The sequence below is a fragment of the Pongo abelii genome, chromosome 15 (assembly GCF_028885655.2).
Source record: "Pongo abelii isolate AG06213 chromosome 15, NHGRI_mPonAbe1-v2.0_pri, whole genome shotgun sequence".
NCBI lineage: Eukaryota > Metazoa > Chordata > Mammalia > Primates > Hominidae > Pongo > Pongo abelii.
Genome location: NC_072000.2, coordinates 54,882,201 through 55,297,104, shown reverse-complemented (window position 1 = coordinate 55,297,104; position 414,904 = coordinate 54,882,201). Strand labels below are relative to the sequence as shown.

Here is a 414,904-nt window from a genome sequence, read left to right as displayed (position 1 = left end):
AGGCTGAATAAGGACAAAACTGATGAGAGAAAATTGTTCTAAAGCATCATTTACTGCAATAACTTACTTTATGCAATAATCAACATCACAAGACTGCAAATACTGAATAATTATGGTTATTTATGAATAGCATTTATTCACTCCTATATTCTGATAGGAGTGAAATTTTAAGACCAAAATAATAGCTGGGCATGGTGGCACATGCCTGTAATCCCAGCTACTTGGGAGGCTAAGGCAGAAGAATTGCTTGAACCCAGAAGGCGGAGGTTGCAGTGAGCCAAGATCGTGCCATTGCACTCCAGCCTGGGCAACAAGAGTGAAACTCTGTCTCAAAAAAAAAAAAAAAAAAGACCAAAATAAGAGATTGCTGAATTTCATGTACCCATACTGAGAAAACAAAAACAAAAACAAACAAAAATTAAGATTTGGAAAAAGAATTAGATTCAAATTTTACCTATTTGTACCACACCTCTGGGCTGACTCACCTGAAAGATGTGCAATGCTTACCTGTCTTGCAGTCGTCATTAGGACTAAATTAATAAATGCAAGAAAACAACAAAGCTCCATTAGGTACTTGGTAAATGGCAGCTATTAGATGTAGCCAGAATTCTTCATTAAAACTTTTTTCAGTCTTTCTGATAATCATTAAGTATTTACACAACGTAAGGTAGAATACTGTATTTTCCTCTAGAGATCAGATTTTACAATACTTCAGTAGTGCAGCTGAATTGATTATGGTGGGTAGATGGCCCAGAATTCTCCAGGATATTACTTTTACTATACCTTATTCTTTCCTGAACCATTTATAAATAATCCCAAAGAGTTTCTATAAGCCTGTTACCAACTGAAAATTAATTACTCAGATGTCTACAGTGACAATCTTTAAGAACTGTGAGATTATACGTTTTCTGAAATTTCAAGACCCTATCTGTTCAGCCAACTTTACATTTTCTGTAGTACAGGGGTCTTTTTGTGGTTTTTGTTTTGCTTTGATTTTTTACTCTATAGAATCTTTCTGGTCACATATTTTCTAATAAAAAAATTGGCAATTTCACATATACTAGAACACTAAAAAAAAAAAAAAATGCTTGATTAATGAGCATTACTGTCCTTAAACATCTCAATAGAAAAAGAAGGCAGTCTTTTGATCACACATATCAAGTACATACATAGGAACACACAACTACTCATCTGAACATCGTTAAATACAAAGTAATAAAGCATACCTTCAAAAAGCAACTAGAAATCATACTGGTCTTCAGCTTTAATGAAGTGGTTAGAAAAGTTTATTTTGTGCTTAGATATTTTTCTAAGGCATCACAAGTTACACATCCAAACTCTTCAATGGTACAATATTTTAAATTTTAAAGGAGAGGGCTTTAAAGAAAACTTGTATATTATGATACTGTAAATCTAATGGATTCACATAGCAACAGAGCCTAGAAAGAAGGGGACATCACAGAAATTGTCTACTACATAATGGTCAGTTGATTCATTGTATTTATGGTTTTCCCCCTTCTCTTAAGGTGAAAACTATGTATTCTAGCTCTTTAAGGAGTAAAAATACACTAAAATGTTCCATCCTACTGACTTTTACCTGTGAAATCCCACACAATATTACCAGTCAGGAAGAACACAGGATAATATGAAGTTTGTCTTTTAAAAAATATAAAAATGTTATTATTTTAAAACATCAAGCATTACAGACTGTAAAATCAATTAAGAACTTTCTGTATATGAGGACAAAAATACATTTAAGACATATACAAGAAGATACTTTTTCCTGAGTAGAATGCAAACTTTTATATTAAGCTTCTGTGAATTTTCAAAATGTAAAATACCAAGGCTTTTTCATATCAGACAAAAATCAGGAATGTTCACCTTCACATCCAAAAAGAAAAAAAAATTTCAAGTTGAAGTTCAGCAAGAATGATGTAAAATCTGAAAAGAGTGGCCGAAATTTTAAATTACAACAGATTGTTCAATTTGACGGATCTCTCAGTAAACTTCAATTTGAAACAACAAAAAAATACTGTTTACTAAAACATAAAAAATGTTTCCAGGAAATTATCATCCAATTTGAAAAATAAAAAATGTAACCCATAGTAAGTAAGAAAAATACAAGAGAAAATCAAACTTTGTTGGAATCAAGAGAATACCATGAACTTAAAAACTTCCTAATCAGTAGCATATCCTGTATTACCATGTGTAGAAAACTGTAATTAATTAATGTAAGGTGGTTTTTATTAGTTGCATAACCTAAAAATACAAGGAAATTTTGGAATATACCTCTAAAAAGACCACAAAATTATCACTGCAATACACATTTCTTGAGACAATGGGCAAAGTTCCCATTTATGGGAAACACCTTCTTTTTTTCACACAGTGAAACCGAGAAAAATTATATCAAATGAGAAATATTTTTCTCTAAAATAATCTTCTTAAATACCTCAATAATGCAATACTTGGGAAACGTAAATTTTCAAAACTCAGACTTGAAACAGGTTATTATTAAACAAATATACATAAATCTTATTGCTTGGCACGATTTTTCAAAAATTAGAGAACTATTTAAACCATCATACTGTGCTTAAATCGTATTTCAAACTTGTATACCTAGTGCTTTTATGTTCTGAATGTAGACTCTTCAATTTAATGACAATCTAGACTGAACCCTGCAATATACAAAAAAGTCACAGTTCACTTCAAACCAAACAAAATCATCAATCTTCTGTTTTTATCAAAATCATAATATTAAGATAACTATAAAATTTAACTAGGATTTATCTGCGGCCAATGATGGACCCAGAGAGCGTTGTCTTATGGCATTCTGTGGAAAGTCTTTGTTTGTTCCTTCTTTACTTTCAGCTTCTTCTTCTGAAACATCTTCTTCATCTGCCTCTTGTTCCTCCTCCACTTTTTTCAAAGGTTGTGCAGATTCTGATAATAATTTTTCTTAAAGACAAAGACCAAAAATGTATTTTTGTTGATGTATTAGATTTGCTTTAGAGTAAAATCAAGATACAATGTCTCATATGCCCAAAAACTGCTTTGGCATAAATTTATCATGTTTTGATTTCCAAAAGGAAAAAGTTATTCAAGATAAGATTAAAAAAACCATGAATATTATAAAAATAAAAATTGTTTGAGCCATTTTAGTTATCAAAGTCATTCTAATTATCCACCTATTTATAAACTGAACTGAAATTAATGAATCAGCATTAATGTTGTGAATACGGAAGCTGTAAGAAAATATACAGCATTAAAAAGAACTGGTTGGTCCAATGGTAGTAGGTTATCAGAACTTACTAAAATTACTGTCACTAATGGTGATACACAACCCCCACTGCTAAATCTGAATGGCTTTTAAAAAAAAACTATCTCATATTAATTTGCTATTAAACTTCTGGTCAACAAGTATACTAAAACTTAAACAGTATCCTTGTTTCAGTTCCCAGGGGAACAGAAATCACACATTTACAGTTGAAGGTTGTATTTCTGTCCATATCTTCTGGTCTTATAAATGTGCTTCCCCTTACTCATCCCCCATATATATGATTTTATTACAATATAGTTACAAGAATAAAATGTACAAATCTTAAGTGTATATCTCAATGAATAAATACACACCCTTTCGATGTTTTATATGGCCAGCTGCTAGTTAACTTAAGCTTAGAGCACACCATGGTGAGATACAGGAGACAGAATTGGGTCAAAGAGCTTTACTCTGTTCAATGATCTCAGACTGCCCCTAGTCCTAGGCAATTGAGAATGGTGGGGCCAGGGAGGAGGGACCCACAAGGAAGGATTGGGTTAATAAGGCAGAACAAACCATGGGGAAAAATTACCAGTAATGAACAATCTGTTGTTTAGGCTGCCTGGCATCCATCTTTATTTTGGGCTAACAGCCCATTCCCTATGCCACACCCCAGGTGGTCCTGGTGAATACTAGTTTACAGCAGTGGTTCTCTACCAAGGGCGAGTTTTCCCTCTCCTCAAGAACACTTAACAATGTCTAGAGATATTTTTTTTTCACACCTGAAAAGGGCAGTGCTATTGGCAAGTAGAATGCTATTAAATATTCAACAGTGTATAAAAGGCAGTCCATCACAACTAAGAATCATCTGGCCAAAAACGTCAATAGCGTCAAGGTTGAGAAACCCTGGTTTCCAAAAAGTGAGACCTTTACACAAGCGGAGTGCACCAAAATTTCTCCAAAAAATAGGTGGGTGTAGAAAAAAAATGAATTTCCTTCTTATTCTTAGATTGTGACTATGGTTTTCTTTAACCACCTTATGCTAGTGACTAGAAAGGGCCAAACTGATCCAGATGTCCTTGTGAGCAGAAAAAAACTAGAAAAATAAAAAAAAAAAAATTCTAAAAAGCACTCAACTGAGAATTGAACAAGTCAAAGCATGGAGAACTGAGTAACTCAGAAACAGCATCTTAACAACATCATTTGAGCCTTAAGGATCCAGTCAACCCTGACCTCAGACTTCACTGCTACATAAACCAATAAATTCCAATTTTGCTTAATAGTAGATTGAGTTGGGTTTCCTTAGCAACCCTAGCAACTCAAAATCAAGACAAGCACACATATTGGAAAACAACTCAAATCATGTGTTCCATTACGGAAGGGGCATGGCAATATCACTTTAAAGTCTGGATTAATACCAGTTGTATTACTAAAGAAAAACGAATTACACAATCATATGCACAGTGATTACTTACTGAATGCTTATTATATGTTACTAGGATAATGTGAGCATTACATACCTATCTCCTAAGTGTCATAATGATCCAAAGGGGCAAATATAATTACTTTCATTTCACAAAAGAGGTTACATGCTCAGAGGGTAAAAAATGTCTGTCATACTGCTTTGCTATTAAGTAGTAGAGATGGGATGCCCAATCAGATCTCTCTGGCTCAGAGACCATGCTTGCCTTCTTTTTGAATGATTTGGAAAGGCATTCAGAAAACCCTTTACTTTATACCTTTCAATCCCTCCAAATTAACAGATATTTAAAGGTAAAGATTTCTTTAGTGACTTTTACTGTGGATCATAATAGAGGACAGAAAAACTTAAGCAGCTTGACATTAATTAGCCAAGTCATTTTAAAAATTTCATTTCCAAGAAATGAATTCCCTTGTAACTTCCTAAAAGAGGTAGAGTATTATCTCTGTCATTTCCTTAGGTTCAACTCTTTTAAAGTTTCTAAAATTGTGCCTATTCACTGACTTACCCTTCTTGTTTGAGAACACTTACCTCTTTGTGTACACCAGTTACGTATTCCACAATACTGCACAGAAAGGATTCTATCAGAGTCAGTATTCTTTTAATAAGTTTGTATGGTCAACACCAAAAGATGAGTTATTTCAGGCCCCGGGGCCTATAGATTTTCCTATTGGTAACCACTTTCTCTAAGATAGGGGTTCTCAAATAGTGGTTTGATTCCATCCCCAATGCATGTCCTTTTTAGTATCAATGCAACTATCTAAGAAATGAAAAGATGACCTACCAGTATGAAAGGACAAGGTACACTATAAATGCCATCTCCATAGACTTCATTTCAGAAATTTTGATCTCAATAAGCCCTAAGTTAAGAAAGACATCATGGCCGGGCGCAGTGGCTCACGCCTGTAATCCCAGCACTTTGGGAGGCCAAGGCGGACGGATCACGAGGTCAGGAGATGGAGACCATCCTGGCTAACACAGTGAAACCCCGTCTCTACTAAAAATACAAAAAATTAGCCGGGCGTGGTGGTGGGCACCTGCAGTCCCAGCTACTTGGGAGGGTGAGGCAGGAGAACAGCTTGAACCTGGAAGGCAGAGGTTGCAGTGAGCCGAGATTGCATCACTGCACTCCAGCCTGGGCAACAGAGCGAGACTCCGTCTCAAAAACAAACAAACAAACAAAAGACATCATAAATGAAGGAATATCAGGCCACAAGTCTGATTTAGTTAAAATCAGCTTTGTCACTTCTGTGTGACTGTGAACCTTAGTCTCCTCAAGTACAAAATGGGAGCAGTAACACCTATGCACTCTACTACAGAGTTGCTGAAGAGCAAACTAGGTAACAGATAAGTAAAAGTTCTTTAAGAACTGCAAATATAAATGCTTCCATTAACAGTACAACTACAAGATTGGTAAATGCTTGTAATTATTTAAATTGTTCTGTAGTACAGTTCAGTGTCAGTGACATCCTAAATCAACTATAGAGATTGCTTTTCCCAATATCCTACCAGAAAAAACTTACAATTGGCTGGCATTCAAAGAATAATCTTCAAATGTGGCGGCCGGTATACTAATGAAAGACTTCAAGAGTAGAATATATTCCACTTATAAATTGACACCAAATAAATATTATTAAATAGCTACATGCTATATGCAATGTTAAAATTCCCCATAATATAAGAGTCAAGAAAATAACAATGTTCCAAAATCCACTGGGCTACATTCTTATATGAAATATACATCTCCTCTACCTTCCCTTATGCCATAGCTGATAAAGACCAACAATCCACAGTTAGAATTCTAAGCTGGAAGAGCAACCTGTGAAATGTGTGATTGTGATTACAGAAATGAATAGGACCATAGTGAATAAAAAATAAACATTTTAAAATATACTTACTTGAAGGGTGTGGGTATGGCTGTGGTCTGCGCCTTTTTGAAGGACAAAGGCAATCTGCCACAAATATCATACACTGTAAAAATAAACATTGTAAGAAATCTGAATGTAGAATATATGCCACAGCTAATGTAACTATTTTAAATAATCACATTTTTAAATATCTTTCTTCCCAGCACTCCAAAAATGAAATACTTACGAGTCCTAATAACAGTCCGGAAAATAGAGTTGCTAAAGCAAAAACAGTATATGATCCCCACACTGGCAATCCAAGGTCTTCAATAAAGTAGTTATGGCAAGTCTAAAATCAAAAGAAAAAAAAAAACTAAAAACCTGTTAATTTTTGTTAAAGTGATAGTGGTAAAAATGTTTAAGATAAAAATATTTTAGTCCATACCCTGATCCACATAGACAGCTGAAAGAGTGCTGACATACTACTCATCCTAAAAATAAAAGAGATGATTAAAAAACTGAGTAACATACACAGCTTTGTCTATACATACTATTTTCTACTCTATAATTTCCCCAGTATGACAGATTTTATTGCTGTTAATCAAGACTAGTGATACATCACTGATTTCATGCCTGTAATAAGCCTTGTTCATGAAAACTGCTTCTAAATTGACAATACCATGTGACAGCCTCATAAATAAAAATACTTGACAGTATTTTTTTCCTTTTCTCCCACTGTTTTGATGTTAATATTTTGTCTTTCATCTGATGATTTCTCCAATACACTGAGTAAAGGGTTACAAGTTCCATGAAACCAGTTGGAAAAGGAAACTCTTACTCACCCTTAAAAGCCTTTAAAGCATGACCAAAGGGAGGCTAAAGGAAGGACTGGAAACAAATGTCAAGCCAATTCTTTCCACTTAAGAACTATCCCTCTTTTTTATTGAAATTAATTAAAATTTACAAGAGCATTAGTTTGACATCTTTTAATGATATACAAAATTATTACATAGGAAATAAATGCTAAGTCATCATACAAGCAAAAATTAGTATTTTACATAATTAAATGGCCAGTTTTAAAAAGGCATGCTTCAGAAATAAGAAACGTCTGTGAGTTCCCAATTGTAGCTGCTTGAAAATAGACTTACAAGCAACTACTTTCTTCTACTGGAGAAGGACAAGATTCATTTATGAGATGAGATTTCAGAGAACAAAAATCAGTTATACTTTTAGTTCGACATAGAAAGGTATTTTAATCATGTTGCTTCTGTTGTTTAAAAGCCAAGTGAGAAGAGAAACAAGGAACTGAAACATAAAGCACCGTATAGCCTCACTGTAGTCTGCAGTAATTTATTTCAGGAACAGTAGGATCCAAAATTGAGTTGCGCATGGTAGTTCAATGGGTGAGTGTTAACAGGGCTGATCTTTCTCCCATCCCCAGAATCTAGAGCATTTTTCTCTTATGTGATTACTGTCCCAACTCCCTATCCTCCAAAGGTAAGTGTGGTGAGAGTATAGGAAGAGACAGATGGCCACACAGGATCAGTCCATGGTGACCTCAGCAAAACTCACTATTCCCAGAGGTCTCTCACATGACCAGTGAGGCCTTGTATTCCAACAGCAAAGCAGAAAGCATGCTTGCTACTTCCAATCCTTATCACTCCATTGCCAGTTGCTACGAGGAAATTCATCTACCCTCTAGATATTTATAAAGCTCAGTGCTTAGGCACACTATTATGGTCACCATTTATACACACTATTCATGTAAGAAGTTATCAGACACATGGAATAACCAACCAAACATAATTCAATCGCTTGACACTAAGAGTTGAAGTTTATGTAATTTAGTTGGTATCGGCAATTTTTGACGGTCTCTATGGAAACAGAACATTAAAAAACAAATTGAAGTCTGGAGGTAGCATGAGTATAAGTTTGAGCCTACTCATTCAAATTATTACACTCGAGTGACAGCTTTACCCGTTACACTGTGAAGACTCTTAGGGGCATTTAGTTTTTGATGATACATATGACCAAATCTAGCAAGCTAAAATATTCCTGAAAAGGTGTACAACTTACTTCTATAAAATGCCTTCTCTAACTCAAGAAGCATGAAAACATGCTTGACTTAGAAGGTCAAACTAAAAAGATCAAACATGTAGGCCATGCACAGTGGCTCATGCCTGTAATCCCAGCACTCTGGGAGGCCAAGGCGGGCAGATCATGAGGTCAGGAGATCAAGACCATCCTGGCTAACACAGTGAAACCCCATCTCTACTAAAAATACAAAAAAATTAGCGAGATGTGGCGGTGGGCACCTGTGGTCCCAGCTACTTGGGAGGCTGAGGCAGGAGAATGGCGTGAACCCGGGAGGCAGAGCTTGCAGTGAGCCGAGATCGCACCACTGCACTCCAGCCTGGGCAACAGAGCGAGACTCCGTCTCAAAAAAAAAAAAAAAAAAAAATCAAACATGTAATAAACGTGGATATACCTTAACAGCTCAAGAAACAAACTGAGTAAGAATGCTTTACATAAAATATAATTATCTGTTCCAATTAATTATGAAATGGGTAAGAGAAAAAGCCCTCATACTTACAGAACAGAACCTGGACCAAACCATGATGAAACGGGCTCAATACTCTTCCACTCTTTATCACTTATAAAGTTTATGAAGTCCTTCTTAGTCCTTGGACCCTGATAGCGCCTAAATTCACCATCTTTACAACTAAAGAGAATCAGAATTAAATATTATCCAGGACTGAGAAATAATTTAATATTTATTTTGCTATTTTTTCACCTCACTTTACAGTCAATTCTAACATTCAAAAGCATTAGCAATGTACAAGTATTAATAGCAAATTATACTATTTACCTACTCATGACATTTTAACCCCCAATTTAACAATGAGGTTACATTTTTTTAAAATCATAAGCCTTAAAATGTAATTACTGTTATTCTTCCAAGTAATGAAACTATGAAATATAGTAAGTAGATAAATCTCAGAAAAGTACTTTTAAGCCTTATGTGTAATACACATATTAAAAGAATTATATAAAAATTATTAGAATAGTGCTTGGCACATAGTAATTATTAGCTGTTAAGCTATAACTTAAAATTTTAAGGCATTTTTCTAGTACTTTTGGCTATAATAGCATCACCTCAGACACCCTGCTTTAAATCACTGGAGGCATCTGGTACAGTGCTTCCCTTCCTCTCATTTCAGTGACTATTTAGTCAGCTTTGCAGCCTTCCTTAGATCCACCTCCTCCTTCCCATTCCCAATGTAGAAAGTTCTGTCAGAGTCCATAAACGTTCACTTGGCTCCAACATCTTTAAGTGCAAAAACTCATCAGCTCCCTACTAGGGACCTGTTAAGTAGGGTTAAGGGACCCTTTATTCATCCAGAGGTAAAGACCACGAGGAAGCCCCCCACCCCAAAACACAAAGTTTTTGTGAAGTGTCATTTGAGCTATTCTTTGAAGCATAGGTAAGATTTCAACAGGTAGGAAATAGGAGAAAGGACATGGTAAACAATTTTGACTAAAAGAAAAAGGGCAGGAAATTCCAAATAAGGTCACAGGGCACTAAGAAGTGAAAAGCAAAGGGAGAGACTGAAGGGGCATGTGGGGAAAACGACTGAATGAGAAGAGCAGGACAGAAGCACTTAATGGAGACAGCGAATAGAAATTTACATAGATGTAAAGGGAGTAGGGGTGAATTTTAAAAACATGAAAAAAAGAAAAAAGGGCAAAGAAAAGCACGCTATAAACACAAGAATTGTCAACTTATTTTCAGTACCTCCTGGTATTTAACCTACCAGCTACATAATGTTAGGGTACACAGCAGGTACACAGACTTGAGATTTGATACCCTCAATTTAGAAGATAAAGCCGAACTAACAGACCTGACACTGAAGACTACATAATCTTGCTCATTCTGATTTATCACCGAACTGGCACCTACTACTCTACCCAAGGCTGTACAACAGCACTTTCTTAGCTACTTTTTGGACATAACATGGTCTTGTTAATGACTGTTTATGAGATTGTCCTCAGAATAAAATGCTTACGCTCCACTCTTAAAATTCTACTTCCAAGGTTTCATTTAAACCCCATATTCTCTGGGAACCAACCCAGGTAACTGTGATTTCTCCTTTATCCAATTTCCTACAGGACTCATCACTACTTTGGACTCATAATGACTTAACACGCTGAACAGGATCACACCATTTCACAAGAACATCACTTTCCAAAACAACTGTAAATCTGAGAACAGAGACTGTTTCACACATCACGCAACTACCTAAAGGCACCTAAGATATTACTAAGCAAAACAAGCCCTCTAAAATACCTGCTGAATATAATGAGATTATCTCAGCTCTTCCAACATGATCCAAGCCAGAGGCCTACTACTTCTGATTACACTATAATGCATCCTTCTCCATAATTTAGAATCTTCAAATACTTACTGATAAATAGTAGGAAGAGCAGTTATGATAAACCGTCCACTCAGTCCTACAAATAAAGAACACACAGCAGGTTTTACATAGGCCAATCCCTGACTACTTAAAAGGTGACTTTGAATTATTTAAATACATACTAATAGGAAAGAATATGAAATTATACCTAATAGTTGAGCTTTGTAATACATAATTTAAAAATGAATTATGTACTTAAAGCAACTTTAAAAAACACAATACTGCACATTATCTCAGTTAAAAAGTATGTAGAACTAGAGTACTGAATACATTTTTCAATAAATAAAAACACTTCTTCATTTATATCACTGTCAAAATTAAGACTACTAGTAATAAGTCATGGGAGAGTACAAGGTAATAGGGTCTTAGATCTAAAATCCAATGGAATTGCACTTGACATTCAACAAACAAAGGCAGTTTACGGTGCTGCTAAAAATGGAAAATACTATGAATCTTTCATAAGACAGGCAAAAATAACAGCAGCTAACATTTATTGTTAGCCATGTGTCAAGCACTGATATTACAGAGAACTGACCTGTGCCTCAGTTTTCTTATCTGTGAAATGGGGACATTACATATTTCACGGGGATGTATAAGGATTAAATAATAAACACAAGATATTTGGAAGAGTGCTATAATAGGCAAGCACTCGATAAATATTACTTATTATTACCATTAGGGATGGGGCAGCCAAGAACCCAAGGGTAGTGTGACTACCGAGAACGGTAAGATGAGGTTGGTCTGTGGAAGGAACCTCCTTAAGGGCAGGACCTGCCACTTGTCCAGGGACCAAGTCAGGAGTGCACTTGACCTCACAACCACGAGGGCTTTATATTTAGGAGCCCACATCCTCAAATCATAGGTACTAAATTTAAAACTCAATTTCAGAGATTCAGATCTTCTTTTGTCAGGGAACGTGACCTTGACTCTAGAAAAAAACTCAACCACATGCTCCTTATTCTGAAGCCTGGTATGGATGCAGATGTGGCTTGGCCAATGTTCACCTGAACCACAGCGTTCTAGGACTTCTCAAAGGCATCTTACATACTAGTCTGGGGCCTGGGATGCAAAGAACAACAAATCAGAGGCAGTTATGTGGGCAAGAATAAAAAGAGGGTAATGTCTTCAAGAACCCTTAAAGCAACACATTCAGGGAATGAGGTGTATACACAACCAGGGAATCTCCATTTTGCAACCATTGCACACTAAGCCCCCAGCAGGGAGGTGGACAAGTCAGGTTAACTAGCTGCAGACTGTTAGGTTTTCAAAACCTAAAGAAAGGTAGAATTAAGACTATGTAATGTAGAAAACAGGATAAATATATCAACCCAAACAGCAAAGAAACAAAACTAACTAAAGACTTACAGTACCTGGCTGCTCTGTGACATCTACTTTCGCAACATTAACCTCAAGATCTTCTCCCCATTCAGCAAAACTTTCCCATTCCGGTTGAAGATTTTGACAAGCAGGGCACCACGGGGCATAACTAAGAAATACAGATTTTTTTAAAAAAAAAGTTAAGCACTTTAGTATGACCATTTATCTTGGGATAAAAAATTTAAATGTATAACTTATGAAGAATATTTCATATGAAAACACTGAAGATGACAAGGTGGTTAATTTTATGCAGATGAAAAACTTTTAAGGGCAGATCTAACAATCCGGAAATCAAGAATGATGAACTGAAGATGCTAATCAAATAAAATTCTGAGAACAAGACACAGGATTTTTTCACATGCAAAACAGCTCTTTAAAAAACCTTTGCATTTCCCTATTAACGTGTGGCCACCAGAAAGCTCAAGACCAAAGTTAGAGCTCACCAATTTTAATAATTTACAATGCAGAGTCACAAATGCAGTGTTGGAAAAATAGAAGTGTCCTGGGCTGTGGTGAATAAGAAAGCACATATTCCATCTTAAGGTGGCAACCATTATTAAGTAGGATTGCCACAAAGGATGCTGGCACACTAAGGCTGGCTATTCATATTTAAAAGAAGATGGAGAGCTGCATTTTTATATAAGAATGTTACCTCAAAAAATAACCCACATACAAATACTAAGTAGGCCAAACAAAACTCTTGGCCAGTTAGGTCATCCTGTTTCCAAGACCTTGGATTTACAAATGCAAGCATATTAGCATTTAAATTACTCCTCTGGTATTATCTCCCGAGGATCTTATTTTTCCACTTTATTGTATTTTATCTTATAATACACCACAGGGTTGTTCTTTTTTTTTTTTTTTTAACAGAACCAAGAAGAATAAAGCCTAAAGCAGTTAAACACAAAACTATAGTTTCTGTACTTCACATTTTCTTAACTTGTTTTATGAAAACCAAACTCCTAAAATAGACATTGTAGAACGAGACAAACTAGTAGTATAAAAGCCAAGCTCCTAACAATAAATCGTATTACAATGAAAATATCTCCATGACAAAACTTCTGAGCAGAAATGGATTTACTGTAGATAATTCACTTGTAATTAGGAGCAGACTATTACTAAAACTACTAGAGTCCTTCTTTTTCAGGTTCGTTTTGTTGCTCAGTTGTTTTTTTATTTTTTGAAACAGGGTCTTGCTTTGTTACTCAGGCTGGAGGGCAGTGGCGTGATCTGGGCTCACTGCAGCTTCAACCTCCCGGGCTCAAGACATCCTCCCACTTCAGCCCAAGTAGCTGGGACTACAGATGCCTGCTCACACGCCCAGTTAATTTTTCGTATTTTTTTGTAGAGACTGGTTTTTGCCATGTTGCCCAGGCTGTAAGTTTCTTTCTAAAAACTTACTTTAGAATCTCTACTTAAGGAAAAAGAAAAACTACTCTATAGCATAATTTCAGATAGATGCTCCAATGTGGATTTACCTCATACTCAATGTTTTGTTAGTCTTGTTCTCCTTAATACTACTTCTGATTGCTGTATTTATATAGTTGGACCATAATGAGTTAAAAAATATCCTTGAGTAATACTTGACTGTATTTTGCATACACACACACGATCACTATTGCTTAATACATTGCTTATAACACTATTTTACAGGCACGATCTAAAACAAGTTACTCATGATGATGACTGAAAAACAAAGTGTCATAGTTCCTCTCCCCTGAAGCTTTCAATGGTGCCTGAATGAAAATTCATTTCAGAATTGCAGATTATATGCATACTATGAATATTTCCCTTTATCTTACCCTCCATATAAATGTTCTACTTTTTTTTTTGAGATCGAGTCTCACTCTGTCGCCCAGGCTGGAGTGCAGTGGTGCGACCTCGGCTCACTGCAACCTCTGCTTCCCAGATTCAAGCGATTCTTCTGCCTCAGCCTCCCGAGTAGCTGGGACTACAGGCGCGTGCCACCATGCCCAGGTAATTTTTTGTATTTTTAGTACAAACGGCGTTTCACCGTGTTAGCCAGGATGGTCTCGATCTCCTCACCTCGCGATCCACCCGCCTCGGCCTCCCAAAGTGCTGGGATTACAGGCGTAAGCCACCGTGCCGGCCAATTTTGTTGTTTTTAAAAATAACACAGGACTTATTGATTTAGCCTTCTGGGTTCTCCCTTGGGGATGTCACTTTCACTGGCCTCCTTGACAACCCGTTGTATTCGTGACACAAGAAGACATTCACCTGAACCCTCTTGTCTTTTCATTTATTTACTTATTTATTTTGCTACGTTGCCCAGGATCTCTTGAACCCCTGGGCTCAAGCCATCCTCATACCTCAATCTCCTGAGTAGCGTACGCCACTTCCAGCTGAACCTTTTTAAAGAAGAATGTGTTGTAACAACAATTACTGTATGCCTACTCTGAAGACCCAAAGAAAGCCAGCACAGCAATATCTGCATAGGTTAACTAAAGTATTTAAGTATCTTGTTACTCATTTGTAAAACGTGAAAAACACCTGTCATAGAGAATTTGTAGGGAATTAAATATGGTATGTGTGTAAAGGCGCTTAGTGGTATCCAGTACACAGTTAATACTCAGTAATCATGCTTTTACTATTATCAGTAATACTGCTTATATATATAATACCACCATCAACAACTTAGCATCTAAAGCAAAGGCAGATACTTTATTTCCCACCGCTGCAGAACAGATATTATTAAATTGAAATCACCACACAAGATACATGATTTCGTTCGAGCAATAAATGATGACCCGGCGCTCTTAAGAGTGTATACATTAATACATTATCTTTTAATGTATACCATTTACAAAGACCTAGGAGTCACAACCCAAGGTATTCTCTACACTACAAAGACACCCAAAGGAAAAATGAGATGAGGAGTGAAAAAAAGAGAAAGCAAAAGAGGAGGCAAAAAGAGAAAACGAAAACTTAAAAATAACCCAACTTGAATTGACTCAGTATTTACAATAAAAAAGAAACGTACCTAATCCATTAAAAAAAGCTTAAAAGCCCCAAATGCCAACACCATAAAGAGACTATCTTTTAAGGACAGACAAAAGGAGAGGAGAGATTTTGCTCAATATTCTCTTCTGTAAAATGTGGTGAAAATAAGTGTAGAAGTCTGTGAAGAATCACTCTAACTACTTAGACACTAGTCAGACACCTCCCTCCCTGCGCCCCAATCGCATCCTCAAAGTCAGGAAAAATGTCAGAATTCGCATTGGCGCTAACACTTTGGGCGCACCACAGCCCGAGAAACGAAACGAGGGTGCACCCCAGAAGAAACAACATTCACGGGTAAGAGACGAGGGGGTGGGACCAAGCTGGCGGCAGATCCCAGGAGTTTGGGGAGCTGCAGAAGTCGGGGACGCTCGCTCCGCAACTCGGAGGCGCAGTCCTGGGGAGCCTGCGACCTGCATGAGGAACGTGCGGGGTAAAGTCGTGTGTCCAGGCACGGACGTAGGACCCCGGCCGCCCCGCACTCACAATTCTATCATCCAGTCTCCTTCCAGCAGTTCTTTCCAGTTCTCGTCCGTGATGACGCGAACGTTGCTCCGCCGCCCGTGCGTCCAGGGAGCACCCCAAAGCAACAACACCAGGACTGCCAGGGGAACTGCAAGACTCCCGGAGGGCGCCATTTCCGCCGCTTGCCCACCTCACAGCGAGCGCGGCGCCCCCTCCTCCCGGTCGCAGCTCCCACTTCCGCCCTCGCGGGCTGCTCAGCGCAAGCGCACGACGGTGCTGCGAGGAGCGCCTGTCTCGAGGACTCTCAATGCGCATGACAGGGGTCTGATCCCAGTGAGTGGTGAAGTCGGGAAAGAGGGAAGAACGCCTCTCCGCAATGCGCATGACAGAAAAGCGGCTTCTTCTACCGCCTAGGGTGTCCCAATATTGTGGGGGAAGGAACAGAGCAAAAGGAGGCGTGGTATAAAAAGTGGGGCGGTGCTTTGAGAAAGAACGGCTTAAAAGACGCTCACAGGATTTTGGCGCCAAATGGTTAGCGTTTACAAGCAAATTGGTAAGTTTATAATGTGCTAAAGCAGTTTTCCAATTAAATGTCCTTCAGAGTTCTCATTTGTTTTCTTTGAAACATGTAGTAAAGCTAAAGGATTTTATAGGAGTCGGAATATTGGTTTACTTCTGAGAGATTATAGACGGGGAAGGTGCAGAGGAACATTATGGTTATGTTGGATGTTTTGGATGTGTTCAACATCTAGATATGAACAGTAGTTACATGGGCGTACGTGTATGATTTTTTTTAAAAAAGGATCAAGCTGTACATTTTAAGACGCACTTTATGCACTTTCAGGTGTATGTTATCACTCAAAAAAAATTCAGTAGGTACAGAGATCCTAGGTCAGTACTTCAAAATGGAACCAGACACATAGGCTTGTAACATATTTGAGTTTTTTCTCTCAAACATTCGTAAATACAAATGCAAACCAAAATGTGCACTGCCCCATCAGTCAAATGAAAATAGTTGCAGGCGCGGTGGCTCACGCCTGTAATCCTAGCAAAACAGGGAGGCCAAGGCAGGCGGATCACTTGAGGTCAGGAGTTTGTGACCAGCCTGACCAACATAGTGAAACCCCGTCTCTACTAAAAATACAAAAATTAGCCAGGCGTGGTGGCAGGCGCCTGTAGTCCCAGCTACTCAGGAGGCTGAGGCAGGAGAATCGCTTGAACCCGGGAGGCGGAGGTTGCAGTGAACCGAGATCATTCCACTGCACTCCAGCCTGGGCTATAGAGAGAGACTAAGTCTCAAGGAAATAGTTGCCACTATCTTACCTCACCTTTTCAACTTAACTAACCCCAATTAGTCCCCTTCCCCACCCCTCCACTGAATAGCCCTCTCAAGGACACCAGCGACCAGCAAGATAAATCCCAATTGTTTCTTCTCAATGCATCTAGCATGACTCCTAGCCCCATTCTACGACACCCTTGAAACACTTTACTATCTTGCTGTCTGGACAGCTCGCTTTTTTTTCTGTCCTACACTAGCTGATTCTTCTCAAACTTCTTGGCTGGTCCTCCTTTACTTAACCTCCGGACATTGGCATCCCCAGGATGCTTTACTGTCCCCCCGCCCCCCGTCTCCCGCCACCTTTCTCTTCATACCATCAGGCTCTGATCTTTCTGGAAACTACAGGCATATGTATTCAACTCTATATTATTCAGGCTCTGATCCTTCTGGGAACTACAGGCATATGTATTCAACTCCTTGCTAAACATCTCTTGGGTATATAATAGCTGGTGAAAGGAAAAGAAATCTTGGGGCCCCAAAATCATTAAGCTAAAGGGAAAAGTCAAGCTGGGAACTGCTTAGGGCAAACCTGCCTCTCATCCGTCTCCTCACTGAGATAAATGCATATCTGATTGCCTCCTTTGGAAAGGCTAATCAGAAACTCAGAAGAATGCCACCATTTGTCTCTTACCCACCTATGACCTGGAAGCCCCTTCCCGGCTTCGAGTTTGTCCCGCCTTTGCTTTGAGTTGTCCCACCTTTCCAGGCCAATACAATGTTCATCTTACATATGTTGATTGATGTCTCATGTCTCCCTAAAATACATAATATAAAATCAAGCTGTGCTCCAACCACCTTAGGCACATGTTCTCAGCACCTCCTCAGGCTATGTCATGGGCGAGCATTCTTAATTTTGGCAAAATAAACTTCCTAAATTGACTGAGACCTGTCTCAGATTTTGGGGGTTCACAAGCTCAAACATCAAATGGCCAAAAGAGATAATTCTTGATTCTCCCTCTGCTGGTCTTCCATCCACTAAAGAGCCCCGAGTTTCACCAGGTTTCTCTAGCCAAACACGTACATGTTAATTCTTTATTGTTCTCTCTCTTCACCTTCTCCTCTTGTACCCTATGAGCAAATCTTGTAAACGTTACCTTCAAAACGTATCCTGAATCTGACCACTAATTTCCATCTCAACAGCCAACACCCTAGTCCAGGGTTTTCTTGCCTTGAGTACAATGAGAACTTCCTAAATTTGTGAGAAAATAAATTTCTATTGTTTAAGCCACCCAGTCTATGATATTTTATTATGGCATCCTAGGTTAAGACACTAGACCTCCATTACAATGTTGAATAGAAATGGCAAGAGTGGCCAAACATACTTATCTTGTTCCTGTTCTTAGGAGAAAAGCATTGTCTTTTACCACTAAGTATGATGTTAATGTGAATTCTAAATAGTTGCCTTTTATACAGGTGAGGAAGTTTCCTTCTATTCCTAGAAGGTCGTCTGTTTTTATCTTGAAGAAGTGTTGAATTTTGACAAATCCTTTTTCTGCATTTATTGAAATGACCATGTGGTATTTGTCCTTTATTCTATTGATATGGTGTATTTTTTTTTTTTTTTTTTTTGAGATGGAGTCTTGCTCTGTCATTAGGCTGGAATGCAGTGGTGTGATCTCAGCGCACTGCAACCTCCGCCTCCTGGGTTCAAGCAATTCTCTTGCCTCAGCCTCTAGAGTAGCTGGGATTACAGGCACGTGCCACCACGCCCAGGTAATTTTTATATTTTTAGTAGGGACGGGGTTTCACCATGTTGGCCAGGGTGGTCTCTTTCTCTTGACCTCATGATCTGCCTGCCTCAGCCTCCCAAAGATACAGTGTATTACATTGATTGATTTTGGGACATGAAATCAACCTTGCATTCTTGGTGTAAATCCCACTTAGCCATAGTGTATAATTCTTTTTATATATTGCCACATTCAGTTTGCTAGTATTTTGTTGCATATTTTTATGTCTATATTCCTTAGAGATATTGGTCTGTAGTTTTCTTGTAATGCCTTTGGTTTTGCTATCAGGATATAACTGGCCTCGTAAAATAAGTTGGGAAATGTTCCCTCCTTTTCTATTTTTTGGAAGTGTTTGTGAAGAATTTGTATTAACTCTTCTTTAAATGTCTGATAGAGTCTAGCAGTGAAGTCACCTAGGCCTGGGCTTTTCTTTGTAGGTAGCTTTTAAATTACTAATTCAATCTCTTATTATAAGTCTACTATGATTTTCTATTTCTTCTTGAGGTGGTTGTGGTAGTTTGCATCTTTCTAGGAATACATCCATTTCATGTAAGTTGTCTAATTTGTTGGCCTAAAGTTGTTCATAATATTATAATCCTTTTTAAATCTGTAACGTTGATATTAATGTCCTCTCTTTCATTGCTGGTTTTAGTAATTTGAGTCTTCTTTCCTTTATTTATTGGTCAGTGGTATGGTTTGGATATGGTTTCAGTTTGTCTCCATCAAAACTCATGTTGAAATTTGATTCCCCATGTGATGGTGTTGGGAGGTGGGACCTATTGGGAGGGATTTGAATAAAGGGGGTGGATCTCGTGAATGGCTTAGTGCTGTTCTTTTTTTAAAAAAAAAATATAGGGTATCTCTCTGTCACTCAGGCTGGAGAGAGATGGTGCAATCATCACTCACTACAACCTCAAACTCCTGGTCTCAAGTGCTCCTCCAGTTCAGCCTCCCAGGTAAAGGTGATAGCCTCAATGCTGGCCCTGGTGGTGTTCTCGTAGTGAGTGAGTTCTCACTCTGATGAGACTGGATTAGTTCTCTTGGGAATGGATTAGTTCCCTTGAGAATGGGTTGTTATAAAGCCAAGATACCCCTTAGGTTTTCTCTCTTTGCACTTGTCCGCTTCCCTTTTGACCTTCTGTGCCGTGTTATGACCCAGCACAGAAGACCTCACCAGAAGCCAAGGCCATGCCCTTGAACTTCCCAGCCATCTGCACCACAAGCTAATAATCATGACCTATTTTGTTTATAAATTACCCAGCCTTGGGTATTCTGTTATAGCAACACAAAACAAAGTCAGTATAGCTAAAGGTTTCTCAATTTTGTTGACCTTTCCAAAGCACCAACTTTTAGTTTTGTTGGTTTTCTCTACCATTTTTCTATTCTCTCCTTATTTCCTTTCTTCTTTATGCTTTGGGTTTATGCCCCCTTTTACCCTGATTGTTTTAAGATGAAAGTTATGATTATTGATTTGAGATCTTTCTTCTTTTTTTAATGTATGTGTTTAAGCTCTAAATTTCCCAACCCTGCTTTAGCTGTATCCCATAACTTTTGTTATGTTGTATCATCATTTCATTCATCTCAAAGCATGTACTAATTTTCTTTTTTGATACCCTTTTATGTCAACTGGCTATTTAGGAGTGTGTTTTTCATTTTCACATATTTGTGAATTCCCAAATTTATTTTTGTTATTAATTTCTAATTTTATTCTATTGTGGTCAGAGAACATACTTTGTATGATATCAATCTTTTTAAAATTTATTCAGATTTGTTTTATGGCCTGGTATATGGCCTATCCCAGAGAATATTCCATCACTTGAGAAGAATTTGCGTTCTTCCATCACTGGGTGTTCTATAGTTAGATGTCTGTTAGGTCTGATTGGTGTATAGTGTTGTTCAAGTCTTCTAGTTTCTTGTTGATATTCTGCCTACTTGTTCTGTCCATTATTGAAAGTGGAGTATTGAAGTTCTCCAAATATTGTTGAGTTGTCTATTTTGCTCTTCATTCTGAAAATTTGTGTTTCATGTATTTTGGGGCTCTGACATATATCTTTATAACTGTTATATACTCCTGAGGATTGACCCTTCTCATCATAAAATTTCCTTCTTTATACCTAGAATTTTTTATTTGTTTTATAGTCATTTTGCCTGATATTAGCATAACCACTTCAGCTTTCTTATTGCTGCTATTTGTATGATATATCTTTTCCATCCTTTTACTTTCAACCATTTGTATTTTTTAACCTGAAAAGTGTGTCTCCTGTAGACAGCATATAACTAGACCTTGAGGGTTTTTGTTTTTGTTTTTATTTCTTTCTACCTAGTCTAACAATGTTTACCCTTTGATTGATTACATATTTAACCCATTTGCTTTTTTTTTTTTTTTTTTTTTGGGGACAGGGTCTCATTCTGTTGTCTGGGATGGAGAGTGCCTGGACACTCCACTTACTGGTAATGTTATTGGTTTGTTTGTTTGTTTGTTTGTTTGTTTGGCTTTTTTGAGAAAGAGTCTTGCTCTGTTGCCCAGGCTGGAGTGCAGTGGTGCAATGTCAGCTCACTGCAACCTCCGCCTCACGGGTTCACTTCCCTGGTTCTCTCTAGTAAACTAGCTAGCTTATGGTTTAGCTTGTTGCTTTTTATTACAGGAAACTATTGGTTTTTTTAGAGCAACCCGAGGCTTGACCATCACCCACACTCTGTTTCAAATAAAAATAAGTCCTCTGGGGAGAGCTTCAGGGCTCTCTGTTTTTATGGACTGCCTCTCCTCATGGGCAAAATTGCTTAGTTATTATTCTGGGCACTGGGTAGAACAGGAGGCCCTGATCTTCTGGACTTGCTTCTGAAGTGGAACCTCTGCCATATGAGCAAGCTGGGTTAAGGGTGATTGGAGTTCCCAGTGTTCTCACTCTGCTGCACCTGGCATAGAACTTTTGTCCCCTCTATGGGGCCACACTCACCAGGAATTTAGCCTCTGCAACTCAGAGTTAGAAGGGATGAAAAATGCTGGTGGCCTTTTCCTCCTGGTGAGATATTGCCTCTCTTGATTGAGAGCTGAGGAGACAGGGAGCCCTATGTTCTTGGTCACACTCATCCAGAGTAGAGTTTTGACCAAGATGAGCTCAGGGGGTGAGGAAGATGGGTAGGAATCAAGTGTATGGCTCAGATGCCATAGACTGTTACTGTTCTTACTCAGTTTTAGTAGATTTTCTTGAAAAAAAAAAATGCTTCTTCATTTGCTGTGTGCCCTTAGGACAATTTCCACAGACTTTAGATGGTTGTTTTTGTTTTTATAGTTTTCAACAGTATTATGGGATGAATTGTGTGCCCCCTCCAAATTCATGTGTTGAAGTCCTAACCTCTAGTAACTCATAGTGTAACTGTATTTTGAGATAGGGTCTGTAAAGAGTCAAGTAAGTTAAAATGAGGTCATTAGGGTGAGCCCTAATCCAGAATGACTGGTATCCTTGTAAGAAGAGGAAATTAGAAAACAGACATGTACAGTACAGAGGGAAGACCATGTGAAGACACAAGGAGAAGATTGCCATCTACAAGCCAAAAAGAAACACCACAGAAGAAACCAACCCTGTCAAAATCTTGATTTCAAACTTCTAGCCTTCAGAAACTATGAGAAAGCAAATTTCTGTTGTTTAAGCCACCCAGTTTTTGGTACTTTGTTATGGCAGCCCCAGCAAACTCATACAACCAATTATGCTTGTTTTGCTGGGGTGGGTCCACACTGCCATCTGGAAGCCCAACCCATGCCATCATCTTGTCTCATTTGGATTATTACAGCATGCAAGGTTCTTAACTAGTCTCAATGCTTTTATACTTGCATCCTCCCAGCTCACCAAGTATATTTTCCTGTCTAAAACCAAAGTGGTATTCCTGAAACACAAGGCTGACCATGTCATCCCCTACTTAAAACTGTTTAATGGCTAGGTAACATGCTTTCTATTATCCTTAGCATAAAGTTCAACTTTCTTAATATAGTCTTCAAAATCATACTGTATCTGGCCTTTTCTAATGACTAAGTCTCAGTTTTTGACCTCTTTTGTACTGTCTGATAAAGCCATACTAGGTTTCTTACAGTACCTTGACCAAGCTATATTTTCTCTTCTAGGTTTTTGTGGAAGGCATACTGCTCCCCTCATTCCCCAACTGCCCTGCTTCATTGCCACATAACTATTCAATCTTCAGATTTTACCTATATATCCCTTTCTTCGGAAAGTCTTTCCTAAGCCAATTAGTTTGGGTATGATGTCTTCCCTGATACACTCTCTGAACCCTGAACTTCTAACTTCAAATTTAGTATACTGTATTGTATTTGCCTACTTACTTGTGTCTCCCCCACAGGATTGTGACTCCAGATTATGAATTGTGTCTATCATGTTTATCATTGTTTCTTCAGTACCTACAGGTCATTGGTATTACCAGATTCTGCAGGCCAATTAAATCTATAGCCCAAAGAGTTAGAGACACCAAGATTACATAAAAACATAGAAGTTCTATGTGCTTAACTCAACAGACATCAATGTCTCTGTATGTATACACACACAGACACACAGACACATATATTAAGTCATATATACATGCATATATAAAGTCAATGTAATGAAATTTTTCTGTATATTTGTAACATAAACATAAATGGAAAGTATAGATTTCTTTCACCTTTTAAGTTTTTAAAATTTAGAAGGCAACCAATACTTGGAACACTAGTCATCAAACAAAACATGACTGTTAGCCTGATAAATCAGAACAGCACTTTTGGAAATAATTTGGCAATATATTTTAAGAATTAGAAATATGGTTCATACAGGCCAGGCGCGGTGGCTCATGCCTGTAATCCCAGCGCTTTGGGAGGCTGAGGCAGGCGAACCATTTGAGGTCAGGAGTTCGAGACCAGCCTGGCCAACATAGTGAAACCCCATCTCTACTAAAAATACAAAAATTAGCTGGGCGGTAGTGGTGTGTGACTGTTATCCCAGCTACTTGGGATGCTGAGGCAGGAGAATCAGTTGAGCCTGGGAGGCAGAGGTTGCAGTGAGCCAAGATCGTGCCACTGCATTCCAATCTGGATGACATAGTGAGACCCTGTCTCAAATTTAAAAAAAAAGTTCATACACTCTGGAAACCTACTCTAGGTACTTTATCACATGGAATTAACTGAAAAGTGAGACCTTTTTCCAACATGTATGCGAAAAAATCTTCATGTATGTTTATAATTACAGATGAATAAGAGAAAAGATATTATCTCACAGATATTGTAGTAAACAGTATCACTGATATCCTGAAAGGTGAAAGCCTTTTGTATATCAGCTTGGAAAAGAAATCCTTTCATATATATAGTTAGCGGCAGCAAAAGACTATCGCTAAAACCAGAAACAAAACACAACTGGAGAAGTATGACGCCATGTGTCATCACAAAAGGACATAGCTCTTCAGACAATCTCACAGCTCCATAGGCCAAGATTAGGATTATTGACTAGTCTCTCCCATCTAGATGCAGAAAGGCAAAAGTAAGGTTCATTTTGAATTTATGAGATTGGCTTTAAAATTTAACTTTAAAGAAGCTTTAAATATTTTATAATGTTCTTGTTCATGCATAAAAGTTTTAAACATAACTAGAGAAAAATCTAGCTGTTGAAAGGGATCTTATCATTTAAAACCCTGAATTAAAGTATATAAACGACACTTGGCCATCTGAAAGGTTACTAAATCACTGCTGTAATTATGTGGCAAGTTACAGGGATTTGGAGCTCAAGATTAGTTTTATATGTGTGATTGTAATTGTCAAAAAAGCAGGAAGAAAACTAAAGTTACAGACATCAGAATTAAATTATGAAGTCTGGTCAGTTTCAGGAGAACGAGAAGTGTGTGCACATAGCATTAAAATCTCTGGCATAAGTAGCAGCTCTTCTCATGCAGATGGCCTGAGGCATAGAAGTGGATGATAAATGATGCAGAGCCAAGACAAGAAATGCTTGAACTGGACCTGGACCAGGACAGGGATCATTATCTGAGCATGTCTGGCCATGGATAGCATTGTTTCCCTGTCCATAAGCATTAGCAGTTAATAAAGAACAACATTGCATATTAATTTATAGTTACATATATTAATTATAGATGTCTTGGAAATTCAATAATTATAGAAAATGACCACTTAATCATTTAAAAAAATTAAAGGCCACAAGTCAATATGCTTTAGATTTTTAGTATTCCCATTGTATATAATATTTGGACCCAATAGTATAAGGGCCATCTGTTTTTGCAAAAGCTTAATATATTAGTTACCTATTACTGCCTCAAATTCTCTCAAGATTTAGTAACTTAAAGCAATAGTAAACATTATCTCTCACACTTTCTGTGTGTCAGTAAGTCAGGAGTGGCTTAATTCCTGGTGGTTCTGGCTTGAAGTGTTTCATGAGGTTGTTGTCAAGATGTCAATCAGGATACAGTTATGTGAAGGCTTTACTGAGGCTAGAGGATCCACTTCCAAAGTGGATCTCATACTACTGGCAAATCAGTGGGAGCTGTTGGTGGGAAGCTTCAGCACCTTTCCTCATAGGCCTCTCTCTCAGGATTGCTTGAGGACTTCATGATTGGCTTCCTCCAGAGCAAGCCATCTGAGAGAGCAAGGCAGAAGTTGCAATGTCTTTTATGGCCTAGCCTTAGAAGCCACTTGCCATCAGTCCAACTGGTCTGAACAATTACACGTTTTTAATGTGGGAGAAGACCACACAAGCATATGATGCAAGCAGACATAAATCACTGAAGGCCATCATGGAAACTGGCTACTACACCTAACAGCTCCATTTTGATGGTCATGCTAGTTTAAGTCTGGTGGTCAAGCATCTGGTTCCAGAGTCAGATGGAACAGCTTTCCAATCTTGATTTCACTACCTACTTACCAATCCTTGGTTTCCTCATCTGTTATACAGAAATGATGGATCCACCTTGTAAGTTTGCTTAAAGAAGTAAATGAACTAGCACACAAAGAATGATCCTTTCTGCCAGATCATGTTATTTCACAGCTCAAAATTCTCCAGTGGCTTCCCATCAGACTTAGAAATTTAAGGTATAGCAGAACCTGATCTAGCAAGTAACTACCATGCTGATCTTGTTTGTTTTCAGTGTCTCCATTCCTCACTCTGCTCCATCCAGTGGCCTCCTTGCTCTTCAAACTTTCTAAGCCACTCCCAGCTCAGCCTTTCCACCTGCTCTTCTCTGTGCCTGGAATGTTTTTCCCTATATGTTTTCATGGGTCATTTGCTCACTTCATTCAAGTCTCTACCTAAATTTTACCTCCTCAGAGTTCTCCAACTACTCCTTTCATTACTTTATCCATTCTTTAAAATTCATAACACTTATTACTACCAGGTATTTTATTATATACAGTTGACTCTTGAATAACACAGGTCTGAACTGCATGGGTCCACACATATGGATTTTTTTCAACGAAAGACACTATTTGCAAGGTGTAAAACCTGCATACATGGAGGGCCAACTTCCACAGGGTTGACTCTGGGACTTGAGTATGCGAGGATTTTGGTATTGAGGGAGTTCTGGAACAAATCCCATGCATATCCTGAGGGATAACTGTAATTGTTTACTAATTTTGATTATTGTTGCCCTCCTTCACTAGTATGTCAGTTCCATGAGGACTTTGTCTCATTCATCATTTCTAGTGCCTAGAAGTGTGCCAGTCTTACAGTCGGTGCTCCATACATATTTGTTTGAAAATTAAATAATGCATGTAAATTAGCCCATTGCTTGATCCACACCATCACAAGAGTTCAATAAATGCTCTCTGACTTTATCAACATCATCCTCATCATCCCCTTACTAACCTAATATCTCACATGTCTATGATACTTTTGTCATTTACAAAGAGTAAGTCATAATGCTTTTAAAAGAAGAGCTGTAAGGATGTAGCTATAGTTGGGCATGCTCTGATAAGAAATGAAACTGAGAAGTGCAAGGGAAGGACTTATCTCCTATAAGTGACTTCTTTTTTTCAGATGGCCCTCCCTAAAAATTGGTCTTTTCCAACCAAATAACCAGACTTTCCTCAGGACAAAAGAGTGATGCTTTCTGAAGAGTTGTCCATTGAGTTAGAACACAATAAACTCTGAGAGAGTATAATGTAAGTCAGATGCAAACAACACATGGGGAGAAGGGAGATTTAAAAAGTATCAACTACCATGCATGTGTATGTTTGTGTTAGTCAAATTAAAACTTTAATAGACTTTAAGTTCTCATTGCATAGTGGGAGTTTGATCATTTTTAATTAGTCATTTCACTTTATTCATAAAATACACAGTGAAAGAACCTTTTAAAGATAGATTCTGCAATGGTGCCTGCCTCAAATGAAAATTGTAGTCAGGAATCAGGCATCTGATGGATAGGACACGGGTTGGAGTAGAAGAACCCCTTGAAGAACTTTGTCCTAGCTAGAAACAGTTCTGGATGTTACATGTTCCCAACTGTTTCTTTGATTATGCAATCTTCATTATTCTGTTATTTGAATTTCAGCCTTGTTTTGAAGTGAACATCATGACCACAAACTGTTTACATATTTGACTCTTATTACATTGATATCTAACAGATGTACACATCTAATGGCTGACGTTCAAGGAATGTACCAAGGCAGAAAATTTGCAACAGTTAAATAATAATGGTCGTCTTAATAAATAATCATGGTTTGCTAAAGTTTTATGTTTGTTTGTTTGTTTTCAAATTCAGGCTTGCCCATATAATCCAATGCACGATTATGAGAATCTCCTAAATTAACTCCTACCTGTATTCTAGTTATGATTATTTCTGTTTTCAGACAAATTGGAATATTAATATAACCTTTCCAACTTTTTTCAATTTGGATAACACTTATTAGACAAGCAGTTTTCAGGGAAAACCATATATTATAAACTGGTCATTTTAAATTATTTAAGACTTGACTCTTGAGTCTTTACTGGTTGAACAGTGTGCTGGATCATTCTAGGTCAACCTCTGAAGCCAAGGATCATGTTTTATGAACTCTCTACCTTTTGAGGTTCTCCTATAAGGTTATTAATTTCTCACTGTCTCCTCCATTTTCCCCTTACTGCACCTGCCAAATAAGATCCCCATGCAGTGCTGCTTTGCCTGTATGGTACCTTCATATAAATTAGGAAAGGGCATTCTTTCCTCATGGCAGAGGCAGCCCTGCAGGGCACCTGATTTGGTAAGAACAGTGGCCAGAGCACAGCACTTTGCTAGCAGAGCACAGACTGAATTTGAGCCCCCACTCACTCAATGGCTGGAGGCCCCAGAGCACAGTAGCATGCATCAAAACTCTCTCTTCTCTCCGTGTTGCCCATAGGCTGCTGGTGTCTCCAATATTGTCCTAGGAGATGACAACCCCGCTAAATCATATGGGATATAACAAATATTCACTGAGAGGCAGTCTAGTGCAGTGGAACTGCATAGTAGAGTGCTTAGGAGTGGGAATTCTAAAGTCAAATGTCTTGGCTTTGAATCTTGCCTCTACCAACTAATAGACTGAGATCTTAGATTAGTTATGCAATCTTTCTGTGCTTCAGTCTTGGCTTATTGTAAGGCTAACATGAGTTAATATCTATAACACATACTCAATACACATTATTTATTAATGTATGGTAGCACACAAATCCTGAGAGAGTTGTTCAAATATTGCTTCCTCATGCAATTATGAGCAACTAGATGAAAGTGTAATTCCATCTGAGAAGGCTTAATACCTTCCACCCACCCTTCCTGGAAGCTGGCACACAGCACTGAATCATTCAGCAAGCATTTGAACACTTACTGTGCACAGTGGTAGACAAAAATATTTTAAGAAACAATGTTCACCCCTCAAAATATGTTCACTAATTCTCAAAACAATCAAAATAAGAGAACATTATTTATTGTCATAAAATGTGACCATATCAACAAGCATGGCACAGGCCTTCTGGTTTACTAGAATGAACATGTGCTTTAGAGATAGATAGATCATCTTTGAATCTAGCCTCCCTCTCTTATTGGCTATGTGACCTCAAATAAGTTACTTAACTCCTCTGAGCCTCAGTTTCCTAAATGGTAAAATAAAGTAAAACAAAAGTTTCAAGCGTTATTGTAAGGATTGAGATAGTATTTGGAAACAAAAATATTTGTGGCACATAGGAGATACTTAATCAATGGCAGCTTTTGTCCTTATCAATATTTTCTATTATCACCATCTAATTTCCTTTGTAGAGAACTATGGTGGCTCCCAATAGTCCACAGTTTAAAGTCCAGATGCATAACATTCAATACCTTTGAGAATCTGGCCCCCACCTACCCTTCTGATATGGCTGTGTCCCCACCCAAATCTCATCTTGAATTCCCACGTGTCATGGGAGGGACCCGGTAGGAGGTAATTTAATCATGGGGGCGGGTCTTTCCCATGCTGCTCTCATGATAGTGAATAAGTCTCATGAGATCTGATGGTTTTAAAAATCTGATGCTTCTCCTCGCCCTCCACCATGATTGTGAGGCCTCTGCAGAGGCCTGTAAGTCCACTAATCCTTTCTTTCTTCCATAAATTGCCCAGTCTCGGGTATGTCTTTATGAGCAGTGTGAAAATGGACTAGTACAGTAAATTGGTACCAGTAGAGTGAGGCACTGCTAAAAAGATACCCAAAAATGTGGAAGCGACTTTGGAACTGGGTAACAGGCAGAAGTTGGAATAGTTAGGAGGGTTCAGAAGAAGACAGAAAAATGTGAGAAAGTTTGGAACTTCCTGGAGACTTGTTGAATGGCTTTGCCAAGAATGCTAATAATGATATGGATAATAAAGTCCAGGCTGAAGTGGACTCAAATAGGAATGAGGAACTTGTGGGAAACTGGAGCAAAGGTGACTTTTGTTATGTTTTAGCAAAGAGACTGTCAGCACTTTGCCCCTGCCCTAGAGATTTGTGGAACTTTGAACTTGAGAGAAATGATTTAGGGTATCTAGCAAAAGGAATTTCTAAGCAGCAAAGCATTCAAGAGTTGACTTGGGTGCTGTTAAAGGAATTCAGTTTTATAAGGGAAGCAGAGCATAAAAGTTCATAAAATTTGCAGCTTGACAATGCAATAGAAAAGAAAATCCTATTTTCTGAGGAGAAATTCAAGGCCGCTGCAGAAATTTGCATAAGAAACGAGGAGCTGAATGTTAATCCCCAAGACAGTGGGGAAAATGTCTCCAGGGCATGTCAGAGGTCTTCACAGCAGCCCCTCCCATCACAGGCCCAGAGGCCTAGGAGGAAATAGTGGTTTTGTGGGCCAGGCCCAGGGTTGCCATGCTGTGTGCAGCCTAAGGACTTGGTGCCCTACATCCCAGCCCCTCCAGCCATGGCTGAAATGGGCCAACATGGAGCTTGGGCCGTGACTTCAGAGTGTGCAAGCCTCAAGCATCCATGTGGTGTTGAGCTTGCGAGTGCACAGAAGTCAAGAATTGGGGTTTGGGAACCTCTGCCTAGATTTCAGAGGATGTATGGAAATGCCTGGATGTCCAGGCAGAAGTGTGCTGCAGGGGCGGGGCCCTCAGGGAGAACCTGTGCTAGGGCAGTGCAGAAGGGAAATGTAGTCGGAGCCCCCACACACAATCCCTACTGGGGCACCGCCTAGTGGAGCTGTGACAAAAGGCCACCATCCTCCAGACCCCAGAATGGTAGATCCATTGACAGCTTGCATCATGCACCTGGAAAAGCCACAGACACTCAATGCCAGCCCATGAAAGCAGCCAGGAGGGAGGTTGTACCTGGCAAAGCCACAGGGTGGAGCTGCCCAAGATCATGGGAATTCACCTCTTGCATCAACGTAACCTGGATATGAGACATGGAGTCAAAGGAGATCATTTTGGAACTTTAAGATTTGACCACCTTGGCTGGGTGCAGTGGCTCATGCCTGTAATCCCAGCACTTTTGCGGATCACCTGAGGTTGGGAGTTTGAGACCAGGCTGACCAACATGGAGAAACCCTGTCTCTACTAAAAGTACAAAAAATTAGCCAGGCATGGTGGCACATCCCTCTAATCCCAGCTAGGATTTCGGACTTGCATGGGGCCTGTAGCCCCCTTTTTTTCGCCAATTTCTCTCATTTGGAATGGCTGTATTTACCCAATGCCTGTATCCCCATTGTTTCTAGGAAGTAACTAACTTTCTTTAGATTTTGCAGGCTCATAGGCAGAAGGGAGTTGCCTTGTCTCAGATGAGACTTTGGACTATGGACTTTTGAGTTAATGCTGAAATGAGTTAAGATTTTGGGGGACTGTTGGGAAGGCATGATTAGTTTTGAAATGTGAGGACATGATATTTGGGAGGGGCCGGGGCAGAATGATATGCTTTGGCTGTGTCCCCACCCAAATCTCATCTTGAATTCCCACATGTTGTAGGAGATACCTGGTAGGAGATAATTGAATCATGGGGGCAGGTCTTTCCCATGCTGTTCTAGTTATAGTAAATAAGTCTCATGGATCTGATGGTTTTAAAAATGGGAGTTTCCCTGTATGAGCTCTCTTCTCTTTTCTGCCATCCATGTAAGACGTGACTTGCTTCTCCTTGCTTTCCACCATGATTATGAGGTCTCCCCAGCCATATGGAACTGTAAGTGCATTAAACCTTCCTCTCCTCTGTAAATTGCCCAGTCTTGGGTATGTCTTTTTCAGCAGTGTGGAAGCAGACTAATACACCTTCTGTCCACTCCCCTAACCTGTGAACCTTAGAGCGCAAACATGGTGCTTCTTGGAAGTTCCAGAACCTGCCATTACAGATCCTTTGCTGTGATGATTAATTTTGTGTATCAGTTTGGGCCATGGGATGCCCAGATATATTTGTTCAAACATGATTCTGGGTGCTTCTGTGGGTATTTTAGGGTGAAATTAACATTTAAATCAGTAGATCAAGTAAAGCATATTATTCTTTCTAATGTGAATAAGCTTCAGCCAATAAGTTGAAGGCCTGAATAGAACAAAAAGGCTCACCCTCCCCTGAGGAGGAAACAATTCTCTCTGCCTGATGGACTTCCAACTAGAAAATAGGATTTTTTTCTGCCTTCAGACTTCAACTGTAACATCAACTCTTCTACAGTTTCAAGCCTGCGGGCCTTTTGACTAGAGCTACAGCACCAATTCTTCTGGTTATTAGGCCTTAGAACTCAAACTGAAACTATCAGTTATCCTGGGTTCCAGCTTGCTGACTTACTCTGCAGATCTTCGGATCTGCCAGACTCTGTAATCACCTGAGCCAATTTCTTGTAAGATTTATCTGTATCTGTATATGTATATGTATATGTATATGTATATGTATGTACATATATATGTGTGCATCCTATTGGTTCTGCTTTTCTAGAGAAACCTGACTGATACATCTGTCTTTACATCCAATGTTCCCTCTCTCTAGACAACCCTTCTTACTGCTTTTGTCCAGCAAATTTCATTCATTCTTATGTAAACATATGTATTTAGTTTAAATAATAACAATAAAATAAACATGTACTGACCCTCCAAGAAACAAATAGAAGGCCCTTGACCACTCTCTATATTTTTTACATCAGTATTTTTTTATTTCTATTTTAAAAGCATAAAGGATAAAATCATTATATCACCTCTGACTTGAAGAAACCAAGGAACTTAACTGTGGCCTAAAAGCTATAAAGTTTCGTAGTCACTAGAAATACCATTTGACCCAGCCATCCCGTTACTGGGTATATACCCAAAGGATTATGAATCATGCTGCTATAAAGACACATGCACACGTATGTTTATTGCGGCACTATTCACAACAGCAAACACTTGGAACTAACCCAAATGTCCAACAATGATAGACTGGATTAAGAAAATGTGGCACATATACACCATGGAATACTATGCAGCCATAAAAAATGATGAGTTCATGTCCTTTGTAGGGACATGGATGAAGCTGGAAACCATCATTCTCAGCAAACTATTGCAAGGACAAAAAACCAAACACCACATGTTCTCACTCATAGGTGGGAATTGAACAATGAGAACACATGGACACAGGAAGGGGAACATCACACACCGGGGCCTGTTGTGGGGTAGGGGGAGCGGGGAGGGATGGCATTAGGAGATACACCTAATGTAAATGACGAGTTAATGGGTGCAGCCACCAACATGGCACATGTATACATATGTAACAAACCTGCACGTTGTGCACATGTACCCTAAAACTTAAAGTATAATTAAGAAAACAAACAAAAATAGAGGAAATTAAAAAAAAAAAAGTTCGTAGACACTCTGCAGGGGTGCTATTAAGAATTAATCAAATGCAATTTGAACAGTATAATACTATGGAGAAAATAATAGGATTTCATTATTTTAAATTTATATTTTTTCTTTCATGTATTGTGTTTTTTTATCTACAGCATGGGTTATTTTTTTAAAGTTAAGTATGGATTTTGTTTTTTGTGTTTTGTTCTGGTGTCTATTCATGTTTTTCTTGACTGGTGTTAAGGAGCCACTAGGTGGCAGAGGTTGCTTCTTTTGGTTACAATGAGAAACTATTTTAAAATAATTCAGTGGGAAACAGGTTTTAGAAAAATTTAAAAATCACATTATAGACTTCATAAATACATTTGCATTAGTATCTCATGGTTCTGACATCAGTAAATTTGAACTATTGGCTGTATTATAGTAATAATGATGACAAAAACAACAACAACAATAGATAAACCACGAACACTTACTGAGTGCTTCTTATGTACCAGCAACAGACTAAGAGTTTTTCATAGATTATGCTGTTTAATCTTCACTGCAGCCCGATGAGGCAAACACTGTTAATCTTCATTATGCAGACGAAGGAGCAGAGTCTTGAAGAGGTCAAGTGGTGCCTAGGTCATTGATAAGTAGCAGAGGCTGGATTCAAAACAGGTCTGATGGACATCAGAGCCTGAGTGATTAACAACCTCACTTCACAGTCTCAGAACTAGGAACTTTTTTTTTTTAATTTTTTCTTTTTGGAAGGCTGAACCACGTTGTGAAGGAATTAATGTTAGACATGTATTGGTTTCAGGCATATTGTCATGTTGTCAATGTCATGTAATATAAATGAGCTTAATCCTTAAAGTCCTCATGAAACAAAGAGTTTATTAAGGTCTTTACAGTTATATAGGCCAACCTCTCATCTTTTATCTAATCATCATGTTTATTCCCTCAGAACGTCTTTCCATTATGTTTGTATGCCTGTAAGAGATAATTCATCAGTGAAAGCCAGTTTTTCCCATTGATCTTTCTCTAGCCAAAAAATTAAAGATCCCTGCAACAGTGTAATTGGCAAGAACAATAGTATGATGGTGTCAATGTACATATATAAAAATAAAATAAACTACAATGACAGAGCTGTTAAAAAATCAGTTTTAACAAGTCCAGTGTGCTCATCTTCAGAAAAGTACATCATATTCTAAAGCTTCAAGCTGACAGAGGCATCCACGATAACAAAAAGACGTTTTTCTTTATTTCCTAAATAATACTTAATAACTATCTTAATAATATAATGGAAAAATTGAGAGATTATGGAGATAATATTGGTTAATGTTAGCTGGGTGTGGTGACACTTGCCTGTATTCCCAGCTAATTGGGAGGCTGGGGTGGGAGAATTGCTTGAGCTCAGGAGGTGGAGGCTGCAGTGAGCTGAGATCGCGCCACTGCACTCCAGCCTGGGTGACAGAGCGAGACTTGTCACATACACACACACACACACACAAAATTGGTTAATGTTAAGAAGCTTTGTGCCGATATATGACTGTTCTATACCTGTGAAACAGGGCAGTGAACGTGTAGAAATTTCACAGGACTATGTGACTCTTAGGAAATCTCACAGGGCTAGTTCTCATTTTGTTAATTGGTAAAGATTTACTTGGTATCTTTATTTTGTGGTTCCTTTCTATTTCTCTGTTCTGGGGGAAAAAAAGTGAGAAGGATTGAGTAGATGATTTGCCATACCTACACAGATGTTATTTGAATAAATGAAACAGCATCTCAAAATCTTCATGTTCCCAGATGTGAAGGTAGGACTGTGGGGTAAAAGCAGGAGGTTTACATTTCATTTATCTTTATTACATGCTAAGTTATGAAATTGTCCCTAAATCATCTAGATTGCATGATACCTGTTTTTTTTTGTTTGTTTTTTTTTTTTTAAGACAGTCTCCCTCTGTCTCCCAGGCTGGAGTGCAGTGGTGCGATTATGGCTCACTGCGACCTCTTGGGTTCAAGTGATTCTCAGGCCTCAGCCTCTTGAGTAGCTGGGATTACAGGCACATGCCACCACGCCTGGCTAATTTTTATACATTTTGTAGAGACAGGATTTTGCCGTGTTGCCCAGGCTGGCCTCGAACTCCTGAGCTCAAGCAATCTTCCTGCCTCGGCCTCCCGAAGTGCTGAATGATATCTTACACTATATTCATATAATGCTTTCTAGTTTAGAAGATGCTTTCAAAAAACATCAGCTTTGTATTTTTTTTTTTTAAGATGATGTCTCGCTCTGTCGCCCAGGCTGGAGTGCAATGGCGCGATCTTGGCTCACTGCAACCTCCGCCTCCCGAGTTCAAGCTATTCTCCTGCTTCAGCCTCCTGAGTAGCTGGGATTACAGGCGCGCCCCACCATGACTGGCTAATTTTTGTATTTTTAGTAGAGACGGGGTTTCAACACGTTGGTCAGGCTGGTCTCAAACTCCTGACCTCGTGATCCGCACGCCTCAGCCCTCTAAAGTGCTGGGATTACAGGTGTGAAACATCAGCTTTTTAAATCTTTAAAACCATGCTTTGAAATAGAGAAGTAAACAGATTCAGATTGAAATTAGTAGCTCATTGGATATTGGAGTTTGTTGGCTATTAAGTATGAAACTTATTTGTATTATAATTTAGTGGTTTTTCAATTTTTCATTAACATCTTCAAATTGTAATAGAATTAAATGACAATTCAGAAATAGTTTTCTTCCATTTCGTTTCCTTTTACATATTCACACTTTATATTGGTCAAACTTAAATGTTTAGTATGGCTGTATATTTTAGATGTGCCAATGAGTTGTGAATTTTTATAACTAAGAACTTTTCTGAATAACAGAACAAAAATAAATGAATAAAACATTCAAGAATCCAGTATCTTAGGAATTTTAGATTAAAAAATTGCTATCACACTGATTGGAAATTTGACTGACAAGTAACTTTTTAATATTATTATTTCCTTAGGCTATAGAAGTACATGTTAGGGATTAGCAGTTTAATGCTATTTACTGTCAGTTTATTGATTACTTCATATGTTGTTTACTGACTCCTTTTTTAAAAAAGAAATTATATTTACCCATAGCAAGTTTGAGAGGCTTCTTATCAGGATAATTGTTAAAAGAGATCTTTTCTAATTTTATAGTTTAAAATGGTGTACCTGTAGAATGTAATCCTGTACAGTATTATTTTATCCTATTTATTTCCTCTGTTGGGTCATATTCTCTTCTATCCCTTTATTGTTTACAAAATGATAACTTCCTGCATACTTAGGTTTTACATGATTTGTATGTGTATCATCATACAATAAAATCATTAAGAGTCAGACATTTTATGTTTGTCTGTACCTTTCTCTCCTCTGAACTTCCTCAATGTCTTTTGTTTTCCTGCTAAAAATAGCTGTTCTTCAGCTATCTAATAAGTACCAAGAGCCCTCATTCTGTTAAAAATAGTTTAAACAAAAAGGGGGCAGCCTTAGCAAAGGTATAAAGGTTAAAAAATTTTCGTATTGTGTAAAACTGCTTCCCTTTCCTCATTGTACTAGGATAAGTAAGCCTAGTTGCTGTGACAGTCAAATCTCAAAATGTCAGTGGCTTACTACAACATAAGTTTACTTTTTGCTGTCGTGCAAAGTCTAATGATGATATTCTGGGTTGGATAACAGCCTTCAATGTGGGCAGTCAGGGAACCTGTCTCCTTCCTTTAAGATGAATCCAGGAGCTGGTTTTTTGAAAAGATCAACAAAATTGATAGACCACTAGCAAGACTAATAAAGAAGAAAAGAGAGAAGAATCAAATAGACGCAATAAAAAATGATAAAGGGGATATCACCACCGATCCCACAGAAATACAAACTACCATCAGAGAATGCTATAAACAACTCTATGCAAATAAACTAGGAAATCTAGAAGAAATGGATAAATTCCTGGACACATACACTCCGCAAAACTAAACCAGGAAGAAGTTGACTCCCCAAATAGACCAATAACAGGATCTGAAATTGAGGCAATAATTAATAGCCTACCAACCAAAAACAGTCCTGGACCAGACGGATTCACTGCCGAATTCTACCAGAGGTACAAGGAGGAGATGGTACCATTCCTTCTGAAACTATTCCAATCAGTAGAAGAAGAGGGAATCCTCCCTACCTCATTTTATGAGGCCAGCATCATCCTGATAGCAAAGCCAGGCAGAGACACAACCAAAAAAGAGAATTTTAGACCAATATCCTTGATGAACATTGATGCAAAAATCCTCAATAAAATACTGGCAAACCGAATCCAGCAGCACATCAAAAAGCTTATCCACCATGATCAAGTGGGCTTCATCCCTGGGATGCAAGGCTGGTTCAACATACACAAATCAATAAATGTAATCCAGCATATAAACAGAACCAAAGACAAAAACCACATGATTATCTCAATAAATGCAGAAAAGGCCTTTGACAAAATTCAACAGCCTTCATGCTAAAAACTCTCAATAAATTAGGTATTGATGGGATGTATCTCAAAATAATAAGGGCTATCTATGACAAACCCACAGCCAATATCATACTGAATGGGCAAAAACTGGAAGCATTCCCTTTGAAAACTGGCACAAGACAGGGATGCCCTCTCTCACCACTCCTATTCAACATAGTGTTGGAAGTTCTGGCCAGGGCAATCAGGCAGGAGAAGGAAATAAAGGGCATTCAGTTAGAAAAAGAGGAAGTCAAATTGTCCCTGTTTGCAGATGACATGATTGTATATCTAGAAAACCCCATCGTCTCAGCCCAAAATCTCCTTAAGCTGATAAACAACTTCAGCAAAGTCTCAGGATACAAAATCAATGTACAAAAATCACAAGCATTCTTATACACCAACAACAGACAAACAGAGAGCCAAATCATGAGTGAACTCCCATTCACAATTGCTTCAAAGAGAATAAAATACCTAGGAATCCAACTTACAAGGGATGTGAAGGACCTCTTCAAGGAGAACTACAAACCACTGCTCAATGAAGTAAGAGGACACAAACAAATGGAAGAACATTCCATGCTCATGGATAGGAAGAATCAATATTGTGAAAATGGCCATACTGCCCAAGGTAATTTATAGATTCAATGCCATCCCCATCAAGCTACCAATGACTTTCTTCACAGAATTGGAAAAAACTACTTTAAAGTTCATATGGAACCAAAAAAGAGCCCGCGTTACCAAGTCAATCCTAAGCCAAAAGAACAAAGCTGGAGGCATCGCGCTACCTGACTTCAAACTATACTACAAGGCTACAAAACCAAAACAACATGGTACTGGGACCAAAACAGAAATATAGACCAATGGAACAGAACAGAGCCCTCAGAAATAATACCACACATCTACAACCATCTGATCTTTGACAAACCTGACAAAAACAAGAACTGGGGAAAGGATTGCCTATTTAATAAATGGTGCTGGGAAAACTGGCTAGCCATATGTAGAAAGCTGAAACTGGATCCCTTGCTTACACCTTATACAAAAATTAATTGAAGATGGATTAAAGACTTAAATGTTAGACCTAAAACCATACAAACCCTAGAAGAAAACCTAGGCAATACCATTCAGGACATAGGCATGGGCAAGGACTTCATGTCTAAAACACCAAAAGCAATGGCTACAAAAGCAAAAATTGACAAATGGGATCTAATTAAACTAAAGAGCTTCTGCACAGCAAAAGAAACTACTATCAGAGTGAACAGGCAACCTACAGAATGGGAGAAAATTTTTGCAATCTACTCATCTGACAAAGGGCTAATATCCAGAATCTACAAAGAACTCAAACAAACTTATAAGAAAAAAACAACCCCATCAAAAAGTGGGCAAAGGATATGAACAGACACTTCTCAAAAGAAGACATTTATGCAGCCAAAAGACACATGAAGAAATGCTCATCATCACTGGCCATTAGAGAAATGCAAATCAAAACCACAATGAGATACCATCTCACACCAGTTAGAATGACCATCATTAAAATGTCAGGAAACAACAGGTGCTGGAGAGGATGTGGAGAAATAGGAACACTTTTACACTGTTGGTGGGACTGTAAACTAGTTCAACCATTGTGAAAGACAGTGTGGCGATTCCTCAAGGATCTAGAACTAGAAATACCATTTGACCCAGCCATCCCATTACTGGGTATATACCCAAAGGATTATGAAACATTCTACTATAAAGACACATGCACGTGTATGTTTATTGTTGCACTATTCACAATAGCAAAGACTTGGTACCAACCCAAATGTCCATCAATGATAGACTGGATTAAGAAAATGTGGCACATATATACCATGGAATACTATGCAGCCATAAAAAATGATGAGTTCATGTCCTTTTTAGGGACATGGATGAAGCTGGAAACCATCATTCTCAGCAAACTATCGCAAGGGCAAAAAACCAAACACCGCATGTTCTCACTCATTAAACAATGAGAACACTTGGAGAACACTTGAACACAGGGGCCTGTTGTGGGGTGGAGGGGAGGGAGGAGGGATAGCATTAGGAGATATACCTAATGTAAATGACGAGTTAATGGGTGCAGCACACCAACATGGCACATGTATACGTATGTAACAAACCTGCACATTGTGCATATGTACTGTAGAACTTAAAGTATAAAAAAAAAAAAGATGGGGTAGTAGAGCCCATCTGCTAAGGATATCAGAGTTTGCTGCTGGATCCTCTGCATCCAGCTGGCAAATGGGGTCTAAGAGGAAGAAGAATCACATAGGAAGTTTGTATGAAACTTCCAGGCCTGGAAATGGCTGACATGGTTCTGTCCTCATTCTACTGGTCACAACTCAGTCATGTGCAAGGGAGGCAGTTAAATGTTGTTTAGCTATGTGGCCAGGAGGTAAAGGAAAAGGTTTTGTTGAACATCTAGCAGTTCTTGCCAAGCCTGTGGTAGTTGTCCTATGGAAGAGGTTCCTTAGGCAACTCTCACATCTTCCTTATGCGGAAGTCATTTGGGTTTGGGGCTGCAGGATTTTGAAGCCACATCCATGCCCTGCTACCACTCTTAATCTTTGAACCTTTAGAGTAGATTATCCTGAAGTCTTTTACTGACAGGTCTCAAATGTTAAATTGCTCTGAGGGACTTAGGGGCTGACAAGAGTTGTGTATAGGCATGAAAGATGGAAAATGGACATGTAGTAGCTGAAACAGGGGTTCAGATTTACCTGACTCTGCTGAAGTTACTACCCAAATCCTATAGTAAGAGTTCCACCACTATCTCTTAAAGCTCTCCTCTGATTCCTATTTCCCACTGTCTTTAGCATGACCTGGACTCCACTTCTGGCAGGCAGTGAACTCGTGATCAGTGTGGCCAGCATTCATTAGTAGAATTGGCTCCAGGAAAAACTGAACAAGAAAATTAATGAGGTTGTATAGGTTCATTAAGCAGATGTATTAATGAATTCTTCAGTGATATTTGAAATAGATTAAAACATTAGTTTTATTTTTTTGCTGTGAAGTACACGTGTGCCTAGCACTGAATTTGGTAATTGGTTTACTTGGTTATTAAAAATTACATTCCAGTATATCCATCAACTTTTTAATCTTTGAAACTGATTGAATGTAAATTTAATTCTATTAACTTGTTTTATTATTGTTACCATGGAGGCCACAGGAAGCACAACCTTTGTAAATTCATAACCCAAATGAATTAGCTTCCAAGCAATTAATGTTTTTATACATTTAGTTGCTTTAAATGACTTTTGAAATGATTTTCATTTTTTGTCAAAAATGAATATGGATTGTTTTACTTGCTTGAATTTCTAAATATGTAGCCCAAAACTATAGGTTATAAACATAAAATTAATTCATATAGGATGAATTAATTTATGGGATGTATAGGATATATATTATTCTGTTCTAAATTTTCAAATAATAGTTATTTCAAAATATATACATAAAATGAAAATTGCTAAAAGTCATGACAGAAAGTAATTTGCTATTTGTCAGTGTAGTGTTAGTGATAGTTATGACAAGTTAACTCTCATAGATAACACTTTGTTTGAATGATAACATTTTTTCCCCTGAATATTGTGTCTTTCTCCTTTAGAATTATGACCCACTCAGAAATCTCCGTGGGGATTCTAGAGAAAATATGGATTCAGCCCAATGACTAAAAAGTTTCATTCAATTCACTCATCTTAGCCAGAAATGACATCTTATGATAACTTTAATTTAAGAAGAAAAGTAAATTGACATTGCTGTTCTCCACAAAGTATATTCAATAAGATTCTGCATATTGAGCTTGAGTTCAGATGCAGCTTCCTCCTGGGACACATGGAGAGAAGCACCAGTCCTTTTTAGCTTGGTAGGTTCTCTAACCAGCATTCTACCCATCCAGGCTAGAGAATCATCCACCTCTCCGTAAAGCTACCCTCTCCACCAGCATAGCCACAACTAGTAATTAAAATGTAAACAGAGGTGAATTCAGTCACTGGGACCTGTTTTAAGTCTGTACTTCTCCATCAGAGTAGCAGAACAGCTTTGGAGCCTGAGTTTTTTTATCCCAGCTCCACCATTCACAAATTATGGTATCTTAGGCAAATTCCTAAACTTCTCTCGTCCACAGTTTCCTTTTAATGTAAAATCGGGATAATAATAGTACTTATTTTATAGGCAGTGGTATGAGGGCTTATTACTATTTGCAAAAACTAATTGTTAAATTTTCAGGAATTTTAAAAAATTTAATTATTATACAATTTACTAAATGATATCAAATTAAAGGCAATAAATACTCAAAACTTATTTCCTGATTATTTGACTATATTTTACTGTTACCTATGTTTTCGGGGTTATTTATATCTGTTGTATGTGTGTAGTGCAAATAGCATATAATGGTGAGCTACTTACTGAGCTGTTGTGAATCTTGGCCCAGCTCCCATGTTCAGTGACATCAGGTTGGTAGCTTGAAACTAGCAATGGTGGAAATCGGCAAACACTACAAATCAGGCTTTTTTTTTTTTTTTCAGAGCTGGTTGTTAAACTTTTACCAGTAAACCACTGCTCATAGTGTTTTTAGTATTTATCATCCTTAAAAAATATGTTAAATATATCTATGTTATATAAATGTGTAATATATAATATATATTTATATATTAACATGTACATGTGTTTTGCATGTGTGTGTAAACAAAACAGCTGGTTTTGAGTAAATTCTCAAGATGTATTAGCCATTATTACTTCTGAGTTGTGTTTATTTCATTCTTCATTTCTATATTCTTTTCTCCCTTTCTCTTTCAGTTCTATTTCTTTTCCTCTCCTTTCCTTTCCTACAGCCCCAAACCTAAAACAGTGAGTATGGGAAAATAGGAGAATAACTGGAAATTATTCTAGTTCGCCTTTCTTTCATCCTAATGTCTACTGACTTGATCTGAGACTATGTATATCTGATGTAGCACTGGATCCCCAGCACTGAGCAGTAAGCCTGCCCAGCCCTCAACTGGTCCCTGCTCTGTAGATCCACCTGAGGGCAGGCAGGCAGCAAGAGTGTTGAAGAGGCTGTGCAGAACACAGGCAGAGTCTTCCTTCTGTGCAGTGAATTTCTCATATGCCCCATTTGGCTCTAGAAAGTCAAAGCTTCAGTTAGGAACTGCTTCCTTCAAGCAATGTTGCCCTTTCAATACCACCCCAAGATCACTAAAAAGGTTTTAGAAAATGTTCTTTTGCTGTGCAGAAGCTCTTTAGTTTAATTAGATCCCATTTGTCAATTTTGGCTTTTGTTGCCATTGCTTTTGGTGTTTTAGACATGAAGTCCTTGCCCATGCCTATGTCCTGAATGGTAATGCCTAGGTTTTCTTCTAGGGTTTTTATGGTTTTAGGTCTAACGTTTAAGTCTTTAATCCATCTTGAATTGATTTTTGTATAAGGTGTAAGGAAGGGATCCAGTTTCAGCTTTCTACATATGGCTAGCCAGTTTTCCCAGCACCATTTATTAAATAGGGAATCCTTTCCCCATTGCTTGTTTTTCTCAGGTTTGTCAAAGATCAGATAGTTGTAGATATGCGGCGTTATTTCTGAGGGCTCTGTTCTGTTCCATTGATCTATATTTCTGTTTTGGTCCCAGTACCATGCTGTTTTGGTTACTGTAGCCTTGTAGCATAGTTTGAAGTCAGGTAGTGTGATGCCTCCAGCTTTGTTCTTTTGGCTTAGGATTGACTTGGCGATGCGGGCTCTTTTTTTGGTTCCATATGAACTTTGAAGTAGTTTTTTCCAATTCTGTGAAGAAAGTCATTGGTAGCTTGATGGGGATGGCATTGAATCTGTAAATTACCTTGGGCAGTATGGCCATTTTCACGATATTGATTCTTCCTACCCATGAGCATGGAATGTTCTTCCATTTGTTTGTATCCTCTTTTATTTCCTTGAGCAGTGGTTTGTAGTTCTTGAAGAGGTCCTTCACGTCCCTTGTAAGTTGGATTCCTAGGTATTTTATTCTCTTTGAAGCAATTGTGAATGGGAGTTCACTCATGATTTGGCTCTGTGTTTGTCTGTTGTTGGTGTATAAGAATGCTTGTGATTTTTGTACATTGATTTTGTATCCTGAGACTTTGCTGAAGTTGCTTATCAGCTTAAGGAGATTTTGGGCTGAGACGATGGGGTTTTCTAGATATACAATCATGTCATCTGCAAACAGGGACAATTTGACTTCCTCTTTTCCTAATTGAATACCCTTTATTTCCTTCTCCTGCCTAATTGCCCTGGCCAGAACTTCCAACACTATGTTGAATAGGAGTAGTGAGAGAGGGCATCCCTGTCTTGTGCCAGTTTTCAAAGGGAATGCTTCCAGTTTTTGCCCATTCAGTATGATATTGGCTGTGGGTTTGTCATAGATAGCCCTTATTATTTTGAGATACATCCCATCAATACCTAATTTATTGAGAGTTTTTAGCATGAAGGCTGTTGAATTTTGTCAAAGGCCTTTTCTGCATTTATTGAGATAATCATGTGGTTTTTGTCTTTGGTTCTGTTTATATGCTGGATTACATTTATTGATTTGCGTATATTGAACCAGCCTTGCATCCAAGGGATGAAGCCCACTTGATTATGGTGGATAAGCTTTTTGATGTGCTGCTGGATTCGGTTTGCCAGTATTTTATTGAGGATTTTTGCATCAATGTTCATCAAGGATATTGGTCTAAAATTCTCTTTTTTGGTTGTGTCTCTGCCTGGCTTTGGTATCAGGATGATGCTGGCCTCATAAAATGAGTTAGGGAAGATTCTCTCTTTTTCTATTGATCGGAACAGTGTCAGAAGGAATGGTTCCAGTTCCTCCTTGTACCTCTGGTAGAATTCGGCTGTGAATCCATCTGGTCCTGGACTTTTTTTTGGTTGGTAAGCTATTGATTATTGCCACAATTTCAGCTCCTGTTATTGGTCTATTCAGAGATTCAACTTCTTCCTGGTTTAGTCTTGGGAGAGTGTATGTGTCGAGGAATTTATCCATTTCTTCTAGATTTTCTAGTTTATTTGCGTAGAGGTGTTTGTAGTATTCTCTGATGGTAGTTTGTATTTCTGTGGGATCGGTGGTGATATCCCCTTTATCATTTTTTATTGCATCTATTTGATTCTTCTCTCTTTTTTTCTTTATTAATCTTGCTAGTGGTCTATCAATTTTATTGATCCTTTCGAAAAACCAGCTCCTGGATTCATTAATTTTTTGAAGGGTTTTTTTCTGTCTCTATTTTTTTCAGTTCTGCTCTGATTTTAGTTATTTCTTGCCTTCTGCTAGCTTTTGAATGTGTTTGCTCTTGCTTTTCTAGTTCTTTTAATTGTGATGTTAGGGTGTCAATTTTGGATCTTTCCTGCTCTCTCTTGTGGGCATTTAGTGCTATAAATTTCCCTCTACACACTGCTTTGAATGCATCCCAGAGATTCTGGTATGTTGTGTCTTTGTTCTCGTTGGTTTCAAAGAACATCTTTATTTCTGCCTTCATTTCGTTATGTACCCAGTAGTCACTCAGGAGCAGGTTGTTCAGTTTCCATGTAGTTGAGCGGTTTTGAGTGAGATTCTTAATCCTGAGTTCTAGCTTGATTGCACTGTGATCTGAGAGGTAGTTTGTTATAATTCCTGTTCTTTTACATTTACTGAAGAGAGCTTTACTTCCAACTATGTGGTCAATTTTGGAATAGGTGTGGTGTGGTGCTGAAAAAAATGTATATTCTGTTGATTTGGGGTGGAGAGTTCTGTAGATGTCTATTAGGTCCGCTTGGTGCAGAGCTGAGTTCAATTCCTGGGTATCCTTGTTAACTTTCTGTCTCGTTGATCTGTCTAATGTTGACAGTGGGGTGTTAAAGTCTCCCATTATTATTGTGTGGGAGTCGAGGTCTCTTTGTAGGTCACTCAGGACTCGCTTTATGAATCTGGGTGCTCCTGTATTGGGTGCATATATATTTAGGATAGTTAGCTCTTCTTGTTGAATTGATCCCTTTACCATTATGTAATGGCCTTCTTTGTCTCTTTTGATCTTTCTTGGTTTAAAGTCTGTTTGATCAGAGACTAGGATTGCAACCCCTGCCTTTTTTTGTTTTCCATTTGCTTGGTAGATCTTCCTCCATCCTTTTATTTTGAGCCTATGTGTGTCTCTGCACGTGAGATGGGTTTCCTGAATACAGCACACTGATGGGTCTTGAGTCTTTATCCAATTTGCCAGTCTGTGTCTTTTAATTGGAGCATTTAGTCCATTTACATTTAAAGTTAATATTGTTATGTGTGAATTTGATCCTGTCATGATGTTAGCTGGTTATTTTGCTCATTAGTTGATGCAGTTTCTTCCTAGTCTCGATGGTCTTTCCATTTTGGCATGATTTTGCAGCGGCTGGTACCGGTTGTGCCTTTCCATGTTTAGCGCTTCCTTCAGGAGCTCTTTTAGGGCAGGCCTGGTGGTGACAAAATCTCTCAGCATTTGCTTGTCTGTAAAGTATTTTATTTCTCCTTCACTTATGAAGCTTAGTTTGGCAGGATATGAAATTCTGGGTTGAAAATTCTTTTCTTTAAGAATGTTGAATATTGGCCCCCACTCTCTTCTGGCTTGTAGAGTTTCTGCCGAGAGATCCGCTGTTAGTCTGATGGGCTTCCCTTTGAGGGTAACCCGACCTTTCTCTCTGGGTGCCCTTAACATTTTTTCCTTCATTTCAACTTTGGTGAATCTGACAATTATGTGTCTTGGAGTTGCTCTTCTCGAGGAGTATCTTTGTGGCGTTCTCTGTATTTCCTGAATCTGAATGTTGGCCTGCCTTGCTAGATTGGGGAAGTTCTCCTGGATAATATCCTGCAGAGTGTTTTGAAACTACCATCAGAGTGAACAGGCAACCTACAAAATGGGAGAAAATTTTCGCAACCTACTCATCTGACGAAGGGCTAATATCCAGAATCTACAATGAACTCAAACACACTTAAAAAAAGAAAACAAACAACCCCATCAAAAAGTGGGCGAAGGATATGAACAGACACTTCTCAAAAGAAGACATTTATGCAGCCAAAAGACACATGAAAAAATGCTCATCGTCACTGGCCATCAGAGAAATGCAAATCAAAACCACAATGAGATACCATCTCACACCAGTTAGAATGGCCATCATTAAAAAGTCAGGAAACAACAGGTGCTGGAGAGGTGTGGAGAAATAGGAACACTTTTACACTGTTGGTGGGACTGTAAACTAGTTCAACCATTGTGGAAGTCAGTGTGGCGATTCCTCAAGGATCTAGAACTAGAAATACCATTTGACCCAGCCATCCCATTACTGGGTATATACCCAAAGGACTATAAATCATGCTGCTATGAAGACACATGCACACGTATGTTTATTGCAGCATTATTCACAATAGCAAAGACTTGGAACCAACCCAAATGTCCAACAATGATAGACTAGATTAAGAAAATGTGGCACATATATACCATGGAATTCTATGCAGCCATAAAAAATGATGAGTTCATGTCCTTTGTAGGGACATGGATGAAATTGGAAATCATCATTCTCAGTAAACTATCGCAAGGACAAAAAACCAAACAATGCATGTTCTCACTCATAGATGGGAACTGAACAATGAGAACACATGGACACAGGAAGGGGAACATCACACTCTGGGGACTGTTGTGGGGTGGGTGAAGTGGGGAGGGATAGCATTAGGAGATACACCTAATGCTAAATGGCAAGTTAATGGGTGCAGCACACCAGCATGGCACATGTATACATATGTAACTAACCTGCACATTGTGCACATGTACCCTAAAACTTAAAGTATAATAATAATAAAAAATAAAAAAAAGAAAAAAGATGAAAAAAAAAGAAAATGTTCTAGAGAGTATATTAGATTAGGTAACTTCAAGCAGCTGTCAATAGCAGTGGACTATTCAGTGAAGAAGTATGCAAATATAAGGACTTACTAAGGTTTTCATTTGCCCCCAATTCTGGAAACTCTTCATCTTGGCCCTTCTTCCATTTTATATGCCTAGTCAAAAGCTTTCCTATGTAGTGATGTAGTAATTGTTGTCAAACTGGCTCTGGTTTTCAGAATCAGATATTCATCTTGTTTGTCAATTTAATGACTTGCTTTGGCTCATTTTACAATAAGAAATCCCTCTTTCATGTGGCCTAATACAGTTTTTATTAATTTGCCTTTTAATGATGAACTTTGAGGTTTAGTTTTATAATGTCTTGGTTGCATCTTTAAAAAAATTGTAGGTTACTATTTTGCCCTAATTCAAAGTAACAGTAACACCTGAATTTTGAGTTGCTGTTAAGTAGATAAAAATACCAATTTGCTACAGTTCATTTACCGATAATTACACTTTTAGTGAACAGAGTCCTTTATAGATTCTAAAATGTTAAGAGAACTACCCATTGGATTTTTATGCATATGACTTTTGCCACAATCCTCATTGACCTTCCTAGTGCTCTTTGTGATCAAGAGTTCAGGAATCTATAACCAGCTCTTTTATTTATGCTACTGGTACTAACTTATCTAAATATGAAGTCTTGTTCCATCAGATAATTGTAGATAAAGAAATGAAATTCAAAAACAAAAGTTTTCTTTTAATGATCTGGTCCCTTAAAATAAAAAAATTAAACATTTTATCTCAAGGTTTTGCTGCCCAAATCATCTTAAATAGGTTATGGATTGGCATTAATCCATCCTCTGGGACAATTGGGTTGCTTTTTAGGTTAAAGGTGGTTCAGCACCTGGCTCATGAGTGGCCCTCTGCAGCAGTAAGTTAATTGTCTGTGCAGCCCCTGGTATTGTCCCAGCTGCAAAGCAGATGGTGCAATGAGCAGAGGGCAGCTGTATTGGTCCTGCCCCTGGTTTCATTGCTTACAGGCCACAAATCTCTCTGTCTCCTTCCTTCCCTTTCTCTCCTTACACGTATATTTACTTCCATTTATTTGCTACTGTGGGCTCAAAAATATTCCTTTTCATCACTGCCTTCCCAACCACCAACAGAAACCTGAAATACAAATTCTGTTCTTGTGTAATATAAGATAATAGAATTATTTCCACACATAGTTGAAAAAAAAAAGCTCTTTGAGTTTAAGGAAAAGGCCTGGGCTAGGAGTCTCCTGAAGAACAGGTGTTGTAGTATGTTTGAATACTGGGCCATCTGCTAGGTTGTGAGAACCTGCTGGGTACAGCTGGCTGCCTGAAACATCAGGGTGTCACTGATTAATACATTACATGAAATGTATTAACACCATAGTTATAGGAAATAGCTCCCCAGTATGATGTGTAGCTGAAATTTTAAAGGTAGATCTGTAACCTGTTACACTTTTTGTGAAGCTTAAAGTGTGTCAAAATGAGACTTAGTGTGTGTCATATTTGGGAGCTTATGCTTTCCATTCACTTAGACAACCTGTTATTTCTCTTTTATGCTCTGAAGATCCAATGATATTAATCTTTCAAAATGTCAGATTTCCTCTCCATGAAATATAATGCAAACAAATAATATTCTACTCAAAAGCACATCTCCCAAAGATCAGACTATCCCTTTAGTCAAAGATTTTTCCATTCTAACCTGAAAATTTTTATAGTATTACCAGAATTAAATTCCATTTCATGAAGGTAGTATATATCCAAAATGCATTACTTTGTCTTGACTTCCTTTGGATATGTTTCTGTCTTCTGGAAGTTCTTGTTCATATTTTTGAGGGCAGTAGGTGTAGACAGCCATTATCTACTTTTTTGAACTATGTTTTGTGTTATCTGAGTGATCTGTCTACTAGTCTTACATCTTTCAGACAAGCTCCAAATTACTAGTAGTGCTCCCCATCTTAAAATACAGCTGACAGAAACCGAAGGAAACACTTTACAAGTACCAGAGGGAAATGTTGTATGTGGATTATAAGTTTCCTTCCCAGACGGAACATATTATCTAGATACTGGAAATAGGTTGGGAAATATAAACTGAGCAGCAGATACAACTGGATCTATAATAAATTGATAGCTCTTGGTAATCTTCAGTGAAACTAGAAATCTCTTCTCCATGAAGGAAGTCTTATATGAAAACAGTGTATCATCTTCTGTGTTTTCCTTTGTCCGACTTTTCCAATTCTGATAGGAATTAAACAGATGAATTGCAATAACGTGCTAATAGTCCTAGAGACCAGACGCATCATTGATAACATTGTTGATTTGTGAACACTTATTGCAACTTCCATCTCAAAACTCAAGTCATAGTCTGGAGCTTTCCTCTCAAAAAGGGCACAAGAGCTAGAATCAGACCCTTGGGGGTTCTGGCAAGTTGGGAAGGATATTTTATTAATCTGTTCAAATGCTTCCTGGCTCTAGTTTGGTCAGTCTGAGCATTAAGACAGAATCAGTCCAGACCTTCAGGCAGCAGCAGTTGGGATAGAGGAAGAGGAGGGAAAGGAGAAGAAGGGAGGGAGCAGCCACATTCCGTGGGAAGAGCCCTTCCCAGAACTAGAGGGAAGGGGAGTTCTTACAGACATGCCCCAGGGGAGGCCTCATCTACAAAAAGCCTACATGAGGGATGTTGGCACATTAGTGACTCCCCAGGTAAATAAAACCCCAACCCCTAAGCTAAACACCTGTTGCTCTTCATAAAATGCCACAATCTGCCAGCAAATAAGTTGGGCTTCCTCTTGAGCAATAGCCTATGACGATAATCAACATTCAAGATAATTATCATTCACAAGAAGTAAAGTAACGTTTTAAGGATTTGTTACCCACTCCTTTGTTATGGCACATGATTCAACAGAAATTCTGGTTCCCCCTGATGAAACGCAGGGATTATTAAAATTAGATAAACTAAAAATAGTTCTTAAAAAAAAACTGAAGATGTTGCATACATGTTACCAAAAAGAACAGAAATCTGAGTTGTGTTCAGAGGAGGTATCTTTTACAAAAGCAGGGAGAGATATAAAAATAGAAATTTGAGCAGTGGCTCACAGACAATTTTATATCATTTGGATTTGAGAACAAATTCTGCCACCATATCTATCCTTAAAAAAGAACATATCCTCCCTGAATGGGAGAATGGGCAAAAGTGATTTATGAGGTACTTTTGGAGACAACATGCCTTCTGGGAAACAAATGAGAGATAATCAATGAAACAGCTGTAAACAGTGAATATTAAAATTCAGGAAAGAAAATCTGGACCAATATAAATTGAAACATGAGTGTGAGATGAATAGGTGAGGAAACTTAGGGTCGATACTTATATCAGGCTCTTTGTACTCAAATGACCATAACCAAGTAAATTGTAGCTTTTTTATTTTTCCAACATAGATAAATTATAGCTGTTCCTTGTATGTGTTCAGTGTATTTAACAACAAACAATAAAAATCTCAAAGAAAAAAATTATCCACCAAAAGGAGGTCTCTTAGCCACCTAGAACCTTCAAGTTTAGAAAAATTGAGGCATCTGAACCTTCAAGTTTAGAAAAATTGAGGCATCTGAATTCATCTTTAAGTACATGGTAGTTTTAATTACTCTAGAAGCTGAGTTTTAGGAGTAAGGAGGTGCTATATACTGGTGGTAACTTCTGAGCTATCACAAGAGATGGGTGTATCTAATATTGCATCAGATATTGAACATAGGAAATGCTGAGCCCATCACCATCTTTAGGAGTAGGGCTATGAAATAACAAGAAAAATATATATTTGGTCACTACCCCCAGTTCCTGGCACAGAGCTCCTAAAGCCTTGTAATTTCCTGAGCAATAGTGGTGCTAGGTGCATCTTTTACTCAAATATTTGGTCTTTGTCCCTGGTTCCTGACACAGAGCTCCTAATCCCTTGGAGTTTCCTGGGTGATAGGGGTGTCTTTTGTTCTAAGGAAGTGACTTTTTGTGGTCTCTTGGATGGGGGCCATCCACCAGAGAAACCAAGCCTGATTAGAAGCTTAGAACTTTCTGTCCCCCTTCCCATCCTTCAGAGAGGGAAGAGGGCTGGAGACTGAGTGAATCGATCATGCCTACATGATGATGCCTTCATAAAAATCCCTGAATTACAGAGATCAGAGAGCTTCCTGGTTGCTGAAAAGGTGGAGGTGCCTAGAGGATGGCACATCCAAAGCGAGCATGGAAACTCCTGCCTTTTCCTTCGTACCTTGCCTATGCATCTCTTTCATCTGGCTGTTCATTTGTACCCTTTGTAATGTCCTTGATAATAAGCCAGTAAATGTAAGTAAATGGTTTCCCTGAGTTCTGTGAGCTGCTCTAGCAAATTAATTGAACCCAAGAAGCAGGCCATGGGAACCCTAATTAGAGCCAGCTGGACAGAAGTTTCAAGGACCCAGACTTAGGATTGTCATCTGAAGAGGGGACAGTCCTGTGGGACTGAGCCCTTAACCTGAGGGATCTGACTGTAACTCCAGGTAGCTAGTATCAGAATGAATTGTACACCTAGGTGGTGTCCACTGGACAATTTCTTGGTAAGTGGGGAAAAAGCCACACATCTGGTTTTAGAAGTGAAGTATTGAAAGCATGTAGCGTGGTGACTATGAGAGTAGGAAAAACAGTTGGCTTTTTTTTTTTTCTGTCTAAAACAAGGCCCCTGGTGGCATATTTCCTGGGCAGAGTGGAGACACAAGCCTTCGTCACTTCCCCCTCACCTCCTCTTGCCACAGCCTTCTTGCCTGCCACAGCTAGCCGCCCATGTGGTCTCTGGCACAGCATATGTTCACATGATATTAAAAGCAGTTGAGAGTAATGGGGAATTAGTTCTGGTGGAGGATGGAACTGGACTGCTCTTCACCACAAGATCTGCCCCTACTCCTGACCTGCCTGTGGCGTGGCTCCTTCCAGACCAGAACAGCAGGTGGGCTCTGGCCTCCCTGCCCTCTGATGTGCATTCTGGTAGCTGGAACATATTCAATTGAGGCAGAGGGGCACACTGTTCCTACCATGGCTTTAGAAGGTCATGTTTCCCCCCATTTTTACGAGAGAGGGCTGCTGAGTCAAGCACTATTGAAACCGAAGAACGCGCACAGCTAACAGCTGACCACCAGTATGCTTACTATCCCTCAGAGTCCAGAATTTCTGATTTTTTTAAAAAGTACACTCTATTCAAAGTGGTTTAGCCAAGAAAAATGAGTATTTCTTTCTCGTTATGGAAAAAGAGTTTTAGACTTCAAATGTGATAAATGCGTGGACTGGCTCAATCATTAATTTTTCTTAAATGACAAAGGAAATTTATACAGACTAAATTTTAGTTTTCCATTGGCATGTCTTTCTGTTTGAGATTTTTATAAAGAAATGAGATTTCTTTTTTATTTTATATTTATAAAGCATAAAATTTTAGATTTTTAATATTAAAGCTTTCCAAAATTTCCCAATACAAATGGTTCCATTTTTTACAAATATAATAAAAGCAATATGCAATAGTTTCTTCCCCATTCTGCCCTCTGCCTCACAAGGCCTGTGGGGATCTACCAGCCATTTGAAATTTAGCTTTGCAAAGCCTTTTGAGCTCTCCCACCCTTCATCTCACCAGGGATAATTAATGTGTGAGTTGGTAAGTTCTACATTTACCCACTTGCCATTTTTATTTGGTCTTTCTTCTGATATAATATGGTATTTATTGTTAAGGGTAATTTCCCTCTGGAAATAATAAATAAACAGCCAGAAATTATTAGCCACAGGGGGGAATTGGATTACAAATAGGAAGCCTTGGAGATCTAAAACATATCCATAGGGAACAAACTCCCAGGAGACTCCTCCGCCTGCTTTATTTCCTTCTGTTTCCCCTGTAGATTCTGCTTTGCTTCAGTCAGGAGAGTCCTGCATTGCCTCCTGTGGTATACGGAGGGGTAAGAAAAGTCCAGGCTAATCTCGAGGAGAGGGACAAGATGGCTGATTAGATGCAGCCAGGAAACCCCTCTTCCATCCACAGAAAACAAAATGTTGAATAAACCATCATACTTCGAACAGATCTTTTGAGAGAAAACACTGAAAGTTCATAGAGCGGCAATGCAGACACCAAGGTTGAAGAATAAGGAAGCTGGGAAGCCTGCACGGAATTGCCAAATGCCAAGACTGGCTCCCAGACCTGAACAGGTCCTAAGGAAGGGGTTAGCAAAGGACCTCTGGGGCACCACACTCCCACTATGGAACTCTGGGATTTTAGCTCCAAGAGATTCCATGAACCCCACAGACATTTGAATTGGCAAGGAGACTGCCTGGAGAGTAGGCAGAGGCAGAGCTCCAACATAGGCAGAGCTCCAACATGCACAGAGCTCCAACATGCACAACATGCAACATGAAACCAACAAAGATTTCAAATATGGGGTAGCTGTAGCAAAACAGCCACAGGCACCCATCCCCCAGGGCTCTCCATCTTGTTCTGAGAGGCTCTATCCCCTGCTGACTGCTGGGCTGGGAGAGAGCAGGATTGCCTTTCCCATGGGACCAAGGCATATCTGATCTGCCTGCCCCCTTGTCTGCTGGCCGCCCCCCTGTAAGCAGGCACACAAAGCACAGCCCCTACTGCTCTGCCTGAGTGTTTTGCCAGTGGCCTGGGAGTATTTTGGCACCCCCAGCACAACTGGTGCTCGACCCCAAAGGGCCAGAAGACAAAGCTATGGGCCTGGTCCCAACCCTGCAGGGTTTAGCACACTGCCTAGGGGTATCAAGCTGAAATCTGTGGTCTGAGTTCAACTGGGGGAGGAGCCCCCACTCTCAGAATACTGAGAAGAGTGAGGCACAGGTTCATGAGCCAGCACAAGAGCTGGGCATCTTTCCCTTTGCAAGACCAGTCTGGGAGGGTTGTAGCCTGTTGACCAGCTACAGCTTCTGCCCAAGGGAGCCCCATAGTCTGCCACAGAAGTCTCAGGGTTTGCAAACCTAGCTGAGTGGGCTTGCTCCTGGGGCAGACACTGAAGGGAGATCTGCTCAGGGCAGTGTGAACTGGGAGGGCCCCATAGCTGTTACTGGGCAAAAAACCCCTGAGGCATGGGCACTACACTAGCTGCACACCCAGCACCAGAGATCTGCCACCCTTGACCCACTGCATCACCACACCACCCACAAACATACCCCACAACCTGCTATGACTGCCAGGCACAGAGGAACAGCAGGTCCCCAGGGAGTTGCAGGCTTTCTGGTGACCTAACCTTTGGCTGAGGCCACCCCCAAGGGACGGGGGAGTGTAGCCTGCCATGGCCTCCCTTGGGGCTACGGAAATGTGAGTGCATCACCAATGATTGGAAGGTACTTGCCCAAGGCCCTGAAAGGGACTTGGTAAGGAGGTTATCTCTTGTCACCTCCTGATGTCTCCCTCTCCCCAGAGCACTGCTGTGAAGGCACTGAAATATAAAAGAAGCTCATGGTTGAGTAAAAGCCACCTGTCTGCCAGCACTCCCTCCTAAGCGCCATCTCTAGGATCACAGCCTGAATTATACCATCGAAGAAAAATTTCTTCAGCACACATCTGCAAAACCCAGTGTAGGAAACTAGCCACAACTGAGGAACACATACAGAGCTTTGGCCCTTTGAAATCCCCTAGAAATGAAGCCAAGTGACTATACGTAGTACACACCACAGTCAAACCCTCAAGAAAAGAAAAGAATATAACACAAAAAGCCCCATCCAAATGACAGCAACTTCAAAAAGATAAAGAAATATCAACCCTTAGATGAGAGGGAATCAGTGCAAGAACTACAGCAGTTAAAAAATTCAGAGTGTTTCCTTACCTCCAAAGGATTGCATTAGCTTCCCAGCAATGGATCCTAACCCAATTGAAATTTCTGAGTGACAAACATAGAATTCAGAAGCTAGATGGCAAGGAAGCTCAATGAGATTCAAGAGAAAGCTGAAACCCAATCCAAGGAAGCCAGTAAACTTATCCAAGAGTTGAAAAATGACATAGCCATTTTAAGAAAAAACCAAACTGAACTTCAGCAATTGAAAAACTCACTATAGGAATTTCAAAATACAATTGGAAGCCTTAACAACTGACTAGACCAAGCTGAGGAAAGAATTTCAGAGCTCAAAGGTTGGTCCTTTGAATCAACCCAGTCAGACAAAAATAAAGAAAAAATAACTTTAAAAATTGAACAAAACCTCTGAGAAATATGGGATTACATAAAGAGACTAAACCTACAATGTATTGGCATTCCTGAGGAGAGAAAGTAAGCAATGTGGAAAACATATTTGAGGATATATTCCATGAAGATTCCCCCAATTTCACTAGAGATCAACATGCATATTCAATAAATTGCGAGACCCCTGCAAGATAGTATCCAAAATGACTGTCCCCAAGACATATAGTTATCAGATATTCCAAGGTCAAAGCAAAAGAAAAAAATCTTAAAGGCAGACAGAGAAAAGGGTTAGATCACTTACAAAGGGAACCTTAGGGAACAGGAGACTTCCCCAGTCTCACTAGAGATCAACATGCAAATTCAATAAATTCAGAGAACCCCTGCAAGATAATATCCAAGATGACTATCCCCAAGACACATAGTCATCAGATGTTCCAAGGTCAAAGCAAAAGAAAAAAATCTTAAAGGCAGACAGAGAAAAGGGTTAGATCACTTACAAAGGGAACCCCAGGGAACAGGGGACTTCCCCAGTCTCACTAGAGATCAACAGGCAAATTCAATAAATTCAGAGAACCCCTGCCAGATACTATCCAAGATGACTGTCCCCAAGACACATAGTCATCAGATGTTCCAAGGTCAAAGCAAAAGAAAAAAATCTTAAAGGCAGACAGAGAAAAGGGTTAGATCACTTACAAAGGGAATGCAGGGAACAGGGGACTTCTCAACAGAAACCTTACAAGCCAGAAGAGATGGGGGGCCTATTTTCAACACCCTTAGAGAAAAGCAATTACAACCAAGAATTTCATACCCCACCAAACTAAGCTTAATAAGTGAAAGAGAAAATCTTTTCCATACAAGCACATACAAAGGGAGTTCATTACCACAAGTCCAATCTTACAAGATATCCTTAAGGGAGTTCTAAACATAGAAATGAAAGAATGATACCTGCTACCACAAAAGCACACTTAAGTACATAGCCCAAAGACCCTATAAAGCAGCTACACAATCAAGACTACAAAGTAACCAGCTAAAAATGTCATGACAGGAGCAAAATCTCACATGTCAACATTAACCTTGAATGTAAATGATCTAAATGCTCCACTTAAAAGGCACAGAGTAACAAGTTGGATTAAAAAAATGGCTGCTGTCTTTAAGAGACCCATCTCACATGTAATGACACCCATAGGCTCAAAGTAAAGAATGGAGAAAGATCTATTGTACAAATGAAATTCAGAGAAGAGCAGGAGGTACTATTCTTATATCAGATAAAACAGACTTTAAACCAACAACAGTAAAAAAGGACAAAGAAGGACATTACATAATGATAAAGGATTCAATCCAATAAGAAGACTTAACTATTCTAAATGTATTTGCAGCCAACATTGGAGCACCTAGATTCTTAAATCAAGTACTCATAGACCTATGAAAAGACTTAGCCACATAAAAATAGTGGGGGACTTCAACACTCCACTGACAGCATTAGACAGATCAAGGCAGAAAACTAACAAGGAAATTCTGGATTTGGCACTTGACCAATTGGACCTAATAGATATCTACAGAATAGTCCACCCAACAACCACAGAATATACATTCTTCTCATTGGCATATGGAACATACTCTAAATCAACCACATGCTCGGCTGTAAAGCAAGTCTCAATAAATTCAAAAACATCGAAATCATACCAAACATACTGTCAGACCACAGTGGAATAAAAATAGAATCAATACCAGGAAGATCTTTCAAAATCACAATTACACAGCAATTAAACAACTTGCTCCTGAGTAACTTTTGGGTACACAATGAAATTAAAGCAGAAATCAAAAAAGTATTTGAAATGAGTAAAAACAGAGACACAGCCCAGTGCGGTGGCTCATGCCTGTAATTCCAGCACTTTGGGAGGCCAAGGTAGGCAGATCACTTGAGATCAGGAGTTCAAGAGCAGTCTGGCCAACATGGTGAAACTCTGTCTCTACTGAAAACATAAAAATTGGCTGGGTGTGATGGTGCACACCTGTAGTCCCAGCCACTCGGGAGTCTAAGGCAGGAGAATCGCTTGAACCCGGGAGGCAAAGGTTGCAGTGAGCCGAGATCGTGCCTTTGCATTCCAGCCTTGGTGACAGAGTGAGACTCTGTCGAAAAAAAAAAAAAACACAGAGACACAACATACCAAAAGCTCTGGGATGTAACAAAGCAGTGTTACGAGGAAAGTTTATAGTGCTAAACACCCACATTAAGAAGTTAGAAAGATCTCAAACTGAAAATTTATACACTGTTAGTAGGAAGGTAAATTAGTTAATCCACTGTGGAAAGCAGTTTGGAGATTTCTCAAATAACTTAGAACTACCATTCAACCCCAGCAATCTTATTACTGGGTATATATCCAGAAGAAAATAAATTGTTCTACCAAAAGGACACATTTACCTGTATGTTCATTGCAGCACTATTCACAATAGTAAAGCATGGAACCAACCAATCTAGATACTCATGAATGGTAGATTGGATACAGAAAAAATATGGTGTATATATGAAATACTACACAGCCATAAAAAATAATGAAATCAATGTCCTTTGCTGTAACATGGGTGCAGCTGAAGGCCATTATCCTAAGTTAACTAACAGGAACAGAAAACCAAATACCACATGTTCTCGCTTATAAGTGGGAGCTAAACATTGGGTACTCATGGATATAAAGATAGGAGCAGTAGACACTGGGGACTACTAGAGTGGGGAGGGAAGGAGGCAAGGGTTGAAAACTACCTATTGGGTACTGTGCTCACTACCTGGGAAATGGGTTCAATTGTACCCCAAATCTCAGCATCACACAATATACCCTTGTAACAAACCTGTACATGCACTCCCTAAATCTAAAAAGTTGAGAAGAGAAAAGAAAAATCCAGCAAGTTTCAAGTTCAATCAGAAAACTACCAAGTGGTTGTGATTGTGAGTCTCGTACATTGTCCAATGTTGCCAAAGTAATTATTGAAAGAACCTATACTCTATAAAGCTATTAGAAAGAGGGGCTAAATGATTACAGGAAAAATTCAAATACGGCATATAAAGAATTTCAAAAAGGCAAGACTGATTATTTAGTGGAACTTGATGTTGAACAAGGTCCTGAGATAGATATTTAATATTAGGGCTTTTTTGTACGTTTATTAAACATATGATAGTATATTTGTTGGTTGGTAGTAGCCATTTGACTATAGGCAGAACTCTAGATTGGATGATGGGTTATTGAATCAAAAATGTTTTCTATAGAGCCTGTGGTAATCTAAGAAGTATCTCTGATCTGTCTTTTTAAAAAAACAGTAAAAGAAAAAAACAGTAAAATATGCTTATGTTTTGCAAGAAACATTGTAAGAATAAGGCATTTGGACACTGATATATCTATGTGTTTTAGCTTCATTGACTGCTGGAATGAATTGAAAAATGGTTGTTTTTTAGACTGTTTTTCAAACATAATAGATTCAAAAAGAAAAAAATAACCTTTTCCCCCCATAGGCAAGAACATCTTGCATTCCTCTGACTTAAATTTATTCCAGTCTATTTTCTATTCATTTACTCTATTCATTTGCCAAAAGATTATTTCCTATTATGCCATAAAGTATGAGGTGAATGGATGAATAATGAAGTTGAAGATAGCTAATAATTATACTCTGTAATATCTATAGTAGAATTTTTTTAAGTCACAGATTTAAAATCCCCTGTGAGATAAATATTCCTTCTTTCTACTCTGTGTTCTAACACAGAAAAAGCTAGGATTGTGAAGCTAAATTGCTACCTGAATCATGACTGGTGGCATTTTGAAAAGGAAATGCCAAACTAAGAAGATTTCAAATGACAGAAGAACCGAGGGGGGAATCTTAACTAAAATTGGAGTAAAAAGAAATTCTTGTCACTAAGAGACTGACGTTTTCATTCTTCCGCTAATTATTTCAGTCAGAAATGTCTTCTATTATATATTGTCTTAGTCAGCCCAGCTATCACTGCTCTGGGATTGAACAGTGAATCCCTCCTACTCTTTTTTGCACACAGTCATCCATATATTATTAATTATATTCACAGCATCCTTCCAATTGCCCGTATTCTACCCTATGAAAGAATTCAAAGTGAGCACTGTTTGCATTTCAGTCTGTTACCTTCAGGAAAGGAAATTCACATCTTTATCTCCTCAATATTAACGAGCTTTATACTAGGAGAACCATAGTAAGTTTGTCCCAGGATAGAATCAGATGTTTAAAATTGTCCTAATGTAATAGCGCTGTGTTCTAATATCCAGCTTTGGTGACCTCTAGTCCATTCTTTTCCCAAGCCTAGCCATTTGGTATGTTTTCAGATTCATAGATTCCTGAGAAGTCACAATCTTGTTTGATCAAGATACTCCAGAGTGTATCAACAGGACACTTAGAAACTAATATTTCTCAAAATACTCATGGTGAAGGGCAGTCTCTTAAAATTTTCTGTCACAGCCCAGTAGATTTTGTAAAATACAGTGGAAATGAATTATTAGAAGGTGATACTGGATATCAGGAAAATAAAATTGCTATAAAAAATGTCTAAGAGGTTACTCTAGATTTCTGTACTTACCTTGTCACAGACCAGTTCCGGTCCATAGACCCTGCCTTGCATAGCAATGTTCTAAAACATTCTTGTTACTTTTCTCCAGTCTTTTGTCAGGTGAGAAAATCATTGTTGTATTATACCAAGAGCAAAGAGCAGGGAGCAGTCTCTGTGGGCACAGGCAATAGGAAGTTGTATTGTCTGTAGAGAATTTTAAAACAATCCTATAATTGACTAAAAATCAGTCTACTTTTTATCAGCATTCACCAGCAATTCCTAACAATGTCAATGATAAAATGCTTCTCCTCTCAAAGATCTTCTGCACATAGAACCTACTGTTTGCACTTTAATCAGTTGTGTTGCTGTACCCCACATGGTCTAGTTTCTTCACTCTCTCTTTTTTTTTTTTTTTTTTTTTTTGAGACGAAGTTTCCCTCTTGTTACCCAGGCTGGAGTGCAATGGCGTGATCTCGGCTCACCGCAACCTCTGCCTCCCAAGTAGCTGGGATTACAGGCATGTGCCACCACGCCCAGCTAATTTTGTATTTTTAGTAGAGACGGGGTTTCTCCATATTGGCAGGCTGGTCTCGAACTCCCAACCTCAGGTGATCCGCCCACCTCAGCCTCCCAAAGTGCTGGAATTCCAGGCATGAGCCACTGCACCCAGCCATCTTCACACTGTCTTTTATCAAATAGGATATACTACTGTATGAAGAGTTTGACCAATTCAGAAAATAATGGAAGACTTTTTCTTGGCTGTTCAAACATTATATTTCTTCAGAGTACTTCTGCTTTTAACAATAGCGCCATCATTGCTAATTAATGTTTGGTTTATGAAATCAACTGAGGCTGGATCTTTTTTCTCCATGTTTAGTCTTAATTAGTACTTTGGTATCATAAATTTCTATTTGGAGAAATTCTTTTATTTCCCCTAAATGTACTATAGGATTTTCATCTCTTCTGAAATCCACCCATTGTTGAATTAGTCTTCCAGTTGGTCTAAGTAAACTTGAAAATTGTTTTTTGCCTCCCAGAGAGATAGCAATGGCATAGCCTTAGACTAGATCCTGTAAGAGAGTTTGGGGCATGTGTGTTATTAGTGAATATTCTTCAGGAAAAAAACTTGTAAGGGATGAGAGAGGCAGAATAGGGAAGGGGAAGGAACCAAGCATGGTTATGGTCTCTGGTAAAGTCTAGCCTTGGCCTGATCCACTGGAATGTGTGTGTGTGTGTGTGTGTGTGTGTGTGTGTGTGTGTGTGTGTGTTGGAAGGGATGCTCTAGGGCATAAATCACAGTGCAGAGCTGTCCTTCCTGTGACAGACCGTCATTGTCCACCCTTGGGAGGGGAGCATAAAACCTCCCAAACATCCTAGGCCTGGGACTTGGAGGTGGAAGATGCAAGTGGTGCTTGCAGAGACCCTGTAGGTAGGAAAGGCAAACCCATACCTGCATTATGCATCAATCCTGATCAGGATGAATCATTGACTGTTTTCGAGTAGGAGGTGCCTAATGGAATCACCTTGCTAGGTGACCTTGTGCATAGGTCAGTTATAGGTCATCTGGGTGGAACACCAGCAGCATCTACAACAGTCTGTACTGTGCAGTGCACAGATCCACTGGCTTTTCACATTTAACCCACTCCATCTAGATACAACTTCTCCGGGATTCTAGTTAGTCACAATATCTGGGGAAACTTCCAAGAGGAAGGTCAGGGGAAGAAAGTAGATTTCTGCTGTGGCAATTGGTCCCAAGCTATAATCAATACTCATTATCACCATCCTTCACAACCTTTTCTAGATTCCCCTCATCCTTGGCTAGTACTTCTGCTAGTCTAGTTGGCTTGTTAGCGAGGAGGGGGTGACCCTGATCCACATCACTGAGGCGCTGGGCCCCAGCTTACTGTGCCTTATCAGTATATGGTTGCACTTGCCCATTTGCAGTTGAAACTGGGTATAGGAGAACCACGGGATGCCTCACCAGATCACCTGAGCACCAAGTATATTCCTTGCGCTCCCATTTTGCATCAGGCTTACCTCCCCATAATAACCAGAGTCAACTACATCTGGCAGTATGGGCACTCCTTTGTGTACCTGCTAGTCTACTGGCACATGGAGCCTTGAATGACCAGGTGGCAGCCACAGCTATAAGTGTAGTGGGTATCTTGATGTACCCCTGTTGGAAATGTTCTCTTGATGAAGACTAGGACTTCTAGGCCCAAAAGCTGGGAGAATAGGAAGCACAAAGTCCCCGAGTAGATCATTGGTAATGATGGAGAGAAGTGCTACTCCTACTTCTACCCCTTGGTCCTTTGGCCCAGGTAGTCTACTTGCTTGGGACGCAGTACCTTAAACTGGCTATTGAAGCTGTCTACACATCCTGAAGGATAGTACCCATCTCACAAGGTTTCTACCTACTACCTGGCACATGAGCTGTACCTTTAAGTGTCCTTTCCAGAGCTCTATCAAGCTGGCATCTTCTGTATGATGAGGAATGCATTAGGACCAGTGGATCTCATGTTCAGGCGCCTGTTACCACACCTTCTTTTTCATGAAGGGTTTGCGTATTCCAAGGTGGTGTTCTTTAGATCCTATGTCAAGATATCAGACAAGTGGTGAGCTTTCAGTTAGTTGTGCTTGCAGAGACACTGTAGGTAGGAAAGGCAAACCCATACCTGCATTATGCATCAATCCTGATCAGGATGAATCATTGACTTTTTTCAAGTAGGAGGTGTCTGATGGATTCACCTTGCTATCAGGTGCTTGGTGCGTCTCCTCAAGGGATAGTACCGTGTCAGGGGATCAGTTTTTATTTCTCTGCTGGAAGGTCAGACATTCAGTGACAGGAAAGGCTTTATCTGCTATTGGGCCTAGATGTAGTATCCATCTCTGCTTATGACTACCCTGTTCTTGAGCAAGTTGGATAAGAACTGGGATGGCTGGTGACAGAAGCTGGCTGACATCTGCTGGCCAGGTCATCCTGTCCCCGTGGTTATTAATGCTTCTTCTACGGTGGGTGTTGTCTGGTGGACAAAGATCTCACACTTTGTTCCCACTCTAATAGATCCATTCACATACCTCCTTCCCAGAACATTTTTGTTCCCATGCCCTCTCAATGGACCAAGCTAGGCTATATATATATATATACACGTGTATATATATATATATATACACGTATATATATATATTCTCATTTTCATGTATATTTCTATAGTCATCTATATTTATTGAAATTCATGAGTTCACACCAATATCTTTGATCCCAGTCCAACACCATGAGCACCACTGTGCTCATTCAAGTTTCTTCCCTTTTCATATTTATATCTCCCATCTCCAACAGTGAGAAATCTGTCTCCCTGTCTCCCATTATCCTTTTTTTTTTTTTACAAGGTCTCCCTTTGTCACCCATGCTGGAGTGCAGTGGCACAATCTCAGCTCACTGCAACCTCTGCCTCCTAAGTTCAAGCAATTCTCCTGCCCCAGCCTCCCGAGTACCTGGGATTACAGGTGTGCGCCACCACACCTGGTGAATTTTTGTATTTTTAGTAGGGACGGGATTTTACCATGTTGGCGAGGCTGGTCTCAGACTCCTGACCTCAAGTGATCCGCCCACCTCGGCCTCCCCAAGTGCTGGGATTACAGGCGTGAGCCACCGCACCTGGCCCCATTCTCCTTAATGCATTTATTTACTTGTTTAGTTTCCCTGTATGTAACATTTCACATTGCTGCTATTGTCCCCTGTCTTTTGTGGATATCCGCCTCACTCCACTTGGGCTATAATACCCCACCCCAGTTCTTTCCAAGTGGATGCTGTCCTAATGCTGCTAAGGTTCTGATACCTCATGCCAGGTCTGCTCTCCTGCATGGATGTCTTCCTCACTCTATTCACATTTTGGCACCACTCAGAGGGAAGTAGGGGCCTCACACAGTCCCTGAACCTAAACCACATGGTCCATGCCATCTTTACTACAGCTCAACAGGGGGACATTGTCACAGGTAATGAGATTGTATTACCTGGTTTTCCATTTGTTTTTTGTTTTTTTTTTTCATGTATAGCTCTCTCTAGAATCATCCATAACAGGGACAGGCCAAGAGGAAAGAATGATTGGGAGGGCAGAATTTGAGAATTACCACACCATTAATTATTATGTCCCTAAAATTAAGCCCAAGTGATAAAGATGTAATGAAAAATAGAGAAACACAGAACTGTCATTGTTGTGTGCCAGTATATGAGACATATTAAATTCTCATTATAACAAACACCACACAGAACTCCTTAAGTACATATCAAAATATTCAACGTAATCACATACAAGTTAATCACAAAGGCTGTATATGATGGATGAGAACTGCCTTTAGTAGTAGCTTTTAAATTTCTATTCTATAACTTACCACGATAATAATTGCACTCTTCACTTTATTAAATAATTTTTTAGTATAAGTATGTCCCATGTAATACCTGGGATATGGTTTTGGTAAAAAAAAATTTGTTGCTTATCTGAAATTACAATTTAGTAGGGTGTCCTGTATTTTTATCTGCTAGATATGGCAACCATAGGTAAGAAGAGAAGCCAAAAAAATCTCATCTGCTTATTTTTCTAAAGCCATGGAACAATCCCAACCACTTTACCCAGAAAAGAGAATGTAACCCAGATAAAAACAACTGGCACTGAGCTGGGGGTTCTTCCTAATTTTATGAGGACCAAAATTAACTGATAAGAGATGAGAGAAACAGACTAGGGAAGAGTCCCAACTCTAGGAGAAAAAGAGGGAGAGAAAGAGGGAGAAACCAAGAAGACAGAAGAGAAGAAAATAGAAGGAAGAGAAAAGAGAGCAAGAAAGGGAGAGGACAGAGGAAGAGAGAAAGAAGCCAAGAGTAGAAGGAAGATACAGCCACATAGGAGAGGACACAGCCATTGTCACCAGCTCAGCAGGAGCAGAATGGAGCCAAAGCCCATCAGAAGGAAACCATGTGGCCATGCCAGCCCCAGCTCCAAAGCAAAAATATCTTCAATCTCAAGAACCATGATCAGATGCTTATCAGAACAAGACTGTAGTAAACGTAACATCCTGTCTTCAAAGAAAGAGTATTGGACAAGCGTTTATATCTGCACATCATATTCATGCCATAGGCCCAGAGTGTTTTTTTTTGTTAAGGAAAAAAGCTTCTGCAGTATCCCCTGTATTCATCTTCTCTGAAATAAGCTTCTGTAGATACGTAATAAACATCTTTTCTTATTCGTGGCTTTAGGAAACTATTGCAATAAAATGTACCAGAGTAGAGTAATAACACCCCAAAAAAGGAAATCAGAGATTTTGATACCACATATCACAAATATATCCTAGAACTTAATTTTCCTACATAGCAGAAGCATTAGACATCTCATTTATGTTATAATAGTGACAAGAAATAAGCGTGTAACTCCATCCAGGGAGTTCAAGCAAATGAGGAAACTGAAGACAATCACAGAAACTTTAGAAAACATCTGATCCAAATAGTTCTCTTAGCAGATAAAGAGACTAACTACTAGGTCAAATCTTATGTAGGTCAAGTGTTAGGAGGCTTGGGTCAGTTAGGAAACCATGGTTGCAGACCCTCACCAGTCTACTCTAGATGATTTCCAACCAGCAGCATCTTCTTTTATCCGAGGGCAAGAACTCTTGCTGCTAGAACCCACTTTGTGAAGTCAGCAGGCCTGAAAATTAACACCCCCAGGAGCAGCCCTCAAGTCCTCCCTCACTCTTTAGCTGGGACAACTCTGAGGAGTGGGATTTATGCTGGCTCCCAAAGGTCCTCCAGTGGCAGTGGGATTGAGCTCAGCCTCCCACATCGATAGCTGGTGTGGTAACACACCCTGTATTGGCTACCTAACCCTTCTTGGTCTCATTTCCACACTCTCTTTTCAATGCTCTTTTCACCTCCCAAATAAACTACCTGCACTTGAATAGCCTGCCCCTGGGGAACCTGAAAGAACTCAGTCAGATTTCTGGAAGTTTGCTGTATCTACAAATTTCTGACTAATGTAGTATATTATTAGAATGCAATTTGTTAATAAATCTCATTTTGTTATACTTTGGTAATATTGTGCATTATAACAATTTCACTTTTTTTTTTACCAATGAGCTTTTATAGATAGTACCTTAACTTGGGGTTCTTTCATTCATATATATGTGTGTGTGTGTATATATATACACATATATATGTATATATGTGTATATATATATGTGTGTATATATATATGTGTATATATATAATATGTATATATATATATTTTTTTTTTTTTCCTGAGACAGTCTCACTCTGTTGCCCAGGCTGGAGTGCAGTGATGCATGATCTCGGCTCACTGCAGCCTCCACCTCGCGGGTTCCAGTGATTCTCCTGCCTCAGCCTCCTGAGTAGCTGGGATTACAGGCACCCACAACCAGGGCTGGCTAATTTTTGTATTAGTAGTAGAGACAGGGTTTCACTGTGTTGGCCAGGCTGGTTTCAAACTCCTGACCTCAAGTGATCTGCCCACCTCGGCCTCCCAAAGTGCTGGGATTATAGGTGTGAGCCACCACGTCTGGCCCACTTATATATTTTTTAGATGAATTTGTGAATTAGTAAAATATCAACTGATAAGAAAAGTGAAACTTTACTATTAGTAGATAGCTATCACTAGGCCCTTAAGGAAAAACAAGAAGAAAAACAAAACTACTTTTGAAAAAAAAAAAGTGAGGCGAGGCAGACATGGAAGAGACTGAAGTCCATTTAAGGACTCTGGCATAATTGAAGTTGCTAATTACTTCTTATAGCAGCTAAATGGGCTAGGTTACCTTTGCCTGTGTCCTACTAAATCACTGCATAAAAACTGCTCTAGAATTGGAAAGTTCTGAGGGTTGTTTGAACTCTAAAAATTTCTCAGTAGCTACAGTATTCAGGCACTCCACTTATTGGTCAAGAGGAGGGAATTTAGAAATGTTAGGAGGAAAAAGACACTTTATTCAAGGGGCTATGGGGTAGATGATTAATATATTTTTGGCTGCCTTACACCTTGGAATGCGCTTCCTATGTGAAGAATTACCTATTTTGTGAGTCCTGGCCTTCCCATGACAGAAGCCAGGACTCTTTCCCACCTCCTATGCAACCAGGCACCAGTAAGTGACTGAGGTCCCCCCAATCAAGCACACTCATGCAACACCTCATTGCACAACCTAGTGACCCACGTAAGTTGGTGATACATAGATACCCCAAGTTTATTTGCTATGTATACATATATATTATTTTATACAAGTTTCACAATTATATAAGAATAATGAGGCCCTAACCAATCTTATCCCTGAGAACTTATATTTATTCAGCCTCCTTGAAGGTCAAGAGGTATCCTTTCCTTCCCAGGCTTCCTTTATCATCTTACCAACACTGAGGTGAACTATCAGCAGAATAGGGAGGTGGGTGGTGGTGGTATTGTCTATCCGGAGTTGGGGATTAGGGAGGGAGATGACCATGAGAAAAGGGATCTGAGTCTCACTGAAAGACTATCTATGAGGTCCATCTGGGCAGGAAGGAATGACGGCAAAAGAACTAAAGGGCTTTATGTCCTCCAGGGATATAAAGAACAGGTGAGGGGCACTGAAGACTGGGAAGGATACAGGGGTGGGAGGTGGTAGTCGCAGCAGGGAATTCCAGACTTAACACAAGTCTGTCTCAACCTTTTCCTTGATGGTATGTATATATCTATTTTTTTCTTTCATTTTAATTGTTAATGAGATCTAGGTATCACTTCCTTAGGGGAAGTAAGTTCTTTCATGTTAGCAGCCCATATCACTTCACTCTATTCTGCTTACAAAGGGGTTTATTCATTTAATGGTTTATTTGCTAAGATTGACTCTTAATACCTGTACAGGTAGTTTTTCCAGGCTTGCTTGCATATGGCTCTGAGGTGACATTTGATTGACAGCTCTGCTATACAACAATAGTGGGAGACCTATAGGATTACAAGGGAAGGGAAGAAGAGAACTAGGGTTTATTGAGCACCCACTATACATTTGACATTTTCAACATATAATTTTCTTTACTTCTAATAAGTCATGAGAGTTTATTATACCAGTTTTTAGAAATGAGAAACCTGAAGTTCAAAGAGATTATATAACTTATCCAAGATCACTGATTTAGCAAGTCTACACCCTTGCCACTCTACTTGGTGGACACACCCATGAGGATGCTGCCATTCAGACTGAATTGAACTTCCTCTATAAAATTCTGGGGATGTCAAAGGTAACCTCATGTAACCAGATCAAATAAAATAATGTATGCGTTTAGTACAGTGCCTGGCACATAGTAGATGTTGAATCACACACGTGGCCCTGCTTGGGAAACACGTAAGAATTTTCTGTGTGTAACCATGAAAAGATAAAGCTTTAATGGTGTTTTCTTTTTCACCGAAGCCAAAGATCTATGAAACTGACTTGTCTGCTTGATCAGGCTCCCCAAACTGCGAGTGGATACCCTAGGCCAATTGTTCTATTTTGGTATTAAGTAAAGAATTATCATATTAAGTAAAAAAAAAAAAAAAAAAGTGACATCTACCTTGAAGAAGTATAAAGAAAAAAAACAGGCCAGGTGTGGTGGCTCACGCCTCTAATCTCAGCACTTTGGGAGGCCGAGGCAGTCAGATTACCTTAGGTCAGGAGTTCGAGCCCAGCCTGGCCAACATGGTGAAACTCCGTCTCTACTAAAAATACAAAAATTAGCTGGGCTTGGTGGCCCATGCTGGTAATCCCAGCTACTTGGGAGGCTGAGGCAGGAGAATTGCTGGAATCTGGGAGGCAGAGGCTGCAGTGAGCCGAGATCACTGCATTCCAGCCAAATAATATAACAACTGACTTTTCTTTGTTGCCCCAGAAGGTAAACAAGGGCAAATAAGTGGAAGTTACAGAAAGGCAGACTCCAACAATATTTAGAGAGATATTCTAGTTGTCACATGTTCCCCCAAAAAGTGAAGGTTACTGAATATGTCCAGGCTGACCAGGGAGCCATCTGGCCAAAGTGGAATGTGACAGGATCCTGTGCTGGGCTGGATATTGGACTACAATAATCTGATGTAGTGTCCTTGCCAAATTTCTGTGGCTTTTTTGTAGGCTGGGGAGAACAGTTCCATTTACTTCCTGGGTAATTTCAGGACATCTCAACCTTGGAATTTATATGAATTTTGCTTGATGGAAGATGGTTTTCCTCTTTAAAAGCCACTTTTCCCACTTGTCTTTCCCTGCACCTTTGAGGGAGGAACCGTGTTGAGCATCTGCTCCTGGATTTATGTCCTGTCCTCCAGCTATGAAGAACACCCCCGTTCCTGTGGGGGCGGGAGGCTTGGCTCTCCTTTTAGAAATTCCCTTCTGTGCTGCGCTAATCACACCCTCAGTATATTTCACATCTTATTTTTAGGAACAAAGTATAAAGAATCCCAGCACCAACAGCAGTTTCTGTGGCAACCTGCATCGCCCCCCTTGCTTGTCCAGCTGTGCAGAATTAAATTCTAAAAGAGGCCATTTTACATCATGTGAAGGAGATCCACAGTGAAGGTTCTCTTTAAATGAAGGTGTTCTTCTAAGTTAAGAGGGAACTAGATGGGAATTAGGTTGGGAAGTGGGTGGTTGAATAAAAGAAATGGAACCTTTACTTAGAACTCGAACTCTTATAAAATCCCAGGTGTGCACAGGCATGCCCTAGTTGCCCTGATTTTTTTCCATAGGACATCATTTCAGAAGCAAAAATAGCATTTAGACCAATGAAAACTAGGTTTGAATATTTATATCAGAAGAGTTTGTTGATAAGTTCCCTCTCACCCCCTCCCTTCATGGGGTCTTCCTGCATGACCTTCTAGGCTAGACCAGATTACAAATTGACATGCTTCTCATCTTCTCTTGAATAGCTCTTTCAAGCTGCTATGCCAGCTACCAGGAGGAGCTCACCAAACTCCCTCTCCCTAGCACAGCCAACACAGGGACTGTCTTCCTGGGCCAGGCCTAAAGGTGGGCCTATAAAAGCAACTCCCTAAGAGTGATTTGGCGGACACCAACAGACTATGAAAATAATCCCCCCCAAGGCCTTTTCATGTCTCAGTTATCATTGTAACCACTGCTTTGGGATAATTTGCTTCCATATGATTCTAGAAAATTGTGAATATGCTTCTGCAAGGAGTAATATTTTAGAATCAAATCTATATTTATTTTTGTTTGCTTCTAACAAAACATGAGGTAGCCCATATTTAAAAAGATCTTTACCCTTAGACCATTAGTATAGACACCACAGAAAGAGTTATATATGCCCTGAAACCAGACTAATATTATTACTATGCTTAAACATTAATTGAGCTCTAAGTTTCCTGAAGCTGGCCAAATAAAATTATTATTGGAATTTATTATATAATTATCACCTATTAAAAGAAAAGACATCAGTTTGTCCATACCTACTATACCTACTTGGTAATTTTGCCTAAGGCCAGTCCTAGGAAAGAGATTTTTCCGGTACTAAATTCTTAAAAGAGATTATTATATGTAGGCAACAAAAGAATGCACTTTTGTTCAACAGTCAGGAAAAGATGAAATTATTCTTCACATGGCCAGTTATTATATTAACTTTTGAGAAACCTGAATTTATAACCTCAAAATAACACACAGTGAAGCCACCAGTGTAATTCATTAAAACATTTAACAGTCGAAATACATTAACTCAATCTACTTAAGCAGATTAGCTCCAGGAATGTTTTGAAGGAGAAAAGGCTCTAAGGGAATGTGACATAAAAAGCTAGATTTTGATAGTAACAAGTGGCAATGATTGTCAGCCTATGAGGTCTGTATTACAGATTCATTAGAGAAACAGAGCCAATAGGATACACACATACATGGATGGATAGGTAGGTAGGTAGGTAGATAGATAGATAGATAGATAGATAGATAGATAATTTATTATGGGAATTGACTTACATGATTATTGAGGCCAAGATGTGTCACATGATCCGTCTGCAAGCTAGAGAAGTAGGAATGCTGGTGATGTAATTCAGTCCAAGTCTAAGCCCTAAGAACCTGGGCTGGGATTGGGGTGTGGGGTGCTAATGTAAGTCTTGGAGTCTGAAAACCCTAGAACCTCTAACATCTGTGGGTAGGAGAAGATGGATGTCTCAGCTCAAGAAGAGAGAAGTAATTTACCCTTCCTCTGGTTTTTTGTTCTCTTTGAGCCCTTGGTAGATTGGATGATGCCCACTCACATTGGTGAGGGCAGTTTCTTTACTCAGTCTACTGATTCAAATGCTAATCTTTTCCAAAAACACCCTCACAGGTACACCAAGAAATAATTTTACCAGCTATTTGGACATCCCTTAGCCCAGTCAAGCTGATACATACACTAACCATCACAGCAGTGGTCCCCAACCTTTTTGGCACCAGGGACCAGTTTCATGGAAGATAATTTATCCACAGACTGTGGGGAGGGAGATGGTTTCAAGATGATTCAAGTACATTACATTTATTGTGCACTTTATTTCTATTATTATTACATTGTAATATATAATGACATAATTATACAACTCACCATAATGTAAAATCAGTGGGAGCCCTGAGCTTGTTTTCCTGCAACTAGATGGTCTCATCTGGGGGTTATGAGAGACAATGACAGATCATCAGGCATTGAGTTCTCATAAGGAGCATGCAACCCAGATCCCTCACATGTGCAGTTCACAATAGGCTTTGCACTCCTATGAGAATCTAATGCCACTGCTGATGTGACAGGAGGCAGAGCTCAGGCAGTAATGAGAGTGATGGGGAGAGGCTGTAAATACAAATAAAGCCTTGCTTGCTTGCCCACCACTTGTCTCCTACTGTGTGGCCCAGTTCCTAAAAGGCCATGGACCAATACCAGTCCATGGCCCAGGGGTTGGGGACCCCTGCATTATAGGATCATAAAATATAGTGGGAGTGAGGCTGAGAATTGAGCATGAGGAACTGATTTTTTCAAAGAAGAGAGAAGGGTAACTACAGAAAGAGTAGAAGGACGCCTGAAAATAGGAAGTGAGAGGTGTCAAAGACAAACTATACCTACTTGGTAATTTTGCCTAAGGCCGGTCCTAGAACATGCAACTCTTTGATGACCAGATTTGGCAGTTACCAGCAAAGGGACAACCACAATTCCGGTGACTTTCATGTGGTTCTGTTATGCATGAAACACATTTGTGGTGGTAAAATGTCTCTGAAAGTGGTAAATGAAAACTGTGGTCTCAAAATTGCATCTCTAGGAGAAGAAAATTTGTCCCCAAACTTCTTAACCATTCTTTCTTTCATTGAAAGTTTAAAAATAGAGTGTTTTTGTTTTGGTTTGGTTTCAGAAAGCCATTAGTAGTCCAGCAACAAATATGTGAAAATTGAGTTCAAGTCACTTCCATACTGCAATGTTGCAATTTTTCATTAGTGTATTACTCAGGCAGTATGTGTTTGGTTGCAGAAAATATGGTTTCAAAAAACCAGCACAAATTAAATACTAATTTTAAGGGACACACCAAAAAAATGAGTTTTTAAAAAACTCAGCCTAAATTTTCTCTTTACCCCCAAATTTTGGTAATACTCAGATATCAGCAAAATGGACTTAGCCTATATCAGCAAAAAACCTTAATGTGGTTTGGCTCTATGTCCCCACCCAAATCTCATCTTGAATTGTAATCCCCACATGTTGAGGAAGATACCTGGTGGGAAGTGATTGCATCATGGGGCCGGTTTCCCCCATGCCGTTCTCGTGATAGTGAGTGAGTTCTCAAGAGATCTGATGGTTTAAAAGTGTTTGGCAGTTCCCCTCCTTGCTCTCTCTCTCCTGCCACCATGTGCCTTGCTTCCCCTTTGCCTTCTGCCATGATTATAAGTTTCTTGAGACCTCTCCAGCCATGCAGAACTGTGAGTCAATTAAACCTCTCTTCTTTATAAATTGCCCAGTCTCAGGTAGTTCTTTTTAGCAATGTGGGAACAAACTAATACAGACCTTTATTTTCTGTCCTTTTGCTTTCAAAGGCAGTTGATTTTTAGGAGCAGAAACGAACTCATAGCCTCTAGGGTCCACTCCAGTGTAAGTATTGTAATAGCCGTAGGACCAAATTTGATGACCAATAGTTGACATACCATTTTGCATAGTATTTGTCTATATTAGTGCATTAGGGGAAAGTGGTAAGGGGAGAAAGGGGGGTAGTTTATCCTTGAATTTTTTCCTCTTTATTAGATGTAAATTCATCAAAGGCAGAGGACACATTATTATCCATCCTGGAATCCAGAGTACCTAAAACAATACCTTACATACAGGTGACAGGAAATATTTATTTAATGAACTGTTAATAAGACCAGTTACTCGAAGTATAGCCTATAACATCCCAGAAAAAAAAAAAATCTGGCTCTGGATCAACCCTGGTTCTAGATTTAAAGAGTGTTAATTGGTTGGGCGAGATGGCTCTCGTCTGTAATCCCAGAGCTTTGGGAGGCCAAAGTGGGAGAACCACTTGAGGTCAGGAGTTTGAGATCAGCCTAGGCAACATAGTGAGACTCTGTCTCTACAACAAATTATTTAAAAATTCGCCAGGAGTGGTGCATGTATCTATAGTTCTGGCTACTTGGGAGGCTGAGGTGGGAGGATCACTTGAGCCTAGGAGTTTAAGGTTATAATGAGCTATGATTGTGCCACAGAGTGAGACCCTGCCCCTAAAAAATTTTTTTTAATAATAATAATTTTAAGAGTGGTACTCTATTCACAATTTTGGAAGTGAAAAGAAATATTTCTAATTCCATGGGGATATGAGAAGAGAGTCAATGTATCATTTCTGCATCTTCATCCCCCTCATTGTTCCTGCCCAGCACTTGCTCAGTTCATGTCAGCCTTCTCTTAGTAGGCTCTGTAGATAATTAAAGAATTTGTGTAGTCTTGTGGAAAAGTAGTTGAGGCTGAGGTGCATGATGTCATAACAGGTGCTGGCAATGAGAGACAGTCCACCAAATGCCCCAGAAAGAAGGTATGACCAAGACTGGAGTGAGTAATAAAAATATAGTAAGCTCCCTTGGGCTGCACACAAACGGAATACACCCAGAGAAGCCCAAAGACTAAAGATCTCTTCACTGTTTCTGTCCTTGGGTAGCCCCAAAGGATGAGTGTTTCTCCTTTACCCACAACTGGAATCATGGGCCCTTCTCTGTATTTCTCCAGTGGTAAGAATTTCATAAGATACTTGAGCATACAGTTAATTTTTGTTTAACAAATGTAGGAGTACCCTGGACACCATATATTCATTAGGTGATTTCCAAGCGCTTGATCTCATTCAATTGAACTTGGCCTGTGTTCTTTGGTAGATGATATAGTTTGAATATATGTCCCCATCAAATCTCATGTTGAATTGCAATCCCCAATGTTGGTGGCAGGGCCTGGTGGGAGGTGTTTGGGTCTTAAGGGTGGATTGCTTATGGCTTAGTGCTGTCCTCACGATAGTGAGTGTGTTCTCGTGAGATCCTGTCATTTAAAGGTGTGTGGCACCTCCCCACAACTATCTCTCTTGCTCCCCTTCTCGCCATGTGAGACACTGGGTCCTGCTTTGCGTTCCACCATGATTGAAAGCTTCCTGAGGCCTCACCAGAAGCCCAGCAGATGCCTGTGCCATGCTTCCTGTATAGCCTGCAGAACTGTGAGCCAACTAAGCCTCTTTTCTTTATGAATTAGCCAACGAAACCTCTTTTCTTTATAAATTATCCTGTCTCAGGTATTTCTTTCTTTATTTTTTATTTTTTCCGAGAGGTAGAGTCTCACTATGTTGCCCAGGCTTGTCTTGAACTGCTGGGCATGAGTCAGCACACCTGGCAAGGTATTTCTTTATAGCAACACAAAACAGCCCAAGAACACCAGAACAACACAAGAACAGTAGAATTGGCTTATTCATTAATTAATTAATTCAGTTACTTGGTTAGTTAGTTAGTAGAGACAGGGTCTCAGTGTGTTTCCTAGGATGGTCTTGAATTCCTGGGCTCAAGCGACCCCCCTACCTCTGTCTCCCAAAGCATTGGGATTACAGGCGTGAGCCAGAACATCCACCCAGAATTGACTTTTAATGTCACTCCTGCCTCTCCTATAGCCACCCTTCCCTAAGAATACTTCACCAAGAGTCCCTAGGATTATTCAAGGAGCAAGTCTGGCTTTTCTCAGTATCTTGTTTTTTGGCAGAAATGATTACTGATTCTCTTAGTCAGCTTACTAACAGTTACCTAGAATTTTGCACACAGAATTTCTTGAAAGTAAAGTTCCTCCTTTTCTAGGGAAATTCTACTCACACCAAATCCCTTCTGTTGTTGTCCCTCCAAAGTTCTTATTCTTTATCTAAACACGACAAATTTCCTAACAATTCCAGGCTTGACTCATTGTCTTACCTGAATAATGTTAACATATTGATGGGAGAATTTAGTCCACTCATGTTTATTTCAATTACTGATATATTTAGTCATATTCCTGACTTTTTATTTTAAATTCCCCCCATTTTTTATTTTTTCCTATTTGCTGTTGTTTCTCTCTCTTTTGTTTTACTGGATGAACGATGTTTTCTTTTTATTTCTCTCTATAGCAGTGATATCTTTTCTATTATGGGCCAGATAATAAAGATTTTAGGCTTTGTGGGTCATACAGTCACTGTCATACACCTCAACTCTGATATTATAGTGGGAAAACAGCCAATACATAAGTGAATGAACATAGCTGTGCTTCAGTAAAACTTTGCTTACAAAAGCAAGCATTGGCCAGATTTGACCTATGGCTATAATTTACCAACCATTGCTATACAGGACTAGAAGACTTATATCCTTCATTTTTAACAAATATATCTTGTATTTATTAGAATATGCATTCGACTTCAATAACAGATAATCTAATACTATGACTTTATAAAAATAGGTTTTTTGTCAGGGTTGCTATGGCAACACAATGGTCCTGGAACCCAGGATCCTTTCTTCCTGGTCCTGCTCACTAAGGTACTGCGTTCACCTGTATCTACATCTTCATCCACATTTCAGTCGGTGAAAAGGAGAAAGGGGAAGTGGAGAGCATGCCCCTTCTCTTTAGAGGCACACCCTGGAAGATGCACACATCATTTCTATATCCATCCCTACAGCTAGAAGTTAGTCATAGGCCACACTTGGCTTATAAGGGATCCTGGGGAATATATAGACAAATTTGAAGGCCATGTACCCAGTTACAAATCATATGACTATAGAATGGGGAGGATAGATAGTTGTGGGTATCTAGCGGTCTCTGCTACAACTAAAACTTTGATTTTCTGATTTTCTATAAGAATTAATCAGAATCTATGACCCCTCATCCAAACAAAACAAAACTTTTGTTTTGTTTTGTTTATATTAACACATTTAAAATCCAGTTCCATTTGTACTGCTTTTATCTCTCCATCACACCCCTTGTTTAAGAGATGTGACTGCCTAATTGATGGCCATTTTCTAAGGTCTAACCTCCCAGCTTTCAGGTTAGTAATCCTACCTCTTTCCCTCCTTTTTTATGGAGAAAGAAAAAACAGAACATTAGAGAGCCTTAACGTTTTTGTTTTGAAAGACTTGGGTTTTAATTATGGTGGTTTACATAGAGTTTTGTGTTTAGTGGTGTACAACATGAAATGAAATGTTTGCTAATGTGATGTGACACTAAATGAAGGAACAGCCCTCCACAGACAACATGCGTCAGTGAATTAATTCCCTGCAGTGGTAACTGTTCTCAGAACCTCAGTCATCATTCCCCTTTATGAATAATTTTCCATTCGTACATAAGGGTGCCTGACAGTTTGTTTACATGCATATTGGGAATAAATGCCAAAATTATTTGGCTTGGCATCAAAAACTGCCTCTATTTTTATTGTCTGCAGTGCTCTGATTCAGTGCATTTTAGTAAGTTTTTAAACAATACATGAATTTGAGTCAGAGGAACTAGAGGAAAGGCTGGGATGACACACACTTATTATAGGATATAAAGGGATGAGACATCATCTATTGTTTGCCATGCCAACAACTCTTAAATTAGTGCCCTTTCTCCTACAGCACTGAATTGTTCTCATTACAACTGGGCACAAGCAACTTGGCATAATTTGATGTGTTCCTTTAAGAGGTTTTAAGTCTGAAGTCATGCTTGAGTTATTCTCTAAGTTTTTTCTCACCCAGATTTTATCAGCTTTCATTAGGGTCTGAGTTTTTGGAAAGCTTCTTCTCTACATGGCCATTAGATGTTTGTACTTGGTTGTATGGAAATATATCTTGACCCAGGCAAAAGCGAACAAAAAATGCAATGTTGTTTCTGTAGAGGCTGGAATAATCTCCTTTACTGCATGCTTGTCCTCCTGCTCTCCGGCGTACAATATTTAACCAAAAATGAACTTTTTAAATTCTCTATTTTTCATTATTAAATTAAACTAAAATTTTACAGCATTGGAGTATATTAAAATTTTTTTCTTAAGTGAAGAAGTAATTTGAACTCTCTTATTTAAGTCTTATTTAGTATCCCCTGTGTCAGTGGAAAACCAGTATAATTTAAGTTGCCTGCATCTTCTTCCTGTTGTTAGTGGTAGAGTTTGCAGTGCAAGTTACTGAAACTGAAAAACTACCACCCTGGGGTTCATCACCTATTTCTGTGTGCCAAAGTGGAAACTAGAATCCATTCTGTAGTCAAGTCCTTGTTAGGTTTTATATTGAAGATAGGTGGAAAGCAAATGACCCCACATTAATTTTGGGAAAGCCCTGAACCACTGAAATAATACAAACATAGATGATTCAGACCAAGATGTTTTCATTCAGTTTAGTAATAGGAATTTGCTATGTTTTTAGCAAGACTTTGTCCTTGAAGAAGTGTCTTTTCTCCAAATATATATGTGGACTAAATTGAATATTGTCCCAAAGGGGTAATTATTTAAGACTGAATAACTCAGACTTTGTTTAACATGTTGCCCATTTCTTATCATGATTGCCTTGCAGTAGAGGGAATGAGGCATCAAACCACACTGAATTTTCCCCCTGTCAGTCATGTTTGGGTGGAAAAAAGCTGGACTCTGTACTGAAAGAAGGAGAATTCTTTCTCTCTCTGAATGGCTGAGAGGGATGGAGAACTAGACTCTTGGGAGAAAGAGCATGGGATATCCTATTTGTGGGACATTAAACAGGTATCTGTATATGATAACCTATAGGGAAACTGTGGAGGAGTGTGGTCCATTTGCTCTATTTAACTTTTTTATCTCAGAATTTCCCAAACTTATTCAAATGAGGAACCCCTTCATTGTGTGACACGTGTTAATATGCCACAGAATACCCTTCTGAAGAATACACCATGGGGAGTGGTGTCAGCCAGACCTCCTCCTAGCATGCATCAGAGTCACCTGGGTGGATTGTTAGAACTCACATTGCCGGCCTCATCCCCAAAGTGCCACTTTCAGTAGGTCTGAGGTGGGCTTGTGGATTTGCATTTCCAACATGTTCCTGGGAGCATGCTGCTCCTGCTAGGTCCAGGAACCACACTTGACTTGAGAATGAATCACAGACTGAAATAGTCTGGTTCCTCATTTGTCTTTCTAGAGTAACACAAATCAAATCAAGAAGTAGTCGTGAGCTTATACCACGAGTAGAGCATACAGGGTCTGTTCTGTCCCAGAAACACAAAGATATCGTAATAAAGTGGATCCCAGAGGCAAAATTTAAAAATATAGTCACCCCTCAGATCAAGATAATTTAAAAAAATTAATAAGAATGTATGATATTATCCAGGCTCCCTGGTTGTTTTGACCATATTTAATAATTCAAGAGTGTTTTTGTTTCTAATGTAAAATAATTGAGAGAAGATGGGGTTTTACTCATTAATATTAGCTCTAGTGAATTTTCTGAAGTCTTGCAACCTGAAGAGCCTTTTGGGCATGTTGGTTTATGTTATCCCAGCAGTTCAACATCTAGTCAATTAAATCTGAAGAAACCTAGTTAGTCATTAAATGATTTGGCATGTATAATAATAAACAACTGGTTTTGTTGATTGCTTTGACTGAATTGGTTAAATTCCTCAGAGAAATAGTAGAAACACTTCAGTTTGTATGGCAGCTTTACATTTTTTGCTTTCCAGTAATTATAGTTTCTGTTGAGCCAATATTTTCAAAGGAAGTACTGTGAAATGTCCTGAATTGATATCTCATTTACAATATATTATTATCTTCATTACATTTACCTGAAATAGGGAATTAGCAAAAACAAAAAGTACATTAGAGTAGATGAGTTGCCTGTCCCCAGCCAAAGTTCATCTAGAGAGATTAAATATGCACACAATAACTATTTCTGTATCTGTGAGGTGATTTTAAAGTGATATACATTATCAGCTCACAAATTCAAATATGCTTCATTCCAAGTTATTCTAGGCATTGCCTCTTGGCACTGCAGCATATGGCAATGAACTTGAAGAAAATGTCAAGGTCACTCATTCTGTGTTTGAAAGGCTTATGGAACTACCCATCTATCTGTCTTCCTGTAATGTGCATCTTATGACTATGATAACCCTGAACTTGTGCCACTCATATATCCTAATGTAATGGGCATAATTTATTGTGGCCCTACTGAATGACCTTCTGAATGCACCACCATCATTGGTACCAAGGGGACAATTCCCATGGCTGCCCTGAGCCAATGACTGACCACAATGGAGACACACATATAATTCCATTCCTGTGAGACATGGTGTTCTTGATATGGTTTGAATGTGCTGCCCCCTCCAAAATTAATGTTGAAACCTAATCACCAAGATGATAGTATTGGAAGATGGGGCCTCTGCAAGATGTTTAGGTCATGAGGGACTCTTCCCTTGTGATTGGATTAGGGCCATATAAAAAGGGCTTGGGGAGTGGGTTTTCTCCCTTTTGCCCTTCTGCCATGTGAGGACATAGCAAGAAGGTCCTCACCAGAGACCAGAGGCTGGTGCCTTAATCTTGGACTTCCCATCCTCCAGAACTATGAGGAAATAAATTTCCTTTTTTTAATAAATTACCCAATCTCAGATGTTCTGTTATAGCAGCACAAATGGACTAAGTCTGTCTTTCAGTGGGTACTTTGGTTTAAGAACTGCCCAATGGCCTTGCTGCCACAGGGGTCAGACTTTTGTTTCTGTCTGAAGGCACTTTGTGCCCACTCCTGCTCTCTCCATTTATTGTTTGCCTGCATTACCTCAATAAATATCTTGCACATCTAATCTTGACACCTGAATCTCAAAAGATTCAAACTAACACAATGACCATGATTTTTATAGCAGCACAAAAAACAAAATTAAAATAATCTTTAGTTTATAAATAAATTTTAAGTAACAGGAAAAATAATGCTGGTCATAAAGTAAAGAAAAAAGGAAAATTTGAAAGTTTAATAGCTTTCTTGTCAGAGACACAAATTAAATACAGTTGATGTTTTCTGATGTTATATCATTTGTACTTGACATGTCAAAAATCCAAGGTAGCACATTGCTATGATTGAGTCTGGCTTGTCCTGATAATGCATCTCCCCCTATTCAAAGATTGACAGAGAGTCATTGAAAACTGTCTTTCACATAAAAATTTATAGCATTTGATTACTCTTACTAGTATATTTTAGGTTATCTTACTTGCTTCTTTTTCCTGTAGTAAAATCATTATGGTAACTGTGTGAATGTTATTTTAAAAATAAAAATCACCACCTAGTTTCAGCACTCAAAGATACATAATTATCACAGTTACCATTTCAGTAAGCACACTGAAAACAGTATGCTTCTGTCTGTTTTCTCCTGTGTATGTATATATATATGTTTACACAGTTAAGGTAATATGACATATACAAATTTAGTATTCTGCTTTCCCTATGGCATTAAGATTTTTTAGTAGAGCACTTTATATGATTGCACACTATTCTATTGTATAATTATCCCATTATTTACTTAACTATTACTCTATTGCCTACATGTAGATAATTTCTAGCTATTGTAAACAGCCCATAATGAATATATATATATATATATATATATATATATATATATATATATATTTTTTTTTTTTTTTTTTAGATAGAGTCTTGCTCTGTCACCCAGGCTGGAGTACAATGGCTCAATCTCGGCTCACTGCAACCTCTGCCTCCTGGGTTCAAGCAATCCTACTGGCTCAGCCTCTCAAGTAGCTGAGGTTACAGTTGTGCACCATCAAGCCTGGCTAATATTTTGTATTTTTAGTACCGACAGGGTTTCATCATGTTGGTCAGGCAGATCTCGAACTCCTGACCTCAAGTAATCTGCCCACCTTGGCCTCCCAAAATGCTGGGATTACAGGCGTGAGCCACCTTGCCTGGCCTGAATATTCTTATATATAAAACTTTACTCTTCATTTTATAATTTTTTCCTATATATAGGTCCTTAGATTAGAAGTGCTTCCTCACAAGTCTGCAGTTTGAAAAGAATCAACAGGCTCACTCCCCACATCCGCATAGCATGTTGTTGGAAAGACACAGACTTAGGAGTCAGAAGACTCACTATTCCACTAACTACCTGTGTGCATTAAGCAAGCCTCTGTATGACAGTGTCCACAAGTGCACAATCAGAGGGCTGAATCAGATAATCCCTATCATCCTGTCCATGTTTAATATTCTTGGATTTGCATAGTGGACCTATCTCCTACCCAATGCCACCATTTTTATAGACCCTTAGGGCTATATAGACATAAGGAATACCACTGGTAATGGATCTAGGATATTACTATGCTTTATGCTCCAAAGAACACTCAACATTGTATTGGAATATGGTTGGTTCTATGACTCTCCACCTCATATAACTTATTGTCTGTGTGTTTTTAAATTACCGTTGGCTCCTAAGTGCTGTGAAGTATAGCACTTATATTATAGCCATGTGAACCTGCTCACTGAGCCTTCTAATATTAACTCAAAGCAAAATAACTGTGTTCTCTGCATTTACATCTGGCTCAATCATCATAAAACGACTCTATTAAGTGTTTCTCCATGCATGTCCTTGTGCCAGGAATTGAATTACAAAGCCATTATTTTTTGATGTCAAGGAATTTCCAACTGAAGAGCCACATGCTTTGTGGAGAGGTGTAAAGGACAAAGAGGGATCTGAGGAACCAGTCTGAACCTTAGTGCCTGCCAAGAGCTGCCCTCGTGGGAGGTTGGGAAAGAAGATCTCTGAGGAATTCTGAATTTAAAGAGATTGGAGTTGGTGCAATATCATGCTCCTCAGAGAGAAGACCCATGAAGAAAATGGGATTTGGAAGCTTTTCAAATGAAGTAGCAAGGCTTAGAGTCTACCAGAGAAAGAACATTTCAAAATCTGGGACCTAAATATATGAAAATTTCTCCCTGATAAAAGGGGGAAAAAGAACCAGCTAATGTTTCACAGAATGAAAATAGTGCTACAGAATAAGCATGACAATAACTTAGGAAAGGTGGGTCTTAGCAAAGGACAGTACAAACATTTAATGGGAGTCAGTGTGGAGAATTAAGGCTAAGCACTTAGATGTGCTAAGATGCTTACATGAGAAAATGCAATTACTGCCAGTTGCACTAGCTCTCTAATTAGGTCCCCCTTATTGCTTTTAATAACAGTCACTCGTTATGAAATACTGTAGTTCTGGCTATTTGCTCACACATATTGTAAGCTTTACCTGGCTTTGCCATCAAGTACTCCATCAGAACTTTGGGGAAATATGGGGAAAATTCAGCCTCTCCTCTAAATGGATTTGAAGTAGAGGGAGTGGGTTGTAGAGTTTTGAAAATGTTAATATTAATCAGTTAATGCTAGGCTAGAATATGTTTTCTGAGTGAGCATATCTTTATAGACTAATGGGTATTCAGCATACCATGCTATCCAGACACAAATTTTAGTAACTTGAAATTGTAGTTCAGAAGAGCCTTAGTTTGGGCTCTCCTGAGAGCAAAACCTAGACAAGGACTGAGGTATGGTAGTTAAATTGGGAGGAGATCCAGGGAACAGGAGTGAGGTTGCTAAGAGTGTGAGACAGAACAGGAGAAAGGCCAGTGTAGGGTGACTTGTTACTGCTGTGGACATCAGGGACTCAGTCCCACCACAGAGCCTTAAAGGAACTGTGGAGAATGTGCCTCAGAATGTTCCACTGAAGAACAGAGAAACTGGGGAGTTTATTATCTAACTTGTTACTCATTCATTGAAAAGTGAAGTTAGCCCCTGTATCAGTCAGGGTTCTCCAGAGAAACAGAACCAACAGAGGGGGAAAAATTACATGTGTATGTGTATCTGTGTGGGTTTATGTGTTGTTTATGTGTGTTGTGTATGTTCTTAGTTCATTTGTGTTGCTATAAAGGAATATCTGAGGCTGGGTAATTTATATGAAAAGAGTTTTATTTGGCTCATGGTTCTGCAGGCTGTACAACTAGCACGCCACCGACATCTGCTTCTGGGGAGAGACTCAGGAAGCTTCCAGTCGTGGTGGGAAGTAAAGAGGTAGAAAGTGTGTCACATGGTGAGAAAGGGAGCAAGAGAGGGAAGGAGATGCCAGGCTCTTTAACAATCAGTTCTCTTGGGAACTAATAGAGGGAGAACTCATTCATTACCATGAGGACAGCCCCAAGCTATTTATGAGGGATCCACCCTCATGACCCAAATACTTCACACCAGGTTCTACCTCCAACATTAGGGATCAAATGTTGTTGTTGTTTTTTATTTTTTTTTGCCTAAACGGAGTCTCACTCTGTCGCCCAGGCTGGAGTGCAGTGGCTCAATCTCGGCTCACTGCAAGCTCCGCCTCCCGGGTTCACACCATTCTCCTGCCTCAGCCTCCTGAGTAGCCAGGACTACAGGCATCTGCCACCACACCCAGCTAATTGTTTGTATTTTTTAGTAGAGACGGGGTTTCACTGTGTTAGCCAGGATGGTCTCCATCTCCTGACCTCATGATCCGCCCGCCTGGGCCTCCCACAGTGCTGGGATTACAGGCGTGAGCCACCGTGCCCAGCCAGGGATCAAATTTTAACATGATTTAAAGGGGACAAATATTCAAATTATATTTATATATATATATATATATATACACACACACACATATAGTTTGTATATAAATATATATACACATATATATAGTTTGTATATAAGTATATATATGTATATACACACACACACATGCTTTTAGAAGGAGGTTTATTATGGGAATTGGCTCACACAATTATAGAGGCTGAGAAGTCCCATGATCTGCTGTCTGTAAGCTAGAGAACCAAGAAAGCTGATAGTGTAATGTAATTGAAGTCTGAAGGCTTAAGAACCAGGCACTCCAATGTCCAAGGACAGGAGAAGATGCCTCAACTCAAGGAGAAACAGAGAGAATTCACCCTTCCTCTGTCTTTTTGTTCTATCTGGGCTCTCAGTGGGTTTGATGATGCCCACCTACATTGGTGGGGGTGGATCTTTTTACTCAGTCTACTGGTTCAAATGCTATATTTTTTCTGGAAATACCCTCACAGACACACCTAGAAATAGTGTTTATCCAGCTATCTGGGCATCCCTTAGACCAGTCAAATTGAGACATAATATTAACCATCACAGTCCCCTGAGACATTAAGCTCCCCATGCTTCTAGATTTCATCTATGCAGGATGAGCAAATTTTGGAGAATGTCCTAAGGCAAAAATAATGAGTCTGTGCTGGAATCAGATGGGCTAAAGGGGCATGGTCCTTAAGCCTACAGGAGACAGCCACCATTGACTACTCAGTGATGTCAGTGCCTCCCTCACTGGGGCATTCCTTGTTGTCTTAGTAAAAGGACTGTCTTCTGGACCTTCCTGGGGAACATAGGTATTTGTTAAGTTCTCTGATATCATGCAATAAACCAATTCTGATGTGCCCTTTTACTCTTTTCTCCATACTTTGTCTCCTTTACTGTAAATTTTCATGTCCAAGCACCAAAGAACCTAGCCAGCAACCTATTAAATGTCCTTGCCAGGGAGTTAAATCCTGAGTCATGGGAGGGTGCTCCCAGGTCAATAAATGCCCCTCTATACAACTTTACAGTCCACTTTACTCCATCCAACACTGTCAAGATCCAGTCCCACATATGTTCTCAGGTTCCTGCCAGTACATATTGGTAAGATCCTGCAGTTCTTTCAGAAGAAAACTGGCTGCTCCTGCAGCAGGGACTGCTTGGGCTGTGCTGAGATGATTCTAATTGTTAATCCAGTGGTAATGATAGAAGGTGGGGATTGATCTGGAAAAGGACAAGCATCGTCTTACATCTCAGGTCTGCGTGTCATCTATTGGCAAAGAGGCCTACTCTTCTTTCGCAAGGTAGAGGAGATTACTTCTCCCAACTCGGGAGAATATAGGGCTTGTGGTACTGTGTATGGGAGGCTCTTGGCAGAGGAATAAAGCATTCGCAGCATCAAACAGCTGTGAATCTAAGGTCTTTTTCACAATAAAGAAGGCCTCATTCTCTTGCCCCCAGCAAACCTCAGGTGGTAGCAGCAGAAAGTTGTCAAAGAAAAGCAGCAACAGCACCTTTCCAATGGAGCTGTCTAATTAGGACTCAATCTAGAATGTTTGCTCTATGTGGAACTTGAAAAGAAATAGCTTCTAGCTGAGTTCAACTATGTGTTAGGATAGGATAAGTACTAGGATAGGCCAATATGGATATGATGAATGAATGAACAGGGAGCCACAGGCACTCTTCAAAAAAGAATCCAGAAACGTATTTGTACACCCATATTCATAGCAGCAGCATTATTCACAGCAGGCAAGAGGTAGAAATAACACAAATATTTATTGATGGATGAATGGATAAACAAAATATTATGTATACATATAATGGAATATTATTCAGCCTTAAAAAGGAAGGAAATGATCCAGTAATCCCAATTCTGGGTATATATCCTAAAGAATTGAAAGCAGGTGCTTGAAGAGATATTTGTACAACCATGTTCATAGCAGCATTATTCACAATAGTCAAGAATTAGAAGCAACCTAAATGTCTATCAACAGATGAATGGATAAACAAAATGTAGTATGTACATACAATGGAATATTATTCAGCCTTCAAAAGAAAGGACATCTTGTCACATGCCACGACATAGATTAAACTTGCTAAATGAAATACACTAGTCACAAATAACAAAGACTGTATGATTCCACTTATAGCAAGTATCTAAAGTAGTCAAATTCATAAGAACAGAAAGTAGAATGGTGATTATTGGGCTGGACAAAGAAGGAAAATAAGAGTTGTTTAGTAGATATAGAGTTTAAGTTTTGCTAAATGGAAAGCTTCTAGATATCTGTTTCCCAGCAATGTAAGTACATTTAAAACTACTGAAATGTACATCCCAAAAATGGTTACGATAGTAAAATTTATGTTGTTTTTTACCACAATAAAAAGAAATTCTGATACATGCTACCACATGTATGACCTTAACGACATGCTAAGTGAAATAAGCCAGTCATAAAAAGACAAATACTTTATGATTCCTCTTATATGAGTTACCTAGAGTACTCAATTCACAGAGATAGAAAGGAGAATGATGGTTGCAGGGGGCTGGAGGGAGGTGGGACTCAGGAGTTATTGTTTAATGGGTACAGAGTTTTAGTTGGGGAAGGTGAAAAAGTTCTGGAGATATATGGTGGTGATAGTTGCACAACAGTGTGAATGTACTTAATGCCACTGAGCTATATCTTTTTAAATGGTTAAAATGGAAAATTTTATGTGACATGTATTTTACCATAATAATAAAAACCCAGAGATAAGACAAGCATTTTCTTTTGGACAGAAAAATATCCCACTCACAAATCAGAACCCCTGCTTGCAGTCATTGGTGGAATAAAACAAGATGGATTTCCCCCAAGTTTATATTCTGAAGCACCCCAGAGCAGGCTTCTTCCCTAGTGAGTCTTCTCTCCTTGCAAGAAGATTAAAAAAAAAAAAAAAAAAAAAAAAAACACACAGGAGTATAAGTTAGATTTTCATGCCATTGCATCTTTTCAAACTCTGGCTGCTCTATGTTTGCTATCATTTACTGAATGCCTCCAGTGAACGGGGTAATCTATAAACCTCACAATCACTCCTATCAGATGTCTTTTTTTTTTAACCAATTAATAAACTGAGACTCAGAGAAGTTGTATCATTTCCTGTGTCCTTAAAGTAAGGACATAAGATAGAAGCAGCACTTGGACCAAGCTGTGCCTGATTGGAGAATCACTAAGCCACCCTCTCTTTTATTACATAACCACTTGCAATGCTCTTTGCTAGCCAGACTTTCAGCAAGAAGGGACATGGTTCAGGCACATGCAAGTTTAGTTCATTTCAACAAAAGTGACAGGATGCTGGTCACTGTCCTGGAAACTGGAATGTGGTGTGTGACCTTACAGTACGTAGTATGTATTTCCATAGATTTTATAAAATGCCCTTCTGATTGTGATGAGGAACCTAAGTATACAAAATATTTCTTTTTCTTTAAAGGAGCCAGCTTGAAGGTGCTGCCATTTTGAGTAATAGAATAAATTTTAAAATCTGTGATACCCACAGTAATACTCAGGGAGATAGAAAAAGGGAAAAGAGGAAAAGGTCTTCTTTACATAGAAATGAAAGCTAATTAAGATAGAATAAATGATTTAATTAGAAAATCATTTTACAATATTTATAGAATAATTGATTTAGGTAAGGATTTAGAAAAAGATACTAAACCCAGTGGGTGAAAGTTTGAAAAATAAGGTAGTTACATTATCTGAAATTATCATCACATAGATTCTTTTTTAATTAAAAAAGAAAAAGAGGTTTACAATGACTATATCAGGCAGACACACCTTAATCAAGGGATCAAACTGTTTCTCACTAATAAATGAACAAATTGATATTCTCTGCCTTCTCCTTATATACTACAAGAGGGAAATACACAATATCACCTAGGTAGTATTCTTGTAAAAATTTTTAATTTTAATGTAATCATAAGGACCAATCCAGAATTGTGGCACATTCTGAAAGACGACAGCTCATGCTCCTCAAAATGTCAGTGTCAGAGAAGACAAAAGGTGTGTGGTGGGGAAGGGTGGATACTATTCTAAATTAAAGAGAAATAAAAGGGTGTAACAATCAAATGTAATGCATAAGCCTGGATTTAATCTTGGATTTAAAAAATACATGTAAATGCCATTTTGGGGATAATGGAGACATAAATATTGATCTTTAAATATAGATGGTTATATTATCAGATGATGTTAAATTTCTTGTAAATTATAACAAGAGTGAAATTTCAGTAAGAACGTCATTTGGGATGAAGTGTCATGATGTTTGCGAGTTATTTTTAAAATGATTTAGAAATATATATTTTTACATATTATATATAACATATAGCGATTATATTCATAGATAAATATAAATAAATGCATAGAGACAGAGAGACAAGTAGAGACAGAGAAGGCCTAGAGACAATGACCAACCTAGAAGGAAGGGCATCCCTAGTACCCAAATTGTGGTCTTAAAATACTATTTCTCACTAAAGGAAACCAGAGCTTCTAGAAGAAATGGCAGATTCCAGGTCTGAGGCCGAAAGTGATAAAATGAGCCTGGAATATATTGTGTACCAAGTACCAAAGAAGTTATCAAAGACTACTAGAGTCACATTAAAAAGGCTCAGGAGCCAACTTAAGCTCTTGTTGGCCAAAGATGGACCTTGTTGGCCAAAGATGGATCTTGTTGACCAAAGATGGAGCTCAATGGTAATAGTAATTTTAGTAGTAATTTTGATGGATAGTAGCTAATCAAATATGCTTAAATCTATGAGCTCATATGATATATCTACAAAAGAACTGATTACCTTCAGAATGTTACAGTGTACCAATTCATTGATTCCTTCAGGAAATACCAGAGGACAGACGGACAGAATTGCATCCTGAGTTGTGCAATCAGCAAAATCCAGAGTGTGAGAAACTCTATAGGTCCAAGAACCCAGATAAAATATGAGGAAAAGGGCCAGGTGTGGTGGCTCATGCCTGTAATCCCAGCACTTTGGGAGGCCAAGGTGGGTGGATCACAAGGTCAGGAGTTCAAGACCAGCCTGGCCAAGAGGGTGAAACCCCATCTCTACTAAAAATACAAAAAATTAGCCAGGTGTGTAATCCCAGCTACTCAGGAGGATGAGGCAGAGAACTGCTTGAACCCCAGAGGTGGAGCTTGCAGTGAGCCAAGGTCGCACCACTGCACTCCAGCCTGGGCGACAAAGCAAGACTCCGTCTCAAAAAAAAAAAAAAAAAAAATATATATATATATATATATATATATATATATATGAGGAAAAGAAGTGGATGATCAGATTAAAACTTAAAATACGTCTTTTTTCTTAAATGAGCAAGACTAAAACCATAATATTCAGGGATGCACAATTGGATGATAAAAGTATTTTTAAAGCAGCAATTACTATAAAGGTCATTGGAGAAAGAAAGTAAAAATCATCATTGGGATAGGTGCGCATGAGAAGGGCTTCTGAAGGAAAGGCAATGTTTTGTTTTTTGATATGGGTGGTCATTATAAAGGTATTCGCCTTTATAAAAATTCATTATCGTACATTTGTTTAAGTCAACTGAAACTTCAGGGCCAGGTGCCAGATATAATGTTCCTGAATACCAAATATCTCAGTGCCTCTTTAAGATCAGACTGGTAAAATAAAACATGCTCTGATTTCTCTTCAGAGAGCTGGCTTCTCTTTGGAGCCATGAAGCACAGGCTACGTTGGCTGCAGTGAGTGTGCCATCCAGACCTGATGCCCCAATAGGTGCACTTTAAAGGACAGAACCTTCTATTCCATTATGCAGAGTTTAAAGTCCAGACCGTAAAATTTGTCTCTAAAATGCCCCCTTCACTTATTCAACAGCTGCTTAATCTCAAGTTAGTACCCAAAGTAAAACATAATGTTATGGGGTTTTTTCAAGGCTTCACTGCCTCAATTTCATGCCGGCATCAGCACCATATGCCTACTGGTGTGGCAAATTGAGAAGAAAAATGTTTCTATGACCATGCTGCTGATTTTAAAAATAACATATCTAATGAACCAGCTGTGATTAGACAAAAAAAGCATTAAGAATCATTTCTGCAGTTTATTTCATCCTAAACAGTTCTCAAACATTATTTTTTTCAAAACTGTAATACACATATCATACAGATGGCCCATTTAATAGGTTCTATTTTAAACAGGCCAACTGGGAGATTATTGTTTTTATCAAAATGTAGGAAAAATAGTTTATTCCAGGTCAAAGGGGCAGAACTGAAAATAAATTATGATTTTGACAAAAAGGCTTACATTTTACCAGGCAATATTGTCAGTTCATGGAGGTACAGTGATTTGTCCCCCTGGAACTTAAAAGCAAGAGAAATGAGAGTTAAGCCATGAAATCAATAGATAACAATCAGAGCTGAGAATGCAAATCTATTTAGAGAAAGAACAGCTGTTGGGTCAGCAAGATGGACAATACAATAATAAATATGATACCTGAAGAATGTGTTCATCCAAAGTATGTGAGGATGTGTGTGAGGGAGCAAAGTTGGTCCATCATAAAAACATAGAAACATAGGAAAATGGGTGTCACTAAGGAAGTGTTGGCTGTGTGCATTTAAACATTGTTTAGGGGACAAGGAGATTTAAAGGCTGCTCACAGTATTATAGCAAGACCTTTTTTTTTTTTTTTTTTTTCCTGTGAGCCATAGGCATCAAGCTATTGGAAACTCAAGGCAAAAGTTACAAACTGGAGCACTGTACACCTAACCTAGTTCACAGATGGATTTGTCTGACTCCTGTAGGTTTTCTTTTTAATAATCAAATTAACTGGTGTTAGCTAAGAAGATTGGCACAGAAGTCAACGGAAATAGCATTTATTTGGGAAACAAAGCATTGTACACTGAATCAGGGCAGCCCTGAACAATGTCTCATAAAGCAAGAACAGGAGAGGTTTTTAAATAGGGGATTTTCACTAAAAGTTGTTTTCAGAGGCACAGAAATACTAAATCCTAAATCTGTTTTGATTGGTTAGCCAGTGTACTCCCAGCTGAGAGATGTTGAAGGCCAGTGTTAATCTGAGTCTATTGGAACATCTTGTGGTTTGACCTTTAGCAAGTATGAGTGCAATCCTCTCACAATCTGTCAACTGCACTTTAGAAAGCCTTAGCCTTAGTTACTTCATTTTCTTTCACATTTCCTCCTTTTAATCAAGATATTTCTACAGAAAGCATTGCAGATCAGTTGGCAAGTTTAATTTTGTTCTTTGTCATTGGGGTAACCTGTCCCAGGTATCATGTCTCTCCCTGGGAGAGATTCACATTCTAAGGGAGTGTAAGACTACAATGGGCCACATCTGAGTAACAAGGAGATTTTGAAAGGAGAGCTCTCAAGACTTCTTAAATACCCCCAAAAAGTTGTCAGGTTGGCTGTCTTTTCTGAATTATAGGCTTAATTGATCATGTTGAGCTTCTAAACAGCTATTACTTTGTTTAAACTTTTATTTCTAAGTAAACCTGGGTAAGAAGTAACATAAGTAACTTAAATATTATAATAGCAACAATAACCACAATAGTGAGTAATAAAAGTTGAAGACTGAAATTTTTCCACTTCTAACTTTAGAAGGCAGTCAACTGAAGAGATTAAAAAGCCACACACTTTAATGATGGGTATTCTAACTAATTAATTAACATGTGCACAAATCTTTCCAATTTGGTTTCTACTTTGTTAAAAGTATTTATCCAGGTGTAACAGAAGATATTGGCTACAATCTAAACACCTCCTTGCTCAGCCAAGATATAATTCAGTGTAACTCTGTTGTGCAAGGGATTAAAAGGCAAAAACCAAGAGTATAGAGACAGCAACAAATAAGAGGCCAAATATTTCAGGGAGCTTAATAATACAGAGGTCTAGTCCAGGTGTCTTGAGTAAGCAGTCAACTTCAGCTGTCGTCTGCTTCACTTTGGGTCAGTTTTAGCTTCAAATCTCTGATTGTTTCTGAATTCCAGCAGGGGTAGGAGCTTTCTTTAAATGAGGAACATGAATCTAAGAGTCAATGCCTTTCAGTTTGACAGTGCAGGAATTGGTAAGGAGTACCTGATATGGCCCTTCCCATCAAGGTTGAAGGAAATTATTTTATAAATACCTCTTTTAATAGACAAATCACCAGGCTGAAGGGTATGATGTCTGGTGCCTTTGTCTCCTGGGAGTTTACTATGGAAATATTGTTCTACCAGGGTATAGCTTATGTCTATAGCCTTAATTATTCCCTTGCAATATTGGAGAATGCCTCGTTTAATCAACTTAACATTAAAAGCAGATCAGGCTGAATGCATCAGCCATGCAGTGATAATTTTAAAAGGTGACAACTTTCCAAAAGGTGCAGACCTTAGATTTAATAGGACCAGAGGAAGTACCACTGGCCAAGACAACTTCAGTGCTTCCACACATTTTACCAGCTGAGTTTTGATAATGCTATTTGTTCCTTCAACCAATCCTGAAGATTGGAACTGATAGGTACAATGAAAGTGTTGTAATATGGACCAGAGTTTACAGACTTGTTTTATGATATGGCCAGTGAAGTAAGCTCCTCAGTCACTATGTAACTCTGAAGGTATGCCCTATGGAGGAATAATCTTTTCTAATAGTCTTGAAATGGCTGAGGCAGTGGCACATTGGCAAGGGGAATGCTTCTACCCAATAGGAAGACATACAAATCATAACAAAAACACATTGGCCGGCCAGGCGCGGTGGCTCATGCCTGTAATCCCAGCACTTTGGGAGGCCGAGACGGGCAGATCACGAGGTCAGGAGATCGAGACCATCCTGGCTAACACTGTGAAACCCCGTCTCTAATAAAAATACAAAAAATTAGCTGGGCGTGGTGGTAGGCGCCTGTAGTCCCAGCTACTTGGGAGGCGGAGGCAGGAGAATGGCGTGAACCCGGGAGGCGGAGCTTGCAGTGAGCAAAGATCGCGCCACTGCACTCCAGCCTGGGCAGCAGAGCGAGACTCTGTCTCAAAAAAAAAAAATCAAAGAAAACAAACATATTGGCTGGGCACGGTGGCTCACGCCTGTAATCCTAGCACTTTGGGCAAGGCAGGTGGATCATGAGGTCAGGAGATTGAGACCATCCTGGCTAACACGGTGAAACCCCGTCTGTACTAAAAAATACAAAAAATTAGCTAAGTGTGGTGGCGGGTGCCTGTAGTCCCAGGTACTTGGGAGGCTGAGGTAGGAGAACCGCGTGAACCCGGGAGGCGGAGCTTGCAGTGAGCCCAGATCAGGCCACTGCACTCCAGCCTGGGCGACAGAGCAAGACTCCGTTCTAAAAATAAAAAAAAAAAAAAACCATTTAGAATCTTGAGAGAGAGGTGGCTGGATGCAGTCTATTTGCTAAACCTCAAAGGGTCCATTAGGCATGCCCAAATGACCTGGAACTGTCTGACTTGTCTTTCCGTGGTTGAATTTTGGACAAACAATACAAGACAGTTGTGGCCTTTTGGCTGTCATTGTAATATTTCCCCACCAATGCTATGTTAGAAAACTTACAAGTTTATCAGTTGCCCAATGAATTATCTAATGTATCATTTTGAGTGGGGATTTTTTTTTCATTGATTCTGGTAATACCACTTTATTATTGAGACCATACATGTAAATTTTATGCTGGGCAAAAAATGCAACCATTATGAGTCCAATAAAATCTTTCATTTTAGCTTTATCAGAATCCAATTTTGAGTGCCCAGAAATTTTGATGATGGCCAAGGAAGAGGGAAGTTGAATTGAATCTAATAAATTATTGATAAAAATTTCATTTTAAATTTTGTTTCCTTTGGAGGTTAACAATGCTGTTTCCAAAGCATACTAAAATAATGAACAACCACAGAGGCATAATAGCTATCAGAGTAAATATCTGCAATTTTATCTTTCACCAGAATACAAGCCCTGGTTAAGGCATAAAGTTTTGTTTGTTGGGCCAAACTAGTCATTTGCAGTGGGACTGCTTCAGCTACTTCAGTATAAGGTGATAGTAGCATATTCTGCAAGATATTTTTCTTCATTGTCTGTCATAAATATGACCCATCTTAAACCATGAAAGTTTTGCATTTGGTATAAGGGTTTCTTGTAAATCAACTCTAGGTTTTAGTAGCTGGTCAGTTAGATTTAGATAGTCATGTGGTGTCTCATCATCAGGTAGGGGAAGGAGGGTTGCTGGATTAATATTATTGCATGACACAGAATAATATAAAGAGAAATCCAGAGCAAGATCTCATAAGTAGTGAGTCTGCTTGCAGAAAGATGTTGAGTATGATGAGAGTTGAGTAATGCTTCTACATCATGAGGAACATAGATAGTAAGAAGAGAGCCCATGACTATCTCTTCCATAGATTTAGTTAAAACCATGATGGCTTAAATAGCTCTCCTGCAATGAGGAAGCCCCTTATCTATTAAAAGTAACTGCTGGTTCTAATAGCCCGCGGGTCTGTATTGATCTCCATGTTTCTGGGTAAGAACGTCTAACTCATTTCCTTGATTTCCTTGTCTTAGTGAAAGTTGTCAAAATCAAAGTAGAGTCACTTGTGTTAAAACTCTGACAAATGAAGCTGGGGAAGGCCATGAAAGGAAAGTACTCATGCACTAATGCTTCGTAACAAGAACTGTCACAAAAGACTGCAAAATCCACAACATTACACAAAGGTTATTGCAAGCTTACACACAAAAATACTTCTGCAAGCACATCTGCCCAGCAACTGCCTGTCCACCTTTGGAAGATGCCACCCTTGCTATTGATCCTTATAGCCAAGGATTCTTGTTTCAAAACAATTTATGTAATTCTTCTCATTTTGCCTTTAAAAAGTCCCCTCACCCCCACCTCCTTAAATATGTACGTAGTTTACTATGCATACATAATCTCATTGCAATGCCCATTCTCAAATAAGTATAATTTTCTTCTAAAGAGCCTCTGTCTGTTATTTAGGTTGACATCATTTAGTGTTCAGAAGCGGGGCCAAAGTAAGCTCACCTTGTACAAATCAGTGGCCCCTGTAATCCAGTGCACTACTTACTGAGCCCTCTGCATTCTCTGCTTCCATGAAGTTGCCTTTTCTGCCCCTGTGAATCTCCTCTCAGATTCTCAGACTCCTTTTTTTTTGGTGAGTTATTTTGACTTTATTCAGGACCTGATTTGGTTTTAAGGCTGCCTTCTTAAAAAAGGACTATGCCTTCCTCTTGGGACTGTAAAGGTTTTTTCTGACAAGCCCTTTCTTGTCACTTGTAGAGACAAGTGCCCTTCTGGTTTCTGCAGAATTTACATTCCATCTGTGAGGCATGTCTTTCTGACAAATTCATTTTTGGTTCTTTCTGTGCATGTAGTTTAATATTTTGTTTGGCCTACATGTCTGGATTAAAGTTTTTGTGAGCAGTCTTATTTTTGTTTCGTTTTGGTTTGGTTACTTGCATCTGTAAATGATTTGCTCTTTTACTATGTTTCCCCTTGCTTGTTTCTGACAGATGTCTGCTGAAAGAGGGTAGGGGGAAAGCATTCTAAATGATGGGCACATGATGGCTGGCTAAAAGCCACTAGGATGGTTGTCACCATCTAAGACACTGGTCCAAACTTTTGACATTCTCTGATAGGATTTATAGGATTTTCTTTGTTCTTAAGAGATTAATAAGAAATGGAATGGGATTTTCAAACATTGAGGCATGCCAAGCTTTCTGGGACACCTCATGACTTTTCTTCAGACAAATTTTTAAATCAGTGGCCATTATGGAGATCATTTGAACTCCCCAAGCCTGTTTTTCTTATAATTGGATTAGAAACTTTAATTTTAGAGCTAACATATAGAGCCCTCTAAGTTCTCTATTTTTTTTTTTCTACTAACTTTGAATCTGATGACTTTTCTGCTAGTATCAAGATATGCTATGGCATTCCAGGCAAGATAGAAAAATAAAATCTTAAAGGACTTTCAAATTAATGGCTTTATAATTTGCAAAAACTCCCTGGTAACCAACATCCTAGAAACCTGAGTCATTCTTTTGGAAATGTAAATGTAGGTTTGCCTGGCTAACAGTTGGTTAGGGTGATAGAACAGCTAATTGAAGGATTAGTAATGTAAAAGAAAATAACTTGATAAATGTTTATAAAAGTTAGGCTGTCAGAACAATACATCAAAATCTTGTGCTTAGAGCAATAATATCTTTGTCCAGCATAAAAACTACTTTGGCTGTCATGCAGAAACCAGAAAAAGCCAAAAAGAAAAACTGCAAATACCTTTCTAAAATGCTTCCACACCTTCATTAACTAATCAAGCAAACCAACTCAACAAACAAAATATAAATTCATAACAAAAATTCAAGACTACTTGGGGCTTTTGTTTTCTTTTATACAGTTCAGCCAGAGCTAGACAAAATGTAAACATTTGAAAATTTAACCTTAATCTCATTTAAAACTAAAGGGGAGTGGGGAGGGTAAAATATATATATTTTTAATCAAATTACTTTACCAAACATTTTAGTCCACAGCCTTCATAATATTACCTATCAGAGCAAGTAAAGTTTAGCCATGTTAAGGGATCCCATTTTGTCAAAAACACAATTTGGATCCAACTCTCCTTTTAAACTAGTGAATTTATATTACCATGTTGTACTGTGTCATGACTAAAATTCTAAAAGGAAAACTATATAATCTTTGTGTGTACATGTGTTTAGCTGTGTTTACACATATGTATATGTATTATGTTGTATGGTGTGTCTATATGGTAGAATCTGGTGTAGTCAGCCAGAAATCCCTTTACAGAATTCTATTCAGATTGGCTTAAATAAGTGAGTCCTCATATAAATTGCTAAAATATATAGTAATTAACCCAAATGCATTTTAGTTCATGTGACTTATGTAAATCTTTGATAAATAATCTGTTTTTAAATGTGTTGATAAAATAAAAATAGAAATGTCTTCAGAATTGTCAGCATACATTTTCACCTAGGTTTACTGGTAAGATCATATTTGTCTCTGCTGGATGTTTTAAGGTCTTAAAACTATAAACCCAACCTAAAAACAGAATGATCTTTGTGTGAGTCTTTGATAAGACTAATTTAATATTGTCAGTGTAATGAACACAACTGTATTTTCTGAGTTATCAGCAAGATACCTATATATTTAATTTTAAGGTTCTTATTTAGGTGATTCACCTGACAGTCACATGCTGTAAAAATGGTTAACTAGGAAATAACTTGAAATCATGACTAGCCTTATCTAATAGCTCAATTTTCATAATCTAGGTATAATTATTAAAAATGAATAAATTAGATAACTGTACATGGGATAAATATTTATAAATAAACTTTTCACATAATTTGAAATCCTAAAATTATGTGATATTAAATTAAGTAATAGATAATCATTAAATGTATGGATAACTTTCAAATAAGATAAAATGCTGAAACAAATTGCTGGACATAAATGTAAGTTTGTTCTTGGCTTCTTGAATTTCACAGAGAAACTAAAAGTATTTTGGCCTATTAATACACATAAAAATTATGTTATGTGAAACATGTTTCTAAAAATTATTAAATGGTTCTCATCTATAAAATACTGATATGTAATAGACAGTTCAGAACTGCTTACTTCCTAAGTTTTTGATAGAAATTAAGGTAACTGAGAATTAAAAGTTCTAATTAATGTATATAATTCTGTGTAAAAAATATGTCCCCAGAATAAGATGTGTTTTTGGTCAGAAAAATTGTGAGAAAGGCATAAAAATGTGTTATGTATTGAGAAGTATAATTTTCTCTAAATTCAGACATTATTTAAGGTTGTTTCAAAAAAGTAAATTTAGAAAGTATCTTAGTATCATTTTCTATTGCTTATAACAGAATACCTGAAACTGGGTAATTAATAAAGAAAATAAGTTTACTCCCAAGAAGCCCAAAGTCAAGGGGTCACATCTGGTCAGTATCTTCTTGCTGGTAGGGACCCTCTGGAAAGTCCCAAAGCAGTGCTGGATAGCACATGGTGAGGGGGCTAAGCATGCTGTCTCAGTTCTCTCTTATAAAGCCACCAGTCCACTCCCATGATTAACCCATGAATCCGTGAATGGATGAACAGCCCTCATGACTCAATCACCTCTTAAAGGCCCCACCTCTCAATAGTAACACATAGGGGATTAAGTTTTAACATGAGTTTTGGAGGGGACAAACATTCAAACTACAGCAGGAAGAAAAAGAGAAACAAGTTAGAAAGGAATCAGTAAGTAGGAAGGAGCATTGAATAGAAAATTATTAAGTATTTGGAAGGGTGAAGGTGGTGGATATTTGGATTGTATGTAGTTTTTAACAATAGTGAAACTTTGTAACTTTTCTTAACTAAAAAACCTACTTTGAATACTTTAATCATAAAAATAATATATTGCTCACTGAGTTGGCGAAAATAAATATTGAACCAAATAAAAGAGGCTGTGAGTTTAAAAAAAAAAAGAAAGTTATTAAGTATGAACATGTATTTTTGATGAGGAAGGTTAAAAAGAGAATAGTTTTCAAAATGATGAGGAAAAAGAAAGTAATTTTTTTCTCCTAAAGTAAAATGACTGATCATTTAAGAAAGAAGAAGTAGGCAGGGCGCGGTGGCTTACACCTGTAATCCCAGCACTTTGGGAGGCCGAGACGGGCAGATCACTAAGTCAGGAGATCGAGACCATCCTGGCTAACACGGTGAAATCCTGTCTCTACTAAAAATACAAAAAATTAGCTGGGCATGGTGGTGGGCGCCTATAGTCCCAGCTACTGGGGAGGCTGAGGCAGGAGAATGGTGTGAACCCGGGAGGCAGAGCTTGCAGTGAGCCAAGATCGCGCCACTGCACTCCAGCCTGGGAGACAGCTAGACTCCATCTCAGAAAAAAAAAAGAGAAAGAGGAAGTATAGGACAAGGCAGAAGACCTAAGTAGGTTGTGGAAGGTCTGAGTAAGCCGTGAAAGGCTTGTGAAGCATGAATTTATGAATGAAGTTTTGTGCATGATCAAGTTAGCTATAATTAGAAGGAAATTATTTGTGTCTTTCTAAATATTGATCTTTGAGGCTGGGTGGAGATTACACACCTGTAATCCTAGCACTCTGGGAGCCTGAGGTAGGAGAATCACTTGAGCCCAGGAGTTCGAGACCAATCTGGACAAGATTGTGAGACCACATCTTTACAAAAACATTAAAAAATTAGCTCAGTGTGGTGGTATATGCCTGTAGTCCCAGATATTTGGGAGGCTGAGGTGAAAGGATCGCTTTCGCCTCAGGCCTGGGAGGTGGAGGTTGCAGTGAGTCAAGATCATGCCACTGTACTCCAGCCTAGGCAAAGAGCGAGACCTTATCTCAAAAAAAAAAAAAAAAAAAAAGATTGAGCTTTGATATTAAAAATATACTGATATAAAACTAAAATGTGGTTCTCCATGTTACAAGAAGGTTTCCTTGAAGAATTGATCTGTTCTTGGTAAAATTTGCAAGGGGTTTTGATTTAATTCTGAAATCTGTTTCTTTACATTTTCAATCATCTGAACTGAGATTTACAATTTAGAGCAATGTTTTCCTCCAGTATAACTTGATTCTATACTCTTGGCTTTTCCTGATGTGTCCAAATTGTTCCATGTAACCAGGAAATTTCCCTTACTGTTACTAAAAGCCATGTATTTTCCTGCTCAAGGTACTAGTTTTCTTATTTACATTCCTCTATAATATGGGGTACACTCATAGCCTTGAGCACATATTCTTCCTGTGTTTGATTAAATTCAAGTACTTTCTCATCAGGTTCAACCTCCAGGTTAGCTAAATGGGCTTTCCATTAGGAGAAACCATCACACTGCAGGAGGCTTTCTTTACCTTTTTGGTAACTGGTCTAAGAAACAAAAATTTTACATTTTATCAAGATAATTTCCTGTGTTTCATGTTGTCTTTATTAGTTTTGTGATTACTTAGGAAACCTGAGTTTTGAAAGGGTTAAGGGGTTTTGTTTTGTTTTTACATCTATGTAACTTTCTGTATTACTTTTGAAGTCTTTGATTACCACTCTGGTTAAATAAATGACTATTATTTCACAGTGACCTGTGTTCCTATTTTGATCAAGTGTTTTGAATCTTTTGATATCCTTGCTAGGCTTCCCAAGGATCAAGTTCTAAATTAAGTCTTTTTTGACTTTGAACTAACTTTGGGATGTTCCAGAGGCCCCAGAACTTCTTAAAGGTTCATAAAAGTGAGATATTGGGCCGGGCACAGTGGCTCACGCAGGCCTGTAATCCCAGCACTTTGGGAGGCCAAAGCAGACAGATCACTTGAGGCCAGGAGTTCAAGACCAGCCTGGCCAACATGGTGAAACCTTGTCTCTACTGAAAATACAAAAATTAGCTGAGCTTGGTGACTTATGCCAGTAATCCCAGCTACTTGGGAGGCTGAGGCAGACCCCAGGAGGCAGAGGTTGCCGTGAGCCAACGTTGCACTACTGCACTCTAGCCTGAGTGACAGAGCAAGACTGTGTCAAAAAAAAAAAGAGATATTGTACTAAGTAAGGCTTATCTGGGATGTTGAATTATATTGAAAGCCTCGTCAAATGATGAATGATGCTAGATCTTTTTTCAATTACATTTATAGGTATATTATTTCAAAAATTATATAGATTCATAGAAATCTAATGGTATCAGTCATAATTTCAGTTGTTGTGTTAAAATGTTGTATACCATAGAAATAACCAAATTTCCATATCAATTGCTGATTATAATACACTTTTACCAAAATTTTAACCATGGCTGTTCTAAGTCTCTGTCATTCACAGTTTCAATTCTTCTCTAAAAGCACTTCCAATTAGATTCATGGAAAAGGCTCTAACAGGTATTCTTAAATATAGGTTTCCAGTAACTTTAAGATCAGTGGACTAAAACAAATTTCCAGAACTCTGATGAAGAAACTGATGAATTTATAAAACTGCTAATCAGGATCAAGCAAAACAAAAATTACATGAGATTGAATAACTGATAAAGATAATGTTTTATGACTTTTATTTGAGACATTGTTGGTTCTTTACTAAGTGTTTTTCAGGCTTAAGAAAACTTTATCTTAAGCTATCTATAGCTTATAGTAATTTGGTAAAGTATACTCATATGAACAAAAGTGTAAGCATTTACTTCTTCTCCTACTTGATCCCTCCAAAGTCTGGATACTATTCATGAGTATTCTTATTTTTGTGGTAATACAACTGTTGTGTAATTTCAATAAAAGTCTCCTCCCTACCATTGGAAACATTGCTTATCTTACCCAGGTTTTCAATGGAATGTCCTACTTGAGAATGTACATAGGATGCCTGGCTTCAAGGGTTCTCAGCCTTACAGTGAGTGAATAAAAATGGTCACTTTCTAACAGGCTCAGGAACCTCAAGACAGTAGGTAAAATATGAAGTCTGCTTTGGTTTGTCTTGTTAGCCTTGAGACTTTTTAAATCTAAAATTCTTATGTTATGAATTACTAGTCCTGCTGCACTTGTGAAATAATCAGACCAAAATCAGTGAGACTAAACTTATTTTACAAACAAATTTTCCTCACTCTTATTATCTTTGGTAGAAATCAAAAAGACTGTGGAGAGAAAAGTTGTATGTTTCCCCAAAAAGCTACAATACACCCATTATTAAATTGTAGCCCTCTGTATTGCTTTTTTCATTATCTACCTGTAGGTTAGACTGGATCCTGAATTCTTCCATGTTCCTCCAATCCAACTTTCTTCCATAATATCACTAACAATGGAAATGTTCTCTGTTCCTGGAGTCCTATAGGCTGAGACTAGATAATTTTTAAGAAACAAATCTCATCTGATATATGGGCCACATAGAAAGTTCAAACTACCCAGTGCCATAACTAGGGACCCAATGCCATAACCAGAGACATGCAAACCAGAACAAGAAGTTGATGGCTTTCTGCTGTAAACAGCTTTTCCTAAGACATTGCAATAAGACCCCATATTATAATGAGACTCTTTTCCCTTTTAATGGTAAAAGGTAGGACTTTTTCCACTTGGCAGGAAAATAGTGTAATTGAAATTTCTCACTCAGTAGCTTCTGCTGGACATTTGACAGACCTTGATCTAAGAGATCCTTTAGTCCACCTAGTGGGTGACTTTGGCAATATCCCTAATATGACTGTTGCTCACTCTCTGCTTTAATTCAACCCAGTCAGGGATACTGGATGATAAAATTGTTCTATATTATCTGTTTGTTAAATAAGAAAATGTCTATGATACTGCTAATATTACATGCTGTACCTGGATAAATTCCTCTGGAGATGGTGACCCACATACACAAAATAAGAAAACAGGTCATATAATTACAACAGGTCTCACCTAGTTACCCATGGTTATTTGATTTATTCATTCAATTGCCTTTAAGCCGAGGTTCATGGCTAAAAACCACTGTGCAAACTGAGATTTTCATATTACTAGTAATTTTACCTTATGTTTTCTTTTTTAAGAAAACCTGTTTATGTTAGTCCCTTTGCATTGCTATAAAGGAATACCAGAGGCTGAGTAATTTATAAAGAAAAGAGGTTTAATTGGCTCAGTTCTACAGGCTGTGCAAGCACGGCTTCAGCATCTGCTTCTGGTGAGGGCCTCATGAAGTTTACAGTCATGGCAGAAGGTGAAGGGGAGCCAGCATGTCACATGTTGAGAGAGGGAACAAGAGAGTGAAGAGGAAGTTCCAGTCTCTTTTAAACAACCAGAAATCATGTGAACTCATAGAGTAAGACTCAGTACTGTGAGGATGGCACCAAGCTGTCCATGGGGGTGGATCCCTCATTGGATCCGTGGAGTATGATGGAGGTGCCATCATAAATTTCTGCGGAAGTACAGCTCCTAACAGAATAATGTTGGACCAGCAATTTGAGATGATAGCCAGTGCCAACAGAAGAGACAAAATTGAACTTAACAATGGACTCTAGGTAGACTGAGCCTGAAAGCCACTCCCTCCAAACCTACCTTGTTGCTCAAATGTGGCTAAAAGGATTTTGACATTGACTCCATGTTACCAGTCACTCCCTCTGATGTAGGACCAGACCAACAAACTGGGACTGATGTATTCAATCACCAAAGGATAATGGAAATCTAACTACAGAATGATTCATCAGTGATGCTTTTGGGAAAAGATCTCGATCTAAAGGGGAAATGTAAAATGTAAAATCACAATCAAAATAGAGTAACTTGTGTTAAAACTCTGACAAATGAAGTCAGGGAAGGCCATGAAGAGCTCACATGCATGAATGCTTGATAACAAGAACTATCATAAAAGACTCTACAAAAACTACAACCTTGTTTTCTTCCCTCCAAATCTCATCTCATTGTGTGTGCAATTTCACACACAGAAAATTACTTCTGCGAGGATATCTACCCAGCAACTGCCTGTCCAGTCTTGGACTAATGCCACTCTGGTTACTGATCCTTGTAGCCAAGGACTGTTGTTTCAAAACAATTTTTATAACTCTACTCATTTTGCCTTTAAAAACTTCTCCTTGCCCCAAGGTATAGTTTACTATAGCTTGTATTTTCGTTACAATGCCCATTCTCAAATAAATATCATTTTCTCTTAAAGAGTCTCTCTCTGTCTGTTATTTAGGTTGTATTTTCGTTACAATGCCCATTCTCAAATAAATATCATTTTCTCTTAAAGAGTCTCTCTCTGTCTGTTATTTAGGTTGACATCTTTCATGCACAAAAAGAGAGAATAACAGCTGGTAATTGAGGTGCCCTAGGCAGGAGGACTTAGGAGTTCTTTTAATTGATAGAATGCTATACAAGCATTCTCTTCACAGTCTGGGAGATCTAGTTTGTCAGATTTTAGAAGGGCATATAAGGGCTGACCTATCAAGGAAAAATTAAGCATCTAGTTTCAACAGTACCTGCTAGGCCCCAAAACTCTCATAAATTGTATATTAGTCTGAGGTTGAGGAAAGTTTAAAATACCCTTTAGTCTGTCAGGATCTAAGAGAAATTCTTAATATCCAAGATAGTATCTTTGATCTTAAAAATCTTAAATATTTAACATGAGCCTGGAATCTCTTCTGTAGAAACTTTATGGCCTTTGTCTGCTAGAAGGTTAAGGAATGAACACTATCATGTTCATAAGCCTCCTTAGAAGGGAAACAACGTCATCAACATACTGCAAGAGAGTCAAACCTGAGGGAAAGACATGTTTGTTAAATCTGACTTCAGTCTCTGTGAAAAAAAAAAAAGAGAGGCTTTCAGTATATTCTTAGGGCATTATTTTCCAAGTATATTGTTGTTCTTCACACATGAAGGCAAATAAAAGGAAGGGTTTGGGTCATAATACCAAAAGACAATCCCAAATGTCATAATCCTGAATGTTGAAATATTGAAAGATCAAAATCCCAAAAATATAATTATGGAAGAAATAAATTTAAAATTTTTAAAAAATACATTTATGTATTTTTTAAATTAGATTTTTTTTTTAAATTTTCTTTTCTTTTCCTTTTTTTTTTTTTGTTTTTGTTTGTTTGAGATGGAGTCTCACTCTGTTGCCCAGGCTGGAGTACAGTGGTGCGTTCTCATGCAAGCTCTACCTCCCAGGTTCATGCCATTCTCCTGCCTCAGCCTCCCGAGTAGCTGGGACTACAGGCACCTGCCACCACGCCCGGCTAATTTTTTGTATTTTTAGTACAAACGGGGTTTCACCGTGTTAGCCAGGATGGTCTCCATCTTCTGACCTCATGATCCACCCGCCTCAGCCTCCCAAAGTGCTGGGATTACAGGCGTGAGCCACCATGCCCAGCCTTAATTTTCTATTTTTGTGGATAAATAGTAGGTGTATATATTTATGGGGTACATGAGATGTTTTGATACAAGCATGCAATGTGAAATAAGCACATCATGGAGAATGGGGCATCCAAAAGGGGGGTTATTTGAGAAACATAAAAACATGACAGAACACTTCATAGGCTAGTTCACACAATAAAATAGCAATCATATAATAATATACATATTTTCCAAGCATGAACAGGTACACTAACAACAATTGCATGGGTATAATAGTTATGAGCAGATGAACCATATTCATTAAAAAATAGATCAAAAGGCAAAATATATAAATGCATATCACTATGGCTGGTAACTGTGTGCACTCAATTTTATAACTGTAGTCATCTGAAATACTGTGATGAGACAACCTAAGTCTTTTGATAAGATCAATCAGAAACTAAGATTGTTGTCCAGAGAGTCAAGATCAAGAAATTTAACCTTTCACAAATGCAGGTGTACCAAAAGGACATCTCTTCATTTATTGAGGAAGTTTCAACATTTCTATATACATGCACAACATTGTGATAATGCACATTTATGGAGTCAAATTTGCAAAAATTGAATAAAACTAATTAGAATGCTCTAAGTCTTTATACCATTTATATTTCCAGTATTAAAAATGATGTGAAGATGAAATATGTAGCATAACAAATTGGCACTATATGAGAAGGGTCAGAAGTTGCGCATGCTTGAATAATTTGACAGGGGAAATTTCTTATAATTTTCCCTGTGTTTGTATGTCTTCTATGATCTTCAAAACACTTGCTGCACTTGTATTTGGAGAGTGGTTGTACAAATTTGAAAGTCTGGTTATTGCATGGCTATTACGACTAATCGACTTTTTGATTTTGCAGCACCAATAATAATTAGCTTTTAAACTTTATCTTTCACCATGAAGTAGATTCATACACTAAACTTATCATAGCTTTTTGGCAAGGGAACAATTTCACAGATTTCTTGCATACACAGTAAGAAGGAATGATATTTGTTTCCCCAACATCAAATCTGTATTAATCAGGGTTCTCCAGAAAGACAGAACCAATAGGATATGTATATATAGACATATGAGAGGAGATTTATTAGGAGAATTGGCTCATGCAATTATGGTAGCTGAAAAGTCCCACAACAGACTATCTGAAAGCTGGAGACCCTGGAATGCCATTAGTGTGGCTCAGTCCAAATCCAAAGGCCTCAGAACTAGGGAAGCTGATGGTATAACTTAGTCCAAGGCCAGAAGCCTCAAGACCTAAGGGGCTACTGATGTAAATCCTAGAACCTGGAATTCTGATGTGCAAGGCAGCAGAAAAAAAGTCTGTCCTAGCTTTCAGAGAGAGAGAGAGAGACCAATTCACCTTCTGTATTCTCTCTGAGCCCCCAGTCAGTTGGATGGTGCCCATCAACACTGGAGACAGATTTTCCCCACCTAGTCCACTCACACTCACACACTCATCTCTGCTGGAAATACCCTCACGGACACATCCAAAATAATGCTTTATCAGGTTTCTAGGTATTCATTAATCCAGTCAAGTTGACACTTAAAATTAAGTCCACAAGTCTACCCCTTGTCACCTTGGCACCCACATGTATCTCCTTAAACCATACCTAATTTCCAAATAAAGACAATAACAAGGAAATAGTTTCACCTAATATGACACAATTAACATAATGTGTACAACCAGAAAAGGACTAATATCTTCCCCAGAATTTGGCTTTCAAGATTTCAACATTCAGGATTTTAATCTTCTTGGCAGGATCTTATACATTCAGGATTTTAAACTTTAGGGATTTTGATCTTTCAGAATGTCAACATTCAGGCTATGGCATTTGAGATTGTGTCTTTCAGAATTATGATCAGCACACATGGGAATGCTAAAGGAAAAAAAGCACTACAAAGATCTATCACTGTGAAAAAACTAACCATCTGTGGGGATGAAAGTCAAGCCAGGAGGGTATGCAGGTTTGGAACAACGTGATGTCAAAGAATGACATTGTTATTAATGGCTCTTAGGTTTTGTACAAATCTTCATCCTCATCTATGAGGTTTCTTTACAGGAAGGATAGAAGTATGACAGGACTAGTACAAGGCATTATAAGATTATTGGCTTTATTTTCTTTTATAATTTGTTTAATTCTTGCAAGAGCTTCAAGGCCTAGGGAGTATTATCTGGTTAGTTGGGGGGTTCTTTGGGTCCATTTGAATCTTTAATGGGGGAGCCAAATGGATTCATCCAATGTTTGTTATTGATTTAGCCCAAAGTTCCTCAGGAAACTCTTTTGAAAAACTCAGCATCTTCGTTATTTAAGTTAAGGGCAGAAATTCCCCAAGATGTTGAAGAATTCTTACTGTTATTAGTAAAAGCAGGGGTTAGGTCAGGCACAGTGGCTCATGCCTGTAATCCCAGCACTTTGGGAAGCCAAGGCAGGAGGATCACTTGGGGCCAGGAGTTCAAGACCAGACTGGGCAACATAGCAAGCTCCCATCTCTACAAAAATTTAAAAATTAGACAGGTGTGATAGTGCATGCCTGTTGACCCAGCTACTTCAGGAGGCTGAGGTGGGAGGATTGCTTGAGCCCAGGAGTTTGAGGCTGCAGTGAGCAATGATCATGCCACTGTACACCAGCCTGGACAACAGAGTGAGATGTTGTCTCTGAAAACATTAAATTAAACTAATAAATAAAGAGGGGGTTGAGTGGATTTCAAAAATTATCTCCCCCTTTTCAGAAAAGGAAATGGCAGCGTGAAACTTTCTAAGTCCCTTCCAAATAAGTGAAGTATGGCTGAGGGAACTAGTGTAAAATAATGACTGTCCCAGAGAGGATCCAACTGAAAAAGCAAGAGTAAAGATTTGTAAAGCGTTAATGATCATTAGAAACTCCCACCATTTGAATTTTTTCAGTACTCAGTACTCAAGGAAGGGGCTGCTTGAGGCTGGTGGGAGTAAGCACAGAGAAGGTTGCTCCAGTGTCAAAAAGGACAGTGAGAACCTCCTTTCCAATCATTAGGAAAGTTTCACCCAAATGATAAAGAGGCAAGATCTGAAAGATCACCTTGTTTCCTGGGAGTACCCTCAGTCCATAAGGGGCATAGAGGCCAGCTTATTAAGGGTTTGTTAAACAGGTTTTAATTGTACATATTTTCTTCCCAATGTCCACGCTTTTTGTAACAGTGACAGACCCCTTTACGATTTTATTTTCTGGTGTTAGACTGCTATCTTTTATTATGAAGGTAGAAAGCTGCTAAAGCTGTAGCATCATTATCTTATTTGCCTCACATTATTGATCTTAGAAATTGTTTGGGATAATTGGTTGTCCAGGTTAACTAAATCAGAAGTGGGCATTGTTTCCAATTAAACCAACCCTGTTTAACTAGAATTGCAAGATCTTCATCTAAGCCGTTTATGAACATAGAATTAAAAGCCAGTTTGGTAGATTCAGTATCCAAGGGGAGCATTCAGATTTTCTTGAAAACTATTTCAAGTCTGTTGTAATAGTCATGTACTGCCTCACCTTCCTTTTGGGTGTAGGCCTGACTCTTGTTACAGTCTATTGGTTTAGGGAATACTTAAAACAATGTCTTGTTGTAAAGTTTTGATTCTTTCATGGGCTTTTTCCTTATCAGGAGGCATACTGCATTGGAGGTCTGTTAGAGGATTGTTCCAGCCTGCTTTTGCTATTCAATGTTGTGCCTTTCTTCAACAAGCATATGTATTAATTGATAAAGGTCTGAGAAACTAGGTTCATAAGTATGGATAACCATTTGAAATTCTTCAGCAAATTTATGAGGATCCACAGAAGTCTTGGGAAACTCTTTAGCCATATCCCTAAGTTTGACTTTTGTCCAGGGTATATAAGAAATATTTGTGAGTGCCTTCATTATGTGGATGGAGATTGAAATGATGAATTTGAACAGGTTTAACATAAACAAGGGAATCAAGAGAAGCTTCAGTGTCAGAAAAATAGAAAGGAAGTTCAACAAGTCCAGTATATAGAAAAAGAAGTCAGGGAATGAGAGTTGAAGGAAGAAATCTGAGCCTCGAAGACATTTTCTTTCTTTTTTAATTTTTTATTAGCCTCTGTGAGTTTAGAGACTGTGTTTTGGAGAGAGGCAATTTTTAGAGTCCTGAATGTGTTTGGACACCTCTAAATGTCAATTAAAATATGCACCCCATTCAGATTGTTTTGTTTTAGAACATTGGTCTTCTAATTTAGTTAGGAGACAATCTAGTTTTGATATATCAAAGGAATTGTACTTTGGCTGTTGTAATTTGAAAGCATCTTTTGTATAGAAGCTCCAGTCTTCCAGATAAATGCAGGTGCAGGGCTCATAATTTTTTTTAACATAAAACCAGCAGGAGTTCCAGAAGGGGAACGATCATTACAAGGTTTAGAATTAAAGAATCCCATACTTATAACAATAATAATAATACTCACTAATAGGAAAACGTAAACATTGGCAAACTCTTGATAAATGAGGAAAACTCTTGCACAGGCTAAAAGTCTTTGTGGGCACATATGGAACAACCGTTCTCAGATTCCCAAATAAAGACATTGACCAAAACCAAACCAAAGGGAAGGAGGCCAGAGCCTGAGAGGACTCATGAGCAAGGGGGCCTGTGATCCGAGGAAGCAGAGAGTACAAGTGGCTCTTTGTTGTGTGGACTTCACCGTACTTTAAAGAACACTGGTCCGTGGACCACTGAGTAAGATCACTTCAGGTCCCACTTCTGACATTAGCTAAAAAAAAAAATAAATAAAAAAACTAAAAAAAAGATCAACGTGAGGTCAAAATAAATAACATTTATTTGGGAAACCAAGAATTGCAATTCTGGTACACTGAATCAGGGCAGCCTCCAATAGTGTCTTGTAAGGCAAATGCAGGGGAGGTTTTCTATAGGGGATTTCCATGAAAAGTTGTTTCCATAGGCAATTCATTGGCTAGGCAGAAATCCTAAATTGCAAACCAGTTCTGATTTGTTAGTCAATGAAGGCACTCGCAACTGATGGATGTTGAAAGCTGGTGTATACTGACTTTGCTTGTTTATTTAAATCTATTAGAACATTTTGTGGTTTGACCTTTGTGAAAGGATTGCACAATCTTCTGCCTCCACTTTGGAAAACTGTAGCCTTGGTTTTTTTCTTTCACACTGGACATTTTTTGTTTGTTTGTTTGTTTGTTTGTTTTTGAGACATTCTTGCTCTGTCACCCAGGCTGAAGTGCAGTGGAGCAGTCTCAGCTCACTGCAACCTCCGCCTGCCAGTTTCAAGCAATTCTAATGCCTCAGCCTCCCAAGTAGCTGGGATTACAGGTGTGTGCCACCATGGCCAGCTAATTTTTCTTTTTCTTTTTCTTTTTCTTTTTTTTGTATTTTTAGTAGAGACAGGGTTTCACCATGTTGGCCAGGCTGGTCTCCAACTCCTGACCTTAAGTGATCTGCCCGCCTTGGCCTCCCAAACTGCTGGGATTGCAGGTGTGAGCCATGGTGCCCAGCCACACTGGAAATGTTTTTTAAATGAAAACGTTTTATATCAGATTCCCCATTTATTACTTTACTTGAAAAAACTCTTATTCCCTTTAGCAACAATCAGAATTAATAAGAGTTGTCCCTTGCAGACTGCTCTCTGCCTGGCCAAAGCCCTCAGAGGGTACCTTCACCCACTTCTCCTACTTGTCTGGCTCCTGGGAGCATCTATTGGCCACCTCAGGCCTGATACCTTCAGCCACTCAACTGCTCTCACTTCCTGTATCCCGAGTCCATGTTCATCATACAGCCTTCTAGGGCTGGCCTAACTTCTTTTCTTGGTCTTCTACAGTGAGAGAATGTGCTAGTCATGTTGATGTGAGGACTCTTGCCAGTGTAACAGTTTTATGTGCCATGAAACTGTACAAACAAACTGGCAGTTTGATTTTACTGATCAGTCTCTGGTAAGTCAGCCTTCAAGAGATGGATTCATTCTTGGTGCATGCACAAAACCAAGCACTGGTCTTCAAGGCTGAGAGTCAAAACAGCAATGTAGTTGCTGCTAAATTCACAGTGATTGTGCTCCCTGGTAAAATGACTTGGGACTGAACTGCTGAATGTCACCATATGAAATCCTCTACAAACTGAACTTTTCTAAACTGTATTTCTGTATTCAGAAGGTATTTCATGCACTGATTTTCTTTTATAAATCACATTTGCTTTACAACATTATACTTTTATATTTACGGGTGTGTGTGTGTGTGTGTGTGTGTGTGTGTGTGTGCTTAAAAATCAGAAAATGAGAGATTAAGTTGGTAGAAAAGCATATAAAAATTTCAGGTCAAAAATAAAATTATTGGCCGGGCATGATGGCTCATGCCTATAATCCCAGCACTTTGGGAGGCCGAGGCGGGCGGATTGCCTGAGGTCAGGAGTTTGAGACCAGCCTGGCCAACATAGTGAAACCCTGTCTCTACTAAAAATACAAAAAGATTAGCTGGGCATGGTGGTGTGCACCTGTAATCTCAGCTTCTCAGGAGGCCAAGGCAGGAGAATCGCTTGAACCGGGGAGGTGGAGGTTGCAGTGAGCCAAGATTGCACCATTGCACTCCCCAGTCTGGGTGACAGAGCAAGACCCTATCTAAAAAAATAAATAAATAAAATAAAATAAAATAAAATGATCTTTGTCTTTGTAGTCTCCCCTTCCTGCAGAGGGCTGGTATATGTTTTTGGTTGCTTAATTCTTTCTGTTACTATAACATTTCATGGCTCTTCATAAATTGTAAAAAAAGAAAAAAAAAATCACCTTTTCTAATTATCTGATTCTTATCTTCTCCACTTTATTAATGTCATTGCCTCTGCACTCACCCACTAGCCTCCTTTATTTTATAATTTAGCAAATGTCCACCTACATACTGCACCTTAATTGTGTCATCTGCCAAAAAGCAAGTTGATTGGGAAAGAAAATCTTAAAAACACTTCCTACACATTCACACATTGCAGAGGCCTTACATCACAGGCATTTGGGAGTCCCAGTGTGTCTGGAAGAACTTTGGGACGATTCATGCAGAAGACAACTTAGGAAAAGATGAACTCTGAAAGATTCTCTTTAGCACAAGTATTGCAGTGCTGACTCATGTAACAGCTCAGAAATGTTTAAGATCTTCCAACTCTGGCCCACTGCAGCCATAAACATAAACATCTCATTCATTCATTCATTCAAAAAATGGTTATCAAGCATCTACTATGGACATGTGGCAAAAGATACACCTAAAGCCAATGGAAAGCAAAGTTTTCCTAAACTCAGAGTCAATGATGATGATGATGATGATAGTAAAACAAAGACATTTTTTGTTTTTGCAATGACATAAGTGATTTATGCTGTTTTGTTTCTTGTGTTCCAGAATAGAACCATTTGGCAGCTTACAAGAATTTCCAGAATGTACCAGGTAGATCTATACTTATGATTTGTGTTTTTCTTCTATAAAGAAGTATCTTTGGATGTCAAATTAAAGATTGCTACAGAATGCAGGCTGAAAGCTGACAGCTAATTAGAGAATATTTCTGAATACTGCTTCCAATTAATTTTAAAAACACATCAGAATGTCAGACATTTATTTTCTACCCCTGTCTCCCCTATATCATTCCTATGTCAGCATCACTTATGGTTAAAACATCTCAAAATGAAAAGTAAATATGAATTATATTGATAAATAACAAATTAATAGATCTCAAAATACGTCTTTTAAATCACATTTGTAATTGATTAATAAATCAGTCACAAATAAAAGGATCCTAATTGAGCAACTTCTGAGACCTTTAATTTCTAAAAAATGGAATACTTCCAAGGCTGACATTTCAATAACTAAAATACAAAAGGCACATTTCATCTTCAACAACAGAAAGAAGTGTTTGGGTCAATTCTTCATCAAGGGTACAAACTTTAAGTTTATTTTTGTTGTTGCTTTCTGAGAATCAAAGAGAATAATAGAAGAATAGAAATAGAACCACATTTTTAAAGGACAAAAAATTGACGTTTTAATTATAGAATTGACAATCCAGCTCCAGTCACACTCACTCTGGCATTGGCATAGGAATGGGTTTTATCCCAAAAGAGTGATGTACTTTGTACTTTTAGTGAATAATTAGAATTCAGATTGAGATGAGACTATCATATATATATATATATATATATATATATATATATATATGATATTTTTTTTGAGGCAGGGTCTTTCACTCTGTCTCCCAGGCTGGAGTACAATGATGTGACCATAGCTCACTGCAGCCTTGAGCTCCTGTACTCAAGCAGTCCTCCCGCCTCAGCTGCCCAAGTAGCTGGGATTACAGGCATATGCCACCACACACCTGGCTAGAGATATAATTTTAAGTAAACATTAGCGTATGTAAGATCCACTCCCTTTTGTCCTAAAATAGATCAGCTCAACTAAAAACTTATTCCTTTTTCTGTAAACTCTGTCAGCAACAAGCCAAGGAATTTAGTAACCTAAACAAGTGTTCTGGAAGCCATGTGACATATATTGTTAAAACTGCACGGAGTTATCATTAACTTTTAAATGATAAGAGACACTGCACTATTTTGTAATAAAAAGTGACCAAACAATGACTGTGAGTTTCATATGAGAATCCCGTGATTAATTTTGAAACTGCCTTAGTAATCTACAGGTAGACTTAAAGATGTGAAACCAGTGAGGACATTTGACAGGAGTGGACTTGATATGGTATTTTATTATAGAAGGGGAAAAAAATCAAGCTGAATGCCAAGTGTCATGGATTCTGTGAGAAACCATAGCATGACCTCCCGGGAGATAGCATACATATTTACCTGCGCTGCTCAAAGCCACTACCAAGCTGCTCCAATCGTGAACAGCAGAAGGCAGATGATACCCCACTGCCTGATATTTGCCTTGAAAGGCAAGGACTGCAATGAGTCCATCCCACTCCAGAACCACAGGCTTCAGAACTGGATACTTGGGATCTATGTGACCTTGGCTAGTTTCCATAACCTGAGTCTAACATTTTACCTATAACATTAATAAATTATTATCCGTCAAAACAGAATAAAAATTCTTACCCCACAACAACACAGGGTTGTTGAAGAGACAAATGAGATCATATCCTTAGCAGTGTGCCTGGTAGATATTAAGTGCCCAATAAATGAGAGGAATTAGAGTGACTCCCCCACCCTCCACTGCTGCTGGAAGCAAAGGAAAAAGCTGCCCCTTCTAGATGCTGCTTTGTCTTTGCCTCACAAATGTCACCAAAGTAGAACTACAGCAGCTTCTTCTGGTTTCTTCCTAGAGGATGAAAGTTATACATTTAACGACATAATGTATGTGAGTCCCCCTTGTTGACACTGATGAGATGCTAACAAAGAGAGGTTGTTTTCCTGAGGAGGACTGATGGAGGGGAATACGTGTATCCAGTTTTGTGTGGGGGCCATCCAGTGTAATTTATAATGCCACTATAAACCAAAAATAAATTTCCAACCCCCACAACTAACTGACTGTGAATGGACCCCCTCCTCTTGACCAAAGGGACCCAAGGAAACCTGAAAAACTAGTTTATGCCATAATGAGAAGGAAAGGGGGTCTCCTTTTGGAATTCAGGCACAACTGACCAGCATTAACAGTAAAAACAGAGGTTCAGACTGACAAAGCAGACTCTTTGTAGCAATAAGATACCAAGTTCCAACCTGCCTCTAGTATCACATGGCAGATAAAGAAGGAAATAAAAATATATTACCCCAAAATATGTTTCTTTGCATATTTTGAAATGGCCCTGTAAAGCCATCTTTTGTAGGGGAAAATTTGTATCTGTAAAGAATCTCTAATAACCTAACTAGATCTTTCCCCTTCTAGCCCCTCCCAGTCCTGAAGAGGTTAACTGAGAGTCTACCACCTTTTAAAAGTCCAAGTAGGACACATTTGCCATCTATTATTTTTAAGGGCAGCCACCTATGAGACTTCATCTACATAATAAAAACCTTGGTTTCCACAACCCCTTTTCTTAACCCAGACACTCCTTTCTATTGATTCCAGGTCTTTAGATAATAACTTTACTGTTTCAACCAATTGCCAATCAGAAAATCTTTGAATGCTCCTATGACCTATAAGCACTACCTCCTGCACCTCCTCACTTTGAGTTGTCCTGCCTTTCCAGACCAAACCAATATATACCTCACATGTGTTGATTGATATCTTATGTCTCCCTAAAACATATAAAACCAAGCTGTAACCCAGCCTCCTCTCGGGACCTCTTGAGACTGTGCCTCAGGCCCTGTCACTCATGTTAGGCTCAGAATAAATCTCTTTAAATATTTCACAGAGTTAGGCTTTTTTCATCAATACCACTGTGCCCATAGGAAACACAGGTGAAAACTATTTTCCTTATTATGAGTGGGGTTAAACTTTCCCCACCCCAGCCAGGCATGGTGGCTCACACCTGTAATCCCAGCACTTTGGGAGGCTGAGGTGGGCGGATCACTTGAAGCAGGAATTCGGCACCAGCCTGGCCAACATGATGAAACCCAGTCTCTACTAAACTACAAAAAATTAGCTGGGTGTGGTGGCAAGCACCTGTAGTCCCAGCTACTCGGGCAGGCCAAGGCACGAGAATTGCTTGAACCTGGGAGGGGAAGATTGCAGTGAGCCAAGATGACACCACTGCACCCCAGCTTGGGCGACAGAGTGAGACTACCATCTCCAAAAAAAAAAAAAAAAAAAAAACTTTCCCCACCCCATGGTCATTTCCCAGCTGAAGTCATTGCTCACATATTACCTCCTCAATGAGGCCTCATTTGACCGCCATCTTGAAAACAGCAACCAGTCTCCTCATCCTGATTGTTTCCTTACGTTTTCTGTTTTTTTTCTTCCTGAGACCCACTGATCTAATGGAAAATATTATTTTCAAATTTATTATATTTGTTGTATATCATCTGTCTCTTCCAGCTAGAATGTAATCTTTGGGATCAGGGAGCTTTGTTTTGTGCCTGGAACAATTGGTAATTGGTTGAATGAACAAATACATAAATAAATTTATTCATATTTGCATATGCACAGAGAAACTCTGGAAACCTTCTTGAGAAAATAACATTTGTTGATAGAGTAGGGAAAACTGGAGAGGTGGTCTGTATGAATTGGAGACAAGAGTGGGAGGAAGATTTCAATTCTTAATTTTTGAACTGTGTGAATGATTATATATATATCTCAGACATATATATCTCAGACATGACTGGTTCTGAAGTCACCAGCCATCCTTGACAGGCCTGATTTCTTTCTCTCCACTCTTTATAAAGAGACCTCTCTCCCTTCTCTTTTCCCTGCACCTCCTTAATTTCTCTGTCAAGCCTCAAAATAGCAAATGTTCTTCCTGCTACATATGCGCATGCATCTATACATATCTTTTCTGTGTCAATATATGTTTTAAGAAAAGTGTGAAATTAAACTTCAATTTCAAAACAGATATTCTACTCAAATACAGACTGTAATAAAAACATCTTTAATAAAGGCTTACTGAACAACGGCAGCAACAAAAACTTGAATTCAAAGAAGGCCAACCAGGGAAAACCATGGTGACTTTAGAGGGTTTGATGAATTGGTAAATGATAGCAGCTGCTTTAAAGGGCATTGCCTTCGTTCCCAGGGACCACATGATGGAAGGTCCATTATGGAGTAGGTGAAGTGACCTCTGGGCTGGGAACACGGACTCTGGGAAGTCCTTGCTGAGCATTCCCTGAGGCCAGGATGTCTGTGCCTCTGGGCTCCCTCCTCTTCCATTCTGATCAAAGGACTCATTGGTGTTATGTCATTTGAGGCAAATGCCCCAGATTGGCTGAGAGAACACAAACAAGCAGATCTACAATGTGGTGCAAAGAAAACAGAAGGGGCACATGCGTTGAGATGTGTTAAATATTATGAATTCATTTACATAGTCACCAGAGGAAGAACGTGATCTAAAGTCAAGATGAAGCCAAGAGCCTTGCCTTCAAAGCTCTAGCATATTGGAATATAACTAAAATTTAAAAATATATATGCTTTATTCTTCTCTTCCAGCCTCTTTTTCTTCTCCCTCCCATGTTTTCCAGCCAGTTTTAGCCAAGTGAATTATTATTCTAGCCAAATTCCTCTAGGAAGGAAAGAATAAACTCAATTCATCTTCATTTCTCTCCTCTGACAAAATGGGTAAGACAGTGATGATATCAATCTTTTACTGGATTTTGCTCACAGGGACTTAATGAATATTTGTTAATATACTGTGATAAGCAATGCAAAAATATGAAGGCCAGCAGAGTGATAATGGCCAAGAATTACAAATTCCTAAGCCTTTATTATGTAGAAAACTAATTTGTTCTTACTACATTGAGATCTGACCAGCCGCAGACCCAGTACCTTTTATGTAGTTCTATGAATTTTCATTACATAAATAATTAAAATATGAGGAAAAGAGTCATTTTAAATATAAGGATTTACTTCTAATTTCTCACAAAATTATCTCTGTTTATAAAGAAGGGCTAGTGAACAGTAGTTCTCCAGCATGGAAAATTGTCAGAATCGTAACGCGATCTAAAAATGTCTTGTATTAAAACAAAGCCTAAAAACATTTTTAAATAGATTTGTTAGCTTGTCTATTTAATCCACTAACCTAGACAATTAGGTTAATGCAATTGGAAATTGAAAGCAAAATTTTCTATATTGTTGCCTGATACTCTTCAGTGTTGGCGGTTGCTTCTATCCTGAAGCATTCATTGTAAGACACCACTGCTTGAGAGCCTCTCTCTGAAAACAAGACTGTCACATGACATCAGAGCAGCAAGTAGTTGCACATCATTCAGTTCTTTGCTTTGCCCCCTACTTACTCACCGCAATGACTGTAATTATTTTTCCACTGTAGGAGTCACACAGTGGAAGAGGAACAGTTCCCGTCACACCTCCAGGTTACATAATCACCTAGACTGAAGGGAACAACCCAGATCCTCTGAGCAGCACCTGCAGAGAGAGGGTTCAGACTCTCTCCAAAATAGTAACTTTCCCCTGAGCAGCAGAAAGAGGATACAATTCCCCTATGACACCCATAAACTGCAATGCAGTCTTTGTAGTAGCAACTGAGCTTTCCTAGAGTGCTCAACAGAAGTCACACCCCAGTGGTCAAGTGCTGAAGGAAGGACCAAGACAGAATCAAAGTCCTAGCAGTTGCCATGGCAACAGCAATAGGGTAACGAAAGGTTTCCAGAAGCAAGTCTGTCTCAAGAGTTTATAATGCAACCATATGCTGTCTCTGTCTAACACATGCCAAATGAAGACAGATTCAGTCTGTTTTCTGACTCCCTCCATCAGTTTGCATTATCTGGTGAAATTCTGGAGAGGCAAGTCAGATGAGGCAGTTCCCAGACCTGGGTCTTCAAGTTACTGTAACAAAGAAGGCTTAGGCCCTTTCTTTCTAGCTTGTGCAGGAAATGCAGGCATAAGCCATCACTGATGTATGTTTAGCTCAGTTGGCTAAAATTTCTGGTTGTACTGTAACCTTTACCAGCCTCTAAATGCAGAGTGGCTGATCTAATCACAAAACAGATTCAATCATTATTGTACTACTTGGAAATACTAAGAGCTAATCCAGATGCCACAAGGGAATGTTCCTTCTCTGATTCTGAATTTGTTTTAGAGAAAGCAACAAGAGGATATTTCTTTTTCTCTTGATTCCTGTGATGGTTTATTTTATGTGTCAATTTGAGCAGGCCACAGGTTACCCAGATTAAACATTGTTTCCGGATGTGTGGCAAAGGTATTTCTGGCTGAGGTTAGCATTTGAATTGAGTCTATTGTTGGACTCAGCAGAGTAGTTTGCCTTCCTTAATGTGAGTGGGTATCACCCAATCCACTGAGGGCCTGAATAGAACAAAAGGTGGAAGAAGGGAGAATTCACCCTTTTATTCCTACCTCACTGCTTGAGCTGGGAAATCTAACGTCTTCTGCGCTGGGATTGCTCCCCTGGTCAGCTCCCCGGTTCTCAGGCATTTGGACTCAAGCTGAATTACACCACTGGCTTTATTCAGTCTCCAGCTTGCAGATGGCAGATCATGGGATTTAACCTCCATAATCACATGTGCCACTTCCTCCAATAAATGTCGAGTGTGTGTGTGTGTGTGTATGTGTGTGTATCTCCTGTTCTTCTGTTCAGGGTTCATCCATGTTGTAGTATGTGTTAGAATCTTAGACCTTTCTAAAGCTGAATAATATTCTATTATATGGATATACCACATTTTGTTTATTCAGTCTTCTATTGATGGACATTTGAATTGTTTCAATCTTTTGGTGAATGTGAATAATGCTGCTGTGAACATTGGTGTACAAGTACCTGTTTGAGCACTTGCTTTCAATTCTATTGTGTATATATCCAGGAATAGAATTATTGGGTCATGTGGTAATTCTATTTAACTTTTTGAGGAGCCATCAAACTTTCCTCCACCGTGGCTGCATGATATTTTACATTCCTGCCAAGTCCTCCAGCACCCCCTCTTTTAAAATTTATTTCTTCTAAAAAAAGAAAAAACGGGATACATATACAGAACATGCAGGTTTACATAGGTATATGTGTGTCATGGTGGTTTGCTGTACCTATTGACCCATCCTCTATGTTCACTCCCCTTAACCCCCACCCCGCAACAGGCCCTGGTGTGTGTTGTTCCCTGTGTCCATATGTTCTCAATGTTCAACTCCCATTTATGAGTAAGAACATGTGGTGTTTGGTTTTCTGTTCCTGCATTAGTTTGCTGATAATGATGGCTTCCAGCTTCATCCATGTCCCTTCAAAGGACATGATCTCATTCCTTTTTATGGCTGCATAGTATTCCATGGTGTATATGTACCACATTTTCTCTATCCAGTCTATCATTGATGGACATTTGGGTTGGTTCCATGTCTTTGCTATTGTAAATAGTGCTGCAATAAACATACATGTGCAAGTATTTTTATAGTAGAATGATTTATCATCTTTTGGGTATATACCCAGTAATGGGATTGCTGGGTCAAATGGTATTTCTGGTTCTAGATCCTTGAGGAATCGCCATACTGTCTTCCACAATGGTTGAACTAATTTACATTCCCACCAACAATGTAAAAGTATTCTTATTTCTCCACAGCCTCGCCAGCATCTATTGTTTCCTGACTTTTTAATAATTGCCATTCTGACTGGTGTCAAATAGTATCTCATTGTGGTTTTGATTTGCATTTCTCTGATGATCAGTTATGTTGAGTTGTTTTTTTTTTTCATATGTTTGTTGGCTGCATAAATGTCTTCTTTTGAGAAGTGTCTTGATATCTTTTGCCCACTTTTTGATGGGGTTGTGTTTTTTTCTTGTAAGTATGTTTAAATTCCTTGTAGATTCTGGATATTAGCCCTTTGTCAGATGGATAAATTGCAAAAATTTTCTCTCATTCTGTAGGTTGCCTGTTCACTCTGATGACAGTTTCTTTTGCTGTGGAGAAGCTCTTTAGTTTAATTACATCCCAGTTGTCAATTTTGGCTTTTGTTGCAATTGCTTTTGGTGTTTTTGTCATGAAGTCATTGCCCATGCCTCTGTCCTGAATGGTATTAAATAGCCTAGGTGTTCTTCTAGGGTCTTTATGGTTTTTGGATTTACATTTAAGTCTTTAATCCATCTTGAGTTAATTTTTGTATAAGGTGTAAGGAAGGGGTCAGTTTCAGTTTTCTGCATATGGCTAGCCAGTTTTTCCAGCACCATTTACTGAATAGGAGATCCTTTCCCCATTCCTTGTTTTCATCACATTTGTCGAAGATCAGATGATTGTAGATGTGTGGTGTTATTTCTGAGGTCTCTGTTCTGCTCCATTGGTCTACATGTCTGTTTTGGTACCAGTACCATGCTGTTTTGGTTACTGTAGCCTTGTAGTATAGTTTGAAGTCAGGTCGTGTGATGCTTCCAGCTTTGTTCTTTTGGCTTAGTATTGTCTTGGCTATATGGGGTCTTCTTTGATTCCATATGAAATTTAAAATTGTTTTTTCTAATTCTGTGAAGAATGTCAGTGGTAGTTTGATGGCAATAGCATTGAATATATAAATTACTTTGGGCAGTGTGGCCATTTTCACAATATTGATTCTTCCTATCCATGAGGATGGAATATTTTTCCATTTTTTTTGTGCCCTCTCTTATTTCCTTGAGCAGTGGTTTGTAGTTCTCCTTGAAGAAGTCCTTCACATCTTTTGTTAGCTGTATTCCTAGGTATTTTATTCTCTTTGTAGCAATTATGAATGGGACTTTGTTAATGATTTGGCTCTGTGCTTGTCTATTGTTGGTGTAAAGGAATGCTTGTGATTTTTGCACATTGACTTTGTATCCTGAGACTTTTGAAGTTGCTTATCAGTTAAAGAAGTTTGGGGGCTGAGATGATGGGGTTTTCTAAATATAAAATCATGTCATCTGCAAACAGAGACAATTTGACTTCCTCTCTTCCTATTTGAATACCCTTTATTTCTTTCTCTTGCCTGATTTCCTGGCCAGAAATTCTAATACTATGTTGAATAGGAGTGGTGAGAGGAGAGCAACCTTCTCTTGTACCAGTTTTCAAAGGGAATGCTTCCAGCTTTTCCCCATTCAATATGATGGTGGCTATGGGTTTGTCATAAATAGCTCTTATTATTTTGAGATATGTTCCATAAATACCTAGTTTATTGAGAGTTTTTAACATGAAGGGATGTTGAATTTTATCAAAGGCCTTTTCTGTATCAGATAATCATGTGGTTTTGTCTTTGGTTCCGTTTATGTGATGGATTACATTTATTGATTTGCATATGTTGAACCAGCCTTGCATCCCAAGGATGAAGCCAACTAGATCATGGTGGATAAGTTTTTTGATGTGCTAGTGGATTTGGTTTGCCAGTATTTTATTGAGAATTTTTGCATCTATGTTCATCAGGGATATTGGCCTGAAGTTTTCTTTTTTTGTTGTGTCTCTTCCTGGTTTTGGTATCAGGATGATGCTGGCTTCATAAAATGAGTTAGAGAGGAGTCCCTCCTTTTTAATTGTTTGGAATAGTTTCAGAAGGAATGGTACCAGCTCCTCTTTGTATTTCTGGTAGAATTCAGCTATGAATCCATCTGGTCCTGGGCTTTTTTTTTTTTTTTTTTTTTTTTTTTTTTTGGTTGATAGGCTATTAATTACTGCCTCAAATTCAGAGCTTGCGGTCTATTCAGGGATTCAGCTTCTTCTTGATTTAGTCTTGGTAGGGTGTATGCGTCCAGGAATTTATCTATTTCTTCTAGATTTTCTAGTTTATTTGCATAGAGATGTTTATAGTATTCTCTGATGGTAGTTTGTATTTCTGTGGAGTCAGTGGTGATATCCTCTTTATCATCTTCTATTGTGCCTATTTGATTCTTCTCTCTCTTCTTCTTTATTAGTTTATCTAGCAGTCTATCTGTTTTGTTAATTTTTTTAAAAAAAACCTGCTCCTGGATTCATATAATTTTTGGAGGGTTTTTCATGTCTCTATCTTATTCAATTCTTCTCTGATCTTAGTTATTTCTTGTCTTCTGCTAGCTTTTGGATTAGTTTGCTCTTGCCTCTCTAGCTCTTTTAATTATGATGTTAAAGTGTCAATGTGAGATCTTTCTAGCTTTCTGATGTAGGCATTTAGTGCTATAAATTTTCCTCTTAACACTGCTTTAGCTGTGTCTCAGGGATTCTGCTGTGTTGTCTCTTTGTACTCACTGGTTTCAAAGAACTTCTTGATTTCTGCCTTAATTTCATTATTACACAGGAGTCATTCAGGAGGAGGTTGTTCAATTTCCATGAAATTGTGTGCTTTTGAGTGAGTTTCTTAATCTTGAGTTCAAATTTGATTGCATTGTGGTCTGAGAGACTGTTATGATTTCAGTTATTTTGCATTTATTGAGGAGTATTTTACTTCCAATTGTATGGTCGATTTTAGAATAAGTGCTGTGAGCACTGAGAAGAATGTATATTCTGTTGATTTGGGGTAGAGAGTTCTGTAGACGTCTACCAGGTACACTTGATCCAGAGCTGAGTTCAAGTCCTGAATATCCTTGTTAATTTTCTGTCTCATTGATCTGTCTAATACTGACTGGGGTGTTAAAGTCTCCCACTATAATTGTGTGGGAGTCTGTCTCTTTGCAGTTCTCTAAGAACTTGTTTTATTGGGTGCCCCTGTATTGGGTGCATATATATGTATAATAGTTAGCTCTTCTTCTTGAATTGTTCCTTTTACCATTATGTAATGCCCTCTTTATCCTTTTTGATCTTTGTCAGTTTAAAGTCTGTTTTGTCAGAGCCTAGGATTGCAACCCCTGCTTTTTTTTTTTTTTTTTTTCTGAGACGGAGTCTTGCTCTATCATCCAGGCTGGAGTGCAGTGGCATGAACTTAGCTCACTGCAACCTCTGCCTCCCGGTTCAAGAGATTCTCCTGCCTCAGCTTCCCTAGTAGCTGGGATTACAGGCACCCACCACCATGCCCAGCTAATTTTTGTATTTTTTGTAGAGACGGTGTTTCACCATGTTGGCCAGCCTGGTCACGAGCCGAACTCCTGACCTCTGGTGATCCGCCCCCCTCAGCCTCCCAAGGTGCTGGAATTACAGGTGTGAGCCACCACGCCTGGCCACCCCTGCTTTTTTTTTTGCTTTCCATTTACTTGGTAAATTTTCCTCCAACCTTTTATGTGGAGCCTGTGTGTGTCTTTGCATGTAAGTTGGGTCTCCTGAATACAGCACATCGATGGGTCTTGACTCCTTATCCAGTTTGCCAGTCTGTGTCTTGTAATTGGGGCATTTAGTCCATTTACATTTATGGTTAGTATTGTTATGTGTGAATTTGATCCTGTCATCATGATGCCATTTGGTTATTTTGCACACTAGTTGATGGAGTTTCTTCGTAGTGTCATTGGTCTTTATATTTTGTTGTGTTTTTGCAGTGGTTGGTACCAGTTTTTCCTTTCCATATTTAGTGCTTCTTTCAAGAGCTCTTGCAGGGCAGGCCTGGTGGTAATGAAATCCCTCAGCATTTGCTTGTCTGTAAAGGATTTTATTTCTCCTTTGCTTATGAAGCTTAGTTTGGCTGGATATGAAATTCTGGGTTGAAAATTATTTTAAGAATGTTGAATATTGGCCCACACTCTCTTCTGGCTTATAGAGTTTTTGCTGAGAGGTCTACTGTTAGTCTGATGGGCTTCCCTTTCTAGGTGACCTGTTCTTTCTCTCTGGCTGCCCTTAACATTTTTTCCTTCATTTCAACCTTGGAGAATCTGACGATTATGTGTCTTGGGGTTGATCTTCTCATGGAGTATCTTAATGGTGTTCTCTGTATTTCCTGAATTTGCATGTTGGCCTGTCTTGCTAAGTTGGAGAAATTCTCCTGGATAATATCCTGAAGTGTGTTTTCCAGCTTGCTTCCATTCTCCCCATCTCCTCTGGTACTCCAGTCAATCACAGGTTCAGTCTTTTTATAAAGTCCCATATTTCTTAAAGGCTTTGCTCATTCCTTTTCATTCTTTCTTCTCTATTCTTGTCTGCATGTCTTATTTCAGTAAGGTGGTCTTCAAACTCTCATATCCTTTCTTCTACTTGGTCAATTCAGCTGTTGATACTTGTGTATGCTTCACGAAGTTCTTGTGCTATGTTTTTCAGCTCCATCAGGTCATTTACATTCCTCTCTAAACTCATTATTCTAGTTAGCAATTCCTCTAAACTTTTATCAAGGTTCTTAGCTTCTTTGCATTGGGTTAGAACATGCTTCTTTAGCTCATCATAGTTTTTACTATTCATCTTCTGATGCTTACTTCTGTCAATTCGCCCATCTGATCCTCTGTCCAGTTCTGTGCCCTTAATGGAGAGACATTGCAATCATTTGGAGGAGAAGAGACACTCTGGTCTTTTGGGTTTTCAGCATTTTTTTTGTTGATTATTTCTCATCTTTGTGAGTTTGTATAGTTTCAGTCTTTGAGGCTGCTGACCCTTGAATGGGGTTTTTGTGGGGGTCTTTTTGTTGTTTTTGTTGTTGTTGATGATGCTATTGTTGTTACCTTCTGCTTGTTTTTCTTTCAATAGTCCTGTCCCTCTTCTGTAGGGCTGCTGCTGTGTGCTAGGGTTCACTTCAGGCCCTATTAATCTGATTTGCTCTGTGCCTGGAGATGTCATTCAAGGAGGCTGGAGAGCAGCAAAGATGAGTACCTGATCCTTCTTCTGGGACCTCTGACCTTGAAGGACACCAACCTGATGCTACTAGGATTGCTCCTGTATATGGTGTCTGACAACCCATGTTGGAGGGTCTCACCCAGTTGGGTGGCATGGGGAGCAGGACTCGTTTAATGAAGCACTTTGTCCCTTGGTGGAGAGGGTATGTTTCACTGGAGGGAAACCCACTTATCTGGTCTGCCCAGATTCCTCAGAACTACCAGGAGGAGTGGTTAAGTCTGCTGGTCTGCAGAGACTGTGGCCACCCTTCCCCCTAGAGGCTCAGGCCCAGGGAGACCTGAATTCTGTCCCTGAGCCTCTGGCTGGAATCATTGGAGATCCTGCAGGGAAGCCCCACCCACTAAGGAAGGATGGGTCAGGGTTATGCCTGAAGAGGCTTGTAGTAGAGACAGGGTTTCACCATGTTGGCCAGGCTGGTGTAATACTCCTAACCTCAAGTGCTCTGCCCGCCTTGGCCTCTGAAAGTGCTGGATTGCAGGCATTAGCCACCACTCCTGGCCCAAGTTCCCCCTTTTAATGCCTTTGAGAAGGTATAACCTGTGTCACTTTCTTAGATTTCAAGGTCCAGAGGTAGATTGCCAATAAACCCAATTCTGGGAGTCAGTGTCAGTACATTTCCCTGATACCACCCTGAAATCCTGATAAGTTAAAGTCAGTAAACATTAGTTGAGTACCTGGTATGAGTCAGGCAACATGCCAGGCATTAGAGATACAAAGAGCTCATAGGCTGGTGAGGTGGACAGACATTTAAATGCAAAAATATAGTATAATGAATCCAATAGTAGAAGGATGTGCAAAGCAATAAAAGGGCAGGGAAAGCTTTGCAAAAGGAATGGATTGAGGTGGGTTTTGAATGATGAACAGGAGTTTGCCAGGTGGGAATAAGGAAAATAGCACAAGAAGGGAAAAGTAAGTGCAAAGCATATCCACAGGAACATAGCACAAGAAGGGAAAAGTAAGTGCAAAGCACATCCATGGGAACATCGCACTCTCAGGGAACTGAGCATGGTTTATTGTGGCCGTAGTTTACTGCCTGGTTTCTGGCCTATTGGCACCCCCTCAGAAACTCTGTGGAGAGGACAGGAAGACATGCATGTGTGTAAGCATGTGTTCATCTATGCACTTGAATCTGAGGGTAGGAAGTGATGGCATTTCACAAGGTGGTGTCTGGAATCTTGCGAGTTGTGGTCAAATGCCGGAGCCTAGTGATGCTGCGTTAGGAAGGGGATTGGAGGGTGACACCTGACTCCTTGAGGCATTGAGATGATTGTTAATAAACAAAATTATAAGACACCTGGGGATAGGAAATATGTCCCATTTAGGACTTTAGAAAAATCAACTTTTGATTGATCCAATTTCAGCAATATGGCAGACTGAGAAACGTGAAAACCCTCCCACTGCAATGCCTAGAAAGGATTTATAAAATGTAATGCAAATTATTTTAAATGCAAAGCCAAATTCATACATTCTTAAAACAGGAACATCTCCAAGTGCCAGAAAATGGGTCACTGGAAACCACAGAAGTGACCTGAAACCATAGGCCAGGGTAGTTCAGGGATAAGGGATGCAGATGGATAGTGAAGGGTAAGGGGAAGCTTACAAGGAGGAATCAAGAAATCCACAATCATAGTGAGACTGTAACACACCTCTCTGTTACTGATACTTCAAGCAGACAAAAAGTCAAGGTTTAGATTTGAATATCATAGTTAACGTTCTATTTGTCCTTGGGGAAACCAAACAAACATTATAGGATCCCCAGCCACAGCCTAAACCCTTGAAGCACTTTCTCAAAAGGAACAAAGATCCATGATATGGAAGTCAAGAGTGCTTCCCTCCTGTTTGGGATCTTACCTTTTATGTGAATCCTGAATGATAAATAAAAGTTCTAACAAATAAGCAGCTCTCACAAGGGACACAATGGATGAGGAGGATTCTTTTGACCCTTATTAGAAGGGAAGAGGAGCAACTGAGAAATAAATATTAGAGTTAAACTGTTGTGAATGTGTATTAGTTTTCTATGCTATGTAACAAATTACCACATATTTAGTGGCTTAAAACAAGACTAAGTGAAAGAAGTCAATCAAAAAAGACCACATATTATGCAAGTTCATTCACATGAAATGTCTTGAAAAGGCAAATTTATAGAGACAGTCAGTAGTTTAGTCATTGTCTAGGGCTGAGGAGTTGGAGAGTAACTGCTAATGTGTGTGGAGGTTTTTTGGGAGGAGATTAAATGTTTTAAGATTGTGGTAATGCTTACAAAATCAGTGAATATACTAAAATTCATTGAATTGTACATTTTAAATAGGTGAATTACATGGTATACAAATTATACCTCAATAAAGCAATTAAACACGCACACTAACACATACATACACACATTATCATGTCACAGTTTCCATGGTCATGATTCCAGGAACCATTTAGCTGGGTCCTCTGCTCTCAAATGGTTGCAATCAAGGTGTCATCTGGGCTATGTTCTCATCTAGAGGCTCAGTTAGGGAAAATTTGCTTCCAGTCTCACTCAGGTTGTTAGCAGAATTCACCTTCTTGCATTTGTAGATCTGAGGGCTTTGGTTTCTTGCTGTATTGGCTAGAGACCACCCTCAGCCCCTAGAGGCTGCCTGCAGCTCCCAGCACACAGCCCTCTTCATATCCAGGTCACATCATGGCCACTTGCTTCTACAGAGCCAGTAGGAGAGCAACAGTGAGTGCCAGTAGCATGGAGTCTTCTTTAATGTGTTACAACATAATCATAGGGGTGATATCCCATCACCTTTGCCATATGCTTTTGGTTAGAAATAGGTTGCAGATCCGGCCAGGCGCGGTGGCTCATGCCTGTAATTTCAGCACTTTGGGAAGCCGAGGCAGGCGGATCACGAGGTCAGGAGATCGAGACCATCCTGGCTAGCACGGTGAAACCCCGTCTGTACTAAAAATACAAAAAATTAGCCGGGCGTAGTGGCAGGCGCCTGTAGTCCCAGGTACTTGGGAGGCTGAGGCAGGAGAATGGTGTGAACCCAGGAGGTGGAGCTTGCAGTGAGCTGAGATTGCACCACTGCACTCCAGCCTGGGCGACAGAGCGAGACTCTGTCTCAAAAAAAAAAAAAAAAAAAAAAAGAAGTAGGTTGCAGATCCTACTCACACTCAAAGGAAGGGGATTTGAATATTAGAAGGCAGGGGTCATTGGGAGTAACCTTACGGTCTGTCCACTGCTGGCCACCACCTGGATACAGACATTCTGTGTTGCTATCCTGGGACTATTTATTAACAGCTTCCTCACCAATGCCAGAGCAGGGTAACGACTTCCCATCTCACCTTTGGCATGTTGTTGATACGATTTGTCCCGTAGCCATTGCCTATAAATGATGGAGAACACAAAACTTACTAGTTTTCACTTGTGTATTTTATAAAAGTACTACACGACTATGGAAACATTCCAAACAGTACAGATAGGTATAAGTATAAAGTAAAGATTCTCTATGTCTTTTCTCGTTCACAATCACCTTGTTCTACTTCTCATGAGTAATCTTTGGAAATAGTTTCTGGATAGTGCAAATTATCAAGATTATCACCATTTCAGTATAACAAGAGCACCATCCATACAAGCAAAAACAGGAGTTCTCCTGGGCCAAGTCAGTTATTTAGTTTTCTGAGGCAGCTAAGATGAAGATAAACAGACGAGATTCAGTAAGGGGGAAAAGAGGTGAAAACAGGGCCACTGCAGAGAGGCAGCCTCCAGCCTGTGCTTTTGTGCCCAGGCTCAAATAATAAAAGTTCAAAGATAGGTGCAGAAGACATTAAAACCAAAAGGATAATTATAAAATAAGAAAATTAAAAGGAATAAAATAAAGCAATTTACATAGTATAAAACCAATAGATTAGTTAGTTGGAAGTAAAGAGGAAAAATATTATAAAATATCTATGAAAAACATAAAAGTAAATAAAGGTCATAATGAAAGCAATTAAAAGTCCAAACATAAACTAGAAAACCTAGAGAAGATGGATAAATTCCTGGAAATATACAGCCCTCCTAGATTAAACCAGGAAGATATAGAAACTCTGAACAGACCAATAACAAGCAGTGAGATTGAAATGGTAATTTAAAATTTGCCAACAAAAAAGAGTCCAGGACCAGATGGATTCACAGCTGAATTCCACCAGAATTCAAAGAAGAACTGGTACCAATCCTATTGACACTATTCTACAGGATAGAGAAAGAGGGAATCCTCCCTAAATCATTTTATGAAGCCAGTATCATGTTGATACCAAAACCAGGAAGGGACATAACAAAAAAAGAAAACTACAAACCAATATCCTTGATGAGCATCAATGCAAAAATCCTCAATAAAATACTGGCTAACCAAATCCAACAGCATATCAAAAAGATAATCCACCATGATCAAGTGGGTTTCATACCAGGGATGCCGGGATGGCTTAACATCTGCAAGTCTATAAATGTGATACACCACATAAACATAATTAAAAACAAAAATTACATGATTATCTCAATAGATGTAGAAAAAACATTCAACAAAATCCAGCATCTCTTTATGATTAAAACCCTCAGTAAAATTGGCATAGAAGGGACATACCTTAAGGTAATAAAAGCCATCTATGACAAACTCACAGCCAACATTATACTGAATGGGGAAAAGTTGAAACATTCCCCCTGAAAACTGGAACAAGACAAGGATGCCCACTTTCACCACCTCTATTCAACATAGTACTTTAAGTCCTAGCCAGAGCAGACAAGAGAAAGAAATAAAGGGCATCCCGACTAGTAAAGAGAAAGTCAAACTGTCACTGTTTGCTGATGATATCATCATATACCTAGAAAACCCTAAAGACTCATCCAGAAAACTCTTAGAGCTGGTAAATGAATTCAGCAAAGTTTCAAGATACAAAATTAATGTACACAAATCTGTAGCTCTGCCATACACCAACAGCGACCAAGCTGAGAATCAAATCAATAACTCAACCCTTTTTACAATAGCTGCAAAAAAATAAATAAAGTAAAACAAAATACTTAGGACTATACCTAACCAAGGAGGTGAAAGTTCTCTATAAGGAAAACTACAAAACACTCCTGAAAGAAATAATAGACAACACAACCAAAAGGAAACACATCCCATGCTCATGGATGGGTAGAATCGGTATTGTGAAAATGACCATACTGCCAAAAGCAATCTACAAATTCAATGCAATTCCCATCAAAATACCACTATCAGTCTTCACAGAACTACAGAAAACAATCCTAAAATTCATATGGAACCAAAAAAGAGCCAAAAAGCCAAAGTAAAACTAAGCAAAAAGAACAAATCTGGAAGCATTACATTACCTGACTTCAAACTGTACTGTAAGGCCGTAGTCACCAAAACAGCATGGTACTGGTATAAAAATAGGCACATAGACCAATGGAACAGAATAGAGAGCCCAGAAATAAACCCAAATACTTACAGCCAACTGATCTTCAAACAAGCAAACAAAAACATAAAGTTGGGAGAGGACACCCTATTCAACAAATGGTGCTGGGATAAATGGTTAGCCACATGTAGGAGAATGAAACTGGATCCTCACCTCTCACCTTAAAATCAACACAAAATGGATCAAAGACTTAAACCTAAGATCTGAAACCATAAGAATTCTAGAAGATAACATCAGAAAAACCCTTCTAGACATTGGCTTAGGCAAGGATTTCCTGACCAAGAACCCAACAGCAACTGCAATGAAAACAAAGATAAATAGATGGGACATAATTAAACTAAAAAGCTTCTGCATAGCAAAAGAAATAATCAACAGAGTTAACAGACAACCCACAGAGTGGGAGAAAATCTTCACAATCTATACATCTGATAAAGCATTAATATCCAGAATCTACAAAGAACTCAGTTCAGCAAGAAAAAAAAATCCCATCAAAAAGTGGGCTACAGACATGAATAGACAATTCTTAAAAGAAGATATACAAATGGCCAACAAGCATATAGAAAAATGCTTAACATCACTAGTGATCAGGGAAATGCAAATTAAAACCACAAGGTGATACCACCCCACTCCTGCAAGAATGGCCATAATAAAAATTTTTTTTAAAAAATAGATGTTGGCATGGATGCTGTGAAAAGGGAACACTTTTACACTGTTGATGGGAATGTAAAACTAGTAACACCAATATGGAAAACAGTGTGGAGGTTCCTTAAAGAACTAAAAGTAGATCTATCATTTGATCCAGGAATCACACTACTAGGTATCTACCCAGAGGAAAAGAAGTCATTATACAAAAAAGATACTTGCACATGCATGTTTATAGCAGCACAATTTTCAATTGCAAAAATGTGGAACCAGCCCAAATGCCCATCAATCAACTAGTGAATAAAGAAATTGTGGTCTATATGTACCGCGGAATACTACTTAGCCATAGAAAGGAATGAAATAATGGCATTTGCAGCAACCTGGTGGAATTAGAGACTATTATTCTAAATGAAGTAAGTCAGGAATGGAAAACCAAACATCGTGTGTTCTCACTCCTAACTGGGAGCTAAGCTGTGAGAATGCAAAGCCGTAAGAATGATACAATGGATTTGGGGGACTTGGGGGAAAAGGTAGGAGGGAGGTGAAGGATAAAAGACTATACATTGGGTACAGTGTACACTGCTTAGGTGATGGGTGCACCAAAATCTCAGAAATCACCACTAAAGAACTTATTCCTATAACCAAACACCACTGTTCCCCAAAAACCTATTGAAATAAAAAATAGATTAAAAAATAAAAGTCAAAACAACTATAAAAGTTAGGCTTAATTTTTTTAAAGGATGAGTGAAGAGATGAGCTGACAATTCATAAGAAATAGATGTCATCTATATGTGCAAATATTATAGTTTTTTGTTTGTTTCTTTGTTTTTTGAGACGGAGTCTCACTCTGTCACCCAGGCTGGAGTGCAGTGGCGCGATCTGGGCTCACTGCAAGCTCCACCTCCCTGGTTCATGCCATTCTCCTGCCTCAGCCTCCCGAGTAGCTGGGACTACAGGCGCGCCCGCCACCACGCCCGGCTCATTTTTTGTATCTTTTAGCAGAGACGAGGTTTCACCGTGTTAGCCAGGATGGCCTCGATCTCCTGACCTCGTGATCCGCCTGCCTCTGCCTCCCAAAGTGCTGGGATTACAGGCGTGAGCCACCGTGCCTGGCCTATAGTTTATTTTTATTTTATTTATTTATTTATTTTGAGTCAGGGTCTGGCCCTGTCATCCAGGCTGGAGTGCAGTGGTGCCATCTCCACTAACTGCAATGTCCACCTCCTGGGCTCAAGCCATCCTCCCACCTCAGCCTCCCTAGTAGCTGGGACTTCAAGCACATGCCACCATTGCTGGCTAATTTTTGTATTTTTTGGAGAGACAGGATTTTGCTGTTGTCCAGGCTGGTCTCCAACTCCTGAGCTCAAGCAATCCATCCATCTCAGCCTCCCGAAATGCTGGGATTACAGGCATGATCCACCATGCCGAGCCAAAAATATTATAGTTTAACCTCCCTTATAAATGAAGAGATATTTATAAAAATCGCAAGCACTACTTCTTACCTATTAGACTGGCAAAGTTTAAAAAGTTTGATAAAAATCCAATGTAAATGTAAGGAAAACAAGTCTCATATACTGTTGGTAGAAGTATAAATTTGTATGGTCTGTTTAGATGGCAATTTGACAACATCTATAAAAATTTACAAGCTACTTAAATTAGGAATTCCATTTCTAAGAATATTTGCGTATCATGGACGCATGATGTATCTGTGTGTGTGTACAAATGTTTCATATATCTTATATGCAAACTAGCTAGCTAGATGCATAGATCAGCATTGATTGTAATGGAGAAAATTTAGAACAACCTACATGTCCATCAGTTGGGAACTGGTCACATAAGTGATTATACCTCCAGTAAAATGACTTATTCCCTTAATTTATCTTTCTCCCGCCTGAAATGGTCTTCCCTTCATTTTCTTCCTTTGGGAAGCCTCCTCAGGACATTCTATATCTTCATGATGATTTCTTTAGTAGATGCTAAGGTATTCCCCACCATATCAGTTTTCACTCACTTCAACTACCCTGCAGTGGTAGATTGATTGCATTATTGGCCTTGTAACTGCCTAGAAACTTTGTAGTTCCTACCCAATTTGAATCTGGGCTTGGCTGTGTAGCCTGTTTTGGCCAGGAGGAAAGTAGCAAATTTCACACACACACACACACACAGGCTTGAAGGAAGAGTTTGCACATTTCTACTTCCTCTCTACAACTACCATGTGATTGCCACAAAAACATGCCTAGGCAAACCTTCTGGAGAATGAGATATGTGGAGTGGAGTCCAGTCATCCTAGCTGAAGCCATTAATAGATCAGCAAACTTCCAGCTAATTGTCAAGCCAGTGCGTAAGCCCCAGCTAAGATCAAAACACTGCCCATCCAAACCCAGTGAAGATCAGCAGGACCCACCCAACTGATATGTAGATTTATGGGAAATAATAAATGGTTGTTGTTGTAGGCTACTATATTTTGGAGTTGTTTGCTATGCAGCAATAACTAACTGATATAACTTCCAATTTATCTTTTTAAAAAATGTATTTATTTCCAAGCTACTTGAGCTTATTAAATGACATTCACTGTCTATCTTTAAAATATTTTTAAAATATAATCTGCTGTTAAGTTCGGGATATTCTACTGTCCTTATGGTAATTTAATTATTATATCTTCCATAAACCTAGATTTAAAAAAAAGAATTTAGTTGTTTATTTTAGTCTTCTTTCATCTACCTCCATTATTTGCAACAGAGAGCCAAATACACACACACACACACACACACACACTCGCACACTCACAATCATTCCTCATTATCCATGGGAGATTGGTTCCAGGACCCCTGTGAATACCAAAACTTGAGGATGCCCAAGTCCCTTATATAAAGTGGCATAGTATTTGCATGTAACCTATTGCACACCTTCCTGTATACTTTAAATAATATCCAGATTACTTATAATACCTAATACAATGCCTACATATCACCTCACTTGCCTGGATTTAATGTAGTATTCAGTGCATGGTAAATTCAAGTTTAGCTTTTTCAAACTTTGTGTAATTTTTTTTCCCCAAATACTTATGCTCTGTGGTTGGTTGAATTTATGGATGCAGAGCCCATGGATACAAAGGGCTGACTGTATATGTACATACATATATGTATCCCTTTGAAGAATAAAGGATTCAAATATTACATGTTTTATGAGATGACTGAATTTAGTGGTTGGAATTTTTTGGGTGTTTTTAAGTCAAGTTACATTATTTTCAATAGTGTGAGAATGAAGAGGATAGTGATTATGAGCAAAATAAAGAGAAAAACCTTTGGAGAGGATTTCCTAAGGTCACCAGTTTTGGCTTTTTTTTTTTCTTCCGTCCTATCCTAGTTTCATTGGTGACTCAGGACCTCAATTGACACAGAACTGGTTTCAAGTACAGGAAAAAGATGTGGACCCACCATCAATTACCAGTGGTAAGAGAATTAAAAAAAAAAAAAAAGGCAGGAGCTGTTCAGATCAAGATGAATATGTCTTTGTTTTCATCTTGAAAAAATTTCAGTCATTTTTACAATGCTATAAACACAAATTAATTTAACTCACTGTCCTCACTTTTACATTTTAAAAGCCTGTGGAAGAAAGATGTGACAAAAGGAAAGGATGCAAACATTATTATTTTAAATCCTTAATTTTTACATCCATCAGCTTTTCTTTCTGCTTAGTGCCCTGTCTAGAAACCATCTTTTCCTTGTATTGTTTTTTTTGTTTTGTTTTGTTTTTTAAAAAATAGTCTTTAATTTCCCAAAACAAAGGGAGATTGATTAGGACTTTCTTTCACATGCTTCAGGTACTCCATTCTATGAAGATGGATTACTTCTTCAATAATCCTTTCCAAACAAGTTCTTAAGTCAGTTTCTCTCCTTTTTTTTTTTTAATGTAAAATAAATTGTACCATTAGTCATTTAAGACAAGCAAAACATCTCCCTTTGTGAAAACCACCAAGCCATTTGGTTAAAAACCAAAGGATAAATCACATTTACCTAATGGATGGAACTTGATAATTTCTCCATATGTTACTACTAAAATTGACAAGGCAGAAGTTGCCAAGAAGAAGGGCTAAACAGCACTCTAAAGAAAGAAAAATAGTTCTTGAGCTTTCATTAAATGTTTCTTTGTCTTAAAGTTTGGTTCTGTTTCCACCAGGAAATTTATTGCTATTTCACTTATACCTGTGCCAAAAATTAAACAACTTTAAGAGAGTAGTTTTCAGAATAACTATTCCCAAAGCCAGTCTATGGAAAAAAGCAACATTCCCAAGTAACTTTTTATGATATTTAGGATACCAACGAATGGTTTGTGAGTATGGCCCGTTTATTTCTAACAAAGCAACAAAAAATGCCTGAATCTGCATCATTTATTTGCTACGATAAATAGTCCACCTTAGCATTAACACCATCAGTTGAACAAGAAACTAGAATCCTCTGGAGCAAACTGATCGAAGCTCAAATTGCTTTCTTTAGGTCTGACCTGGTTCTACTAGGGTCATTACCAGTATTCAAAACATGCGCTCACTTCCTCTGGCAATTATACTGCATGTCAAAGGAGTTTCCTCTAAGAAGTTGAAAAATTCTATTCATTTCACTTGCCCAAGGCCGTATATGGAATTTTTTCTTATTTGGCAATGTTTCCCACCAAAATTGAAAAAGGCTATACTGACAGCCAAAAATCACGTTTCTTAATGGCAGAATGTCACTATTAAATATATATATTTTTGCCTTCTTAGTCTCCTCTGTCTCAATTTTTTTAATAGGTTTTTTTAAAACTTGTCTGGGGAGGACATGGCAAGACTGTTGTTTCTTTTATAATAAAACTGCATTTATGTTGTGGTTCTTCAAGTTGCTGAGAAACTCCTCCTTCTATATCTGCTAAAGAGAGGTACAACTTAAAGAGAGGAAAATATAGACTAATTTAGTACTAACCGTGAACCAAGTGCTTTATATATATTAGCTGACCACTCTATAATTGAGGTATTATCATTCCTGTTTTATAGTCAAGAAAATCAAGGGGCTTTGAGAGAAATAGAGAGAGAGAGTTTTGTGTTTGTGTTTTTTTAAAGAGATAGGGTCTCATTATGTTATCCAGGCTGGCCTGAACTCCTGGGCTCAAGCCATCCTCTTGCCTTGGCTTCCCAAAGTGCTGGGATTAAAGGCATGAGCCACCAGGCTTGCCCTCTCTTAAAGATAATAAATTACTTGCCCAAGGCAATGTATGGAATCAGAATTTGGCCCCACATGGAATTTGACTCCAAAGCCAGTGATCTGTTCACTTCTTCTTTCCCAGTTGGATTTTAATGAAACCTATTGGAATGACACTTATAAATTCAACAAGATTCAACTAATTTAATTTCTGGAGCTAGGATTATTTCCTCATCTTTTTAAATTTAATCTACAACTTTCTTATGTTTCACCCTTTTTAGTTGTCAAAAATGTAAGTAATACAATTAAAATACAGTCCCCTATGGCAAAAACCAAAGTTCCCTTGACTCACAGGCAAGAAAGACAAACTCTTTGCGCATACTCAGAGGAAGCATCATGCTTTAAATTCCTGGCTGTCTCATCAAGTAAGCCTATGTTCAAATCCTCTAAGGGCTTATTTGAGGACTAAACAAAGTCATGTATGTAGTAAGCACCTGATAAACAAACTCTAAATGGTAACTTAATCTAATGAATGTTTCCAGAGTGGTAAACAAAGCTGACCTATTCCTGCCCCCATTAGAGATGCTGGTTCATAGAAGGGGAGAAAGGGAATAAAAAGTGAAGGGGAGGGGAAGAGGGAGAAGGGGAAGGTTCTCAGGGCCATGGAGCAAAACGTAGCTAAGAGCACACAGAGACTAAACCTTCCACTTTACAAAGTCAAGGGCTGTGGCTTTGCATTACATCCGGGGCTCGTAAAGCTTTCTTCTCCTGTTAGAGAACCTTCCAATTCCCACTTGAGAGGGAAACAATCAAGCTTGGCAGATAACAAGCGGTTCTGTGATGACAACAATGCTGTTGACAGAACAAGTTGACAAGTTCATATCCTCTATGCAGGATTGCGAATTCTCAAATGTGTTTTGCTGCCTTCAAGTGTAGACAGATGTATTTGGAAAAAATGATTTTATTGCAAATTGGATTTCTCATGTGTTGCTGAGCAGCCCCTGCAGTTTTGACAGGTGCAAGAGAGGCGGTGGAGGTAGATTTTCAAATCTAGCCATGATGCCTCCCCCAATTGTGTGAGGGTGATGATCAGCAGGGTGTGCCAATTCAATTCCTTGTTGGCATTTGTTCCATCAAGATATAAGTGACAAGCTCTGCCTGGAAGAAGCCTTCCTAAACACACCCCACCTGCATCTTGGGTCCTTCATGGTAAAGTTCTTTAGGAAGCTTAATGTGGCCAAGCACTGTTCTAAGTGCTCTATGTGTAGTAAAGCACTGTATCTTTACATAGCCTGTGAGGTAGCCACTGTATCATCCCCATTTCCCAAATGCGGAAACAGAGACACAGAGCTGTTAAGGAACTTGCCCATGGTCATGCTTGTAAGTGGTTGAGCCACGTTTTTAACCTAAGCAGAGAGTGCTAGGGTCCACATGACATGCAGGGTCTTGTATTTGGGCAGCAGAGATGCTGGAATTCAGTCTTGGCTCTGCCACTTCCTCATAACAAGGGCTGCATTCACTGAGTGGATGCTGTGGTCCCAGCTCTGTGCTAGGCATCTTCAATAGATTTCTTATTCAGTACAACAGTAGAGAAAGTGAATACCATTATTATCCTTTAAAATGGGGAAACTGAGCCTGAGGGTAAAAAACTTCCCAAGTTTGTAAAACTAATTCAGTCTGTCTGACCCCAGAGCCCTTGCTCTTTACTACAGTGCCTGCTCCTGGCCTTTACTAGTTGTTTTGTGTATTTTACCTCTCTAAGCTTCAGTTTCTTCATCTGGGAAATGGGGATAATATCAATAACTATCTCAAAAGACCATGGTGCAAGTGAAACAAAGAAAGGCATATGAAGATGATCTATGATGCTCTGTGCAAATCTTAGTCACCTATTATTTTTTCTGAATTGCTCGAGCTTTGTTCCTTAGCTCTTTCAAATATTTATCCCCAATGAAATACAAGTTTCTCAAGGGTAGAAACAATGATTTATCTGCTTTTTATTTACCTTTCATAGAATTTGGCACTTTCTGGGTGTACTTGATAAATGTTTATTAAATAAGTATAGATATGTGAGACAGCAATGCCAGAGGTTTTGTCTCAGGAGGAAGCTTTGTTGGGCCACTTTGCAAAGGTTAATTCGGGCTTTTAGCTAGTAGTTGTCCTATTTATACTGTAATAACCATGAAATGCATGCACATTATTTTCATTTAAAATATTACATAAACTAATGAAAATTAGTCTCAAATCAATGTCAGAAAAAGCTCCAAGAAAAAAAAAAAACAGTGTCATGGCACGATAACCCTTATTCTGGGGTGTCCTCCTCACAACACCTGTCCCAAAGGATCATGTGATTAGAACAAGGAGAGTCCACTCTGCGGGAAATATATGATGATTGTATCAAAACTCATGAAAATGATTTTACTTTTTCTTGAGTTTTCTAACCTATTCCTAGTGTTCAAAGATAAACTCTCTAGATTGTGTTAATGAAAGGATTCTCCCTAATACTAGTTTGTTTGATGTGTGACTATTACGTATATTATCAATAGATATTCTCTACAAGACATGCTGTAAGTTCATATTCTTCCCTAAGCAAATTAATTCTTCAAAATGCTGAAGGTTTGGGCATGTGTGTGGCTCCTTACTGACTTATTGACATAAACATTTACAGGGCGGAAGAGAGAAAAGAAAAACCGAAGGAAGATCAGTTTATTCTATTTTCCCCACCAAGTAGTTTGTGCAGGGGCACTGAAATTCAGACCATCACTGAAGCATGGCCATGCTATTTAGTCTGCAAATAACAGTGAGAGAATGGCCAATAACCGAGCCTTTTCCTGCAAACATGACAAGGTCCTAATGTGTCAGGGTCTTTGCATTTGCTCCTCCTTCTGTCTGTCCCGTATTTTCCCCACACTGCCTCCTTCTCACCTTTCAGATCCCTTTCTCAGAGAGCTCTTCATCCCTGGCTAAAGTAGTTCTTCTCACATGGTCCCACCCAGTAACCCTCTTTAAGCAACTCTGCAGCATTTATCTAGGCCTGAGGTGATCTTATTTGTTTATGTGTTTATTGTCTGCCTCTCTCAACTTGAGCATAAGCTCCTCAAGAACAGGGAACCCTATTGTGCTTGCTGCATTCTGGATGCTTGGCACAGTGTAGATGCTCAGTAAGTATCTGTGGACTCAATTAGAAGAAGACAAGCCTGCCAGCTCCAAGTTAGGAAGGCTGTATTGAGGGCACATCTAAGGAAGTTCACCTCCTGGGTCCTTGGTGATGCCCTGCAGTCTCACAGTGATACCAGCACTGTAGCCTTGCCTGCAGCAGCCTCAGCTCAAATCCGAATTCACATATTCAGTGCATTTTTTCCAAGAACCTATATGATGACTGCCCTGCTGTGAATCTTACTAGGCAGATAACCTTGAGCTGCTTATTTAAACCCACTGTGCCCAAGTTTCTTTATCCTTGCAAGTTTCTTTATCCTTGCAATGGGGATAATGTAACACTTACCCTGGAAAGTTGTGAACATTAGCTGAAATAATGCATGTATCAGGCTTGGCCCAGTGCCTGGCACAGGGTAAGCTCACTATAAATTGAAGCTTTGAATTTATTACTGATGAAAGATCATTTATATTTGTGCCACTAGTCCCTCTCCCATGGTAGACCTCACTAATTGATTCCGGCATTTTTTTTCTGTTAAAAAAACATGGCCTCACAACCTTCTCAACACTGCCCTTACCTAGACAGTCATTACCCATTAATCATTTGGAGTTGGTGTGCAAACTGAAACGTACTAGCCCTTCCTGACTCAGAAGGCACTTAACAGGCTGTCAAACAGGATTATTCACATTGAGCTGAGTGTCCAAAAGTAAACTGGTAGTTAATTTTGCCTCTAGATAAGTGGCAAATTCATCAGTATGCCCCATGGACAAACTCACTGGCGTAGGAAGAGAAAAAGTAATGGGAGAATCTGGCTCTTGATAGATGAGGGTAGACGGAAGGCCCTGCTTTCTTCATTGGCTTTCACTCCCAAAAGGTTATAGAAATAAGAACTCTTGGAAGGCAGGATGTGAGCAGTGCTCTGGTTTACTTTCTGATATACTCCTTTAGATGAAATAGCTGTGATGGAAATTGGGAGTTCACGAGGAAAAACCATCCCTGATGTTGATTGGCTTCCTGTGAATTCTTATTAAACATTCCAGATACCCACTAATGATTTCTGGATTCCAATCTATATTAACAAATGTCTATAATTTTTAATAATATTTTTAAATGATAGAGAATCTAGCAGATTATTAGTTTCTTTTTTTTTTTGGTCCTATTTCAGAAGTTATAATGGGATTTGTTCAGTACCTTTTCCAAGAGATGAGGAGCCTGCCAGCTTGGTTGGAGAGCAATGATGCTTTCAGAACAAAAATGAGAAGAAGCTAGAAAGATTAAATATAGAAACAAAATTAGAAAATGATGTTGTGTTTAATTTAATTGCAGAAGTTTGGTCCTACCCAAAACAGCAAATTAGGAGATGCTGTCCTTCTAGTTTCTGTCCTTGTTCCCACTTTTGGTGGCTTTTCCTCATTCCCTAAAGGACCCAGAGCCCCCAAGTTTCTCCGTAAGTTTCACCATCCAAATCTTCCTGCAGGAAATTAGTTGGGGAAAAACTAATTTATACCAGAATGGAAATGTCTAGCTGACTTGATATTTCCTCTTACTGGTAATACATAGACTTCATGGTTTAAGGACTTTCATGGGTTGAACTGTGTTCCCCCCAAATTCATATGTTGAAGCCCTAACCTTCTGTACTGCAGAATATGACTGTATTTGGGAATAAAGTCTTTAAAGAGATAATTAAGTTTAAATGAACTCATTAGGGTGGACCCTGATCCAAAACGAGTGGTGTCATCATAAGAAGAGTAGATTAGGACATACACAGGCACAGAAGAAAGCTAATGTGAAGACACAGGGAGAAGATGCCATGTACAAGTCAAGAAGAGAGGCCTAAGAAAAAACCCACCCTGCTGATACTTTGATCTTGAACTTCTAGTCTCTAGGACTGCAAGGAAATAAGTTTCTGTTGTTTAAGAACCCAGTTTTCGGTACTTTATTATGGCAGCCTTAGCCAACTAAAACAAGTCATTAAACTTAACATTAGAATCCCAACTCTTCCATTTAGTAACTGTGGGATCTCAGGCAGTTAACTGTCTGAACTTCAGTTTCCTGAGCTATAAATGGAAACAATAATGTCTACCTCATGAGGAGGCTGTGAGGATTAAATGAGGCAATGCACGTTATTGGTTACCACAGTGCCTGCATTGTACCTGGCACTTAGCTCTTCATAAAGTACCATCATTACTGCTGCTATTACTATTATGTTAGCATTTTAACTGGATACAAATGGATGAAATCAGTACTTCTGTACCATCACTTATCTTCACACAGTAGAAACTAAAAGATATTTATTAACGAATTACTGTTATGAACAAATTCGCTGATGGCTTTTTACTCCTAAGGGGCCCTTAGTTCCTATACAGGTGCTATCAAAAGCTACAGGTATGGCCTTGGTATCCAGAATGTAGACAAGAATACTGAAAGAATAGAAGCAAAGCCCATCATTCAATAAAAGAGGCAGAGAATAGTCTAATCTGTGAGAAAATGCCTGCACCAACAAAGGAATTTTAAACGTATTGAACTATGAATGATTATAATTTAAAAATAGCTTATTAAACCATTCACACTAATAAGGAAGTAGTTTGTTTCTAATTAATTTTCTAGGAAAGGCTGTTAAACATAGGTTCTCAGGTAAATGTCTTAACTTGGAGAAAAGATGTCTAATTATGGCTTCAGGTCAGGTACATTAAATTTCAAATAAACACTTTGAATTTTGATATTTAAATTACTTTTACTAATAAATCATTTCTCTAGCAACCAAAACTTTCAACTTGGGAAGGGAATACATCACTAAAACTTACACTATTTCTCCTATCCCACTGTTTCACAAAAACATTATGAAATGGATTACTCAAAGCTAATAACCCACTAGGCATTATACACAATCATTATAAATATATTATAAATATGCCATGTTCCCTTATTTTGCACCCCACCACCCACCACCCACCACCCACCCCGACCCCAGGAAGCAGGAACAGAACAGCTTTGTCCTCTGGGCTCTGGAATTTTAGAAGTGAGTACATTAACATCCACTGCATGTTTTAAGACTTTTCTCATGGTTTTATCAACAAATGGACATAAAGCTAAGGTTGAACCAGCCAGGTACACAACATCAAAATATAAAACTGGATACAGCTTTCCTTCTGAGTCACATCATTGATGTGCACAGACAGCCTATACCTGGCCATTCCTTCCCAGTGGCAATGAGCTGTCTCTTCTTTGTCTCTCCCAACTCTGGCAAAAGATGTCTCCATTCATTAATCTTGAGTCCATAATGTTACCCATTCTGTAGCTGTACATTCTATTCTGCACATGTTGTCCCTCTTGTGAGGCCCTTTCCTCCACTCTCTGGTACTCAGAGCCCACCACGCCTCCTCTTCTCAAGATCTCCCCCTTGCCTATATCCTTTGTAATACAGCTGCTAGCATGGTGCCACAGATCAAGGAATCTTGAGCAAAGAGGCTTAGAGGAGGGGAAAACTGGCTCCTATTCTCCTATCAGGCCTCTAGGAGTTTCTGGAGCATAGCTATTAAGAGTATATCATTAGGCCAAGCACGGTGGCTCATTCTGCTAATCCCAGCACTTTGGGAGGCTGAGGCAGGAGGATTGCTTGATTCCAGGAGTTAAAGACCAGCCTGGGCAACATAGCTAGACCACATCTTTACAAAAATTAGTAAAATTAGCAGGTCTGGTGGCACGTGCCTATAGTCATGCTGCATACCAGCCTGGGCTACAGAGCAAGACCATCTCTCTTAAAAAAATGTTATCATTAGCCTGATAATTCAACATCTCCCCAAATCTAGAATTGACCCAATGATGAATTTAATGAATATGCATTAAAATCTTTGGAGACGTAGTCTAACAAAAGAAAATTAGACAAAAGTTTGATTTTTCTAGACTTATTTTGTAATTAATGACCTCTTCAAGAAGAATATCAACAAGATAATTGTCTTTGAAGTGAAATTCTCTGTAGTAAATGGTTGTTTACATGAGACTTGCAGAAAACCATTTCTCAACATCTGCATCCGAACAGGAATGACCACCATGACATGTTCCCTTAGCTCCCGTTGGACATCACCCCATTGTCCAGCAGGAGAGAGTAAAGGCTGATGTGTGGTTTTTATAAATGATATAACTAAATCTTGGTTGCATATATATTTTTGCTCACGAAATCTCTGAACCCAACAAAGATGTCAGTATTTGTTTTCCGATTTTCATAACTAATGACAAATCAATTAGTTCATTCAGCTGAGCCTCTTTACATTTATATCTCGTGGTAAATCATGGGAGTGGAAGACAGGACCACACTTGGTTCCTTTGTATTACATCCTTCAATCTCCAAGAAGCTTTCCTGACTGTTAAGATGACCTCACTCCCTAGGCTCCTTAGCTAATCACAGGTAAACTTGGTTTGCAAGTGTACACCCATAGTCTTTGATGCAGTGATTCCCAACATCACTGAATTGAGTATTCTGACTGTCTATCCTTTCGTCACATTGTAATTTGTCAGTCAATTTTATCAACAAATCAGTGTGTTTTTCTTTTTAAAATTATTTTAATCTGTACTGATAAAAGAAGACAAAAGCTGATAATGTTTTAATCCTCCCAGTTTTTTTTCTAGTGGTTCACATAAGAATTTGGATTAATACTACTGGCTTGCTAGCTTCCATGAATGTTCTGTGATGTCACTTGCAGAACCTGATAAAATCTTCATATGCTCTCACGAACAGATCTATACATGGTACACTCAAAAGAACATATTAGACCATATATTTATGATTAGCTTAATCACAGAATTCCCCAAGAATAGTAAATAAAAGAATAAAAGCAGAGATTAAAAATGAAATTAAAAGTAGCAAATAGCAAAAGCAGCATTGTTCCCCATAAGCATTTAGTAGATACTTATTAACAGACTAAGAGACAAAGAAGATACCAAAATGTAACTCAGGTCTACACTGTCAATGGCTGCAGTCACTGACAAATCACAGATACTCATAATGTGAGGCTTCATCAGTCCCTGCAGCAGGTGATGGGGAAACTTGCATGGGGGTAAGTGTCATTTAAAAGGGAAAGGATTTTGTCCTTAGCAGTAGTAATATCAATAAATCAGCTTTCTTTTGTTTAGTGAAAATCACCTGACTAAAGAAATTCTCACCTATTGTTTGGTGGAAAACTGTACCTGTTCATTGTTAACTACAATGCACAAATTTCCAGTTGAGATGGTCAGTGTTCTGTTCCATAATGTATTGGGTCTTTGTCTGCCCTTATAAGTAGAAGAAAATTTTAAACTAAGTTTAGCCCCAGTGTGTACTGTCTTTTAAAAGTATTGTAAAACTGAATAAGCCAGACTTTAGGAAAGGTATCATCAGCTATCTGGACTGTCTAAAAGCTCTGACTGATGTGGACTCACTCCTAAAAGGAATGGATGTTTCCCCTGTCAATCTCTGGGGAGAAGAAAGGACACACTCCTACCAATCATCTCTGAATGGGAATGGAGGTGGGTCTTGCAATGACTATGAGGCAGGACTTTTTCTCTAGGGTCAGAGGTTATACTGGCTATCTAAGATATGACAGTGGTTGGCGATTTTATTTATTTATTTATTTATTCAAAGAGAAAATGCTTTTATTGTTCATTGCCAATTTTGTTTTTGTTTATGTTTCTTAATTTTACTTTAAGTTCCAGGATACATGGCAGAATGCGCAGGTTTCTTACATATATGTGCTATGGTGTTCTGCTGCACCTATCAACCCATCACCTAGATTTTAAGCCCCGCATGCATTAGGTATTTGTCCTAATGCTCTCCCTCTCCTTGCCCCCCATCCCCTGACAAGCCTCGGTGTGTGATGTTCCCCTCCCTTTGTCCATGTGTTCTCATTGTTCAACTCCCACTTATGAGTGAGAACATGCGGTGTTTGGTTTTCTGTTCCTGTGTTTGTTTGCTGAGAATGATGGCTTCCAGCTTCATCCATGTCCCTGCAAAGGACATGACCTCGTTCCTTTTTATGGCTGCATGGTATTCCGTGGTATATATGTGCCACACTTTCTTTATCCAGTCTATCATTCATGGGCATGTAGGTTGGTTCCAAGTCTTTGCCATTGTAAATAGTGCTGCAATAAACATAAAACATATGTGTGCATGTGTCTTTATTGTAGAATGATTTATAATCTTTTGTGTATATACCCAGTAATGGGATTGCTGGGCCAAATGGTATTTCTGGTGGTGATTTTTTTTGTTTTTAGTTTGAGCCAACCTCTACTACTTAAAGGCCTATTTAGTTATGAGCCTAAGAGTAACCACTTTGCATGTCATAGCTAAGCTAGTCTCAAAAGCCAAGTGACCTGCACGAGGCAGTGCACTATCTTCTTTGTCACTTGCAAATCCTATTCTGAATCTAAAAACAGAATGAAATTTCTGAAATGAAATCAGAAATGAAATTTCTTATTCACCTTTGTATCTCTAGCATCTAGCATAGTTCTTGGCACACATTTTGTTGGATTGAATTTTTTTAATATTCAGGGTGTCACTGTCACTTAGGCTGGTATGTAGTGGCATGATCATAGCTTACTGCAACCTCAAACTCTTGGATTCAAGCGATTGTCCAGTCTCAGCCTTCCAAGTAGGTGGGATTACAGGTGTATGCCACCATGCCTGCTAATTTTTCTTTTCTTTTCTTTCTTTCTTTTCTTTTTTTTTTTTTTTAGAGAAAACCTCTCACTGTGTTGCCCATGCTGGTCTCAAGTTCCTGGCCTCAAGTGATCCTCCCTTCTCAGCCTCTCAAAGCACTGGGATTATAGGCATGAGCAACCATTCTGGCCTGGATTGAATTTTTATAAAATTCTGTGGAATTATCAGTATAGGAAATGTGCCTATATTTAATAAAGGAAGCTAACCTTTGTGTGACTTAGATTTCTAACTTGAGCTATATCTATGGACAAGGTCCTGTTCAACTATTCTGTTTTCACTTTGTAAACTGAATTTGTTGGTCAAGTCATTGGAAACAGGTGAACCCATTAGTGTTCCCAGAGAAACACCAATGAGCGCATCACTGCATCATCCCACCATTCATTCCATGCCCTGTCTCCATTTCACACAGGGCAGGCTTCAGCTGAGCTAGCAAAAAGCATCAAAGCTGGCCAGGCGTAGCGGCTCACGCCTGTAATCCCAGCACTTTGGGAGGCCAAGGCAGGTGGATCATGAGGTCAGGAGTTTGAGACCAGCCTGACCAACATGGTGAAACCCCGTCTCTACTAAAAATACAAAAATTAGCCAGGCGTGGTGGCGCAAGCCTGTGATCCCAGCTACTTGGGAGGCTGAGGCAGGAGAATTGCTTGAACTCGGGAGGCAGAGGTTGCAGTGAGTCAAGATCACACCACTGCACTCTAGCCTGGGTGACAGAACAAGACTCTGTCTCAAAAAAAAAAAAAGCATCAAAGCCAATACTGATTTGTTTTCCCAAGCCATGCTGTGAAAACATCATGTTCTTAGCTTTACAGATACTAAATCACATATTTTTTAAAAGCCAAATATATAGTTGTTATGGTTTGGATATTTGTCTCCTCCAAATCTCATGTTGAAATGTGATACCCAATGCTGGAGGTGGAGCCTGGTGGAAGACGTTTGGGTCATGGCAGTGGATTCCTCACGAATGGCTTGGTGCCCTCCCCATGGTAATGAGTTCTCACTCTATTAGTTCATGTGAGAGCTGGTTGTTAAAGGAGCCTGGCTTCTCCTCCCCTGTCTCTTGCTCCTCCTCATGCCTCTTTTGCTCCCACTGTCACCATGTGATGTGTCTGCTCCCCCTTTGCCTTCTGCCATGACTGGAAGCTTCCTGAGGCCCTCACCAGGAGCAGATGCTGGTGCCATGCTTCCTGTACAGCCTGCAGAAGAATAAGCCAAAGTAAACCTCTTTTCTTTATAAATAACCCAGTCTCAGATATTCCTTTATAGCAATGCAAACAGACTAACACAATAGTCATAAAAACAAAAAAGGAATTAATTGTTGAAATATATAGTTAAGTGTAATCTTTATCTGAGGATGGAAAGAAAGTCATGTCTTTAGAAACTTGGTATGTGAAATGAACTGTGTTGGATGCTTTCCCCAATAATTTTCTTGTTTAATTCCTCAATACGAATCTTCGAATTGGGGATATTTCCCACCTTATTAGTAATAAATTGAAGGTTCATAAAGCACCATTAATTCACTCAACAAATATTTATGAAGTACTTGTTAAGTTCCTGGCACTCTTCTAGTTACTGGGAATACAGCAGCAAACAAAACAAAATCCTCATGAAATTTATACCTATGTTCATGTGGCTAGTTAGTGGATTTACATCCAGATCTACCAGATGTCAGTATTCATGCTTTTTTCACTACACATGGCAACTGGAATGGAGGATCTCAAACAAAGACTGCAATTTTGAGTAACCTGAATAGATGCTATCTGGCCCCGCCTCAGCTGCCCTCTTCACCAAAAGAGAATAGTACCAAAAAAGTGAAAATACTTTAGTTCTTGATTCTAAATTGTTTGTCTTTTTAAACAATGAATGTATATTGTTTTAGCAATAAAAAAGCATAGTGTTAAAGATCATTTTTTCCTGTTTATTTTTGTTCCTGTTTTCGTGGGTTTTTTTTTTTTTTTTTTTTTTTTTGTGGTTGGTTTTTGTTTGAGACAGGATCTTGCTCTGTCACCCAGGCTGGAGTGCAGTGGTGCGATCACAGTTCACTGTAGCCCCAACCTCCTGAGCTCAGGTGATTGTCTTGGCTCAGCCTCCCAAGTAGGTAGGACCACAAGCATGTGCCACCTATACTTGGACAATTTTATTATTATTATTCTTTATAGAGATGGAGTCTCCCTGTGTTTTCCAGGCTGATCTTGAACTCCTGGCCTCAGGTGATCCTCCTGCCTTGACCTCCCAAAGTGCTGAAAGTACAGGTGTGAGCCACTGCATCCAACCCCTTTTCCCTCTTTAGATCCTGGAGAATATCAGATTTTCACTATTTAGCGAGGAGTTACTCCAAGTCTGTCAGAGGATGCTAAAATTCACGGACATGTTTCTGCCCTGAAGTCCAGCTGCTTCTACCATCCCTATGATCTCGTGCCATATATGACCAAAATAATAACTCAGGACTGATGCCCCTTTACTACATTACATGGTCAAAAGCCCCAAGCTGTAGTTTCTCTGCTTACTGCATGCCCTACTAGACATTTTTCCCTTCCCCAGCGCCTTCTTTTGAATTCTACCCATGAAGACTTCTGAACCTCCTCCACATGTGCTGCTTTCCCTCTTCTGACCCCTGCCACACTCTGGACCCCTTTCCTGGCACTCATGGTCTTATACTTTGATCATAAATGGCTTGTCTTATACTCTCTAATAAAGCAATTCTGACAGGGCAGGGATGGCTTCATTATATATCTCATAATTAAAAAATGAGCAATAAGTATTTTTAAGTTGAATTGTGTTATTTTAAAAAATTAAGGCCGTATTATCTTTACTTGGGTGTTTTGAACTGCTCTTTTAAAGAACCAGCTATTTTCTAAACCACAAAGAAACTTGCATAAAAGCCCCATGTTGCGGTTAATTTGAATCTGTAAGAATATAAAAGAGGATGTTAGTTTGACCCATAAATATTTATTACCTATACTGTGCAAGGAGTTATTCAAGGAGAATTGAGGGTCACAGTGAAGAACCGAATGTACAGCCAAATTTGTGAGGTGGTATAAAATAATTCAGCAGTGAATTAATTAAGACATGATTGTCAGCAACTCAAAGAGATTTAAATTGTGGATTTGGGGCAAGAAAAATGATCATTCTCATTCAGGTTCTCATCAGAAGTAAAATTATAATGTTAGTAAAATTTAAAAAGCTAGGAGTTCCAAAACCAGCAATGAAATGAAACTATCCAAAAATCTACATAAAGGCATTCTAGTATAATGTTCATTAGTAGCATCATGGAAGAGAAATATGGAACAGTAAATATTAGCCATCTCATAAAATTTGGCATTTCATTTTACTATATAACTACCCTATAAATATTACTGAAGCTGAGAAAATGTTACATGGTAGAATGCCACTTCTAAAAAATAGGACAACAAAAATTATCTTACAAATTTGATTTGCCTACTCCACTGTTGTCTGCATGACGCTGAACACACTATGTAACTTGTCAGAGCCTCCATTTCTTTAATGTCACTTACTGCCAGGATAGTGAGGACCAAATGAGATCCAATACATAAGTGTTAGTGAAAAATTAGGTACCATACCAAAAGTATTTTATTTTTTTATCTGCTTGCATTATCAAGCTAATATTTTATTACATTAAACTTGGGTTTTATTTTTTATCATAAATAGATATTCACTGCTTGACAAATTGAATACAAATTTACAGCAAAGAACAGGAAGTAATAATAAAATGGCTAGTAATACTATAGCCATATTTTAGCAATTTTCCTCTCCTGAATGAGCTTGAGCTCTATTTTATCCTATTTAGATGTCACTTAGCAAGTAAATCTGACCATTCATCTGTGCAAGAATGTACCCAAGATGTTTCAAGCACTAAGTGGACCCCAGAGCCCATCCTCATTCTCATCAGGCCAGAGGAAAAATAATCTGAACATTTTTTCCTTGGAGACTACAGAGCAGATTCTCTTTCTCCTTCTTTCTCCTCCTCCTCCTCCCTCTTCATTCCTTCATTTTCCTCCTTATCCTCCTCTTCCTCCTTATTCCCAGAAATACAATGTGCATACTAAAGTCAGAGATTGACAAAGCTTCAAGGGACCTGAGGAACCATCTAGGTACTCTTAAGACTTGGAAATTTTGGACCCAAAAGGTACAGGACTTGCACAAGATTATGCAGCTCATATGATTATGAGAAATCTTGTTTTAGAAGCACAATTGGTGCTTTCCCTGTTTAAGGAATGGTCAAGTTGAAAGAATCAGTCCATTCAAGATCTTTAGGCTCATGCCTGTAATCCTAGGATTTTGGAAGGCCAAGGTAAGAAGATGACTTGAGCCTAGGAATTTGAGACCAGCCTGGGCAACATAAGGATACCTTGTCTCTACAAAAAATACAAAGAATTAGCTAGGCCTGGTGTCAAATGCCTGTAGTCTTAGCTATGTGGGAGGCTGAGGTGGGATCCCTTGAGCCTAGGAGGTTGAGGCTGCAGTGAGCTGGTATTGTGCCACTGCACTCCAGCCTGGGTGACAGAGCAAGACCTCCATCTCAAAAAAAAAATAATAATAATTAATAAATCTTTATATTCAAGTCCAAGATATTTATAAATTCTCTTACCTTATTCTTTCTCTCATTAACTTTTTTTTACCATTAAAAAATAATAATTTTAGGCCGGGCGCAGTGGCTCACGTCTGTAATCCCTGCACTTTGGGAGGCCGAGGTGGGCAGATCACGAGGTCAGGAGATTGAGACCATCCTGGCTAACACGGTGAAACCTTGTCTCTACTAAAAATACAGAAAATTAGCCGGGTGTGGTGGCGGGCGCCTGTAGTCCCACCTACTCAGGAGGCTGAGGCACAAGAATCGCCTGAACCTGGGAGGCAGAGGTTGCAGTAAGCCGAGATCATGCCATTGCGCTCCAGCCTGGTGACAGAGTGAGACTCCGTTTCAAAAAAAAAAAAAAAAATTGTAACAGGTTAGATAATGAGTAGGAATATTTTCTGTATATTATACAGTCCTGAATGAACACAGGCACTCTTGTTATATATCCTGTGATGTCCAGAAATGCTTTTAAAGTTTAAAATGGAAAATTATATTATACATGCTAGAAATACAATGAACTGAATTCTATTTAAAAATGGAAGGGTGGGCCAGGTGCAGTGGCTCACGCCTATAATCCCAGCACTTTGGGAGGCCGAGGCAGGCGGATCACAAGGTCAGGAGTTCGAGACCAGCCTGGCCAACATGGTGAAACCCCGTCTCTACTAAAAATACAAAAATTAGCCGGGCATGGTGGCGGGTGCCTGTAGTCCCAGCTACTCGGGAGGCTGAGGCAGGAGAATAGCTTGAATCCGGGAGGCGGAGGTTGCAGTGAGCCCAGATCGCACCACTGCACTCCAGCCTGGGTGACAGAGCGAGACTCTGTCTCGGAAAAAAAAAAAAAAAGAAGAAGGGTGGTATCAGCAAGATGGTGGAGTAGGAGGCTCCAGTTGTAACTCCCTTGTTAAGAGACTTAACAAGAATGTACAGTCCAAAATGTCTTTACAGGAACCCCAGGAACTGGTTAAGAAGTCAGAGTACCCCAGGTGAGCATAAAGCTGAGAACAGCTGCATTGAAATGAAGATAAGCCATTGCCTTCTACCTGCAATTACCCCTCACCCAATTTGACATAGCCCAGCACAGTTGGGAGAAAGTGTCCAATTTGTGGTTTCTCCTCAGGAGAGAAAGAGAAGATGGGAGTGGAACATACATACAATGTTCCAGCTTTTCAGAAGCTGGTCAAGGGACTGGTTTCTTTCTTGCCTAACTTAGTCCTGATGAAACCTGCATACTCTGGATACCTAGAAGCTGAGAGAATAAAATAGAACTCAGAGAATAAAAGTGGCTTCCTTTGCTGCAGCATGAGAGAATCTGCAGCACCACAGTCAGAAGCCAGCACAGCTCAGTGCTATCAGGAGATGGTGCTCAGTTCTTGGCTTGAAAGAGAAGGGTGCAACATGCGTCTAATTTTCCAGCTTGCAGAGGGTGTGGGGGCTGCCTGAGAGACTGGTTTCTGTCTCACCTGGCTCAGAGTGGTGAAAGAAATAGCATACTTTGGATGCCTGGGAGCTACAGAGAGCAAAGGAGAGCTTAGCAACTTGTTGCAGCACCAATAACCTTCAGTACAACAGACAGGCACCAGAGATAGCAAGAGACTACAAGCTCCTGAAAAAGAAATTCACAAACCTCTCTAACTGGGAAATTACATGCACAAGGCTAGAGAAGACACATCTCCAGAAAAAGATTGAGAGGCCCTCAGAATTCTGATCCAGGCTGATTGGTGATGATCTCCCCTTCTCTTGAAGCTACTCAAAAAAGGTAAAGAGAAGTAGCTGGTTTTTTAAATTCCCAAGTCTCAAGAAAAAGAAAAAAAAAATCACAAGCAGCCAGGCATAGTGGCTCACGCCTGTAATCCCAGCACTTTGGGAGGCTGAGGTGGGCAGAGCACTTGAGGTCAGAAGTTTGAGACCAGCCTGGCCCATATGATGAAACCCTCTCTCTACTAAAAATACAAAAATTAGCCAGGTGTGGTGGCAGGTGCCTTTAATCCCAGCTACTCAGGAGGCTGAGGCAAGAGAATTGCTTGAGCCTGGGAGGTGGAGGGTGCAGTGAGCTGAGATCATGCCACAGCACTCCAGCCTGGGTGATAGAGCAAGACTCTGTCTCAAAAAATAAAAAAAATAAAGAATATCACAAGCATATGAAGAAACAGAGAAATATGGCCCAAATAAAGAAACTAAATTAATCTCCAGAAACTGACCATAGGGAAGTAGAGCTATAAATTATGTGACAAAGAATTCAAAATAGCCGTATTAAATAAGGTAGCTTAAACAGAACACAGACAATTGAATGAAATCTGGTAAACAATGTATAAACAAAATGAAAATATCAACAAAGAGGTATAAACTTTCAGAGAGAGAGAGAGAGAGAATGAATGAAACCGAAATTTTGGAGCAGAAGAGTACAATAACTAAGTTGAAAAAAATCAGTACACTGGTCCAACGGCAGGCTTGTTCAAGCAGAAGAAATTAGCAGTGTAAAGACAGGTTATTTGAAATTACTGAATTAGAAGAGTAAAAAGAAAAAAAGAATATAAGATGTTTTATGTAAGCCTATAGTAACCACAAAGAAAATACATATAGAAGATACATAAAAGAGAAAGAAATTAAAATATATCACTACAAAACAATCAATGAAACAAAAAAGAAAACAGCAAGAAAGGAAAAGGAGAAAATAATTACAACTCAGAAAAGTATTAACAAAATGGCAATAGTATGTTCTCCCCTATCAATAATTACTTGAAATGTAAATGTCTTAAACTCCTCAATCAAAAGATATAGAGTGGCTAAATGAATATAAATCAAGACTCAACTATACGTTGCCTACACGAGACCCACTTTAGACTTAAGGACACACACAGGCTAATAGTGAATGGAAGGAAAAATATATTCAATGAAAGTCATAAGCCAAAAAAAGCAGGCTGGCTATCCTTATATGACACAAAATAGACTTTAAGTCAAAAACTCACAATATACAAAGAAATATTTATTCACAATATTTATTCACAAACTCACAATAAACAAAAATATTTTTATAAGGATAAAAGGTCAGTTCTCACAGCATTAGAGTACCAAAATACACAATGCAAACACTGGGAGTTCTGAAGGGACAAATAGCAATACAATAGTAGTAGGGGACTTCAATAACTCCACTATCAGTGATGAATAGAACACCAGAAAGAATATCAGTTAGAAAATAGTGGATTTAACATTATAGACCAAATAGACCTAATGGATATACAGAACTACGCACACAACAGCAGCAGCATACTCATTCTTTTTAAGCACATACAGAACATTTCCCAGGAGAAATCATGTGTTAAATCACAAAAGAAATCTTAAAGTTTGGAAGATTGAAATCATACCAAGTATGTTTTCCAACTACCATATCTAGTTTCCTCAAACTAGAAATAATAGCAAAAGGAAAACTGAAAGTTTCATGAATAGCTTGAAATTAAACAGCACACTCTTGAACAACCAATGAGTCAAAGAACAAATCACAAAGAAAATTAGAAAATAATTTTAGACAAATGAAACTAAAACCACAACATGCCAAAACTTACTGGATGCAAAAAAGCTGTAGTAAGCAGAAAATTAGTGGCAGAAAAATCCTACATTAAAAAAGAAAAATGATCTCAAATCAAAAGCCCAACATTACACCTCAAAGAACTAGAAAAAGAAGAGCAAACTAAACCCAAAGTTAGCAGAAGGAAAGAAATAATAAATATTAGAACATATATAAGCAATATAGATAATAGAAAAAACAATACAAAAATCAACAAAACTAAGAGTTGAATTTTTGAAACAAGATTTACAATATTGACAAGACTTTAGCTAGACAAACTTTATAGGCATTAATCCCAGCTTTTCCTAACAAATCCAAGAAAATGAAACCATAAGTTTATCCCCATCTTATAGAAGGATAAATTGAGGACTAGGGAAGCAAGGCAAGTTACCCAGGGCCTCATACAACTTATAAAAGGAAAAACTAAGGCCGGGCACAGTGGCTCACGCCTGTAATCCCAGCACTTTGGGAGGCCGAGGTGGGTGGATCACCTGAGGTCAGGAGTTCGAGACCAGCCTGCCCAACGTGGCAAAACCCCGTCTCAGGCATGGTGACGGGTGCCTGTAATCCCAACTACTCAGGAGACTGAGGCAGGAGAATGGCTTGAACCCAGGAGATGGAGGTTGCAGTAAGCCGAGATCATGCCACTGCACTCCAGCTTAGGCAACAAGAGCAAAACTCTGTCTCAAAAAAAAAAAAAAAAAAGAAAGCTAAGACTGCAACCCAGGTTTGTCTGCCCATAAACCCTGTCCTCCAAATCACTATATTATCTTCTACTGCAAGTAGATTTGTAACTAAAATGTCATGTAGTTGTAATAATATAGTATGTATAGTATGTAGCTTTTTTAGACTGGCTATGTTTGCTTACCAATATGTATTTAAGGTTCCTTCATATCTTCTTGTGGCTTGATAGTTTGTTTCTTTTTATCAATAAATAATATTTTATTGTATGAATGTACCACAATATGTTTATCCATTTACCTAATGAACAATAGCTAGGTTTGGAAATTATAAATAAAGTTACTATAAACATTTATGCTGTGGTCTAAATGTTATCTCCTCCCTCCATTCATATGTTGAAACCCTAACCTCCAAGGTGGTGGTATTAGGAGGTGAAGCGTTTGGGAGATGAGTAGATCATGAAGAAGGAGCCCTCATGAATGGGATTAGTGCCCTTATAAAAGAGACCCCAGAGCCAAGCGCGGTGGCTCATGCCTGTAATCCCAGCACTTTGGGAGGCCAAGGCAGATAGATCACCAGGTCAGGAGTTCGAGACCAGACTGGCCAACATAGTGAAATCCCGTCTCTACTAAAAATACAAAAATTAGCCAGGCATGGTGGGACATGCCTGTAGTCCCAGCTACCCAGGAGGCTGAGGCAGGAGAATCGCTTGAACCTGGGAGGCGGAGGTTGTGATGAGCCGGGATCGCACCACTGCACTCCAGCCTGGGCAACAGAGCGAGACTCTGTCTCAAAAAAAAAAAAAAAAAAATGAGAGCCCAGAGACCTTGTTTACCTCTTCTACCATGTGAGAACATAGCTAGAACATGTTGTGAGCCAGAAAGCAGACTCTCACCAGTCACCAAATCTGCTGGCACCCTGATCTTGGACTTTGACTTCCCAGCTTCAAGAACTGTGAGAAATGGATTTTTCTTGTTTATAAGCCACCCAGTTTATGATATTTGATTACAGCAGCCCAAAATAGACAAGAACAATTTATGTACAGTTTTTTGTGTGGATATAAGTTTTCAACTCATTTGAGTAAATATCAAGGAGCATAATTGCTAGACCAGCAATTGGAGTTGTCAATGTTTGGGATTTTAACCATTCTAATAGGTGTGTACTGGTACCTCACTGTTGTTTTAATTTGCAATTTCTTAATGACATATATTGCTAAGCATATGAAAATATATTATTTACTTTTGGTAGTATTTCCATTAAGATCATTTGCCCATTTTTAATTTTTTTTCTAATTTTTTAGTTTTAAGAGTCCCTTCTGTATTTTTGGATGTAAGACCTTTATTGGATATGAGTTTTACAAATATTTCCTCCCAGTCTGTGGTTTGTCTTTTCATTCTCATAACAGTGTCTTTCAAAGAGCAAATATTTTTAATTTTAATGAAGTCCAGCTTATCAATTTTTTTTCATGGGTCATGCTTTTGGTGTTATATGTAAAAACTCATTACCGAAGCTAAGGTCACCAAGATTTTCTCCTACATTGTCCTCTAGAAATTTTAGAGTTCTGCATTTTATACTTAGATCTATGATCCATTTTGAGTTAACTCTTGTGAAAGGTGTAAAGTCTGTCTGTATTCATTTTTTTTGCATCAAATATCTAGCTGTTCCATCATAAATTACTGAAAATACTGTCTTTTCTTCAATGAACTGACTTCGCTCCTTTGTAGAAAAATCTGTTGATTCTATTTGTGTGGGTCTATTTTTAGACTCTCTATTCCTTTCCATTGATTGACTTGTCTATTCATTGCCGATACTACATGGTCTTGATTACTGTAGCTTGGTAGTAGGTCTTGAAGTCAGTAGTGTCAGTTCTCTTTGTTTTTCTTCAACATTTTGTTGACTATTCTGTGTTGACTTTCCATATAAACTTTAGAATCCATTTGTTGATATCCACAAAACAACTTCTGAGATTTTGGTCGTGATTGCATTGAATCTATAGATCAACTTGGAAAGAACAAATATCTTAGTGATATTGAGTCATCCTATCCATGAACATGGAACATTTGTCCATTTACTTCAATATTTTTGACTACTTTCATCAAAGGTTTTTGGTTTTCCTCATATAGATCTTATGTATATTTTGTTGGATTTATACATAAGTATTTATTCTCCTCCTCCTTCCTCTTCTTCCTTTTTTCCTTTCCTTTTTTTTTTTTTTCTTAAGACAGGGTTTCACTCTGTCACCCAGGCTGGAATGCAGACATGCGATCTCAGCTCACTGCAACCTCTGCCTCCTGAGCTCAAGCCAACCTCCCATCTTTGCCTCCCGAGAAGCTGTGATTACACACCACCACATGTAGCTAACTTTTTGTATTTTTGTAGTGACAGGGTTTCGCCATATTGCCCAGGCTAGTCTTGAAGTCCTGGACTCAAGTGATCTGCCCACTTCAGCCTCCCAAAGTGCTGGGACTACAGGCATGTACCACCATGCCTGGCCGCCGCCGCCCCCACTGCCACCTCCTCCTCCTCCTCTTCCTTCTCCTTTTCTTTTTTCTTTTCTTTCTCCTTCCTTCCTTCATTTCTTTTTCTTTCTCGCTCTCTTTCTTTTTCTTTTTCTTTTCTTTTTTTCCTCCTTCTCCTTTGCCCTCTCCTTGGCTCTCCTTCTTCTTCCTTCTTTCTTTCTTCTTCTTCCTTCTCCTCCCTCTCCTTGTTTTCTTTTTCCTTCCTTCTTTCTTTTTTTGCTGCTAATGTATATGGTGGTGTGTTTTTTATTTCAACCTCCAGTTGTTCAGTTGTTCATTGCCAGTGTATGGGAAAGCAATTGGCTTTTGTATATTAACCTTGTACCCTGCAATGTTACCATAATCAACTACTCATTCCAAGAGTTAGTTGTTGATGATAACTAAATTTTTATAGACCAACCATAAATGTATGAATTATATATTAATTTGTGTCTTCAATCATGCCAAAGGTAAAGCCTGACTAATGGACTCTGATAGGCACAATCCTTGACTCCATGCTATAAAGATCTCTAAAGCACAGATCCCTGAGGCCAAGACAGATGTGAACAAAATTAGTCAAAAGAAGTACAGGAATGTATACATCAGAGTAAGTAGAATGAAGAGTACCAAATTACAAATGACCATTTAGGCTTCTATCAGATCAGAAGAAAATGGAAGAAATTGGCACTCTGAAAAATATAATCAAAGCATAGTGGTGGTATCATCATGAAAGCAAAATAAGTAATACAAAAGGCAGACTGGACAGAACATCACTAAAAATAGATGAAGAAATGACAACTCCATGGGATGAAGCTTCTCTTCATGGCCTATTTATGCACACAATCAATGGTTTATTGGTTTGGATTTCTCCAAGAGGTATACCCTGAGACATGAATTAAAGTGTAAATATTTCATTTGAGGATAATCCTAAATAAGACCATTAAGGAAGTGAAATAAGAAAAACTGAGAAGGTGGCTAAAAAAGAGTGAGTTTTCAAGCCACTGTGGGCAACTAGTGGCACTTGGGGCAAGCCACTTTGAGTTCATGGCAGAAATGAGTTCATTGTTCTGGAAGACAATGTGGAACATATCTCAAAAATATCTCACTCAAGAGAAAAAGAACCTAGGTATTTATCCACCCGAACCATCACCTATCCAGTATAACTGATTTGTGATATAGTTTGGATGTTGTCCTCTCTAAATCTCATGTTGAATTGTAATCCCCAGTGTTGGAGGTGGGGCCTGGTGGAAGGTGACTGGATCATGGGAGCAGCTTTCTCATGAATGGCTTAGCAACATCTTCTTGGTGATAAGTGAGTTCATGTGAGATGTGGTTGCTTAAAAGTGTATGGCACCTTCCCCTTCCCTCTTACTCCAGCTCTGGCCACATGATGTGCCTGCTCCATTTCACCTTCCACCATGAGTGAAAGCTCCCTGATGCCTCCTTGGAAGCCGAGCAGATGCTAACACTATGCTTATAGAGCCTGCAAAACCATAAGCCAATTAAACCCCTTCTCTTTATAAATTACCTAGTCTCAGGTATTTCTTTATAGCAGTACAAGAATGGCCTAATACAGTTGGGCTACTTCCAACAGGATTAACTCCCTGGATCTTCTGACTTGACCAGTGTGTGTGCTGAGCTTGCTCTCTTAGCTAGGAAAATCCCTCCAAGACTCATAGGATTTTGCACTAAGTGGCCTTCAGTGTGAAGAAATACATGCTAAGGAAATCTGGACAAGGTACCAATAGCATCTGGTACAATGGAGATCTGAATATGTTAAGTGGTTAAAATATGACTAGCTAAGTAATTTGATTTTGGTGTTTTGATTGCAAGGAAAAAAGGCAAACTTAAGCTAACCAAGAAAAGTTAAGGTTATTGTAAAGATACCAATAGATTCATGGGCATACAAGTATAGAAACCAAGGTAATGCCAGGCCTAATGGGAATTGAAACTAATAAACCATTAAGAAGCAATGTAGCTACCGTGTCTTCTACAAGGGACACACTCATGACTTGTCTCTGCCTATTTCTTCCATTCATCTCTGTTGATGAAAAGTCAAACTCTGTAAAATATTTGGAGATTTATTCTGAGCCAAATATGAGTGACCATGGCCTGTGACACAGCTCTCAGGACGTCCTGAGAACACATGCCCAAGGTGGTCAGGGTGCAGCTTGGTTTTATACATTTTAGGAAGGCATGAGACATCAATCAAATACATTTAAGAAATACATTGGTCTGATTCAGAAAGGCGGGACAACTCAAAGTGTGGGGGCTTCCAGGCTATAGGTAAATTTAAACACTTTCTGGTTGACGGTTGAGTTTATCTGAAGACCTGGGATCAATAGAAAGGAAATGTTCCATATTTCCATAAGGGATTGTGGAGACCAAGTTTTATTGTGCAGAGGAAGCTCTCAGATAGCAGACTTCAGAAAGAGCAGGTTGTAAAATGTTTCTTGTCAGACTTAAAAGGGTGCCTGGCTCTTAGTTGATTATCTCCTGGATCTGGAAAGGAAGGAAGGAAAACAAAGGGGAAAGGGGATTCTCTATAGAATGTGGATTTTTCCCACAAGAGACTCTGCAGGGCAATTTCATGGTATGGCAAGGAAATACAGTTTGGGGTAAAACATTTTTATTTTCTTCCTTGTTATGCCAAAGTCAGATTGGAAAGTAAGTCACGATATACAGGGTTAAATAAAACTCATCTGATGAGAACTTATGGTTTGTAGGGCATGATTCCCCAGACTCCTTAGATAGGAATTTGGGCAAGATAAAAAAAATCAGAGCTTAGTCCTCATCTCTTTACTACTGTGTTAGTCAGGTTAGGCTATGCTATGTTACAGTAATACTGATCCCTCATACCTTCACAACCAAAGTTAATTTCTCCTCTGCTGTTCTCCAGGCAGTGACTCAGTGATTCTGATAACTGCTTTCCATGTGGAGATTCAGCTGTCCAAGCAGCTTTGATCTTGTGGTGAAACAAAATCTCAGTACATTCTCTATAACATTGTGCAGGAACTATTTTCAGATTTGGTTTAAAAGTAACACTTATCATTTCAGCGCACATTTCTTTGGCCAGAACTGGTCACAAGGTCTTGCCTAATAACAAAGAGTGACGATGTATAGTCTCCCACATGTCCAGGAAGGAAAAGACACTGAGATATTGCTAAGCACTACTAATTCTACCACACCTTGAAACTTTAGCTTCCATATAACCACGTTGCCTAATTTGGCTTCTAGTACCTCATTACCTTTTTGCCTAGCCCTCCAACTAACATACTCAGTCTTTCAATTTCCCAATTTCAAGATCCTAAGAGTAGAATTCCTATACTCATTGTCTTCTAGCATTACCCAAAGCAGTAACCATTAAATTTAAAAGAAATTGTGGTGTGAATGACTTCTGACTTGAAGACTTAAACATTACAGAAGAGCCTGGGGAAACATTTACTAACCACCTAAAGAAAAGAGATTTTACCAAAAAATGTATTTTTCTGGCAAACTATCTTCATCTTAAAGGCAGGGAAAAATATTTAGAAACTTACAGAATTTAGAGAAACTCACCAGGAAGACAGATCCAGAGAACAATATAGGGAACAATGGCATTGGGACTGTATTGGGAGGCTTAAGAAGAAAGTAGCTATGATTTCTAAGAAGGACAGAGCAAATGATATGAATCAGATTAACACTATAATAACACACATAAAGTAGAATTCCAAAATAAAAGATTAGAAACATAAGAGCAGCTTCAGAATTCCAGTATGTAACCATGAAGATTAGATAGAAGAATAGGAATCCCAAAGTAGAAGTGCTCACAGTCCTTCAGAAATTAATTCAAAAATCTATTTAAAATTATGTATTAGATATTTTTCAACTTATAACACATTTATCACATATACTTGTTATGAAAAGTAAAATAACCCAGTACAATGATGTAGAAAGCCAATCATCTCCCTTTTTACTGCGTCCCCAACCCCAACTCCATAGCAGTGCTAACAACATAGTATTGTGCACCGTCTTTCTCCTTGTTCATACGTGAATGAACTTGTGAATGTATTTGTATCTAGGGGTGGATGGGTTGGTTGGTGGCTTCTTAACAAAAGAGAATCATAATACACACATTAGCCTGCAACTTGGTCTTTTTCATTGGATAGGATATTAGAATAACCATGTATATCAGTATCTATAAATCTAGGTATTTTTCTTTTAAAATAGACGTGTGTGTGTGTGTGTGTGTGTGAGAGAGAGAGAGAGAGGAACATACAGTCACTCATAAACTTACTTTACATAAGTAAAATATCCCATATGCTGGGGAAGTAAAATTGGTACCTTTTTAATGGCTTATACTCTACCCCCTCCATCTCCACCTATAATTCACCCCCTGATTTTTCCAGGTAACCATGGTTTACAACCTGGTGAGCATGCTTTAATAAGTTTCTACATCTTCATATGATAATATGTAAACATATGTACATAGAGGTGTTTTAAGGAGGGGCACTGTCAGCCTGACAAAAGTGAAATTATCTTATACACCCTCCTATGTATCTTATTTTTCCCAATAACAATATTTGATGGAAATCCCTCTAAATCAAATGCTAATGAATTCATTATTTTTAATGGATTTATCATAGTCCATGGCATGGATGCAATATAATCTATTCAACGATGACACTATCACTGGAAGTTGATTTTTTTTTCTAGTTTGGGGACAATATAAACATCTTTCTACAAGTATTCTTACATATTGATGTTTTTTATAATGTAGTTTTCTAGCAATGGAATTGGTGAGTTGAAAAGTCGGTATATGTTTTTACTTTAATAGCTGTTTCCATACACCTTATTTAGAATCTTTACATACAATTAATTGATTATAGATGTGTGAGTCTTCTCTGGATTCTATTCTTTTTCATTGATCTATATGTCAATCCTTAAGTCGCTAACACAATACCTTAATTACTACAGCTTCATAATAAGTTTTAAAATCAGTTAGTATGACTCTTTCAAGTATCTTTTTTTCAAAACAGTTTTAGCTGTTCCAGCTTCTTTGCATATTCATGTACATTTTAGAATCAATTTATCAGTTTCCACCAAAAAACAAACCTTCTGAAATTTTTACTGGAAGCATATTGAATCTATATAGATCAATTTGGAGGAAATTACCACTTTAGCCATATTCAGTCTAAGTATATATTTCGATTTATTGAATATAGCATATTTTTCTGCTTATTGAAGGAGAGGTGGGGGGCCTGTGTGGGTGAGAGGCAAGGAGGAGGGCTGACCCCCCTGCCTCCATCCCACATGAAGAGGAAGGCATGAGCTGCAGCCCCTCTCACATTCCACTTTCACCTCCATCTGTTTTGCTTCCAATATGGAGGTGCCTTGGACTGGCAGGTGGCCCCTGGCCATCCTTGAAGCCCAAGCTGTCAGGAATGGGGAGGGCAGCTTGTTTGCTACAGCTGTCTCCAGGGCACGTGTGGGACTCCCCAGTCTAGGAATGCTTCATGCCCCTACCTCAGGGTCCCCTTGGGAGAAGATTCACACTGCTGGGATGGGGACCCCACAGGAGTTTGGATTTGGATGTATATCTTTCCATTTTTTGAATATAGTATATCTTTTCACTTATTGAGGTCATCTTTAATTTATCTCTGGAATGTTTTATAGTTTTCAGTGCCTCGATCTTGCACATATTTTGTGGAGTTAATTTTCTTAATGTAAATGGTACAGTTTTAATATCAACTGCTCATTGTGCATGGTTAGTACATAGAGATACAGTTGATTTTTGTACATTCAGTGAGTTCTCTTCATTCTGGCTGAAGGGAATATGAATGATTCCTGGTTCTGTGTGTGCCCTTAGAATTGTTTGTATTACAACTCCAATAAATGCTCTTTCCTCAGAAGTTGTTACTGTCCAATCTGGTGGAGGTTCACCCTATACATGCACATATTGTGTTTAGTCAAAAGTCCAAGCAAATCCCCACACAGATACCTGAAACTCTGTTTATCTCTTCACTCTCTGCAAATTCTAGCTCTCTTGGCCTTCCCAAAATTCTCTGTCTCTTCAACTAGGGGGGACTGGTGAGCTTCGTTTGGGTTCTTCTTCTGTGTTCCAAAGCCTGGAAATTGTCATCTGGTAGAAACCCTGGCTGAAGGCTGAAGGTAGGGCTCATCTCTTTGTTGGCTTCTCCCAGGAATTAAAGTTCTACACTTCCTGCCACTGTCTGACAATGGTTGTTTCTTATAGTTATTCCTGCTTTTTAGTCATTGATGAAAGGAAGATTACTCCCATGTGGCCAAAAGAGGGAATTCTTCCCCTTTAATTTGTCATGTAATAAATTCTGTTGATAGTTTTCCTGATACTCAACTATATTTGCAGTCCTAGGAAAAACCCTACTTGGTCATAGTTTGTTAATCTTGTTATACAAATCTGAAATCTACTTGCTGACATCCTATTTAGCACTTTTACATCTAACACTTAGTTTTTGGGCCATAGTTTTTTATTTATTGTGTTCTCTATTAACTATATAATCATATTTTGTTATTAAAGTTATGATGGCTTCATAAAGTAGACTGGGAAATAGTCCATATTTTTCTTTAGTTTTGATCATTTCAATACCATTAAAGTTGCTTGTTTTAAAAAATTTAACTAGAACTCATCAGTGCAACCATCCTCTCCTTATTAATGATAAATCTGAAATTATCTTTCAAATCCCTTTTATGGAGTTGGTCTACTCAATCTTTCTACTTTGAGGGATTGATTCAATTAATGTATGTTTTGGCAGAAAGTATCCCTTTCCTTTAGGTTTTAAAAATTGTCGTCATAGAGTTTCACAGAATACTTTCCCAATGTGTGTTAATTTGCAAGTTCTATTTTACTTTCCACTAAATAAATAGTTATATTCCTTTCCCAGGCCTAATAATACATGTAATGTTTTAATATTATGTGAGAAAAAAGGATACCAAGTAATCTCTCCAACAGAAACATTTTATTTCCCACCTTTCCTTTCTTATTTCTTCTTTCTCCCCAGTATCAAGTCCTTAGGATGCTTTCAGGTCCCCACTCACTCCTAACCCATTCTGGGGACTCTGTTAAGATTTATTTGTTATTTAAAAGTCTCCTTAAGTATTTTTCTCAGATGGAATGTGTGAGTGCTCTATTCTTTAAATTCCTGCAAATATTCTTCTTTGACCAGACAAGCAAATGATCTTTTGGCAGGCTATAAAATATTTAAGCTGTGCTATGGTTTGACTGTGTCCCCCAAAGTTCATGTGTTAGAAACTTGATCCCCAATGAGAAGGTGTCAGGAGTTGGGACCTTTAAGAAGTGTTTAGGTCACAGGGGCACCACCCTCATGGATGGATTAATGCCATTACCATGGGAATAGGTTTCTTATCGCGGGAGTGGGTTTCTTCTAAAAGGAGAAGTTCAGCCCCCTCTTGCCTTCTATCTTGCCCTCTCTCTACCCTTCCACCATGGGATGATGTAACAATAAGGCCCTCACCAGATGCCAGTGTCTTGATCTGGGCCTTCCCAGGCTCCAGAACCATGAGCCAATATATTTCTGTTTCTTATAAATTATCCAGTCTGTGGTATTCTGTTATAGCAGCAAAAACAGACTATGACAGGGTGACTTCTTTCACTTTTAGTAGGCTGTAGAATTTGTTTCACATTATTTTCACCTGCAAGGTTGTAGAAAGAAGTCCAATGCCAATCTGATTCTTTTTTCTTTACAATTAAGTTGTTCTTTCTGTCTGGGAGCTTGTAAAATGATCTTTTCTTTTCTTCTGAGTTAAGAATTGTGTCTGTATATAACTGGGTCTTTTTTCATTAATGGCATCTGTAATTCTAAAATCCTTTCAATCTGTAATTTTATATTTTTTTTGGTTCAGAGAAATGTTTTCCAACTATGGTTTTTCCTCCACCTGTGTTATTTCCTCATTCTGAGATTCTTATTATTCACAAGTTAGGTCTTCTGGATTTATCCTCCAGCTCTCTTACCTCCATATAGGATTCATTAAATCTTCATTTTCTCTGATTCTCCAGTCTACCCTTCCCAAAGCATCAGTAATATATTACTTACAATAAGAAATACTACAGAACTTGAATATGGCCATCTTCCAGTAGTACTAAATGGGAAAAAGCTCATAATTCACTATAATAATCAAATAATTAAAATTACCAAAGAATATCAACAATAAATATGTTATTAAAGAATAGTACAAAATTATAAGTATAAAAGTGAATATTAGTGGACTAAATGGGGTAAATTATTCCATAAAAGAAGTTTCTTCAGAATTTCTATTGAGAATAGAAACATCACATTTATCACTTTTCAAGCGATGTACTTTTACAAACCACATGCAGCAAGACCCTTATTCAAATACCTTAATAAAATATTTTTATATACATGTCAGATAATCTTAAAATGTTAGAGCCTGAGATCAGCTCCTTTCACTGATTCCCCCCCCGCCCGCCGCCACAACTAAGGATAGACTGCTCTAGGAGAGAATGTGGAAAGAAAAACCTTTCTTCTCTGTGTTCATTCTTTAGACTCACAGAGACTGTTTTGTTAATAATCAAGCATTGTAGTCAAAAGCAAATAGGAAAGCAACTCAATTTTTCACTGAAAAACATTTATCAAAAAAAGAAAAACATTTATCTTTTTTTAAAAATGCAAAAGCTGTTATTGCATTTTAAATGTAATTGCTCTCATTGCTAAAGAACATAATTTGGGTGAATAGTAAGTTTCAGAGGATAATGAGGCACTTTACACAAAAGAGAACATCTGCAGTCATCCCAGGAATGATGAAATTACAGGGCTATCAATCCTTGTGCTTCAGGGCATGGACTGATCACCAGCTGGAAGACAGAAGATATTCCCTCAATAGTATAATATTTCTATAATATTATCAATTACATTTCAATTTTTATTCCCTTTTAAACATAAGTCATTGGGAGGCTATAAAGCACATTATGGCCAAACAGTGCAACATGAGGGGAAAATCTTCAAAGGCCTTCAAGAATATTTTAAAGAAATTAATTCAAGAAAAATAGTAAACTTTTGGCTGGGAGTGGTGGCTCACGTGTGTAATCCCAGCACTTCGGGAGGCTGAGGCAGGTGGATCACTTGAGGTCAGGAGTTTGAGATCAGTCTGGCCAACATAGTGAAACCCTGTCTCTACTAAAAAAAAATGCAAAAATTAGCCAGGCATGGTGGTGCACACCTGTAGTCCCAGCTACTCAGGAGGCTGAGGCACAAGAAACGCTTAAACCTGGGAGGTGGAAGTTGCAGTGGGCCGAGATTGTGCCACTGCACTCCAGCCTGGGGAACACAGCAAGACTCCAGTCTCAAAAAAAAAAAAAGGAAAAAAAAAGTAAACTTTCAGGGAAGGTGAGCAGAATATCATAGAAATTAACAAAGAACATTTTGGGTACTTATCACATTCAGAGCTTGAAGAGAGTAGAACTCAGCACTTGTTGAATGAATGAATGAATGAATGAAGAAAGGAACAAACTTATATGTGTCCGGGTTCCAATTCCAGCCTCACCATATTTGACCTTGAGTACTTAAGTGTCTTTGCTTATCTTCAGTTTATTTATCTGTAAAATGGGAATAATTGTGCCTACCTCTTCTTGTAATTATAGGGATTTAACCAAGTAATGTATACAAATAAATAAATCCCCTGTTTGGAACAGGGTGAACTCTCAACAAATGAGTCATTTTAAGAGCTCTCCTAGGATTGACTGATTTAGCTAATTCCTAAACAGATCTAATAATGAAATCATCTCAAGCGACTTCATAATAGACCAAATCTTTCTATATTGACTATATTATAAATCTGTGTTGTTCTTTTTGAGAACCCAACACTGCATTACACCATGAGACATCCTCTAAGATTCTCCTTTACTTTGAACTAAGCATAAACTTTCTGCTAATAAGATCTCTTAGATGATATACTATCATAAGCAGAGTTCAAACTCATACAAAGCATAACAGATGCTTACCTTGCCGGTCCAAGATATTGTGACTTGTGGTCAAATGCATACAGAAGCCATAAAAGGACACTCCTTTCTTTTTCCTTTTTTATTATTATTATTATTATTATTATACTTTAGGCTCTATGGTACATGTGCGCAACGTGCAGGTAAGTTACATATGTATACATGTGCCATGCTGGTGCGCTGCACCCACCAACTCGTCATCTAGCATTAGGTATATCTCCCAATGCTATCCCTCCCCTCTCCCCCCACCCCACAACAGTCCCCAGAGTGTGATGTTCCCCTTCCTGAAGGACACTCCTTTCTAATATTTTCTCAATAATTAACTTTCATTACAATTCAATTAATACTATATTAAATATAAGTAATTTCTCTTGGGACCTATAAATTAAGTGTATCCTACAAGTGCAGCTAATGTCCCAACCATACCTGAAGAAATTTTATCTATGTCTGTAAACAGAGTGCATATACCTTTGGATGCTCTGGTCTCAACTAGTTGAAAGCCAGCTTAAAAATAAATCACGTCACATTTATGATTAACATGGCTTTAAATAACAATGGGGACTTTATTCCCCCACACAATGATCAACTACTGTTCTCATTGCAACGAAAGATGTTGAAAAGATAACCTAGTTTATTGGACAATTTCTACAAGGGCACTGTTATAAAATGTCAATTTTTTTTTCTGGACAATAAAGTACTTTTAAATTATCAACATAGCTGCATATAATCAAGTTATCTCCTGTCTGGAAGGTGGAAAATTGGAACATTTCTAGAACTTGCAAAGAGTTTTTGTCCTTTACTTCATGAATCACTCAGCAAAAGCCAGCTATGTACTATTTCAAATGTTACTACCTCAGAATGTCACTTGACTAAAACGTTTTCCTTTTCTTCTTCCTCCCTCCCTTTCTTCCCTTCCTTCCGTCTTTCCTTTTTCCCCCCTCTTCCTTCCTCCCTCTCTCCCTCTTTCCCTTTTTCCCTCCCTCCCTCTTTGTACAGGGACTAACACTAGAACCACCGCCTCACCATGCCCCTCGTTGGAGGAAACAGAAAGGCACACCAAGCTGTAAGCTATGGCAGATGCCCAGGGCACGTGGGGTTGAATAATGCTGTTTGGAGTCAAACACTGAGACTCCGCAGTCACACAGTGATTCATTTACAGAGCTTTACTAAACTACGGGCACTCAGAAATAGACAAACTATTCTTGCCTCAATCGAACCAAAGGCCCTGCGGGCCTCGAGAAAGCTCAGCCAGGTGCTTTGGGAGGCCGCGAGGAGGAAGAAGGATCCGTGGAAGGAAGCACGTTCACACCACGGCACTGAGGCCTCTGGGCCGAGCTATAATTTAAAGCATGAAACGAAGGGGTCATAGATTCTGACTAATGCTGACCATTTCCATCGGTTACCCAGTTGAATCCCATGTCGACACTAGGAAATCGACTTTATACATGCTCTTTAGGAAACGAGGGACGCAGGATGAAAGAAGCCAAGAGTGTCGCCAGGGCTTGCGCCAGCGCCGTCAGACTCCCGGGATCGGGGAGCTCCAGGGCCCGGCGTCAGCGGATTCACGGAGAAAGAGAAAAGCCCCACTGCCGTGCAGAAGCCTAGGCCCGGGTGAGGCGCCTGCGAAGGCTGCCACCAGCGGAAGAGAAGGGGCGTCCTCCGTGCTGCGCAGCACTCGCCCGCGGTAGGTGGGCGCGGAGCTCGGAGCTGGGAGCCAAACGCAAACGCTGGCGAGAAGCCCCAGCCCCCTCCGCCAGCCCACTCGCTGCGGGGAGGGGTTTCTCACGCCCCCAGCTCCTGGGAGACTGCACCGGAGGTCGGAAGGAAGCGGGGCAAGGATGAGTCATCCCGCCTAATTCCTCCTTCCCGGTCCCCTAGCCTCCGCACGCCGGCCCCCTCCAGAGATCATGCAGCCGCGAGCGAAGACTCCCCTATCCTCAGACTCTACCGAACACCCTGTGGCCTGCGGAGACGAGGAGACGGACGGGTCTGATGGCCAATGAGAGCTTCGATCTCTTGCCCCCCGCCCAATGGGCCGCTGCTCATGGGCCGGGGCGGGACTAGGAGGGCAGGAGGGGGCGGTCCGGGCTGGCGCGCGTCGCGGCGGCTACGCGGCTGCGGCTCACAGAGCTGGCGCCTCTCCGGGTGTCCGCGCCAGTACTGCGCGGGAAGGCACCACCACCACAGCCGCCGCGTCTGGCCAGGGTGCTGGACAAGACGAGCCCGTCGGCCACCTCGCCAGCTCAGGCACCCGCTGCAGCCGTCGCTGCCTCCTCCCAGACCGGTCCCCATGGAGGAGATGGAAGAGGAGTTGAAATGCCCCGTGTGCGGCTCCTTCTATCGGGAGCCCATCATCCTGCCCTGCTCTCACAATTTGTGTCAGGCGTGCGCCCGCAACATCCTGGTGCAGACCCCAGAGTCTGAGTCCCCCCAGAGCCGTCGGGCCTCGGGCTCCGGGGTCTCCGACTATGACTATCTGGACCTGGACAAGATGAGCCTATACAGCGAGGCGGACAGCGGCTATGGCTCCTACGGGGGGTTCGCCAGCGCCCCCACTACCCCGTGCCAGAAGTCCCCCAACGGCGTCCGCGTGTTTCCCCCGGCTATGCCGCCACCGGCCACCCACCTGTCACCGGCCCTGGCCCCGGTGCCCCGCAACTCCTGTATCACCTGCCCCCAGTGTCACCGCAGCCTCATCCTGGATGACCGGGGGCTCCGCGGCTTCCCCAAGAATCGCGTACTGGAAGGGGTAATTGACCGCTACCAGCAGAGCAAAGCCGCGGCCCTCAAGTGCCAGCTCTGCGAGAAGGCGCCCAAGGAAGCCACCGTCATGTGCGAACAGTGCGATGTCTTCTACTGCGATCCGTGCCGCCTGCGCTGCCACCCGCCCCGGGGGCCCCTAGCCAAGCACCGCCTGGTGCCCCCGGCCCAGGGTCGTGTGAGCCGGAGGCTGAGCCCGCGCAAGGTCTCCACCTGCACAGACCACGAGCTGGAGAACCACAGCATGTACTGCGTGCAATGCAAGATGCCCGTGTGCTACCAGTGCTTGGAGGAGGGCAAACACTCCAGCCACGAAGTCAAGGCTCTGGGGGCCATGTGGAAACTACATAAGGTGAGTCCTAAGAAAACCCACTCCTAACTCCCTGCGTCTCCGATCATCCGGTTTTGCAGCAGACGGTCCCCGTCTCTTGCGCACAGCGCATCCCAGTGGGGGCGCAATGCAGGTGCCTTCGATGTTTACCTCCCGGTCTGGTGCATTGCAGGAGGCGTGGGGTAATCTTAACCGGCGCACGGGGGAGTTGAATGCCCCCACAGAGTTGTTGCGGGGATGCCTTAGAGCGGGTCTCTCGGGGCGCGCTGCCTGCGAGCGGGACTCAGGGACCCCCCCCCCTCCGCGGCGGGTCTGCAGCCAGTGGCCGCGGCCAGTGTGTGGGAAAGCACTGCGTAGCTGGGTAGAGCCGCGCCAGTGCCCAGGGCCGCTAGGCATGCTCCAGGGCAGGGCGGGCTGCGAACCCCCGGGGAGGGACTGGGATGGGGGCGGTGGGGTCGCGCGGACGGCGGGACTCTGTTGCTGCTGGATAGATGGACCTGGTGAGGCACGGCGGAGGGTCGGGGAGACGCCGCGGGCGGAATACTGATGAGCCCGGCTCTGGGCCAGACCTGGCTCTCTAGCTGGAGAGAACGCTGGGTCCTGGTGCCACGTGCTCAAAAGACAGAGCGGAGAGGGCAGCCAGTGGTCGCCATGGCAACGCAACGTGCAGGCTTGGGCCTGAACCTTTCCGGAGTTGGGACCCGAGACTAGAGTGTCAGCACCGGAGTTTGCGCAGTCGCGGCCTGGAAGCCAGACAGGTGCATCTCCTAGGGAAACCTCCTCCCAACTGTACACACACCCACTTCTCCAGAATTCAAGCCCTTTTCTCTTTCAGTAGTTACATATGCAAACTTTGGGACACCTGTTATCAGATTTATCTTTCCAGGTTCTTTTGATGATATTTCCACCATGGCTAGACACGAAGAGGCTTTAGCAACATGTCGTGCCACTCCTCTGCTCAAAACCCTCCAATTTTTCCCACGCTTCTCAGCCCGTCCTACATGACCTCTTCCATTTTGGCCCCCTCGACCTCATTGCCTCCCACTTACTCCCTCTGCTCCAGCCACACTGCTTCTTGCTGTTCCTCAAGGGACGCCAGGGACCTCCCCACCCCAGGGCCTTTGCATTTGGTGTTCATTCAGCCTGAAGCTCTCTTTCCCAGTTACCTGAGATCCGAATGGGTCACTTACCTGCATCCTTCAGCTCTTTGCTCAGGTATCATCTTTGCAGCGCCACCCACACAGACACCCGCTAGTTCCCTCTCAGCTTTATTTTCCTCAGTAGTATTTATCCCTGTGTGGCATGCTATATATTTTAATTATGTTATTTTTTGTATTTATCTATTGCTCCCTGTACACACACAGACATAAACAAAATAAGCCTCATGAGGAAGAAGATCCTTATAATATGCCCACACTGCTTAGAAGGAAGGGAACAACTCTTGAGGAGACGTGCATAAATTTGCTTTTCATTTTTTAAATGATCCATTTATTGGGGCTGTGGAGTGCAGGGCAGGGATTCAGGATGATTGGAAGGAGCTTTTCTTTACATCACTGAGTTGCATACCCAAGGATGAGATAGAGCAGTGAAGATGGTGTCCAGGCCTCAGCTGTGGCCTTGCTCAGAGTCTCCCAGAATTCCTTGGAGACTAGAACGGGTAGCTTTTGCAAGTGGCCAACCGTGGAGTTAAGGCTGGAACACTGATATTTCGTTTACAGCAAGAAAAAAAGTCATTAATTTTCAGCAATCAGTGAAAGTTTTCTCAACTCCTTAACCCAGTTGAATGTGATCCACGTTTACAGTCATTCTTTTCTCACATATAACCTATTAAATCATATTAGTACTGATGGATATTTCATTTAGCACAAATTGAAGCCTAACTGGGCACACACCACTGTTTTCAGAACAGCTGAATTTAAATTTTTGAAAATGACATTTAATTTGGAAAGTTTTCAAAACTTGAGTACACAGCTAGTTTTTTATTCATATTTTGATTTCACTTTTAAATTGCTAATTATAGTCCATGTTGAATTGCCCTACAAAGTATCCTTGGAACTAAAAAATTAATCACTCTGTCAGGAAAAAGAATTTAGAGCCACAAGCCAATTAGGATGGGTAAACCACAACATTTATTATTTTTTTTATGACGAGCCTATCCTTGATCTATTAAGACCAAAAGAAACCTTTAAATCTCTGTCAAGCCCCTTGTCAATTTGAAATGTTAAATCATTTGTTTTATTGGCAATAGAAATTATGACTAGACAGACACTGGTGCTGCCTGGGTTGAAATTTAGATATCTACCTGCCAAAAAAGAATGTTAAAACCCTTGAAACATGACATAAGTAGGCTAGAAGACCATTTATTCTCTGATCTTTTGCACATTTTTTCCAAAACAGTAAGTACACATAATTTTTGTTCAGTCAATATGAGGATTACTAAACTGCCAAGAAAAAAAATAAGACAGAAGGATGACAGATTTTAACATTCACTTGTCATCTGTTAGATGAACAACAAACATTACTCCCTCACCTTATTTACTTAATAAGGAAGTTAATGTGTTAGCAGCCAGTTTTCTCATATAGTTTATGTTTTAGTTAATGGTACTTCTATCTCCACAAAAGCTCATGGGCTAGAATTTCTATGCCCTGCAAAAATAGGACAGCAAAGAATTATACTAACTAGGTCTCCAAAATTGGGCAGTTAGTTATCAACACAGGTTATTACTAGACCTGAAAAGTTTTCATTCATATTCTATCATATTAGTCATTTCTACTGATAAAGCAAATCCTGCAGATAAGTATTTCCCACAGGCATAAATCATCATCTTACACACTCAAGATATAATAAAATAGCTGAAGTTTATTTTTAAAGTGGTATTAAAAACATCTGGTTGAAATTCACTAGTTTTCAACTGGCCAGATTAAAATGTTTTTCAGATATTTTTGGCCTTCAAAACTCCGTGAAAAATAATAACACATGAATAATAATAATAATACTGGTCTTATAAGTCAAATATTTGGTAGCAGTTTTTATTTAGTACCAGTACTTACTATATTCCTTTATTCAACTTAACTTGTTAAAAGAATTATAACACCAAAAAAGTGATTTTGTAGATACTTTAAAATGGGCAATAGAAACCACTACTATTACTTTGTGATTTTAAGCGGTTCACATTCCTAAATCCTGATATTATCCTTGAATTCCTGGGGTTTCAATAGTCACTGAATCAGGGCTGGGCACAGTGGATTACGCCTGTAATCCCAGCACTTTGGGAGGCCGAGGCGGTCAGATCTCTTGAGGCCAGGAGTTTAAGAGCAGACTGACCAGCATGTCGAGACTCCATTTCTACTGAAAATACAAAAATTAGCTGGTCATGGTGGCGCATGCCTGTAGTCCCAGCTACTTGGGTGGCTGAGGCAGGAGAATCGCTTGAACCTGGGAGGCAGAGGTTGCAGTGAGCCAAGATCTCACCACTGCACTGTAGCCTGGGTGACAGAGCAAGACTGTCTCAAAATAAAAAAAAAGAAGTCACTGAATCAGTAATATATATGTAACAATTATTTTGTATTCATGCTACTGAGCAAAGATTTTCTTTTCCTTTCTATTCTAAACACTATTCATCCTTAATCTTGTCTCAAATGTTATTTTTCTCTTACCTTTGCTTTTATAAATGAAAACTTGCAATTTAAACAATATTTTAAAATAAACTGCCAGTTAATATGCCTTCAATCCTAAAGTATCCTGGAAAAAAATATCTACTTAGCTTTATGGTGGCATTTCGTTAAATATTTATGTAGCAAAATGTGTTATATAATGCCACTAAAATGATATTCAGTTAACTATATGTCAGCAGTAAACACAATGTAGTCTATATATTCCTGTGGTAAATGTAACAGGCAGCATATGTTCATGTTTTTACATTTCTTTTGATTTACTTCTAGTACAATTAGAACATTCTGTGTGCCATGTAAACATTTTTACAGATATTAAGGAAAATGTTACAGAGAAAACAGTTATTCCTCTTTGTACCCAGGCATAATGGAAAGAACTAGATAACAGGAGATGCAGGTTATAGAACCAATGCTGCCACTTACTTGCAGGAAACTTTTTGCAAGTATCATCACCTGTCTGTACTTCCCACCTACAAAGATGTAACGGAGCTAAAATTACATTTGTGAAATGATTTTGATAAGGTAAATTAAATGTTTATAATTTACTAATTTCAGTTCAACACAACCATAAACTATTCATGTAAAACAGAGTCAGTGTCTCACCAGTCAACAATTACTGTGTAAAAATCTCATCCCCCAACTTGGGGTACTTTTCTGGATCCTTTTCAGAGCATAGGGTACAGTCCAAAGCTGCTCTGAAAGATGGCCTAAAAGAGTGAGCCTCTTCCTCATGCGTCCAGAGAGAATATTCAGTTGAATTAAGCTCAATAAATAATACTACGCAAAGATTTATATATTAAACAAAAGTATTCTGTTTTTCTCTAAGAAAGCTAAAATACCTGATAAGGCTCAGTTTTTTTCAGATTCTCCAATAAAGATATTGTTACCAGTTTAAAGTAGCAGAAATTGTTTCTCCTGTATGTGCCATGAAAAGATGCTATTAATCGGAGTTTCAGGTCAAATCACAGTTTGCATAAAGTAAGAGACAATTATCACAACCATCTGTTCTTGTAATGAAAATAATGTACAGGGAACATTTGTCCTTACCATCAGTATAATAAATTGCGCTTTCCTCACCTAAACAATTTGGTGGATTTTTCAAAGTGTATATACACATACAACTTAACTTTGGCATACAAAAGGATAGAAGAACCTATTACAAGATAAATGTTTAAGAACCAAATAGTTATAAACAAATATCATTTATCAGTTTTATCAGGGATTATTCATTGAAAGGATCAGAAACCCACTTAGATGATCTCAGAGGATTTCATGGGAAGTGAAATAAAATCAACTCACAAGGAGAATGGAACTATAAAGCTAGAAACTAAGTTCACTCTCGGTATCAGTCAGGTTGGACTATGCTCCAGTAACAAATCTTCGAATCTCAGTGAATTATAATGGCATCTAATTTCTTACTTATTCGTGTCAGTGTCCACTGAGAGTCTTTTTTTTTTTTTTTTTTTTGCTTTAGCTTGTTTGTGTTGGTTTCCTGCCACTTGCGACCAAGAAGTCCTGACTAATAAAAGCATATGAATTAACACATGTAAATACTTTAAGATTCTAATTTTTATTCATCCTAGATATTGTCTTTAGAATATTGTGCTTAGAAGGCTGCATTCTGATGCCATAAATACAAATAGAGGGGCAGTTTGATTCAATGAAGCAGAAATCATATCATATTCAATGTTATCTACCCATTCACCACTAGGTAGCTTTTATTAGCCTTTTGGTTGTTTTCTTCAGTTATTTTTATTGTGAGGTTTTTCACAAAGAGGCCGAAGAGATTTTTTTTTTTTTTTTTTTTACCAACTCGAAATTACTCCATGTATGTAGTGATGACACTTTTAAGGACATTAGGCCAGACAGGGAGGTTCTGAAATCAAACTTCTGCCAATAATTGATTTGTTTTCAAAGGCAAGAAAACCTCTGAAGATATGTATGAGCACTCCACAATTCTTTTTATTTTATCTATACTCTAGGTCAGCATTTCTCAAACTCTGCTCCCACGAATTTTCCGTAGTTAAATAAGTTTGAGACTCTCTATTCTGAACAGGCTGCGGGTAGTTCACATTGTACATTGTATCAATATGCCTATATATACACATCCTGCAACAAACAAAGCCACTTGATTCAATGTAGCATTTTCCAAATTTGTCCAACTTTGGAAACTCTGTTAGAGTGCCACACAAGTTTGGAGAACACTAGTTCAGGCAGTTATTAGTGAATAAGTTAATAAGTAATTGTTATTCATTTCTTGTCTCTGTAGATTAGAATACCTAAAACTATGTCTGCAGCAAACCTATCCTTAAATCTTAAATCTTGCATTAGTTCTTAAAGCAAATGTTAAAAGTTAAATTTATTTTATTTTTTAAACATTAAAAGTCAAAGAGGTAAAAATAATTAACATAAGTTTCGTAGTATTTATATGTATGGACTGGAATACATGCTGTCCCCCTTTCTATTGTAAATAACTCAAAAAATGATTTTAGGTATGAGGAATATTAATGTAGTATAATTAAAAAAAACCACTTCATTCTACTTTAGACTACTTTTAGGTTTTGTATACATGATACCAAATGACTGGTCTAATTGAGTTTTTCATTAATCTGTGGTATATAAAAATAGATTGTTTTAAAGATACTTTTGCTAAGCAGAAAAAGACAATATTAAAAACTTAAAACTTTAATATTGCTCTGGGGACAACATAGCATAACAACTTATGAAGTAAATGCTTGTTTAATACATTCCAGGTTTTGCTAATATTTTTATATTGACATTTCGGGTCAATTTTTAACCTTAGAACAAGAGTTATCTATAAAATGGCCACCACAGTGTACCTACACTACCCGAGACCATCTAGGTTTTGTTAAGCAGCATATCTAATTCAGCCCAAAGGACATCTCACAGCCAAGATCATTCCCCTGGGGTGTTCTCACAACCCTAAACTGGGCCCCTATCCTAAACTCAGACCTAACTCCAAGTGAGATTACCCGAGAAAACCTAAGCAAAATATATCTAACAGCAGGTTTTCTTTTTTCTAACTGCATCTGTGTCAGGGAAATCATCATGATGACATCATTTCACTTTTGTTTGGCTCTGGTTTTGCCTTCTTTTTAAACTATCCAGGCCTAACGTGCAGCATGTTAGCCATGGGTCTAGTCACAATCCCATCTGCCTGCTTAGCTATCTTCTCCTTGACACCCTCTGACCTTCTCCATAGAGCCCCTCCCTTCCTGTCCACTAGGCTTGCCCTCCCCCAGTTTCTTAGACCAAACCTTCAGATCACCAGACCAACTAACCTGACCACACCCAGTTGAGATGAGTCAGCCTCCACGACTGTGGACCAGACCAGCCTGCCAACCGGGAACCTGATGCTGCTACGCCACCTACCAGAATTATACCTGCACCAGCAGCGCCCGCCACCTCCCCCCACCCAGCTGTGTTTAATTGCAGACACTTTTATTAAATAACTGTAGAGAGGGAGTTTTCTTCATTTTGGCTGATTCATTTTAAGCTGAAAAAGCAAGAAAACTTTTTTTGAGTGTCTAGTCATGAATAAATAAACATCATTTACTTTTCCCCCCTCCTCAACACACCTGTCTCAAGAAACTCATCCACTCCGTGGTTTCAATTCCTGCTTATACCTGATTGTCTGAAACAGATCTGGTCATCTCAATCCCCTTCCTCTTCACAGTTTGGTCCCAGACTCTCTTCCCAGCCCTGTCACCTGTTCAACTCACCCTCCTCCATAGCGTCCATATCTGTGTTCTAACCCTGAGCATCCTCCCACTGTATTATAATTGCTTCTGTGAGAAATCTTCCACTGAACCCTAATAACTCAATGCCATAGACTGTTTCTTATCTATCTTCTTTTACTCTGTTTCTGTACTTAGTAGAAGTTAGATAAAGGTTGGTTCAATGAAGAAAATAATCAGTAGAGGAAGACTAATAACTAGCAATATAACTTGGTATTTTAAATTTCTCAAATTAGCCTGACAGTAATCATTAAATTTGAAAGCCTGTATTTTATACTTTTTGCCAAAATGTACTGGGCACTTACTACATGCAGGCACTGCTCTAAGATTTTTACAGCATTTTCTCATTTAATCTTCATAATCCACACATCTTCCTGTGAGAAAACTGGGACACAGGAAGATTATGAAGTCACACCCGTTATAATTGGCAGGGTCAGAGTTTAAATCCTGGCTGTCTGACTCTACAGCTCACATGTTTAACTGCTGTTCTGTTCTATTTCCTGATAAGCCCAGGAAGTATACCTATAAAGCACAGTTTTATGAACTTATAAACTTCAATGACATAACAAATAGCTGGACTCCTTTAGTTCTCGTGTATGAAAATTACTGAGAAATTGAGTCATTTTTCTCCTAAGATTCCTTGTGACAAGATAAATTTAGAAAACAAATTATGGTACAGGAGGAAAGAGGTGACAAGTATGTTGAATATTCCACAGACCATATCATCAGAGGTACGGGCCTAATTACCTTGTAGGGGGTTCATCCTGCCTCTCTATCAGAACTAAGTAACAAATAGGCGTAAGATTCTACCAGCTCAACCATGGAGCACTGACTCTCTTCTAACAAAATAATGCATCTCAAAATTTACAGACATAAAAACCATAAACTAATAAGTAGATTTTAATAATTACAGACAAAAAAAACATAAACTAAGTAGATTTTAAAAATAAAAATCCATAGGCATTTTAAGTATCCTTATTTCTACACATCTAAACATTTATAAGTTCATTTTTGAAAACACAAAATATGTTTAAATCTGTAAGCAAGTATCTGTTTATTTTCAGTTTTTTCTTGTGCCTTTTGCCTGTAGTTAAAAGAAAATATGCGTATTCCAGTTCAGAATAGAAAGCTGATCCACCTTTCACCATTTAAAAAGGAATATGTGAACCGAGGAGGATATCGTTTAAGAATGGATTTAAACACTGCCAAATAAAACTGTTTTTCATAAGCCTTGCACAGAAGCAGAACTGCGTGTTTTATATTAACAGTTCCAATCAAAGAAGAAACTGTTCCTTTTAAAGAGCTGGCTTTGGAAATAGAATGCTAAACATTGTTCTTTGGTGAGGGAATAGCCACCTTCTGTCAGGAGTACACATAGATGGTTAATTCTCATCCACCACTGATTTATTCATGTGACACTGACTTTCTAGCTGAGTAGCATCAGTTCAGCTTTATTGAGGTTTTGGCTCATCTCCTCTTACTCTTACTTTGCTTGCAGCCTGCACTTTAAGAAGTAACTGTGCGGCACCAAATATTCATCACTCACTCCCATGCTCCAGGAGAGCCTGAGAGAATAACACTGTTCTGGCCTGCACTGTCTAACAGTCTAAGGCATTATTAGTCTCTGAACAAAGCAGGTTGCAGAGAGGAGTAAATGGCAATATAGGGAATTAAACACTTTCTGTCTAGAGCAGGTCTTTATAACAGGCTTTGTGATTTTGTAGAGGGCAAAATCTTGGATGGTCAAATATACACAGGCTCAACTGTAAGCCCAGCTCATCCAAAGCCACATTACTCTGTGACATAATCTACCTCTTTTGATTGTCTGTACTTTAGTTTCTTTTCATCAGTGCAAAAATCAACAGCTGATTTTACTACAGATATGTATAGTCCATTACCTAGCACTGCTGATATTTCTGCAATCATGAAGTGCATCAATTCATAAAACTAATAAAATGGTGTCACTTATGCTGTCCCATTATCTTGGAATAATGTTATCCCAAGAGCATTAGTCACATGAAATCAAATGTAAAACTGGACATTCATCCAATCTAGTAAGTCTAACATGGCACAGATAAATCTATGGTGCTTTTAACAAACAGTTATTATTGATTTTATTGACCATCAGTCATCTAGCCAAGACTTAGCAAGGAAATATGATAAACAGCTTTCAGCACATAATCAATGCAGTATGAAGCTGAATGATGTTTACACACTACCTTGTGTCATCTGGCTACCTTCTGCCATTATGGAAGTGAATCTATCATTGATGGAACTAAAATATTATTAGGTATTAAATAGAATTTTCTCCACTTTTTACTTTAAGGATCAAGAAATATGGAATGTAGGAACTTGTGTGAACACTGAATTTCCAGGCTGGCCTCACCAAGCTCTATAAGCAAGGGTTGAAAAATGGCATATTTACACCTGAACTAGGACATGGATTTCTGGTTGCTCTAGCCACTAAATATAAAAAAAAAAAGTGTGGAAAAGTTTGAATTGATAGTAAGCTCTTGATATTTAGATATAAAGACTCTTACTAAAACTGTTGGTATTGTCAAATCAGTACATAAATATTTCTCATATATTTTTAAATACTTTCAAGCTAAAAAGAAAATGAAGGCTTCTAATATTTAGAATACCCTCAATTCTTGTTTACTTGCCATTCACTATTTGATGTGACATTAACACAACATTTTGAGACTGCTATTATTATTTTCAAGGGGTTGAGTGATGGCCTAGAATCATATAGCTTGACAAAGGCAGGGCTTGAACCCTGTTTAACTCTCAAGTCCATTGTGCCACACTAAATACTATTTTGGTTAAAATGTATTTCAAAATGTCAGAAGTTCACGTTTTTTGTTATTGAGGTGATAGCCATTAATCAAACATTTTGCATTGAACCCTAAAACTCTCTGGCATCTCCACTTGGATATGTATCTCAACTCCCTCACATTCAGGATGCCCAGATCTGAACTCTCCATCTCTCTCCATTTTGTAACCCCAAGATTTCCTTCTCTTACTTTTTGAATAGGAACTGATGAATGCAAGCATCTTAACTCCACAGACGTGTGAAGAATGTTGCTGCAAAGTATTTTAAAACTAAGGATCTCTGCTGGGCGTGGTACCTCACACCTGTAATCGCAGTGCTTTGGGAGGCCGAGGCAGAATGAGTTTGAGAACAGCCTGGGCGACATACTGAGACCTGATCTCTAAAAAAAAACTTTTTTTTAATTAGCTGGGCATGGTGGCGCATGCCTGTAGTCCGAGCTACTGAGGATCCTCCTGAGACAGGAGGATCACTTGATCCCAGGAGTTCGAGATTACAGTGAGCCATGATTACACCAATGCACTGCAGCCTGGGTGACAAAGTGAGACCCTGTCTCTAAATAAATAAATTAATTAATTAATTAAAAAACTAAGGATTTCAAATAAACTACTTAAACCCCACACATATTTCAAAACGTAAGTATTAGAAAACTAGACAAAGATTCACTTCATGAAGAAAAGTATCAAGTTCTAGTCTGTCAAAGGAAGCAAGATGTAGGAATCTGTTATATTCCAAGTACATAGTGGTCTAGGCACTGATCTAAGTAATTTCTATGTGTTAACTGAGGGAATTCCCACAACTCCATGAGGCAAGAACCGTTACTATTCTCATTTTACAGATGAGGAAACTGAGACTAAGAAACCAAGAAACCCAAAGTCACAGTTCACAAGTGCCAAGACCAAGCTTTCCCCTTAAAGAGCCAGACTCTGTATTCTGTGCCTTAACCACTATACCTGCCATTACTGCACAGGAGAGATCCTACATATAGCTTTGGTCACACTCCTCCTAACAAAATTGAGGTGGCTTATGATCAAGTGGGCTTCATCCCTGGGATGCAAGGCTGGTTCAATATAGGCAAATCAATAAATGTAATCCAGCATATAAACAGAACCAAAGACAAAAACCCATGATTATCTCAATAGATGCAGAAAAGGCCTTTGACAAAATTCAACAACACTTCATGCTAAAAACTCTCAATAAATTAGGTATTGATGGGATGTATCTCAAAATAATAAGAGCTATCTATGACAAACCCACAGCCAATATCATACTGAATGGGCAAAAACTGGAAGCATTCCCTCTGAAAACTGGCACAAGACAGGGATGCCCTCTCTCACCACTCCTATTCAACATAGTGTTGGAAGTTCTGGCCAGGGCAATTAGGCAGGAGAAGGAAATAAAGGGTATTCAATTAGGAAAAGAGGAAGTCAAATTGTCCCTGTTTGCAGACGACATGATTGTATATCTAGAAAACCCCATCGTCTCAGCCCAAAATCTCCTTAAGCTGATAAGCAACTTCAGCAAAGTCTCAGGATACAAAATCAATGTACAAAAATCACAAGCATTCTTATAGACCAACAACAGATGAACAGAGAGCCAAATCATGAGTGAACTCCCATTCACAATTGCTTCAAAGAGAATAAAATACCTAGGAATCCAACTTACAAGGGATGTGAAGGACCTCTTCAAGGAGAACTACAAACCACTGCTCAAGGAAATAAAAGAGGACACAAACAAATGGAAGAACATTCCATGCTCATGGGTAGGAAGAATCAATATCGTGAAAATGGCCATACTGCCCAAAGTAATTTACACATTCAATGCCATCCCCATCAAGCTACCAATGACTTTCTTCACAGAATTGGAAAAAACTACTTCAAAGTTCATATGGAACCAAAAAAGAGCCCGCATCGCCAAGTCAATCCTAAGCCAAAAGAACAAAGCTGGAGGCATCACACTACCTGACTTCAAACTATACTACAAGGCTACAGTAACCAAAACAGCATGGTACTGGTACCAAAACAGAGATAGAGATCAATGGAACAGAACAGAGCCCTCAGAAATAACACCGCATATCTACAACTATCTGATCTTTGACAAACCTGAGAAAAACAAGAAATGGGGAAAGGATTCCCTATTTAATAAATGGTGCTGAGAAAACTGGCTAGCCATATGTAGAAAGCTGAAACTGGATCCCTTCCTTACACCTTATACAAAAATCAATTCAAGATGGATTAAAGACTTAAACGTCAGACCTAAAACCATAAAAACCCTAGAAGAAAACCTGGGCGTTACCATTCAGGACATAGGCATGGGCAAGGACTTCATGTCTAAAACACCAAAAGCAATGGCAGCAAAAGCCAAAATTGACAAATGGGATCTAATTAAAGTAAAGAGCTTCTGCACAGCAAAAGAAACTACCATCAGAGTGAACAGGCAACCTACAAAATGGGAGAAAATTTTTGCAACCTACTCATCTGACAAAGGGCTAATATCCAGAATCTACAATGAACTCCAACAAATTTACAAGAAAAAAACAACCCCATCAAAAAGTGGCCAAAGGACATGAACAGACACTTCTCAAAAGAAGACATTTATGCAGCCAAAACACACATGAAAAAATGCTCACCATCACTGGCCATCAGAGAAATGCAAATCAAAACCACAATGAGATACCATCTCACACCAGTTAGAATGGCAATCATTAAAAAGTCAGGAAACAACAGGTGCTGGAGAGGATGTGGAGAAATAGGAACACTTTTACACTGTTGGTGGGACTGTAAACTAGTTCAACCCTTGTGGAAGTCAGTGTGGCGATTCCTCAGGGATCTAGAACTAGAAATTCCATTTGACCCAGCCATCCCATTACTAGGTATATACTCAAAGGACTATAAATCATGCTGCTATAAAGACACATGCACACGTATGTTTATTGTGGCATTATTCACAATAGCAAAGACTTGGAACCAACCCAAATGTCCAACAATGATAGACTGGATTAAGAAAATGTGGCACATATACACCATGGAATACTATGCAGTCATAAAAAATGATGAGTTCATGTCCTTTGTAGGGACATGGATGAAATTGGAAATCATCATTCTCAGTAAACTATCACAAGAACAAAAAACCAAACACCACATATTCTCACTCATAGGTGGGAATTGAACAATGAGAACACATGGACACAGGAAGGGGATCATCACACTCTGGGGACTGTTGTGGGGTGGGGGGAGGGGGGAGGGATAGCATTGGGAGATATACCTAATGCTAGATGACGAGTTAGTGGGTGCAGTGCACCAGCATGACACATGTATACATATGTAACTAACCTGCACATTGCGCACATGTACCCTAAAACCTAAAGTATAATAATAATAAATAAATAAAATAAAATAAAATAAAAAAGGAAAAAAATTGAGGTGGCTTGCTCTTATATGGGGACAGCAAGTCACTTTTTTTTTTTTGAGATGTAACTCACATACCATAAAATTTACCTTTTTAAAGTGTGTAATTCAATAGTTTTAATTAGATTCATTCACAGAGTTGTGCAACCAGCACAGAATCTAATTCCAGAATATTTTTATCATCCCAAAAAGAAACCTTAACTATTAAGTCACCACTCAAACCCCACAACTCCTGGCAACCACCAGTGTACTTTCTGACTCTGTGGATTTGTGTAATCAGGATATTTCATATAAATGGAATCATAAAATATGTGTCGTTTTGCATCTGTCTTCTTTTCCTTCGCATAATGTTTTTAAAGTTCATCCACCTTGTAGCATGCCTCAGTACATCATTCTTTTTTATGACTAATTATCCTGTAATAATATTCTATTGTATTGGATATAGCACATTTTGTTTATCCATTTATCAGTTGATGGACATTTGGGTTACTTCCACTTTTTGGCTATTACTAATAATGCTGCTATGAACATTCATGTACAAGTTTTTATGTGGACATGTTTTCAATTACCTTGAGTATCGTGATATAGTAAAAAATATATTTGGTCTTTGTCCATGGTTCCTGGCTCAGAGCTCATAAAACCCTTGGGATTTCCTGAGTTAGAAGTGTCTTGACCAGAGGTGAGCAGGGTGAACCCCCAGGTCGCTTCAGGATGGGGGCTGGTCACCGGGAAGTCCAAATGTGAACTCTTGCATTTCTCTAATGACTAGTGATGTTGAGAATCTTTTGGTCACTGGAAAGACCAAATATGAGCTCTAGGGGTGGGAACTTTCAGCGCCACCCACTGACCTCTGACCCCCAGGGGCAGGGAGGTGGCTGGAGATTGAGTTCTATAAAAACTCTTGAACAACAAGATTTGGAAAGTTTCCAGGTTAGAGAACACGTGGAGGTGCTGGGAGAGTGGCACACAGAGAGGGTGTGGAAGCACCACCCTTCCCCTAGTACCTTACTCTATGCGTCTCTGCCATTTGGCTGTTCCTGAGTTGTATCCTCTATAATAAACCAGTAAATATAAGTAAAGTGTTCTCCTGAGTTCTGTAAGTCATTCTAGTGAATTATCAAACATGAGAAGGGGATGATCCAAGGTTGCAATCAAGTCAGAAAGAAGTTCAGGTAGCCTGGGGACCCAGGACTTGGCAACTGGAATCTGAAGTGAGGGCAATCCTATGGGACTGATCCTTTAACGCTGTGGAGTCTAACTGTGGTAGTTTGTGTTAGAATAGGATTGAATTGCAGGACGCCTACTGGTGTCGGTAAATTGGAGTCACTGAAGTACATACCTAGGAGTGGAATTGTTGAGTCACATGCTAACTCCATGTTTAAAATTTTGAGGAACTGTCAGCTGTTTTCCAAAGAAGCTATACCATCTTACATTCCCACCAGCAGTGTATGAGTGTTCCAATTTCTCCACATCCTCACTAACACTTGTAATTGTCTGTCCTTTTTATTATAGTCTTTCTAGTGGATGTCAGGTGAAGTCTTGTGGTTTTGATTTGCATTTTCCTAATGACTAGTGATGTTGAGAATCTTTTCATGTGCTTATTGGCTATTTTATGTCTTTTTTAAGAGAAATGTCTATTTAAAGTCTTTGTTCTCATTTAATTGGGTTGTCTGTCTTTTATTATTGAGTTATAAGAGTTCTTTATGCTGGATACTTATTCACTTTTAAAATGGAAGAGACATAGGTGTGAGCCTCTCAATTCTCAGACACTCACAGGAGGAAAAAGGCAGACACAGACCTGCGTGGGAGGAAATCTTATCAAGACTGGCCTATCACGACCTAGTGCAAATTCTTTGCATCATATCTCAAAATAAGCCAATTCTGAGACAGAACTTGGATAAAGTCCATCTAGATTGGCTTTGACAAACAGGAAACATGGAAAAGTCCAAAAGCAGGAGGAGGAAATCATTTCTTTATCAGGGTCCCTGGATATAGCAGCTGTTCCTCCTCCTCCTTACCCAACTTCCACTTCTCCTGGCTTTGGAAATGGAGTCTACCTCAGTATAATATCATAAGGTTCTTGTCATCTATGGCTCCTAAGGGTTACCATGGCAGTATTCAAAAAAGTCACTTCCGGTGTCAAAAAGGTGGCCACGCACTACAGTTGAGAGTTATAAATGGATAGAATTGGGACACTGGATCTTGAAGATCATTTGCTCAACCCTCTGCAAAGTTAGAAAAATCCCAGAACATTAAATCACCCAAGTGACACAGTACATATTGCCAAGACCCCTTTTTTTTATTATTTACATTAAGAATTCTGAACATCCAAAGACACATTTTTTAGTTGTTTCTCCGTGTGTGTGTGTGTGTGTGTGTGTGTGTGTTCAATAAAGCTCAATTGAAACACCTATTCTCCCTTTTGGGGACTCTTCCATGCCCTCAGACACCCATAATCACATTTTCTCTCTATATTCCACATTACAACTATCAAAGTTTACATTAACGTTGTTTTCTCTCTTTAAGGGGAAGTTATATATGTCTATACTATAACATGAATGTTCCCTCATTATCAGTAATATATTCTTTTTTTTTTAACATTGGCTTTCAACAGACATTACCTTTGCCCCAAAGATCAATCTATTGGTAGGAGTTTCCACATGCGTCTAGAAAAGAAAAAAAAATTGTTGATGTTTAGTTTTTCTATGCCTCTCACACAGAAAACACATAGCAGTGTGACTGTCCCCTTGGATTGGCTGTCTGGTTGGCTCCTACCCTAGCAAAAATCACAAAAGAAGTTTCTGGGATGAGGCAAAATGCCCCTCTACCCATTCATTTGCACTACTTGCTACCTTTTTTGGCATCTTACCACTAGCACTCTCTACTCCTTCATTCTCCCTCTGTAGTCTCCTGTGTATCTTCTAGTTTCTGCCTTCCTGTCTGCAAGCACGGCTTTGGTTCCAAGGTATGTGCCTTCCATCCTGGTGAACTCTATGGCTTGTTCTGACCTGTGTACAGTCTTTTCGTCTAGCTCCAGGTCATTGACCACAAACTGAGGAAGTCTCTCTACCTAGCCCACCTGGTGTGTGTACCCTTTACCTCCAGCCTGACATTGACTTGCCCAGCCCTGGCATCATTCCCAGTGAAGATCCCAGGGCTGACAGTTCCTTGAATTATACCTCATGTGTAGCAGCTTTAGGGCTGGCTCTGATCCTAACAATAGATTATTGTAATGCACTTGCTCAATAACCTGTAATGTTAAAATAAGATTACGTACACATCTGGGCTATATAAAAAATGCACTCACATCATTCTTTTCTTTTGAAAATGCCATAAAATGATTAAACTATATGTAAACACAGAATCCATTGACATATAGCCACCATGGAAATGAAATAGGACAGATACTTAGTAGAACCTGGAAGTTCTACTTACATTGAGGGCAGGAAGTGAAGAATAATTTATAAATTCCATCTGTAAAACAGGGAAGGAGTGAGTCAGTAGGTCAGAGATTATTATTCAATTTGGAGGCTAGCCAAAGATTGGCCAATTATTCTCTTCTGAGTGGAGCCAAATAGTTCAATTATTATTATAGTTTCACTCTCTAAATTCCTCTGTTCCCTTTTATGAGAACAAAGTCATCAATTTTCCATTAACATGATTTAATTTGCATATGATGAAGGCTTTTGGATTAGTGTCTATTATTAAGTTTTCTGAAACTATATGTACAAAAGATTATTGTGAAAGCACCATCAAAAATTAAACAAGAGCATTTTATTTTATTTTACTTTAAAATAAATTGTATTGTGCATATTTGAGGTTTACAACATGATGTTATGGGATACAGATAGAAAAATGGTTACTATAGTAAAGCAGACTAACATGTCTATCATCTCACTTAGTTACTTTTTTGTATGTGACAAGAGCAGCTAAAATCTGCTTATTTAACAAAAATCCCTAATACAATACAATATTATTAACTATAGTCCTCATGTTATACATTCGATCTCCAGGCCTGTTTATCCTACATATCTCCTCCTTTGAATTATTGGACCTACATCTCCCTCATTTTCTCCCCACCATGGTAACCACTATTTTATTCTCTATCTCTGTATATTAGGCTTTTTTAGATTCCACGTAAGTAATACTTTAAAATATCATACAATATCGTATGTTGTACAGTAAATATCATACAATATTTTTCTTTCTGTGTCTGGCTTACTTCACGTAGCATAATTTCCTCATTTACTTAGCATAACCCACGTTGTGGCAAGTGGCAGGATCTTCTTTTTTAAGGCTGAATGATATTCTATTGTGTATATATGTATTTATGTATGTATACTTACCATTTTTTTTTACCTATTTGTCTGTTGGTGTACACTTAGGTTGTTTCCATATCTTGGCTATTGTGAATCCAAGAGTGTTTTTAGAGAAATTATTTAATTCGTATATCTGAAAAGGTTATGATAAAATTTGTATAAATATTGGATTTGAAAATTAATTTCATTTAGTATTTGTTCATATCTCATAATTTTCTTTAGATATTAAATCATATTTATCAGTGGCACAATATACTCCCTACATTCCTTCCTGTCCTACTGTTCTTTTATCTTCCCAACCATGTTAAAGAATTTAGATCTGTGTTTAGAGCTCCATACTCACTGTAACTACCTCAAGGCCTGACATAGGCTGAGTGAGGCCCTTACTGTTGTTGATTCAAGTTCAGGATACTGATGATGAGACCACTGGCTCATCTGATAAGACCATTGATAAGACCATGAGCTGTTCAGCAGGCACAGAGCTTCAGGTTTATTTGGTTGCTCAATTGGGACGTTCACACAGTGAGGGAGATTTCTTTTTTTTTTTTTTTTTTTTTAGAACTGAAATTATTTTTCACTTTTAATAGCCTTCCTGCTTTAATTTTTTTTCTTTTATTTTTATTATTATTATTATTATTATTATTATTATACTTTAGGTTTTATGGTACATGTGCGCAATGTGCAGGTAAGTTACATTGATTGCATAACCAAAACACTTTTATATGCCCAGAAAGAAGAATGGATAATCGTTACACAGATAATGGTGTGTGACTATTGTAATTCCATGATGCCTCTGAGAAAAACTGGTTTTTATCATGTATTGAAACCAAGGTATGGAGCAGCTGTTGCTGGAACAAGACTTGCTATATGAACTATGCTATGAGATGTGATTTCATATCAGTGTCTTTTCCACCAGGCACGTTGATTTAACAGGGAGACTCATTAGAATTGGTTTAGGACAGCCAGGAGTGGTGTCTCATGCCTGTAATCCCAGCACTTTGGGAGTCTGAGGCAGGCAGATCACCTGAGGACAGAAGTTCGAGACAAGCCTGGTCAACATGGCAAAACCCTGTCTCTACTAAATATACAAAAATTAACCAAGCATGGTGTTGTGCGCCTGTAGTCCCAGCTACTCGGAGAGTCTGAGGCAGGAGAATTGCTTGAACCCAGGAGGCAGAGGTTGCAGTGAGCTGAGATTGTGCCACTGCACTCCAGCCTGGGCAACAGAGCAAGACACTGTCTCAAAAAAAAAAAAAAAAAAAAGAATTGGAGGTGAGACTGAGGGCCAGGACTTAAGTTTGACAGCTCGTGGTCGCCTTACCTCAAACCTTAAAACACCCTATCTTGGCCACCGTGTCACCTATACTGTGTCGCCTATGGAAAACGTGAGGCTGCATCCTCCCTGCTCCTAAAAGCAGTTGAATATGTATGCCATTACATTGTAGACAAATCAGTGCTTGTTGGCTGACTGCAAAGGATGGCAAGCATTTTGACATTGTACATAAGTTAGGAGAACCCAAGATGCATAGCAGAAATTCAAGTTAATGGACAATAAAATAGGAGAAACAGGAAATAGAATGAGCATGGCAGAAAGGACTTAACCATCTCTCTTAAGCCCTTTTATAGCGAGCGCTAAAATGAGAGTTGGAGCCAGAGGACTAGATGCTTCTGAAGAGGCCTTCTCCTAATAAAACTATAGTGGGGACTACCCAAATGGCACTGGGGAGTATAGGGTCAGGAAAACTAGAATCTGTTCCAGGGTCTACTGCTATTCAGGCAACACAATTGAGGGGTTAGGAATAAGGACCTGTATCTCATAGGGGGAAGAACGGTGATAGGCTGTGAACTTGGGTTAGTTGTTTGACTTCTCTGTGCTTTAGTTTTCTCATCTGGAAAATGGAGATAATCAGACTGTCCACCAAGGATTGTTGTGAAGATGAAAGGAATGATAGACACAAAGCCCTTAAAACAGAGCCTGGCCAGAATAACCTCCTAATTAATGTGAGTTTTTGGCACATGTTAAATGGTGCTAGTAATTTCTGACTAGATCCAGGGTGGTGATGAGGACTGGATTGTCATCCAGAATGAATGTATGAGAAAGCCTTTTGTAATAAACCCAGGTTTTTACTATGATTGTGTATCTATACAGATAGAGGGGTACCTAAAGCATGGAAAGAACGGCTGAAATGCTTACGGCTGCTTCCCCTCACATGTGGGTCCCTCCCCTGGGAACGAGGGAAAGTCAAGCAGCCAAAGACACAGTGCCTTTCACAGAGCAAGGATGGAGGAATGGAGGAAAGGAGGTCTGGGAGACAAAATCTCTAGCAAGGGGTTGACAGTTCCTTAGAGTCACCCCTCAACTTGAGGACCTGTTATTCTTTGGAAAAAGGGGACCAGTACATTCTGAGAAAGAACCCAGGCTTTGGAGCCTGAAAATCTCAACTTCTTCCTCTTGAGTGTGTCTTTGCTAAGTTATTTATCCCATCTGTACCTTGGTTTACTCACCTGTGAAACAGGCAACACACCACCTCCTATAGTTATAGAGCAGGATCAGTGAGATTGTCTTTGAAAAGTTGCCCAGCATTCACAAGTATTTAATAACAATATCTTTTATTATTCAAAGGTCATTTAGCCATTTGTACTGGTGCTCCAGTACTCTTGTAGGTATTGGGAATACAGCAGTGAAAAAAAAATTAAAATAATAAATAAAAGTGTATTTAATGAAACATTTGTTGAATTCCTGTGTAATCACCTTTTAGGTTGTATGTTCTCTGGCAAGAGAGCCCACAATGATTTTTTTGCATTTAGTGGGTTTTACACCAAACAAAGGCAGAAGTTGGGTTAGTCAGAAGGTGGCCAAGAGCAATGAGAAATTCAGATCGATCAGACCCACTCCCCGCCTTGGGAAGTTTTGAGAGGTAAAGCAGCTCAGGCATCCCCGCTGCCACTTTTAATTCCATTTTATTTCAAGGCCTTCAGACTCTCACTCACCTCTGGGAGTCTGCAAAGAATTCAACCCATAACTTCAAGGAGAGCAGGAAAAATGGGGGAAAAATGGTGGGCAAGCAACAAGCTGCACAGGAGTGCGTCTGAAATGCAGCCCTCAGTGGGTATGAATTCCCTAAAACTTTGTGTAAACTAGATTGGATTGTAAATGTCCTAGAGATATTTTTAATAAAGAAAAATCTTTGGTATATAATTTTCAAATGTAAATACATGTTGCAAATCCGCATTACCTAGATTCCGGTACACCAACGAGTTACTAACAGGCTTTAAAACATTTTTTTAAAAGAAAAAAACAATAAACAAGAAAAAGAATTACATGAAATAATTATGAAGTATGTCCCAATTTCAGAACATTAACGTGGAGTAGGAGTGGGAGTGGGGCTCCATCAAGGAACCTAGAATAGCAGTGGCCAAATAGGGTAGACAAACTTGGAGATGCAGTTTGAGGCCCCTGTTTGGATCCTGTGCCTACCGCCTTGGGCGACCCACTTAACTCCTCTGCACCTCCAGCTTCTCATGTATAAAATAAGAATGCAGGATTACATATGAGAGCTGAGGTCCCAGTTAGCGGCAAATTTAATTGGGATCTAGACTTACTGATGTTTCTCTGACTCAGTTCCTGACAAGAGTCTCTTTGGATAAAAATGTCTGCTGCTTGTTGTTTGTGCCTTTGTGAAGAGGCACTTTAAATTCCCTCCTCTTTCAAGCTTCTCAGTTGGGGCTTCAACATTGTGAGATCAAAAGGAGATGAACCATGTAGCTGCGGCATCTTTCATTCCCCTCATTTTACCTGGGCCTTGGAAGTGCCCTGGGGGCTCCACAGCCCTGTTGGCCCCTTGTAAGAGGGAGGCAGAAAAGCACAGGGCAGAATGACAGCTAAGTGGAGAGAGGAGAACACACACTGACCAGCTTTGAGCTCTGCCCCCGCATCCTGGGCGGAACAGCCCACTGGTGGGTCTGTAATCACCCTCGTCTATAGGCCACACTCATTGTCATTTCCTTGCTAGGAAAGAAAAGGTCAGGGTGGGGTGGAAGGGTCAACGAGTAATTAAAAGGCCATTTTGGACTATTTACTTCCTAAAATGAGAAGTAAGATTTGATTGAGAGAGATGAAAGGTGAAAACAAAACAGGTGAATATGGGTAAATATGCTTGTGCCTTCTCATTCTGCAAGAGAGGGATTTTGAGGACTGAGTTGGGATGTAAGCCTGGCCTGGAATTCCTTATCTCAGGGCAAGAGCCAGTTTGGTGCTAAACTTCTTGGGGGAAGACAGTATTATTCATTTTAGATGCCAAATTCTTCAATTTCAAGTGATTGTTAGATTTTTACATACCATTATTTACATACTGTTATTTTCGTTGTTTTTATTATTTGAATTTGAATTTTTTTCCATTACTTTTTTTTTTGTAGAGACGGAGTCTTGCTATGTTGCCCAGGCTGGTCTTGAACTCCTGGGCTCAGGTGATCCTCCTGCCTCAGCCTCCTAAAGTGCTGGGATTACAGACGTAAGCCACTGCACCCGGCTATTAGAGTTTTAAATGCAGATGTTTGGTTTCATTGTTACAATCATTACTATTATTCATTGATTGTTTTGTTTTTGTCTCTGTTGCTATTCAGTGGTGTGCTGGCAAACATTGAAAGCTCTGATTTGTAGCATTTTCCATGGCTGCCTTCAGGCTACCTACCTGAGGTTGCTGACCTTGACGTTTGGAAGTCAGTACAAGCCAGCCCCAGCATACCACTGCTTGTTGTCAGTTCTTTGGCAGTATATCCTATGGGAGGAACTGCCAAATTGCAAGTTTTCTAAAATTATCTCTAAAATGATGTAAGCCTGCAGCTGCAAAAAACAACAAAAAAGATATGTTACAGAAATTTTTAGTGAAGAAATCATGAATGTACATTTCAATGAATTTCCACAAACTGATCACACCTGTGTAATTAGCAATAAATTAGAAAAATAGAATATCAGAATATCATCAGCCTCCAGAAGCCCCCTGCATGCTCCCTTCCAGTCCAGAGCACCCACACCACACTCCTGGCAAGGATAACCTTCTAGCAGCATGGTAACTTTGCCTATGTTTCTATTTCATATAAATGTCATCATACAGTATGCACTCTTATGCATGGCTTCTCTTGCTCAAAGATATGTTTTTTGGATCCACTCATATTGTTGCATATAGCTTTAGATCATTCTGACTGTTGTATAGTATTCCATTTTTATGAATGTTTCACAATTTATCCATTCTGTCATTGGTGAGCCTTTTGATAGTTTCCAGGTTTGAGCTACTAAGAGCAGTGCAGCTACAAACATTATAGCACCTGTCTTTTTGTGCATAAATGTAAGCATTTCTGTTGGTTGTATCCCTAGGAGGGCAATCACTGGTGGGTGCTCAGGTACACAAATGCTCTGTTAGTATATCCTGCAAAAGTTACCAGATGATGGTGGTGTCATGGTACATCTCTCCCAGTAGTACTCCTTATTTTCACCAGCACTTGCTATTATTTGTCTTTTCATTTTAGCTATCCTGGTGGGTGTACAGTGGTATCACAGTGTTGTGATAACTAATGGTATTAAGCATGTGTTTATATTTTCTGGTCATTTGAATATCATCTTTGGTGTGGTATCTGCTAAGTCATTACCCACTTTTCCACTGAGTTGCCAAAAAAATAAATAAATAAAACCTTAATTCTGAAATAAACTGCCTTTTCCTTGTGGTTTTGTCCTGAGAGCCAGAGGTACTAATCAGAAACAGTTTATCACTTCTGCTTTCTCTTGTAATTTTTTTTCTCAGTGCAAATCATCTCCTGCACCGTACATTGCTCTCTATCAAATCATTATCAGATATTGTGCATATTTCAGAGCTTCACTTAGAAATATTATAAAACAATTTAGGGAGAGAGGTTCTTAAGTGCAAACAGTACGAATACAAATAGATTTTCAAAAGAGAACAATTCTTTCTTAAATGAAAGTAAGAGCTATTCAAATAGTCTCTAAGTAAAAAAAAAAAAAGTAATAAATTGAAACTCAATAACCTCAAGAAAGTAATTGTGATTTCATATTAAACGTGAATTTTAGAAAGTTTCCAGGAGTGATTATTCTTTTTCGTTTCCATTTTCTCAATAGAAAAACCTTGTTTTTTATTGGTAAGTCTCTTTTTAAAAATCTTATCCACTAAAATTGAATTCCTCCTATGTATTGTGTAAGCTGTCTTATTTTTAAAATTTATATTTAGATACCTGGATGCAGTCTGTTAATCCATAACTGATTCTATGCAAGAAAGTAGGCTACTTTAAAGGATAGTTCACATTTCAGAGGTTTAGGAACTCTCATTGGATGGCTGGATTTTCATAGAAGCATAATTGCTTTCCCTTCCTTCAGTGTTTTTATTAATGTAATAAAATAATAAGATAAAGTATTAAGACTACAATTTCAGGAGAGAGAGTTAAGTTTCCCTATGAAAAAAAAGAAATTTCCTGGAATGTTCCAGAAAGAACTGAGGCTATTCCTGGAACCTCCTGAAGGCTCTGGCAGATTTCCCTGAAGCCCAGGTGGCCCAGTCCTGCCATGTGTGCCTTTTCGCTGCACACAGCATGGGCAGCCCAGAGAACACTGGGAAGGAAGGAAAGTTTCCCTTCCCTGCCTTCTACTTCCCTTGTGCCACTCCTTTATGCTGCTCCCTCACGCTGCTGAGTCCGGGATTGGCAAATGTATAGCACCTCACCACCCCTCTCTTCTGGGCCCATGGCAAACAGCACTGTCAGTCATGGCACTTTTCCCACTGACTCCAGGTGTGACCCAAATATAGCTCAGAATTCTTTTTTAAAAATTATTCATTTATTTATTTTTTGAGACAAGGCTCGCTGTGTCACCGAGGCTGGAGTGCAGTGGTGTGACTGCAGCTTACTGCAGCCTTGACCTCCCGCTCTCAAGCAATCCTCCCACCTCAGCCTCCTGAGTAGCTGGGACTACAGGCAAACACCACCATGCCTGGTTAAATTTTTTTTTATTTTTAGTAGAGACAGAGTCTCACTGTGTTGCCCAGGCTGGCCCTGAACTCCTGAGCTCAAGAGATATCCTACCACCTTGGCCTCCCAAAGTGGTGGGATTACAGGTGTAAACCACCGTACCCAGCTGCAGCTCAGAATTTTTATCACAGCACACTGAGCAACTGGTACCCAGGTATCAGAGTTGGCATTTCAAGTGAAGTCGATTTGTCTCCACTTTCTTTTCTTTTCTTTTGTCTTGTCTTTTTTTTTTTAGACGGAGTTTCACTCTTGTTGCTCAGGCTGGAATGCAATGGCACCGTCTCCACTCACCGCGACCTCCACCTCCCGGGTTCAAGCAATTCTCCTGCCTCAGCCTTCAGAGTAGCTGGGATTACAGGCATGTGCCACCATGCCTGGCTAATTTTGTATTTTTAGTAGAGATAGGGTTTTGCCATGTTGTCCAGGCTGGTTTTGAACTCCTGACCTCAGGTGATCCACCCACCCTGGCCTCTCAAAGTATAGGATTACAGACGTGAGCCACTGTGCCTGGCCGCCTCCACTTTCTTAGGTGACAGGATTCTTATTTTGTCATCCCCATCAGTCCACCAAAACCCTGAAATGTAAATGTATTCCTTTTTCCAGGATCACTTACATTATCTTATATGGTAGTCCCTGGTCTCTGAATCTCTGACTCATCATTTTCTATTCTGGTTCTGGATGCTTCCCATCTCCACCAAAAAAAGAAAGAAAGAAAGAAAGAAAACATCTAGGAATGTGAGTCAAATGCCTACAGGGGCCAGATGATACAAGCAAGGTGTGCATATTTGGTCCACAGGAATAACAGGAATAGTTTTTACCTTCAGAAACAAATACACTGTGCCATTTTTCTAATAACATGTGGCCCTCAGTCTATCTTTGGTTTATCCACTTCTGTAAAAGACATGCAGTCAATCCCTGTTATTGCCAGTACAGGTTGAGTATTCTTAATCCAAAATGCTACAAAATCTGGAACTTTTTGAGCACCAATATGACACTCAGAGATAATGCTCACTGAAGCATTTCAGAGTTCAGATTTTCAGATTAGAGATGCTGAACCATTATAATGCAAATATTCCAAAATCCAAAAAAAAAAAAAAAAAGAAAAAGAAAAAGAAATCTGAAACACTTCCAGTCAGTCCCAAGCATTTTAGATAATGAATACTCAACCTGTAGTTATGTTCTATTAAGTCACCAAGAACACTGAATTAATGAATACTGAATATTGCTCCTAGGGGAAATAGAGGGTTAGGTTCCTGTGAGCCTCTGGTCACGAAATTTTTGTCAACCAATCAATGCATAAACTCGTTTTATGTATGTTTCTGTTTAAAGATAACCTTGTTTAATATATATTGTTCATTCATTACCATTGAACTCACAGCCATCACACTATAACTCATGCTTGAACAATGCTTATCTAATGCATGTATTTTCTCCACAAGCATTGCAGCCTTCTTGTGCTTAGGAATGCTAGACAGCATTTAAGGATTGTGTTTGGGGCCATTTAAACAACAAATGCACCACCAAAAAGCACCAAAATGAAAAACATGACACTGAATATACCATGAAAAGTACACTTGTTTATTGAATTAGAGCTGAAACAAGGAGCATCACCCTGATCAACCTCAGCTATGAAGTTACACATCAGACAACTCATTTTTTTGCCATTCTGTGAATGACCATGAAAGTGCTGTGAGTATTGATTTGGAAATTACAAATAAATTTTAGCAAGTTTGCAAATTTGCAAATACAGAATACACAAATAATAGAGATTGACTGTATTTTTCCACCTTGAGAAAGATAAGAACAAAGATAAATGGCAGCTGAAGATTGCTCTCAGTAATTGGGTAGCAAATGGCATAGACTGGCAAACCAAGGAATACGGGGTCAGTTATAGTCCAGTGTAGCCTTGGTGCAATATGGGCACAGAGCTGGCAGATCTTCCAAGAGAAACCTGACATTTGCATCATTCTGATATGACCTCTTCTGATTTTAAGTGTTGCTTTAAATTAAAAACACCAACAACGCCAAGAAACAAATCAAACACATGCTTTCACTATGCCTGGCTTGTCCCGAGGGCCTCAGATTTGCAGTTTCTCAGTGCAGCCTAGAGCAGAGTTTCTCAATCTCAGCACTATTGACATTTGGGGATGGGCAATTCTTTGTTCTAAGGAGCCACCCTATGCATTTTAGGATGTTGAACTGTATCCCTGGCCTCTAGATACCTGTGTATCCATCCCTCCCCCACACCACTCACCTCTGAGTTGTGACAAAAAAAAAATGCCTGTAGACATTGCCAATGTCCTCTAGGAGGAAGATCACCTCCAGATGAGAACCAGTGGTCTAGATTAACACAGATGAACCACTTAAGGGCACCTTATGACTCATCTTTCTCTGTTCCTGAGACTGCTGGAGACTGCTGCATGGGCTCTGGAAATTGAATCAATCTAATAAAGGAAAATATCCATGCACTTGGAAGAAGGCCCAACTCTCTCAGACCGATTCCATTTCTAGAGTCCATCAGTTCTCACATTCAATTCTTCCTTTATTCTTATTAAAATCCTTACCATAGTCCCCTATGTCCTCTCACCTACACTATTGAAATAATCTCCTAACTGGCACCCCACACTCGTCTCCCTCTTCTATATTCTATCAGACCAATCACTGCCAAATGATATTTCAAGACACTTTTTAAAAATCATGTTGTCAACCTCATACCATCCCAACCCTCTTTCAAAAATGTTAATTAATGCTTCACTTAACAAATCATTGCTAAGGATCCAACAGTTTATTCAGGAGCTTATCAGAAGAGACATCATGGCAGTAGAACAAACAGATGCTCTAGAGTGCCAGGTGCCTGGTTTAAACCTTGGTTCTGCAACATGGGCTGGCCTCATCACATCTCCTCTTCTAATTCTACACAACTTTACATCCTTATTCTTCTCAACTCATAACCCACCCATAGTGGCAAAACAGTGTCTGGCCAAGAGCTTAGGCTCCAAGGTATGCACACTGATGTTAAAATTCCTAAGGAGTTCCTTAACCTTTCTGAGCCCCATTTTTGTCATCTGTAAAACGGGGATAAAAATAACATCTACAAGGTTGTGATGAGAATTAATTGATGTTTTCCACATAAAGTAGTTGGCACGTTGCAGGCACACAGGCAGCTCTTAATAAATGTCATGTGATATTTATTCTTATTGTATCTTTCCCTTGTGAGATCTTACAGATCTTGTAATCTGTGCTGCCTACTTGACACTTCACATATATTGATTTGGGTTTGTTTTTTGTTTTTGTTTTTGTTTTTGGTGCACACCAAATACATATACTATTTATTTTTCTGCTTTGAGTGTGAGCTTACTGGGGGCCAGACACAGGTATTTACTCCTTTTTCATCCCCACGGTCCTGGCATAGTGCTAAGAAGATACTTGGCAATTAGTAAATACTAGTTCAGTGGTTCTCAAGATGTGGTCTGCAGACCATCACCTGGGAACTTATTAAAAATACAAAGTCTTAGGAGCCACTCCAGTCCTATGAATCAGAAATTCTGGGTTTGGGGTCCAGCAACCTGTGTTTTAATAAGCTCTCTAGGTGATTTTGTTGCACATTAAAGTTTGAAAACTTTAATTCATGTATTCAGCAAGTGTCAATTGAATGCCTGCTATGTGTCAGTAATTTTTAGGAATTTGGCATACAACAATACACAAGACTTTCTCTGCTGTCTTGGGGCTTAATTCTGTTGGAAGAAATAGACATAACACAAAATAAAATAAACAGTAGATTTTCAGGTAAGGGCTGGTGCTGTAAGGAAAAGTAAATGGTAGAATGTAATGGAGAGTGTTTGGAAGGAGGTGGTAAGGAGGTTGCTTTGTCTCAGGTGGTCAGGGGAAGCCTCTCTGAGAAGGAACACTGAACTGAGACCTAAGCCTCTCTGAGAAGGAACACTGAACTGAGACTGAGCTGAGACCTAAACTGAGAAGGAACACTGAACTGATGAGAAGGGGCAGCCCTCTGTGAAGATCTGCAGGAAGGGCCAGCCGAACAGATGAAATAGCACATGCAAAGATCCTTAGGCAGGAATGAAAGGGACAGAAAGAAGCCCAGTGGGCTACAGCAAAGTGGGAGGTAGGAGACATGGTAAGAGATAAGGTCAGAGAGATAGATGGGGGTCTAATTACATACATCCTGGCAAAGGGTTTGAATGTTATTTTAGTTGTAGTAGGAGGCCATGGGAGTGTCTTAAGCAGGAGAATGATGTAATCTGATTTGCATTTTTAAAAGAGTACTCTGGCTGTCAGGGCAAGAACAGACTGTAGAAGTTAGTAGGCTGTTGCCATGGTCCAGGAGAGAGGTGATGGTGGCTAGGACTAAGATTTTAGAAGTGGAGATGGTAAGAAACTCTTATAGTTGGAAGATACTTACAGTACAAAAGAGAGAAATCAAGGATGACTACTAGGAGGGGGCCTCAGAAACAGGCTAAATAATGGCACTATGTATTAAGATGAAGAATACTGGGGAGGGAACTGGTTTAACATGTTGAGGGAGGAAATATTAATAGTTCTTTTTTGTCCAAGTTAAATTTGAGGTGCTCATAGACATACAGGTGAAGATGGAGAGTACAAAATCTAATGCCCTGGTCTACAGCTCAAGGAAGAAGTCAGATGTGGGTGATAAATTTAGAAGTCATCAGTCCTGTTAAATTAAACTAAATTTGGCCTGAGGACGCCTCCATACATGAGTCCTTATGTAAGGAACTGCAGCCTAATTTAGTATGTAAACTAACTGAAAGCCTAATTTAAGAGTATACTTTTGTAATAAATAGCTAAGTCTCAGCCAATCACAACAGCAGAGCTTCAGTCAATCGCAGGCAGCCACCTGTTCAAACTGTGTCCAAATAAGGCAAACGCCGAGCTGCAACCAGTGGAGCTATCTCTATACCTCACTTCCGTTTTCTGCACCTCATTTCCATTTTCTGTCCATAAATGCTGTCTGACCACGCAGCAGACTGGAGTGCTTTGAACGTGCTGTGATTTGGAGAGCTGTTCAATTCCAGAATCGTGACTAAAAGCCAGTTAAGATCTTTAAACTAGATTTGTAATTTTGTCTTTTAACAGTTCATATACATGATTCGAAGCCATGGGATAAGAGCATGTTGGAAAGAGTATAGAGGTTGAGCCAAGTGAGGAACCAGTAAAGACACTGAGAAGCGACAGCCAATGACACAGGATGGAAAATCAGGAATGTGATGTTCCAGAACCTAGTGATGGAGTTTGAAGAAGAGCAGAATGTTCTCTGTGTCAAGGACTGCTGGGAAGTTGTATGAGACAAAGACAAAGTACTGACCTTTGGGTTTGCGAAGATGGAGATGAATGAGAACCTTTCCAAGAGTGGTTCAGTGAAGCAACGGGGATGAAAAGTCTAACGGGAATTGGTTGAAGAGAGAATGAAAGATGAAACACAGAGACTGAGTTTAGTCAGGGCTTTAAAGGTGTTTTGCCATCAAGAACAGAGAAATGGGGCAGTAACTGGAGGAGATATGGTGAAAAGGAAAATTGTCTCCCTCCCCCTCCCACCCCTCCTCCCTCCTTCCTTCCTTCCTTCCTTCTAAAAGAGATGTTCAGGCCTGCTTGCACACCAATGAAAATAATCAGTAAGTGATAAAGAAGTTGATGGCACAGGCCCTGTATTTGATGCTGGGGCTAACGGCTCAGAAAAATCAGGAAAGATTCAAAATTCTGTACCCTTCACTTTAACAAACTCTTCGAATCATTTCAGTTGTGTAAACTCACTTATAAATGTCAAAGCACCCCCTTCAAGTGGGCCTTTTGTTTTACTCTGAAAGGCATAGCAGCTTAAAGGAGCCAAGCTAATGCGAAATGATTGCTATTTAATCAAACTGTTTTCCCTTCCAGAACAATGTAGCAGCCACTTATTTGAATGCTGTCTTAAAATCTCATGCTCATGAAGTGAATCCCAACTCCAGGTCTCTACAGCCCTTTGGTGTTAAAACCCTCATCAGCTTAAATCTAACCTTCATCTCAACTCAGCAGTTAGACTGTCTACACTTGTCAAAGGAGGGCAAAAATGTGTGTCCTTACTTCTTCGACTTAGCTCAGGATTTGTCTTTATTTTTCCCTGCCCCTTTTCAGAAATGAACCTTGACTTTGTGTTCCATGTAGCTAGATTTTGGATGGAAGATGACACATTGTGACTGCCCCATACATTGCACTTCCTGGACTCTCTTAAGCATCCATTATCCATCACGGAGGGTTTTCTGGACTATTGGTTTTACCAAAGCCTTCTCTCTAAAGAGCAACTGGAATTACCAAGCAGCCAGTAAAATGTACTCAACACCAGTTTTTCCACCTTTGTTGACATTCAATGCTTTCAAAGTTGACTTCTTAAAGAGGCTGATTTCATTTTCCTGGAACATTTCACACATATTGAAGCAATATGCACATGTCCACATGTACATATACACACAGGGATTCATATACGTAATCCCTAAATTTATGGATCCTACTGTAACACAAAGCTCTGAGGAAACTAGCCCACAAAATGTTGAGCTATTTTTTATATTGTTAATATTATTGAGAAGAATTTCTTAACTTCTTGATTCCCTAGGTTTTGAAGGACTGTAAAGCCAGCTGGCTGGATCATAAAACCTGCTGCAGTGGCCCAAAGTGAGGGGCCAGTCAGAGTTCACCAGTAAAATCATCTGTGCCTTAAGCTTTATTTATGATTTATAATGATTTCAATATTTATGATTTATTATGATATAATTTATGATTTATTATGATTTATAATGATTTCAATATTTTAATAGATATGGGATATTCAGAAGTTATATTGCTTCTTGTCTCCATTTGGTTCATTATATTGCAAGAATTTGGCCTGTCTAAAATCTAGGCTGTTGTTGATTTCATTGTAATAAAGCTATTAATAATATTATTATCCTTTTATTATCTATAGGATTTTTTTGTGTGTGATATCCTCTCTTCCATTCTTGTTGTCAGTAGTTTGTGTATTTTCTTTTTGTTTCTTGATTAGTATTTTTCAGAAAACCAACTACCAACTTTGAAATATTTCTGTTGTTCTCAATTTCATTGATTTCTAGTCTTTATTATATCCTTTCCTTTTTCTTCCCTTTACTTTTAACTTTTGATTCTTTATATTTAAAATACACTTTTTATAGATAATTATAGTTGGGACTTATTTATTCCGTCTGCTAGTCTTTACCTTTTAATTGGAATAGTTAGACTTTTGAATTTAATATAATTATTGCTAAGGTTGGATTTAAATCTACCATTTTTCTATTTATTCCACCTGCTTATTGCTTGTTTGTAATTTTTACTATTTAATTATAATTTATCTATTGAGTATTTAGTTACATTTTTTATTTATTACAGTATTTTATATATTACAGTACTTATTCTAGCTGCCCTAGATATTATATGTTCTTAATCGATCATAGTCAATATACACAGTCTATGTTCTTAATTGATCACAGTCTGCCTACAGCTAACATTCACATCAAATATCAGAACCTTGCAACCATTCAGTTATTTCTCCCACCTTTAATTTTGTGCTGTTGTCGTATACGTTAAATCTTCATATGTTGTAAGTTCCGTAATATAGTGCTATAATTTTTGCCTTTAATAATCATATGCCTTTTAAATAAATTAAGGAGGGAAACTATACAATCTGTTATATATTATACACACACACACAGATATGTATTTATGCCCATTTCAGATGGTCTTTATTCCTTTCTGTGGTTTCAAGTTGCAATCTTGTTTCAATCCGCTTGACACTAAAAATATTCCTGTTAACATTTCCTGTAGTGTAAATCTCCTGGAAACAAATTGTCTTAGCTTCTATTTATCTAAAAATGTCTTTCTTTTCCCTTAATTTTTGAAGGATATTTTCTTTGGATGTAAAATTCTGAGTTTTATTTTTGTTTTAGTATCTTAAAAATTTGATTCCATTACCATCTTTCCTTTTTTGTTTTTGGTGAGAAGTCAGCTGTTACTTATAGTGTCACTCCCCTGTATATGTGTCTTTTTGTGACTAATTTCATAATATTATCTTTATCTTTGGTTTTTAGGACTTTGACTGTCATATGTATGTGTAGTTCTGCTGTTTTTTGAAAAATTTATTCTGCTTGGAGTTCAGTGAACTTCTTGGATTTATAATTTTTTAACCAAATTTGGGAGCATTTTTACTACCATCTCTTCAAATATTTTTTTCTGCATGATTCTTGCTTTCCTTTCCTTGTTCTACTCTAATTAAATGTATATTAGGCTGATTAATTATTTCTTGCAGGCCACTGAATCTGTGTTCATTTTTAAACTTTTTTCCTCTTTCCTTCAGATTGAATAATTATTATTGATGCCTTCAGAATTTTTTATTCTGCCTACTCCAGTATATTGTTAAGCCCATTAAATTGATGCCTATTATAGATATACTTTTCTGTTCTAGTATCTCCATTTGATGCCTTTTTTATAGCTTTCATTTCTCCATTGAAATTCCCCATCTGTTCATACGTGATGATCATTTTTTCCTTTAAGTCATTGAACATCTTTATCATAGCTGTTTTGAAGCCTTTCCCTGCTAATTCCAACATCTGGCTCATCTCAGGGTGTTTCTGTTGCTTGATTTTTCTTCCTTTTTTCTTTTAAACTATGGATTTCATTTTCTATTTCTCCACATATCTCATGTGGCTTAGCATTCTACTTTGTTAGGGTGGATTTTGGAAATTCCAAGGTATCTATACAGTAGTTCATACTGATAGGACTCAAGCTCTAACTCCTCTTCACTGGGCAGATGCAGATATCTCTGCTTATTTATTTTACTGTTAACAGCTGTTTCTTTCTGCTGAGCTCCTTGGAGTCTCTCCCATGCATCCACAGTTCAGAGATTAGCCAAGCATTTCAGGTGGAATTTAAATATAGATTTCAAGGATTCCCCTCTCAATTTCCAGCCAGTCTTGCAGCTAAAATTCTGCCTTCCCTCACCACTGGCCAATAAATCTTCAGATTTTCCTGGCTATCCTTGATATCCCTCCCCCCCAAAACAATCCCTATAAACATAGATCTACATATAATTTCTTCCATTTATGCCTGATTTGGGTTGCTCTCCAATGCCTTCAAATAGTTTTCAGATATCTACATATATTCCCCAGGGTTTATAATTGATACTTATATGAGGGTTATTTCAATAAAGGCTACTCCACCATGAGTGAAAGTGGTACCTTTATTGTTCTTTACAGTGCAATTTCTGGTATACAATAAAAAGTTGTGAGACATACAAAAAAATCGAGAAAAATATGACCACCTCATCAAGACCAAAGCAGTCTACACGGCATGCCCAAAAATGGCCCAGATGTTGGTATTATCAGACAGGCATTTCAAAATAAATATACTAAGCATATTAAAGGACTTAGTAGAAAAGTTGGATAACATGCATAAACAGTTGAGTGATTTCATCAGAGAGAGGAACCATAAAAAGAACCAATGTAAATACTAGAAATGAAAAGCACAATATCATAAATAAAGAATTTATTTATTGGACTTAATAGCAGACTGGATATAGTGGCAGAAAGAATCAATGAACTTTAAGAAGAAATAATCTAACACACTTCAGAAATAATCTGAAGCAGTAAGAGGAAAGAAAAGTGAATACAAACGGAATAGATGGTCTGAAATGTGTGGGATAATATCATATGGCCTAACATACATATCACTGGAGTCCCGCAATAGTAGGGGAGGGGATATAAGACAGAAGAAATATTTGAAGATATGATGGCTTGGAACTTTCCAAAGATGAAGAGTTACTTCAACTCACAGATCCAAAAAGCTTACAGAACCCTGAGTAGGATAAATGTTGCTAAAACAACTGGATTGCATTTGTAAAAATAAATGAATACATAATAAAAAACAAAAGAACCTCAACTTCTATATCAATTTATATACAAACATTAATTTTTATTGGATCATAGGCCTAAAAGTATAAGCTACAATCATTAAGCTCCTAGAAGAAAATATAGCGGAATATATTTTCAGTTTGGAATGAGCAAAAATTTCTTACAGGACACAAAAAGTGCTAACCACAAAAAAATAAAGAAATTACAGCTTAAAAAGCATCAAGATACAGACTAGGAAAAATTTTACATGTATCAGAGGACTTAAATTCAGTATGTATATCCTTACAATAAAAAGTCAACAATACAATTTTTTTTTTTTTTTTTTTTTTTTTTGAGACAGAGTCTTGCTCTGTCACCCAGGCTGGAATGCAATGGTGTGATCTCGGCTCACTGCAACCTCCGCCTCCCGGGTTCAAGTGATTCTCCTGCCTCAGCCTCCCGAGTAGCTGGGATTACAGGTGCCCACCACCACGCCCAGCTAACTTTTATATTTTTCGTAGAGACAGGGTTTCACTAGGTTGGCCAGGCTGGTCTCAAACTCCTGACCTCAGGTGATCCACCTGCCCTGGCCTCCCAAAGTGCTGGGATTACAGGCGTGAGCCACCACGCCCAGCCAACAATCCAATTTTTTAAAATGACAAAACACTCGAGCAGACACTTCACAAAAAAATGTAGGAATGGCATTAAGGACATGAACATGTTCTCAACATCATTGTTTATCAAGGAAATGTGAATTAGAGCCATAATAAGATGCCATTTTATATAACTTATTAAAATGAGAAAGACTCACAGTAGCAAATGTTAGAACAGATGTGAAGTAACTAGAATTTTCTACCATTGCTAGTGGGAGAATAAAATGATTTTTGGAAAGCTGACAATTTTTCATAAAGTTAATGGAATACTATTCAGCAATACAAATGCTGTCATGGTATATGCAATCATGTAGGAATCAATCTGCTTCTTATAAGAGAATGAATATAGGCTGGGCGCGGTGGCTCACGCCTGCAATCCCAGCACTTTGGGAGGCCGAGGCGGGTGGATCACGAGGTCAGTAGATCGAGACCATCCTGGCTAACACGGCAAAACCCGTCTCTACTAAAAATACAAAAAAATTAGCCGGGCATGATGGCGGGCGCCTGTAGTCCCAGCTACTCGGGAGGCTGAGGCAGGAGAATGGCTTGAACCCTGGAAGCGGAGCTTGGAGTGAGCCGAGATCGTGCCACTGCACTCCAGCCTGGGCGACAGAGCGAGACTGTCTCAGAAAAAAAAAAAGAGAATGAATATAAGAGAATGAATAAGAATGAGTCTCAAATACATTATGTGGAGTGACAGCAGCTGACACAAAATACATACTATGTGGTTGTATAAATATAAGAAAATTATGACATACGGAGAGAATGTTAGGATGCTGCCCTAAGGAATACTGAGGGAGTAAAGGGTTAGCTAAATGGTCATAGGAAGATAGGCTGATATAAAACTTTGACAGCTAGGCTAAGGTGGTAAGAATTGACCAATTACAAAATAAGAATATTGAGATTCTCACCACGTAAATAATATGATGAAAATGCTGTTTCTGAAATATTATCCTAGAAGCCAACTACAGTTTGTGAAAAGAAACAACAGAAAGCTAGAAAGCCCATTATAAATTCTGAAGTATTCCAGGCAGGAGGTGATTTATCTGTGACTCCCAGTTTGGTGGAATCTACTTTTGGAATGAATGACCTACAAAAACCTTAAAATTAGGATAAAACACTTTTTTTAAAAAACAATTTGTATCATATTTTCCACTTAATGCATTATTTGCAACTTGGTTTTAGGGCCTTGGTAGTAGCCAATATTCTAAAGAAGTTTCACTGATGGTCAGATATTCCTAGTAGAAGAATAGAGCAGGGTTTTGTTTTGTTTTAGTTTTTTTTTTTTTTTTTTTTTTTTTTTCTGAGACAGAGTCTCGCTCTTTCACCCAGGCTGGAGTGCAGTGGCGCGATCTTGGCTCAGTGCAACCTCTGCCTCCCAGGTTCAAGCGATTCTCCTGGCTCAGCCTCCCGAGTAGCTAGAACTACAGGTGTGCGCCACCACGCCTGGCTAATTTTTGTATTTTTAGTAGAGATGGGGTTTCACCCTATTGGTCAGGCTGCTCTTGAACTCCTGACCTCGTGATCCACCTGCCTCGGCCTCCCAAAGTTCTGGGATTACAGGCGTGATCCACTGTGCCCAGCCAAGCAGGTTTTTGTTTTGTTTTTTCATTCTCTTCATTGTGCTCCCAATGCTATGCTTCCAATTTGGAAATTGGTGAACAAATACAAAAAAAAGTAAATGTTGAAAGAATAGACTACCCTATCATCTGTATATTTTAACGGATGGCCTGCATTTCCTGTTATTAATGAAGGCACCTGGGTAAATGCTAGCCTATCTGCTTCCACAATTGCTGTTTCTGTAGAAACTAATTCAGAAGTCATGTGGTAACCATAGTAACATGAGGGAACGTTATTGAAGTGCTGTTTAGGGGAATGAAAAATCTCTGCCCTTCCTCTGTTTTCTGATCAGTGTTTCACTGTTTCCCTCCTTGGAGGAAAGAACTGATTTCCCAGGACCATTGTGGAGGTGGGCAAAGCAGGGAAGCTCGTGCTGATGTTGGGGTTGGTCGTAGGCCTGGCAGACTAAGCCTCCCTTTCATTAGCTCTTCCTTTACAGGCCTGTTCTCTAACTTGCCCTAAAGAACTCAGAGAAACTGTGTAGTCAGCCCAAGATTCCGCAACCCTTCTTTCCTTCTATAGTCCCTGAAGAAAAACGCAAAACATTACATGAGAATTCTTGCTTGTATGTGGAGAGCTAAGAATATAACTCATTAAGTTTAAGAATCAGCAATATTTTTCTTATTTTTCCAAAAGCTTATAACAAATCCCATCCATAATCTTCAGAGCATTTGTCATTTTGAGTTAGTGTGATAGAGTGAGTCACACCATATGCAGCTGAATTGAAGGGGCTTAAACGTAATAGAAATTTCTTTCTTTCACGTAAAAGACAGCTGAGTATATCTGTTCTGTTGAAGCCATCCTTGGAGGTCTAGGCAGCCACTGTGGTCTTGGGGCCATCCTCTGGCCCAGGGTGGCTCACCAGCGCACCACCCCAGTGGCCTTCTGACTGCCACAGTGGGAACAGATGACGGGAGGGTATGGCCTGGAGGATGCATGTACCACTCCCCACTCCACATCTCAATGGCCAGAAGTCAGTTTCAGGGCCACACCCAGCTGAAGAGGAGCTAAGAAATGCAGTCTTTATTCTGGGTGAAGACAATTCACAAGTACCTGAATCAATAACCTAGCTAATACTACTAGATCTCATTTAGGCTTCCCAACCAAGAATGTTGTTAGAGTACACAAGGCAGAAATACCTCTTTCCATTCTGTAGATGTGAGCCTCACACCACCTGAGTAACTAGCTCAAGGATGTTCGGATAATAAGGGGTCATGTCTGGAATGAACTTAGGTTTTGGCTCTGAGTTCCATGATTGTGCCATCCCGTAATGCAGGGACACTCTCAGGACTACTCTGGGAGACTGACTAGTGCTGTCTTAGGCCGCTAGATTACCATGGGACTTTTCTTTAATTTTTCATTTGTTTTTCAGTCTTTTTACTGATAGGCTGTCAGTTGTTGCTCTTACTATAATCTGTTTATAGAAGCATTACTTTCAATCAGTTGAAGACTTAGAAGCTAAATAATCAGGTTTGTTAGAATTTAATTTAAAATCAGAGTAAACTGGCTTGGAATAAGAGCCCAAAACTCTGTCTTTTCAATAAATTGTCTTTAACTGATCTTTAGTGGATAAACTTGTGTACAGACTTGGCTCTGCAGACATCTTTTCCACTTACCTCCTGTTTCTTATATGAATGTTTTCATCTCAAAATTCAAAACATAGGGATTTTATAAGCTTGACCTACTTTTCTAGTCAATAGGCTACATTACTAGAGAAAGATGAATACATTCAGATTAAAAGGCCATGATTTTTGTTTTTACCACAAAAATAGAGAAGAAAATAAAACATGATTTTCATGGCTTCTGAAATTTATAATGTGCAGTAATATTTTTGCCTATGTATTTCATATTTTGGGTGGACCATAAATAGTTGGCAAGCAGATTTTAAAGATTAAAAATTTTTAGAAAATTGCTGAATGACAAAAAATTATTTTCAATTTAGTATCTTTTATTTTAGCAGATATAATATACTATAAAAGATAGGAAACTCAAGTTTTAATAATACTAATTATGGTGACTTCCAGAAAACAAATCCTTTTATATACAAGAGGACATAATATTACTTCCATTATAACCTTCTTGAAGAAAATTAAGGAAATATCTGTAAATTACTTTGGTAATTTGGTAATTTGGATTATTTTAGAAGACAAAAGCAGCATTTTAATTCTGTAAAAAGCAGCACTCATAATAATCAGGCTAATAGCAGTAATAGAACAATTCATTAGCTCAGTCATTTGCTTCAATAGCCACTCAGATAATCTGCTTCCCATTGAAATAGTGAGCAGCAATGTCTACCAAAGAATTGTGGGTTTTTAGGGTGATGAAAATAAGAATTGGAGAGCTGAGAGCACAGCATCTGTGGCCATGCAGATATAATATGTCCGAGGCCCTATGCTGGCTACCCAAATGAATGCTTTAAAAAGAAGGCTCCAGTATGATTTTGTTAATGAATAGGAGATGGGCTCATTTATTCATTCTTTTTTCTGATGGGCAGAAGCTAAACCAAATCAGATGAATATTAACAGGTACAAGATATTGCCTGAAATCTCTATTTTGCCTTAATAAATATCTGCCTCATGATTCCAGAAGCTGGAAACAGTGACCTTTGATTTGAGGGAAGATAAGGGAAAGGTTCCAGCAAATTGTATTTGTGTGACAAGACAGCAATGATAGAGAAAACAAAGATATAAGAAGAAAAACTGTCAGACAGAAAAATCAAGATCTTGGGCAAGTTGCAATTATGATCCTGGAATTGTGAAACTGGGAGTAAGGATAATGGCCTAAGAATAGCAAAAGAATAGTTTTCTTAGATGATTTGCTGTGCTGTTGATGCAAACCACCTGCCTGGGTCATTCATTTTGTATTCAGAGCGGGTGCCCTCTGATGGATAGCTCACTGTGCACATGTGAAGTGACATTTCCAAACTGCCTGGAAAATGTTGGACTTATTTGTTGAATGTCAGGTTTTATATTTGAGATTATGAGCTCTGGGATCTAGAGTATAGCATATCTGCCACTGGGGATTATTTCATGATGAATTTGCTTATTTTGTTTTTAGAAATTCACCTTTGTATTTAGTAGTATAGTTGCAAACCATATGTTTGTATAGACTTACTTTCTGGTGGGTTGGACCCACAGTTAACACAATGAATTTATTTTTTTATTTTGAAAAACAAAAAAATACCAATTAATATTTTTCATTCTCTTGCAGGATAAAGAATTGCTGATTATAGACCAATTTCTGGTCTGGTTACAGAGGCATTACAAGTTTTAGAATATTCGAATTTCTTATTCGAATTTCTTATCAAAGATTATTAATCCATATGCATAATTTTTATACCATTGTAGAGGTTTGCTTTTGTACATCTGTAATAAATAGAAGTGAACTAAACATCAGAGACATGGGTGGAGTATTGAGTAGTGAGGTTAGTTTTTGGACATACTTACCTGAATTTATACATTCCGATGAAGGTTGTCTTCTGTGGCAGAGGATTGCATTATTACACTTTTCAAGATTGTCTAAAACATTTATATGAATAATAGCTTAATAAAGCTCATGAATTTATATATCTAGTAAAACATGAATATTGTAACTTCAAATATTGTAACTTCGTATTCCTGGGTTCTAAAATGTACATTGTATTCATTTCCTTATCCCTGTCGTAACAGATCACAGAAACTTAGTAGCTTGAACAAACACAAATTTATCCTGTTTTACAATTCTGTAGGCTAGAAGTCTGACATGGGTCTTGCTGGGCTAAAATCGAGGTGTCAGTAGAGCTGAATGCTCTAGGAGACAATCCATTTTCCTGCCTTTTCCACCTTCTAGAAGGCACCCACATTCCTTGGCTCATAGCCTCTTCCTCCATCCTCAAAGCCAGCAAACTTGTTTCTCTCTAACCATTCATCCATAGTCGCATCTCCTCCTGCCTCTCTTCTGCCTCCCTCTGCCACTTTTAAGAGACTCGTGATTACATTTTGATAGTCTCCCTGTTTACTGGTTAGCAACCTTAATTCCACTTGCAACCTTAATTCTCTTTTGCCATGTGACCTATTTATGGGTTCCAGGGATTAGAATGTGGACATGATGCTTGGGGTGCCATTATTCTACCTACCACACACATTTTATAATCTTTACAATCAATGTGGAATACAAGGATATATCTTGTAATCAATGTGATAAGAAAACATTTTTTCATGCTTCAATTGGCCGTGCTTTTATTTCTTATTGGAATATAAAATAATGGTGTGTCTTACAGTTGATGGCTTTTAGATTTAATGAAATAATAATATCATAACTTCAAAGTAATAAACCAAATGAATATAAAAATTAGTATAAGGGCCAGGCATGGTGGCTCACGCCTGTAATGCCAGCACTTTGGGAGGCCGAGGTGGACGGATCACGAGGTCAAGATCAAGACCATCCTGGCCAACATGGTGAAACCTGTCTCTAGAAATGCAAAAATTAGCTGGGCCTGGTGGCGCGCGCTTGTTGTCCCAGCTACTCAGGAGGCTGAGGCAGGAGAATCACTTGAACCCGGGAGGCAGAGGTTGCAGTGAGCCGAGATAGCACCATTGCACTCCAGCCTGGGCAACAGAGCCAGACTCCGTCTCAAAAAAAGAGGCCAGGCACAGTGGCTCACGCCTGTAATCGCAGCACTTTGAGAGGCCAAGGCAGGTGGATCACGAGGTCAAGACCCATCTCTACTACAAATACAAAAGTTAGCTGGGCATAGTGGCATGCACCTATAGTCCCAGCTACTCGGGAGGCTGAGGCAGGAGAATAGCTTGAACCCGGGAGGCGGAGCTTGCAGTGAGTCGCGCCACTGCACTCCAACTTGGCGACAGAGCAAGACTCCTTCTAAAAAAAGAAAAAAGAGTATTGGCCGGCTTCAATGGCTCATGCCTGCAATCTCAGCACTTTGGCAGGCTGAGGCAGGCGGATTGCTTGAGCCCAGGAGTTCAAGACTAGCCTAGGCAACATAATGACACCCCATCTCTAACAAAAAAATACAAAAAATAGCTGGGCATGGTGGCGCACGCCTGTAGTCTCAGCTACTCGGGAGGCTGAGGTGGGAGTATGGCTTGAGCCCAAGAGGCAGAGATTGCAGTGAGCCAGGATGGAGCCACTATACTCCAGCCTGGACAACAACAACAACAACAACAAATGAGTATAAATAGGATTCAATTATTTCTCCTCTGTATAAGTTATAAATCATGCTCTCAAATAATGTCAATGGCTGGGCATGGCGCTATACACCTATAGTCCAAGCTACTGGGGAGACCGAGGTGGGAGAATTGTTTGAGCCCAGGAGCTCCAGGCCAGCCTGGTGAGATCTTGTCTCTAAATTTTTTTTTAACTTTTTAATGACGTCAAAATGATTTCTGAAGAAAGATTAATTCTGTGAGACCCTCTGGACTTTAGTTACTAAGTTTTAAGATAATCAATTTTAAAAGTTAATGTTGGCCACTCATCTATCTTTAGAGATGATAGCTGATTAAACTGATAATACACTTTATTAGTGATTTTAAGACAGCAAAACCATTGTAGATTCACTCTTACCCATAATATATTTCTTTTCATTTTATAGTCAATTAGTCTTTACTTTTGGGCAATAATTTGTAATTCTTACCATCCATAAGAATATCTGTTCTGATCAGTTTTATAGTTGAGCTTGTGTGTCTGAGACATTCTCAGAATGTGAACTACAAACTGATACAAACTGAGTATTGAATGAACTTTTCTGCATTTGAGTTGAAGCATCTCCTATCATGAGTGTGCACTGATTCATCTTAGGACTCTTAAGGTTTGATAAATACTGTGAGAGGACCTAAAATAAAACCCATTTTATTATCATTAATTAAGCATTTCATAAATATGAAATAAAAGTCTCTGTGTAAGACATTTTTTAAGATTCTTTTAGAGTTTTTCTTTTGTTTTTACTCTACAGATAGTAAAATGACAAGTTTTCTTTCTCTTTTCTTTCCTTTTTTTTTTGAGACAGAGTCTCTGTCGCCCAGGCTGGAATGCAGTGGCACAATATTGGCTCACTGTAACCTCCACCTTCTGGGCTCAAATGATCTTCCCACCTCAGCCTCTGGAGTAGCTGGGACTACAGGTGCCCACCACCACACCTGGCTGTTTTCCTTGTACATTTTTGTAGAGATAGGGTTTCACCATGTTGCCCAGGCTGGTCTCAAACTCCTGAGCTCAAGTGATCTGCCCACCACAGCCTCCCAAAATGTTGGGATTACAGGCGTGAGCCACCGTGCTTGGCCTAATGGCAAATTTTCTCCATCAGTGCCAGCAATGAGGTATGGGGCTTGTATAGTGCACCAGTAAAGTGAGGAGACCTACTGAATTCTAACTCTCAACAACTAGTGATTTATGGGCAGTGACATCTGTGTCTGGTGTCAAAAAGAGGGGGCTAACAAGGAATCTGTGTAAGTAATGAGGTCTGCATGCATAGTGCCAGCAGCTAAACTGAATGTTATAGAATCTTGGCCACCTCTGCCTGCATCAGAATTCCTACTTTAAATCAGAGGCTCATATCATTGAAAAGATGAAATGTCAGACAGACTGTGCTGCTTCAGGCAATCAGGATCACTGTCTCTTTCCCACTTAACATCAAATCCATAGGGATTAAACATAAATTAAATGATGCTAATAGCAACAATAGCCAAAAATAAATAACTCCAAGGGCTGGAGTTGTTGAATAATCAAATTTAATTCCCAGAAGAAGAGGAATTCCTGCAGATATACAGGAGGTAAAAAGGTTTTTGAAGAGGTGTTACTAACTGTAAAGTAATTTCTTATTATGTTCGCCCACCTTGACTCTTTCGTTATTTTTAAGGAGTCCCCTCAAGTGATAGGGAGTTGGTAGTTTGCTTTACAACATTTATTTATAGGTCTTTTTTCCCCATATTAATGATTTTGGAAAAATATATATTGAGGGAATTAATTTAATGTTAAGTCAGATAATGATATTAATGGAATTCAGTAGCTGGATCATTGTGCCTGTCATATAAAAGACCCTAAGTCTGGATGGTTCCACTATTCCTTTCTTTTCTTTTCTCTTTTCTGTTCTCTTCTCTTCTCTTCTTTTCCCTCTCCTCCTGTCCCCTCCCCTCCCCTCCTCTTCCCTCCCCTCCCCTCCTCTCCCTTTCCTTTCCCTTCCCTTCCCTTCTCTTTTCTCTTCTTTTCTTTTCAAGACAGGGTCTCTGTTGCCTAGGCTTGAGTGCAGTGGCACGAAGTCAGCTCACTGCAACCTCCATCTACTGGGTTCAAGCAATTCTCGTGCCTCAGCCTCCTTAGTAGCTGGGATCACAGGCGCATGCCACCATGCCCGGCTTATTTTTGTATTTTTAGTAGAGATGGGGTTTCACTATGTTGGCCAGGCTGGCCTTGAACTCCTGACCTCAAGTGATCTGCCCGCCTCAGCCTCCCAAAATGTTGGGATTACAGGCGTGAGCCACTGCGCCCAGCCTAGTCCGTCTTTTTCTTTGGGTATCCGATGGTGTAGCTCACTATCAGTCTCAGTTTAGGGTGATTTATTAATAGCTAATTGCATTATACTCCTCTGCTAATTACACCTACAATAGCAAGTTATATAAATGCATCTCTTCTCGGGTTCTTTGTGTAAAAATCTCCCATCCTTAACATGTAGCAAAGGCCTACCAGGTAAGACTGCCTGTCCTCACCCAACCTGGCCCAAATTCCTCTTCAACCCTTTCTCCACAGTGCTAGTTTTGGCTAAGAGGATCACAGGTCCTCTGAGGGTCCTTGGGCAGGCCAAAGAGAGAGGGAATGAAGAATAACTGCTCCTGCTTCTTTGTCTCATCTCTTCCTTCCTTGCTGTCTTTTCAAGCTCTCTTTCTTTTGTGTCTTTTGAGCTCTCTTTCTCTCCCCCCCCTCACTGTTCCCTTCCTTTCTTGCAAAGACAAAAGATATATGAAATTTTCAGGAACAACGAAGGTTTCCTATAGTTATCTGGGTATGATAATTTTTTTTGTAACGGTGAACCAGAACATATGAATTCCTTACTAAAACTCTCCAGTGACTTTTCATCATGCTTAGAGTTAAATCTAAGATCCTTACCTTGAACTACAAAGCCTTCCTGAAATCTAGATCTCAGACACTTAATGACTAAAAACAACTCATTATCTCTTCCAGTTTCTGTGCTCAGGAATCAGCAGCAGCTTGGCTTGGCTTGGTGGTTCTGTTGGAGTCTCCCATGAGATTGCATTCAGATACCAGTTGCTACTATAGTTATCTGAAGGCTTGAGTAGGGTTGTAGAATCCCTTTCTAAGGTGGTTCACTCACGTGGCTGGCAAGGTGGTTGGTGCTGGCTGAGATCCAATGGGGAGCATCCAAGGAGAAAAAATGGGAGGGAGAAAAGGAGAGGGAAAGGAAGAGGGGTGGAGAGGGGGATGGAGGGAAAAACAGAGAGAGTGAGGGAGAAGAAGCCAGCCAGAATCTGTATTCTTGTTATGACCTGGCTTCAGAAGGCACATAGGATCATATCTGTCATTTCTTTTGGTTGGGAAAGTCCCAAGCCCATGCCCAGTTTTGAGGAGGGGGAACATAGACCCTCTGCTGTTGGAGGGTCACATTGTTAAAGACATTGTATTAGTCTGTTCTCATGCTGCTGATAAAGACATACACAAGACTGGGTAATTTATAAAGAAAAAGGGGTTTAATGGACTCACAGTTCCACGTGGCTGGGGAGGCCTCACAATCATGGTGGAAGGCGAAAGGCATGTCTTACATGGTAGCAGGCAAAGAGAGAATGAGAACCAAGTGAAAGGGGGTTCCTCTTGTAAAACCATCAGATCTTGTGAGACTTACTCACTACCACGAGAACAGTGTGGGGAAAACTGCCCCCATGATTCAATTATCTCCCACCAGGTCCCTCCCACAACACATGGAAGCTACAATCCAAGATGAGATTTGAGTGGGGACACAGCCAAACCATATCAGGCACATTTGGAAAGGGATAAATACATAGGTATGGCCATCTTTGGAAAATACAGTCTTCTGTAAGAAGGGTGTCCTATGGCCATATGGTGATTTAATACTCTTTGTATGTAACTAGTAAATGAGATCAATATCAATCCCCCACTAAAAACTGTCTCACGGCTCTGCATCATTTACTTCCAAAATTTCTTGCCTACAAATCCCTATGTGATTTAGCTTGTCACTCTGAACTCCTTTCTTTCCACTCTTAACGCACCCAACCCCTCCAGCCACACATTTCTTGTCACCTTTCACACATACCAGAGCCATTTCCTCTGCCCAGATTATTATAAATAATTTATATTATATATATATATATTTTTTTTTTTTTTTGAGACAGAGTCTCGCTCTGTCACCCAGGCTGGAGTGCAGTGGTGAAATCTCGGCTCACTGCAACCTCTGCCTCCTGGGTTCAAGCAAAATTCTCTGCCTCAACCTCCCGAGTAGCTAGAATTACAGGCCCCCACCACCACACCTGACTAATTTTTGTAGTTTTAGTAGAGACGGGGTTTCACCATTTTGGCCTGGCTGGTTTTGAACTCCTGACCTCATGATCCACCCCTCTCGGCCTCGCAAAGTGCTGCGATTACAGGCATGAGCCACTGCACCCGGCCTATATTATATATTATTACACTTACACATACACTATATTTGTTGAATGAAGGAATGAACAAACAAATGAATGGTAACTCTTTCTGAAGGTCATTCCCGAGTTGTGCTGAGCAATCGTGGCAGCCCTGTAATAGATGTGCCTGAAAGGATTAGGTAAGGCAAGACTCCACTGCACGCACAGACCCTAACTGCTAAGAAGCATTCACAGTACTGCAAGTCACAGACCTGGTATAATCTTTTCAATCTGTAAAACAAAATAAGACCAGCCTGGTCAACTTGGCAAAACCCCATCTCTACTAAAAATACAAAAAAAAATTAGCCGGGTGTGGTGGCGCATGCCTGTAGTCCCAGCTACTGGGGAGGCTGAGGCAGGAGAATCACTTAAACTTGGGAGACAGAGGCTGCAGTGAGCCGGGACTGCGCTTCTGCATGCCAGCATGGGTGACCAAGCAAGACTCCATCTGAAAAAGAACAAGAAAAGCCCAAAATGGTGCTTACACTAAACTATGTTCATGTAAATGATAAGGCCGAGATGGGATGTTTTCTTTTTTTTTTTTTTTTGAGACGGAGTCTCATGCTGTCACCCAGGCTGGAGTGCAGTGGTGCGATCTCAGCTCACTGCAAGCACCGCCTCCTGGGTTCACGCCATTCTCCTGCCTCAGCCTCACGAGTAGCTGGGACTACAGATGTCCACCACCACGCCCAGCTAATTTTTTGTATTTTTAGTGGAGATGGGGTTTCACCGTGTTAGCCAGGATGGTCTCAATCTCCTGACCTCATGATCCGCCTGCCTTGGCCTCCCAAAGTGCTGGGATTAAAGGCGTGAGCCACCGCGCCCGGCCCCCGAGATGGGATGTTTTGTTAAACCACCTCACCCAAAGTAGAACCAGGTGCTTCCTTTCATTGATTACACGGCACTCTAGACACACACCTATGAAAGCACAGTAACACTTTTGTTTATGTGCCTGTCCCCTCTTCTGGATCCCCAGCTTCTTGAGGGCAGAGTCTGGGTCATATTGGCCTTTATGTCCCTAGTAATTAACCAATGACTTTCACTAGGACACACTCAGGATTTGATGGATGGACAGGCAGACAAACACATGAATTTTCTTAACTGTGCTCCATCAAGAAGAAAGCATAAAGAAACACTTACTCAGCATCCTGATACCATGCTCACTGTCTTTTCCTAGACCGTCACAATGAATGTGGCTCCTATCCACAGGGTATGTAAGCTGAGAACTATCAGGACTGGTCTCAGGAACAGAGCTGCATGGTATCAGCACAGCCTCTAAAGCCTGTACAGATAGACATTCACAAGGCAGAGATTGCCCATGCACTGAGTTTTCCCAAAGCTTTTAGGAAACTGTTTAACCTTGAAAACCTCTGCACTTTCAGATAGTTGGGGGTTTAACTTGGTGTAGCTGTATATTCATTGTTCTAACATTGAGAACAGTCTTGTGTGAGTAGAATTTAAGAAATCGCACCTTGGAGCAAGCTATTAATTAGAGCCAAAAACATTACTTTTACGTACCTAAAGGAGGGCATTTACTATGCACTTAACGGATTTGGTAAGGGGATTTTTTTTTTTTTTGAGACAGGGTCTCACAGTATCGCCCAGGTTGGAGTGCGGTGCGAACTAGGCTTACTGCTAAGGAGATTTCTAAAAAGATAAACTGTATGAGAATATTTATACTAAAAATGGATTTTTCTTTTAATGTGAATGAAGTATAAATTTTTGTTAAAAAGTTGTGTGTTCCCCCAATTGAAAGCTTTGTTCTTGTTTTCTAAGATGCATTGCCCATAGCATTGGGTTGGCACCTCTTCATTGGCCATTTTCTTTTTTACCTGATACAGATTGTTATATGCGTTTCTTTCCTGTACTAGACCATACCTCCCTTGGGTATGTTGCCTTATCCTACTTACCTTTGTACTGCAGAGTCTGGATCACTGCCTTGCAAGTGTTAGGTGCATCATGAACATTTACATCAGAGGTGAGTCAAATAACTTGCTGCAGTGTGTCCTCTCTTGGTTTCTAACTTTATAATATCTCTGGGAACAAATCAGTCCTATGGTGTCCTCATTGCACCGAATGGTTTTCTAAGCTCTGTGTTCATTCCTCAAAAGTCACCTATATGGGTCCACACACCTGTCCTTATCCTCAAGGAGCTCCAGTGGGAAACAGCCATGGTGAAACGAATGCCGTGGCCCAGATGCTGTCAGAGTGATGACTGACTGTCTTACCTGGGGTGGGGCAAGTCAAGGACAGAGTTTCAGAGGAGGTAATGCTTGAAAGATGACATTGGAGTTGCTGGGAAGACAGGGAAAGGGAATTCTAGGAAAAAAGGTACAGAATGTGAAAAGGCCCAGAGACTTAAAGCCACATAGGACCTTCATGGTAAACACAAGTGTCAACTCCAGCTCAAGCAGAGGCAGATACCGTCACAGGACTTGAGAAACAACACACTATGCAGATAAATGACACTCCCTGTATCCCCGTCCCCATCCTCAAAGGTGACTCTATCTTGAGTTTATATTTATCACTCCTATGCATTTCTTTACAGTCTTACTATACGTACATATTTCCATATTCTAGTACCACCTGTTTCAAACTTTATAATATTCATATAATAAGAGCCAATGGTTTTCCTGGCATTTAAGATGTGCCAAGCACTGTTGAAAACGTTGTACATATATTGAGCCAGTTAATCCTCCCAACTCCATCACGTGGATCCTGTTGTTATTCCATTTTACTAAGAAGGAAACGAGGATATAGAGTTTTTAATTTGCCCAAGGTTTTATGGGTAATACATGGGAAAGCCAGAATTTAGTTTCAGGAGTCTGGTTCCAAAGTCTGCATTCTTTATCCTTGGCTTTTAAAGTCATTTTATTAATGAAATTCATCTTATTTTTCTCTGAGAATGAAATTTTTAAAATTCTCTGTTACAGAATAGAAGACCAAGAATATTTTCCAGGCTTTTCACATTTGAAGTGGTGTTTCTTTCTTTTTGAATTCAGATGACTGTAGATTCATATGCCATTGTAAGAATTAATGTACAGAAATCCCTTCGACACTTTTCCCAGTTTCTCCCAGTGGTAGCATTTTGCAAAACCATAGTACAGTGTAACAATATTGCTGGATACTGACAGTGATAAAGTACACTGATTTTATTCCCATTTCCCAATTTTCCCTGTACCCATTTGCATGTGTGTGTTGAGAGAGTCCAAAATGATTCTATCACCTGTGTAAGTTTGTGTAGCCACCACACAGTCAAGATAATAACTAGGTCCAGCCCCGCAAGTATCCCTTGCATTGCCCTATTGTAACCACACCTACTTCTCTCTAGCCCACCCAACCTGGTTCAACCCCCACCCCATCACCCCTGTCCCCATCCCTAATCCCTGGCTACTACTCAACTGTCCTCCATTTCTAAAACGCGGTCATTCCAAAGCCTGCATTTTTACCTCTCTATCATATTGCAATTTGCTTTTTTTTCCAACGAACATTATATTTTCAAGTATTATACATTACGTCAATGTGTGTTGCACTGGTTCGTTTGTTGTAACTGCTGTTTGGGTATTCTCCAATTTATTATCTTTTTTTTTCTGTTGATGGAATTGAAGTTGATTCCAGGATTATCTTCACCATTACAAAAAATCCATGAACATGCCTCCTTGTGCATACTGTTGCTTCTTTGCATTTGAATTGAGGTCTGCCTTTAATGACCAAAGAAAGGTGAATGAAAAAATTATTTATTACAAATAATGGACCTATTTGTTATAATCAAGCTCATAGAAGAATCTGATTTGGGCCATTGAATTTCCTTTTTCTAACAAACATACAGATTACTAGATCTGCCCTCTCACTTTTAATGAAGGTATTAAAGACAAAGCAAACAATGCCACAATAATGACAGTAACCTCACATTTACTCTTTACCAGTGTGGATTTATGCTACATTGTTCCTTGAATCATAGGAAATCCAGTTGGAAGGGACCTTCCAGGTAACCCACATCAGCGAGGTCTTAAATGCCCTCTACAATACTCCAACTGAAACTTGACATCCTGTCCCTAACCTCCAGGGTCAGGTGACTCAGCCCCTCTTCAGGCAGCCCATCCTGGTAGCTCTAAAAGGTGAAAGTTCTATTTTACATTAAAATGAAATCTGTCTTGTCATAAGAAAGATTGTTTTATGTGTCTGAGTGTCACCCTCACAGGGACACACAAGATAAATTTTGTGTTCTTCAAATATTTAGAGATGACTCTGATATCTCACTCTGTCCCATATATTTCAGTTCCTCTCAGAGGAGGATCTCCAGGACCAGACATGATGCTCACAGGGGAAGGAGTCTCTGATTTCTCATCACAGACGCCAGCTCACCAGCTGAGCAGCTGGTGGCTTGCAGGCTGAAGCAAGCCCACAAATGACTCTTGAACAGCTCCCAACAATGTCAGACTATGCCGTATTTGATTTTTTTTTCCATATTTTCACATGACAATCAACAGAAGTTGAGAACCAACTGCCCTCTTAGACAAATAAATTCTCCAGTTCAACACCATCCTCACCAACCCTAAGGTATACTACAGCTATAATATTAGGCTAATGTTAGGATAGCCTGGATTGTTCTTTCTTAAAAGAAAAAAACAAAACAAAAATGACTGCCAACAGAAACTCTCACTTAGTGGAGATGATAGGGAGTGGTGGGAGTGGCAGTTATTTATCTAGCCCATCTCATTCATTTTTTTACTGGCCTGTTGTACAAGTTAGATTAGGTTTAGCCATATAACAAAACAAGGTTGGCTTAAAATCATGATTTATTCTTCACTCACATAATATAAATACAATGAAAGGAAGTCAGCATGCAGTGGTTGCACTGTCATCCGGGACTTAGGTTACTTCTTCCTGGTCCACCATCCTTGGCCTGAAGTTTCCACTCTCTAAGTTGCCTCATGGTTCAAAATGGCTGCTTGAGTTCCAGTCGTTAAGGCCATGACTCAGACAGAAGAAAGAATAAAAGGAGGAAAGGGCAAAATGGCACCAACACCACCCATCTGAATCAGTTCCCTTTAAAGGACTTTCTCAGAAACCCCTCTCAAAAACATCATCTACATCTCAGTGGCTAATCCTAGCTGCAGAGGAGGTTCAGAAATTATTTTTAGCCAGGTACATTGCTGCTTGGAATAATATAGGGATGGGTTAGGATGGAAGAAGAGGAGGCTTTCTTCCTGGATATTTAGAAGGCAGTTGGTAGCCCCTGGAACAGTTTGGATTGTTGACCCTTCCAAAGGATATCTCCTTCATCAGTGCAACCTAATTTTTTTCTGCATCTATATCACTCTGTGGACCCCTGTTGAATCTGCTGTCTGAAATCACTAAATCTTCTTACATGTTTCTGTAAAATCACATGTTACAATCTAGTACTTGTGCAAATTTTAAAAATTTTTAAAAATTAAAAACAAATTAAAAATTGTTTAAAAATTTAATTTCATCAAGGACAGAACATGTAACCTGATTCAATTTAGACCATTGCTCCAGTCTATCAGAATATCTTTGGATCCTAAATATGTCATTTAACTTAAATATATGCATTGATTCAGTAAGAATCAATATGACCAGATTTAATATAATAATAATTTAAATGTATGCACATGTATTTGGCCTCTTGAGCTTTAAGCTTTCTATACTGCATTAAAATAAAAATGTTAAACCAAACAGGACCACTGCCCTATGCCTTTGGAAAGGAAATTCTGGAAAATTCCTACATTGACACATATCTCGGCTACCACCTCTTCTCAGTTTCATTCTGCTGCTAGAGAACTAAAAAGTATTCATATAATTAGTGAGCTGCGCAGTTCTGTTAACTCTGTGCATATCCCATAGAAAGGGATAAAAGTTCTCCAGGTCATGAATCCTAATATTTAGTTTCCCGTCCAAATTTCATATAAACTTCTGCGACATCACTCTCCCCTAGTCCCTCAGAGTTGGTCCTAGGTGAGGACACACTAATTAGCTTTCTGGGCCACAGATAGGCCATAGATAGAACTGTTTACGTGTGTTTATGGGGCCAACAGGCATTTCAGCACTACCCCAGCTGGCCGAATATTTGATTCCAACTTGTTCTCCATTCTGTATGTATCGCTTGACCTTTCTCTTCCCTTCATTGTTCCCACTATTCCCTGCCGACCCCCTTTGGAAACTCCTTCCTCCAGCTGCATGTCTCAGCTGCCCTCTGCTCTGAAGGCCATAGAGTCTATACACTCTGAGCTTTCTTCCTTCCCCATTTTTCCTTCTTCCTCTCTTCTTTTTATACGTAACTCCAGTTAATTAACCATTAGCATATCTGAGTTCTGTCATTCAAAATATATAATAGAAATGAGCAAAAGATGATATTCTAAGTACAAGACATTTGGGAAGACAATTGTCACAAAACCGAAGCAGTCCAGTAACAACATTCTTAGAAATTCAGAGGAAGAAACACTATAAGATAGATCACGTATACATTTTAGGACCTCTTATAAGCAAGTTATGCTATTAACATTATTAACCACCATCTTGGATAACATTTTATGCCAGGAATAGATATATAGAGACATGTATGTATATGTATATATTTACATACCTACATTCCTAGAACAGAGTAGAACGAAGGTTAAAGGAGGCAGGGGAGGTTGTGTTTACCCAGAGAAGGTTGAGAATGGATCTGGAATAAGAGGAACTGCCAGGAGGCAGGTCTGTACCAGAGTAGGTTAGTCTTGGGGTCATGGCAAAGCTCATGAAGAAGGGATACCAGTTCCTCCACCCCTACCTGCAAATAGGACTAAGCCTCCAGTGACCTTAGAGGGATGCTCTTCCCCCAAGGAAGAAGATGTTCAATATAAGGTATGGGAAAAGAGAGACTTCATCCTAAAAAGATAATATCAGGTTTACCTTTGTAACCATCAGGGTAAAATTAATGTCATTTTAAGGTCCCCTTTCGTGACCAAAACTGTTCCCACTCTTCTCAACATTAATGAAAATTACTTCTTTAACTACAGACAAAGTGTTTCACTTTACAACTAGAAATAAAAGATTTAAAAGGGAAATCTTTGGTTTAGCTAAAATTTTAATGTGAGTGAATTTCACTGGAAGGAGAATGGGGTATTTAGCCAATCATTCTTAAGTGACAGGTTTTAGATCCTTCCTAAGCTTTGAGAGGAGGAAGGAAGAGGAGACTGGCACCAGAGGATAGGCTGAGGGGACAAGGGAAGTGCACAAAACGGAGATGCAGGCTTTATCAGATTTGGCCATAACTATCTTCTGCTGGGTAGGGACAATGACAGGCTGGGTCTTGAGGGATTTCTGTCACATACTTGCAACGGCTTTGAAAAACCAGCTCACTTAGCATAATGCATCATCATGCTGGAGTGAGGGAGTTGATTTAGCTATCAAGTTTGCATTTTGCAGAGGGCCTGCATCATGGTCTTGAATATTCACATCCTTATTCAAAACTATGCACTCATCCCCCTCTCAGACCTGTGCTGAGGACGCCACCTCACCCCGACAGAGCTTCCTGCTCCAGCAGTGAGCCACATTGTTCAGAAGAAAACCCTGGCTTAATGGATTCGGCGATACAAGGTTACATGGAATTCAGTTTATTAATTTTATACTACTAGATTGATAACAATTTTTTCTTACAAGTAGGCATTATTCTTTATATAAATGTTATTGGGAAAACATGTTTATTAAACATTATTTGAAACAACATCATATTAGGCTTTAAAATTTTTTAAAACAAAATGGTTCTATGTATTTTTAAGCAATAAAATAAGACAGATTACTCAGAAGAAGAAATAATAGTAAAGAGAAAAGAGTGCTATTGTACAATAGCAGCACCTAATCTTAACAGAGAAATAGATAATGAGAAATTAAATTCATACCATACTGGCTGCCTTAAGAACTGCTCTGGGAATCTCATCTTTTCAAGGAACTAATGTTGCTGGAAATCAGGCGAAAGGCAATTGGGGGTTAATCCTTGTCATTTGCTATGAGATGCTTAAAAACCTATTCCCTACACTTGAGATTGAAACATCATTGACATTCATAAGAGGGCCAGGCTGTGGGCTCACACTTGGGCGAGGAGCAGAGTGGGCTGCAGCTCAAAGCAGGCATTTCCCTGCACTTTGTTCTGGGTGTGTGATGTTAGCAGCAGCTTCAGCAATCACCTTGTGTAACCCGCCCTTGCATGTGCAAGCTTATCACAGCCTTTTCTTTGGAAATGATTGCACAGTTATTTTGTCATTTACAAAATCAACTAATTCCCATGGTGAGATTTATTTTCATGGGAGTCAAATCTTAGATTCTAACTAGCAGAGAGAAAACTGTTGTCATGGAAACCATTCCTATTTTCCCTAGGCTGGAGCTGCAATTCATTGCATGGAAATGGATTGACGATGTTGAGGGAAAGGGTGAAAAGAAATCAGACGTGGCTTAAATTCATTTTTCTGAATAATGTTGACAGTCATTACTAATTTTGTTGTGGAAGGAAATTGACCTATAAATACTGAATCCTAATAAGCCTTTCAACACTAGGTATGGAAAAACCTAAATCTATTATAGAAGCTATTTGAGATCTCTCAGAGAGTTTCTCTTTTGCCGGTGAAAATGATCAGATATTAGAATAAGGTTGTATTTTATTTCCAGAATAATTGAAGCAGTGGTAGTAAGCGGAAGAGTTAAGGGTCATTTAAATTCAGGCTTTGTAAATGTAACGTTAGTGCTAACAGAGAAGGAATCTGTTGTTCATCATTAATATGAAAGGTTCACATGCTTCTCAAACTCATAATCAAAGTAAAGAAACCATGCACATCTATGCACAAGTTCTTAAAAACTTATAGCATCATGAGTTGACTAGAAATGGGAGATGGATGTGTACTACAAGCTTTACGGCATTTGAACCTTTCTAAAAAAGCAGGACACTTCTCAGAGTGGGTGAAAGTATGAGCAGAGGATACATGTTGTCCAATCCCTCACTCCAGGGCTCCAGTCACTCCTGATCCCTCTGAGGAACTGCCACTTCTCAAAGTAGGCATAAATAAAATTATGTCATTGTGGGAGGGCACACAGACCAGAGTGAGCAGTTACCATGGGACTAGATGTTGGGTGCTGCTGGGTACAGGCAACAGAAGAAAAGATGACAACATAACCAGAGGAGAAGGGCATGAGAGATGGTAGAGTCTTCAGCAAATGCAGTAACAGCCTCTGAGTGAGGGGCCCCAGCATCAAATATTAAAGAAGATTCAGTCAACTATTTCTCTTGGTCATTTATAAGTGGCTTGAGGATTTTGTGGATATCTATTTAAATTCAGAGGTCCAATTAAAAATAGAAGACCATCCGAGGAAATATTTACTTTTCCTTGCACATTTAAGGTCTTAATAAAGAGACTTTATCCTCATATACTTTATCCTGTTATATATTTAAAAGTTTGGCCGGGCGCGGTGGCTCATGCCTGTAATCCCAGCACTTTGGGAGGCTGAGGAGGGCGGATCACGAGGTCAGGAGATCAAGACCATCCTGGCTAACACGGTGAAACCCCGTGTTTACTAAAAATACTCTAAACTAAAATTTAGAGTCTCTACTAAAAATACAAAAAAAATTAGTCGGGCATGGTGGCGGGGGCCTGTAGTCTCAGCTACATGGGAGGCTGAGGCAGGAGAATGGTGTGAACCCAGGAGGCAGAGCTTGTAGTGAGCCAAGATCGTGCCACTGCGCTCCAGCCTGGGCAACAGAGAGAGACTCCATCTCAAAAAAAAAAAAAAAAAAGTTTATTTAAAAATATAATTTATAATAAAATACACAAATCTGAGGTTTATAGTTACATAAACTTAAAATAATTATTCATGTAACCACCACTCAGATCAAGAGACAGGCCATTCCATACCTCAGAGAATCCCCTCATGACACTTGCCAGTCAACCTGCTGCCTCCTTCCATCGCCATCAGACTGTTCTTGAACTTCGTTTAAATACAGCATGTACTATTTGGCTGTGTGGCTTCTTTTGCTCAACATAGTATTTTTAAAAGCACTCACATTTTGCATGTATCATTAGCTTCCACTTTTTTGTTGCTCAGCAGTATCGAATCGCTTGAATACACACGGTTTATTTATGCATGTTACTGTTGGTAGACATCTGAGCTGTTTTCAGCTTGGGGCTATTATAAATAAAACTATTATGAACATCGTATGCAAGTCTTTTGTGGACATATGCTATCATATAGAGTTGGGATATGTTTAACTTTATTAGGAAGAGCCAGTTTTCCCAATTGGTTTTACCATTTTAACTCTCTCACTAGCAACATGTGAGGCTCTAGATGTTCCATGTCCTCACCAGCACTCCAAATTGTCAGTCCACTACTGGGTAGTGGTCTCTCACTTGTGCCCCCTTTGTCTTTAAAGAAGCTGTGCCAATCTTTGCATCGGTGTTGTAAAGGCCTGGTAAGGCCTTCTAAATTCAGATCTCGTGATTAACATTTCCCAGTCATTTCTAATGACCCCATGCCTTTGAGAAAACTGTAGCTTTTTCTAATATAAAGTAAAAGTTTAAATAATCTGATATTTCAGGGGAAGACATTAGCTGATGATCAGAACAGTTAAGCTGGAATGGACCACTTTGGTATCCAAAACATGTATCACTTTAGGCTTCTGAACCGAACAATAGCCACTTGCTCTGAAGAAACCTAAAATCTCCTCCCTGTCCCTACTTTTAAGACGTTATTGAAACTTAGTAGTTGATTTCCAGACTGATGGAGAAGCTTCACTCTTGGTGATTGGCAGGAGGGGCTGTTGAACCTGCTCAGTCTCACAGAATTCCTAGTTCATCAGGTGGTCAGATGCTTTACATACTTCACATGTGGATGAAAAGAGCTGAATACCCCATTCTGGTTTCTTAATTCAAACTTGAAATGTATTCACATTGTTGCAGTGGGCCAGATTCTTTCTATTCTTTGTGGTCATTTTGCCTTTCCTCTAAGGCTTTCCTCTCTCCAACTCAAAAGGAGACCAGGAGATGCATATTCTGAACAGGTTTACAAAATATCAGGTGAAGCAATCCAACCACCGCCAAAGGTAGTAAGCATACAGCTCTTAACCAACTGCTTTCTCAGGTGTGTTAGGTTTCTATTCCTGCCATGAAGCAGTACCAAAAACTTAGCAACTTAAAACAACATAGATTTTTTACCTTGCACTCCTGTAGGTCAGAAGTCCAACAAACAGGGCTGAGTTCCTTTCCAGATGCTCTAAAGGAGAATCCATTTCCTTCCTCCATTTTCAAAACCAGCAATGTGGCTTCTCTCTGATCCTTCTTCTGTCATCACATCTCCTGTGGTCCACAGTCAGGAAAGTTCCTCTGCTTTTAAGGACTCATGTCATTAAATTGGGCCCACCTAGATAATCCAGGATAATCTCTCCATCTCAAGGTCTATAACTTTAATCACATCTGCAAAATCACTGGTTCTGGGGATTCGGGCATGGACATTTTAGAGGACCATTATTTTGCCTACAGCATCAAGAAGCAGAATTCACATGCAGGAGATTGAACCCAGTCACCCTGATTCCATTGGCGGAGCCTGACCCTCAGTGATGCTGCTGAGCCACAGGTGCTCCCTTGAAGTGAACATGTACTAATGCTGCTTAATGATGTACGTGTAACAAGTACGGCTTTTACCCTCCCGAGGCATCCTGCAGGCTAAGGAATAGATGATAACGCCGCTGGTTGTATTTATCTTCCAGTAAAGTTTAAAGGCAACTTGTGACTTTAATCTTAGATACAGGAGTTGGTTTCATGTTCTTGAAAAACAATTTTTTTAAAGAGCCAAAGAGACTCTGTGTCTTTATTCCAGTATTAAGTTATACATTTAATTATTAATTAATAATTTCCAAATGAAGTGTGTAACTTAATACTGGAATAAAGACACCCTGAAATTATTGGACGTTCAGAACTTAGTCCACCAGAGCCATCCTGGATGTATGCACTTAAGTGCAAAAAAAGCCCCCTCTTTCTTTTCTGATGTGTTCACTTTTAAAGTGAACACTTTTTGTGAGTTAGCTTTTAAAGTGTATGAGAGACTGGGAGGTTTTTTGTTTTTGTTTTTGTTTTTATCGGGGGTCTAGGTCATGCATGCAGGATAAGGAAAATGGAAATAATTTTTCCTGTTTTTCCAAGTTTCATCTAAGAATAGTATTCCTAGTGGGAACCATGTTACACTTGGGTTTCCTAGCTAACCTACACAATCATATTAAAAAGCAATACATTTGTATAAAGTGGCTCTCTGTATTAATATCTAGATAATTTATAAATTTAATTTCCTAATTGATCTTGGAGTTATTTAGAATGGTGCTTCTTAATTTCCAAGAGATAGTAACTAGTAAGTAAAGCATTTTGAGGAACATAGTGAGGTGATGGGGAATCACAGTTATTTAATTTTGACTTAATCATGGACAAATCTTGGTTTACATGTGATGAAAGATAGTAAGGTAACAGTTTGCAAAATGGAGAAGCATAGCAAAATATCCTAATTAACTGGCAATTTGGAATTAAGCTATTAAAGGAAATATAAATCTATAAAAGGTAAAAAGAAAAAATGGTTTATTACAACTAGGAATATACACAATGTGGATGGAATAAAGCCAACTATGTCAGTTAACACAATAAATGTAGATAGTCCAAATTTCCCTGTGATAAGGGGAAAAACTGTCAGATTAAGTTAAAAACAAATCTAGTTTTAAAATAAATGATGGGCAGTTATACCAGAGAGTGAGAGAGAGGATATACAGTCAGCCCTCTGTATGCATGGGTTCTGCATAAATAGATTCAACCAACACTGGATCGAAAATACTTGAGAAAAAAATAATTGAGCCTGTACTGATCATGTCAAGACTTTTTTCCTTGTCATTATTCCATACATAGTATAGTGTAACAATTATTTACATAGTACTTACATTGTATTAGGTATTATAAGTAATCTAGAGATGATTTAGGGTTGTCCAAGGGAGGGAATACTGGCATGGGTTCTTAGTTTGTTTCTGGTTGGGCTGGTAAAGCCCCTTTCCCCATTCCCCTTTTCCACTTATCGCTAGAGACAGAAACTGAAATCCATGGCTTCAAGCTGCTAAAAGCCTAAAACAAAACAAAACGAACAATGACAAAATAAGGCGAGTCAGACAAGCTTGAAGTATATACAGTGGTGTGCTGACAGACCGGCTCTCAAAAAAAACAAAAACAAATTCTTATTTGTAGTGTTTGCCAATTTCTATGGTGTAAATACATAGTTGATTTTACACTACCAACATGATGTTGCTAACATGGAAGAGATGTTGGCTTTTTTGTGCAGTGGGCTGGCTCATCAACATGGCAGGTTTTCACTGCAATGAGATGGAAGAGCCACTTTTTGCCTCAGGGCATGGCAAAAAGAAACTGTTGCCTCACACAATATTCATCGTTTCCTGGGGGAAAATTGATTTGCCAAGTCTCTGTGGCTTTTACCTAGAGTGCTGGAGGCAATAGAATTCTTGCAAGCAATTGTGATTGAAGGCATGAAACTAATACAGTGGCAAAGATACAGGCTGTGAAGTCACTACCACTCTGTGCAAGGCTTTGTCAGGGAGCATGCTTTTCTGTGGGTATTCTAAACCATTATATGTGCGTTGTTAGGCAGTTACCAAGTATTTACAACTGAGGATCAAAAATATGCCTTCCTTGGGCTAAGCCTTTGTGTAAATATTGGATTTTACATTCCAGAGATGGACTACAGAATAGATCTCCTTTTTGCACATGCTACCCTCTGTTTTCGAAGAGCCCTAACCAGCAGTCTATGAGTCCTTTTTCCAGAAAGCTGTTTTCTCTACACATCTCTCTGGCTGCCTTCACGTCCACACTGGGCCACCGTGTTCTTCCCGGTGGTATAGCATTCTCCTTTGTCTGAAACTACCAGGGAACAGTTTTAAGATAAGCAAAACAGTTTTGAGATCCAATTATTTTCAGTTCTTTAGATAGAAAATTTCAGTTCTACAAATAGTGTTTTTTCACTAAATAATTTAAAACATGCTATTAGAAATGTATGTATTAAAGTGAAAATCAGATAAATATTTTGCATATAAAAATGATTTGACTGCACTCTTTCAGAGACTCAAATATTAGTGCTAAGAAAGGATAGACTTCTTATTCACCCCTCAAGTTTCCACTTAGATCTATGCAGTCAATAAGGCTTTTTTATTTAAGAAATGACTTTTTATTCTTTATTTCAAAAGCAGAACATTCTCATTTCAGAAAAATCAGAAAATCAAAAGAACTTTAAAAAGAAGGAAAAAAGCTCTGAATTTCACCAAAAATACACTACGAATAGCCTTGATAATTAACCCTTAATGTGTATCCTTTGAAACATCTTATAAATTTATATGGAGATAATGCATGTCTCTATATAACATATGTCAACAAAATTTGTCATGTCATATATCTATTGCTATCTTGAAATCTGTTCTTTTCACTTAATGTGTTATAAATATTTTCCCATATGACTAAATACGTTACTACCCCCTTTCAACAGTTACATAATACTCAGATAACACTTACTATGTGCCAGGGTGGCCTGCCAGGCTTTATACATATACAACCCAGCAAGATGGGTACTATTATTATTCAAAATTTTTATAGGTGATAGAATAGGACAAGGAAAATTAAGGAAAGGAAAGTTAAGTGGTCCAAAGTCACAAATCTGTTAAGAAACACAGCGGAGATTCAGAACTAGGTAGTTTGGGGCCAGAATCCATGCTATTAACTGCTAAACTGTAGTGTAAGTCACTGTATAGGTCTCTATAATTTATTTAATTAATCTCCTATTTTAAAATAGTTTGTTTCCATCTTGTTGCAAAGAGCTGAAATGAAATTCACATAGCAAAGATTTGAACACATTCTTGATTATTCCTATTTCCCGAGGTGAAACTGCGTTAAACTTTCAAATTTAGAGGATTTAAAAAAATCATACTCCCAAAATGCCCTTCTGAGTGGTCAATCCAACGCACACTCCTGCTGAAGGTGATCAGTGTACTTCTTTCCTGTATGTCACTCTAAATATTTTCATTTGTATTTTGTTTTTGTAATCTGATAAGCAAAGAATGGAATCTCATTTTTTAAAATTTACCTCTTAAAATTATCAGTATGTGGAGGAGAAGGGACCCTTTTTCAAAAACTTCTTATTGCTCTTTTCCTAGTTAAGGCCTAAATTCTCATTGGGTTTATTTGTGAAGCACTTAGAAGTGGTCCTGGCACATAGAGTGCTATCTAAGTGTGTGTTAAACAAATGTGGTTTTTTCTCACTGTTGATGACTGTTTGTAATCAAGGTGGGCTTTACCACCAAGAAGCCTTAGAAGCCAAAAACTGGAAAACAATTCGGAAAATTCAGGTGGCCTGTTGAAGAGGAAGTGAAAAGTCATGGATTACCAGTTTGAAAAGTCATGGATTACCGGTTTTAATAGATTATGATCAGAGCATCTAGTTCACAGAATCTCTATTCTTTAGCATTTATACTTATTTTGTGGACAGATACATGTATATGATAGCTTTTGGTAAACATTCAATGGGTATATTCTCTTCTATATATAATATAAAGAGAATATGTATAATATAAACCTTTGGAATACATTCATATAAATACAACTGAACTTGTTAATTGGATTATTCAGACAACCTGTATTCTTGCTTATTATTTATCTGCTTGATCTATAATATTCTAAAATAAATAGATGATTTCTACAAATAAAAATTTGTTTTGGTTTCTGTTTTTTGAGAGCTGGTTTATCAGCACACCACTGATTCTTGTGACAAAGAGGAAGAGCAAAAGAGCCAGCAGAAAATCACAGTGCCTTTTTAGGCTAAAAAGCAAGCCGTATGGCCAAGGATGACAAGGGGGTAGGGACACATGCTCCATCTGCAGGAGGCACTGCAAGTCATGTGACAAAATGGGACCAGAGCAAATTGTTCTGAACAATACTACAATCTGCCCCACTGTTTGAATAATTGTAATTGACCAAACCCTCAGTCAAGACGTGGTATGACAAAAGTGTTTTCGTGATTTATGTATGTATATTTTAACTTTATTCTTACTATAAAAACATCATTGGGCTAGGCACAGTGGCTCATGCCTGTAATCCCAGCACTTTGGGAGGCCAAGGCAGGTAGATCACAAGGTCAGGAGTTCAAGACCAGCCTGACCAATATGGTGAAACCCCATCTCTACTAAAAATACAAAATTTAGCCAGGTGTGATGGCACACACCTGTAGTCCCAGCTACTCAGGAGGAGGCTGAGGCAGGAGAATTCCGTGAACCCAGGAGGTGGAGGTTGCAGTGAGCTGAGATCATACCACTGCACTCCAGCCTGGGTGACAGAGCGAGACACCATCTCAAATAAATAAATAAATAAATAAAAATAACATTGGTTGAGTATCTCTTATCCAAAATGATTAGGACCAGTAGTGTTTCAGATTTTGAGTTTTGCAGATTCTGGTATATCTACATTATACTTACCAGTGGAGGATCACTAATCCAAAAATCTGAAATCTGAAGTGCTCCAAAATTCAAAACTTTTTGAGTGCTGACAAGGTGCTCAAAGGAAATGTTCATTGAAATGTTTCAGATTTTGGATTTTCAGAACAGGGATATTCAACCTGTACTACTTATTGAATTTTAACAATATGCTAGGCATTGTGTATAACTTTATATACATGATTTCATGTAATCCTCATGGTAGTCCTATGATGTAGGTTCTTATTATCCCCATGTTGCAGATAAGGAAACTGAAGCTTAGTATTTTAGACTGGGTTCCCTGGACACAGACTCTGAGAGATAGTTAGTTGTTGTGTGCTCTTGGTAGATCCACCTGGAAGTGAGGAAGCCAGGATTGAACTGAGGCTGAAGCTAACCTGCAATGGCTTCAACCAATCCTACTACAAGTTCTAGATCTGGGATGGTTCTTCAGGTTGTCCAAAATTGAAGCAAGGGGGCCCCAGCCATTCACTTGCCATGGGACATCCCCAGAAGGGGACATAGCTTTCAGTAAGGCAGTTAGTTCCCTGTGGCCAAGAGCAATTCCTAGTGTAATCTATCAACAGCTGATATTCCCTGAAGCTTGGGAGAAGGATGCATAGTCTTTGAGAGAATATTCTGGGTAGAGCACCACAGTATTCACTACAGTTAGGTAATAGGTCCATGATCACACAACTAGTGAAATGCCACCACTGAAACTCAAGTCCGTCTGACTTTGAAGTCTATCCTGTTAACTCCAATGCCATGTTGGTCCCCATTGCTCTGTCTGGCTCAGTTCCTACTATCTGATGGAATAATGGCATGTCTGATACATTTTTTATGGTTCAAAGAATGAAGCAGCATGTTTAGACTTAAATTATTATTTAAAAGGAGGTAAATGTCACTATGCATATGCTTTTGGTGTGAATATTTGTGTGCTTGGGCATGCAAGTCTAACAACGAAGAATGGAAAAGGGGATTCTATGTAACAGTGTGTTGGAATACAAGCACAGAGTCCTCCTCCTTTCTGCCCTCCACACAGCTCATAGAGTCAGGTTCATAATTAAAATGGTGAGATTTATTTAGTATATGAGAGATGTGCTGGCTTAGATGGAGGAATTTGCATATTTAGTGATGTGCTCCCTCACTTATCCTTCAAGCTAACCTTTGCCTGCTGAAGGGTCAGCTCATTGCCCAGAGATTGCCCTGCTCTCTCTGGGTCAGCGGCAGGGCTAGCAACTGTCACTAACTAGCTGGACACTAGTTAAAGTGGTAAGGAAAGATTTTAATGTGTAAAAAGGACAGATTTTAATCAGTATACTATTGCAACAGGGAAAAGAGTACATCATGAACTGAACTCAACTTCGATTTGTACAGAGGTGACTGGGCACTTTACAAGGGGAACGAGGGAATAGGAAAGGGGTTGAGCAGGGGCTCAGAGTCACAGAAGTGAAAAAATTCCAAAAATCAGGAAGGAGAAAATCGGTCCGTATGAAATCCATCTGGGTTTGCTAACTTGTGCTTATTGAAGTTAGACCCCTACCCTCTCACAGAGACTGGCAGATAGAGTCCCTTTCTTCAGGTGTTCAATGGAACAACATCAAATTCTTTTGGCAGCCTTGAATTTTCTCAGACAAGTACTTTAAGGGAGGCTGGGGTCATCTTAGGAATTCAGCCTTGAGCTGTTAGAAACTGTGTTAGTGTTTCTTCAAGTCTTTATAGGCCAAGGTTGAGGGCTCAGAGGACCCTGGCTATAACTTGGTCAAGGATAGAATCAATCTTTCTTTCTTTTCTTTTCTTTTCTTTTCTCTCTTTTTTTTTTTTTTTGGAAAGAGTTTCATTCTTGTTGCCCAGGCTGGAGTGCAATGGCGCAATCTCAGCTCACTGCATCCTCCACGTCTCAGGTTCAAGCGATTTTCATGCCTAAGCCTACTGAGTAGCTGGAGTTACAGGTGCACACCACCACGCCTGGCTAATTTTTTGTATTTTTAGTAGAGACAAGGTTTCACCATGTTGGCCAAGCTGATCTTGAACTCCTGGCCTCAAGTGATCTGCCCGCCTTGGCCTCCCAAAGTGCTGGGATTACAAGCATGAGCCACCACGCCCGGCCTCGAATCTTTCTTACAACCAATTAACAATAAGCAGCAGTTTAATGGAGCAAATCCCTACCCATAAGATTCCTCTGATACCAGCCTTGCCCAAAGCCAAGAGCCTCCCCCAAAGCCAAGAGCCTCCCCATACTCCACTGATGACATATCTCACATACAATCACATACATACACATACACATTCTTACATACTTACACACTCTTAAACTCACATTCTTACCCACATACACATAGACTTTCACACACTCAAATGCATATGCACACTCATACACACACACACCATATGCACACTCATACACACACACACATCCTTTGTCCCTATACTGTGTGCTTCCATTCCCAGGCCCAGCTACTCTTTTGCAAATCATAGCCTGTTCACTGCGCCAGCCCTTTGCTGGGCTTAGAGATAAGTTGGCATCTCCAGACCAGCTGGTCTTGGAGGATTCCTCTCCATCTGACTATAGTGAACTGGGGTTGGGGTATATCCAGGATCTTCCAGCACCAGAGAAACCGGAGAAGGGATCCAGTCTTGCAGGCACTAAAGGTTCAAGCAGGAGGAATAGAAATGTTTCCTAGAAGAGGAATCAGGACCCTTGGACAGCTCAGCTTGATGGTTCCCCAAGTACCAGTCACTCTGTGAGGTCTCCTTCCTTTACTTAATTCCCACTTCACCCAATCTCTGCCCAAGGTCTTAGGCCAGTAGTTGACAAAGTTGTCAGTGGACCTGAATCCAAAGCTTCTTCCCTCCTCCATGAGACTCCTCTCTTAGGGGACTTTTTCAAATTCACCAGAAAACTTCATGCAGGAAAAAAGTGGAATGTTTCATAGGTTAACTAGTCATGCTGTAATTTACATACTATCTGGCTGCTAAGCATAATCAGACCGCCTCATAATCAATCATAGTCATCCTCTCACCTTCTCTGGTTGTACATGCTGTCACCATGGATTAAACAATTAAACAATTGTTTTGGCCTGTGAGGGTGAGAGAATTCTCTTTTTTTGGGAGGCTGGAGCAAAGAGCATGAGTTTGCCATCAGATGAGGGTCTGTGTTCCAGCTGTTCTGTATGTGAGTGGTGTAACCTTCACTCAGGGGTATCCTCTCGGCACCTCTGCAAAATGGCAGGGAGGTGATTGGGATTGCATTGAAAGCACCCATCAGAGTTCCTGGCTCATAAGAAATGACCAATGTATTACAATTATTAGAATTTCTTGCTTACAATTATTAGAATTTCTTGCTTACACTTTTTGATTGTACTATGTCTGTAATGTACTGAGTAACCGACAATGAGTAATTGCTGAGCAATGTGACCCAGAGATCAATATTTCATTAGAAAAACTGTTGTTCTCCTTGGCAGCCTTCCCTCAAAGTCCCATTGCATCAGTGATCACTTTTTTCCTGAGTGTTGTGTTTACCTTTGTACCTGGGAAGGAGCAGGAGTGGGCTTTGGCTCCTGGGCCCAGTGGTGTTGCGGAGCCTGAATGGCATGCACTGTGACACAGCACCGGAAGGTGCCCCACGGCCGGGGAGGCAGCTGGGTCGTTTTCTGAGCCATCAAGCTGCCAGTGCTTGTTTGCCGCCTCATCTGTTTTGTACCAACTCTTCGAGTGACCCTTTTGACCCATCCTGTGCCTGTAACTTCAGATCCGAGACAGCCAGAAAGCTTCTTTTCATTTGTCCCAGTTTATCTCTATCCAATATTTGTGGTGAATTGAGGGGAAAAGGCCACGTGGAGAACGTTTACGGTGGGAAATGGAAAGAAGACACTGTCTTCTGCCTGGGCACGCTCAGCAGCTTGGGCAAGTGAGGCATCGGGTGGAATGGATTGAATTGCATTACCCGTTTGCTGAGTGTGAGAAGTAGGTCCTGAAACGTCCTCCACAGTCACTCCCAGGGTAAGTGCCTGATCTCTCCCTCCTGGGGAGGCAAGGAGAGCCAGGGTCAGGGTGGAAGCTGAGAACGAAAGCCATGCAAGGAGGGAAGGAGGAGGCAGAGTTCTTTGTTTCTCTCCTTCAGGCTTGAACAACTTGTCATCTTTCTGGGAGACCTCGGTGATTCTCTGCATGTTCCCAGCCAAGAACAACTTGACTGGAGATCAGGGCTTCAGCTGCATCATTTTTCTCCTCTCATTCACCTTCAGATCGTGACACCTTTTCAGTAACCTAGAAAACAAATATCCAAGAAATCTGAATGTCACTGCTTAGGCATTGTAAACAGCTTTAGAACGTACGTTTCTCTCTTAAATGACTGCTTGTACCGCCAAAGATGCTGTGATGAAAACACATACTACATATTTGCATCTTCATTGTTCTGGTCATAAATTTCCAGCACTGCTCTGTGGTCCTGAATACAGAACATCTTTGTTAGCACAGAGTAGGAATTTAAATGCATCTGGGAGACAAAATCAGTCAATAATAATGTTCTTCTACATCAGATGGAGCTTATAAATGTGATCAAAATACCATCCTATAAAAACAATGTGCATATAAATCCTTACAATAAGAGCACATTCTAGTGATAGTTTTCCAGGATTTTTCATTGTCTCCTCAATTTCTACAAGTGGACAAAGCTTAAGAGAATGATTTCTAGATCTTTATCTTATAATGCAATTGTTTATCAAATACCAGAACAATCATCAGCCGGGTAGAAGGCATTCTTGGGACGGACCATAAACACAAAGAGGAAATTGGAAATAAATTGATTTTTGCAGTTCACTTATTGCTTTGTCATATAAAATCCTGGGACTAGATGGGGCCAGAACTCTTTGTCTACTACTAGGAATGATTGTATTTCTAAGTATACAGCAACAACTGGTCAAAAAATCTTTATGGGTATCAAGTCTGTCTTATACAGACACAATTAGTTGCAAGGTTGGAATACAAGACGCCAGGCAGCTTCACTTCTGTGTAACCAAATCAATTTTGCTTCTGTACTGAAACATCTAAGTGTGGTTACTAAACATAGGTTATAATAAAAAGAGGAAGAAAACTATGGTAGTCCAGCACACTTTTACTCATTCAGGAAAAAAAAAAAAGATATGAGTTCTAAAGTAACAATGAAAAAAAATTTCTTCTTTAAAATATGTCTCTCATATTATTGCCTGCTCTTCCAAATGAGACCATTTTTCCCTCCTTTAGCCCTTGGGCTCCTGGAAATATTAATAGTTATTAAGGAGAAACTTTTACTCCAAATAATGTTGTAGCTGAGACCCAATCATAAAGAATTTTGCAACTGTAGGCTCACTTTGAGCTTTATCTTACTCAGTTGTGTTGGTCTTGCCTCTTGGAGCCTGAATACATAGAGCAAAGTACAGGTGATCAAAAATGTTCTCCAACAGACCCTGTTCCAGGAATCTGCCCTGCGCATCCCTCCAGTCAGCAGGTGTTTGTGTGAGCAAGAATGAAGAAAACAAATATGAGTTAACAGCTGGTCGGGCACGGTGGCTCACACCTGTAATCCCAGCACTTTGGGAGGTCGAGGTGGGCAGATCACCTGAGGTCAGCAGTTCAAGACTAGCCTGGCTAACATGGAGAAACCCCATCTCTACTAAAAATATGAAAGTTGGCTCTGTGTGGTGGTGCACGGCTGTAATCCCAGCTATTCGGGAGGCTGAGGCAGGAGAATTGCTTGAACCTGGGAGGCAGAGATTGCAGTGAGCCATGATCACACCATTGCACTTCAGCCTGGGTGAGAGAGTGAGACTCTGTCTCAAAAAAAAAAAAAAAGTTAACAGCCAACATTTATTAAGCACGCATCATGCACTGTGCACCAGTAGGGTAGTAGGGTTCTGGGCTTTAGATATAGTATCTTATGCAATGCCCACAAAACCCAAGAATAGTATTCTTCCTCTGATTTTGTGGATGAGGTAAAACTACGTATGAAGGGTTGAACAGCCAGTAACTGGCGGCATTTCTGAATTCAGAATTGTTCCCTTAACTAGCAGGAGCTTTCACATTGATTAATGCATTCAACCCTCACAATAACCAACTACAAAGTATTACTATTCTTCCCACCTTTTCCATTGGAGTAATTCAGACAAAGGTAACTTTCTCAAGGTCACACTTATAGGGGATAGAGCGAGAATCTGCACCCTTTCAAAGCCTATATTCTTTCTACCATCCCACATTGCCTCAACCAAGCATTTGGTATGCATATTTTTAGAAAGTCAGTGCCCAACTTTGTATTTAAAAGACAAATATAAGAGAAAAGCATTCACAGCACCAAGAGATATAATTTTAAGGTTCTGTCCTTTTACAGAAAGGAAAGGGTAGATGAATCATTGTGTTGGCAAGGAGAATAGGCTTTAGTTTGCAAGGAAGACAGTGCAGGAAAGGGAGTCTGTCTCTGTACCTGAGGTCTGGAAGGGTATACCCAGACTGCTAGGAGGGGAAGGAATTTGTATCAAGTACAGTGATACTTGATATAAATTCCTGCTAGCAATAGAAAACTCCAGAACAGTGACTTAAATAGGAGTTAATTTTTATGGCATAACAAGAAAGCTAGTGGTGAAGGTTTCAGGTGTTGGCTCAGCTGCTCAAAGATGCTATCAGAACCTGGCTCCTTCCCCTCCCATCCCTCCACCCATACCCTATTGGCCTTCTCCTCATGTGAGCCAGAAGATATCACATCCATCCTAAAGTCAGGAACCACAGGGTAGAGGCTGCATCAATCACAGTGGTTCCGTATCAGCAGAAAAGCAAAAGCTTTCTCAGACCCCACCAGTTCCCAGCAGACTCCACTTAGGTCTCGTCCATCAGGATTGTGTACCACGGCCTCCCCAGCGGACGAGGAGGCTGGAAGAGCAAGTACCTACCTGGACACCTTGCCAACCCAGCAGAACTGCCTCCTCATATAGATGGGGTGGTGTGGGAAGAAAGAAAGAGAGTAAGCCTTGGTGTCGGAGGCTAGTGTGGAGAGGACACAAATGTGCTAGGGCAGCAGGGCTGTATTTGGGAGAAGGAAGAGGACACGGATGAGGCGGGAGTGGAATGTCATCCTGCCTTTTGAATTTGTGATTATATTTAAGTGGCCCCAGAGGATCACACCAGTACCTACCTACCCCTTCCTTCATCCGGTTCTTGACTCTCTTTATTTTTTCTGCCCTAATCCCAGACCAATAGCCCTTTGAGCTAAGTAAAAGAATTAGATCATCTGACTCACTATTTTGTTTTGCTTTTTTAGTCCTTAGCAAATAATATGTATTCAATAAATGATTGTTTAATCAATGAAGGAGGAGATGAATAAATTCTAGGTTGATATCAGCTGGTGAGGGCCTTTGACTGCTGTGGCCAGAAGTGTTCACTGCTTCCAAGGAGAAACTACTCAGGAGCACAGGGAGTTTCGACACCAGAATCTACCTGTACAAATGCCAGCAAAAAGGTCCAACCTCAGACAAGAGGAATGTGAGGAGGTTGATGACTCTTCAGTTTTGAGTCTCGCTGAAAACACCTGTGTGGCCTTGTTGGTGTGTCCTGTGATTACAGCTCCATGGCTTCCTTCTTTGTCTTTGCAGAGCCAGCTCTCCCAGGCGCTGAACGGACTGTCAGACAGGGCCAAAGAAGCTAAGGAGTTTCTGGTACAGCTCCGCAACATGGTCCAGCAGATCCAGGTATGGGTGTTACCTGGGACGCAAGGAAACCCGCGGGTTAATATGTAACTGTGTGGTGGGAGAGTTTCCTTCTCCTCTTTTATTTTTATGTGTTGTGGGAAAATTCCTATTTTGTTGTTGTTGTTGTTCTTTACATACAAACACACATAGAGATCAACTTCAAACATACCCCTTCTTAAGGTAGTTACTTTTTGCCAACAGGCTGGAAACACAGCCTGATTTTCCAACTGGTTCCTGTCTTCCACACTGAGGTCCTAATTCTCTACTACTGAATATTCAGAAAGAGGCCTATTTCTTTGTAAATTCAGGGTCCTTATTGCTGAGTTGTAAAACCCCGTAGGTTTCCAAAACACCTTGTAATAATTGTATCATTTAATGGTAACAGATCACAGTTTTCTCTTCTTTTCTTCCTGCCTTCCTTTTTTTTTCTTTTTCATTCCTCCCTTGTTCCTTCTTCCTCTTTTTTCTTCCTCCCTTTCTGCCGTTCTTTCTTCCTGTCTTCCTCCCTGACCCACAATAATGCATCTCCTCTGCTTAGACATTTAAATATTTTTCAACCATGATCCCCTGGCAACTATAATTTCAGATTGCTTTATCTAGACACAATGACCAGCAATTCAACCAGCATTTAAGAGCTCATAAATTCTCCACTATAGCTGAAGGAGAAAAACCATAAACTGTATAAGACACTAAAATAATGACCCTCTGTACTGTTTAGCATTGTTATGTTTTGAGGTTTGCCTCACAGAAATAACCTTAGTTCTGACCTCCAGTAAATTGACTAAGTTCATATTTAACCATGTCAAGGCAGAAATGGATTTTTAAATGTAAGCCACCCTTTCAAAGAATTACACACTGATTTCTTTGCCTTTTTTTTTGGCACACATGCCCATGTTAAACTTTTGATTCCCTAACAGCCTAGCAGTTTTGTATACTTCCTTCTGTTTTCCAAAGCAATAGAGTTTATCAATCAGTTCTTTCTTTACTCTGCTGGCATAAAATGTGCAGCCCCAGGCTTGCCTCTGCCCGGGCCTCTTCATCAGAGCAAAGCTTTCTTTCTGCTCTAAATCAGTGACAGAGCTTACAAGGAGAAGGTTTCCCCTCACCCCACCCTCCAATATTACCCTGCATGTGACGTAGAGAGCTCTTAAATGATGTTTTCCAAGGGCCTTCTCTGAGAGTTCAAAAGCAATTGCCGTGAAAGCCAAAATTTAGCATTGCTCAAGCAATTACTAATGCATTCCTTATACAAAGACCTTGCATTTGAAAACAATTACTAAACGCCTACCAGTTGATTATTATGTAAAGAGACACAGTTCTTTATGACTTTGGTAATACATTAGAATTTGTGCCTTAAATAAATTAAAATTGTGCCTTTCTTGCCGGCCCCAAAAGTTTACAGTTTACTCAACTGGGTGGTGTTTTTTAAGTACTACTAATGTATATGTGAGTATTTAGCTTTCGTTTACTGTAAATTACTTTTTTTCAGATTATGGTTTAAGAATCAGAATTGCATATATTACTCATTGAAAGGCTTATCCTTAATAACTGCGTATAACTCATTGAAAGAATTGCTTAAAATAAATGTCTATGGCATGTACAGATTTAAATCAAATAAAAGTGTTATATCCAGCATTTAATTTAAACATCATAGGGAAGCTATAATTCATTTAGTATGAAGTTGTCTTTCCCCTGCAAGGTGTTGGGTCATATCTGATTTTTATGGCAGGGTGATCCCTGTTACACACATTGATTTTTTTTATCTGCCTACTATTTGCTTTCCTTAATGAAAGAGGCAAGTACTTTTACCCATTATTCTCGTATCTTATAAACTTCTGTTCTCATTAGATTATTGTTAATATTGAAGACCAGTGCCATCTTTTTTCTTCTTTATTCCTTTGAATTTAATGATTTCTCGTGCCTCAGCAATGCCCCACTCCCTCCTCTTTGCCTTTTTGAATGCCAGCTTCCACTATACATAGCTGGACATATGTGGCCCTCAAAAACGTTCATACACAACTCTATGAACTAAAGCTTTGTTTTGCTTAATAAAATTCAAATTGTGGAGATGATTTCCTTTTGATAAATTTAAGTGATAAATACTTATCCTTTTTAATCTAAATTTAAAGCAAAACATGACCACTGTAGAATAAAGTTTATCCAGTTATTTTTTAAAAATTACCAAATGTGCATTGTGGACAGAGTTCCTTTTCATTCCCTTCAGCAGAATGGGGGAGCTCTGTTTTCTCTGGCAGTCTGGGGCACCCAGCACCTTGCAGTTGAGAAATGTGCTCTGTTACACAGGAGAACAGTGTGGAGTTTGAAGCCTGTCTGGTGGCCCAATGTGATGCCCTCATCGATGCCCTCAACAGAAGAAAAGCCCAGCTGCTGGCCCGCGTCAACAAGGAGCATGAGCACAAGCTGAAGGTGAGTGCAGCATCATGGGAAGAGCAGAAAGCCAACAAGCCAGGCTCCCGAGGGGCATGATGGACAGGCTGGGAGAATTCCTTCCCGTGGACAGGAGGAGAGGATGCCCACAGCCTTGGGTAGCCAGTGGTCTGGCCAGAAAGGAGCAGACACATCCCTTCATTCACTACCTCCTCCTTCATTTGCCCAAATAATGTTTGTTGAGTGACTTTTCTCGGCCAGGAACTGCTGTGGACACAGGAATAATAAATAAATCAAAATTCTTGCCTTCATGGGACTTATATTCTATCAAGAGGGATAAATAATAAGCAAGATAAGTGTCTTCCTCCATTTTATGTTGATATAACAGAATCCCACAGACTGGGTGATTATAAATAATAGAATTATATTTAGCTCATGGTTCTGAAGACGGGGAAGTCCAAAAGCATGGTGTTGGCTTCTGGTGAGGGCCTTCATGCTGCATCATCCCATGGAGAAGGCAGAAGGACAGGCGAGCATGGGAAACGAGAGGATAAGGGCCAAACTTCAACCTTTTATTGGGAGCCCACTCCCATGATAATTAACCCACTCCCAAGATAATAGCATTCATCCATTCATGAAGGCAGGGGCCTCATGTCCTAATCACTCCTTAAAGGCTCCACCTCTTAATACTTTTATAATGGCAATTAAATTTCAACATGGGTTTTGGAAGAGATATTCAAACCATAGCAATAAGTAAGTAAAATATGGAGTATATTCGTAAAAAGTGCTAAGAAAAATTCTAAAAGTAGGAAAAGAGGATGGTGAGTACTGGGGATGGGGGTGGAAATTTTGGATAGGGTGGCCATACAGATGCAAAAATGTTTTTGAATTGAAAAATAGAATCTGTGCTTTCTAGAAAATGAACATGATTTGTCTTAACTTCTCAAGTGAACTTTACAGTTGGAAGCTGTAAAGAATTTTGTCATGACATGGTGGAATCAATTGGCTATTAGAATGAGACCCTATTGGCAGGACTAGTCCTCCAGGAGACATCTGATATTCCATCTATCACCCAATTGGTGCAGGGAAACAAGATGTGAGAGGAAGGATGAATGGATGGGAAGAGCAAACCAGAAGGGGTCCAGCAGTAGACAATCAGCTGAGGCCCACACATGTGGCCAGCAGGCTTCAGAGTGGCTACTGGCGGGTGGTGGGTATGTGGTGTGCAGTGTTGGTATGGCATCAGGATGAAGGGAGAAATGAGGTCTGATCTTACGCTCATAGTGCTGGGCAGGGGAGCAGGAGGAGGGAGGGACATGAAGGTGGCTCAGAAGGAGTCCTGCCCTTACGGAGTTTACAGTTCGATGGAAGAGATAAGCTATACCCACAGCTGACTCCAACACAGGTACAGAGTGGGCTTCCAGGAGAGAGGTGCCCAATGTCATAGAAGTTGTGACAGGGCAAAATTACTTGCAGTTAAAACGGTCACAGAGTACCTCAAGAGCTGGCACCTGAGCAGTCCAAATTGTAGGAAGTGTGTGTTAATGACCACTTACATTCCTACCTGCAGGAATCGGCAAAGCTGTCAGGGAAGAAGTGGGTGATTAGTACATGCACACTGTGGTCTTGTTCCATCTGGTTAGGCCTGAGGACCAATGGATGTTTTCTGTATCCAGCATCTGGCCTAACATTGCTAAAAAACTGTCACTATAGCCCTTCAGTCTGAGCACCCTTCAGAAACCCAAAAGTTTTATTGTTATAGCAGTCCTCAAAATATCATTTGAATCACATAGAACTGTATAAAATAAAACCACAAATGTCTTTGGGAAATGAAACTGAACAGTTTTCCCCGCTAAATAGTGGAACAACTATTTAAGTACTTAGCCATAACATTTTAACTTTCTTTTTAATGGAAATATCTTTTTTGAAACATTGCAAACACTTCCTGGCACTTTTTAACAGAATATGGTGAACAGTTTGCGACAGTCACATGGTCATGGTAGGGCAACTCCAGCCTTTCTATATGGGAGAGACATAAAGGCAGCAACCTGGAGGGGAGGGGGACTTTTTTGCTGATTGAGAATGCATCATTTATCCCTATCAAAGAATGGCAGAAGGCATGAGAAGCCCCGTTGCCCTCCTGCTTAGTGCTGCCTCTGCAGAACAGGACTGTGTGAAAATCATTTAAGGACTGTGCTGTGGCTGCAGATGTCATTGCCCAGGAATGGCTTTCATGCATCGCTGGGATGCCACATCGCGTGACTATGTCCTCTTCCCTCCTCTGATGGTCCATCTGTACTGGCTAGGCTGCCCCAGCAGGGAATGCGGATGCATTTGGGGACTGCTGAGCAGAGGCAGCTGCCTGCCCTCATTCCACCCTGCCCAGGCTGGAGTTTCCTGCCCAGACCTCAAAGGACTACAGAAACCAGAGACAGGTGGCTGGCTGTCCCCCAGAGCAGCAAAGCTGTTCTGTCTTCTATCTCGAGTGATTTGTTTTTCTGCTGTTTTCAGCTGATTATATCTGTCATTGCTTCCAAAAACAGCCACCAGTGCCACTCACGCTGTCATGACCACTGATACAGGCCTCCACGGCTTGCTCGCTCTCCTTCTCTCCCCCTGCCTTTTCCCTTTCTTGTCACTCTTGTTGCTACTCAGATTTGTGAGAAAAAACTGGCCTTTTATAGACATCACTTGCCAAGCACAGTACTTCTTTCTATCTTTGTTGGCTAACCCATCACTCACTGTCCTGCAGGGGTAATCTTATGTTCTTCCGCTTCCCTTTGGCTGAGTTCTCTGAGGGCCTGCTTTTTGCTGACAAAGAGAGGAGTTGTGTGTGTATTTTTCGGGCAACTCTCTCTCCTTGAGCAATCCAAAAAACTAGGGATGCTGGAAAGTGAGTGTGTACTTACACAGTCTTTATAATCTACTCATGTCCCTCTCTGAAAGCACTGATTGCTTGAACAGATTTAATAGTTCTGGTTCTGAGGCAAGATAGAACTGAGTGGTAAAGAGCCCAGGTTCTGTGTCATAGAGGCTGGGGTGAGAGGACACACTTTCTCATTTACTAGGTTTCTCATCTTGAGCAAGTCTGTGGCTCAAAAGTTTATTTCATCTGTGTGTAAAATAAGGCTGGAAGTGGTACCTCATAGGGCATTACAAAACACTTAGCACAATCTTTAATGTATATTAACTGTTATTGTTGTGATTGAGAAAGAATGACTGGAAATATGGTTTCATTCGACACCCTGAAGAAGAGTTTCCAGGGGCTTGTTTTCTATGATACCATAATTCATAGCCTAGAATTAGTTCATACGCTGGTGTTATTATCCATGAACCTGGGAGATTCTTTAATGGCATGAATTCATAATTGATCATTGTATAAAATAGTTCACAAAGTTTGGTGAGCTAAAAAAAAAAGCAAAAAAGCTTTTGAGACATATGCAGATGTGGACATGTTTGAGGAAAACTGTTTGAAATGTAAATTATAGTTAATACTACTCTGTGGTTTGATAAAATGCTGGGAGCCAAATATCTATTTTCAGAATGTGGTGAACTAATGCGAATGTCAGAAAGCTACTGAGGGAAGAAGTGTTTTTGAGCTTCCAATAAAAATATTACTAACTCATATTTGGAACTACTTGGGCAGTATTCCAACAGTCAGCAGAGCACACTGGACCTCCAGGTTTCTTGTCTTGGTCTGTCCATTGTGTTAACATCCTTCCCAGGTCTGCTTTAGCTGAAGAAAGCCTTACATTTCCTATCTGTGCTCCTCACAGGGAATTTATGCCAACATTTAAACTAAATTGTGCCATTAATGAGATCTGTGCTTTCTTCAGAAACTTTACATGTGCCACTTTCTCTTGATAAGCCCAAAGACATATCTGAAAATTATTTTTGTTTATGTAACATTCACAATTTGACATAACCCTAAAATTGTCTTAAATGTGTTCTCTCTAATATTTTAGAATGAATTCACACATTGAATAGTAAGAGGCGATATGTATTTTCTTGATTGCCTTTGAACGCTAAGATAATCTGAAAGAAAAAAATGTTACAGTTATTCCAAATGATTCTGGGGAAAAATTCTAGTTTTCAGTTTCCATGTGTGGTTGGTAAATTTAACATACCAACAAAAGTACTCAGCAAGGATGCTGAGGGCTGATGATAAAGCTTACCATGTTATGCAGTCTTCATATTAATATTTACTGAGGGCCTCCATGTGCCAATTGTAGTTATCTGTAGAATGCTTGATTTTGAGGCCTAGTGTAATCTTTGAGTTTTGTTAGAATAATTATCATTATTTTCACCATTATCTTTGTTATTATTTACCATGTATTGCCTGTTATGATCCCAATATGTTTGCCAAAAATTAATTATATCGCATATTAAGAACACAAATTTACATTACGGATATTATTGGCATATGAACTGCTTACTGCAGCTATTTTGCCATCGTTTTATGACAGGCAAATAATCCTTTGATTCAGATGAGAGAGAGGAAAGAAAGAAAGAAAGGGGGGAGGGAGGAAGGAAAGAAGGAAAGAAAAAAGGGAGGGAGGAAGGAAGGAAGGAAGGCAGGCAGGCAGGCCATCCCAGCTCACAAAAAAATTAAAAATAATTAGATACTATTTGACTGGCTACAGTCATTACTAGAAAGAAAAAGCAACTAATTCAAGCCAAGAACCACCTCAATCCCTATAAAACTAATGACAAAGAACTCAGTTATTCCATTACAATGAAGACATTTGGAAAAATTAGGCACACTGGAACAACTTGAAGCCTTCAACTGCCCTCAGCAGAAGTCTGTAGAAGCCAATTCTAATTATTTAAACCACAATTATGATTGATTACAAGCCCATCATGAATGATGAATTCCTTTCAGAGTTTCATTTGGCATATTTTGCAGTCTTCTGCTTCCCACCACACAGGAGCAAAAATCACGAGAGAGACTGTATGGGATAGGGTGCCCAGGCTACCCATGGAATCATGAGGAAGCCCCATACACAGCTGGAGTTCCTCTAGGTTAGAAGTCACACCCCTGAACAGCCCCCTACTCACTTTGGCAATGCCAATCAAAGTGAGTCTCAGAGCTTCCTTAGTACTCTTTGCTTCAACCCAGATACGGGTGACACCTCTTACCTCCAGAAGGCACCTAACTCATACTTTGAGGAGATGGAGTAATCCACTATACCTTGCTACACTTCACATGCTACAAAACATCATACTGCTTCACTCTTATTGCAACCCACCTTCAGTGGTAAATGTTCTCCTGTGTGGTTGGGACTGCCCAATATGCTTCTCTCTCCCAATGTCTTGAATTTCTTCTTTCATTAACTTCTCTGTACGAGGATACAGTATTCTATACATTAAGAGCATGCTTTGCATATTCCACTCCATGTTTAGTGGTAAGGCATTGGTGATACTCACACTTCTAGAATAGAAACTTCACAGCTTTACTGTTAAAAATCTCAAGACTTCCTAAAAACAGGTGTGTGTTTTATTTAAAGGCCTAAATGATCCTTTTCTTGATTAAAAACTCAAAGCCTCAGACTTGCCTTTGAAGTGATTAGTTGCCAGTGTGGGTAAATTAATAACATTAGTATAGAAGGTGGTATCAAGAGAACGGGGAAAATATTTGCCTTAAACTATGAGGGAGAGTGGTGGCATGTGAGAAATTTAAAATGCTCTTTTTTAAGTTAAATGCTGTAAGTTTTAGTGAATGTGACAATGAAATGGTAGATAATGTTCTACTCTTGGAAAAAACAGGAGAATTCTTTATTTTACCAGAAAGATCTAACAGCCAAAGCACTTCACCTTTAATTCACACAGTTAATTCAAAGCATCAGTTGGTCATCATGCTTTAGGACACGATGGGACACATAGAAACTCCCTCCTGATCAAAAGGACGCATGGAGAACAAACACTTCAAGCTTACATCTTAAAAGTACAGTCAGCCCTCCATATCCATGGGTTTTGCATCCATGAATTCAACCAACAATGGATTGAAAATATTTGAAAACGAAAGTCTCTCCTGCACATGTACAGACTTTTTTCTTATTATTCCTTAAACCACTGGTCCCCAACCTCTTCAGCACCAGGAACCAGTTTCATGGAAGATAGTGGTCTTCCATAGAGTACAATTGTCTCCTCAGTATCTGTGGGGGATTGATTCCACGATTCCCTGCAGATACCAAAATCCACAGATGCTCAAATCCCTGATATAAAATGGCATAGTATCATTAATGTTATTATGTTATTAGTAATAATTAATATTATGTTATTAGTAATAATATAATTAATGTTAATAATAACATAATTAATGTTATTGTGTTATTAATAATATGTTATTATTAATATTATTATTAGAGAGAGAGCTGCAGGGGGGTGGGGGGGTGGGGGGGAATGGTTCTGGGTTGAAACTGTTCCACCTCAGATCATCAGGCATTAGATTCTCATAAGGAGCAGGCACCCTAGATCCCTTGCATTCGCAGTTCACAATAGGGTTCCTGCTCCTGTGAGAATCTAATGCCACTGCTGATCTGAAAGGAGATGGCCTGCCGCTCACCTCCTGCTGTGCAGCCCCGTTCCTAACAGGCCACAGACCAGTGCCAGTCCACGGCCTGAGGGTTGAGGACTCCTGCCCTAAACAATACAATATAATACCTATTTACATTGTATTAGGTATTACAAATAATCTAGAGATGATTTAAAGTATATAAGAGGATGTGCATAGGTAATATGCCAGTACCATGCCATTTTATATCAGGGACTTGAGCATCTGTGGATTTTGGCATCCTCAGGGAATCGTGGAATCAATCCCCCACAGATACTGAGGAGACAACTGTACCGGACCTTAAACAAAAAGGATTAAAGGATTACCTTATGCTTAGGGGAAATTGTTTTAAACTATAATGAGAAGGCATAGCTTATATTTAAGAAAGAACTTTTTGAAATAGCAGAGAAAGAATGTTAGTGTTTACTTAGGCTGCAGTTCATTAGTGATATCCCATCAAAACCTATGATGAGAGAGAGTACTATAGGAAAAAGCATTGGCCAGGTGTGGTGGCTCGTGCCTGTAATCCCAATGCTTTGGGGGGCCAAGGCAGGAGGATCACTTGACACCAAGAGCAGCCTGGATGACATGGCAAAACCCCATCTCTACCAAAAATATACACATTAGCCAGGTGGGGTGGCATGTGCCTGTAGTCCCAGCTACTAGGGAGGCTGAGGTGGGAGGATCACTTGAGCCCAGGAGGTTGAGGCTGTGGTAAACTGTGAGTGTGCCACTGCACTCCAGCCTGGATGACAGAGGGAGACCCTATCTCAAAAAAAAAAAAAAAAAAAAAAAGAAAGAAAGAAAAGAAAAGAAAGAAAAAAGCATTTATTTAAAAAGGATGAATAAAGAAAAATTTTAAAAGAACCACGTGTAAAATGGAGAGGTAAATGGAGGTGGGGGAAGGTGTCAAGGTCATGGTTGGGTTAAGAATGAAATTCCCCTTAATTAACCTCAGGTCTTGCTTCTGGTTATGTCACATGAACTGCCTAGAGGAAGGAGATTGGTCTGTTAGTGATGGGAATGTAATTGTGGACAGGCAGGACAAAATTTTACTTGTGTGTTGTGTACTCTCTCCTGGGTTGCTCTGTGCTACTGACAATGTCTGAGAATTCAAAGGGGCACAACAGTCCTTCAGACTCTCTTTTAACAAATAGATATCAGTGTCATATCCTTACCCAAGAAATGACCTTTATAAATTTGCCACTTCACAAAATAAAACTGTTCAAATGATCAATAGACACGTGCCATCCAGAACAGATGGTGGCTCCGCTGATAAAATTTTAAAAGCCTTCTCTGAAACTGTGGACTACAGATTAATTCACTGTCCTGTGGGAGCTGGTTTAGGCTTTAGTGCAGATGAAAGCAGGAAGACTGTTCTCCTAGGCCCTATTTGTGTCATTCCTGCAACTTGCCCTGTCCCTGAGAAAAGGACCTCTTGAATCCAGCCCCGCTGCACACATGATGCCAAGGGGTTCTCTGGCACGTCAGAGCCAAAGCACAGAAATGTGTCATTCAAAGACAACAGTGAGGTGGCCTGGCTTCCAGGAATCATTTTCTATGAAAAACTCAATGTAGAAATAAATGATCACAAAATATGGTATGAGTAACGCAGGTTGAAGAAGGTAGCAAGTAAGAGAGTTGATAAAGACAACTAGAGAGAAAGTATTTATACTTTTAAAAGGTCTGATTTGAGATAATCTGCCTAATTTCTATAATGTGGGAAATCTTGCTAAATTAATTCAGAAACTCTAAGTTAATTACAGGGCACCCAAAATGCTTCTTTGAGAACCCCATAGTTTAATTTTTCGCAGTGATTTTATCACAAGCTATTGTGATCATTGTGAATGGTTGATTAAAATGTAAAAAAGGTGGACCAAAATCAACTGTAGCAAGAGTGAGGGGTTGAGAGCCAGGAACTCAAGAATATTGAGTCCTTCCAAGGAGCTGGAGTCGTAGAATGTAGGAGCCAATTGCAAACCCCTGCTGAAACTCCCCGGCTCTTTGGCAATGCAACAATTAAGCTTCTTAAGAGTCAGCAGAGAGCCCCAGCACTCAGATAGCTCCTTCAGCACCCAATAAGCCATGCTTGATAAGGAAATTTATAGAAGCAAATGTGGAATTTTATGAGGACTGAGTAACGTATTTATTTCAGTACATGAATGCATCATTGAACTGAATCCTCTGGAAAGGAAACACAACAATTCAGTCTATTTTATCTCAAAAGCAGACTGACTCTGGGTTATAGTGCTCAGATTCAATCTGTCCTTGTTATTCAGACTTCCAGTACCTGTAGTCAAGGGCAGATGTCATTTGGATAATGAAATGATGACTGTGGAGGTGTCTGCTACCTAGCAGCACCAATACACTGGCTACCAAAATATAAAAATGTCTTCCTGGAAGCAAGTTAGTTCAGCCTCATACAGCAGAGGGGAATAGCATATTAGCTGTAGGTCACCTCTCTTTAATTTTTAAATGTTTTACTTGTGGGGTTTTCCTCCTCAAGAAATGGAAGCCTAACCTTCCTGTTATTTTCTGAATAAAAAATAAAATAATTTGTATTCATTGAGCCCAGACCAACAGATGGTGGTGGTGGTTGTCAGGCATACTGGATGTCAGAAGAAAATAAATCAACCAGTGAATTTTAAATTTGGTCCCCCCAAAACTCACAAAAATAATCTTTCCATCAAAGTTGGTTCCTTTCACCAGTGACAATAAAGAGATTTTAAATCCTACATTTTATTTTCCTTTTTAATTATTATTAAAAGTTTAAAAAGCAGTAATAAATCATCTATCAGAAAATTGGGCAATGTAAGTAAACAATCTTGAAAAAGAAGGACAGATTTGAAGTTCTTACATTTCCTAACTTCAAAACTTATTATAAAGCTACAATAATCAAAATAGTGGATACTGGCATAAAGACAGATATATAGACCACTGTAATAGAATAGAATCCAGAAATAAACTCTTACATACTTGCTCAAATGATTTTTCACAAGGTGCCAAGACTATCCAATGGGAAAAAGGCAGTGTTTTTAATAAGTGGTGTGGGGAAAATTGGATATCCACATGCAAAAAAAAAGAAAATGAAGTTAGACACTTACCTAACTCCATATCCAAAAATGCCCTCATAATAGATCAAAGGACTAAATACAAAACCGAAAACTATAAACTCCTGGGAGAAAACACAGGGGGAAACCTTTGGGACACTGGAATTGGCAATGATTTCTCAGATATGACACCAAAAGCAAAGGAAACAAAAGAAAATATAGGTAAGTTGGAAATATTTATGTCTCAAAGGACACAAGGAGTGAAAAGGCAACCCACCCAACAGTATGAAATATTTGAAAATCATATATCTGATAAGAGATTGGTATCCAGAATATATAAAGAACTCCTACAACTCAACAACACCACCACCCAATTTTAAAAATGGGCAAAGACCTGATTAGCAGCAAGGCTACACAAATGGCCAATAAACATATGAAAAGATGCTCAGCATCACCAGTCATTAGGGAAATGCAAATCGAAACCACAATGAGATACCACTTTATACATTTACGATAGCTATATTTTTAAAAATCAGAAAATAATAAGTGTGGGTGAGGATGTGGAGAAATTGGAACCCTTGTGCATTGCTGTGGGAATGTAAAATGGTACAGCTGCCACGGAAAACAGTATGGTGATTCCTAAAAAAATTAAACATAGCATTACCACATGATCCAGCAACTCCACCTCTGGGTATAATACCCCAAAGAAGTGAAAGTGGAGACTTACAAAGATATTTGTACACTCGTGTTTATAATCACTTTATTCACAGTAGCCAAAAGTATTCATCAATGGGTGAATGGATAAACAAAATGTGATATACATACATCAGAGTATTATTTGCTCTTAAGATGAAAATGTTGACACATGCTACAACATGGTTGAATCTCAAAGACATTATGCTAAGTGAAATAAGCCAGTCACAAAAGGACAAATATTATATGATTGCACTTATGTGAGAGTTTCTTAGCATAGTGAAATTCATAGAGAAAGGAAGTAGAATGGTGGTTGCCAGGGGCTGGGAGGAAGGGGAAATGGGGATGTTGTTTAATGGGTTTAGAGTTTCAATTTGGGAAGATGAAAAAGTTCTGGAGATGGATGGTGGTAATAGTTGCACAATAGTGTGAAAGTACTTAATGCCACGGAATTACACACTTGAAAATGGTTACAGTGGAAAATGTCATGCTGTGTATATTTTGCCACAATAAAACATTAAGAACAAAAAAAATCAGAAATAATGAATGAATGAGTTGTCAAAATATTAGATAGAAATTAAATGCCCAATAATAAGAGAACAGGAATGATTAAGCAAATTAAGATTACCCACTCAATGGGATATTTTTTTAACCATCGATTGTGGCAACATGAAAACTGCCTGTGATACAGTATTAAGTTGGGGGAAAGGGGAGGTAAAATTGTCACAATGACTGCAATGGTAAATAAGTCTGGTTCCAGAGAAAAACTAAAAAGAAATGTCAAAGTACTTTAAAAATTTACATTAGAATGATAAGAGTATTTGCTTTTTCTCATCTATTTCCTGTTTCTTTTGGAAAGTGGATGAAATAATATTTAATGGAAAATAAATTTATAACCAAAAATGAAAAGAAGGAACAAGGAACATTTTAAAATAATTATTATTAGATTCTCTTTTGGCTATTATCCATAAAATCCAAAATACTAGATATTTTTTAGGCTTTTGCAAAGTAGTATAAATATTGGGGATGTGAGTAGTTATGGTTCCTGGAAAACCCTTCTTCAATTTTACGCTTCAAAAACCATTCAAAGATAGGTGCAGTGTAGTCCCAGCTACTTGGAGACTGAGGTAGGAGGATTGCTTGAGCCCAGGAATTCAAGACCAGCTTGGGCAACATGGGAGGACCCCATTTTTGGAAATAAAAAAATATATAGTCATTCAAGATTTGGGTTACTGAGCAGAGGACACATATGACAAATGCCTCTGAAGAAAAAAACTTTTCAAGGAATGTCATGCATTCATCACCAAGCACAGACAGCTTCTTAGAAGCAGAAACCACTTGCTCAGAGAGATGCCTATTTAGGTTAAAGCAGACTCACAGCTTGGCAAATGAGCAGCCTTTACAACTGCTCTCCAAATGAGGCAGTGGTTTCAGTGGGTTATTCTTAAAACTTAATTCTGCATCCGTCTTCTTTCTTCAGCTTGTCATTAGCTCATTACCTCTCCCAAGCTCCATCTTGGCTCTCCAAGTCCCCCACCATCCATGCAAGGAAAAAGATGCAGAACAATTGACTGTGGGGCTGTGCGGAGGGGCAGGAAGGGAAAGGAACTGGGTTCAGTTGGTGATGTCTGCTCTTTAAAAGTGAAGTAGAGGGCACTGAAGGTGGTCAGTGTCACCAAGCACAGCTGCAGCCGCATCTTGGGGAGCTATAGCTCCTCCACAGACCCCCAGCAAACATCGCTCAGCAGAATCAGCTTCACAGAAAAGTGCAGGGCAAGGGGACCTTTGGAAGGTGTTTGTTGATGCACCAAGGTTACCAGATCTAGGGTTCCAAGATCTATCTGCCTTCCCTTCTGATGGGTGCTGTTACCAATTTCCTTTGATAATCCTATCCCATCTGTCTTCCAGAGCCCTTATCCCCAGCAGACACTGCCAGAAAATAGCCTCATAAATTTAGTTCCATTCCAGGATGGAATGGATTCTGGTTTGAAGAAGCTTTCCAATGGTCCAGTTTGCTTCTCTTCTACCCTCTGCCATCTTGGACCGTTCTGTTGTTTTTTTTAATCCTAGGTGGTTCGAGATCAGATCTCTCACTGCACAGTGAAATTGCGCCAGACCACAGGTCTCATGGAGTACTGCTTGGAGGTGATTAAGGAAAATGATCCTAGTGGCTTTTTGCAGGTAAGAGTTAACTAGTTTCTGCATCAGATTCTAAATGTCCCATAGGACATAGTCTAGGATGCTTAAGTCTGACTTCCAACAGCCCTGGGTGGGCCTGGGTCCCTCAATAACAGAACCTACCTCACACTGCAGTGTACATGGAAGTAAGTGCCGGCTAAATAAACTTCACTGACTTTCCGGAAGTCTCTGGCACCACGTACTACAAGTCTGAGAGGTGCATGGGCTTTTTTCTTTTTCTTTTTTTTTTTTTTTTTGCTTCTTTTTCTTCTTGTGTTTAATCATGAAAACATAATTCTCTGTAAGTTCTTTCAAAGTGGAGTTATTGCCTTGCCCAATAATTCGGTCCTTATTCATTAATATCTCTTGGACAGTTTTGTCAGATGTCTAAGTGTCTAAGTTTGTAAGATGTCTACCTTCTTGACACCTTCTGCTGGCCAGAATGTCAGTGATTTCTCAAATGCAGAGATTTCTCATTCTTCAGTGTTAATTGTTTTAGTGAGATGCTATGGTGTAAGCTGGATTTTACCTAAGCTTTGATCCCAGTGATAAGGAACCTTTTGTTAAGGAACATGTAGATCTCTTCCAAGTCACACTCTACTAAACTGGCCAAGAGTGACAGAAAGAGATTGAATATAAGAAATGAAGGAGTTTTCTACCAAAGAATACAGTGATAATCACATGAAGATGATGTGCTTAAAATGTGAGAAATTCCATGTGCACCCTCACTAAACTATTTTATGAAACTCGTTTCCAAGTCTTGATAGGATACCCACACTTTAAATTAGAAAGGTTGAGCTATTGATTCTAATAGAAATTAACTAGTTTCCAACATATCATCCTTTAAAATTGTTGGCATTTAGTAAATCTGTCATAAACAGCATGATCATATATTCAGATTTGTCTAATAAATCAGTTAACACCTGCTAATTATTTATAGTGCCCCCCAACTCACAAAAGTGTTCAGATTTGCTTGATGAATTATGAGTCACCCTAGTGCTAATGGGGTGTTCCTCACCAACAGCACTGAGGCAGTCAGTGTATGAGTCCTCAAGGCAGTTTGGGAGTAATGCTCCTGGAGAGCCAAGGGGCAGTGTTGTGTTTCAAGTGTGGTAGTGTATTTCTTAGGCTGTGGTCTTCTTTATCTGATTAGATTTCTGACGCCCTCATAAGAAGAGTGCACCTGACTGAGGATCAGTGGGGTAAAGGCACACTCACTCCAAGGATGACCACGGACTTTGACTTGAGTCTGGACAACAGCCCTCTGCTGCAATCCATCCACCAGCTCGACTTCGTGCAAGTGAAAGGTATGTCCTTGCATCCGCCAAGTCAGAGAGCAACATCCTGAGTGGATGCTGGTGCTTGAAGCAGGATCAATACCCCTTTGGCTAATGTTACAAGAATCCGGAGTGGCTCCTAACTTATGTAATGAAAATGTATCCTTATAAATGTGTGACCTACCTTTCAGCAAGCTGGATAAATTCAGATCAACTCAATGCTTGCCTCTTTGAGAGTCTTAGAGATTTCAAGTGCTCAGCACCAGAGAACAGCTGACATGAAAAGAGGATAGCAGAGAGAGAAAGAGATCATCACAATACATAAATAAAATCTTGGTACAGAAAGGAATCCAGAAATATTGATATAAATCAGGGGAATCCAGAATTGAAATGACTGCTTCCACATGGATAGAGATAGTAAGCAAATGGTTGAGCATGGATCAGTGGGAATTTGAGAGGATCACAGTTGGCCTGCCAATACTGGCAGAAAAATGCAAGCCTGGAAGGAAAATGGAAATTTGATATAAACTTTAAAATTTGATTATGTGATTAAGGGATATGGCAAGGTCTCTTTGAGATTTTGGGTGGGGACTGAAAATATTTTAAGGAAAACAACTCTTTCAAAGAAAAATGACAACTCAAGCCAACCATGCAACAACATTTTTATGGCAGTGTAATAGCCGTTTGAAAAATATTTCTTTTTAACTGTTTGTTTTGAAATACACAAGAAGTTACAAAAATAGTAAGAAGTTTTGTTCATCCTCTACCCAGCTTCCCTTGATGGTTACATCTTGTAGCTATAATATAATATCAAAACCAGGAAGTTGACACTTAACTGTGTGTGTATAGTTCTATGCCATCTTATCCTATGTACAGATTCCTATAATCACCACTGCATCGGAATACAGAACGAAGATCTCCCTTCTGCCACCCCTTTAAAGTCATAGCCCTCCCCTCCACCAACTCTAATCTCTGGAAACCCCTAATCTTTTCTCCATCTCTATAGTTTTGTCATTTGCTGATTTTCTAAATTGAAATTGATTTGCTCTTTGCAACTCCTGATTTAAGCATCCACATAGTAAATGACTCTTAGCATTCAGTGCTTTAAAAGTTTTGTTTCTTAAGAAAAACCTACCTGCATCCTTTTATCAAAGAGAGATTATATAAGCCAGTAAGTTTTAGGGCTGTCTACTTAGGGTCTACGTGATGCAGTTAAATGCGTTCCTGTACTTGGTACGTGTACATCTCTCAGCCTTTGGATGGATTTTTGCTCTCTTTTATTTTCAACTTTCTCCCTTTTTTTTTTTTTTTTGGTTTAATATGTGTTGCTTTGGGAAGATGCCTTCATAAGTTTTTGAAGTAGTGTATAGATTGGAAATAAGTATGCTTTGTTACAGTAAGAAAAATGTTTAGCATTTATTGAGTGCTAACCAAACCAGACATTCTCCAAAGTGTTTTACGTATAACTCATTTTATTCTCGTAACCCTAGTAGACAGTTGAAGAAACTGGGGCACAGGAAGACTGGGTTACTTGCCTGAGCTCACACAGCTAGTGAGTGTCAAGGCCAGGATTCAAAGTCAGGGGAGCATGGCTAGAGAACCAACTCCTACAACTTCTAGTTTGTGCTTTAAAGCTGGTGCCACACTGAGCCGCTGCTTCAAGGAATAAGTGAATTAATCTCTTAATATTAACAAATCTACATTTTTGTTGCAGAAACTCTTTCTTGCTGTTTATAAAAAATATTTTTAATACCAATGTGGTAGCCTGTAAAATAAGCCCATCCTTAATAAAATATAGAGCCCCAGATAAATCCCCCTGGATCAGCCTCTCTCTGTTCCCAATTCTTTCAATGAGATAGAAATCACTGAAGGGTATGTCACAAGTAGCTTAAAGGAAAAAATATGTCACAAAAGAGCAATAGAAAGGCTTTTGGTGAAAGAGGAAAAAATGAGCTAACCCAATTAGCCTCAGTGAGGGGGCAGGAGGAGGAGGCAGTTAGAGGGTAAAAGCCTCAGGGTTTTGAAATGCTTTAATCATCTGTCAAAATCCTCTCCTCCCCCATTCATTGCCCTCCTGAGTCATGTCCATCTGCCCATGGTGGAGTGCAGGCCAGTTGGCAGGATGGTAAAGATTGAGCTGGAGTGAACAGGCCCTTCACTGGGTATGGGAACTGCGAGTTCATGCTCTCTGCATCACAGACCACATTTCTAAAGCACTGTCACTTGGCCACTTAGGACTGCACACAAAAGTAAGAGGGACAAGGCTGTTTGTCCAGTCTGTTCAAGTCTGCACACACAGCAGAGAATACCAAATATTCTCAGGGCCAAAACACAGAACCCTCTCCCAGCACAAATCCATCTGAAACCACACAAAAACCAGAACAATGATTCAAGAAGTTAACCTAACAGGCCATTTGGTATAGTACTGGATTATAGTCTTCCATTTTCATTTTCTTTTTTAACACTTTGTCTAATTTAATTTACTTCTGATTATTATCACTCTGCCTGGTTAATTTATATGCTTTGCTTTGTGCTCATTGAGTTTAATTAATTCAGTGAGAGCCTAGCCTTCTTTAGAATCTGAATAATTTTCATCTGTCAGATGCTTGCGATGGAAAGAAAAAGCCAAAGGTCACGACACAATAGAACTTGATTGGCTGGAGTTCAGACTTCTATTGGCCTCTGTAATATCTGTTAATATATACACAACTCTTCCTGTTGTGGTGTTAATCTTTTCATTTTCTAAAGATATTCTTTGTCAGTTTAATAAACTGCCCTTTCACACCTTGTCATAAAAAATATGTCAAGAAACTGCACCTCAAAGAAAGAAGTAGCATTTGGAGTGGTATTAAAGTAATCCGTCCATTGTGAAACTAACAATACATGTAATTCAATATGTATTTTCTAATTGTGCTAAGTTGATTACAGGAGGAAGTTAAAATATTTTCAAATTTACTTAAAGTATGCATTTAAAGTTCTGACTCAAAATCATAACTAAAATATCTGTTTACTTCTTGACTCAGAATTTTATCAAACATCTCTGGTTTCAAAAGCTCATCATAGATGCCATTGTTGTTGCTATTGTTTTTGTTGTTGTTGTTGTTGATAACAAAGAAAGTAGGTTTGCAGTTGGCTTTTTCATATTTACACTCAGACCAGCTGCTATTCAGCAAGAATGCACTATCTAAAGTTTTACTGTCTTATTAGCTAAGGATTTAACTGGCCCGTTCTGATTCCACACCACCCTCAAGCAATGGAGATCAATTTGGAGAAGGCTGGTACCTTTTTTCTAATATCCCTAAATTGTAATGGCACGTTTTCTGGTTGTATTTTGATTAGAAAATCATCTTACCCTCTTTCCAGAATACTGGAAGTGGCGTTTGATCTTTCAGACTTTTCTTTTATAGAAAACAACATATTAAGCTTTGTCTTCTATTTTTATTAGAGAATAATTAAAAAAACATTTTCCAACCTTAATTCTAAGGGTGTATAATCAGCTCTTTTCCAGGTCATAGGAAGGAAATTTTAAGTCTTTTCCTAGTCAGCCAAGGGCTTTACTGTTTGGTTGAGAATAGATTTCAGATACCTACTTCCTCCGCCAATAAATATTAACCCAGAATGTCTAAGTACACAAAGAATCCCAAGATTCATGAGTCATGGTACTGAAACGAAATGCCAGTTTGTTCTTTCTGAACCAGGATGAAACAATGACCTAACAGTTCACCAAGCCTTTTTAGCACATAGACCATTGGCTCTTAATCCCTTTAAGTACCTCTACTCACCTAAGGGTGTATTTATTTTTATTGACTCGAGTTGAATATAAGAGCCCTGAATATGCACCGAGGTCATGGGCAAGGACAGTGTGATCTGAATAAAGTCTCCTATAAATCATAGGGGGAAAGCTGCCAGAGGGTTAGCGGGGATGGAATGAGCACACACACTTGCATGTAATCTGTTCATGCTGATAGCCTGAAATGCATGGACTCAAAACATGTGTTCAGGGTTATCTTTAACAGTGTACCAGTGATAGCTTTCCAGAAACAGCTTGTAGTTCTGCTAAAGTCTAAACTTTCCTCAGATGCCATTTGTGTTGTTCAGCCACCATAAAGGGGAATGACAGTCTACAAATGAGCCTTCAGAGAAGATAATGCAGTAAAATTGCATTCCCAACCACCATAGTTGTGAAGGTAGAATCTTTATTTGGGGAATCTTTATTGTTCACATTATAGGAAACAGAAAGAAACTTGGGGAATTAGATGTGGAGACTTTCCTCCAGTACACTATTTCTAAACACCGGACTGGAGAGGGGCAGTATGATGCAATACTAAGCACACAGCCTCTGGAGCCAGGCTGCTTGGCTTCAGATACCAGTCCTGCCACTTACTGGCTGTAAAACCTTACTGTGTTTCCATTTCCTCAGCTGCACAATAAAGATAATTGCAATACCTTCTTTATAGGATTATTGTGAAAATTAAATGAGTGAATACCTGTAAACCTCTCACCACACTCTCTGGCATTCAGTAAAGTGCTTGAAAGCATCCCTTACGATTAGTGTTCCCTGTTGAGGTTGGGAGCCCAGCTTCTCTTCTCACTTGTCCCTGCCACACTCCTGTGTACTTTCACAGAGGAATTCTGGATGGTTGTGAGTGTTCACAATCTGAAAGATCAGTGAAAAAAAAAATTAAGCAAATAAAATGTGAGATAGAATTTGAAATAGAGTGGCCTTAAAAAGGGAAGACATTTGAAAACATTGGTATAAGAAGCTGCTACTGGAAAATTTAATTTTGAACCACAGCTCTGCCAGACCTCTTCAAGGAAGTCAGTGAGAATAGCTGCCCCCTTGTATTTTAAGAGAAGAATTTTTAGCCTAAAGCTTGATTTTACAGGCTAAAAGAAGGATAAATGCTAGAACCCTGATCAGGTCAGGGGAAATTCATTCTTAAGGAAATGACAAAAGCTGCCCCAGAATGATCATGAAAGTGTAAAAATCAAGATAGCTATGACAGCCCCAATAACAGGAGTTTCAGTAAAATACAATGCTCTTCCTTAGATTTCAGTCCAGAAACTGTAGTTCTATCCTTTTCCAAACCATAAAAGATAGATTAATTGGAAAGTACTTTCGATTTCTAGTAGACCATTTATTTTGTGCCTAATGAAGTTAAATAGGATAACATAACACCCACTATAAAATACATTTTTCTAGAATGTCAGCCTGAGTCTCTGCTAATGAGGCTGTAATTTTGGCACATTTACCTTTTGTATACAACTTCACTGGGGGTAAATAAGGAAAACGGAAAACTAATTCTCAGCACATGGAGGAATAGATTCAGACAGATGCAGAAATCTCTGGGTTTAGCTCTGTCTTTTTTTTTTTCCTCTCCACTCCCTTTGACTTTTTGTCCATTTGCTAATTTGTCTAAATCTGGGACGATATCAAGATCTGAAGATTATTGAGAGTCTAGCCTTTTTTTTATCCTTTTGGTCTTTTAAACTGTATCCACCAAGGACTTATAAATTAAGTTCTGATGTTTTAATTACACATGACATCATGTATTTCAGTTACTCTTTTAATTATACCTATGTCTACACAGGTACATTTGAGTTTCTTATCAGAGACGTTGTAAGCATTTGCATGATTTAAGTTGAAACCATCTGTGATCTTACTCTTTGATTTTTGTAATTGATGAAATGTAGACTTGCCTGAAACATGAACAAAGGAAAAAAGAAAGACTAATATGGAGCTAATGAAATAAGAGCATAAGGAATTGTTTCATGGTGGGCGCTAACTAGTAAGGACAGTTAAGAATAAATACCCCCCGGGGGGAATCATTCATGTCTCTACAAGCCCTTTGAAGAATGGTTTCCCTAAACCTGTTATATTTATCTTCCATAGTAAATATGTTAAAAATGTATTTTAATAAAGAAAACAAATTTAAAATAAAAAGGAAAGTCCCTAGTAGTTAAAATGACCTAAAGTTAATCCTGCAATTATGACTCCTGGGTGATGCCTATTTATGTTTAGATACTCTCATTAGAAGGCATTATGTCTTCTGTGTCCTTCTCTTTCCAACCAGTCCTGTAGTTTATTTAGTGAGCAAGACAATGAATTTATTTCCTTTCCTCCAAATCTGGATTTCTGGGGCTTCTGAGCCTGCAGTAGCTATAGCTCTTTGATAAGATTTCATCCAAACCCTGTGCCACTGAAGCTTAAAACATGATTTCTTCTCCTAAACCAATTGCCTGCAGTTTTAACAGGCACTAATTTTGATTTAGCTATGTTTGATTTAGTATCTCAGACATGGTTTTATTATAATGCCTCACAGTCTTTTCTTAAGTATAAGACAATTAACCGGCTTCACCTTCTCATTTCTTATGTTACAGTCACTGCTTTTGTTTTCTAGGTTATCTACCATAGAACCTGTTTTCTAAACTGCTGTAAAATTAAACACTGTTTTGGTTGGGATGACTGACAAGGCATAGATTTAATTCAGTGCACAAGACACAGAGTCCAATTTTGGTACAGCATACCAGGTGTTCCATAATGAACATTTGTTCATCTAAATGTCCCTGGATATGGTCCAAGCTGTTCTCTCCTGTTATTAAAGTGCTAAAGCAATAATAGTAATAAATCAATGTTTTGGTGCTGAAAAAAGTTTTTAAGCAGCTGGCAAAAACATGGTTCCCAGCCAGGCACGGTGGCTCACACCTCTAATCCCAGCACTTTGGGAGGCCGAGGCAGGTGGATCACGAGGTCAGGAGATCGAGACCATCTTGGCTAACACGGTGAAACCCTGTCTCTACTAAAAATACCAAAAAGAAAAAAAAAAAAAAACATTAGCCAGCCGTGGTGGCAGGCACCTGTAGTCCCAGCTACTCGGGAGGCTGAGGCAGGAGAATGGTATGAACCTGGGAGGCGGAGCTTGCAGTGAGCCGAGATTGTGCCACTGCACACACACAAAAAACCATGGTTCCCAACTACATATATTAAGTTTATATATGAAGAACTGGGATTATTCAGTAACTAATATTTCTATGTGTGTCTGAAGGCTGAACTAATTTGCAGTTTAAGTACTAGAAAAGAGTCACAGTATAAAATGTGGAGGGTGGTGTCATGACTCGTAACAGCCATGACAGACTCTCACGCGGCTGCAAAGACATCTTGAGCCTCCTTGTCATGCTCCAGGCCCCTAGTCCACGTACCAGGCTCACAGTGGGTGTTCTATATCTGAAAATGAGTAGACTTGACCTAGTGCTGTTTTGGAGGTATAGCTACCTTGAGAGAATGACATCAGGTTCCTCGGAAGTTTTGAAATGGAGCAATCACTGTGATCTCACTTGGATCCAAATTTTCAAAAATCCACTGTTGTAGCTACTTATGTGCACAAGACCTGGAGTAGAATCACTGGTTTTAAAAAAATGATGGAATATTGGAAATGTAGTAGTTTCAGAGCTATTTCTCAGAATAGGCAGTCTCTGGTTTATTAACTTGGGTTTAAATCTCAGAATAAGTTTTATGATAAAATTATTAGCACAGCGGCCGGGCGCGGTGGCTCACGCCTGTAATCCCAGCACTTTGGGAGGCAGAGGCAGGCGGATCATGAGGTCAGGAGATCGAGACCATCCTGGCTAACACAGTGAAACCCCGTCTCTACTAAAAATACAAAAAATTAGCCGGGCGTGGTGGCAGGCGCCTGTAGTCCCAGCTACTCGGGATGCTGAGGCAGAAGAATGGCGTGAACCCGAGAGGCAGAGCTTGCAGTGAGCCGAGACTGTGCCACTGCACTCCAGCCCAGGCGACAGAGCGAGACTCCATCTCAAAAAAAAAAAAATTATTAGCACAGCTTCAGGCGCATTATGAGTTAAATAGGCTTTAGTGGGTTGGACTGGAAACCCAGCCTCCATGTAAAACGTTTCCTTTAGGGATAATGTCTTCAGTGCTCAAGGGGATGAGAACAGAGCAGTTCTGTGAATCTGCCTGTCTCCCCTCCAACAGCCACAATGAAGGTGGGAAGGGCCACTGTGCGCTTAGAAAATGGCCTCATAGCAAATCAGGAGCCAGTCTGACTCCTGAGGACTCTGTGAAGGGTCCTGTTCAGTTCCCTTGTGCACCCCATTGTGGCTACTTCTAACCACGTGTTTATCAGGGGGATGCTTGCCATTCTAAGATACTGGAATATCTGCAGCTTAACAGAAGCCAGAGTTACACTAATTTCTGTTTAGCTTCCTCTCCAGTCCCAGCAACCCCTATCCTACAGCTGGAGGAATGTTGTACCCACAACAACAGCGCTACGTTGTCCTGGAAACAGCCACCTCTGTCCACGGTGCCCGCCGATGGATACATTCTGGAGCTGGATGATGGCAACGGTGGTCAATTCCGGGTCAGTAGAGAGCCCACTACATACTTGTTAACCCAAAGCAGTGACTCTGTCAGAGGACCTGCCAGGGAGTCTCAGGGCTGGCTTCCCCATCTCTCCCAGGGACAGGCCATCCTGGCAGGGCCTGCCTGCCCTTCACCTGAAGCCTGCTTTCTCTCTCTACCATGAAGGTGGATGGAGCAGTCTCTGAAACTGCCCTACCCTTCTTAAGAGACAGGACATGCAGTACTGGAGTCAGACTGCCTGCATTCAAGTTGGTCTCCTCCACCCTAGCTATATGGACAATACCTAATTATCACCTCTTTGAGTCTTCAGGTCCTCATTTATTAACGAGAGGGATGATAACAATAGCGTGAATCTCATGCCTTGTTGCTAAGAGTCCATTAGATAATTCATACAAAATTCTTAGCATGCTGCCTAGAACATGGCAAGTGTGCATTATTAGCTATTATTATTACCATCATTGCTTATTGCTAATAATATAATTAACCGTTGTCCAAGATTTATTTCTGCAATCCACAGCTTCTAATGTCTTTGATTGGCATTCCTCTTAATTCACATGATCTCTTGTTATAGCTTCCCTATTCTAAGCAGCCTTTCTAGCAAAGGTTTCCCCAGTTCTATAGTTTTGTTCTGGGCCTTTCACCAGATAGAACTGGTACCAGAAGATTGCTACCTTCCCAAGGCAAGGGAGCCCTATCCCCATTGAGAAGCTCATGCTGCCCTCTGAAGGCAGGATAGAATGGCCTCCTGGTAAGACACGGCTCTGGTACCACCAGGTTGATGATTCATGTGCCACCACCTGCCGGCATGTGTCTGCTTCTCTCTCATACAGAGCTTCATTCTCATCCATCCTCTCCCTGCCACCCTACTTTCCATCCTCTCCACCCTAGTCTTGCCTGGAAGTTCTGATGCTTGGAGCTTCCTAAGGGAGCAGCCCTTCTGGGGACTGAGGCCAGTTCCTGCACTGATGAAGAGGAGACCCCTGTCTAAAAAAACCTCAGGCCCGTGAGGATGAGGCTTTCTTCTGGTCACCAATAGCCAAACCTGAGCCACTAGCTTTCAAGAGCAAAGCCTCTCAAGGCCCCCTTTTTCCTGAATGTGTTTTTGATCCCCCACTAGGTTTAAGTACTTGAGAGCAGGGGCCGTGTCTTCTGCAATTCTCCTCAAGGACAAAGGTTCTCTCTTTTGATAGAGAAGCCTTATTTACATCTATGTTGATTTATTGGCATGATAAAATCTAATTTCTTTCTTTCCAAGATAAGGGCCTCAGGTTCCATTTCATGTCTTTTGCAGTGTGTGAGTGTGTGTGTGTGTGTGTGTGTGTGTTGTGTGTGTGTAAAATCCTATTTGTCAGTTTCTCATTCCTGACTTTGCCTTTTCAGTTCCTGTGTCATTTTCAGGGTCTTTCTTTTCCCTTTATTATCTTTTTTTTTCTCCTGGGAAAGTAACTCTCCCGGTTTTCCCAATTCTTTAAATAAATTAATTCTCTTATTTTGTCTTGACTTTTTCCTCTACTCAAAAGTGCGGTCCTCCCCCAGCAGCACTGGTTTCACCTGGGAACTTGTTAAAAATGCAAAATCGAGACCCCACCCCAGACACCTACTGGATCAGCAACCGCATTTTTACAAGATCCTCAGGTGATTCATATGCACGTAAAGTTTGAGAAGCACTGAATGAGAGGACATAATATTCCAATTTTTGTTATTCCAGCAGGAGTAATGAATTGATGGGTGATCCAAGACCCCGGTCTTCTTAGTATCCTACCAGAGAGTTGTCATTTTAAGGCTGTGCTTTGAATGCAAATTATTTTTATTCATTACATCAGCATAATTTTGCAATGTGTACAGCTGAAGAGGGAGGCAAATGCCTAACCTATGCTAAAGATGCATTATGCTAGGATTTATTTTAAGCCTTTGAAATGTCATTCTTCCTCCTTTCCCTGTTTCCTCCCCCTTCCCTCTGTACTGTGATGAAAACCTATCCCCCATGGCTTGGAGTGTAATCTTTGTGACAGTTCTGAAGTTATCAGCGGAGTTCTAAACATAGGATAGAGACCGCCTTCCTGTTTTCATGGTTTCAAACATGTTTTTTACAAATCATACTGATGGATAAGGAGCTCAGTAGGGGCTATATACTGTACCAATGCCAAGTTAATAAGTGTAATCTGAACTATAAGCACTCAGTTTTATTTTTTTTCAGCCCTAGCTGCTAATAACTACCATTCATTAGGCTGCCTGGCCCATGCTAAATACAAGGCATGATGCTAATCTGCATATACAACATTAAGTAATCCTCACACCAACCTCATAAGGTGGATATTATTATCCCATTTTACAGATTACGAAACTGAGGCTAAAAAGGTAAATTAAATGGCCCAATATCTCACAGGATTCAAATCCAGATTAGAATGACACCAGGGCTCTTGCTCCTAACCACTGAGCGACAGTGCCTCCCTCGCCCCTCAAAAAGGTGCAGGCTAAGTGCTGTCCTGTTCTTTGCTGACTCTCAGGAGGTGTATGTGGGGAAGGAGACAATGTGCACTGTGGATGGTCTTCACTTCAACAGCACATACAACGCTCGGGTCAAGGCCTTCAACAAAACAGGAGTCAGCCCGTACAGCAAGACCCTGGTCCTCCAAACGTCTGAGGGTAAGGCCCTTCAGCAGTATCCCTCAGAGCGAGAACTGCGTGGCATCTAAAGTGGCTGGCAAGCCCGGAGGTAACCCCACCACTGCCCACATTCCTGAAGTGTTTCCATGACTTGCTCTGCATTCTGCACAGAGCCGCTGTTCCTCTCCTGCCTTTAGAGAGCCTATGGTATGTGGATGTGATCAAACCAAAGATTCCACATCGGCAGTTCAAATGGCTTGGGCCGGCGGCTTCCTTTGATAACAATCTAAATAAGCTGCAGTTGAAGAAGCTGAAAAATGAAGGCCTGAATGTGCCCCTGGTGTGTAAGACAAATGTATCTAGGCTCTAGAGCAGGCTCCCATTCTCCACCAATACACATCATGTGCCAGTTTTGCCCAGATGATTCTAAATTACTCTGTAGTACTTGCTTGTTCCGAGGGTGGGACCTAGGTTCTTTCCAGTTGTGGATTTGTATGACTGAATGTGTTTCAAATGGGTGGCGGGGTGCTAGAACTGTTCAGAGAGCGCCTGTTGGCTGCTCCTGGCTTACCCACTTAGACCGCCTCCATTTCATACCCAAAGCAGAGGCCGTCAGCACCAGGATTGAGACTTCCTGTGGGCACCAAACAGGAAGAGACCAGCAACTTCGCATTACCCGCCATTTTCATCTTTGCCAGTCCCCTCAGTCTTGGCTAGGCTACCTAGAGCCACCATACAAGGTTCATCTCTAGAGAATTTTTGCTTCTTAGCTATACTTTAAATATTTTGGTCATCAAAGACAAGTAATGTGTCTTAGATGAGAGGCTTGAATTTGATGGCCAGATATAACCTCTGAGGCTTTTAACATTTTCATTTTAAGAGTAAGCAAGACACATGAAATTAAACCTACAAGGAGGTATTTGTGGCTGGTGCCAAAGCATTCTGACACTTTGGGGTGTCATTTTAATCAAAGAAATCACCCCCCACCTCACTGGGATTCTCCATAACTTCCCTCTGCAGAACTAATTACGTTGATTTTGTTCAAGTTCAAGATGTTAGCTAAAAGAACTATGGTGGTGTTTTTTCCCCACTTCCCACAAACCTCAACATGTGCCAGTCACCCTAAAATGCTTCACATGGTTAAAAACAAGCACAATTTTGAATCCCACAGCAAGGATGAAAGGCCCCTGGCTGTGAAAACAGTGCTTTGGGGAGCAGTTGTCAGTCTGAGTGATGCTATTCCAAGAGAAGGATATGCTAAGGGAAAATGCCCACATGACCTGTTCCCATTTGGAGTACAGTGATGTGGTAGCTACAGCTTCCCCCAGAATTATCATTTTAGCAACTTCTCTCTGGGATGACCTATCAGTTTGAGAGCAGTTGCCTCTTTTCTCAAAATACCATGCTAACTGCTAAAGCCCTCCGAGAGTCTTTCCTAGATGCAATGCAGAAGGCCCTTGCTGGTGATGGCCTCATTTCCCATGTGTGTACAAGGTGGTTTGATTGAAGAGTGAAGTGCATGCCTGCAGAGCAGAGAGAAATTTGTAGCAATGTTGCTAATATGTGTTATCAGATCTGCGGGAAAACTATTTCTATTCATAATACATCATGGGAATCATACTATTCTGCTAAAAATCAGTTATTAGCATAACAGCCTGAGCACTTATGTCTCTCGTTTCATCCTGCAGGAGGATGTAGCGCCTCAGTTTATTTTAATGTTCATAAGATTATGGTGTCTAATTTAATAAATTACAGGATTGGAACTGCGATCCTTGGTACCACAGTCACAGAACTGGGGGTCATTTTCTAGATGAAACAAACGGAACAAGTTCTCTTCCAACAAAGAAACTGTACTGTAGAAATTAATTTCCTCCATGAATTTTATATATTGTGTACAAATATAAGGTATGTATCTGAATACAAAGAAAAGCCTATCATCATATAGATATCAGTATTCTCTGTTACTGCACAGAAGTAATTTTCTCATGATGAAATAAAGTTCACACACATACTTTCTCCATAACTTTGGTTTGTTCTATTTGTTTCTCCCTCATTCTAATACATTCAGTGAGACAAGATTGAGAAAGCAAGAAAAAATATAGTGAATAGCTTATTTAAAAAAAAAAGATATGATTGATCTGTAACAATAGACAAAGCCTATAGGATTAAATAATTATCTCTTTTTTGTTTGTTTTTTAGAAATCAGTGAGAAAAATGCTATTAACAGAGTTTTGGTACATTCACTGCACTTATGCTTTATTAATCTTATTTCCTACAGTTTCCAGAAAGGTTTGCTTTAGAGATTTTTTTTTCTTTGCTGGTATTGGGGGTGGTGGGGTGGTGTGTTCTGGCTTTCTAGTGTAACAAAATCTTTCACCTTCTTCTTAGCAAGAGTTAATCCCTTTTCAAACTTCAAAACAAAAATTCTGTATCACAGAAAGGTAAAATTTCATATGCGGTAACAAGTCTAACTTGTAATCACATGCATTTAGTCTGAGCTTTAAGTTGCTCATCATTTGTACTCTGTATTCTGTGAGCTTTCACAAAACCTTCTGCTGATCTAAAGGTAACATTATGCAGGGGAGATCAAATGTCTACATTACTATAAATTCTGATTGGTTTTTTCTTCAAAAGCAAATTTATCTGTCTATTTATTGGGCAGTGCTTGATAAGTGACCACTGTGTGCTAGGCTGTGGGTATAGAGTGTTGAACAGATGTTATCCCTACTGTCCTGGAGTTTACAAGCTAGAAAAAGAGACAAGCCTTAGAGAAATAAACATATAAATAGTTCCATTCTTACACATTGTGATAAACACTGGAAAAAAAGGGAAAAGGGATTAGCAGGAAGATAAAATTTTTATAGGAGAATTAGGAAAACAATGAAAATTAATTAAATTCAACGGAAATTATAAAGAGCATGCTATTAAGAGAAAAGGAAAGGAGTCAGGTGCCGTAGCTCATGCCTGTAATCCCAGATACTTGGGAGGTTGAGACGGGAGGATCCTGTGAGCCCAGGAGTTTGAATCCTGCCTGGGCAACATAGTGAGACCCCATCTTAAAAAAGAGAGAGAGAAAAGGAAAGGAGAATGCATTATTATATGAGTTCAAGTGTGGTTAGTTCTCTGAAAGCAAAGTTCCTGGAGATGTATCAAAGACACCCATGGAAAAAATGCCAGTTGCACATCTAAACCAAATTACACTGACTTAAGATGAAATATAACTGTAAGCAATCAAGAATTTTAATGAAATTTTCAAATAAGGCCCCCAAGCCCCAAAACTTGGCCATGTATATCTTTAAATTAATTCATCTAATAGCCTTCATGGCTGTGCCACAGTCTTTGAAACCATCTGCAAAAGAGTATCTGTTGAAAACATTACACAACAAGGCCATCTTAATACACAGAGTTTTAAGGTTTATGCTAAGTGTGAGACAAGCTGTACTCCTGCTTTAAAAAATCATACAGGATTGAGAACAGGATAGGACATTTTCTGTTTATTTTTCTCTAGTTTCCCTCTTCCTATCTAAGTAGATTCTGCCTACAAAGTCTATTTAGGTAGGGGCTAGACATCTGACTTTGTAGGACAAAGTCTATCTATTTAATCTATTTAGATAGACTTTGTGGCTACAAAGCCAGACATGTAGTATCTTCCAATCTCTTTCTGACCTTTCTACCTTCCTTTTTTTTGAGACAAGGTCACACTCTGTCACCCAGGCTGCAGTGCAGTGGCACAATCATAGCTCACTGCAGCCTCCTGAGTAGTTAGGACTACAGGCATGTGCCACCATGTCTGGCTAATTTTTAAAATTTTTTGTAGAGATGTGGTCTTGCTGTGTTGCCCAGGTTTGTCTCAAACTCCTGGCCTCAAGTGATCCTCCTCCCTTGGCCTCCCAAAGTACTGGGATGACAGGCATGAGCCACCATGTAGCCCCTACCCGCCTTTGATAAGGACCCTTGTGATTACCTTGAGCCAACCTGGATAATCCAGTATAATCTCCCCATCTCAAGATCCTTAATGTAATCACCTCTGCAGTGTCCCTTTTGCCATGGATAATAACATATTCACAGGTTCTGGGGATTCGGATGTCGACATTTTTAGATGGCCCATTATTCTTAGTACTATACTTTATGAGGAAGGTATTATTATTGTCATCTTTTTCTACTTATGGGAAACTGAGCTGCTGAGAGATTAAGTATAATAATATGTCAGATCCAGGACTTTAAGCCACCAGTGCTCAGCACAGTCCGCTGTGGTGCTAACATTAGAAAAGTGCTATTTGCCCTCAACCAAATGGAAAGAAAGAGAGGGAAAACTATCCAAAGTCTGTCTGCAAGGTGACTGAAAACACCTTGTCAAAATGAAGCAGCGCTGTGTGGCTTCCTCATATGCTCATCCAGAAATCCCAGCCAGAAGGAGGACTTTACTACTTGCAGTCATGTTGGGCAGATCTCCTGAGGTCAGGAGTTCAAGACCAGCCTGACCAACATGGAGAAACCCTATCTCTACTAAAAATACAAAATTAGCTGGGTGTGGTGGCAGGCGCCTGTAATCCCAGCTACTTGGGAGGCTGAGGCAGGAGAATCACTTGAACCTGGGAGGCAGAGGTTGCGGTGAGCTGAGATCGCACCATTCCACTCCAGCCTGGGCAACAAAAGTGAAACTCCATCTCAAAAAAAAAAAAAAAAAGAGTCTTGTTGAAAAGAGTAGCATTCCAGCTTTAAGAAGATGTGGGAGTGGCCGTCATTTCCAGCATAATATCCAAACTCTTTATCAGGTCCTGTGCTCATTTTCATGTCTTTGCAGAAATTTCCTCCAGCTCCCTCCCATCCCAGGTGAGCAGGTCACCTAGAGAGGCCCTTCCCCTACTGGTACCAGTGGATACTCTTGGCTGGCAGTGACGAGATTTGCCTGGGAAGGAAAAGGAATATCAGAGCTACATCTCTGAGACTCTGATACTACCAAATGAAAGTTACTACCAAATGAGGTCTGGCACTCAGAGCCCTGCTTGGGTTGACATCACAGAGCCATTTATTCACCGAAGCTTTCCAGCCCTGCCTGTCCTAACTGGGAGGGAAAGTGGGGAGAAGGTAGTCAGTGATAATTAGAGAAAAGAGGGCTGGCTCTCAAGCCATCTACCCAGCATTTTTCAGGATTGTTTTATCTAATGACAAATAGGTTGGGATTCTTGAAACTACATCTTAAAAATTGCTTTCTAAAAAGTGGGCCTAGACAATGTTACTCATAAACATTAAAATGTCTTTCTCCCCAATTAGACTGTCAGCATCACACTGTCCCTTTCATTCTGGTGGCTCCTTCTTCTGTGCATTGAAGGAAACCACCCAGAAAAGATGTAATGGTGCAGACAGAATATAAACTATGCTTCCATTTGTCTGAATGCAAATTGGCCTCAGATGCATCTGTCCAGAATCTTTTTGCAGTTACTTATTTATTTATTCATTCATTCATTCATTTATCTTTCCAGAGACAGAGTCTCACTCTGTCACCTAGCTGGAGTGCAGTGTCACGATCGTGACTCACTGTAACCTCGACCTCCTGGGCTCAAGTGATCCTCCTGCCTCAGCCTCCCGAGTAACTGGCTCTATAGGCATGCCACCACACCTGGATTTTTTTTTTTTTTTTTTTTTTTTCCGTAGAGACAGGGTCTCATTATGTGGCCCAGCCCAGTCTCAAACTCCTGGCCTCAAGCGATCCTCATGCCTTGGCCTCCCAAAGTGCTGGGATTACAGGCATGAGCCACCATGCCCAGCTCCTTTGTTCATATTTAATAGTGATTTGGGTCCAGCATAAGTACTGCACCCTGATGTGCTGAGACCTCCAGAAATGCTGTAACCTTGTGAGGAACAAAGAACCTGTCAGAAGAACAACTACAGGGAACACCTCAGCCCATCTAATCCCTCTAGCCAAAATTCCAAGGAGGACAGTGATGTGTGTGCCTTTCCAATCCCTAACCACTACATAAACTAAACACTCTATTTAGAGAAGAAAAGATGTATCCATAACACAGTTGAGGTTTATTAGGTCCTCTACACAAACCTTGGTCCCCACTGAGACCACTGGAATGTGCCCTGGGGCCAGTGGCATAAGCTTTACCTTTTGTATATTTCTAGGTTACAAAGGAGCAGCAATAGTCTTGTCACCCCAAAATTTTATCCGCCAGGAATTGATCCTACCTGAGTCTCTATTGTATCCCTCCACAGCTGTGGTGTAACTTGAATATGTCCCTTAGCCTCTCTGGACTTCAGTTTTCTCATCTCTAAAACCATGGACTTAGAGCTGAGGACCTCTGAGTCTTTCCAATTAGTACCTTTGTGGCTTCTCTCTCTAAAACTGCTGTTGAAAGTTGTTTCAGAAAATGCTATGAAGCAGCATTAGATACCTCCTGCCTCCTCCAAGGGTCATAATCAGTCTCAAATTTATGCCTATGATACTGAAAATTCAACACTAATAGAAAACGATTGATAAAGGATCATATAAGGAAATGTATATGGTCTACTGAAAGACGGTTTTTCTGTCTCTGCTTTTCCTGACCCAGAGCATCTGGGCCTCTCCAAAAATAGTTAGAAGAATATGCATTTCCAGGACAAAGTTCTCAAGGTAGGTAATCATACCTGACCATATTTGGGTAAATTTTACAAAATCCAAGGTGAGAGGCATAATGATAGGTTTCAGAGCCCAGAAAAGAGAGATACTTTGTTCTTTTAAATTTTGACAAATGCATGATATCCCAGGGAATTTCTTGCATTTTTCCATAGGACTGAGATTCAGAGCCCTATTTTTGGTTCTGGGAAGTGTGCTTTGCAACTGATACTCTGGAAAGCAGTTTTGTCCTTTGGAATCCTCTGTATGTAATTGAAATACAGGAATTTTCAGTTCTTCTGATGATAGTTCCTTATAAATAATGCCATGGTATTCTAAATTGGAGTGGAGAACTTGATGATGAAGTATGCAGCTGTCCTTGGGGTGGCAAGAGCTGTTTCATTCTTCTAAAAGAAGGTTTTCAAAACAGATTTGTTTCTCATTTCTCAATTGCAATTAATGCCACACTTAAGAAAGCTTAAAATACCACCTTTTATTATAAATTATGTACCAGTTGGACACAATTGTGACTTTGGCTGCTTATAAGAGAAAAACAGCCTCATTCTTCATTCATTTCTTTGTCTCTTTTAAAATCTTCCCAACAAAAGCAAATTATTTTATAGCTGGTTTATAATTGAGTAGAAACTCATCTTTAACACTGTACAATTCTTAGTGACATGTCTTGCCTTACCGTGCTCCAAAATACAACCATCTTATTGGACCTGGGCTCAAGGGCTGCTTAAGTTATGAAGTTGTTCACTGCTAGACAGGAAGACAACCCAGACTTCTACCAGGACAAAAAGGACGCTGGATTAGTATACACTATCATAGGCAACCACAATCTGTTTGCTTTTCCTCTTTAGATTCCAAAAATAACACCCCAAAGGCTACCTTTTCAAATATTCTACAACATCTGCAAAAATCTTTAGTACTCTGTCCTTGGAGTCAGTCAAGAAATTCCACCCCAGAATTGTAAAAACCAATCAACAATATATAACACCGATTTTCTCTAAATTATTATTTTTCTTATAGTTGAGTCTCCTGCCAACTTTATGTTTCCCAACTGCTCAGTTCTACTGCAATGTCTGGCACATGATAAGTGTTCAATAGCGTTGGCTAATGAACAAATAAAAGAGATATACGGACTGGGTGCCATGGCTCACGCCTGTAAGCTCAACACTGGGGAGGCTGAGGTGGGAGGACTGCTTGAGGCCAGTGGTTTGAGACCAGCCTGGGCAACATAAAAAGACCTTGTCTCTACAAAAAAAAAATTAAAATTGGCCGGGTGCAGTGGTATGTACCTGTAGTTCCAGCTACTCAGGAGGCTGAGGGAGGAGGATCCCTTGAGCCCAGGAGTTCAAGGCTGCAGTGAGCTATGATCAACATCACTACACTCTAGCCTGGGTAACCAAGTGAGATCCTGTCTCTAAAAAAGAAATAAAGAAACAAAAGAAATATATGGTGGCCAAACAGGAATATATCACCTAGGTATTCTCGGTCAATAATACAAGTGGTCCCCAGCCAATCTTTGCGTTGTTGATTCTTGATTGCTTTTTTTAAGCAGAGGTCTCTGCCCTTATCTAGACCCTAACTCCAGACTCCAGCCAATCCTAGCGAGGAAGGGAAAGAAGTCCAGGAAAGAGCAAGAGGAAAATGATGGTCATTGACAGAGTTGATGGAAAGCATATCTTGATATGTATTTGTTACGAACACAGTCCCATCCTAGAGTTATAGTTATGCCTAGAGTCACCACATTTGGCCACTGACATACTGTTTTCCATTGCTCTTTCCTGCTAAACTGCTTTCATTCAGCAAAGCTCTGCAACCACACGGGATCCCTGCACGTGATGAAATACGATGTGATGTTAAAAGTCTCTTCAGGAGCTCTTCATTTTTCTCTAGTTATTTATAAAGTTAAAAATTAATAATAATTATTATCCTGCATATTAGCTGTGACCTGAAACATAGCTTTGTATCAGGTATTGTGAAAAAAAAAATGACAACCTCATTCCTCTTTGTCTTTAATAATAGAATATTATTAAAGAATGGCTGAGACGCCTTCTCCATATTGTGATAGTTGTGTTTTGAAGGGGAGGTAAGGAAGTAGTGTGTGTGCATTCTTCCTGCATCCCATGGGCATAACGCAGAATACACACATAAGTAGGTGTGTGCACATTCAATGTGAGTTAAGTGTGATTCGGCTAAACCAGGGAGTGGCAATACTGTTCTCAATGTTGTCATATTGTCTTCGATTCATGCCTTTGAACATGTCCAGAGGGCATGACCAGGAGAGTAAAGGATTTGGAATCCATACATAGTGAAATGGTTGGACATTGACTCTATTTAGCCCAGAAAAGGGAAGATTTAAAGAGGATTGGTGACTGGCCTCAAATACTTGAAGAACTAGTGATCTGTTCCATGTGGCCCCAGATAGTAACGCTACAATTGGAGAGTGGAGCTCCCAAAGAGGTATGTCTAGACCAATATAAGCAATAACTGCCAGCTAGAGGGAGCTGGCTGGAAGCAATGAGTTCCTCATCCCAGGGGACTTCAAGGGGAAGCTTGATGGCAGCTCCTCTGATGATATTAAGTTTCTTCCCTCTAAGACTCCTGAAATCTAAGGTAATGTGAAGTGGTATAGACGACTTACAGGCAGCTGACCCAGCATGTGCACTACACGCCCATGGGGAAGGGTATGAAGGGAGAATTGCTTGTTTAGTTAAGCTGGGATCAGTTGGAAAGTGTTTCTGTCTTGTAATTCATTTGAAAAGTTCTCATTGCAAGGTAGGATTTTGTTGTTGTTGTTAACAGCTACTTAGAGAAAATACGGTAAAAGCCCAGCTGGTAGGTAATGGGAGGTCATAGATGGGGAAAAAACTCAAAAACAAAAATGAAATGGTTGTACAGTATGGATGTTAAATAAACTTGCCTGATTAGAGAGCATAGTTCAAGAGTGAAAGGAGTCAAGGAAAATTGGGTCATCAGTAAACAGCGGATCCACATGGAAGGATAGGAAGAGCCATAACCATCTTAGTGCCAAGTTACTAATCCCGTGAATAACCATAGCTACCCTCAGTCCCCACCCTATAAAGGGGTGCCATCACCTACTCTAAGTTCTTCTTGGTGCTGAGAATAGAAAAGGTGAGTACAATTTATGATGGGATTGGATACACTCCCCAAGGTCTGTGTTCAGTAAACATCTCTTCACTGGTTTTCAGATAACTGCTTGGGAATTCAATGCACTCTGAAATTCATATTATTTTATATGTCCTTTCCATTAAATTTTAAAGCAACAAATATTTTCAGTATAATGAATTGACTGTCACACCTAGTGAAAAATACATTTCCAAGCAAATTCTTGTTAATAAAAAAATCTTTTAGTCCGGGTGTGGTAGCTCACGCCTGTAATCTCAGCACTTTGGGAGGCTGGGGCAGGCAGATCGCTTTGAGCTCAGGAGTTCAAGACCAGCCTGGACAACATGGCAAAACCCCATTTCTACAAAAAATAGAAAAATTAGCTGGGTGTGATGGCTCACGCCTATAGTCCCTGCTACTCTGGAGGCTGAGGTTGAAGAATCACTTGATCCAGGAAGCAAAGGTTGCAGTGAGCTGAGATCGTGGCATTGCATTCTGGCCTGGGCAACAGAGTGAGACCCTGTCTCAAAAAATAATAAATAATACTAAATAAATAAATAAATAAATAAAATATTTTATTGATATAAATATAGTTGTAAATGCCTTCGCTCCATAATAGAAACCCATGCCAGTTTGTGGTGCTTGGGTGTTGTATTTTGAATTTTTCTATTACACTCAAAGGCTAATTTCCCCTTAAGACGATTATAACAAATAATTTTTGATTTATCATATCTGAAGAAAGAAATGATAATACATGATATTAAGTCATTCAAACCATATGAAGTTTAGGTAGAAGAAAAATGTATTCTTAGTGGGAACACAAAGTCTTAACTCTATAAATAGCAATTCCTTTTCTCTGAGATCTGGTTTATACTTTCATTTTTTAAAAGTCATCCCCCCACAGATAAGTCTAAAGCCTGAAAAGCTAACTTTAGTATTGTAAGTTCAGAGGCTGACTCTTGGAGGTATTAAGGTAAAACTTGCCAATGCCCTTGTTCTGAGCTCTTCACATAGGATCATATTCTGCACACACACACGCTCCAGTTATTTTTGCTTCAACATGTGAGTAGCATTTTGATAGAAGTGTATGTCCAGCAAAGAATTGCTGCTAACTGATTCAAACCAGAAAAAATTTCACGGAAATACCGTCTGGTCACAGAAACAAAATTATTATTTCAATGAGAAGAAAGTTCCTTTGTGATTTTGGACATGGAATATTACCTTCCTACCATCTGTATTTCCTAAATTATTGCTATTAGACTGAATGTTAAGAAGGCTTCAATTGGTGAAAGATCCACCTCTGACTAGACCACACCGTGCATAGAACCAGCTATTGTTTGACAAAATAGAAAGGAGCAATTTTAGTAATTCAGAGAAACTAACTCATGCCCTTCTAAAACAAGATCAAATAATTGTTAAGTCTTTAGTCTGATATAACGATTATCTTCAGGCCAAACCTGACTATCTGAACAGAAACAGATATTTTGCCACCAATGCACCTCACCACTGCCTACAGTCTGTTTATCATTAGAGAAACAAAGATGGTCAAGTGACATCCCTAGAGTCTGATCATAATTCAGAAACAAAGGTAAGCCTTCTTCCCTGCTTACTTGTCCAGCCCTGTCTTCCTTAGACCACCCCACATTTCCTCTCCTATTCAAAGATAGAGTCTGGAGTGTGCTAGTATAAAAAATCAGCTCATCCATCTAATAGAAAAATATACATTAGGAGAGAAATGGGAAAATATGGAATAGGAAACAGTTTGTAAAAAATCACCATCTCTTAAATAGAAACCCTTTAAGAGGCCATTGTTGAATAGGTAGTAACTCCCAGGACAACTGAAGGGGGTAAAATAATATCCTCTTGGTCATCAATAGTTAAAATTTGCCTTTACATTTTGTACATTCACTTCTAAAGATATTTTATTTAATTAGAAGGAAACCTTCCAAAATAGGAAACCTTCCAATTTTCTACCACTAAAAATCGGGAAAGTGACAACAATTGCCTTTGATGTTCGAGGTGTCCTCTGGTCTTGGGTCCTGATCTGCCGAAAATTCCCTCCCTGCCCCCAGGCACATTGGTTTTGTAAATGCCTGAGTGTGGCACCCTGTGGGAAAGATGAGGCTTTGTATGAATGCATTGTTAAGGCAGATCTTGGGGAACCGTGCACGGGGACATAATAGCAGACTTCTGATCTCTAGTTTGCATTGATCTTACATTTAGACACAGATTCAGAAGAACAGACCCTCCCTTTTCCAGTGCCTTCGGAAAGATTGCCGCTCCGTAGAATGAGTCCTTTCTCCTCCACCCTTAATCTACAACCCAGCTTCCCTGGGAGATCCTACTTTGATTTCCGATCCTCACCCCACCAGCTGAGCTTGCATTCCTCTTTACAGTCTCTCAATGCACCGGGTGAGCTGAGCTCCTCAGACTTTTCCCCTTGATCTCTGTACCTTGAAGGCATCTCTGAAACGCGTGTCTTGTTCTTGCCATTCATGTGCGTGGTGAGGGGGATGAGCTAGTCTCTGTCTGTGGCCTGCTTTCGGTATGAGGAGCATCGGGATGGTGGAGCTTTGTGGCGTTCTTGTTTGTGTGTTGGAAGGAGCAACCGTGGAGCTGTGGTCTATGTATTAACGGCATCAGAAAGTGATGAGTGAAGTTATTCTTTTTGCACAAGCTGGTACCACCATGGATAACCCGCTCTCATCACATGCAGTGGCATAGCACGGCACAGGCGCTGGCTGAGTGGAAGCCATGGCAGCAATGTGGAGGTTTGCAGCCCTTCTGTATCCAGGAAACCAGCAGTGTCTGGGAGACTGGATCAGTGCATCCAGCCTGGAGTGGTCTGATTAAACATAGACTCAAGAGATCTTTATTGACAAAGTACAATAAAAGTAAAAACACACCAACAGCAGAAAGCAGGCAATCCAGAGGGCAGAAAGTGAAAGCATTTTCTGCAAAAGCCTGTGCTCACTGCTAGGACAGTGGGGCTCACGGCTGAGTGTTTTCCTAGCAACGGGGCGGGATCGCTGCTAGCTGAATTAGAAACCCTTAACTCCTAATGCCTAATGACCAAAGATCTGAGTAATCAAAAAGTCTGGCCTCCTCGAAGTTTCCCACAGCCAAGCTGGTTGTGGCAGAGCCTAAGGCTGATTTCAGCAAAGCTAGACTTGTGTTCCTTTGTAGCGAACACCGCCTAGCAAATAGAATGTTAAAATATCTAAGATGCAGACCTATTTGATCTCTTCAGGACTATATTGTAATCATGGATACACGTGATGCACATTTCACATTTCCAAAGGTTTCTTTTGGTTTTTATTTTATTCTTTTTGCTCATCCCACATTCTGGAATGAAGAAGGCCACAGCATGACAGTGCAAAAAGGATGCAGGGACTTCAAGCTCTCTTTAAAATGACATTTTTCTTTGTGCTTTTATGTTTCTTATTGTTTTTCTGTGCACTATGGCTTCCCAACATGCTTTGTTATGAAACTCTTTTCCCTTGTGTCTAATGTACTGAAATATTGTTACAGTCTTTGTAATGTACATTGTCTCAAGAATAAAATGAAATGTGAGTTTTGGGATATTTGATGGGTGTATTTAAGAGCATTATTCTAGTTGTATTGTTGAATCTTAAATGTATGATAATGTATTTAAAGTAGTGTAAAAAGATTTCAGACTATTTGTTTTGAAAAAGAGTTGCACAAGGCATGATTCATTTAAAAGTTTTTAAAGCCCTATTCAGATTCTACAAACTTATTTCCAAAGCTGAATATCAGATTCGGTTTTAAAACTCCAGGTGTTCCATACTCACTATGCTGTAACACATGAATAGGAATTGGAGTGATCATTGATAGAAACGAAACATAAAAATCAGCCATGAGATTCTTTTGCATGTGAATTCATCCCAGAGAAAAGCAAACTAACCAAAAGTAAGATCATAATTTTTATATTTTGTTTTTAACTCAGCCATTAGTCCTTTTTTATAGTAAGTTGTTTTTTTAATTCTTGTAAAATTCTTTTAAGTCAGCACATTATCCTGCAAATGTTTTAGGAATTAGCATATAAAGGCCTTACTAAATAGAAAAGAAAATTAAATGATCCTTTCTTTATCCCCCAGTGTTCATCAAAACCACATTTTCTAGATCAGTCCTCGACACCACTGGAAATTGTAGGTCACACACCTTTGAACATTTTAAGACTAGGCAGTCTTCCTCCACACAATGTAGTTTCTCATGGGGTACAGGTATCCAAATCTTAGGGAAGGGAGATGGTTGAAAAAGGCCCACAGGGGATTCCTATATATCTCTGAGACCACACCCACTCCTACCATCCCTCCTCCCCTCCCTCAGGTGAGAAGGATCTTGTCTCCTAAGGAGAGGAGGCAGTTTTAACACATTCGTCAAGTCATTATTAATAATTATTAATAAAATGTATGTATTAACAAATGGATTACATTACACATTTAGTTATATTTAATTTGGGCTCGAGTCACAATGCAGACCTTTTGGTATAACCAGAGTTAGAAGTATATCGAATAGTGAGAGCAGAGTTTTATCAAAATCCAGTGATTTCTCCGTTTCAATGAAGTACATTTTCCCCATTTTTAAAACAGCTAGCCTTCTTACTGTGGAAACTTTAGAGGAAAAGATTGAACTTGGAAGATGAAAAATTCAGCTACAGAGTTTAGGATCAATTGGAAGAGGATTTATTAAATGGTAAAAAGATGTGCTTTTCATTTTGAAAGAGCAGAGAGGCAGTTTTTTACCCAACAAAGTAAATAATATAAAAAGGGCTTTGTTTTTTCATGGATCAGGCCTCTGGTATCTATATTCAACTGGTGCTTTTTAAGTGTATACAAGTAATTTTTATCAACCTGGTTGCTGTTTCATAGCGTTGATGTGTAGTATCTCTTTATAGGATGCAATTTTGAGACACAATCTGCACCTTACTCTCAATTAGGCAAGTATACCTATTGTAATTATCTTTTACTTACGTGATTGGTGTGCTCAATTTCCTTCACAAAATAAATGGCGGCAACTTGTCTTATGTCAATAAAATTGTCTAATTGTCATTCTAACCCTATTATAGCAGTTTCTCAAACTCTTAAAAAATGGAAAAGATGCCTGTAGTGTTTAATGTTATGCCTCAAAGCTTACTTTTCCCCCAGTTTTCTTATACATCAATGCAAGCACTCTTTATGAGCACTAAATATGGGTAAAGGTACAAGTCAGAGAGCACCTGTTTAGTATATGTGGCGTTTTAAATTGAGTCCTTTTGGGGTACTAGTGTATCAAGAGAGACACGTTTTCTTATCCATGTCAATTTTGCTTCCTATCTCTCTCCCCATGCCTTTCACTTGGAATGACAACAGTTGACATTAAAAAGCTGTTGGCAGGTATGGAATAACCTTATTCTGTTACCAAATAGCAAAGACCAAAGTGCATGTGAGGTGTCTCACAGGTTCAATAAATCAGCAATTACATCTCTCGAGTGTGATATTTATAGGTGGCATTTAGAACTTGGGGCGTTACAATGTGTACAAAGACATCATTCTATCTGCACCTAATGTCCAAAATTCCTACTGCTCCAGCAAAATTTCTGTTGTGTTAGTTTCAGGAGTAGCACGCAAACTGTGTTTTTTAAGTTATGCAGACAGCAACCTGTCCTACACGCAAGTCACAATCACTCATGAAAATTAGTTTATGTTGCTTATAGCTTCGCAGCTTGTGAGCTTTCACTAGAGCCAAGGAAAACTTCAAAGCAACTAGATGTTAGCACTTCTGCCGAAGGGATATTTCCTGATTTCACTCCATGTGTTTTATCCCTCCTCCATCTAGGACTCTAGCTCCTAGCCTCCCCGCCTCAGGGGTTACACAGGCATCTTAGCGCATCCCCTCTCCCTTTATGTCTCTGGTGCACTGTTCTGCCAGTCACCAGGTGAAGGGACTTGCACCTTCCAAAATCGATGCCACTTCACTCCCGGATCACCTGGTTGGGAGTGCAGTCTGAGCCAGGTAACCCCTGCTGAATCGGTCGTGTGTCCTCCGTCTGCTTCTGGTGCAGAGAGTACCAACTCCCAGGACGTGCCCCTGTCTGCCCTGGCCCTGGACGCCTCCTTCCTGCATGGCAGCATGAAAACGCTACACAACGCTCCTCACCCGCCCAGGAGTATGTTATGGTGCTGTGCTTGTTGGGTCTGTCTTAATAACCTCATTCCCTTCTGTTGTTCCCAGTGGCCTGGTTTGCTTTCGACCCTGGCTCAGCGCACTCGGACATCATCCTCTCCAATGATAACCTGACAGTGACCTGCAGTAGCTATGATGACCGGGTGGTGCTAGGGAAGACTGGCTTCTCCAAGGGTGTCCACTACTGGGAGCTCACGGTAGATCGCTATGACAACCACCCTGATCCTGCCTTTGGCGTGGCTCGCATGGACGTGATGAAGGATGTGATGTTAGGAAAAGACGACAAAGCTTGGGCAATGTATGTGGACAATAACCGGAGCTGGTTCATGCACAACAACTCGCACACCAACAGGTACCCTGCAGCCCCCAAACCAAGCCTTCTTCACGTTGGCTTCTGATCAGGAGTGAGAGCCCCAGTTCAAAAACCTAGTACATAGACCATATTCAGGAAATCAAGCAGGTGGTCTACATTAAGTAGCACAGGCACTCTATGAGCCTCAGCTGAGTCCATGCTGGTGGTTTACTTTCTATATAATGATAGAGACTTGAGTACTTTCCTACTCCCTTCATTGCTGTATTTCACCCCATGGCTGGAAACTAAGAATCCCGATGGATATACATTATAAGAAAACAATCCAGGATGCTGAAACACCCAGACCTACAACTTATCAGAAAAGCACTTTTGGACAAATTACTTCGTTTTTTGAACCTCAGTTTCTAAATCCACCAAATTAGTATAATAAAATTTTTCCTTATGGGAATCTTCTGAAGATCAAATGAAATATGTGAAAATGCCTTACATTGGAAGCACCTGAAAATAGTAGCCATTGTTCTTATTACAATTCATTAAACTAAAGCTTATGGATGCCAATTTGAATGGCTTTTTACTTAAAGAGAACTCTCTTATTACTGTATTCAGAGCAGCCAGTTTGCTAAGGAAAGGAAATATAGTAATCCCCTTGAGGTTTTCTTCTACCACCAAAATATAGATCATTATAATTGAACACATACTATAATGGATTTCCTTTCTCATTTGATTGTGCTCCTCAAATATATTTTTCACAAATTTCCTAGGCAGAGAAATTTCTACTGTGGACCCTGGTCCACCTTACGCTCCAAGATTTCCCCAGGATGCATTCTCATTAGTGTCTCTGAAAAAAAAAAAAAAAAATACAGTAGTGTTCAATCAGATCAAAGGGAAAGCAACTCAGACATTGGTAGGATAATTGGACTCCACTGTTTTATCTTTTTCTATATGCTCATCACTGACCCGTCTCCAGCTTGTAGACTCCTAAAGCCTCCTTTTCCCTTGGATAGCTTCTATAGCATTCAAGTGTGTATTATTCACTGTCACTGGAAGTGAACACACACACCATTTCACCATGAAAGCAAATCCTACTGGATGTAGATAAGTGGTTATCTTCAGTGATTGGCATTTTGGGGAACTCTCTGTCAATAGATTCTCAGTGCTACCACCCAAATGCCACACTTACTTTTTCCCTTTTAGCATCTTTATTTTGAAGTGCAGGAGTGAATAATGACATAACCATCACACTATGCAGAGAAACACCTTCTTAATGCTGAACGCATCTGCTTGCATGCAACCTGCATGTCATTTGTGCTTTCATTGTTAAACCTGTGAAGTAACAAGAGGCAATTTGTAAACCTGTCTTTTAATGACTATGTACAGTCTGTATCCTGCATGCAAGAGGAAATGAATGACACAAATTCCTGTGCTCTGCTGAGATGAGGATGAAGTTCAATATTGCTGGATCTCAAAAAAACAGGAAAGACAAATCTGATCATCCATGTTTAATGGCATTTTGTGAAATCATCAATTGAAGCATAAGACACAATTCTTTGTAAAATGGCATTTGTATGCAGGTTCCTTAAAATCACTACATCTCAGAGTATAATTATTTCACTGTACAGAGAAGAAGCCTCTTCTTCAGTGCTGTCATTTCACAGACAGCCTCTAAGTTCTTAATTTAAATGCAACAAGCCAAAAAATTACTATCCTTCTGGAATGAGTTTTTCTGTTTAATGGATAACATAAGGCCCCAAATCCAATTTCTCATGCATGTGGTTTAGGTGCAACCAAAGTGGTTCTTTATTTTTACTTTCAAATCAAGTCACTTTGTATTTAATGATATTTAATTCACACCATTTATACAAAGTGTGCAATATTCCTAGAGTCAGAGCTCTGATAGCCCAAAGGCGACTTTTTCCTAGTCTTTAATGTTTGGTTTTCTATTGCTGTGACTCAGTGGTAGAGACCCTAATGAATGAGTTCACTCTCAGCAACAGCAGAGCAACTCACAAGGGCAGATATCTCCCCCTAGGAAGTGAAAATTGATGGTGGTGGGGAGGGAGCAAAAAATCATACTCTTTTTATGTATAAAGCACAGATATACACACAGTACCAACATGTATACAGTATATCTGTGGTATTAAAATGTATGTGCGAGAGATGATTAGGGAAAAGGTTTTGGGGTAGTGATGATTATAAACAGGTTGCAAGACACTGGTTTCACCACACAAAAGGGGGGAGCTTCTAGAGTGACCACAAGGAAATGAACCCCAATTTTTTTCTTTTCCTACAGAACTGAGGGAGGGATCACAAAAGGGGCCACAATTGGGGTCCTCCTCGACTTAAATAGAAAAAACTTGACATTTTTTATCAACGATGAACAACAAGGTCCCATAGCATTTGATAACGTGGAGGGCCTGTTCTTCCCTGCGGTCAGCCTGAACAGGAATGTGCAGGTAAGCACTCCGCCCCTGAGGTTAAACAGCTGTTGCTGGCTGCCGGTTCAAAGGCTGCCCAGGGCCATTCAATCCAACCAGAGAGAGGGAAGCCGACAGCGTAAGGCCCAGACCAAGACACGAAGGAGAGGAGGAGAGAAAGGGATCAGCGCTGACAACTTCTATTATTCCACGCCAAGCATAAGCACCTTCTTTATACTTGACACAGACTAGTTAATAGCACATAGGAAACTAGAATTCTCTTCATGGTTGGCTAATGATCATCTCTGTAGCTCTAGTTTCACCTCTAAATAGAAATGAAAGCCTTTAACCAACTGGCATGAAAACAAATGGAATGACTTAACAAAGCTCAGGAGTGGCTGAGAAGAGGTGAGGGTGTAAGACTGAAGCATTAGTATCGTTATCAGAAAATCTGAGCATCTTCTCTGCACTCTTGTTTGGCTCTGTTAGGTCCTAAGGGGTAGAAAACATAGTCCCTACCTACAACTTAGTTAATTATTATTTATTATAGAATAAAACAACAGCTTCTCATTTATTCATTCAGCAAATATCTATAGAATGCCTTTAATGTGCCAGGCACAGTTATAAGTGGGATACATCAGTGAAAAAAAAAAAAACAGATAAAAATCTTGCCTTCATAGAACTTACATCTTAGTGATAGGAGACAATAAATAGTAAGCATAATTACAATGTTAATCAGATGGTGTGTCAGAAGGTGTTTAGTGCAGTGGAGAAAAGACCAAGGGCCCATGAATGCTGGGGTTGGGAATGGCAGCCGCAGTCTTAAATAGGATAGTCAGCGTAGGTAGGGCTTATCGCAGATACCGGTGAGCTGAACCTTAAAGGAGTGAGGGAGTGAGTTGCGTGGAGCCTTCCAGACAGAGGGAACAGCCTGTGCACAGTTTCTAAGGCATGAGGGGCCTTGCATGGGCAAGGAATGGTGGAGAGACTCTTGGGCTGGGGCCTGGAAGGGGGACCAGAGCCATGCATGGGGGAAGAGCTGTGCCCTGCCAGCTGCTGTCAGGACTTAGGGTTTCACTTCCCTCCTGAGCTGGGTGTCTCATTAACAACTATGAGCCTCATTCCACAAATGGTTGTCTTAAGATAGGGCTTGAGAATTAAAACACTACAGATGACTTTTGCCCTCTCCAGAACCAGCCTTGGAAACTATTTATCAAAATTCATTGTTGTGTTTCAGTATGTGCAGTAACATTGATTGCAAACCAGAAGCCCCTGCCCTTCTCTCTTCCTGCAAGGAGATGAGGTTTTCTAGAAGGCTGGAATCTAATCTTTCAGAGTTCAGCCTCTACACTTTAAGAAAGAAAACCATAAATTACCCTAGAAGTGAGTCTCAGAAAAACCCCCTTCAGGGTTTTTCACATTGGCCATTTCCCTTTCAAAGAATATTATACTAGATGCTCTTCAGGGGTTTTCAGGACCTTCTGATTATCTATTGATAAAGACTCTTGGGCTGGAGAAGACAGGGACAAGAACTGCATGAAATGGTTCTAGTTTTATCCATAGCTATCCATTGAGGTTTGGGGATACACAGAAATTGGTGAAATAGTATAATGCCATGTTTTTTCACAACTGGCAATCATCTATGCAACCCCAGAAAGAAATGTTTGCCCTAATTGCAATAACTAGCGGACAAGTAATAAGGGAAAGGCTGTCTCTGCGAATCTGTCCTCTATCCATGGATTTGGCAGTGGTCACTGTGGTGTGGCCAGCAGGCTCCTCTATCTGAAAACCAAGGCCTGTGTCTTCAGTTGTAAGGAACATAATCTCCCCGGAATCCTTTAAAAGAGGCAGATGACTAAGAACCGTATAATCAAATGTCACCAGGATTTGAGAGCCTGCCATGGTGAGCAGCCTCTTACCATAGGCAGGATTCTTCCTGAATTTTGTTTAATGCCTACTAGCCTAGATGTTTAAAGAGAAGCAAACAGAACACTTTTTGAGTTAGGGACACACCCACAGTACACTGTGTAAAGGGACAGGGGGATGCACAATGCCTCTCAGGACTCACAGTCTCATTCCCCAGGTCACGCTGCACACCGGGCTCCCAGTCCCCGACTTCTACTCCAGCAGAGCATCAATAGCCTAAGGATGTGCCGTGGAGGCGCCAGCTGCCTGTTCTTACCTCCGCCTGCGAGAGCCACAGCAAGGAGCTCAGCCAGCCGTGGTGGGGTGCAGAGTTGGCAGGAGTGGGAGAAGGAGGAGAGAAAAGCTGGTCCTCTGCAGTCTTCACACCCACAGCTCTGCCCTTTTCCCTTTCAACCTCTCCTCTGCTGTCTTGCCTGCTTCCGCTTCCATGTCCAACAATTCTAACCAACAAAGGACCTAGACAGCCCACCACGTCACTTGGTTCCCACTCCCAGATTTTGCTTTTATTTAACTTAATTTTTTATGTAGGTGAGTTATATTTTCTTTCTTTTCTGATCAGGTTATTGGTGACTAACTGGACTGGTACTGCCAGGAGAAAATTCTCCTGCTAACTTTTTTTCTTAAGCTTTCTGTCAATGAGGTTATAGGGGGAGGTAGGGAAGAATGAGCTGAATTTGTAGCATACAGTTTACCTCCTAGAATGTTCTTGCCCTCTTACCTCTCCTGTAGCATTAGCTCTGCAGAGCTAAGCTTTGGGAGAATGAATCTATCACTGAGAAGTTTCACTACTCATTGAAGCACAAAAATATCCGCTACACAGGTTCACATCAGGGTAGGATCGTTAGGATGGCCCTATAATTAGGATAGGCCAGAACCCTGGCCACTGTATAAAATTGGAAAGTCTCTAAGACACAGGCAAACCAGGGGACTTAATGATTTGGTTCGTTTATTTAATAAAAGCTTTTAATCGAGAACCTACTATTGACCAGGCACTGTTCAAGACACTAGAACATTATGTTCTAGACACTGTGGGGACACAGTGGTGAACAGACAGGCATAGTCTCTGCCCTTCAGAGCTTATATTCCAGTAGGAGAAAAAGCAAAAATAAAATAATTATAAGTTGTCATATGTACTAGAAAGGAAATGGGCAAGGGTCAAAGAGACTCATGGGCAAGATCTTTCAGGCTTCCTAGAATGATGCTAAAAATCCACACATTCTGGCCATAGCACCAGAAATGTACCAACTCAATGCCTTTTCAGCTGCGCTATTTAATTATGGTACCTGCTGCCACTCATCACAGAGCCCTTCTTGGTAGAAATGATGTCAGCATTCTTATTTGCTGATGCTGCTATGATACCACGCCTTAAAAATTGATAGTTGAGAAAAAAAAGAGTGACCAGAGGGCAAAGGACCCATTCTCAGTAATGGGAGATCTTGAGTTGCAGTCCACAGCATTCACATTCTCAGGATAAACATGCTTGTCTCCATTTAGACTATCTGTGCCTGTTATGAATGAAAAATCCATCCACTCTGCTGCCATTCACAGTCTAATTTTCTGGAGTAGTCCAAACAATGTTTGGAAAAACATGGGATTGTATGTCATTACTATGACTGATAGCAGAATAATAATGCATCTTACTTCTATATAGAGATAGACTTACATAGGTTACCCTTGAAATTCGTTAGTTTGTCATAAAGTTTTAGGAAAGGTGGGACCCGGAAAGAAGTTCTAATTAGTTGTCTAAATATTTTTCAGTGAGCCAAGAAATTCACCATGAAAAAACAAGAATAACAAATAGAAGCGAAGAGATAGGATGGGAAAGCTAACAAATTAAAGTTTTGGCAAAAAGGAATATATGTAAATAGCTAATTATTTACTTTTGTGCTTACTTTATTTAGATTATTTCTATCAGTTACAATCTTTTTCTAGTTAAGTGTACCTAATTTATGGAATGGGTGCTATCCTGTTTATGTGTGTCTTGGTTTTTCTTGGCTACAGAAAAACTGTTGCAGGGCAACACTAGTTTGATATTTGATTTACTCTCCAATGAGACTCGATGGCTGGGCCGTGGTAGACTCATAGTTCCTCTTGTTCGTTATTAAATTCATCCTGCTAATTAGATTTCTAGTGACTTGTAACATGTAGTTTACACTGAATTGCAATTACAGATGCATACAACTACTGTACTAGAAAAAATTGTCATTTCTGGTGTGCCAATAAATGATTTTTATGAGAGAATAAAATGTCTCTAGAATTTCTTAGTTTTTGTCTATTGGGGATGACAGTTCGCCTTTGTCAGAGCGATGTTTCTTCAGCAAGGTCTCATTGGAAAGGTCCCCAGAGCTCTGGAGAGCATGTGTTCTTTCCCCTGTTTCCTTGGGCATGTGGCACTGCCTTTTGGTTTTACTCATATGAAATTTAACCTGATGTGAAATGTCCAGTGGAGATGTTTGGGGTCTGCCTCCAAGCATTGGGGATTTACTTCTTTTTTTTTTTTTTTTTTTTTTTTTAGACGGAATCTCACTCTGTCACCAGGCTGGAGCACAGTGGCACAATCTTGGCCCACTGCAATCTCCCCTCCCAGGTTCAAGCAATTCTCCTGCCTCAGCCTCCCAAGTAGCTGGGACTACAGGCACACACCACCACGCCCAGCTAATTTTTTTTGTATTTTTAGTAGAGACGGCCATGTTGGCCAGGATGGTCTTGATCTCTTGACCTTGTGATCCACCTGTCTCGGCCTCCCAAAGTGCTGGCATTACAGGCGTGAGCCACCATGCCTGGCCTACTTTATTTTTAAAAAGCCACAAATTTGGCTTGCAATTTTATAGTACTGCAAAACAGTGTCACTGACTTTTTCAAACCTAGCTCCTTTAACATTTCTTTGAATGGCATAACAATAATTACAACATTATTCATCTACCTAACATTGTTGTTAGCCACTAAAAAGAACACTTTGTTTCTTGATTAAAGGAAAAACATTACCTACAAATATATGGTCTGAGTTATAACCTCACAGAGTGGAATAGTACACAGTTGGTAGCTGCTGCTGCTCTCTGTTGATTCCAGTTTCTACACATTCCTCTTTCTGTCACAGGATCCTTGGGGTGTCACTTTGCCAGCCGAAAACCTCTGTGGCTGGCAGCGCCTTCTGCCTGAGTACTGCCTGCACCTGCTGGGCTCGTTCTGCCCACTCGGCCTGGCAGGCTGCGCTTGGCTCACACTACCAGCCTGGATCCCACACCTGCTAAGGGTGAGTCAGGCATGGAGTGGCAAGGGGTGTGTGGGCAAGTGAGCTCTGGGTTTGGCCACTGCACACAGCCAGGCAGGCCAGCTGCTGCGGCAGGGCAGGCATCTCCAGGCACCAGCAAAGTTGTTGGTTCTGTAAGAGGCTATGGCTGGACCAGATGTACTGCACACAGCTTCCACTACAGGAACATGCATCTGGCTGAAGGGTGTGTGGTGGCACCCGGAAGCTTGGAGACACCAGGAACCACAGAGCCCCAAAGAGGGTGTCACAGCCCTGGCTCCAGGAGCCCCTAGGTATGGGCTCCCAGAAGGGCCACAGGTCTCTCCTTCTCATCACCTGCAACATGGTGAGCTGAGGGTAGTGGCTGAGGGTTTCAGCCCTGTTTGTGTTACAGCTCTTTCAGTCCCGCCATTCAGCAGGTCCCAAGTTCTTGTCCTGTATCCAGGAAGAGTGAGGTACATGGACAACTGGAGGGTGAGCAAGGCAGAAAGGAGCTTCACTGAGTGACAGAACAGCGCTCAGGAGACCTGAAGTGGGTAGTTCCCTCCACAGACAGGTCACCTTGATGTCTGTGCAGACCCCAGCAGAGAGGAGACCCAGAGTGGGTAACTCCTTTCTGTAGCTGGTAGTGTCGACATCTGGCTGAGTCCAGGGTTATTATGGGCTCAGAAGGAAGGAAGTGTATACTGAATGATCCACAGGCAGGCATGGATGGGCCTGGAAACAGCATCATCAGTTCTCACTCTGGGCCACGGACTCACCCCAGAACTGGGAGCCTGGCCCCCAGGCTTCAGGTCATCCCTGGCTTGAAGGTAGGGGTTTCACCGGGGACCTGCCCTTTTCTGTTCAGGAGCATGACTTCCTCCTGCCGCCATCAACATGCCTTCCACAGTACCCAGCATGTTCGGGCTGAGGGGTGCCTGCAGGCCTGCACTGAGCTGTCTTCGGCTCCACCTCAGCCTCCCTCCCATGCTCATCAGCACCCAAAGTCCAGAGGGGGCTGAGGCAGCAGAAGGCTGGTGTGACAGTGCTGTCCCAAGCACACGCACACCTGGGGAGTTTCCAACAGCACCCAGGCTTGACCACAACTTTGCTCCACCCCGGAGGCGTGGAGAGAGCAGGGAGAGAGCAGGGAGAGAGCAGGGAGTGGGAGCAGGTACTTCTGAGCCTACGGGGGGAGGGGAGCTTCCCAGGCCCCCAAGAGCGCAGGGATGCCCAGGTCCAGAGTTATGGCTGGGCTGCTGCAGCTGCGCCTGGGAGCGTGGGGCTTTCGCCCTGCCAACTCAGTAGGGAGTAGGGCTCTCGCCTGTTCCCGGCCCCTACTGGCTCCATCGAGCACACAGTCCCAGGCTCACCTTGCCCTGTGCAGCCAGAGTCTTTGCAGCAGTGGCTCCAGATGGGCCGCTGGTGCCATCATTTCCACTACCATGATACGTTTTTCTTCTTCCTCTGTTGGTCCCATCTATGTTCTGGTTTTCTGCTCTTCTGTTTACTACCTAATGGAACACATTACTTATGTTTTACTCTTCTCGTGGTACTAAAGTTAATGGAACTTCTAATTCCCCATATTTCCTTATAGGAGAGATTAAGTGATTTGCAAGAAATCATTTTATTTTCTAGAAATGAGGTCCCTTTATTCCTCCCTCTACTGTAGGCATTAATCTTTTGCCTATCTATTCAACTCACTGAGAAGAAAGGAGGGCTTGCTATTGAATCCAGATTTCTGATTAAGAATCAAGGGAACTATAATAAACAAAAAAATTCTCTGGTCACACTACCTTATGATTTATGTGAACACACTAAAGACAGCTGTATGTATTTCTCAAAATATGTGCTAGCCATTTCCACTAAGGCTGATGTTCAGGGAAGCGTGGATCTGACATAATACATCACATACAACTGAGGCTACCTAAATGTTGTGTTTATCTGAAGAACCAACTTTTTGGATAAACACAGAATTTGAAGCACTGAATATGAGTGAACAACAAAAGCACCTAAATAGATGTACAGAAACCTGAGTCTGGGCCTTTCAGTTTGTTACTTCTTCATCCTACCGTGGCTGTGCTGAGAAAAACTACAGAAATAGATGTGTGGTGGCCGGGCGCGGTGGCTCATGCCTGTAATCCCAGCACTTCGGGAGGCCGAGGCGGGTGGATCACGAGGTCAGGAGATCGAGACCACGGTGAAACCCCATCTCTACTAAAAATACAAAAAAATAATTAGCTGGGCGTGGTGGCAGGTGCCTGTAGTCCCAGCTACTTGGAGGCTGAGGCAGGAGAATGGCGTGAACCCAGGAGGCAGAGCTTGCAGTGAGCTGAGATCACGCCACTGCACTCCAGCCTGGGTGACAGAGCGAGACTCCGTCTCAAAAAAAAAGCAGAAAGAGATGTGTGGGCCACTGGGAAAAAAGAAAAAGGATCAACATTTTATCAAATTTCCAGTAGAGAATTAGATAGTGGTGGTGGTTGCATAATCTTGTGAATATACTAAAAACCACTGAAATATATACTTTAAGAAGGTGAATTACATGGCATGTAAATTATATCTTAATACAAAAAAAATTCCATGACAACACTCAAGGATCACTCAGCAGGAAGCAAAGTGCATGGACAGTGCAGGAGCGCTGTCTCAGGCCCCATCGGGCAGGATGCCACCCTTTGCCAGGACTGTGCTGTAATGCAGTCACTTTGGGGCCATGTTGGACTGGACCCTGAGTCTCGTGAGTTCTCTCCTTCCAGCCTCCCTCAAATTACCCATAATAGTCTGCTCCTATTTCCCCAAACCTGTCCAGATGTAATAAGCTTCTCAATTTTCTAAAGCTCCTCTCCAACTTATATTTTATGTTCTAAACCCTCCTGTATTATCCTTGTTCATACATCACAGCCATCTATTTTCTTCCCTAATTAAATGGACCCATCTTTATCTTATCTAAACCCACTTCTAGTACCAAAGATTTGTTGACTTTATTGATTTATTGTTAGGCTGCCATTTAACAAACAATTTTTAAGGAAAGATGGAAGTATTAAATACGAACTACTCTACACTCTGTTTCTGAACTGTGTTTTCAACCTAGTAGTTTAATTAGTCTATAATGAGCAAATCACCTGCAGTAAATGAGGATCCTAATTGTTCCTGCTGTAATGCTGATTTTCATATGTGATGTCAATGTATTTTCCTAATTACCTAGTGGGCACTGTTTCTGTCAGATGTGAAGAAATACGTCTGCAGGCTTATTGGTTGGGCAGGCTTGAAATGATGACTAGATGAAGGTTCATTGTAGCTTCTCAAGAGGTTGATTTTATCATTGGCATTTTGGCAGAAATAACAGGGTTTGCAGAATATTCAAACTTTATCTAGGTATAGTGTTGTACTAAGACCTGATATACCAGCAGAAAACCACAAATTTCTTTATAGGAAAGAAATCGCTCAGTCTTTAAAATTTCTGAGGTCCAGCCAAACCTCCATGCCACTATCAAATTCCACATCTTCAAGATTTCAAGTCAGACCAAGAATTAACACATATGCTGAGGCTAAGCTAGCTATCATCCTAGCTAAGGGCACACTTTGCTTTGATATTAAGAGAATCTGAGTACCTGCTCTCCTTGCCTTAGGGATGGGGAAAGAGAGAATCCCAAGGAACCAGATGAAACACTGAGTCTATTTTTTTTTTTTTTTTTTTTTTTTGAGATGCAGTTTTGCTCTTGTTGCCCAGGCTGGAGTGCAATGGCATGATCTCGGTTCACCGCAACCTCTGCCTCCCAGGTTCAAGCGATTCTCCTGCTTCAGCCTTCCGAGTAGCTGGGACTACAGGCATGTGCCACCAAGCCCAGCTAATTTTGTATTTTTAATAGAGACGGGTTTTCTCCATATTGGTCAGGCTGATCTCAAACTCCAAGGGGAGTTGGGATGTGGAATCAGAGGCCCAAAAGAGTACAGGACACAGGGGCGCACCCAGTGACCAGGAGATTCACACGCATCACACACCATGCTTTTTGTTTTGTTTTGTTTCCCTTTTTTCCTTTTTTTTTTTCTTTTAGGTGTCAAGCTTCATTTCTAAGCTCTTGCCAGGTGTCTGGCAGTAACCAAAGGAAGCTTTATAATAACTGGAGTATACTCTTAGTCAACAATGTCAAAGACACTGTAAAAGGAGAACAACTAAGGAACATCAGTTGTCCCACAAAATTGATCTGACCCAATATGATATTTTTCATGGTCTGAATCCTTCTAGAGCTAGACTAATAATAGCAATTACAATTTTCTTATTTCTCAGATGCAAGGATTGTGTTTTGTGTTTTTCTTTTGAGAGATAGGGTCTCGCATTGTCACTCAGGCTGGTGCACAGTGGCATGATCATAGTTCACTGCAGCCTCAAACTTCTGGGCTCAAGGGATCCTCCTGACTCAGCCTCTTGAGTAGCTGGGACTACAGGCACATACCACCACTACTGGCTAATTTTAAAATTTTTTGTAGGGATGGAACCTTGCTATGTTGCCCAGTCTGGTCTTGAACTCCTGGTCTCAAGGGATCTTCCTGCCTCGGGCTTCCAAAATGCTGGGATTAAAGGTGTGAACCACCAGACCCAGCTGGTTTTTTTGTTTTGTTTTTTACACCTTAACATCTCTCAAATCAAGACACATCTTACAACACATGTCAAAAAAAAACTCTTCAGCCATTTTAGAGTGGTGGTTCTCAGCCTCCACTGCACACTGAAATCATCTGGGGAACCTTAAGAATACTGATGCTGCCGGGCGCGGTGGCTCATGCCTGTAATCCCAGCACTTTGGGAGGCTGAGGAGGGCGGATCATGAGGTCAGGAAATCGAGACCATCCTGGCTAACACGGTGAAACCCCGTATCTACTAAAAATACAAAAAATTAGCCAGGCATGGTGGCGGGCGCCTGTAGTCCCAGCTACTCGTGAGGCTGAGGCAGGAGAATGGCGGGAACCTGGGAGGCGGAGCTTACAGTGAGCCGAGATCGCACCACTGCACTCCAGCCTGGGCAACAGAGCGAGACTCTGTCTCAAAACAAAAAAAAAGAAAGAAAGAGTACTGATGCCAGGTTACTAATTTAATTGGTCTAAGATGCAGCCTGAGAATCTGGAATTTGTAAGGTGATTCTAATGTGTGACTAGGGCTGACAGCCCAGAGGTAAGGAATGAGTGGGTAGTGTATACTCAGCAAAGTTGTTATTGCCTACACATTTGGAAAAACAATAAGATGGGGGGCATCATCTTATAACCAACAAAGTGGATCCCCCAAAACGTGAAGTCTCTCCACGTTCAGTGTCATGAAGCCAATACACAAAACTAAAATTGTCAAGTAGAGCAGGCTTTATTCCACTGCCATGGAATTAAGAAGTGGAAGCATGGCTCACAAATCAACTTCTTGACCAGTGAGGGGTGAGGGGTGAAAATAAAGAGTTTCTCTAACGAAGGGGATAGACATTAAAAATGAAAAGAGGGACTGGGCACGGTGACTCACACCTGTAATCCTAGCACTTTGGGAGGCTGAGGCGGATGGATCACGAAGTCAGGAGTTCAAGACCAGCCTGGCCAATATGGTGAAACCCCGTCTCTACTAAAAACACAAAAATTAGCCGGGTGTGGTGGCGTGCACCTGTAATCCCAGCTACTCGGGAGGCTGGGGTAGAAGAATCACTTGAACCCGGGAGGCGGAGGTTGCAATGAGCCAAGATGGCGCCATTGCACTCCAGCCTGGGCGACAGAGCGAGACTCTGTCTCAAAAAAAAAAAAGAAAAAGAAAAATGAAAAGAGGAAGATTCAGGTCTTTTCTGGAAATGGTCAGTGAACTTCCCAGAACTGGAGTGATGCCTCCCTTCTTTTTTGTCATTTTATAGCTTCTTCTGGTCATTGTCCTAGCAATTGTCCACTGTTATGGTGATGGTCAGAGTGTCATTTAGCATGGAAATGATATTATAATGAAGCCCAAGTTCTTTCTGAAGTCATTTGTCAGCTATTTTGGTTCTAGCCAGTCTCAACTGTTCCAGTAACAAAGGGAACTTTTTATTGCAGGCATCCTGTTTCTTAAAGCAGTGTTAGGGCAGAGCTGAAATTCAGCTGTGTCACAGAGGCATTACACCAGCTAACAATTTCATCATTCTATTACTTCTGTTGAGTTATTTCCTTTGAAAGCTGATAAACTTAAATTCACATCTTAATTATCACTTAAAAGGTCTTTTAAAAGATTCCATTATAATGCAGTATAGAAATGAAAAAATATATTGTACATGCATAAAATTAGTAATCATTCATTGGATAATATACAATTGAAATAGTCATACACTGGATAATATAATTAATAAAATTGTCAAGATGCTGAGAACAAATCACAAATTTTTGAAATCTAGGAAAAGTTTTTGGGATCAACTGATATGTGAAGAGCTATCATTCAGATACCTAAATCTGTCAAAAGCTTCCAGCTACTTCCCAGAAGCTCTTTATTTCCTATTATTTATAATTCAGTTAACAGTAGCAATACAAACAAAATAGCCAAAAGAGAAATGCAAAAAAAAAAAAAAAAAAAAAGAAAGAAAAAAACACACACATAATCCACTGCATTCTTTAAATTATTCTACAGCCTCACAAATATGCAAGCAAGGTCCAGATCTCGTGCAAGGGTAATCATTACATTACATATAACTGCCAGTGGCCCTGCTTGATAGAGAGGCATTTGGGGCCCCAATTGTGTTTGTTAGTCTGAAGAGCAAAGTAGCATGTATTTTGGCAGATAATGCATTCTATTGTAAGTAGAGTTTTTCAAAGTGGTATATATTAAATGTTGAACTTGGCTTTGGTTTTCTCCAAAAGAGCTCCTTTTTTTTTTTTTGAGACGGAGTTTCGCTCTTATTGCCCAGGCTGAAGTGCAGTGGTGCGATCTTGGCTCACTGCAACCTCCACCTCCCAGGTTCAAGCAATTATCCTGCCTCAGCCTCCCGAGTCACTGGGACTACAGGCCTGTGCCACCTTGACACGCTAATTTTTGTATTTTTAGTAGAGACAGGGTTTCACCATGTTGGCCAGGCTGGTCTTGAACTCTTGACCTCAGGTGATCCGCCCGCCTCGGTCTCCCAAAGTACTGGGATTACAGGCGTGAGCCACCATGCCCGGCCAAAAGAGCTACTATTAAGCCAGTAGTGCATCGTACAATCTCTAACTAGAACTTCTTACAATTGAGAAATCCAATCACTCATCATATCCGCAGGTTCCACATGGGTGCGTTGAAACAAACTTGGGTTGAAAATACTGGGAAGGAAATAAAAAAACGAGAAAAATAATACGAATAAAAGCAATACAGCATAACAACTATTTACAAAGCATTTACATTGCATTAGGTATTATTAGTAATCTAGAGATTTAAAGTATATAGGAGGATTTGCATATGTTATATGCAAATGCTACACCATTTTACATCAGAGACTTAACTATCTGTGAATTTTGAATTTTGGTATCCCAGGGGTATCTGTGAATTTTGGTATCCCACAGATTCCAAAATCTGTGAATTTTGGAAACCAAGCCTTCACGGATATGGAGAGACAACCGTGCTCTAATAATATAAGTTGCCAAATATTGAATCTTATTGTTTTCCAGGCAATGTACCAAGGGCTTTTAGTGAATCATCTTACTTACCCTTCATCTTACTTATGCATTTTTATTATTACCATTTTAGAAATGAAGAAACTGAAGCACAAAAGGTTAAGCAACTTGCCCAAAGTCACACAGCATACAAGTATGACAGGGTTTGAACTCAAATAGTCTGACTCCAGGACACAGGCTCTCAACCTGTAGGTTATATGACATATGATTGCTACACATAGGATGTACCACAGACAACACACTCATTCATTCAATTAATATTTAATGAGCACCTATTAAGTGATAAATACTGTTGTAACAATGCTATTACTAGGAATACCAGTGAATAAAATAGACAAGGTCCCTACGTTCTTAGAGCTGATATTCTAATAGGGAAATGCAAATAATAAGTAAACAAAGATCAAGATCATTTTAAGTATTAATAAATACAACACAGGAAGTCCAACAGGCTATGAGATAGAAAGATACGGAAAAGTCAGCAACTACCTCTCTGAAGGGGTGATATTTGGGTTGAAGAAGCCAGGACCAAGGGCAGGGGTAAAGGCCTTGAGGCGGGAACAAGCCCAGTAAGTCAAAGAGTTAGTGAGGGTGAGGTGCAGTGAGAGGAAGGAGGGTGGAGAGCCCAGCCTGCTGAGGTTATATGCAAATGCTACACCATTTTATATCAGGGACTTGAGTATCTGTGAATTTCAGTATCTCAGGGAGGTCCTGGAACCAATGCCCCCACAGACACTGAGGGACCACTGCAGGGAGGCCCTGCCAGGCAGGTGTGCCAGGTAGGAATCTTTGGCTACAAAAACACCCAAACTGACTGTGGCTGACCTAAAGGCATAGAAGGAATATGCGAGAAAGACATGGGGCAGCTCAGAAAGATGGGAACCAGGGCAGCTCTGGGGATCAAGGTAGCAGGAACTGATGAATATCGGGTCTTATCAGAGACTGCCAAAGGGGCGCAAAACCTCCAGCTCGTCCTCATTTTATTGTCTCACTGCTCAAGATTTAATTCCAGAAAGATGGTGTCTGGTTTTGCTTGGGTCCTGGGGCTGCCTCTTAGCTAAGGGAGGGCAGGACATCACCGCTTAGAATTCCAGCCACTGAATCCAATTTGAGTGTTATTTCTAGAAAAGTAGGGATGGATGCTTGGCAGCAAAATGAGCAAGGTCCCCTGAACCATGATGAAGTATTTGGGCTTATTCCAAGAGTAGCAGGAAGCCATCAGTGGGTTTTCAGCAAAGTGAAGTGACAGGTTATATCTATGTAATGTTTTAAATGAATGAATGCTGTTTAGTCTGGGCTTTTAATTTCTGGGATTTTTTTTTTTAAACAAAAGTAAATGTTTTGGAAATGGCAGGAAGCTGGGAGACATTTACAATCATCGCAGAGAATAAACAGTGAGAGGGGAGGTTCTCTTCTATATTGACTTTGTGTCTCAGAATGTCAAATGCTCACAACTGATCTAGTTCAAAAAACAACATAGCTTCCACAACTCAGTAGAAAGTGGGACCACAGCCAACTTTACTTGACACGTCTTTCCCAAGAAATGAACACAAGAAATTGCTGCCTCTAAGCTACCAGAAACTGAGCTGGGAATTTTTTTCTGATATAAAGATCTACACAACTGGTTTCAAAATTTTTTTAATTCTTCGAATCTTATTCACCTGAAAATCTGTCTTGTGGACTCTGAGGTCACAAAAACCCAGTTCCCAGCCCAGGTCAATCATTTACTAGATGTGAGCTTAGACAAGGTAATTAACCTTAAACAATAGTTTTAGTTTATCATAAATTGGAGATAATAATATCTATATCCTAAGGTGATTGTGAGGATTAAGTTAGAAAATGTGCTGTGTCTAGTGTAGGAGGAGCTCACGGAGATTCCTCTTGTTTAAGCTGTTTATCCTTGCAATGGAGAATGGTCAGTATATAATTAAACATACATTGCTATTACGTTCACAGTGAGGATGTGGAGAGGTAAAATGATTTACAATGGGTTTTGATTTTGAGTAACTTAAAAAGATTTATAGTCCTTGAATATAGTTCCCACCAATACTTCTTAGGGCAGGTATTAATAGTAACTGCTACTGTTACTGAAGTGCTCAGTGTGTCAGGCACTATTTGAAGCATTTCATATTTATTAACTCATTTAATTTATACAACAACGTCATGTCGTTGGATTACCATTAACCCCCATTGTAAAAATTAGGAAACTATAGCAAATAAAGTTTCTGTATTTGCCCAAGGCCACACAGCTGGTAACTGACAGAGCTGGAATTTAAACCCTTACATGTCGGTTCTAGGGCCTTCACTCTTTTTTTTTTTTTTTTTTTGAGGCAGAGTCTTACTACGTCGCCCAGGCCGGAGTGCAGTGGCACGATCTCAGCTCACTGCAACCTCCACCTCCCAGGTTCAAGAATTCAAGCAATTCTCCTGCCTCAGCCTACCAAGTAGCTGGGATCACAGACATTCGCCACCATGCCCGACTAATTTTTGTATTTTTAGTAGAGACGGGGTTTCACCATGCTGGCCAGGCTGGTCTCAAACTCCTGACATTAGGTGATTCGCCCACCTCGGCCTCACAAAGTGCTGGGATTACGGGAGTGAGCCACCATACCCAGCCCTAGGGCCTTCACTCTTAACCATACTTTCCACATAGCAGAGAAGCACGAATCCACATATTCCCCAGCGAGCTGCTCAACTCCCTTCCGTCCTCATATGCAAAGCTATTCCACTTGGGATTTGGAGTAACAAAGTAAAATTCCAGTTTTGTGTGTATTTTGTGGATCCTCAAGCATAGATTTGAATGATTTTCAAGTTTTAAATTGTGTTTAGCAGTACTTTATGTGAATATGCGTTACCTGGAGGCAGAGACCATGTCTTCTTCAATATGACTCCATGCACCTATTGTTCCCTGTAAGCTGTTCCATGGGCACGTGAACAAACCAACCACAACTGCCCATGCACACACCTCTAATACTAAATACTGAGCAATGCTTCTCAGCTCCATCCGCTCACTACACTGGTGTGTATGGCTTAAAGAAGATGTTATCAACTGGGATCAAAGAGTGGCTTTGGAGGAGAGGGTAATCAGTCTTTCTCCTCCATTTGCTGGAATAGATTGAAATGGTTTATGTCCAGGACCTGAAGAAATTTTGATAGAGAACTGGTCTCCCTGCAAGCTGGCCCTGGCCCTCCCAGAGGATCACCAAGATGGTATAAAAGAGACTCTTCTCGGTAGGGTCTTAGTCCCCACCAAGTGTCCTGGAGGACAGTGAACAAGGCCAACCTCAGGCAAAGATTAGTAAGCCAGGTGCCTCTCTGGCACCCCCTCACTTTACTTTCTGTGCCCAGAAATTCTCACTAGGAATACAGTATCTGAAGTGTGGAAAGCTTCTGATACTACAGCTTACCCCATGCCTCCAGAGCCATCCTCAGCTCAATCTCTTTTCTGTTTCCTCAATTAAATCTCCCAGTCTTCAATGTTCAGGTCATTGCTGACCAAGGTAATAATCTCTAATACAATTTCTTACAACTTCCCACTAAGAAACCCATAAGAGCTTCTTAAAATTTAGAAGTTTCAATAGCATTAGAAACCCTGTCAACCATTTGACAGGGCATATATGAAAAGGTCATAAATGCAAAGTGGACCCCAAATGCCGAAGGAGCCAAGACACCAAAGAATGAGGCAGACAAATTCAGTCTGTTGATATAAAGTGATTTATTAGGGACTGGGTATGGTGGCTCACGCCTGTGATCCCAGCACTTTGGGAGGCCGAGGTGGGCAGATCACTTGAGGTCAGGAGTTTGAGACCAGGAAACCCCATTTCTCTAAAGATTAAAAAATTAGCCAGGCATGATGGCACGTGCCTGTAGTCCCAGCTACTCAGAAGGCTGAAGCAGGAGAATTGCTTGAACCTAGGAGGCAGAGGTGGCAGTGAGTTGAGATCGCACCACTGCTCTCCAGCCTGGGTGATGAAAAAATAAAAATAAAATAAATTGATTTATTGGGGGGAACTTATAAACAGAAACTTGGTCTTAGGCAGCTGGCTACAAGACAGGTAAATCTCTGCACTGCAATCGCCCAGACCCAGGATGTGTATCTTGAGGAAAAAGTATCTATACTCCGGAAAGAATATGTAGGTGGCTATAAGCATCATAGCCTGTGATTTCTGCAACATTATCAAGGGTTGTTTTGAGGGAAACTTACAATGAATAAGTGTTCCTACATAAACAGTAATACATCATCTAGACATTTTGGAGGCATTCCCAGACTTGGGGTTAGTCAGCAGATTAGCATTTAAGATAAAGTCACTTATGTCCCTACTAGTGCCTAAAAAGCATTTAGATCAACGTCAGCATAAAGGAGGCTGGACTGCGAAACAGAACTGTGTGCAAAGGGAATTTGTTGAAATAAACAGGTTGCACCCTCTGGGACAGAGAAGCATGGTCACCTGGGAAGGAGAGAAAAGGGAGCTTGGGTCACTCCAGTATCAGCAGCCAGCTCAGAAATGCAGACCTGCACAAAATAATACCCGGGCAGCTATGAGAATATCTGCTGCAGCCAAGAGGTCACCCCGCCTTCTCTTTTCATATCCAGTGAAGACTGTCGCTCTCCGTGACACCATGGCTGGAGGCAGTGGATACACCGTGCCTGCTGCATCTGAGGGCTGAAATGCAAGATTTTCAAAGGCCAGCCATGTTCAGGGCATTTCGCTCACATTCTTGAGGACAAAAATTATGCTTCTCGGTGTAGCAGAACAAAAGAGGGGAGTTGAGAGTAAGATGGCTAGAAGGATGGGAATTTTTAAGTTCCAGCCATTGCTGCATTGAGGACACTAGAAGGGTGTTTTCAGAAAAAAACAGATTATTTTCTTCTCCCTGCCTGCTTTTGTTGTTAAAATGTTTTCATGGAACCTCTGATTTTGCAAAAGAAAAACCCCAGTCCAGCCCAGCAGAGATGACTGAGATAATGTGGAACTAAATTGTTCTGTGCAGTAATTCATCTTTGTGCAGATAGCATCTGGGAATGGAGGCTGGTTGTTTCCTTTTTTCATTTCTTTTTCTTTTTTTTTTTTTTTTTTTGAGACAGAGTCTCGCTCTGTTGCCCAGGCTGGAGTGCAGTGGCGCAATCTTGGCTCATTGCAACCTCCGCCTCCTGGGTTCAAGTGATTCTGGTACCTCAACCTCCTGAGCAACTGGGATTATAGGCATCTGCCACTACACCCAGCTAAATTTTTTGTATTTTTAGTAGAGACAGGGTTTCACCATGTTGACCAGGCTGGTCTTGAACTCCTGGGCTCAAGCAAGCCACTCGCCTCTACCTCCCAAAATGCTTGGATTACAGGCATGAGCCACTGCACCCAGCCTAGTTGGTTTCATTTTAAGGGACTCCTTTTTGCTCCTGGCAAGCTCAGAGATTGCAGTTGGAGTTCTCAAGACAAGAGGACATGGTAAAAGCCATTCTGCTCCAAAACAATGGTCACCAGAAACATGCAAGCAGAATAAGACCCAAGGAAAGAAACAGCCAGAAATGAATTCCCTTGGACAGTGTTTGTCTAATGGACTTTTGGTGCAATGATGTCTGATATCCAATTTTAAGGCATTTCCTGCTCCATGAGATTATTCTCTTCCATTACCTCCCTCCCTGCTAAGTTTTTGAAAAGGCTTCTTTAATTTATATAGACCAATGTCAGTCTTTTTTAATTTTATTTATTTATTTATTTATTTATTTATTTATTTTTAGATGGAATCTCGCTCTGTCACCCAGGCTGGAGTACAGTAGTGTGATCTCGGCTCACCTGCAACCTCCGCCTCCTGGGTTCAAGTGATTCTTCTGCCTCAGCCTCCTGAGTAGTTGGAACTACAGGTGTGCACCACCATGCCCAGCTAATTTTTGTATTTTTAGTAGACACGGGGTTTCCCCACGTTGGCCAGTCTGGTCTCGAACTGTTGGCCAGGCTGGTCTCGAACTCCTGACCTCATGATCTGCCAGCCTTGGCCTCCCAAAATGCTGGGATTACAGGTGTGAGCCACTGCGCCCAGCCTAAACCAGTGTCAGTCTTAAGTGAAAAGCACTTGTATGATTGAGACTAAGTGATTTGGGGATTGGCGAGTAAGCCAATATGGGCAGAGTTGATTGTGAATAAACCAATGCCCAAACAACACATTTCCTCTAATATTTCTTCTACTCAAAGAGTTATATGCCCAACTTTATCCTAAGGGCCTTTGTGAAAGTAAAGGTAATGACTCATCTGGTAGCTTAATTTCCTAGTGGGTCATCATTTCAAGGGCCCCCAAGACCACCCTCATGTTTAGTGATTTGCTAGAAGGATTCAAAGGACTCAGAAGTAAATGTATTCACCCTTACAGTTTGTGAGAGGACACAAAGCAAAACCAGCAAAAGCAAAATCAGTTACAAAGCAAAATCAGCACATGGGGCAAAGCCCAAAGGAAACCAGATATAAGCTTCCAGGGTCCTCCCAGTAAAATGGCACAGGATGCACTTAACTCCTCCAGCAACAACATGTGGCAACATATGCAAAGTGCTCTCTACTAGAGAAGCTCATAAGATTCAGAGCCTACGGTTTTTATTGGGGACTGGTCATAGAAACCCTCTGCCTAGCACATATAAAATTTCAGACTTCCAGCAGGACAATGGTATTCAGCATAAACCATATTGTTTGTACAGTCAAGGCACAGTAAACCATCCTTATCAATTACAGAATGGTAGGAGGACTCCTGGAAGCCAAGTTCCCAGATGCTGGCCGTGGGTCAACCTTGCAAGTAGGCCTTTCTGAGGTCTGCTGTCTCGGGGCTGCTATGTTAGCTCTTTTTCATTACAGTCACAGAGATCCCCCTCTGCAGCTTCTCCATCACCACCACTGACCTTAGAATTGTTCTGGATTCGTTGTATAAGTTGTGGTCTTGGTGACCCTATAAAGGATTGCAGGATTTCTGGTTCTGTTCAGTTTTGCCATCTATACACAAGAAGTTCTCAGACACATATGTGTTGAACAAATGAGCTATGTTTAAAAAAAGGGGTACTTTAAAAACTGAAAAAAATACTCCAAAATATTAAGAAAGGATGATGTTATTACGTATAATTTTTATTTCTATTTGTATATGCTTTCCAAATTTTCTAGAATAAACACATTCTATTTTTATTATTAGAAAATAAATAAAACAAATATTAGTTTCCAATAAATCTGCTAAACGATGCTCCTGTAGATTAGACGCCCAATCCGCAAGGTTGAGCCAAGATCCACTGGACAACTTTGACCCCCCAGGGATATTTTTAGCCATAGACATTCTGAGTGAGGCCCACATCACAAAGCATTTGTTTCTTAGGACTCAGACTTAGTGTTACTCCTTTTCATACAGTCTTCATAGCTTAAGCTCATGAAACACGGTGGTCAATGCTTACAACAAATTTGCCAACTTATCAACTAAAAATAAAAAATTAGAAGACTCACTGATTCTTCCTGGTTTCTAGTGGTAAAGGCTACAAACTACGTACGAGTGCCGCAATCAACTTTTAACCATCTGCACAGATAGGAGAAAATTTTTTAATTAAAAATTACTTTCCAAGCCTATTGTCCTGGGGTTAATATTAATAATTAGTTTGCAGGATGAGGCATTCTAAAAAGATTCTAGATAGCAGTACAAAACTATCCTGCAAATTTTTAAATCTGTCATGAGCAATGAAATGGTTTACATTGTTACCACTTATTATAACTTATGATAACTAATCAAGATTCGACATTAATAAATAACATAAATACATAAGTAAAATTATCAGTACCCAGCTACTCTAAATAATGTCAACTCTTTCTTTCTGGATTTCTAGTCAAATTCACTTTCTTCATTGCTTCAAATACTTTACTTCCAAAGAACAGTACATCTGTACCCAAACAACATTTTTCACATACAGAAAAAAATGCATTAAAACTTATATATCAAATCTAGCAGTTATATTTCCAACAGAAATGAGGACATGCATGCAATAAAAAACATATACAGGCCGGGCGCAGTAGCTCATGCCTGTAATCCCAATACTTTGGGAGGCCAAGGTGGGTGGATTGCTTGAGCCCAGGAGTTCAAGACCAGCCTGGGCAATTTAGTAAAACCCCATTGCCACTAAAAATACAAAAAATTAGCTGGATGTGGTGGTGCATGCCTATAATCTCAGTTACTCAGGAGTCTGAGGCATGAGAATTGCTTGAACCTGGGAGGTGGAGGTTGCAGTGAGCTGAGATCACACCACTGCACTCTAGCCTGAGCAACAGAATGAGACTGTCTTGAAACAAACAAACAAAAAAAACACGTACAAATATGTTTATGGAAGCTTTGTTCATAATAACCCCAAACTGGGTGCAACCCAAATGTCCATCAGCAGCAAAATGGATATATAAAATTGTGCTTCGGGAGGCCGAGGCGGGCAGATCATGAGGAAAGGAGATTGAAACCATCTTGGCTAACACGGTGAAACCCCATCTCTACCAAAAATACAAAAAATTAGCTGGGCATGGTGGTATGCGCCTGTAGTCCCAGCTACTCAGGAGGCTGAGGCAGGAGAATCACTTGAACCCTGGAGGTGGAGGTTGCAGCGAGCCAAGATCATGCCACTGCATTCCAGCCTGGGCAACAGAGCGAGACTCCGTCTCAAAAAAAAAAAAAAAAAAAAGTGCTATATTAATATAATGGAATACTACATAATGATGAAAACATAAGAAATTTGGCAAGAACATAAATGAAACTTACAGATACAATGTTGAGTAAATGAAGTCAGACAAATAGAGACACACTGTATAATTCCATTTATACAAAGTATAAAACTGGCAAAAGTAATCTGCCATATTGGAAATCAGGGTAGCAATTACCCTTAGGAGAGAGAGTGACAGGAAGCAGGCACAGGAGGGGCTTCTGAGCTGCTCATAATGTTCTGTAGCTCAGTCTAGCTATGGAACATGAGTCATCCATTTGGAGAAATTATTTGCGACACAAACTTAAGATTTCCACACATTTTAATAAGTATGTTTTACTGATAGAAAAATATTACCGTCTCCAAAAAAGAAGGTTTACAAAGAGCTTACACATAAAAAGACATCATTTATTAAAGTTCTTTTAGTAAATGTTTGAAAACTCTGATAACTTGACATATATATATATACACACACACACAAAACACACACACACATATACATACATATGTGAGATGTGAGATGTGTGTATGTGGTGAATATGTGTGAAAGAGAGATGCATACCTCTCCAGTTCCCCTGAGCCTTTGAATCAGAGGGCATTCCATTAACTCCAACACAAATGCCAGCGGTTCTGACTCCCATTTGTCTCACCAAACCTCCAACCCTGGCATATCATGTCCTGTATTTCTGGGAGTCTCCAGGAAGTGTCTCCATGTGCTGCTCCCAGTCCTGCTGGCCACGCCCTGCCCCACTGGTCATCACAGTTCATCTAGATCCTCCTCTAAGATACAAGAGAATGACTCACTTCTTCCAGTTAGAAGGTATGACGCTGTTTCTGAGTCTGAGTATTTTCTATAAAGCTTGGTGAGAAAATTCTTTCAGGGTTTGCTGACAGCCCTCTACATCCACAGGGTATACAGGCTTCTAGGTAGCTGGACCAGGCAACAGAATCCAGAAACTGCTATCATGCCATAGTCAGACTTACTGCTCCCCTCTGACAACTAAGGCTTCTTCCTGGGTGAAGTGAATCAGCAGACTCCTGCCCTTAGGGTGAGTTCTCACCCAGGAAGCTCCTCAGCCCTCACAGCTTGCTAGACATGCCTGCATACATCTAAATCCCAGCAGTGGGTGTGATCTGACGTCTTTCCCAGATGGCTCCACCTCCCCTAGGCACATAGAGTTCACCCAGGCCTGTCTTACCAGTTCACAGATGTGCCCAGACAGGCCTGAAACCCTGTGCTGGACCCCAGCGCAGCTCCCTCTGCTTCACAACCCTAATCCTGTAAGCTCATGTGGTTCACTAGAAGGCCCAAGCCACTAGCACATCAAACTTTGAGAGTTCTTTAAATCTATCATAAGAATGTTGAAACTCCATATTTTTTTATAATTTTTAAATTTCTCCAATTTATCAGAATAATTTTTTTCTTTAGATTTCAATGTATTTACATCTAAGATTTTAAAATGGAGAAAATGCCATCTCTTTATGCTCTGTCTAGAGTGATAAAAATAATCCACTTTTATTTATCTTCTTCAGATTATGGGCCATTTTCTCACAGGGTTTTGGTGCATAAATATCTGGAACAAAGAAAGGGAAATGAAGCAGTGATTAAAATTGCAGTCACATCCTGCTGAACCATTCACTAGCCTATGATGTGGAGTTCAAATGGTAAATTCTTCCACCTGCTGGTATCAGCCTGTCTCTGCAATTCACACATCAACTCCCTAAAAAACATAAAATGAAAATTCTGAGTGGGGAGAAACTTTACATTTTCATCTTAAGCTGGAAACGTATTATGACTCAATGACTGAGAAACTATCATTCAATAAGGTGGAGAAGGAAATGGAACTTCTAGGAAGATAGAGAAATGGCTGTTATCATTTCGTTTCTAGACAAATGCAAGATGTTCTTTTCTTCCTGTGACCTCAGATACCACCTAAGATCTGGGCTACTTGTTTTTTCTTTAGCATAGTCTGCCTTGTACCTTAACGCAAATATGGTGCCTTGAACTAATTTAAAGGTTCTGGGTAAGGCAGATGCCATGAACTGAATTTTTTTACCATTAGCAGTGAGCAAAGTACCTTGTATACAGTGAGTACCCATTCAATGATCGCACTGTTGATATTCCAAGTTGGCTAATGTCCAGTTCTTCTTTCATGACTCTACAGGAGTCCTGTAGTCATGGTTGTAAAAACTGGGTCAGGGTGTAAAACAGCCATTCCTACAGTAAGTATAGGGACTTGTACTTAAAGGTAAGACCAGAAGCGGGAAGATAAAGAGAAGAGGGTGGTTCTCAGAAGATAGGATCCTGGGGAGACAAGGTGTTTTGTTATTCTACAGTCAGTTTGGTTCACTGTTAAGTGTCCAGCACAATGCTGGACTCATAGTAGGTACTTAACAAATATTTTCCTAATAAATCAATAAATTAGAAACATTGAATTTGAAAAACAGAGGTAGGTTATGCTATGCAAAGCTATGCTCAATGAACTATAATCTATTTAATACAAGAAATGCAAAAAGAAAAGCCCTCATTTGTATATGAGACCAGCTTTCAGTATATCATCAGACTCCCAGCCTCCATCCTAGGAAATATTAAGTGAAAGGGAAGTTATTTTCTTCCTGCATTTCTGTATATTTTAAGCTAACACATGTTATCCTTCACTATCTAAGCACCTTACTAGTTAGAACTTTAATGATGGATAAACAGCTTAGAGAAGTCAAAGTATTTGGCATTTGAGAATTTGGGGTTTGTGATTCCTTAGGTTTACCCCCATAAGAGAACAAAATTCTAAAAATCAATATTTTTTATAGAAGCCTATATGTTTTATATAGTTAAAGCCTGCAATTAATCAATCATGAGCAAAGGGCAAGTCAAAATGTGGGCTCAATGGAGGGTTTGCATGACAAAGACCCTGAGACAAGGCAGCAAAGAGGCTGTCCCTTGTGCACATTGCATCATGGTTATCTGCTGAAACTCTGTGCTTAGCACACTTTTCACTTCCTTTCCTTGGTCAGGATTTGTTCATATCTCTTTGCAAAATTGTCCAGAATTACTCTCCTCATTTGCTCCCATACAAAGGTGAAAGCTTGGCTAGGCACGGTGGCTCACGCCTGTAATCCCAGCACTTTAGGAGGCTCAGGTGGGTGGATAATCTGAGGTCAGGAGTTCAAGACCAGCCTGGCCAACATGGTGAAACCCCGTCTCTACTAAAAATACAAAAATTAGCTGGGTGTGGTGGCATGCGCCTGTAATCCCAGCTACTCAGGAGGCTGAGGCAGGAGAATCGCTTGAACCCGGGAGGCAGAGGTTGCATTGAGCCGAGATCATGCCATTGCACTCCAGCCTGGGCCACAAGAGCAAAACTCCGTCTCAAAACAAACAAAAAAACAAAGGTGAAAGCTTTTTCTGGAACATGTCTTATTGCATTAGTAATAACTCCAGTGGGCAAGGCAAATACAAACAATGTATAAACTCAGATGCGCAAGGAATGAGGTGTTTCATGTGTCTGTGTGAAGAGACCACCAAACAGGCTTTGTGTAAGCAACAAGGCTGTTTATTTCACCTGTGTGCCGGCGGGCTGAGTCCGAAAAAGGAGTCAGCAAAGGGTGGTGGGATTATCATTAGTTCTTATAGGTTTTGGGATAGGCGGTGGAGTTATGAGCAATGTTTTGGGGGCAGGGGGTGGATCTCACAAAGTACATTCTCAAGGGTGGGGAGAATTACAAAGAACCTTCTTAAGGGTGGGGGAAATTATAAAGAACCTTCCTAAGAGTGAGGGAGATTACAAAGTACATTGATCAGTTAGGTTGTGGCAGAAATAAATCACAATGGTGGAATGTCATCAGTTAAGGCTATTTTCACTTTTTTAATGGATCTTCAGTTGCTTCAGGCCATCTGGACGTATACGTGCAGGTCACTGGGGATATGATGGCTTAGCTTAGGCTCAGAGGCCTGACATGCAGCTTTATATTTTTTGTATTAGTTTAACTGCTTTTTTTTGTTTTGTTTTTTGAGGCAGAGTCTTGTTCTGTTGCCAGGCTAGAGTGAGTGCAGTGGCACCATCTCGGCTCACTACAACCTCTGCCTCCCAGATTCAAGTGATTCTCATGCCTCAGCTTCCCAAATAGCTAGAACTACAGGCGTGCACCACCACACCCAGCTAATTTTTGTATTTTTAGTAGAGATGGGGTTTTGCTGTGTTGCCGAGGGTGGTCTCAAACTCCTGGCCTCAAGCAATCCACCGGCCTCAGCCTCCCAAAGTGGTGGGATTACAGCTGTGAGCCACCTTGCCCTGGCCTGTAACAGTTTCATTTTAACTTCTAATGTGAGCTCTCATTCCTCCAGGGAAGAAATCTGATCTCAAATTCAGTCAACCAGTCTATTCAACTGAGGACCCCTCAGCAGGGGTTCCCTGTGCTAAGACCCTGGTGGCAGGAACCAGTGGAGCGAAGCCTCTAGCCTTGATACCTCTCCCTTGGGTATTCTCTGAATCAGTCGTCAGCGCTGGGGATTCCGTCAATGGCTGCCCTGTGCCTCCCTGGGGATGAGGAGCCTTTGTGAACCTTGTCCAAGCCCTGACTACTGAGACCCTCCAGGCAGTCACTTCCTCATTGGGCTCTTCTCAGGAAGCAGAGCAAAGTCCTGCACACTTCTCAGATACTCAGCCTGCCTGGGATTTCTGCTACCTGATCAAGGAAGCCAGCTCCAGGATCCTGACTCCAAGACCAGTGATGTCTCTACTCCCCACACCTCCGTGTCATCTTCTCATTACTGCCCCACTCTCCTCAGACCCTTGCCTTCACTCTTAATGTGTCTCCTGAATGTTAACTTGGAGTTCAAAACCAGGAAGGCTCACATCTTCCTCAGAGATTATAAGCACCTCAAGTGCTACAGCAGCTCCCCAAGGGAGATAGGGAAAAAGTAAACCATCAGGAGAAAATCAAAACACTGGTTAACATGTCAAAATATAATCCCAACCCAGAAGTTTCCATCTTAATAATGCTTTTACCATTTCCTGGAACTTCTCCACTCATATCTTTTTTGAGCTTAGCCACCTTTTTTTTTTTTTTTTTTTTTTGAGACGGAGTCTCACTCTGTTGCCTGGGCTGGAGTACAGTGGTGTGATCTCAGCTCATTGCAACCTCCGTCTCCAGGGTACAAGCAATTCTCCTGCCTCAGCCTCCCGAGTAGCTGGGATTACAGGCACCCACCACTATGTCCAGCGAATTTTTTGTATTTTTAGTAGAGAGGGGGTTTCACCATGTTGGCCAGGCTGGTCTAGGACTCCTGACCTCGTGATTCGCCTGCTTTGGTCTCCCAAAGTGCTGGGATAACAGGTGTGAGCCACCGCACCCAGCTGAGCTTAGCCATTTTATGGAGTGAGAAGGACAGAGAGCTTTGTTCTTACTTTGCAGAAGTTGAAATCAAGGCAGTAAGTGATTCTGCAATCTCAGCATATTCCACAATAGGCATATGAAGGCTGTCAGTGATTTGAGGGAGAGGAAGAAGATAGACTGGAAGTATTTCCATCTTTTCAGGAACTCCCACTGGACTATGCCTAAGAATTCAAACTACTGTATCAATGAGCAAATCAAACATGACAGGAACTGAAAGTGTCAGGAACATCCGCTTGTTTCAAGACAAGCCAAATATACTCAGGTAACGAGTAAATGGTCACTGTCACAGCCAATTATAGTGATGGCAATGCAGTCAGCTGCATTGTCTGCAGACACTAAGGGAATTCAAAAGTAAAATAAATCCGGGATCTCAGTCATCTTTCTAAATATTTGAAACAGCGGAGCCTGGATAACAACCTTGGTTAACAGATTCATACATTAAATATGCTGAGTGCAGTGTACTCAAATTCCCTCATTGAGCATAAAGCTCAGCCCATTTTTTACACCACCCCTCTCCAGAGTGTTAGTGACCTGTCTGTGGGGCCACTGTGGACCTCTGGCATTTCCCTGGATTGCAGAACTGATTAGAAGAAGGTCAAAAACCAATAAACAATACAAAACAGGCGGGGCGCAGTGGCTCACGCCTATAATCCCAGTACTTTGGGAGGCCGAGACGGGTGAATTACCTGAGGTCAGGAGTTTGAGACCAGCCTGACCAACATGGTGAAACCCCCTCTCTACTAAAAATACAAAAAACTAGCCAGGCATGGTGACGCATGTCTGTAATCCCAGCTATTCGAGAGGGTGGGGCAGGAGAATCACTTGAACCTGGGAGGCAAAGGTTGCACTGAGCCAAGATCGGGCCATTGCACTCCAGCCTGGGCAATAAGAGCGAGATTCCACCTCAAAAACAAAACAAAACGAAACAAGTGAGTAGGCTAATAGGTTAGCTGAGATGCAGTCAGAATTCTGGTTTACTTAACAGATCACGAATCCTGTTTCAGGGGAGGAGAAACAACATTAAGGGATTTGAAAACCTCTTCCGTCACTTACTGGTGAGGTGATCTTGAGCAAGCTACTCACCTTCTCTAAGCCTCGACTTCCTCATCTGTGAAATGGAAAGAAAAACAGAACTTGTCCCACAGAGCTGATGAGAAGATTAAATGAGATAATGCACATTACGAGCCTTGCCAGAGTCCTTGGAAAATGCTAGTTGCCATTTTAATGAATCTGAAAGTGGTATGCCACCACAACAGGCCCTGCTTTGAAACATAGTGGATATTAACCTGTATTTGTTTATCTCATAGCTTTCTGTGGTGGTCACTAGAAAGGACCTCATACATGCCCCAAGCTGCAGGAAGCATAACCGACCCAGGGCTCCAGATAGCCCTGCAGAGGCCATGCCTCCGGGAGGATGCTCCTATCAATGACTGAGCAGAGTACCGTGGACTCCTGACAGCAGATGCGCTCCAGAACTGCCCAGTAGCGCTGCTGGATCTTCCTGGGACTACAGGGCTTCTGAGATATGCCCTTCTACCCTTTCCTCTCTCTCTCCTTCACTCTAGGTCACACTGGCATCACAGTCTGATGCTCTCTCTGGCTAGCACTCCTTATTTTTCCCTCCCGCAAGCATTTACCCCAATAAAAAATCTTAACATGTTTAATCCTGCTTTAGCTTCTGCTTCTCTGAAGACCCCAACTAACACACTACTTTCTCATGTTTTTTTGTATTTCCAACAGTGGGAAACTTACACTTGTCCTATGAGTTCTGGACTGTTTGTTCAGCTATTTACAAATGCCATTTCGTTATAGCAGCCATGGGGAAGCAGTGGATGAGAAGCAGGAATAATATAGGCCATTGTGAGTAAGGCTGCTATAAACACGTGAGCCACTGAAATCTGATACTTTTTCAGGGATCCACAGTTTCTGGTTCTTTCTGGTCAAGAGAGGCTAAAGGAAAGGTTTTTAAAGATATTAATTTTCTTAGTCAAGTACCTTAACCTCTCAAGGCCTCAGTGTCCTAGACTAGCACAGAACAAGCAGATGAAACAAAGTTTATATCAGAATGTCAACTGAAAAAGTATAATTTACCATAAACGGAAGATAATTGTATTAAATACTAGTTAGATGCTAAAACTTCAAGAACTTTTAGAGTCTGGACCTGCCTTCTGTTAAAAATATAGATTAAAAAATGCTAACATGTTAACACAAAAGACTTTCCAGAAAGACTTAAAGAAAAGTGAAAGGGGAATAACTGTTTTGCAATGTAATTTATTGTCGTTTAAGACTGGGTCTATGGAGCACCCTAAATCACCTGGTTCCATCATGTTCTTTTTAACATGGAGATGGATGGTTTTTCCCCATACTCTACATATTGAGCATTCTATAGTTCATGATTTTTCTGCATAGATAATTGTTCAAGTCAGGGGTGCAGGCTCACCGACTGGATAGTGAATCAAGAAAATAGTGTGTTCATTATTAGTGCATCATTACCCTGAGTTTCCAACAAGAATTTAGTACAGGAAAGTAGACAGCGGAGCTGGGAGCCATCTATTTGAAACTGCCTTAAGCAAAACTAAGAAACCGAGTAAGCTTGCTTTTGGTGTCTTTCATCCCTTCTTGTGTGCCCCCTAGTTATTCACTCCCCGGTGCCCAGACATTATGATGTCTTCTGCTCAGAGACCTTTTTGGGAGGAAGACCTCCTCAGACCTGGTATTCCCTCATCCCAGGCTCTACCCTATTTTTCATCCAGCTGTTAAAGCTGAGTGACTAATTTCACACTTGTGTACGAATGACTCATAACTGGCTTAATGCTGTGACCATCTTGGGGCTATTCAAAGCTGATAAACCCTTTAAGTTATATAATAATCAAAGAACCTTATCTTTCTGCTTTATTTCAAATTTTACCCCACAGGCCTTACTTATTTTTAAGATCAATGATTTTGATGGGCCCCCCTTCCCACTCTTAATTCAGGGTATTTCTGGCCCCATCCAGATCCAAACTCTAATGCTCATCTCTTCTATAAATACTGTCCTTTGCAGGTCATTGGTATTGCAAGAGTTGCATAAGGCCCAATTCAGTCTCTGCCCCAAAGGCTCAAGTCCAAACTTCAGAATCTGGGAGGACAAGGATTCAGGAAATTTTGTCAGACCTATGAGCTTTGAACTTTCACTTTTATGGTGAGGGTCACATTTGGTCTGAATCAATTAATCCATTACCCTCCCCCCCCCACCACCACCACCACCATGTGTGAATTCAAAATAATCAACTTTGGTTTATTATAAAAAGCAAAATATATTAATATAAGTATACTAAGATTTTTCTAGAAAACTTGGCCGGCGCGGTGGCTCACACCTGTAATCCCAGCACTTTGGGAGACCGAGGAGGGCGGATCACAAGGTCAGGAGATCGAGACCATCCTGGCTAACACGGTGAAACCCCGTCTCTACTAAAAATACAAAAAATTAGCCGGGCGAGGTGACGGGCGCCTGTAGTCCCAGCTACTCTGGAGGCTGAGGCAGGAGAATGGCGTGAACCCGGGAGGCAGAGTTTGCAGTGAGCCAAGATCGCGCCACTGCACGCCAGCCTGGGCAACAGAGTGAGATTCCGTCTCAAAAAAAAAAAAAAAGAAAAGAAAAGAAAAAGGAAAAAGAAAACTTAATTCTGGCAATGGACTGTTTCTAAAATAATACATTAATACTACTTAATGAGGAAGAAAAAAACCTCTGACATCCTAAAATGCCAAGTGTTTGCCTTTGCCAAGGTTTAAGCACACATAAACACGCATATTCAAATACCACCCAAACTGGAGGTGCAAAGATCAGCCTGTACCGCACAGTAACACAGACTGGGTTGTTTTTTGTAAAGAAGGTAACTAGTCCAGTGAGTAATCCCTTCATTTTCCACACACATACCCTTCTGTTTTCTCCCCCTCCTACCCCCACACCCTCCACTGCAGTTAAAACGTAATTCGAACAAGAAGCCTAAGGTAAAAGCCCCTGCCGCATAATGAGCCTAGAGCTTCACCTCACCTACTCTGATCCTTAGTAACCCACCTCTAAGGATGAGCGACAGGGTGCTACGGGCAGGGCGAAATTTGGTCCAGGAGTTAAGAAACCGCAACCCTGGAGTCCTCAAAAAAATGAATGAAAACAACAGAGGCGCCCTGAGGATCCAAGCTGGGGCGGTGCCAAGGGCTGGCAAGGGAGGTTGGGACAACAGAAGTTAAACGTGCGGTCCTTCCAGATCCCGGCCCTTATGGCGGAAGCCACTCCAGGTGAGAAATCCAGCAGTCATAATGGCATAACAAATAAACATCGGCAAAACAGCAGTCTGCCAACGACGTGCTTCCCTACACAGACGTCCTCCTGTCTCCACACTCTAGAGAGGAGAGGCGGGACAAATGCTGCCTCCGCAGATTTTGGAAATCCGGAAGGGAGCCTCCGAGCCCAGGTCCCGGGCTGGCAGGGGTCTCGCCGGCACTTGGACCTCGGCTTCCACCCCCGAGTCCACCGCGGCCCCAGAGCCCCGGGAGGGGCCGGGCACTTCCTCGGCCCTCCGGCCTGGGGCAGGGGCCGGGACGCGGTGGGAGTGCAGCGGGGGCGGCACCGCCCGAGGGGGCGGGCCCCAAACTTTCGTGCGCGTTGAAAGCTGCTGGCGCAGCGGGGCGGACTCCACCCCTGCCCGGCAGCCCAGCGCCTCCGGCCTCACATCCAGCTCTCTGCGCAGCCCGCCGCGCAGCCCGCCGCCCCAGCCATGGCGAAGCCCCTGACTGACCAGGAGAAGCGGCGGCAGATCAGCATCCGCGGCATCGTGGGCGTGGAGAACGTGGCAGAGCTGAAGAAGAGCTTCAACCGGCACCTGCACTTCACGCTGGTCAAGGACCGCAACGTGGCCACCACCCGCGACTACTACTTCGCGCTGGCGCACACGGTGCGCGACCACCTGGTGGGGCGCTGGATCCGCACGCAGCAGCACTACTACGACAAGTGCCCCAAGGTAACCCGGAGAGGGCGGGCGGGCCGGGGTCCAGCCCGGAGTCGGAGTCTCTGGCCGCGGCCGGAGGGGGACGAGGTGGAGGACCCCTCAGAGTGGTCCCTTGCACCCCGTCCTTGCCCCGAAGTCCAGAGGAGACGTGTCTAGGCTGTGGGCGGGCAGCCTGGGGGACAGATTCGGCCTCCCCACCGACGCCGCACTCATGTCCCCGAGGTGCCACCCGCCAGTGTCCCGCCCAAACCACTGTGCCGTCCGCCCCTGGAAACCGCCAGGTGGGCAGAAGCCCAGGCCCCTCTCGCCTGTCCACTTCACAAACTTTTTTGGAACTTTGACTCAGCATTTAATCAAGAGGTGACGGGGGCCTCTTGTCCTGTATGCCTGACACTGTTCTCTGCCCTGGACACTCAGCCCTAAACAAAAGGGACAAAAATCTTGCCTTGCTGGAGCTTGGTATTTTGGGAGGGGAGACAAATGCCGAGCTGGGAAAAGGTCTTAAGTCTCAGGCCTCTCGGAGTGGCTAAGTGTGGTGCAGACGAGGGGCAGGGTCCTGCTCCAAGCGTAGAGCTCCGCCCACCCATTCTCCTGAGTCGGGTGTGTAGCTCCTGGAATTCCATGAGTCCTGCGCAAAGAAGGCCCAGGGCCAGGCAATGCCCTGAACTCATACTCCCCGAAGACACACACTCCCCCCACCCTTAGCCCCTCCACCCCCGAGGCCTGCCCCAAGAGCTGCTGAGGAAGGCTGGTCAGGAACCACCTCCATCCACGGCGTGGGGGCGGGAGCAGAGACCTCCTTAGGGTGATTTTGGACCTACAGAGGGACAATATCTCTGCCTGACAGTTTGCGAAGAGGGCGAGAGGCAGTGGGGAAGGACTGGGGAGGACATGGCAGGGAGAGGGATTGTGTGCAGGCTGGAGTGAGGGCAGGTGTGAGTCTATTGGGAGAGGAAACTGGAGAAGCCAGTTGGAGACATATTGGAAAGAATAAAAGCTTGGGATACATCCCAGGGGCAGTGGGAATTATATATAAACATTTATTAGAACTTTTTAATTATGTAAAGGTGTGAAGAAAAAAAAGTGGTCTATAATCCCAGTGCCCAAGAAACCCCGTAGGAATTTTTAAGAAAGGAAATGAATGTCAATTCTCATAGTAAGAAATTGCAACTGTAACAGCTTTCAAATGGAAAGTAACTCTTCTTCACCCAAAGACCTAGGCCTCCACCAAGGTAGCAACTGCTAAAATGTATCCTTAAAAATTTAAATGCACCTTAGAAAACACTTTATGTATACATATATTTACTGTTTTGTTGTTTTGTTTTGTTTTGTTTTGTTTGAGACAGAGTCTCACTCTCGCCCAGGCTGGAGTGCAGTGGCGCCATCTTGGCTCACTGCATCCTTTGCCTCCAGGGTTGAAGCGATTCTCCTGCCTCAGCCTCTCGAGTAGCTGGGACTACAGGCCCCTACCACCACACCTGGCTAAGTTTGTATTTTTAGTAGAGACAAGGTTTCACCATGTTGGCCAGGCTGCTCTCAAACTCCTGGCCTCAAATGATCCTCCCTCCTTGGCCTCCCAAAGTGCTGGGATTACAGGTGTGAGCCACCACACCCGGCCACTATCTTTTAAAAATTTATTTACACAAAGGGAATGCTACTAAGTACACCATACTGTGCCTCTCATTAAAAATTATTTTTAACAATTTTAAGCGGAAGGGTGGGACACTGAGCATATATTAGAAACACACACTCACGCCTCTGTAGCATTTAGCATCACAGAACACCAGAGAGTCTTGTATGTTTTTCCTTCAGTAGCTTATGCTGTGCTTTATGGTTTTCTTGGTTCTCTGGCCAGTTTCTTCACTGGGCTCTCCTTTTCTGCGTGAGTGCAGGTATAAGCCTGGAATTCCGACGTGTATAAACCAGCTATTCTGATAGCGATACACTGGGGATACAACAATGAACATGTTTCATTCCACACGTGTTCATCAAATATCTACTCCATCAAAGTCGTCTGTCTAAACAGGATGGTTCCTGCCCTCATAAAGTAGAGCCAGTAGGTGTTCCAAGCTCCTCTCCCACCTTCCTTGCTCTCTAATAACTGTGCAGATGAATCCCAAATATGGATCCCTAGTCTGAATTCCTTTTCTAACTCTATGTGTACATTTCTGAGTGTTTAGCGAACAAACCTAGATATCTTCCTATTTCCTCATACTCAGCACGTTAAAAACTCAAACCATTATTTCTCCCAATCCTGCCCCATCTTCTGTGTTTTGTTTTGTCTTGAGACGGAGTCTTGCTCTGTCACCCAGGTTGGAGTGCAATGGTGCAATCTTGGCTCACTGCAACCTCTGCCTCTTGGGTTCAGGCAATCTTCCTGCCTCAGTCTCCCAAGTAGCTGGGATTACAGGTGCATGCCACCATGCCCAGCTACTTTTTGTATTTTTAGTAGAGGCAGGATTCCACCATGTTGGACAGGCTGGTCTCAAACTCCTGATCTGGTGATCCACCCACCTCGGCCTCCCAAAGTGCTGGGATTACAGGCATGAGCCACCACGCCTGGCCTCTGTGTTTTTTATTTTCATGCCGTTGTCATCTTGACAATCCAGACACAAACCAACTGTTTGCCAATTTCTATTGATTTCTATAGGTTCCTTTGAATGACCTGCTCTCCTCCATTCTCTCTTCCTGCCTTGGTGAGGCTCTAGCTACCCATTTGTTGCAGCTGACTTCTACATGGTTATTTTGTTTTCCAGAAGTGGTAAAACTGGCAGCCTGAGGCTGAATAAGGATAGCATGTCTGCTATGCTTTGTTTTGTTGGCCAAGACATTTTTCAGGAGTTTAATTTTTAGCTCCTGTGGGCAGGACTTGCACACTCCATTTCTTAGCCCAGTACTCTTCTTTGTTTTATGTGACCTCAATTATACATGTGTTTTCTCTGCCTAGCTCCTGAAGGCATTTGAGTATATGATCCCATCTCATTCTGTGCACTGTAGTCTGCTCAAGCTTCCTAAAGCAACACATCTTGCCTCTGCTCAGTTATCATTGGCTCCTCTTGCCTGCCATAGTCCTTAAGCAAGTATTCAAAAGCCCTTCTCAGTCCAGGTGGGCCTGTTCTTCCCTTGTTATCTCCCATTACCCTCTGTACCCACCTTGCTCTCCCAATAAACCAATCCCCACTGCTGGGCCCCCGATTCACTTGCAGTGTCCTTCCTACCACATTTCTATGCTCAACTCTTGCCTGTCCTGCAAGTCTCAGGTTTATTGACAGGTGTTCCAGAGGTCTTCCCAGAAGTACCCAGGCCTCTGACTAATGCTGGGGATAAAAATAAAACACACATTTTAAAAATATTTGTTATATCTTCTTTATTTTATTTTATAAGCCTTTTGAAAATGTCCACTTTTTACATAAAATACTAGTAATCATAGTACTTGCATGTAATTTATAAAGTATATTGGAGATGCTCATATATTTTACTATCAGGCATATGTAACAAATATTTAGAGACCATTAAGTAAGAGGATGGCCAAGATCTATTTTTTGAGGTCTTATATATTCCCAAATATAAGGAGAGATTACCTCTAAAAAGTTATTTGTGAGAAAACAGGGAATCACCTTACATTCCTGTCCTTATAAAGTCTGTCATGCAAGGCAGTATTTTCTCATTTACTTTACTTTGAGCAACCACATATTTCTCAAGAGAGACTTTGAAATATTTTTAAGAAGACTTAAGTTCGTGCTAATGTGGAATCATTAAAAAGGAGGCAAATTTAATACAGATGTAGTCATTATTCCTAGGGGTATAACCTCACAATTGCAAGTGTGGAATATATACTATATAAACAAGCTTTTTGTAGATTACTTAAAAGAAAAAGGCAAAACATCATGGTTATAGACATAATGAAAATACACACGGAAGGATTTTTTTAAACTGGGTAATACTATGCAAATGGGTATTTGTGGCTTAAGATACTATTTCCTGTGACAGCAGTCATCACGTACTAGAGCACCAGCCATTGCCTATGTCTGCTCCAGAGAAGGTACTTTTATCCAGTCATTCAAAGTTACCTAATAGCTGGTGAGGGTTCTAGTAACAGCATTATAGACATTCAAACAACTTGGATGAAAACGAAGATGATGTGTTCTGGAAAGCAGTGTTAGGTGGCCCATTAGGTCATGGATGTTGACCATTTGTTGTGAAATTTAGAACTCAATCGTTCATAAAAGGAAAATGGGAAAGAATGAAATTTCCAAGTTGATGTTTTCAAATAATATTTTGTTTTAAATATTTATGTGTAACTAGTATGTTAAATATGATAATAGGCCTTTATTATACTGAATTCTATTCACAATTTTTTTTTGATTGGCCAAATTATTATTTTTTCTTTTTTTACTTCTTATCTTATGGAAATGGGGCAATCCCTAAAATTTGAGGTAACTATATTCGTGCATTTACAGATTTTTGCCGTTTTGTTTTGTGTCTAGTAGAGAAGAGAGGATAAATGATATGGAGAATAAGATATTGTAAAAGGGGGCAATGAAGTTACTCACTGGTGCTATTTTATTTTTTTAATTAGGCAACTGTGCTTGTATATAAAGAAGGTTTTCAACAGGTCTGACCTTTGTACCTCTCACCTTCAACTCTGATGATATTTGCCTGACTTTTACCATGTCAAAGGCAAATAATGTCTAAGTCAATAGAGAAATTTCCAATTTCAATAAGAACAAACACCAATAAACCTTAGGTAGTCTTCTTGTTCATAAGGAACTTGCCAGTAAATAGACTTTATAGAAAAATTTGATTCTAAAATTAATTGTAGGCTGGGCACTTGGCTCACGCCTGTAATCCCAGCACTTTGGGAGGCCAAGGCAGGCGGATCACCTGAGGTCAGGAGTTCAAGACCAGGCTGGCCAACATGGCAAAACCTTGTTTCTACTAAAAATACAAAAATTAGCTGGGCATGGTGGCAGGCGCCTGTAGTCCCAGCTACTCAGGAGGCTGAGGGAGAATTGCTTGAACCAGGAGACAGAGGTTGCAGTGAGCCGAGATTGCACCACTGCACTCCAGCCTGGCCGACAGAGGGAGACTCTGTCTCAATCAATCCATCCATCAGTAAATAAATAAATAAATAAATAAATAAATAAACAAACAAAACTGTAAAATTTCTTACAGTAATCAGCCAAGGAGGAATATTTTCTAGCCATGGGGTGTGTGGGAGTTAATCTTTGTGTTTCTTGGATAACTTGAGATAGTCATAGCCAACCCACCTTACTGGCACCCACCAAGGTGCCCTATAAATATTTTATTAATGAATGGTGAGCTATGGCCGTCTGACTTCTGTTTGTCCAAAACCTATGCTTTATTCATGAGGCTCATGATCAGGAGAGGGAAAAAACGCAAAACATTGAATCTACTTAGTTAGATGAGTTTGCTTTTTTTCTCCCTGGGGGTAAAAGATACTGAATTACTTTGCCAAAAATAGTGCTTTGCCAAAACCTGTTGTCAGTAACACTTTTATTTAGTCCTTCATACATCTCTATAGGAGTGTTAGCGGAAAGGAGTCGCCATCCCAGACCCCAAGAGAGGGTTCTTGGATCTCACACAAGAATTTGAGGCAAATCCATAGAGTAAAGTGAAAGCAAGTTTATTAAGAAAGTAAAGGGGCTGGGCGCAGTGGCTCGCTCTTCTAATCCCAGCACTTTGGGAGGCCGAGGTGGGCGGATCACCTGAGGTCAGGAGTTTGAGACCAGCCTGACCAACATGGAGAAACCCCATCTCTACTAAAAATAGAAAAATTAGCTGGGTGTGGTGGCGCATGCCTGTAGTCCCAGCTCCTCAGGAGGCTGAGGCAGGACAATCTCTTGAACCCAGGAGGTGGAGGTTGCAGTGAGCTGATATTGGACCATTGCACTTCAGCCTGGTGACAGAGCAAGACTTTGTCTTTAAAAAAAAAGAAAAGAAAAGAAAAGATTTTGAAATATTTTTAAATATCTTAAGTCCACACTAATTTGGAATTATTAAAAAGGAGGCAAAGAAAACCTCTTATCAGCAAGGTTTTTGTGACCTGCATCTTGTGCGGACCTCCTATTTCATCCTATGACTTAGAATGCAAAACCTTCTGAGAATGCAGCCCAGTAGGTCTCAGCCTTATTTTACCCAGCTCCTATTGAAGATGGAGTCGCTTTGGTTCAAATACCTCTGACAGGAGTCTCATTTGAACCTGTGGTGACATAGTCCTGCCTATTTGTTTCTTATTGGTGACCTAACACATGAATTTGTGTTTTTATGTTAAGTAAGGTTGATCTCTTAGGGGAAACATTATCTCTCTTTTCTTTATTTCAGAGGGTTTATTACCTCTCTCTGGAATTTTACATGGGCCGAACATTACAGAACACCATGATCAACCTCGGTCTGCAAAATGCCTGTGATGAGGCCATTTACCAGGTACATTGTTCCTAGATTTCTCTCATCCTGTCTCTTTAAATTTCATGTGCACTTCAGGAAACTTGGGGACATTGCACAAAAAAATAAAGTAAAATAAGAGTGAAAAATCGCCTCTATAGATGTGGCTATTACAAACTTTTAGAAATATGCATCACTGGTAATCTCTCATTTAAGAGGAACCAGAAAAAGTTAGAGAACTCGTTATGACTCGAGAATTTTCTTTTGCAATCAAAGTCTTTGACAGCATTCCTCACAAATTACATTTCAGAAATTAGTGTCTGAACAAGCCTTTTGAAAGTACTTGAGTCTTCTGCTATCAGAATCACAAGCTTTACTTTGGGCTTCTATCTCATTTTTAAGAAATGATCAAACTTTGTTATTCATGTATCAAGGCAATTTGTGAAAATGATCAGCTTTAAAAATTCTGTTGTCATACTTTCTCTGTTGCTTAATGAGATGTAAAATACACTTCCTCCTTAAAAGAGGAGCTTGAAGTCTTAACCCTAATGTGCTAAGTTGTTTTCATGAATATATTTAACTTTTTCTTTCCTGAGCTTCAGGCACCTTCATACCCAAAACAGGTAGCCCTTAACCTTTTTGATGTGGTTGAAAGGAGAAATGTGTATTTGCAAAGACAAATTCTAAATGAGAGACTGTTCAAACTTTTCCTTTCCTTTGCCATGGGATTGTCCCCTCATGTGTCCTTCGCTCAAGAACAAATACATCTACAACCAGGTCATACCTAACTCACATACATGTGGGTTAGGTGGAGTATTTCCTGTGAAAGAACCCCTGCAGGTCCTCTCCATGTCCCTTCCCTCTCCTTCCCCTAATATCAGCTGAAAATAATATCCCTCCCTTGGAGTAGCCTATAGCCAGGCAGGGTGACGTGATCCATGTCTACTTGCTCAAAATTTATATCATACTTTTTTTTTTTTTTTTTTTTTGAGACGGAGTCTCATTCTGTTACACAGGCTGGAGTGCAGTGGCACGATCTCGGCTCCCTGCAACCTCCACCTCCCAGCCTCAGCCTCCTGAGTAGCTGGGATTACAGGCATGCACCACCTTGTCCAGCTCATTTCTGTATTTTTACTAGAGATGGGGTTTCGCCATTTTGGCCAAGCTGGTCTCGAACTCCAGACCTCAGGTGATCCACCCGCCTTGGCCTCCCAATATGCTGGAATTACAAGTGTGAGTCACCATGCCGGCCTATATCACACTTTAGACTTACGTTTTTAGAATTTAAAAATTCTGAGTGTTAGCACCGGCAGTTGGCTTACACAAGGAACCTAGTAAGCTCTAATCTGCAAAGAGCAAATTTGAAAGGCCCTTTAACACTGAACAGAAGCATAACCAAGGTTGAACTCATAAGATATAGTTGTCAAGACCTGTGTGACAGGTAGGAATCCAAACAGGTGGCTCCATGGAAACTGGGGCACAACTTCAAGCACTGGTGCATCTTCCACATGTCTTCAAATGTGCAAATTATTTTTCCATTTAAAAAAAATACCCAGTTTCATGGGTTGCCTAACTTCAGATAAGAACCCAGTTGTTTCACAATAGGCCACCTTCAGCCATGCCTGGGCTAGATTAGCATCTAGTCATCACGGAACAAGTCATTTGCCTGACCAACAATTCTTTCATTGTAAAATGAGCAATCCAATGTGATCTCCAGGGCTGCAGAGCTCTGTCACGAGTGCCCAGTGGTACTGTGGACTCTGCTGTGTGATCCCCAGCACTTTGGGGCAGGGAGCTGGCTGGCAATCAGTCCCATCCGTGCCCAAGTTCACAGATGCTATTTGGCTTCCCACAGCTTCTTATCCACCCCAGGGAAAAGTAAAGGATTTTACCCCATCCAGCTGGATTGCAGGACTGCGGTTTCCCTGCCTGCTGTCAGGACCCAGGTCTCCGGGGCAGTGACTCACTAACTGGTTTTGAGTTAACAACTTTTGACCCTACTGAGTAAATATGCTGTGGTCATGAAAAGATGAACTTTAGTCCATTCTGGAACGTCTGACCTGAGACCTTTTGGTCATTTTCAAAATCCCTCAGTCCAATTAATATCAGCTTGGTAGTGGACTGTTTCTGAGGTTTTAACCCTACTGTACACACACACACAATTTTTTTTTAATGATAATAGCTAACGTTTATTGAGGGATATCTGCCCAAGAATAGTTCTAAATGCTTTGTTTGTATAATCTCATGTAATTCACGGCAATCATCAATAAGGTAGGTACTGTTAGCCTCCACTTTTTTAAATAGGAAAATTGAGGCATAGAGTTCGTAGCTTGCCCAGGGTCATATAGGAAGTAACAGAGTCAATAATGGACTTTTAGAGCTTACACTCTTCTCCATGCTGCAGCTGCACCATCTCATACAGTTTGCCTCTGCAGTCAGTATCTGATGCCAGAACAAGCTGCAAGGGAGCTGACGCTAGATTAGGTACACAGGTAAACCTGAATACCTTTAACCAGAGCTGTAGGAAATGGCTGTCCCTCTGAATGGCCTGAATTTGTATCTGCTTCCAATATTGTTTTCCCTTCATTACCAGCTTGGATTGGATATAGAAGAGTTAGAAGAAATTGAAGAAGATGCTGGACTTGGCAATGGTGGTCTTGGGAGACTTGCTGGTAAGTGACATCGTGAATGTATTATATTGTCTGGCCAATTGAAGACATCTCAGATGCCATGCATGACCATGCTTGGAAGAACCAGGCAGGCTTCCTAGAAGAAGTGCAAGGTATGACCTGGTTGTAGATGTATTTGTTCTTGAGTTTGCACTTTGGTTTGATCAATTCTAGACAAATAGTAGAGATGGGAACTTGAACAAAAGAGACACTGCTTAAAACTCAGTTAACCAGATCCTTCCTGTGCACTTAAGGGTATGTTAAATGTTAGCACACTAAAAAATTTATTATGCTAGCACCCCCTTTGATCACTACCCCAGTTCTGCGCTCCTCCCTATAGGGGGTCATAGGGAACAGTTTAGTATTTAAAATTCCAGACTTTTTTCTGCATATTCATTCACATTACATACATATGTACACACACACACACGTATATATATACACACACATACACACACACGTAAATCTCTGGAATATATATCTTCCAGACCTTTTTTCTACATATTTACACACACACATACACACACACACACATATATATATTCACAGAAAATATTTAATTTTTAAAAAAATAAATGGTATCACACTGTATGGCTTTAATACAATGTGATTTCTTTTTTAATTTGGAGATCTATCCAGGAAAGTACGTCTAGGTCAAAAATAGTGCCTTTACTTCACTGTTATTTGTTCAAAGCTTCTCAATTCACATCCTTGTGTGGCATGATCTAAGTTAAGTTGCTGTTGTTTTATTTTATTTTATTTTTTCAGTGGTAGACTCCAGGTCAGAGGCATGACCCCAGTTGGTCAACCGTTGTCTTGCCTTGTGCACTTGACTGCTTGATTGACTAGTGGGCAATGATACACTAATATTATTGGTATGGTTTTGTTAATAATGTCCTTTTTGTGTGTGGATACAATTTGAGTTCTTTGCTTTTTTCAGGGAATAATTTTTCAGCAAATATATACGAAAGCACTAAAAATATAATACCAGCTCCATTAATTTAGAAAATACACATCTCTATAACCAAGTAATTCCACTTGATATCTACCCTAAAGAGGCACACACATAAGAAGACATGTGGGGAAAATAATTGTTACAGTGTAGTTTATAAAAGTGCTACACTGATTGTCGAAGAGCAAAATTGACCTAGATGTACTTTCCTAGATAGATCTCCAAATTAAAAGAGAAATCAAATTGCATTAAAGCCATACAGTGTGATACCATTTATGTTTTTTAAAAATTAAATATTTTCTGTGAATATATATGTGTGTGTGTGTGTGTGTGTGTGTGTGTGTGTGTGTGTAAATATATAGGAAAAAGGTCTGGAAGATATATATTCCAGACATATATGTGTGCATGTGTGTATATGTGTGTGTGTATATGTGTGTGTGTATATGTGTGTGTATATATATGTGTGTGTGTACATATGTATATAATATGAATATGTAGAAAAAAAGGTCTGGAATTTTAAATACTAAACTGTTCCCTATGACCCCCTGTAGGAGTGCGGAACTAGGGTAGCGATCAAAGGGGGCACTGGCATAATAAATTTTTTTGTCTGTAACTTTTAATATTTTTAAGGAAGATGCATTAATGTATTATCTGTGAAATTTAAATTTAATAATAAAAATGTACTACCACACATGTATCAGATTGTATTCTATGAAAAATAATTATCTCCTCTCTTTTAGAAATTGTTCAAAAATCTTCTGATTTTGCATACACTCAAGTTACTAGAAAGCCATCTGCATCTGTTTCATTTTTTTCATCCTTATACATTAGTCACAGTGTGCTTTAACATTGCCATTCATAATGAACAAAACAAAATAAAACAATGCCTGTGGGATACTTGCCACCTTCCTGTGAAGTTAATTATCAGACAATTTAGTAGGCTTTCTGTGGGGCTGCAGGAAGGCCAGCAGCGCTGATGGAATGCACATCTAAGAATAAGAACCAGCCTGCCTACCTTTTATGTGAAGCCCGAGCCCTCCGTCTTTGTTGGCTAGGTTAACTCTGTGTCCGACATTCATGACATCCCTCCTTGAGTTGATTGATGAAGTCGGAGTGAAGAGGCTGATGAAGCTGAGAATTCTCATTAGATGATCTCATCTAAGTTGGGACCCCCTGTAAGGATAATCTGATCAGGACTCAGGAAAAGCCGAAGAACCACAGCTCAAAGAGAACAGGAATGGGAGCAAAACCAGGCCATATGTGAGCACAGGGACTGGCGATGTAAGAAAAACTTGAAAGCCTAGGCCACTTGTGTTTGTGGATCTCTGTTTTAAGGGCTGTACCACTAACCTCATTCAGTCCCTTTCTGTTTGATCTACAGCTTTTAATATTCTTGTCAGTTTTAATTCCTACTGTACACTTCCTCACTCTCTGTATATTTCTCAGCTTAAATTCCTGGGAGGGACAATCTGATTAGTGTAACGCCTTAGTTTTCACCCAGCCACAAGACAGATCCTTACCCAGCCTGTTGGTTAACTGTTCTGGATCAGATGCCCTGTCATTAAATAACAGAAAACCTAGCAAAAATGCTTCAGTCAACAAGGACATGTGTTATCACATAACAAGAACTCCAGAGGTTAGGCCATTATAGCAGGACTCCAGGTCTGTGGTCCTTTTGTCTTTCCCCTCGTGGAAAAAAAGATAGTGGCAGCAAGGAAAATTGTTCCCAGAATTCTCCTATACCCAACAGACTTTCTAGCACCTCTCATCTGATTGAATGTCATTGTATGCCCATGGAGAAGGAAATACAATTGCTATGATTGGCTTAGCAGATTAGACCAATCGAGCAAGATTCACTTCCTGGTTCAGCCTCCCTGAAGCATGTGATCACCTAATATCTGAACAACAATGGAATTCCAAACAGAGCTGGCCACAGAATATCTTGTCAGTCAGTTGCTGGAAGGGAATGGGACACATATAAGTTATACTCTCCTGGGACTGTCTTTTCCAGTGGGGTGAGTCTTAGGGGAGGATAGAGACAGCTTCCCTTAGAAAAGGCAGTGTGGGGACAATAATCGATATTATCTCATGCAGGTTGGCTTCCTTATCTGTTCTCAAACAAAATGTACACAATAGTTATTTCTAGATGGTGAGGTCATAGATGACATTTTCTTCTTTATACATTTTTGCATTTTCTAACTTTTCTGTAGTATTAATTTTATAATTAGAAATGAGTTATTTTTAAAAATCAATACCCATTGTGCAGTAGTATCTGTGGTTTAGAATACAAATGTTGTTCTTCATATAGCAATGTTTTGTGGCTGCCGTGTGTTTTAGGGAAAGACTGGAAATTTTGACTCAGCTTAATGACTCTATCTTTTGCCTGTGCTCTGCTGAATGTAGCCTGCTTCTTGGATTCCATGGCAACCCTGGGACTTGCAGCCTATGGATATGGCATTCGGTATGAATATGGGATTTTCAATCAGAAGATCCGAGATGGATGGCAGGTGTGTGAGCCATCTTTTTAAATTTTATCATTAAGGTACTTCTCTTTCATGGTGCTCCGGATGCTTTATAATATATGGACTTTTAACATAGAGCTGTACTCATTTCTCTGGCATTTGGTTGGTATCAGTGAGTTCTATCTATCTATCTTCCCGCTTCAGAATGTATGTTCCCCAAGAACAGAGAGTCTTCCAGTATCACTCATCACCAGATCCATTGCACTGAGGGCAGTGGCTGACGCACAGGGTGCTCTGAAAATATTTATCACTGACTGCCTGAATGTGGAGCACCTACAATGTGTGATGTTCCATTCTCTGCAGCAGTCATAATGGAGGAGCACATCTTTGACTCATGATCTCAGCCCAGAACCCTTGATGATAGGAAGCACCTTGCCATTTTGTAGGTGAGAACACTGAGTCTCTGAGGAAGTAAAGTTACCTCAGATCACACTGCTGGTCAATACATGCCTGTATCCCCAGATTCCCAGGACCACATTCAGTATTCTCTTCTACACTCAGAGTCTTGCCTTCTTTAATATGCCATGGTTACAAGATACAAACCAAGTGTCCTGATTTTTTTATAAGATGAAATCAGACAGTGTTGTTAACTGTTATAGCAAATAAATCTGGCACGCATTTAATATGTATAATTACACTGCCCCTTAGAAATTTGTACAAATCTATCCAAATGACACTACTTATACTTTATATAATCAAACCAGATTGTTAGGTACTTATTTTTTTTTTAATCTCTGGTAACTTGAGTCTACAGTCGCCCTAGTGTGGACAGTTTTTGCTAATACTAAGTGTGATTTAGGCTTTCTCTCTCCCTATTTTTGTCTCATACATACACCATTGACAGAAATATATATCTTCAGTTTCCAAAAACCCTGGGCTCTCTGAGCCTTTCCCACACTTATGAGATGAGTCCAACAAGAGAACACTCAGGGACTGGATGCAGAGACCTAGGCTGTGCCAGGAGAAAGGAAAATGACCCGATGAGAATGAGTTTAGTGTCACCACTGCCCTTTTTCCCCTCCCTCAGTATTTGGATTCTTTGTGAACCAAAAAAGGGAGGAACTAAAAAATTTGGTTTGATGAGAGAATGTGCCAAGGAAAAAGACTCAGGAGAATATTAGGGATACAGTGGAAGACAAACTTCCACATTTTGCTAAGGACCAGTGCTGTTTATCTTTAGCTACCCCCAAATAAATAAAAGCTGAGAGGCAGCATCTTGTAGAAGAGAAGCCTGGGTCCTAATTTCTCATTTGAGACCTAATGTCAACTTAGGAGACCTCATTACTTTTATGAGGTATGCTGCCTCAATTAGGTTACCAAACTTCCCTGAACCTCAGTTTTCTCAATGGCAAAATGGAGATACAAACTCTACAGAATTGTTATAAAAACATGTAAAATATCTGGCACACAATAAAATGCTAATATTAGTAAGCACACAGTAAAATGCTAATTTTGCCTAAGAAAAGGAGGACGCTTTAATAAATTGTGCTATTCTATAATAAAATATGAGTGAAGCCATTCATATTATATTTTTGATTAATTTTAACAAAAGAGGAAATCATTGTATTAGCTATAAGTAGAGGATATAGAGTTATAAGGGTAATATAACCTCAGCTATCCAGAGAAGGCCAGAAAGATAAAGGAAAAGTGCTAGAAAAAAATACATCAAAGCTTCAACAGAAGTTATCTCTGGAAGATGGGCAACTTTTACTGTCTTCTATGTACTCTTCTACATACCTCATTTTCTGTAAGAAATATATATACTATCTTCTATTTACTCTTCTACATGTTTTAGATTCCATAAGTAATGTGTATTTTGTAATCATTAAAAGTTATAAAAATGAAATAAGTTGTTCCTCTCCCCAGTGGAGTAACCTAGAGTTCCATGTTGAGAGCCTAGTTTAGCAGGCATGTCCAGGACAACCAACCCTTTGACACAACCTAACCAAACAACACATGGTATCTAATTTTAGCCTTTGAAAAGGATACCGTGTGCTACTCACTATACTCCAGAATTTCCAAGGATCTCATTTCTTATCTCTTAACTACTGTCAGATGGAAGATTTAAAAGAAACTCAGAAAACAAATCTCAATTTTTTTTTTGTCTCAGGTATGTTTTCCCCTTACATTTTATGAAGGGTCACTATTATCACACCTACCTTTGCTCTTTTTAAATGATCTTTATTCCAGGAAACTATCTCTTTCTCTCCTATCAGACCAAGAAAGCATGTATTCCAGTGTTCTTTAAAAAGAAAAATAAAGAAACACCAAATAGGTTTTGCTCATTCAAAATATTGCAAAGCTGGCCAGGTGCAGTGGCTCACGCCTGTAATCTCAGCACTTTGGGAGGCCGAGGTGGGTGGATCATTTGAGGTCAGGAGTTCGAGACCAGCCTAGCCAACATGGTGAAACCCCCGTCTCTACTAAAAATATAAAAATTAGCCAGGAGATAGTGGCGCGTGCCTGTAATCCCAGCTACTTGGGGGCTGAGGAAGGGGAATCGCTTAAGCCTGGGAGGCGGAGGTTGCAATGAGCTGAGATAGTGCCACTGCACTCCAATCTGGGCGAGTGAGTGAGACCCTGTCTCAAAAATAAAATAAAATAAAATAAAAGATAAAATAAAATAAATTCCAAAGCTAACCTTATCAACCATCATCACTTCTTTCATTATGACTTGAAATTGAATCAGAAGCGTATATAATTTTACTTACCACCTCCATTGTTTACTGGGATGGGATTTTAACTGTCAAACATAAAATATATCATACCATAAAAAAGAAATTATTTCCATAAAAAGCAAAAAGCATCTGTCAAGAAAGCAGCAGGCCTCTTCAGAGTATAGTCATGCCCCCACTCACACGTAACACTGTTCTTACAAAGGCAGATTTGGAGAAGGCTGATGAAAACTCCACATGCTAGGAAGATTTTTAAAGGTTGATGGGCTTTTAATTTTTGAGTCTCTTCAAGGAAGATTTGCAGGCGTGGAGTGTTCATCGTGAACCCCCTGAGGAAAATAATTGTATTGCTAAAATTCTGTATTTACCATCTCCTCTCATGGGGAGTGCGGTAACAGTCCTCTATGAAAATAGCTGGCCCCGAGGAGGAAGTGGGGAGAAAGACAATTGCAACAACCTCACAGAAGTTTCACAATCACACCAAAGCCCTGGGTGGAAAGGCGCTCACAGTATGTATCTCAGAGCTGGATCCAAGTGGCTTCCGCAACCCTTCTCTTGCCTCTTAGAACCCACACCAAGTTCGAGATAGCCAGTCATGCACGATTCATATTACCCAGCAAGCTTCTAATTATCATTGTGGAATTCTTGGTGTGCCACAGAAACATTCATCAGTTATTTATAACATCAGAAAACCAAGTTCGTGGGCTCTCCTGATGACTGTTCACTGGTTCTTTGCGGGCTCTGTATCCCACAGGTGAAGAGAAGAGCATTTCTTAGAATTCAGTCGACAGAGTCCCCTGGGCTGACTTCTCCATCCCTGCTGACTGGGACAGATTCCATTGAGTCATTCCTCTAAAGAAATGCCTAGTCCGGCTGCCACCTGCACCCAGGTTGGCTCTTTTACCCCACAGATCCGCGTTTGCTTTCCTCAGCCCCGTGCAGCCTCTGGGATGAAATAGCTCTGACAGCTCACTTGGATGTAGATGAAAGTTCTCCCACCTTGGCCCCCCACCCCTACCTCTTCATATGATTAGCATGTTAGTGCATTTGGGGATCACTGGCTACATGGAAACCTAAATATCAATTTGTCAATTCATTGGAAGAAAGCAAGGTAGAGAGAAGGTTTATCACCATTTTGCAGCTTCTGTAGATTTAGTGGAGGCAGCAAGGGATAGTTCTCTCCTTCTCAGATCTACTCAGTTCAACTTGTTGTTATGAAACACTTGTTTCTCAATCTACCTTAAAAACACGCCTTATAAAATTGATAGAATTATTCACCGATTCTTTACTGAATCAGCGAGAGATTCACAATAAAGAACAGCAAGCAAATAAACCCTCCTACAAGTTGTTAGCCCCATGAAGCTAAAACCAATCATTACTTGGCAGGAAAAAAATTCAACCAACATTTGATGGCATCAAGAATGTCATGTAAGAGTGTACCCTCAAAAGAGCAAATGTGGCTTATCATGGTGGCTCACGCCTGTAATCCCAGCACTTTGGGAGGCCGAGGCAGGCAGATCACTTGAGGTCAGGAGTTCAAGATCAGCCTGGTCAACATGGTGAAACCCCGTCTCTACTAAAAATCCAAAAATTAGTTGTGTGTGGTGGCGGGCACCTGTTATCCCAGGTACTTGGGAGGCTGAGGCAGGAGAATCACTTGAATCTGGGAGGCAGATGTTGCAGTGAGCCAAGATTGTGCCACTGGACTCCAGCCTGGGCGACAGAGCAAAACTTTGTCTCAAAGAAAATGAAAATAAAAAGAGTAAATGCAACAACCTCTGACTTCCACAGGAGTCAGGGACTGAGCCCACAGGAGGAAGTTCAGAGCCCATCCTCTCTTATCTGAGCATTTCAGGCTTCTTGGGGGCAGGACAGTATATCATCCTGCTGCATTTCTCAGCAAAAAAATGTCATCAGTTCTCCCATGGTCATGAGTTTTCAAAGGAAAACTGTTTCTGCCTCATCGTCTTCCTATTTCATACAATACCTTCAGATGGGTTTTACAACAGCCCTGCATGCTGAAACGAGGCAAACAGGCCTATGGTTCTTTCCTGTTACAGGAAGCAGTGTTCACATTGCTCAGTATTTTAAAACCCAAAATTGGCCCTTGCCTAAGTGCAGCATAAAGTATTTTGTAAGTCAAGATGTTTTGATCCTCTGTTGATGTCATCATTTTATTTATTATAGCATTTCTAGTTATGAACCTAAGTTAATGGACTTTTCTTTTTTTTTTTTTTTTTGAGACAGAGTCTCACTGTCTTCCAGGCTGGAGTGCAGTGGCACAATCTCTGCTCTCTGCAACCTCTGCCTCCCAGGTTCAAGTGATTCTCTTGCCTCAGTCTCCTGAGTAGCTGGGATTACAGGCGCCTGCCACCATGCCTGGCTAATTTTTGCATTTTTAGTAGAGACGGGGTTTCACCATGTTGGCCAGGCTGATCTCGAACTCCTGACCTCATGTTCAGCCCACCTCGGCCTCCCAAAGTGCTGGGATTACAGGCGTTGCCACCACGCCTGGCCAAGTTAATGGACTCTTTAACAAGCTCCTTGTCAACTGGCAAACTTCAACTGTTTCTTTATTAAAATTTTATTTTATTTTATTTTACTTTATTTTTTGAGATGGAGTCTTGCTCTGTCACCCAGGGTGGAGTGCAGTGGCATGATCACAGCTCACTGTAGCCCTGACCTCCCGGACTCAAGCAATCCTCCCACCTCAGCTTCCTGAGTAGCTGGGACTACAGGTGCACACCACCACACTTGGCTAATTTTTAAATTTTTTTAGAGATAGGTTCTCACTATGTTGCCCAGGCTGCGCTCAAACTCCTGGGATCAAGCGACCTTCCTGCCTCAAAAAAATTTTATCTTTGTTCTCTTATGACTGGGATAGTGGAAGTTTAGTTTTTAATTCTGAATTACAGAATTACAGTTATTGACTTTGCATTGCCTTGTAGCTCTTGGCTGCTCTTTGTGGGGTTCAGGGACCAGTAGAATCAGGAGCCCCTGGGAGCTTATTAGGAATGCAGAATTTCAGGCCCCTCCCCAGACCTACTGAGAATCTGCATTTTAAGAAGATGTGACTTTCTGACGAGCTCAGGTCTCTCTCCAGCCTTCCCTAGGGTTCATCTTGCATCTGATACCTCCTCCTTCCTCCAGTGACTCTCTAACTCCTAGCTCTCCTAACTAAAGATGTTGTTGCTATGAGTCCCATTTCCATTCATCATCACGCTGGTAGTTAATATTAGTGGGAAGCTTACTGGCTTTCTTGATAAACAATCACTATCAAAATTTGACTAAGTGAACTTGTATTCATTTTTCTGGCTGTTGACAATAATGTTTAGTCTAAATTCTCAAAAGATAGTGGCTGTGTTTATTTTTGTCTCTTCACACTGTTCCTGAGACAGGCGTTACACTCATGCTTAGGTGATCATGAGATGTCCAACACTGTGTTGTAATTCTTAAGCAATATCTTCTAAAACTAAAGCTGAGTTTTCTAAGAGGTGAATATGAGGAATCAAATAGGTAAAATAACCATATTAGAGATGATCTCATTGACAAAGCTGCTTTTTTACCCCCTTCTGGCCAGAACACAATTCCGTTTTTTAATGTGTAGTCATGTACCACATAATGACGTTTCAGTCCACAATGGAGCACATATGCAATGGTGGTCCTGTAAGATGGTAATGGAGCTGCCCCCTACGGGTGTACCATTTCTTATGTTTTATACTGAATTTTTACTGTGCCATTTCTATGTTTGGATATGTTTAGATACATAAACACTTACCATCGTGTTACCATTGCCTACAGTATTCAGCACAGTAACGTGCTGTACAGGTTTGTAGTCTAGGAGCAGGAGGCCATACCATATAGCTCAGGTGTGTAGTAGGCAACACCATCTGGGTTTGTGTAAGTGCACTCTCTGACGTTTGCACAATGACAACATTGCCTAACAACACATTTTTCAGAATGTATCCCTGTCGTTAAGCAATCCACAACTGTATGTGTAATATTTTAAAGGTTTCAATAATTTAAAGATACATCCCCCTCCAATGTGTTTGGTGGTGGTGGTGTTCTTATTTTGATGTGTTTGTTTATTTGTTGCAAATGAAAATGTATTTGATGTCCAGGATATCCTAAAGAGAAACCATAGTCTAAAGCTGTATATAAGAAATATTTTGTTATAAATTGACACAAATACCTAGGAAAATATTGAAATTGTCAATAAAACAAATTCATTACCTCTTAGAATATGTTATTTTCAAACTAAACTATAATCTATAGTTCATTATCAAATCAAAATTACATAAGGATTAAGATAAGCAAAGACTACATAATGCAATAATGTTCTGTACCTATACCAATAAGCTTGATTAAGAGTGTTCTGCAAGTAGCATTTTGTAACTGATTCTGTATATTCTAGCCACAAGAATCTTGATTGAACCCATTGTGTAGGACTCAATAGGTCCAGGTATCCAATGATAAACATCCCTGTAAGGCCTCTGTCTTTAGCTGAAGGTGGACAATTGGACTCACAGATGTTAAGACAGAGGCTCTGGAACACAGAGACCTAAGGGCAGATCTTATCTCTATCGTTTACTGTTTGACCTTGAGATCTTATGTCTACCGTTTACTATTTGACCTTGAGCAGTTACAATTCCTCATCTTTAAAAGAAGAATCATAGTTCCCTCCTATATGGTTGATATAATGTGAGGATTAAATGCAGTAATACATATAAAATATTTAGAGCTGTATTAGCAAGTATTATTATTGTTGATGTAGGCTGTAAAACAGTTACAAAACAGTACTCAGTATTAGTAAGTTGTTTCAGTTAAAGATGTTTTAAATTTAATGTAATTGAAGTGCTAGGTTCACATTTCCTGACAAATAAATTCTAAGCAATACTGTGTCCTTTTGCAGGTAGAAGAAGCAGATGATTGGCTCAGATATGGAAACCCTTGGGAGAAGTCCCGCCCAGAATTCATGCTGCCTGTGCACTTCTATGGAAAAGTAGAACACACCAACACCGGGACCAAGTGGATTGACACTCAGGTATTCAGAGTGCTCGTATAGCCATCATTTTGTATAGTATTTAGTACAGTAGCTAATACATTGACTATGTAGCATATAGTGGTGATATTGAATACAGGGCATGTCGTGTATTGAATAATAGAATATATTTTTGTAAATAAATCTGTTACTTCTCTTAGCACAGCCCACTCATTTTGGAGACAAGGGAGCTGAGGCCAAGAGAGGAGTGACTTTTATAAGGGTCATTTTGCAACCAGCTTTGTCAGAAAATTGTCAGTTCTTTTTTTTTTTTTTTTTGCCAGAAAGTTGTCAGTTCTATAGTAACCAGCATGCTTACCTCTTTGGTTTTATATTAAGGTGTTGATAGCAAAATTGAATAATTTTAAATGTCATTCCTGGCTGGGTGCGGTGGCTCACAACTGTAATCCCAGCACTTTGGGAAGCCGAAGCGGGCAGATCACCTGAGGTCAGGAGTTCAAGACCAGCCTGGCCAACATGGTGAATCCCTATCTCTACTAAAAATACAAAAATCAGCCCGGAGTGGTGGCCCATGCCTGTAGTCCCAGCTACTTGGGAGGCTGAGGCAGGAGAATCGCTTGAACCCAGGAGGTGGAGGTTGCAGTGAGCCGAGATCATGTCGCTGCACTCCAGCCTGGGCAACAGAGTGAGACTCCGTCTCAAAAAAAATAAAATAAAATAAAATAAAATAAAATAAAAATAAAAGTATGCAGTTTACACAATCAATCCTGGAAGCATTTTATTTACACTGTGGGTCCCACTGCTGAGCTAACTTGTATTTACAAAGCACCTCTAGATACTTTCATAATGTATCCAGAAATTCAATTAGAGAGAGTGTGTGTTTCTGGGCCCACAGAGGCAAGGTTAGGGGGCAGAGGTAATATAAGTGAGCTGGCCCAAGCCATGCAACTTAGCTTCATAGATTGAAATCATCACATGAATTAACCCCAAACTGGTACCCAGTGTTGTCAGAGCATGAGGCCAGATGTGCTCTGTGCATGCATGGGATGGCTTCCAATAAAGTCAAATGACACAGTCATGTGTCAGTTTAGGTCCTCTAGGAAACAGACACCAGAGAGAATGAGAAGTGCAAGTGACATACTTGGGGGGGATGCCTATGAAAGATAAAGGGAAAAGGGAGCAGGATGAGGTGGGAAGGCTTCAGACTGTGACACAGGTGTGCCACCTGTGAAAAGTGAAGGGGAAAGAAGCAGCATTCTCAGGAAGAGCCTCAGACCGCAGTGCCACTCTGAGCAAGTGGCCAGGCTGATGGAGCCTGAGACTAAAGATTGCCCATTAGAGAAGTCCCGGCCCTAGTGTCCCAGCCACATGGAGCATCCCAGAGAGCACAGCCTTGGTGTGAGTTCTGAGAGAGCAAGTTCTCTTTGAGGTTCTCTGAAAGAAGATCTAAGCTGTGCACTTCCTGGGCTGCCTTAATTATGCTTCAAGGGTCAGAAGGGTCAAACTCTTGTTTGAACCGAGACTCAATCCCAGCCTGCAAATGACTTTCCCTCATTGATTGCAACTTGCTTTAAAAGTCCAGAGACTTTTATCTCTTAATGAAAGATATTTAAATGAGGGTAATTTATTACTTTGAGGTCACGGTGATCATGAAAGTATGACTGAATATATGTGATTGATATGGGCTATAATGCTTCATTCTTCACAATTCAGCAGACCAAATTAAAGAGATGCGTGTTTACGTTTCAATCCTGGCATGACTGTGACCTTGGGCAAGTCACTTCTCTCTCAACTTCAGCTCCCTCATGTCCAAAATAAGTGGGTTGCACTAAATGAGATCCAGCATCCTCCAGTTCAATTATCTGTCATTCTCTTTCCTTCGAGCTTGACTCTGAGGAGGCCAGGAATAAAAATGAATGATTTCTCACTTGAATTTTCGATGCACTGTGAAACATAGTTAATCTTCCTCTTCTCTATTTCAGTGACTGTCACAAAGATCAAGCTAGATTTTCCAAAGCTTACCTCTTAGACTCAACTCAGCTAATTATCAGCTGATTTGGCAGATCACTATAGGAATCACTAAAATAACTCCTTATGCAACTTTAAAAATCTAGCATAGCATTTTAAATATTATATGAGATGTTATAGCTTCATAAATTTCCTATTCCATTTATTTTCATCATACTTGAAATCAGATCACTGAAAAACCTATGCAAAACATATTCTAAGTGCTATTTTTTGGTGGGTACAAATTCACATTGTCACTTTGTTTGCATATCATATTTTATTATTATTAGAGCAATGGCTTGATCTGAAACATGAAAGATAAACTTTTTTGGCTGGGTGCGGTGGCTCACGCCTGTAATCCCAGCACTTTGGGAGGCCAAGGTGGATGGATCACGAGGTCAGGAGATCGAAACCATCCTGGCTAACACGGTGAAACCTCGTCTCTACTAAAAAATACAAAAAAATTAGCCGGGCATGGTGGCAGGCACCTGTAGTCCCGGCTACTCGGGAGGCTGAGGCAGGAGAATGGTGTGAACTTGCAGTGAGCCGAGATTGCACCACTGCACTCCAGCCTGGGAGACAGAGCGAGACTCTGTCTCAAAAAAAAAAAAAAGATAAACTTTTTTGAATACCAATACCATATCATTCCATTCCACTGCATTTATATCAGGGCAAGGGCACATGGAGAGTCAATGTAGAAATACTGTAAATGACCATCAGTGTGGATGGTTTCAGTCACTAGATTGTACCAGGTGGGGGAGGAACCGCATGTTCCTCTAATACCCTCTGCAGCTCTGAGACCCTCTTCTCCATTTAGGCCTCACACAATTTAAGTTGGTGATGGAGCCAGGAATAGAATTCCACTGCAGTCTCCCAGCCCCTTGTTCAACCTATGTCATCACACTTGGGAAACAATGAGCAGCTGCTTCTGTTTAATCCCGCAGGTGGTCCTGGCTCTGCCATATGACACCCCAGTGCCCGGCTACATGAATAACACTGTCAACACCATGCGCCTCTGGTCTGCTCGGGCACCGAATGACTTTAACCTCAGAGACTGTGAGTACAGCACAGGCCTTGGTTTCTTTATGCGTGTGCTTAATCTTTTTGATTGGTAGTTAGAACCAAATTGAGCTTGAAACAAACAAACAAAAAAGCCTGAGTTTCTGATCTGAACTTCAGTGACTAAGCAGGCATTGTATGGAGGAAGTAGGGAGGGCGTTTTTAAAGCAATTCTCATGTGAAGTCCAGCATGACGGTGTGTTGAAATCCTTTGGGATTTTTAGAAATTTTAGGAATCCCACATGACACACAGCACAGAGCCAGTGAGATCAAGAGGTTTCCAACAACAATGGCTGCTTTCTCTATTTATTGTTTCTCTAACTTTCCCCTAGTTAATGTTGGAGACTACATTCAGGCTGTGCTGGACCGAAACCTGGCCGAGAACATCTCCCGGGTCCTCTACCCCAATGACAATGTGAGTGATCAAGGTTGCTTTCTTAGTGGCAACAGAAGCAGCTTATTTCACAAGAGCCTGTTCAGTAACCTATAAAACACATTTAATATTGATGTTTTTCCATGTGCAGAACAAGCTCCATATTTCTCCCTGAATTGTCTAGATTTCCCCTCCCAACCAAGTAAGGAAAACAAATCTGTATAGTTCATGAAATCAGAATTGGTATTTTGCCCTTGATTAGTGACCCCATCACTAATTGGGAAGTTCTAGAGATGTATTTTGAAACAAAACCTGGATATAAGAGATGAAGTAAATCACTGGTGAAGCACTACTTCCTTTCCAGATAGAAATTTTATCTGCAAAGTCAGAAGTCACTGAATATTTTCTGCCTCACCTCTTCTCTCACTGACTAGGCTCTTTCTGGTCCTCTGCCCTGATGCTAGATGGAGTCAGAGACCCTGGGGCAGACCCATGAACAAACATCTGTTTCTTCTGCCACTGACTTGTATCTTTTTCTTATAGTCGATTATTCTAATTTTATTGTAAATATAGCTTAGTTAAAAAAAAAAACACTTGGGGCCAGGTGCAATGGCTCATGCCTGTAATCCCAGCACTTTGGGAGGGTGAGGCGGGCAAATCATTTGAGGCCAGAAGTTCAAGACCAGCCTGGCCAACGTGACGAAACCCCGTCCCTACTAAAAATACAAAAAATTAGCCAGGTGTGGTGGTAGGCGCCTGTAATCCCAGCTACTGGAGAGGCTGAGGCAGGAAAATCGCTTGAGCCTGGGAGACAGATTGCAGTGAGCCGAGATTGCACCACTGCATTCCAGCCTAGGTGATGGAGTGAGACTCTGTCTCAAAACACACACATACACACACACACACATACACACACACCACTTGGAACTGGATCTCAAATCACTGCTATTGATTCTTAGTTGTTTTAAATATATGTAACTCTAAACTTCTCTATGGGTAAAATCATTTTCATGAAGCTGTAATGATTTTTTTAAAGTGGTCTCAGAAGCAATAAAATTAGCACTCTGCTTTACAAAGATGGCAGAAGACAAGGATCTTGGGGGGACTAGGACATAAATAGTCCTTAATACCAGATGTCCACCTGGTGTTAAATCATAATTTCTCAGAAGGGAAGATGATTATGTGGATTTTGCTGGAGCATTTTTAGGAACCTAATGGTATATGTTATTATTCCTTTGTGGAAAACCTGGTGGCTTCAGTACATTTCAGAGAAATCTCTAACCCAAAGCAAAAAGTTATTCTATGTCAGGATCAAAGTAAGAGTTCTTCCAAGTCTGGGACCATACTGCCAACCTAAACCCAGTCTGCAGGGGCTTGAAATTCATCCTCCTGTCTTCAGTAAGGACCAAAACTAATTTTACTGGGAAATAATCGTCTGCAGTAACTGACAATATATACTAAGTTAGCATGGGGTAAAAAGTTGACTAGATTTCTTGGGTAAAAGGGAGTTCTCAGGATCATGTTTTTGTTTGTTTGTTTTTAAGAGTAAGCTGATAAATCCTTTTATACTGTAATTACAATAACAAATTCATTCTTCTCCTCAACTTGGCCATAGCCCTGGCATAGGTCAGTGATTATACTTTTAAGTATTAGGGAGTTCAGAGCCCCAGATATTCTGTATGCAGACCTCTATGCTCATATTCATTAGTTTTAATAGGACTCTGGTCCAAGGCTTACATTTGGGGGGTGGGGTGCTCATCATTTTTAAAATTTTAATTTTAATAGTTTTAGGGGTACAGGTAGTTTTGGTTACATGGATAAGTTCTTTAGTGGTAATTTCTGAGACTTTACGCACCTGTCACCTGAGCAGTGTACACCCAATAAATTGTCTTTTATCCCTCAAGTCCCCAAAGTCCGTTACATCATTCTCATGTCTTTGCATCCTCGTAGCTTAGCTGCCACTTGCAAGTGAGAACATACGATATTCGGTTTTCCATTCCTGAGTTACTTCACTTAGAATAATAGCTTCCAGCTTCATCCAAGTTGCTGCAAAAGACATTATTTTGTTCCTTTTTATGGCTGAGTAGTATTCCATGGTATATATATACCACATATTGTTGTTGGTTGATGGGCGCCTAGACTGATTCCACATCTTTGTAATTGTGAATTGTGCTGCTATAAACATGTGTGTGTGTACATGTGTCTTTTTCATATAATGACTTCTTTTCCTTTGGCTAGATATCCAGTAGTGGGATTGCTGGATCAAATGGTAGTTCTACTTTTAGTTCTTTAAGGAATCTCCATACTGTTTAACATAGTAGCTGTACTAATTTATATTCCCACCAGCAGTGTAAAAAGTGTTCCCTTTTCACCACATCCATGCCAACACCTATTGTTTTTTGACTTTTTAATTATGGCCGTTCTTGCAGGAGTAAGGTGGTATCTCATTGTGATTTTAATTTGCATCTCCCTGATAATTAGTGATATTGAGCATTTTTTCATATGTTTGGTTGGCTGTTTGTATATCTTCTTTTGAGAATTGTCTATTCATATCCTTTGCCACTTTTTCATGGGATTTTTTTTTTCTTGCTGATTTGTTTGAGTTCCTTGTAGATTCTGGATATTAGTCAAGGCTCACATTTTTAATAGAAGTTACAGCTTTTAATTCTACGACCAGGTAAAGACAGGGCAGCTCCATGATCTATAAAAATCAAAGTGTGATGGCTCAGGGTTAGGACCATTTCTTGGTGACATTTACACGGTTGAGTTGACCGACAGCAAATCTATGTGGGAGGAACTTGGAAGCTGGCCGCCATCATGGCCTCTAAGGCCTCCACCCTGCACACCATAGCCTGGCTGCAATCCTGTCTCGCAGTCATGTAGGGCATTCTCAGCCAGTCGTGGTTCTCCACACGGTCCATGGCTGCCAGTGCTTCCTGATACGTTGCCTGCTAGGAATGTGACTGCAGGCAGGAGGGTGGTCATGTGCTGGTTGTGCTCAGCTGCAGGAACTGGGGATAAGGTTGGTGGCCAAGTGTCCTCAGGCTGTCATTAACCTTTTCCTTCATCTTCTTCCCTACTTCCGAGTACTCGGTACTACCAATTCCTGAGCCTTGGGGAGCTCCAGTGTACACACTGAGTTGCTTTTTGGCTTTTCCCCACTGCCAGGTCAGGATTTGGCTGTCTTGGATCTTCTGAATCACTTACCACTCATGCATCTGGTTTTCAGCCTCTAAAAGTTTGTTGCTATTATCTTTATCCCAACCTCTTTATCTTTTATCTGTATGCCTTTAGAGGATCCTTTTACTGCCATTTTCATGGGGTCTCAGGAAAGAGCAAAGGCTCACAGTTTGGCATTCAAACCACCACCCCTCAGCAGATGTCCAATGGGCCTTAGTCTTAAAATTCCCAGTGCAGGAGACACCAGTCACATGTTGGCCACACCTACAGTATGAACCATTTTTATTCTATCTCTCTGGCTTGAAGTTTTTTGAAGGGAAGGAGCTAAGACTGAAGCAGGAATACTTTGTAGTGGCTGCAACCTTGCAAGATATCATCCGCCGTTTCAAAGCCTCCAAGTTTGGCTCCACCCGTGGTGCGGGAACTGTGTTTGATGCCTTTCCAGATCAGGCAAGTATTTAGTCTGTGGATGCAGTTGGGGTCCACTGAGGGATTGACTGGGATTTCCTATCAGATTAATTCCCCTCTCTCAGTGCTAAAAACGTTGAGCAGGAATAGTGTGCATCAAGCCTTTCATAGAAGGTGGGCATATCATCCAGTGCTTTCTCCAGATGTGTTAGGACAAAGAAGCCAGACCCTGAGCCATCCGTTGCCTTCATGTTGATGTCTTTCCCCACCCAGGTGGCCATCCAGCTGAATGACACTCACCCTGCACTCGCCATCCCTGAGCTGATGAGGATTTTTGTGGATATTGAAAAACTGCCCTGGTCCAAGGTCTGGATAGTTTGGCTTCTTTTTCCTTTAATTAACCAGAATGGCTGCAGTTGAAAGACTGCCAAAACTCCCTTTTTAGTTTTTCAAAGTAAGTTATTGTTGCTAACTTTCAACAGTTAAAGGTATATTTTCCCTGACGCTGACATTTTCCATCCTTAGAGTTTTACAGGGAGTAAGACTATAAAATAAATGAGTACATTCCTAATGGGACACAAATCAATAGCTGTATTAAGGCTTGTATTGTGTTTACCATTTTTGTGTTGAAAAATATTAAAAATTAAATTATCTAACCTCAGAAGACAGCTAATTGAGTGTCCCCATAGCTTTAGAAGTCAGCATTTTACATACTTTGTACTTGCTGAGAGCACTATTTATGTTTTTATCCCTCAATCTTTGTGTATTTAATAAATGAAAGACACGTAAGGATAGTAGATAGATTGATCAGAATGCTGTCTTAAGTTTCATCAGTAGCTTTACAAATGGCTTCCCCCTCACACCCAGAACATGTTTCTATTATCTGGACTATTCAGGAACTTAGTGGAATTGAGTGCTCTGACTATGCACACTGTTGCAGGCAGAGCGGTGTTGAAGAAGGATTTGGCCTGTGCAGTGGGTGCCCACCTTCAGGGCAAGCAGCTGACTCCTTCCTTTCCCCCAGGCGTGGGAGCTCACCCAGAAGACCTTCGCCTACACCAACCACACAGTGCTCCCGGAAGCCCTGGAGCGCTGGCCCGTGGACCTGGTGGAGAAGCTGCTCCCTCGACATTTGGAAATCATTTATGAGATAAATCAGAAGCATTTAGATGTAAGTCATTTTGAGAGATTTTTTCTGTTCATGAGCGTAAGGTCTTAAGGTGTTACAGATGGCTACAGTGTTCCCTCTTACCAAACATCTTTCAATCATTGATACAGCAAAAGTACTCAAGTCCGAGTGGGGCTCCAGCAAAGGCAGCTTTTTGAAAGTGCTGAAATGGAGGGATGGCACCTCCGTAGAGCTAACTCAACCTCTCCCCGTGGAAGTGAAGTTTATATTGAGTAGACCGAAGATTTTGCTTAAGACATGAACAGCGTTATCCCAATGTTGCTTTAAACCTGAGTGACCAGCAAGGGCTTTCTCTTCCTTTGGCTAGAGAATTGTGGCCTTGTTTCCTAAAGATGTGGACCGTCTGAGAAGGATGTCTCTGATAGAAGAGGAAGGAAGCAAAAGGATCAACATGGCCCATCTCTGCATTGTCGGTTCCCATGCTGTGAATGGCGTGGCTAAAATCCACTCAGACATCGTGAAGACTAAAGTGTGAGCCTCCATTACTCTGGCAGTGGGTCTGACACTGATCCATGAATGGAATGATGCTACTAAATGCAGGGTTGCACTTAGGGATGAGGAAAGGCCTTGTTCAAAGATTTAAAAGTATTTTCTTCTATACAAAAAACTCTTCTCTAAAAAAAAAAAAAAAAAGAAAAGGAAAGAAAAAAATGCTTTCCTCTTAGAGCCATCTTAATTCTAGACATAGGAGCCAAAACAAACAAACAAACAAACAAAATACCAAAAAACTATTCTACTGAAAATGTGGTATATATGTCAGTGTGAAGAAGTCAGATGGAGGTGACTGGATTTGAAATTTTTCTGGTAATTCTTTTGAGTTGCAAATGAATTTCTATTTAAATGACAGCCACAGCTACTGTCAGCCTGTCCCTCCACCTTTATTTAACCTTTCTAAGCCTGCACTTGGCTTCTTGAATATAACTTCAAACTTTGTCCAGTGTGCAGGACCCTTTGCCGTTTCAGCCAAATTCAGTGATGTGTCTCCTCCGTCTCCAGATTCAAGGACTTCAGTGAACTAGAACCTGACAAGTTTCAGAATAAAACCAATGGGATCACTCCAAGGCGCTGGCTCCTACTCTGCAACCCAGGACTTGCAGAGCTCATAGCAGAGGTAACTGGGTAGTGCTGAGAGGAAAGGAGGCCTGACTCGAATGCAAGAGGCATATGACTATACTTGTAACTTGTAAATCCAGTCTGCAGCTGGGCTGGCTTCCTCAGCATGTGGCTTGTGCAGTCACACAGGGCTCCATGCTGGGTTTAATTCTCTGCTGTAGTCATCTTGAAATTATTTATTATTATTATTATTATTATTATTATTATTATTGTTATTATTATTGAGACAGAGTTTCACTCTATTGCCCAGGCTGGAGTACAGTGGTGCAATCTCTGCTGACTGCAACCTCCACCTCCCGGGTTCAAGCGATTCTCCTGCCTCAGCCTCCCGAGTAGCTGGGATTACAGGCACACATCACCATGCCCAGCTAATTTTTGTATTTTTAGTAGAGACGTGGTTTTACCATGTTGGCCAGGCTGATCTTGAACTCCTGACCTCTGGTGATCTGCTCCCCCTTGGCCTCCCAAAGTGCTGGGAATACAGGCATGAGCCATCACACACAGCCGTCATCTTGAAATTCTTAATTTTTGAACAAAAGGTCCTGCAAATTATGTAGCTAGTTGCAGCTAACAGTATTCATAGGACACTCACATAGAAGATGGTTTTCTCTAGTAAAAGAGGATAACAAAGCCCATATAAGTAACTAACAGAACCTGGGTTCCTGGTCACTCTTATAAGTAGATTTCCTGTTTTTAACACTTTAATACCAGTGAAGCTGGCTGGGTGTGATGGCTCATGCATGTAATCCAGTGCTTTGGGAGGCCTAGGCAGGAGACTCACTTGAGGCCAGGAGTTTGAAACTAGCCTGGGCAACATGAGACCCACCCCCACCACCACCACCCATCTCTACAAAAATAAAAAAATTAGCCAGATGTTGTGGCATGCACCTGTAGTCCTAGCTACTCAGAGGCTGAGGCAAGAGGATTGCTTGAGCCCAGGAGGTCAAGGCTGCAGTGAGCTATGATCACGACACTGCTCTCCAGCCTGGGTGACAGGGTGAGATCCTGTCTCCAAAAAAATTAAATAAAAATAAAAATAATTTTTAGACTGGATGTGATGGCTCACGCCTGTAATCCCAGCACTTTGGGAGGCCGAGGAGGGCAGATCACGAGGTCAGGAGATCAAGACCATTCTGGCTAACATGGTGAAACCCCGTCTCTACTAAAAATACAAAAAAAAATTAGCCAGGTGTGGTGGCAGGCACCTGTAGTCCCAGCTACTCGGGAGGCTGAGGCAGCAGAATGGCATGAACCTGGAAGGTGGAGCTTGCAGTGAGCCGATATCATGCCACTGTACTCCAGCCTGGGCGACAGAGCGAGACTCCATCTCAAAAAAAATGAATAAATAAATAAAAATAAATTAAAAAATAAAAATAATTTTTAAAAACTGCTGAAACTACATTTAAGATACTAGCAAAAGTGTTCTTCCCACGTAGACTTTATAGCCTCTTCTTTGAGTCAAACTATCCCATGTTCTGTGTGATATGTGAACTATACTGTGGTAGGTGACAGAGAGAAATACTAACAGAAACTGCCCATTTGGACTTGATTACCATCCCCAAATTGAAGTCACCTTTTCCTTTGAATTTAAAGAAAATTGGAGAAGACTATGTGAAAGACCTGAGCCAGCTGACCAAGCTCCACAGCTTCCTGGGTGATGATGTCTTCCTCCGGGAACTTGCCAAGGTGAAGCAGGTGAGCCTTCCAGGTGTGGGTCCCCTCCTGGGCACTCACTGTGAAAGTTTATCCTGTAGTTTTTGTTTGTTTATTTTTTGAGACAGAGTCTCGTTCTGTTGCCCAGGCTGGAGTGCAGTGGCACAATCTCGGCCCACTGCAACCTCCACCTCCCGGGTTCAAGCGATTATCCTACCTCAGCCTCCCAAGCAGCTGGGATGACAGGCGCCCGCCACCACGCCCGGCTAATTTTTGTATTTTTAGTAGAGACAGGGTTACACTATGTTGGCTAGGCTGGTCTCGAACTCCTGACCTCAAGTGATCCACCCGCCTCGGCCTCTCAAAATGCTGAGATTACAGCCATGAGCCACCACGCCCGGCCTATCCTGTAGTTTTTAAAAACAGACCACCCAGCCAGGCGCGGTGGCTCATCCCTGTAATCCTAGCACTTGGGCGGCCAAGGAGGGTGAATCACCTGAGGTCAGGCATTCAAGACCACTCTGGCCAACATGGTGAAACCCCGTCTCTACTAAAAATACAAAAATTAGCCAGGCAGTAGTGGCGTATACCTGTAATCCCCGATAGGATAATCACTTGAACATGGGAGGTGGAGGCTGCAGTGATCTGAGATCATACCACTGCACTCCAGCCTGGGCAAAAGAGTGAGACTCCGTCTCAAAAAAAAGAAAAACTGGGCCACCCAATGCTTCAAAGCCAAAAGAGCTCTGGCACCATGCACTGTCTCAACAGGAGAATAAGCTGAAGTTTTCTCAGTTCCTGGAGACCAAGTACAAAGTGAAGATCAACCCATCCTCCATGTTTGATGTCCAGGTGAAGAGGATACACGAGTACAAGCGACAGCTCTTGAACTGTCTGCATGTGATCACGATGTACAACCGTGAGTCAGCCCTGTAGCCAACAAGCCCCCTTGCAGGTGGAAGCAGCAGCCTCAGCATAGGTCTCACTGCCCTGACCGTCAGCTGTCTTCCATTTCATCCATGTCTCCATCTTTTTCAGGCATTAAGAAAGACCCTAAGAAGTTATTCGTGCCAAGGACAGTTATCATTGGTGGTAAAGTAAGTTGAATCTATTCAATGGGGACTTGAGGGCTCTAATCTCTTGCCATTCTTCTACTTCATCATGGCTGCCTTCTGTCAATGCGTTTGACCTTCTTCCCCAAGGCTGCCCCAGGATATCACATGGCCAAAATGATCATAAAGCTGATCACTTCAGTGGCAGATGTGGTGAACAATGACCCCATGGTTGGAAGCAAGTTGAAAGTCATCTTCTTGGAGAACTACAGAGTATCTCTTGCTGAAAAAGGTACTACCCTCATTGCAAAATATGCAGGGGCCAGGGCAAACTCTAGAGATTACATGGTATGAAAGATGGGGCAGCCAACCTCCAGGAGCTAGTAACTTAGGATAGGTGTCACTCTTGTGCAGAATAAGGGCCTACGCTAAGAGGTTTTAAAGTGACCCAAGTCACAATGAAATTGATGTCCTGGAGTCAGTATCACAGGATTATACTTGCAAGTACATTTTCTTCCAAGCCAGTGAGAGCTATGTACTGGGGGAGGCAGCCCTGAGGTTTCAGCATCATTCAGAACCCGCTCTATAAAATAGAGGAAAAGTCTTCAGTTCCCAGCCCCAGTTTTGCAAAAGAACACCAAATCCCCAGTCCTCAGATATTCCTTTGGTCACTCTGTGAGAAGAAGTGCTGTCACTTGCTCTTGTAGCAACAATAAATGAGGGCAGATGTCAGGCTGCCAAAGCACGAGGCTTAGATGTGCCTCACATGGGCACTTCAGCATCAAGCATGATGCTCCCACATGGGGACAGCCAGATGGGCAAGAAGCCAGTGTTCCTTTCTCTTCCACTGGGACCTTTGGTTATTTGGGTCAGAAGCTCACAGAGCACTATCCACATGCAAATGCCCAACTGTGTATTCACCCACTTCCCAAACTGAAAGTAGAAAGGGTGCTTTTTCTTTTTGTGATGTTTTTAGGTCCTCTGATGTTACTGTTTAAGAACTCTCTGCATTAAGAGAAAAGAGCCAGGTTCCTAGGGATGCAAAAGAAGATACATCTAATCCACAAATAAGCTCTCAGAGTAAAGCAGAAAAGTGGTCCTGACCTTTGTAGTCAAAGGAAGTGCTTCAGGCAGCTCTAATTTGCGTGCAAATCAGCCTGAAAGGTCAGAGGCTAGATGTCTAGCCCCAGGCACACCTCAATTACGTGTGGCTTATTTCCCTGCAGGGAAAGTGGAAGGAAGGAGGTGAGAAGTAGAAGGAATGCAGACAATCCAGTCTCCTCAGGTTGCCAAAGAGGAGTCCTGGAGAGACACTCTGAATGTTATGGATCAAGAGAGAGAAGTTCAGCCTGGGCAACATAGGGAGACCCCATACCTACAAAAATTTTTAAAAATTAGCTGGACATGATGGTGCTCGCCTGTAGTTGTAGCTACTTGGGAGGCTGGGGCAGGAAGATTGCTTGAGCCTAGGAGGTCAAGGCTGCAGTAAGCTGTAATCACACCACTGCACTCCACCCTGGGTGACAGAGTGAGACCCTGTACCAAAAAAAAAAAAAAAAAAAGAAAAAAAGAAAAATTTCAATATATTTTATAAAGTAGGAGAAATAAAAATAAAACCGTAGCAAAAATTGGAAGGGATAAAAGGAAGAAGAGAAATGTAGTATCAATGTTTGTCATAGTCAATAGATACTCTTCAAAGTTTATAGCTCGAGAAAGAAATATAAACATATAAAATGGACAAAAGTGGTTGCCTGAGTCAAGGCGAAAGAGTGTGATCTGCCTTCTAGACCATTTGAATGTTTATCTTAATGTGCATGTATTACTTTAATTATCAAAACAGCCCAACTTCATAAATGCTTCAATACAATACAAGCAGATCTAGAGAGACAAAATTACTAATTTTAACTTACCTTTCTTGCAGTCATTCCAGCCACAGATCTGTCAGAGCAGATTTCCACTGCAGGCACCGAAGCCTCGGGGACAGGCAATATGAAGTTCATGCTAAATGGGGCCCTAACCATCGGGACCATGGATGGGGCCAACGTGGAAATGGCAGAAGAAGCCGGGGAAGAGAACCTGTTCATCTTTGGCATGAGGGTAGATGATGTGGCTGCTTTGGACAAGAAAGGGTGAGACAACAGCTTCTCTTTGCTAGGCAGGACCCCCCCTCCCCCGCAGAAGGTGTGTGACCTGAGAGGGCTTCCTGCCCACACAGATATCCCACTGAGGCTGGATCACATAAGAGGTGGCAGCAGAACATCTCCCATGATGAGGCAGGAGAGCCTCCCGGCCACAGATTAATATTATTAAACCCAGCAAGTAAAAGTACAGACACATGGAGGAGTTGCTATTTGTTATCGGCCATTGCAGAGCTGGCCTCAAAGAGCTATTTTTCCTCCATATGTATGATTTTTACTTTGATCAAAAGATGAACCAGTTTCTAGTTGGAAGGGTTACCTATAATTTAAATCATGATCTAGTGCTCCTTTAAGATATCAAAGAAATTGACTAAAATGTGATAGAGAATAGATACGGATGTACAGAAGTAATTGGAAACATTTATTTTCACTTAATATCTGGATGGGCTTATTAACCTGAGTTCAAGCACAAAATAAAGAGTACTGCCCAAAGAAGCAACATTTGGAGGATGTTGAATATACTTCCTGACCCTTGGAAGTCAGTTTCCCTCAGTAGCAACAACTTTTGAGAATCTGTGGATCCAAAAAGCAACTGATCTACTTAATACAATGTTCATTTAGAGCCATAAAGTCTGCTTTGAAATGGACCTTGCTGTATTCTACCACATCAGACTCTTGATCTTTGACTAGAGTTTTCATTATCTGTTGTTCTTAGTGTCTTTGCTTATAAGGAATCAAATTTACAGGGAGAAGAACTTAGAGATCTAGTTAAAAGTTATATATACTCATGGTGAAATCTATAATGACTTCTTTGAATGCTAGTATTTCTGAATGTATTTTTTCACAGTGAATGCAGTGTCTAGTGTGTTGTTAATCACACAACACAATAACAGAGCCTTTTTCTCATCACCCACCCACCCCTACCCGACAGGTACGAGGCAAAAGAATACTATGAGGCACTTCCAGAGCTGAAGCTGGTCATTGATCAAATTGACAATGGCTTTTTTTCTCCCAAGCAGCCTGACCTCTTCAAAGAGATCATCAACATGCTATTTTATCATGACAGGTGAGTTCCCATAAGAAGATGGTGCTATTTGGATCATGAAAGGGGGACAAGAAAATCTTAAACCAACCAACTCTAAAACCAACAAGAAAATCTTAAACCAATCTTAAACCAACTTAAACCCACTCATGTAGATTAGCATAGATTAGCGTGATCTGCTCAGGTAATTTAGGCTTGGGAAAAAAGTTAGATATTCTCCACCAACGATGCCAGTAAGGTTTAAGAATAACACACACAAATCTGATTCTCTTTTTCTCCTTCCACTGATATTCCCAACTTCCAAATGCATCCAAGTGATGACATTCTCACATGTGAGAACCATAAGAAGGTTGAGGGCTGGTTAAAAGTCTTACAAACAGAAATATGAATTTGGTAAACCAGCCATGCCTGATATTAAGCAAAAGATGATTTTACATGGAATTTTAGCATGTATCTATTAATGAAGCTTTTGACTGTTTTTTTTTCCTCTTCCAATCACAAAATAAAAGGTTTAAAGTCTTTGCAGACTATGAAGCCTATGTCAAGTGTCAAGATAAAGTGAGTCAGCTGTACATGGTGAGTAAATTGCCAAGATTTATAGAGAAAACCAGTTTACTATGATTCATTAAAATGTGGGTTTTTAAATTAAATCTAAATAGCAGATCCCCATTAAGCAATCAAAAAAACAACAACAAAAACAAACAAACAACAACAACAAAAAAAACCTTGACTTTTCCCAAGTTCAGGCCAAGGTTGAGATTTGACATTTCAGCAGGAGTTGTAATTTTTTTTTTTTTTTTTTTTTTTTTTTTTTTTTTTTTTTTTGAGACAGATCTCGCTCTGTCACTCAGACGGGAGTGCAGTGGCGCGATCTTGACTCACTGCAACCTTCATCTCTCGGCCTCCCAAGTAGCTGGGATTACAGGCACGTGCCACCACACTTAGCTAATTTTTGTATTTTTTGTGGAGATGGGGTTTCACCATGTTGGCCAGGCTGGTCTAGAACTCCTGACCTCAGGTGATTCGCCCACCTCTGCCTCCCAAAGTGCTGGGATTACAGGCGTGAGCCACCATGCCCAGCCAGTTGTAAATTTTTTAATATCCAAGTTTTTTAAAAGTCACAAATAATTCAATATTTATTGAGCACCCACTCTGTAGCAGACATGTCCTGGAAGCTAAGGAAATAAAGCCTCAGAGGGGCATTCGGTGTCTTTTTTATGCCGGGCACTGTGCTGGCACTGAGAACACAGCATGAGCAAAGTTGAGGTCTCGCCCTCCCTCCCCTCCCTCAAGGAGTCTGTTTGAACATCGAGATTCTTAACCAGAAGTACACATAGAATCACCAAGGTAGCTTCATCATAGTACAGATGCCAGCCCCGCCACTGAGAGATTCTTTCCCAGTAGTGGGTGGGGTCACCATCAGTATTTGAGAAACTTGCCATGATGATTCTAAGGCTAAACCATGGTTTGTTAAGATAAGGACTGACCCCTATTCTTTGAAAATTGCAAAATAAGTACCTCTTCTGGACTTCTCATGGAGGGGGCTGTATCAATAGAATATAAATGTGTAGAAAGAGAAAGGTTCATAATTGAATTTTTTAAAAAAGAAAGAATAAGAAGGAAGACAATACTATACTGAGGGAAAAAAAAAAGGGATGGGTAGAGCCATGTGAATAAGCCTCCACATGCAAAGTTATACACTTTATCAAACAACTCTCTAGCTGTGTTTTGTAAATATGTAAAAAGGTTGATCATCTCTGATAGGAGAGACTTTTAGTGAATTTCAGATACCCTAAAGGAATGGATACTGGAGGGGGCTAGCTCTGTGCTAAGACTCCAGGGTGGGTTTTACTAACATTTCTTTCTATTCCTTTCCCAAGGCAGATAAAAGGGTAGTTCCTACAGTCATCCTAAATGTCCCATTGGGATTTTAAAAAGGATCATTCAATGCCTGTGCTGCTTTACAGCCCTTATCTTCTAATAGAATAATGGCCAGTCCCCCAGTGGCATATAGACCAGAATAAGTTCAAGTTAATGGCTACAAACAAGCAGGGCAGTGCTAGAGCTAAGCTCAGGGGCTCATTACCTGCTTCCTGTATATTGGAGAGAAAAGCCATATACAGGCCCCAAGAATGCAAAGACACAGGGAAGAGAATGGCCACCTCAAGACAGATCAATAAAACAGCACAGGAAAGAAAAATATGTTCTTTTTTCTTTCCTGTGACAAATGTGAATGTCTCCTCTGTTAAAATTATGGCCCAAATCCAAAGGATGCTCATCTAGAAACCCAGCATTTGATTAGGTCTTTCTTGTTCATTAGTGCAAATTGCAGCTTTTTACTCTTAACAATGATTGTATTGTTGAGACTTAGTAAACATGACCCATATAGCTGGGAACTCTATTCATTATCCATTTAAATAGTTTAAGAAAATGAAGAGAGAAAGCTTTTATCCTCCTCTTATTATAGGAAGTTTCCAAAGTCTGAATAAACAAATTTCAGATGCTGTTTTGCTGTACCTTAAGGAATGATGGTGGTTTCAGTCTTTCTCGTAAGCATTTATAATGCATTGATGACATTTTTGAATAATGTTCTGTTCACTTCCAATACACTTTTAGAGTTCCTTACAAAATTAAGAGGCTGTAAAATAAATTCCTTCTTATCATATTCTTTTATATAAAAATTATGAGATTTTGATATTTTTTATTAAGGATAAAGACTCAATTGACCCTGTTTTGAAGCCCCAGTGGAGTGTTTGGGACTCAGTGTAAGCCTACTACAGTGGGTACCTTCAGAAAGAACAAGTAAAGCTAAGTAGGTCAATAAAGCCTCTCATTGAATTGTTTGCCTGCATTATAGCTAACATTTTAGAGCAGTGTTTTTCAAACTCTATGAGCCATAGGATAAGTCTCTTGACATGGCATTTAGCAGACAATGAATTCCTCCCCTATAGTTTAAAGGGAAGTATCTTCATTCATAAAAAAGCATGGGAAATATGGCTTACATGCCAAAACATTGTAACCACAGCAGGAATTGCCAACTAGGCAATGTACATCCATGGTTTCTCTTAGAGTGAAAAATACTCTTTTTTCATTCTTAAGAGAATTATACTCAAAATATGAGAAAAGTACATTCTATTCTACCTCTCAACAAACAAACAAGAATATTTGTAATTTACTATAATTTATTCCTGTCATTTTCCCTCGTGAAATGTGTTTGGATGTGCTTGGCTGATGTTTATTACAAAGCTCACTGCGCACTGGGACTCTGGGCTGTATATACATATGTTGTTTACAGAATCCAAAGGCCTGGAACACAATGGTACTCAAAAACATAGCTGCCTCGGGGAAATTCTCCAGTGACCGAACAATTAAAGAATATGCCCGGAACATCTGGAACGTGGAACCTTCAGATCTAAAGATTTCTCTATCCAAAGAATCTAACAAAGTCCATGGACACTGAACTCTAAAATGTCTCTAGAAAACATAGCTTCTTACTGAACTTGAACATTTTTACGACATTCACTGGTTATTGTTTTGTTAGCTAATAATCTATAATAGTTGAGTATCTTTGGGAATGGGGAGGGAAATTATATGTAATAGAGCTTAAAAATATAAAGTGTCAATTTCCAAGGGCTACATGAGTGCCAAAACTTATTTTGTAGCAAATCTAGTGATGCTTTGCTACTGCTAGGATTTACCCCAAAACTAGTCATAAAATTAGAAAACTGCTTAGAACTTTCAAATGCCATTTAAATGAACTAAACTAAAATACAAAAAACGTAACTACGTAGAAGCAACTTTCTTACACTTCTGAGTCCAAACCAAAGACCAATGTCTTAGTCCCTGTGGGCCGCTAAAACAAAATGGCATAAAGTGGGTAGCTTATAAACAACAGAAATTTATTTCTCACAGTTCTGGGGGCTGAAAAGTCCAACAGCAAGCCACTGGCCGATTCAGTGTCTCATGAGGGCTACTTTGGTTCATAGATGAAGCCTTCTCACTGTATCCTCAAACGGTAGGAGGAGTGAAGAGCTCTTTTGGCCATAATTTATCAGGGCACTAATCTCATTCATGAGAGCTCAACCCCACCTCCTATTACCATCACACTGGTGATTAGGTTTCAACATAATTTGGGGGGCAGGCCCAGATATTCAGACCATAGCAACTACCTTATTCACAAATATCCATAGAATGTTTGATAACTACATATTTTTAGATAGGATCTAGATTTTACCAAATTCTGGTTCTCCACAGTGAGGTTTCAGTATGTTTTACAAAGTAGATTATGATAAGCCAAACAAGAACATTCCATACTGCCTAACATTCGTACTTTCTGTTGTTAAAATGGCAAGTGATTTGTAGAGAAGTCAATGGCTTCAGCTCATCCGACCAGCCCAGTACAATTTTACATTAAAACAATACACATCACAGGTGGTGTTTGGACCAAGTCTTCATTGAAGATTTCCACTCCTCCCAGACTCATGACCATTGCTTGCTCAGGAAATCTCTGTAGAAAAAGGACCCAGATCAGCTCACACCCTTTCCCTACCTAAATAAGCAAAATATTATACATTTTCGTGTTGTGGCCTAAGTAAGCCAGAGCAGCCCTAATTGCCTTGAAGGGCAACATACATTTAGCAAAGCGACTCTTACCTCACGGTTATTAACAGTGTGGGGCTTTTACAAAGCAGGTTATGTTGGAAGCCAGGAGGAAAGATAACCATCTTGACCCTCTCTTTGTTCCTGTATGCATTGCATGCAATTTCATAGACCTGTAAGGGACAGAAAGAGACTCAAAGGCTGGCCATTCAAAGCTGTAGATTTCTCTAGTCCAATTTCCCTAAAAGTGCACAGAAACAGCTAACTTGGGGAGTTTGTTCCATTAAGCCACAGACACAAAAACTCTCCATGTCCCAGTTGGCTGTCTCTACAGCTAAAGATCTGAATGCTGCTCAGCTAATATAGAATACTGATAAAACCTCATCCTTCCCTGCTTGAACCTCCCTGCAAAATGACAAGGAATTGCTGTGGACCCACTCTAGTAGAAGTTTGTTTAAAAGGAAAAAGTCTGTATCTTCCATTTTAGATTCACTACAGTAGAGATGACATGGAGGTTCCCACAGCAGCCTGGGATACCCTACACTTGCAGCTCCACACAACCCAGATGAGGAGCCAGGCTCTGCCACAAACACTCCTTTGAGCTAAGTAGCCAAGGACGCTGATGCCCATTTGATAAAACTATAGAGGCTATTCAGGGGTGTAGAGAATCTCCTATAATGTCAGAGACCCTCCTTTCGGCTCTAATCAAAGTTTGGCTGAATGAAAAAAATGGTGAAATGAATATAGTATATTTCAGTCAGCATTGAGCCCTTAGTTTACCTTTTTCCCATACTCCAAAGGCACTGTCCTGTCATCCTCTCCATGTAAGATGAGAAGAGGAGAAGAAAGGAATTTAACACTAGGGACAAGTAGAAGAAAAGCATTCAGTTAAAGAATTATACATTGAGATTTCTCCTCTTCTAAGTTAAAGCTTTAGCAAAACATGAGGCCTGTCTAAATTACAAGAAATTTCTTTCCTTCCTTCCAAGGAATAACAATATCATACATTTAAAAATTTCACATAGTAGCTTTTTTACTCCATGCAAGTTTCCCTCTCTCCCATTTACTCATGCAATTTAACTGGCTGTTTAATTAATTTACTTCTGCATGATTTTTGGAAATACTAAAAAAAAAAAAAACAAAAAAAAAACACTGAAACACTGATTTTGTACAGTGTTAGAAGAACCTTATATTCTTCTTTACTCCACCTATTTTGTAACATCTGAAATATTTTATTAAAAGACTAGAAAAGAAAACAAAACTCAAAACCTCAATAAAACAAAAACTATGACAGAATCAGAGACCTCTTTGTAGCAATTTGTTTACTTTTCTCCATAAATGTAGAGGATGGACACACAGTTAACAGGTCTGATTAGCTTCCTGGTCAACCCCCTAGTTTGCTAATTCAAAAGGGCTACGGCATGAAGAATGTCTTGTCTCCCACTCCAGTTGCTTTCTCAAACAATGCTTCCCTGTCCCCCCAAAATTCTGATACCCATCCATCTCTGCCACAGTGACTCACTGACATCCCTGAGAATGTTGGATTTTCTCAAGTGTGTTGACATAGAAAAATACATTGACAACAACTGTCTATTTGGAAGCATTCTTAAATTCTCTAACTGTAACAGGCTAACCTGATAAATTCTAGTCATTGGATTTGCTGTCACGTTAGTAAGGTGGATGGTAGATGAGTTTTCATTATATGAAGAAAAGGGCCTAGAAGTCAGAGATGCCTCAAGAAATGTTAGGCTGGTTTTTTGTTTGTTTGTTTGTTTGTTTGTTTTACAGGATGTCACTCTGTCACACAGGCTGGAGTGCAGTGGCACAATCACAGCTGACTGCAACCTCAACCTCCCAGGCTCAAGTGATCCTCCTACTTCAGCCCCACGTGTAGTTGGGATGACAGGCACGTGCCCCCACGCCTGGCTAATTTTAAAATTTTTTGGTAGAGATGGTGTCTCCCTATGTTGCCCAGGCTGGTTTCAAACTTCTGGGCTCAAGCTATCCTCTCACTTCAGCCTACCAAAGTGCTGGGATTATAGGCATACGCTAACACTGCCAGCCCTTTAAAAGGTCTTGATAGGCCATAGATATACAACTTCGTTTATGAATTCAGAGAGAGTACTGAATTGGTGAAGTCTTTGAATTAGACATGAGGAAAATAGCAAATACTAAAAATTCATAGATACTTTACCCAAATCTTAGTGCCTATCTAAGAAGCACAGAACAATATTCTAAGAATAAGAATGATATTCAGGATGTCTCATGTCACCATCCAGTAAGTCACATGATAGTTGCCCCTAGAATCCTTTAGATACAGTAATAATGCATGTCTTTTCATCATTAACTTACTTTTCATCATTAGGAAAGATTATTTTGTCTTTTCTCAGGGCATCCATAAGTGTACGTAAAAATCCTGGAATGTTCCGGTAAATCTATTTTTAAAAAAGAAAAAAAATTAATATTTGCCCCATAGCTATGCCATTTGTTATATAGTCTTTCACTATGAACCAGGGTAACACAGAGAGTAATGACTCTCTAAATAAGGTAAACGTCACAAAAAACTTTTACGATTTAAAAAGTAATGCACGTCGGGAATTTGGAAAAAAAGAAAGGAACCTAGAAGAAACAAAGCACACATAATCCTGCCATCATAGATCATCATTGTTAACATTTTGTTTTCACTTCCTGCAAATGGCACCACTAACTCTTACTTCTCCATATAGAAGCAGTGGTATGCAAAACCTAAAAATTGCTTCTACTGTGAACATAACTGGTTTAGTTAGTGGACAGAATATTCTGATTAGTCAAAAATTCTGATGAAAATATACAATATGTAGAAAATTGATTTTAGAGAATTTGAACATTAGAAACTTTTGAATATGATTTAATATGCCAATGCCTTAAAAGACATTTTAGTTTTTAACAAAGACCACAGGATTCCAGATATAACAATGCTCACTCTAGACATACTAAATTTGTTGTTTAATAGCAAAATCCAAGAAATGGAATGCTAGCTAAATCCACTTTTACAATGTTTTGACTCACATAGTCAATATGTAAGTTAGTTTATATGCCCTAGAAATATCCATTTTATCTGGAAATAAGGAGTAAATAAAAACCCTGAGCAATATTGCACCTTTCTCACAAACTTTGAATTCCTGCCTCCAAAACTGTATCCCAAACCCATTTATTTCTCCCCATCCCCACTATCACTTAGCCTAAGCCACCCTTCATCTCTTGCTTATACTAAGCTGCAATTCCAAGTGGCTCCCCACTTCTGCCTTCACCGTTCCATAATCCAGTTCCCACAGGAAAACCGGAATGATTATTTTAACGTGCAAATCAGATCGTAGCCCTCTTTTGCTTAACACCCTCCAAAGGCAATTGGATTAAACCTGAACATGTCACCGTGGCCTCCAAGGCCCTGCAGAATCCAGCGGCTTCCTGCCTCCCTCTCCAGCCTCATCTCCTATCTCTAAGCCCCTTCCTGTCCACCTCCTGTCTCTGCTGCCTTCTGCTTCTGGAACATGTCAGGCCTGATCCCACCTCAAGGCCCTTGTCTTTACTTTTACCCCAGCCTGAGATCTCTATATTTTCCCATCAGCTGGCTTCATCTCAGGCAGGTCTCAGCTCAGATGCTATTTCTTCGGAGCTGTTTTCCATAACCAGCTATCAAACCTTGCCCCCACCACCCAGTCATTCTCCATCACATTATTTTGGTGCTTTCACAGAACTTCTCACTATTGGATTTCTTTTTTAATGTATTTATCTTCTATCTGTTTCTCCATCAACAATATGAACTTCACAGGTAAATGGACCACAACTTTCTTATTCCCTGTGGTGTCCTCAAAAACTAGAAAAGTTCCTGGTACATAATAGACACTTGATAAATATTTGCTAAAGACAAAATGAGTCTATTATGCAAATATCCCTGGCGTACACTTTGTTATTATCTGTCATTTTCATCTTAGTATGATTGAATCTCAGATATTACTTATTTTATTTATTTGTTTATTTTGAGACAGGGTCTCAGTCTGTTGCCTAGACTGGGAGTGGGTGCAGTGGCATGATCATGGCTCACTGCAGCGCTCAAACTCCTGGGCTCAAGCAATCCTCCCTCCTCAGCCTCCATAGTAGCTGGGACTACAGGGGTGCGCCACCACACCTGACTAATTTTTTTGTAGAGAAGGGGTTTCACCATGTTTCCTAGACTGGTCTTGAACTCCTGGGCTCAAAGCCATCTTCTGGCCTTGACCACCCAAAGGGCTGGGATTACAGGCATGAGCCACAGTGCCTGGCCCAGATTTAAATTTTTTTTTCTTTTTTTTTTTTTTTTTTAGACAGAGTCTCACTCTGTTGCCCAGGCTGGAGTGCAGTGGTGCAATCTCGGCTCACTGCAACGTCTGCCTCCTGGGTTCAAGCAATTCTCCTGCCTCAGCCAGCCAAGTAGCTGGGACTACAGGCATGCATCACCACGCCCAGGTAATTTTGTATTTTTAGTAGAGATGGTGTTTCGCTATGTTGGCTAGGCTGGTCTCGAACTCTGACCTCAAATGATCCTCCCGCCTCAGCCTCCCAAAGTGCTGGGATTACAAATCTTTGCAATAAATTTGCAAAGAGGAAAAATAAGCAAAGTATTATACATTTTTGTGTTGTGCCTGAGAGAGGAGGGGTAGAGGGCGTAGTAAATGGGACACGGCCAAGGAAAGGAAATAGGCAGAGAATAGCGAGGCTGGACCCAATAAATACAAACTTCTGCTTCACAAAGAAAAAGAAATTAAAACTTGCCCCATGGCTATAATGGCATTTGTTAATAGTCTCCTACTATGAACTGTAATAATAGAATAGAGACTTTCTAAATAGAATAAACTTAAATACAATTTTTCTGATTTTAGAAAGTGATTGATGTCATTTTAGGGAATGTGGTAAGGAAACGGGTATAAAATAGGTAAGCCAGTGTCACTAAATAGAGTTGCTGCTTCATAGTTCTGGCTTAGGCCTGCTATTCCCCAGGAATCTCCTTGGTTTTTTGTTTTGTTTTGTTTTGTTTTGTTTTTTTGAGACGGAGTTTCACTCTTGTTGGCCAGGCTGGAGTGCAGTGGCACGATCTTAGCTCACTGCACCTCCGCCTCCCGGGTTCAAGTGATTTTCCTGCCTCAACCCCCCGAGTAGCTGGGATTACAGGCACCTGCCACCACGCCCAGCTAATTTTTGTATTTTTAGTAGAGACAGGGTCTCGCCATGTTGGCCAGGCTGGTCTTGAACTCCTGACCTCGGGTGATCCACCCGTCTCGGCCTCCCAAAGTGCTGGGATTACAGACGTGAGCCACCATGCCCAGCTGGAATCTCCTTGGTTCTGTGGGATTTGTCTGGCCTGAACTTTTTGGCCTGGTCTCGTAGCAACTGATCTGCATTCAGATGTGCTCTGGACTTCCTGACAGTGCCTTTCCTTCTCTTTCTTCTCCCTCCTCTTCCATGCTAAGGGCAAGATTTCTTGTTTTGTTTTCTCTTTTGTCTTCTGGTACTGTCACCCCTGGAATTAAGACTCCCCTGAGGAGAATTCAATAAGAAAAGTCCTTCAGCAGTTCATCTCAAATTCTGAAAGAGTAGGAAGAACGCAAACCCGGGTCAATCTACTCTCATTATTCCTCATTCCCTTCCAACTAGGAGTGCCCTTTGAGACTTACAGGTCATACCTTCCCCTCCAGCCTAGACCATGGCAACGGGCTTTCCTAATTGGTCTTCCTACCTTCCTCTCTCTTCTGTAATACCACCAGATAAACATCCTTAAAATACCAGTTATATTAAATCTGCTGTTACAAAGCTTTGGGCATGCCACACTATCTACTGAAAACAACAACTAGACAGCAAGCCCATCCACATCTGGCCACAATCTTTCATTCCAAACCCTGCTCACCTCTAGTCTATCTGCCTGCAATTAGAAGATGTAGGTTTGAGTCTCATTTCTTCTTCTTATAAGATATGTGACAATTAGGCAAACCTATAGGTCTCCATTTCTCTCATCTCTAAGTGGAAGCAATGATGACAAACTCAGAAAGTTGCTGTGAGAATTTAAAAGAATAACGAGTGCGAAAGACTTGTGTGGATGTCCTCTATTAACTCTCAGGCCGTTTATAACATAGAACAGCCCCATTCCTGCCAGGGATCTGAGTTGATATTCACCTGTTCCTCGCTCTGTTTCCTAACTGCTTTCCCTCACCTTCAAGAAAGAAGCTTAGGTCCAATATGCTGTGAAGTCTTCATTGGCCACACCTGTGAGCAAAGCCTCTCTCTTCTGTAATTCTCCCTACCTTGAATTCTCCTTGCCTTTTCCTGACATACATAACACTTTAGCCTAATTTGTAACAGAAAGAGGGACGGAAAGGAACAAGTATTTGTCTAGTGCTTACTAGCAGCTGGGTACTTTACATACATTATCTTACTTAATTCAGTCTTCACAACAACCCTGTGCAGTAGTCATCGCCAACCCCTTGGTAAAAAAATGGGAAAACTTAGAGAGGGAGAAACAACTTACCGAGGTCACAAAGGGTATGTGGCCAAGGACAGATTTGAACCTAAGTCTGAGTGGCTCCATAGCCCATGCTCTTTTCCACAACATCATGCTGCCTTTCGATTCTGAGTAACAAAACTGATTCCAAAGAGACCCGTAGAAATCCCTGTTGTTACTTTATACCTCCTATTTATGTCCTGTCTCCCCAACTAAACAGAAAGCCTCTTGAGGTTGAGAACACATGCCTTTTACTACATCTGTATGTCTCACTCCATTTACACCTTCTTATTCACTAATGATCAGTTACGGCATTCTGAGCATAAAAATAGCTGACATCCACTGAGGGCTCACTCTCTGCCAGGCACAACTGTAGATGTGTTTCATATATTAATGCACTTAATTATCACAGCAAGCTTGAATAGACTATAATTACCCCATTTTACAGATGAGGCAGTCAAAGCATTAAAAGTGAGTTTACACAGCTATTAAATGACAATCCTGGAAATCAAACCTGGCAAGTCTGACACTAGAGCCATCATTTTTAAAGACTGTGAAATACACAGGACTGTTATACTTCTAGACCTTAGAGTACCTATTAAACTTCTAGACCTTAAAGTACCTATTAAACTAAAGTTTATGACATTTTAAATTAAATCCCAAACTTGAAACAATGGGGAAATTTACCTCTTCTAGTAATAGAAGAATTGTTACAGACTAAACCTTTTGCCAAAGACAACTAGAAAAATTGGACAAAATATTTTTTTAAAACTCTCTTGAGGGTGCCAGAGAGCTACCAAGGCAGTGAGATCTGGAGACATTTAGATCCTAGAGAGAAGGGGTTATCAGAGAGGTGAGCCTGACACCATATTTCTCTTTGAGACAGAGCTGCCAAGTCAAAAGAAAGCAAGAAACTAGAGGCAAAAGAACACAGAACAGATGACACAAAAAAGAACATAAGAAAGTATATTTGAACCTCAATATATAATGGTTACATAAAATATAAATAGACTAAATACTACAATTAATAAAGTTTATTATGTCAGAAATCAAAACCCTACTATATGGTGCTTACAAGAGATATGTATTAAATGCAAGAATTTAGAAAATTTGAGATCAAGTAATAGAAAAACATATGCTATGCAAACACTAATCAAAACAAAGATATACAAATATTGGACAAAGTTGACTTGAAGTCAAGAAGCAATATTGATCACAAAAAAGGTGGACATTTTATGATGAAAATGATGAATCCACCTGAAAGACATGAAAACTAAATCTTAGGCTGGGCATGGTGGCTCATGCCTGTAATCTCAGCAGTTTGGGAGGCTGAGGCAGGTGGATCACCTGAGGTCAAGAGTTTAAGACTAGCCTGATCAACATGGTGAAACCCTGTCTCTACTAAAAATACAAAAAATTAACCAGGTGTGTTGTCACATGCCTGTAATCCCAGCTACTTGGGAGGCTGGGGCAGGAGAATAGCTTGAACTCAGGAGGCAGAGGTTGCCGTGAGCTGAGATCACGCCGCTGCACTCCAGTCTGGGTGCCAAGAGTGAAATTCCATCTCAAAAAAAAAACAAAACAAAACACTAAACTAAATCATAATATTATTAGGCATATGTACCTAACAACATAACCTCAAAAAACTAAAACAAAAATTAACATTACTAAAATAGAAATAAACAATTCCACAATCATGATGAGGTATTTCAATAATCCTCTTTGAGTAACTGAAAAAACAAGCAGTCCAAAAAATCAGTAACAATAGACAAAATTTGAGCATGGTTAATAATCCCAATTCAATTGACATACATAGAACACTGCATTGAAAACAGCAGAACACATTCTTTTCAAGCATATGGAAAATTTGCCAAAATTGACCATACATTAGTACATAAAGTGAGTCTCAACAAATTTCAAAAGACTAAAATCATACACAGTATATTCTTGGATCTTGAGAGAATTAAGGTAAAAATCAATAAAAATCATAATCAAATGCCCAAATGCATAGAAGTTATGAATCATACTTCTAAATAATCCATATAGTCAAGGAGGAAATTACAATAATATTATAAAATATTTTGAACTAAATGATAATTAGAACACACTTCAAAATTTGGATGCAGCTGAAGTGTGGTTTAGGTGAAGTATGCCGTAGTACATAAATTAGAAAAAAAATAGTAAAAATAAATTATTAGATGGTATTCAGTACTATCTAAAGAAATGTTTAAATAACAACAAATTAAATCCAAAGAACATATGAGAAAGGGAATAATACAGGTAAAACCAGAAATTAAAAATATAGAAACCACATAACACAGAAGACGAACAAAGTCAAAGTTGGTTCTTTGAAAAGACTAACAAAATTAATTGACTTCCGCTGGAGTGTTGGCTGCTTCTCCTTATTCTTAGATGACAAAAGCCATCACTCATAAAAGGTTATGTCATCCTCCTGCTCCTCCTCCACTGCCTACCCTAGGGGATGGCAGAAACAACAGGCCCTCAAAGCTTAGCACTTTGCCTCAAAGCTTAGCACTCCGCCTGAATCAGGCCAAAGCCAGACTTTGCTTGAGGTCACATCCTTGTTCTGCTCTTCCCCCTTTCCAGTGCTACTACTCTCATTCCCTTTTGGATTTTTTCCTGAAGAACATTTCCTCAATAAATCAAACACACCAAATCTCTGTCTTGGGCTTTGCTTCTAGGAGAATATGACCTAAAACTGAAACTAAACAAAACCTAAATGAGAAATAAATGTAAAATTAAATAAATAAATAATAAATAAAATACAATACTCATGAATTTGAAGACTCAATGTTAGAAAGATACCAAGTCCCTCAAATTGATCTCAAGTCCCCCAAATAGATCCAATGCAATCCCAAAGTCCCAGCAAGTTTTGTGTAGAACGTGACAAGTGTATTTCAAAATGTATACCGAAAGGCAAAGCATTAAGAATAGCCAAGACAATCTTGAATAAGAAGACCAAGCTAAGGAACTTATACAACCAGATATCAAGACATATTATAAAGCTATAGTAATTAAAAGGCCATAGTATATTAAGATTGACAGACAATGAAGAGAAATGAGAACCTACCACCAGACCTCTCTCTCTATATATAGACACTGATATGTGCAAACATTAGCACTGCATAGTGGTGGGGAAGGTCCATTTAATAAATGGCTCTAGACCAATTAGACATTCATGTGGACCCCTGCCTCCATACAAAAATCTAAACCTGTGGATTATAGCTTTACATGTAAAAGGTAAAATAGTTTCCAGAAGACAACATAGAAGAATATCTTGATAATATTTGGGTAAACAGAGTTTTATTATAAATGACACAAAAGTTACCATAAAGAAAAATATTGGTAAATGGTCCACCTGAAATTTAGAAACATCTCTTTATCAGCTGGGCGCGGTGGCTCACACCTGTAATCCCAGCACTTTGGGAGACAGAGGTGGGCAGATCACAAGGTCAGGAGATCAAGATCATCCTGCCTAACACAGTGAAACCGTGTCTCTACTACAAACACAGAAAAATTAGCCAGGTATGGTGGCGGGTGCCTGTAGTCCCAGCTACTCGGCAGGCTGAGCCAGGAAAATGGTGTGAACCTGGGAGGCAGAGCTTGCAGTGAGCCGAGATCAAGCCACTGCACTCTAGCCTGGGCGACAGAGAGAGACTCTGTCTCAAAAAAAAAAAACAAAAAAAAAACAAGAAACATCTCTCTATCATGACATATCATTAAGAAAGTGAAAAGACAAAACAAAATAATAGAATATATTTACAATACAAATAATTTTCTAATGACTCATATCCAGCATCTATGAAGAAATTCAACAAATAAAAAGAAATACAATCTTCCTGAAAAATGGGCAAAAGACATGAACAAGTACCTCACAAGAGATGATATCCAAATGGCTAATAAACATATTAAAAGTTGCCCAACCTCACTGGTTATAAGGGAAATGCAAATTAAAACCATATTAATATATCAATATGAGGGCAAGGATTTGAAGCAACTGGAGCTCTCATACAGGATTGGTGAGAGAGTAAAGTGGTAAAGTCATTTAGGAAAACTTGCACTGTAATTATTAAAGCTGGCCATATGGATACCTTATTACCCCACAATTCAACTCCTAGGATATACCCCGGTGAAATTCTTGTACATGTTTACGGAATACAGGTTCAATAACATTCATAACAACAATATTGTTAATTTCCCCAAACTGAAAGTAATACAAATATAATAAATAACACAATAGATCAATAAATTTTGGTATGTACATACAATACAATGGAGTAGTATATAGCAATGAAAATAGCCAACCTACAGCTATACTATACACATCATGAATAAAATCCCACAAATATAATGTTGGGTGAAGAAAATAAAATATATCCTATATAGTTTTACTTTTATATAAATTTCACAGACAAAACAATATTGCTCAGAGATGCATGTACAGGTGGTAACACTATAAATAAATGCATAGATATGATTACCGTAAAATTCATCTAAGAATTCCATCTTAGGACTAAGTAGCCTTATTTTAGATGTAATTCTTAGTCCTAAGATGGAAGTAATATACAGAGGACTTCTAGAGTGTCTTGACATAGGTGACAGTTACATGGGTGTTCAGTTTATAATTGCTCATTAAATCATGTATTTTCCTTATTTTGCTAAATTTCAACATTAACACATTTTTAAAAACAAACTAAATAAAAAGATTGCATTTGACTTATGTTACATACCTACAATTTCATGAATTTATTAGTAATGACTTAAGTAATACGATAGATATGCAATTAATGGTTATATTATATTAAAATGAATGTTCAGTTTCTAGAACCAATTGAAAATATCTTATTCATCATATCTTAAATTACTCAGCATTCAGCATTTTGTGTTGTAGAGGGGATTCCTATATTTAGTTAAACTTTAGCCATTTTCAAGAGTATGTGATTATGTGAACTCGCTGTCCTAGGAAGTGGTGGGCTACTTTTCCCTGAAAATAGTTAAGTAAGTTTCAGAAATTCTGTCTATGATGGAATTCTATCTATGATGGTTTATTGTACAAAAAAATTCCTAAAGTTGTTAGAGTAACATACTCCAAGATGTCTTACAGTATGAAACAACCATGTAGAATAATTTTTAAATTGAGGCCATGTATCCCTTTCTCTCTCTCTCCCCACCTCTCATTTGCTAACATTTATACGGATGTACAACTATAAACAATTGAGCATTAGGTATAGAATAAGATTATAAAGTTAGGATAGTCTACACAATAGATTTTTTTTTTCTTTCTTTGAGACGAAGTCTCGCTCTGTCACCAGGCTGGAGTGTAGCAGCGTGATCTCGGCTCACTGCAACCTCCACCTCCTGACTCTCCTGCCTCAGCCTCCTGAGTAGCTGGGACTGTAGGTGCGTGCCACCACACCCAGCTAATTTTTGTATTTTTAGTAGAGACGGGGTTTCACCATGTTGGCCAGGATGGACTCAATCTCTTGACCTCGTGATCTGCCCGCCTTGGCCTCCCAAAGTGCTGGGATTACAGGCGTTAGCCACCGCGCCCAGCCCACAATAGATATTTTTAAACTGCATCTTGTGGCCCAATTCTTTGTACTTTTTTTTTTTTTTTTTTTGATGGAGTCTCACTCTGTGGCCAGGCTGGAGCGCAGTGGCACCATCTGGGCTCACTGCCACCTCCGCCTCCCAGGTTCAAGCGATTCTCCTGCCTCAGCCTCCCAAGCAGCTGGGACTACAGGCTTGCACCACCATGCCCAGCTAATTCTTGTATTTTTAGTAGAGATGGGGTTTCACCATGTTGGCCAGGATGGTCTCGGTCTCTTGACCTTATGATCCACCCACCTCGGCCTCCCAAAGTGCTGGGATTACAGGTGGGAGCCACCACGCCCGGCCTTTCTACTTATTTTCTTGAAAGTTTGTCTTCATCTGGGATACTGTGTAAAAGTATTTGGCAGCTTTCTTAAATTCTCTAGAAACTTTCTTACGATAAAGTTATGAAAGATATATGAATGACATTCATGGGGCTCAAAAATGATGTATGAAATGTTTGTTTTCACTTTTAAGAAGAAAATAAAAATAAAGAATAAACTTAAGGCAAGTCTATCTACTACAAAATTATAAAAGAGATATCATTAGAAGAAAATGAAAGAAATATCAAATCCGACAGCCATGGGTTCCCTTTTGTGGTAACTGGTTAATAAACTGTCTCAGATTAGAATAACTTAAAAACATAAAAAAATACTTAAGAAAAGGAAGACTGTTAATAAACATCCATGTGTAGAAATAGCCTACACTGTATCAAAATAGCCTACACTGTATCAAAATAGCCTACTTTGATCCTTGGTAAAGATGAACCAGAGTCTCACCTTTAACAAGGGATAATTGATACTTGCAACCCACATGTTGGTAAATGGAGCTTCCAAGACAATAGCATCAACTGGGCATCCTTGAAAATGAAAGAAAGAAAGAAAGGAATCAGTAACTCCCCTATTCAAATACCATCTTTCCTAGATAAGAGGTCTTCAAGATCTTGTACATGAGCTACTGCATCAAAATTATTTGTGAAGGTTATTAAAAATGCAAATTCCTGGACCCCACCTCATATTTATAAGTCAGATTCTCCAGGGTGAGGGCTGAGAATGTGCATTTTAACACGCTTCCACCCTCCCCTCCCCAAGAGGTTTCTGTGCACATGATGATAATTGAAAACCACTACCTTCTTCTGAGAACACAACCAGGTCATCATGGCTTGGATAACAAGAAAGCAAGGCCGGGCACGGTGGCTCACACCTGTAATACCAGCATTTTGGGAGGCCAAGGCGGGTGGATCACGAGGTCAGGAGATGGAGACCATCCTGGCTAACGTGGTGAAACCCCATCTCTACTAAAAATACAAAAATCAGCCGGGCGTGGTGGTGCGCGCCTGTAGTCCCAGCTACTTGAGACTGGAGAATCGCTTGAACCCGGGAGGCAGAGGTTGCAGTGAGCCGAGATTGCGCCACTGCACTCCAGCCTGGCGACAGAGCAAGACTCCGCCTCAAAAAAAAAAAAAAAAAAAAAAAGAAAGCAAAGTACTACAGGAAGACGGTGTTCTGCAGTCCATGCAGTCCGTTGCTAGGAATGTGCCAGAGGCTGACTAGGTTGTTTTGGTCAACACTGCGTCTAAGAACAATTAGAAAAGATGTGGTTGGTTAAGGTATGTATACGTATATGTTTGAATGGATATGGGGGCTACTGGTCAGTGAGACACTACAGAACCAATAACAAAAGAGAGAAGTCCAGAGAGTTTGAGCTGCCTTTTCCCTCAACTCAGTTGAAAGCAATAGTGGTGGCTGAGAGAATCAGAAATGAGACAAAACTTTCAGCATTCTGACAAAATCCAAATAACAGAAATTAGAGTTCAGGATCTGACAAAAAAGAGGACCCTAGTACATTTCTCAGGCTTTTGGTTGTGGTCTCAAAGAACTACAGTCTAGGAGTAATGTGAACTAGAAATAGACCAGCCATCATAAAGACTGAAGACCAGCTTCAGATCAGCTCAATCTCTAATTAGAATAAGGTGATCTGTCCCTACCATAATTGCCTTTCAGGAGAAGAGTAAATTATATCTGGAAGAAGATAATATCACTTCAAGCCTCAAATCATTTCTATGATTTTCCATAAACCATGTGTAGCCCTTAATCAAAAATAGCCATACAAAGATGAGCAAAACACATACACACAAAAGCAGATAATTGTAATGTAAATGTTTAAATTGTATGACATTAGGGTAATGAATATTTGCATTTATATAGCATCTCTATATATGGAGTAAGTTCTAATTTTAATTTTTTTTAAATGACTTGACCCTGTTCACAGAGATTCTAATTCTTCAAATCAGCTAGGGTTGAAGATTCTGATACAAACAGTTAGATCACTTTGAGAAACCCTGACATAAATATTACTAAGAAGGGCTGCAGAAAGCCAGTTCTGTGTATCATTTAATGATACAGTATTTTTTTATCCTGTAATTTAAATTAATATGATATCACTAGGAGAACTCTTTTTTTTTTTTTTTTTTTTGAGACAGACTCTTGCTCTGACGCCCAGGCTAGAATGCAGTGGCAACCTCGGCTAACTGCAACCTCCACCGCCTCCTGGGTTCAAGCAATTCTCCTGCCTCAACCTCCCAAGTAGCTGGGATTACAGGCACCCACCACTGTGCCTGGCAAATTTTTGTATTTTTAGTAGAGACAGGGTTTCACCATCTTGGCCAGGCTGGTCTCGAACTCCTGACCTCATGATCCGCCCGCCTCAGCCTCCCAAAGTGCTGGGATTACAGGCGTGAGCCACCACACCGGCCAAGGAGGACTCTTTCAAAGGTGATTTTAACTTGTTCCTTCATATTTATTTTTAACTGCAGAACCTGAAAAAACAGCTATTATTTTACATTAAATGGAGATAAAAAAGAAAGCCTGTTGCACTGCCAGAAACCATTTAAAGTTGGGATGCTTTTGGTGTCTGTATGTTCAAAGTGTACTCAATAGTCTCTTGACTGTTTTTACTTTCCCATCTGAAGATGGGAAATTATACCACTTAAGCATTTTATATTACCTTTTTCTTCTAGCACTTTTGCAGCATTTGTTGCAACTCTGTAAAGCAATGAAAATTAGTACATATGTTAAGCAATAACTTAACAGTACAAAATGCAACTTCTGATATGAGCATCTGATAAAAGTTCTGGGCTCTCTGGTTAGAAAAATGCATATAGACACAAAATTTGCACACTATTTCAAAGGGTTCCACAGGCCCTATATTAAAGGTCATTTTCTTTTCTTTCTTTCTTTTTTTTTTTGGAGACAGAGCCTCACTCTGTCACCCAGGCTGGAGTGCAGTGGTACAATCTCGGTTCACTGCAACCTCTACCTCCCTGGGCTCAAGTGATTCTCCTGCCTCAGCTTCCTGAGTAGCTGGGATTACAGGCACGTATCACCAAGCCCAGCTAATTTTTGGTATTTTTAGTAAAGACGGGGTTTGGCCATGTTGGCCAGGCTAGTCTCGAACTCCTGGCCTCAAGTGATCGGCCCACCTCAGCCTCCCAAAGTGCTAGAATTACAGGTGTGAGCCACTCTGCCTGGCCAAGGATCCTTTTCTTTAAAACCCTCAGAAAGACTTGGACTTCAATGTAATAGATAACCGTAGAGCTGAAGGGACCATCTGTTGTTTTACAAATAGCATGGTAAGATGGCAAGATCTTCAGCCACTTCTAGAGTATGAAAATGATCAGCAAAGAGTCCCTGTCTTCTGGCTCAGTGCTCCTTCCACTACTGGCTGCTGCCTTTGATAGGACACTAAAGCCTCAAGGACCTGCCTAAGGACACATCTGCAGATCTCACTTACCCTGTACCCAGAGAGTGGCCCCAGAGACACACGGGAGTGATGCCACTTCTTGCCCTGGTCCACTCATAGACACTAATGGCGTCCGTAGTTAGTCCCTCCTCTGTGGGCTTACCCGTAGAGTCCCCAAATCCTGGCAGCAAGAAAAGGCAAACACAGTATCACTGCCTTCAAAATGAGGGGTCATCAGAGGCCCCTTGCTTACTGAAAAATCTTTGTACACCGTTCTTAACACATACCTCTGTAGTCAACAGACAAGACATGAAAGCCACCATCACTCAGCACCTAGGTAACAAAGGAGCTGTTATCACTTTAATTAGAAGATGTAAACAGAAAAGGCTTCTCCTCCCTATAACCATCCATATCACTTCACAAGGAGGGCTCTTTCAAAGGTAATTTTAACTTGTTCATTAGTATTTATTTTTTAACTGCAGAACCTAGAAAAACAGCTATTATTTTATATTAGATGAAGATTAAAAAGAAAGTTTGTTGCACTGTCAGAAACTCTCTGAAGTTAGGATGCTCTAGGTATCTGTATGTTCAAAGCATACACACAAGTTTAACAGGTGGGGAAAGATGTATTTTTGAAATCTGGTGTTTGACTTCCAACTTGAGAAGCTGACGCTCAGTGGGAGAGACGGAGAGCGGGAAGGCTGAGCAGGGTCAGACACCCGGGGTCTCACGCTGGCTCTGCCACTTACCTGCTGTGTGACCTTGGCCAAGTTATTTAACATTTACATATGTAAATATTATTCTGAAAAGTGAGAAACAGCAATAGTCTCCTTTAGGTCTATAAATGTCTCTTTTTTAAAAATTCCTTGAGAATAAGAACTCCACACAGATTTGTAGTAGAAGCAATCAAAAAGGGGAAGCTATTTATATTAAATATGAATAAAGAGTTAATTTCAATAAAAAATAAAGAGATCACTCTAATATATGAGACCACTGCCAAGCTTCTAGTAGGTAAAGAAGGAGAGACTATGAAAACATAATTTTTCATGAAATGAAATACAATGATTGTTGGGTGTGGTGGTGCACACCTGTAATCCCAGGACTCAGGAGGCTGAGGCAGGAGAATCACTTGAACCTAGGAGGCTAAGGTTGCAGTGAGCAACCAAGATCACACCACTGCACTCCAGCCTGGGTGACAGAGACTCTGTCTCAAAAAAAAAAAAAAAAAGAAGAAGAAGAAATACAATCATAGATAAAGAAAAGAGAGATAAAAAAGGACAAAATTTTACTGTGCAGGCACTTTTGAAACTTTATTTAATCCTCACAACTGTACTGTAAAGTAGATATTATCCCCATTTTACAGATAAACTGAGCCTTGCGGAGCTTAAGTAACTTATTTAAGATCACCCAACTAGCTAGAACTAGAACCAAGATTCACTCTTGGGTCTGCCTCTGTCCAAATACTGTGCTTCCTCCCACTGCATTTTATATCCGGGTGGCAAAACCTCATTAGGAACTTGTAAATACAAATTAAACTAATAACGAGGAGCTAAATATACCTTTTACATATCTGTTACATTCCCTCCAAGAAAGTCAGCCAAGACACATGGCGGCTAAGCATCCAGGAAAATGGGAATATGCATGTGTGTTGCAGCACGTGTTGAAGGACCACTAGGCAATACGACCCAAGAACCACAACAGCAACAAACCCTACTCCTAAGAATTCATTTCTAGGAAAAAGACATGAAAGAAGAAAAATCTAGATGCTTATAGTTTTCTGAAACAATATTAGTTAAAGCAAATGCATGGAGAAAAAATCTTATATCCAACAGCAGTGGAATAGTTAAGTAAACAATTGCTTATAAATATAATGGAGAATGATACAGCCTTTAAACTGGCTAACTATTATGACTGTGAAAACATGGAAGAATGTCTATAAAATAGTGTGAAGTAAAAGAGCACAACATAAAAGTATATATAGATACAATCATAGTAACAAAGGCCTTTTATAAGGAGAAGTAAAAACTAGGTGGGAATGCAAATAAATGAAAATAGCTGTATTAGTCTGTTGCAGTGATGAATACATGAATGAATGAAAATTTAATAATGAAAATTTATTGTTTTTGAAAAATCACCTATCCAGAGGAGGAAAGGGAGGGCTAAGGAAGTTTGGTCCTGTTGGACAATGATGACGCTGGCACTTGATGCCCACAATCTGCCTGGGGGCAAAGTCCTGCCATACCAGCCACTCTCCTTCCCCACCCATCCTAACTACTACAAGGATCACCTGGCTGCATTTCACACCTACAGCTCTTCTTTCTGGGAACATTGAGACAGCTCTGAGTGGGAGGGGAAAAGCACGCACATTCTCACAGACATTAGCTTTACCACGTTCCACGTGGGGAATGCAAAGGGCAGGGTGCAGAGGGGAAAGCAAACCTAAAAATGAATAAACATGGTACTCCTGGGCAACACTGCACCCAGCCCTCTGCCACTCTACAAGCATTGGCTCTGAGAAGGCAGTGATGAGGGGATGAGGGGAGGGGACAGGAGAGGAGCTTCCTGTCTGCACAGGGGAGAGAGGATGAAGAAAGCACTGGAGATACTGGTACTGCCAGGATTCTGGGCCCCACTGATATTGTTTGATCAGGAAAGAACTCCGAGGTGGGAGCCAACATGTGGGAGGAGAGACCAAGTCCCTGTGGTCAACAGCCAGTCACCTGCAGCAGAGATTACCTAACCAGAGGGTGGAAGAGGATAAACAGGCAGCTTGTTCCACCAGTTCTGAGGCAGATATGGCTACGTGGAAAGCCTGCCATCTTCTGCATACCTGGAAACACAGGGGCTGTCCCAACCAACCAGAGTCATGCAGCAGGGAGTGAAGAGAGCAAGTGTGGCCACCATGCTACTCTACAAAGCCTTACATGGGCTGAAGCCAGGGTTTCAATGACTTTTTTTTTTTTTTTTTTTTTTTGAGTCAGGGTCTCCTCACTCTGTCGTTCAGGCTGCAGTGTGGTGGCACAATCCTAGCTTATTGCAGCCTCAAACTCCCAGGCTCAAGCAATCCTCTCACCTCAGCCTCCTGAGTAGCTGGAATTGCAGGCAAGTACCACCACATCCAGCTAATTTTAAAATTATTTGTAGAGACAGGGTCTCGTTAAGTTGAGACCCTGGTCTTGAACTCCCGGTCTCAGCCTTCCAAAGTGTTGGTATTGCAAGCGTGAACCACTGCACCCAGCCTTGAATGACTTTTAAAAGCAGACATTCTGGCCGGGCGCGGTGGCTCATGCCTGTAATCCCAGCACTTTGGGAGGCCGAGGCGGGCAGATCACGAGGTCAGGAGATCGAGACCATCCTGGCTAACACGGTGAAACCCCATCTCTACTAAAAATACAAAAACAAAATTAGCCGGACGTGGTGGCGGGTGCCTGTAATCCCAGCTACTCAGGAGGCTGAGGCAGGAGAATGGTGTGAACCCAGGAGGCGGAGCTTGCAGTGAGCCGAGATCGGGCCACTGCACTCCAGCCTGGGCAACAGAGCGAGACTCCGTCTCAAAAAAAAAAAAAATGCAGACATTCTGTCTTTAGCCTATAACCACTAGAAACTAAAAAGGTTGGTTCTTTTAAAAGGAGTGACCATTTTGCACCTTAATGATACTCTCTCAACCCATCCCCCAGCACTCAGAGAAAGCAAATAAAAATGTCAGCCGGGTGAGGTTGCTTGTGCCTGTAATCCCAGCACTTTGGGAGGCGGAGGTGGGTGGATCACCTGAGATCACGAGTTCGAGACCAGCCTGGCCAACATGGTGAAACCCTGTCTTTACCAAAAAATACAAAATTAGCCGGGCATGGTGGTTGGCGCCTGTAATCCCAGCTTCTCGGGAGGCTGAGGCAGGAGAATCGCTTGAGCCTGGGAGATGGAGGTTGCAGTAAATGGAGATCGTGCCACTGCACTCCAGCCTGGGCAACAGAATCTCAAAAAACAACAACAACAACAAAAACTCTCTCAACCCATCCCCCAGCCCTCAGAGACAGCAAATAAAAATGTCTTCACCTCCACTTGGCAATGAGGTTATTAAGTTCACGAAGGTACTTTGGGACCTAGAGAAGCTCGGTTCTGTTTTGATCAGTGTAGGAGCAGAAATCCACCGGTGGGACTTTGAGCCCCAGACACCACAACCCACCCTGACCAGTACCCTGGAGACCTCTCAAAAGACAACCACGCGGAGGGCCTGAGGAAAATCTTATGACATATCAAACAGACTTATGAAATGGGTGCTTTGAGGCCTCTTCAGACATACCTTTACCAGCTTCAGTCTGTGAGAAGCTGCCCTGTGAAGGAAGTTTAAAAAAAAAAAAAAAAAAGCAAGAATTAGGAACGATGATAACAAATTCAATAAAAATCACTCTCATGCTGTGGGTATCTGATTTCATGCCTTTCTCTTTCAGGTTGGAGGAATAAATAACTAGGAGAAGGGGAAATGAAAAAAAAAATGCTAGGTTTCGCAGGAAATTTCAGCGAATGTGGCTTTAAAATGCACATATCAAAAAAGCCCCTTGAGAAAAGGCGAGTCTTGAGAAAGGCGAGTCACCTGCCAGAAAAAGACAGGTTAGGAAGGGAGTCACAGGCAGGTGCTCCTCCCAAGATGGTGGAGATCTGTGTGTTTCCAAGGCACATCGCCCCTACCCCAAGCTGAAGGGGCACAGTCACAGCTGATGATCATCACCCAACATAATTATACAGGCCCAAAAAGGCTCTGACAGCACATTGAAGGGGAGCCAGACTCCTGGGAGACGTTCTTTGTTACAAAGCAAGGTTGGGACTACAGAGAATGGGCTGAGGTGTGAATATTCTAGAATTAGTCAGACGGTCCCCAGTACCTGTGGTCAGAATTCCATGTGACCTCTCTTAAGGAGTCATATTTTCAGCTAATAACATTAAAGCTAAATAAAGGACTCTCCACTGTAGTGTTCTGAAAAATCTCTGATCTGGAAATGGCTCTTCCTTTCCCCCATAATGCGTTCCTATTCCATTTCCTGTCATTCATGGGTTCAATCCATCATTTCAGACACTCTTCGGGAGCAAAGAAATCATCACTTTCTTTGAAATCAATATGCAACTTTTGGAAGAGTTATTCTTTTCTCCTTCTCACTTAGGGATCCACATTATTCTATATATAGAATAATCTTTTTAAGTGAAGCTTATTGCCAGAACATCCTCAGATTTCAACAAAGGAGAAGAAATATGTGAAGGCATGCCTACAGAGTTAAAAACAGAGCCCTGTCCTTCTTCATTTCCCCATGGGGCTGAAATGCTCTCAATCTCTTGAAAAAAAAAATATGTAAGCAGAGCCACTGACCTGTGTTCTGCACTGCCATGAAGATAAACAATAATTGGGTTCCCATCGCGAAGGGCTGCTTCATACCAGCAACGGTCCTTCCCCTTGGCATCTTCCCCCCGGCAGCTGGGGACTGTGTGCCTGAAGAGCAAGGGAGGTTTAAACAAATGTAGAAAGAGGAGTTCTCCATCTTTTCCAAAGGCTGAAACTCTCCTTATGATATATATACATATATTTTAATTTTTTATCTGAGTAATATATGCACATGGTAAAAATAAAAATCTAACACCACAAAAAGTCTTATGATGAGAACGACTACTGCCCTACCCCATGTCCCCATGCACAGAGACAATGCCTTTTAACAACTTACTGTTTTAGTTCTTCTGACTTCTGCACCTGTTAATTTTCCAAGACTGCAGTTCTTAGATACAGCCCATTGAAATTGTTTTTTTGAAAAGGGAAACAAGTAAAAGATAATAGATATTTGCCATCTGCCATGAGTTCAGCTGAAGAGACAAGTAGGAAATAATTTAAAGAGAAACCAGTTTATGTAAGAGAAAAGAACTAAAACACTAAAATATTTTGCTCCAGAAACCAAGTAACCTTGTGATTTTAAACATCTGTGTGAGTTCCAGTTTCTTCACTTTGTTAAACCAGTGAATGCTGCAAATGCAAACACTGCCATATGACATGTCACCATGGGATGTGGAGAACTGGCTAAGCGTGACAAATCTTCTGTCCTCTCCATCATTTAAGGGCAGAAAGTCTGCCATCATCCCCAGGGCCTCTGTACTCCGAATATAGGCACTGCTGCCTGCTGGATGAGCTGATCTTGATGAGATAGCTGACTCACCAAACCAAGGACCGGTGGGGCAAAAGCAAAGAATAAAAAGATTTCTAAATTCCAACACTATGGGTGAATTGTACCCTGCAGAGTAGGAAGAAGTTATGGGTTGGTTCCTAAACATTTTATGATCAAAGGTTTGAACTCAGGGAGATGAAATAGAAAACAGGTCACTGGAAACTTGGCAGCCAAGAATGAGTATTACAACTAAACAGAAGAAATGTTAAGGTTAACATTGTAAGACAATAGAATGTTCATGGCCTCATCTGACATATTTACTGAATGACCTTTTTGTGCCAAACATTGTGCTAAGCAATGAAAACCCACCAACAAAGTCTATCACCTGCTGAAGCTGTAGTCTTGTAAGGAAGACAAATATTAACCAAATCATCACACAAACACTTATTTCATGACAATGGGAATAATTGTCAAAAGGGACAAGCACAGATGGCCATGACAGCACATACCTAAAATGGGCAGTAAGGAAAGGCTTTCCTGAAAATTACCAATTAAAGTAAGATCCAATAGATGAGTAGACAGTTAGCAAGGCAAGAAGAGGGAAGGCAGGGAGCTGAGAAATAGAAGGAAGCCTTGAGGGCAGAGCATGTCCTGGGAGGGCAGTGTGTCTGGAGTTGAGGGCATGACGGCAAGGGTGGTATGGAATAAGGCAGAAGGGATGGGTGAGGCCAGAAGCCAAGGGCAACACCTAAAAGTCTATACTCCAAAGCAAAGTTCTTAGAAAGCAAAATCAAGCAAATCAACAGAAGAGGAAGGTGTAGGAAGCAGCCTCCAGGTACCTCCAGGAGCACCGACCTCTCCATGGGCAGGTAACACAGCACTGCTCCTCTGCATCCTAACAGGAACACCTGCCCCATCAAGCAACCCAGTGTCCCATCCGTGCACTCACCAGATCCCTAGCATCACCCCGGGTTCAACTCTCAGGTAGAAGTTCACTGTGTGAGGAATCTTTAACTCTGGTTTCTTTAAATCCACAAGAAATGGGGCTTTGACTGGAAAGTAAAAATCATTATCAACTTCAAGAATCAAATTCCATGCCTTTTAATCACAATCAAAGAAAGGAATTAGCCTACATAGGTTAACAGGCTTCTAAGTTGCAAGCTACTACACTAAACTCCTAGCAGAGTATTTTATTTTATCAGCTAGGACTAGCCTGCAGAAGAGGGGCAAAAAACAAAAACCTAAAAGCTAGATTTTAAAATAGCATCAGTGTGATGGCTCATAATAGAGAAAAAGACTTATTCAATCCTTATCCTTGTCTCCAGCTTGTTAAAAGCAGCGGAGACCATTCCCCTAAGAAGGTAAAAAGGCCTAGAAGAAAATAATAAGTATTCTGCTACTTCAGTGAAACCTAATCATCAGCCAAAAGGCAAGAAATGTCCAGAATTCACACACACCAGGAGGCAAGCAGGTAAGAACTAGAAGGACTGTGAATGGAACCCCCACCCACAAGGCCATGCATCTCTCTTTACTCCCAACAGTTTGCAAGGATTCCTGCTAGACTTCAAAGTCAATATTAAATAAGTTTCAGACCATTTCAGTCTAACCACAATTTTATAGCTGACATGTCTTTTCACTATGTCACAACTTTAAGGGTACTGAGGTCTTTATTTGGGAAAAATTATATAGGGAAATTTATGGAAGGTCCATACTTACAAAAATTAAAATAAATTAGCATGTCTATCAGAGGAAGGAAAAGGTGTTCTTTTAAGGATTTACTAGTAAAGCTGTCATACAGAGCAGCAATTTTTCTTCCAAGCATTGAACAGGAGTGTGGAAAAGATCTGCAAGATATTGAGAAACACACAAGGTTTTCTAAATTAATCCATTTGTCTTGGTTTGTTTTTTTCTTTTTCTTTGTTTTTTTTTTTTTTTTTTTTTTTTTTTTTTGGACAGAGTTCTGCTCTTGTTGCCCAGGCTGGAGTGCAATGGCATGTTCTCAGCTCACTGCAACCTCTGCCTCCCGAGTTCAAGCAATTCTCCTGCCTGAGCCTCCCGAGTAGCTGGCATTACAGGCACCCACCATCAGGCCTGGCTAATTTTTGTATTTTTAGTAGAGACAGGGTTTCACCATGTTGGCCAGGCTGGTCTCGAACTCCTGACCTCAGGTGATCTGCCCCCAAATTTCAGAGACTAACACTGGGAATTCCGGGTCAGTTGGCATTTAAGCAAAATCTTTTACACAATGACATGGAATTATCTAAAGGGCAGGTCAAGACTGGGACTAAGGGGAAACCAGGTAAGGAGAGTAATAAGGCAGGGCCCCAACCAGTAGCTGAAAAAGCCAGGACATGGCAGGGACAGGAGGGGAGGGGATATGTTCGCACCACAGCCAGGTTTGGTCCCTTACTGTAGCCCCATAGAAGGCTGAGGCTGGACCCCAAAGTCACCAGTAAACAGGATTCAGACAGTTTAACAGTTGCCGCAGTTTTTAATTATATCACAATTCTGCACTATATGTGTTAGCTATTCTTATCATTAGTCTCAGGCAGTGAGGGAATAATCTCTAGATCCTCTATATTCTGTATGTATCTTAGGAAGAAATGAGCCAGTGTTAGAAGACCCCGCTTCTGAGATGAGATCCCTGGAAGAGAGGGACCCATGAGGCACAGGGCTGGAGCCTGGTCAGGGAGTGGGATGGGCGCATGCACATCTTGCTTACGCTATTGTTCCCTGTGACACAAACCACCCAATCAGGAGCTGTCAGCACACAAGTGACAATTTGTCCATGAGGGGTCACTGAGGACACTTCTGTCTCAAGCCACCTCTCTTGTGAGGGTCTTAGAGAGATGAGGGATACAGGAGGTCAATGTCATCACCTCCTGCTTCCAGTTTTTGCCCACATTATCCATTAAGTAACTAGTCCCTTTCCATGTTGTAAGAGGTCATTGTTAAAACTGTTTAATATAATCAAATGGTAAGGTTGAGGGGCTAGAAAGCATTTTTGATAAATTGTCTCCCCTGCCCTGATTTCTATGCTAGACCAGAGGCATTTTTGGAAGATAATTATTACCTTTGCTTTGCAAATGAGACTGGAAAGTTAAGTAATCTTTCCAAGGTCACAAGTCAATGAATGGCAGAGCCACACATACCCAGGTCTGTCTGATCCCATAGTCTTATAATGATCTCCAGGATGTCACAGTCTTGGTGACATCCATGTAAGCAGAAATGAACCCCAGGAACAAGGCTGGCCTCTGGCAAAATTCTAGACAATCTTGTTTTAAGATCTCCTTCTGCACCTTAGCCCTCTCAGCAGGGTCCCGTCCTTTCTTCTTTCCTCCTAACTGCTCCTGTATTCTCAGGAGCCCTCTGATAACAAAGTCATCAAAGAAAGACCTCTAAAAAAATTAATTCCCCCTAAAGTGTTAATGACTTAAAAATCAGAGCACTTATATGTGTTTGGAAGAGGCATGAAGAGAGAAGATAATGAATCTCTAATGAATTTCCAGCAGTTCTGCAAGAAGAGGAAAAGATATGTGGGCTAAGGGTAATGGATAGATTTTTGAATACATCATACACTGGCAATTGCCTATTCATAAAATCAGCAAGAAAGAAATGAAAATGATTGTTTCATAATACTTTAAAATAGCACCCCACCACCCCTGCCATGAAGGCAGCAGGAAGGAGAGGACATTGTTGTTCTGATTTTAGAGATAAGAAATCAAAACCCAGAGAAGCCACTTTGAGCCACAGATCAAGCCCAAATGGACAGAACTGAACCCAAGGCTGAACTGTACCTCCTTCCAGCTGCTGGCTCCTGCTGGCTTCCCTCTAAGCTCCCCTCACTCACCTCCACCCTGCCTGTTAGTCTCCCGCTAAGCTGTCTTTTGAAGGTAGGCAGGGTAGTTTCCCGCTAAGCTATGTTTTGAAGGTCTGCTTGGGAAGCAGAGGCAGTAGAGGGAAATGTGTGTCTGTTTTTAAGGAATAATTCATACACAATCCTTCTCTCAAATAGCTCGAGGCACTTCTCTGAGATGCACTGCGGGAAGAGAACAGAGTGACCAGATCCTCAGAGCATCAATAATGCAAAGCAGCTTCTTTTAACTAAGGGGTTGTCAATTTGACTTCCCCTAGATCAGTAGGGGATCAAAAGTCACCAGTGGCTAATAGACCTTATTTGAGTGGAGGATGCAGTTTCAGCCCAATCCCCGCTAACGGCCAGCCACATCAAACGGCCACCTTGGTGCTTTGGTGTTCTTTCACTTGCCCTTTGATCAGCCGCAGCTGTAACCGTACAGCGTCCCACAGGGGACTCAGAACCTAACTGGATGATTCTTACTGATGAAAGCTGGTGGAGTCTGAGCTGCTACAGGGTGAATCACTCATGCTCAGAGGTTTCTGCAAACCAACTTTGGGAAGCTCAAATCTAACTACGTTTACTATTTCAAATATTAAGACAGGTACCTTCAACCTGTGTGCCAATTCACTCAGTCGACATGTGTTTGTCACCAAGCACCAGGAGACACCCTCCCAACCAAATCCCCTCTTCCTTCACACCCATGGAAGTATCTCTTTTTTGTCAAAGTCTCATGGAGAGATCATTCCATGGTGACCTCTCCTGTCTTGTCTTTCCTCCCACAAATAATAATGGGGCCTTGGCTGGCCTTGAATTGTTCTCTGATGGCTTTCCCATTATTAGCCCTGTCTTCTCCACTCTATCAGGCCACAGACAACAAGAACAACATGGCATAGAATGCTTCCTTTACATTTCCCTCTGTCTAGCCCAGGGCTGAGCTAATTAAACATTTGTTGACGCATAGGTTGAAAATAGAAAGAAAGTGCATTTATTTTGTAAGGGAGAAGGAAGCAACATTTATTGGTAGCTTCAGAGGAAAGAGGAAGGACTTCATTTTCTTTTTTTTACTTACAATTGCAAATGAATCAATGTGTGCTCCACAGAGCAAGGATTTTGTCTGTTTTATTTACTGCTGTGTTACCAAGACTAGAATAGTGTCCAATAGATAATAAAGAACCAACGCTGTGGAAAGAATGAACACATTTATCAGCCTACTCCTGCACATTTTCTGAGCACTATCTAGGATTGTAATGACTTGGGGTGGAATGGGGGAAATGAGGAGGAAAATAAACCTTTGGTTTCCCCCAACTTCCTTCTGGAGCACGTTTTCTATTTTTCTTTTTTTATTATTATTTTTTTTGAGACGGAGTCTCACTCTGTCACCCAGGCTGGAGTGCAGTGGTGCGATCTCGGCTCACTCCAACCTCCGCCTCCCAGGTTCAAGCAATTCTCCTGCCTCAGCCTCCTAAGTAGCTGGGACTACAGGCATGTGCCACCATGCCTGGCTAATTTTTTGTATTTTTAGTAGAGACAGGGTTTCACTGTGTTAGCCAGGATGGTCTCGATCTCCTGACCTCATGATCTGCCTGCCTTGGCTTCCCAAAGTGCTGGGATTACAGGTGTGAGCCATGATGCCTGACCTCATTTTTCTAATTTAAAGAAAACCAGTGTAAGGTGGAGACTTACTCTCCTTGGCCCACCCACCTTAAGGAGCAACTGGATTCGATAAAAATTTTTGTGAAATAAATAACTAGATTCCCAAGGCATTAAACAATAGCCACTGAAAAAATATGATGAAATGTTCTTGGGTCTCACAACACATCCCACTAGTTCCAGTGCCATGATCAGGGCCAGGGGCATGGCAAGCCCTCCGTGAAGTTTTGCTCACCTAAATGAACCTGGTTCCAAGAATCAAAGAGGACTTGGGATAGTGGAAATGGGTCTGGGCCTCAGCCTCAGCACATCTTATGGTAGCCAATAATCTTCTGCTCAGATGAAGACATACGCTAGTATTTTATTCTTTCAGGAAGTACCTCTTGAGACTTTTTTCACTAATTAGTAAGGCAAGTAATAGATGGTCCCCAACTCCCCATCTCCCACTCCATTATCAACAAAGTGGGTTATTCTCTATGAGTGTGAAGTGCAACTTTGATTCTCTGCCTAATAAATGCCCTTTACTGCCAAATAAATGTTAAATAATTAGCCATCAATTCCACAGAGATCATCAAAGTGAGAAACATTAGATGTCAACGTTCCCAGAATCACCACATCTGGGATTGAAGTTCCTGTTAATATGCAGTTTGACAAGTGTAATCAGGACATTCTGCCAGTTGTTCAGATCCAACCCAGAGCTGGAAGGCATGGGTTCTAGGTGACTGGGCGCCTGTAGAACTGCCAGCACTCTGCTGTCTGCAATGAGAATAAAAAGGAATGGAAGAGAAAAGAGGCCAGGTGCAGTGGCTCACACCTGTAATCCCAACACTTTGGGGTGCCAAGGCAGGTGCAACCTGTGAGCTTCAGGAGTTTGAGACCAACCTGGGCAATGTAGTGAAAACCCGTATCTACACAAAATACAAAAATTAGCTCTGTGTGGTGGCAGGTGCCTGTAGTCCCAGCTACTGGGGAGGCTGAGATGGGAGGATCGCTTGAGCCCTGGGAATGAGCCGAGACTGTGCCACTGCACTCCAACCTGGGCAACAGAGTGAAACTTTTGTCTCAAAAAAGAAAAAAAAAAGAGAGAGAGAGAGAGAAAAGATCCCTGTTTGTCATCATCACTCTGGGCACTCCAAAGTGAAGTTTCCTGTGTCTGGATGTAATTTTTGGATATTTTCTAACCAGCACAAATTAAACAAAAGGAATAGAAAGAGGGAAGTAAAAATGCCAATACCTTCCCACACCAACAAAACTAAATGAAATACCCACGTGTCCTGGGTCCAGGATCTCCAACCAATATCTGGCTTCAGGTAATTTAAGATTCCTGTTTAAACGGAGGATCCATGGGAGGAAGAAAACAGAAACAAAAACCAAAACACCCACTGATACATTTCAGATTTAAACAACATAAGAACTTGGCACAGGTAATGCCAAGTTATGGTTTCAACACACTATGTACATCTTTATCATACTGGAGATGTGTTCTTAAAATACATGCCAGGGAGTTCACACTCAGGGCACTAGGCAGGGATTTTCTGATTCTTTTCCACCTACACAGATAGGCCCTTGACCTAAGAGGACCCCGTCCAAGATTACAACATATATTACTATTGTCACTATTACTAATGTTATTCAGATGCATCTTGTATGTCAGCAAAATGGTCAGATAATAGAGACTGGTATAGGAATTCAACCGTCTCCCTGGCATCTGTATTTCGGAAGCCCCCAAAAGTTATAACTTCCTGAAATACCAAACCTGAGAGTCTCACTGGTCCAGGTTGGGATTGAGGCTGAGGATACCAAGGGCAACCAAAGAGCCCTAGAGTTCGCAGGGGGCCGCCGAGGTCCCCCGGGAGCCATAATGCTGGGCCTTGGGCGGGGGCCAGCAGAAGGGATTACGGCCTCGGCCGCGCCCTGGCCCCCTGCCCCATCCCCGCGCAGCCTGAGCCGTCGGGGCCCGGCCAGGGTTGGACCTGGCGGTACTCACCGCAGGTTGCGGTCGACCATGTCCCACCAGGCGGCCACGCAGCCACGGGCTGGGGGCCCGGGCGGCTCGGGCGTTGCCGCCGCCTGGCAGTCCTGCGCGTCCATCCCGCGCCGTGTCCCGAGCCGCAGCCACCGCCGAGGGAGCTGCAGCCCGGAGCAGCCGCCCGCGACCTTCCCGCCCCGGCCGCATAGCGCCCGCCCTCCTCCTCCGGGCTGTCAGGCAGGCTGGTACGGCAGGGGAGACGCGGCCCGAGGGTGCGCTCCGCCTGGGTCAGGCTATTCGCGGCCACACACACACACACAGATGTCCTACGCTTATAGCTAGCTATGCAACATTTTATTTTAAATTGATTTCCATTATAATTCTGTGTGTGTGTGCGGGTGTGAGGAGCGCACAACGCAGTAAAATATGTTTTCACCATGGTACTACTAACACAAAAGTTTGACAGCCACAGCTTTTGATTTTCATGAAGAATATAAACTTTCCTCTACTTAGACCCCACTTTTTTCTTTTTCTCTTTTTCTGAAGCCTCCTTGTCTTCAATTCCCCATCCACCCCCAACATCCTCACAGTCCCCAACCCTGTCACCCTTACTATAGAAAGAATTTCTTTGGCTCCCTTTGATTTACTAATGATTTGTCTGTCCACATGGGGTTATGAACACAATTACTCCACGCAGCAAAAAATTAAGACCTTTTCGGTATTTTGTTTACGTAGCAGCATGTAGCAGAACCTCACCATTGTACCAAGGAGTTCACACCTTGAAACTTTGACCTTGGTACAGGTTTACATCTTGGTGCAGGTTTACATTGTGCAGCTGTCTCCTAGGAGCAGGAACTGTCTACCAGAGCTGCTCTAGGGAAGCCACGGCGTGCATGTGTGGGGACAAAGGAGGAAGAAAGGGAATTAGGTTTTATTTGGATACATTTAGATGCCAGCATCAAGGCTTCATCTTGGAGGCAAGGTGCAAATCTTAAGAGGTGAAATGGGTTTTTTGTAGTGTCTGTGTTCAGAGGGCACAGCAGGGGGCTGTCAGCACCAGAAAGTGCGTGGAAACCCACCTGCTTGACGATAGTAAGACGGTCTGGGGGAAAATACCCACACTTTTCAAGAAAGGGAAATTTTCTTTGAGGACTAGTTCATTTCATGGAACTGTCAGGGCAAAGGGGTATTTTGTTCACTGCCTGTTAATACTCTTATACTTTCTCTGGGAATGTTTGTTTTCTTTGTTTCTCTTTCTTTCTTTCTTTCTTTCCTTCCTTCCTTCCTTCTTTCTTTCTTTCTTTCTTTCTTTCTTTCTTTCTTTCTTTCTTTTTTTCTTTCTTTCTCTCTTTCTTTCTTTCTTGTCATGGTCTTACCCTGTCACTGAGGCTGGAGTGCAGTGGTGCAATCATAGCTCACTGTACTTGAACTCACTTGAACTCCTGGACTCAAGCAATCCTTCCACTCCAGCCTCCCAAGTAGCTGGGACTACAAGCATGCACCACTATGCCTGGTGTGTGCACGAGTGTGTGTGTGTGCGCACACGCTTGTGTGTATAGAGATGAGATCTCACTATGTTGCCCAGGCTGCTATCAAACTCCTGGCCTCAAGCAATTCTCCCACTTCGGCCTCCCAAAGTGCTGGGATTACAGGTCTCTGTCACCACACCTGGCTGGAATGTTCAGTTTCTGATTCACACACATCAAGATAGAAGAGGAATTAGCTCAGAAAGGACCAATGGGATCCAAGCCTGATTGATGAGCCAGCAGCAGGTGGGTTTTCACACAGCCACACCCTGCATGATGAGAAAGCTTCTAGCAAATGTCGATTCTACCCCTGGAGTTCTTCATAAACTTGGTCTGGAATCTCACAGAACTTGTTCAGGGAAGCTCTGGATGGGACTCTGGGGCCATGCCAAGGGGAGATGGAGGGATCAAAGATGGGGAGGAGAGGTTGGAGGAGAGAAGAACAGCTGCATGTGGTCCCAGAGTCTATTTCCATCTACTTGCTCAGGTTGAGAGAGGATATTTCCATCTACTTGCTGGATGAACAAAGTTGTAAGCCCCAAGTCTAGGGATATGTTTGAAATGCTCAGCAAAAATCTCTGAAGTTGGAAATCACTACGGCCCATTTTTTGAAAGGTTGCATAAGACTCTGCAAGAAGGCCTTTCCCAACATAAATAGCCCCTTTCAAACGGCACATCCTAGAAATCAGAGAACAAAGTCTCCAATATGATTTGATAGAATCTGAAAAACAAAATATTCATTCATTTATTCAGCACCCATTTACTGAGCACCTTTTAGGTACCAGGTACCACATTGGACACTGTAGGGATACAAATCAGGATCCCAGCTGGTAGAGATTCATTTCAGGATGAACCATGAGAACACAGAACAGGAAATGAAAAGTATCTTAAGGGTAGAGATTAGATCAGGGGATAGCAGGGGCTGGAGGTGGGGAGGGGAGGTTGACTACAAAGGGGTGTGAAGAGACATTTTAGAGTGATGGGAATAGTCAACATCTCAAGGGTGGTGGTGGTTACCATAAATATCCACCAAAATGCATATAACTCACAGGTGAATTTGACTGAATATGAATTATACCTCAACAAACCTGACTTTTGAAAAGTAACCTAAGAAATGTACAGATAAACTGTATAAATGAACATGTCCTATGTCATGTTGTATAAATGTTAAGACAAAGCTGATGGTACAAATACATCAGAAACCAACAGTTGAATGTTATTTGCACTAGCAGAAAAATAAATCTTGATTGGAGATAGATTAATTTGACCACCTAAAATTATTCTGGAAAAACAGGGAATGGGGAATAAGACTGACCACCTCTCAGCTGCTGCACAGTTGTGAAGGTAAACTGCTGGTAATAAGACAGTTGGGTGTTGAAGACCTAGATATCTTGAAAAGAAAGTATGCATCCCCCTTGTGTTTTCTTTTATTTTGAATAAAACATTATTGAGACATAAAATTCACACACTATAAATTCACTATTTTAAAGTATACGACTCAGTGATATTCACAGAGTTAGTATATTCACAGAGTTGTGCATCTATCACTATTATTTACAATAACTTCAGAACATTTTTATCACACACCCCCAAAGAAATCCTATACCCATTAGCACTCACCATTCCTCCCTTCGCCTGCCCTAAGCAATCACTAACCTACTTTCTGGCTCTATGCATTTGCCTATTCTGGACATTTCATATAAATGAATCAAACGATATGTTGCATTTTGTGTCTGGCTTCTTTAACTCAGTATAGTGTTTTCAAGGTTCATCCATGCGCTATCTCAATGAATACTTCATTCGTTTTGGTGGCTGAAAAATATTTTTTTGTATGGGTATACCACATTGTGCTTATCCACTCATCAGTTGGTGGACATTTGGGTTGTTTCTACCTTTTGTCTATTATAAATAATGCTGTTATAAATATTTGCATACAAGTCTTTGTGTGGACATATGTTTTCATATCTCTTTATTGTACAGCTAGGAGTGAAATTGCTAGGTCATATAGGTAACTCTATGTTTAATTTTTTGAGGAACTGCCAAATTGTTTTCCAAAGTGGCTACCCGATTATACAATCCCACCAACATAAGCACCATGTACCTTTTTCACCCTTTCTCAGCTTTCCATGCACAGGTAGGAATTTTTTTAAATCTAATATTGTTGAGATTGAAATAAACCATTAAAGGGAAGTTTGAGTCCAGTCCCAGACAATAGGGAAAGAATGATGTAACTAACTCACTCAGAATATTTATTTTTCTATGTTGTTAGTTTTGGATTGTCTTCCTCTATATTAGATCTAATTTTAAGACAATTCATTATAGCTTCAAGAGCAGATGTTGGATTATTCTCATGTACTTAGAATTGAGTGTTAATACGGGTTTCCTTTTAGCTAAAGGGGTGGTTTCTTTGAGAAGAGAAAATGATAATGTCATGGGCCCCTTTCAGTTGAAACTGGAAGTGCTTGAGTACATTGGGTACACTGTTTCTTCCTAAGAGCTCTCCACATTCCCAGACATGGCTCATAGGGTCCTTGCCGTTCTACAGTAAGACATGAGATTTTGTTTTCCTAATATCTATAGAACTGAGCTGGGATTAAACCCCAGCAGTTACAACTCCCTCCTACCTCTCTGGGTATTACTTTCCAAATTCCTCCAGCCATTCCTTAAAAGTTAGCTGTTCTCAGGGTTCCTTCCTAGCTCTGCTTCTCTTCTTGTGTTGTATACATCAGGATTTCCAAAATCTATTGGGAAAGAGGCCAGGCGCGGAGGCTCACACCTGTAATCCCAGCATTTCGGGAGGCCGAGGTGGGCAGATCACTTGAGGTCAGGAGTTCGAGACCAGCCTGGCCAACATGGCAAAACCCCATCTCTACTAAAAATAAAAAAATTGGCCAGGCATGGTGGCACACACCTGTAATCCCAGCTACTCAGGAGGCTGAGTTGGGAGAACTGCCAGAACCCAGGAGGCGGAGGTTGCAGTGAGCCGAGATTATGCCACTGTACTCTAGCCTGGGTGACAGGGCAAGACGCAATCTCAATTAAAAAAATAATAAAAATTTTAAAAGCTATGGGAAAGAAAGGAAACTTTTTATCTGAGAAGTATGAGCCCCTTTGAATTATCAGGCCCAGTGAGGCATTGAAATGTGACAGCAGTCACCTCTGACTCCTCCCTTGACCTAAGTAATCTCTTCTTGCTATGTGGGCTCTACACTGAGTGATGTTAAGTAGCCATAAATTAAACTAACAATCCCACATGCTGGACACCGTAACTCATACCCTAGAGTTCAACAATGTATAGCTAATCACTAATCAATGTTACTTCTGTGAACCAATTTGAATCCCCGGCAAACAACCTTTGTAACTGCCCCCTCGCCTTATTCGTCCTTTGCACTTCCTTTGTTTCCCAGGCTGCACTCCTCAACTTTGGCCCAAATAAACTTGCTACCTATATTAATTTTGCCTCAGTTTCTTTCTTTAGATCAACACTATGTTTAATCATTTGGGAAGCTCTGGGCTAAACACAGTAATAATATGTTCATTTGGCCAAGATTTCATATCTCAAAATCTTTTCTTGTTTAATGATCTTTGAGAGTCTCCCAGAAAAAGGTATAGAATGTGGCACTTCACTAAAGTCATCTGCTCTCCTTCCTTCTCCAAACCTGTACCACTTGCAGAATTCCCTATCTTGAAGAACAGGATCATCATACACCAAGTTTCCCTAACCACAAACTTGACATTTATCTTGATTCTTCTGTTTTCTGAAGCCCAGTATTCCCTCTAGAAAACATCAAGATTAAGCCTTCGGGTGATACGTCTTTATTTGTATATTTTATATAGTATCTGGCTTTGGAAGCCTACACTCTAATTGCAAGGGAAGGACCTACATAAATGAAAAGCTAAATAACAACCTGAGGAGTACCACCAGATAATAAGAAGGCCCAGTGAGAAACACCTGTGTGGGCTGAAGAGGTCAGGCAAGGATTCCGGGGAAGTATTACTGTGTTGCTTAGAAACAGCCTTGGAGATACGAGGTAATTTAAAATGGCTATCCAGAGATCCCATAGAATGTTAAAGCTGGAAAATACATAAGCACTCATTTGCTAATAATCTCACTTTACATAGAGGAAACTGAGACCGAAACAGACCAAATGATGGATGATAAGCTGCATTCATTCAGTATTTATTGAGTACCCACTGCGTGCAATGCACAGCATGGGCTACACTTATACAAAAGAGCAGGCAAGGTGAGACTATCAAATAGCACTGGTACTTGGCAAAAACTAAACCTATCACAGCATCCCAAGGGGCAGGTCTTTGAGGCAAAGGTGGTTGGGCCAACTGGTAGTTATAAACTGGGTTACTAGTTCTTCCACTTACCCTTGAAAATAGCAGAATTCAAATAGTTACTCACAGGTTAGGCAGGCACTAATTATTTCTGCTTCATGAGTAATCAGGGTGGAAGAATTTATCACCACCTACAGTATCCAGTCATTTCATATCTGGATATACAGACATCCAGGAAGAAAATTCTGAAGCAATCTTTACAGTGGACACAAGCCTAAATGTTTGTGATCTGGGAACACTGCAGCTGGTTTAGGATTATGGAGACAGAGAGGCAGGGAGAGCCTCCCAATCAGAGATTGTTTTATTTTCTTGACTTCTCTTTATTTTTTTAAATGCCCCTCTAATAAATTCAGAGTAAGGGCGTTTCCAAGATGTGCAGTTCTTCAGCCTTAGGATAAATAATGACACTGAATTTTTAGTCTATTGAAGTTCAACAGGAAAAGCTATTATAAAACATAAGCAAGATGATGTAAAAATATCTTCCTGTTAATGGAAGCGCACATGAAGAAATTGTGAAGACAGGAAAAAAAGTCACAGCTGTAGGTAAAGTAAACAGGAACTGGTTTTCAGTCCTAAAAGATGACGGGTCTGTAATTCTGGGCTTTCTGAATCCCTGCCGTCAGTTTGAATTAATCTGTTCCTCATCGTTTAGAGAATCTCCAAAGATGGTCCTGAAAGCAGCTTCATTTCCTCAGTTCCCCTGCTCATGTCCAAGTGTATATGTGCTCCCAGCACAGCTTGAAATTAGTGTACTTTTTCATCTTGGCCTTTAGTGTTTAAACAAGCAGGCAAAGACCCCAGGAGACTTGGACAGGCTGGCCTGATGGTACAAACGGTGTCCGGTAGCCCGAGGCGGGACTTCATTAGCTTCACATGGCCTGGCTTAGCAGGCAAGGAACAACCTGCCCCTAGAGAGGAGTTTTAAAATAATCATATGTAGTGTGAGATGAGATCATAGATATGAAAGCTCTTCTTTGAAGTTAAAAAAAATTTCAGCCTACAAATGCACAGTATTGGTATTATTTATTAATGAATGTATTTGATACTCTCTTTGTCAGGCTCCTGGGCGTATTTGCATGCATTCATTTACAAAGACAATCATCAACATTATGGCTTATAGACCAACATAGAAGTTTAATTACTAATAAATACGAATAGATACACAAATGTACCTAGAAGTGCATGCAGTTTTCCTGTTCTACTTCACCGCCTACCAAAAGCAATTAAAAATTGATACCAGCAGGAGACTCATACCCTTCCTTGCAGAGCGAGAGACAAAAGAGTGGGTGAGAGTGGGGGTGGATAATGTTCTTCCTTCTCCTGCCTGCTAAGTGTCAAAGAGGATGGCAACTCCCAAAGGAGTCCTCCCAACCCAGCAATCACAAGTTACTTAGCAAATATCAGCTCATTAATCCGGAGGTGAGTGTTGGGTAGTTTTGCGAGGTGACCACTTAAACAATTTTTCAGCAGAAGGGCTACAGTGTTTCACATGCAATTCTATAGTCTTGCACTATCTAAATCAGGAATCCTTTTTGTGTTTGGTGTTACTTGTTAAGTTTGGAACAAAATTTCACACATACAGGCTGTGTGTATCTCCAGCACCTAGCATAATGTCTGGCACAAAGCAGGTGCTCAATATGTATTTTGTAAATAATTGAAAAACTTGAATCTGTACTGCAGCCAGTCCATGAAATTCCATCACATATATTCTCCATAGGCCCCTGTGGCATTCTCTAGTTTGCATCTCTACAATTCTGAACGGCGGGATGACAGGAAAGAAACCAGCACAAGTGAAAGGGCTGAAAGGTGCACTAAGCTGGCCTGGTCTGGGGTCTGCTGCCCTGTTTTCACCTCCCCCACCCAGAGGGAAGTTCTATGCTTAGCATAGTTGTCATGTCATGTGTAAAGGTGCGATTCCACCCCATCCCACCCCTGACCCATCTAGAGATTAAACAGGTAGTCCTTCTCTTGTGCAATCTCCACTCAGCAAGCATTCATCAAATGCCAGCTGTACATATTCCAGCACATGAAGCCTTGTAGAGGAAAGGGAAAAGACAAGTCATGGCCCCTGAACTCAGGAACTAATATTATCATTAGGGAGACTGTTTATTATTGCTCATTTGTTCTACAAACATATATTGAGCACATGTGCTAAATACTCTTCTAAGTGTTGGGGATTCAAAGTTGACCAAAACAAATAATTTTCCTCCTCTCATTATGCTGACACTTTACAGGGGGAAAAGCAATCATGCAAATAAATAAATTATATAAATTCAGATTAGTGCTATCAAAACCAAATCAGATAATAGAAAAACTACTTTATCTGGGATTTTCTTTTTGAGACGGAGTTTCGCTCTGTCGCCCAGGCTGGAGTGTAGGGGCGCGATCTCGGCTCACTGCAAGCTCCGCCTCCCGGGTTCACGCCATTCTCCTGCCTCAGCCTCCGAAGTAGCTGGGGCTACAGGCGCCCGCCACCACGCCCAGCTAATTTTTTGTATTCTTAGTAGAGACGGGGTTTCACCGTGTTAGCCAGGATGGTCTCGTCTCCATCTCCTGACCTTATGATCCGCCCGCCTGGGCCTCCCAAAGTGCTGGGATTACAGGCGTGAGCCACAGCGCCCAGCCTGTCTGAGATCTTAATGACAAGACTTAAGAGTGGGGTTCCAGCTGGACGTGGTGGCTCCGCCTGTAATTTCAGCACTTTGGGAGGCCGAGATGGGCGGATCACAAGGTCAGGAGATCGAGACGAGAACATCCTGGCTAACACAGTGAAACCCTGTCTCTACTAAAAATACAAAAATTAGCTGCGCGTGGTGGGGCGTGCCTGTAGGCCCAGCTACTCAGGAGGCTGAGGCAGGAGAATCGCTTGAACCTGGGAGGCAGAGGATGCAGCGGGCCAAGATCGCGCCACTGCACTCCAGCCTGGCAAGAGAGCTAGACACCATCAAAAAAAAAAAAAAGAAGAAAAAAGAAAAAAAAGAGTGGGGTTCCAGCCAGAAGTAATAGCAAGTTCAAGGACTCCCAGGTAGGGTACAAGCTGGAAGTAATCAAGACCCATCAAAAAAGCTAGTGTGGCTGAAGCATCGGGACTGACAGGGGGAGAGAAAGCAGACAAGATTGGAGAAATAGCCAGGAGCCAGATCATGCAAGATCATGTTCCTTACTACTCAAAGTATGGTCCTTGGATCAGCTGCACCAGCATCACCTGAGACTTTGTTTAAATTACCCCAACATTCATTTCCCTTCTTTTACAGCCATAGGAATATCAAATTTCAGGTAGCAAACACCTGCCTCCAATAAAGACCACTTCTCCAACTCTCTCTTGCAAATGGTTGTAGCCATGTGGCATAAAGGAAGTGACATATATGACTTCTCAGAAGTCTCCCTAAAGGTAAATCCTTTCCTCCTTCCTGCTGTCTGGAACACAAATTTAAAGTCTCCTTCCCTGGCAGCTATCTTGTCCCAGGAGATATCTTTGAGTATGGAAGCTACTCAAGGCAAAACAACAAGACAGAGGAGCTGTGTCTTTGACCCTGTGGATGGCCATACTAGCCCTCTCAAACTTGTCAGTATGAGGAAAATAGAAATGTCCATTTTCTTAAGCCATTGTTACTTTGGATTTTTCTGTTACTTATAGCTGAATTTAATCCCAACAAATTCACACTGTATGATATATTGTCATTTATTTTAATAAAACTGTACATGTTCCTAAGCTTTGAGTAAAATCAACAATCCAAGAAGATGTGCTATATTTATTCTATAGCTTCAGTAACTCCCACTAGGTCCTCAGTCACCTCCACTCCTCTACAGACACACATACAGCAGTTAAGTAGCATGGTCCCAGCTGGATGGTGGTCAAGAGAATGGACATGGCAGAGGTCAGTGGCAAAGGTAAAGACACGAGGTTAAGGCAGGCTTGGACTCCAGGATCTCTGCTTCTTCCCTCCTGAGAGTACTTAGAGAAGGGGACCCCTCCAGGCTGAACTGACAAGCCTGAAGACTTGCAGGCATTGCAGGCGTCTCCCTACTCAGATTTCTAAAACTGTTACACAACCATAGATCCCCTGGTCTGTTGAACAGACTTCAACTTAGGCTGAATAAACTCTTCACACCATGTTTCTATATTTAGAATGAGCCTATTGTTTGAAAAACTGAAAGAATGACCAACTGAATTCTCTTCAATGACAGTTCCAATGGGCAGCTCCAACAGCGACCCTCAGAGCCGCCTGTAATAAATGCACAATAGAAAACAGTGCTTGAATGCAAATGCAACCTCAAGGCATTCTCTCCAGCCCTGTTATCCAATCAGTCACCTCAGCACTCCTTCTATGTAGAAATTCTCAAGTCCCTGCTGCCAAGGTTGTCAGCTGCCTTTCCAGACATTGATAGACATCTTGCCTCTTAGGGTTAAATGTCTGTAGATATGCTGAACCTGGAATGTTACTAGAAACACAGGGAAGACTTGGTCAGAGCAATGTCAATGGCCAAGAAATACTGGACTTGTATCTCATTTTGTGACCCATAGTCTCTGCCTTACCTTGCAGAGTGGTAAAGCTGGTCTTAACCTAGTTCACAGGAACCTCACACAGGTGACTGAAAGAATTCCAAGACATGATGAACATTCTACCAAGTGCTCTTCTTACAGTGATACCAGCCATTCAGGGCATTCAGGGCATTCAGACCATGCCCTTCGCAGCTTTCCTTTGGGAGTACACTGGGGTTGGATCTAAGAGAATCTGCCCCCATAGGCCCTAGGTGGGCACTGACTTTAACCAGACTCGTTTGATTGCTTTGGCAGGAGGTAGAGCCTCAGCCCTCTCTTCCAGAGCTGTTTTTGGATTGAACAGTGAAAGATCATTAAGATCCATAAATGGCACTCAGGTTTTAGTGGATGACTTTGGGAAGTTTCACTAAAGTATAGGATGATTCTGGTGTGAGTATTGGGAACAAGTGGCCATTTCTTCCATACAGGTAATGTTGAAGAGGGGAATGTGTCCTTTCTGCATAAAGGAGCAGGCCCCCTGATCTATTCAGGATGGAAGGCACTTTCCAAATTCCATCTAGAGCAGCATGATATTCTGTGTGGTCCCAGTTTTTATAAAGCAAAAAGTGACTCAGATAAACTACATAGATGAGCAAGAAATAGGAAAAATTGGTGCTCAGTAGAAATCACAGAGGCAGCCTAGTTTCACATCAAAACAGTGATCCAATCTGCTCACTACAGACAAAGGTACCAGGTGAACACAAAGAAGCTGCCCTTTGGTGAATGTTTGAGCCTTGTGTGAGAAATTCTCTCACATCACAGACCCTTTGTGATTGAAAGCAAACTTTCAATCATCCTAAATATAGGGTTTTTATGTAATGTTATAAAATAAACTCTAATGCAGGTCAATAAGTAACTCATGTAGCTTCTCAGGAAGAGGATATCATTAGTAAGACTTATGTCACTAATATAATCATAACCACTCCCTCTAAGAATTAAATTTATCCCTTCAGCAAAGGCTCAATGAATTGTACAAAAAAAAATAATAATAAAAATAAGTAATGATATCTTCTCAAATGAAAGACTTGTTGAAAATTCACCTGGGTTACGCAGCTGTAACTAACAAGCTAAAACATTGCTTTCATTCTATACCGTTTGTTGTCATGGGAGCTAATAGGTTGGGGGCGGGAGGGGTGGGTGGGACTTTTCTCCACTTATTTGCAAAGCATAAAATTGAGAACAAGCTCTGTGTTGTGATTTTTAGATTAGACACGCGGGGGCAGCAGTGAGCTGATGAGGAGCACAAACAATGGTGACACCTTGGAGCCAGAAAGTTTGAATCTAGAGATTGAGATGCCGGCTAGCTCTGTTTTAAAATTATTTACACCAAAAAGATACACATTTTTAAAACCTTTAAAATTAAATACTAGAGGAATTCCTTCTAGTAGACGTTTCCTGCTCCTCATTAATGCTTAATTTTCTAATTTCCCTGATGTTTTTGCTTTTTCTATTGACAATTTTTTTTCAATCCGTTGAGGAATTTAATCATTTTAAAGCTGAGAAACTTGCTCCTGACCAGCCGAGTTGAAACCCGGGCAGCACAGGCGGGATATTCCCACCCCACAGTCTCAGAAAACGAGCTCTGTGCGGTGCAGAGAGTAAAAGGACTGCCTTTGTGGGGAGCCCACTTTGGCCCAGAGCTGACACCATCGTGAGAGCAAATCGGTTCCAGGGGCTCCTTTTTATAAAATGGGGAAACACAGTGGCACTCCTTCTCCCTTCCCAAAGACGGATGTGTTTCATCCCTGCCTATCTGGAGCTGCTGTTCTAGTATGGCAAGGCAGATCGCCCATCTCTGAAGAGCAAGATTGGCCTGTACCCGGTTTCACTTTCACTGCAGACAGGAGAGTCTGTACACAAAGGTACCACAGCCGATCCATCTTTTTTTTTTTTGACACGGAGTCTCGCTATGTCGCCCAGGCTGGAGTGCAGTGGCGCGGCTGATTCATCTTTAAACCCCCAGCTGAAGCGGCTTGTTTACTGAGGACAGCCTGGTCCACCTGAAGAGGCTGTTGGAGAATGACACTCCAAAGGCAGAAAGGGAAGGATTCCCCACGTGGCCCCAGAACAGCCTCACAGGGGCGGTCAGGACAGCCCCTCTTGCTGCGCCTGACAAGAGGCCCTTTGTCAGGTTGTCAGGCCGAGTTTTATTTTTAGACTCAGCCAGGGCTGCCTCCCGCCCGGAGCTTTCCCCTCGCACAGCTGTTGCCTCTGCTTTCCAAAGCCCTAGCCTACCGGTGCTGTGCTTCCCTTGGCCTTGGTGTGGCTTGACAAGTTGGAAGAATGATGGTGGCTTTAAAGAGAAGGGTTGGGGAGGGGTGAGCTCCTAGGCAGGCTCCTGGGCCCTTCCTGCTCAGCCCCGGGCAGCTTGCTTCCCCCCATCCCAGCATGCACTTCCAGCCCAGGCATTTTAAAACCAAACAATCCAGCTCCCCCAGGATGGGCAGCCTCATTGCATTGGGTGGTTGGTTACCCCTCTGTCTGGATGTGGGACACTTTACCTGGCACTGACCTGTTGAGTAGCCAATGAGAAAGCTCAGAGCCAGGATTCAAACTGCACAGCCACTCCTGAACCTCAGGCCCTCCCTGATCAAAAGAGTTCCTTGTATGTATTGTATTCTAGATGGCTTATTTCTTCCACTACAAAAGAAATGTGCATTTATTGTAGCATTTCCATCCACGACTCTCTAGACAAGTCTAGGCATAATTTTACATTTCTGATGCCATACTGGATTTGTAACTTTGACCCTCCATATGTGTATTTAAAATCCACACTGAGACAGGGACTATCTCTGGGGACTAGGATCAGGGAAATAAGGCAGTTTTGCTTTTTATTTTCTACACTTTTGTATTGTTTAATCTTTTCCCAAGAAATGAATTTATTGTATTTATTTCTTTAATTTTGTATCTTTTATTTTTTTAAAGATGGGGGTCTCACTCTGTTGCCCAGGCTGAAGTGCAGTGGTGCAGTCATAGCTCTTTGTCACTTAGAATTCCTGGGCTCAACTGATCCTTCCACCTTGGCCTCCCCAGTAGCTGGGACTACAGGTGCAAGCCACCATGCCAGGATAGAAATGAGTTATTTTGTAATGTAAAAAATAAAGGAAAAAGGACAGCTCTAACTAAAGTCAGGACTATTGCTATGTTGGACATGCCTCAGCCAGGACTCGGCACAGCAAGTGGGTCTCCTCTGTTCTTAAAATATACTTAACTTGGGCCGGGCGCTGTGGCTCACACCTGTAATCCCAGCACTTTGGGAGGCCAAGGCAGGTGGATCACGAAGTCAGGAGATCGAGCCCATCCTGAGTAACACGGTGAAACTAAAATACAAAAAATTAGCGGGGCACGGTGGCACACACCTGTAGTCCCAGCTACTGAGGAGGCTGAGACAGGAGAATTGCTTGAACCCGGGAGGCAGAGGTTGCAGTGAGCCAAGATAGCGCCACCGCACTCCAGCCCAGCCTGGGCAACAAAGCGAGACTCCGTCTCCAAAAAAATAAAACAAATATAAAATATATATTATTTTATTTTATTTTTTATATGTATATATAAGTTCTTGCTCCCATGCTGTGGTCCCTTTAGCTAAAAGAGTTTGAAGTGGCTATAGTGTCCCTGGAGACCTACTTTCGAGGAGCAGGCTGAGAGCTTCCTTCCTCTACCCAGCCCCTTCCCCCACGACTTTTTTTTTCCTCTCTTTTTCAGAAGCCTGATGCTATCAGGCCCAAGAATTGGCCAGGAAAGGACTCAGTACAGACAGGACCACTCAGAGAAACAGTAAGATAAGTCCACGTATTTACAATACTCTGAAAAGCAAATTGTCCAGAGAGGGGAAGAGAACTAGCTGTTCTTTATCTTCACTAGCACTTTTGTCCTTTGATTTGTATTCTCTCTTTCCATTCAGTCTCTGCTATGGTCTGAGTGTTTGTGTCTCCCCAAAATTCACATGCTGAAAGCCTAACCCCAGAGGTGATGGTATTAGAAGGTGATTAGGTCCCTCATGAATGGGGTTAGTGTCCTTATAAAAGAGGCAGGAGAAAGCTCGTTTGCCCCTTCCACCACATGAGGACACAGAGAAAAGGCTCCATCTATGGGAAAGCAGGCCCTCACCAGGCACATCTGCCAGAACCTTGATCTTGGACTTCCCAATATCCAAAACTGTGAGAAGTAAATTTCTGGCTCTAGGCGGCACCTGGATTATGAATGAGGGTGCCACATTCCCTGCCTGGAGGACTACACGTTCAGTGCAGGACACAGGTAAGTGACGAGCCTGTGGTGAGTTGGGCAGGTGGACAATGAAGTCCAGAGCAGCCAGCCCAGCTCAGCTCAGCCCAGGTCAGAGAAGTTTCTCAGGATGGGGAGATGCCTGCATCTTAAAGGACTCATTAGGTGAACAGAGACCAAGAGAAAGGCTATTTCCCCAGGGAAACAGGATTTCATAGCAAGGCCCCTGTGCTGAGCTTTTCTATATATCACGGCCCTGCCCTGCACGGTTCTCATGTGGTATATCACTGCATCCCCACAGCCCTGCACGGCCATTGCTGTCATCATTCCCATTCTGAAGCTGAGGTCCCTAAAGCACAGAGGAGCCAAGGGACGTTACCAGGGCCATCCAGTCAGTGACTGATGGAGCTGGGATTTGAACTAAGGCACGCTGGCTCTCGAGCCCCCACTTTTAACCCCTCGATCATCCTGCAGTTTGGATAACTCAAGAAAGGAGGGGTGGCTGGAACACAGAGTTGCAGGAGCTGGGTTGGAAAGGTGGACAGAAAGCCACACCACACTGAGGAGCCTGAATTTCATCCTGAAGACAGCCAGGAGGATGAAAACAGCCATGCACCCTGATCCAATCTGGGTTCCAAATAGGTCTGTGCCTTTGCAAGAAGGATTGGTGAGGCCAGGCAAGGACAGCAGTGTGGAGGCTGTTGTAGTCACCTGATGAAGAAGGCAGGCACTGGAGGTGGGTGGAGAGGGTGGCAAACCCGAGCTCCTTTGAGGAGTCAGGACTCCATCCAAATAGGGTGTGGAGAGGGAGGCCTGATGCTCAGCTTCTGGCATAGATGAGTGGGTGGCAGCAGCTCCTCTCAGGTATGCAGGGAACACTGGAATAACAGCAGGCTTAGGAGAAAGGGGAGGACTCAGTTTGGGTGGCTGTGGTGAGTCCATGTGGAGATGGGACTCTAATTAGGTCAGTGGCAGGAGGAATGGAAAAGAGGAGGTGAGTGCCAGGGATCACTTTAAAACAGGTGTTGTTCACCTGCAGAGCTCAGGGGTCTGTACACTTGTGTAGGAAAAGCATTGTATCTTTATTTTCACTTCCCTCCTACTAAAGTTTATCATCTTCTTCAATTACTAATGTTAAGAAAATGACTATAGTAATGTTAGCAATATCTATGACTTTGTCATCAGTAGAATCACAGATTTTTCACACCATATTTTCACCTCACATTTCAGTTGTTGCAGATATTTTCTTTTTTTTTTTTTTTTTTTTTTTTTAGATGGAGTCTTGCTCTGTCACCTAGGCTGGAGTGCAGTGGCACAATCTCGGCTCACTGCAAGCCCCGCCTCCTGGGTTCACACCATTCTCCTGCCTCAGCCTCCCAAGTAGCTGGGACTACAGGCGCCCACCACCACGCCCGGCTAATTTTTTGTGTGTGTATTTTTAGTAGAGATGGGGTTTCACCGTGTTAGCCAGGATGGTCTGGATCTCCTGACCTCGGGATCTGCCCACCTCGGCCTCCCAAAGTGCTGGGATTACAGGTGTGAGCCACCGCGCCCGGCTGTTGCAGATATTTTCAAATATCATTTATGTTCATCACTACTTAAAAATGACATTATGCCAGGTGTGGCAGCTCACACCTGTAATCCCAGCACTTTGGGAGGCCAAGGCAGGAGGATTACTTGAGCCCAAGAGCTCAAGACCAGCCTGGGCAACACAGCAAGATGATGCCTGTAGTCCCAGCTTGCAACTTCACACACAGACCTTCTTGCTGCTTGTAGAAATGCTATAATTCTATCTCACGTGATTCCCATTAAGAAAGAACAAATGTGTCTTAGCTCAGGCTGCTATAGCAAAATACCATACACTAGGTGGCTTAAACAACAGATGTTTATTTCCCACAGTTCTAAAGGCTGAAAGTTCAAGATCAGGGCGGAGTTTTGGTCAGGGCTCCCTACCTGGCTTGTAGACAGTTACCTTCTTGCTATATATTCACATGGAGGGGAGAAATGGAGGAGGCTCTCTGATTTCTTTTCATATGAGGACCCAACTCTCATGGCCTCATCTAAACAAAGTCACCTCCCAAAGGCCCTGTCTCCAAATACCATCACACTGGGGGTTAGGGGGTTGGGGGGAGAGCACAAACATTTAGCCCATAACCATGCATTTATAATCATAAATGCTGCATTCTCTAATATGTTCCTGAGAGGGAAAGACTTCTGTTTTGACTGTGCCCTGAGAACCAAATCCTCGTATTACAATTTTATTTTATTTTTATTATGTATTATTTTTTGGGTTTTTTGTTTGTTTGTTTGTTTTTGTAGGCATCTCACTCTGTCACCCAGCCTGTAGCGCAGTGGCACAATAATGGCTCACTGCATCCTCAAACTCAGGCTCAGGCAGTCCTCCCACGTCAGCCTCCTGAGTAGCTAAAACTGTAGGTGCAGGCCACCATGCCTGGCTAATTTTTTAATGTTTTTGTAGAGACAGGGTCTCACTATGTTGCTCAGGCTGGTCTTGAATTCCTGGCCTCAAGCAATCCACCTGCCTTGGCCTCCCAAAATGCTGGGATTACAGGAGCGAGCCACCATGCCCAGCCCACTTACAATTTTATATGCCAGAGAATTATCAGAATTTTCCAAAGACTAACTTCTCGCTCTGCACATTTTGAGCCTGGTTTTCCTCTCTACCCACATGCCTCTGCCGCGAGGCTCTGTGGGACACATTAGCATCACCATGTCCTGCCCTGCAGCACAGTGGACCCTGGAGTCCTAGGAGCTGCTTCCACACAAGCATGACCAGCTGTAACCAAAATTGGCAGGAAAGTGAACAAACCACGTGGACATTCCCACACTAAACCCAAACTAAGTGTGTCTCCAACTTAACTTCCTGTTAGCTGGATCCCCAAATGCCCATGGCCACCTCAGTGCCACTAACATAAGGAAACAGATGGCATCTTAACCAACTGTGGTTAAAATATGTTACTTTTGCAAACTCAACTAAAGCACCGCATGAACACAGTGTGAGGGCCCCTCTCAGACACCTGGAAGGGGCCTGGCACGTGAGGACTCTACCTTCACAGTGAATCCACCTCTGCCTCTGGGACACCAGTTATGGATGTGTTGGCCACAGTGAAACCACTGCTTAAAATAAAGTAGCTGACAGTTACATAGCACCTACAAAGGGAAATGCTTTGTATGTTATTAAGTTATTTAATCCTTATAACAACCCTAAGATGTTGGTGTTATGATAATCATCATTTTATAGATAGAGAAGGCCAGCTAACTTGCCCAGGGTCACACATGTAGTAAGTGTTGGACCTGGAATTCGAACCCAGGCAGCCTGGCTTAAGCTAGCACCTTATACAGTTTCCACAGCAGCCCCACAGCCTCCACCACCATTCCAGGACTCTACATTCTTACCTATCACCTTCTAACATAGCACACATTTTACTGATTTGCCTATCATCTATCCCTTGTTACTAAAATATAGACTATGAGGACAGAGCTGTTTGTTTTGTTCACTGCTGAATCACCAGCACTTACAACAGTGCTTGGCACATCATAGGTATGTAGTGAATCTTTTGTGATTCTCTCTTCCTCCCTCCTCCTCCTCCTCCTCCTTCTTATTCTTAGAGACAGAGTCTCACTCTGTCACCCAAGCTGGAGTCCATTGGCACCATCAGGGCTCATTGCAGCCTCTACCTCCCTGGGCTTTGGTGATCCTCCCACCTCAGCCTCCTGAGGAGGCACACCATCATGTCTGGCTATATATATATATATGTGTGTGTGTGTGTATATTTTTATATATATATATTTATATTTTTTTTTTGTAGAGACAGGGTTGTGATCCACCTGCCTCAGCCTCTCAAAGTGCTGGGATTACAAGTGTGTGCCACTGTGCCCGACCAAGCTTCAGTCTTAACAAAGCATCCAACCTTCAGCCTTCCCATTGAATGACCTCGAGAGCTCTTGGCTTGAAGGACACTTCTTTGACTTGCTGGCACAGCCCACCAACAAATTCTCAATCTTGGATCCACCTACCCACCTGTTTTCCTTGGCTCTTTATATTACTGGAAAAAGAAAATCACATAATTATACAGTCAGGTGCTCATATAGATTTTTAATTTTAAACCTCAACTGAACAGTCAAGATCATCTGAAAGTTTTTGATCATCCTTAGTTGGCTTTCTGTACAACTTGCCTGGTCTGAAATATGTGGGACTATGAATCACTGGCACTTAGGACAGAGCTAACTAGCTTCTTCTTTTTTTTTTTTTTTGAGACGGAGTCTCGCTCTTTCGCCCAGGCTGGAGTGCAGTGGCGCAATCTCGGCTCACTGCAAGCTCCTCCTCCCAGGTTCACGCCATTCTCCTGCCTCAGCCTCCAGAGTAGCTGGGACTACAGGCACCCGCCACTGCGCCTGGCTAATTTTTTGTATTTTTTCAGTAGTGACGGGGTTTCACCGTGTTAGCCAGGATGGTCTCAATCTCCTGACCTCGTGATCCGCCCGCCTCGGCCTCCCAAAGTGCTGGGATTACAGGCGTGAGCCACCGCGCCCGGCCGCTAACTAGCTTCTTAAAAAGTATTTTCTCCCTGGATTTCATGTGAACCAGACTGTTCACATTTTTTGGTGTGTGTTTTCCCTCTCTTATTTTTATTTTCTTTTGCCGTTTTCAGGAAGTAAATAGGTTACTTTCTGGGAGGAGAAGTAAAGCGTTTAAGGGAATCACAGCTGGGTGCGGTGGCTCACACTTCTAATCCCGGCACTTTGGAAGGCTGAGGTAGGCGGATGGATTGAGCTCAGGAGTTTGAGACCAGCCTGGGCAATATGGTGAAACCCAGTCTCTACTAAAAATACAAAAATTAGCTGGGCGTGGTGGTATGTACCTGTAATCCCAGCTACTCAGGAGGCTGAGGCATGAGAATTGCTTGAACCTAGGAGGCAGAGGTCGCAGTGAGCCGAGATTGCATCACTGCACTCCAGCCTGGGCAACAGAGCGAGACTCTGTCTCAAAAAAAAAAAAAAAAAAAAAAGACCGAAGCTTGGCAGGATGAAGGTTGAAGGTGTAGGGGAGGGAAAGGGTATGGAGTTGAGGACAGAGTGGAATTTCAAAGTTCAAGATTTCAGAGGAGAAGCAATTATAGGTGACGACCAGGTCTTGTAACAGGATAGGAGATATTGATGACAAGTGAGTAGAGCTCTAAGATGAGTCACAGGACAAGAGAAAATTTGATATTATGTGGAATAGGCACTAATGTGTACATTTATAAGCTGGAGCCATGATTTGTAAAACCTACAAACTGTAACTCCAGCTTTAAATGTCACCTTCTCCAACAATCTACTTTTGATTGAAAATACTCTGTTTATAGTAATTCTAGGCCAGGCGTGGTGGCTCAAGTCCTGTAATCACAGCACTTTGGGAGGCCAAGGCAGGTGGATCACTTGAGGTCAGGAGTTCGAGACCAGCCTGGCCAACATGATGAAACCCCATCTCAACTAAAAAATATAAAAATTAGCCACGCTTGGTGGCGGGCACCTATAATCCCAGCTACTTGAGAGGCTGAGGGAGGAAAATCGCTTGAACCTGGGAGGTGGAGGTTGCAGTGAGCTGAGATCGTGCCACCGCACTCCTGCCTGAGCGACAGAGTGAAACTCAGTCTGAAAAATAAAAAATAAAAAATAAATCTAAAATAGCAATCCTCCTAAAATTAACAAACCAGGATAGTAACATCACCTTAATTTGGTAGGTTCATAAAGTTGGGGATTGTGAGTTAGGCTTGTTGAAGTTTGATTCTGTTCAAAGAATCATTTGCAATTCAACACATACCAAAAAAAGTATGAATTTTATAGCTCCAGATTAAAGTCCCTTTTGAGATAATACTGAAGAATCCATATTTTATTCAGTGCTACATACATCATAGAAGATCTTTAGTCTCCAGAAGTTCACATTGCAAGGCTATAAGACACTCAATAAATACATAAATATAATGGTAAACAACGGTAGGGTGGGAAAAAAGCACTTAAATCTCCCAGACACTCAATCCATTGAAATGCTCCAATTAGATGTAACCAGCTGATTTTCAGAGAAACAAAAAACATAGTAGTTTTTTGTTCTCTGGTCACTTAAAAAAAAAAAAGATAATAGGAGGTTGAAATTACATGCAATGTCTAGTGAGAAGCAAAATTTCAACTTTTTTCACTGCCAAGTATAGCTAGGAGAAGGAGAGAAATTTTTTTTCATATTTTAAAAAATCCAGTACTTAGCTTGAAACATTGAAGAAAGAGATCATAAATCCCAAATCAACTGTAGCCTGCAAGTAAATTGATTATATTCTCCTTTGAGGAAATTTATAATAAAAGAACCAATATGTTCATTTCATTAAATTCACCTGAAGTGATAAGAAGCCTTACTGAACTCTTTCAAAGTAGTGGCTGGGTAAAAGGCTTTCCATCCTGTGAACTTTCCAACCAGGAGACAAACTAAGCAGTATCCCCTTTCCCTGCGTTGAAAGGCACAAGGGCCTGGAGCCAATGCACCTTGTTTGGCAGATTGACAGGCACCTGGGTAGTGTTGTGGAAGTTAGAAGTGAAGGAATCCATGCACCAGAGCTTACGTATGAAATAATTTTCAGAAATTTTATAAAACAAGGCAAACAATTTTGCCCTTTCCATTTTTCCTCTACTGAGTTTTCATATCTCTGAGACAGATGGAGCACATGTAACAAAACCAACCCAAGGCAGAGGATGCAATCTGGGATATTAAAAATAAAATCTTTTCCAAATCTTCATAAGCTCCTTTAAAAACACTTCCACCCAAGTGTTAAAGCCTCTAACAGAGGTATCTAAAAATGGAAGGAAGAAGAGGTGCCCCAAGGGTTCTTATTTCAAAACCAGTCAGAATTAATATTTATATCTTTACACAATCAGCAAATATGACCACATTTAGTCATATGTGAACTAGAAAATGAGTATATCCCAGAGGACCCTCCATTAAGAATCTTAAAATATAAAAATGCTGAATTAAAAGACAAATCAGCAAATGCAACTGATGCTCACATATTGTTAATATATTACTGGACTCCAAATAAACACTCTGTACCATTGAATTTTTCAAAAAAGTTAGTAAGTATGTATGTGTACAATGCTATATATACCATTGTATGTACAATTGTATATTATCGTTGTATACATACATACTTGACGATGTGTATATATATAATTCTATATACATATATAGCTAGATTTTGACATTGTATTCTCTGTCCTTACTAACTATAAGTTCTTTATTATAGAAACATCGTAGCTTACATTTTACATTTTCATAATATTTAATTTTATATTTTCATAATATTTTAACATAGGAACCTATCAATAGTGGCTCCTGGGTTTTACATTTTCTATGAAAAACTTATTTATTTTGAGCCATATGTAATTTCAGGTTTTCTAGGGGTAGATTAACCTCATAAAATTATGTTCAAATATCACTGTTTTATTGGCACTATCCAAAAAATGCATCAATATTTAATTACATGTAAATAAAATTATTTTTTCTCCTTTATCTCTTTTCCACTGGGACATGTAAGTAACCTGTTTGAAATATATTACTGATGGAAATTAAATGTAAATTACTTACTTCTTTTTTTTTTTTTTTGAGATAGAGTCTCTTTCTGTTGCCCAGGCTGGAGTGCAGTCACACAATCTTGGCTCACCGCAACCTCCACCTTTCGGATTCAAGCGATTCTTCTGCCTCAGCCTCCCGAGTAGCTAGGACTACAGGCGCCCGCCACCATGCCCAGCTAATTTTTTGTATTTTTAGTAGAGACAGGGTTTCATCGTGTTAGCCAGGATGGTCTTGATCTCTTGACCTCGTGATTCCCCCCGCCTTGGCCTCCTAAAGTGCTGGGATTACAGGCATGAGCCACTGCACCTGGCCTTCTTTTTTTTTTTTTTTTTTCCCCCCAGAGTCTTGCTCTGTCACCCAGGCTGGAGTGCAGTGGTACAGTCTTGGCTCACTGCAACCTCCATCTCCTGGGTTCAAGTGATTCTAGTGCCTCAGCCTCCTGAGTAGCTGGGATTACAGGCACGTGCCACCACACCTGGTTAATTTTTGTATTTTTTTTTTTTAGTAGAAATGGGGTTTCACCATGTCGGCCAGGCTGGTCTCGAACTCCTGACCTCAGGTGATCCACCCACCTTGGCCTCCCAAAGTGCTGGGATTACAGGTGTGAACCACCACACCCGACCTAAATTACTTATTTCTTGATTTATGAAGGCTCTATGCATTTGGGAACTTTTCTAGGTGATGGGTACAGCCATGAATCAGGCAAAGAAAGGCCATTTAGTCAAATAGGGAAGACTGGAAACAAACTCATAAACAAGCAAATGAGCAAAGACAATTTCAGATAGTGATGAGTGCTATGAAGCAAACAAAATCTGCCAATGGGATGGATAGTGGCCGAGAGCGAGTTGTGGAGAGAAAGGGGACAAAGTGGTCAGGAAATTGGAAAAGGTGGTATCTGGATCAAGACCAGAGTGGGGGAAGAAGCTAGCCTTGGAAAGAGCTGAGGGTGGTAGTGGGGGGATGCATGGGCAGAGTATTCCAGGCAAAGGAAGGACCAGAGAATGCAGAGACCCTAAAGCAGGAAGGAACTTGGGACTACAGTGTGGGGAAAAGGCAGGAGTGGGGCTAGTGAGAGATGAGATCCAGGAGTAAGGCAGGGCCAGATTTTGTAGCAAGGAATTAGGGTTTTATTCTAAGGAGAAGAAGCCACAAGAACTGGCTGTATTTTTAAAAGATCACTCTGTCTACCATGAGGCAAATGGAAGAGGCAGTGTATATAATAAAAATATATGTATTTGATCCAGGCATGATGGCACATGCCTGTAGTCCCAGCTACTCATGAGGCTGAGAGAGAGGATCACTTGAGCCCAGAAGTCCAGCCTGAGCCACATAGCAAGACCTCAGCTCTACAAAAAAGAATAAATAATAATATATGTACACACACACACACACACATTTTCTGCTTTCAGTTCCTGGCACAGAGCTTCTAAAACCCTTGTAATTTCCTGACACAGAGCTCCTAATCTCTTGGATCCCTTGGAATTTCCTGGGTAACAGGACAGTCTTTTGTTCTAATGAAGTGACTCTTGGTGGCCTCTACATGGGGGCTGGTCACTGGAAGGTCTAAGCCATGATTAGATGCTTGCAACTTTCAGCCCTACCCTTCAGACTCTAGGAAAGGGAGAAGGGATGGAGATTGAGTTAATAATCCATCATACCTTCATGATGAATCCTCCATAAAAATCCATGAAGTAAGAGGTTGGGCAAGTTTCCAGGTGGGTGAACCCATCCACTTACCGAGACGGTAACGCACGCCAGCTCCACAGGGATAGAAGCTCCTGCACTCAGGACGCTTCTGAACTTTGCCCATGTGAGTCTTCATCTGGCTGCTCATTTTATCCTTTAAAATATCCTTTGTAATAAATAGGCAATAGTAAGTAAGCTGTTTTCCTGGATTCTGTGAGCTGCTCTTGCAAATTATTGAACCCAAGAAGGGGGTCATTGGAGCCTCTGATTTGCAGCCAAGTTGGGCAGAACCTGGCAACCTATGACTTGCAATTGGCATCTGAAGTGGGGGGCAGTCTTGTGGATTTGTGCCATAGGGAACTTGGAGATCTGCACTAACTCCAGTTAGTGGCAGAATTGACCTGAATTGTAGGACACTTAGCTGGTATTTGGAGAATTGGTTGTTGGTGGGGAAAAATTCACATATCATTGTGACCAGAAGTGTTCTGTGTTGAGTGTGAGTAGAGAAAAAACAGTTTGACTTTTTGCTGTAAAGGAAGGGACAAGAATGGAAGCAGGGAGACCGGTTAGGACACTAACACAGGAGTCTAGGGAAACACTATGGTGACCTTAGGTAAGGTGCTAGCAGTGCTCCCCATGGGGGTGGTGAGAAGTGTTCAGATTTAAAATATATTTTAGAGATACAACCTATATGACTTGCTGATAGATCATTTCATTTTCCCTAAATATTATCTCTCTTGAGCCACATTTCCAAAGATTTTCCGAAACAACTTTATATCCAAGCCCCTTTCCCTCACTTCCCTACTCATATGTACATCCACATACCCATCTTGTGCCTCAGAAAAATTCTCCCCACCCTTTTTTTTTTTTTTTTTGATACGGAGTCTCACTGTCACCCAGGCTGGAGTGCGGTGGCACAATCTCTGCTCATTGCAACCTCCATCTCCTGGATTCAAGAGATTCTCCTGCCTCAGACTCCTGAGTAGCTGGGACTACAGGTGCTCTTCACCATGCCCAGCTAATTTTTTCTTTTTTTTTTTTTCTCTTATGGAGTACCCTGTCACCCAGGCTACAGTGCAATGGCGCAATCTTGACTCACTGCAACCTCCCAGGTTCAAGCGATTCTCCTGCCTCAGCATCCTGAGTAGCTGGGATTACAGGAGCGCGACACAATGCCCAGCTAATTTTTTGTATTATTAGTAGAGACGGGGTTTCGCCATGTTGGCCAGGCTGGTTTCGAACTCCTGACCTTGTGATCCAACTGCCTTGCACTCCCAAAATGCTGGGACTACAGGCATGAGCCACCACACCTGGCCTACCCTTTTTAAATCACAGTTGGTCCAAATGGCTTACCCAGCCATCCATTCCAGGGCACCAAGTGCATCTCAGTCACTGCTGTGTCTGCAAAACCCAGAAGTAACTCTCCAGCTAACTGTTCCCAGGCCTTACGATTCATACCCTCCTACAGGCTCCTAGAGAAATTCTTTTCATACTTGTGCATGACTCTTTGCATGCCCAAGACTTCTGCACCTCTGAGGGTCTACTCCGTAAACCTCCAGCAGCCCCAGTAACATGCAGTCGACGGTAATCAGGGCCCAGTTCAATACTAGGACTTTTATATGATTCATTTACTTAACTGTTCGCCACTCTCAGAGAACAGAACTATTAGTAGCATCAGCCTATGGCTGAGGAAAACAGTTCATAGACATGTTTTGCAAATTGTGAGACAACACCCAGCTAGGATTCAAGTCAGGTGGAGCTCAATGTGACTGTTAACTTCTGCCCCACAGAGAACTTCTTCTCCAAGAACTGCTGCCCCAAGAACAACCCTCTCCCCTCTTAGTTAATCAT

The 414,904-nt window shown here is 40.3% G+C and overlaps 4 protein-coding genes and 1 non-coding gene across 14 annotated transcripts; 2 read left to right on the top strand and 3 right to left on the bottom strand.

The window, feature by feature from the left end:
* Positions 1-1,268: 1,268 nt before the first annotated feature.
* Positions 1,269-16,188, bottom strand: TMX1 (thioredoxin related transmembrane protein 1; the record flags this gene model as incomplete). Its single annotated transcript, NM_001133304.1, is given in 8 exon segments — positions 1,269-2,955; positions 6,635-6,707; positions 6,831-6,932; positions 7,029-7,074; positions 9,177-9,305; positions 11,050-11,095; positions 12,429-12,544; positions 15,940-16,188. Coding segments are annotated over 8 exon segments (843 nt in total). The 3' UTR covers positions 1,269-2,776.
* On the bottom strand, positions 12,176-12,310 carry LOC112128872 (small nucleolar RNA SNORA70). Its single transcript, XR_002911323.1, has one exon. It is a non-coding gene; the product is annotated as a small nucleolar RNA SNORA70 (small nucleolar RNA).
* A 98-nt stretch (positions 16,189-16,286) lies between the features above and the next one.
* Positions 16,287-291,899, top strand: TRIM9 (tripartite motif containing 9). Of its 10 annotated transcripts, XM_063715574.1 has the most exons (15): positions 16,287-16,471; positions 112,531-112,575; positions 168,775-170,890; positions 241,860-241,955; positions 244,260-244,382; positions 256,710-256,820; positions 257,971-258,124; positions 266,327-266,472; positions 268,982-269,120; positions 281,038-281,226; positions 283,733-283,774; positions 284,187-284,210; positions 285,049-285,352; positions 287,604-287,766; positions 289,811-291,899. In XM_063715574.1, the coding sequence occupies exons 3-15, from the start codon at positions 169,778-169,780 to the stop codon at positions 289,871-289,873; spliced, it is 2,667 nt and encodes an 888-aa protein (XP_063571644.1). In that variant the 5' UTR covers positions 16,287-16,471; positions 112,531-112,575; positions 168,775-169,777; the 3' UTR covers positions 289,874-291,899. The 10 variants fall into 10 exon arrangements, with proteins under 10 accessions (XP_063571644.1, XP_063571642.1, XP_063571643.1 ...); XM_063715572.1 differs by lacking the exons at positions 281,038-281,226; positions 283,733-283,774; XM_063715573.1 differs by lacking the exons at positions 281,038-281,226; positions 283,733-283,774 and having other exon boundaries at positions 266,315-266,472; positions 285,049-285,298.
* Positions 291,900-319,207: 27,308 nt separating this feature from the next.
* On the top strand, positions 319,208-360,928 carry PYGL (glycogen phosphorylase L). Its single transcript, XM_002824732.6, has 20 exons — positions 319,208-319,606; positions 325,940-326,041; positions 328,593-328,671; positions 332,024-332,127; positions 339,730-339,861; positions 342,771-342,882; positions 343,218-343,300; positions 346,745-346,888; positions 347,120-347,212; positions 347,871-348,017; positions 348,343-348,506; positions 349,032-349,146; positions 350,742-350,843; positions 351,573-351,720; positions 351,840-351,898; positions 352,004-352,145; positions 353,775-353,982; positions 354,923-355,057; positions 355,543-355,609; positions 358,329-360,928. Exons 1-20 carry the CDS (start codon positions 319,364-319,366, stop codon positions 358,491-358,493), a joined length of 2,544 nt encoding a protein of 847 aa, XP_002824778.1. The 5' UTR covers positions 319,208-319,363; the 3' UTR covers positions 358,494-360,928.
* ABHD12B (abhydrolase domain containing 12B) lies at positions 359,580-383,473 on the bottom strand. The gene is made up of 11 exons (XM_024231533.3): positions 383,354-383,473; positions 382,587-382,689; positions 380,857-380,976; positions 379,798-379,828; positions 375,785-375,830; positions 375,549-375,678; positions 374,763-374,800; positions 372,536-372,615; positions 361,985-362,067; positions 360,413-360,491; positions 359,580-359,805 (listed from the first exon to the last, which is right to left on the bottom strand). The coding sequence occupies exons 1-11, from the start codon at positions 383,457-383,459 to the stop codon at positions 359,683-359,685; spliced, it is 939 nt and encodes a 312-aa protein (XP_024087301.3). The 5' UTR covers positions 383,460-383,473; the 3' UTR covers positions 359,580-359,682.
* Positions 383,474-414,904: the final 31,431 nt, after the last annotated feature.

Coding starts and splice junctions, on each gene's coding strand:
- ABHD12B (XM_024231533.3), bottom strand. CDS start 383,459: ATGCTTGGAAGAAAAATTGCTGCTCTGTATGACAGCTTTACTAGTAAA. Junction 375,831..379,797: donor ACAGACTGAAGCTGGTAAAG/GTATGTCTGAAG, acceptor TTTGTTACCTAG/GTGCTGAGTGATGGTGGCTT. Junction 375,679..375,784: donor CTTGTCTGTTGACTACAGAG/GTATGTGTTAAG, acceptor TCTTGCTGCCAG/GATTTGGGGACTCTACGGGT.
- PYGL (XM_002824732.6), top strand. CDS start 319,364: ATGGCGAAGCCCCTGACTGACCAGGAGAAGCGGCGGCAGATCAGCATC. Junction 343,301..346,744: donor TCCTCTACCCCAATGACAAT/GTGAGTGATCAA, acceptor TCTGGCTTGAAG/TTTTTTGAAGGGAAGGAGCT. Junction 348,018..348,342: donor TAAATCAGAAGCATTTAGAT/GTAAGTCATTTT, acceptor TCCTTTGGCTAG/AGAATTGTGGCCTTGTTTCC.
- TRIM9 (XM_063715574.1), top strand. CDS start 169,778: ATGAGAGCTTCGATCTCTTGCCCCCCGCCCAATGGGCCGCTGCTCATG. Junction 281,227..283,732: donor ACAGTCTCTCAATGCACCGG/GTGAGCTGAGCT, acceptor ATCTCTTTATAG/GATGCAATTTTGAGACACAA. Junction 287,767..289,810: donor GCCTGAACAGGAATGTGCAG/GTAAGCACTCCG, acceptor CTCATTCCCCAG/GTCACGCTGCACACCGGGCT.